Raw genomic sequence first — 537,688 nt, forward strand, 5'->3', positions numbered from 1 at the left:
CGGTGAATCAGGCCAGTGAAACCCAGAATAGAAACTGTCAGGCTGGAAAGTAGGACAGGGACGAGGGGATTACCGAAAGAAAGGCAAGAATCAGGGAGTCTGAAGGCACGTCTTCCTATCTTTTGTCTCCAGCCCCCAGGATGGCACCTTCGCCAAGCAAGGAAAGTCTCCCTGCAGATGACATCTCCCCTCCAGGAGGGATCCCACCATATGTTACTGTCAGACCCATGGCCGCGCACGCCGTGTTATTTTAAGTGCACCCAAGGACGTCAGACAATTAGGGATTGTATGAAAAGACCATCGAAACAAAATATTAGAACATCTGTGAATATTTGTGTCCTCTGCGGAAAACTTAATCAGAGCCTAATTACATCCCTTTGGCATCGTGTTGACTAGGAAACAGCACTTTCGTAGACTGCTAAAATTTTTCAGCAGATATGGCAGTGCAAATGGGCATGGTACCAGGAAGGCGTTTGGTTTTAATGAACATGTTTGTAGATCAAATGACTGCAAGTCAGCAGTTTTCTTGCTAGTAACCATTTGCAAGAAATTCTGTATTAATTTAAATGACTGCTTATATCCAAGCAATAAAAAAAATGGCGTTATTATGCATGTCGGATAAAACTACCACTTTTTCTATGAGTGCAGAAGTTAAAGAGTACTAGTATACCGTGTTTCCAAAATTAGTTAGTCACAAGAAAGAAATGTGAAGCCAAGTTGTACAATAACCAAAGAAAATGCACATTGTAGCTATTAATAAAGTTATCTGGGGGAACAAGATTTTCTGTAGGTAAAGGGAATATCTAAATAAATTGTACAATGTGCCAAAGTATAGTTGTGAAAGAAGCTTCAGGCAGTCTTTCCTGCCCCAGCATGCTATACTCGAGTCCTAAATACAACTATTGATACAGGATGACAAACATTTAGCCTTGCTAATGCATGTCAGTGTTCCTAGCCCTGCTTCCTTGCAGTCGTGTCCAGGATACTTCTAAGCCCGGGTTTATGCCGCTGGTGTGTTTCAGGATACAGCAATGAGCTGGCGCCAACAGGAGCGAGGAAGCCCAAGGCTGATTTTATCTTCAGTTGTTGGCTAGAGAAAAACAACATGGTATGATGTTCTCTGATATAGTGCTTTATTCAGAAAACTAGAATAGTACTCCACAGAGACTAGGAGCTGGGGAGCTGAAGAATAAAGCGGTTTTAAACCCATTTTCAGTGTTTTCCAGACAAGGTCTGAATAGAATTTATGCTGGTAAGAAAGGGGAGGGGGTGGAAAACTGAAGCTGCTATGGGATTTGAAGCAATTAAGTCACATTAATGGAGCTTACTTCCTTCATCAGAAAATAAATGTAAGAAATTGGAAGACTGAAATGCTGTAGCAAAAATAATAATGAGTAGATGTCTGCGTGTTTAGCCCAGCAGAGCTCCAACAGTGGCTTTTCTTTGTCCGTCTCACAGTCCACTGGTCATCTGTCTTTCCTTCTCTTTCCATCACAAATCAAATACATTCTCAGAAATGTCAGCTCTTTGGCAACCATTTCACCCTTGCTTCCAGTTTGCTGGAGATGCTGCAGGACCGCCGACAGCTTCTGGCAGGACCCGACACCTGCATCCCTTGTTTCGCACTGGGGAAGTAACACTGTTCCAGTAGAAGTGGTGGAAACTTCCTCATGAACAGTTACAGTCGCTTGGCTACACTCTGCTACAAAAAGTGTCTTCTCTGCTTAGGATAGGCAACATTAGAACACTGAAAATATATTTTAAAGCATACAATACCGAGTATAACCTACCACTTCCCTTAGACAAAAGCTCCCCAAATATTTACAAGGCTTCCACACTGACTGACAAATGGCCCCTATGCCCTTGGTAGCAGCGTGGTGGGTCTGTCTTTTTACTGGTTCACTGGAACACAAATCACAAATGTACTTAAGAAATTAGAAAATCAGAGGCAGCGCAGCAAATAACAGATACAGGTGCGTGATTTCTGTAACTACAAATAGATCTCAGCTTAAAAATATAGACAAGCTCTTTAAAGTACAGATAATTGGGCAAAAGCATGAGAGTACATAGCATCGTAGCGGTAGCTAACTTAATGACTTCAAAGAGGTATTTCTCTTAGATTTTTACATTTGGGATCAAAAATTATGAGTATCTAGGAATATATTTAAGTATTCAAGACTACATATCTTTATACTTGTTACAGAAACTGCAATAAATGAAAGCCTGCCTTGCCAGCTCTTCTCTCCACCTCCACCTCCAGGGTTTGTTCTAAACATTACAAACTTTCAAGCAGCTTCAAAGCCAGTTTTATTAAATTGGAAATACTGCAAAAGCTGTATTTTCTGCTTCTCACAGTGCCAGAAGGCTTTTTCCACACACACACTCTTCAACAAACTGTACTTGACCGCTCAACTTGCACTATTCAAGCCATGAATGACAGCAGCTTTTTAGCACCTAAACACATTCCTTTAAAGTTTTGCAAGTCATATTTTGGGGTATGGAGAAAAGATACCCTTGGACATCTTAGAGGCTTCAGTGGTGCTCAGCTGTTTTGGTAACTGCAGTCACTGGCATTCGGGTTTAAAGAAAATGGTAAACTTCTCTAATTTCAAAAGTTTATTTAAAAACTACTTATTTTTACCAGAATGGCCTATGCTGTTCTGTTCAGCTCCCCCACACACAAGCATTTTACAGCTTGGAAATGGAGAGAAACAGGATGAGCGAGAAGTCAGACGTTCCGTGAGCTGTGAGCTCTCCTTCACCTGCCTTGGCATGTGTGGCCTAAGAAGTTTTAGAAGATAAACGTTCCATTGGAAGAATTAATTTCTTACCAAGAATAAAAAATAATAATAAAAAAGAATAAAAAATACCAATGCTGGCTAATTTCAGAATCTCAAAATCTTCGAGAAAAGGCAGTTCCAGGGAGCTGCCCCTGCAGCCACCACGCAAGGCCAGTGGTGTTCCCGTTGGGGCAAGGGGCACTCATAGCAAGCAGAGGAGATGCTGAACGTGGCTTTTCCTCTGCTACCAAGACCAGGCATATTTGGCCATGACGACTGCATAGAAAACACAGTTGTACTGTAAATATATTCTAGAGTAGCACAGGTTGTGCCTCACGATACCAGAACATACACCAGCTGGCTTACTCAGATGGTAGAACTGAGGGATGCTCTTGCAGCAGGCAATCATTTTAAAACAGGGGTTTGCTCATCGCGTTTGCGTTGATACCAGTGTGGTGGCACTGGCATCTTCTGCTTTTTTTCTTTTAGATGGAAACCAGCAGTCACTGTTCCTGCTGATGGGATGCTGCTCGGGAGAGGCTGGTGGCTGTCACTCCGATACCAACCAATACACTCCAGCCTCAGAGCTCAGAAATCAATAACTGTCTAGTGATGGAGTTCTCAGCTGAGAAGATTTAGTCATTTTCTGGGAAGAAATCCAAACAACACTTAAAACATGTTTGGTTTTTCTTTCAATAGTGCTGTAGGAAAGGTCAGAGCAAGAGAAGGATGAAAGCAGACAATGGAATAGTACAATTCCACCCCACAGCAGCACTGGGTATGGATACACAAAAATTGTTGTGATCACATTCCCTCTCAGTTTTCCAAAAAGTTCTTGCAATAATTTTGCCGTTCAGTTGAGCTTCAAATTTTTCATCTCCAGCTACAATGAAATTCATGATGCTTTATCTGATTTCCCCCACCCAATCCAAAAGGCATAAACAAATGCCTCTTTCTGTCACCTCTCAGAATGCTGGCTGCCAAGATACCAGAGGGGAAAAAAAAATCAATCCCATTCTTAGTATTCTACAGTACATTTATAATAATTTGTTTCAATTACATTTTATCCATCTTAGAAGAGGTCAAGGCAACACTGGTAATGTGTGGCCCGATCCTGCAATGCTATGCATAAGTCTGCCTTATCAACTCCATTTGGGATGAAGTGGAGCTCGAGGATCTTGATGCTGAGCTCCTATGCAATTAGCCATGAAAAATGGAAAATAAAAAATAAAAAGGTTGTGAAAGCCTTGTGTGAAATACAAGTGTGTACCACAAAGGCAGTGTCCAAGGGAAATCACAAATACCAGTGCAGCTGCCTGCCAACCACACTGCTAAATCACCTGGGCACCTGTCAGTTGTTTTTTAAATGAAAGATTTTAACTAAATATGGATTTTTTTAAAAAGACCAGTAGCTGTTACTAAACATTGCAGTGGCAGCAGAACAGAAGATAATTTGCAGTGGCTTCACCTTGAACTTTCCCAGTTGCTGCTGAGTGCAGTTGAGCACACATACCGGTGAGCCAGCTGGGAGCAAGCCCCCGGACCCTGCCTGCTGCAGCTGCGAGATGGCACCCCTTGGGCAAGGCATCCCTTGGGCAATGGCATCCCTTGGGTGATGGCAGCCCTTGGGCGAAGGCATCCCTTGGGCGAAGGCATCCCTTGGGCGAAGGCATCCCTTGGGCGATGGCAGCCCTTGGGCGATGGCAGCCCTTGGGCGAAGGCATCCCTTGGGCGAAGGCATCCCTTGGGCGAAGGCATCCCTTGGGCGATGGCATCCCTTGGGCAAAGGCAGCCCTTGGGCGATGGCAGCCCTTGGGCGAAGGCAGCCCTTGGGCGAAGGCATCCCTTGGGCGAAGGCATCCCTTGAGCGATGGCAGCCCTTGGGCGAAGGCATCCCTTGGGCAATGGCATCCCTTGGACGAAGGCAGCCCTTGGGCGAAGGCAGCCCTTGGGCGATGGCATCCCTTGGACGAAGGCATCCCTTGGGCAATGGCATCCCTTGGGCGAAGGCATCCCTTGGGCAATGGCACCCCTTGGACGAAGGCAGCCCTTGGGCGAAGGCATCCCTTGGGCAATGGCATCCCTTGGGCAATGGCATCCCTTGGACGAAGGCATCCCTTGGACGAAGGCATCCCTTGGGCAATGGCATCCCTTGGACGAAGGCAGCCCTTGGACGAAGGCATCCCTTGGGCGAAGGCATCCCTTGGGCGATGGCAGCCCTTGGGCGAAGGCATCCCTTGGGCGATGGCATCCCTTGGGCAATGGCACCCCTTGGGCGAAGGCATCCCTTGGGCGAAGGCATCCCTTGGGCGATGGCATCCCTTGGACGAAGGCAGCCCTTGGGCGAAGGCATCCCTTGGGCGATGGCAGCCCTTGGACGAAGGCATCCCTTGGGCAATGGCATCCCTTGGGCGAAGGCATCCCTTGGGCAATGGCATCCCTTGGGCGAAGGCATCCCTTTGGGCAATGGCATCCCTTGGGCAATGGCATCCCTTGGGCAATGGCATCCCTTGGACGAAGGCAGCCCTTGGGCGAAGGCATCCCTTGGGCGATGGCAGCCCTTGGACGAAGGCAGCCCTTGGGCAATGGCATCCCTTGGACGAAGGCAGCCCTTGGGCGATGGCATCCCTTGGACGAAGGCATCCCTTGGGCGAAGGCAGCCCTTGGGCGATGGCATCCCTTGGGCGAAGGCAGCCCTTGGGCGAAGGCAGCCCTTGGGTGAAGGCAGCCCTTGGGCAATGGCACTCCTTGGGCAATGGCACCCTTTGGGTGAAGGCATCCCTTTGGGCAATGGCACCCCTTGGGCAAAGGCAGCCCTTGGGCAAAGGCAGCCCTTGGGCAATGGCACCCCTTTGGGCAATGGCATCCCTTGGGCGAAGGCATCTGTCTGGAGCTGTGGACAAAGCAATAAACCCTATATGATCTTTTTTTTTTCCACATGAAAGAAAAATACATGTATATGAAATGTTTGCAATTAAAAGCTTTCATTTTATAATTTTACATATCTAACTACTTAAAGCAAACTAACTTGTACATCAACAGAAGAGAAATACTCACATAACTCGACCTTTAAAAATACATCGTGATACATAATTTTATGTAGCAAAAAATTCCAACTTGCTCTGCTGTCCATCTGATTCATAATGAATTACTCTGATTTTTCTGTTTGACTTGTGCAGGGCTGAGTCTATTAGCAGAACAGAGTCGGTAAGCTGCTGATGGGGAAATATTTTCTGAGTTGGAGGAAACCAATTTTTTGTTTGTTTTTTTTTTTTTCCTCTCAGGTGATGAGGTGTGTCATGCCAAACTACAGTTTTCATTACAAGTTATATCATGCTTTTTTAGGTAGCTGTAAGAAAAAAACACACAAGGAATTGTACCATCAGCAGAGAACAGAATAACTTCAAGGTGACAGGGAAGAAAACGGCAAATTACAATCTCATTTACAGGGCAATTCCCCTGGCCTCGAGAGAGTTTCAATGATTGCAGCCACAAAAATTTGAGCTGAGTCACTGAAAACGGTATATAATTGAATAAGATTGCTTAGAAAGGAACTACAGGCTATCTGCTGCAGCTCTGAGTCTCTGTTACTTGGCGTTTATAAAAGTGTGGGTCCTCAGTTCATTTAAATTTGGTTCTCTCAAGCCTACCAAAGGAGGACCACTTAGCAGCAGCTGAAAATTTATTCCATCGAAATTAATACCAAGACAAGTATCAAGTGTGAAATATATATATTTTTAAATGTATTTTGCAGGGTACACGTGGCACAGCTGACAGCACAGGGCTGATGACAGGCAGATTTTTACCAAAGTTTATTAAAAAATATCCTTGGGCTGTAAATACTTGGACTATGTTCTTTCTGTGCAACTAAATGGGGAATAGAACTGCTGGATTAATAAACCTGTAGAGCTGGATCAGTCTAATAAAGCTTACCCGTATTGCTGTGGTTAAAATGTAACTGGAGTACTGGACAGAAAATGAGTGGCAGGTCTCTTGTTTCTTACTTCTTTAAAAGAGCTGAAGCACCTTTGCTCTTCAGTGCTTCAATCGTATACTGACTGATTTCCACTATGTTACTTATGTTAATTACATGTATGAAGCACATAAATTCTTTATGAATAAAATGTATAAATTCTTAAAAGCAATGACTTCAAAAGTATCATTAAAGTCCCATATAATTAAAAAATAATAATACAAGACCACATTGCATAAAAGACTGGAAATAAAATACATTGATTTCAAATGTGATTGTTGCTTTAAAGTGTTGATTCAAGAAATCATAACACTGGAAGAATCACAGTATAATAACACTGCATTACAGAACAGGTGTTTTCTCCTCCCAAGTAATTCTTTGTCATTTCAAATTCATAAGACTAATCTCTCAATGTCTTTACAGTACAAACCAGCCAAGCTTTAAGAAGCCGGCAACAGGTTTATTTAGCAGCACTGTTAAAGCAGGCTGCTTTCTCAATGTTAATAAAAAAACCGCTGGATGACCCAGAAGCATAGGTTCAGTGTAACATGGAATAATGACGTTATAATTAACAGAAATAAAAGCAAATAGAATCAATGTTACTTTATCCTGACAATAGATTATTAATTTACATCTTAGATTTCACACAAACAAAATGGGGACCCTGCTGCCTAGTTTACCTCAAATTCTAAAAATTTGGCTTCAATGTGATTACTAAACAATGTATGTTGTGTTTGATATCATGTTGTAACTGGGTTTTGTCTTTGTTTAGGTCAATCTGGGCAGAAAAAAATAATATATTCTCTTGCTTTATAGTCCAGAACAGATTTTCTTCAGTATTGCTCCCTTTACATACCCACTACTTCCTTGAAACAAATTTCTATTCAAGGTATTTGTTTCCTCATTTTCTAAAAAAAAAGGTCAGAAAAAGGGAAGGCGTTATTGTGTGATGATATGTGAAGTCTCATTAAGAATTATGGCTCTTCCTTAGAAAATAATCTATTGACAGCAGATAGAACCTCCTTACCACCACCTCCCACAAGCCAAGACCAACCCAGCGTTTTCACAAAGAGCGTGAAGAATTCAGAAGAGGTCACAAAAGAGATGGTTGGGTAGCTGTTGAGCAAGCTGGGAATTTGAACAGAGAAGGAGCATTTCATTATTCTTTACACATCAGATATAGATGAGAGAGATTCCAGCCTGGTTATCAGCCTTTTGAGAAGAAAAGGCAAGAACAGGCCAGAAAATTTTGTCAGGGAGTAAAAAAATCTCCCAGAGAGCCATAAGGCGAGCTGGCAACCTGTGTCTAGATGTCTCCAGAGCTGTGAAGAGCTATGGCCTGGCAAGGCAATCGTAAATCATCTGCTGACGGTCCCTACCAGCCTGTGCCAGGCTAGTTTGGTTGTAACTGTGGCAATACCTTTTCACCAGACCAAAGTTCAGTTGTTTTACATTTTTATTACCACTGCTGTTTACCAGGGTGACCTGCTAGCACAGGGAGCAGATTCCACGTAGCGAGGAGGAGGAAACAACCTCATGCAAAGCTGGACTAAAGAGAAAATACCCTGAAACTGTGGAAAGTCTCTGTCTGACAAAATGCCATCCAGAAGAAAAACAGCCACATTTACATCCGCTTTTTTTACCTGCCTTTGCTCTTTTGTGATGATTTGTGTTGTGCTGGCAACCCAGCACTGGATGAGTAGCGAGATTCGCTTTTCTGGCACAAACTCCAGCGTGACCATAAGCCTCACCTATGGACTTTTTAGTGGTACCTGCGAACAGTTCGTTGATGTGGGACTCCAGATTTCAGAAAAGACTTTCCAAGGTGAGTCGTATTATGCCTGGAAATGGATGGAGTCTTCTTGCTCATGTAGGTGATGGAAGTAGGAACCACGGCTCATTCTTCTGTCCATCCCTGACTGTAATACTTATAGAGGGAACAGGAATAACTATAAACTAGTCTGGGGATTTAAGTGGTATAAAATAAAACCCCCAGAAAGCACAGAAATGCTGCAGCATTCTTGCCAACAGCAACTTCTAATTACCAGTGATCTCAGCCTACGCCTTGGAACGAGGGGAAAATACACAATAAGAACTTTATGTAAAATTGATTTTAATTTTCAGGAGGTTTCAATGAGGGACAGAAAAGGAATGCTCACCATTTTATTAAAGGAGTAAAAAGCTTAGTCACCTTCTAGGATATTTTTTTTTTAACTTCATCATTTGATTTAAAGTTATTTGACTTAAAACATTTTGCCACCCACTATCAAACTAGCATCATTTTTGTAGAAGGCTTTATGAGGCTGCTGAAGGGAAAAGAACAAAACACGTAAAACAATAATTTAGATAGATACGGTGCTTATATGTGTGCTGGACCTACGCATTATTCCTTTTATTTCTTCCTCTGAAAGCACCTCATTCCAGCTTGAAGTATTATATTATCAAACTTAACCATTTGATTAGTATTTGCAAAACTTATGCTTGCTCATGTCTTTTTTCCTTATGCTAGACTGTGAAGTATGGATTTACAGTGTAGCTTGTTGTCTTTTTATAAGGACTTTATTCCTCCACCTAACATACAGTTTTCAGGTGACTCCTTATCATCACAACTTTTCAAAAATACCCTGGGATGAGATTTGGAAACAAGATTATTAGAATAACATTTCAGCAACCATCCAGTAGATTACAACTAAACTGTCTCTTAGGTGGATTTGCAACAGATCTTACTTTTTGTGCATCTTCAATTCTTGCTATTTACCCTCAATCGTAGAATTACGACAGAAGAAAAAGAATAAAAATTGTTAAATAATTAAGGACAGAAAAATGGAGAGATAAGGGAGGAGAGATGCTACACGGGAAAAATACAAACTTAAAAAACAAGGAAAAAAGCAGAAGGGGTTTTACGGAGAGCAACCTTGGAGAAAGTTAAGCATGACAAATCCTACTATGGGAAGCAAAACAGAAACAGAAATCATGCGTACTGAGTACAAACCACAGACTCGATACCAGTTTCACACAGTTCAGCAAAAGATTTACTTCACTCTGTGCCCAAGTAGCTCTACCAATGTGAAGAAAAGCATTTACAAAGCCCGAAGGTAGATAAGCCTGAAAGCTGTGGCAAGGATCAAGGATTTGCCCTCATTTTATGTATCTTGCTGTCTCACCAAGTTCAAAGCAATAATGCTGATATACAAGTGAAAGTGAAAAAAGCCAGTCAAGAGAAAAGTAATGAAAATTTGGAAGAGTAGGTGAAAACATTTTGAAACATGAAATGTACTTTTTTTTTCCATAGGCTGTTGTAAGATGTCCCATCACGCAGAAGCTATCAGGGTAGAGCACGGCAAACCTAAGGCTGCACATAGCTCCCATCTCCTAGCTCTTTCCCAGCTTAATTTAATACAGAAATTCTATCTGTGCAAACAGGCACCCAAATTCCCAGGGTGGCTAAGCTCTATCACGCAAACCAGTTAAAATATCCACACCGTAATGAAAAACCTGAAGACAGCAGCTTTCCCAGCAAAACGTATCGCATATATTGAGATCATTGCATAACAAATGCAAAATCACAAGTCATTCAAGCCAATTTATTGACAGTCCTATCAGAATAACCAAAGTAATTTTCAGAAGAGTAAGTATGCATTTATAGAAGGAGTTGATATATGGTTCTATCTCTCCATGCCAGTTGGCTCAAGCCCCAAACCTTGCGCCACATGGGCAGACTTTTGCTGATTTGTGAGAAACCAGAAGTCCACCCACGGGGCGCTGATTGCAGGGTAAGGAGGCAGTCTGGCAGGAATTTGGGGCATGTGCCTTGCCTTTGTCTGCACAGCAGCTGACACAACCCAGTCCCAGGGCCTGGGCGCTACCATCAGATAGATCTTAATTAGAATTAATGACAAGTGTTCCCAAAACTCTTGCTTCAGTAAAGGATTTCAGTCCTTTGCGTGATCTACATGTATTTCGGTGGCAGTAGAGGGAGTGGTTTACCCCCACCTGATTTAGGTTTTTGTCCTTACCATTTACACTATCTTATCTCAATTCTCACGTACCAGCCATCCAGGGATGAACAAGGGAGCTCCAGGAGTTGTTAGTTACTTTCAACAGCTGCTAAAAATTGTGCTTTATGAATAGTCTGACTATGGGTTTGCCCACATCCCTCACTAGTTCAGTGGGGCATATATCCAGGGTGAAGTGAACTGATTTTAAATTAAATCTTAAGCTCTATAGTAAGCATGATTGTCACATTTTATATGAAGTATGATTCCGTACATGCTTGAAATAGGAAAAATACTTCATCAGAATTTCATGCATACTAGTTTTAAATTCAAATAGTCAGGTCTTTCTAAGATAGTAGATGTCTTTCCTTCGATGATATCCTTAAGTAAATGGATCGCTTGTGCTATGGAGAAATGAAGTTCTGTGCCTTCCTCCACTCCAATATTTCAGACACCAGTAAGAAGAGTTATAAGCATCCTTTTAAATCACTGCCGTTGAGCAAGTGTGCCCTGGCTGGGGATCTCTGCTGCACACCCTGAGTGTGTTTCTCAAATGGTATCATTATATTTGGGTGTGAGAAAAGGCGAATGAAAATAATGAAAGAGTAAATCAAAGATGATCTAAATTACTTGTCAGCAATAGCCCAGGTTGGCTTGTATTAATGGCCATACAAAAGCAGATTATCAAAAGCCTTTACAAACCTCGTAACTTACTCTTTTGGAAACCCCAACATTAAAAGAAATTTCTGAGTTTAAAGATGAGAGACAAACAAAGAAATATGGTTACTGCAAGTTTACAGTGTGTGAACTGCCTAGTCAGGGCAACCTGAATAGAGCAATAAATCAACACAGATACTTGGGAAGCTCTGGGGATGAGCCGTATGACCTGGTAGAATGTAAAAGTTACTAAATAACTTAAGTTCTTAGAGTCTTCACTAGCTGTTTTAATGATTTGTCTTCGAAGGGAACCACCTATGAACATAATAGTTTGTAAAAGAGCTTTGTTTTTTTTTAAAAAAAAAAAAAAAGTTTATTTACAGGTTTGCTTGTTTCCAAGTCAAACACGTAAAAGATTATGAGCAAGGTGCAGGAAGAGGCATGCCCAGAGTCCCGTAACGTCAGGGTTCACCGAGCTGCTGGCAGCCAGCACGGGCAGCGGCACGCAAGGAAGTCTTTGAAATTTGCTATAGCAGAGAGGAATCCATTAACGTTCTAACTTTTAAAATACATGACAAATGCTTGAAAATTGCCGGAACTCCTTGATCATCAGTTTCCAGATGTGTTATGGGATCTTCTGAAAAGTAGAAAGCTAAGTTGAACTCTATTGTAGTTTTTTCATTTGGCTGGATTTTGTAATGAATAATTCAGCATGTGTTGTAAGTAATCGTAGACCTTGTAAAAGTGCTTGAGTGCCAGCTCAGCGCTGCTTAGGGAAGACCTCCAGGCTGGCAGCTGGATGTCATTCATGTGCAGGTCAGTAAAAGTCTGAGAAATTCTATCCAACCATACAAGAGCTAAAGATGAAAAAAAAAAGATACAGGAAATTAAGGAGAGACCTGGCAAAGACAAAAACATCTGCTTTCATTCTGGAATTAGGTTATTTTACACTGATGCACAGGTTATCCAGCTGTGGATTACTATCGATCCCATTCAAGTAGATCAGCTACTATAGATTCCTTCAGTTGCAGGCTGCTTTATTGAGAAAAAAATAATACTGCCAGGAAAGCAGCATTTGATTTAAAACCTTTAGTCTTGTGCTGTTGCAGGCATGCTTACAACAGGTAGAGTCTTACAAAATTACATCCCCTAAACTGTGGATCACTGTCAGAGATAAGCAAGATCAATTGGAGGGTGCAATAGGTGTAGCCAGTCAATTATGGAGATGTTTCAAGGGATAAAATTAGGTGAGGCTGCCAGAGGGAAATTACACAAACCTGTCTGATTCAGCTGCAGACTTATTTCTTAAAATAAGAAATGCCCCAGCAGCCAGGCTGCTTCAGCACAAGTGCACAGTACAACGGCAGCGCGCTCACTTCCACTTAACGGAGTGATGGCTCCAGAATGCCTGTCTTTCCTATTCTTCCAGGAGATTTACTTAAGAATTTACAACTGATTTCTATAACACATCCTTACCTGCCATTTCCTCAAACAGAAATTAAGTTCTACCAGGAATCTTATATAAAATGCGAGAGAAGCTCTCCTTTTCATTTATTTCCAATAGCTGTTTTTATTACATTTATTTTCTTTTTATGAGTTTTTTTACTATTTTTTCTGCTATGGTTTCTCCAATTTATGCACTAACTGAATACTTTGCAGTAATGGCTCTGTATTAAAAGCAGCACAGAAAGGAAGTTTTCCTACAGATGGCTGTCTATCACAACACTCATTTCAACAGAGCTTGAAAACATTTTTGTTGTATTTGTTATAGGGTAAGGCACCCACAGGCACATTATAGCTGCCTTTTCAATCTTTAAATTGAAAGGAGGAAAATATTGTATTTCAACACAGCTATACTGCAATTACACTTGGAGTATATTGCATTCAAATTTTTGTCTTTTATTATAAACAAGATATCAAATAACTAGAAGGATTTAGGCAAAAACAATAAAATTTACAACAGTCCTGAAGGGGTTGAGTATACGTGCCATGCCTACATAGCCAGCCGCACACATAGCTGCAGAAAGCACAGCAAACAACAATCTGGGCACCAACCGTAGTAAGCTGGAGCAAAAAGGAGAGGTGCCAGGATGCTCAGCAACTTGTCACACGGCCTTAGGAGTGGAGACCTGGGGAGCAGAGCCCGAGAGCCGAGCCGGCAGCTCGGGAGCCCGTGTTCGTCCCCTCCCCGAGCCCAGGGCCAGCAGCGCGGAGCACGAAGCGCAGCTCCTCGGGAGTCACAGCACCCCAGGCACCCTGTCCTCCCGGTGAAAACAAAGCAGGAGTTGCTCCTTTCTTTTAAAAGAAGGGAGCAAGTACTGCCTCCGCCATAATTTTTTTTTTTTTTTCTGCGGGATGTGGAGATAGGTCTAGTCAGGATATGAAGACCAGCACAACCATGCCTTGGCCGTGCGTGAGTGCCTCTGCTCAGCTACGGCAGTCCTACCTGCACCTGCCCCTGCCAGGCTAATGGCTTTGCTGGACTTTTGGAAGCTGTTCCCTCTGTGGAATTTATTCCAGATGAGGGGTTGCTGCTATATTAAGAGGAACTCATCTACAATGGGAGCCAAGTTTTAAATAGGCACCTGTGGAAGTTACCAGACATCTCAGAAACAATGGGCAGAGGAACGCCTCGTTTTCTGATCTGATTTAGGCATAAAATTTCTGCCTGCCCATGTTGAGAGGAAATATTTACAGAATTATTAAGGAAGAGAAGTTTACTTCCCAACCCGATGCCTGGGAAAGTTTGTGTGCCTGCAGGATTAGCAGACATGCACTTATTTCAGCCTAATGTACTGTCACCGCATTTTGGATTTGGGTTCGTGTGCTGTGTCGAAACCTACTGTACCTTCTACATCCTGATCTCTACAGATCAGCCAAATCTCTGGTTATTAGCTCTTAATTACAGCCATGTCAGTAAGTCATGAGGCGGTCCGAGGCCACCAGACTGAGGTGGGAAGGTTGATTATTGATGCTGAGCCGCTGTATTTCAGTTGCAGATAACCTGAGCAACACCAAGGCAAAAAGCATGATCACTGCGATTATTGTGATTCTGGTTCTCGGTTTACTGAGTTCCCTTCTGAGTTCTGGATTTACCTGCACTAATGCTGTCAGTAATCCCTACCAGACGTTTTTGGGAGCCACTGGAATCTACACTTGGAATTCCTTGTGCGGTGAGTAATGTGTCGCATGCTGACCAGCATACAGAAGAATACTATGTATTCTCATTAATTCCAAGATTAAGGAATGTATAAGTGTAAAAGGAAACACTTGGAAAAACATTCTGTGCAGTTGGTTTTGGTTTTTAACTGCTGGGATACCTGAAAACTATCTTTTAAGTACCAGTAAAATAATATTATTTACTTGAAGCAATACCATCAATTAGTGGGAGTCTGGATTCACTGGTGCAAAAATGGAAATGAAAAAGCCCCCAAAGGTGTAGCATCATTTTATGCGTGATGCATATTGAGAAGCAGGGGGTAAGCTGACAAATACAGAATGAAACCGTAACAGATAAGTATGCACTGGGTATGACTCAGTGCCATTTGTAAACTCTTTAAGACCTTACGTTACTATTTTATGGTATTTGTAGCATATTTGTTGCTAGGTTACCTACTTACCAAATTAGGCCTCTAAGGTCTAATCTATAGGATAGACTCTAGTTCATCTCCAAAAAATGTGTTGAATCAAATACATGCACAGCAGCATGAGCATGGGGAGGCAGCAGTTAGGAGGACTGAGTCACAGCAAAATTTATTTCCTCCTCAAAGAAAAACCCTTTCACAGATCAAAATATATTTTAACATTCCCTAAGCAGAAAAAAAAAAAAAATCATGGTAGAGAGGCTGAGTCGTTAGAGACCTGAACTGTGTCCAGCAGCTCCCTGGAGGTGTAACCCCTGGTTCACCTGGCAGGCTTGAGCTGTGCACTCCCAGCGCACCGTCCTACCCTCCTCGTCCTGCTCCGGTAAGGACTGCAGCTCTCACACTCTGTCTGTCTTAAGGGGATTATGCACGCCTCTAATAATAGGTTTGTACTTGGAAATTTTTCTTTAAAGACATCTGATTACAGAGTACTTCAGCATGGACATTTTGTCCTTCAAAAGGTTTTCAGATCTCCCCCGGCAGCTTGCTCTCCCTTCAGCCGTGTCCCCAGCAGCATCCTGCTTTCCTGGGGACACACACTGCAAGCTTTGCCAAAATCGGACCTTGGTGGAAAGGGCATCCTGTAGATGAATGTAGTCTTAATCACAGCGAGAACAGGTGTGGGGGGGTGAACCCATCCCCTTTTTCTCCAGCCGTAGCTAAGATCCCCCCACAAAGACAGATGCCAGAACAGCTGCGGATGCCCTGAAACATGGTAACAAAAGTGAGCAAAAGCCTAGGTTAGACAATTATTCAGCTTCGGAGACAAGGAGATCGTTGTCTCATCACATGACAAAGTTGTTCATTTCCTGAGCCCAGCACCCACTGAATCTGCAAGCTTTGACCTGAAATGAAAGGACCACGGGCTTGCCAAGATAAATACTAGTGAGAAAGTCAACCCTCATGTTGACTGATGATCGCGGTTACTTTTTACAGCCCTGTAAGTGCTATGACCTGGAAGTCTAGTTTGCCATGGGCATGTTTTTAAGAAAAATCATGCATGATTTGATGTTTGAGTCTATCTTGAGGGTTCCTAATTCTCCTACCAGTGTCCTGAAAAGAAAAACCTGAACCTGTTTCAGCGTGGACCTGTGTAGGATGGTGTACCTAGAGGGAAGGAATAGAAATACTTTCACTGGTGTTTAGAGGTTATACCTCCATTAGCACTGTGAAAGAAGAGATGTAAAAGCATTAATAGCTAAATGTCAAAGTAACCAGACTCCACTTCCATTCAGGCTATAGGAAACAGATACAAATCTAATAGGACATCTCATTTTGGCTCATCACAGGGTCATTGAATAATTTGTGCTGGAAAGAACACAAGGTTTCTAAGTCTAAGCTCTTGAAGAAAGTTGGCTAGCCCTGAATGCAGACCATGTTGCTGAGGTTTTTATCCAGTTGTGATACTGCACACCCCAGGAATTTGGGCTCATATCAAATAAGCATTCTGCAAATGAACCAATGGGCAAATATATTATACTCATCAGCATTAAATTCAGGGAGAAAAATTATATTAAATGGCCTGCTCTAAGAACACACAGTCAGAATCCATTAATTTTAGCAGAAGATAAAGCTGCCAATGTCAAAACACCTGGCAGATACTATTGGACGGGACAAAAGCTCTTTAAATGCCCTCGCATTTTGCTAATGGAAAATATTAGATTAATCCTTGTCTTAGTCCAGGTATTCTAAACAATTTGACTATTTACAAGTAGCTACATAACCAGTACTACACTTTAACCTCTAACATTTGTATTTATGTTTTCTAGGAATCTTCATTCTTACAGTCATGATACTTTTTCCCGTGAGCATAGAGGAAAACGGCCTGTCTGTAGAACTGGCCAATGGATGTTTTTCTTTTCTGCAGACACATACCAAATCTGTACACACTTATGGATATTCATATTGGATCATGCTGCTCATCATTTTTCTGAACATTGCTTCTATCATCATCATATATTTCTATGACCACGCAAGATATTCTAAGAAAAAAGAACAGGAAAGACCCATTGAAAATGCACCAAAAGACGTCATTCTGTTCTAAGGATGCCACTGAAAAAAGGATGTAAAGGAAAATGACTATTTAATGTGGCCAATTCTGGCTGATCATTTCCATTGAAGTTGACTTGTGTATATAGTTCAATTAACAAAATCATCTATCGTGTCTTCATTTTATCTTTATGCTGGGTATTAGTATAACACTTATAAGCTTCCATAAACATACTGCCTAAGCACCTCTGGGTAGGTATGGCCCAAAGTGCATGATATCCTAGGGCCGTCCCATAGGAATGAACCTCATGCACCTTGCGGCTCCGTAATTCCCAGAGGAATCGCTATGAAAACATGCTCCTAGGAGGGTTCCTGCTGTCTGTACCACCTCTGCCTGCCTTTCCAAGAGGATTGTCACCCTCTTGCCCATGCAGCATGGAGAGGTTGGTTTGCATCTCTGCTTTCTGGTTATTTCTGGACCACAGGACAGACCCATGGTGGCTGCCTCAGCTCTCTGCAGGGGTGCACCAACATTGGCATGGCATGAATGCACTTCTGCTTCACCTTCTGGGTCCGAATGGGAAGACTGGAGACACTGTTTTGGTTGCGTATGTCATTTGTGATCTTAAGGGCAGAAATAGTGCAAACACCAGGAACGGTGGGGATGGTGAGAAATGGTCATGAAGGTATCGATGCTTTGGTTTGTCCTGCCATTCCTACTACAGTTCTTTCCCTGTTTAGGGGTTTTCTCCCCCAGGTCCCTGCGGCACTGCCCTGGTGACTGTGGGCAGGCTCGCAGGCTCCTGTTCATGGGCAGGAAAGTGAGCACTTGGGCAAAATTGCTTTTGGTCAGTCACCTTCACATCAAACCTCCCAACAGCACTCTGCCCCTGCTTCCATCCATGGCTGGGGTGCCAGACAGGGCAGCAGGAGCAAGAGGAAGGGCCATGGGCAGCAGAAGACAGCATAGGAGCCCAGTATCTGCAAGATTTTAATTTGTATAAACATTAGCAAAATTCTAGTTCAGGCTGTTTATAGACCTTTGATTACTCTTGACAGCAAACGGCAAAGCTGCACCTGGAGCAGGTGTGGCCACCCACCCGCTACTCCAGACCATCATTGCGCCCCCCACAAAAGCCAGAGAGCGGGCTGTATTAGCGATGATTTATGGCCAGTACCCTCCCTATGCCTGGTTTAATTAGTATTTAATATGCAGACAAAGACACACAACTGCAGAACTGCACAGAAGTGGGAAGCTCCCTTCCTGCCCCCCCAAGGGAAAGCAAGCAGATGAAGGTGACCTTGGGACAGATGCCATTGTGTGAAGTCACGCTTACCGCACGTGCCGCAGGAGAAGGGCACCATGCAAAAGGGTGGTCAGAACCTTCTGCTCCTTTGCTCCTCATCTTTGCAGCTAGGAGAGAATTTTTTTTTATCACATCATTTTCCTTTACAATATGTTTTTCAGTCATGCTTGATAGCTGTCCTGTGATGCAAGTGAATGTTTGTGGAGAAAAAAAAGCATTTCTGAAGAGGTGATGAGAAGATACAAGAGGTGACTTCTCACTATTTATGTGCAAAAATAAAGTTTTGGGATTAAAGTGCCCAATACTTTATACAGCTGTGCTCTTTCAAAGGGATCAAAGCAGAGGGCTTTTCCATCCTGCTTAAGCATTTGACTAAAAGTATGACAAGGGCAGAGTGGGGAAAAATAAAAATAAAAGAGGGTTTCTAAGACTTGAGGGGCAACACAGGTCAACAAAATAAGAGATGCTTTCTGCTCCGCACTGCTGACAAGAACCATGCCTAGAACTGCTTTTCAGTGCTGTAAACATTGCAGTTAAATCGTCAGATACCGTGCACCCGCGAGCTAAGCTGGAGGAAAGCCAAACATTTGCCAGTTTTGCTTTGGCTGCAAAAATTTTCACACAGTTTCAGCATGCATCTGTCACTGTTGTACTCAGCCAGCATCCATCACACAATACAATTACACTTATATTGGGCACTTGCTTGCAGAGAAGTAAAGTTGTTTTAATAGAAGAATACCAGAGGAGCAAGAGTTCCTGCTTTGAAAAGCAGTGGCTTAGCATTGCTTGGGCATTTCTGCTGCTCTGAAGTACTAATTGCCATACAAGAGCTGGAAAGAAAAAAACATTCCCACTTTTGTGTGCCTGTTTGAACCACGTGGCTGTGTTAAAAGTCGGTTCGGAAGCCTGAAGAGAGCTTACGCTCGCCTGCTGACACGTACGGCTGTGAGGTGGCCAAGACACGTGTCACCAGAAAGTCATTAGGTAGTGAGAGCTCACCTGCTTTGATGTGAACTACAGATTGAAATCATTACAAGACTAAAAAAAAGTCAAATTTTAATAGTAAAGTCGTAGGTGGCTAATGAGGCTATCTTGATAACCTTAGTCTGTATGTTTTATTTCAAATTAAAGGCAGGACTTTCCTTCTCAAGCTCAAAATGATGGTCTCTGTCCTATGTTACATACTTTCTGCTTAATGCAATGGTGTCAGCTTGGCACACGTTGCTGATGGAGAATTATCAGGCTACGCTGGGGCCAAGGAAGGTGGCAGCTTCCCATGGCACCGAGCCCCCGGTGCCCCAAGGAGTGGCCGTGCATCCCTGCCCAGATGAAGTCCTGCAGCCTCGGCCAAGCTGCGGTGGATGCACAGTGAGAACAACTGTGAGAGGCAGGCAGGGCATTGCAAGGAGGGGAAGCAAAGGCAGAAAACTGTCACAAACTTTTCTCCCTATCTTTCCCTCAAAATGCCACAACAGCCTTGTAAAGTGGTAGTAAAGCACTGGCTGCCATGGGGATTGTTATATTTTCTAGAGAGCCACCAAAAGGTCTGCAATCAGGTACCTTGCCTGATTTAGAAGCACCTCCTCCAAGTTAAATTACAAAATATGAGAACTCTGGAATCACCTATCTCCCAAGAAGAGAGCAGACGGCGTAGCAGCCTTCCAGGACAGGGCTGGCCCTGGCAGACAAATACATGGGATGAACAAACAAGAAGCCAAACTGTTCAGGTATGCGTTTGCTGATTCAAAAGCTCAGTAAGAAGGGATTGTGCATCTGGGTTACAGTCACTTCTATCAGAGGAAGAAAAGAAAAAAAGAGGGGGGGAGAAAAAAAAAAAAAGAGAGGGGGGAAAAAAAAAAGGTGCAACATAATCCAACCTTGCATTTAAGTTTTAGGATATCAAAAAGGAATTGGTCTGGCTCTTGCCAACCAGGCAGCCTTTGAAATGAATGGAGCTGTGTTCAGTACACTTATCCTCTTAATGAGGACAAATTCTGGCAGTTTACCCTTAGGTAAAAAGGCAAAAAGCTTGCACTGTCAGCTTGATGCACTCTTGAAAGAAAAATCAAGCTCCCGTCTTATCTAAACCTGGGGTAATTTTACACATTCATCACTTGCCAGCAGTTGAAGTGCATTGCTTTTCACCAGGAGCCGTGTCTGCTCAGGTCAAGGGAAGGATACAGGCTGAAACCAGCTGAAAAATGAATCCTCACCCCAGCATCCAAGGTCCCAGCTCTGAGCTCCCCAGGGATGTGTGCGATGTGCTCCTTTGCCTTGCACCTCAGATCCGAAGGTGGCTAGGAAATGCTAAAAACTGAGCTCAAGTCCTGTATCTCCATGGACAGCTTCTGCTGCCTGCCTGGCTCGCTGTTAATAACCTCAGCAGGACTTGTGGTGGGAAAACATGAGGTCTGGTCCAAACAGGGCCAGGAGTGATTTTGGCTCCTGCTGGTGGAGCCAGCACCAAGGGCAAGCAAGCAGGATGGTCAGTGTCCGTGGTGTTCACGTGTGACTTTGGGCAGCAGCACCTGCCATGCAGTGTGGTGAAAGGCTGAGCCCTCCGGCCAAGTGTTTCCAGCACCCCTGGCACTGCACACACAGAGCTGAGCGGGACAAATCCTGCATGCTCCACACGCTCCATATGCAACATGCTTGGGAAACCATGACTCACTACAGCTACTGCGAAATGCTGCCAGGAGTTTGACAGCTGGAGAAGAATGAGAGGAGGATTATCCAGCAAGGCAGCCAGCAGCTCCCCTCTGCTCCCCACTCTGATGGGACTAAACCATCTCTTTTCCTTCTTTTTCTCCCTTTGGAGAAATCCAAGGCAGCCCCTCACTCTTAATCCAAGCTGACCTATTTATAACAGTTGCTCCAACTAAGTAGGTGACTTATTTCACTCTTGCTAAGTCACTTAGATGTTTCTAATAAAGTGATCATGATTGAACTAATGGATTTTTAAATAATCATAGAGCATTAATCAATACATTCCCACCTCAGAAATTCTGCACCTCTGAAGTTCTGCTTCCTATTTATGCAAGTTCTATTTTATATTTATGGTTCACTCAAAAAGTTTTACACTGGATAAAAGTTACACCTAATCAACAGCTGTAGAAACGCTGAATAGAGGCAGCTTTTTCTTTGAAAACACAGAAGATCCTTAATACCCGGTAAATTATCAGTTACCTTAATGTTTAGCAGCAGCTGAAAGCATTTAATAAGACACATTGCAAACCTCACAGCAGGCAAATGCAATAATTCTTGATGTAGGCATATCTACTTGACAGCACGGCAGAAGCTAGTTAACTTCACAATTATAGAAAAAAGAGCCAGTGCAGCTTTGCTGTTACCCACAGGCAAAGAGACTCAGTCAATAAAACCAATCCCTGTCCCCCAGGAGCTATTCTGCTAAAGAGTCATCCAGCTCCTGCTATTTAAAAATCTCTGCTGGTAGGAGAACTGCCAGAATTAACAATCGATGTTCTAAATCAAGCGCAGTATCGCCGACACAGTAATGATTACTATAGAAGTATCAGAGAATTAAAAATAAATATTACTCTTGCAGCCCTGTAGCAGGTTCAGACAGTGGATGGAAGGGAGGAGAGCAGGAAACCAGCAGTGGGACAACGCAGCAGTGGGGGACACTGTCACCGTCCCTGACAACTGATGTTGTCACATTGACCCTGCAGAAAGCATGACTGCAGCTTTTCCTCCGAGTCCCTTCTCTAAGTGAAGCCTCTGGGACGGCTACTCAAACATACGGCAGCTCAAGGAATGGTGGCATGAAAACGTACCGGGGAAGTTTAGACTGGCTACACGTGAGCATTTTATTCTCATAACACGTTGTACCGGGTTTTCAATATTCATTGACTTAGCAGCTCTATTTTTCTACTCAAGTACCTTCCCTGCACAAGCCTGCCTAACGCTCCTGCCTGCGTAGAAGCTACATTGCCCAGGGGGCCGAGAAGGCCAGCAGCACCCTGGCTGGTAGCCGAAGCAGCGTGGCCAGCAGGGCCAGGGCAGCGCCCGTCCCCCTGCGCTGGGCACTGGCCAGGCCGCCCCTCGAAGCCGGGCTCAGCTCTGGGCCCCTCACTCCCAGACAGACCCTGGGGGGCCGCAGCGTGTCCAGAGCCGGGCAGGGGGCTGGGCAGGGGGCTGGGGCACAGGGCTGGTGGGCAGCGGCTGGGGGAGCTGGGGGGGCTCAGCCTGCAGAAAAGGGGGCTCGGGGGGCCCTGATGGCTCTCAGCTCCCTGGCAGGGGCTGTGGGCAGGGGGGGTCGGTCTCTGCTCCCAGGGAACCAGCCACAGGACAAGAGGGAACGGCCTCGAGTTGCGCCAGGGGAGGGTTAGGTTGGGTGGCAGGGAAAGTTCTTCTTCACCAAAAGGGTGGGCAAGCCCTGGCACAGGCTGCCCAGGGAGCTGGTGGGGTCACCAGCCCTGGAGATGTTCAACAAACACACAGATGGGGCTCTCAGTGACACGGGTCAGCGGTGGGCTCAGCAGTCCTGGGTTAACAGTTGGACTTTATGATCTTAAAGGTCTTTTCAAACCTAAATGATTCTACGATTGCATGAAATGGCGTTACCTGTTTTGTCACACAGTAGGAAAGATGCAGCGCTGCGATGGAAGCTGGGAAAGCACACACGCTGCCAGCACCTTTGAAATGAGCCCATCAGCAGCTCCTCCCTCCCCTTCCACCTCTCACCCGTTCAGACCTTTGCTTTAAAGCTGTGACTTAGTTTTCAAAAGTTTTAAAGGAGGCAGCTCGGCGTGCCTGCCACAGCGGTGCAGGCTGCAGCCATGCCCCCCACCGCTGCGGCTGCGTTCCTGCCGCTGCATTTGTTCACCTGAGCTAAAATGTGGGGTTCTTAGGTAAAGTATTTCAACAATTTTAGCACAGCTGGTGAAGCCCACATTAATGCTGCTCCAGTATGAGTAACAGCCCCCAGCAGTCAAATCTCCGATGAGTTTCCCACTTCTCAGACAGTGGCAAGTCCCACGTGGAGCTCAGGTCAACCCCATGCACGAGGAGCTCTTAAAACCCGCTCCCAATGTTGTCCTGAACGCTTGTGATTTTGTGAGGCTTTACCACAGGCATCTTCTGTCCCACACTTGGAACGGAGTTTCATCAGGTTGTTTTGCTGGCAGCATTTCCACCAGATAAGGACTTCCTACCTCCCCCTGAGGAGCACACAGGGCATGGCACGGGGTGCACGCTGGGCTTCATGCAGTGCCTCGGGGGTGTGAAGTTAGCCTGGAAGGGAGCGCTGGTGCTTAACCATCCCAAAGGAATCCCCACTTGGAAAAAATTATTGCAAGGACAGAAACAAAGCTTTTCTCCTCAGTTTACATGTCCCTCCTTTTTGGGATAATTTTTGTCAGCACTGCTCCTAGGTGAGCTTCTCGTTCAGTCCTCTGAAGATGGCACATTTCAGGGATCATCTCATCTCTCTCCTGTCTACTCATCTACCTTTTCAAACTAATCTAGACAAGAATTGCAACAAAGTTCAATGAGGATCTCTTCAAAGGCATCTTTTGGAGAGGGTGTTGCAGTACCTCCTGGTGTTATCGCTGCAAAGCAGTACTGGGGAAGGGGGGAGCACCTTCCCAGAGGAGGGCCAGAAGGAAGGATCAGGTATGTGCACATTGCCTTAGCTGGGTAATAGGGACAGAGGCCTTTTCAAAAGGAGAACAGATCACTGTCAAAACTTAATTCAAAGAAAAGAAGTCTGCTTATAAAAGAGTCCAAAGAGGCAGTGAGAGAGACCTTCCTGCTCTCTGCAGCGTTCCCCCCTAGAGGCGCAGCTCCAACCAGAGCCCAGTGATTGAAAACACCTACAGCTCTTCTCCCCACACATTTTGCTAAGGCTAAAGCTTTACCCCATCCCGCCGAAGGGCAGAGAAGCTCTGGCTGTGGGCACAGAGTGGCAGGAGCTTCAACACTGCCAGGCAAACTGCTTACCGCCAAGGGCAATGGCTCTGCTCAGATGTGCAGGGTTGCACATGCATCTAGGCTCTTTGACAGATCACAGCCTGGTTGTCTTTTAGTTTAGTTTAGTGTGGGTTTTTTTTTAATAAAGCAGCAGCAAATGCTTGAACATTGAAGAGATGACTTTAAACTCATCTTTGTAGGCAACAGGATATAGGTGGTGCTGACAGGTATTTCTATAAGCAATCCCAATGCACCCAGTTATCTCAGGGCAATGAACTCCAGGAATTAAAGGGCTTCTGCTGCTGGAGCAGCAGTTACCTGCGGTCGTCAAGCCTCTTAGAAGAAAAGGAACTGGAAAAAAAAAAAAAAAAAAAAGGAAATCAAATCCCACAAAACAGAATCCTCTGCAATAATTCAGGACATTCAGAGTTACCCTTTCCTGCTCAGCCTATTCAGACAGCTGGGTTCTGCTCCTGTGCCTTGCAAAAGAATTTTGCTTAGAAAACAAGGGGGACGCTCAGCCGCTGTTAGCCACTTTGCTGCTGCCTGTTTGCCCGGGGAGCCATGAGAGGGCAGCAGCCGCCTTCCCAGGCTGCACCTAGGAAGGAAAAAACAATGGGTTTTCCTTTTCGGTTTTCCTTTGAAGGGGAGAGTGAAAAACAGAGGGAGAGAGAGAATTGTCTTCACTCTACATGCAAAGACAATACTATATTTCACCTCCTCCGAGGCACAAAACAAGCAAACAACCAAACAAAAACCTCCAAGAAAAAGCATTGCCCAAATGGCACGTTAATTTTAGGTGCTCTGATGGACACCCGAACTCTGTGGGCATCCTGGAAACCAGCACAAGTGGTACAGCACAGAGTGGTGGGTTGCTAATACAGACATTGGAAAAGGTTTCTTGGCTAGTTCCCAATATTAGAAGAGGTAAATTGCCAAAGCAACCACAAGAAGCCCCCCAAAAAACAGAAGCTTGCAAGGCTACAGGATGTTCAAAGCACTTAATCAGAACAGCCGGTGTGAATGCTAAAAACCTACCAAATCTATTGAGATTGATAATGGTTAGAAATACAGATTCAAAGAGAAAAGGGGATTTTCATACAGTCCTAGTCTTCAGGTTAAGGGTAGAAATACTGTGTTTTGCATAGGTTACCAAGACAACGTTCACTTATATTTGTTGATCAATAAAGTATGAACAAAAACATCATCCCAAATAAGAATAAAACAGTATAGTTCAAAATTATTTTGCAAACATGGTTAATTATCTCCTGGATATAGGAAAGAGAGAATACATCTGTGACCGTGGGAAAGGCAGCTTTTCTCCCATTCCTCACCCAAAACTTTAAAGAAAAGGATGCTCCCTCAGAAGCCAAATCCAGACAAGTCCTCCTTCCATGTCAAAGGCTGGTATGTTTAACCTGATCACCAACTCCATATGCAAGGAAAGCAGGTTTTTCAGCTTCAGATAGGCTTTGACAGAAACCTGTATTTTATAGAGGGTAAATAAATACTCCAGAATGAACACCAATATTTTCAGACTCCATATTTTTGTATGATGAAAGAAATAGATTAAGAATAAATCCTAGGAAAATACAGGGTGATTGTGGAGATTAATGGCCCTCTTTAAGAAGTATTTTTCATCTAGTTCTACATACTAAAGCCTCAGAATAAGCATAGACATTTTACAATGAATATTAGTACTTTCAGATTTAAGCTTCTAGGAAAAAGAGGATTCTTAAAGTCAGCAGTGCAGAAGAAAGCTGTACATAATTAAAAGTGAACTTAATTCAACAACGTCAGTATAGGAAGATATAGATGTATAGTGGAGTTGTATTACTCTGCCATTGGTATGCACCTTCCAGTGCTAAAGCAATCTTTTCCAATGAAGAAATGACTGCTTTTCTTAGAAAGAGATTAGGAAAAAAAAATAATCAAAAGACGTTTAATTTCCAACATTATCTAAAACTACCCCAAACCAAGAGATTATTAGTTGGAAACATCACCACCCCTTGTCCCCGTTCTTTGTTTTGGTTTTGCATGTGGTCAAAAAGTTAAAAAAAAAAAAAAAAAGGACAATTTTCCATGTTTCCAAAGTTTCTGCCCAGCTCTATGATTGTCTGATAGATTTTCCTTATGATTATCCATGCTGTATATATAGACTTCTGACATCATACATTATGTCTTGAATAATATATTGAAAGGAACAATTTACCCTAGACCACATTATTTACTGGAGGAATATTTTCAGGACTGTTTTGCTATTTTTAAAGGAGGTGGTTTAAGCTCTCTTACATTTAATTTTTCAATATTTAATTAAACAAACAAACAAACCAAACAAACAAACAAAAAAAAACCCAAACAACCCAATACCTGGGAAGCCCTGAAGAGAAAATAATATTAAAAAAAAAAAAAAAAAAATCTTTCTGGGAAGCCTGCAGTTCCCCAGGTGCTCTCTGAGGATTAGAGTGTTCTCTACAGACCATTGCTCCTGCAGCAAAGCACCCTGTGCTGTGACAGCTTCTCCTGAGGGACCTTCACTGTGCTGGACATCCTGCAGTGGTGACCCAGTTACCTCTGGGTTATTTAGACTGCTTGTTTTCACGTATGTTTTTACACATTAAGGATCAGATTCATCCCCCATTGCTCCCATCTGCTAAATGGGACTATTTGAGAAGACACAGACTTTTGCAGAATAGGGCACCAGATGAACACACTGGTGCTTGGCCTCAAGGAAGCTGTCAATGCTAATAAAGCCACCGAAAGATGGATAATATCCTGATTATAAGAAAATCACTAATTATAATAAAACTAGTTTACTTTCCTAAGGACTTTGGCATTCAGCCTAGACATTGTCTTCATCTGCCTGTGCTCTAAGTGTGTATGGTATTTCTGGTGTCTTTACTGAATCTGAGGATTTCATATAAGAGATCTAATGGCAAGGAGAAGGAAAAAAAAAAATAAAGGCATTTCATGTAAAGGGCCAAGATATTGTGGGTTCATATCCAGTCACACAAAGAAAATTAGCCAATCTAGTGAATTCCTTCACTGCACCATTGCCAAACGCTTCAACAGAAACTGTTTTAACAGTGGCTTTTGGCAGCAATTCCCCAGGTAGAATACACTGTTGCCGGGAAAAGTCCAACTTCAACGAGAAGAGGCAACAGGACAGTAGCATCACATGGCAGACGCAGAATTATGTGATTTACACTACAAAAGTGTTTCCTAAGATGGTACCTAGCTATCCATGAGTTTACATTTAGCCACTGCCTGCAGAGCCAGGACTTCTGTTAGCCGAAGGTTTCGCTGCACCGCACCACGAACCACACTGTGAGATGAAGCGGTGTCACAGGGCCGGCCCTAGAGTTTGGGAGAGGTCTGGAGCCGTCACGTGAGACAATCTGTGGAAGACATTTGACCATGCACACTAAATCTCTGTGACATATACACGCATGACAGACAATGCACACCATCTGCAGCGCAGCAGGGTAAGCCTCAAAGCTCGTTACATCTGCATTCAGACTAACAAAGATCAGGCTGTCCAGGTCACGCAGTCTTCTTGGATTTCCAAGGAGCTTTTTACAAAGTCCACCAGCTACGGCTTTTGAGGCAGCCACATAGCTGTGGCATAAGGGAGGGCCTGGCACTGGTAACGTATATGGGCACTGATAACACATATGAGGCAGGAACCTATGGTAGGAGTCAGTGGCTGGATCTTGCAGAGGATGGAGGTCATTGTTCCCGTTCCGTGGAGGTGTGCGTGGTTCAGTATGGTCACATACTGAAACAAGAAGTGATGCATACTGAAAAAATGACCCCGTTTCACATCTGAAATTATGTACACGGAGCTGACGCAGGCTGAGGCTTCAGGGTTTTCAGCTCAGTGCTCAACAGCTGTCAGAAAAGCTAACTAAATGTTGGGCAAATAAAAAATAATAATGGAAAAGAACAGAGATGACAGAATGTAATCCTGTGACATATAAATCCATGGCTTGCCTGTACAGGTTAGATATGCTCCATCTCAAAAAAAGAAAAAGGACATAGTACTGGAAAAGGTCCAGAGAAAGGCAACAAAGATGAACAGGAGTAGGAAAGAGCTCTGGCATGACCAGTAACTAACAGAGCAGGCAAGCAACTGGGCTGGCCAGACCTCCAATGCAACCCAACGCAGCTTATACCAGTGTAGGTGAACAAGCTGAGAACTGGGACTGGAAACAGACATCCACACCCACATTGAGACCCTACCTTTGTAAGCCTGTGGCACAGTGAAGGAAAGGATGTAAAATATAGGGCCAAATATTGAGAACCAGCGTACAATCCAGGACCAGAGTATTCAGGAGTTGTTGGGAAGACAGCTGATTGCACTGGGAAGCTTGTTGAATCCAGCAGAGCAGGAGGTTGAAGAAAGGCACATTAGAAATAAGTTATCCCCATAGAGTCGGTGTTGTCTTACAGGACTCATAAAACTCTAAAGAATAATGTTCCATCACATACATATCTCTAATTAGCATCCATGCAGACAATAGTGTGGATATTTTTATTCTTCTTTTTGAATAAATAAATAATAATTCCTATTCAAGATAAATGCAAGTGGGTAATATACGCAAACTCTATCAGTCTCTGCACACCATTATCCTGTGCTAAAGACTTCAATCACCTGTGCTGGAGCAAATCAAGAAGAAAATTCCTTTTTACTGTCAACACATACATTAAATGTAATAAAAAGACAATTTAAACTTGGTTACTAAGGCAATACATGAACTTTTCAAAGATTCCATAATCCCACCTCTCAAAAAAAGAGAAAAGCTACTCTAGGAACTGAACAAATAGCAGAGCTAGCAAAGCACATGGAAGACACAGGGGATACACACGGAGTAGGTGCACATCTCTAAAGGTACGTGTCCCAGTGGGAACCTCCTACCATCACAGCAGTGAATCACTTGCCAGCATTTTAAACTGCCTTTTTAAGCCTCTTCCCAAACCTTAATATGACTTTTTATTCTTTCTGACAGAAGCACGTTACAGCAGTGACCAAAATCTTCCTTTCCTGGTGGGTGAGCTGCTGTGTCTTTCTGTGTTGGGAAAAGCTGCTCTGACGCCCTCACGCAAAGGAATTGGAAATAGGAAAGAACAGGAATGTTCATTGAGGTGAGTGGGCTTTGGATCGAGTTGTGAACAAATCAGCATGACAATAATGGGGATCTTTTCATGTTTAACCTGTAAGGGGAAACAGATGGGGATCAAAATATCCTCACTAATCTCAGCTTGCTTTCCCCATATTCATTTAAAGATAAGTTAACACAGATTGGATAGCACCAAGAGCAATTTTTGCTTCAAGCGTCAAGTTCTCCAGACACTTTTGCATCTTCTGGTGGAAGCAAACAAAATCAAAACCAACCCAAGAATACCTACATTGAACTAATGTAACCATACCGAGAATCAGGCACCTTTGCATACACGTCACACCGGGCTGTTACTGCAGTACTGAATAAAAAACTGCAAGTGCTTAAGGACAGCAATTATAGTCAGTTAAAATATATATATAGTGCCATCCTCAGAAAACCTGTAAGCCAAATTATAAACATTGCAAATTAACCACAGTCAAGATCTTCACTAATACTTTATATATATATATAACATTATTATCAGAGCTAGATCGCTGTTGAATTATAAGTGCATATTGGGACTACCCACAAAGACCTATTTCTTTAGAAGATCACAGCATAACCATGCTTGACAGAGTTGATATGTGTGAAGTTCGGATGTAGTCATCAGGCTCTCATAGAAAATTCTGTCTCTGCTCAGGAATATCTGGGCAGGAGACATCTGCAGGCACTATTACTGGGTAGTCATCCCTATCAGTTTCCCTCTGCTCAGGAAAAACAGAAACAATAAATGCCCTCTGCTCCCCCATTTCCCAACATGCTCATTTGTCCACAGCTCAATCACATTAATGCATCCAACGCAGGATGATGAAACTAATACATAAACAACATTTATCAGCCATTTTTTCTCTCTCTCTTGTAGAGGGTACGCTGTGGGTTTTTTTGACAGGACTGAAACACAAGCAATGCCACGGCCTTCATCACGTGACTGTAACAGAAATAAAAAAAAAAAAAAAAAAAGACAACGTGTTGCCACAAACTATCAAATTATTGTAAGATGACCCATTATGGTTGTCATTCAGTGTGGAATGAGAAAGATTGAAACCTGCCTATCTTCTTCTAAGCACAGACAAGATGAGTCACAATTTAAAGAAATGTCCACTTCCTGGTAGGTGGCTAAATCGAGCCTCACAAATGCCCCTGAACTGGAGAAATTAAGACAAGGGCTTTAGTTTTCTTCCAATTTTGCACGTGTGTGATTTCGACCCTTTGGGATGCAATAGAGATGTCTCTACTTTTATGTTTAAATCAGCAACAAAGAGCTCGTGGTTCAGGCTGTGGCCAAGGCCTGGGGGACTCAAGAACCGCAGACGTGATCGCTGTTCTGCACGTGGCGCAAGCCTGCCAGGCCTCGGACTGCTTGAGACCACGGGCCCCAGTTTAACCACGTTACAGCCACAGGAATTCATCTGGATTTCCAAGCGAGCTGTTCAGGTGCTTGGTTTACAGGCCACAGTTTCTCTGGAGAACTGGAAGAGTTCTGCCAGTAGAACTTTGAACTCTGGAAAGCTGTAGGTCCTGTTCTCACCCATCCCTCATCATGTTGCACCCAGCTACCTTCCAGTATAGGTTAGACAACGCTTTAGGGTTTACAGTGTGAAATAGAAGACAGTGATATTTCTGTCATTCAGACACTGCTGCTCCCGTCCCCTGCGCAGGCAGGAGCAGAGACGCACAAGGGATGTGACGCTTGCCAGGGCCAGCTGGGCTGCAGCCTTCACACCAGTATTTCAAGGGGATCTTTTATCAGCAAGCTGGGAGTAAAAAACGAGCTTTTAAGAACAAACCTATGTATTTATCAGATTTAATGGTCTGTCTGCAGGGAGGAAACAGCAGCAAGAGAGGCTAAATGAAAGCGGTCATTCTATATACCATAGGTTACACGTTGCCTTTGATGCTACTGTCAAATCCGCAACCAGCAAAGGGAAAAAAAACCCCGAAACCACACTGAAGCATCCACAAGAATAAACCTGCTGCTGGTTATGGATGCCTGTAAAGTTAGAGCAGCTGGGCAACATGCACCTCTCAAGTAGCTGTTTCTAATGTATAAAGAAGGTTTCTCAGCCCATAAATCGCTATTTTCCAGGCATGGCATGTTACCTGCAGTATAGTTATAGAGCCTGACAAGAACTGACAAACCCATATTCATCGATCTTCATTTGTCTTTTGTGAATATGAAAGATAAGTAGGGCCCTCATTTCACAGAGCTGGCCTTTTCTCACTGATACCATCTTGGTAGTTACTTATCACCATCTCTCCCTTCACCCTGCTTCGCTCAGCCCTGGCCTTGTAAGCTGAGACATGCTCAAGTGACCACAGTTCCTACATTTTGAAATAAGGTTGGTTTATTTTTCCAACAGTTCACTGGAAATGAAACTTTGCACGGGAGAGAACACAATACAAAGGTATATCATTCAAAATAATATTTAAATGGACACATTAGTTTGGTTTTAAATAGTACTTGCAGTCACTTTGGTTACAAATATCACCATGTTCCCTGCAGATCAAACCTGTTGCACAGTATATTGGATTTTAATAGCACCTCTAGGTTTAATATGAGATAATGAATGAAATACGCCGACAGATGTCAAAGTATCCTACAAGCAAGTGTGCATTCAAATTATTTTGCTGCAGCCAGAGGGTGACTATTTCTAATCTAGAAATAATTTCCATTATTGAAACCAAAGAAAAAGAAGCTTGCTGAAAAGGATCTGTAGCTTCTGGTTAGTTCTGGGGTGACTTCAGACATATTTTTTTTACAAAACTCTATTTGAAAACACTTTTATACAGCTTATTGCTAAGCAGCACACCTAACAGTTAAGGCTGATAGGAAACTACAGGATGTAAGAGAGTATGAAAGTCCTTTAATCAGGGGTACAGCAGGTAAATGAAGTCAGGTATAAGAAAAGAGTTGGACAAGGCAGCATCTCCTGTTCTTCTTCAACATGTTTTTCAAAGGAGAGTCAGGGAACAGGGCGTTGATCTCTTCTGTGGATAATGCTCTTCATCCCTCTTTAGAGAAAAGAAGATGTCATCACTTATTCCAATAAATGTTCCCTGGCACGGACTTGCAAGAATAAACCCCAGAGTTTTATTTCATCATTTATATTGATTTATTACATGTGTCCAAAATAATTTAAAGAGCAAATTTTTCTCTAGAAAGCTAGCAAGTGCCATCCATGCACTTGCAAGGATGCAGAAACCCTCTTCTTTCACATATACGCTATTACCTGCTAATTCTGAAAAGCAAAGCCATCTTGTGTATAGACAATCTTACTTTGTGTATGAGGACTGTTGTCCATGATGAACTTCAAGACTAAATATGTTCAGCTGAAAGTCACAAAGCATCTTGAAGGATTTAGTCTGCGATATTTTCCTCTCCTATAAAGCCCTACAGCTACAAAAAGCTGTAGCTACTTGTTAGCATTCATTAAGACCAAGAGCACTCTTGTTCTCATCCGTGGAACAGCTTAAAGCCAGAGGATGGTTTTACCTCCCCAGGTTGAAAACAAAGAAGATCCATCTGATCAGATAGTATCGTGGAACTGATTTAATTATGGCTGAACACCCCCCATTTTCAACATGTTAGTTTTCATAGCACACCAAACTAAGACATGCATAAATAAATGTAGGACGTATCAACAAACGTACTTAAACATGCTTAGGTGGTGCAGTAAGGGCTGATTCTGTCCAGGGGCAGCGTGGCTGGGTCTCCTCCTCCCCCAGTGGCAGGTGCTTTGCTGATCAACAAAGGGGAATTTGCCTGCAGGGGTACTGCTTCCTCCAAATCCTTTTTAGAGGAAGATATTGAAGCCAGTACATTCCTTCATAGAAATGGCAGGGAAGTCTTATGTTGAAAGTCTAACAAATAAAAGGACTCAATTTGTCAGTGTCAGGATGGGGCAGTGATCTTTTTTCCTTCAAGCAGTAAAAACCTCCCAGTATCTAATAGTGCCTAGCACTTGATGGAAAGAGTTTCTCAATCAATTAAAAACAGATCTGCTTTAAAAAGGGGAAGAAAGTGGGTTTAGGTTGAGATATGGCAAATATATAATGAATAAAGTTATAGGCAGTATTAAATACTTCCAACAGACTTATGAACTACTAAGTGATGTACAACAAAATAGCATGCAACTCCAACAAAAATATTTGGGTTTAATTCTGGTTTTCCCACAATCCCAAGCTTAAGGCTTGTAAGCCTTACAAAATATTTATTCTGCCTAACACAATGTTTTCCATTTGATTTCCCACATATCTACCTCCTCTGCATATCTAAACACCTGGACTTCTATTCTGAAATTCTTAATTCTGACACCGTTCTTAGAAAAGCTGGAGGAGAGCATTAACCATAGCAAGCTAAGGGGATGATCAAGTGTCTAAAGGCTTTTCCTTCCCCAGTACAGCCGCGGTAATGCCGAGTGCTGATGTTCACCCATTGGCAGTTCTGAAGATTCCCCAGAAACCTCGCTTGTCTTCATGAGATCCAGCCCCGTCCTCCATCTGAAGGAAATTCGGTTTAGCATCCCTTCTCCCTCACAGCTTTGTGCCCTGCCTTTCTCTAAGGAGGCTGGTGCACTCCCAGGAAGAACATGTGGAGGATTTCCCAGCCAGAAGCGGAGATGACACGGAGGTCCCTTTGCCACATGCCAGCCATGTGCCCCCGTGGCGCTCCCAGGCTTGGTGCTGCTGCGGTGGCTTTCCATTGCAGGCAAGCAGCGAGCGCGTCAATCCCTTCAGCCAGCAGCACAATTGAACCCAGCACAGGTCTGCCCCTTCGCAGCAAAGAGGCCAGCTTCTTGCCTCCGGAGAAGGGTGAGCTGATCCCTGCTGGTTTGGCCTCATTTCAAGCAGGGTGCAGAAGCGTCGCCAGGCTTCGATCCCACCTCCAGCTGGGAGCTCAACACGCCCGCCGGCACCATCCCTAGTTGCGTGCGATGCTCACCCCTGTCCTCAGGGCTTCGCTGCTGGGTTGTTTCAGAGCCCACCCCGAGCCCGCTCGGTGCGGGGGGAAGCCAGTGCTCGGCAGGGGTGTCCGTGCTCCCCTGGAGGTGGTCGTGCTTGGAGCCCTGCATGCCTCGAGGTCGGGCTGTATTTGATCAGATTGCAAGCCAGGTCTGCACAACCTGACTTTTATTTTACATTCCAGTGAACTGAAGAGCACTCTGGTTTCTCTTGTGAATCACAGAAACTGAACAGTTGGCTTTTACAAGCCCGTTGTTGCATTTTACACCACTTTTATGGTCTTCTGTATAGGCATGGAGAAATAAGGAGAACTCCAGCTGACTTTCCCATCCTGGGTGTCTTGTTAAGAGATCAAATCTACTTCAGCTTTATTATAAAATTGAGTGCATGGGTAAATGGTACAAATGTTTCGAACAAAAACCACATGCAATTTATGAGCTAAGGTATCAGCTGAAATGAAGAGCAAAACCCAAATGGTTCATATCAAACAACAGAATATTAAGAGGCGCTCAGAAGGACACCGGTACCCTTCGAAAAACCTCACTAAGTATCCAAGGCACCTTGGCCATAACCCACAGAGGAACCAAATGCCTCTAAAAACCACCCACATACTTTTAAGGGGATAAACGGGCTCTTGCATTGACCCAAAAGCCACAGTCTGCTTCAGAGCAGCTTCTCAGAGAGCAGGCTCATTTTAGGGCAGCATAATGAAGCAGTGTCACCTGGGTCAGTGTCCTCGTATGTTGAAAACTTCAGAATAGCTGTGACTCAATTTTCTAAAGACAGTCTCCGGTGTGTTGAAAATTATATAATAAAGAATTTACCAATGGGCATGTGATCCAGGTAAAAGCACTCTGAAACAAGAGGGCTCTTCCCCCGTGCCTACGGGAACCTCCGATGAACACAATAGTGTGAAACTAAGAATAAAGAAATAGCAAAGGTCACTGAGGTCTAGGGAAGGGGTGAAAGAGCACAGGAAATTATGAAAGGGAGGAGAAGCAAGGAGGAATGCCATAAGGTCAAGACTCGAGGATCACTGCAGCGAGCACTGCCCAGCAGAGCATCGCTTGCAAACCCGGATTAACTATTTTAACTATGCACTGCCAGAGGCTGTCACAAGGATTTGAAGTTTCATTAACCCACAGGCTGTATTTTCCTTTAGAAGTCTTTCTTGCTACACTACCCAAAACTCTCCAGTTGGCCTTAACTCAAAACAAAGAAGCCTACAACGAAGTCAAGTCTGATGGGAAACAAAAGCTTCTCTGCAAGTAACACAAAGTTGTATTTTGTCCAGGCAGCTGCAAGCTCTGGTTAAGGGGAGCCTGCACGCTGCACACACCTCAGCCCAGGGACTGCACCTGACATCTGCTGTCCATGTCTGCTAGTTGCAAAGGCCAGCACAGTGCTTACATGCGAAAAAAACCCCTTGCTTTTTCCACCATCGCAGGATACAGCCTCCGTTTGCATAACGCTCCAACTTGCCTCAAGTTGTTTTACATCAGAATGAGAAAAAAACCCATAAAAATATGAAATAAATCAAAGAATGTTATTGAAGATTTTGTCTCTCCCTAGGACCTTCTCATTCAAGGGATGCAATAACTGCTTGCTCTCGGAGAGCACTCCTGCCTTGCAAAGGGGTGTTCTTTGAGCCGCAGTTCTCCAGCCAACTGCATTATTCAAGTTCTTTCTGAAAATATTCAGGCTTTACAGTTTTGATTGGGCTGTGGCCTTTCTTTAATTTCTCCGCTGTAAATAATTAAAGTGCACACCGTTTCAATGTCCTACCACAAGCTCTTGAATTGTCACTGGTAGAAACAGGCAAACCGAACTTCAAGCCCTGATCCAAAACCATGTTAGAAAACCAACCCAGAAGTCCAGGCTGCAGAGCTCCGCCCTGCTAATGGCTTCTTTTTAGAGGTCAAAAATCCTCTCAAGCTACAAACAGGTAGAAATATCACGACCTGGACATGCACATGTATATTTACTACTAAGCACGTTGTTTGTTTGAATTATCTATTATTGAGCCTCAGGCTTAGCCCTTTGTTTTGTTTATGCAGTTAACACACTGATTTGATTTTCTATACTTAGTACCCTTGCTTAGAGTTGGAGCCAAATGTCCGCAAGCATTAATGAAATGGTTTGAAACCCCCTACATATTGCTAAAGAGACCTGCTGAGTTCAGAAGCACTTCCCCCGACAAGCAGATTCAAATGACTTAATCCAGTACGTGAATGGCTCATTTCAAATCCAGAGATTTACACTGCATGTAAACCATGCATGGTGCCTGTCGTCCATAAATAAAGCTCAATGCAGAAAGTTTATGTCCTTATTTTGCTGTTTTCTCCAGGCAGGAGAGGAACTTGAGTCAAGACTTACTTTTTGTTAACCCCCAGGAGGGGTCTGCATGTTGATGCATTTAATTCCTACAAGAAAAGGGTGGTAGGGATACAGAGGGCTGTACAGAAGTCACTGGCAGATCTCTGCCGATTTTGTTCCCTACAGCAGGCAGGGATTTTGCTCGGTACTTGGAGGAGAAGTGCACGCTGATGTGCACTTGCAGTGTGGGGTAGCATCCATAGGCAGGCAGCTCCATAGGCTGCGGCTGCACCATAATTATTTGAAGCGATTTTGTATTTTACATTGTTCTGTCTTCATTTGGGCACATACAGTATGGCCTTTATCGGTGCTTCTGTCTTGACTGTTAGGTATCCAGCACTGCCAATTAAAATTTGCCATTTGTTCAATTAAAAGAGAATGGAAAACTTCCAAAAGCTGTTACTGAATGTCAGTCATTTGGAGTTTAGCATCAGAGTCATTGTAACTAGGATGCTTCTAGATGTTTTTTTAATGGAAAGAAATAGTCCCACTGAAAACCCTTTGCAAAGCACTCAAATGATAGCCCTGTATGCTAAGTCTCTCCAGCTGCATTGATTTGAGGTACAACGACAAATAGTTGGTAGTTAGCAGAAGTAACAACAGTAAGTGCATATTGTATACAAAATGGGTGTGGGTCTGTTTTTTTGTTTTACCAAACCAATGCTGAAGCTCTTGAGTATTTATTTCAAGGACTCAGAGTAATGCAGTACTTGCTGTGGAAGTTACCACAGCAAAAACCTGCTGAGGTTATGCACGAGTGATTAAGAGTGAAGAACAACCTGGCCACACACTCATCTGGCACTCGGGATCACAAGCCAAGCAAGAGGCAGGGCAGGTTGGAACTGTTTGGAAACTGAAAATGATGAAACATCTCATTTCTCCATAAAAAGTGATGTTCGAACAGGACTCACTAGCATTTGGTTAATAGCATCTCAATGAAAAGAAAGACTGAGCACATTAGGAGAGGGTGAGCTTCTTATCATCAGTTCAACAAGACCAAATAAGTCACAGCAATTTCAGGGAAAATTAATATATTCCATTCTATTATTCCAGCATTGCTGTTAATATTAGAAAACGGGAGCAAATAAAAAACAGTTGTGAAAAAGCAACACATGAAGAGAGCATGCAAGCTCAGCTGCATAAGGAATAGTGTTAAAAACAGTAGATTTCTAAAGAGATAAGGTAGTTCCTCTGACCTCTAGTGACCCTGGCGAGGTACTAATTACTGGGCTGCTAATACCCTTAAACCAAAAAAAGTGTTAATTCAGCCTGGCAAAGGATTATATAGTCAGGAAAAGGACTGGAAGTGCGGGGAGGAGGAGGAATAGGCCACTAGCCTTCCATTTACAATATTGATTCATTCGCAAACCAACTTGCTAATATTAAAGTTATAAAAACAGGTGTCAAGCAACTTTTCTTCGTGAGATTCACAACTTAAACCACAGCCCAGAACTAAGCCACCCCAGCTACTGAGTTACTGCACTGGTAGCAGACGGGGCTGCAAAGTCTATTTGTTCCCAGCCTCTAACGTGAAGCTTCCTCTCATACGTTGTACTGTCCTTCCAGGTAAGAACTTCCCAGCGCAACTGCAGGCCAAAACAAATGCTTTTTCATTAGCTACAAGACAGCAAGTCAATACATTTGTGCCACAAAAATGAAAAGATCATAAAAGACTTTACAGAGCAACAAACCAGCAGGTAGCTTCTAACTTGCACGTGCTGTAGGCCAGAGAGGAGCAGGTCTTAGACCCTCCTGCTGTTGACAGCATTAATTCCTCCCCTGGTAAGCAATCCGCTGAAATGCTTTGCAAGAGAACCATAGATCTGCAGAAACTGGAATTAAAGAGATGCAATTCTTTAGGCCACTATGACGAAAAAGACAATTTTCAGTTTTCTGGTCCAGCATGGAGGATGCTGCTTACCCAAGGCTGGAGATGGCTGGTTCTGGGTCAGAATCTGACCAGGAGGAGCAAAGCCCAACGGAGACGTGCCGAGGTGCCCGTACTGGCCCTAGAGAGAGGCACAGCTATTGCCACGGTGGGGGGAACTAGCAAAGTCTTTGATTTTGCCCAGTGACCCCAGCCTGCAAATGGGGAAGGAAGAGCTAGGGAAGAGGTGGTGAAGCTCCAGTGCAGCCAGTGTAAGATGAGCGTGCCATAAACCAAGCCAGGCAGCTCCTACTGCTGCTCTGATGGCCTGTTTGCACCCAGAAAGACAAGAGCATATCAAAGTATGACATTTCAAGAGCTAGGAATAATTATCTTTGGAAGTTTGGAGTGTAGATGTTCAAGTTGGGTGGGAAAATTGAGTCCTCCTTCTGTGAAGCAGGAAATAGGTCAGGCCCACAATAAAAAATTCAAGTGAAGGGCTACCACAGCTCATGGCATTAGAAATTATCAGGCAAAGATATTCTTCCAGTTATTACTCCACCAATACAACCTCTAGATACTGAACTGCAAGGACAGGGAGGATTTCAGGTCCTCAGCATGAGGGAGGGGACAGCAGCAAAGATAGATTTTGCTTAAAGAGAAAACAATTTATCCATAGCACCATCTTAGACTTATTCTCTTTGACTTTGTGGATGGGGGTTGTGCCTCTCCTCCGATGATCTCCACGTGACAGAAAAAAATAGAAATAAAAATGAGTTTCATTGGTTTCACTGTAGTAGAAGTTTGGCTGATAACCTGTTCTCTATGTTTCCGAGATTGGCACGTCCGTTTTGATGTTACCATAGCAAGAAAGAAATAACACTGCAAGCTGGAATAGCTACAATGGCACTTCAAAAAAGCCAAGGTAAAGAGGAAAACAAGTAAGTAAAGGTTCTTAAAATAGTGCTTACTGAAGCATGATGTCAGAAAACTTTCTAAGCTAAGTCACCAAGATTTATAGAGCCCCTGACTCCAAGGTTAGCTTCCCTCCTCCTGCCCATTCCTGAGATATGTTTTACCCTCTGGTGCCAGGTATGAAATTATACCATCTGTGGAGAAACTAGTATTTCAGCCCATGTGGGAAACATTTGGACAAGTGTACTTTCTGAAAGCAAAGAAAACATTTTAAGACCCACAAGTATTTTGCCTCGGGAAATTTCCTCTTAATCTTCACGCTGACACCTCTCTCAGACACTTCTCAGCACTTCAAACCATACAGGAGGCCAGCAGCAACTATTCCCAAGGTATTTAGTTTCTCCCCACAGATTTTTGCAACGATTATGTGACTTCAGATCTGAAAGGCTGCTCTTCTCCTGGAATGACAGGTAATTGAATGGCTGTGCAGTAAGGGGCTGAACAAAGATGTTCCTTCCAAACCAGCTACTTTCCCCCCTCCCCACCAAAGACAAGAAGTGCTTCTTATGTGAAAATGGGGTACAATTCACAGCTTATCTTTTTAAAATCTTAAAAGAATACATTTCATAACGAAGTATAATGGCAGATTTGGATTAGATGCAATTAAGAAATACAGCAAAGATCACCTTGGGTATCTCGTGACAAAGCGTGTTAACAAAACGGAGCAATGCTGGGAGGAAAAGTGGCTTTGGGGATGACACCAGCCACAGCCCCTGGCACGGGGTTATACCCAGAGGCAAGGGGGCATCTCTGCAGGAACATGGGTGGGGGGGTGGCATCTCTGCGGGAACACACATCTGCTGTTGCTGTTCAGCCCCTTCCCACCAGATAAACACTTTCAGGTGTTGCAGATGCTACATCTGCATGTTCCCCGAGACAAACTCCATTCTCTTCATATTGGCATCCAAAAGAAATGTCTACTTATGCACACAGAAGAAAGCAGAGTCCCTCAAAAACCTTTTAGTTAAGTAAATGACAAAGTCCCCAAACTTCTTTACCAAAATGTTACTATCTGCACTGTAGCATGAAATCAGTGCTGGGAGCAAGGAGCCAGGCCAGGGGGGTTACCCCACTCTCCAGCATCCCTGCCCTTCGTGCCCAGCCAGGCCCGGGTTTGGTTTGTCTGGTCCTCCCTCCTTGCAGGCGGGCGCTCCATTGCTGGAGCCAGTTCCAGATGTTGTGCCCCGCATGGGGAGGCAGCTCGGTGTGTCGGCAATCATTTCAGGACCATTACAGCAGCCTGCCAGAGGTGTGCAGGCTGCAGTTATGCAGGTGTACAGCTGTGCCAACAGCGTGGCATGTGCATTGCTCCAGCAGGGCTCTGGCCATCTTCTCCAGGCAGGCAGGGCTCACACACCCTGGAAATGCTTTGGCGCAAGGCAGTAACTTTATTTAGTGTGCTAAAACATCACTTGTATTGTTCCTGGCCCTTATTTCAGCTGTACTTTAAGTGTGCAATGTTTGTGTTTTCTCACATCTCTCTTTTGTGCACGTTCGGGTCTTGGGAAGGGAAGGTGGGATTTAGCATCCCAAGGCTGTGAAGTCCCTGCCGGGCTGCCTGCGTTTCTGGATGGGTAGTAGAGAGTACTGGAGCTGGAAACACTGGCCCAGAACCATGCCTGATTAGCACTGGGCTTTTTATGAAGAACATTATTATAGCTGACAGCACAAGACAAATCACAGCACTTCTAAGAAATCAGCATATAAATTCATTGCAGTTATATAAGGTGGCAGATCTCTCATAACAGAATGGGAATGTATTGTGAATTTCAATTAATTTGTTTGAAACTCTGAGCCATTTAAACCCCTTTTCAAATTTTCATTCACCCTGGCTTTAACTAATTCCATGCAGCATTTTATGTCAAGATTAGCTACTTCCATGCTCCTCTCAGGTGGGGCATGGGAAGGACACTGCTGTCACAGCCCACAGACATCTGCAGACTGCTACTTGCTCTCAGCTTTCTACCTGTGAAATAAAACAAATTCTGGGGTCATGACAAATCTGGATTCACTTATAAGAGAATTACCCAGGAGTGGAAGCTTTATTGAAGTAACCATAAAAATATTTCCAAAATGGAAATTAAAAAGAAAAAAGAAAAAAACAATCTCATTTAAATCACTATCTGTAAGTGGGAATTGTTTCAAACAGGACTTTCCAGCCCTCTAAAACAGATTTAATTTCTAGATTGGTAAAGAATCATCTCCATCTATTCTGAAACTCACTTTAGCAGCTGAATTAAAAGATCAAACAAATTATTTTGGAGCATTGTAGTATTTTTTGATAGAATGAAGTAAGGTCCTGAACTCAGTATCAATGCATTACTTTCAGTAGGCAGACAATCAGAGAAATCTGTTATTTTTTTTTTTCTCATCAGTACCAAAATTCCTAATTTCTAAGGAAACTGGAAAACCAGAAGGTAGAGTAAGTCTCTGGGTAGAGGTAAATAAATGACAGTTGTTTATGACCACTTTCCAGCTCTTTCACCTTGGCTCTACCCATGTTATCAATAGTTTTAAGCATCAAGTGACTCCTGTCTCAGAAAAGAAATAAGGTAAGGAGCTGCAACAAGTGATCACATGCTAGTGCACATGTAGGAGCAAGAGAAGGCAGGGGCAGCTGCCTGCTTGCCGAGCTGGGCTGAGGTTGGTACCCACGTGTCAGGGTCAGCACCGAAGTCCTTGTGGCTGTACAGCCGGTTTGGCTTCTGAAAACAGCAAGTGTAAACCTGGACATGGGATAAGAAAACACTCAGAACACCTGCTATCAAAGAAACGGTGTAGCATGGAGATGGGGCTGTGAGCGAGGAGTGAAACCCACACACACGGTACACTTGCTCAGTAGTCGTCAGATCTCCAATTATTTTCCAGATCTCCCCTCACTTTCCTTCTTCAGTGCCTCATTAGAGGCACTTCAGAGGCTTTTCAGGCCATTCTGCTGTTCCATCTCATAACAGCATCTTAGTCACAGGCAGTGAAGGACAATGGGTTGACCTCAGTCCAGGAGAACCACAACTGATATACTGAAGCGTTGCTGGAGCTACTCAAGGGTTTCAATCCATTGCTGCTATTTCCATGCCCCACAAGTTACAAGGTATAGAGGAGTTATGTTTTGCTTGAACAGAGGTGGTTTTCCATTGCACTGGGAATGGGTGTGAGAGTTCAGAAAAGGATTTAGGAGAAGGCTTTCCTCCATCTCCTGCTGAGCTCCATGCCCAGCTGCATGGAATGGCCTCCGGGGCAGTCAGTACCCGGACCATCTCTCCCCACTCGTTGTCTCTGGGAGCAGCAGTTGGTGGGCACGCCGCTCCTTTCTTCTACAAAGGACCCCACGGACAGGCAAGACCTGCCCAGCGCTGGGTGGCAACTGAGACAGACCTCTGGCTCTCAGCAGAATCCTCCTGCCCCCCTATCATCTCATACCTCCCTCAGGATCCGAGCCATCCCAGTCCTTTTCATGGTTACACAAAAATGTCTGGGGACTTCAGCGCTCACAGAGCTAACCCACCAACCTCTTTCCCAGATTTTTTTGTCTTGGCAGCAACTGCAACAATTCGTGCCGCAACAGGTAAGCCGAAGAGGTTCAGCAGCTTCAAATCCAAATCAGCGCTCGGCACTGTGGAAAAGCAGGTTTTCATTTTAGGACTGTGCTACCTGTTGAAGCTTCGTTAAGGTCAGTTCTGTTGACCAAATGTAGCTGTCTGATGCCATCTGATTTACTCTGGGTATCGGGCATCCACCCGGGGATAGCAGACGTGATGTAGGATGTAAAGGAAACCCACGGGTCCGGACCACGCTGGAGGTCACCACGGTGAAATGCTGCTGGGCATCCATGCTCAGCTGGGCGAGCTGAGCCCTGGGAGCCCACACACACATTGACAGCCCACCTGGGCTGAAGAAAAACAAACCAAATTCTCCCTCTCAGGTGCTGAGCCTCAGCCAGTGATCTCTTTTCCATGGAAAATCAGGACCCCAGAAGCAGAAAAAGGAAAGTAACATTTTGGTGGTGTGCACAGCACTGTGAACTCCCCTGCAGTTTGTGATGTTTCTACATTTTGATGCCTGGGCCATAGGTGAAATGGCAGCACCACACTGTTACTCTGGATGGATTCTATTGACAGCAAAGAGTCAGAAGCTGTTTCAGTTGTTACCTAGGGAGGGAACACAGGTGTCTGGATGGCTTTTACAGCTGTGGAAAATACCCGAACAAGAATTTTATGTCTCCATGTTTACAGCAAGTGATGCCTTTAGAGCATATGGAATGCTAGAACCCGTTCTTGCTTGGGGCTGGCAGGAGCACCTCAGAGACAGCAGTTGTGGTTCCTCCCACCAGCTTCCTGCTATGACCAGCCAGTCACAATAGAGGGTACAGGGCAAAACTTGTCAAGCTTAGAACTGATTTACAGAGTCCAGAAGTTAAAGCATGCGAGATACAACTCAATGCAAGCAGTGGTGGCACGAGAGAGAAGGCACGAGCAGATGCCAAAGCTGCACCGTGCCACTTGGCCACGGACATGCCGTGTGGACATGGCAGCTGGGCTGCACTCGAGCACAGTGAAACAAAAACAATCACAGAACCTTTTAGGTTGGAAGAGACCTTTAAGACCATAAAGTCCGACTGTTAAAATTTAAATATGGTGCTAAAATAATATATCTTATGCCTAATTTGCTTTTTGAGGATCTTTCAGAAAGGATACGTGTTACCTGAAGGGCCCTTTTATTAGCCTTTTTTGTTTATTAGGCTTTTTTTTGTCTTAAGCTATAAGAAATCAGTGTCAGTATTTCATTACCTTGGCGCAAGTACATTTAAATGCAGCATCTTATTTTGACAAGGAGGAAAAAAAAACCCAAACAACCGTTTACATCGCACTATCAATAAGGAAATAGTGCCACAGGACATTTTTAATCAAATACCAGTATACATCAGGCAAGACAGACTTCAAGCTTTAGATCATTCCAGAGAACCATGCAGTAAGACAAGATGACATGATTTTGCCAAAAAAAAATTCAGCTATGATATTTTTAGGGGAACCTGGACCTCACTAGAGGCTCTGCAATGGGCGGCACACAGTCTCTTAATAGGGCTTTCTTTTATTCCGCACAATCTGTGATAACGTATACCTTGACACATTGTTTTCATGGTGACAGTAAGTTGGCATTTGTTCAGTTGACAGTTTAAACGACTGAGGCGCAGATGCAGTCTAAGGTGACTCACAAATACCTTCTTTTAAAATCTGAAATATGAGGTGCTATTGACTGTCTCACTGAACAATTTTTAAAAGCTTGCTCAAGTTTAAAGAGAAATCCAAGAATGAGATGAACCAGTGGGAAAGCAAAGTGGTGGGTGGTGTTTGGGTTTTTTTGTTGGGTTTGGTTTTCGGTTGTTTGTTGTTTTTTTTCTTTGGGGGTGTGTGTGTGTGTTTGTTTTTTTGTTGGGATTTTAGTTGTTTTTTTTATTTTTTGTAATTAACCTTCTCCCTACAGACAACTGGAGCAGGATCACTACAACTGAAGGCAAGCTGGAGTTTTTTGGAATGCAATTAAAGGAGCATCCTTTCCATGCAGGGAGGGAAGAGCAACAGCTTCTGCTCTGGTCCTCCTAAAAAGGCTCCTGTCCCCAGTAAAAGCACAGAAATAATACCAGTCCGTCATGTTGTTTGGGCAAAAGGTAGTATTGCCCGGTCATGACTGACCAATGGCAAGAAGTTTGGTGAAAACCACTTACAAAATCTTGAATTAGAAGATGTTTAGCTCGTTGCAAAAGCAGCTCTTAGCACTGCCTTGCAAAGCAGAGAGCAATCTCTTCACATCCCTTCACCCCCACAAGCTGTTAAGTGATAGATGGGCTTCCCTGGCAGCCAGTGGAAATTAGAGTTCAACATTTTATAGCTAGTCCCTGACAGCCAGCAGGTCCTATTTTATATGTTATTTGACTATTCCGTACACACAATGCTCAGGTCTTTCCTCCCAGAAGTACTTTTTCAGAGAAAGACCACGATCCTGATTTATTCCTAGGGCAGTGGCAAACCACCCAGCAGAATTACTCACAGGGTAAGTTGCAGTATTATTAGGATTCATTAAAAGCCCAGCAAACAAATTTGGCTGCCCCTACAGAGCGGGGCAAACTCAGAGCCTGAATCAGGTCGCAGGCAGACGGGCAGGCAGCTGCCTGCAGTGTACCATCACAGTTCTCCAGCTGTGAGCTCCTGAGCTAACCAGTGGAAAAGAATATATTTCAACATCCTTCTGGAGACGGTATTATAAAGGTTTTATGATAAATAAAACATAGTAAATTAATTTTTTATGGCCCTGAGCCTCCGTAGCATTCTAGGCATTTCATAAGCAACATTAGAACCATAACACATACAGCAAAAAGCACAGGGAAACAGAGGAACACTAAATATTTAACATTTTATCTCTGGGTCTTGCCAAAAACATGTTCAAGTCTTATCAAGATGTCTTTGCACTTGGTTTTAGGCCAATTTATTACCTTGCAAGAGAAGACCAGGTATGCAAGGTGGAGAGGCTGCACCACACACGTACGTGCTCTTTCTTCAGACAAAACCTACACCCCAGAGAGGATGAGGATGCTCAGGAGGAAACCGGGGTGAAGGCATAACCCTCTGTGATCTTTATGTCTTACACACAAACATCACCTGTTATATGCAGAGAGCTATTCAGTTCCCCTCCAGCTCCCCATAAGAAATAAGCTTTTGTGAGTGGCCCACAAAACCTCACTTCGGGCTCTGGGTTACAGCTAAAACCTGTCAGTAAATATCAGGTTGGCAGAAGCTCAGGAAGGCAGAAGGCAACGTGCCCTGGTGGCACGCACAGTGAGGAACACGTGGGGGGCCCACGTGCTGGTGGCTGTTGAGAGCCCAGGAGCCCTGGACCCTTCCCCCAGGGGCAGGGGAAACTGCACAGGGCTGTGGGCACATCGGGGACCTTCTGGCTTTAGCAGAGCTTGGATCCAGATCCAGAGTGCATGTCTTTAAACCTTTTGTGAAGCAGAAACCAGGTTCAAATTGCCATTCTCCAGAACATCCCTTCCAGCTATTGAAGCAAGGCCAACAGAAATGCAGGAGTAATTACCCACATAAAACCCCAACAATGCATGTAATTTCATTAAGATTTTGGGAAGATTCAAGCACTGCACGAGAAGAGCATTTTCAAGTTGATAATACTTCCTACTCCTGCTTTCAAATTATTTACGAAATAAAGCTGGACAATCCTACAATTGCTGTTAAAACAACAAACATCTTTTAAAGCCTTTTGAAATATTCATAGCAAGTGAAATTCTTATGCTTGGAAGAATAATTTAAGTTAAGCCTTCATAAAAAGGGCTGGGCACTGCAGCAGCCAAGCAGCCTTGGTGGGTTTTCACCTCAGGAGTACAGGTCAAGAGAACACCAGATGGAAAAGCAGAAGGAGAAGGGGCAGTCAGAGGAATACATTTCTAAACCAGCCTCTACAGGGTTTCTAATCCAAAAGGCTTCACGAATTACAAGATTAGTTTATAGACAGTGGAAGGTTTTAATGAGAACTTCATAGCACTTTCCTTTTACTTATTCCTCATAGCAGCTTTCACTGACAACCCAAACATTTCCATAATATAAAAATGACTTGGAGAGACACAATCACATGACGCCCAAAGTCAAGGTTTAACGGAAATAAATAATTCACAATAAAATAGTGCGCTAGCAAGCCTACCTCTGATGCCACTATTTTAGATTCTTGGTCCTGGTTGGAAGGTTGAAATAAACATAACTCCCTGCTTATTCTGTGCCGAGAATTGTACATTGAATATTCAGAAAAGTGCATTGACTCACTTAACTGTTGTTTTGCTCATCACTCACTAATGAAAAGCTTTCCAAACAGGGAAAGAAAGACAATTTAAATACAATATGCATATACTTATCTTCCCTTTTCCAGCTCTGACTCCTGCAGCGAGGCTCTGCACTCTAAAATAAGCTGGTTTCTTTGCAAGACTGTTCCACCAGGACTGTAGGAGCAGAAAACCAGCCACGTGCCACAGCTGCCATTGCTCCGAGTGAGGAGCTGAGGGAGAAGCAGGAGGCACCATCTGACTATTTAGCAGCTCTTATTGCTTGATTGACAAAGTCAGATCTGGGAGGGGGGGAATGGCAATTAGAGCTGGTGTCCCAGCAGGTGGTGACAGGCTCAGGTAACTGTTGGTTAGACCAGGGCAAAGGACACCAAAACAGAATGAATCACAGCTGGCCCTGTGGCTAGGGCATACCCTTGTGCATAATTAGGTGAATCCTGTGGGCTCTACCAGCTAATAAATAAAAATAAATAAATAAAAATAAAATAATAAAAAAAAATCAAACCCAAGCCACTGTTGTTCTTGCCAAAAAAAGAAACATGAAGCACAAACTTCATGCCCCACCACCGGTGGGTGGGCGGATTCACAGCCGGCAGATTTTTGAGAGGACTTTCTCAGCTGAAGTTTGACCTCAGACACCCTCTTTTTAGGACTTTTTCATTTTGAACATTTACTCCAGAATTCTGATAGTGCTGGAAACCTAAAAAATAAAAGAAATGTGTCAGAAAGACAAGTGAGATGTACTAGACCAGATCTGAGGAGATTTTAACCTTTACCTGTAACGGGACTGGTGACCTGGTCAGTCCTCTTTAAACTCGCGGCATGCTGTGTACATGTCGAAGAGGTGTGGATGTAGTTACACATATGTAACGCTGGAGTTCAGTTGATTTAAGGATAAATCTTTGGCTGGGTGGTTGTTGCAAAACAATTTGTGCAGGCCCCTGCTCTAAAAGGATCAGGAATGGCTTTTGTTTCTATAAATACTTTGTACCACTCCACTTGAATTTGCTCAGAATCTGGCTTCTTGCTGATGCCTGCCAATTCCCACTTACTTTTAATTTTGAATTTGCTTGCTTCCCCCCCCTCCCCGCCTTTTTTTTTTTTTTTTTTTCCTAACCAGTTGCTCTTATTACCTTCTGGTTATACAGTTTTGGAAGCAGCTTGGTGGATGGGGTTGGCTTTGCTGGACATAGCAAAGCGTTTACTGCCAAGAAAACTTCCAGCCGTCAGGAAGGCAAAGCTGAGAACAACCGGTGTCTGTCCCTGCTCACAGGTGCTGCTGGAGGGGACCGAGGTGTGATGGAGAGCAGCTGGAGCACAGTGACACGGGGCCCCGTCTCATTGTTTGGAAGGTTACAACCACAGGGTCTAGGGGCAAGATTTTATTAAGAGCATGAAGTTATTAAAAAGAAAAAAAAAAGTTTTACTAGTTAAGTGCTTTGGCATGTTTAAGGGTAGAGGACAAGGCATTTACTGAGCAAGGAAGAAGTAATGAGGTGTGATGTATGATATTTGTAATAAAAATTCCTACTTCAAAGTATACATTTTTCACTTGTGATCTGTAAAGTCCACTTCCTCCTATTTTACTTCTTTATTTTACACTCATTGCAAGCCCAAATTGTTCATCCCACAGATTCTTTGCAGGGAAATGGATACAACTTACCCCTTGGCTGTGACTCTGCTGTCTTTACACAAGGGATGACAGGCACTTCTTCACCCTCTCCCCCACCTGAATCCCCCTACACGTTCTTGCCATGAGATGATCTCTGGCGGAGGGAGCTGGGGGTCAGCAGTGCCCAGCTGCACAATGTGCCCGGGCTGCTGGCACGGGGCTTGATCCTCCTTCCTCCGCTGCTCTTCTGCACTGTAGTGTGCCAAGTCCAACCCAAAATTGTCAAAACGGGCTCCCTGAAGAGACCTCCCCTCCTGGAGCCTAAATAAAGGCAAGCAGACTGGGTCGTTGGGGTGGAAGACCCCTGAGATACCTTCAAGAGCGTAAAACATTGCACAGGCAGCTATATGTGCTGAGCCTGGAGAAATAAATATGCCCTGGTGCATAACGTTCTGTGAGAAGCAGTGAACTTGTGCAGGGGATGCCTGCTTTCCAAAACCTAGGCACAGTGAGCTGTGCTGAGCTCTGATTTATGCAATATTCCAGCGTTCACTTAAGGTGAGTGCAACTTCAGATCTCTCCCAGCACAAGTAAACACAAACTAGATTGTGTCGCTATACCCAGAGTATGAAAATCCAACCTGAGGAGCCAGGCAGTAATTTATCCTTTGCGGACAGCATAGGCTATTAGAGAAAGCAGCGTATGTGGAAGGGTGGTGTTGGGTTTAATTAACGGTGCAAAGGCAAGAAGCTAATTTTACTCCCAAGTATGGTCATTAGAAGTCTTTGATGTATGTAATTTATCCACAGCAATTGCTGACGTGCTTATGGAGATAACTCAATGAAGCATCATTTTATCAGTGCCAATGGGATGCTTTCAAGGACAATATTTGTTTTAAAATGAGAAGCTGCTGCCTTGATGGAAAATAATGATTCTGAAAGGCAAAAGCCAGCAAGCGATCTCCGAAAATAAGGTAAAAGCATGGTTGTCCTCCAGAAGGCCACAAGAAATTTTCCTTTAGCAGTCTGTCATCCTCAGCCAGACACCAGGAAAGTCTGAGATTTCAGCCTCTCTGACACTGCCCATCATGAAGATATATTAAACTGCAGGAACAAGACGCTTAGAGGGCAGAGGTAATCCCAAGCATCTCGTCTCAACCTCAACAACGAGCATAATTCTGCTGTTGAGATGAACCCTATTCAAAACACGGGCAGAGCAGGACTGTTTCTTAAAAATCCATGTCAAATACGTCATTTAAATACTTAAAAATATTTCCAACACAAAAGGAAATGTGAAACTGTGAATCCCTGTAACCACAAAGGCTCAGCCTTGAACACTCTTCTCACAAAGTTGTATTCCCAAAAGTTTGTTCCCCAAACAAGACTTTAGCATCAGTTAAAAACAAATTCAAAGTATTATAGCTGAGGAAAAGAAAAAGATAACATTAAGATGAACACAAGTCTTTTGCGTCACTAGACTTCTGTTCTGAATCACTGCATAATGCACAAGCTCCTTTGGCAGACACATCCCACCCCTGTGTTTGCACCAAGCAGAGTACAGCAGCATCGTGCATGGTACGAAACACTTACAAAATAATTATTTACTCCACATTAAAACAATTCCTAAAGGCACAGTAATTTTATATATATGTACTGCAAGGCATGCAGTTAAAAAAACAAAACAAAACAAAACAAACAAAAAAACCCCCTCAAAACCAACAACAGGTAAAGTTAATAACTTTATTTCTATTGCCAGAAATTCCCCGACAACCTACTTGTGCTGACATTACTGGAGACAAATCCTGGGTCTCACCCTCACCTCAGCTTTCCCACATGTGAAATCTTAACTCAGGAAAGAGAATTAAACCCAATTTTCTAGCTAGGTCTAAAAACAACCGGACGCTAACATCCTCTGGGGAAAGGGAAAGTTAATTGACAGTGTATTACCTTGAGAGTGTCTTTCCGAAGCCCTGGAGGTGCCAGCCAAAGCCACTAGTGCCTCATTTACACAGACAGTCCTCTCGACTCTGCTGTCCCCTGCCTTCATCTCCAGGGCAGGAGTCAGCTCCTCATTATATATTTGTATTTTTTCAGAGCTTTTTCATTCTGTTGCTTTCCAATCCCTTTCATTAAGAGTACTTAATGAAATACTTATTGCATTAAGAATTCCATCCTTGCTGCTGGATAATTTTTCTTCCACAAAAATACATCAAGATCAAAATGATGTTACACCCCTAATGGGACCACCCTTGTACCACAGCTACTAATCAGCCTTTGGCTGACTTTATATTTTTTAACAGCCAGATGAATTATTTTCAGTGCCTCCTCTCTACTCCCAGTGCTCTATTTTCCTTCTTTTTTCCTTTCTTTTTTTCTCTGCCCGCACCCCCACCCACCCCCTGCCTCCAAGTTTGAAGAAACCCATGTAACTCTCTGCTTCTAGGTTCCTGAATTTTGAGTTCACTGATACCTACCAGAAATTTCTTCTGGGCAAGACATAGTCATTCACGTCTCTCGAAAGAAGGGCTTTGCCTTAAGAGACGTGACACAGAAGACCTAAATCTCAGTGGCAGTGGCTTGGCACTGCTGTGGGCACAGCAGCGAGGGACAGTCATCTGAGCAACTTGAGTCAGTGAAATATAAATGCAATGAAACGTATCTAGGATTTCAAGAGGCATTCCAGTCTCCTACATCACATCATCTAGCTGATCAGAAGGCAGAAGGAGCGAATATAATTTTTACCTGTATTTCTTTATGAGGTGAATTAACGAGTTTCTGGTGTCATTTGCAGTGAGAAATATGGAGAGTGCGTATTATTTTCAGGATCTCAAGAGTGTGAGAAAATTTCAGAAGCATGAAATATCTCACCCCTTTAGCAAACCCTTTTGTTCGGTTATTTTATAGGCAGCAAGAGAAAACTGTTGGAACTTACTCTGAAAATTGATGACTACTGGTAAAAGATATCGTAATGATTTGGGTCACTTTGAATTTATAAAAGTCCTCATTGTACTCTTGGCTATTAACTGTTTCCAGAATACAGCATTATAAGTGTCAAACCTGAATGATGTGTGATGCATTTAGCTAACCTCTGACTCAAAAAGTATCCGTCTGTAAGGTTACACGCCGGTGAGAAGTGCAGGTACCTGGTGGGGTGTCCTGGGCAGGAGGAGAGGCAGCGTTGCTGCTCCTGGCACCCCAGCATGGGGCCGAGGTTAAGGCTCTGCAGCCTTCCCCAGCACTTTGGATATTTGAAAATACAAAATCATTTTCAACTTTCCAAGACATAGGTGGGAAACTCTGGAGAAACACATGATTTTTCCTACGCTTGGAAAAAAGGAAACCACGAATTACAGGGTCTGGGTCAAACTTCAATATGGAGTGAAAAATCTCATACTGATGGAAAGTCTCTCCCCTGCTCGGAGGAGCCCTCCAGCCTCCCGAGAGGCACCACCAGGGCTCCGAGGGCACCGCGTGGCTGATACTTGGTAGATTCCCAGCATGGAAATCAACTTTCCAGTCCGGACCAACTTGAAATGCCTGCTGTCTAGGGTCTGAAGACTGTTTGGCCCCTCTCAGGTGGACCACCACAAAACCCTCAAGAAGTCCTTAGTTCACGGCCCCTTTCAAGCTCCAGTCTGTGATTACAACCTGCACTTCCTCAGTGATGGTGTTGCTACTAAGCCCTTACACCACACCACCCCCAGCTCTGTGTGTTTTTCTGGAGTTACACACACTTCTGTCTCAGTCAGCAGTTTAATCTGAAATACTTCTGAGATGACTGCCCCACTCAGGGATCGCTGATGATAGGCAGGAGCTGCACCACCACCACCTATCCACCCCTCTCTGCTCTCCCAGCAGCCAGAAGTCCACCCTGGCTGGCAGGGGAATCCATGCAGGTCAGCGCCGAGCATCCCAAATCTGTTTCTCCTTTGTCGCCGAGATGACATGTTGATGATGAGGACAAAAGTGCTTTTAACACTAATTACAGTGGGTACAGTTTACTCTTTCCAGCACAAGAGATTCTACCATCTCTAGAGAAGCACCCAGTTTGAAACGGAGCGATGTTAGAAATGATCTAATGCCTCATGAACTCAGCTGCTCGCAGCTTTTGGCACTTGGGCTACAACACCAATTAGTTTCATCACGATGAGCCCAAATTGTTAGCTGCACATAGAATACAACCCAGGTAAGCCATTGGCAGCCGTGTCTGGGTTCCATCCTGCCAGCTGGGAGGGCCCTGTGCAGTGCCTCTGCACCAGGGACTGCTCTGCCAAAGCACCAGTATAGACCAGTACCCTTCCCGTGTCTCTGGCTGTGCTCTGGCACTACTTAACTTTATAGACGTAGTCAATATGTGCTCCATGTTTTATCTGCTTTCATTTCCTCCATTATCTGGACTGTGCAAGTATTATTTTAAAGGCAAAAGAGTTATTACATGGAAGATGGTGAGTCGGAAGGGCAATGTGGATGAGAATATAACCAGTGCTCCAGTAAATATGCAAGGATAAATGGAAACTGGGATATAATACTAGATCAATTTATCTATCTTTGTTAAGGTAACTTGTTTCCTTCTCGAAAAATACAATAGATCTATCTATGCTTCATCACTCCGTTGTAACATGAAAAATGAATTGAGAAAATGGGAAATGAGTACAAGAATTAGAAAATATTTCAAGATGTTTCAGGCTGAAAGGGACGCAAAGCGCACATCACGCTGGAGGGGAGGGGGAGGCACCCCAGGACCCCCCCAGCATGGCACTGCGTAGGGGCCAGCTATTGACATTTGCTGTTCCCATGTTATCTAGAAGGAGAAGGGCCAAACACCAAGCACAAAAATGGCGAAATGTAACTTTACAAAGCCAGTGTTTTCATATTCAGCACAGCGCAATTATTTTGGTAACCAAACCTGAAGGGAGGGGGGTATCAACTTGTACAGAAAATGCCAACTGCAGCACCTAGGAGAACAGCAAGCTTGTTTTAGGGGAAAAGACTTCCATTCTGATGAAAGCCAAAATACCGGAGGGGGAGAACTATCTAACCGAAGGAAAATTTTGTCCTAGCAGAAGAAAGAAATGTTCCAATATAGTTATAACTGAATTTACATCAGAAAATGGAGGAATGTTTATAACGATCAGAAGGACTGAAATAATGAAACTGGGTGTGAGAAAGGAAGGAACCAGTTTTAAGGTGGATGTTAGTGAGCTGGTGACCAGGAGTAGCTGTCTGCACGTCCCTGGGCAAGAGGTGCCGTGCCAGAAGAACACTACAACTCTGAACCAAAAGGGTTTAAATGATTTAAATTTCTTGCAGTGCTTCACAGGGAAGAGTGAAGAAGGGATGAAGTGGATGTGATCTGGCCATCTAACTGGATTCATCAGAGTATTTTGTTTCATCTTCTATCTGTAACGCAGTCAGATTATACTTAATTAAAAATTCATCCATGGGAAGAGCAGCTGAGACTTAATCTCACCACTTGAAGGACCAGCTCCAGCTTTTATATTTTTCCTCACCTCAATTAAACTTTGCTTACTCATTATTTTTTAGAAAGCGCCCTCTCACTCCCAATTACATATCAGCTTAACGATTTCTGTGTCTTCCTGGCAAGATCTGACTAAACCCCAAAAGCACTGCCTCTCCTACAAAACAAACACATTCTGCCTCCGTAATTGGGGAAATAGGACCTTTCAAACACAAAGCCTGGGCTGCCAAGCGTTTTTGGAGGAAATCCTACAGGCAAACGCCGGGATGAAGCTTCTTCTCCTTGTCCGTGCACGGCTGGAGTGAGCTGAGAGGCTCCTGCTCCTGGCCGCATCCTGGCTTTGTTGTGTCCTAAGTGGCTTTGGACCTCTTCCTTCATCAAACGCATCAGTGGAATATAACTTTATTGTGACTTCATGTAGGACAGGCATAATAAGCCTAAACATCTTTGCAGGACTGGGCAAAGCAGGATGTGGCAGGAATCGAGATGCGAGGCAGGAATTATCCCCAGAGAACAGAAAATCTGCTGAGTTGCATCTCAAACGAGTACTGAAATTCAAGCATCATGGAAAAAAGCAGGGAAAAGTTCAGTTGAAAATGCATGTAGAGTGACTTGGCCAGTCTGGCCCAAGGTGTCCGGGTCTGCAGCTCCTCCACTGCCCCCCAGAAAATGACTGCTATTGCCTCCAAGGCTGGCAGCACTGTCCTCTGCTGCCACGCCGCCCCCCAGAGCCACAGCCTCCTGCGGCAGGGCTGGGGCAGTGCCAGGGATGCTGGTTAGGGTTGCAGAGAGCCATCGGGCGCAGCGGCCGGGCGATGCATGTCACCGGCTCTTAGCGGGGCGAGGACCGGCTTTTCCTCCCTGCAGCGAGGCTTTGCCCTCGTGCCCAGCACACTGCCAGGGACCGTGCAAACAACAAGGGGCTCTCCCAGAGCCCGCTCAGCCTTTGCTTTCCTCCTCGAGGCTCCCAGACAAATTTTAAGTAACAGGTGTCTAAAAAAATCCTCCCGATTAACAAGCTAAGGGTCGTTTCTCTGTAGACCCCTCTCAAGGACTAAGCGGCAATGACAAAAGTCTTTTTTCAGCTCTATGCTTGTTGTCACAGGCTCGTGGCTGGGAGATGGGAGGAAGAAGGAATTTACTACGCGGGAAGCTAATTGTAGTAATTAGTTGTTGAAAAAGGGAATATTGCATTAAAGTATCAAAATTTGTGACTAATGTATCGTTATCAAACAAAGCTTTATACCGTACAAGCAGAAACTTGACTCGCAGTGTTAATGAGCCATACCTTAGCGCTACAGAAAAAAAGTCGCTTTTTTCTGTATCCTTAATACGGCTTTTTCTGAGAGCTAAAAAGAAATGTTAGCATCAGTCAGCCACTTATACCTTTCCATTTAAATTTAGATGGATAAAACCCACAACTGACGTAGTTTTTCAAGACGTGTAATTATTAAAAGTTACATACCTTATGAAAAGAGATTTGTGTGTTTAAAGCAAAGATTAAGGTTGCATCCGATTGTTTAAAATATCCTATTATTTGGAATAATTGCACTTTCTGTCCCGGCAATCTGACCACTTTTCCTCTGTACTCATGGCTTGGGCTCGACGTCTCGAAGAAACCCTTTGCACAGCTAAAGACAAAGCAGTACTTTAATGTATTACGTGCAGTCCCCACGAGGTGACATTAGTGCCGGGATATAGAAAAGTTAAGCGTGTGCTTGCCCTGTGCTCAGGGACAGGGGCTGCAGTCTGCTGACATGGCAGGACTAGAATTAGCGCTCCACCGCGCCGTCATAAACTGGGAGCAAGCTGCACGGTGTGGGAAGCTGTCCTGTTTCAGACGCTAGCCTGGTGCAGTACTGGTGCTGTAAGGTACCAGGGTAAATTCTTCATTTTCCACTTGCTGCTGGGTAATTCTGCCATTTTAGAACTTGAAAACTCAGTATTGCCTCCTCACTCGAGCAACGGCTCCTGTGCTGAAGGGGAGGGATGCACCATGTCACCAAAGAAAAGAACCCAGTGGCAAGAAATGGTGTCAAATGGGCAAGTGGGCACTCGGACAGTTTGGGGTGATACTGGCGCGTTCCCAGGGTGGCTTAGCAGGGCAGGGCAGGGCAGCACAGCACTCAGTTCCCACGGCAAATACACATTAACACCGCTTCAGGCTGGGTCTAGGGCACAACCTTGTCAGTACCTTCGTTAACGACCTTGTCTCGCAAAGTGGAAGCACACTGCCTGACCGGTGTGCGGGGAGGTGCAGGGCAGCAGGGAGGCAGGAGGGAGCCCTCCTCTCCGAGGAAAGGGGCACACGGCGAGTTCCTTGACGGGATGTGGAGGATGTTGATGTGTGAGAGAGACCTGAGGTCCAGGGTCAACTGGATGGTGCCTGTGGACCAGGAGGAAAGGAAATCTCCAAACCTGTTTGCAAGGCCAATGGACATAGTAGTATTGACACCAGCCCTCACCTGGGATGTCCTTCATGGTGCAGGTATGGAGAGCTTTGGCCGGACCATGAGCAAAGGCACAGCTGTGGGTGAACAGATGAGTTTAGGTTATTAAGAGTTTAATAACCTAAAATCAGAAGAGTTTAGGCTATTAACCTTCATGGCAAAGAGTTTCTGCTGCCTTGCATGTGCCTTTCTATTAATGAATTTTGACAAATGAAGGGCAAGTTTTCTTTATCGTGATATAATTTAAGGAGACCTGGGCAAGCAGTTTGCTGGAGCCCACAGTCATACTGGCCTTTTACTGTCAGCAGACTTTACTTCTGCCTGTATAGATTTTTCTTTAGAAGGGGAGATATGTCTTCTCCTTTACTGCGGTCTTGCCAATGGCTAGTACTTGAGAGCTGAAGAAAAAAGGAAGCATTAATTGAGTAACAGCCACTACCCACAAGGAAAGCGCTGAGCGCTCTAGCAAGCCAGCAGAAATGGAGGTGACGCTGCTTGGGTCATGCCTTGTTAACCTGCTTGCATTGAAGGGGGGTTGAAGCTTTCTTCTGTGAGTTTTTGTCATGGGTTCCAGTTTTTGTGATGAGTCCAATGCACCCACTCACAATATAAGCTCAGTCAGGGAAACACTTAAAGCAACTCCTTGACTTTAAATAATGAAATCTAACTGCTTCAGTGGGAATTAAATTAAGCGCATGCTATTCTTAATACATGTGATTTTCTGAACAATTTTTTCCTCTAAAAAATGGATCAAACCTCTCCTGTAAGGTTGTATGTAGCAGGTAGTAAGAAACTGTGATTACCTGGCTTCCCATCGTAAATCAACAGCTTTAAAATCCTTTTTTTCATGTATTGTATCTTAACAAACCATGAGGTGCTTAATTATAGAAACCAAAGTGGGAAAAAGAAATGTAAGGGAATGCCATCAGCCCCAGCAAGTTTACAAGGGGAACCTGGAGGGCCAGGCTATGTAATTAAAAAAAAAAAAAGAAAAAAAGAAAAAAAAAGCAAGCCTGTAGTTTAAAATTGCTCATATGAATCTGAAACCTTCCATTAAAGTATTAAAACTCTTCCTTCTTAAGGCTGTTTCCCTCTTCATTGCAAGCCCAACCGATGTGCCCCAAGGCTTATCAGGGCAAAAGGGTTCCCAGCCAGCAGCCCGGGGTAATTCCCGGCGGCCGGAGCGGCTCTGGGGCAGGTGTGCAGTTAATGGGTGCCTTGGGCAGCCCCGGCCACTTGAGCAGAGAGCAGGCAGAAGTCAAACATGACATGATAAATGGCTTTGTCCAAAAACTGAGTGCAAGCCAAAACCTACAGGGTCTAAGAAAAAAGCAAACACAGGCTGAACTGAGGAATCAATTTATCGAGAATTCTCCCTGAAAGTAAGCCTCCTCCTCGGTAATAGTCTGTGAATCTCAGCACGGATACATACATTTTTGTCCAAACACAGCTATTACAGTGCCAGAAAAGACACTTACAGGAAGGATATTTTTGCCCCAAACAGCTTTCCTGAGTATATTTTTGTTTGCTTTTTGGATGGTGCTTTTCTTTCAGAAACTATGAAGGAAAAAGTGAGTGAAGCTGAGCTGTCCATTATTCTTGCTCTTATTTTACATGTTACAAGATAGCAACTGAGCAAATCCCTTTGCAGAATGCTCGCCTACACACTTGGGCACCGTAAAGAACTTTAAATAGATATTAATTACATTCAGTCCTTAGAAAATGGTCTTAATGTAAATGAGAAGCTCCAGGGTAGAGTTTTAAGACAATTTATAAAATTCCTGATCAGTTAAAAGTTACTGATCAGTTAAAAGTTACACAAAACATTTTAAGGAAAAAGAAAAACCAAACCAACCAGCATCTAGACATGAACAGCAAACAACTAACTTTATTTTACAAAGTCATGACTAACACAGCATAGAGTCTATGCTGATCATCTGTGGTGAAGTGATCGGATAGCCATGGTAGTGACCAACTGTCCAGCAGCTGAAATGGTTTTGTGCATTGGCTTTTCTTAGTCTGAAGAAAAATTAATGAGTTCATCTTAACAAAATGATAGAAAACTCATAAGCCTAAAATGTCTTTGGACTCAGCATGAGCAGCGACACCTTGCAAGCTGAGCTCATAATGAAAATAAAATAAATCGTATCAGTTCTATCAAACCCTGATAGTCATAAATGAACTAAGCTGTTAACAAAGAAAATAGTATGAAATCTTACAGCAAACTCAGCAGTAATTACCCTAACACAAAACAATTAAAAAAAAATAATTCTTCTGCCTGGTTATACAGGTAATAAAGAAGCATTTTCCTTAAAAAAAAAATATTAAAAAATCATAGCTAAGTTGTCAGTTTGAAAGAAAAAAAGTCAGTTTGATCTTGTGAAAAGAACAGATTAATCCTTTTCAGTAGGTATGAGTAGGGCACTGTAAATGCTGCTGCTGCAGGCAGGATGAGTCTGTAGCCCCTATTACAGCCATACGATCTTAAAGCCAATACCAGTCAGCGCTCTTATTATAATTCAGTTTTTCCACTACTTCATTACAGCATTTCCCCTCTGCCACCCCCACTTTTGCAACACCTAATGCAGCACTTACTGGAACTGGTGCCCTCCAAAACTTGTGTCTCTCTTTTTGAGTCAGCACATGGTATTATTCAGAGCAACTCAGCATCTCCAGTATCCCCTGCCTAACGGTGGGACAGACAGCTGGCCTTGGCAAATTTGGGTGCCCACACGAAATCCCATCCCTGAGTGTCCAGAGCAGGGACAAGCACCCCGCGCTCACACAGGGGGTTGTTCCCTTGCACTGTTTAAGAGGCATTTCTTGCTGTCCCTGCAGAGCGTTACTCCCCCTGCAAAAGCGGTACAATCCAGGCTCATCATCGGGGAGATGCTCGGGGCTGGGATGCAGTTGCTGCACTGGATGTCTCCTGGGAGCGCAGGGAGAGGGGCTGGTGGTGTGCAAATCTGTACGTGCAGAAGCAGAAGCAGCGTCTGGTCCCTGGGTCCTCCCAGGACACGGAGTCAGCATGAGCCCGGGGAAGCAGAGTCAGTGGACAGAGATGAATTGCTACAGGTTACAAGATGATGTTCACATCTAACCTGCTTTCACTATATATTTGCCCACGTAATTTTTCTCTGGTGCTACCAGAAGTAGAAGCACCATCTCCTGCAGTGTGAATTTCTATACCACCAGCTGAAAAGGATGAGTCTCCTGTTATTTTTACATAATGAGTACACAAGCCTTGCTTTCCCTTCAGCCCTTGCCTTATTGACTCCAAGGCAGTGACTAGAATGTGGAAACTTGGCTTACGTATTGATTTTACCCATACAGTATAGCTATATAAAATTTGATAATCCCTGCTCTATACTGCCAATAAAACCCCTGGGAAGCAACGCTGTAATAGAGTAAAGCAGGGGGAAATCATAATGCTTAGCAAGGATGAACTGCACGCAAGTATCAGAGCTGATGGAAAATTGAATAAAAAATAGAAAGAAGTTTGATTTATCACATCCTGTTTGCATTTATTATGGACTCCTCCAATGTAATAATCACTCTAAAAATCGATAATTATTGCTTTTGCAATTAGATTAAAATATCACTAGGACTAAAACATACGGAATTGAACCTAGTAAAATAATTCACAGACTAATTTCTTAAGAAATGAAAACTCCATCTCTCCTTTCCAGCTACTGTCTGTCTTCCCCTGCTTAGCCAGCGAGACTCGCAGGGACAGACGGCATGTGTTTTTGGGAACTCGCCATCAGACCTTTCCATTCCTCCAAGTTAATTCAGCAGACACCCCACAGGCACTGTTTGCACGCAACTAAAATCCCCTGCACCCTTATGAGCCAGAGGTCATTATGCACTCCACAAGCTTTGTCCAACCCTTTTCGTGAGGAAAAACTGCCAGGGATGATAAGCAAGCGATGCATGGTTGTTCTTTGTGAAGCCAACTATTGTCTGCTAAGAGTAGAGGCGAGCCCTCCAAACTCGCTTGGCTTCAGACCTGAAGCTGAGCTCAAACCGCAGTCCAACAATTAAATATTCAGCACATTAACTGCTAACCCACCAGCCATGGCGTAACCTTGCAAGCAGTACATCACTGCCTGGACCCAAAAAAATGATTTACGATTATATGACAGTCCCTTCTCTTTCTTATATGGACCAACACATTGCTCTAGGGTGAAGGAATCACGGCTTTTTTTATCTTTTTGAACTCTCAGTGGATAAAGAAACAGTCTATTTCCTTAATTCCATAGGTTTATCCTTGAATAATGAACCAAGGCTGTTGTTATTTGTTGCCAGTGCTACAACAGCCCGTGTAAAAAGCACAGTGTAGAAAGTGGAGGTACCATATTTCCCAAACTCTTCCATAATGTATTACCCTAAGTCCAATTCTCCAGTGTGTCCTGGCTGAAATGAACCATGAACACAATTTCTTGCTCTGTCTGGGTACTCCCTCAACTAGTGAAACCTTTTCCATCCTACCTCCAGTTTGTTGTGGGGAAAATGGAGAAAAGATGCTGTTGCCTTGATGTGACACCTATCCCTGAAGAATTAACACTGCAGTGGGCACCAAGTTGCTCTAAACTTCAGCAAGGGGTAGATTTCTAACATTCCCAAGATCAGGAGATATCAGAAATTGCATCTAACTGCAAGAGCATCCTGTATGCTTACTCATGTTAGACTTCTCACCACTAATGCACAAACTTTATGCCATTCCACACTTCGACCACCCTCACCACGTAGCTGAGGCTATCGGCTAAGGTGCACCTTGAGCTTTTTTGTCTGCAGAGATGGGTCACTGGGCATGCATTGGCCTCTATTTGCATTTAGCAGTCCCTTGCTCTCATTTCACCATTTCCTGGGCTGGCATTCCTCCTTCCGCACTGAAGCAGGCTCCCACCACCAGGTCCAGACCCACTGTGCCCACATTTGCGCTTATTTTCTTTCCCAGACCCAGAGGAACTCCTGTGGTGGGTTTGGTTTTTTTTTCAGACCAAGTCTGGTCATTTGGCTATTGCATAGGATCACTTGGATTATACAATGAGTTTGAGAAGATGGGGAGAATAAGAAAACGGTGTCAGAAGCTTTAGCTCACACAAACGTGTGGTAGGAAGTCATCCAGCCTGTGTGTCACGGCAGGGAGTGTGTCAGGCTGCTGTGGCACCACACACCTCGGGACACTCCAGCTGTGTTAACTTTCCAAGTGAAAAAGCTCAGCTCCTCAGCCCTTCTGCATTGCCAACGTGGACAGGTTCCTTAGGAGCCTCGTCCAAGTTCCTGAGTCGGCTCCTTGCCCGCGGGCCCCCAGAGAAGAGCCCACCTTACCTCACAGCTTAGGGCAGGAGCTTGGGGAAACTGCTCTCAGCTTACATGCAAACACTTGAAGTATCTTCTGCCACACTCAGATCTGCTGCAGTCACAACGCGGCTGCAAGGAGAAATAACTCGGGGAGATGCACGCAGAGGTGACCTGCCATATTCAGCAGCGGGGCCTGGGAAAGGCAGCTGTGGGGCCACCAGTCTCCATCAGTTCAGTTTATAGAAAGCCAGTGAAACCCGAGGAGCCCTGGGATCCCCTTCAGGATGCCCTGCAGCCAGTCCCTCCTGGCAGCAGTAAGGACAGGGCGTGACTGGAAAGCAGCAGCCAGGTCATTTGCTCAGTGGTCTCTGATTCCCTACGTCGTGACTCACCCCAAACCCCCAGGAACAACCCGTCTCACCTTCCCGCAGCCATGCCCAGCGGGGACGAGCGTGGAGCTTGGGGGGCAGCGCAACAGCAAGGCTGCAGCCCGGCGTGTCCCCACACTGCTCAGGGCTGAGGCTGGCATGGCTCAGCAAGGCAGCCACGGGTTGCCAGTCTCCAGAGTTTGCGCTCTGAGGACTAGACGAGACCGTTTCTGGGCTTCCATTGGAGTCTGGCCCAAGCAAGGCTGGACCACATCCCATCCCAGCATCCCACCCCCCTTTTTCACTGAAGTCTGCAGCTGCCCAGTTAGCCCAAAGACTTGTTACCTGATGCAGTTCTTCCATCAAGGGCGTTTTTGCTTAGAGGGATTGCAACTTCTCTGCTCCAATTAGACCAATTTATTTTAAAAAATGCTCCTTTCCGATACACAAAAATAGAATTACAACAGAAGCACAAGGAAATACAAATCATGTCCTCCAAGTACACATTGAATCACCACCTGAAATGGTCCCTGAAGAAAAGTACTGGCAATGCAGTGTGGTCCTTTCGCTGAGCTATCCATGGCCTTCCCCAATTCAGGACCCAGCTGAGCTGCTAAGACCATGCTGGGAAAGCCTGAAGCACCTGCAGCCATGGGTAGTTTCTCCTTTTTGTATTTTCAGGGTCCTACAATGGCATACTGCCCCAGGGCAAACAGTCTCAAGGTGAAAATACAGAGCGCAGCCCATATGGTTGGATCCAGAACTTTGTATCCTGAAGCAAAAGAAAATGTGGGTTGAGTGAAATAATTTCTTTCCCAGCCCTGAGGTCAAGGTCTTCACCGTGTCTTGGGAAGTGTCCTCCAGATCCACCAGGGCGAGTTTCTCCATCCTTCCTATTTAAGAGTGTGTGCCCAGTCCTGGGCAAATGAATTTAACAGTCCAAAGGCAGCTTTTAAAAATTTGAATGCCAACTGAAACATGCGGTTATTTTCACCAAGAAATTAATCAACAAGCCCCCTTTTTTTTTGCTAACGATACAAGGCTATCTGCCCTCTTCACTCTCTACGTGCCCTGCTCACCCCAACCTTCAGCCACCTGGAAAAAAAGCAGCTTAAAACACAACTCATTGCAAAAGTAACTTCCCCTGCACCCTTTAATGTTGTAGCTAACAGTTGCCCTGCTGAAACAAGAGCTTGAAACCTTGAACAGGTTTCTATGCACTTTAAGAAGGAAACCGGTTGCAATTTAAAAGTCTTCTTGCTCGATAGCCCTGGAAAATAACAATACAAAGAGATTCTGTCTGAAATATTTTTAAAAGCCACTTCAGAACAGTGATTTTTCTCGTATAAAAAATGATTTTTTCTTGTATGAAGCTTTTTCTGAAACAGGAGATTAATAAAAAAAAGACATTTGTCTAAATAAACCTACACAGGTTATTGGCTGACAAGTTCACTTGGCTTTTTCCTTCACTCCAGGTCTACTGAAATGGGATATTTGTAGAACAGATACTTTATAATACTATTTATTACATTTTGGGCAAGGAAAACTTTGCTTGTGCAGCTGATTCTTCCCCTCCATCGGGGACTTGCACCTCTGACACATTTTACATTCTTAATTTGTTTTATGTGGGTTTTTTTTCAACCTTGCTTTATAGTTCCATTATAATGCACAAAACTCTGTTCGGAGTTGTTTTCTTGTAAACACCACTTTCAGGTTTTTATTTAAGAAAGCTGTATTTTTGTCATAAGTGAGGAAGAGCTGGCTGGAGACAGCCCAAAAGGAGAGGCAACAGATTATATAGTTCACAATTCCATTTTCTTCAAACTCACGGACCTTCAGAAAACGACTGGAAAGCAAAAAGCAGGGAATGGGCACCAGGCATTACTAAGCAAGCAGGGGTGGCCCAAACCCCTCTCATTTAAAAAAATTAATAAAATGCCCGAACATATCTGCCATGGCTGCAGCCCACTGGTGCCACGCTGCGCTTTTCCAAAGCTTCACAAAACAGGTAGAACCCACACACGTGTGCGGCTGCCGTGGTTCAGCCGTCAAAGTTCTTACCAAGGGAGAAGCAGCAGGTGCCCCGGGAAGCCGGCAGGTGCCTGGATGGAGCACCCCGGGCTGCAGCGGGACACCCGCTCCACGGGCCACCCGCTCCCCACCGGCGATCGCCAAGGCGGTGAGCAATTAAAGAGCTCCTCAGCGGGGATCCGGCTTAATTTTGGACGCTCGATTAAATCTGAAATTCTTCGTACAAATTATCATCAGCTTTGCAGGCTGACACAAAGATGATCTTGTGTGTTTGGACAAAATGAAGGGGGTTTATTTAGAGACGCTGCAGAGGATGGCGGGGCTGGGTGCCCCGCATGCCAGCGCGGTACCCCCTGGGAGCGGGTCCTGGGGGGTGAGGGGACATCCCTCTGTCCCTCCCTGCATCCCGGGCTCCTGGCACCTCTGGGGGGTGCGGGCTTTGGACCCGGCCCCCGCCAGCCCCGACCCAGCCGGCAGGGCCGCGGGGGGCAGGAGCCCCGCACCCGGCCCGGGCCCGCTGGGTGCTGCGGGGCGCTCTGCCGGGCCGTCGCGGGGCGGGGGACCAGGCCGCCCACCGGCCCGGCTGGCGGTGAGGGCCTTTCCGAGGTTTCGGTGGGAAGCGGCGGCGGAGGGGGGAGGGAGTGCAGCACCCGCGGGCGGCCCCGACGGCCTCGCCCGGCCCCCCGCGCCCCCCCCTCGGTCCCGCCAGGCGCTGTACCAGCACGTACACGTCGGCGCTGCGAAGGGGCTCCACTCCGGTGAGGCCGGTGCAGCGCGGCGGGGCCGGGGCCGCGCTCACGCCTGGGCCCCGGCGCGACCGTAGAGGGGGGCGGCAGCGGCGGGGCAGGGCGGCCGCGGGCCCCCGCCGCTCCCCCCGGCGCCCTCGGCCGCGCCGGCCTCGGCCCGTCGCTTCCTCCGCCGCCTGAAGTTGCCGTTATCGAACATCTTCTCGCAGTTGGGGTCCAGCGTCCAGTAGCTGCCTTTGCCTGCGGAGACAGCGACCGCCCGCGCGTTGGCCTCCGCGCCCCGCGGGACCTCCGCGACCCCCCCCCCCCCCAGCCCCTTACCCGGGTCGTCCTCGCCCCGCGGGACCTTCTTGAAGCAGTCGTTGAGGGAGAGGTTGTGGCGGATGGAGTTCTGCCAGCCCGCCTTGCTGCGCCTGTAGAAGGGGAAGTTCTCGGCCACGTACTGGTAGATCTGGCTGAGCGTGCGGCGCCGGCCCGGCGCGCTGTGGATGGCCATGGCGATCAGCGCCGAGTACGAGTAGGGCGGCCGGGCCGGGCGCGGGCACTCCTGCGGCGGGGGCAGCGCCGGCCAGCGCCGCTCCGCGCCCGCGGAGCCCGGCGGGCAGGGGGCTGCGGGCAGGCAGGGCGCGGCGGGGCCGCCGAGCCACAGGTAGGGGTTGGCGGCGGGCGGCGGCCGGGGCCGGCCCGGCGGGTAGATGCCGGGGCACGCCGCCGCGTCCAGCAGCTCCCGGGCGTGGGCCGGCGGCTGGGCGGGCGGCCCGAAGGCGTGCATGCTCCGGCGGCCAGCCCCGGCGGCAGCGCGCCGCTACGCGCCCGCCCGCTTAAATAGCGCCCGCGGCCCCGCGGCCCCGCGCCCGCCGCCGGCGGAGGAGCGGGGCGGGACCCCCCGGCCGGCCGGGCCGCCCCCGCCCCACGCGTGTTCGCGCCCCGCCGCGGGCAGCGCCCCCCGGAGCCAGCCCGCCCCGAGCCCCGCGGGGGGCACGGCCGCGCCCCCGCCTTCCCACCCAGCCCCCCCCCCCCCCCCCGCCCCGGAAAAGTCTCCGGGACAAACCGTGAGAATTCGGGAACGGCGGGGCGGCGAGAGGCACCGGCGGTACCTCCTGCTCCGGCCCCCAGCCCGAGCGCGGGATCCCAGCGGCCGCGGGAGCCGTGTCCTGGCGCAGGGAACCCACCCGCTGGTCGGGAAAAGTGGAAAAAGGTGCCGGAATCCTCCCTCCAGCCCCTGGGGGCTGGGGCAAAGAGGGCGTTTCCAGCTGTGCCCAGATGTTGTTGCGTGTGCGCAGGCTAAGGGTGCCCTGATCCCAGTGCCAGGGAGATGCCAGAGCTTCAGCGGTAAAGCTGGAACTCCCGGGTTGGTACCTCACCGAACAATTTCTGAGCGTTGATGGACACGAGCGATCCTTGCCCTGACGCGGGGCCCTGCTCAGGATGCATAGTGCTGTGGTAAGGCAGCCCAGCAGGCCCCACTGTCCCTTCCTTCAGCAAGCTTTGATTTCCAGCAGTTAAATGCCTGGACAGTGCATCATTGATACGCTCTCCCACATTTCCCTTAACTACAAAAAAAAAATAATTAAAAAATTATCATTTGGAAATAAGAATATATTTTATAAATAACTCCTAAAGGCACGTGTCATCCTACATGCACGTATAAACCCCTAATACTGAACTCCTGAACTCGAACCACACGCTCCCAGCACTTACAGAAAGCCGTGGTGCTACCCCGTGCCCTGCCGGTGCTCAGCGCCTTGCTGCCCCCATGCCACACGGAATAAAGCAGCGAGGGAGCTGGGCTTTCCTCAGCCCCCTGCCCACACGCTGGGCTGCAAGGGAAGGAAAGGATTTGCTGCTTCTGCTACTGCTGACACTGACTTTAAACTAAAATTCGCACTCTGCTTTGGTCCATGGCAAACCATGCACCTACACAGCTTTGGTGGAATATTGCAGCTGCAAAAAAAAAAAAAAAAAAAAAAACCCAAACCAAAAAAAACCCAACCCATGGGCATGACTTGATTTTCACTTTTTTGACCTAAGTGTGACGTCCTATAAAATCTTCTGCATTTCTTACTCTCCTGTAAAATCAGAGTCTTGGGTTATGTTTTCTTCCATTGGCATTAAAATAGAAGAAAACAATCTAAAATTTTTCACTTTTCAGAGAAGACACCTCATGATTTGATGGAGAATTGATCTTAAATTGATTTTCTGTATATTCTTGTACTACAGACTATGCCTGTCCTTTGGAAATTTCAGACCATTCCTCAGAAATACAGATAAAAGACATGGCTTCATGAGTAGCTATAGCTATATATAGGCAAATATCAATGGGACACTGGTCTGTGGTGGAGAACGAAAATGCTTCAGGTGGCATCTCACACAAACAAAACAATCTCCAATTCTTGATCTGTATTTTGGGTCTGTGACTGCAGGGGTGAAAGTACATCTGTATCACCAGGCCTTTGCCTTTCCAATACCATTCTTACGGCCCAACCATTTCTTTCTAAACTGTGTTATTTGTGGGTTGGCATCAGCATTCCCATGGCAGGTCTGATGCAGTATGCTGGGAGAGGCTCGGAGCAGATGCTGCAGAGATGTGAGAAGCACTGAGGAGGCTGGGTTTGTGCCTAGTGGAAGGCAGGCAGTGGGATAGCTTCTGCCCTGGACCATCAACGTTATGACCCATTTTGCACACACACACACACACACATATATATATGTATATATGTATATAAATACATATGTATACACAAGCATAGAGGCTTATGCTAAGGATTTGTCTTTAGCCACCATCTCGGGGCCGCCCCAGAAGCTGCTCCCGGGCTGTACCCAGCAGCAGGGCAGCGCGGCGGCAGCACGGCTTTGCCAGCAGCCCCTGCCCTGGCCCTTCACCGTGCCACGATACCATGCTAGAGAAGGTTTAGTAACCCGCTGAACTTCAGGCCGTGCAGCGAGGTGCACTTGTTTGCCCGAGCTTTTGGAAAATGCTCAAGAAAAGCAAACCAGTCGCCAGGAATCACAGGCATTTGCATCTTCACTGTGTGGGAAAAAAAGGAATTGAAAAGCATTGTCTTACTTATGTCACATGTGCAGTGAGTGTTCCTATATGCACATTGCAAAATTAGAAATAGCTGATTCATACCACTGACAGGGTATTAATCTGAATACCAGTTACTTTAGGCATGTTTTTAGCAGATCTGTCTTCAAATTTCAGAAGCGTGAGTGACGATATTCTTTCCATTTCAATGAAATGAGTGCAGGAAACAACCCCAAACATTAAACTGACAAGTTATTTCTTTGCACTTGTTAATTACCCAGAGACATCCAGCAGCAAACCGACCTCCAGGTATCACCGGCGGGGCTGCCCGTGGAGGCTGCTGTTCCTCAGGAAGGCTGGTTTGTTTTCCGTGGCACTGCTCGTCTGCTCACTGCCTGCCTGTGTGCCAGCTACAGCTGCAACCCCAGGGAAAGGCGGAACGTGTGTTTGCATCCATCAGGCTGAAGCAGACCTGCAGAGTGATGGTGTTTGTACTAGCCTAGTGCCTTGTGGCAAACTTCAGTGTGGGCTGGCTAAGTTTTCCTGTAAGTTTTAGACATCTACCACGTAAACAAGAGAATTTATTTCATGTATTTTCTAAATGTACAAATTTACAAGTCTACAGAGAGCTCATTAAATTCTCCCCTTCTCAGCTGAGCTGACGCCCGAGAACATGAAATTAAGCATAATATATTTGTAATGCCGACTTCTTTTTGCTTCTCAGAAGCCCTTTTACTAGGAAGCCCCAATCCCTGGTAAACACCCAAACCTAACAACTCCTTTATGACATCCTAACCCGCAGGAAAAATACTTCTTGTTAGAGAGCGGAGCTTTTTACAACTTTCTATTCCACCTGAACTCACACGTGAGGAACGTGTTGCGATGGCATGACCAAGGGGCAGCCATGCAGCGTTGTTGGGTCCCAGATAGATGTTTAAAACGCTGCGGTCCTTGCCAGGACCCGTGCCAGCCTCTTTTCTTACCATCGTGCGCTCCATCGCCCACCGCCCATCACCCGGGCATCACCGAGTGGTTCATCACCCAACGCCGTGTTCCCGGGGGATGACAAACAGGGCGAGTTATCCGCCAAAAACGGGTTTCGGCTCAAAGCGGCAGCCGCGCAGCCCCGGCTAACTGCGGGGCGGCAGCGCCACCTAGCGGCACCCGCCCGCGCTGCTGCCTGCCCTGCCCGCACCGCGCTGCGGCTGGAGGCTGCCCACATCCCCCCGGCCGCTGCCGCTCTGACCCCTCAGCTACGTGCCTTACAGCCCAGAAACGAGCTGCCCTGGCAGGCGAGCACCAAAGACAGAAGTGTTTCTTCCTGTCATTGCTCTCTGCCGCTTCCCGAGGAGGGGACGCGGGAAGGGAGATGCTGAGCTCTTCTCCCTGGGATCCAGGGACAGGATGTGTGGGAATGGTTCAAAGTTGTGCCAGGAGAGGTTCAGACTGGACATTAAGAAGCATTGCTTTACCGAGAGGGTGGTCAAACACTGGAAAAGGCCTCCTGGAAAGGTGGCTGGTGCCCCAAGTCTGCCAATGTTTAAGAAGCATTTGGAAAATGCCCTTAATAACATGCGTTAGCTTGGTCAACCATGAAGTGGTCAGGCAGTTGGACTAGATGACCACTGTAGATCCCTTCCAAATGAAACGTTCTATTGTGCTGTATTCTATTCTGTTCTATTCTAGTGTATGCTATGCTATTGTCAGTGATGTTTGCAAGTTGGATAGTGAATTCCCACCAAATTACAGCGTTTAATCAGCTACTAAAGGCAATGCACACAGCAGCATACGCATTGCCAGGCCTGGCCTGCTCCTAGGTGTCAGTGTACACGATGGTGGGGTGGGTAAAAAACTGTTCAAGTCCAGTCTGCTCATCCTCGCCCTTATAACTGCATTGAACCACTGCTTCAATTTCTCTTCCAAGACGATATCACTTGGGCCTGGCTTCCTTTCCCATTTCTTGCTATGTGTGGTTTGCTGTATCTTCCTGAAGTGGTTCGTGCAAAGTGTTTTTCAACTATCATGTTTTATTTATTTTAAAAATGCAGTGGCGTGCCTGTATGTCTATGTGGCAATACATGGGAACTGATCTGGGAGAAGTCTAAGCAGAAACCTATGCTTGGTCATCGTTAGGATACTGCCTAAAGGTGTACCGACTGTCCCTTGGTATCATTTGGTTCACTGGTTTTTGCATTTAAATTGTAGGCAGTAGGCTGTGGATGTCTTCTAGCTGCAGTGGGTATGATGCCTGTTTAACATTGCATATGATTGGCATTTTGGTGCCTTGTTCCATGCACAAGGTGAAATAAAAGGTCACAGTAGGCGCAACCGTGCAAAGGCAGAGCCAGAAATCGACATCTCAAGACCAGCAGGTTACAGCAACCATTTCAAACAAAGAGGGTAGAAAGCAGAAGAGGAACAGCACTCTTTCTGAAATCAGGATCAATGAAAAACAAACTGCTTGAGAACTCAGGACAGACTGTGCCAGTGCCAGGACTTTTCCAAGTTTATTGGAAAATTAGTATCTTGAAATTAGTATCTTGAAACCCACTTAAAATTAGTATCTTGAAAACCACTCCACGCTCTAAAACAACAGCGGAAGAGAAGGCAACTCCCAAAATACATTAGGTCCTAGATTATATTTTACTACCAGGCAATGCTGAGCCCTTACATTTTCTGAAACTGTGACTGTGAAGACCCCCCAGTTTCCAGCGGTAGAGCTTGCCGCTGACAACCTGGATGTCAGGAATTTGGGGCAGCGCGATTCCTCCTTGTAGCACCAGCTGTTATCCCATGGCTTTTGGTGATGGCAATGGGAATCACTTCTCTGCATCAAGTGGGAATAAAGTCCCTGTTTATTGTCTACTCAGAATAGTTAAAGTAAGCCTGAAGGTTGGGAGCTTAAACACAGTAATTCACTCCAACAAAGGATTCGATACTTTTCTGGCAAAGCTGATTGACATGTGGGTTGTTTGCACCAAAAACATCAGTCTGTGATTCCTCCTAAAACACCAGATGTTAGAATAAACTCCCCTCATTTAAAATAAATAAATAAAAAATCAAGTGGTAGAAAGTGAAATCTAAACACATGGTGAGAAATTACAAACAGCAAGTGACCTAAGAAGTATCCAGAGTTCAGCAAAACAAAGGAATCCAGCAAATATCACGAATAGTAATCCAAATATTATTTTGAATTCAACACACCTACGCTCATTTGGCATGACAGTTATTACCTAGCAAATGGACATTTTTCAGGTCAATCAAACTTGAAGCAATTAGTCTGTGGCAATTAACTAAATTAACTCTAAAATTAGAATTCAAATAATCACAGCAATTACGGTTTAATCCTGAAAAAAGTCTCCTCAAAAGCAGCCAATAAGACAGACAAAACCACTGGAGTTTGCCATATTTAAATTACACACTATATTCTAATTTATTTTAATATCTAACTTCTGACATATCAGCCAATCCTTTTGCATGACCATGTGTGTAAGAATGACTTCACACAAGAAATGTCACATGCATTCTTCTCTCTTTTGTGTCTCAAAATAACAGAATTTGCATACACCAAAGGTTCTGGCATCAAATCCAGCTCCTTAGGTGTCATATCCTGATTACTTGAAATTACACACATTACCTGGCTAAATCATTTCATTTATATGCACTTCTGATTGTTCATGAAAATTTATTGGTTGGATTTCATCCATTATTTTTTCTACCTTTATCAGAGTTTGCCTTTCAATATTTAATACAATCAGTTGCTTTTCTGCCTGCCCACCTATCAACAAAAATTGTAAGAACAATTCTTATCTCATGACAAGGTTTTTAAGTCCAGAATGTTCTTTTAGAAACTTCTGCAGTTTAAAAAAAAATAAATGAAGACTAAGATTTTCTCTTTCATTTAAAAAAAAAAACAAACCTCCAAGTGATTTGAAATTCATATGCACCTGCATACCCCAGATGGAGAAGAGACACTACGGTGTGCAAAGTGAGGTCTCTGCTGTGGAAAGAGGCTCAGCATCTCCAGACCACTTCAGACACTGGTGTAATGACATGCAGGTGTGTAGTTATATTTGTATTTAACTATTCATACTTTATGAAAATGGGACTACAATTTGCTGAACCCACTGGCAAAGAGCTGATGGGAGGATGTGGGATGTCAGCTGAGGGTGTATGAGCAGATCCTGCAAGGGGCCATGAGGATGATGGTACCACAGAATGGTTTATGTTGGAAGGGACCTCAAAGCCCACCCAGTCCCACCCCGTGCCCCGGGCAGGGCCCCCTCCCCCCAGCCCAGGCTGCTCCCAGCCCCATCCAGCCTGGCCTTGAGCACTGCCAGGGATGGGGCACCCACAGCTGCTCTGGGCAGCCTGGGCCAGCGCCTCGCCGCCCTCACGGGGAACAATTTCTGCCTCACAGCTCATCTGCATCTCCCCTCTCCCAGCTTAAGGCCATTCCCCCTTCTCCTATCACTACAGGCTCTTGTTAAAAGCCCCTCTCCAGCTTTCTTGTTGGCCCCTTCAGCTGCTGGGAGCTGCTATAATACTTCCCAATAAGAGGGTAGGTTTGTAGCACTGCTCCACGCTCTGCAATTAACTTGAAGTCAAGGTGAGCCAGGTGATGAGCCTCTCCCCTGGCCTCTCACAGCCTTTCTCCCCCAAGGCTTCTCAAATACAGAAGGTTTTGGCATCAGCAGCTGCAAATGGTAGAGCCCAGCAAAGTAGCTTAGTTATTTAACACGTATGAATGACTGAAGTTCCTGCCTGAAGCAATCGTCATAAGCAGATCATCTGGCCCACTGCCAGGCTTCTCCAGTGCCGGGGGTCCTACTACCCCAGCGCTGAGCAGCAAACAGCACTGGCTTCCTTGGGCAGCTGCTCAGCACCGCCGGCCATGCGAGACCCCACGGGCAAGGGGACACAAGCTCTGGGGCAGAGCGGTTGCGAGTGCTCTGCATGGTTCAGACACAGACCTGTTCTGCGATGCTGGTACCTCCTGGCAGGGCACAGATTTCTGTCACCTTCTGGGCTACCAGGCACTTCTTTTCTGCTGCTCCTGGATGGAGATGCAAAATCCAGAGGCGGTGTGAAGCCCCCAAAGTGGGATGGACGTATAACTTTCCCAGCAAGTCAACCCACTGCTCACGACCTGTCTGCAGGGCATTTCTCACATTTAAGCTCATATTTAATACCTATAAAACTCTTCAAAGATTTATCTTAAACTAGCAGAAGTGAAATTAATTTTGAAAACAAAGCGGTAGCTGCAACTACAGAAAACTGTGGGCATGTGGGGGGTGCTGTAGGGAAAAGACATGGCCTGTAGCAACAAACACCGCACATAACATGCTCACATCTGTCTTCGCCAGTGTTTTTAAATTCCTCAGTAGGCAGCTCCTTCTTTTCTAAGCTGAGAAAGGATTAATCTTTCCTTTTTAAGGAAAAAAGAAAGAAAGAGGCACGAGTAATATTTTGGTTTAGCATTTCTGGAGTTTACCAAAGGCATATAGAAACTATCCCTTATAAATTTATGTATTGCATATATAAATTTTTGCTTTTATATATAAAAGAGTGCAGTTTTTCTCCTTTCTGAGTAAAAGATTCTAGCCTGACAAGCTTAAGCCCAAAGTAGTACTGATATCCTCGCAGCATGGTAAAGATGGTACATTTCTTCATTAAGTTTTCCTTCTGCATCACTACTCAGACTTCGGTAATTTTTTTAAAAAAAATTCCCCGCTCCCATTAAAATGGCCTGCAATCAAGACCTGAAATTCAGAAGAGAGTGTAGTGAAAAACAAATTCCCTGCAGCATCATTAAGGAGCAAACATAACCAAAAGCACTCACCAGCGGTTTGAACACGAGAAAGGCTCCAGGAGGCAGCTCTCCGTACGCTCCAGCCTTCCCCTGTGACTGGTGTATGAACTGCCTGCCAGACAAACCTGTCTAAGAAAAAGAAGTGGAAAATATGTTAAATTATTTGTCTTCTTTTGCCTGTTAAATACTTTTTCTTCCATCCTAGATAGCTGGGGTTTTTATTAAAATGTGTTGTGGTTAGGTATTCTTTCTGTGCAGTATGTTTTTCAGACCACCCATTCTAGACTGCTTTGACATGTTACTGGTACTATGTTCTACCTATTTCCACCTATAACTCCAGCCAGCATAAATACTATGACCTAAAAAAAAAAATGAAATTTATGCCTTTCAGAAATATCTAAAGTGACCTAAAATAACTTTTTCAGACACAACAGGATGTTATTTTTCAACTCTCATATTTCCTCACCTGCCAGACTTAGAAAACATGTGGTGTAAAAAGGAAAGGTTATATAAAAAAAGACATACGAATATTTTAAAGTTCTGAATATTGTATTTCTATTTCCTATTTTACTGCAGCTCATCAAGGCTCTGGTATGAGAGGCCCTTCCGATTTGCTGGTGTTCTTGCCTGTTGATATTAACTGGTTTTGGTTTGTTGAATTCTGGCAGCGTAACCTCTGCTTTTTACTGAGGAAAAAATGTAGAGAAATAACATTTTAAGAATTTCATGGGAATAAATTCATTAATTATACGTAAAGAAACTGCTTGTTTATGAATATGTGGCCCAAATAACAGCACAAATCTTTCACACATTAGCATCTAAATGCAAAACTGATTTCAGCGGTAGGTTTTGTGGGGCTGCAGCAACAGGACGCTTGATGTGTTTGTGAGTGCAAGAACAGAGAAGCTGAAGGGTTTCTTTTCCACATTTAGTAAACACCACCCCACCCCACCCCCCATTTTTCACAAAACGTCCAACCCTGTCTTCTGGTGTCACTGTGCCCATCTCTTGGTGGCTTTGCCCAAAGGAAAATACTGCACACCACGCAGAACAGTGAGCATCATGCTTGTGATGCTTATAGAAGGGTACGCTCATATATATATATGATATATAGCTACATATCTATATATACACTTCTATAAAACCTTGTTTGAACACTGTAAAGCGAAATGGTTACGGGTATTTTTTCAGGAAGTGGTCTACACAGATTACCAAGTGAATTACTCCCTTTCCCGAGGAGCATCTCCTTTCGCACTGCTCACCTGGACTGCACGGAGCGGCACCAAACACTGGGTGGCTGCAGCGGTGTCAGGGGGGCAGTGCTGGTGGAGCATCATGTGACGCTGCAACAGAACACAAGGGAACCTACTATCGATCATTGAGGGCTGTTTTTTTCCATTCCTTATTAAGTAGGCTATTCATTACTGCGAAATGCACATTTAATGGAAAGACATTGCAGAGAGTGTCTCCTTGAAAACTTGCTTTGCTTTTCAAAGTCTTTATGAGTGTTTGCATCATGCTCTGTGCTTTATTTTCAGATTGGCTGAGCTTGCTATGCTGGACGAAGGAGAAAACCCATTTGTTTCCCTGGCCAAGAAGCCCATCTATCAAAGAGTAGAAGAAGGAGGCGGGTTGCTAGCTGGGAGCTGGGCAATGCCGAGAGCTGGACGTCTGCTCAGCCAGGGATGCCAGCTTGTCCGCCTTTCTGATTTCTACCCAAATATCAGCAAAATAAAAGAAAAATTCTTTCTGGTGATTTTATATATACAATACCAATCTCCTTCCTGCAGCTGGTGCTCAGGGAGTATGTGGAGGAAAAGGTTATGGTTACCCTTGTCTACCCCACTAGACAAGCCTTGAGCATCCTTGGTGCTCCATCTTTTCCTGCTGATCCCTTCACCATCTAGGGGCAGGATCTGCCCAGAAGTGTGCGTGATCTGCTGAAGGACAATATGGAGAAACTCAGAGCAGAGCTGTCTTTACCGCCACTCCTTGGGCTGTTACCTGTCCTTTGGGAACACTTCTCGGGTCTCTTGGAGGAAAAGGTGTTAACAGCTGAGCGTTGGCTTCCTTCTTGGGCAGCTTGAGCTATAAGACAGGAGAGACAGTTTCATTTTCTACTGATTATTTATGGTTCTTTGAAGTCCACTTTCATTAGTATCATGAATTGCATTTGAATTTACTACCTCTGGCAGTTGTTTCAAGCCCAGACTAACCTGTTTTGCCCAGACTGGGTCAAATTTCATAAGGATTTTGCTGGTCACCTGAGATCTTACAAAAAAACAGCTATAAAGTGTTTGTACTTTCAACTACTCACCTTTAACCCTTCATTTTTCAACTGCTATAAAAACAAATCAACAGCTGAAAGAAGATCCAACCTCATTTCATTGATAGAGTATTGTTAATATTGATGCTCATGACCTTCCTCCTAGTGGCTGCTTTGTATTTGATACAGTGTAAGTGGGATTCATTTTCCTGCAAAACTGGCTTTGCTACTCTGCAAAGGTGTTTGATGCTGAACCAAGCCTAAATGAAAGGAGAATTTTGGCATAATACGTTGCACTTGTTTTACACACTGTAAACAGCTATAACCGCCTAAGGAATGCACAGGGTAAAAATCCAAAAGTAGAAAAATTATAACAAGCAACTGATACAACTGACAGTCTAGAAGCACTTACAGGACGTGTCACAGCGCTCTCCAAACTATCAAGCTGCAACAAGGCCTTTTACCATCTCATACCACCACACTCTTCATACAGTCCCTCTGCTGCCTTCTCCTTGTCTCACCTCATCCAGGCCGTGTGTTCTCCCTTCTCTTGCTTCTTCCTCGGCTGCTCCCCCTTCACTGGCTCCCAACCACTTAACTTAACCAGCCACACCGGCACCTCATCTACATCAGCCAACCCACCGCCCCTGAAGCCACCCCACAGCTGTATATCATCAATGCTAATTAGCCCAGCTTCATTCCTCTACAAGTACAGAGATGTATCATACTCACAGAAAATTGGTCTAGAAAAGAGAAGCCTTGCAGCCAACATTAGTTTCCTGTGCTGTCGGTGTGTTCCTCGTATACTGGCATTATAAAGCATGCTCTAGGTTCAGCACCTTAACCACAACGACCAAACCGACAGTCTTTGTACTGTTCGTTACAGTATATCCTAACTCTGAATTTGCTAATAATGCCAAAACCCCCAGTCTTTTCTCTCTCCAGCCTTTTTTTTCTAGACACCTTATTATACACTGCAGTGCAAAACCACAAATAAAAATAATAAAGACCAATCCAGAGGGAAGAGCATGTTGATTTGATGCATATTGTAATTACCGCAATTCCTGCAAAGAATCCAGTGGGAAAAAGTCAACTTGAAATCATATTCATGGCTCAACAAGTCTGTGATTTCCCTTTGAAAAGGAAGAGTGTATCTGTGCTTTATGGCATATCAGATTTATTTATTTTAGATCATGTTTTGCTCTATACAGTATAACTGGTAGGAAACTGCAAGATGAATTGTTCACCAAAGCATTTTTCACAGAAAAGGAGTCAAGGACATTACCTCTGAGAAAAATGTTTGTGCATCAGGTGCAATATGTTCCTGATGTTACACAAAGCTCAAGTTCTCACTCCCAAGCTCCCCAAAGGCTATTTTTTTCCTTCAGAACACCACCTGCCCTTCCCCACAGTGACAAATCTACACTCTTCCCATCTTTGTACGAGCGATTTGTTGTGCTGCGCCAGAGCCCAACAGAAAGGTGGGCTGGGGGAAGGGCTGGGCACTTCAGAGAGGGGCATCGCAGGGCGGTGGGCTGGGGACCTGCCTTCTGCTGGCCACCTTTTGCTCCGTGATCTTGCACGAGTCACTGAAACCCAACTCAAAGTCACAGATCCCACGTCCCATTTCCTTTAAGGGGTTTGCATCAGCCAATTAGGCCCTTTTTCCTTTGGATCTCATCTGTGTAAAGGATGGCACTAACACTTAGAACCTCAGCAGATTAATTGCCTGTAAAGTCACTTTGAGACCTTGACTAGAAGCACTAGTGGTATTATTTATTGTTATAGACGCTATAATGTTAAACACACGTTCATACATTTATTTGGAAAAAACTTTAAGAATCAAAAGAACAAACCCACCCCCAGGCTTTTTAAGTATGTTGTTGCCCTTCAACAGAGAAGTGATGCCCCAGCTCTATTTTTCTCCTCACACTGCTGTATGTGAACCCCTATAAGCCCATGTCTGTGTCAGAAATGTGGTTCACTGACTCACAGAAGTCAGAGATAAAAAGAAGCATTGTTCACTTGATAATTTCTATTTCTAAATTTTCTACAACCTATATTTTTTCTTTATTTGAATGCTTTAATTTTGTTCTCAGGAGTTACGGTTAATTTGCGGCTATAAAACGTCAAGACGAGTAAAGATTCAGAAAGTTGGGATTTACCAGGGCAAACTGTACAAGTATAGTGCTCGTTATAAATATGAAATATATGGCAAGAAGTTTTCTTCCCATCATGAGAAGACTTCTAACCAATGAAAAATGCAGAGAACAAAATTACTCTCTGCCCCTATTTACTGACTCGAATGACATTGCGCCAGGAGGGTACCAAAGTGCCACCAACCAGCACGAAAGCAGAACAAATGAAGGTTGTTTCTGAGGATGGGTTACAGGTAATATTCACCATCGTTGTAATGTAAATTAGAAAACTGAGGAACTACATGTAGAAAATAGCAGAAATAGGACCACAGCCCTAAAAAGGAATTGCTCTGAGGTACTAATGACTGTCCCCACAGGAACTGATAGCTGGATTTTTCTACCAACTGACCAGGATGAATTAAAAACTGGCCACGAGGGCTAAGGAAGAGTGAACATTTACTGCTAGGCTAAAAGAAACCCTATTTCAGTCCTGGCATGTCCAACCCAAGCTAGGGAAACAGCTCCCATCACGCGCTGGGTACATTGGCCGACTTTCTTGCCAGTAAAAGTCAGCCAGAAGCCTGTAATTATACTGAATATCTTCCTGGAACCTTGCTTCCATAAATGGTGCCATCTTTTGAGTAATATATCATTGGTCTGCCTTGCTCAGATTATTACACTAATACATCATTAGAGCAACAGCTTGCTTTGGTGATGGATTGGTGTAATGCAGTGTGAGAGCTACAGCTCACTCGGGTAATGTATGATGCTCTTGGGCTGATGTATGGGGTGGTGTATCACAGAGAGGAGCCTCTCGGGTGATGCGTTCCCCCTGAGACAGTGCAGGCCTACGATGAACAATCCTGAGATGATGTTTATTTGCTCTGAAAGCTTATGGGCTGCTTTACACTCCCGATGAGGGAGGCGTGCGGGGTCCTTGGCCAGCCCCCAGCGCCTCTGAGCTTTGGCTGGTGCAGCATCCCCAGATCTACCAGGTCTACCAGGGAGGGGAGACGTGGCTGGTGCTGCGTGCCTGCAGAAAATGAAGTCAAGGGGAAAAAACTTCCTGTCTTTGGTTACCTTCATCATCATGCTATCATGCCATTTTAAAGCACCAAGATACTCAGAGACAATCTGCTATGCACACATACAACCTATGCAAATACATACAATCACTACCCATAGCCAAAAAAAACACCAACAACCCCCCCTCTCATTTTATGGGAGTTACGGAACTAAAGCAAAACCTTCAAATACTTATTTTACAGTCTCTCACTGTGCATATTCTGGACATTCAAACCATGGTGCAAACCCACTCACTCCAAGGATTAGTCAAATGTGTTATTGAATATTACCAACATCAAACTTTTATATTAGTAACCATTAACTAGTTTACATTTTTTGTTAAAAGGTCCATGGTGGTATTCCCTATTCTTTGGTTTTCCTAGTTGTGTCAGAATACATCAGGGTGAGAAATTTGACAGCTACCTCTTGAACTGGGAAAAGTACATCTTTAGATCTAAAAACCTAAAAATGCCTTAATTGATTTCTTCCCCAAACTTTGCAAAACAAAAAACAACTCCTAAAACACCAAAAAGAACCAAACGCAGCCCATCCTGGATTCTCTTATGCTTTCTTTCTCACACACACAAAACCAAACCATCACCACCATAACAAAAACATACAAACTAGATTTCTGGCAGAGCCCAAACTCAGCCTAGCTCAAGCCCCAAAAGGAAAATATTTGTACGATATGACTCAGTGCAAATGATTTACCTGCAGTTCTTTTCTCAGTTTTAATTACTCTGCTTATCACCAATTAAACATTGAAATCGGCAAGGACACACAGGGGTTATGGCTGTCTTCTATCATGACACCTGCTCTGTCACTCCAAAAATGTGAAAAGATGCGAAATCGTCAACAATCACTTCAAAAGTTACTCCTTCTACAAACAAGATGATAAAACCTGTAATAAAGCAATCAGTGTTCTCTGTAATTTGTTTTGTTTTTCAGACATTCACCTGACCTCTACCTGGTCTTTCTGCTAGCCTCCAGCATGATGAGGCTGTATTCCAGTCATTATACGCACGGAAATTAAATTAAGTAGTGGGTGGAAAAGTGAATTAGATTTAGTAAGTTAAACAATGCATGGAAATTGAACTATACGTATTATGCATAACCTTTCCTGTGCTGATCTCTTCAGCTGCTACTAAATGCATTTCAGGGCAGCAGCATGAAGTGACATGACTAGCGTCTACCACGTACTTTTCTTTCCATAAACTGAATAATATGATTGTTTTGTAATCTTTGCTGACCCTCCTTAGTTATCCTTAAATCCAGGCTGATTTGTCAGCCAGCACAAAGCAGCCAGAGCCTTCATTACCCAGTACCAAAGGCTACGGAGCGTTACCCCTGCGCACACAACCCCCAGCCTTTGCTAACAAGGGAATGATTTTTCCTGCCGAGGCTTTGCACAGTTACCAGAAAATCCTGTTGTTTCTCCCTCCCTCTGCCCCTGGTGAAGGTGCCCACCGGCTTTGGCCCCCCGCCCGGCGGTTCCAGCTCTGCCTCCCTGCGCAGCCCAGTTGGCACTGCCGCTGCTGCCTGCCCTCTGGGGTTTGGGCTCCTCTGCCACGTCCTTCTCCTGCTCCAGCCCTGCAGCCTGGGCCAGGCTTGCTGCGGCACATGCCTGCTGCCTGCCTACAGCACCGCTCGCCTCCCCTTCCCCTGGGCTGCCAGGGAGCCAACACCAACCTCACGGCGGCAGGTGGTGAGCAGATTGCTGCAGCCCTGAGGCTGGCTGCTGCTTAACCCCTTACCCTGCACTGCCTGGGAGAGAAGGAGCTGTGCCTGGGGCAGAAAGAGCCCCAGACTCATAGGGCTGTGAGGGGAAAGAGGGACAGACCTGCTGCCCTTGGTGGCCAGGCAGCAGACCCATTCCCGCTGCGGCTCCCTGCCTCCCTGCCCTAACCCCCCAGCGCAGCTCCTGCAGCAGCGATGCTGGGGAGGGGGTGGCTGGTGCATCCAGCACCTGAGCTACAGCTTGAGGGAGAGGAGGAAGGATGTGAAGAAATGTATAGGCTGTATAAAAGGAGAGAAAACTGCCAGATATCCCTAGATTAACTAATAACTTAAGCCACTGTACCTTAAGGCAATAATCAGGAGTTAATAAGCTGTGTGAAGCGTAAAGGAACAAAAAGAGCAGTTCGGTAACATATAACCTGGCTCTCCAGCTTTTGACTGCCTGCCCAGGGTTTTCGGTCTATTTAACGGTGCAGTTCCCACACGCTTCCTACCATACGTGCTGGAAATGCACGGACAGGTAAAGGTCGATCAGTGCCTGTGGGCGATGCGTTCCAAAGCACCTACAGAATTTACAGCGGCCCAAATGGAATTACGTACGTGGTTGTTGTGGGTGTCTATGTGTTGCAGTTTGGCATATTTTCCTAAATTGTCCCACTTTACACACCCCCCCCCCCCCATCTAACATATGGAACAGGAGTTCTCTAGGACAGTTATTATTGGCAGTAGCAGTGTTTGTCTTGCAGCTGGCTGAAGGGCTCTAACCACACACACAAGTGACTTCTAACCCCCTCAAAATACATAACCTAAGAACAGCAGAAGAGAAAACAGAGGTACCAAGGAAAGAATGCAATTATATTGGTCAGCATGGAAAAGCAGGAATTATTTGTTGGCATCCCAGAAGATAAAAAGAAGGGGAGAGAGAGGACACAGCAAGGTGACTTTGCAGCAGAGAACAAAGCTTGTTTAGGTATATTAAGCTTCAGCAGCCACTATCAGCACCACTCACTGGATGAGTGCCAGTGCTATGGCTCTGCATTGTGGAAGAGACGATAGGTAGATGGATGGATTAGGCTAGAAATGCCTTAAAATGAATATATATCATCCAAGTTTGCTATGTATACAAGAGGAAAAGAGTTAACATATTCAGAGTGGTGAGATATAGGCTATCCAGCAAAATAAGAAGAGGGCAGTAGCAGCTTAAATGGTTGAAATTAAGACTAGATTGGAGTGGAACAGCCAAGGACAACATGCAAAAATCTCCCTGACGTGTTAGCATCCCATTACTTCTGTAACGTTAGCTCTGAAAAGAAGCACACTGACATTTTCTAGATGAAGGTGCTAAGACGAGCTGAGTTAAGAGACTTAAGGTGCAGGAGTGAGGAGAAACAGTAGAATTGTAAGTGGCTCACTGCTTAAGCAAATAATGTGATACTATTTGTTAATTAAATGTTATAATGCTAAGAGTTCACACCAGTTAAGAATTGCAAAAACAGTCAGCAGCACCACCAGGTTACAGATATTTGAAACAGCTGGGAAGGGTGAAAATATGAAGTTGCAGAATGTCCTACAGAATGGCTGGTTTATGATTGTGGATATAATCTGCCTCCACAAAACAGCATCCAAGTGTATCAAATCAGCTGAAACGTGACCCAGAATCTTTGGGTCATGTTAGTCCAGCTGACTGGGGGTACAAAGACGACTGTTGGATACTTACCCCAAGAAAGCTATCCACATGATTTGGCTGGGAGTGCAAAAGCTGCCTGTTTACGTTTTATTTTGTTGCAGTTTTTTGTTTCATTCACCTGGAGACAGAAAAGGAGAGCCTCAGACGAGCTGAAAATCTGGCTTCATAAAATAAAGAGGATTGACTGAAAGCATTCACCTGAGAGAGGGAGTAACTCTGGAGGGAAAGTTTTATAGAGTTTAACAGGAGTTACAGCTGTAATTAGTTCCATGTAATTATCCTAGAAATCCCAGTAAGGTAATGAAGTCCTACCTATGTTGGGATTCTCTAAGTCGTCCTGTGGAAGCGTATAGTAAAGGTTTAGTTTTCTCTGAAATTCCGTGAGTACTTAAATCATGCTCTGAATTTATAGGCAGAGCTGGGAATATTACACAAAGTCTTCCGAGTCCCATTTAGTGTATTTAGGAACTGTGCTGTAGCTCTTTTTTTTTTTTTTTTTTTTTTCCTCCAAAATCCTTCTGGGCTTTCAAAACAAATTTGTGGTTAATACAATTTGCAGAGGATAACATCTGAACTTTGGTACTTAAAGCCTTCCATCCCTTCAACATCTGTTCCAAGGCAGAGTGGCCTCTACTTGAGAACAATATCTATGACACTGGAAACCTGAAGGTGAAAACACACTGTCTCAAGGTTGTAGTTTGTCTGAATTTGTCCCTTTTAGTCACTCATAAAAATTTCCCTCGAAGTTATTAGGTGTTTGCTTATGCAGGGTAATTATGTTGCAGAAAGCATCTTCCTATTATGTAGCTAATAAAAACAACGGCAATGTATATCTTGGCCCAAAGAGGTTGGGAGTATATTAAAGTTGTAAATTATGGATTCTGCTAATGCAGGGTAATAAGATCAAGCAGCACAGTATGAGCAGTGATCATTCTCCTATTTTTGTCTAATATTGTGTAGTTATTAGACATTTTGTCTCTTATTAATCTTCTTTGACCTTCTTCCACACATTCTCCTTCCTATAAAAATTAATAACTGCTGAGAATCGTAATGTGCCCACCAATGCCCATAAGGATAATAGGGCCCAGCGTGTTACAAATGCAACAAAAATGCCCTGGTGAGACTACACTGACCCCCTCTGCTCCTCTGACCTGGGACGTGACCTGTTGGGCTCACAGCTAAGGAGGTGGGCTGATGTAGACATTTAAAATTTACTTCAGCAGAATATCTAGATGTAATTTCTTAATGTCAAGTAAGAGGTTTGAATAGCAACGATTTGAGTAACGACTTACTGTTTTCTGAGCATCATGGGAGAAGAACAGAGAAGAACCCTTCGGTGCAAGGGGCAACCCAGGTGGGACATGACAAACCAAATGCAAAAATTTCTTTCCAAAGTTTTGTTTGTAAAATCAGCGCAAAACCTCCCACACTGGAAGACAGCCGGTGTGTTTCCGCAGCATTCCCTTCTGTGTCCTGGAAGGCTGAAGGGCCAGAAGTAGGGCCACCCACAGCACAGAGGTGACATGGAGGAGTGCTCAGCACTTTGCTCGCTTCTTGTCGGTACAAACTACAGTCCCAGACCCTGTTTCACTGGGAATCCATACCGTAGCAGCATGCAGTAATTTAACGAAATCATTCCCTTTGCTTACGACTGTGTCATTAAAAAAAAAAAGTGAATATTTATACTTAAATTTTATAACTTTATACCTGATTTGCGTCAATCACAACATTGCAATTAGAGTGAGACAGGTATGAAGTCTCTTCCAAGAAGCTATTTGCCCCAAAAACTTTAATACTTGTCTCTTGATTGGTTCTTTTTCCCATTATGTATGGGATAACAAAAAGGAAAACCCAAGTTGGGAGTTGATCATTCTAGTCTGCTTCTCTGAACAAACATTAAATAAAATCTTACAAGCCACAGACAGAGTTTTAAATAAAGTGCATAGGGCATTTGAACAAATAAATAGCTAAGATATTACAATTTTAAAATCAGCAGCTCTTCATACAAAGCAAATTTGTTTCAAAATGCATTTGCTTGCTCAGTCCTCCCTCTGTGAAGCCTGCGACAATAAGCCAGCGCTGACGTGCTGCAGCAGAGACCATCGTACTTACAGCCCCCCAGGAAAGGTCGGGCTCTGTGCCACCCGGGGCACCAGGATCTTCGTGAGCTCAGAGCGGATTAAACCCAGCCCACTCCATTAAATTTTTACATACATAAATAAATACATTAAAGCCCACTCCAAAACCTTCTGTTATGGCTGAATTTCCTAAGGGCTTACAGTGGCACCTCCTGCCAGGTGCCAGAGCTGCTCTGTGCCCGGGGCTGTCCCACCCGCCAACCTCAGGGCTCACAGCCTGTGGGAGCCCAGCAGCTTCCAGCTGCAAGGAGGGACACGGGTGCCCGAGGGCAGGTACCCACGGAGGGTCAGCAGGAGGATGAACGCAGTGCTCCAGCTGCACAGCCCAAACCCACCAAGCAGCGAGGGTTGCTGCTCTTAAAGAAAATGTTGTCTTTGAAACATGCTTTTTACAGCAGGTGGCTAAAGAGTGTTTTCCCAGCATGGGGAATAACAGCTTTTAAAGACTATTACGGTTATTTTATGTGTAAGCAAAAAGAAAATGAACCCCAAACCACCAAAATCCTAAATCCACCATTTTCCTTTAATGGGCACTGTGTGAATGCTGAACAGGAGGAAGTCACGGAAAGAAAAGCGTATGAAACGGAGGCACTTCAAGCAGCAGCGAACCGTTCTCCCTCCGTGGTGTATGCAGCGGCTCAGTGGGCAGCACGTGGACTATCGCAGCCCAGAAGTGAGGGATTTTTTGCAGCCTGCGAGTTTTCCTATTCCATATTTAGTGCAGGTGTCTCTGTACATCTCAGGGGGTCGCAGGGGGCTGGAAGCCTCAGGCGTGTGTCCACCTACGGCGACTTGAAACATCACTGCTCATGCTGCTAGGCTGCAGTACAGAGCAGGAGCTTCCCCGCTTCGTGCTCGGCTAAAAGGCTCGTATCTCACATGTTTGGTTTTAATTTAACACCCTCTGTGAGGTTTTATTTAGTTTGGATGTGCCCTGCGAAGCTTCTGCATTTCTATTTGGTGCATGTTAAAAACTGCTGGAAGAAACCTGTTTTGTGCGTGACGAGGTGACAGGAGGCCACGAAGGCAAGTGGCAACGAAGGTGACCCCACCACTGAACACACCCCGCACCGCTTGTAGCTTCACTTCTGGCTGCTATTCCCTGTCATTCGCTTCTTGTTTGCTCATTTGGGGCCTATTTGCCTTTCCCTCGCTTTCAATGTAATGTATTTTATGCCACCAAACCAAAAGTCCCTCTCATGAGTTGGGGGTTATTTAGGAAGCCCAACCAAGGCCATTCCCCTGGCTCTGAAACCGCCGTCTGGCCTCAGCTACACTGGAGGGGTCTGGCAAGAGCAGGGTGCCCATGGGTGCACAGGTGACACCACCACCACCATCACGGCGTGCCGGTGCACAGGTTGGCCTGGGGATCTCCTCGCCATCTCAGGGGGAACAGCTCTGTTAAACAACTCCGCTCAGGAGAGAAGGGCTGGCTTTTCTCGTGAGTGAACAGGAGCATGCCAGTGTTGCAGAAGTTGTTCTTAATTAATTAGAGAGATGGAAATATCTCAAAAATTGGGTTTGGCACTTGGGATCTGATAGAGGCAGCTTGGCACCGCCAGAAAAAGAGAAACAGCGAGGTGGCTGATGTAAGGATGGAGCTGCCTTGGCTGCTGCTGTGGGCTGGATCTGGCTGTGCTGCTCCTCGGGTGACCCTGCGGGGGGGTGGAGGGGCACAAGCCACCGCCAGCGTGGGACGCGGTGCCCCTTGCTCAGGTGGGGTATGGTGCAATGCAGAGTTAGAGGTCAGAGCTGCTGAAACAAGTGATAAACAGTTTATACACATTTTTAATACACTGGAAAAGGTGTACTGCCCTGCTCTGTTGTCTTAACCCACATTAAGGACACAGCCTCCTCCTGTCCCACCAGTACATCTCTTCACTAAAACGGGGAGGTTCATGGCCAAGAAGTGAACGCTCAGGACAACCGGCACCGGGTTTTCACCAGTTTGTTTTATGTGCCTCTGACAGACAGCAAAACCGAGAGGGACATTAGCCTCTGTCCCCTGCCCTGTGCCCTCACGACATCTGGGGGAAGCTGAGCAGGCGCTGCAGCCAGCACACAGGAGGAACCGAAGAGCAGTGGCTGAAGGAGCCACGTCCGTCTGTATGGCATGGTCTGCACAAGGGCTGGCATTGAGGGTGGGGATGCGTGAGAGCCCCAAGGACATGGTGGCTTGAATCAAGAGCTACGTTTAGACCCAGTATAAGCCAGCTCTCTCCTGTTTCCCTCTTGCATACCAAAATGCACACAGAAACTATTTAAAAATTTGTCTCGGATTATCCTGTAAAGCTTGTTTACTCCTATCTAGTCAAATACTTATTTACTTTACTTATTAGCAGTGTTTACTCATCAGCTTTACTTTCTGAGCAACCTCAGGATTTTTCTGTCTTTACAGAAGCAACATCTGTCACAAGCTGCTTCCTCGCTCTGCCCTTTTTATACTCCTCAGCTGGCATTTTCCACCATGCAAAGTCGTTTTTACTCATACAAAAGCAGAGTCAAATGAGCTTTCCTTTTCCTGTTAGTGTGAAACTCCCCCCACCCACCCCCAGCTGGCCAAAGCGTGACCAAAACAGAAAATATCTATTGGGAAAAAACCCCACCACCCAGACACAGGCTTCACTCCAAGGGTACCCCGGGGTGAACTGAAATGCTAATGTCTGTGCAACCAAATGAAAATGAACCTTAGCATCTTCAACCACAACACGAGGCCTCTGCGGCTGCTTTTAAAGAGGTCCCAGTGGTTGGTTGTAGAGACAGGATACGGTCCAGTAAGCCAACCTGTCCGTCTCCAAAGTGCTGCTTTGGCCAACGTCAGTGAATCTGAAATAAAATTAAAAAGAAATCTATAGTTTTGTGGGGTTTTTTTCAATAATATTGCTGATGTCTCTGTGACCTTCCACCCCAACTACTGCAAAGTGTTTGGTAAGTGTAGAAAGTGCAGAGGAGCAGTCTGCTGCTGCGACACGCTGCTGCTTGATGCACATCGTTAAGTGCTTGAAATTCCCAGGTTCTGCTCAGCAGCGCTGGTCGGGTTCAGACAGGGATGTAGTCTGTTCAAACACCCCTTCTGCTGGGAAAGCGAGAGGTTGAAGTATGTCATTTTCCAAAAAAATCCTTTCATCCCTGCTATTCAATTCCTCTGCTTTATCTATAAGGACCAAGTCAAAATGCAAATTAAGTGCTTCGAAGTATGAAGAACATTAATTTCTATACATCTGCAATTATTCCATAGGAGAATACCTACGAATGACAGCTATGAATGCTAACATAAAGATTTTCTCTTAATGCAGGACTAACTTATTAAAAACTTTCAATTAATACAAACTAATTAGAAATAAGCAAGTTTCCTTTAAGCTGGTATATAACGCATGAAGTTTCTCATGGGCTTCAATGACGTTTTCTACAGGACAACAGTATACTCATAATCATATCTAATTAAAAGGCTTTAAAGGCATTCTTATCATAATTTTCCATATGTTGCATATGATTGCTATTGAGTATTGTTTTCACAGTGACAATGCCCCAGTCCAGAGCAGGTCTCACCATGCTGGATGCTGTCCAAATACATATCCCTGCTCTAAAGAGTTTATGATAATCTCAGGCCAGCGAAGCCTGTAACAAAAAAGGGAGCAAGACAATAATGATGGAGGGATAAGCAGTTTATGTTCATGAATGATGTTCAGAAAACATAACTCATGCTATGAAATTAATGAGATAAACATATGCAATGAATTTGCAGCACATCTTTGTCTATAGAATACATTTCAGTCCATTTACATAATTGTAAAAGCTTGTCAGTTTGTTAACAACCAGCACAAACAACTTTTTGGTGTTCACCTTTCCCAGCCTGACTTGTAAGTTTTATGCAGGCCAAGACCCACAGATGTTAGCAGGCTTCTTGATGGGCACGGTGCTGTCCTGCGTGCCGCCATCAAATCCAAGCTAGCAGGGCAATGCGCTATCATTTTTGCAGTGCTGTGTTGTCCAGGTTTCAGATGTCCGAGTTCAGCTGCACAAACAAGGAAAAAGGACAGGAAAAGGTTTATCTTTGTCCTGGAGTCATTCAACAGGCAAGGGTGGTGCCAATAAAAATTGGTTATCCTGATCCGCTCTGGACAAGGCACGACACGAACGATCCTCTGGGCTGGCTTGGCCCTGTCCTGTGGCATACACAGACATCGACACACACAACATGCATCCCTTTGTTTAAGGCCAACCTTTCTAAATGGATGTTATTCACAGTACCATATATACAGTCGTGTCTTTTCATCTTCAGCTTGCCTATTTTATAGTCCTTTCTTCTGTCGTTAGTACTTGCTATAGATTTTAGACACTCAATGCAAAATTTAAGCTGTTTTTCGTTTTAAACCCTCCAGAAAAAGAAAAAAAAAAAAAAAAAAAAAAGGACAGAGAAAAATCCTCTTCCCATCCCTCCCTAAATATTTTTCTAATCAATTCCCAGTTTATCACCAAAGTCACCTGGCAGATTTTGGATTGCAGAGGGTAAGCTCAGCTTTCAGCCTGTTTATGAAAAGCAACTCCTAGTGAACACCAGCTTTTCAATGGTATTTATGTTACAGCAAGGCTCCCTTGTTCAAAATCAACAGAAAATGAAGAGCATTTTTTGGTAAGATCAAGCATAGAAAGATTCAAGACTGAAGAAGATTGTTCTGGGAAGTTATTTGAGTTTATTAGAGTAATTCTGTGACTTGAATTACACTGCTCATTACCAATTGCGACAATAAGTAGATACACATTTTGGATAGGAACTCAGGATAGAAATTGATGCAAGGATTTGTTAAAATGTCAGTGCATTTCAGTTTTATCTCTTTTCAGTTTTCAGGTTTGTTGGTTGACTTTTTAAAATTTATTTCTCTTCTATTTTTACATATTACTCAGATGGTAAATGGAAGTGCATGTGCAGAGTTACCAGCAGCAAACACACTAGCCAAAAAGTCTTTAAGCAAAGGTTCTTTATTTGAGTTTCAATAGGCTGATGTGACTTTATTGAAAAAGAAGATTGAAAACTTTGTGATGTGAGACACTATTAAATGGAAATATGTTAAATTATTTACTGTGGTAAAATAAGTATTTAATGGAGAAGCATTTAAAATTTAATTGACTGCTGAGATTATCGGTTGAGTTATGCGAGGCACCCGTGTGATGTACAGGTTTGTCTTGTAATTGAAAACACTAAGAAAAACATTTTTATAAATCCATTTTGATTCAAAAAAGATAATGAAAGATTTGTTGTAAGATGTACTACCACGTTATTACTTCAGCCACTGGAGAAAACTAAAACTGCATAATCTTGGGGGGAAGAGTAGAGCAGCGCTTATTAGAGGACTATGACTGAACGTTCTGTCTAGAATTTTAGATGGATAATTAAATAATTTAACAAAGTTACTTAATCTGGTATATAATCCAAGTTTAACTGCCTGACTTAATACTTTCACTGAAACTATAGTCGCTCTTTTGATATTGTACTGTCTTTTCCCACCCGATGTTGCCTACCATGGCGTTTTTGAACAATAAAACGGATTCAAGAGACCGCTGACCCACCACGGAGAGGTCCTGCTGGTGCACACCACACTCCCTGGAGCGACTGGGCCTTTGTGGAGCCCTGAGACATGAGGTCAGAGAAGGAACTCAGCTCCTGTCCCACCAGTTCCGGGCTGCCCTGTGTCTCCATGTACATTACTCAGCCACACTCTATGCAGATCCGCTTTTACTTTGTGCTCTCTTCTTCACATGAGCATGTGAAGGTGATGATGGGAAGATTTTGACAAACGCAGGATGCATAGTCAAGAGTTGTCACAGCACAAGCAAAGCTATCAAGCTACAACAAGGCTTTTACTGCCCCATAGCAGCCCTCTCATGCCTCAGCACCACCATCAGTCTCACACAAGGTTTCAAAGGTTCATCCACTGTCCGTGCTGTTTCTTCACCCTCTTCAGGCCAGACCACATTGCTTCTTGCACCTGCTGCATCCAGAGTCTTCCTTCTCCTGGCTCCTCTTCCAGCCAGCCTTCTCCTCCTCTTCTGCACCCAGTGCTCCCTTCTCCTCTCTGCTTCCTTCACCCCTTCCACGTCTCTCTCTCTCATACCCCTTAGGGCTATTTAATTACTTAGCAGAACCAGCCACAGCTGCACATTATCCCCGTCAGCCAACCCACTGCCCCTGAAGCCAGCCCACAGCTGTATATTATCAGTGTTAATTAACCCAGCTTCATTCCTCTACAATCCCTCTCAGAGAGTAAGTTCAGTGGCCGGGTCTGAAGGACATGCCCAAGTCCTACAGCCAGGCAAAGTGAACCAAGGGCACCAGGTCTCCTGCCCCATGGACCCCCCTCCCACCCAGGCCCATACCCTGCGGTGCTGCACGTCTGCAACCCTGGGGATGGGCCGCTCCTCAGCTGTGTAACTGACTGTGCATTACCCTTTTATAACCGCTGTCTCTAATGGGAGGCGTTGTTGACTCAGAGCATTCCCTGCACATCTGGATTTTCCTTTGGCTGAGATCAACAATGATGTTGTTGATCGTTCTTATGTGAAATGACTCCCACGGGGCCAACATCACAGTGCTTTAAAAGTGGAAGCCCTCCACTTTTCAAGGATTAAGTCCTTCACAAAATCATAAGGAGTTACAGCAAGTTGTTTTAAAAACGACTATGTAGTCATGTCCCAGTGAAAAATTTTCTGGGAAGCACCAGTTGAGTCAGCCATTAAACAATCCCTCCAGACAATTTCTAGATTATTTCTAACACTTGACAAAATATTACTAATATTAGACATTGCCAAACAATGTGTCAAATTGCAACTCTAATTACTCCACCAGCAACACACATCCTTTTGCAGCCGATCACATTTGGATATGTTTATAAAAACCCAATAACTTCTTTGTGTTATTTTTAAATTGTTGTAATTTTATTTTAGATTTGCTGCCAGCTGTAGAACTAGCAGAGGGCAATAACCATTCTTTTCATCGCAGCACACATTTAACTGACATTTCCATCTCTCTAGGGACTTTTCAAAATCGTTTTTCTTAAACCAGACTGCTTAATACATTCATATTTTTTAAAAAAAGTAATTTTGGCTCACAGTTTAACTTGTGATCTGTGCTTAGGATGCACAGCATGAAAACAATACTTTATTCTAGAAATTTCCTTTTCTTTCTTTTACACCTTTGTGGGAGACAGCAAAAGTAAACCTCATTCTGAGCAATTAAAGGCTTTAATATTTTTAAATTGCTATCACTGTGCATAACCCAGCAACACGTACCACAAACAAAATAATTTCTAAGGACCCAGAGAAGCGTTGTGCTGTTACCCTCAAAGCAACAAAATTGTAACGAGTATGTATCGGAGCCATTTGCCAGCTTTGGTGGAAACTTAAGAGTTGTAGTAAGTTATTGATTCTCGCTGCACAACACGGCGCATCAGGCAGACGAGAAAGGCACTGTTTGAACTAACTCCTGCGCTACAGCAGCTGCTGGCGGTTCTGCACCACCTCCGTCAGACACCAAGGCTCACTTTCCGGTTGGAATATCCGATGGTGATTCGTATGCCCACCTGAGGGCAGCTGACTTTGGGCGAGAACAGAGGGCTGTCCCTGCCCACCCTTCCCCCCAGCCTCTCGGGGACCTCCAGGGTCCCTGGTCTTTATCAGCGAGAAAACCCTGGAGCAGTTTGTCATAAACCAAACCCCATTGCACCCCTCTCTTGAGCCGCGCCTGCCTACACTCAGCCATATTCACCGATCTAGGCTGCTCTCCGCACCTCAGGCTTTACAAGTCTTCCCCTCTATGCAAAAAGAAAAGGTATTGGAAAACGTTACCTCCCTTAATGTTAAAACCTCCACACTCCAGCTGTATAACCCATCCACACTGATCTTTTCTTTTAAATTTAGTAATTAAGTTTAGTCTCAGCTGAGAATCAGTATGCCAGATTTCAGCCTGGAGTGAAAATAAATGGTTGAATTATAAAACCCTAAAAATAGAAATTCAGAATGCAATCACTGACACAACCTTCATTCAGGCCCCTGTAGTATTATAAAAGACATTTAGTAAACAACAAGGTAGCTAATGATGCAGTAAGCATTTTCATACAGCACTTAGAGACAACTCACTACACATAATTAGAGCATTACTAGAGTCATCAGCTGTCTAGTACATCTGATAAAGAAATGTCACCTGCCTCAAAATATGGTAGTGATTCCAGTTGCTTTATGTGCAAAGCTTTAAAAATCAGAGGGAGGATGACAACAACAAAGCTAATGACATAGTTCACGTCTTGTTGTTTTGAAGCAGCACAGAAATTGGGAAGTGAATTTTTTTTTTTTTTTTTTATTCTGTGTCATTTGCTGAACTTTGTAATAAGTTCTTGCTGGGGTTAATAAACAAACCAAACAAAAATGTTGTGTCCAGCCATAAGCAAATGTGCTGGATTATTTAATGTCCAGGCTAAAAGCCTGTCTTGCAAGGGCTGCATGGGATTGAAGAGTAAGAGATGACACTTGGGTTCATCTCGCCCCGGGGCTGACTATCCACATGCTTTTCTTAGATAGTATGTTGATAGATGTGACTCAGGAGGATGATTCATCCTCTTGAGGTGTTGACTCAGATGGGGTTGAACTGCCTTTGGGCACGTCAGTCTAGAGAGGGAACGAGATTATTTGTTTAATCAGACATCCAGGTCTTAAATGACTGGAGTTAAACGAGATGGATTCCACCCTGATTTCACAGTTCCTACAGGTGATCTGTCTCATCCTTTTCCTAATGGAGTGTCAGAGCAATTCAAGTGATTTCTACCTTCGTAAACGCTACTTGTGCATGAGTCGGGAAGCCTGGAGCTTCTACCACCGATCAGTTATAATACAGCTGAAAAATTCTGTGTTAGCCTCTTGTCCTGGGCTGCACTCACCTGCTAACTGGAGTGTGGCATTTATGGAGCTCTTTACAAAGACAGATGTGTCCGAGTGCTGAGATCAGCACAGCACTGCTTCCACGTATTTTCAAACATTCATGAAGGCAACAGGAACTGGGCAAGTGGATTAGCGTCGGTGATGTGGAACTAGAACGTACACATAAATAACACACTGAGTGAATAGCGTATAACTCCAGCTCTACAGGATCTTTGGCAGTAAAGGCAGGATTTCAACTATTTGGATGGTTGTAAAAAACCAGCACTTTCTACCCTCAGAAAGTAACTCATCAATTGCTTTTAAACTTGGGGATAATTCAATGTGCATCCACAGAAATATCTTCTTGGGCTAATTCTACTCATCATTTTCATTTATTACTTGGATACAGCAACAGAGAGTAGTCTGTATAAATTAAAATGCCACAAAATAGAAAAGAACCAAACAACCAGGACTCAAGATTCCTGTAGTAAAGTGAGGAAATGGTACACATTCAGAAAGATGAAATTCAGGTGGGGAGTAGCTTTCCATGCAGCCATACTTCAACACGTACTGGGAGCCGGAGGGTGATACATCGAATATGAGCTGGTATTGTGACAGCTGCAAGAGATGACATGATTTAAGAAAGGTAGGAGATGAACTGCAGAGGCTGAGGGACAGCAGGGAGACTTAACAGGCTTTCAAAAAAACATGACTTTCCTGAAAAAAGCTGAAAGGTCTGATTTTGTTTATTATAAGAAAGAGAAGACGAAGGGAGGCTGTTTCAGGGGGGAAAGCCAGCAGCCAGTTGTTCTTGTCCACTGAAAATGAGGTAAATTTAGACCAGCTCGATGGTAATGAGACGTTTTAAGAATTCCTAACCAATGTTCCAGGAGCAGTCTAGACAGACAAGACTTCCTCATTTTCAGTGGCTCGAGTGTTGCTTTTTACTGTTGTTACAGCAGGACAGTTGCCTAACTTGGTATTTAGAAGAATGGGGGTTTGCTTGGAGGCAACACAAGATCTGGGGCTGAACCATCTCTCGAGTCTCTTTCAGCTTTTCTTTTGTCAGGGTTTTATTCTTTGGACTCATAACATCAACCCTCCCATATCTGTTCATTTCATACTGTTGCATGTTGGGCAAGAGTCACTCCTGGGAGAAGAAGAAACCTTTTCTTAAGCACAACGTCGATGGTGACATGGAAGACTGCAGCCCTCCCCTTGCCAGCAGTGGCCTGGATTAGAAAGAAATAATGAAAATACACACTCTCTGTTTAGTCATTGTGAAACAAGTGGGTTCATAAGCCTGTATTTTCCATTCTTCTTGTTATGTTCGCTCCTCGGGGTAGTTCTTTCCCTCTTTTCTAAAGGCTCATGTTACCATGGGAAACATGACAGAAACCAGCAGGCGTTGTTAGCCTGGGAGATCTTGAATAATTTCTTATGTGAAAACATTTTCATTCCTAAAGTATAATTTTAAGGTGCTGATCCAAAGCCCATTGTAGGCTATGAAAGGCTTTTCATCAGAGTTAAATGCGTAAGAGTTAACTGATTACTCCTGTCTTAACAATTTCCTGCAATGAGAACACAAAGTATACACTGAAGAAGACAGAAATAGCTCTTTTGAAGACTGAAAAAGCTGAGTTTATTAACGACATAGAAAACCTTTGACTGAGTCAACACAAAGCGTTTTTTAAAGTGTTTGGCTCACACAATTCAGAAGTTGATTCACTGTCAGAATATTTGTTCTGGACTTGTCAGGAAGCAGAAGTAACAGCTGTGTTCGCAGAAGCCTTTGCTAAACACTTCCACTGCTTCTACTGCCTGATCAGATGTGCTTCTAGCCCATCATTTTTTTCTAAACGTGGAGATATTCTCTTGTTCCACTTTTAAAATCGACCAGGCGTCCATAAGGAGGGCTTGGGAAAATCTCAGTTTAACAGCCCAATCTTAGCTGTGGTAATCTGCTAAAATACAACACTAAACTTTGGTGAACATTACTTTTGTTTTCCAACGAGTAGCCTTCAGAAGGCTTCAGAACTGTATAATGCATGCAAACATTTTTAAGAGGGACTGTTCCATCTTTTATTCTATTAATTCCTTTATCAAGGGGAATAGGAGACTATGGGTTTATTTACATCTTATCAGCAAGCAAAACACTGCAATCTAAAATAATCCCAAGCAAAAATCTGCCAAGAACATTGGGAAAACAGCTTTTCTTGCAGGTGTTAATGTGCTGAATCAGAAGTCAAGCCTCAGGAACAGAGGGAAAAATAAAGATATTTGTAATGCCTGACACACTACAATTTTCATTTTTCCAAGATGAGCTTTCTAAATCTTACCCTAAAGTATCTGTTTGAATTTGACTGAAGGTCAACATATTCTATTTGTAAAATGAAAAATATCCAATTACTCTGTACGTCGAGGAGCTAATGTCAGGACAGTTAATGAGTTCTGTACAGAAACATGAATAATAAACAGCTAATATTGCATAACTCACGTTGCTGTCCCAGGGTCCCATCCGCAGCCCGCTGGGACCGACCGAAGGATGAGCTCGCTTGGTTCAGCCCTGTCCATGCGTGTGCTTCCTAGGCAGGCCCGTGGTTCACGCGGGGGGTTGCAGATGGCTGCACCAGCCCTGAGCACCAGTCCTGAGCACCAGTCCCACCCAGGTGAGCCTGCTCCAGCCACCATGTCCTCCTGGGACACACCAACTTTGCTGTAACACCAAAGCTGGCTCTCGTCACCAGTTACCTGTGCTTGCTGAACTGCAACCCATCCCTCAAACACTCGGTTTCTTCTGTCTGACTTTACGATAATGTTAAGCGCAATTACTATTACTGTGTGGCTCATAATAAACTATGTTATAACAGAGTTCTCCAATGTGCCGGGCAACCTGTAGTTTACAAGATATAGATACCCAGAATGTCAGAGACACGCACAAGCATGCATTTAAAAGCGCAATTACCCTGAGACACTACACAAGCTACCAGGTAACTCAGACCAGCCCGGCCACCAGTGTCCAGCAAAACACAGCACTCCCAGTAGCAACATCCACATACCTGCTCCAAAATAAAGCTGGTTACGCACATGCACGGTTTCAGTTTAGATGTGGCCATTTCCTAGCCTGAGTTGGACTTCTCCTGATTAACTGACTTCAAATATACAATTACCTTTCGTTGATAAGAAACCCTTTAAATGAGTACTAACATCAGAACCCAGAATGACCTCTCTGGATATTGGGAAGAGACAGGTGTCTAAGCATCTCCCTGGAATGAGCTTTGCAGTACAAATACTTTTTGTTTGTTTGTTTGTTTAATTATGGAATAACTTTTCATTTCGGAATCAGGTCTGGATCTGGACGCTTATTTCCTGCAGGCAGTATATATCCACTTAGGAAACAGACCTCAACAAGAGAACGCGTGAATGACATTTTAGAGTAAAACAGGCAAAATCTTTCTGTTTTGGTTTTCAGTAAAACCACCATTCCTCCTCACCCATGCCCCTTCACAGGTTACTGTATTTGCACCTGCAGCTCTACTAAATCTCTGTGTGAAGTCTGTCGTTTGGGAATAGAGTGACCTTGGTTCACTGTAGCTTAATCCTCCTCTAATCCTCCTCTCCCAGGTAGGATTACAGTACAGTGAACTAAGGAATTTCTCCTCCTGGATGAGAGCTTCCATACGTGAGTTTAACAGGTTTCAGCTCTCTCGCACTCATCCTGCACCGTGCAGCCCAGCTGCCCACCCTGGCAAGGCGTGGGGCTGCCTCGTCTCTTCTCCCCATGGGCGCTACCTTATTTTTCAAGAAGCCTATTGAAATTAATGGGACTACTGGGAGGACATGTCATAATCTGGATCAATGCTGTGAAATGTCGTACGTCTTGAATTTCATCCCAGAAGAAAATTTTTGCAGCCAACTATACCAATGGACTTGAATGTGTTTGTTTTGCCGTTATTGATGAACAGCAATATTCCACTGAGGCATTTTAATAGATACGAAGTATAGTGCACGCTTAGCGCGTGGGAAGTGCACAGACAAAATAGTTCCAGTTTTCTAGTGTTTCATGATACTATGCCTGCTGTCAGCTCACGACAAACCAGGTGCCAAGGAGGTCCTCCCTGGGCAAACCACTCTTTACCGAAACCAGTTATTTTAGTGTTGTTCAATGAGATATTGGATCATTAGAGAAATGTTAGCTTCCAAGGAACAACAGGAGCAATTAATTTGGTCTTGCATGATGGAAGGTTGCAGCACACGCTTGTTTGGGGAGAATAATATATCACAAAGAGCCCCAAGCAGTTCTTGAAGGCTGCTGGTTTGAAACTGTAATGCTTGTAGAAGAATTGGAGTCATTTAAAATTTGATCACTACCTCTTGTTAAAACCAATGATGTGAATTATTTTAGGTCTTGGTAGTATTAAGGTAGGAGGAAAAACTTGGCAGAAACTTGTAGTCTATGAAAAAAAATGCAGTATGTTGATTTCCCCGCAGTAATGGCTCATGTATCTAATTAATTTTAAAAGTTTTGAGTTTTAAATTGGTTTATTGTCTTGGTTCTTACCTTTACTAATGGCAGATTTTACCTAAAATAATAAAATACATAAAAGTAGAACATAAAGATCCCAGTCTATGAGTACTAGCAGTAAATATTTTTAATGCAAAGTTGGAGTCACTTTTAAGTTAAGGAGATAGCTGCAACCTATATAAATCTGATATAAAGTTGATATAAATCTGGTATAACTTTAGTGAAGGTACTTACATGCTGTGAAGACCTGAGCCAGTCCTTAGCTAATTCAGATTTCTGCTGACTACAAGTGGTATTAGATTACAGCTAATGAGCTCTCAAGACAATCATGCACATCTCCTATGTTAAGAACAAACCCAAACTCCGCTATAAACCAACATGTTTATCGCCAGCTTGTTTTTAGACATCACAGTCAGAGATCTGCTCCTCATTAAGGCTACCCTTGTGGGGTAACAATTAACCACATTGTAATGACTGATAAATGGACTCTGGGAGATTTTAAGATGTTATCTTAAAGGAGTGTAGCAATGCCTGAACCCTGGGTGTTCTGGATGTTTGGCTTTTTGCTTCAAATGTTAGGACAGAGCTCACTTCCAGGTGAGCTTTCATCCACGGATGGCAAGTTTAATTTACATACAGGAGGATCTGCAGATTTGGATCACCTTTCTGTGTTGAGTACAAACTTCTGAAAGTTTTATTTCAGAATAGGAGGTTTGAGGTTTTATTTTAAATTTTTCTACGCTTGCACGCATGTTAAGGAAATAAGTGAGTTGTTTCTAGTGCACTGTTTCTACTGTTATATTGACATTCAGAAGAAATCAATGAAAGACTCTTCCACTGTTGGCTGAACAAAAGAAAGGGATGCTGCTACTTCCAGTAATTGAATTTTTGTTTCATTTGTGAAGGTGACACAGCAGCTTAAAGAGCATCCCCCCAGCGCACAACGTACATGCTACCCCTTTGGTCTGCTGATCTGTAAGGGAAAGGGGAGTCCACCAAGCACAAAGGACCATCGCCATGGCTGGGCATCCCGCAGCAATCCTCTGTGGATGTGCCGGCACCCTACACGGGGGTGGAGGAGAGCGTGCCCACCCCATGCACCAAGCCCCAGACAAGACTACGCTGAGGAAAGTACTAAACGCTTATTTGAAGATTTACAAAGAAAAATCAGCTGTCCTTTAAATATTCCCTGTGCTAAAGCTGGAAGTGGAATCCACTGTTGAAACGTGAGATGCGGGGACTTCAGGCTGGCTTTGGTGGGCATATTAATTCAGCCTTATTTATGGATAAGGTTATGCAGTGTGACAGCGCTGCAACACATAGGAGGAAATTAAAGGGTTAACTGAATTTAAGCTGGGAAATTAACCTAAAGAAACTGTTCCATGCTATGAAAAATATCAGCTTTTACATAGGAGTGATGCAAGCACTTGCCTGTCGGTGGGTCTGTAGCAGTTTTCCCCACTATATTTTGGAAAGCCAAGAAAGCAGTGGGGGAAACTGTTGCATCGGAGGGCCGCGTGCGGCGCAGGAGGCTGTGCCGGCTGTGGTCCCCGATTCTCCACTCAAGCACCAGGGAGGAGGAGGATTGGACAGCAGTAATATTTTGTGACCTGCAGAACCCATGGAACCCATACAGCTTTCCGTGGCGTGTCTATTGCAAATCAGAGAGGCTTACATGGATATATTTATAGCTCAGTTAATGCTCTGGCATATAAAAAGTGTCATTTTTCTTCTTAATTTTGAAGTAAAAAATTGATACTTCCTATTACAAATTAAAAGTCATTGTGATTTAGTGCTAATTAAGTAAAAAATGCTTGAAATGTAACAAAACTGACTGGATGCAGCTAGCCAATTTGGAGGTCTGGGGAAGGGACAAGCCATGCAGGTGCAGGAGATGGGGTGGCTGCCGCTGTTACTCTTGCGGAAGGGCTCATACATTGCACAGCGGATGGCAGAAAATCCCTTGCAGCTTTAAGCTCTTCAGCTGCAGGCGATGGTGACATTCACATCACCTGCATGTTAGCCCTCCTTTGAGGTTTAGATTTGCCCTGGACTAAGTATTGTGGCAAAAGCCCAGGAGCATCCTTTGCTCATGGTGCAGAAGAGAAGCTGCACATAACCATAACACAGATGCAAGTTTTGGGGGTATCAAACATTCTGTTTGGGTCAAAGCCTGGTGGAGGGCTGGGGGCCCTGAAATTCCTCATGGCTTCAACTTGCTGAAAGAGCTTAAAAACCCCCACAAAACGCCACCACCACCTGCTGCCAAAGTCACTGCCTGGGTCTGGGGCCAAAGGAGGAGGTTGGTTGTAGGGGAAATGGGGTACTGCGATACGAAACAGATCTGCTGTTGGACTGGTGCCTTCTGAGCCGGCAACATATCCACCTTCTCTCAGACACAAGATCAGTTGTGAATCCCTCCTAAGCACAGAATTATGCCTCAGAGCCTCAACCTCCATTTACAAGATTTCTTTTCCCTGTGATTGTTTATGGCAACTTTAAAAAGCTGAACTGCATTTTTCTTAGGTCTGCAGAAAACCCCAAACGATCATTTCAAACACCTGAATTGTCCCAAGCGCAGGAGTAAAAGCCAACATGGCAATTGAAATGTCAACACTGCCGGAGTGTCTTAGCCACTCCTGATGCTTTAGCAAAATCACGAGTAAAGACCTGATGATGTTTCTGGCACCACCCCAAAGTCTCAGCACCAAGACCCATAACTGTGCTGTGTGCAGCTGCCGTCACACTGCAGCCCAGCCCCTATCAGCAGTGACTTGACAAAATGCTGCACATCAATAAAAGACCCGCAAATTTGAAAAGACAAATTAATTTCCATATATTTCAAATGCCTTGACTCAAATAATTTTACTGTTGATTTAAAAACAATCAGTTACAAAACCTGGAGTTGCCTGAACCGCGGTGGAGCCTGTGATGGTCACACCAGCTCATGAAGGTGGAAGATGGTCAAAGTACCTCGTGTTGTGGCCACCTCCCTCTGGTGGGCTCTGTCCTGAAGGTTTGCTTAACAACATGTTTAAAGTAAAAAGAATTAATTGCCTTATCATCATGTAGGTATATCTGAAAAAGTAATGGAGGGTACAGATAATCAGCGCGCTCTGTTCTGAAAATATACTGACCTACAAAATCATGTCCAGATTAGCTGTGGGTTTAAAAAAAAATCCCTGTAATTCTCTCTGTGGAACACCCCAGTCAGAACCATTCATTAACCAGCTGGTGGCAGTGTTTTCATTAGGAAAAGATAAAAGGTATCACTCTCATTTTCCATAAAATTCACTCTTCCAGCTATTAAAGTGAAAGAATCTTACTTGTTACTTGGTTTCCCCCATTAAAACTCTAAGAAAATCCATACAGGAATAAACTCCCTCAGTCACTGCTGCAGAATACTCTTCATTTAACGGGTTATATTGTGTCAGGAGAGCACAGATATGTTTTTATTTCCTTTTTGAGCTTAGCTGTTGTTTATGCTGCCAGAATGCTTCTTTGTTAGAGGGATCTGTGCTTTTCTGTGCAAGTTAGTTTAGATTTTGAACAGAGATGTTAAGAATGAAATAAAAACATGACAGATTTAATATTGGTTTCTACCCACTACTGGGCATTGTGTTTTGAAAGAGAGCGTTAGAAATTGTTTCTGGAAAGCAGAAAGCACTGCAATATTTCCTCGCTCTCCCCACACATTCAGCAACAGCATGTTCCCATCACTCTCCTGAATCTTAATTTAAACCAGACCATAGCTGTGTGTGGAGGAGAGCTTCATCTCTCCTTATGGTATTTATTAAAAAAAAAATAACAAATAGTCAGCATTTATCAGAAATAACTCGCAGAATACAGGCTGCCTTATCTGGAAATACCTCTCACATGCCCGCCCCTCCCAAGCTTCCAGCAATGAGCCTTGACATGTGATATTTACAGATATTTCTGTCCTGAAATAACAGGTACCAAGAATACTAAGTGCTAAGTGTAAGCTATTCTGACCTCTCTGATTGAGAATAACATCGCACTCCTACTCCGAGGAATCAAACACTCCTCCCCATATGTGATAGCCATGCCATCTGCACTACCTCCATCTGCTAACAGGCATCTTAAGCCTACACATATGTACCCAGAACTGATGCCAATACGTGTCGGAACACCTCCTTTATGTCTGGGAATCACAGCATGCTATAGCTAAGATGTAAAAAAAAGAAATGCTTATTATAATGCATAAACACCTCCAGCAGCTTGGGTGCAGAGCTAGCAGGGCCATTAACCACGGATCCCAACCGTTGTACCCCACGCTCATGCTCTCCCTCTACACCCTCCCATTGCACCTAAATTACTGCAGGTGCAGTAGCTGCAGGGCTAATGCCTCCATGTAGGATGTAATGAGGTTTAGGAAAGACTCACAACCCACCCAAAATACCTACACTGCAGTTTGAGTATGGCCAATTTAGCTGGCCACTCTCCAAGGCTGGGCACTCCTCTCTCTTTTTAGCACTGTGAGTGCTCAGCATGCTTTGGGTTATCTGAGAATGGTTGAAAAACAAAGAATAAACACTTACTAACTTCAATAAATGTGCTAATCTCTTAAGAGGCAGACACTTACGTGCTTTGCTAGACTGGGAGATCTTTTCTATAGGTTGGCATTAGCTTTCAGCTCCGGTTTGGTTCTCCCTTCTTGTACAGTAGCCCAGAAGCTCCAGTGCAAGGAACCCTGAGATTAAAAAAATACCTTACTAAATGGGAAAAACCAAACGCACATGTGCATACGTCACTTCAAAAGAGGAAATCTGTCATTCAGTTTAACAGAATGGTCAAAGTGACACTTGACTTCTGTAGGTCTGAAGCTCCTCACCGCTTCCAGGGCTTGGAAGGACGCGGGACACCAGCAGCAGCAGGTGCCTGGCCGCCTGTCCAGGTGCTCAGGTGGGCGAGCATCATCAGTCTGACACCCGGAGGAGAGTGGGCTGGGGGGCCTGGCAGGCAAGCTGGCAGGAAATCTTCCTCGCTGCGACTTTGTCAGGATTGATTGATTTTCACAGATCGCTTCATTTTTTATGATCTGGCATTTTCCAATGGAAAACTGTTTGGAGGAGATTTCTGGCCAGCCTAATTTCAGTCCCTTTGGGGTTTTGTTTCATTCCTGGCCTTTTTCAGTACTTGACGAGTGAAAAATTTCTGTGTAGATTGCAACTGTTTGGAATAAAATTTGCCCATAAAAGCCCCTAGGATGCACGTTTCATTATTCCTTTCTCAAGTTAGAAAATATTGTAAATAATTCTCAGTGAGTGATTGATGTTTCAATCAAGTCTAAATTTGCATCCACCTTGGTGTTCTTTCCCTGTGCATACTCCTATGAGCTGGCTGAATGATCATAAAATTGAGCATTACAGCCAGGAGTGTCTGTGGAAGCGCATTTCACGTTTATTCCCCAAATAGTTCTCTGTGGTTAAGTAGCCATGATCCCAGGGTGAGAGAGATGCCAGCGTGTGAACTGGGAGTCACACCATAAACGACCCAGCATGAAATCCACAGAAATCTGCTGTCAGTCAACGATGGAAAACAAACTCCAGAAATACGGTGGCGTACAAATCTCAGCAAGGCAGAAAAGATGGGGGGTGTGTGTGTGTCAACAGAGTGGGAGCTCACACTGGGACTCATGCCTTGCATTCATTAATCTTTGTTATTAATTCTCTAGCATATATCAATGCAAATTCATTTTTTTCTTCTTTTTTGGGGGGGTATCTTCAATATTTTTACAGTACACTTGTTGCAATAGGAAGCTGTAACAGATGCAATACCTGTTTAATTTGTACTTGATCTGTGTGTTTTGACAATTGGCATCATAATATAAAATATTTTATATTTAGAGTCTACCTTTTCATGGTGAACAGCTTTTCAGACAACCACAATTAGCACTTTGGTTTTTTTCTTGTTGCTAGTAGTACTGCTTTGTTTTCATCTCCCAAAGTATCTTGTGTAAGAACAGAATTAGCTAGAGGAGCTGAGAGCAATGGGATGGTGTAACTTCACACACCTGTTGTAAATATCTGCTGTAAATATCAGAAACCTTCTGTAAAGTCCTTGCTGGACCCTGGTTAGTCTGAGTGATGATTCTCTCCTGTAAATGTGAGGCTATGATGTCGCTGAGATAACTGTACTCTCATGTTCCTCAAGGACCTGCATCAATCTCATAGGTTTCCTCCTGTGTTCAACACCAGAAAACCTTGGGACCTCTCATATAAACTATTCACAACAGTGATGATGATACAGAGCAGTTCAGCTGTTGCTCCATGCCATTCAATGCCAGTTGACTTTTGCTGCTAAAACAAACCTGCAGACCCACTTGCCCGCAAGCCCTCCCCTTGCTCAGACTCGATCCCTACTACGTATGCGTACCGCCAAAAGACAGGGAGAGAATGGCTGAATCCTTATCTGGGGGAGGATTTTCAAAACCAATAGAATCTGAGGCTCAGATTCGGCTTTTACTGGGTCCTGGCATCTCAACTCCATTTGATGCTTTTGAAATCCCCAAATTTTCAAATATTCCTCTGTCTCCTTTTCTACTCAAAATGCTGTTCATCCAGAGAAGTTATGGGCAACCCTTACTCGCCCCCCACAGCCTTTCGCTGCCTTTTCAGTCCCCTTTGGTTGGCTTTGTTGACATTAGAGGGCAGTCTTCCATTTTGCTGCCTTTTTTTTTTTTCCCCAAACATTTTTTAAATAGCGCTTATTGCAATGTGCAGAACTGCCAGCGCTTTGGCAGGCTAGGGGTGAGGGGAGAAACACGTTCAAAACAAAATGATGCTATTTTCATTTTAAAAACTACTACAATTCTGCCAATATATTCTCTCAAATATCACATTTGCATGATCTTTGTATAGCTAGGAGGGTGTACAATTTAGAAAATGTAACAGACATTAACTGTTTCACATTGCAACAGCTATCTATGAAGGCTCGGTGATTTCCCAGCAGGGATTGGAGTGAATTAATGCGATGCAGCCGTTCCTTGACATTGCGGGGTATTAAACTAGAGGTGGCTAAAGGTGACTACTCTGCATCTAAGTTTTGTGATGAATATCGGTAAAATCCTATGATCTCTTAAATTCACTTCAAGAAGCATTTATAAATCAAAGATGAGCCCCCCCCCAAAAAAAAAAAAAAAAAAAATCAGACCAAAAAGTTGCTTTAAAATGTGTTGGAAATGTATTTCTGAATCAGACTTGAAGAAATGTCTCATAGTCATAAAACCATAAACCATCTATAATGCCATTCCAGCATTCAAAGTGGTAATATTCATATATCAAAGCTGAAGTGCTGTTAGCTTCCAACTTTTTTAGGATGGCATTCATCTTTATGACAAAAATAATTACGGAATGCTAACCTGCAGAGACTTCAGGTTTGTTGAGAAAAAAAAGTACCACGTCTCCCATCTCCAGCCCCATCAAATTTGAAAAGCTAAGCTTGTGATCATGAAAATGAAGAAAGAACAAAATATTTACATGTCATAGGCTTTTATCTCTCTGGGAACTTTTTTCTTGTGCAAGTACACATGACAAAAAAAACCCCAAAAACAAACAAAAAACAAAACACCAAAACACAACAAACCACCCACCCAAATACAGAAATTGCTCAGAGATCCAGCTTTAGCCTGCCCTTTCTCCTCTGCAAATCTTCTCCTTCATGCCACCACATGCTGGTTATCCATCATTCCCACAATCAGTTATGGTTTGCACCACAGCAGTGCTGACATGCCACATTAATTTGCACCGGCTAGACACCGCGCCATCCCAACTAGTGAGCGCGTACCAGACTCAGCAGCAGAAAATCACATCGATGTAGCAGAGGAAGGAAAAAAGGACAAGTTTGTATTTGTTGGATGTAAGACTCAAGTGCAGAGATAGTAACTAACCTGCCCATGGTGACATAAGTAGTGCAGGGAAGCTTCCTATAGGGACAGGAGAAATGGACATTTTTTGTTTTTTTAATTTTTTGCAGGGCTCCGTACCAGTCAGGCGTACTGCATCCCTACCTGGACTTGACCATCCTGGGTTTGTGCCTCTGTAACTCCACAGCATAAAAATATTGACAGAACCAGAAGACTCTCTTCACTCTCCCTCGCTGGCATGTGAAAGCCATTGTTTGGTTATGGTAAAATCGAACCATTTCTTGAAGGTCAAGAATTTTAAAAGTAACTCTCGGAAATAAGAGTTTTCATACATTCCAAGACAGGATTCCCCAGGAGAGCGTTTGCATTTGCTTTTACTTCCCAGTTTTGTTCAGTTAGTCATGAACAAGTACTTACCTCGCTGCTGTTACTGACCATTGCTGTATTTAACAAGGCACTGAGAGAAACACACCACTGTATTAGGGGTCACTAAAAAAATATAGATATCTACTGAAACCTCATTTGTTATGACCATCGGTTACCATTTTAATGGTAACCATTGTCTTATGGAGATCTAACGAGGAAGACTAATTTTTTTCCATGATTTGCTCAAAGTAAAATTGCTGCATTTGTTGGAAATGCATTAAAAAAAATAATAATACTGCCATCAAGTAGAAAGCTACTGGCATCAGCTGAAAAGGCAGCTGCTGATACTGTCACAGACATATCAGCATCAAGCTGGGTCGGATGGGAAAGGACACGCGGCTGTGAAGTCAAACTGAGAGCGCAGTTGCGCCCGCAGCAGCGGAGGAGCCAGGACCATCCCTGCCCTATTTTCTACACCGCAGGGGGGGAAGCTGTCCTGAACTCATGCAAGGGGGGGCGGCGGGAGGATGGTGATGAATGACTGTGTCGTATTCCCCCACTAACTCTGCAAGCACTGAAACAAACCCTTGGCAATCGATGGGTCAAACTATCCTCAGCCATGAGACCCTAAAAAACACTGGGGTTCAGTGCGGTATGACTGCAGCCATCTAAACTACAAGGTGTTTTACGTAAGTAAAAAGTGAAATAATTGAATGTGGCTTAGCAAAAGATCCACATCAGGCCAGTGACCAGAACACCTGGTTTTCATTGTAAGGCTGTGATGTCCATGGTATCGTTAATCAAGTGGTGTGACAGGCAGGCAGCACGGGCAGCCAGAGCTCGCACTGTGCCAAAGGACCTGCCTTCATCCCCAGAACGTAGCGAAGAGAAATGCAACTCCTTTTCTTAACGCAAGCACGTAAATGACACCTTATTTGTTGATCATAAGGAGTAATTTGCAAAGTTCAAGTACCCAAATATGCAAACTGACACGATGGTTTACATGCAAAAAGAGCAAACTATCTGAACTAACTGCCACAGAGCAGACCTGCACCTGCTGTACACCCTTTTCCTACACTGGAAAAATGCACTGTGCAAAGACAACAGTGCATCACAAAGCACTTGGGCATCAAAACCTATAGTTTAGTTGCAGAAATTAAAAAAAAAAAAAAGCCAGCTTGATACAAAGAGAGAGAAGAAACTGGCTGGGCTTTCTGAAGTGCTTTAGTGGCCTGGTGCTTGAGTTGCATCAATTTGCAATGGAGATTGTGCTCTGACACAGCGGCTTGCCCAGCTGCTGGCAGTTAGAAGCATCCATGAGGAAACCAGTTACACTATTGTACATATTTGCAGATAGGCAAAGAAAATATTAAATAATAAGCCATGTTTGCAAGTGGGAAAAGAGCAACTGAACAATTTTTTTTTTTTAGTTTTTTGTTGTTGTTGTTTATAAGTATCTTTTCATAGACCAATTACATCAGTTCCACCCACATGGGTCGTTTGTCTTCTTTCATTTAAGCGTGTTTAAAGTTATCAACAGGATGTCCATGCATCAGTTAGCATACTTCATTATTTTCAGCAGTCAGGATTTGGCCTTAAATCGCTCTGTAAGCTCCTCCAGTCAATTTTCCTACGTTGCCTCAAGTGACCGTAAGGAACCTCATTAACAAACAGACATTATTAGATCACATAACCAAAAGTTACCAAAGATAAGAGAGAATATAAATAGTGTATTAAGCAAAGTTTGCTTTCTTCCAATTGTGCTATTTTATTAAAAGATGTAGAAACACAGCACTTGCAATTCTCCTGCACATCTAGGAGGCAGACAACAGGACAGCAGCCAGAGTCCAGCCCTCCGGGCTCGCCCACACTGGGCGCAACTTCTGGAGCTAAACTGTGAACCTGAGTCAATAATGAGCAGCTGAATACTTTGTCCCTCTGACTTACACATTGCTCCTTCACATTATGGTGCACTCCAGCCAGCACCAATTGCTGTCCAATTAAGTGAATGAACTTAGCATCCTTCCTGACGTGCCACGGTGTCTTGCGCAACAATGATTTTGGCATATTTTGAATGTGGAAAATGACTTTAAAACTGAGAAACATGAAATGATGTGGCATTTCACAGGATGCGCTTTGCCAGGCATCGCTGAGCAGCAGAAAATATGCTCGTGACTGTGATGCTCCCGTCATCCAGGAAGCTAACAAGATACACATTGCCAGCAGGAAGGAATAATTTGCAAACCTGGCTAAAACTAAAAAGCAAAAAGACCAGCAGAGTCAAACACATCCCTTATCACAACATGGGGAAACCAAAAGGCATGTCTGTCCAAGAAGCCATGGTCTTTTATTCGAAATATGTAGCAGCATAGCAAAAGCCCTTACAACTTCAAACTGAGAACATGAGAGCAGATGTTTTAGTAAGGCCTGTAATGATAGGACAAGGGGGAATGGTTTTAAAGTAAAAGAGGGGAGTTGTAGATGAGCTGTGAGGCAGAAATTGTTCCCCGTGAGGGCGGCGAGGCGCTGGCCCAGGCTGCCCAGAGCAGCTGTGGGTGCCCCATCCCTGGCAGTGCTCAAGGCCAGGCTGGATGGGGCTGGGAGCAGCCTGGGCTGGGGGGAGGGGGCCCTGCCCGGGGCACGGGGTGGGACTGGGTGGGCTTTAAGGTCCCTTCTAACCCAAACCATTCTGTGATGCTATGATCTCCCTGATACATTTCCAGATAGTGGGGAAGTTTACTATAACTGCCATTTAGTGGCTTCAAGAAAATACTTACAGAAAGAGTGGGACCCGCTTCCAAACTAAGACAGCTAAATTTATGGCCTGAAAGGAGATGTCTGTATGCAAATTGTATGTCTAACCTCCCCCGGCAGTCACCTGAGCCCCCTCTGGTATGCCTGATGTATCAGCAGGTTTGCCAAACCCGGGCAGAGATGCACCGCACAGGGTGACCCTGTGGCTCTCCATGGCAGACCCTGCTGAGAAACACCCATGGAACAGCACAGGCGTGCGAGAGCATGTAGACCCCGGCTTGGAAAAGGAGCTCTGTCAAGCAGGCTCCTACCAAAATATATCATGACTCCAGGCCTTTGTTTACTGTAAAAATATTCTAAAACAGCATTGTAGAGGATTATCAATGAAATAGTGAAGAAGAGCAAATACCACTAAATGGCAAGGATCCCCCCTCCACTCCCCAATGGCCATTTTTACTTGTAAATATTCTCCCTTTCCCCCTGGGTTTTGAATCAAGTTGAGATCCATTTGTTCTTTTCATTTACATTATGATTTTTACTTAAAAACAAAGTAAAAATCGGCAACATCTATAGACATCATCTACTTGCTAGTGTAATTTTCATTAGAAAAAAATTAAAAATAAAAGTGTGGGGGGGACTGAAAATACTCTAGATTAATGCTTACTCCTGCATTTACATCTGTGTTTAACAATCAGTTTACACACACATCCTTGTAGACCTTTTGTTCACCCAAGTGTCATGCTACTAATTAGAACGCAGTGGCTGCTAATGAAGACACAGCGCCAACTGCAGGGGCTGGGCACCTCGTGGAGCTCCCAGCTCCAGCATTTGGCTGTGGTTTTGAAATGCCAACGATGCCCTGATCCCCAGATTAAGATACAGTGGGCTAAAGAGGCAGTAGGCACAAACCACAAAAAACAATGGGGATGCTTTCTGGGAAGAAAAATCTATTAGTGCACATAGCTGCTGTGAGGTGCTCAAGGGTTGCCATAGAGATTCCCTGGATTCATTCGACCGACGGTAAGAAGCGAACACAAAATACTCTTACCGTTAATACGCTGAACGTCTGATCCAAAGCCCATTGAAGACGCTCAGTAGCTTTCTGTTGACTTCAATGAGTTGTGGATGATGTTTCAGGAGCAGCACTTGATAGTCATTTCTTATCGCATTGAGCCCTTTTATGTCCTCTGAAAGGTTCATACCGAAGACTTTGAGAAGATAGGTCTCAGTTGATCAAGCTTTTAAGATATGCTTAATTTTAAGCATAATCAACCCAATGACTTCAAATCCAGTAGGGTATTAGAAGAAAAAATCTTTCTATCACTGCAAAGGCAGAAAAATTCCCCCTGGCTGTAAAACCAAATAGCGAAGTGAGGCCTGATGTGCAGCTGTATCATTTTTTCAGTCAACAAGCTACATTCTCGCTTTGGTTATGCTCACTAACCATCGCATGTTAGAGTAGGACAATGAGCTCAGCTTGTTTCCTTAAAAAAATGGAATGCCAAACTGTTTCACTACTAAAAATAAATTTAAATATAATGAAACATTCTTTCAGACTAATAAAAAGCATATCTTTGACATTTTTTTATCTTTTTCCAAACTCTTGAACCGTTTAAGCAGACAGCTCATCAATGACATATTGCATAAATGCTTCACCGTTAGAAGTAATTTTTCATGATGAATCTTTAAAGTGCCAGAATATCTGATAAGTTAAATTTTGATTTTCTTTATATGACAAATGCTTAATGGTTGTCTTAGAGTCTTTCTGCACTATGATTTTTATCTGTATTTTATTACGGTAATAATAACATCTAATATACTCTCTCATATCTGTCTCGTTCTTTCTTAAGGTCAAAATTCTATCCAGAGCTAAAACCAGCAAGAGACTTCTTCCTTTCTTCCTCTCAGTATTTTAAGGTAATAAATTACCATTTACAGGCAAATAATGGCAAATTAGGAAATCTAAACATGATGTATATATAGTTTAATATACGCTTGGTAATCAGAAAACCAAGTATTGGTGTTTCATTACAACAACTAATTTTCAGTCTTGCAAGCAAATTAGATGCTATTACATCAGGCTATTTAATTGCCTTTCTTGCCAATAATCTGTGAAGAAGAAAAAAAATGTTATTTCCTCCTTCAGGCAGATTTCACTCGTTCGTATTTTATTGGATTTGTTCTTTTCATTTTCACCTAGTGGTAACCTTAGCTGCCTTCTTCAAAGGCACAGATCATTTTTAAGGAGCAGAAGGAGTGATAACGGGAGCAGCCCTTTGCCAAGGGCCCTTCCAGGGGTGGGGATGGGGATGCAACACCAGCTTCTGTAGCTGCAAGGCAGCCCAACTCCGGGGCTCAGGACAGGCTGGCTGCTAAAAATAGTGACTGCTATGCTTGGAGAAGGCTCTCACACCCCAAAGACGGGGGCTTATTAATGGAAACATGCCCAGAGCCTTCAAAGGTAGATACAAGTTAGAGCAAAGTAGGGTGAAAAAAAATATTGCTATAGATTCAGAGACTCTGCATGTCCTTTAAATGCATTTTAATGTGCTTTACCAAAGGATATATGATCAAAAAAGAAGAAAATACATAGTATTACTAGCTCAAGACAGAATGAACAAGAGCAGTTGCACTTTGAAAGTGCTGGTTATAGAGGATGCCTCTCAGTCAGCCTTGCTGGGGACTGAGCGTCTCACCCATGTGTTTGGCTGGAGTGATGGACAATGCAGCTGAAAGAAGCTTGTAGACCTGGGAATTGGCTTGGCTATGCAATCCACAGGGCTCCCTGCAGGGTAGAAAACAAGCACGGGCCTTAGGATGCTTGGTCCCATGCTGAAGGTGACACGGGAGGTCACACTAACCAGGCAGCAGAGCTCACGCCTTTCTCCCAGCCCTGGGATGCTGCATTGGCCGCAGAGACCTCCCTTCTGTGCCCCAGCACCTCCAAAACACTTCCCATATCCATCAGTCATGACACTGCTTATGCGAGACAGCTTGATGAAGATAGCTTCTTATTTTTCAGATGGAGAACTGGGTATATCTAAGGTCACAGACTGAATTACTACCAAAGGCCAAGACTGGTCAAGGCATTCCCAGCTTCCAAACTCACTCCTCAATCTCTAGACAAAGCATCACTCTTCCCACTGTCTAAACTTGTTTATGCTTTCTCTTTCTCTGAGCTTAACCAAGAAAAATAGTAAAGTCAACAAAACATCTTTTCACAGACTAATGAATCCCTGGTCTCCAGAAAGGAATATAATTCATTGCAGCGCATTAATTATACTCTAGGCTAGCAGTCATTCCTATTGTCCTCTTTGCACTGAAAAAAGACATCTTATGTCATGTTGGCAGTTTCTTTCAGCATAAACATTAACGTGCTCAGCCATGGCACCCTTAGATCCTTATTTTCTGACAGAGATCACTAAGGTTACTCTCTGTTCTTTCCAAAATAAATCTACCTTTAAAGTTCAGAAAAGAGTTTAGCATTTCATGTCAAAGGCAGCATAAGTGCTGTGAGTGCTGCCAGTGGTAGGACCACTTCTGTAAGTCAGCTGGGTAATCTACATTTTCCAGGCTGGCTTGCTGTGATTTAGGTGAGTGCGAGACTTACAGCTCTTGGTGGCCTCCTCGTACCATCTTTTTTGTATATGCAGATCCCTCAAGGTGAAGTGGCTTGTTAGAGAATGACTGGATCATAAATAAAGTGTTTTTTTTACTGTAGCCAAGAAGGTATTTTTCTTGCAGGCCATACTAAAAAAACCAACAACAAAAAAACGGATGAAGGTCTGCATGAGCAGGGTATGGGCTCTCAATTCCTCCTGGACATACCCTGCTCCAAAAGACTAAAAAAGTTAGTCATACACCTGCACAATAAATGAAAAGAAAGAGGCTAATTTTCAAAGCTATACTCACAGCTCTGTTGGCTTACAGACAACCTTGTTTATCATAGGTTACCAAGGCAGAAATGTTTTTGATTACGTAGAAAAAAAGTAAACTGAAATGGATGTGAAAACCCCAGACAAAGATAAATCTGGACCTGTTCTGGTTTTTTCCTTTCCTGAAAAATAAGTTGGGTGGTGAGATGAGCTGCAAGGAGTGGGACAGTGCCACTCCAGATAGCTGCACTGCGACAAACACCTCCACCTCACAGAGTACGGACATGCACAGATGCAGAATACACATATTCTGCCTGCACAAGGGCATGATTAAATCCATGGAGCTTTTCTCCCCTTACATACTACAAAGGAAAGCCCACTGCTGTTGGGACACTGCACTCGGGAGCTGCGTCAGGGCTTGGCGCCTCCTGGGCACACTCACCCGCCAGCTCAGCAGGCCCAGGCCAGGAGCCAATCCTAGCCCTTCAGCTTTGCGTGGCCAAAGGCACTAAACCACCACTTTCGGGGCAGCTCTGGACAGAGCTGGAGAGTGTTTGAGTTGGAAATTTGCATTTGCAGGACATCTGCCATGGCTGAAATCACAGCAGCCCAGAAGGAAACAGGGCGAAGGCTGTGCTGTGGCGAGACCACGCATGCCACCACACTGCTGCCAGGGCTTCCTCCCACCCAGCCTTCACACAAGACAGCATGCAGGGGAATAATAATTATCTTACATTTTCCTTATACATTTTTAAAGGTCTCAGGGTGCCAGCTGACTATGAGCTGCAAGAGCTAAGCAACCTAGACACCAACAGTACCCAAATGTCACAGCATAAACTATCAAGCTGCAACAAGGCCTTTTACCATCTCATACCACCACACTCTTCATACAGTCCCTCTGCTGCCTTCTCCTTGTCTCACCTCATCCAGGCCGTGTGTTCTCCCTTCTCTTGCTTCTTCCTCGGCTGCTCCCCCTTCACTGGCTCCCAACCACTTCACTTAACCAGCCACACCGGCACCTCATCTACACCAGCCAACCCACCGCCCCTGAAGCCACCCCACAGCTGTATATTGTCAATGCTAATTAGCCCAGCTTCATTCCTCTAACACCCAAAAGGAGTCTTAAGTGTTTAAGCAGCTTTAAAAACATGATTCTGTAAACATATCAGTGTGGACAAAGGCAGATAGAAGTGGACATCATGGGGGTGATGATGCCAGTCAACCTTATTCTAGGTTTAGTAATGATCTCCTGGGTTATGATATTTATCAGGAAAATATTAGAAAGCATCCATATATTGGTTTATTATTATCTCGGCTTTGAATTCAAGATGCATTGCATGAACACTTCGCAACATTTTCAAGCTAATGTCACAGCTTGTTACACTGCGCTTGGAGAAAACAGCCACAAGGTAAAATTCACACGTGTAACTCAGCAGACGACCTTTCCTACACACCCCATTTACATATTTTCAGACCAAATGAGGGTTTTTTTGTTTGTTTGTTTTTTGTTTTGTTTTTTTTCAATAAATTAAAAAAAGAAACACCCTGTTGTTAATTACTGCACCACAACTGTAGCAGATGAGCAGAAACCACATTTGGTACATTTCATTAGATGTGTGTTGCCTATGTGAGTCAATTAATTGAGGCAGAGGGAGCTGCACTGATACCCTGCCTTAGAGTGATTTCCCAGGACTCTTCTGGAAATGAGATGACACATCTCCAGAGATTATTTCCTGCTAAAGTCATCTTAAATAACTGTATCAAAAAGAAACTAGAAGTTACAAGCAGGGCCCGATTCTGTCTTTCAGCAGTGGCCCTTCGTATCTTTGCAAATCTGAAAGGAAATGTGCTTTTAAATCTGTATGAAGATTGCCAGAGCAGTTGTCTTCAAGTAAAGGTGGTTTGGGCCAGGGCAGCGCAGGCATGCCTCGCCTCGCTGCTGGGTCTGCCTGTACGGCAGAGAGGAGGGATGCCAGGAATAACACTGACAGCCTGCATGCACACATCTAGTCAAAGCACAGGATTATTTTGGTATTAATCAAAAGCAAGCTGATTAAATCTGTAGCTTGACAAAGAAGGGGAATTAACCAAATGAAAACATTCATTTCAATACAAAACTTTATGATACTGTAACTTTGGAAACAAAGCCCTTTCTGAGAAATCCCATCTGCTCCACTTGGCTTGTGCTCTTTGAAATAAACATCTGTTTACATGCTGAAGACATGGGTACATTTGTCTCTGTTGGTTCTACCATAGAAATGCATTAAAATGATTTTAAGCACAAAGTTAAACATCAGATGCTAAAATCGGGACTGTGGTTTTGGACATTTGTTTATGACTTTGCTCTTCGAAAGGAAGTTTTTTTAATTCCTGATCCAACACCATTGCGAAAGGACCGTTTATTGAAAGGCATCTCCAGGTAAGGCTTTAAAAAAGCCAGTTCTTCATTCCTGCCCACCTTGGCTAAGCAGTTATTCAGCAGGACGAGGCAGTAATCAGATTTTCCATACAGCTGGCAATTCAAATAAAAAGGATTGCTGCTCTGAAGATAAAAAAAAAAAAAAAAAGAAAAAAGAAAAAAAAAAGAAAAAAGAGAGAGATAAGAAAAGGTAAAATTATGGATTCCTGTATTTGCCAGGACTTGTTCAGTATAAAAAGCAAACTAGAAACACAAAACCAATCTAGGCTGAGAATGACAAGGATGAATTGTTATTTTCTAAGGACTCGTCATATTCAAAATCAGATTTTTTTCGTAGTTATCTAGAAAGCTTAACTGTGGTATTTCCAGGATAAAATACTGATACTGTTACAATAATGTGTATGGTATGAAATGAATTGTTTTCCGTGATGCTGACCAGTTGTGACATGTAACACAGTTTCCCTAGAGTAGCATGCATGTTTATTGCTGTAAAATGAGGGTTTTTTCCAGTTAACAATAAAACAGTATCATGTTATCACTTGTGTCAAGTCATGTAGTTTAAATGATAGATAAAAGAAAATGAAAATACCTGTAAAACAGAAATTTGGGAGAAGCTTTCTAGTAGTTATGGCTAGTTATGGTAATAGTTATGACTAAGTTTAATAATGACAAAATAGTAACGGGAATTTTAAAAAGTCTTGATTAAAATCCATGTAGGCTTATGTATGCTTTCCTTTTACTTGCACCTTACAGTATAAAAATGTAAACTACATCAAAACTTTTACAAATTTAAATTGCATTTAAATAAGCATTGAATTTAAAACAGAACATTTCCTGGCATGTCTACAGTTACTATGTGCATCTTTCATGATTTGATTTACCAGGTTGTGGATTATCTATCGAAAATAAATACTCTGCCATCATTTCTAAAGCTGCCTGTATTGCATTCTTGCTTAGGGAATGGATGCATGCAAAACCTTGGGGTCACCACCTGCCTTCACTGGCACTGATGGTAAAACTGCAATTAGCTTCACTAAGATTAGTTTTAATTCAATATGCTGTTACTGTTATTAATGCTGTTTAGGACCTAACACTTTCCCTGTTCTGTGGGTATAAAAGGTAGATTAATGATGCTTTTTGCAACCAAGAGCGTGCGCCCAGCCTGGGGCAGCTGGGCAGGCGTGGCTCACTGACCACCCATGCAGCCACCTTTTCCCACTGACTGGGGACTTCTTCCCCAGCCTGAAGTTTCTCCCTAACAAGAAGAAATACTTTCTGCAAGAAACACAGACACAGAGAAATGCCCCTTGAATTTTTAGCTGCTAGCTCACACCCTACACAGGGACTTACACGACTGAGTAAATGACTGTTATTTTAACGTGCCAGATACTCACTGAAAGAAACTCATTTTACCGATTATATCATTGTCATAAAGAGATCCATTAAGAAACGTGGCTGCTTAGATCAAGCTGTGTCTAAACTATCCGTGAACAGCAATGGAAGATGATTCAGCAGTTACAGAAGTAAAACATACAGAGGAACCGTGCGATGGATAGATTAAGGCTAACAGGAACTTCACATCAATAAAATAAACAGCTGCACAAGTAGCCACCATTTCTGCTAGCAACAGATCACCTTAATGAAAAGATAATGATGCAAACACATCACAGGAGAAAAAGAAATCTGAACTGTGGCTCCTAGAGCTGATTTTACAGCAATAAAGAAACAGGGAGTCTAAAGAAGACTTTGTCCGAAGCAGGGAAATTGGACGTCATTAGAAATAAAATATCTCACTCCACAATGGCAAAGTCTTAAATGTTGTACGCATACTTTGACCACCAATCCATCATGGTAACCTGGTCGAGACCAGCAACTGAAAAGATATTAGCGTTATTCAAGTAACCCGTCTACTTCAGTTTTATAGGCTGTTCTGCTTGCTTTCACAGTTCAATCAGATTTGTATTACTGATCCTATGCAATGATTTTCCTTAATACATACATAATTCCCTTATACAAGAATTTCTCCTTTACCTACACACTAACAGTGACAAATAAATTTATTGGTTTATAAACTAGCTAGCAATAAGTGAAATTAATACATATATTTTATTGTACCTATTTGATTTAGACAAGGAATTTAGATGAAAGGGAGGGGAGACTGATGTTTTTGTCTTTCCATACAATATTTCAGCTCCCCACACTCTACATTAAATATGTGATAGGTTTCTCACATGATTATTTTAGAGGCTTGCATATTTTATTAGTAACTAAGGCAGAAACTGAGCTATACACCAGGAAAATTAGGTAATAATATTTAACCAATAGCTTTAAAACAAGAAGCTTCTTCCATTTTATAAAAAACAACAGAAAGAAACAAGCAAACAGAAAAAGAATTCATTATTTAAATTAAATGAAGCATCTAATCTTCTGGTAAGTGGGGAGCATGACTTACCGTGGAAGGGACAACTGGGTAACTCGAGCACAAGAGTATCATTGAGATCCAAAGAATGAAAACAAAGTTTAACCTGCATAGACTTCAAAGAAAAACTGAGATCAGTTAAAATGGAAAACAAAATCAAGCCAAAATACATGCATACACATAAACATAAACAGACAAACAGTGTATTTTCTCCACATACAAAGTAATCGGCAGGGTTTTTACCTGATCATTTCTTACTCAGGAGTGTGTATGTGTGTACATGCAGTTATACTACCAAATTCCTCACATATCCTTTCAGTTCTTTCTTAGATGACCATTTTATACCAGAGTTCAGGAGTGAAAATGTCACCAAAGCTGATTTTATTATGACTAATTGGTACTTGTTTGGCCTTTTCTTCTTGTTAAATGGGAAAATGGCAAGAACGCACACTCAGCTGCCATTATGAAACTACCAACTGATTTCATTCAAAGTGGTCTGTTCAAATGTCTCTCAGGTGTGTTTACCATTAAGTCTGTATCATTATAGCGAGTATGGGCAGAGGTCTAAAGACTTCAGAAATACATTTCAAGAATTTTTTACCACTTCTAAGACCTTGTAAAGCCTGGCTGCAAAGGAAAAACAGTAACAGTGCACTTTAAATAGAAAGTTCCTCAAACTCAGAGCTGCCACAATACATAGAACAATATGCAACTACATAGAGCTTTTTCTTTTTCTCCCCCCCCCCCCTTTTTTTAAAAATGTTTACTTTTTAACGCACCCCATTTTTAAGTGTTTTTCCTAGAACTTAAGTTCTTTGGACATTAATTTCTTCTCTTGCATGCAGACATTAAGTTTACTCAATCAAATCTTTTGTAGGATTAATAAATTCCATTAATCTCCATCAATATAGCAAATGTTTAATGTCTAAGAGCATCATTTGTTACTGCAACACATTTAATTATGCAACATTTTAGGGGAATCTGTGGTTTATTTATACAAAGTACTGTAAAAGCAGTAAGGGTCCCACAAAGATGTCAATGTTAGACTGTGCAGGCAAGGTAATGCTGAAAAACATTAAATTCAATTTTTTTCCTTAGGATGAAAACGTTAGGGATCTTTTTTTGACAGTCACAATGTTAGACATTCTCGCCAGTGATTCAGCAGCCTCAAACACTGCAATGCCTTCGGTGTTGACTCTGAAAAACTCAACATATAAGGGCTCCAAAAGGGAATCTGAGTGAGTCTTTGCGGAGACCTGAACTGTTATAAATTATGGCAACTTTAACCGGAATGCTCAGGCTTCTGATGTAGATGCATTTAATTCCAGGAGGTAGAAACCAGTAAGGCCTTCAGGTAAGGCTGGAAGAAATACAGTGGCACGTAAGAGCCTTTAATGCTTTTTATAGAAAAAAAATCGTAATTTCATTTCAGATTGTGGTGGAATATTTTTTTATCATCACTGTATACGGTGGTGTTGATCATGTCAGTGGTCGATATAATCCAATGGCTCTTAAATGACTTTTAGAAAGTACATGTTTGTAGTCGCTGGTAAAGTACTTCAGGATTCTTCAGGACCAACAGGACTATGGAAACATAAGATGAAATTAGCCTCATTTAAACACTGCAGTAAGCAATCCATTTATAAAAGCTGTCAAGAGAACATTTGACTATTTGCATATTCAGAATGTGTCCTCTTATTCAGAGAGAAAATCCTTTCGTTTGGAATTGAACATCCCGTTCCGACTCGTACAGGACCTCCAACTCCAGCCGATAAGCGGATTAGCCCGTTTCTGCTGCAATGAAAAGCACTTCGGTTTGGATTCTGCTGGAGCATCATTTAGCATCAGCTTTCACTGTATCCACATTTAGTTTAACTCCATTTTAATACAAAATTAACCTTCACACAATATTATTTGTGGAAGAGAGGGACAAGACTACGCTTGTGATTCCAGTTCAGGATTTCTAGGTTCAGTGTTGGAGCCTTAGACTCGGGTAATTTGGTGCATTAGTGAGTACTCAGGTTTTTTAAATTATGAGTTGTTTGAGTCCCTGGTGACCTCCCATTGTGCCCGGTCCGTACCTCCTATGCTTACCTTTATCACATCCCTCTAAAAGGGTGGATTTGGCCACACTTTTCGCTCACAGGTTTTGCACGAGAGGTGCCCAGAGAGGCATCTTCATCACGAGCAGGTGGTGAAAGGACAACCCAAGCGAGGACAATGGAAATCCCCAAGGAGCAAACCCAGGCAGGATGAAGCTTTGTGGAGCCTGGAGCAAAGCAGCAGGTTACAGGGAGTTCGAACAACATGGGGAACACAGCTCTTATGTGACTTTCTAAGGAAGGGCAAAAAGGTGATCAAATGCCCCCATTAAGGATGTTTCACGCAGCAGGTGGGAGAAGGAGAGAGACTCATATGGGCAACAAATCTCCCAAGCACTTTGCAAAACCAATTGTGTCTGGTCTGCACGCTAGGAAGGAAAGAAAGGTTAACCTGAGGTTTGGCATGTATTTCATTCATGCTCGTATTATAAATGCTCATGGTAAGTTCTTTCTCAGCAAAATTCTTCAGTCTGGTTTCTGTTTCCAATTCTAAAAGCCACCTATGACAGACTGCGGTCCTTAGGACCTGACTCTAAGAGGAGACAGCCAAGTAATGTTTGGGTTTTTCCCCCACAAAATCCACGAGCAGATTCCACCTTTCTAGAGGCTTTAGCCAGCTGGGCCACCGCAAACGGCTTTCACACGGGGCAGACGCAGATGGCAGTTAGGTGAGTATGAGTTACTGAGATATCACCAACCCAGAACGGGGCTCAAGGGCTTTGCCCACCTCTGAGACAAACAGACGTGGTATTACCTGAACGGAGTGAAGATTCAAGCTCTCACATTTGCCTCTCACTTCTTTGAGTTTATTTTTTCTAGCTATTCAGGATGCAATTTAACACACCACAACTGTGATTTGCATGCGTAAAGTGTATATGGAGATTTAGATACATTCAAGATATTCCCACTTCAGGTTTGGATGAATCAGGTTTAACAGAACAAGTGGCAATTGACATTTCTGCCTTCTACTCTGTCTGCAGAGCACCCAGTCTGAAGCTTTGCTCCCAGGTAAGGTTCAGTGGCAGGTATCATAGGTCATATGAATCATTAAGAACCATAATAAAAATTCCCAGCATCCATAAAATTTGCATTTTATGAGAATAAATTAGCAGCAATAGCTTCCACTTCCCTGCAAAGCCAACCACCACTTCTTCCCTCCTGCTTGCATTGTTAAAGGAACAGGGTATTGCACCTCGCTGCTGCTCTCATTTGGTTTCCCCATGACGAACATAGCCAACACATCACAAACCTTGCTGATAAGCCTATCGAGCCTTGCAGCTTAATAAGGCTAGTAGGCTATAAGCTTTAGAACATGGTACTTCCCTCCCCCATCACAGTAGTAAACGTAAAGTGTTTACACGGGCATTGTGTACCTTTGCTAAGGGATCAAAACAATAAAAATGAAAGGATACACCAAAACTTGTCTGCACGGTCCACTGGCGTAATCCCAAAACATAGTAAACCCACAGCAGGTTAGTGGTCTGGATAAAGGCAAGGTGTTAAACCTTCTTCCCTCCTAGGATGCTCACAGTGAAACCTCAGCATGGATTTCTGGGAGAAAACCGCCTGGATATTTTCCTCCTAGCTCAATTTTTTTCTTGCTTTCACGAACATCAAGAAACCACAGAGCCAGGATGACTTGCTTTGAGATCGTAGCAAGGTGCAAAATGGAAATTAATTGTATTCACAGCCTATATATCTGTTTCTAGCCTCAGTGATAATGGGAAATCCCAGCGAGATGCAAAGACAGCAGAAAAACAGAAGTCAGAAAGCAGGTTTGTTCCCTCGGTCATTATAGCTGGGTTCTCACTACCAGCAAGGGGACACAACCAAACCCTGTGCTTGCACCACTGAGATCTCATCTACAACGGCACAAAGGAGCCAAAAATTTGCTGTCGGTGCACACTTTATTTCTGGGATTTTCCCTGCCATGATTGGTTTTAATCCCCTTAAACTTGGTTATGATCCAGAAAGAGCATGTCCCTGGCCCACGGGGTAAGGGGTTGTAAGGCCAAATGGTGCAGCTCTTGCCTTCCTCCTGCCCTTGGATGTTTGACCGGGCAGCGGCTGACCGACTCCGAGCGCTCCACGAACACATGGCACTCGTGCCTGTGGGCTGCAGCCTGTCCTCTGTGTTATTTACTTCGCTCCTCTGCCGCCCAGGTGTTGGCACAGAAGTGCTCTCTGTGGAGGATGCGATAGTCTCATCAAAGGTCAGGTGCATATTTTCGCAGTCCATCGAGGCCCGCCTTGGCTGCTGTGGATAAACAGCTCTGCGCTCCTGTTACAACTCCAGAACTTCTCCAGAAGGAGACACACATTCATTGGATTTCATTTTGCTTGCTAATGCTGTCACCCACCAAGTCCTGCGGGTGATACACTGCTCAAGCTACCTGCAGACAGGGAAGGCTCCTACGCTGAGCGGTAGCGTGGCAGCCCTCGCTTAAAAGACACACGGCTCCTTTTTAAAACCTAATTTTCAATGCGATTCCACTCAGGCATTGCTCCCCTCTAAGTCTGCGTTAGCAATGGTTATGGCTTCAGCAACACACCGTCTGACACACAGGTTTGATCTATGAGGAGAAAAAGAAAATCAAAAAGGCATTAAAGCAAGAAGCAGCACTGCCACTCCTGCCTCCCACTCCATAATGGCATTTTGGTCAGCTTGCTTTGCCTGGAGAGATGGTCAGCAGCTAGGAGGTATGCAGCAAACAAGCAGTGTTCCAGTACGTAAAGGAACAGGGCGCAAGGCTTGTGGACATACAGATAATGTGAACCTTGGGGCCTGAGTTGCCACCCGATTTCAAAGCACTTCTGCATCGTTGGAGCTATGCCCATCACCGTCACAACAAAGGGGATGAAGCTGCATCCTGAGCCTCCCAGGCCAGAAGCAGAAATTAACTTTAAAGTCACGTTTTTGATCCTACCTCAGACAGGAATTGTCAGCTGTGTCATAGCATCCTCAGGATTTTAAAGTCTAAATCATCATGTATAATTATATATATTCTTTTTCCTGGTTACTGTCAACATACACAGAGATGATGTGGGCAGAGACAGCATGAGTTTCCTTACCCCACGCCCTAGCATGAGGCAGAGCTGCTGACTGCGTCGAATTCTGCAGTGACGTAAAACCTGAGCCTGCAAAGCCAAACGTCATCGTCGCCTACGGACCACAGTGTGTGGCAGCTTGCCGGCCCTCTGCCGAGTGCACAAATGTCCATGCAACTTATGCTGACGCTTCCGTGTTCATGTTATATCCTTTGTGAAATGACAAGAATAATGCTTTTGGCAAAAGGACATGGCAGAAGATATTTCCAATCTATAGATGCTCTTGCATTTTTGTTAGATTTGATTCAGAAAAACAATCTGCATGAAGTGCAAGAACATGAAAAACAAGCTCTCATTATTCTCTATGCACCACGACCAAATGTTAAAGTCATTTGATAATTTATCTGGAGGAAAAAAAAAATAAAAAAGCAGAGCAGACAAAACTTGCTCAACCCATTAAGGGTAGACTCAGCAACTGAAAAGTGGCAGTAATTAACATTTTTGCTATGCTTATTTGTGCATGCCAGCATAATTTATGCTTTCAGAAATTTCTCAAATAGATCCTACAGGAAGTTGCTGCCTAAGAAAAGATGTCAGTGCTGAGCTAAAAAGACACCTGTCAAAGCTGAAACCCAATTTTTGTTCGGATGCAACAAAGATCTCGATGATCTGAGAAAGTCTGAATAGTTGTTGAAGCAGAAGCAAGAAAGAGAAAAGAGCCTAGATAGACAAGAAAAGGCAAAGTTTTTTTGAGGAGGAGGAGAAAAGGATGTAGGAAAGTCTGATGTGACTTAAGAAGGAGAGATCAAACTTTAAAAGAGTCAAGGAAAGCTAACATAAATAGTATAAATAGCAGGGAATAGGGAGAAAGAGTTGGGTGGCTTTGAAGGGCATGATTTGTTATATATGTTATTGCGTTGTATCTCAGGGTTCTCCCTGGATAAGGCTACGAAAGACAAGGAAACAACATCCAACATTTTTTATTATGCTAAGATGCCAACAGAATATTCTGGGTCAAGCAGTTTTGCACATTTTCATTTACAGAATCTCAGTACAAAACCATTTTTTTTTTCCTGCTCTCTGAGTCCTTGAGATGTTATACCAACAAGCACTGTGTCATTTGGGAATGGAAAAAAGGGAGTGACAAGTTAGTCCCGGTAGCACAGCTAACCCAATGAAACACTTCAGGGGAGGAGGCAAAACATGGGACACGCACCTGCCGACCTATAGGAACTGCAAGGTCAGTGAAGGACACAGAGGATGTCAAATGCTCATCAGGACACTCACCATCACAGACTGGACGGAGAGGGGTGAATTGCTCACACCTGAGCAGGTTTTTATGCAATTTGGAGTGACCTTCAGGAAGGAAAACAGGTCAGCTGAAAGCAAAACATCTGTCACCGGTCTCATTTCCTCTTCAAACAGTCCTGGTCTGATCAGCTGGGAGAGAAGCAAAGTTACCCCTCGTCTGGCACAGAATTATGAGAAAATATCCAAATTGCAACTCAGGGGTGGCTCATTTCCTTCTGAACAGGCAACATTTGTGAGAGAGAAATCTCAGCTGTTCCACAGATCAGCTCTTGGCATTTCTGGAGAAGGGTAAGATGCCAGTTTGAATTTGTGACACGAGACCTAAAGTACCTTGAGGAAATAAGTGGCTACATCTGCAACAGCACTCATCATTTGTAGGAGGTGAGAGGACACACCTTTTTTCTCCACAATGCAAAGCATTTTCCATCTGTTCTTCCTGCTCTTTTAACTCACTGCTATTTTCTTTCTACTTGTCTGTGCCACTTAAAATAAGCAAGAATATTGCAGCCTCTTTAAAGGAGCCATCCTCTTTCACAAAAGCCTTTTGATGGAAGGGTCTTCTCCAAAATGACCTACCAAACAGAAAACAAAAACCCCAGAGCAAGCCTCACATTGTGAATATGCTTGTGCTTTTAAATTTTCTGGTAGGAATATAAAATCAGACTGCAAATCTGCCGTGTTCTACAGGCAGTCGAGACACAGACGTGGTACCCAGGCACCGGGAATGCTCCGTGCCTTTGGTCTTCCACGACTGACGGCAGGGAGCTTCACTACCTTGCAAAATGCCAGCCCTGGATCATTACTTGGCAACTATCCCTGCTTATAAAGTTCCTCAGGTAGGAGAGAGGTAATGTTGCTGTCATACAATTCGGTGCCCAAGCTGACATGCCTTTTGTCTGAACATAAGCTACCGAGAGGCCCGATTTCCCCTCTTACAAAAGGCTTCATACCAAAATACCACATGCCAAAATGCAAGCATTTCTTCATACCCGATTATGTTTTAGCACGTGATATAACTCCTCAAGAAGTTATATCTGCCTCCCTTACTCTTCTATTACACGCATCAATACCTAACCTGCAAACCTCATCTCTCTCCCTGTCTCCACCTTCTGAATTCCCCTTTTAGCAGCAGGGTCTTCGGGGCTTTTTCTGATCTGTACCCCTCCCCACAGCTGCTAACTTTGGAGGTAATCAACTGCTACTTCTTAATCAAGAGTACAGATCAGCATGAATAAACACAAAATCCAATATTAGAAGAGCTGATATAACCGCACTCTTGGGGGAAGAGGAAAGGACACAGATGCTGAGGATCAGGATTGTTCTCCACGGACAGGACACTAGATATTCTCTAGCGACTTACTACAAAGTTTCATTGCTCCAGTCTCACAGGAAAAGTGTTGAAGGCACAGTACATGAAAAAGACCAGCTCTCCATTCAGCTTGACACTATACTGACTGCCAGAAGCAAACATGTAGTCCACAAAAAACGCTGTGACTCTTTTTTCCTTCCAAAGAGCCTGCCTGCTGACAGCTAGTTCTTTCATTTGAGCAGTAAAGGTTCACGCTTTTAAACCCAATTCCCATCACACAACTACACTGAAAAAATTACATGATGGACTTCAATATTGCAATTTTCAATAAAGACTGAGTGAACCCCAGCTGTGAGGAGTGAAGGCAGACAGGGTATAACTTTCAAAGGGGCTGACGGCCTGTTTTTAAAAGCAAGAAGCACTGGGAGCTGAAGGACTTGACTGTGCAGCAGCAAGGAGCACACCTGAATTAACACTCGTGGAAGCACCACACGCACCACTCCCCTGGTCCTCAATGCCGAATAACCATGCAAGTGTGGTGGGACCCAAGCCATCCCAGCGGGGTGTATGGGCGTAGGGACTGTGCCCTGGAGACAAGGTGATGCTTCTCCTGGCGCTGCGCTGAGCACCATCTCCACTAGCTCAGGGATCTCTGCGCAGGTCTCCAGTGCCTGGCACGGGTCTGCCCTTCGCCATTTCTTCAAGAGATCTGAGATGCTCCAGACTAGTACAAAAAATTATGAACGATCAGCTAAGAAAGCGAGGCTCACACAGTTCCTAGCCTCTGCCACAGCAGGAATAACAGGACCACGTTACGTATAGGAAATCCCTTGAAACTCAGATAACCTTACAGTTCTCTGCCTTGCCAAATTTCATAATATCAGCACCATCTAAGCCAAGAGGACAAGAGCTAAAAATACCCTGATTCAACTCATTGCAGGCTTCTAATATGATGGCAGAGTCTCCTAACATGTGCTCTTTTCAAGTGTTGAAGCTTGTGGCCTTAGGGCATGTCTATACCACGGGCACATCAAGCTAGCTTGGATACCAATAACTGCACACCAAAGACGTGACCAAGAGGCGCAACCCAAAGATTTCCCAGTTCCCTGGAATGATTCACAGTTCAGCTCTGCTGTGGTTTCTTGATGTGCATCTCAGAGTCAACGTGTGAGTTTTCAGCGCCAAATTATGCACTATGTTCTTAAGTCACATCCAATTCTTTTACAATCCCTGTAGTTCACAGGCTGTAAACCGGCTATTTCCGTTCCAGATGTCAGAGATGGGAAAGACAGAGCCTGATGATGTCGAATTTCCCAGGGCTGTTTTCTAACCTACAACCTTTCCCAAGGCCCGCTGACACATTTGGGGTGGCACAGCATGAAGAGGGGCTGGGGCTGGGTTTTGAAGAAGAGCAGATTGTGTCCATGCAGACTCTGTGTTCTCTGCTAGGCTTCTGAGGCCAGTCCCATGTTCTGCTAGAATGACTGCGGTACAAAACTAAAATGCATTGACCACGGGTTTCCCCCCCTGTATTAAGTGATCTTTTGATTCCTCCCTTCCTATTTTTAGCCATGTGGGGGTTTTGTCTCTGGTATGGCTAATATTCCTCCTGGTTCACCCGCCCACCGCTGGACCCTGAGCAGCATGTCTCCCACGTTCACAGAAGCTATCACCCACTCAGTCCTGGCTGGCCGGCTGTGGCCGGGCTACATGTCTTTCCAACCTGAGCCATCAAATACTCTTTATTCTGGACAATACCAGACCCATGAAGGACCTTAACTTCAAGAGGAAATGTCCAAAACTCATCCAAATCATATTTGCTTTTCTAACCTCTGGAGAGGATGGCGAGGCATGTTTGCTGACTGCAAGCTCTGTAGCATGAAGAGAAGCTGGCCAGGCAAACCCTGCACCCTGCTGTGGATGAAGATGTTACAGTTGCCTGGGAAACTGCTCCATGGGATCACTAAAATGTATTCTATATGTTTGCCTTCAAATACAAGATTATCACCTTGTCTACGAGCAGTGTCAGAAGAAAATCCTGACACAAAATAAACTCAGACTGTAACCTGCAGAAATCAATTAACTCTTTTACGGCATTAGCTGAAATTTAACGGAGCTAAAGCCAATATAAAATGCCTCGTTGTCCAACATCACCAAATCTCCCCTGAAAGAGTAAAGGTGGGTTACAGTTACAGCATCTCATTCCTCAGCAAAGGACACAAGGTTTAAATCCGCTGGTATATTATTAGCAGGTGAAAGAACTGGCTGGGGAGAGACAAAGGTTCTATAATCAAAGGAAATGGCATTATTCAAGGACTGAGATTATTTATTTAGATTCAATATTTACAAATTTGATTATGTTTTTTTTCCTATTTTATGAAAGAATACATTCAATACTTACAGAAAGAGCACCTGTAGCCCTCAAACCCAGCCACAGATGGGTGGGGGGGTACATCCTCTGCTTCCTCATCGCAATGAGCAGTGCGGGACTCATGCTTAGCCAAGAGGTTAGAGCTCTGCCACATTCCTCTCCCAAGGTTTTCTCTGGTACTGCACTCATGATTATGCTCACAAACCCCCACAGACTTCATGGTGAAGAAATTCCAGTAAGAGCTGGCAAATGCTGATTTGGGGGAAAACAGGTTTAATAGCGAGCAGGAAGGAGTAAGGAATTAAGGTTAGATGACATTTTATTACGAGATAACAAACCAACAAGCCAAAACAGGATCGTGCTGTGTCTGAATATGGTGGGGGGATGACACTGGTTTTAGAGGAGAAAGAGCAAGAAAGAGTAACAGAATATTGCTCAAAATGTTCTATTTCCACAGCACTTTAAACAAAGAACCCAGCATCATTTCACTGCTTGCTTACCTTAAATCAAAAAACAACACTGTGCTTTAATTTCTCCTGTGGGTGTAGTCAGCTCTTAAGTTAAAATCCAGGCTTAATATCTTCTACTCATAATTTAGGTCACGGGCTGGGAAGCAATATAGGAAATAAGAGAGAAATTTCAAGCTTTGCAAGAGATGCTAAAACTCCATCCTCTGCTTGCGGTTCCCAGGGCATCAACTGCATAGACTCCTCTGCTCTGAACGAGCCAAGTCTTGCAGCCAAAAATGAGAGGCTGAAATTCCTTCAGGATTTAAAACCCAAGTTACCAGGCCTTTGTCAGGGTCTGTCTTCCATCTCTGGCTGCTCAGCTGGCTAAGGTCAGCAAAGAATTTGTTCTGCTCTTAACTCTGAATGTCTTGTACCCCGTGGGCAGCTCAAAAAGCTGCAGAATAAAGTGAGGTGCGGGGCTCGGAGCTGTGTGGCAGCATTGGGAGCGCTCCGCTCACAGCTTCGCTCTTCTGCAAGGGTCAAAGAGAAGCGAATAGGGATTGTCAAGGAATCGTTGGGATCATGCAGTGCACATGCATGGAAAAATGGAAGAAAAAAATGTGTTTAAATAGCAGATTGCAATAGTTCCGGTCTGGGAGCATTTTGGGGGATTATTTTTTTTCCATTCTTTGGGTAGTGTTCCAGTCCTTCACTTAAAAAATACCCATAAAACAAAACACCCTTCCACTCTTGTCTCTGTTACACAATTTGTGGCATTATTTTCAGTATTTCAGCTGTGGTACTGTATATCATTAGAATTACATACTCTGTTATCAGTCATTGCTGTGTGACTTGCTACCGTTTATTATGCTCATACTCATATAAACATAATTACATTGCACAAGGCTATAAACTCCACATACTGGAGCATGTAAATATCTTTCTTGTATTTATTAAATTGTGTTTATATGCATTCTTACTAATTTGTATTGTTTCTTTCTTGTTAAATATAACAACAAAATATAATTGAGTCTTCCATTCCTAACGGGAGTGGGGTATTTATTGCTAAAATATATGTGCATAGATTTTTGTACATCAGAAAATCATCTGGAGTCTTAGACAAATGCAGCAGTCTGGTAAGGAAGACCTGTGATTTTTGCTAGTTCATCATCAGGCCTGTGCAGATTGTTTTGTCCAGCTAGAAGAACATGCTGCTAAAAACACAGTCAGGTCCTTCAAAACTGCACAAACAAAATTAAACCTCCAGGAAATTGTATGCAGTTGGTTCCTAACATATATTTTAAGTGTAACTGCTTCTACTTTCTTTTTTTAGTATTTCAGCTCTGGCTTGATTTGACTAAGCGATGTTTCAGGAGAAAATGTTAGAAATAATTAATCACATCAGAGGTAAAGATGCCATACTATTTTAGTGTACATCCGATGATACTGCAGAGAACACAGAATTTTATGTGACCCATTACCAGCCTGCCTCTCTGTATGGTAAAAAAAAAAAAAAAAAAAAAATATAGAAAATTATATTTTGCATATTTTCCTCTTGTTTTAGCATTAATTTTAAGTAAGTTTAGTAAGCATAGCACCAGTCTGACAGACCAGTCAGCCGAGGCTGGACCTTGCTGCCAGTGTGCTCAACAGTGAACCGAAGGGATGACTTCCAGCGGCTGGGATGGCAATTCCAGCATCCATGCTCTGATAATTCCTTGGCCTCGCAGCAAGGGCTGCCAATAAGGCTGTCAAATTAGCACTTGGGGAGATGGCGTCCTGGGACGTGGACTTCTTCCCTGTGGGTGAAAAAACCTGTTTCAGGCTGGGCCTCAAAGAGCCCACTATCAACAAGGGCTGGAGAGCTGTATTAGCCCCCTGGACGGGGGGAATCAATATCTGGCAACTGTTCCCAGAGATATCCAACCTGCTCTAAAGGCTCATTTTAAAAACAAATACAGCTTCAAGATATTATCGTGATGCAGGAATGCCAGCGATGCCTAGCCTAGCCAACTCTCATATCCTGTGGTTATTTTTTCTTCATTTGTTTAGGCACTCCAAACAAACCACCTAGCACCACTGGCCACTGCCAAAGCACCTGCAAGGGGGACGTGCACCACCTCTGGTCATACTGCAAAACTCATCCCATCAGGGATACAGTCATAGCTGGGCCCAGCAATCCACTCTTACCTTCTGTTCTCCTGAAGGCAAGAGCTGAAAGCCCCTGCCAGAGCTCCATGCCACCAGCACACAAGATCTCACCAGAAAGCTCCGTGAGAACAGTTTTCCAATGCAGAGGAGAAAAATGACTGTTTCCCCAGGAATACCAGATCCCATGTCAAAAAGTAAAAATAAATAAATAAATATATAAACAGATAAATAAATCCATTAAGTGGGTCAGAAATCCCTAAGTTTCTATGAAATATTTTGTGACAAAGCTAAGCAAGTACATGAACAGAATGTCAAGTAACCAGATAAAAAAGATTTTCACATGCTGTTGGACAAGCCATAGATTGTTTGTATTTTTTTTTTTTTTTTAATAACTATGTTTTCTTCTCAGCCTTTCTGCAAATAAACTTTGCTATACATTTGTTAGGGAGAGCGATGCAGCAAAACATCAAGCAATAAAGAAGAAGCAATCTGTGCCGATTTCCAGGTGGCTGGTCAAAGACATTAGAAGTTTCTGGAGAGAATTCTGGATGCTGATTAAAACCCCACAACAGTCACAGGTTTCCTTTACATCATACCAGCCGCTCTTCTCTCCTGTGTTACTACACGTAGAGGAGAAAAATGCCTGGGCTGAAATGTCCTTGGGGGAAAAAAATGGTGATGCTACAGTCCTGGGGGATGCCGATGGAAAAGTCCATGTGTTCCAGTGTGTGCCTTTGCCCATGGAAAAATCCACGAGCATTTAAGACATTAGAACTTTATGCAATTATTTTATTCTGTGTTAAGTGGAAAATAGGAATCGATATTTATTGTGCACTTCACAGTCCTGTGTTTAGCTCCAAAAAGGCTTTACGTTTGATAGCCAGAGAGACTATATGTCGACAAACATATGGACTGTGCATGTTACAGACACATTATGAAGCAGATTATTTTGTGAAATAGCTGAGAGCTTCAGGAATTTTTTCGAAATGCCTAACACCACTATGCAATTGTAAATTAAGTGACTAAATTATTTGAGATTATAATTTCAAACAGGGTTTCTATATTAGAAAGTCTTTTGTACTTGCTTCTAAGAGTGTGTGATTTATATTGCAATCTATAATTTATTTTGCAATAGTACATATCTCTATTGATTTTCATAATTAGTATTATTGCAATGTTTTGATTTTGTTTGTAACATTTGCATATGTTTACTTGAAATTTCTTTGAGCCAGTACAGCCACATGTTATACAGCCCTGTCCTGCAGTGGCAGAGAACTGGAAAAACACTCTTGCAAAGACTTCAGCTCAGCAATTTTTATAGTAAGATGTCCTCAGGGTACTGATTTAAACTTATTCCCAGAACAGGTCCCGTGAAGGACTATACTTGTCTGCAGCAAGCAGGTACAGACCATTCCTATCCATCTCTAATGCATTGCCTCTGCACACAGAAATGGGGATTGACATGCTTTTTGCCTCAGATTTTAGCTAGAAAAGTATGTATTGATGTGATTACCTTGGAAAGCACAGTTTTTCAGTCCTCCTCCCCTTTTCTTCTGCACTGAAGAGCAGCCAGCTTCTGGGAGAGTACGGCTGGGAGCTCATGACTTTTGAAGCGCCGTTCAGTCGGCTGCAGGCTCAGTGATGATGGAAAATTCTAAGATTTCAGTAGTGGTAGCGTTAATCTGGACTTTCATTGCTTAGCAAATAATTTAAGAGAAATCATTACAATGAGAAAGTAAATTAGAAAAAGCACTGACATAGAAAAACGTCAGATGAGATGTAAAGGATGCTTTGTCCCAAACTCAGGTAAAGCATGTGGTAGTGACATGCTTTTTAAATATTTGCATTGCCTTGGTTTACATTTCTTTGTGCAGCTTACCATTATCAATAGCCTGAGCTTGAGACTGTGCTGAATACACTAATTCCAACAAAAAAGAATTCACAATAATAATAATAATAATAATAAAAGGTGCAAAAGAATGTCCACAAAGATCGATTTGAAAGTATAGTGGTAATAATGATCTCAATTATTGTAGGAAGCCGTGAAAAATGAAGGCATTTCACACAGTAACTGAATGAAGTGGGCAGACAGCAGAACACACTACCTGGCACGGCAGTCATAAAGTGTTCACGACTTTTAATTACATTGCTGAATGTCTGCTTTCACAACAAGTTTGTGACAGAGTCGGCCATACAAAAACCTGCGGGTACACAAAAGTCTGTGGCCGTTCGCAGACATGAAAATGAGACTTCCAGACAGCCGTCCATGAGCTGAGAGCTACTGCCAGCTCTTTGCTGTAGTAACAGGAATATGTCTAGAAATGTCGAAAGGTCTTTATTGCCGTCTGTAGCATCTCCCAAGTCAATTCGCACAGCAGATGAGGAAGACGTGGAGAAACAAGGCCGAGACTGCAGCGCAGTATCTCACCCCTTCCAGTATTACATTCTGAGATGCTGAGAACAACGAGGATAGAAACGATGGGTAAAATAAGTGGGTTTAGGAAAAGCTCCTATCTGCTTTCTGCGGCAGTTAACGATCAAGAGATTATTCGCACGTGAGAGTGAGTTAAGGCGCAAATGTCCTAAACCAGCTTTGGATGGAAGTGCTGTCGTGGCGTGACGATGCCAGCGGTGCCAGGGCTGGAGCCTGCAGCTACTGAGGCCACATGGGGGACGCTGCAAAGGGCAGCACCCTGAGAGCCAGGAGGGACGGGGTTTCACTGCCAGCTGATGAAATCTTGTCCTAGTACTGCTGTTACTTGTTATCTCACTGCAGTGTGCCCAGGAAACCCAACCAGGCGTGAGAACCAGGCTGCACTTTGCCTTATAAGAAATAAGAAAAACTGTCCCTAGCTGTGCCTGATTTTTTTTTCTTTTTTTTTTCTTTTTTTTTCTTTTTTTTTTTTTCAGGATATCTCTTAAGCCATTCCTGTCAGCACACTCTCCTGAGAAAGGACCTGTCAAAAAACAGGTGTCCCCAGAAACGAAGCACTGCATGAACATTGATCATAATAGTAATTATTTTGCAGTTTGAAGAGGAATGTTTTCAGCGTCAGACAACTGTGGATAATGGTCCTTTTCCTGCCAGCTTTCACCAAAGGTCACAACAAACCCTGCGTAGCTCATGTCTGCATGACAGGATCTCCCTTCCTGGGAGATATTTCTCAGTACCAATGAGTGAAATGCCATGGGATATCGCGAATGAAGACAGAAAAGGAACTTAATCTCACTGAAGAGATAAATCTCCCTCATCCAGATGTCACACAACAAGGAAGAAGCCTGGTCAGTCAAAACTGTGTGGTTGTTTTTATAAATGGCTTTCTGCACCCAGCAAAGCTTCCTCTCCTGACACTTGCGTGATGGACTCACAACCTCTCCTTCCCTCTCGGAATGCTAGCAGCCCTCCTCCAGGACAGCTCACCTTTTTGCGCGGAAGGGTCTGTGCTTTGCAACCGTTCAGTAATTTTTTGCCTGGCTGGGAAATGCTTTCCCATAGCTCCCTATTTTTACTAGGGTAGCATGCAGGTGCAAAACCACTAGAAATGGGTATGGAGTGGAAAACTCCAATTCCTTCTTTATTTTTCATACTCCTGCTTTCCCTCTGCAATCTGTTGCTCTGCCTGAGCCATTACCCGCCTTTGTACAGCTGCTCTTGAAATGTCACAGATCTGTTGCTCTGGAGCAGACACCAGTGTTCTTCATGGATTATTGGAGGGACAGATGGCCTCGGAGTGAGCTCTGCTCAGTCCCACCAGTGCTGGTGAGGGTTTTCCCCAGGAGTGCAGATCCAGACAGTGCTTGCTAAATGTGCGGAGACCGAGTAAACCACGTGCCTCCTGCCATGGACCATCCTGCTCCCCCTCGGCCCATGCCTACATCTCCTTGCACCCGGGTGGTGCTGGCGTGCTCAGACCCTGGGCACTCTGGGACCACCGAAGCTGCTTTAATATGTACCATCAGTTTCAAGCTGATGGAAAAGAGGAAGGATTAGGTGACATCATTGACGGTTATGGAGTGTAACGGTTAAAGGCCCTTTCCCTGCCTCTACCAGAGCCTTTACAGCCACTGTTTTTTTCAGACATAACATGCAAAGTGGTATTTTCACAGTGCTGGGGCAGGCGGCTCTGAGCTGGGCACGAGCAGTTCATGCATTGGTGTATGTCTGTGCAAGAGCACCCTGAGCCAGGAATTTCTCTCACTGAGGTTAATGTGAAAACCTCTTCTGATTTCGGTCATGTAGAGTTAAAACACGTAGGCGGTATTTATCCAGTTTGTAATGAGTGATCGCACAGGTGTGTCTTCTGACTGCATTCAAAACTGGGTGGCAAACGATGTCAGGAGCATCAGCTTGCAGGGCTGCGATGTTAACAACAATACCAAGGATACCAAAAGCAAAGTGGAAATAATTCACATGCACTAACTGCCTGGGACAGCAAAAATGGCAAGAAAAACATCAAATTTCTAGAGGTTTAAAACGCTGGTGGCAACAATGCATATATAACCATTTGGTCTGATTCCCAGAAAGACACACTTGTTCCTCCTGACTGGGTGTTGAGTAAGAAACACACTTTGGGGATGCAGCCTGAAACATGACAATTGGTCAGAGCTGCTTCATTGCTTTAAACAGACAATATTTGTTTATATAAAGGTCTAAGTAAAATGTTGTCTCTGCAAGCTGAGTCAAGTGCTACTCAACAGGTTCCGAATCTCTTGAGCAAGTGGAGACGCAGTCCATGTGACACAGACAAATGTGAAGTGCAGTGCAGACAGAGTATAAAACTGATCAAATGGGGTGCAAAATGAAGAAAACAGAACTAAAATAAATCTTAAGGCTACTATCTGGGCAAAATGTCTCTAAAGGGGAAAGCTTCAAAAATGATGGGATGCAGTCCATACCTCAGGATGGGACTATTTAGGATATGGTAACTGCCTGGTGTTGCCATTAATATCAAAGCATGCACATGCAATAGCAGCATGTAGGCACAGGTATAAATATTTCTTGGGGAAATATTTTAAAATTTTGCTATACAGGATGAAGGTTTCTAAAACATTGATCCAGCTAAGCTGGCATGGTCTCATTTTCAGCACCGACTATTTACATATGATAAATAACTCATTCCTCTGAATCCTTCCTAATAAATAAATAAGTACTCTTGAAAAAAGGATTATTTTCATGTAGCTAGAGAAAGGTGTTTTGATTGCTTATGGATTTTTTGAAGTGCTTTAGATCTTCCTTTAAATTTGCTCCTTATGTTCCAGGAACAAAGATGATTGTCAGGTTTGATGCCCAGCCTTGCAGCAGAAGGCCATAGAGAAGCATATTCCGGTTTTGGTGTGCAATTTAAGAGCCAACTTGAAGATTCAAAACTACCTTAAGACTCTTAACTAATCAAGGCATAATATATGTAGGTTAAAACTGAAATAGATCTACACTTTCTTGAAAGCATGTATCGGTGCATACCCTAAAAAGAAAATACCAAAAAGAAAAAGCAGAAAGGAAATAATATGAAAAATAACTGCTACACCCCCTCTCCCATGACTTGAAAGTCAGAAATTCAGATCAGTTATGAGCAACCTAATAGCTATGAGGCAATCCATTAAAACCACGGACAGGAAACAACAGATAATAATGAAGTAGAAGAGGTTGAGATGATCAACAGTCTCCTCCTCCCATCTCTTGATATTAATTACTTTTCTGGTTGTACAACAGGAAGCCTACTTTTTTTATATGACCTGTTTCAGCATATGAGGCTCACCAACATTCACCTGTGGCAAAGGGGCTTCCAGAGGGGTTGCAGCAGCTCTGCCTGCATTGGTGATGCTTCCCAAATTGGAGTTCTGGTAAATGAAAACAAAAATGTCATTTTTATTTTAAAAAAAAAATAATCTATTGATGCAAATACAACATTTCATGACTTATCTTCTGCTTATTAATTTAAGGATAATTTTTCTTCCCAAAACCTTACTGCAAGTCACTGACAGGTTTTGGGTTTTTTTTTAAATTTTAATTAATTTAATCTGAGCATCAAGAAAAGATGAGAAAATGCTATGCTGGTCATGGGCATGTGAAGGTCCCATTTCATTCAAGGCAACAGAAAATAGAAATGTTGAGACATAAAAGCCTCCCTTCGATGACAGACTTTGGAAGCATGCGGTAATAGCCAGGTGAAACGATTCAGGGCACACAGCTCATTTATAACCTCTGTCCAAGGCTGTCACGGCGCGGAAAGCTTGGGGCACTGTGGAGACACACACCAGTATATTGGCAAATGTCGAATCTATCATCCAGAAAAAGAGAGGAGGAAGAGTCAGAGAGGCTCTGTGGAGGTCTGGCTGGGACAAGGAGAAAAAGGTCTTCCCGGGACATTATCTTACTGTGTCGCTTCGTACCATCCATGTTTCTGAGAGGTGTCAGAAACGATCTCAGCAGCGAATGCAGTGGGGCTCTCCGTTTCCTCTGGAATGGTGTTCCTAATTGTCAGCAAAGTCTGTTTCACTCTTCATCAGCTCCGCGCACAGCAGCGAGGGTTTAGAGAAACTCCACTGCGGTCAAAGTTTCACCGAAATCAAGGTGAAAGGCAATCTGATTTCAGAGGAAGCGAGCACAGAAAGTGCTGCTGGAAGATCCAAGTGCGGTTCTCAGGGAGAGAAGAGTCAAAGTAAGAACATCACCTATTTACTCAGGAACAGAGTGATTTTACTAAGCTGTTCAATACAATCCAAAAATGTGCCACTGAAAGCACCTTTCAGGTTAAAGACTACCTTTTTGGTTGTTTGCCCTTCAGGGACCGCTGACCGAAACGCTGGTTTTCAGACCTCGCACGTACAACTTCAATGGCAAACCAGAGCAACAGCCATTGATTTTATTTGCCCACACATTTAAATAGGAATATGTAGATACAGTCTGTACCTACATATAGATTTGTAGATATATCTACACTGTCAGCCCTCATCAGTCCGATACTGCAGCATGCAAAATCTCCATGCAGGACCTGATTTAATGCCAGGAAGATCCTGCAGCCCCTCATACCTCTTCCAGTGCCACCAGTAAATTTTGCAAATGATGACCTTGTGGCTCAGATATTCAGAAGTTTTCTTGGTGAATATTACAACAGAGTAAGCTATGGTGATGCTATCCAGGGCTAATGCTTATGAAAGGCAGAAAACCAGTATCGACAATAAAGAATTTTGGTGGCGAGGGGTGGAAAGACTGTTAATATTCAAAGCATATGTACATTGAAAATTAAAATAAATGCAATTCTTGCCATTATACACTTTGAGACTTTTCTTTTTTTTTCTCCCTTGCAGCTGAAGAATTAAAAAGTGCTCTTACATGCAGTAGGGATAAAAACACATTTAGTACAGATGTTAAAAGAAAGCGTATCAGTGAACTGCGAAGTGATTATGTTGTACCCCTGGGCAATAAAGCTGTCATAAAATTTCAAAACAAGATATGAGAATCTAGGACAGTTCTGTTGTTGGGTCACAATGTTTGCTTTGCAGTCACATCCTCCATTTTCTAGTTATAAATTAAATTGCGACATTTCTAGTATCAATTCCTCCACTGTCACCAAAAATATGCACAAAATCCTGTATAGATTTAAGAAGCAGAGGGGAGATTGTAACAGCAGAACATGGATGTAGGTCAAAACTAGTCATGGAATAAGTAAAATGGGGGAACATGAGACCTTTGGGCTTTTGCTCAAACCCAGACGTCTTCAACTAATTTACTTGTTATAAACAAAATCTGAAGTTTCGTTTCTGTTATCCACCTAGACACCCACAGAAGTGTAGGGGTATTGATTAATAAAGCCATTTTAGGCACAGGAGATGCACTAGAGAGAGGTTCCTCCAGAAGGCAATTTTAAACATCTAATGCTGAACCATCCCCTGGAGAAGCCCATTCTGCTCCTCTCCGGGAGGAAGGAGGGGGGGGGAGGGGGAAGGGGGGGGAAAAAAAAAAAGAAAAAAAAAAGGGAAAAAAACCAGAAGCAGCGCAAAGCCAAACAACAAATGAACCAAACCAAACAAAAATACTTGCAAGGCTCTTGGTCACATTCCAACGGGGAAGAGAAAATTGTGAAAGTCATCTCTGCAACTGGAAAGTGTTTTTTTTCCTACAGTTATACAGCAGTGACAGTCTTTGGGATTGATTCAATTTCTCCATGTTTAATAGAGTAAGTGCAGCATCAAAACACCATATTTACAAGCTGGACACACCGCAAGAGGAGTGAAATAGCACCAGCAAACCCCCACAATCAGGTTTTATTAATAACTAGAATGGGGTCAAGGAGGACTAAGACAGAGTTGCCACCAAGTGCCCCAGCCATCACCAAGGCAGCCAGTCAAGCACAGTGAAATGGCTATAGGGAGCACTTGAAGGCATCACACCCCCACCCCCCACCCCACACCTCCAAAATATCTATGATACACAATGAACTTGCAAAGTCAGCAGAAATAGAGCTAATCCTGTAGCGGAGAGGGTAATTTCAAAAGGTAATTGATGTCTTTTTAACCTAGAACTGTCAAACTGTATTGAGAATAATAGAGCCTGACAAGTCTAAAGTTAAAAGAGAAACTGTAAGATTGATGTGCTTCAGGTCCTGAATTTTAACGCTAAGTTGGCATTGGACTTTTATCAGGCTGGTTATCAGACAAATATTTCCCAGTAAATAAAAAAAACAAAGGAAAAACGGTCTAATGCTTAGAGCAAACCCTAAAATACTCAAAATCCAGCGTCTTCCCTTTACATTTGTCAGAATGGTTGAATCCCATTTCTCTTAACAGGTACAATGGGCTTGATAAGAGCAGCGTGTTGGGAAGTGGAGGTCATCTAGAATGATAAAATCAAATCTGTTCAAGTGAAAACGCTTTTAAATTTACCTTATACTTATGTTACTGCATTGCCAGCTTCTCTGTGCTGCAGAGAGGCAGAAGCAGAGCTCCACGTTGAGAATTTAAGGGCTAAAAGCCTTGATTCAGTGGAAAAGAGACAGGAAAACTCACAGAAAGCCATAGAAACTGGAGACCATAACAAAAGCAAGGAGTGGGATGTGAAGCTACAGAGAATGGAAGTGTCACCTTTGCTTACATCCCTGCTAATTCAGCTCCTCAGGTCGGGCGTATGTTCTCCCTCCCTGTGTGTTCACCTTCAGAAGGAAAAAAAGGGAGTGATGACCAATCCTGGGAAGTTTTGGGGGTGCATGGGATGAACTAGGGAAAGGATCTGATTTTCAAAGGGCTGAACGTCCTACAGCCCTACGCATCCCAGCGTTCAGACTGCAAAATGCACAGACTTCTCTTTCTCTAAATCCTTCTCATTTATGAAATGGTCACTAAAGGTTTTAAAAAAAACCTTACAGGCATTAAATAAAAAAAAACAAACAACAAACCAACCAAATCTAGGCTAAAATAGAGCTTTAGGAATAACAAAGTAATGAAAAACTCCATCAACTTCAGGAGGCCAAGATCTTAACATGCACATCACCCACACAGTACTTTGCTGCATCCACCTCATTTTAGTGAGGTCTGAGGACCAAAGTTGTGTAAGAGAATGGCATGATGGAAGATGTAGAAAGTTTAAGCAGCAAGATAGCTAAAGTGTTCCTCAGAGAACTGAAATGGCACTAGTTAAATCCACAGCTTTTATTTGCAATATAGAAGATACGCATACCTATGTCATCAAAATCTAAATACCACAGTTGGAGGTTTTTGTTTCAATGGGCTAACTTAGAGAAAGTGAAAAAAACCCACCCAAACCCACAGCTAGCTGTAATCCTGTGTATCAATTCACAGGCAAATAACGCAAGACTCAGTTGCCAATACCAATTTCACAATAACTTTAAAAGTTTAGCTCCCATTTACCCAAGCACCTGTTAGGTTTGAAACTGAGCAGAAAGAAGAAATAAAACCACTAGTTTTTTGGGGGGAATATTATCTAGAACACTCAGGTGGTAGTTTCTATAATACAAGTAAAAACCAGACCTCCTTAGTGGTGTTTCCTAATGAAAATGTCCATAATCCTTGACCCTCCCCCTGCATTTAGTTGTAATACTTGATATTCAAAACACAATTACCTATCTCGGAGCTGTAATTTCAGTATTTCTAATGCTAAGTAAAAAGAAACACCTTGTTAGCACATTCCTACCACAGCCCTTATTTTAAGTATTGCGATTTTAAACACCGACCACCCTATGATGGTGGGAACTTCAGGCAGGCGATCCCATGAAGCCTGCACCAACTGACTGGCAATGAGCTGACCTGTTCCTTTTCAAAAGAGGCGCTTCAAAGGAGACAATTTTTCTCTCTGAAACAAATTCAGGGGAAAATAGCTGGATACCAATTTCTAGGGAGGAACAAAAGGCAATGAACACTGTTTTCTCTAAGAATGTGCCTCATACCAGTTACGGTTTGTTCAGCTTCTCTGTGTGCAAGAAGATTCTGCAAGCAGCTCACAATTTAAATGATAGAGTGATTTATTGGCTGACACGCAGGGAATACAGCTCGCATTTGAAAAGCCCCTTAGCTAAGCAATGGTATGGCCATTATCCCCGATAGAGCAACCAGATCCTCGATGCTGCTGAGTAGCCCTCACTCCTCAGCACCAACACCTGGGTGGCATCAGTGTCCTGAGCGACTGACGCGCCAACCAATGCCCCACTGAAGCTCAATTCCCTTCCCTGTTCTTTCTTTTTATTATTATTGGTTTTTTTTTTCCTTTAGGGTTTTATACTTTTCCATGCAAACCTTTTTTCTTCTTGAATGCTGTCCCGTCTCAGAAACCCTGCCCCAGAGCCTGGCTCCCCAGGCGACCAGCAGCTGAGCCCAAGGAGGGACAGGAGGCTGCGGCAGGGGTAGAGACACAGGATTACCCAGCAGAAGAGAAAGGGGGCAAAAATGTACAGAATGTATTTGAAATACTTAATAGCACATATAGTCCACTGAATTGCCCAAACTCCTCTTTATGTGCAGCAGATGATACATTAATTATTTTATAGATAATTTCTGACCCATCATCATGATACAGCCAAATGCTTGAAAGATCATGATGATTAAAGGCTTTGGATGGTGCACTCACACCTTTTCCAGCTCATTATAAATGAGAGGAACAGCACTCTGGCAGAAATCCTGCAAAACAAATGAAATTTTAACTTAAAGCACCTTACAGTTTCAACTTCCCCATCTGAAAAGTATATCCAGAGGTTAGGAAACAGACATACGTTTGCCAGCTACTTTTTGCTACCCACTCTTAATTAACAGCCTTTCCTTCCCAGTCCCCCTTTGCCCATCCTTCCCAACTGCCCTACGCAATGCACGGGTACCACAGCACCGCGTGGGGAGCTGCCAAATGCTCACATCATTTCTCAGCAAATGCAACAGGAGCACGTGCTCTACTTTTTCCCCTAGCTCTGCTCTTGCCTGAAGGTGCCTTCCTCTGCTCCATCATTTTGTTTTAAGAGAGAAGAGAAATGCAAATGACATACATTTTATAGCTTGACTACAGGTAAATTATCTGGCAAAATAGGTAAGTGCTTGGCTTTCTTCCCTTTCATTTTTCTTATCATGAAAATAAAATGCAACAGGCATCCTGATTTATTATTATCAGCACAGTGTAATGCAAGTATCATTTGATAACGTATATGCTTGCATAAAACCTTGCCTGAATAACAAAACCCCCTTTCATCCCGTTTGAGGTTCCTCCTGAACCTCTTCCCCGCCAACTATGGCAGGTCTTTGCCAGGAAAAAATTTCCTACAGACCCACATCTTCACTGGGAGAGTCCCCACGGCTTCTGGGCCATGCCCAAGCTGGGAGGTACCATTCCCAAATCTGATGAAGGCTCCAGCATGGGGCTGTGCTGTGAACTCAGCCCTTCCTTTGGGGCAAGAGGGGCTCGTGGGGATGATGTATGGCACGGCACGGCAGCCAGCAAAAGCAGAGCCAGGCACAGACAGCTCACCCCGTGGAAACCCAAACATCCCCATGCTCTTGCCCATAGGATAACAGGGGTGGGTGAAACCGCACCAAAAGTGCGCATCCTCATTTTTATGAAACACACTTTTCAGTTGTACCCTTTTAAATTCTTCCGCTCGTTAAATAACAGAAATCAAGGAGGGAAAGGATGGAGAAGGAGAAGAGAAAAAAGAGCATCTTAAATGCGAACATCAGTATTTAAAAAAAAAAAAGTAAGCCAGGCTCTTGCTCCCACACGGGGCTTTGCGGTCATTGGTCACTTCCAATTAGCTCGTACCACCGGCTGATGCTTGCTGTCAGCCAGAAACAAGGAGCGCTGGAGAAAAATAACTTCCATGCAGAGACTTCAGGGGGGTTTTATTGGTACTACAATGACCTGCAGGGAAGGAAAGCATCCCTGCTGAACTTGGGTAACTCTGCATTAGATAATGCTGCCAGAGCTTGGCACAGCTCTGGGTGCAGCAGAAAGCAGCCCGCTCCTGCCAGGGTGAGGTCCCCGCCTTGGGATCATCTTCTCCCCACTAACACTGAGTCCTTGTTACTTGTCCTGCTGCTACACTGGAAGAGCCTCGTAGGCACCCAGCAGACAGGAGGGAAGAATCACGGGTGGAACACAGCAGAAGTGTTGCGGGGATGGGGATGGGTGTGGAAGTCAGCCCTGCTCTTGTGCACAAAGTGCCAAGAGAAACCCATCCCAGCCTGAACTGGAATCCAGGGGCAAACAACTCAGGAGGTGAAGAAACAAGGAAGAGAATCAAACCACTGAGGATTATAATGAAATGGTAATGTCTAATGAGGTGCATCGTGAGACACATCTGCTGAAAGCGCGGTGGTGGCCATGGGTGGCTTCTGCCCAGCCACGGTCTGTTCCACGGACCTCAGCCTCCACACTGCAACATACAGTTCTTTCAGAGGACTTCCAGTTTTTCCTTACCGTCTGGCAGGCATATCGATTCTATTCCATTTGCTTTCCCTGTTTGGGCTGCAAACCCGGAGGGAAGACGTGTGTTTGCCTGAACCCACGGGCACGTCCCCCCTGGCAGGAGCGGGCACTCAGGACGGGGGGAGAGGGCAGGCGCATCCTGCACCTCTGCTTCCCCAGGGCCGGGGCTGCCCCGTAGCGCTTGGCACGGCTGCAGCTCAGCCTGACGCAGTCACTCGAAGCTCTCCTGCAGCTGCTGAGAAAAAGGATGACGTTTCTTGCTGCCTTATCCAGGATTTAAATGCATTCCCCAAGAAAAAGGACAGACACACGACGTGCTGCCAGCTGCCTGCAGAGCACCAGCATTTCCTCCCTGAACGACCTCCGTGCCCGCAGCAGCCCCCACGGGCACCCCGCATGCTGTGCAGGGTGTAAACACCCCCCTTCAGAATCGCGGTGCTCGTCCCTCCCGTGCCCCGCCAGCTCCTCGCTTCCACACCCAGCGTGGGGGCACGCGCGCTGCTCACCCCCAGCCCAGCGAGGGCCAAAGCACCTAGCAGGATGCTTTTGTTGCAAATTCCATTAACTCATCAGTTTGGTTTACTGAATCAAACAAGACTGAAAACTCTATCAGCTGCCACTTTATTTTGGCAAGCTTTCTCCTTCCCCAAGGCCGGGGGGGGTTCAGCTCCCCAGTGCTCGGGGCAGTCCAGCTCTTCCACACACAATCATCGTTTAGCTTCCAATTACCTCAATGTGTCTGCAGCCAAGGCAAAAGCAGCCTGGTTCTCCAGTATGCCCAAATTATTATTTTTTTTTGTTTTCAACGAAAACACTTTCTAATGTAAAATGGTTCTCAATAAAGCCAATCTGCAGTTAAACCAGAGCTTCATCAACCACGGGGTACAAAGCATCAAGAATTGAGACAGATCTTCATCTAGAACTGACTTACCTTCACTCAAAACTGACTTTTAAAACTATACCAAACTTTATGATTGTTTACACTCGCAATTTGGGCAAGAAATGTTAATTTCTTGCGTAAAAGTCCTTTATTTTAACTAAAATAAAAAAAAAACAGTTCACTTTGTATACCCGACTGATACCAACAGTAATTTTGTCTGAATAACTCTTGAATGAAAAGTAGTTATCAAGGCAAGACCGATATGTGCTTAACAATGATTTATTTTAAAAAATAAGTTTATAATACTATAGTCTTAATAGTGTACAGCAGGAAGAAACTAAGCTTTTATGGCAAGACTCCTCCTTAATTCTACCAACACATTAGAAAAGCAATCTCACTCCCTTCAGCAGAAGTATTACCAAGAAAAATAATAATGCAATACAGGAATGATGCATGCAAGTGCTATGGGCATAAACTCAGTACTGGCCTGGCAGTTCTGTTACCCTGAGGATGCTCAATGCATAGCTTTATGTAGATTAAGCATTAGGAAAAGGATGCTAGTTTTTGCCTGCAGTGATACTGGCGAAGGGATGACTTCAGGGGTGATGTGGCAGAGCCGAGCTGTAACTTGGGATTTAGCCCCTGGTGTCTCCTTTCTGCTTTTGAAGAATAGAGGCGCAAACACTGTGAGAGCAATACTCCACTTGCTGTCAAACAGAACTTCACCTTTTCCAGGTCTTTTAGGAGGCCTGGCCTACCTTAAGACAAGATTTCTACTATTGACACTACACAAACACCACGTCCCCAGAAAACCTCACGCCGGAGAAAAGAAATTAATTTTCCCAAAGCCACTTTTCTATCACCGTGCCAGGAGCCCCACAGAGCAGCTGCAACAGGAACAAACACCGATTTCTCTCCTGATGCTTCTGATGCGAGTTTCAGAAGTGCTCTGCCTCTTCCCAAGGGTTATTGTGTTCGTACTCGTAGTCGTGTCCCCGAGTGCCTGTTCAGACATGGCACGTGATGCAGAAGGGTGGTTCAGCACAAAAGGATGCTGTCACCTTCCACAGACCTCCGTTCACCTCCACAGGGACCATGGGGTCAGTAATTAAAGACAGAACCTACCTCTCTTAAACAAAATATAACTTCTCGTTCCAGTTCCTTGCTATTGTTTCCTTCTGAGGAACAAGTTCACAATAACATGCTGCACAGAAGACCAATGACAACAAATATATTTGCCAACTGCACACAGTAATAAAATCATGGAAGGAATTTTATAACCAGTAGACTGAGATATTACTGACAGCCAGATCCCAACGTGATTTAAAACTATCTCAGGACAGGCCTCCCATAACACTATTAAGAAGTAGATAACTATCTCATCTTTTGAAAGAATTTTAATTTCGAAATTTTTAAAACTATGGTTGATTTATTTAGATCTTTTCTCTGAGAGGTTTCGGGTACATGTGATCAAAATGCAGGAAAACACATGTAATTTTCAGAGAAACAATCATTTTGGCTCAGAGCGAACTTCCTGCACTTGGTGATGACTTCTTTTGCTACAACACGCTTCCCAAACCAACATTCATAATGTTAAACTAAACGTTAAGAAGTGTTTTAAATGGCATAATTCATACTAATCTGAAGCATTTTGCCTAGACCAAAGCTGGTGGGGTTGTTTTACCTCTCAAACTGTTACACTTCTACATTGGTTGCTTGCAATTCAACACAGGACACATGTCAAACTGCTTTAAAATGGTGCCCAGTTTAAAAAAAAACTATTTGCTTCCACAGGCTGCTTAATATTCTGCCAAGATTTTTTTTTCCAGTCGAGATGTTTTTTGTAGTTCATTTTCTTGGTTCTCCACTGTCAGTGCAGTGGTCGGTCATTGTTCATAGGAATGATGGAGAAAGGAAACTCAATTTAAATTGTGATTATGGTGCTGAGGAAATGTAAGCACAGCCACAGGAAAATAAGGTTGGAGAATAAATATAAAACTTGGAAGAAGCCAACAACAGAAGCACACACAACAAATGCTTTATCTAGAGGAAAACAGTGTAATGTTGAGTTTTATCTACACTTTCTCTTTATGAAGGACTCCCTCACATGTTGATGGCACCATATATTCCCCTCTGATGCAAACCGGCAGCAGGCCACAGCTGCCAGCAACAGCAGAACCAGCATCTTTTCAAGCATCTGTTAAGCAGCTAGATCTCCTGGTCTGGAAATGTGTGACAGACAGACAGTGCTTATTCTTGGTTATAATGAGGACAATCAGAGGCTCCAAGGTTTTTCATACAATCACCCAAAAGAACACGGGGGCAGGCAACCAGGCATTGGTCATAGTGAGGACACTTCTGTCGCAACAGACAAAGTGCAAGGCAGCGCGCACCAAGCAGACACTGCCCAAAAGCCTTTTAAGAGGTGTGTATTAGGAATCGTTTGACAAACAAGAAGATTCAAACCATTTGGATTTCTGGCGTTGTAAGGGAGAAAAAAACAGCTGAAAAATGGAAATGGGAGCGTCTACCAAGGAGGCTAAATTCCAGGAGAACTTGTTGATATGGGCATCCTTAGGGAAATCTCCCTTGGGCTCCAACTCAGAGAAAGATTCATAATAATAATTTGCAAATGTCTGTAAATAAAGCAAATTAAACATAAGCTGTGAAGGATGTAAATTTTCATCCCTGAATCTGTAGCATTAATATGCTATGGCCAACGTCCCTCTGTTTAGTTCCCCAGCTCTGCAAGGGTTTGGGCTGCAAAACACAGAAGTTCAACAGCATCAGAGCCAAAGTGTGGAACGAAAAGCTGAGTAAATGGCCAAACCAGTATGGATTCAACCTAAAATAGCAACACTTCACCGCTCATAAAATCTCTGCAAGTTTGGGACGGCAGACAGGGAGTCTGGGTAGCAATGAATCTGAGATAGTCGACTTGGATTTTGAAAACCCTACATCAAGGTACAGCTGTAACAAGATGGTGTTAAGGAATGGAAACCACTGGGCTAAACACAGCATGAGATTGAATGCAGTCACCATCCCAACTTGGTCTCATAAGGGGGTCAGTACATGTCCTCAATACATTGGTCCAGAGCCAGCTTGGTTAGATGTGAAATGAGTTATTTAATTCGGCAACTTTGCATTAAAGTGTTAGAATACAATACCGCACACACTGGAAATGGAAAAAAAAAAAAAAAAAAAAAAGTCTGTCATTTGATAGAGAAACCTAATTTACAGTAATTATTCATGTCTGCAGAATACATATGACAAAACTGAAGGAAATTTAAAATCCTATAAATAGCCTCACTGGAGAGCAGCTGGTTAGATCCCATACAATAACCAAGTATTTATACCAATCCACACGTTTCTGCATCACCAAGAAGGAGGCAATTGCAAGCCTGAAATTCAGTTTAGATCCATGAAAAGTACAAAAGGAGAGTGAAAGGAAATTGAAATGTCAGAGCAGCTGGACCTCACGTTTCCCATTACTGCGTTAACACTGAAAGCTGAGGATAAAGGAAAACCCCAAATTTCAGTGTTCACCATCACTCAAGTGCTTGGTCTTTTTTTCACAGGCCTGTTCCACACGTGCTACAATTTATGGCTTCGTCACAAGGTAAGGTGGAGATGCAAACTGAAAAACCCCTTACTCAGTTTGTGCAGAGGGATGCAGGCAGCTGCAGCCTGGCCCCCTGCCCTGTGGTAGCATGAAACCTGGACACCTTCACCACCCATCCTCCCCGGAGACCTGCTCCAACTCAGGCTGTCCCCAAGCTCTAGTCTACGCGTGCACCCTGAGCATCTAGCATTAGATTTAAATACATTGAGCAAAGCGCTGGCAATTTATCAGTGTGGCATCTCGAAGGATGCAGTAACAGGAAGCAAACAACCAGAAAGGCATGCTGCATTTACTTTAATAAAAAAAAAAAGAAAGAGAAAAAAAAAGAAAATAAAAGAAACATTTTTCTTGCAAGAGAACACAAAGGACTTAAGAGACTCATGATGGGGCAACAGGAAGAAGCTGGACAAGGCATCGTACATGCTTCCACTAATGGCTGCAAGGCAGTGGAAACGGAAAGTGCAGCCTGCTCCCCAGCAGCGTGTGCTTCTGACAGTTACAAACGGTGACAGCAGCGTCTCTGTGAAACACAGCAAATGCCCACGTAACCTAACAGGCCCTGGAAAAAGTTTCTGCCTTACCTTCCTCTACCTTCAGCTTGGGGATAAAATACTTTCGTTATAGAATCATAATCATTTAGGTTGGAAAAGACCTTTAAGATCAAGTCCAACCATTAACCAAACACTGCCAAGCCCACTGCTAGCCCGTGTCCCCAAGCACCGCATCTACACGTCTTGTAAACACCTCCAGGGGTGGTGACCCCACCACCTCCCTGGGCAGCCCGTGCCAGGGCTCGCCGTTTTGTTCCAAACGGGTTACAATGCTATTCCAAAGCCCAATGCAGGACGGTAATTGCCAGATCAGAAAACGACAACTCCTGTTACACCATCCACTGTCAAAGTCTGCTTTACATGTATTTAAACGTCAAACTAGCTGTAGCCCTTGTAATTTTTCTGCTTACTTCACCTGATTGTGCCAAATATGTACACAAGAAATTACTAGTTTATCCAAAGAACCTTTACTAAAAATAGGTAATTGTGAACATCCACCACAGGACAACAGACATTAACAACATTACGTCGAACTTCTGCCATAGAATGGTCCCCCAAAAGACCCTAAGAATCAACAAGGAAGATGTCTAATGTGAAGGAAGATGGTGAATATCTCAACTAGTTAATGAAGTGAGATTTTTTTTTCAATAAAAAATGTGTTTAAATGTGTGTGCATGTATACACGTGTGTACACTCACATAAATCTCTTATAAATTAAACATATATATGTGCAGTGCAAACTTTTTCACAATTTTTTCTGCAAAGTCACATATCACAGACATCTATGGTAAAGAAATATACCTATCTTAAGACAAAACAATTTAAAAACATTTTTATACTCAGATTTTGTGATATCATCAGAGACATTTCAGTAATCGTAAATGTCAATTATGGAAACAAGCTTAAGAACTGACCTTTGCATTGAGCTTCCCACTGAAAATAAATTTGATTAAAAAACCAAAAAAACAGTGCCCAAAAAATCTTTTGTGGTTTTGCATGGGACTGATGGGAATTGACGTGTGCACCTGCAAAAACTACCCTCTTGCTCCCAAGCTAAGACTCAGACAAATGGCATTAAGGGCTTCTCCTTTTTATACTGGCACTGTTAGTTAACTTTCACTAATAAACTCAAGCTAACTTTCAAGAAGCAAAAATTACTGGCCATTGAAAATCTGTTTTCTCATACTATCCACAAACTTGAAACCTCTGAATTTCTTCTTTCAGGAAAATTTGTGTTGCAAAGCCTTGTGGTGTTGCTCTCACATCGGAGTGAAGGGATGGCACTGAAGGGAGGTTGATCTCTGAACAGTAGCACTTGTCTTAAATGGTGGAAACCTGGCCCCTGTGGATCCTGCTAATGCCCTGGCCAAGGTCTACTATGGAAGACATGGAGCAGTCACCTGTCCTAGAAGCTTTCTTTCAGCATCCTCCTGTAGCAGAAATATTGATTTGAATGAAGTCTTGGTGTGGAGGCACCAGGAGTGCTGGCAGGAGGATAAAGCAGTGGCAACTGGACAGGTCATCCCAGTCCCACCATATCCACAGGCAGCTACACAAACAATTGAGTTGCAAAAAGAAAAAGGCTCATTGAGGCCATTGAGGGATGACGGTGGGAAGATGAAGAGCAGAACTGGAACTGTACAGCATCCTCACCAGGCAGAGAGACAACAGACATCAAATACATCCGAGTGCTGCCTAACGAATTCCCATAGGAACAGGACAGACTGAAGAAACACCAGGTCATAGCCACCACCAACTCCCAAAGGGAACCAAGGCATATCCAACACGAAGCATGTGTTCACCAACCTCAGAACAGCACAGAGCCAGGATGCAGACTTCACAGCAGGCACCTCTTGTCTTCTACAGGACCGCAAGCAACCCCGGACCCATTACTTGGACACATGTGCCTCGATTCTGGCGAAGATGTCAAAATGATAGCGTAAGTGTAAGTGATACCACTTTGGTTACAGTCAAATAAACTTATTTTCCTGTATCGTCTTGTACTGAGCTCTTCTGCATTAGCTCAACTTTGCTGCAAACAATGTCACAAGAAATTCACACCGCATTGGGACGCTCTGATAGAACAGCACTGGAGTACAAAGGGAGCGAGAATACCACAGGAAAAATAACAGCCTGTGCAGGATTGTTCACTGTTTAGAGACTGTAACTGAATCAGTTTCTGGATTTGCTGAAGTGTGTTTTTACACTTTGAGGAGGGTAATGATTCGTTCTGGCTGGGTTTTAGACAAGTTACAGCCTAGAAGCTGTTAGATTGTAAAAATGGTGACAGTTTGGGTTTGAAAGAAAATCTGACAGTCTGATTTTTCAATTCTCAGTCTCAGCTTGCATATTTGCAAAACATAGAGATGAGATTTAGAGTTTGTACTGCAAGACCAATTTGAAAGTGCAGCTCTTGTTTGAGGATCCTTGCAAGGCTAAATTATAACACCGGCATGAGCACAGGAATTCGACAAGGATGTGTGAAAACAAAAACATTATCAGAAATACAATTTACAATCATCCAGTTAAAGGCCCATGTGAAAGCTTCTTCCTATCCTTCTATCCTTTAGAAAGTAAATGGAAGAGAAAAGAGTAAAACTCACCAGCATCCCAGTGTAATCTCCCGTGCAGTAACAAGAGCAGTCTCTACAGCAATTTTCAATTAAATGAAAGACTTACAGAATTAAAGTTGTAATAACATTATTGATTGTCTATGGAGAGAATATCTGATCGAGTGTAGCTAAAAATCCTTCCCAGCTTGTTTCTCTTGAACAGAGATTATACGAATAACAAAACAAATAGGGAATTGTAGGACAATAGCCAACAGTAAATTCTGAGACACTCTAGTAGCTGATGTTACCTCACATTGCAAGAAAAAGTGTGTTTGTTTGATCCAAAGTGATACAATGCTTTAAGGCAAAACTATGAGAATATATAATTGACCACTTGAGCCACTTTTTATGAGAATGGTCACCTTTCTGCCTTTGTAACAACATTATTGTTTTACTGCTGGGTAAGTCATGCTTCTCCCTGCTGCTTGCATCATGTAGTAGCTACTTGAGGTAGAAAATATTACTCAAAACTCATCTGTTTTCTGAAGTGTTAAGCAACAGATAACTTAAAGATAAGTAAGCTATCATTGTGAATATTGGCAGCATACAAAGCTGGATGTTCCTAATGCTGACTTGTGTTTTATCTCAGTACTACACATACATGAGGAGCAAGCTTACCAGTATGATGAAAGACTTCAGCCTTACCATGGGGTCCCTCAAAATTGTTCAGGAAGAGGAAAAAAAAAAAAAAAAAAAAAAGTAACCCTCTATAGAGTGCTACAGTTCACGAATTTCTGCAGTAAGAATCAAAAATACCAAGGAAATGTATTCATTTTATTAGACAAGTTTTTTAAATAATGTTTTATTTTTTGAGTCAGTGGTATATTTCAGAACAATCTACCTTTAGAGTAAAAAGATTGTAGATAGTAAAAAACAAGTGTGATGACAATAAGAAACAGTAAAGTATAAAGTTAGTTTCCTTCCTCCCTCCCGACACCCCGTCCCATCATTGTCCAATATTTCTCAGAGCCTAATATCTGGAAAACAAATTGCTTTTTTTTTTTACACTTTCAGCAATTAGGAAATTAAAAATACCTAAGGCATTCTTTGCAGGTACATTAATTCATTATTACATAAAAAGCAGGCACCATAAAAATTAAAACATTCTAAAAACCATCATATATACAAACGCTGTACAGAATGATGGCACAAGGAAAAAGTGACTCCATTCAGTTCATCCTAATCCACATGAAATATTACACATTAAAAAAGAAAAGAAAAAGCTCTTCCCACTCCTGTACTCAACTGCTGGGTTCAGAACGACCAGGAGTCTCCTATCTGCCTACTCCGTTTCTTTTCCTATATGCTCGTGCCCGTCAGCAGCTAAAAGGCTTCCTTGCTTCACCCATTGATCAACACCCAGAAGAATGGCCAACTGAATGAAAATGGAAATGACTGATCACCAACAACTAATTTTACAAAGCCCATTAGCAATCAGTTTATTTGTAATACAGAACAATTAAAGAGAAGGCACATCTCACAAATAAGCTGCGCCTGATGTTTAGCCCTGGGCAGAACTGTTATTTGGGGAAATCCTACAGCAGCTTCTCCTTACTGTGAAGCCTACTGCAACGTGCACAGAATTCAATGTGAATATCATCATTGATTCCTATATACACTGAGATTAGGTACAAAATACTCAGCTCATTTTAAACTCCATAGCTATCTAAATGCTTTAGGTACAAAATATTCAACTCTCAATTTAATCTCCACAGCTACCTATGTGCCTGAAGTTATTCAGAAGAAGCAGGGAGAAGGTTTAGGAAGAGGGCAGTGTCAGTTGATGAACGCCTCCCAGTCGCAGGTAGAAATCCAGATTTCTTTCACGTTATAGGAGGGAATAACCCCAGAGAGAGGTGTGATGTAGTGTTGTTTCCGACACACGGCTAGAAATGGATTTCTTACGGAGTTAGAGTCATTGCACTAAATGTTAGATACGCACGCCTGAATGAGGTAAACTTTATATGCCATAAAATACTTAGGGAAATGAATTGTTACAGCTTTATCTTTGGAAAAAATGCTTCCTTCTTCACTGAACAATCCCAGAGTCAACAGATGTTTGCTTCCGAGTTGTCTTTGGAGGCGGAGGTGGGGGAGTCTTGCTGGGGAGCGGGGGCGGCAGGTGCTGAAAGAAACCAATTTTGATAGACTATGTTAGCAATGAATGGATTTTTGAAATATTTGCTGTTTCATATGTAACTCTGACTCGTAAAAGCTTTTCCATAGAATGTGCTACCATGAATACTGAATGCCTTTGGCCATTAGCTTATAATATAACTTTTACTTTTGACAATGAAAAAGTCTCTTAAGGGTTCATGATTAATTAGCTCAGTATTTCAGGAAAAATCTTTTGAAAGCACTGGAGAAGTTTATAATTCCCCACTTTATATCATGATAGGATATTGATTTCTGGGTCTGTATCGATTGCCCTCAGCTTCTATGCACTACAGAGCTTAAAAGCCAAGTTGAAGCAACATCTTCATTGCTTTTCCATTATTTTTGTAGTCTGCACATTTAGAACACAAATAATTAAAAAAAAAAAAAAGGAAACCATTTAAAGAGGTAAGTAACTTGCAATCTACTATTACACATTCAATTATAACTAAAATATTCAAAACAGAAATCCAGACTGTTCAAATATACATATTTTAAATCACTTCATATATCATACAACAGAACAAGAGTACCCTTGGCTAGATTCACCGTCTAATTGGAGAAATTAAAAAAGTCATTATGGAAATTAAGACTTTTTTCATAATGTTCAATCATATATATGATAAAATCTGTTCCAGAAAGAGCTTGAGAACAGTGCAGTTTGCTGGGACACTTTGCAGTCATGGTTTCTGCAGCATTTTGGCCACGCAGACATTACAGTTTCCCTGTCAGTGCACTGAGGCTGTACTCTGTGTCTCAGCTCATAAATGCTGCTTTGGTTTTGTTTTTTTCTTACATTCTTCCCCTGCTCACCCAGCCACTGCCTTTTGTTTTCCTCCAAGCATATTGATGCTTTTTCTTTTTCACTTCTCTGCATCTCAGCCTACCTGTCCTGCCTTACCCACCCCATACTAAACCGCTGGCTCCACGCGCTGACACTTAAAACCTGTCAACACGCACCGACTCTGCCAGACTCCCTTGATCGCCCCTACAAGAACAGCTCAAACATCTGAAATGCCCCGGTGTTACATTGCACGTACTGCTTGGACAAAATAACTGATCTCTCAATCACCATAAGAAAACGGTATAGGAGGTATACAATATATATGATAAACCACGTGAAAGTGCCTAAGAAACATGACAGTTCCTTTTAAAAGATGTCCAAAGCTGCTGTTCAAAAAGAAGAGGAGTTCAGGGTGATGCGGGGACATTTCAGTCTTTCCTCTGCTGTGAGGCAGAAGAAGTCCGGAGAGTCTCCTAACGCTCCTGCAATCTAGTGACTGGGAGTTTTCAGAGATGTGTAATAGAAGGAGAAAACTATCTTCAAGGTACTGAACGCCATCTTCAAAGCAGGTTTTAAGACAGCATGAAGTTATAACCCCAGATACCAGATAGTTTTACTAACGACAGACTAAACAGAAAGGTAAGACTGCACAGTGGCACAGCCAAGAAGGCTGGATTTTTGCTGGAACATCCTTACTGGAAAGCAATCCTTTCCAGTCTGTTTTACTACTTTCCTCGTTCCTCCTGGCTCTCCCCCATGGCAAACAAACAGGGATCACAAACCATCGCCAGGTAAGCCCTGCCCTAAGCTTGTCTCTCCGTTTGCCATGGCGAAGACTGTGCACTCTCCATTCCCCCAGCCCCTCCAGCAGCACCACCAAAGCAGGGACATGCGCACTCTCACCTGCCTCCTCGGACACCAAACACTTTCTGAGTTAGCAACTCAGAAATCAATTGGTTTTAATTTGCTACTGAATGAGAAACTCTGGACCAAGGCAAGGCACGGCAGCGTGGGAGTGCCCTGCCTGGGAAGCTGCATTCCCCTTTCTGCCAGGGGAAGCCTCCTGCTCACCGACGAGCATATTTGAACATATTTGGAACATACCTGGCAATGAAGACTTCCGTGGTCAAATTCTGGTTAAAGCTTATCCTAGCTCTTTTGAAGAAACAACCAGGTTATGAAAAGGTTTGAGTCTCAAAAGAGCGCTGCTGCTTGAAATGTGTGCTTCAAGAAAACCCTGCTGAGTAAGCAGCATTCATTTTCCAGAGCAGGCTCTAACCCATGCACTATTCATTCCTGACTTACAATGGACCACAATGATCTCCAAGTCAGAAAACCAAGTCAATGTACTAATAGGAAAAGCAGATAAGAATTTTATTTTACTATATGCAAAACTCAAGGGGTTTATTGTTTTTGTGGTTTGATTTGTTTTGTTTTTGTTTTTTATATTAAAATGTCATTGCTGATCTGTCTAAGCATTGCTGTAAGAACCATTAAACATTTCCTCTACCTGACCAAATACTTTTCTTAACTTGGCATGTTAAGTTAGCTTCTTGAATCTTGACTATGGCACCTGATTAAAAGCTGGACTGTCAAGGTTATTTAGCTTCACACATTCAGTTGTGAACTGCAGATTTCGAAATCTTTGAGAAACTGTTTAGTTACAATCCTGGATCCAGGCAAGGGCTCTGGGCAAACTTTGGGAAATTCTGGTGGTCTGAAGAATATCAATGTACAACATGCAAGAACTCCCCAAGGAGAACACATAAAATTCATAAGTAAATAAACCAGGTGCCCCTTTAAAATACATTACAAAACATAAAAATTTCCTCAGTGCTTTGCTCTCAGATGATATCTTTAACTTTGTATTTATTACAAGAAAAAACTAACTCTGCCGATAGCATCATTTGTGAAAATCCACTTTGAATTTAAATAACAGTATATTGACAATAATTCTCAATTCAATTAGATCAAAGGAATTTCTCAAACAAATGAGCCCTTCATATTGATCAGAGAACAATCAAATTATCCCTGAAAACCTGCTTCTGAAAAACAGATACAATGCAAATACAATGAGAATAAGCTAAATATATATGCTATAAATAACAAGCACAAAACCTATCAGAGCTTACATTCTGCAAGCAAATTAGGCAGAAAGAAATAACAGAGATAGGTAGATAATTATTATAATTGAATTTACAATTTCCATTAGAAAGTCAGATAAATTTAGTACATGCTCATTTATATAATAAGCTACCAACGAATATATTAAGTAGGACATCAGGGCAATGTTACTGAGAAATTAGCATGGCAAAACGTGCCAATACGGAACTGGTGCAACTCCAAATCTAGCCATCGCTCCCAGGGCCAACACTCACTCCCTTTTATTCCAGCACAGGAAGAAACGCGAGCACGCTTCCTCTCTCCCTTTAATACCATACTCAGAAAATCATTAGTAGGCTTATGAAGTTAGCCTACACTTCCCCTCGGAAACTTTGAAATACAAAACAGAGTTTCGCTTGATTTTACATTTAATTAAGAACTGCTTTGCAAAGTTCATGTTTATATTTCAGTGGTTAATTGTGAACCCACCGAATCTTGAAGCATGTTTTTACCTTCTGACAAAATGATAGAGACTGCTGGTTCACATTCAAACCTATTTTGGGCAGAATCCTTGACTCACGGGTACCTCAGGGGAAGCAGAAACCTTATGTAAAAGGCACATCTGCAACACAGAAGCAATCTGTTCCTTCTGCTTCAGACATGAAATTGCTCCCATTTGTTTGTTTTTTCCTGATACAGAGAAGAGTCAGGTTTAAAAACATTTGCTTCCATTCTCTTACAGATATAAACTACACTACACTATACATGTTCAGGATTTAGTAAAAATCAATTAAAGAAGATGCAAAAATGCATTTTTTCTACTCTGTGAAGAAGCAAAACAAGATACAAGAATGTTTATTTTTTCCAACAGAAAATACTATTTAAAAAAGCACACACAAAAAATCAAACAAAATTCGATTCCCAAAAATGGTCCTTGTGACACTGTCCAAGATATCTTCCTGTGCAACTACTTTTCTTTGAATTTAGATGGTATCAGTATCACAATCTATGGACATCCAAGCAAAAGCACTTTGAAGGATTAACAGATCAAATTAGGTCAGAAGCAGTAGAAAAGAGATGTAAACAGGCTATCAGCTACATGGGCCTGTGTAAATGCTTCCAGATACTGAGCTCTGAATTGCTCCTTCGCGCTTACATCGTGGGTTTTAACATGAAGCCAAGAACCCTGACAAGCAGCAACTTGCTTATTTAATAACTGCAACGAAAAATAACACATAATGTGAGGTCCTGGCAGAATAACACTACCGTTCTGAAAGTGATGATGTGCCAGCAGAGAGAATCAACCCAATTCCACTAATCTGAACCAAATTATAGACAGTTTAAACTAATTGGCTGTTCGACCCAGGGAGCAAAGTTATGTGAAAATACCGCAGGTAACCAATGTAAAATGACTGTTTAAACTCTGCTGTCATACTTCATCTGTTAAGAGTTTCATTTGACTGTGTGTTACAGCCATTAGCTGCCCTTGCTGGAGTGTACTTTTATAGGAGAAAGTAATTCAAGAGTCCTTCTGGAGAGGTGTACTTTGCGTGCTCCCACCTGTCGCGTGCTAAGCATCCCCTCCTTGGGCAATATGAAAGATCCCTCAAAATGGGTAATGATGAATTGGTTCAAATCAGTATTTCAGACTTTCCCCGTGGTGTTTTTTGGAAGGACCCTGGCTGCGGGAGCGGTGAGGCATTCCCGCAGGGATGCCCTTGCTGGGGTGATGGCAGCGGACAAAGGGCAAGCTGGACCTAGCAGAGGTCTGCACCCCTGATGTGAAGAGGACTTTGCTTATGGTGCATGCCAGCTGCGTTAAAGCACAGCTAACAAGATTTTCCTTCTGTTGAACCACAATTCTGCACGTGGAGGCTTCTAGTATTTCAGACTGCACTGGCTAACTCGATTTTCAAAAGCACTGCTTTTCTGCTCTGGTCCATATATAAACTGATCTCAAGAGTTATGAGCAATACCCTTAGAATTAGGTTTAGACTCCAGACTGAAACTGTATTTCTTACTGAAGGCCCAGGCCTGCGAGAGCAATAAACAAATGCATTACCAACTGGCCAGAGTAAACCCCACAGCCCGATCCCGTGTCACGCTGAGGGCAGCAACATGACCCATTCCAAAACAAAATCAAGGGTGCTGCTCAGGGACACATCTCAGGCTCTATGTCTCCGGGCAGACAGCAGAACAACACATTTTTCACTCAAAATCCTGTAATAAGCAGTGGCAGTCCATTGATTTTAAGACTTATTAAAACGTGACTGAGCTTTTTAGAAACTCTGCTCAGCAAGAGCTTAACCCACCAAACCCCAGCCCAGCCGAGGCAGGAGGTGGTGGAGACCTTGCACTGGAGGAAGGGGCTTGCAACGCTCCCCCTCTCCAGCAGGCAAAAATAATAACCAGATGGTAAATAAAAACTGCATTTTGATGTTTTCTTTTTTTTTTTTTCTTTTGGGCACATTATACACACCTATGCATCATGGAAAGCCTTTGGTCAGAGAACTTGTTTTGTGAAAATCTGAGTATCAGACAGAAAAGGGGACATTTATTTCCATTTGTGTGCAAATGCAGCCCACAGAGTCAACTGTCTAATTTAATGTAATGGGTTAATAATGTACTTTTTCCAATTTCACTTTTTCCACCATCTCCACGGGATAACTTTCCTAACAACTGCCCTCCTGCTGCTGTGGTAAGCAAGCCCGTAGCAAGCCTTGGGCCAGCAAACCAGCGGTGGGGTCACAGCACCACGATGCTCAGAAGCTTCCCCACCAGCCCCTGCTCTAGGGGCATGGAGCCGGGGGGCTGCGTGAGGTACTTTAGGAACAATGGGATTTCTCCTGAGAAATAACTCAGGAGAAGGAACAATTGCAAACCCTGAAGTAGTGCTCCCTAATTACCCACTGCTTCTGCAGTTTCAGCTGGGTTTCTAGCCTCTATCTTCTTCTCTGCCCACATGAGGACAATATATTTGCTGAAGCCTTTAGTCACTTTTGCTTGCTGCAGCTGATGTAAGAGATAAAGATCAGCACTGCAGTATATGCATTGCAACACATGAAAAATCCCCCTGGATTTTTCCTTCAGAGTAAACACTTCCATTACATCCAGATTACCACTTTGAATGCTCCTCGTCCACAGAGTCAAAATAAGCGCCGTCGCCTTCAGCCACGTGAGACCATTCCGGTCCTCGCATTATGCACTGCTTCAGCCTTCGCCGTCCTTCCTTGCCAAGTTCTCTGTCTATGGTGGACTGATCGAGATGTTCTCATCCAAACCATTATTTGATGCTTAGTAAGTCTTATAGCCGATATTATAAATGTAAGTGCTCCTTTGTCTATTTTCTTTGAGTTTAGCTTCTTGCTGTGAATACTAAGCAGGCAGTTGATTTGTATGCAAGGGTATGGATGAACCCATAAAGAATGAGAAGTGCTTAAAGGAACTCCTTGATGTAATAATAATCCTTGCAGGAGTCGTAGACTCCTTTTTTTATGTTCCCATATATTATTAAGAACATTTTTAGCAGAACAAATCATACAGTGCAAGAAAATATATATAAGGGTCTCACAGTTAACAATGAGTAAGAGGACAATCAGAAAATTATAATTAGATGATCACTTGGATAAAAGACTTAAGGTAGACCAAGTTAACAGTGGACTTCAAATAATCTAAGATCACTGTCTCAGACACTAAATGACATTATTGCCTGCCATTTGAAGTATTTGATGCATTTACCACTGCATGCTTTTCAGTTCACTACAGCACTTTTTTTGCTTTTCATAACTGACTGCAAGACAGACAGAGTGAACAACGTAATAATTTATCATACAAGGAGATATTTCCAGTTTAAAAGCTAAGACAATCTTATCTATAATATTTTTTACTGATTTTTCTTCACTGATACAGAGCCTGTGTAATTAAAAGATGATCAGTTTACTAGGCAGAGAATTATAAAGTTATGAAGTATGTAGCTATTTGACCCATGAAACACAAGGCATTAAAAACTGTGGAGTGGGATTTAATCACAGCAGTAATAAGAATTTACCCATCTGATCTTTCATGCCCAGCACTACTCATTTTCTTGATGTTCTTTAACAGCTTCCTTCCTATAAGCCTGATGAAATGCGCAGTGATTGTTACAAGAATAGAAGCCTTTCCTAAAATTAATTCTAAGGCTAATACATGTGGCTTTGTGACAAATTTGCTTTATATCCTTTTTCCAGACTTTGAAACTACATTCCCTCATCTCGGAAAGTTTATAAAAATAGAGATGCTGAAGAAAATTTTGGACAGTTAGCTAAGGAGATATAGCCTATATTTGATTGCATCTCTAAGGTATGCTTATATCCTGAGGCCCTTCAACACTGAATGTTAAACAATGGGGTCCATTTCTACAATTACAAAATACATTAGAAATAAAGGAGTCTGAGCAGTGAAGACTGTAAAGAGAAAAAATACTAAGACCTCAATAAAACTTTGAAAAGGCCAAGAGAGCACATTGCTACTATTTTTATGAACTTCCATTTAATGATGCTTCATGACAGGTACAGGAGCTGCAGAAGGTCACATCTTCAGCAGCAACGTAGACTGAGGCTCAAATCTGAGTCGTCTGCAGGTCTGGTCTCCAACTGTCACAGCATGATGGCATTTGCAAGTAGTACAGTAAATATCTAGCATTTGTCCACTGAGTGGAAACCCCTTCAAACAGCTTCACAAGGAAGGGAAGGGAAACCCGGCCATCAGGATGTTATTTCTCACCATGTGTTCTATCATCCCGTTGTTTCACACTTTATAGCTAAAAACTGAACCCACGTTAGCAATCCTGAGCTACTACCATGACCTAAAACTTACAGTATATCATACAGAATGAATTTACCACTCAGGAGCTCATACAGGAAGGAATTAAAGAAATCTGAAACCTCATTTGAATTTCTCAGGTTTCTTCATGGCTTCTTAAAGACAAAACTCCCAGCAGCTCTCCTGTACAGTCTGTAATTTTCCACTTAGAGGTCGGTAGGCAGGTCAGGCCAGAGCTGGCCCCTGAGAGAAGGCAGGGAAATGGGTAAGAGCTTAGTACACTTTGATGGAAATGAGAGGAAAAGTGTTTGCAACAAAATTTACTGAAAATATTTCCTAAAACCAGCCAGCCAGAGGGAAGAACTATGGAAAAGAGTGTGTGAATAGAGAAGCATTCCATATATGCATATAATGAGTACAACGTGGTGTTTTGAACAATGCTACTCACATTCCTGAAGTTACTTCTGTATCTGTTTCCTTTTCCCCCATTTAGCCTGACAATGCTAAATTCCTGCCACAACACAGTTACAAATTCCACCATGGAAGGAGCCAGACTTTGCACCATGGTAGTCTGTCTTAAAAAAAACTATTCCCAGAGTCAAAACTAAATTCCTGACTGACATTTCCTCATCTGAGGTTAGAAATGCTTTCTTTAACCATGAAACTTACTAAAAAGCAAATTACTCAACAGAATTTGCTCTCAGTGATGAACGTCAGAGAAATCCTGGAAGACACCTGTGCAAACAAGAAAGAACCATTACCGCTGAGAGTTTTTCCAGAGAGTAACATCTTGGCCAATGTTATACATATCAAAGATAAAAAGTCTTGTAGTGGGTCTGAATGGCCAGGGTCTGGCAGGAGGGGCCGCGGTGCCGGTCGGGGCCGCGGGGGCTGCGGGCGCTTCCCCCCGGCCCCAGCAGCCCCGGCAGCCGCTCCCAGCCGGGCCCGCCGCTGGCCACGGCCCAGCCCAGCGGCCGCGGGGGCAGCGCCGCGGGGGGCGCGTTTCACGGGGGGGCACAACCCGCCCGGGGACCCCGGCGGTGGGGAGCGGGCGGGAGCGGGGCAGGGACGGGGCCGCGGGCACCCGGGGCCGGGCCGGGCCGGGCCGGGGGGGCTCCCCCCACCCGCGGGGCAGGGCAGCCCCCGGCCGGGCAGGCGGCGCCCCTCGGCCCACGGAGCCCGCGGGGGAGCGGCTCCCCCCCGGGGCAGGGGGTGCCGGCGGGGGCCGTGCCCCGCGGGCAGCCCGCGCCGGAGCGGCTCCCGGCAGGGCCTGTGGCGCCGCGGGGAGCGGAGCCCGGGCCGGGCCGGGCCCGAGTGTGAGGAGCCGCCCGGAGGGGCCGGCGCGGCAGCGGCAGCGGCGCCGAGCGGAGCGCGGCCCCTGCCCGCCCGGGGGGAGCCCGGGGGGGAGGCCGGGCCGGGCCGGGCCGGCGGGCGGGGCGGGGGGAGGCGCGGGCCGGGCCGGGTTCTCTCTCCCGGCCCCGCCGGGCTGTGAGCGGCACCGGCCGGAGCCCGTTTCCCCGGCGGAGCCGGCGCTGCCCGTGCCCCCGGCCCCTGCGAGCGCTGCCCCCGGCCCCGGAGCCTCCCGCCGTGTCCCCGCTGCCCGGCCCACCACACCTCTTTAAACATTTTTTTTTTTCTTCAACAGAAAATAGATGGCCCTTCTCAAAGGTACTGCTTTAAAGAAAAGTACCAAATCATTTTTAAAAGCTTCGAGGACACCGGAACCAAAGTTGAAAGAGTGTATTTTCTTCAGAAAGCTGAAAACCCTGTTGATGATGAAGAGTGTTTCTGAGCTCCTTCCCTCAAAGGGGCACATGTGTTTGCCTCTAGGAAACAAATGGCAATTGAATGTCGACAGAACAGAGCTCCAGAAAGGAAAGATGTCAGGTTTGTGTTTTATTTCCTTTCCTGAGACAGGACTGAAAGGCTATTAAGTCTAATTTGCTGCTGAGACTATATCCTGTTGGTTAAAGCTCCATTACCAACACAGCTAACAACATTTTGCTTAGTCTTCTCTGCCAGACTGAATCCAGCCTCCCTTCAGGTGGGTCCCCGTGAGCTTTTCCCTCACACTCCAGCCACTTGTTTGCAGCTGCAGAAATCTCTGGATCTGCCGACATGCCCACAAGCAGGATTACATCTCGCTGTGGATTGTTCAAAGTACAAAAGCAAAGCAAACTGCTGAAAGTGGGACTCACCCTTTGATGGGCAGGCGGGGAAGTCCTCGGGCTGATCAAGTCTTGACTTTCCATGAGGTTCCCATAATCAGCCATGCTTCCTTTGAGAGGCAGAGGAGGAGGAATGTCAGGGATGTTGGAGCTGGACATACCATTCAGCTCCAGATCTGTAAAACCAACACTGAGTTAACTCTTTCAAGAACTGAATCAAATCCAAAGATCTAGATCACGCTGACTCTTAGAGCATTGATACTGCGATAATGCTGCACATGAGATATCTTTGTCTGCTCTTCACTGCCTCTATAATTATCTGCATCTCATCTAATGAGGGATTTTAAAGGGAAGTGGAACAAATGAACCAACTCCTGCATCAACAGGATATGCATTGTGGCTGTCGTATTGGGCTAATTTTTTTGGATACGCTCAAAATATTTGAATGATCCCCTCTTTTTAATAGAAAATAAGTTTTACTTCAGATTTAATGCCAAGATATTCTTCGCTTAGCAAATATAATCTTCTCAGCTCTGCATTTTCCCCTAGTACATTAATATACAATAGAAGTTTTGGTAAGAGCACTAAGAAAATATAATCAAGCTAAGCTTTATTTACTTTCCTCCAGTAAAATAAAAGCTTCTTTTTAGTAAAATACACAAATGAAAGCCTATAATTACATCTCTCTCAAAAACTTTCAAACTCCAGGTAACTATAATAAATGAGCAGTCAGTTGTTGAGTAAATAAAATCACGGAAGAGAAAGTACAAAACATTTATTATTACTCTTTGCTGGGCAGAAAGTTCCTTTTTCTTAGCAGATAAATCCTAGCTGGTACGTGTTGTAAAGGCAAAGAGCCTGAAGGACAATAAAGTTTATTGAGGCCTGGGTGATACCTAGGTTTTTGTGTGGAAATACACCCATGATGTATTTCAAGGTAATTCAGTCAGTTTAACACAGGCAAAAACCACTGTAATCTCTACGAGAAAATAAACTTGGTTTTGATAAATTAGGAAAGTAGTTTCATTTAGGAAATTAAAAAGGTTATTTCTATTTTACTGGGGTGAATTGTGAAACAAGTGGAGGACTTGTTTATGCAGATATTTTTACTGCAAGGTTCCTATCAATGTCTTACAAAAAGTCCTTTTATTGTTCTCTAAAATGGCCTCTCACTAACACAATTTAACTGTAAGGTGGCTGTATTGATTTGTCACTGAAACCTGTAATTTCACTCTTCATCCTTTCACTTGAACTTTCAACTATGCCAGGAAGAAGAATATTTTCCATCCTGGGACCTCAAACTTTCAGTGGCTTTTTCTACATCAGACTGAAAAGCGTTGTTTGTCCTCCAGGACCTGAATTTGTCATCACTTTTTCCATTGCTCCTGTTTTTCATCCTTTCTTTTCTACACATATAGGATTCCTCCGTTCCCCAAACATGCGTAATAATTTTCTTTAAATATCTCCATCACAATCTACTCTTGCTAAGCTCATGTCATTAAACATGTAACTGGAAAACAATGCTACGCATTTCTAACTAAATATTGATTCTGCAAATGAGCTTCCCTGTTCATTCTGTATGAATTTCCCAGCCATACTGAACATCTAAAGATCATAGGCATTTGAGACTGTAAACCTCACAAAAACAGCTCCTTGAGACACATCCTGCACATTTCATTCACAACTACATATATCTATATATAATTTTTTTTTCCTATGCAGTTAAGGATAATACTAGCAGATGTTTGAAAAATGGCATTTTCTTTAGAGTTGCAGCTTTAGCTAGAACTTAAGTAGAACCCAGAATCCTGCTTCAGAAAGGGAAACCTTTCAGTATTTACTGTAAACAAGCCATGTTTTTAGGTCTCACTATATACGTTCCTTCTGAGTAAGGAAACTGAAAATGAGTATAATAACATACTACTACCCAAAGAGAAAGCAAATCTAGCTACCCTGAACACTTCATCTTTGTATCTCACATGATATTACAGTATCTACTAACTTCATCTAAGCCATTGCACATAGACTACCAAGTGCAACCAAGAAGATGGTAAGAAAAATTTTGAAATTTTGTTAGGATTTACACAAACCCTTTGTTTCTTTAAGGTTGACATTTCAAAGATCCATGGAAAGGCAGGTGAGCAATTTTTTCACTAGAGGTGCAGAGGAAGCAAGGTGTGGAATCAACTCTAATATCTGCAACACTCTGAACAACCTGGATGGTCACCAACTGCCCATGCATCCTGCTCTGCTTCTGTCCCTTTCCCTACATTCCCCAGCTCTTGTTACAGCTTGCTTTTTCTGCAGCCCCTATTGTATTCCTACAGCCTGTACGCTGCACCTTCACAACCTCATCCTTTTGCAAGACAGCAATAAAACCCTGTAAATGTGGACAGAGTATTTCCATTCACATGAATAGCTCATAATATACAGTAACAACCTATCTGCATTCAGTTTGGCAAACTAGTAGAACGACAATATTCTATAATGAAAAAAAAATTTGCCCTGACTAACTAATATCTCTCGCAGTTTAATGAAATCCTGGAGTCACCTACCCTACTGCAGAAACAGGTATCAAACACAAGCTTCAGTAATTTTCAGTCTTATTTCAAGAAGATCTACTTGCTACAGATCTATTCCTTTTCTCCTGCTCAATTCAGCGGAACTATATAATCCAGTAACTCAGTCACTATACAAATAATTACTCAACATTTCTGGTTTGCTATCATTTTTCAAGGTGTTTCACCAGACTAGTATGCTCTGAACATTTATTCCTTACTGGACATGGGCCACTGAGAATATCTTCGAGCTGGGAAGGATCAGTTAGATGACTTTTTTTCATCTTAACCTAATGATCAAATTTTACACTCCATTCTCCTAAACTGCCAGCTAACAAGCAAGCAATATTGCTTAGCAACCCATTAACTGCTTTTAGCCAGTCTGTGCACTGAAGTAACTTCTTTATCATTGGAATTCCTAAAAAAAGTTTATCACTACAATTCCTCAAATGGTTGTGGAAGAGTCCCATGGATGTTGCAATAAGCTGAACCTATTTTACTTAACACCTATAAATCTCCAGCACACAGACATAAATATTCTCAGAAATGCATGACAGCTTCAGATACTTTTTTAAAAAAGAGATCACATTAGTTTTAAGAAAATGTACACAGGAGGAAATAATCCAATTCAAAGAGTATCTTTTGCAGGAATATATATACTTCTCTGTATTTCCAGTTTTGAGCACACTGGCAGTTTTTGGCTATCAAAACTGTAAAGAGAGAGACTTCACTGTTACCGAAATACTCGTTTTGGGTGTCTGACTACACAAAGGAAACACTGCATTGACTTGCACTTGCTTCCACGTGTTTGCAACCAACAATTTCAAATCAATAAAACAAAGGCACACCTCTTTTAGATGACAATTCTGTTGCTATTGATTTGTAGAACAAACACATTCATGGCAACAAGAACTTTCCAAAACACTCACTATTTAAGGGAGTAGGCTTTAATGAACAAAAAAAAGTAAATAAAACAGTGACCTTGATCAAAAAAAGGTTTTTTTCTTAAAACTGACGATCTCTTCTTCTCTTTACTAACATTGAACTCTTGAGTATTGTAACTAGCATTTGGGTACATGTACCAAAAAGATCTTTTTTATTTTTTTGTTACATGCTAGCAACTGAAAATTCTGAATAACAGTTTTTAACAGCACTGAAAAAGAAGTAGGTGTTGTATTACACCCAGTTTTGCAACAGGCTTTCCTGAACACTGAAGCAAACAGACAGCATTTTACAGGAAAACAGAGAGATGTCAACGTCAAACAAAAAATACATCAAAAAGACTGACTTCTTTTTTCCCTTCTGGCTTATACTCACTACATAGCAAATAAAATCTCTTTTCAGGTACAATTGCATTAAAAGATTATTTTTTCAGCCTTTATGCTCCAAAATACCCTAAATCCAATATAGAATCAAGCACAACACTAATTTTTGACAGTTAGTCTATACCGAAGTAATTGCTAATGATTACTTGAAAAGGAAAAGAAGCTTTTTCAATGCAACAATTTTGTTTGCTTCTGTAAAATGTTGAAACGATTTTTGCTGGCAAGTACAAGGATCATGACGTTAAGAGGTAGGTTCTTGTTCCTGCAAGCAATCCCATGGTGACGGCAAAAAGATTTAACTCAAAGAACTCAAATCAAGGTGTAATACACCTTGAACTCAGGAAACACATCTCCCCACTAGAAGTTACTTTGTATTACATTTGCTAGGAAAAAAAATATTAGTTAAAATTAAAGACTTACTGGACTGTATGCCAAAAGAAAGTTTTGTCCGTGGAGTTACTGGTGGTGGCGTCACTTGGGAGCTGGGAGGTGATGGAGAAACGGAGAAACGTCTTTCACTTGAAATGACATTTATGACTTGGCTTTTTGGTCTCTGTGGTCTTAGCGGGCTGATCTGCACAGGGAAAAAAACAGTGAGATGGCAGAGGAATACACGCTGCTGCTGAGCAGCAGACCTTGCGATTGCTACATCTTCCCCGCTACCTCCTAAACAGTAATAGGGCAATGATAACATAGAATATTTCTGATTTAATGAAGTATTTCACAGCTCCAAATGTTTTTCCCTTCACCCCAGGAATCACACTGAGACTTAACGCACACACCTTCCCATAGCCTGGCATATTTTTCTGAAGCAATGAGCCAATTCCCCAAACACTTGTTTAATAACAGCTAAGGAAGTCTATATCCTTACACAGGATTATACAGCATTCAGAATCTTTTCTTTCTTCTCACATGGCTCTACTTCCCTGTTAACATTTATCTCTTTGTTTGCATGGTGAAACTCTTCTGAGGAAGACATCATCTGCCCAAAAACACTTTATTGACGGTGCCTGTTTGTGCTTACATTTAATTCACTGACTTATCCATATTGTTTTGCTCTGGTTGCATCGTAGGCCATTTAAATTCTCCATCAGAAACAGTGAACTGGTACTTGTAATCTGATGGGCAATTAATGTTTTTGTTAAGGTGATTCCTTCTACTGAGTGCAATTCTGAGCTCTGCTGTTTGTTATCGATCCACCAGCCCCCATATCTCCATTGATGGCAGTGAAGAATTTTTTATTTCCAAGAGATCACAGAAAATGAAGCAGCAGCCTGAAGTTAGGGGAATTACATCCAAGGTGCTGCATTAGGACAAAACAGAAAATGCCAGCAGCAATTCATGCTTTTCCAAAGAATTATGTCATTTCACATTGTTTTTTTTAGAAGTATGTTGTGAAGGAGAAACCTAAAATGAAGTGAGTGCTTCCTTTTATTTTCAGAATAGATACTCTAAAAGGGTTTGCATAAAAGGCTGCATCTTTGAGACCCTTCTATGAGAAATGAATGATGATGATGTATGTAACTTTTTTTTGAAAGTTCATCAAGACCTCAGGGCAACCTTTCAGACATTTGCCTGATACTAAAATTCAGGTCCTGAAGACTCCAAAGGTTTCTTCTTTCATGATCTTTTAAAGCATATTTTTAGTAAGATGGATAAGCAAAATAATCACTTTCTCAGAGGAATGTAACTATAAAAAAGCAACTAAGGAAAACATACTAATTGATTAGGAAAGCTGCAACACCAGAATCAAAAACCCAACAGCTAGAATCAAGTTCCCAAGTTACCCTGGTCTGTAGCTATTTATCTCAAATAAATTTTAGCATTGTTTGTGATTGACAAGCTTGGTCCTCTTCTTAAATCATGGTTCTGCTATGGAATAAGAACTCTTTGGAGGCCACTGATCCATAATGAAACCAGTGCTAATTTTTTTTGGTCTTAAGGAAGCGAGATCAATAGTGAATGATGTCAGATGCCACTAAATCAAGAAAATGTACAGCCCGTTATTCTGATTTCTAACACAAGCTTTCGAGTGGTCTGTTAGCTACCTGGCTTCAGTGTTATGTTTGTTACCAGCTCATGGAATCAAAGAACTAACAGTAAAAATTTTTGTTAAAGAAGTTTATGTGACACTTAAAAGAAGATACGAATCTCTAGAAAACTATGAAGACATTACTGATCATCCTCACACACCGAAGTGCTTAATTTATCTTCTGATAAGATCACAGTTACAAGATTTCTGTAATTAGGGCTTTGGTTTCGATCAGTCAATAAATTCATTATGAGTACAGTTATAACTGGAGAAAAGTATTTAAGCCATACAACTAGACAAAACGGCCTCTGAATGCTCCTTTTTAAAGAAAATATAAAAATTCCATGAAGTAATTTTGCAGTTTATAATCCTCACACGTTCTTCAGGATGTTTCATTCGATTGGAAAAAAAGACATTCCTGTGTCAGGAGGTCCACTGCAGTGATGGAAGCACTCATTTCATTAGACAACATCGTCTTTGGAAAGAGTAGCCGAAGCTCTGCAGAGATGGGAATGACCAATGTCTGACATGCCTGCTGTGCCTCTCACTTGATAATTCTCTGTAAATTTGGTATCATGCTTGCAATTATGCTGCACAAACCAATTAGTAGTGCATAACACAGGATCCAGAACAGATTCATATAGAAGGTTATTGATGCATCATTTCCTGCTGAAAGCAAACCACTGATAACTACCTATTTGTGGTGGGCGAGGAATAATTTAGAACGCGAGTGTTGTCAGGCAACAGACAACTGTGTGTGAGCATGTGGGTGTGGGGTGAATATCTGAACCTGGACTTTTGAGCCATCAAGCAGAAGCTGCTATCTGCCAGCTATGACTGGCACGGTGGGCTGGTTGTAAACTGGGATGACAACCGAGTGAAACAGAAGTGACACACACCGAACTCTCCTGTTAATAAACAGACGTGAGCCCGAGCCCACGATTAAGAGGCTGACCACGCACAGTGCTTCTGCACAGACATTATTTTGACATATCTCACTATCCGCATCCATCACAGGCTCTCATTTACTCCGTCTCACCTGTGACAATTTTGAGCACAGTTTTTCCAGGCTGCTGTGTATCCTTCAGCATCACCTCAGACCAGACTTCATTGCCCAGTCTTGCCCACGAGAACATCGTGTGAGATGTGCCAAAAGCCATACTGATGCCAGCACCGCGGGGGTCTGCCACATCCTTCCCCCTGCCAGAGCCTCCTCCTCTACCACGGGAAGAAGAAAGAAGGGCTTGACTGCTCTGCTGTTGACAAATCCATGCTGGCTTTTATTCTCTCATCTGTTTACTTGAAGTCACTTACAAATTGTCGTCTACTAAAGAAAAGCATGCCTTCTGCTGTAAAACTCCAAAGTATCTTAGAAGTCAGAACTAAGAATCCATTAGAAAATTCCCCAAATAGTTGAAATCTTGTAAATGAATTAGCAATGGTACGAGTGAATTCTAAAATTCTCAACAGAATGAATCCAGTAACTATAATAACGCATCTAGTAACTAGTAGTTCATTGCTAAAATCTCACTTTAGAAGCTCTTTAAATATTTATTTTTATTTCCATTTCTAGTAAAAGCTGGATTCCAACTCTTTGGAGGAAAAAAAAAATCCTTAATTTTTCACCCCTTCATTTCATCACTAACCTTTTTTAAGCTAGTGAACTTTCTGCTTCCAAGCTCCTAATGCAAGATAAATCAAAATGCTTTATTCTCCATAAACCACAGCAGTAACAGTACTTTGCGAGTAATTTCAACCTAAAAGGGGAACTTGAACACAGTGCAGCCCACAAAAGTAGCACAACGGCAAAGCTGAATTCTCACCCACAAAAGTTAACAATTTCCCTTTTATATCATTAACAGGGGACATGCCTCCAGAGTGCAAAAATTTTAAGACACATTTTATCTTTAAACTGCTTGACATTATCTGTACAAAATTCCTGAAGGCAGCAGCAGGAATCATGCAACCACTCTTGTAAACTATCTCAAAAGAGTGTTTCCACTATTTCACCTACAAGAGAAAATGAACCAGGCTACCACCAAGCGTTAAAAATTCATTTGGTCATTTTGGAGCTCAAGTAGCTTGCAGGTACTGGAAAGGGAGAGGTTTTCTCTCACCAGCAAAGTCCTTCTCATATCATTGATCTGTGGGTTTCAAGAAGCTCAAAGTAACTGTAAGTAACTGATTCTGACTTTTAATTTCCCTCCCTCTCTATAACCAGGGGAATATTAGTCATACCAGTCATGCACTGAAAGCTCTTGACTGGGAAGAGTGGAAAACTTGAGTCAAAGCATGTTGGGCTTTGCTCATTTTTGTTCCTCAGATGACAAATGACAATATGCCTTGAAGGGTTATCATGTCCTCCTTTCCAGCCAGAATTTGCATTTTTCCAGTCATAAGCAATCTTCTCCAATGTCCAGGACCTCTCAGGGATGACAGTGACCTTGCAGTGACACCAACCAACTCTCCAACATCCTAGGACACCTCCCATCTGGTCTTATGGATGTGTGCAAGTTCAACTTGCCTGAGCTGCCTCAAAATACAATTTACTTCTTCTGTGGCTAAATGCTCCTCTCCCACAAACTCTGCTGGTCCCTTTGAGGACCTGGGAGATGTGAGTGCCATTGCAATGTTCAGGCTTAGTCAAAACACAACCGCTCCAATGTGCAAAGTTGAATGCATTGAATCAAAAAGATGAGACATATGGCAGTCTATGCAGAATGTATTTTGTTTTAAAACACATGATGCTCACCTGGCTGGCTTTGGCAGGAGGAACCTCCATTTAAAGAACACAGGTCTGATCCAGAATTTACTCGTGTCAGTGGAAAAAATCCCTGGCTTCAAGGGAGTTTGGATGAAAAGCCTGAGATGCACAAAAGGGATTTTATCTGAATTTTTGCTGTGCTAATGCTGGGCCTATGGCCACATCAGGCAAAAGAACTCTGATCTTTCAAGACGTCAGAAGACACATCTGAGAGATTAGCTCATCTCTGGATGGAAAAGGAGGAGCAAATCCAGAAAACAGAGGAACTATGGCTGAATATCTAAGTAATATTCTGCTGTGAATACCAAAGAGCAAGATTTAAAGGATGTAGTTATCACAGGTCAGAGAGAAATTGTTTCAAAAGTCCAATGTAAATGACACAGCTACCAATGAGAGACTGATGAGTTAAAGGCTGGCTCTATAAGTGCTTGTGCAAATCTTTAAAAGGACACTACATTTATTTCTGGAGAGCAAGTTTTAAACTATTGGCCTCAAAACAGGTGTCCAGGCAGATATTTGGAGGTTACAGTTAGTTCACACGCTCCCTGCTCCAGCTTAAAATGGCCTTGCTTTCAATTTCAGAGCTAAAACTGCTCAAGTTACCTAAGCCTTTAGGACAGTTTCAGTGAATTAAATATATGCCAAGAAGAGAGGGCTTAAGAGAGATATGCTCTGTAGTTAATATTCTTACACATAGCCACCAGTGGAACTGCTTACAATTTTCTGCTCAAAATAGCCTTTCAAGAATACGTAATTGCCATGCACAAAATGACCTTGTAACATTTCCACCAAAAAGTGTCTTGCAGTAGTCAGCTGAAATATGAGAAAACCCATCACGATCTATTGGAAACCATAAATTCAAAAGGCTGCTACAACGGTGGCATTTATTTTACTTAGGATATGCCATCTGTTCCTTCTATCAAATAGTCATATATAGCTTTTGGTTAAGATTTTCATATAAGATACCATGATTTTTTTACACTGCAAATAAAAGCTGTGGTTTTGATTCATTATCACATATATTAACATTGCAGCATATTCCTTTAGAGTTATTTTTGGTCTAAAAAGAAACCAAATCGTAAAAATCAACATTTTTATTTTAAAAGAGAAAGAACACTGCTCAGAGTTAGATAAAGCATTACTTGCTAATAAAGTTACCGTTTCTGAAAGGATCACTGCTTCAGACTGCTGCAGAGAAATATCAGTAGATTTAAATTCTTTATCAAATATCTCTTGATGCTTGCTGTTTCTTTTCTCCTTCTTCTTTTCTTTCTTATCTTTATCTAGGTCATCCTTGTCCAATTTATCTTGAGACCTAGAATGCATCTTTTTTGGCAGAAGAGGCTCCAGCACAAACCTAAGGAAATGTTTTGTTGCCTAGTCAATAAAATAGGATTTTCAAAACACCTGATTTTCATTTACATATTTCCCAAATTCTCACTCGAGTTAACAATGCTTTGCTAATCCAGAAAAACTCATTCAAGAGAAAAGGAGGGGGCAAAACGATCATAATTGTCTTACAATAAAATTTACTGCAGAACTGCTGAAGAACCAGTACTGCATATTTCCCTGCCTTGTAGTAAATTTACTGGTTTACAGCTACACAAACTCCTGAGTTTCACTGCACGTGGTTTACATAAAAATGAGCTTGCCATTCAGCACTCCCACTGTAGATGCCGTGGCACTGTGGCAGGCAGGTGTGCCAGCAGACCCCTGGAAACTCCGGGGGAAATCAGCACTATACAGGTACAGGGAATTCTAACACGCATTAAAGAAATGTCACCCCTGCTTCCCCTGCCCCTTGGAGGCAGGCATCCCATATGTCTACCAACGGTTTTAAGGATTTCTGTAACAAATAGCCAAATCCCCAAATTCCTCCTAGACTTTTTTTTTTTTTTTTTTTTTTTTTGGTGGGGAAAAATGCAGTATTTATTCCCTAGAGAAGAAGTAACAGCTAAGAAATTGTTTTGCAGAGGTGTAGTGATATTCTGTTGGACATGCACAACATAAACCGCTTTCCAATCCTTGTAACCCATCACAGTTACAGCACCTTTTAACGGAAAACCAAACAATATCGCCCTTAATACAAAGGAAACACCTATACGTTGCCCAGAAGCATGAGGGTACAGAGGTGTAACCACAGCCACAAGCACCATTCCTGTCTGTAATAACAGCCTCTCTGTGTATGTCTGGTTTTGCATGCGCGCTTGAGGAGATATATTCACGAGCGTGCACGTGTGTACTCACAGATCCACACCTCTGCTCACCTACAGCAAGCCCTGGTGAGGGGCAGCCAGGGGCGCTGAGCTTAGTTGTTCTGATATTACAGATAAACCAAGGAAAGAAAAATCGGTCAGATGATAACAAAGGGCAAGGTTAGTTTCCAAAAAGCAGATGTATTTTCCCACTTGGAACGCTTCAAGTGTGTGAATATAGGCAAGGCTGACATGCTACTGCCATCAGCCCTGCAACTTTTCCAGTCCATGACTATTTGTTTTCTGGCTACAAAGGAAAAAACTTTAGCGGTTAAATGGACTTTTAAAGGAAAACTTCAGGTTTTTAAAGTTTTTCTTTTGTAGGGACAGCACTATTCTAAGCAATACCAGAATTCTTTTCAGCTAATTTTCACTAATTTCACAGTAATTTAAAGGAACCTCTCATCTCACCTTCTTTTAATGCCTAGTTTTAATAAAAGGTAAAGAGATATTTTGCTCTTAAGGAGCTAAAATATTCATAGCAAGACAAAGTATTTTATACTTTGTTTTAAATTAGAAACTAAACAAACTACTAAAAGCACACCCTAGTCAAAATTACACTGACAGATTTTAAGAAAATTTCTCAAATCATCATACTACAAAACCAAAATGAAACCAAAAATTCCCAAACAACACCAGCTTACTTTTTAACACTGGGAAAGTATTTACTGTGCCATGGGGATGCATGCACGTCCAGGCCACAATCTTTGCTGTGAAATACTGGGGGATTCATATTTCAGACAATTTGCACTGAAATTATCTTAATTATGTCCACTAGCAGCAATATCCAGCAGCAATACCCAATATTATTATTTTTGTTGTTGTTTGAAGCACTAAAGGCCCTTCAGTTTTCAGCCTAAGTGAGCTCATTTGATGGAAAGATGCTGAAACCAGTATCTGCGGCAGCGGCTCCCCAGCCACTATCCCCATAACCACAGCCAAAATCACAGGGGCTGGGGGACAAAACGACAAGCTTTTTTCATCCCATTTTGCAGATAGCAACAAGGGAGGGTGACGACTTGCGGAGGGCCACAAAGCGCATCAGTGACAAAGCCCAGAGCAGAAGACAGCTCTCCCGACACCGTGTGTTTTAGCCACCTCACAGGCTGATTGCAAGTTTACAAGAGGAACTGCCATTCTTCAGACAATGATTAATTGCTTCCCTTCCAGGCATTACTATTATTAGTACTATTAATTATTTGTACGCAGTGTATCGGGGATACAATGGGCTAGCATGCCATGCTGCTACTAGAAGTACATTAGGACTTTCAACAGATGGCAAATCACACGGGCACACTGGGACTTACCCACATCCAACCGCCACTTGTAAATGCTCGGATTTGTACTTCTAAGTCCCATTTTAAGCAGTGAATAAACCCATGGTCCTTTTTTAAAGTCAGAGTTTTATTTATACATAGAGTTGGGAGTTGTAAACCACATACTATGTCAACATCTGCTTTGAGTTTTTACTGCTTAAAAGCTCCAAAGCAGGAGAAGCTGGAGATGGCATAAAATGTAAGTTGGATTATCTGGGCAAGACTGTCTGTCAGCTCCATTTTTAGTTGTTTTTCTTAGCTTCACCTCTCATCTCAAAATTAACGTATGAAGAGGGGGGAAATGGAAAGCAGGAGAGGACAACTGACCATAAACCAAATCAACTATAGTAGGTACATGGGTGAACTTCTTCCAATTTAGCAGTGACAAACCACCTGCATGATTTTTACAGTCACTTGGATTTTTGAGGTCTTTTATTATGTTATTTATATCTGATGATTTTTCTTCTCCTGCTCTGCTATTCAAACAAATGAGAATTTTTTTCAGGTCTTCCCAGTGATGACAGTTGTTCGTTGTATTTTCCTTACAGGTGTACCAGCTGTATTGCCTTGGGCTCGGAACACCAGCTGAGCTGCACCGTGATCTTTGTGAGTTTGTTCTTTTTTTTTTTTTTTTTTTTAATATACAGAGTAGACTCATGAGATCCTCCAAAACTGCTAAGTGACACGTACTATAACAAAGCTGGGGTGGAGAGGTGAAATTTAAGAAAATAGCATCCAATGAAAAAGAAAAAGACATAGGAAAAAGAGAAAGAGGTAGAGGCAGGCAGGAAAAAAATAATTTTCTTCTAATATCAAATAAAGCTGCACACTAACATGGGATAGTAGTTATCCTCAGGTTCCAGCAAGACAACATTTGTGGATGAATCAGTCAAAACACATTATTGTCTCTGCTGGCCTGCATTTATATCAGCATGACTCATTGTGTATACGTTATAGAGGGTAACGTAATGAGAGCTGAATTGCGCTGTTTGCAGTTCTTCCCAATGGGTAAATAAACTGTTTGTAATTAAGGTAAGCATCACGTTGGTCTTTAGGTGCTGTCTTTAATTTTACTTGATGCTTTTACTCTCCAGTCAGGTAGTAACTCCCTGTGAAGTAAGAGCACAGGGAACACGAACATTTCTAACACATCTCTGGAAGTTAGCAACCCTTCAGGAGGCTTTAAAAAACTGCCGCCTTGGTCAAATATTGAGTTTCTGGATTATGGGAATGCCTGAGGGGAGGAAGAGGGAGAAGGGACTTCTGAGGCTGCATAGAAGCCCCAGAAAGAAAACAGATTATTTTGTTCTTTTGAGGGATGCAACTGTGAGACAGGGCTTATCAACAGAATTCCCAGTTCTCATGTGAAATATCTTGATAAGTCTTGAAGTACAATCTTGCCATAAGCAGCTTTTCCTCTGGCAGCAAAAGCGAGAAGAAATGATTGAGCAGTTAGCTAATCCCTTCCTTCTCCCAACTTCCACCTGTGTACGGCGACAGGGCTGGCTGAACACACGTCTCATCATCGACTTTGCAAAAGATCACTTCTGAACTGTTACACTTGCAATACTTTAAAAGGACATACTTTGTCTCCTGTTTGTTCGGGGTTTTTCGTTTGAAGGCTTAGTGGGTTTTGTTTAACTTTGTTTTAAAGAGGACTAAGAAGAGCATTATATTTATCTTGGTTAAAAAATAAAAGGACAATGAATATACCTTGAGATTAACGTCTATACAGGTTGGGGCTTTTAGCCAGTATTAGGTTGTCTCTTACAAGCGCTATCCCCACCCCACATAGTTACTCACACGGTTGCATCACATTAATGTTTGTGGGGTATTATGATGAATCAAATCTGGAATAAAAGACACTGGGAAAAGACCCAAGCAAAAAAGCCCACGGTTCCTTATGAGATCAAACAGACATCGTGCTGCCGCACAGGAGGAGTCAGTAGGATCGGAAGGAGTAACACCCTGACAGCACCGAGATCTGGAGCAGGGTGGTGACCATCCTCAAAGCCTATAGATGCGCACACCAGATCAGGCTTTACAGAGATAAGCCCCGAATGACTATTTTTACACACCCATCTGAGCCAGGTCGAGAAGGAGTGCTGTCGGAGGAGATGGAAGACACCGATGCAACGGAGAGGGGTCTTGAAGATGACGGCATCGTGAAGGATCTCACCATAGACCGTGGCCGACTGCCTCGTCTATCATCCAGACTCGAAAGCTGCAATAAAGAAATATAATATAATAATACAATATAATCACAAAATAGCTGACATCTGTTTACCAAAAGTAACGGGGAAAGGTTCAATTTTTCTTCCATGTAGAGTTTTATATTACTTAATTATACATTGTGTGTAACAACAAAGAAACAAATTCTAAAGAAAATCCATTTAACGGACAAGGAAGAAATATTTAGGCCCTTATAGGTAAATATATAATTTTAAACATGTTCCAGTAATTCATTTGTTTCAATGGTATTTACATGGTTTTTTTACACCTGGGCTTTAAAAAAGGAGCTTTCTACAAATCCTTTTTTTTTTTTAATCCACCTCTGCAACTGAAGTGACTGTCCTGTCAGTATATTTAAATGAAATGGAGTTAAAAAGAAAACAAGCAAAAATGAAACAAACCAAGAAAAAACTCAGTAAAAGGAACTTTATGTCAAGAGAGCCAATTTAAAGAGTGGCATCTAGGTTAAGAAGAAAACATATGAAAGCTATTTTTTTTTTTGGTTTCAGACAATTTCAGGGTTCTGAATATTTATACAAGCTTTGTTAGTCATTAATAACTGATATATGCATAAAATAATTGAATTCTTTCAGTCAACAAATAAGAACTTCATGCTGTTTAATTACAGGTATATTTTCCACCCTGACAACTACTAGCAAATTGGCCTTGTACAAGGAAGACGAAAGTGATAAAACTCCCTGAATCCTGACAATTCTTGCTGGTGGGTAGAGTGAAATTAGAAAGATAACACCACCTGCGTATGACTTTCTAGTCATTCTCCCTGATGATGTAAATGTACATTACTGAAGTGACTGACATGCAAGTATCATTAATGTCAATTATTCCTGTTCTCCTTGGGAATAAATTACTATTTGAACTTTTCTCTTCCTAAATATGTTAGCCAGAATGGATTTGAAGGACTACAAACGGAACATCACTTAGAAGGAAACCCTAAAGGCTGGCGTGCTCCCCAGAAGATCTCAGTGGTCCCATTTGAAAAAAAAAAAAAAAAAAGTAAAAAAAAAAGTCATTGCTATAGAAAAAAGTGAAAATTAACCTCTGAAGGAAAGCCTGTCAAAAGTACAACACAATGCTTCACTGGCACGTACTATTCCACCACGATTTTGGTCGCTTAGAGAAAAACATTGCTTGGCACTTTTTTGCTGCCCTGCCTGCTGCAGCATCTTTCTTGCTGCCTCCTTAATACAGGATGCTCTGCATCCCACTGAGCAGAACGCTGAAGCTCTCTTCCTCACCATATCCTGCATCACCCACTCTTCAGAATAAATCTCTGTGGGATTTTCCAGAGATAATATGGAACCAAATTCACACCCTGTTTCTATTGATGTGATTGGCATAACGTCCATAAACTCAGTGGCATGCACCCATTAGTGACCACAAGCAGAAAAGGGTGCTGTTTTAGGGCTGTTCAGGTGGATCTCGGTTGCTTCACTGTTTTGAGAATCAGTTTAGTGACTGCTGCTTATTTAGAGGCAGAGGTAAAACTGAAGAACCTGTAAATGTTAACAATTGCTTTTTTTTCTATTTCTCATTCTTTTCTTTCTGAATTTATTAAGGACTAGATTGTGATGGAGCTCCCACTCTTGCCTTGGAGGGTTTAAAGATGGGAAGGCAGGAAGGGCACGAAGATGGCATAATTTTCTCTGTGATCTCCTCTCCGTGCAATTGTGCTTTAGACACTTAAGTTTTCAGGTACACGGCGAAAACCACAAATACAGATGTTTTTAGCCTTGTGGCAGAGATCACCTTCAAAATCTGAGCCCATGAAGTTATATCTGCCTCAGCACACATGTGAATTGATGCAGCACCTCCAAAAATGATGACTCAACCCCAACTAGGGCAACCAAGCAATTTAGCGTTTTCATAAGGAAGCCAAACTCACTTGCAGAGAAGCACCTACCATTTGATACCACGTCCTTCACCTGCTGGGACCTGCTAACTGGCTTTCTAAGCAGTTCATGGGATTACAGTGCAAGCTCCTTATCTGCTTCCAGGGTGCCAGGGAGAGCCAGGGGTGGAGACGAGATGGCAAAATGCAGGCTGGCAAGCTGGGTTTCCTGAGCCATGGCCCAGTAATTAATGTTCTGCTGGTGAGTTCCCTCACTTTTAGACGGCTTTTGCTGACAGAAGGTGGAACTGTGCAATCTTAATAATAACTCACTGCTTTTCCAGATCATTCGGTTTAAATACCAGTCCTTTTTGTGAGAAATAGTTTCTTGTATAGGATATTCTTGAGACCAATTTGGGGAAAATGCATATGGTCCTAAATAATACCACACTATTTGCTCTTTGGAAGGTAAGATTTTCTCTAAAAAGCGGGTAAGTGCTATAGCTTGAAGCCCACTTACATATCCTGAACCAAAATGAACAAAGCGACTCAACAGTGAGTAGATCCGACGATTCCAAGTTCAGCTAGAAGCCTTTGCAGCAAAAACGGGGAACCCCAGAATTTCCTGGCACTTCCAAGATGCCAAGGACAGGCTACTGGCACCCTGGGATGCCATCCTCCTCCTCCCAGGAGTGGGGTGCATGGGGTGCCGGTGGGAGGGAGCTGACAGCATGCCAGGTCATCTTGGTAGCTCATGCACGATAACACTGGCTACCTCCGTGTTAGAGGACAAATGGGTCTTTTCTGGTAAATAGATGTGCTTTATTTTCTGGAGCAGTGAGAAGATATGTACTGCATATCCAAGTCTCACGTACTGCTGTCATTTCACAAATAAACCTAAAAATTACAGCGCGTTTACAACACTGCTGTCAGGACTACCAGCAGGCAAAGACAAAGCTCACCCCGGCAGCCTTCAACGTGTTATTAGGACATCAGCTCTGCATAGTCAGTCCTAGAGTAATTCTAACCACTTGCATCCTGTTTTTTTTAAATAATTTTAAAACCTGATCATAGAATAGCACCCAATCCTTGTGGCTTTTGACTTTCCTCTCCAAGAGGTGACACTCAAATTAAAAGCAGAACAAAAGCCCAGTGGAAACGCCACCAAATTCTTGGCTGTATGTTAAACATGAAGCAGCAACTGAAAATAGCTTGTTGGAATGAGAAAAGCATAAACTCCAGCACTACTAAATCTCATTAAGTAGCAACTACCTTTTTATTGCCTGCCTACATTTAGGGTGATGCTACAGCACGTAAGACTGCACACTACTGTAGAGCAGCACAGCTCTCACATCTCAAAAGTAATTACATCTGCGGAAAGGTGACATTCAGCTCTAGAAGAATCACGCTATAGTGGCAATTTTATTTTAAATTTTAAACCAATTCCTTAAAAATGGAATACTGGAGAATGACACTGACTTTCAAGGAACAGATTCAGGAAATTTAGAAACTTTTCCCATACTAGAGAACGACAGTACCATCTGAACACGTCTTATAGCATCTGCTTAGTATTTAATAATTAGATGACCACTGAGAACAACCAGGCAATGCTGCATCAACATTGCTTTTTTAATCAGTGGGAGTTATAACACAGAATTACACAGTTGCCCATAATTTAAAGAAATTCCACATATTTAGGAAACATAAAGTTAGCAGGTAACTTACAACAGCGCGGACCCCGTACTGTTTTTCCACTTTGTCTTTCAGCTGCCTGAAGCAAGCCTCCATCCGCTCGTGGAATGGCCGCAGTGCCTCCGTCACCTTCTCCCCGTGAATCCGGATGCCTTCCGCCAGGAATGGGATCTGGAAAGCAGAGTTACGTTGCTTCAGTCTGCCCAGTCTTTCCTAAGTGAAAACTTATGGCAAGACTCCCACAGATGTTGCAAGAGGAGTGAAAGACCTCATGGAATAGTAGTAGTAGCAGTAGCAGCAGTAATAACAATAAAATTGATAACAACAACAACAACAACCATGACCACCACCATAATAAACCCCACAATAATAATAGCAATAATAATAACAATAATTCTCATCATCATAATCATAATTTATTGTATATGAAGCACAACAGAGTAAAAAAGGACCTAAAAATCTGTTATACGTTATTTCCTTTCTTCTCTGTTAACCAAAGTCCTTTAAAATTAATACAGCCCTAGTTCTGCCCAGTAACCACATACTGGAGGCACAGCTGAATTTATCAGATAGCACAAATATTCCTTTGATGTTATATTCTCAGGCCCCCATACACGCTGTACTTTAAAATGGCAAACTGATGAAGGATGACTCTCACGCCAAGTTATTAATATCAGTCCTTTGCTAATTTCATGAAAACAAAACCTTGAAGGAGAAAATACTTGTATGCTTTCTTTAATAAATGCTATTTCTAAAACTGTAAATGAGCTACATCCTTGGACATGTATCTATTGCAGAGCAATATTTATTAATAAAACATACAGCTTTATATACCATACATTTCTCCCTCGAAAAATTTTATTTTCTTTGTAAACAGAACAGAAGAGAAAAAAAAATCAAATTAATTCTCTTTTGTAACTGAAAATAATAATTTATCTTCAGGGCTTCTGTCACAAAATACCCATGCCAACACAGGATTATATAATTACTTCATAGTGTGGAGGTGTAGCTGACCTTTTAAAATGTTTTAAGGGAGACGTTTTCATTCCCACAGCTATCCAGACATACCATTAGAGTTTTCTACCTCCAGCTTAGGAAAAATATTTCCTCTTTCAGGTCCATTTCAGCCCACACAGTGCTCTGATTCTAAACTAGATATTCTCTGCAGCAATCAAGCTAAGAGGCTTCTGCTTAATAATTCATAATTAAATCATAATACTGATTAAAAACAGATTTTTCTAATAAGACTGAACAGCAATCAGAAGGAGTAGCTTTATTAGTAAGGAGAAGAATAAATACACAGATGAATTACAGATGAAATAACTTGAGAAATCTTATCCAGATGATTCTCTGTGATTTGGCACTATTGAAATGGACACAGTTTCTCCTCCTGAAAGACTGCAAAAGAAGCAAGAATAATGAAAAAAAAAAATTATTGTAGTCACTTCTATTTACAGCCATATGGATTTGTACTCTCCAAAAATTAAACATCAAAAGCAGAAAACTTCCCTGCTTGGAATAAGTAAAATAATTTCCAAATTGTTATAATTATCAGGCCACACTGTGACCCTCCTATTTTGCAGGTGTCAGTGGTCACTTGGCTCATTTATTTAAAAGAACCTGCTGACATTTTAAATGGATTCTTTAAAAAAGTATCAAATTACCAAGATGAAGTGCATGTGGGGTCCGAAGCTTCAGCTCTGAGATAATTTTTACAAGCAGAAAATGCACTAATGAGCCTGTCCTAGGGATCAGCCATCTGCAATTTAGAAAATCAAACAATGTGAAGTAAATGACATTTTTTTTGTAGGAAAATGTCCCAGTCAGGAAAAAAAAAAAAAGAAAGAAAAAGAAAAAGTAGGTGCTTCCTTCTGTGCCCCAAATTGAAGGTGCTAAGGAGCATTTCAACTGTTGGCATGCACCAGGCGTACACCACCAGCCCTGGAGAACTTCTGGAACTTGGAGAAATAAAATAACGGGAGGGCTGATGGGCAGGGCTGCTGGGAGCGGGCTGGGCTGGGAGAACGTGAGCACCTAAAGGCTGGTGGCCTCCTTGTATGGGAACTGCTGGGAGACCAAGGAACTGGCAAGAGGAGGCACCAACTATAAGGGAATGAAAGAAGACCAGAAACCACAGAAGAAGAAGAAAATCCTTGCTATTCCTTTAAAGAAGCTGAATTTAATAAACTTCCCGTGGCTTTGCTATAGAACTTCTGTGAGATTTCTGAGTCACGGTATTTGGTCTCCCTGTCCAAGACCACTTAATCCTTTAAATATTTATTAAGTACGGAGAGAAAATACCTTCATACTGTTATACCATTTCTGCTTCACCGTCCTCTACTAAATTCCAAACTCTTCTGACACCTCTTTTCCAGACATCCACACAGGGAAATCTGGTGACGAGCGACACTGAATTTTAAACCGGTAGGAATCTTTGTCGGATGTGGAGACAGAGGCAGAATTTTGCCACGTTCACTATATTGCCAGTTCGTTTGGCTTTGAAGCAATGGGGGGGTTTGCTTAGGGCTCTATTTCAAAAAACCCTACAGGGCGTCCTCAACTTTGGAGAGATGAACAAAACAGTAAAGGTAACGTAAGTAGCTGAGCTAGAAATGAATGAGCTGAATGAGAAAGGAAACCAGCTCCACATAACACTATTTTGTAACTCTAATCTTTGTCGATACTAAAATTTTATATACTTTCACTGCAACTTAAAATTATTCCCTGATTTTCTTTTTTTTCTTTTTTTTTTTTTTTTAAGATCTTGATACGCTTGGCTGAAAAGAACCAAAAAGCTACATAGATTTGAATTATTAATCTTAAATCTTAAAAAGAAAATCTTTCATAATAATGGTATCATAAAATATGATTGTAAAATCTATGCTAAAATTCTTTCAGCTATATAGAAGCAGCACAAGATTTTTATGTGACATACTAGTTTTGGCATGCTGTAAATATATTAGCTAAATACAGACCAATTAACTTCATTGATTATTCATGTCATTACCATAATTTCAATCAATCATTTCATTATCTTCATGTTAAAATGAAAGATCCGTTTGAAATGATGTAGTTGCATGGAAGCATTTTTTTCTAAGTTGGAAAAGCACTAAGATGGACAAAAATGGACATTGCTCTACTCATTATATTTATCTGAAAAAATAATAGAAAGAAACTTATACATAAAGTTCACAGGAATTATAAAAGGACAATATCCTGAAAAGCATGAATTCCACAGCACAATGGAGGAAAAGATAAGGAGATAGAACCCCCCCTAAATTTAATGAGTCAGGTGATAATACGATTGTCAGGCTACTCTTTCATATATCCAGATTGATTTATACAGCATAAAGAAAATCTCTGTGTGATTGCAAAACTCCAAGCCCCACATTATTGAAAAATGAAAACTCATTTTCGCTTTCAATCACTGTCAAGCCCATGATGAATTCAGACCACTGCCTCACTTTGGGAAGTTTCCATAACAACTCCCTCCCCTGACACCAGCGGATGCTGGCAGCCAGCTCCCCATCCTGCTCCCGTCTCCTCAGCTACCTCTGCTCTGACAACTGAAAACAATTTGAGGCGAGGTTTAAGTCTTAGGATAGACTAAATGTATATGAAACAGCTAAGGTAATTTAAAAGCACCGATTTCCACAGTGAAAGGGTTAGACCTTTTAGTAAAAAGATTTTTCAGATATAAAAATAGTTTTTCTATCTTTTCCTACCTTTTCTTTCTCTTTTTTTTATTTTTTTTTTCTGGTTGCTATCAATACTGATGGGAAATTATGTATTTAAAACCACTGAATAATTAAAATACAGTGTGATTAGCTCTCATACATATTTTCAAATAGTAATATTATTCTAATACACGAATGTCACCAAAGTGAATCTTGGCTGAGGAAAAGTGTGTTTGTAATTCATTTGAAGTATCGCTATCAGAGGCAAAGACGAAGAGCTGACGTGAAGTTAAGTCTTCTGGGATAAAATTATCTTCCTCTATAAAACTTAAAGCTCCTAAAATCTAATCTTCTGTAACAGCTCACAAGAAAATAAATAAATAAATAACCAAACCACCAAATAAATAAATAAATACTTTTTTTTTCCCAGACCAAAAGAGTGATAGTTTTAGGGTCTTCAGTGGTTTGGTGGTGGTGTGGTGGTTTGGTTTTTGGTTTGGTGTTTTTTGTTTGGTTTTTTTTTTGGATTCTGCATCTTTGGTTCTACTACCTCTAAGATTGAAACCAATAGAAATGTAAATGACTCCCTTTATTATAAAGAGAGAGCTGAATATAAAAAGACAATTATGCACTTTCTTCTTCTGTGGGAAAAACATTTCCAGTCGTTGGTATTTTTTTTAGTTACCATGAAATTATCCTGAGACCACTGGAAAAGGCCTGGTCAACAACTATGGAACAAAACTGGAATTGTTTCTTGTTTGTCCTGAAAAATACTCTTTGGTACCTGTAAATGCAGCTCTTCACGCAGGAGGGCTCCTGCTTTGTGTCGAGCACAGGGCTGGAAACCTGCCTTCCAGTCCCAGTTTAGCAATTACTACCTATGTGACCCCGCATTTAAATGGTTTCTACGCTAACATGTCATAAAAATACCAGGGAATTCACATGCGTTGTGCATCACTGATGCTTTCGTACCATGTTAAATTACACAGCAAATGAACTATGTGAGCATCTAGATGAATTTTGCATGCAAATTAATTTTTGCAACTCTCACATGTAGTATTCTGTGCTAAAAGGAACTGTAAGTGTACTTCGAAAGTACTTAATAAATGGAAAATATGTTGGTTGGAGAAAGAAGTGAATAGGTAACTAAAACCCATCCCAGTGCCTGCAAGTGGGAGGAGGCACTCAGGGCTGGGCATTTCAGCTTACTGTCCGAGAAGAATTTCTGACATCAGCCTCATAAAATGAAAATGCAAAACTAAACGGCCAGTAATACCAACGAACATTATTACAGAATATTTTCAAATTTGATATAGATGGGACATTTTCACGGTATTAGGGTTATAAATTAAAAAAGGAAAAGAAAAACCCAAGTTGATCATGTTTGTTCCTTGTGGGTTTATCAAATGACAAATTATGTCGCATTTGAAAAGATGAACTTTAGTTCCAGTTCCAGGGCAGTTTTAAATGGCAAAGAATGTTCTCAAAAGTGACATGAAACTGCCTTTGTACAGCAGTTGGCCCAGACCAATCTGACTTAAGGTTTCTTTACCTGCCAAGCGATCAGGTCCTTCAGTTTTTCAATCTTGTCATGATCTTCTGGATGCTCATGAATATATTTTTCAGTGAAGAAGGCCTAGTGAAGAGAGAGAAATGAGCAGTTACTGCAGAAAATGAATCAACCTGTACTACCATAGAAGAATTACCTACAGCAAAGATAAATGAATCAAACAAAAAGTTTTGCAAAATAGCAGCAACAGCTCCAAATACAAAATGAAAATCTGGGAAAGAGACATAGAATGTAACAAGGTTTTGAGATTAAGACATTAATCTCTTGCAACCAGTAAAGTAGGCAGATGAGCGCATGGTGATTGAGACCAAATCTCAAGGGTCACCCTACAGAGGACTTGGCCCAGGCTCTGTGCTCTCTGAGATGTCCTCCTAGCAGTTCCCAGGGTGTAAGAACTTTTAGTAGATGAAATGGCTGAGAGAAGGACATAAAGGGTCCTTCAGGGATAAACATGTCCATCAGCATGTAACTTCTCTGATTATGTTACAACACACATGTTGTTTGTGCATGATTAATTAAAATTATAAAATAATTTTAAATTATAAAATAAAAAAATATAAAAATATTATTAATGTTCACAACATAAATAACAGATACAGCGTTTATGGTTTCCCAATGTTAGTATCTTATCCCACATAACTTTAAAAGCTAATGTTGTAAACATGCCGCTAAGATTATGTAGACATATTTGCAAGTGACTGGTATCTCATAAGTCTCTACCATTTGATTCATCCTTTAAAAACTCCTGCACTGGAAAGCAAGGGAGAGAATTGCAGTCGGTTACTTTGGGCACTGAAGTTCACCCAGAAATTCCTGCTTCAGCTCCAATGCCCAAGCACATCAGAGCACACATGGAGAATGTCATCAGTCTTGGTCTCTAGTAATTGTCCACCACATCCCTACATAATTACTCTTGCTGATAAACATATCAACCAACTGAGCCAGGCTGGATGGGGCTGGGAGCAGCCTGGGCTGCTGGGAGGGGTCCCTGCCCATGGGGGGTGCGTGTGGTGGAACGAGATGGTCTTCAAGGTCCCTTCCAACCCAAACAGTTCTGTGATTCTACGATGCGATGAACTCTTACTTCAAATGTAGAAAGACACAAACGTATCCATAAATATCAGAAAGACATTACAAATCTGAAGTTTTAAGCATCACCCTACAAAGCCCAGAGGAGGGGAAACACATGTGCTATTTCTATACGAACAGCCGCCCGCCCCGCAGCACGCCAGGGCAGTGCAGGCTCCAAGAGGTGAAACATTGCAGGAGAGAGAATTTTGACGCTACCTTCTCATAGTTTGTGAACCCTCCCATGACTGCAGGATCCACAATGCCATTCAGGAGCATCGAGAGGGGGTTGATGGGTAGATTTGGATCATTTAAATGCTGTTGAACCATATTATTGATCTTATCATTTGTCAGCTGCATGGTTTCTATTGCATTTTCCAGTGGACTAATTTCAACCTAAAATAAAAACAAAAGGAAGTTTTAATCAAGGAGGAGAGTTTTTAACCTGACGCAGAACTGGCTGTCCACCAAACCACCACTATTAGAAACATTCCAGGAATTTCAGAACAAAAGATATTTTAACCAATCATTAACAGAAAGGGTGGTTTCAGGCGTTTAGATTTTGGGTATCTGTACACCACAGGAACTGATACAATAATCAATATCAGCGGAGAAAGTCAAATGCATTTTGCTGCTGTAGGACAGACTACATCTCAGCACAACAGCAAAACATTTAGAAAGGCTCTGACAGGAATCACGTGAGGTTTTTGGAGGATTATGGAGAACATGAGAGATTACGAGTCAGTGAGTTTTAGCAGTACAAAGAAGATCCAGCTTAATGTAACAGCAAGAAAGAAATGATAACTTAATGTGGATTTTCTGATGGAAAATGTAATCCTAAGGAGCTCAAAAATCAAGAAGATGTTTTTGCAGTGATTATTTTAGCATATTTCCAAGGAAATCATGTTTAATATGTTGAAGAGATGACTTTTAAGCTATCTGCTGTGCTTTTTCCCACAAGGTTGCATTTTCTTCATCTGAAAGTTGATAACCTGAAGTAAGAAATTTTCTTCCTCACATAGCCTGGACTTCAATGAGGGGAGCTCCTCAGATGTCCTCATGGGGTGGATTAGCTCTTATACTGTGTAGAACTTGCTTTATTTTAATTGACTAATCTCCAACTACTATTTATGATCAGATACTGTTTTTCTGCATGTCAGCTGCTCATGTTGTAAACGCAGTATTACAATACTTAAAATATTGCTAAAATACGTACATTGAGTGAATAGGCTAAAAACTGCTAACTTGCAGTGATCCAGAGTGTAGACAGTCTTCAGCGGAAGACATAACCTACTTACATTAAAAAAATGATGTGGTAGGATCAGAAAAGGAAGGTTAATCGAGGCCTGCGAGGAAAACGCAAGTGTATATTTGATTACACCCTAATTTACATAAATGCTACATAAACAAAGAAGCACTTCTACCTGGCTATCAGTTGCTTACCATGTTTCTGAGAAGCACTTATAATCAAATCTCTGTAGTTGCTACTCTTACACCTGCCATCTGATTACATCTAGGATGTTTTAATTAGCATGTTTAAATGTCTGCCCGGTGAATTGTTCTGGAAGGAAGCAGCCGGCCGCGGTGCTGCGGTGGCTGCGGGGCAGCCCAGGCTCCCTCGGCCAGAGGACGGCGGCAGGTCAGAGCCGAACGCGCTACCCACCAAATCTGGACCGGGAAAGTGAGACCGTATTCAACCGCTGATCCGGCAAGAACTGTCACGAACACTGTAAGCTAAATTTAGGATTCTGTCATTTGTATTAATGGCCTTATCACTACGCAATAACTTGTTGATGAACCATTGCTTTTAATGCTCTTGAATATCTACAGAAATCAGCACTCGTTGAGCTGACAGACATCTTTTTTGACTTTTGTGTATCGGCAATCATGGCTTTCTTTCTCATTCTCCTTTCTTTTACTACTCTTACAATCCCCCCTCTAATTTTTTAAAAGCAGATGGAGAATTGCAGTTCCCATCCTAATACTGTATACTGTGCTTTGGAACTTACTGAAAGCTATTTATTAAAAATACCTATACTTGTAAATCATGAGCCTTGTTCCAAGTACCTTGCTAACTCCGGACACTACGCCACCTATTCAGAGCAAACAGAAATGCTATACATTTGCAACACTAGAAAATGAAACATTAAAACAGAAGGAAGATTAGCATTTGTCCTTTTTAAACTAAGTGCAATTCAAAAATCCAGTTTCTAAGTCACTGGCTGGCCTCAGCAAATTTTTCCCCTGAAACCACTTGTGTCCGGCTAAAACAAATCAGGTACAGAATAATGAATGTGTACAACAGATTCCTTGCAGATAATGAACCGATTGAAAAAGGCTTAGGTAAAAGTACTCAGAAAGAATTCTAAAAGCAATCAGATTTAGGGAAATTATGCATGTTCCTATGGGTTATGTAACATAATACACTGCATTTATTAAATTACTCGGTTCTCTCTCAGCACTGATTTGATATGATCTCACCTCTTCCTTTAAAGATATTCCAGGTCCATCAATAAAATATGAAATGTGCAAAGCTACTTTAATTCATCCTGTTTAGTAAAACATCAATATCTGTATCTATAATCAAAATTTAGCATTACAGGGATGTAAACCTTGTGATCGTGCTTCCAGCATTTTAGCTGGCAGGAATCTTGAAGAAAGTCAATACCAATTTTGCGGTAACTGTGCTAGAGCTAGGTCAAAAGGTATTCGTTGCCATCTTCCCACATATTATTAAGTTCTATTCTGGTATAATTTTTCAACTATGCGCCCAATATAAGCCTTACTTACAAAAAGCTTATAGAAAGCACTCTGCCAGGATTTATGCACATTTCGATGACAAGCATAGCGTTAAAGGTGCGTGTATACAAATTGCCTGCATAAAGCAGCCTGTCAGGCTGTGCTCTTAACTCATAAGGAAAAGAGACTTTCATCAGATTTTCCAGCCTTTACAAACAACACTTTTTTGCAATCATGAAGATAAATACAATCTTCTCTATCAGGATTATATTGAAAACACAAAATTCATTAAAAATTCAATGCGTTTTATTCAGCTGCCTGTTACTGTCAAACATCACATTCATATTCTGTTACTATAGATACCATAGTAATTTTCTGCATTACTTCTGTTCATCTAAATACAACTGTCCAACATAACCTCAATGGAGCAATGAAAAAGGTTTTAATTAATCATATGCAAATTGTTCTTTTCCTTTAAAAATAAGCCTCACGAGAGATTTATAAACTGCAGTAACAATGTTTTTATTGCTACTTAAAAATTACAGCTGCGCTAAGAATAATTTAATCTTAAAGGCATTTAATGGGTATGTCTTATCTAAACACTCTAAATGGTAGAACAGAGAAGGGCGTACTTCAGAGTTACTCTGCGAGGTTGCTAGGGGTATATTTTAGCTAACTCTGGAAAAGAAACAAAACCGACCTTCAGTCACAAAGGATAAGCATAGAAAAAATGCAAACACATACAACGCATCTGATTGATGGTATATTTTCAATAAACTACCATCAAACCACCCAAATCCCTCTTTTCCAAAATTCAGACTAGTTTTATTTTGATGTGGCAGGGTTCCCCTGAAACACCTCGGGTCTCTTTTGATTTCGGGCACAAGGCTCACACCACAGGCTGCAATGGTCACCTGCTGAAAGCCAGGAACGCTTCCCAGCAGCACTTCAAGCATCCGATGGGCCCTTGCCCGAAAGGCCAGGAAAAGTCAGCCCACATTTCCTTCTCAGGAGTGGGAAAGCGTTACTTGAGTCACCCTCCATCAATAACCAGCATCCTCAGCAAGCAATTTCCCCTTGCCTTAGCATGCCAGATACAGTCCCATCGATTGCTTGTTCACAGACCTGAAGCGCAGTCACACAGAAATCCAAACGCTCCCTGGCTGTTTAAGAGCCCCATTCTTTTATGCGATCTCAATAAAGCCAAATTGATCTTACCATGAAAACTGATTTGACTTCAAACCACCTCAGAATCCCTGGTAATTTATACGCTGTCACATAGATGGTTCTCTCAATCCACATATTCTGCAAACATCACATAAACAGCGCATTATCAGATGGATAGCTTTTATCTTAAGCGAAGCCTTAGAACATTATCACCAGGAAAAGGAACCACAGTACGACAGACATTATGAAGCCGGGGGGAACTTCAGGGGGTATCTGCTTGGGGAGGGGATGGGGTGGCACTGGTTCAAATTTGATACATCATTTAGTAGAGGACAACTGCTCTCTTACCAAAGGAGAACGCTATGTGAAAAATCCACCGGTTTTACCAGACTGCCATTTTTCCCACAAGGGCTTTTAAGTACCATCCTCTGCAAAACCACATCATCTTGATATGGGGAAAGCTTCTGCCCCAGGAGGGCAGGGGAGCTGGGTTCCCCGGAGAGGTGGTGCTGTCTCCATCCTCAGAGGTTTCAAGACCCGCTGGGGTAAAGCCCTGAGCAGCCAGGTCTGACCCAGAGCTGGCCCTGCCTGGGGCCGGGGTTGGACCCAAGGTCCCATCCTGACCTGAATCTGTGATTCTGTGATTTCACCTGAGCTGTAACCTGCAATGGCTTCGTTGTAACGTCTCACTGGATTGAATGGAAGGATGCGTGAATTAACATCTCTTCCTCCACATGTGTGTATTTGGTTCATAACCAATGTCAAAGGCATTTCCTGATCCGATTTGGTTACAACTGGCATACGTTGGTGGTTCCTCTTATTTATTATGAGTTTTTTTAAAAACGGAATTGTTTATTCCATCCTCCATTAACAGAAGAAGTAATTTCAACGTGATTTAGATACACCTAAATTTTTTTTATCTATACTCAAAAGGTATCGTGAACTGTAGTGCTCCAGTCTAGCATTATGCTTTTAGAAAAATAGGATCTCCTACCACCTCAGCTAAACCCACATAGATTAGTAAATTATAAATTTTTGATATAACAGCCATCAAGGGAAGTCACATACACTAAAAGGAGTCTCTGAATGAATACCCAGTCTTAGCTGTAGGAAACCAAGTACTCAGCATTTATTGGCACGTTTAGTAGATTAGAACCTGCTACTACACAGAAAACCGAGTTCTTTGCTCAAGAAATGATGCATTAATTTATTACTTTAATTACTACTACTACTTTACTACTAACTGCGCCCACTAGAACCCCTGTGAATAAAATGGTGGCTATAAAAAAAAGGCAATCAACTTGATGTAACCTGTTGTAAACGTTTTGATGAATACAAGCTGTGCTCAAAGGGAATTTTATTGACCATTAGATGAAACATATGGTTTAGTAAAAAAAAAATGGTATTACTGCAAAAAGATTTTTAGATGCCTGACTAGAATCTTCATGGAAAGACAAGATTTCACAAGAGACATCTATCTTTTCAGGTATAGCCATTTTAAAATTTCTCAAAACAGCTGGTTTTTAACAAAGCAAAAACAGCTTTGTCCATTTTTTCTAGTGGTATAAACCAGAAAACGATAAATTGGTTTAACTGAATTTCTATGAAAAATAATCACATTTAAACCTAGCATTTATTTTTCAACAACCAAAGCATAATGAATGTTTCAGATTCTCAAAATAGAGGGGAATAAACAAGCAAACTCCAAAAGTATTCTATTTTCTTTTTCTTTCTTTCTTTCTTTCTTTCTTTCTTTCTTTCTTTCTTTCTTTCTTTTTTTTTACCGCAAACTCGTTGTCTGGGTTTTTCTCTCCTTTCCGAACAGGGCGTGAATACTCAAACCGTTGGACTTCATTCACCCTATAGAAACTGAAAAAAGGGAAAAGGACAATCAATACCAAATGCCATCTGTTTAGGAATTGCTGCTAAACTCTAGTACTAGAAAAAAACCCAAACACTTATGCATAAATATAACATGTTTATGGGATCATGGTTTTCCAGGGGGTTCGACGGAATCTCTGCTAATATTAAGAATACCTATGAAATGTCATCACAATTACTGCCGTCCTTGACCGTGTACAGATTTGTTATACAACAACAGGAACCAGTTTAAATAATTATTATAAAGGAGACGGACTGAAATTTCAAAACCAACCCAAACTCACCTCACGATCTGTTCTGACACCGGCCTGTGAAATTTAGACGGTAAATCCAGTTTTGGCTTTACAGTAAAGCACTGAATATCTGAACACAGGGGTTAAGAACCGAACAGCGAATCTCCGTCACACAGGGGCAGCTCAGGGGCACACAAAAAAAGGGACAAAAAAAAGGGCACACAAAAAAAAGACACAGAACAACCAAATGAACGCGTTACACCCACAAAGGCAGAAGTGCAACAGTCTCCTGCTCGCGTTGGCTGTAAATACTCAACGCGTGCGGCTGCAGGAGCCACGTACAACCCAAGGATACACTGGCCGGAGGAGCCTTTGATGTCATCACCCGGTGCAGACGTCGTCTTCATTTTTTCGGCGTTTGGAAACTGAGTCAATAACCTTGCTTCAAAGTCTTCGCGGCGTTCATACTCCTTTCCTCGGTAAATGAAGACTTTGTTCTGGAAACAAATTGAGAGATGAAATCCTAAGACCAGTGTCCACAGTAATGAACTGGGATCTCAGAAGCATTGACTCCAATGCTGTTAAGTGAGAAATTTTACATTCCTCACGTTACAATATAATCGATAGTTTACAAATCTTTTATGCCACTTCAATAAAGCACAAGTGGATTTCCTTGCCTCCAATTCAGCAATGAGACCATACAGCACACACCTTTAGGCGTAAGTACAAACCACGTTCAATTCGACAGGATCCAAATACATTATTTCCAAGATCTATAAAATAGGTGCCCATTGAAAACATATTAAGAGAAATTACGTCCTCTACCAAATTCAAGATCTCCCTCCGTAATTCCTCTCATCCACCGTCCTCAGCTAATGTTAGAATTGGTTTAAATAAAAAGAGGTAGGCTTTTGATGCACAAACATTTATAAAAAGCACTGAGGTGAGCAAGCAAGAGTAGCAGGGAACAGCATAAACAGAAAACAATGCTGATTTTAGGAGGAAAGTCCAAAGATCCTGACTCTTTCAGAAATATTGATACACCCTGGCCTCCATATTAGTTGATTAGATTTCTGCCATTGTACAGTTGTCTGCACACAGCATAACTTTCAAATTCAGTATATTGTATTTCTAAGTATTGGTTTCTTCTTCTAACCATAATGAAAATTAAGATATATTTTATACAGTCCATTTATATACTGAACAAGCACATTAAATTCTAAAGAAAAATGTAAAAGGCTACTTGCATTTTTTAACTGGTCAAACATATGAAAGTTTTGATATCATCTCATCTCAAACTGAACATTTGGTGAAAAAATTATACAGCACTTATTAGAAAAAGGGAGTTATGGCTGGGGTAGAAAACTGGAACAGTTTATGTTTGCCCAGTTGGGCTTAGTACTGCAGTGGTGCCTTTTGAAATGCACAGTAGAGGCATGAATACTCTCTGTTTAGGGAAAGAAAAAAAAAAAAAAGAAGAAAGAGCAGACACCTAAGAAGTGTACATATACCTGTAATTAATGTGTATATAATTCAAAGGGAACAGTGCAGTAGAAGAAGTTTGTGTTGAGGATTTTCTCAATCAGCAAGGCATTTATAGCCTATTTTTCAGAGTTTTTATTGTTCATTTATTGCAAACTGACCAATCCACACAGCTTTTGTAAAGCATGGTGTTTCCCCACACTTAAAAACCCCCAGTCCTTCACACTTGTGAAGAGAAAAAGCAGTTCAATATTAATATATCAGATTAACACTACTCTGCCTTGCATCCCTTTGACTAATTGGTTTATCCTCCCCCTCTGCTCTGCCCTGGTGAGGCCACATCTGGGGTGCTGGGTCCAGTGCTGGGCTCCCCAGTTCGAGAGACAGGGAGCTACTGGAGAGGGGCTAGTGGAGGGTACCAAGGTGATGAGGGGACCGGAGCATCTGCCTTATGGGGAAAGGCTGAGAGAGCTGGGCATGTTCAGCCTGGAGAAGAGAAGAGGGAGAGGGCATCTCACCAGTGCCTACAAAGATCTTAAGGGCGAGTGCCAGGAGGATGGGTCCAGGCTCTTCTCAGCGGTGCCCAGCGACAGGACAAGGGGCATCGGGCACAGGCTGCAGCACAGGGGCTTCCATCTGAGCGTGGGGCAGAACTTGTGCGCTGTGAGGGTGAGCACGGGCACAGCTGCCCGGAGAGGCTGTGGCGTTCTCCTGCTCTGCAGACACCCCAACCCGCCTGGACGCGGCTCTGTGCAGCCTGCTCTGGGGGACCCTGCTCTAGCAGGGGGTGGGACGGGGTGGGCTCCAGAGGGCCCCTCCAGCCCCCACCATGCTGCGATTAACACAGCACTTAACGGGAAGGCTGTGTTGTGCTCTCTGCATTCTGGCCTGTATGCCCAGGGTTGGGTCCGAGGCTGGGTCAGCCTGGCCCATGGCCCCCCGCTCACTCGGCCAGAAGGGTCCGCTCTGCCTGCTGCCGTTCCAGGGCAACCCCTCGCTGCTGAGCAGCTCCTGCTTGCGGGATGTTCCTGGTCTTTCTAGGGGGTAACGTGCTCTCTGTTGAGAGTGACGGTACATGTGACAAAATTCCAGCTCGTCCCTTTGAAAAGTTATCAGTGACTTTATTGTACATTCATCATTTTGAAGATTCCTGAAAATGCAAGTCTTCCTTCACTACAATATCATACTAATTAAATAATTTTCTAGAGGAAAGGATTAGCCAATCTTAACAGTGACTCCTCATTGGATATTAAATGTTTTTTTTTTCCTGGTGAAGCTTAAGAAACTGTTAGTAAACCTTTTACAGAAATCTTATTAAAGTTTTTTTACTTAACGTGCCACAGACAGGTTTTGCTGTTTGATGCTTGAGAAAAGCTATTGCATGTAAATTACTTTACACGTATTTCAAACAGCAAAACCAATTCTTAGGTTTTCTGCATTGAATCTCTCTCGACTCGGTCTTTTGCTCCACACAGCAGCTTGCACGTTATCGTGGTTTTACATCTGTTACTACCACACGGCTTTGCCAGGTTGCAGAATTGCATTTCACTCACGTTGGGTGGCTCTGGGCACCAGTGACCCTGCCACCTTCCAGCAGGCTCAGGGTCCCTTTGGCATGAATTGCCCAGCCCCAATCTGGAGACCGAGCAGCGGGCTAACACACGAGAGCTCATCTCCCAGTTTTTGCTTGAAGGGCTGCATGCAATGGGTGCTGCAAAACACACTCTTACCCTGGGGCCAGCTTTATTCCTGACTGCCACAAAGAACTGATAATTTGTTGCACTTCCCAGGGGGCACAAATGGTACGAGTACACCTGTAGTACAGCATCCCAGGGTGTAGGGAAAGCCATATGTATTTGCTGCTTTTGGGGATGATTCAAGAATTTCAGCTTCTTCACAAGGGCTTTAGTTCGTTGGTTGCAATGGAGGCTTTTTCCAAATGAACGTACACACGTTTTATTCCTTGGGATTTTTTAAAGCCTTTCCCTACTTCATTTTAATACACAATGAAAGACCAGCCGACCACAAGTAACCTGACGAAGCCAGCTGTATCAGCTCTCCCTGGATTTATCCAGTGAGCTGGACTTGAGCGTAAGCTTGGGTTTGTGCCTGGTGTTTATTATGGCTTAACCTGAGAGAGTTAATATGGAATCACTCAGTTATAAACAGGAACACATCTCCTAACTGAGTATTTCTAGGAGGAAACCCACCACCAGCCCCTGGCCTGAGACTAAATCTCTCTGAGTCTCCTGGACTGAGAGAATAATCTGAAAATAATAGTAATAACGTTAGCCTTCTGTCTCTTGACCTGCCTTAATTGACTGTAACTCTTCCACAGGGAGACAGTCTCCTTCCAAACTGAAAATCCTCAGCTCTGAAGGCAGACACGAGCAGCACAGCAGCTAAATAAATAAATAGCTAACGTGTTATTTCCATGTCACTGACTGCCCAGTGCCCCAGTCCAAAGAATCACGACACAGATGCAACTCAGACTTGTTACCCACCCCCCCGCCCTTCTTTAGCCACTGATTCAACTCCATAACAATCCTGTAACCAGTGGAAAAACTCTAAAATGCTGCCAGACTTACATTACTGGCACCAACTAAGTGACACATGCTGTAAATTGACAGATGACTCGGGAAAATCAATGCAAAAGATTGCTTTTTAAAGGTATCACACAGATCTCTGATATTCAGCTTCAGCTTAGTGATTATGCTGGAAAGGACACTCACATGAAAACATGCTCACATACAAAAAAGGCTTCTCTACCATACCCATACACACACACACAGACATATATATATATATATGCACCTGTCAGACAAAAAAGTCACTGTTTCAGACGGCGCTGGTTATTACCCTGATTTATGGATTGGGTGGTATATCCATACCCTGAAGAAGTATAAAGTATTGGATATGTATGAAGAAAAAGAATCTCTACTAAAATTCAACTATTCCATATTAGAAACTGGAAAGGAAAAAACAATGTTTGTTTTATACACCTAAGAAACAACCATAAATGTTAGCTAGACTGTAAATAACACACTGACACACAATAATGGACTTTCTCCACAACTGAGGGATATTTCCCAAGCAAGAAGCTTTGCTATCATCTGTGGAAAAAGGTGGATGCTTACCCTTATGAATGTCGGAAATCCCTGGCCGTAGTATCCAACAGCAAAATAGTCTGGTTTTGGTCTTATCACTTTCACAATGTTTTCATAGAACTGGGCTTGCTTTCTCTGCAAAATAAATAGGAGGAATTTTAAAGACCTAAACTTTAAGGAGATTCCTTATACTTAAGATCTAGATCTCTTTTATGTGTATCGCTAACGTAAAGATGTCCATGTTTCATCTGCCCCTTTGCTTCCCCTTTTGATCAGATACATGCTAATATTTTGAAATACTAGACTCTGTAGCCATTGTTTTTATCCTTATCTCGGTGAACCTCACTTTTCCCGATCCAATATCTCCATTTTGATGAAGGTCAAGCATTTGCAAGGCAGCCTGAACTCCTGGTCGGGGCACTGCCGGTGCTGAAGCACTGGAACGATGAAGCACATACCACCGGAGCCAGCTCATCTCGATGGTGCTGACTTCTCAGTTTCCAGCTGTTACATTTCATTACATTTTTTCTGCTACTTTTTTCCCCCATATTTACAACTATTTATTTGCGTACGGAAAGCACACAGTTGAGAATTGCAGAAAAATGTAACTTTTGGAATAAATACGCGCATGTCAGATGCCGTCTGTTTTCGAAGAGGAATCCTTCTTTTTCTCAAATGATGAAATAATAACAAATGTGCAGCTTCAGACGAGCTGTTCATTAACTTATTTTTAGTCCTTTCTGTGAGAGAATGAATTCTGATTTGGGAGGAAGTTTATTACTGCTCCCACACGACAGATAACAGTAAATGGCAAGAAGACTAGAAAGACCCAGATCTGTCGTATATTTCTCAGTTCACCTGTAGCAAAACTATTTTGTCATTTGTGAATTGTCTTAGAGTCTAATATTTAATATTACTTGAATAAAAGAGACAATAGGGAGAACAGAAAGAAACAAAAAACTTTTAAATTCTATTACGGGGGAAAGAAATAAGAGCTAGGATGCTAATGCTACTCAGCAGCAGCAATAAGGAATTCTGGTGGGGTAGGCAAGACCTGACTCATACGGGAGTGTGAATTTTGCTCTCTGCCTTATTAGGGATAAATGCCCAATGCATGCTGGCACTAATTGCTGTGACATCTCCCTCAGTTTCCCCTGTCTGATAAATAAAGAACTGATAAACTCAGTTGTCTGATGCGAGAATTGGAAGCTCTGGGTCTCCCCTGTTAGAAGAGGGAGGAAATTTATTTCCATACGCAGATGACCTCTGCCTGGTTTATCCCACTGCCTGGAATCGTGTCACCCAACGTAAACAATGGCGTATTTACTGTGCAAAAGAAATGGTGGAAAACACATGACTCGGGATTATTGGCCATCAGCTACAATGGGTGAAGTGCAAATCCAGACTTATTTCCTAAAAATGGATACAGGATGGTAAGTAAAGGGTGCTTGCTCTGCGACAGAGTTGTTCATGTGCCCATGTGCCAGCATAAAGGAGATGGAAAATTACAAATGAGGGACTCTGAGAGTAGCAACCCTCTGGTGAATAATCATATCTGACACATGAGCATCATTTCTAGCTGAGGAACAATCTCTACCAGATTCTTTTTATATTGAAATGAAGAATTCTCTCTGCTAAACTCCTTGACAGCGGTGTGGGCAGCAGGCCCAGGAGGACACTTTGGGCATACCTTAGCAGCGGAGGAATGTTCTAGGTATACATCCCTTACCTCCTGCAGTAAAAACCAACGTGAAACCAGGCTCCAGATTTGTTAGGCAAATCCAAAACCCAGTTCAAATGCCACAAATAGAGGACCATCAGAAAGGGATATAAATTTTGCACTGGAGAACTGGTGGACCGAACCACGGACCAATGAAGAGCATGTAAAGGAGTGAAGAAACCATAAAACTGCGAGGAGTGGTATTTACCTTTATGCTTTCCTCCCCAAGAAAGGAGATTCTGGGGTGATGGGGATGGAGATGCTTCTGGGGAGATGGCTCCTAGCCACCCTCAAACTGAGCATCAGTGTCAGTGGAGAAAATGGGCACAATGACACCGTATTAACACCCAGCTCAGACAGACTGGGATAAAGCAGATAAACAATTCAAAGAAATTAAGGATGATGTACTCTGGTAAGTGAAAAGGTAAAATGTATCAAAACCCTGAAAGTCCAGAATTTTCAGAACCAAACTGGAATCACGTCCCCACTCCTGTGAAAACGGTTGAGAAGCTTGGAGGGACAGTGACAGCTGCCATTTATCTCTTTGGAAAAGAGGAGGAGAAAAAAAATGGTGCAGGCATAATGAATGGGTAACGTCAGGGCAAAAATAACCGACTCTAGACATGAATGCTTGGGGATTATTCATACCTAAAAAAAGAAATGTGAATATGGAAAGACACTTGAGAGAGAATGGGGATTTTTTTCATGTTCCCATTTATATTTAAATCCCAAATTTCCTTTTATACCCCAAATAAGTCAGCTTAACATTACTGAAATATTTTTCTTTCAGCTAAAAAAAAAAAATAATAAAATTCAGCCTTTTTCAGGCACTCCAGTCGTAGCCAGTTAATCAACATTTGTCCAACAAAGCCAAAGCAGGCATCTACTTCTGCATTTTACTCTCAAAAGAAAGATTTTCAATATAATTTTAAAAGCTTAGAAATTAAACTCTGAAAAAATCGTTGCAGTGTCTGTGTCATTAAAAAACCTACCAGCAGTTCACTGAGTTGTTCATAATCAAACATTTCATTTTCATACTGTTCTGCAAGTTCTTTACCCAAGGCAATGGCCTCTTCCCACATCTGTTGAAAAAAAAAATAATCACAAAACAACAACAAAACCCCTGAATTACATACCTTGGTTAAACAACAATATCGGAATAAAATACAACTGAATCAAACACAACAAAATGCATTGTGTCACATGCCTGAAAACACTGTGCATCTGACGCGCCAAAGAGCCGTGGCAGCATTACACACGTGTCTCTATTTGATGCAAATCAAGGAAAATGATCAAATTGCTTCAGAAATAAAATGATTCCTGCTAGCTCAGCTAGATAGCCAATAATCTCTGTAGGCCTGCCTACAAAGAAACCCAGAGCCTGGGACTCTGGATAAATGCTGTTGATTGACTATAGTTTATAATCACCTCCCTCTCCCTCTAATTCCTATATTCTATATTAGACAGGACAAGCAATTCTCAGATATTGCTTTGAACAAATATTCATTATATTTCCATTGGGTTTTTTCCTCTCTTGTTTTTCAACCATGAAGTTCAGCAGCCGTCTCAACTGACCCAAAGAAATTTAACAATATCCTTCAGCTCTTCAGAAGCCAACAATCTTAATGAGGAGCAGTAAGAATGTTTTTAAATGTGTATTTTTCATTTTCTTCTACTCTAAATATAAAGAACCACTCAAACCCAAAAAGATGCTTAAATTAGCACACCAGGCTATCTAAGAACAAACTTGATGATCTGCCCCTGCTGCAAGGTTTGACTGGCACTGCTGACCTCACTTTATTAAACAAATGAGATTTGGAATGAATTATAAATCCATTCGGTTTGTATTACCCTTCATCTGAAGCTTAAACTCCCTGTCCACACCACCTAATTCTCCTCTCAGCATCAGGCCACATGTTCCTCGCCCTGCTGAGATGGCTGCAGCTGCAAAGAGCTGTCGGATAAAAGAAGGCTGAGTGAGGAACAGGGCTGAACACACGTTTCCCCATCGCTCCCTGAAGACACCCCCTCTTGGGAACAAAGAGTTTGAGATGAAGCATCACAACTTCCAGCGATGGTGGGAGCTGGAGGCTGGGAAGAGAGAAGGGGAATGGCGCTCCTGGGGAAACCCTCACGTGCACAGCTGATTCCTGCATCCATCCTGTACAGACCCCCCAGTCCCAATTGCTTTAAAGCACCACGTGAACAAGAAATATTTTACCTGCCCAGACCCCCTAAAAACCAAAAGTCCTCCAAGACACACAAATGAAATCCCACCACTCAAAGCTCAAAATCAATGTTGCTTGAATTTTGTTTGTCTTTTGATCTGCAAGTTAAAATCACATTTCTTAGTATATCAGGAAAATTTGGAGAAAAAAAATAAGACTTTTAGGAAAATTCTGAATTCTAGATGCTGATTTGAGAACAAGAGTAAAACATGAAGAGTTCATATGACTGTCAGGATGACTGGGACTGCTGCCAGCACTGGCTGCGGAGTCAGGCTGGGAACAGCTACCTGTGGTTTAGTGGCACAAACGCCAGACCGGGACCTAGAATATCTTTTTTCCCCCCCTAGAAACTGTCAATTTGGAGCTTAGCCAGGCTCAATCCTCAGCTAGTCTTCCCCCCACGTGTAACGTGCCAATGCCACAGAAGCAAGACATGGCTCAGGTCCCACCGCTTTGCTCTCTGTCCCTGCTCCTCCCTGGAAACGAGGAGCTAATTTTCAAGTGGAAGGCACCCGTCCTGCAAACCAAAGGAGGGACTGAAAAACTGTGCTGGCGTACTGAGAGGAAAGGGATGGAAAGCAGCAGCCTGAACGCGTGGGGATCTGCTGGTGGCAGAGGAGATGAGGGGCTGCACAAGAAAAAATAGTTACAAGAGGTTGCAGGGAGGCAGGCCAGAGGTTTCTGCTCTTGAAGTAAGGGAGCAAAGTAAAGAGAAAATATGTGCCAGGAACTAAACAGGGATGGCTGAGCGAGGGAAAAGGAGCTTTTGAGTCTTAAAGAAAACAAATGGGCAGATGCTGGGGCAAAGAGAGGCTGAGCAGTGACCTAATTTAAGGCTGAAAGGTGACGGATCCTCACAGCGGGTAGAGCCTGGTAGCTCCATTGACCTTTCCTTATGGCTCCACGTGAGGTTTGACCCCTTTCTCTTTTTTTTTTTCTCCTTTCTACAACAGTGTTCATGATATTGTTTATCTAGGGAAGAAGACTGGAATGAGCACAAGTTACCTTATGTTTGTAAAGTGCCTTGAAGATGAAAAACACATCAGAATGACTAATTACAATCACTGTAATGAGGGATCATGTCTGCAGGAAATCACAAGGCAGACTACGCTCTGCAACACAATTTTTGCAGGTGGAAGAATCTGAATGTTTTTATCCCTATCTAGATAAACCATTTTTACTTAAACCAGAATGATGATACAGAGCATATTTTTATTTCTAAACAAAAATTAACTTGAGTTTAATAGTTAAGGCACACGATTAAAATGGAGTACAACTTCATGTACTGGGCTGAGTTAATTTTGACTCAGAAGAGCAAGGTACTAGCAATTTGTAGAAACTAAACTAACATTCAGTTGTTTGGTAAGTCAGCAAGCAAAACATTTCTAAATCTCTTAAACTTTCTTCATTTTGACTGTCATTTTCTTTTTAACCTCTTCTGCACATTTTCATGTCAAAGAAACTGGTGTTACCGTAATTTTTCTTGTCCCAGTTCTCTGTTTGTGCATTCCAGAGGTAACTAGTCCCTCTCCAACATCCAAGTACTTCTACTCTGTTTTCCATTGTGAAAACATTTATAGATGATCTCAGGCAAACAGCTTTGGAGCTGAATGAGATTGAAAATAAATGGAAGTTGAAGTAATTTTAGATTTGCATTGACACTATAAACAAACTCTTTCAGTTCTTGCACTGAATTCCAGATAAGCACAGACATCGTGACACATTTCCAAAGCACGTCTGGCGACTCAAAGCACCAGCTCGGTGCTAAGGCTGTATGCCATTTAACGCTAGCTAATTGCACCTGATCATCAAGAGGCAAGGGATTCTGTATTAGCAGTGGGAGAGAGGAGGGGAGGAGAGGAGCTGAGGGGGCTGAAATGCCGTGTTGGTACTGCTCCGCGTGAGTGCCATCAGGCCACCGCGGCTTTGCAGCTCAAGGGTCACACGACAGCGAGCCCATCCTGGACTGTCATCTACACTGCTGTGATGTCCTGGAGCCCATCATAACCTCAGGACAGACATGGACCTGTTGGAACAGGTCCAGAGGAGGCCACGGAGATGGTCAGGGGGCTGGAGCTCCTCTCCTATGGAAACCAGGAGAGCTGGGGCTGCTCAGCCTGGGGAGGAGAAGGCTCCGGGGAGACCTTAGAGCAGCTCCCAGCACCTACAGGGGCCGGCAAGAAGCTGGAGAGGGGCTTTGTACGTGGGCACGTGGTGACAGGCCAAGGGGGAATGGCCTTAAGCTGGGAGAGGGGAGATGCAGATGAGCTGTGAGGCAGAAATTGTTCCCCGTGAGGGCGGCGAGGCGCTGGCCCAGGCTGCCCAGAGCAGCTGTGGGTGCCCCATCCCTGGCAGTGCTCAAGGCCAGGCTGGATGGGGCTGGGAGCAGCCTGGGCTGGGGGGAGGGGGCCCTGCCCGGGGCACGGGGTGGGACTGGGTGGGCTTTGAGGTCCCTTCCAACCCAAACCACTCTGTGATTCTAAAACCAGACCAGTGCCGTCAAAGGTACTGTGTACACATCAAGCCCCATAGGTAGCACAGCACTGCTACTGATTAAATGACGACTTCAGCAAAACTAAATCCTGATATATTTTTTCCCCCCTTCCAACCCTGTCAGTCGAGACTGTAAACACACCGCCGCAGAGGCTGCGTTTGTGTTGTGCTTCCCCCAGTGTGAACAAACTCTTTAGATGTTACTGAATATTAATAATGAATTTTATAAATGTTTCAAAACCTAAAAAAATAAATCCTCGAATTAAATATGATACAGATTTAGTTAATCTACAATACACACACAGTAATCACACAATCCTAGCATTCCTAGTACCCATTCCCCTACCTGTAAGTGGAGATGAACAGGAAAAAAACAAATAGTATGAACATTTCTGGTTTAAATTACTGGAATTACTCTAAAAATTCTTTACGAGTTAGCTTAGAAGTTATGCTGCTCATATTCGGTCACATTATTTTTAATGGAACAGTTTCAGGTATAGCTATGAGATGAAACTACTCTTTTTCTGTCATATTGCAAATAGATGATGAAAAAGCCCCACTATGGGAAAAAGATTCTGACAATTTTCGCCAGTCTCTAACCTCGCCCCTCTCCAGCCACAGGATCTGTCTTAGAGAAAACCACCTACTTTTTGTTGCTACTACCTCTTAAAAGCCCCACTCTGCTCCAACATCTCTATTTGGAGATCCAATGGTCTGGTTCCGTCCTCCGGAGGAACAATGCCAAGCTGCAATTGTAAAACGTCAAGTGCCCTGAACTCCAGAGGTCCACAGGTCCCTTCCCTACCCGGCTTGTCACCTCACCCTTTGTTCAGCTGGACCACACCACCTGCAACATCACCCAACAGTAAACCAAAGGCAGTTATTTTTCCAACATCATAACAGAAGCAGGAACCATGTGTTTAAAATCCCCACTGAAAAACCCTCTGGAAATTTTCTCTGTTTACTACAGAGCAAATTTATTCAGGTGAGGACAGCACGGCTGTAGCAAAGTATCCTGATAAATGAAATCTATATTCTTGAAGATCAATAACTCCCAATCTGCTGCTTCGCAGATTTCCTGCCTTGGAAGGTTGCCCAGGTTTGCCCAGGACATGGCAGGTCTTCTGGAGGAATGAGCTGTACGGGGAGCTACTACACAGGATTTGTACGGTGTACAACTCATTAATGTGAGAAACGATTTATCTGGAGAGTGTACCAGGGAGAGAGGCTGGTGACAGCGGCAGGAAAATGCTTCTTTTATACTGAAGGCGTAAGAAAAATGTGTATAGACTAAATTTAGTTGTGTAGACACGAGCTGCAAATTGTTATGGAAAGACATTGAGGATGTAGAAGGAGATCTTTTCAGGGAAACCCTAGCAATTTAATTTATTTTTGAAGCTGGATTGCTTGCTGTCCAGAAAGAACCGCAGCATCCAATTCAGTATTTCAGGTTCTTTAATAGCAGCAAAGAAGGATCTTTGGAAATTTCTTAGCTCCTGCTGAGCTAACAGTCAGTAAAAATGAAATAGTCCAGGGTAAGAATATTATCATGTAATATTCTGATGTATGAGGGACGTTCCAAGCTGTTTAAATTTCAGATAATTGTTAATTAACCACCATGTAAGCTTAATACTTCACATAAAATGTTAAACCACAGTGTATCTGTATCGCTAGTATTGCGTTCAAGATGTGTAAGATACAGCCATGGTCGGAACCCTTCAAACCAACTTGCTATATTCATTTGGAACATGCTCAAACACCGTATCTTTCCTCTCTGAAGACTGCCTCTGTCCTTCACAGCTCTCAGGACGGGCTTACGATCTGACATGGGATCCGAGCTGGATCCGAGCCTCGCACGGATTTTTGGCAGACAGGTGAATTTCACCACTATCTTGCTAGATGAAAGAAAAAGCCATTTGATGCTATCCCATGAGCCGGAAAAAAAGACATTTTAAGCCAAAGCATGGCATTTACCGTGTACTTTCGAATATTTTTCTTTTTTCTTTTTTTTTCTTTTTTTTTGGGGGGGGGGGAGGGGCAGGGGAGGGAGGAGGAAGGAGAAGCAGAAATAAATAAGCAGTGTGCATTTGTTTATTTATTTTTTTTTTTTCTGCTAGACCAACACTTTCAATTTATGAAGGAGCAGTGGAAAACATGTACTGATTTATAGACTGCGGCATCCACTGGCGAACTTGAAACACATTGCTGTTTGTACGTTTTACCGTGCAGGAGTTAGAATGCTGCCGTTTTCTTTACAGCTCCAGAGACAACACAAGCCTGTTTAAAAATAATATCTTATCGGTGTCAATGACACCCAGTATTTCTTGGCTTCAGTAGTTCGTTAGCGTTGACTAACACCAACTGCTCCACACAGGCAAAATTTCACCCTCTTCCCTCGCTGCTTTATTTACACCACTATTTTTCCTTCTCGTCCTGAGATACTCTAACCCACCAATTTTGAGTAAAGTCCCTGGATTAAGGGCTTTGTTGAAAATTACAAAGCTTCAGCAAAACAGAGAAAGAGCGAACACTTCAGAGCAGTTCAAAGGATAGGTCAGGCTGCCGTGCTAAGCGTGAGGATAAAGCTTTTAAGGGCAAAAGCCAAGAGAGATGGAGATGAGGCTGGAAAGCGCAACGCAGTGAAGAATAATGATCCAGGAGAGAAAACTATACCTATACAAGGGAAACTTGGAAGTAACAACATGTACTTTTGGAAACAAAGAGCTTAGAAGAGTAATGGGAAGTATTACTAACAAGGAGTCAAATCCATAAAGTAGAAGTGCAGCAAAATGCAGAAGTTTCATCTGAAAATGCTGATTTACTAAAGGTGAAAGGTGAACTTCAGCTTTACAGAAGACTGGTTTAAGGACCAAAAGTCAAACATAAGTGGAAAGGAGAGTTTCCTAAGAATACTATATCAAAAAATAGAAAGCAAAATGAAGAATTTTGAATGGATCTCAGACTATAAATAACAGGGATATTCACGGTGAAGGGTAGCAGTCTGTTCTCAGGCAAAACGAGATGCCCACACTCCTGCTTTCAGTGCAAGCCCACACTCTGTACTATTAAATTACAAATTTCTCAGGCACTTCTGGTCTAGAAGTGAGAGGTCCATTCCATTCCAGTTTGTGTATGGAGGATTATACCATCCTCTAAATTCATCTCACCATGAATGCTAATATTTAGGGTATAAGCCTCATGGTTGATCTTCCCTTGAGAAGTGCACCATGCGTTTTCCCCTGGGAAATTACTCTGCTAAGAGAAAGGGATCGTGATTTTTGAGAGGCTGAGCGACACAATCCTTCAAGAGCACAAAAAAAAAAAAAAAAAAAAAAAAAGCCAATGTTTTAAAACTAAGTGTCCTCTTCTCAAGTCCACAGCTGCCCATCAGGCAGGCTGGAGTGGAGGAGGCACAGCCTCACAGCAACTTCAGAACCAAACTCCTGAGTTTCTCTAAAAGCCTGGACGTAGCCCTGCAGATGTCCAGGGTAAAGTGACCTTCTTTTGACATCTCTTGTTAACTTTATGGGAACAGAAAGCAAAGTAGTGCCATTAACCCAAAGTGAATTGCCAGGCAGAGACACAGCTGGGTGATTATGGTACAGAAAAAGATTAACTGCTTTAGTGTACCAGACTGTATCAGTAGAGTCTTCTAAATATGTGTTACTGATGTGTTGCAGATCATGGAACAGCATAGCCAAAGTAGCTGCTGGACTACATTTGCAAACTGCATACGTAAATGTAAGAAGTTGATTTAAACTAATGTCAGAACATCCCAAATGAGAGGATTACCTTAATTCTACAGTGAAACCCTCAACTTCGAGCTTCCTGACATTTGAAAATTCATGTAAGACGGTCATATTCTCAGTGTCTATTGATTTTCTTTTTTCCCTTTCATTGAACAATACGAAAAGTTGTTTTTCTATCTATTCTTGATCTACTATCACCAACTTGAGTGACCAGAAAATATCTGTAACTAGGGAAGAGTTCTTTGAAAATGAATCATCTCCTCACACGCACACAAAATAATCACAGAGCAGTCCCGGGGACCTGAGCTGTGCAGAGGAATAGGAATACAGAATCACAGCGGTCCCTTCGATATCATTGCTCACTGAAAATTTTTGGAATAATGAAGATTCAGTTGTTTAATCTAACTATGAGGGAAAAGGAAAACACAGCATTTCCACTGCTATTTCTTTCGCAAGCAGGCAGAGCCTTCTCTCCTTTCTAGTTGTAAAATCTGAAAAAATTAAGACTGGTTATTCAGTCTAACAACGGTCTCTCAAGCGTGGATGCCGTGCTGTGTAATGTGGTGCAGGCTGAAAAGTGAGCAGCAGGTATTTTGCCTGCTGTTTATATAAACAGCTCATTAGCGCTATCAGCAGAAATGGGTGGGTGCAACTTTAAGACAGGCTGTTTTCAATATAGATGTCAAGGACGCTGCAGCTTTTAATTTACAGCTAAAATGCACTGGCCTGGTGCTCAGAAGAACAATTCCCACCGCCTGTATGCTAGCACCATAAAAAACTAACCGTGAAGCCATAAAGATGTAAACCAACAAAATAAAAACATGCGACTCCTGGCTTTTCCTTTCCAGAGAGGAACGTAATATTAAAATATCCTTTTAAATCAGCTACGACCCTAATCCTAGCGAGGTTCTCCTTACCCACTGTTAAAGGGTTAGTAAAAGCTTTGTGGGCAGCAGCCACGTGCTGTGGGAACCAACACTACCCCCGGCACAGGCACCGCGGCACCCACACGGTCCCAGCCCCACGCGGGCTGTACACTCACAGAAGTACTATTAAATCATTAAATCTGTCACAGCCTGGAATGACAGTATTTTTAGCATCATTTATTAACAACTTCTAAAATGCTGCATTAAGATAAGGGATAAAATTTGACCTTTTAAGCAAAGTTTCTATCAACATACTCATCTGATTCTGCTAAAAACTTGACTGGAAAACAGGAGCTGGTTGGATAATACTCTAGTTCTACCAGAAAATGACATTTATGTTTGCATTACATTTATGCAACAAAGACCGCTTTTCAGAACTCAAGCTTAAGGTTCTGAAATATTCTGACAAAGGCATTTCTACTTCTATATTTAAACATTTCGTGCCTGAAATATCCAAACACTGACACATGCCTACAACCCCCTGTCTACCAAGTCAAGCCCCCTCATCTCTGTGGACAGGTAACACCAGGACTCTCACCTTCCCACTGTGCAATGCTGAATGTAAATCCACCTTGCAATAAAAGATGCAAGTGCAATGAAATATTCTCATTTGAGAATACTTCCGCCTTCTTACGATGCGAACCACAGACAACCATTCTCTGATGAATTATTTTGCATACACGAGAAAAAAACACAAGGGTAGCTGAAGGATTGCATTACCTATTGTAACTGCCAGAAAAAGTCAGTCCCCCAAACTTCATGCATCTCTTTTTTATTTTCTCTGTGGCCATCAGACGCACATATATTCACCCTTAACACAGCAGTTAGAAATGTACCATTGATTTCTTTTTACTTTTTGTTTAGTACATTATCTTTAAGTGCTAGCTGGTGTACCGTTTACATAAAGCACTCCAAATAACTTACAGCAAGTTTAAAGCTCCCTGAAGGTCACTGGATGTAAACTGTTTACTATTCAACGTATAAGTTAGAGAGAAAAGACATGAAACATATTTGGACTTTTCTCTTCCCTTTTTACCTTGCCCTTGTCAAAGTAATGGATAATTTCTTGATATAGTTGGTCTTTCAACTGTCCTTGAGTCGCAGCCTGGTATCCATCCCGCTGGGTAAGGTGTGCTGCACATGCTTCTTCTGACCACTAAAGCATACAAGAAAGAGGGGAAAAGTGAAAGCGAATAAAAAGTTACAAAATACGTCAGTAAAATGAGCCTAAATAAAATACACATTTTTAATGTAAAGAAGTGGTACCACAGCTAATGCACCCACAACGGTGTTTTGTTTTGTTTTGTTTTTTTCTGCAGTTGTGTGCTTTGATTCCTTGGGCGCAAGGACCGTTTATTTGAATGCTGTAATTGGAGGCTAATTACAGCTATCAGCTGGAAGGAAGCTTCTTAAGGTGGCTTCCTCTCCTGGGTGAGTTTGATGAGACTGACCTTGGCCTGCTGATGGGTACAACCTGCTGCAGGCATAGTGAACACTTGCAGGTTTGTGTTGAGAGAAGCCTCAAAGCTAAGACATGTCAATACGAACGGAAAGGACTGCAGGCACAGAAATTAAATGGCTGAAATTCCTAGAGAAAGTTTGGAGTATGGAAAAAGCACAACTAACTTTACACAGCCTGTCTGTAATCAGTAGCTCTGGCTCTTCCAGCAAATGCCTAATGGATGAGGAGCAAGGCACAGATATTAAATTAATTTCCTCCTAGACCCGAGAGGACCAAGCAGTTCCCTACGTCCTTCTCCCAATTCCCTACATCCTTCTCCCATGCACCTGCATATTCTGGTGTCCACTAAGGGAGAAATGCTCTTCTTCCCCTCCCTCCTCTCCTCCCACTAGCATTCCTGATGACCTTCCTGGGGATGAGACCATACTGGAGCCTTTTCCCTAGACAGGATACTAACACTCTCGCCTACCCTTCCACCGCTGTCTATTTCCATGAGGCTAGCAGGAAAATAATACCTCAGAGACTCACAAACCTCTATCAAATCAAATCATAAACTTCCATTAAATCAAATGAAACTGCTCATAAACAGAAAAAGAGACAGACACAGGTGCTCCAATAGGACTTGCTGCCTTAAGAAACCAAGTTCAAAAAAATCAATTCATTAAAGAATTCACTTTCTCCTCTGGAAAACCAAAGCTACTAAAGGAGGAGGACTGCCCACTGAAATGAAATGGTGTAACTTTAGGAAAAGGAAAAAGAAGAGCGTGAAGCGGTCAGCAGCTCACAGATTTATTCACAGAACTACTATTAAATCATCCAGTCTTAACTCCTATATCTTAAGAAATTTCACATAATTACTTCTGAATCTGGCCAAAACATTTGTGTTTGGCTAAAGCAGACAACTTTGAAGACGGAGCCACACAAACTTCACAGACTCCACAGTGCAATGGCATTTTTTTCAGCATGCTAAGAGCCACTATCTTCTGATAGTTTTGAACTTCTTAATTCTGACTGCATGGGTTAAAAATACAACCAGAGCCTCTTTTCTCAAGTCCTCTTCATCAGCTTGCAGCAATCTGGAGAAAACGATGGTGGCTCTCTCTCCACAGAGATGGCCTTCTTGCAAATTTAAAGGTGAAATCCTCGAAAGCTCTCAGTCTTGACCTAAATGTGATCCCATTAAAATCAGCGCAATGAAATATATGTCAAGGATGAGTGTTGGTGAAAATCCTGTCCTCAAGGTCTGACCGAAAAACTCAATTGCTTGAAGTTACACACCCCAACATCACTGCTTCTCAAGCAATACTGAACTCCATACACTACTAACTACTGGTAGTAACAGGACACCTAGATCTATACATTTTCATGATAAAAAAAAATCAAAGTATAATGTAATTATATTTAGAAACAAACATCCACTTAGTGATGAAAACCTTAGTGATGATAAATACTACCCTTACATTTGCCCTCTTCTATGGATTTGCATTATAAGAAAAGAAAGCCGGCTATTTCTTTCCAGTAAATTAGAGGAGTATATTAAGATACTCATCTGGTCTCTGAAGATGTTCTGTAAGAAAACCCCAAATTGGCTAAACTCTATTTTAAAGTCACAAAAAGCACATTGACTAACAACTTCAAGCTATAACAGGTAAAAGTTTGAATGATATTTTACGGCGTGGTTCATTCCATCATTTTTCCAGGAAACGCTGCACCTGTGGAAGGGAATGAATGCTTTATCTTGTCTAAAAGGTTCATTCACGTCAAGTGTGATGAGCAAGAATTACAGAATTCCCTCGTGGGAAGAAGAGAGACCTCTATAGCCACCGAGCCACTCCAACTTCTACCCACAACTGACGGCACCAGCCTGTGTGATGGAAGGTGTCAGAGCGTCACGTCTTCACCTCCCTGGTACACATCTCAACACATAAAATTTCATTCCCAAATAAATGACTGTACTCTTCCCCGTGAGGGCGGCGAGGCGCTGGCCCAGGCTGCCCAGAGCAGCTGTGGGTGCCCCATCCCTGGCAGTGCTCAAGGCCAGGCTGGATGGGGCTGGGAGCAGCCTGGGCTGGGGGGAGGGGGCCCTGCCCGGGGCACGGGGTGGGACTGGGTGGGCTTTGAGGTCCCTTCCAACCCAAACCACTCTGTGATCCTATGATTATATGATCCAGCATGCCGTGTGCAACAATCGCCCGTGCTTTCAGTAATGAATAAAGCTATTGCTACAGTGCTTTTGCATTCTAGATAAATCTTACTGATGTTTTCTTACGTAATAACCCTCTATTTGTTTTAAAACACAGTAAATACATCTCTAAGTGTCTTAATTTAAATTGCACATCTACGCTTTGCATCATATTTAGTCTTATTATAGCTTGGATAGAGTTTACTCGATTTTGAGGTACGAAGAATTGCCAGTGCAACCGTCAGAAGTATTTAACACCTTCCACTTTTCAGCTTTTCAAAATAGATATTTTACACTCACATTTTTCTTGGGATTGCTTAGATCAAATCAAAGATTGCTAAGAGCAATTTGCTGCTTAGAATGAGATAAATTTCCTTTATGAAGTCGGGTACAATTAGCATAGCTTCTGTAGCAATACCGACGGCTTGCAATAATACAGAAGGTTGCAATGTGCTCACCATTGGCATGAGAAGTAGATCAAGGGGGAAATGGAGTTCTCAGTTATTCTGTCCCTGACACTCTGCTCCACACGACTGCGAGCACTACCATCCTTGAAGGAAGCAGAAAGAGATCCAGGTCTCCCTGCATCTCTTTCTGCTTGTGCTGAGATGCAAGGAAGAGAATGGGACTAAAGCAAATGCTTCAGAAGACGCTAATTCTTATAAAATGTAGATGTTTACTTTTTATATTGGCTGCTTTTTAAAATTAGAACATCAAATTCCCTGCTAATAACTCGGTGATGACGAGGCTATATTAAACGTAATTTCATGGCCCAAGTGTCCGCTGTTCAGTGCGGCATCCTTCTGTATGATAATGTCAGGAACATGGTTGGTACATGTGCTGTGACATTTGTGACAAAATGTTAACAAGCTGCTTGTTAGGGACACCACCATCTATCCAGAAAGTTCTCAGTGAGATTACTGATTATAAATCAGGGCTTCATTACATTTCTGACTGACCCTATATAGTGATAAAAATTTAAATGCTTTACTTACATGCACTTTGTATAGATGGCATGTTATTAATATATATTTCAGGTTACACCAATACATTCCTTGAAGAACAGCAGTATTGTTATGTCTCTTTAAATGTGCTATGAACCGTGTAACATTCTGTTAAAATTATATGTACCTTTTAAAGACATGAACTTGGAAAGAAGACCATTTGAATCTCCCTTTAATTTCTCAAAATCAAACCTGAATTTATAGATACCCAAGAGTACTCCACAAGTCTGTAGTACTTCCTTGTATTGCCTTTGCAGAAAAAAAAATATTCTGCAGAGAGCTGATTTACAAAAATGCGTTTAGGTGCTTCCAAACATTACATAATTTTGATACTTAAGAGCAATTTAAATTACAGCTTTGCAGTCTATAACTTGCAGTCTTGATCATGCTTCCATCCCTTTCAGATCAAGACGAGTAAAGCGCGCTCTGACATACACTAACGCCTGAGGGGTGCCTTCCTGGGTGTATTAAATACATGTGCAAAAGATAAAACTGACATAAGAAGCAGCACACAGTTGTTAATTAGATGAAAATGCAGATCTAAGAGTGACAAACAGGACTACTATTGGTTACTGCAAACAGGATTTTCAGAATTTGCAAGGGATGTTGGTGTTTACCTTGAGAAGCTTTGCATGCAGAAGTAACGTGTAGGCAGCTTCTGTATAGTTATCACATTCTTTGTGCAAGTCACACAGCTTGTACAGATACCTGCAAGGAATAGAACCAATGGTTTTTACAATGGATTGGCTCTTAAATGTTACAAAATAATTTATTTCGAGATGGGTCAACTGTATCTTCGGTCAACTAAATATATGTGGGATTATTTAACGCTGATATTTCTATGTGCAGACAACCTTTAGGACCATTTGCATTTCTGTTGTGTTCTTTTTCCAATGCATATAAACGATTTGTGATGAGTAATGAATCCAATACAGATTTTGTGCAAGGGTATCGCTCTAATTGTTCGGCTATGGAGACAGACATGCCTTCTTCCTTAACTTCAATAGCATCACGTCTCTGGGAAGGGGGCTCTCTTCATTTGCTTGTTGGGATTTTTTAGTGACAATTTAAACAAACAAACAAACAAACCAACCAACCCAACACAAAACTATTCACACTGTTTTTTGAAAAAGCCAGTGAAAATACAGAACTTTGACATTCATCATGACACATTATAAGTTTGTTAACAGAAATAGGAGAGAATTTGGGTGGGGTTTGACAGTGAGAAACAAAATGTCTTTATACAGATGCTGAACAGGGCAGCCCTATGACTCACAACCTTACCTGTTTGTCCCCAGCTACCAATCCTGCCTTTTGTTAGATTTCCTTTTCTTTTTGCAAACTAAATAAAGCACTGATTAAACCCATTTAAACAACAGGAAGCGAGTTCACAAGCGAAAATTCTTCCATAAAGGTAACAAGCATCTGAGAATGAATTCATTAATAATATTTAGATACCTAAAATAGCATTAAAAACAAAAGCTTCATCATTTTAGCACAATGGTCTAGCCAATTTTAAGCTGAAGTACAAATAGAGGACTAGGAACCCTGAGGTTTACAAAACCCACGACAGCATATTACCATTTTTACTTTGTGTGAAAATAGATTTTGAAAGGTTCCTAAAAGCTTTAAATTTAAAATTGGTATCAGTCATGATACTATTTAATAGTCCTTTTTACCGCAAGTCACATATTTTGTACCGTGCCAGGAGGCAAAATTATTTCATTACTCAGCTTTCTTTTGACTTATTTATTTTCTTCGTGTGACAACACTCCTGAGTATTTCAGTGTTCACCATAATATAACTGAAGGAGCTGGGGAAGGGGGACAAAAAAAAAAATCTCATGACTAATTCTGATGGACACTGTTCTCCGTGAAGATAAGCTTTTGAATGTACTTAAGGTTCAGTCAAGGTATGTTTTTTCATTACTTCTTTCCCTCCAGCCCCCAAGTGACTTCTTAATATGAAATTAATTTTCTCCAATTACACTACAGTAAGTCAAGCAGAGTTTGTCACTGGTCATGTTTACAAACCTTATGTACATTTCTTCTCTCTCAATCTCCTTGTAGAAATTCTGAAAAACAACATAATTTTGTTACAAAGTATTTGATTTCACAGTCTGGAATGTATACAGATCATGCTCTAAATGAAAAATTCATAATTGCATAACATCAACCTGAAAACTGCAAAATGAAATTTGCCTCTAGTGATAGAACACAGGTTATTTAACTTATGAAGTCTAATGCTGTGCTGTTTCCTGATGTACTGTATAAGGGCTTATGTCTCATTGCAAAGGTTAAGAATTTGCAAGAATAGTAATGCTGGAAATTTGCTTCAGGCATTTGCAAGTCACACATCATTAACCATTTTCAGTTGAAATTTTGTACTATACAAAACCATAATTTTTAAGCAACAGTTGTTCTACGGATTTAAAACTCCAAACCTTAGTTGAGCAATATATCATCTGCTCTTGAATTCTAATGGTTTCTTTGGAAATAAAAAAGTTAGATTAGTGTTATTTATCTGGTTTGATATTCCACACATTATCATCACTCTCTTCAGAAATGTCTGAATGCCTCCGGTCTTGAGATAAACTAGTTAACACTACAAATACTGTAAATGCAATATATGATAAATTGGGTGAGATATTGAAGGCATTTCTGCATCTAATTTAAAGTTTGTCTTCAAAAGTTAAAATGCATCTAAGCAAACAAGATACAAAGAAATTTCTCCTTCTCATGAATTAAAGCATATTTCAATGCTAAATCAAACCAGTCTGAGTAGCCACTAACAGGTGCACAAGCCCAGTACTAGCAGATGCACAAGCCTGATACAAAACTGTTCCCTTCAAAGAGAACCAAAATACAAGACAGAATCTACGTACCACAGCTGGAAACGATGGATCATTCAGTGGATATCTGACATAACTGCTCGCTGGTTTTGAGTTCAACTCAAAAGACAAACCGAACCACGTACTGCTGTTTTTTCTTACTTGTGTTTTGTTTGCTTTTGTAAAGCAGCAGAGACTTCTGAGTCAGGTGGATCAATAATGTAAAGCCATTTTCTCCTAATATTGCTCCCAGCTATTCTGCCCTCCCGATGCAGCTCAAGAAGCGACACCAAATCAACCAGGCTGGGAAGAGGCTTGGGCAGTGCGTTGACACCATCGCATGTTGCATTTGCTACAATTCCCTCTCCTCCAAGGAGCGGCTGCTGGTCCTGCCCCATCCCTGGGGCAGGTTCCCACATCCCCTCATGCTGTGCAGGCCAACACGTGGCTCTGCAGCAAACGGGCCAAGGAACTGGTGGGGATGGAAAATAACCGGATTGGGAGAGCGTGAGCTTTCAGCAAAATCCCTCCTTGGATCTGCTCTGCTACCTGGGCAGCACGCTGGCTTTTGCCAGGATCATCAGGGGTGAGAACAAGCAGATGAGGCAACAAATAGGGCTTTCCCCCTGCCCCCCCCCCCCCCCCTTTTTTTTTTTAACATCAGCACTGGCTTAAATGCATATCAAAACCTGAGTTAAACTACAGTCAATACAGGCAAACTTAATCCTATGAAAGCCTCTGCATCGTTAAAGCCCCAATTAAGAACTCTTTTGAGAACTCAGGTGGGAATTGTGCTGAATATCAGCCCTGGGTTGGATTTTCACAAAGGCATAAATTTCACTTCAGGTGCCTGGAGAATGATGAAAAGACTGAGCTGGCCCTGGGAGGGCAAATGGCACTTTAAAATCAAGCAGAAGTTTTAAATCACGCCTACAGAAACCAAAGGCAGGTTCTGCCCCACCATGCTTTCCTTGCAGGCTCCAGCAGCAGGGTCGTGTGTGGATCTCTCACCGTGATTTAACTTGACAGCAGTAAATCACCCACAAAATTTATCATCTGCAAATACTTGAAAAATTCAAATGACAAAAGCCAGCATCATGAGATGCTGTTAGACACACTTAGAGAGAACAAAACCCACCCCCAAGTGTGCCATCAGTTCCCCCCGCAGTTGGTATGGCGAGAATTACTAGGGGGAGACTCAGAGTATGATGATAAAGGAAAGGAGAAATAAATTCACCTTCCTAAGGCAATTGTCCCAGTTTTATAAATTGTTGTCATGTTTCAGAGTGTACGGTGTATGTGATTTTTTAATTTCCTATTTGCTTGGTGTGAACTAGCCGGCTTTTCTAATGCAAATTCTGCTCCGGAGGATGCGATGACTTTTCAGCAGGCAACCTAACGGCACTTGCTAGATCAACAGCCGATGACAACTCTCCAAGCCCCTCCTCTTTTCCCATGTCCTCAACATTCTGATGCGTTTTGATGTGCACAGAGAGGAAAAAAAACCCCAACCCTAAAAATAAAATCCCAATATCTGATTTTGATGCCTCTGTCCTCTCTCCCATTCTAATGGGCACTGCTTCACTTCTTAACGCGACAGTGCAGCACAGGAGCATACACACAGGCTGAGGACATTTGCATTACTTGCAGGTGCTGAAGCTACAAACTACTCAGATCTTTCCAAACCAGCCTGAATGAAATCTATCAGCCATATCATATAACAGTAAATGCTGTCTGTGCCCCATGTACTTCAACAAAATAAAAGCTTTAATAAAGATATAGGGATGAAAGCTCTGAATCCTTAGTGGCTAACGGTTTGGGATTGACTCCTATTGGAAAAATCAAATCTAGCTAGTACGGTGTTTGGGGGTCCCTAAAATTTAATTTGACATTTTTACATATGTGCTGATTTTGTGCTAGTAAAATCTCATACTCTAATGCTTCCACCAAAAAGCTTGATGTGCGTGCTACGGGGACAACTTCTACTGCTTCAAGCTCTAGCCTAAACAGACAAAGATTTGTATTGTAGTATAGATACTGCAGAATTTCTGGAACTAAGAGTAGGGAATTTCACATCAGTGAAAAAAACCCGAGCTTTTTCTACTGTGAATGAAATAGTAACACTCAAATTTCTTCAAAAATTGTGAATATGAGAGGTGAATAATACGCAGAACACAAATGGGATTGCAAATGCATGAAAACGTCAGTAGCAAACTGCCTGTAACTCCAACATTCTGTATGTCAGTGTCTGTCTGCATACAGTCATTCATACATCATTTGTAAGTCAATGAACAGCCCTCAAAGATCAGGCCCTGAAACATGTTTTCTTAAATCTTTCCTTAGAATCAATTAGAGAAATAATAACCCATTTTTTCATAGATTGACCTTCACTGAAAAACAGAAAAAATCCTAAAAGCATTTCAAACTTTCATGAGAATCCCAAGAGGTACGCTGTTTTACACAAATCTTTTGTTAAAGATGTAAAAAGAAGAACGCAGTAGACATTTCAGGGTGGTGACTTCTCTTGGCTTACCAGCACGTTGACGGTGCAGCTCATGCGGTTCTCCTTGTTCTCGTCATGCATTATGGTCCTGTAGTCCAACAACCTCTCCATTAAGCGGACAACAAGTTTCACGAAATTTTCTCCACTCTTAGCAAGGTATTTGTGTTTTCTGCAGTGCTCCAAGAGACTGAAAACCCAATTACATTTGCCTTGTTAATCACATGCAGAAAAACCCCTCGACTCAGGTGTGCAATTTTAAATATTGTGCATCATTAACAGATTTTAATTATTTCTGGGCTACAAAGTTCTTTGTAGCCTAATTGCTCTCTCTCCTGACTTTACTGTGACATAAATCTTGCTGCTGATCAACACTTACATTTTGTCAAATAACACTTTGTACTGTTCATCTCCTCTGCCTCCTTCCACTTCATGATCCAGTTTCGTGATGATCTCATTTTCAAACTATAATTAAACAAAGCAAGCGTAAATAATCAGATGGCAAATATTTCACTTTATTGCTGTAGCCTCAATGGTTCACAGATTGGTTGGGTACCTTGGTGAGGTGCTTAGCCACTATTTTAAAGCTTGGTTGACTTTAAGAGTTTGCATTCTCTGACATCAGACTATTCACAATGATCTCCTGCCCTACAAGGACTTTTTGGTTGAGGAAATCATTGGTCATGTTGTTAAATGAAGTGTAAATATTTGCATTATGGAAAACCAAGTAAGGAGATTAATGACGAGAATGAGGGCAGGGAAAAAGACAACACAAAGCCAGGCACAGAATGCCCCCTGCAATAACACAAAGCCAGGCACAGAATGCCCCGTGCAATAATGGTAATAGCAACAAAAGTAAAATACAAACCTGTTGAAAGCTCTAAGAGTGAGGATATATAACAACTAAGGCTGGGCAACTCAGGCAGATGCACACCCCAGCATCACCGACATCCCTTTTTAGCCTACAGATACTGATCACAGTGGGGCAAGACTTGATAAACCCGTTAAAGTCACTGCAGACGGGAAAAAAGCTGTCTCAAACAAGGGTAATACTTCGATTTGGGCAACAATAAGAGAATGTAAACTTAGGTGGGCATTAGATCATATTTTAAATGTAAACTGGGTAATTCACTGGCTTTTTAACGATTACAGAGGGCTGTACCTTTTGCTGCTATGTTCCCTAGGGCCCAGGTTAGGAAAGAATGCGAACTGGTAGTGGAGGAAGGCTTGCTCCAGAGCCTGCTGCTATGCAACAAACTGGTTTAGACATCTAATTCCTAACTCTTTGTTAAATATGCACAGGCATCTGCACCATCAGTGACACGACCTGCTGTAGAGACCTTAGGTGCAGAGCCCGGGTGCGCAGGGAGCCTGTGGCAGGGGAACGGGAGCCCGTTAGACTGCAGTTTATTGACAGAAGAGTTGTCTTCACGTTTTTTCCCTGCGACTTCCTTAAGCCACCCCTAACTATTCCAATGAGAAGCAAAGGGCCACCTGCACAAGAACAGAGCGTACTAACATTTTGTAAATGTCAAGAGATGTACTTTGCCTCTGCAGTTAATATTAACGGCGAATAATGTACAAATGAAAAAAGAATGGACTGTCTGCGGCTTGATATACTTGCAGACCGAGGACACACTTCCACGACCACAGCAGCAGCCTGTGGACTCCATCTCGAAGCTCTGTTCAAGCCACGAGCCTTCCTTCCCCTTCCCCACCTTTAAGCTGTACCAGTCACATAATGGCATTTCTTACTTTTTTATAAATTATTTTCATTGGTGGAAGTTACCGATGTCACTACATTAGTGACAACGGCATTAGCTCCTCTGTTACAGCCGCCAGGCAGTGCCCGATCGGCAGAGGGGCTTCTGTACCTGGGGAAGGCAGGCTTTTGCAGAAAGCCTGGAAGCAAAATTACTTTGCTTTCACCGCGGACAACTGCAGGGAGGCAACAAGGACAACCTCAAAGAGCGCTGCAGTACAGGTCACGTGCTAAAGATGTAGCTGATATCTCTGCTGAAAGGCAAAAATCAAAATCTATGTACCAAGAAAAAAACCAAACCAAACATCCCCGCACAGAGCCCTGCCAGCCCAGCAGCCGAGGGCTGATAGCGCGCGTGGGGGCAATGGGACCACCATCCCAGAGCACCCAGAGGCCAGGGCTGGGTGGCTGAGCTCGGCTGCGGTGCCACCCACGGCAGGCTGAACCACAAGCACGTGCCACACGTGGCCACCCCACTCGTGCTGCTGCCCTGGCCACAGCACCACTGCTCAGCACAGCGGCCAAGGGGCAGGGGGGACGGTGGGGGACAGGGATTTTCTACACGGGCAGCCCCATGGGGGAGCTGGGGATGACAAGTGGTTATCTCCAGCCAGCAGCGAGGCTCAGAGTAGTTTAGCTAGGAAGAGAAACTGGGTTTCTTTAGTCCACACAGTGAAATTCTGCTGGCATATTAATTTCAGTGAGGAGTACGAGATCACCTTTGCCAGCAGACTCACGTCATGATGAAACTCTAAGACGGTGCTTTTCACCACCTTAATTTACATCACCTTGAGGAGGCACAGTAGCTACGTCCATCACCAACCTCCTTCTGCCAAGGTACGTTGCATTTTAAGCTCTGCCCACAGAGTCCCACCTCAGCCAACAGTGTTTATCATAACGCCTCTACCAAGCCCAAACAGACATGCCCTTAGTTGTGCCACAGTCCTTTTCTCCTGAAATAGCTGCTGCGTGCGTGGGGCAAGGTAAACCTGGGCAGAACAAGAGAAAAGCCTGCAGCAAGTGAGGGTGAGGAGAAGCATTTCGGCTACCCCTACAGCTGGAGGCACCTGCCTGCTCTCCTGGAAGGACCTCTTCTGCTGAAGCCCACCACAGCTGTGAACAAACACACGCCGGCCAAGTTGAACCTGCGTACAAAATGTGGCCGTGGGTTGCAGAGAAATTCCTGCTTTGCTAAGAAAAATCCTTTTGAGGGAGAAATACACACTGGTATGAAGGATTTGCTTGATAAACTGTGCCAATGCCAAAATACTCCTCTTTGTTAGGACAACTCAATCTCTGAGCATCTGAACAGGCTCAACAGCAGTAATGCAAAAATCCACAGTCAGATCCAGGACACTGCTTTGTCTCCCTTCCAAATCTCCATCTTCTTGTCAGCACCAACTGCAGTAACGTTCGCGTAATTTCCTACCTTCACGTGCAAGTCCAGACACTTTTTCCTCTGCATTTGAGTTGGGAAATTTATTTTTACACACCTGGCAGCCTAGAAGAACTGTGTTACAAAGAGAAAAAAAGAAGTATCTGTGCTCTGAGCTCAGTGACTACAAGCTATCGTGATAGTAACAGCAGAAAACTGATAATAACTGCTCACCTGCTGCTCAGAGCAAATTCAGGCTGTTGTCTAACAACATGCACAAGTCAATCGACCTGCGAGCTGTCAGGAAAGCCGAGCTACAGGCTGTATCGTGCACATAGCGATAAAATCAGCCAAGAGATATTCCATCTCAGAACAATTTCTATTATTATCTGTGACTGTTTTAAAGATGAAACCCCCAAACTCTGATTAAAAAATTGAAAAGGTGCTCTTCTCTTCCCCAAATGATCCCCAGAATCACAGGAACACTGACTGGAAGAGACCTCAAAAGTAATTTTGTCCAGCCTCCCCAGTGATGCAGGATTACTGCCGACACTAGATCTGGCCATCCATGACTTGCTTAGCCAAGTACTGAACATCTCCATGGCTGGGTGAGTCCACAGCCTCTCTGTTCCACTCACTACTTTCCTTGTGAAGAACTGAATGGAAAGCGAAGGGAAATAAAGTTTTTAGTACAATGAATCCCTTATCCAAAAATGACAGGAAAATGACAAAAGGAAGAATAATGCAATCCACCCCCTCTAGGAAGCGCAAACAAGCTGAAACACGTTCCCATAGTACAAGGACATGTCAAGTAAAACACTGAAGCAACACAATGATGAAACAGAGAAGTTCACAAAATTCATGCTCTCTAATGGGAACAGAAAGAAATTGACTTTCTATACCAATGTGAAAAATGACACTTGCTGTCAGTGTGAGCCCTTTAGGTGGTGTGTTTTTTAGCAAGAGATTACTGAGACAAAGAAGAGCAATTACATTTGTCATACAGGATCTTAAGTATCTTCCTGACACCGATTTTACTTAAATTTCTGTAAATCTAGGCTTTGTTGGGCCATCTCCCTAACGGCCCTCTTGGGCTGAACAGAACTAGACTTGTGGCATTTCTGGGGTTTTAAGGAGTATTAACAATATCTTTGGTCTTCAATCATTCTTGATACTTCTCAAGGAATCGATATGGTGCTGTCAACGCAAGCTAGATGACTAAACGTTATTTAACATAGTTAAAGTTCCTTCTGCAGTCTTTCCACAGAAGAACGTTTCATCAACACAAGCTGAGGTTTATGGAGCTGTTGTCTTCGAACATGGCCCTGGAGTTGCACAAGCTCAATGCTCCACGATAGTTCCCCTGGCATCTGATGATAAAGTCTCGATTTTCCCTTTTCCCCTTTTCTTCTTTTATTTTTCTTCTTCTTTTTTTTTTTTTTTAAATGCATAGAATAGCACAAAGTAGGCCTGCAACTATTGTGATGGAATTTACTTCCAAATGAAGTAGCGCCCAATTGTCAATGTTTACATTACAGCCAACGACGTTTGCCGAGGCTCTTTCTGGAGGCTTAGGGGTATATATGGCACAACCAGTGAGTCGGAGTCATATCCTTCTGCTGACAGTGAAAGCTCGAGGGGTAATGGTAGGAAGATTACAGGAAATTATTATCAACGTTTCCTTGCAGTTGATCAAGATCTAAGCTTGTCTTTAGAATGTGTGTTTGAACTAGAGCAAAGAGTATATTCACTACTTCACCTGTCTGTTACAAACTCCCATCTGGAGAACATAAATCAATGTAAGCTATCCAGCGTCTTCAAGTGTCAGCTCAACTAATCGCTTTTGGTTTTAGGTTTACCTAAAGTGTGGTCAGGCTGTATTTGTAGCACTGACCGACAATTTAATCTAGCTGTAGATGAAGACAACTTTCAATTCCCCAAGCTGCTATAAATTTGTTTTGATATGGGATAATAAAGAATTTGCCATATAAAATTTAAATGATGGACAACACCACTAGAAATTAGTCCTAATGCAGAAATGGTACACAGGTGCTATAAAACTTTGTTTAAAGGCTGCTATGAAAGTTGATGGTAATTCCCAACAGTTTCATCTCATCCCTTTCCTATTTTCCCACAGCATTCTAGTTGGCAAACAGATCTGGTGGCCATGTAATATTGGGTGATGTTGGAGGTCTCTAGTCTTAGAGCATTACCCTTCTCCCTTGCTCTTCAGATGGGAAGAGGGAGGAACACAGATATTCTCCAAAAGGCCAGAAAACAAGAAAAATTTACACATGTACAAATTTCAACCACAGATAATTAAGAATGTTACTTATTAAAATTAATCCTTTTTTGGGGGCTGATTTATTTGAATTTGCACATTCAGTGGGATTACAGAGGAGAATTTGCAGCATCACAGAAACTTGGGCAAGTCAGTAACTTACGTACTGCCTGCAAACCTACAGCACGGGGAACAGGAGGTGAACATCAGCCTCAGAAGTGGCAAAAAGACTTAATAAGGATTTATAGGTTCTAAAAGTCAAGATTCAGATAAACTTGGTACTTCTTGTTAAGGAGAATTATATCACTTTGAAATTCATTACTAACCAACATGAAATTACACTGCAAATAAAAAAGCCAGTATGACCAGCTTGATGATATTGAGATTTATTGTTAATTGTTAGAAATTAATTAAAAGGGTTTCCTCTTTATCTCTTCTGGTCTTTACTCATTTAATTCTCTTCACAACAGAATTCTGGCTAGAGGAACTTTAGCTGCAGCCATGGTTTTATTTTAGTAATCATAAACATTATGCATTCATTTATTATGCATTTCTATATGATTTTGCACTATGCATTCATTTATTATGCATTTCCATATGATTCTGTATTATACATTCATTGCTTATGCATGTCTATATCTTTTCGGCTATGGTTCCATTATGCCAAGTGTCAGTCCAATTTGCAGAAAATAGGACAGATGTGTTGTTGCATTTTTGGGGCTTTTTCATCAGATTATTACTTCTACACAACTCCTTACTCTGCCAGGGTAAGAACACATGCTGGAGCTTGTGTGCTTATATTGCTGATGCTAACACCACCAGACACTGATGATTCTCCTTAGTAATGCAGTTCAGTCTGAAAACTATAGACATATGGCACTTCTAACGTCTTCTTGCTCATACTGCAGAGTAGGGGGCACACCTCCCAGATTTTGCTTTGAAGGATAAGCATCCTTCCTGCCTTCCTACTTGACCAGGTATGTAATTATGTTGGGGAAGACAGGCTGGGGCAGTGTTTATAACTGAATCCCTTACCTTAGTTCGTTAATAGGGTTTTTTGGCTCCTGGAGTAAGCTACTCCTACTAATTAATTTGTACCAGATCTGTTAAAATAAATTGTGTTATGATGCGGTGCCTTAAGCTAGAGAGAACCTACCCAACACCTAACCCTGCCTCCTCCTGCCTCCCGCGCACTGTGCTGTACCAGTTCCTGCACTGGTACCTCTCTACGAATGGGTTCAACTCAAAACAAGCAAAACTTTACATCAGAATGACACGGGGCCAGGACAGGTAAGTTAAAAGCTTTGGGTAGGCAAACAGACAGGAGCGGTCATAGGAAACGGAGCCAGAGCAAGTGCTAGCTGGGAGGAACAGGCAGCAAAACGAGGAGGTCAGGGCTTTTTATGCTCCAAATTCCACATTTCATCTGACTGATTGTTTCATGATGAACCTTCTCTCCTGCTGTCACCGTGGGATCCATCACATTCACCTGACCAGGCCTTGAACAATCAAACCAATTCTCTTTCATCGCTCCTGCGGCTCTGACATATTCCCTTTGATCTGGAGGGTTTGCTAGTAAAACAGGCAAAGGGAAAAAAAGCAGAGCGGAGAAGGAGGCATCTTCTTCTACAGGGAAGCTTCAGTCCCTCCCTGACCTCAGTATCAGATTCATGCTTTGAGGTACAGGCTACTTTGAAGCCTTATATAGGCTTCAAAGCACTTTAAGAGGGAGAGGACAAAAATGGGCAACACCAGCTTTTAATTCAATTGACCTTTAATTTAGTTCGGTAAAAATGAGAGGAATTTATCTTTTGGGTTTTCTCAAGGCTATATACACTGGGAAAATAAATAAAAAAAACCAAACCAAAACAAGCCATTCTGTCTGTTACTGGTTTTACCAGGCAAACCAATTCATACTGAAATTAAGACCACCACGGGGAAAGCTTCTGTTTATAACACAAGCCATCACAGCATTGGTATTCTGCTAAAAATTTAAATTCCTCCCCCACACATCATGAGGTTTATACATCTGCTGGAGAAGTGGAGCCAATCTAAACCCTTGTTGATGTGACTAATAAGGTTAGATAATTGGATTTCTGGCAGATTAGTTTAACAGCAGCCAACCATTCAATTTTGAAGCTCTCCGGGAAAGCAATGCTGGACAATGATAACTGGTAGTGGCATATAGATGACATAACGCAGTACATCACACCAACACATGAAGTAAGAAAGCTTGCCCAGGCACTGGTAATACTTAAATTATTTTCTATCTATTTCTACCACTTAAACACAAAAGGGACAAAAAAGACGAGCCGGGAAGCTACAGGCCAGGCAGGCCAACTTCAGTTCCTGAGGAAACCACGGAGCAAGCCCTCATGGAAGCTATTCCCAGGTAGACAAAGGGCGAGGAGGTGACTGGGAAAAGCCAGGGTAAATCACAGCTGACCAACCTGGCTGCCTTCTATGATGATGAATCTATCTGAACAGTGGATGAAGAGCTGTGGTTTTCTCGATCTCAGCAATGTGTTTGGTACAGTCTCCCAGAGCATACTTGTTGACAAGTTGGTAAGATACAGACTGGATAGACAGACTATGAGATTGGTGGAAAATCAGGCTAAATTCCTGATCTCAAGGGATGGTGGTTTAATGACTCTGACAGTCTGAAAGTCACCCAAGAAGAAATTGCATAATATTTAAGGAAAAGGAACTTAAAAGTCCTGAGTCTGGGATGGCATAGTTGCAAGTAGCAGTTCAAGATGCTCTGCTGTAAAGGAGCTGGTGCACAGCAAGCTGAACATGAAGCAGCAGCATGTCCCTTCAATGGAGGCAAAATGTGTCCTTGACCAGCAAGAGTACAGCTAGAGGGTCAACAGGATTATTCCACTTGTTGGGCCATGGCTGGAATACTGTGTCCAGCTTTGGCTCCCCCAGCTCAAGAGCACCATTGACAAATCAGAGATGGTCTAATGGAGGGCCACCAAGATGAGCAGAGTATTGGAGAACCTGGCCCGAAGAATGGTGGAAGGAATTGTGTTTGTTCAGCCTAGAGAAAAGCAGACTCAAGCCTTCCAATAGCTAAAAGATGGTTATAGAGGAGATGGAGTGACTCAACTTACAAGGGTACACAGTGACAACACAAGCAGCAACAGGGACAAGTTGATTCAGGGAAATTCTGCCTTGATGTAAGAAGAGAAGTCTTAAACACTGGAATAGGTCACTCACAGAAGTGCTGAAACCTCCCTCACTGGAAATAATAAATACTGAGCTTCAGATGGCCCCAGATAACCCAATCTAAGGCCCAGTTTGGACCCAATTACTTCCATAGGTCACATCCAACCTAGACTCGCTCTATAATTCTCTGCTTTTTACAAGCTGTGATCTTCATTCCCCAAAGACCAATCTGAGATACTCAGCAAAGTCTATAACTACATTATCTGCAACACTGTAAATGGACAGATTGATTATACCCCGATAGACACAACTGTGCACTCCAAATGCACTGAGAAAAGGTTTACTGCCTCTATATCTGTCATATCAATGCTATGTCCATAAAGAAAGAAGCTATACTGACATAAGAAATATATGTCGAGTACCTACAATCCAAGACACCTCTGACTTAAGCATGAGGCATTTTTCTTCTCAAAAGGCAAAAAGAATTTGTGTGAAATATTTAAGCCATTCGTTCATTAAAATCACCCAGCTCTTCTACACAAAGCTGGTTTCCTTCTGTCAAGAAAATATAGGGCCGTAAATTTAGCTATAAAGTTACCCTCAAATTTTTCATGATCCATATAATTGTACAAATAAAAAATGACAAGCAACAAAAGACAGCATCTGACAGGAAACTGTTTAAATGGCATCCCTGTGAGCATTTCAATCTTTACAGTATCACTGGAGTCAAACATAAGACTGATTATGCAGTAATTGGATGGATCCAAAATACAGTTCACAACCTCTCCACACACCATCCAGCACAAAACAAATCAAAGTAATAAAGCTGATGTCATTTCCCTTGCTTAAGTCTCTCCACGCAGATATTCATTTACTCTGGATAAAAATTTATAAAGAGCTGGTTATAACAGTTCACAAAGAGGTATGGAAAAAGGTGAGACTTCTCATCCCGGCAAGAAAACTGACAATATAATGGGGGGGGAAAGTAAACGACATGTGTCAAACTTTATGGCAAAATTCACATGGTTATATCCTGAACCGACAGAAATTTCATGGAGTAAAGGAGCTATATTGGCTTACACCGTAATGCTACCTGGGCTAACTAGTCTCATGCTCAATCCATAAGGCAAAGTTTCCAGGGAAAGAAGGTCAAATAAATGACATCAGGAAACTTCCTTTCACTCCACTTGTCTCTCAATAGTCAATGCTATCAGCATAAGATCATATGTGCTTATTCAATGACTTTCCTCAGCACGTTAAAATAAAATAGAATAGAAATGCTACGTCAGTATTTTAGATTTTGCAGTGCTGGTACAGCATGAAGAAACACTGACACTGACTGGATAGCTTTTTTTCCTCTTCATAAAAAGGTAAAGAGTATCAAAATTGGAAGACACTAGAGATGATAAATTCTTATAGGTTATAGTTTCTTTTGCCAGATTGTCAGGCTTTATGTCCAATTTAACTCAGAAGCAGAATCCTTTTCTGAGTCACAGCGAAAACTGAAGACATCTGTCTTTGCTCTCCTTTCATCTCATAACGAAAGGTTTCATTTGCTTCATGCAAATTCTTCCTTCAGTAAGAATTTAAAACTGACCAATGAAAGCTCTACAGCCATCAGGAGTCACAGAAAATAAACACATCCATAATTGTATTATTCCTTAGAAAAATAAGAAACAACACGAATTCTTATGTTTTATCAATTAAATCTTTCTTACAAACTTTAAACATCTGCAGCTTACTGCTTACCATCTGGAAGCTCCTAGTAGAATGAAATTCACACTGCATCATATCAAAGAAGATTGGGATAGTGGCTTTCCGAAGTTCAGTTTCAGGGATAAGCGTCATTTCTAAGATAGGTCCCACCATTTCTGGGATGAACTTGATTTTATGCTGACCTTTAAGAGAAAAGATGCATTTCAGAGTTAAACAACAGCAACTGACTTTGGTAGAAGATAATTGTTATAAAAACTGTATAAAAAACCCCTCATATTGCATAAGTAAGTAATTTTCAAGATGTGACTCTACTGAATCACATTACTCATGCCACAAAAGGCGAAGTATGTGGTATATATAAACACAAATTGACAAGAGTTGTTGAATCGGCAGTCAAACTGGAACTTGCCACATTATCCACGAAGAACCCATATTTACACGCTCATATTAAGTTTCAAGGGTTTTTGTTAACTACAACTTACAGCTGGCAGGGAAGGAGGCTAAAAGGTGCATCACTTGTGTTAACTTATTTAGACTTCTGTATCTTCTGCAGCATGCAAAATGTTCCCTGCATCAGTCTGTCAAAGCGTCACCACGAGTGCATACCTACACAGCCTCCAGCCATCATCCCGAGCTGACGCTACGGCTTCTTTCTTCGAGAGCTCATCTGACTGGCAAACTGTATTTCACATTCATCTTCCCGAGAGAACACTGCACCTCTGCCAACCCTCCCTGCTGTGCTCTCCGCAGGTGGAAGAGGAGTTAAACCTTAACACCAACATGGCACCTAATAAATATTGGACTAGTTAAAAAAGTCTAGGTCCTGTTCAATGTGATTAGCTGAAGTGCAGAAAATGTTCTGCAAACGGTCTGTTGAACAGCTCCATGGAAAGATGCTGGTGTAGCACTGCACCAGGGCGCTCTGGGCAGAGGACTCAATAGCAGAAATGTAGAAAATGCAAATAAATCCCCCTCTCAGCAGCAGGCTGAGATTCATTCGAACCTCGCTACACAGCTGGTGATGTTTCTCACAAAGACAGAGTTGAAGGATGGATACAATCAGGCTCCTACACTGCTTATGCATCTGCTGCTGTGGTTTGGACCAGGCTTCTTCAGAGCCGAGTTAATTTAAGGAGCCCTCAGTTTCCTCCATTTTAAGACTTATGTCCCATTGAAGCTGACAGCGGTACAGGACAGAAACAGAATTTAACTCATTTATATTCCACTGCACTACACCAATATGGCAGTAACAGTGCAAGTCTTTAATTAGTAGTTTTACTTTTGACCAGAACTAACATAAATTTCAACAAACATAATCAAGAAGAAATCCTTTACTAACAAAACACGCTACATTTTTAGCAGATATAATTTAAGTTACTTGATTTGGCAAACTTCAGAATCCTATTAGCATTAGCAATCCTATTAAGGCAAATTAATACTAAAGTAAAACTGCTGCTTTGTATGATGCTGCAGCACTGGTTGTTGGGGAGGAATATCAAGTGAGAGGCGTAAAGCTTGCCTCTGTCTTTCTTGCAAGTATTATTACATTCGGCCTCTCAGGTGACAGTTTTCTTGTATTATGCCTGAAAAGTGTCAGTGTTGATATTTCAGAAAACAAATAATAGTGACAAAAGTTATTCGTCAAGCATAAATTCAATGTCATTAAGTTCTCCGTGTGCCATGGTGGGTTCTTCCATTGCTTCAAGCACAGGGATGCTTTCGGAAAAGTAACTATCATCTTTTGGACTTTGGACATGCAAACCGGCATATTCACAAAAGGCTTTTTCAAAAAAGTTTTGCTCCCCTTTCCTGTTCTCCGGGGGCATAGAAACTTCTTGCTCAAAAAGGGAGTCACTGACCAGCTGATCCAAGGACAAAGGCATGGAGAGCCACAGACCTCACCTCCCAGGGCTCCCACCAGCACCCCCACCGAGGGGAACGGGAGCCCACGGCGGGGGCAGGACTTGCCCCCAACCCTGCAGCACCCAGCCCCGCCGCCCACGAAGCTGTGCCCAGGCCCTCCACCTCCTGCCCTTCACGGGCTGGTGGCATTTACTAGTGGTGCTCCACAGAATTTTTAAATCAAAGAGCAGAGAGAGATTTGTTGAGTATGGAATTTAGAAGGACTTGGGGTGGGTGTGTGAATAGGAACGTGAGTTATTAGCAGAAAGTATGAAAATAAGTTATATATTGTACTGTGAAAAAATCTCCCATCTGCTGTTTGAAACCCACCCAGCTCTTCCCACCGCCTGGAGTGTCTGTGGGTGGCTCCCACCAGTTTACACACCTCGGCTGCGGAGAAGGACAAGGGGAAGGAGGTGCTGGGATGGCACAGCGGGCGCTGCCGGCTCGGGATGCAAAGCACTGGCCCCGCAGCACAGCTGGTCGCCCAGTGCCATCCCCGCACCGGGCAGGCAGGAGCAGGGGCCGGCAGCGAGCAGGGGAAGGCAGGGCAGCACAGATTAAAACATGAGGCCCCCTTGGCTGGTTTTCTTCATCAAGCAGGTGTGAGGAGTAACACGGACAAAGGATTGGTCCCCCAGCTGGGTGATACAGGAGAGGGCTGAGGGCCCGGCGTGACCCTTCTGATGCTTCAACACACATCGGTGACGTGATCATGACGCACGTGTTTGCTATAATGATGGCATCCAGGGCGATGTCATGTCGTGCCACAAAAGAAAGTGTGAGAGTGAAACATGAAAGGACACGCTCTCCCCCTGGCATGCCAGAGCATCCCTCCCAGCTGCCTGCCACAGGCAGCACTTTCTGATCAACAACCCAACAATGAATTTGCCTTTTTTTTCTTTTGTCTTCCCCGGGAGTGTAGGAACTCCTACACAGAGACTTCAAACGTGACAAGTCTGGAAGAAAATTGAGGATTCTTTCCCGAAAACCAAATTGTGCAGCTGCTTTAAGAACTGAATGGAAAAAAAAAAGTCCCCTTTTGGAACATGCAAAACCTTCCCCTTACAGTGGCGTCTGCCTTGTGTGAGATGTGCCCCTATGGATTGCTCACGCACCAGGAACAGACCTCATTACACAAACCAAACCCAAGGTGCTCTCTTTATTGGATAACATGTGATCTTCATTTCCCACGTTCTTCTAATTTAAATCTGGGTCACAAAACACCTTGAATATTTTGCCAGCAGTCTCACCTCTCACTTGGTCAGCTCTGAACATGCATGACTAATTCAGAAAGCATTGTCTGTAATGACTTCTATTTATATATAATTCTATTTATATAATGCTCAAAGTTCAAGCCTATTTTTAACCCTGGCTTTCCCTCCAATGGCATTAACATCTCTGTCAAGACACCTTTTTCTGATGTCAAGCACTTGGAGGGAAGGTGGGCAGCTCGCTGCAGGACAGCAGCAGCAACCATTTCCCTTCAGCTTCAGGAATTTGACTTTTCCATCTCCCTCTAGCTGGTTCAGATGCCAACATCAAAAGCAATGTTTTCTGAGCTGGCTTTCCTTGACCAACTTTACCACAATTATTATTTTAAATATCATTACAGTTTCTTTAATGTGACCTACTGTCAAACTGTGTTTTGTATATGATAAATTGCATCACATAACGCTTTTAAGCACATGGTTTTTGAGCTCCTACATTTTCAAGACAGGCCACGGCTCGTCTTATGCTTCTTTGGTACTTGCTGTCTCACCAAGGTCTAAGGAGTCCCGGTTCCAACCACACAGTGACTCAAAGTAATAGGTTATTTTAAAGTTCAGGTTGTGATATGGAAGGAGAAAAGCCTGTAAAGACTAATACACACTGGTTTTGGAGCAGGTAAGAAAATAACAGCCTGATGATGCTTTTGGAAAGGCAACACAGCGGGGGCTCTGCACGCTGGGACTGGGCTCCTCGGAGTCACCCTCGTTGCTGCTGCATCGCAGCACTCACATCTAAAGCCTTCATGATCAAATCTAGCAGGGTATCAAACAGGACAGCTACAAATAGGATTTCAACAGAAAATCTGACAAGCTGGATCTCTTGTACATGGTTTGCTGTTTAAACCAAAAATCTTATTCCTAAATTACACGTATTTAAAGTGTGTGCACACAGTTAGCCAGTGCTTTCTACTATGCATGCCCCATTGCCTGCCCCCCCCCCAAAGGTAGGAAGACATGAACATTGCAGCCACTACTGCAGCAGAAACACATAGGCAAGAAAAAGAACTTTGAGAATTTGTATTTTACTATTTGATTTCAGAAAATAAATTACACTCTTAAATGTGCATTCCAGCTAGAGGACTGTCTTGCTCCCGACTGGGGAGTTTTAACTCGGCAGGCATTATATGTTAATCACGGTTATGAAGAAAAACTGATGAGACAAAGTATTAATTTTTGAGGCTTATCCATACCCTTTAATACATAAATCAAAAGTCAGGGTTGTTTGGTTCCATCATATCTTAGGCACAGTGGCATAGTCATAAAAGTTATACGCTCAAGCATATTCAAGAGTTATAGCTTTTCACTTCTGATTTTGTTTCTGAACATATACATTAATAATTTGACTGATGTAGTGCAACTTCTAAGATAAAAGTGCCAAGTACCCCCTATCAATTCCCCTGCAGTAGTAAGTCAGAATTCTTTCTTAATTGATGCTGCGACATACAAGAGATTGGTGAAGAGCCAGAAGCTGAACATGATCAGCATGGACTATCTGTATTACAAAGAAGATGAGAAAAAGCAAGCTGCTCATTAGGAGCAGTACAAAGGCCCCCTTGGATTGGGGTCCTGCCTCCGATTTACCTTTCTCTTGCAGCTTTTGTTGGGAAGAGCAGCAATTTACTGACTCACTCAAAATGTAAGATTTTGACATTCACGATCCCAGCCTCTTACAGAATCACAGGCATTAGAGCTAGAGGAGGTCACGGAGTCACCTACCTGGATAATCTTGGTGTATAAAAACTCCATTAAAATAAAAGGCTTTCATGGCAGCAGAGAAAGAAATATTGAAGAAAACACCACCCCTCACGCCGATCGATTCACAAAACTCCAGGGGAAATTATTATCATCTCCCTGTTAATGGTGAAAAACGGAGCCCTACAGCAACTAAATAAGTTGTCCAAGAGCAGCCAGTGTCAGCAGCCATAGTTAAAAGCACAATACATGCCACAGTCCTCAGCCAGAATAAAATAACCTGACGTACAAACAGCCACATGCAGAAATATGTATGCAAACTTTTCTACTTCTAGTCCAGTAAATTCTGGGAAAAGTTTAAGAATGTAAAGATGCTGGAGAAATTAGTAACGGTAACAGATGAACACAGGGCTGCAAGCCTGGAACAGGGTAGGATTTGGCAAATTACTACAAATAGGCAGCCAGTGTGCTGAGCTGGATGACCCAGCATCAGGCACGATACTGATTTTATTATCTGTCTATCAAGGCACATATCAGGTGTGTACTGTGCTTTAATCTCTTCTCCAGACACATAATTCATGAAAGATGCTTCTAATAAAAACTGAACTCGGCTGCTCTCAGAGGCCTTTTCTCATCATTCCAGCTGAGCGGATGCAAACTCAAACACTTATGAGCCCCTGCATTCCCTTTTCTTACACATGCGGATTTTTTTTCCCAAGTTTCAGCAGCAACAGTTCAGCTAGAGATATAAGTGGCAAACACATTTATTTCCGATAATTTAAGGAACTTTTGATAAAACTCAGAAAAGCTAAAGTGTCTCGCTGTTAAGCCCAGGAAAATTAAATCTGGCAGATGAGTACACTCCGGTCACAGTAAATACTCAGTTTCTCATGAAATTCAATCCCCATGTAGCTAAGTTACATGCAGAGAATGGCACAGGCTCGAGCTAGTCAGATATACCTAATGTACCTCTGAACTCCAGGGACGCCCAAGTTCCCGTTCTTTACTGATCTTCCTGAGTCACTCTGATGCAGCCAAACCAGACTGAAATTCAGATTTAAAGCAGAATTTCCAGGCTAAGCTACTGATAACCAACCCGTGGATGCGTTCATTTTGCCACAGTCCCAGTTAGGGTACCCACGTATATGTGTGTGTTTATATGTATATTTTAAGGTGAAAACCACCATTCAACAGGTATCACCAGAACTGTTTCCTTTTATGCATCATGATGTTGAAATACCACGGAAAACCAGAAGACATATAAACGTTAACTACAGTTATGTGTCTTCTCAGACAGCAAAATATATGCAGAGGCAGCTTTATTTCTTAAATCACCTGCTTTTTACATGCCTTCTGGAAGCCAACCATGATTTCCAGAGAAAGTGAGTTCATTTCATCTCTGTTTATACAAACACCGAGTGAAAGCGTTAAGCACTGGGTGCTCAGCCTACTTACCCAGATTATACCACATGTCCCTGATTTCAAATCCAATCTGCCTTCTCATATCGCCGTACCTTAAAAAGGAAAACAAAACCAGCATTAAAAAAAATATATAAAAAAATTACAAAATCTAATACCAATAAGCTGAAACATCTAATTTCAATATCTGATCAGCATTCAGAAATATTCAGAATTATGGAACAGGTTCCCCAAATTTAGCCCACAGTCACAAGATCACCCAGCCTCCCTCGGCAGCTCAGCAGTGCCCATGGAGACACGGAACTTTGCAGAATGTTCTGTTCACAAAGGAGTGAGATAGGCTGAGCGCCTCAGCCACACAGCCAGCACCTCCTCTTCCTCACCTGGTGGTACTTGCTCTCCCTCAAAAGACCCCAAATTCCAATTTCTGCAGCCATATTCACCAAAGGGAGAGCACACACAAAACACTCCCCTGTGCAAAACCGATGCCACATTTTCAGATTACCTAACCACCCTCTGGGTGGCTACAGACATCTCTTGTGACACCTTCTGTTTTTCAGATGGTAATGGCCAGAGGAAGGGTAACAGAGAGCTTCACTGCTTAAGGCTGTATTTTATTTTTATCCACCCTCTGAGCAATAGCACCGTCCCATAAAATCCAGCGAGGAACATCTTGTGACATCTTGCGCCTTCACACGCTGTGGCGTACGAGGCATGGACTTTGCAAGGATGGTGAAGCAAAGACCTTTATTGTTGGTCAGTTACAGCTTTTATAAGTTTATACTCTGTACACGCGCTGCTAAAAGCTTTATTATTGGTCAAACTGCTGTCCACGCACCCAGCCGCTGTTCACACTGCCTCCTTCTCTTCCAGAGGTGAGACCACATGCCTCCTTTGCTTCTGTCTCATCCGCGTTTCTTCTCATGCTCCCTCAAATTATTTACCTCTTTGCTGCAGGATCTCAGCTGCACATTATCAATGTCAAACAACACACTGTCTCTGTTCCCTACAACGCGCAGCGTCGGGAAGAGAAGGTTTCTATGTGCCGATGGGATTTTGTGCCCTGCCCGGGCCAGGCCAAGAGCAGCGGTCCCAGGCAGCGAAGGAGGCAGGAGCCCACCCTGCAGCCCACCTGCTGCCCCTGCCCTGCTGCCCAGCCAGGGCCACCAGCACCTCGCATCTCCTGGCCAAGGGTGATACTGATATTCCACACCTTCTCCACGCTAATGCCAGGAAAGCTTAATGAATGGAAAACATCCCGTTGCCTTCATTAATGATGGGATCAGAACCATAATGAGCTCCAAGAATGTATTTGCTACACAGAATATTTGTCTGTTAAAGATCATTACTTAAATAACAAGATGAGCAAAATGGTAACATCTGGCAACTTGTGGGATTTCTGTGGGATAATAGGGAGATACCCTGCCATTAATACGGATTAAAGAGATTCTTCTGCATCATTAAGAATCTGTTATTATCTAATGCTTAAATGCAATGTTTAGCAAAAACTACAAATTACAATAATTAAATTTTAATTATTAAATATTTGACATATTAATTGAAATACATCCTTTAAAAGATGGGTGAGTGTGATACTGAATTAACTGATTAATTACATCCCTTTGGCACAGAAGTGGTAGTGGTTTCACATAGCAATAAAAGTTAGTGCTTCCTGACTATGCATTTATTGCATCTTGAAGAATTTATGGTCTTGCTTTTCATCTCCAAAACGTGATTAAACTGAAAATAACAACTTGTAAAATCATTATAAACAGAGATTTACAATTTAGCAAACATCATTAAGTAACCACGCAAAATTACTTAATCTATTTACTTGTATCAGCAGTGAGAAATGTCTGTTGATTTTGTCAATTTCTTCAGCAAGATACAACGCGCAGTTTGATACAAAAATCACTTGAAGGAAATTGCCGTTTAAGGCTCCCATCCTTACAGAGAGGGAATATCAGTCCAGAAATGTCTTGTACAAGAATTTCCAGTCCAGTTCTAGCTCAGCTGCTGGATTTTTGTTCGGGTCAGGAGTCTGATCTGAACTAGGAGGCTCAGGTAGCTGCACACCCACGTCGGACAGAGCGAGAAAGGGAGTTGGCCAGCGGCCTCGGCTCCCATCCCTCTGCTTGCTGAGTGATGGCAGCGCTTTGCCTTTTGCAAATATCCTTTACACTCTTAATTACAAAAGAGAATTTCCATCATTGGTCCCATCTTGTACAAAACCACTTTGTTCTACAAATTCTGAATCTAATGGAATGAAATTTACCTGGCTCTACCAAACCATCTTGCTTTCCTTTTACAAATTGTAACTATAAAATGTTATTTATAGTATTTACCATACAAGTGCAAAAAGCTGGGGTCTGCTCGACAACGTTTTTCTACTGAACTTGTAAATATTCCTGTTTCATCAAGGAAGCTCCACGAGTTATGGGTAGGTCTACTAGATCACACAGTGCTCAAAAATTCTGTTTCAAGGCTCAGGTAAAGTGCAGCTTCCAAAGGCTGCACCTCAAAACTCAGGACGGAGTGGTTGAGTTTGAAGGGCAAAACTTAGCTGCCAAAAAAAGAAGAAAAAAATAAAAAGATGGCATGCAGCAGCCTGTCTGTTCTGGTCAAAGCCTGCAGCCCATGCAGTTACAGCAAAAAAGCCTTTAAAATCCCATGTCACTGCAGCAGCAATAAACTCTTCCCATCTCTCTCATCATAATAATATTCAAAAAGGCCTACATTTGGAAGCCAAAGTGATACAAAAATGCATCTTCTTTCTGCATATAGATAACGCCACATTGCACACTCGAGGAGTCTGAGCTGTACCCGTTCAAGGAATCGCAGCTTTGGAACGCGCCCGTTCTGTGCATTACCTGCAATAACCCGACTGACGGTGGCAGCAAGCTGCTCTTGCAGGTGCTCTTCACAAATGTTATGCCAAAGAAAGAGAATCCACGCACCGTGTTTGAAAACATGTAACTGGCTTTTTTCAGTCCTCAGCGTTTAGTTAATGAATGATAAAGTCCACTGCATTGGGACACCAGTGAAATTTAAGAGAAATACATACATTAAACAAACTATTCAGGCTCCAGTCTTATTTCCAGCCTTTCTTTTTTTTTTTTTTTTTTTTTTTTTTGACAGCTTTCGTTTGCTGTGGGATTCGGAACGGCAATCGGGTCGTTCAAGCTCCCTGTTCAGAGGTAGGCAATGTAATCCCTTTTAACCAGGCAAGCGTACAAGGCTGCAGTTATACAAACCCATTCTTCAGGGATATCGCGGTGAAAATGGCTGTAGTTACAAAAATTCAGTCTAAAAGGCCGTAAGGGATTAAGCAATAAAGAGTGCACGTAAAATGAGATTAGAATAAGCACAAAGCTAAAGTGATTTAAAAATTCAGCTTTATAATATGTTAATACTTCTGAAAAGTCTTGACTTTATGAACATCCTGCAGTATAAAATACTGTCTTCATCAGTAATGAATCCTGTAATTTAGATCTTGATTCAAGGGTAGAAACACATGCAATACTTGATTCATGTTTTTAAAACCAACCTTTCATTATACCATGATTGCATCTCAATTTGAATGGATTTAGCTAAGAAATTAAACTAAAATTATGTTAATAGACCTTGAGTTCTTGTCCATGATTTAGATGATGAATAGGACTTACTTGTTAAGTATTTTTGCTCTTTTAGCACTTGAAAAATTCTCCAGTTGTAAAGACTCTTGGGTGAGAAAAGCAACAGCCAGGTGGAAGTAGTTGTTCCAAAGCTGAAAGCCCCCAAAATGACAAGAATAGATACCATTAATTCTCTGAAATGTTTTTCTGCACATCTACAAAACAACTTAGATGTATCTAAATTATGCACGTAAATATTTAAAGGAGAAAAATAACAGACACCACAGAGACGGTGTTTCTTGATATATTCTTAGTACATCTCCTCGTTGTGTTTATGTTTCCATGAAACTTTTCCCATCTACAAATCCTAATCAATTGTGTTTTGACGATCCAAGCAAAATTAAATGTGAAGACATAAATATGAGGGGAAAAAAAACCCCCAAATTCTGAACAAGCGACCTAAGCCGGCGTGCTTCCCACAGCAGGGCACTCAGACGCCGCGTCTCAGGCGCTGCATTTCAGGCAATAATTCTGCTAAAGCATCTGCTGCTTTAAGGACACCTTTTTTTGCTGTTCCTGAACTAAAGCAGGAGTTTTCTAAGATGCTCTGAGCAAGACTCAGTGCTCTTCTAAAACAAGACCCACAAGACATGAACGGGTTGTACATATCTGCTGAGCCTGCCATTATTTAACTGGGTGAACTGGTTACCTGGGGTTCATGACGACATGTACATAACTCCAAAATTACACGCTTACTTAGGGCAGAAATTCATTATAACATTAACATTAGTCCCCAAAACACTGATGTTTTTTTCTTACCTGTAACTCAAAGTTGGCTTGATCAAGAAATTTTTTGTTTAGCATATCTGCATACTGATTAATTGCTCGCAGGAAGACTCTGAAAGATCAGGAGAAAATTACATAATTACACACTCTTCTGTGGTACCTTTGTACATTTGGCTTCCCAATTAGACAAAAATCTGAGTCTGTCTGGAAAGTGAAATTTGTAGCTGTTACTTGAAAAGAAGTGTGATCTCACCACTGTTAAGTATACAGAATTATATGCAGATGTTCTCAAAATTAATCAAGTAAATTAGCATATGCAGCAACACAAGGAATGCTTCGGATAAAATCACTTGTCTTTAAAATATCTCATGATAATCAAGAGATCATTAAAAATTCAGTTTAGTAGAAAAAAACTTAGATGTACTTTTAAAGTTACAGCATCGTAGTGTTGAATCTAACCTAGACCTGCAACTGGCTGCAGTTTAAAACATGTTTTTAAACACACGAGGCAAGCGCTTTTCTACTTCTGGCACACTAGCACATCAAAATGCTGTTGAAGGACAATCTTCAAAACACTGTTCACTGTTCTACTTCTAAAATGCTGATTTAGTACACAGTGTAGTTTGTTGCCTTCCAAAAGAGAATGCTTTTTTAAATTGCAATAGGAGTTGTCTTGACAAGCTTTAAAAATAAAACCAAATGGTATACTATAAGTAGGTCACTACATATTCATGCTGCTGAAAAGTAAACATATTATTCTTTGGTACCCTAATCTCCATTTTCAAAATAAACATTAGATTCCTCTTGAAAACTTTAAATTTCTGCTATGAAACTGCCAGCTAATGCCCAGACAAATGAGCTTGTCTTTCGAGCAGACTGTGGTAGAGATTTAAGTCTCCTGAAAGTACCTGCAAGGATAAAGATCACTCATGACACGTACTGCTCCCCCCCCGCCCCCGACACCAATCTTTAAAAAGAGAGTTCACTATCGAATGCAAATAACAAAGTTAATCTTTCTGCAGGCCGGCAAACACATACCAGAATTATTGAAAACAAACCAGAAGAGGCAGTTAGAAAGGTCTTTTACTGAATTTAAGACACTAGTGATCTCTCCTGAAAAAAAATCAGTACTTAGCTAAATGTTTGGTAACACAAGAGAAACGAAGCCTCCAGATAATATACTGGCATCAGGATGCTGAGGCAGATTATTTAGGTACACTAAATTAATCAAGTAAGGCAAAAATTTCGATGTCACTGGGATTTATCTGTTCTATAAAGCCAGATCGCCCCCACAGTAGTGTGTAACGGAGAAGAAGGAATATTATCCAAAATGCGAAAACAAAAAATAGATTTATAAAAAAAAAAAGTGAAAATTTTAAAGACAAAAAAATATATCAAATATAAATGAGTATGTACAAAAATTAAAATACCTATATGTAGGGATACACACAGTCATACATTTTACAATATTTCTCTATATAGCCAAGATGTAATAGGCATCTTTCCACTTGCATCCAGCCTACGCAGAGGTGCACTTCAGGAGCACCACTTCTGTGCATCATTCACCAGGATCCCTGTCAGTGTATGTATTTGGAAAGAACTTCATTAAGAGATATTATAAATGAGATTAATTCAGCATACACAATAATACACTGCATATATATGTATTTTAAATCTATGACTCAATTACTGAGCTGCAGCATATACTAAGATTGAAACTGAAGTTATCCCTATAATCAGGCTATCAACAGTTTGATATGTAGACTTATACCCTGTTTTGTTTTGTGGTTTTAAAGTCTGATAATACTATGAGATTCATAAGTCTTCCTAGAAGAATGAGTAATTTAACATAGTAGGAAGGGCCATCTAATGCGCCTTGCTTTACGAAGATAAAATCAGTTCCAATACAGGGAGGATTATGCCTACAATTTAATTATGTTGCCTCAAGACATCACTGTAATGTATTCAATCTACTCCATCTAATTAAGCTTTGGAACAATCTCATTACTTTATATACCATTATTTTTCTTTAAATTGTAGCTCGCAATTTTTTTCCCCTATATTAATTCTAGTGAATACCAATAACGAACAAATAATGCGGAATCTACAGTAGATTGCAACTGCAAAAGGACCACAGCACAACACATCTGTTAAACTGCAGTTGTAATTAAACACCACCATCCTCTCACAGACCATGTGCTACCCCTGCAATCAGGCTGCGCTGGCAAGGTAGGGATTGCTCCCAACTTTCTACAGAAGAACATCAAAAGCAGAGATGCAGAGATTTAAGTATTGATTTTTTAATTATTCAAACCCTGTTTTAATTTTGATTGAATCTGATGATACACTCAAACCTTCTGTTACTGGATAAAACACTTCCTAACGTATGTCAGTGAAGAAAGCCTGTTCTTTCCCAGTGGAAGTCAACAGAACAACGATATTATTATAACAGTATATCTTCAGTTGCAAATCAAATGTAAACCAATGAGGATTTTGTGCCTGTTTCGACCAGTACTGGAAGGATTGCTGGAAATATTGACAGCCCCTTTACTACAACATGGGGGACAGTCAGAATATGACTTTGTGATCACGGTACTGCAAAGCCAAATGTGGCTGGCACAGTGCAGTAAGAATAACATCCATCCTGAAAAATCCAGATTTAACCGAGGAAAAAGGAAGTTATGAAGTGGATTAATCAGCAAGCAATGTAAACTGCTACAGCCTCCCAGCACAACCGAAGTCACTACAACGACCCTGTGATGGCTAAGCTCACAGCACTTTCTAGCATTGTCTAGTACCTCCAGTGCCAAGAGAAAACAGCAAAACTATGATGACTTTTATCTGATTAAGTCAGTTTTAAAGAATATATATTAAAATATTGGCAGTAAGAAGTAGCAAGTTGTATAGCATACTGGGACAGCAAGAGTAGAGGGATTCATCACACTACTACTTCTTCACCTTGGTGTAAAACTTTATTTTTACGGGGCCCAGCAAGGAAAGGCTGGATTTAGATAAATGTAGTTTTCTATCAGGCTGAGATTACTGACTTCCACTCCATGTACTCCTGACCGCCTTGTAATCGCTTACATACCCACGCAAGAGTGAGAAGAGGTGTCAGCTGAGAAGAAAGGTGTTTCTGCCTAGAGTGTTCAAACCCCATCCTGGGAACGAGCTGCCGTTTGGAGAAAAAGAATCAGAAGAAACAACGACACGGGGCTACAGCGCAGAAGTAAGATGGTTAGGCTGGCATCGCTTCACCACTTCGGTATTACAGTCGTATGGTTAATCAGCCAGAAAGATTACTACCCTGAGGAGATCCTTTGGATAGAAAAAAAAAAATGTGCTTGAATTCTTGGCTATGATCTACGAAATGGTATGTTTTCACCTGTGAAGTCTGCTGCAGCTCATGAACACAAAAACAGCTCAGGTTTATGCTCAAATAACGTTCAGAAAAGGAAGCAGAAAAAATTTATGATTTACTCCAGGTGTTAGTTTGATCCTCTCCCTCCTCCAAAGCAGGTTCTGACGAAACTGCAGGAACTTCGCTGTCAAAGTTAAGGGAAATTGAAAAAATAGAGGGAAACGTGGCTCTTCAGAACAGGCAGAATTAAACCAAATGCATCAGTCTGTAGCGAAGAATGCGCTGGCTGCTGCCAACACACGTAAGGAGGAAGGTGTACTTGGGCATCACTGGGCCAACAGGCAAGTAATCAAAACTATCTCCTGTGCTCAGATGGAGAACATCAATCCGCAGTGGCATAACTTATCTTGCTGTAATTAATAATGAAGATTAGCTTCCAGTTGCATGTGCATAAAAAGAAGCGCTTGTCTTGAAGTTCAGTTTCAATTAACAAAAGAATACATTATCTGTGTCAGGAAGAGCCACAAAAGTTAAACCTTGAAAAAGAGAGAACTTCAGAGACTGGAACCGATCACGATGTACTGAGCTGCAATACTGAGAATGTCACACACAGCAACAAAATCTAACGCTAACATATTGGGAAGATTTGTTAGACAAAAGACTTTATCAACCCAATTAAAAGAAGGAAATTAACATTTCCTATGATGTGATTGGAATAAAAAGAATATGATTACAGAAGGAAGTTACTTCAGGATACGTGGAAGGAAGAACGACTGTTGCTAAAGGGCATAAGCATCTTCCAAACCACAAAATTAACACCCTGGACAGATGAGGTTTATGTGTGCTGAGCAGCTGGGAATGAGTGGTGCTGGGGACGGCTCGGCTCGCCATCAGCACCACTTTCACACATCAGCATATCACATATCACATATCAGCAGCTTTCTGTTGTAGTTAGGTTCTTTGGAGTAGGGACTGTCCTCTTATTGTTTCTTTAGATAACTTCTATGGCAGCGAGGTCTTACACCAACATCAGGATTTCTTGGCATTTTATCCCTGTTTATGTATTACCTGATAAGACACCTTTATCAGTCCATCAGAAGCCTGAAGGAGTAACAAATTGCATGAACACAGTGCAAGGCTGCAAAAGTGTGTTAGCCAGAGGGTGGGCAGTAAAACAGTCGAGCATCAAAGTGCCTCCATGATGCACAATGCTCCGTCAGAGCTGCATTAGGATAACGGTCCACTGTGGGACATGGATTCTTTCTTCTCATCTACTTGGCCCTGGCAAGGCTTCAGCTGGAATACTGTTCATTTGAAGTCACCATGCCTCAAGAGTGACACAAAAATATGGCAGAGAGAAGCAAGAGGACAGGACATGCAAAAAACCATGGCACAGGTTAGACATGAAGAAAGAAATACTTTGCAATGCTCTCCAGCCATTCAAAGCAGAGATTTTAAAAAAAAAAAAAAAAAAGCTGAAAAAAAACAGGTTAAGCAAGTATCTCTAAACAAGTAGTGATCTGGACCATTCACCTTATCCTGCCTTAGGTCAAGGGGCAGATTAGTACTGATTTCTTCAGTAATTTCCCTCCATTTACAGCTCTCAATCCAGAGTAAATGCATCAATTAATATGCTGCTGATTGAAGCCACAGAATCATAGGATGGTTTGGGTTGGAAGGGACCTCAAAGCCCACCCAGTCCCACCCCGTGCCCTGGCAGGGCCCCCTCCCCCCAGCCCAGGCTGCTCCCAGCCCCATCCAGCCTGGCCTTGAGCACTGCCAGGGATGGGGCACCCACAGCTGCTCTGGGCAGCCTGGGCCAGCGCCTCGCCGCCCTCACGGGGAACAATTTCTGCCTCACAGCTCATCTGCATCTCCCCTCTCTCAGCTTAAGGCCATTCCCCCTTGGCCTGTCACCACGTGCCCACGTGCAAAGCCCCTCTCCAGCTTCTTGCCGGCCCCTGTAGGTGCTGGGAGCTGCTCTAAGGTCTCCCCGGAGCCTTCTCCTCCCCAGGCTGAGCAGCCCCAGCTCTCCCAGCCCGGCTCCATGGCAGAGGGGCTCCAGCCCCCTGACCACCTCCGTGGCCTCCTCTGGGCTCGCTCCAACAGGTCCGTGTCCTTCTCATGCTGGGGGCCCCAGAGCTGGTCGCAGCGCTGCAGGGGGGTCTCACGGGAGCGGAGCAGAGGGGCAGAATCCCCTCCCCCGCCCTGCTGGCCACGCTGCTGGGGATGCAGCCCAGGGCACGGGGGGCTCTCTGGGCTGTGAGCGCTAATTTCATTTGCATTCCATGAACTAACTTCCATTGCAAATACCCAGTTCTGGCTATTTTTTACCGTTATTGATGATTAATCACTTCCACTAGGCCCACAGGGGTTAAGGGGTTTGCGGGTGCATGCTTAGCGATTGCTCCACCAAACAGCACCAATATTAATGGTTCCATTCTGTAGTGTTCCCTCTGCAGAGGCCCTTTGTTCCTACAAACACACCACTGAAACCAGGAGACTGTGAACACATATCAACATACAGGCAACAGTAAATGAAGAAGGGGCAAAGGGATCCAACATACAACAACAGTACCCACTGCACCAAACAACTTTTTTTTTTTTTTTTCCCCCTTATTCTCAGGTACAGTCATTTCTTCTTCCTCCGTTTTCTCTTGTGATTAGTCAAATGCCCCGATTTGCTTGTTCACTCATGTTTAAAAATATTCTGTGTCCCATTTTCTTCCAGTCAGCTTCTCACACTGTTGGAAAGTACTTGCGAAAGCTAAAGGAGGAAAGCTGGAAGCCACATGATGCTGCAACACACCTCCCTCACTGGTTAATGCACACACACAAATCAAACTGCCTCTGCAAAAAGATTTTTCTGGAGAAATAATCTAGAGAGAAAATTCCAACACTAGAAACATTCTTACAGCATATTCCATGTTGTATATTATTTAGTTAGCTCAAGTACCTAGGGATTCAGATTTACACTGTAAGCACTTATGTAAAATACTTATGACAGGAAAATATGAAACAATACAAGCTAAAAATGTACTCCCCAGTATTTTTCTTTAAGAGCACTTCAAAATAGAAGAATGAAAGAACGAACGAATTACTTTCTTAATGATAGAATAATTATCTAAACAAGAATATACAGATACAACTTAAAATAATTCAGGTTTAGCTGATAATTCAATTAAAAAAGGGGAATTTGGAGTGAGGTTGTAAAAGGCACTATTATGATGTCATTACAGTTAATTTAGATGGAAGGATAATGAATGCTTTACTACAGCTGATCAGCCTTCCTGCACATCATCATGCTTTCCATGTTTGAGCTTTTGCTTCTCTGGGAGACAAATTTACTGGGCATATATGAGACAGACGACTCTTATCTTGTCAGACTGTGTATGAAACAACAGACCTAGACCTTGAAATCCCAACGCAAAACCCAAACCTGAACAAATGCTCACTAAAGCATGAACAGCAAAGCTTTCTTTTAAACAGCAATCACTTCAAATACCTTCAAATTCTTTCTCAGCGTCTCAGTGTTGCAAAGTACAGTGAAGTTTTAAACAACTTTTCAGTTAAAAACGAAATAAACCTGGTATTCTAATATGCTTCTATAACCAGTCCCCTATTGGCATTGCATGCAGTCTGGTGATTGTCCAATATCCTTGGAACACAGAGAATATGTAGTAATTTCATCCATGTATATTGTACAAGTCAAATGAAAGTCAAAATCATAAAAATGAGTGCACATGAAGGTATCGGCCCTCTTTGCATCTCCCCCTGAATTTTCTCCCTTCCCCAGTTCTCTCTCTCTGTTCTTTTCTGGTGATGTTATCACTGTTCAACCATCTTCACACCTCCAGACCTGACAACTGCCCAGCCCAAACAAAGGTTTCCAAACTCTTTTCATTTTACACTTCTGTATATGTTACTTCTCTGCCCAAGTCTACGCTCCCTCCCTTTTTTTCCCTTCCAAATGTTTAAAAGATTCCTTGTAATATTCTTTAATTCATCAGTCTAAAGAGCAGTCAAAACTTAAGAAAAAGAAACAAAAACCTTGATCATTTGCTTTCTTTTGAATTACAATTCCTGGGCTGACCATGATAATAGCACAGAGTAATCCCAAAGAAGACCTGCTACTAAATACTTACATTAGCATAATCTTCTAATGATGTCTACTCCACACCAGCACAGGTGCACCATGTCACTTTACTAACCTATTTTGTAATAAATATTTCAGAAATGGTTTTAGCATATTATCTATAATCACTGACACCTCTTTCCTAATTTATATTCTGTGCTGTGTGTCCTCTAAAACAATGGGGACAGATGAATGAAAAATAACGGCAGGTTACAAAATTCTGAAGGACAAACTTGTGGTCTGACTACCAATAGTAGGTACCACATAGCAGGCACAATGCATTGCTTTTCAAAATCACCTTTGTAGTACAGCTATCTCACACCTTGAAAGCAAATTGACAAAACAACCCTGTTGGAATAAGCAGGCAAGAGTGCTGCGCTACTAGACATGTTAGACAGAAATCAACAGAATAAAAAAGATTTGGATTTATATTCCCTTCAAATGTCCTTACAGATGTACTGTGCCTACCCAGCCGCTGGATGGATCCACGCTGACACACAGCCTCCTCAGGCTCCTGTGGAAACCCATGCGACACCCCGGCAAGAGGGGCATCCTTAGTGTGAGGACAGCACCAATGTAATGCTCAACCTGACGCGTAGTCACTGTTTGATGGACTTGGCGTAGTCAGAGGAACACAGAGATACTGAGGCTGGAAGGTGCCTCTGGAAGTCTCCGGTCAAACTGGAGCAGGTTGCTCAGGGCTGCGTCCAGTTGGGTTTTGAGTATCTCCAAGGATAGAGACTCCCTTGGGCAGCCCCCTTGGACAACCTGTGGCAGGGTCTGACTACCCTCGCTCTCCTCTTTTCTCAACTACTTGTCTGAAGTCCAGGCTTTGGTTTCTTGATGACTTCCAGAGTGCAGGAAAGCAGCAGCTGCAGACTTCTAATAGCCTTTTTCAAAAGCACCAGTAAACTTTGTCCTCTGAAATTTCATCTAAGATGTACCTTTTGCCACGGATATATAACCTTATGTACTAAATTTCACTACCTAGAGAATTTTATGGCAGAGTCATAAAAGCTTGGGAAGAGTGTTTTCTAATGGAAATGCTAGAAGACAATTTAATTTAGGGGGGTTTAGCTAAAGCTACAATGCTGGGGAAGTAGCATCTATTGCAAGGGGACAGCATTATTGTTCCTCTAACCCAAAAGTTAATATTCGAAGGGAAGAAGACTTACTGAATTCAAAGAGACCGTTTCTATTACGGTAGCTGGCAAAAACTTGCAATAGATCTTGTAATTTAAAACAAATGTAATTTGTTGTAGTGCTGCTGGAAGAAATCTCTGCGATGAGGTTAGCTATTAAACAACCAGTTTTCATTATAATGCGCTGCTCAATAAAATGCAAAAAGTCTTTGCTACGGTACAGATATCATCACCTGATCCTTGGTGAGTTTATTGGATAAAAAATATCCCTTCTAAGCAAATGTGCAACCACAGAGGACAGCTTCGTGGGCTCTCAAACATCAGCATGTGCTGGCCAGGGCTGGTGGATCTCTCCCCAGCCTGCTGCTTTCACGGGCCAACAGCTACTGTGGGTGCAAAGAGGTGCTGAACCGAGCTCTGCCTTTCCAAACCGAGAAGAAACATGGTTTTCCTCATACCCCTCTCCCACACAAGATGCCTGCAGGCCATTAACAACACAAGAGGGGTTTGGTGGTTTTTTTTGGGTTTTTTTTTTTTTTGTTTACTTGATCTTACACAGGAATTCAGCTAGTTTTTGCACTGGTAAAAATCAATAAAGCAGAAGATGTTTCTTCCTATCACATTGCTTTTTAAAGAAGCATTCCATCTGGAAAGAGAAATAATTAAAAAACCAGAAGTAACGCATGGGAAACATGGGAAAGGATGTTACAAAAAATTTCTTGCAAAGCACAAATGGTCAGACTGAATTTGGCAGGAAGTTTTCAAATACTTGACAATGTCATAGCTCACAGCATGGGAACCTCCCTTATTTTCTGCTGACAGCACTGTCCTCTGTAGCTTACCTGTTCCCACCGACATCTAGATGTGAATCCACATTAAGAATACTTTAGGTAATTATGGGCAAATCAATAGAATAGATTCCTTAACTTCCAAATTCTTCAGCATTTTCATCCATCTTGCAATCAACTGTTAAGACCATTTCAGCTGGCTAAATAAATGCCATAACGTTGCTTGAAAAATAATCTCAATTTTTCCTGTGGGTATTTCACTATCGAAGTCCACCACAGAATACTAATGAGGCAAAAGGAAGCAATCTGCTGCTGAAGGTGGTGTCCAAAGGTTCCTTTAACACCTCTTCCGTGCTGCTGGAGTCCCAGCGGGTGTGCCTAGCGACCCAGCCTGCTGGAGAGGTCTCCTCTCGGTGTCCATCACCCAAACCGCAACGTTCACTGTGACGCCTGATGGCAGAAAGCTGCCATGGGAGCTGACAAGCACTTGGCTTTTAGTCTTATGACTTACTATTACTTTTACTAACTACCAAGAACCACAAGTACAGAGACACTATCCAGAAAAGCTGAACTTTCCCAAAATTGGGATTTACCTCCCCAAGAAACACACACAAGTGACTCCCTGGGAAGAGGTTAAAATACAATTTCTTGTAATAGATGAGAACGATAAGCCACAGCAGCTGCTCTGCTTTGCTGTTCCATGGATGCTTATGTGGCTGACAGCTTTGTGAAGGGATCACTAATGCTGGTAAAGTAAAAAAAGAAAAAAAAAAAAAGCAAAACACCTTACCAGAGCTTTAGGTAAGCCTGCATTTGATCCAAAGTGTGGCTCTCAGATATTGAAGTGACATAAAATGTTTTAAGAAAGCAGTGGGGTATGTGAGGCAGAGAGCAAAGCGAGATGAGAATGGCAGTCGCCTCCTGTACAGGCTATTGCTCGCCCAACACAGCTATTAACCTTTGGAAGAGATGAGTGGTTTGCTATTATTTTAATTTCTCTTTCAGGCTCCGGTCCGATCCTGTTTGTAGCAATGAGACAGGAGTAGAATAAATGCTTCAACATGATGCTTCAATACCTGTGAGTGACAGAAGCCCTCCCAGCACAGTGCCCACCCCGAGCCCGTCCCCTCTGCGGCTCTCAGTGGTGTTTGGGGCTCCCGTGGAAGGAGTGGCAGCATCCTGCATCCAAGGGGTCGCATTTGGCACCCTGGGTTCCGCCGGGACAGGGTTAATTGTGCTCCCAGCAGCTGGTGTCGTGCTGTGTTTTGGATGTGGCGTGAGAGCAACGTGACCGCACACGGATGGTTTGGTTGTAGCTGGGTAACGTTTACGCTGAGCCAAGAACTTTTCAGTTTCTCAGCCCCTGCCAGTGCAAGGGCTGGAGGGGCACCAGAAACTGGGAGGAGGCACAGCCAGGGCAGCTGGCCCCAACTGGCCAAAGGGACATTCCATACCATACAATGTCATGTTGAGTATATAAGCTGGGGGAAGAAGAAGGCTGGGGGGATGACAACATTCAGCATTATGGTGTTTGCCTTCCCCAGTCCCCGCTGGGCGTGCTGGAGCCCTGCTCCCCTGGGATGGTTGAGCACCTGCCGGCCACGGGCAGCAGGGAATGAATACCAGGTTTTGCTTTGCCTGCGTGCACAGCTTTTGCTGTACCTATCAAACTGTCTTTGCCTCAGCCCATGAGTTTTCTCACTTTCACTCTTCTGATCCTCTCCCCCATCCCACTGTGGGGGGAATGAGCGCGTGGCTGCATGGGGCTTGGGCACTGGCTGGGGTTAAACCACGACACATGGGAACAGTCACAGATGATGGAGCACAAAAATCAGGTTTGCATGGCAGGTAACAGTATAACATTTGCAATAGCTTTGTTGTTTGGGTTTTGGGGTTTGTTTTTGTTTGGTTTTTTTTTCCTGTTCTAGTACATCCCTTATTTTGGGGAAGCCCATAAACACTGATCACCTCCAACTCCCTTCAGCATTCATTTCGTGCTTACTAGGCACATCTTTCCTCCAGTTTAGAAGGACTAAATAATGCCGCAGATAAAAACAAACTGTCTCATAAGAAACTGCAATGGAACTGAACAATCAAACCCATTTTTGTTCACTCTTTTAACAAGCCTAGCACACGCCAGCAGAACCGCAGGGCAGCAGAGGGACATTTCCAAGACACAATCAGATCAATTTGCTGCCTTTGAGCAGGTATCTCCTGCATCAAACCAACGTGCTCTCGTGCAAGGCGGCTGCAGCGTGCAGCCTTCGGATGCGTTCAAGGCTCGGGAGGACCCAGCGCTTCCTCTGACATGCCAATCCTCCCTGGGATTTTACAGCTGGTAATTAGTTTCTGCTTAGAAAAGTCAAAGCCTCAGAGGCAAACACAATCAGGGTTGTAAAAAAAATATGGCCAAGTGTGTCAATGGGACAAAGTTTTTTGCTAAAAATTTTTTTTGGAGTAAGTTAGTTGTGAAATAGAATTGTGGATATATGTATGCCACTGATACGAACACATCATTGTTTATGAGCGCAGCCAAATGCATCTCATTTTGTTAAAAAGCTTAACCATTTTTCCAGATATTTAGACCAAAATATGTTAAGCTGCCTTCCCTGACTGTCGAACATGGGTAACATGCAGAAAGCAGGATCTGCTCCACCTCCAGAAGATGTGGGCATGCAGCTGATACAATCCATGCCCTGCCCCAGCCTCCTCATGGATGAATAAGATTGAAGCATCACTAAAGCACACCCGTTCTCCAGGGAAGGATAAGCATCTCTGTACAGTTATATGACAAATACTGGCTTCAGAAGCTTTGCAGCTGGATCCTCCAGAATGAAATGTGGTTGTCTGCAATTTCTTTTATGCTATACTTCAATTTCACTCTCTCTGTTAATCCTGAGGAAGCTCTGTAAACCACTAGAATATGCTACGCAGATAAGGTAATTTTAAAACTACAGGAAATCCAAATAGCAGCTCAGAAACCCTTTTCTTGGTGCACCATAAGACTAAAACTTTGTTTCTGACAGCTGAGTTTGTAAGACAGTGCAATAACCTAAAGGTATGGCTGCCATACCTTGAATCCTCACCTTTGCTAAGGCAGAGCCATGTAAGTTTGCTTCAACGTGGACAAAGCAGTGAATGCATTCCCAATACTAAGGCAGGTCTGCTTACCTTGTCCAAAAAGCAGCACTGTGAATTTGGAAGTTACCCTAATTTGGAAAGTTCCTGACTCCAGCAGCATTGCTGGACAGATTGGAGCATCAAAAAGACCCCCGGCGCAGCCCCCGGTGGTGCCAGCCCAAGCAACCCAGACCCAGGGCTGCGCTGCGAGCGTACTTCTGAGCCTTGCAAGGACAAGCCAGCCAGTCACTTTGCAAAAATCAATGCCACTGGACCGATTTTCCTGGACTGGGTCAAAGTATAAATGGGCAAAAGGCCTGCATAACATTTATGCACCATTTATGCTCCTTTTATGTTCTCCTCTGGCCTGAATTACACATTTTGGCTATCTAGACAGATAATTTATAATGCCAACGGCACTGAAAGCCAGCAGCTTCTCTCCCAGTAGACTGTAATTATTTTATGCGCTTATATGGGCAACAGAAACCAAGCAGGGAAAAATCCAGACTAGCCCAAAGGCTAGGAGGTTTACCCACCAGAAATATATATGTGTACTATGTATATATGTAGGCTACATATATACTGATCCATAATACTATGTATGAACGTATATATTACTTTGCCACTGAAATGGTAGCAGGCTGGGAAGAGCTGACCTTCCCGCTGGGCTTGCCAGGGTGATAACCTGCAGCCGCAATCCAGGTGGGGAGGTCAGGAGCTCCGCGCCTGCCCTGCAGCTCCTCCAAGGGCACGTGTGCTGATGCACCAGTGTCTTTTTTGTGTGCTCATGCACCAGTGTCTTTTTTATTCACGGTAAACCATAAACACCTTCGAGGAAGGACTTTACTGCTTTTAAGTTTACTTGTTCCTGTAGGAATACAAGTTTCAAATTCAGAAAGTTTTCAACTACTCAGAGCTTCAGGGTTTTTTTCTTTTTTTTTCCCATTCTGTTTTTTTAATCTTATTTTCTAAAATTTTCACAGAAAATTCTGTTTTTAATAAAACAATGAATTTGGAAGTTTTAAGGGAAGTTTAAATGATAATGGAAGTTTTAAGGGAAGCCATTAATGCAGTTACTGGAAGGAAAAAGTTGAGCAGAAGCTGAACATAGTTGGAATGTATGGAGAGAGCATATCCAAGTCTTAATGTATATGAACGAGTAGTTTGTTTGCCAGGATGTAAAGGCTCAAATACAAAGAGGCAAAATGACTTTATGTGTAGTACTGAAAAATGCAAACTTGAGTAACATCTCTCTTCAGCGACCCGCCATCTAAAAAATTTCTAGAGGAACACAAGCCTTTTAAGCATCATCATGCCAGGACATCCACATTACCGATTCAGATTAAACCAATACACAGATTGCTTATTCCTTTGGTTGACTGAGGTTCAAGCAATAACGTACGTGCGAGGTTGTACAGCACTGCCTTGAGGCCCATGATGCGGTCACTGAACATCCCAAGACTTGCAGCAATTACAGCTACCGAGTGTAGGATGGGTCGAGACTATCAAGACACAGACAGATCCTCCGAGGATGAAGGCATGTTTGGAAACAGCTGGATTTTCCTGACTCCCGGTAAAGCTACTGCTACATCATCACGTAAGCACCAGCGCCAATAAACTAGAAGTGATCCAAGTGGGATGCAAGGACTAACAACAGGTGCTTTTTGATGGAGAGAGGGATGCTGGCATCGCAGTGATTCACGAAGGGCAGGGAAAATGCTGCTTTTAGAATGGATATTGATGCTCGCACAGATAAGACCTGCCAGCATTTTCAAGTCCATCTGCAGCTGACATTATGGAAAGTCTGGCAACAGCGAGAAGCTATATAGGCCAACAGTGAACAACCAAAGGATCAGTCAAAGGTTTATATAAGATAAAAAGGATGGTTTTCTGGATTATTTCCATATACTAGCAGACAAATTGAAGAGCCTTGGAGAGAAGGACTTGGGGGTGTTGGTGGATGAGAAGCCCAGCACGACCCGGCAATGTGCGCTCGCAGCCCAGAGAGCCCCCCGTGCCCTGGGCTGCATCCCCAGCAGCGTGGCCAGCAGGGCGGGGGAGGGGATTCTGCCCCTCTGCTCCGCTCCCGTGAGACCCCCCTGCAGCGCTGCGACCAGCTCTGGGGCCCCCAGCATGAGAAGGACACGGACCTGTTGGAGCGAGCCCAGAGGAGGCCACGGAGGTGGTCAGGGGGCTGGAGCCCCTCTGCCATGGAGCCGGGCTGGGAGAGCTGGGGCTGCTCAGCCTGGGGAGGAGAAGGCTCCGGGGAGACCTTAGAGCAGCTCCCAGCACCTACAGGGGCCGGCAAGAAGCTGGAGAGGGGCTTTGTACGTGGGCACGTGGTGACAGGCCAAGGGGGAATGGCCTTAAGCTGGGAGAGGGGAGATGCAGATGAGCTGTGAGGCAGAAATTGTTCCCCGTGAGGGCGGCGAGGCGCTGGCCCAGGCTGCCCAGAGCAGCTGTGGGTGCCCCATCCCTGGCAGTGCTCAAGGCCAGGCTGGATGGGGCTGGGAGCAGCCGGGGCTGGGGGGAGGGGGCCCTGCACACGGCAGCGGGGTGGGACTAGCCGATTTTTAAGGTCCCTTCCAACCCAAACCATTCCAGGATTCTATGCTTCTATGAAATTAAAAGCAGAATGCCATGCACAGGTTTTTCAGATTTCAGCTTTAACGTCAGCAATACCCACACCATGACTGCTGAGAACATAGCCAAAACATACTAAAAGTGGCTGCAAGTGACATAGAAAACCAGGATATAATTCATAGTAGTTTCAGCCAAAAGTTTTAGCATTACAGCATCAAGACAAAAGCCTGCAAGAAAGGGTTTGGTTTTGACCACAGCAACAGACCAAAGAGGTTTGTGAATCCCTGCTGAAGTAACAGGGGATGTTAAAACCAAACGTGCGTGCTCCTGTAGCTTTCCTCAGTTCTTCCTGGTTCTCAGGAGAAAACAATATTTAAAAAAGAAAATATGTAACAAGTGTTTTAAATTATAGCAAAAATAAAGTCAATGTTTCTTCTTTAAAAATGCCAACTGAGATAAAGATTTCTTTTTCATATTTTAAAAGTCTTTTCTTTTTTCTCTGCCTTTATTTGGAAAGAATAGCCTCCCCTCCTTGGTAATTAGGTTGGGTAATTTAAATTTTTCTGGGGGAAACAGTGAAAGGGGTTTTAGTATGTTTTCTTCGGTTGTACCTATTGTGACTATTTAACCTGTTAGACTGCAATTGCAAAATTCTCACTTTGTGTGTACTTAAAAGTCAGACACTTCCTATACACCCCATCCATAGCATGTAAAGGTGCAACTAAGCCTCGCAGACTATGATGTAGTTCAATACATGAGAGCATTAGATGATGATATCACCCAAATGCTGTTCCTATAATGGTGAATATATTAGTTTATGTTACATTCACTCAAATTTGTAATTCATGACAGAATTGTAATATTTTCGTTCCCAAGGCATCATTAAATATGTAAGAGCCAAATGCCACTAAAAAGAGAGAAATACAGACTTCTGCAGGGACCTGCTGTGATTCTGTCCCTTCAGGTGTTGACATTTTAATCAGAAATTATCAAAGCTGCTATAGTAAAGTTGTTTGGTCACAACTGGGGCCCCAAAATGCTGGTTAGAGCCTCTCACCTCTCACGGAATGAGGAAACGTAACTAAACTGCTGTAGTCAATGAGCTGCGCTACAAGTCCTTGTTACACAGTCTCATTAAATATACTTCCACTAAGAATAACTACAAATAAGTGTTATTTTCTCTGTGCCACAGTAGGATGTTAGTTGTACAGAAACACAAAGACAGAAGAAAAACCAGCTCGTGGTCCAAATTAACCCTATACATAGTATTTCTGCAAGAGACTATCTTAATTGCAATTATGCATTCAAAGCCCAACACAACACTTTGTTCTTAATTTGTATGTAGTATAATGGGTTTTAAATTAGTCAAAAAAGTAAATATTAGTATGTGACAAACCATAATTACTGGCTGATCATAGCTGTATAAATTCAATTCTGCTAATTTTGCAGTTAAGGTAAACACAGAGGTTTGGGGTTTTTTTAAGTTGCTCTTTACAGCACCGTAAGTTGGGATGTCTGTTTCTTTCAAAATGACTTAAAAACATATTTATTCTAGGGACAAGTCCAGACAAAACCAGCTCTGGAAATCATAAGAACGTTTTAGCACGTCGGTTTGCTTAAATTAACGTGAACTGTAACGGGAGCAGCAGTGGGCTGACTATACCTAATTTCTGACTTACTACACTTGCCCACGCTGCTGTATTTGGTGTGGTAAGGATGGGGGGCACTGCAAATCAATGGCCATGGGTGACTCCAGAAGAGGGAATAAAATGCCATTGGTAATTTCACTGGACATCCTGCCCTGAAGATGCAGGGAAGGGTAACTCATCTCACAAGGGCAGATGGATGCGCATAGACTGACAATAAATAAAGATGTTGAGCAAAATCAGAAAAAAGTTCATACGTGAAGAAATAATGGTTATTTGGAGAAAACACACCTCTTTTTTTATATGAATTAGCAAAGACTGAAAAGAATGGAGACCTTTGCTTTGCAAGACAGCTGTATAAGCCAACAATCCCCATGATAAGAAGACACTGCAAGCCCCAAAGCATGTGCTCCAACACGGCTTCAGCACTGCGTAGAGCAAGGGAAATGCACAGCAAAGATCAATATCGGGGGAGGTCCCAGCAAGCAAGGGAAGATGAGGGGCTGGTTTGGAGCTGAGTGTTGAATTTCTTTGAAATATTAAACCTTTTGTGCCGATTCTGTTTTGTACATCAGAAGATGCTACCGAGAAGCAAATGACTTTCCATCTTAAAAGACCTGCCCTTTATGCTGTGCAAGTCCAATTTTTGACTTTCCTACTCAATAAAGGCAATCTGCTCTCAGGTGAAGCCTGCAAATCACAAACCCAAGTACAATCGCTGTTAATCTTGGAATAGGAAAATGCTGGTATAACGATGTACAAATGAAAGACAAGGTATTAGTATTTTACCTTTTGTTTGGTGTTAGAGAGCAAACAAAATTCCGTTCATTCATTAGGAACTGTAAAGGTAATCTTTGCTGCTGGCTCTGACAATATCAGAAACCTCACTTTCTCATTCTTTAAGAAGTCTCAGCACCCTGAAGAGTATGACTGATCGGGGTGAGACGCAGACCCGTGCTTCCCGACCTCCTCGCCCACTGAAATCAATGTTTTCTCCCGTTATCTAAAGAGCCGTCAGTAGGCACACCATGCCCATGTACTGAGATATGATTACTTGACTCAGCACGTAGGAGGGAAGGGACCTACACGCATGAAAGACCTCACTGAAAGGGAATACAGTAAAAAACCTGGTGGACCTCCTGGGCTGAGCAGTTTGTGGGTGCTGGCAGGCCAGTGCAAGGTCTGATGGCCCCTGATTTTCTGTGGGACTCCCAGGGAAGGTCCGACAGCCCGTTTGAAATCTGCCAAACCAAAGCCGGGCAACTATTCATCAGTCTATACCTGGCTCCTCAGGTGGGACAACAAAGAGTAACACCTTCCCAACAGCATTTGAAAGCCCTGCACACCACTGGTGGCTGGCAATTACAATGTTTGACTTGAAGGACAGCTCTTGCATTGCATTTGAAGGGATATTTATCTAAACCAAAAAACAACGGCAATAAAAGGCAAAGCTGAAAGAAAAGTGGGGTGAGAAGAAGAAAAGATCATCTCTCCCCCGCGTTCCTTCCCCCAGCCTCTGCAGCTAAAGCTGCTCGCTCCAGACAATCTGCTCTGCTGCTACTAAAGCATGTTGTTATCAACCCGTGTTTCTAAGCAGTTTTAAAAACAGTACAGAAACAGAGAACAAGACCACTGCTCTTAACAGCTGAAGCGAACTCAGCAGGATATCATTTGTAAAAACTATGGAGTGCCCTGTCTGGTTTTGTTCCACACGTTTCACTAGCGTGTAGCGGGCAACCATCCGTACAGGCAACTCAAGGTTTAAACAACAGAATTAAAGTCATAAAAATCTGAAACTGTGAGAAAATGCCTGCACTGGCTCCCCACAATTTCTCCTAGGGAAGAAGTGCTAACAGAAGAAATAAACCCCTACGCTCAAGACCCCTCCCCAGACGATGTGATACCCTGAACAAAGCAGCAGCTTGAGAGCTGCCCTTCTGCTGCCAGCTCCTCCCCTGTACCACTGCATGCACCAAAGGTGACGTGTGAGGAGGGCATGTTATGGCACAGTAATAATAAATAAAATAAAATCTAGATTATAAATGTGTAAAGTAATCACATCATGGCTCCACCGGTCTAGAATAGGTGGGTTTACATCATCCTTGTATTCCTGCATGCATGCACGGTACGCCTTTCTGCAAGAAGCCGTATCAAACTTGGAAAAACCACCTCTCTATCCACAGAGATTGACTTGGATAAAAGAACTGAAGAAGTCCGACTATGTAACATTTATTTCAAATTAATTTTCTGCCATCCACCTACAGCAGTTCATTTTTCCCTCTGAATGGGATCTAATAAGACCTAATAGGTGATAAATCAGTTTCCTGGTTTAGGGCATTAAGAAACTGCAGTGATATGTTCTGCTAGACCAGTAAGGTCTACAGCACTCTGTTCCACAACAAGCGGGGCATTAAATAGCCTTAAATCATCAGGCTGTCCCTTTCTCAGCTATATGACCACTCCTGCGGCTTTGAAATTTTGGAATGAGAAATCATTCTTTATAGCAAACTCTGTAGCTGCAAGCAAAGCAATTTAAAAAACACTTTAGGAGAGCAGTTCCTGCATACTGCTTCTGTTACAAATTACTTTGCTTCAGCATTTACAAAATATGCAGTTTAAATAATACAAATGGGTTATCAAATTATCATGATATAAACAGATAGAAAAGTTGTTTCTCATCAACAAATCCATTACAAACTAACAACAAAACAAGATTATTTACGCAGCATCTATTCATTTCTGCTAATTTGGCACAGTGTTATTAGAACTGAAGCTTTACACGCAGCACACTCCAATTCTCGGGATAATTCAATAATGCAATATGTGTTGCCTGATCCATCTTTTTATATGAGAAAGATGAAAAAAAAGTACGTGCTAACATCACAATCATGATTCAGCTCTCATATGTCAATGCATACCTATGTCAATTATGAATAATAACAGTTTTACGGAAAGTTTCGGTGCTGCTGCCGTTTATTATCCTTGGGTCTATAACCCATACTCCAAAGGCTTTATGTTCCAAATTTAAAGCTGAACAAGGCTGTAGAGAAGGTGTCGTCTTAAAAGATTCACCTACAGGAACAGAAGAGGCTCCCATCCTTCACCTTCTCACCACCCCAGCTGCCGGAGCTCGCTGCCCTCGCAGCTTGCACAGCAAAGCGCATCACAAGAGCACTCCCTCATCCACGTCAGTCAAAAGCAACCTGGTTAACTCAGTTTATTTAAGCTATACAAACCCACCCTGAGCTATTTTTTTGCCTGAATCCAGTGGGTGGAATGGTTACACAAGGTGTTACTTCGCAGCAATATTCTGGAAGGGCTAGCCTCCAGCAGAAAGATGGCAACCTGGAAGGCCCATGTAGGTTAAACTTCACAAAAGTACAGACCTCTACGGGTTGTTCAGGGTAAATATTTGTCTATAGCTATGTTGACCTTAAAAATTAAATACTATGCCGGTCTTCCTTATTTTTGTATAAAATTTTGAATAATTTCTCTACTGAGGCAACCAAGATGTGAACCGTGCTATCTCAGCTAGATTTATGGGTTAATACTCATATGCAAAATATATTAGTTGTTGAAATGGAGCAGAACATTTCATACAAAAATAATATACGACTTGAGTTCTATTCTTCACTGCTGGTTGTTCACTGCATGGGCACAGGCAAATTACTTAATTCCTCTATGAATCAACTTGAACATCTGTAAGGTCAACATAACACAGATGATCTTCCCCAGATGCTCTGAGAGTCTTATAAAAATATTTCAAATTAATATTATTGTTGCTGTATAAAATCGTCAGCATAAATCTTACTTCACGGCAAAAAAAGCATCTCTGACAATCGCACTCCTTTAGCTAAGAGGAGCTGAACAAGTTCATAAACTTCAATTTATGCATAATGCCCAACTGAGTAACAAATCCAAAATATTTCTCAGATTACAACATAAGCACAAAAATATATGGATATACTTGTACATAAGATTAAATTAAAACACAAATATCATTGGCAAAGGGGCCCGATTATCTCAAAAAATATTTTAAGTTAATTGCATGCAAGCCAAAAGTACCTTTAAATCAAATACTCCGTTAAGTGGATTGTGAATGGAAGATCAAAAGTGTATGTAACTTCTAACATCACATTAAAAAGTAATAAATGTTTTAAAAAATAATAAATGCTTTACTATGACAGACTAGGTACCATAAGATACTATTGAAAAAAGTTCATTAGGATATTTTCAGACTAGCAATTATAGAAAGTGGAAAACATACTGTATTCCCAACACACAGATCATTCATTTTCTTGAACCTTAGACTGGCACAAGATTTAGACAAATACCGGGTTTGATTTTACACCATAGGTGACACAGCACTCTGCCGTGGCTGGGGAATCAGTTCAAAGCCTAGAGGAAAGTCAAATTTTAAGGTAATTTAAAATAATCAAAATTGCACGCTTACTAATATTGGGTAATATTGTACTGGTGTTTACTTCCACACCACTCGCTAAGACTACACAACACAGCAGTACCCAATGTGATGATATAATACCTTGAAAGATGCTTTCATACGTTACCACATTCCCCGCTGCTCTCCTGCCTGCTCAAGGATGGGAAGTGATTATGAACCTGTTAAGAAAACACCTATAACTCTCCTGGGTGAGCCCTCAGAGCAGGCTATAAACCAGCACCCCTTCTCCAAGGCCTACCATGGCGCATCCCCTTGCAACAGCACCTGGGCCTAAAGGCCATCGCCTGCCCATACCATTTACGCATGTTATTCTGCAGCTTGTGGCTATCGGAGCCTTCAGCACGTGCAGAAATGAGCTGCATTGTGTTTAAAATGGAAGCTGCTTTCTTAAAGAAGCCGTGACTTCACTGCTGGCATCCCCCCTGACACCTGGGTTATAAATTCTCTATGTCGGTGTCTTGAAATACCCGAATCTTGATATTAAAGCTGTCATTTTCTTGTATTTGCTATAATTCAGGCTCCAAAATGGACCGAGGGACTCCAAAATACGGGTTAAAATTCAAAACTTTCACAAATCTCACGTCCTTCTTAACTCATTGAATTTGCATGGCAGAATATACTTCCTTTAGCAATTTTCCTGCATCCCTATTGCCTTCCTTATCCATTCTCAAGCAAGCCCCCCTGAAACGGGCTCAGTTACATGCACACATAAATCTTTGCAGAGCTGAGCAGGTTTTGCTCATTGGCTGCTTTTTTATTTATTTATTTATATTTTTTAAAAAAAGTTTTTCACTGGCGCTTAGTGCTACTTTTTAAACCTCTTACTTTCACATCAATGTAACCCACCGAAACATAGTTACAAAAAAAGAAAAGGATTTACACGCAGTTACTGACACGAGAGAAAAAAATAGCTGAAAACGGAAATGACTCAATCACGCCATCTTAATTATATATTTGCTAAATTAGTTTTAAATAAGACAAACATTTAGCACATGTATATTACCAACTTCCAAAAAATGAAGCTAGAATTAATATACGCCAGCCAATTTGACTGGGCACAGTATTTTTCTGCCACAGCACTGGGCAGAGATTTGCTTTCTGATCAGTCGCGTTCAGGGACACGCTAGGGTCAGCGCTAAAGAACCAGCAATCCAGAAGTCCTGCAGCAGTCCACCAGCAAAGTTATCCCACCCCTTTGGTTGGGATTTGCTGCGATGTCTAACAGAGAGCAAGGAAAAAAAACAACATTTTTTTTCTCCTCCAACAATACCTGGAGTCATGCATTGCGTACAAATTGCCTGTGCTCTTTTCAAAACCTGGGCTTTAATTTCCTCTTCCTTTTTAATATATGAACTGTCTTGAAGAAGATATAAATAACCAAAATACACATGCCAGGTACTTCTCCCTTGGATCGATGGGAATGAGTTGCACTTTTTGTGACTCCCCATACAGTTTAGCCATGCTCTGCTTGGAGGCAGATCAGCAGCCTCTGCATTTCCCCCTACCAGACAGCACTCCTGGAGCCAGGCAATTTATGATTCAAGGAAAGAAATGTTTAAGGGAACTATTTTGTAAGTTGACAATGGTCAAAGTAATTGCTTACTGCAGTCAAGGAGAGCTGAAGGATACTACAGTACATCTGGAACCCAAGACCCACTTCTGTTAATTGAATTGGAAAATATAATAGCAAAAAAAAAAAAAAAAAGTTATTTTCATAAATATGCATTTATAATTATCCCGTTATTTGTAGATCAGGAAACTTAAATGGTGGGATAAGAGTACCTTATAAATCTTTTTTTGTTTGAATTTTAAGTATATGTAACCATTAAGAAATGCAGACTAATCTAACAAAAGTTTAGCCTGAAGGGGAAATAAAGGCTGACAAAGTTTTAACTCTTGATATTTATTTTTCCTTTGTATTTTCTAAGAAAAAAAAAAAGGGAAAAGGAGAGTGTATTATAAAAAAGAGATGAGAAAAGTCTAGGATCACTGTATCATGAGCAGCTTCCTCATGCAGTCAACAGCCAAAGTGTAGGGCTCTAAGAGTCAACAACTAAATAAAGAAAAAAATATTGTGGTTGGATTTATAACAAGGAAGTACTATGAAACCCAAACAGTACTCTGCTCAGATTAGTTATTCCTTTTCAGGTTCAGCTAGACATGGGGCTAGAGCTGCTTGCTGCATCTGCGGCTGGCACGCTGAGCGTATGGTGGAGAGAACGTGTCCCGCGAGCCCAGTGGATCCTGGTGTGACGTGTTCCACGCCACAAAGACGGCCTCAGCAAACGTATAGCCAGTGCCCGGAATGCACGGCACTTCTGCACTGGGCTCCTGGAACCGATGTGCACATGTGCTGCCGGCACGGCCAGGACTTCAGGCAGCTGAGCTGCTGCTCTGGGAGGCTGGTGGGGAACGGGAACTATCAGGAGGGGGGAAAAAAAAATAACCACAAAAAACCCAACAAAAAAAAAAATGAAGAATCTGTGTCAGGAAATTTAGATCTATATAAGAACCAATTCAATAATACATTTAAACAGATATTACAGTGTTCCAATGGAAAAACTTCTAGGAAAAAAAAGTTTGCAAAGGAAAGATTAAATCCTTGCGCTTAGCTCTCACAAGACCAACATGATGATGTCCAGCACCAGAAACCCCCTTCTGCTCTTCGTGCATCTTCAGCCCAAAGATCTTTCACACCAAACTTTCTAATTAATATATCAAACTTAGTGATAGAATGCTAGAGAGTTCCACAAAAGAAAACCGTTATGTGGTGATTTTTCTCTCTAAGCATAAGAAAACCAAAACATGTAAATCTCCCTTATTTATTTTAGAAAAGGCTTTTCGGGATTGCTCCTTTTCAGCCTAAAGCTCCTCGTAGATTCTGCAGCATTCCCAAATCCAGCTCTAGCTCTGTAAGGTGTCTTACTGTACTTACCATCCCAAACAGGGTTACTCACTGCACGGAGAGAACTGAATTATTAATAAATAGCACTAGGGAGCAGGTGAAAAAACCTCTAAACCAAGCTGGTGCAATATCACTGCAATTCCATTTAATAACACAGCTGGAAACGATTTGGTGGTAACACTTTTTGGTGGTACTTCATCCTTTCTGACCGTGCCATTTGATGAACGACTGCCATCTCCTCAGCCACACGGACCTCTCCCATGGGTGAGATGGAGAGAGAAGGACATTTAGCTCTCCCTTGACCCAGTGAATCATTCCTACTGCACAAGAACCTGCCGTTGGCACCCGCTGAGGTTTAACAGGAGTCATTTGCTGTCTGACATATCTATCCACGAAACACAATTCAGCCCTTCCAGATTTTCCATTGAATTAACTGAAAAACTTGGGAAAGCAAGAGTGTGTGCCAGTAAATCCTGTCTCACAACAAGCTGCCCACCTCAGGTTAATTGTGGTACGTAGCCATGATACGCCACCTGCTTTCCAAGACAGCTCTCACCAGTCCGTCTGACAGACTGGAAAGAGAATTTTTATATATCTACAGATCAATACTCATGATCGCCCCGTCTTGCAGCCGTACTGCTCGCCCCACATCAACGTCTCTGCCCAAAACCCACTTCAGTGTGGCTTAATACAAAACCTTTCTACCAAACCTACCTACAAAACTCTCACAGTCCTCACGTTAAATCAAGGCGACTGCTGTATTCCATCTACCACGCTTGTATAGGTAGGATTTCCATGTCAGAACAAGAGAACAACTTGAGCAGAAACATGTAAGTAAAAGGAATTAGATATTTTACAGGAGAGAGAACAGCGTGCTCTGATACACAACTCCTCGTACAGCACAGGGAAATTTTGCAAATTTAAATCAAATCCAGGTCAAGCACAAAATGGAGGAGTTGCTGCTGTCAGGGGAACCATGGGAAAAATGCTGAATCCAGCAGTGGGGTAGTTCCTCCCCCCCCCAAACTCTCAGAACAAACAAATCAGCAATTCAGACTACAGATATCACAAGTTCTAAAGGAAATTAATGCAACAGTTAAACTGAAACAAGGCTGAGTGAAATGCTGTTATTTTCCCTGTGGATGCATATCAGTCCACACACTGATTCCGCTTTGTGAAGGTAATATCCAGAAACTGCTCAGCAAAGCTTAAAAAAAAAAAAATCTAAAACAATTCAGGTTTTTTTTTCAGGGATGCACTTGCAGTGTTGCGTTGGGGGTTTTTTGGTTTTGGCAGTGTTTTGGTTTTTTTTTTTAAGATGTAACTTGGAAGGATTTGGTGTAAGTTTGTCATTGGCAATATTCTAGTTTTCTCGTAAGGGCTTTTACTCCATGTGGTTTTTTTCTAACACAAATTATTAATCTGAAATCCTGACTAACAATGAAACAAACTCTTTTAAGTTAGAAGTGCTGAATGTCTAAATCTTACACCGACTTAATTAAGTGAAATATGAAGCACAGCAAAGGACAAAAATCTAGTGTGCAGTCTGCATATTCACACAAAACTATCAACAGTTTTAGTCTATTTTCACATTTCTTATTAGCAGATCTGATGCTGGAATTTAAGATATATTTGATATGCTGGATGAATAAATCCCATATGTCAGCATAAAGTTGTCATGATTTCTTCATAAATTCCTCATTTCTTGTTGTCAGTTGTCTTGGCAGAAACTAAAATATACGAAGCTGTAAAAACGTCAGTCTAATTTTATTAAAGACAACTGTCTATTTTCAGTGGCATCTGACAAGCACTGAGTGATGCCACGTATCACCCGGTATGCATGTCAAAGAGTGCAATGACCTTTTAGAAATACAGAGAACTAAAAAAAACCCCTACATTATCCTTGACTAGTTGGTGACCGTCTCACAAGTCCCTCGGGTTTTAGATTTAACACTTGTTTGTAGATTTACCTGCATTAGAAACTGTTTTCTTTCACTTGAGCACCAAATGGGAGAGCGGGAGTCTCACCTTCTTCAGTCAAGAAACAAGAATTGACTATAGTGGTGGATTTATTTCTTTTGGGCACCATTAGACTAGACCAGAAAAGAGTCAAGACAGGAAGAATGACGAAATGGACACAGAAAGAGAACCCTAAGCCTTCAAGAGCAATTATAGCAGTGGTGAGCACGTGCTCTTCCAGGAGAGCCAAGCCCCTGCTCCCTTCCTTAGCATCTGCTGCATCAAACACAGTGAGGGTGAAAAATGAGCTTTGAAGGTCTGGTCTGCATATGTAGAAGTTCATTTGAAGGAAAGCCAAACTCAGCATACATTTGTATAATTTCATTGCTACACCAAGGTACTCCAGCAATGAATTTGGCAAGAAGAAAAAATGCCATGATCCCTCTCTAAACCTCTTGATCAGTATTCACCTGAAAAAGTACATTCACTTCTTGGCACTGCAGCAGGAGAAACATTTGGACAACTGGAAAAGATGAGGAATAATTCTTAAAAAATAATAATAAAAAATCCTTAGATGTTGTCAAAAGCACTGATAATTACAGGTTTATGTAGACCAGGAAAACTCTATGGCTAAGCAGCAGTATCTTCTGGGATACGGTACAGTGGCAAGTGCTGAATGTGTGTGTGTAAGCCTAAAAAGTGCTTGATGCTGAACCAAAACAGGAAGGTACATGAAATATAAATATATTAGGTAATAACTATGAGACGTATCTCAAAGAGGGCAGTATCTTCCTTAAGAAAACATGACTGAAGTAGTTGTGCAAGAAGCACGTTGTAATGAATAGTCTGGCAGATGAAAAAGTATTCCTTGTTCAAGAAGAACTTACAGAAAACACGTCTGGTCTCAACAGCTAGCAATTTTACTTAGATTTTTTAAAAATTAAACATGGTTTCTGTCTGAAAAAATGCTAAACAGTCCACCAAGAAGAACATGAGACAACAATGTGGGAGGGAGAGTGAACACTCACAAATACATTGTAGTATTGCACCTCTGTTTAACACCTCAGTGACAAAAACTTGTAACATGAAATTCATTCCAGAAACATTTCTGTTTGGATATCTGTACAAGTGAACTGTCAGCAAACCATCAACAGTCTTCTACATCTTACTCAGTTTTCCAACTTTATGAGCGCTTTTGCTACATCTTTGTGTACCACAGACACGACTGGGCCAGCAGAAGGCAAACCACGGATGGCAATACCTTCCATCAGAGCCAGCCACGGGGGGCACGGAACCAGCGGCTACCGAATATCCCAATTCTCAGAAGGCAAACTTCACCATGAAGAAATAAATCATGTCATAAAGGTTATTTTTTTTAAGTTTTCTGTTAAGAGAGGATCATCTGTTACTCCTGCAAAGCTACTACAGTTCAGCTGCAACAGGAACCAAAAGTTATTTTCACACGTAACAGGAGAAAACCAGAAAAAGTGAAATAAAAACCCCAGAGGGTGGATACAACCATGACAGCCTTCCCCATCTCATGGCCTGTGCACTTCATCCACCCCACCCACCTGCAGCACACCCTTGCGAAGGAGGAGTCTGATGGGCACTCTTCGCCATGCAGAAGGCCATCGGATGGACCAAATTCCCCATGGTTTTGAGGGTAAGTCGACTCACCACATGCTGCAGCGCATCACAGTGTGCTGGTATTAGAAGATGACTTTTCCGTGCCCCATGCATTCCCACCTAACTGCTGATGCAACTTGATCCCAAATTTCCTACCAGAGGACAGAGCAGCTGCCTGTCAAAAATGTACTTTGCTACATCAACATGGATCTCAGAAGAGCCCAGGAAAACCAGCAGTGGCCATGGGCAAGCATCAGGGCTGATGCTCAAATGGCACAAGGGAACTCCATGGTAGCGCCCTGTTGTAGCACAAACAAACTGGCAAACCGCAAAAAGCTTTACCATTGGTCAAACTCTACTGTCCGAGCTGGTTCTCCATCCTCCAGGGGCCTGACCACACTGCTCCTTTGCTTCATCCAGGTTACTCCTCCTCTCCCACACTCCTCAGAGCTATTTAACCACTTTGTGGGACAAGCTACAGCTGCATATGATCAATGTCAATCAACCCCCTGTCTTCATTCCCCTACAGCACCCCACGGCTGACACCAGTGTGTAACCTGCACATACTGCAGTAACTCCAAAGTGACAGTTTATATTCTATTCTGCCTCTTCCTAGTAACACTCACGTTTCTTACACTGCCTAACCACAGCACTCATGAGCACCCAGGCTGCAGTGTAACTACTCTCAACGGTTTTAATAACCTGCCAGATGGAGCTCTTTAAAGCAATACTGATCATGCCCTCCACCTAGAAGGCCACATAAGTGCTATTAACAGGGTAGAGCTGGTACCACAGCCCCCCACCCCTCCATGACCAACAGCATACATGCATACGTATGCCCGTGTAACAGCCAAAAGCCTGCCCCATGGACATCAGCCAGTGGGAGATGAATCACCTTTGCAAATTGCCCGCTACCCAGAAGTTACTCATGGTTTACAGATACGAGATCAAGGCTCTCTCCCTGTCAGCATCCTACCCAAGGCCACACCGTCCATCAGCTGCGCATCACAACCCATCGGTACCCACTCGGTCTGGATCAGGGGAGCGATCCCCATGCTGGGAATTGGCCACAGCCCATGCGATACAGGCCACGCGATACAGGCCACGAGATAGATACAGGCCATGCGATACAGGCCACGAGATAGATGCGATACAGGCCATGCGATACAGGCCCTGCTCCAGCCCTGCGCTTTAACACTGGCCCCACGCCAATGCAGAAAGACAGATGACACCTGAGCCAGCATAAAGTATGCCCAAACAAATTAGGCTGTCAAAAAAATTAACAAATTTAATCAGGGGGATGATACTGTACCAAATGAGTGCTTTGTGCTAGAGAGACGTGGTGTTTTTCACCCGGCAGCGGTAGCTCTAAAACGAACTGGAGCAAGTTGTCACAACGCTGCCGGCGCCAGCGGGTTCAGGGGTCAGGTGCTGCAGCTTCAGCTGCCTCTCTGAAGCTGCTCGCAGGTATCCCTTTTCATTTTACTGATGATCACGCTGACCTTCACACCTTCAAAAGCAACCGTAGATTTATTTAAAGGTTTGTGTTTTACTTAAGTTGCTGGCCATCAACAAACAATTCCCACAAAGGCAAAGCTGCAACGCTCTTCCCAAGTCTGAAGGCGAGGGCTTAGGTGAGCTAAACAGTCGTGGGGGGGTGGGGAAGGTCAGGGGAGGAACAGCAAAGGCATTTCCAGAGCTCAGCCCTTCCAGCAGGCAGCGGGCTCCGGCCGCAGGCTGCGAGCACAGGCAGGCTTTGGAGGGACACGGGGAGGTGTCAGGTGCGGGCTCTCAACAGGCACAGGGGGAAGTTTCTGCCATACGTGGCAAGACAAAAACCTGAAAATCTGGGAGATCAAAGCTACTGTCACTGGCAGAGCAAACGCAAGCACGTCCTTGAATGCACCGAACAGTAAACACCCTTAGCAGCTCAACAGGCATTTGACGACTGTATATGTACAATGAATTTAAAGGAGGAAAACACTGGCTTTTGATACCTTTCATATTATTATTTTTAAAGGTCACAAATGAAAAACATCTTGGAAGTTTAAAGTTCGCCCATTCAAAGAATAGGAGTTGTACAGAAGTATTTGATGGTATGTGGCCCAGTATGAATATATTCTAACACAAATTATTATATGTATTCATTACCTGTATATTAAGGATGCTCTCATTTTGGTAAGTGATAAAAAATAATTAATTTACCTTATTATTTCAATCTGTCCATCCCAAGATCTGTCAATAAGTCTGTTTTACTAGCGGCAACAGTGCCTACTTAACTGTAACACAAATCCTCACGATGAAAAGAAAAAAACCATCTGTGAAGGATGGCTTAGCTACATCCATGCCTGCTATGCCAGTAAGACAGAGAAGACGACTTTTCAGTCCTCATATTCAGTGATATAAACCTTCATACTGATGATAGCAAATGACCTGGTACCTCTTTTCTCTCTAAATATATTTCAAACTTATTGTCCTCGAATCACACATGATCATAAAGTATGTTATGGCAGAGCATGAATAATTTTCTTCTATTTTTTTTAATACTCTAGTTATTATTACACTAGCTGTGCTTTCTCATACTTGAACTGTAAAAGCTTGTTTTCTAGTATCTGTTCATGAAATACTTCTGATCCTAAAATTAAATAACCCCAGAAAAGGCCTCACTGGATTTTTGCTCATCAAGGCTACTGCTCTCAGAAGCTAAAGTGCTACATAATTGTCAGTCATTTAAAAAGATGAAAACTCATAAAAGGAATGTGTTGGCATGTAAAAAGCAAAGAGAGCTTTAGGCCTGTTTTACCACAATTATATTCTATGATTCTCTGAACTGTGCTGGTCACTATTATGAATTGTTAAAAAAATAATAATAATAAAAATCATAGAATGGTTCAGGTTGGAAGGGACCTTAAAGATGATCTTGTTCTAACTCTGCTGCAATGGGCAGGCACACCTTCCACTAGACCAGGTTGCTCCAAATCATACAAAAATCATAACTAAATAAAAAATCATACATAATCAGCAATGTACTATTTTATAATACATACAATTCCTCTGTTTAATCAAGCTGCTACTCCTACCACGTTCATTTAATATACCAACAATGCATGGCAGACAAATCTTGCAGAAGATTTGAAATGATGCAGTAAAATTATCACCAGTATTCTGATATTATTTTTGTTCTTGTACAACTCCATACTCCTTAAAATGGGCTAATACTGGCAAGAAAAGGAAATACAATCGAAATGGTGTAAAATGTTGGAGGCTGGAGCTCTCCCAGTGCCAGCATCAGCACAGCGTGGACGCAGGCTGGATACCAACAGGCACTTCTGGACACCTTTCACCTGCAAAGCAACTCTTTTGGCTCTACAAGACAAGAAAATGGGAAATTAAGGTTTTGGCACAAGACTTGGAGTCCCAAGGGCTGGTCCATTCTGATAAACTGTCTTCTGAAACATGACAGCCTGCAAACAGTAAGAGACACAGTACAGTCTGGCCAAACACAAGGAAAGACTTTCTCAATGCACAGCAATCCGAGAAGCTTCCCAACGTCACAGTTTTGCCCTTCCTCACCCATGGGCTTGTCTGGGCCAAAAATGGTTCAAAACATTATTCCTCCCACTTCAGGAGAAGCTTTTTCCTGAAGTGCCTCACTTACACAGGAACCCATATTTCTAAAAGTAAAAACACGTCAGCCCAGGCGGCTGTAGAAGATTTCTTTACATGTTACCCTGTTGTCATTTTTCACCAAATCCTGGCAAAATACACCAGATGAGATTTTTGAAAGAACAGAGAGTTAAAGGATACAGCTCTGCACATTGCATCAGTCCTAAAAGTCATATCCCATGGGAGAAAATTAAAAAAAAAAAAAAAAAAGGGTTGCCATGAACAATCTTTACTAATTCTTGAAGTCTGATAACCTGATGTGTTCGTTAGGCCTGGATCTACACAGCCAGCTTCACTGGCTCAGTACGTGAAGGAGAAACCTCTCCAAAAGCCTCCTGAATTTTTGTGTCTCTTGTCCCTCAGTTTTAAAGCCTCCTGAATTCTTGTACCGCCCTCTAGAAAACCTTTTCTTGCATTTCTTGGGTGATAGCTGTTGAGATTGGTAACGCAGAAGGGACAACACTTGAGCTTTTACTGTTTCCCAGTATTTTTCATTGCTGAATCATAAAGAGGCGGTTGATGGAAGGCAGTCAGAAGGAATAACCTAGGCATGTTACAGATACTGATTTGACTACGGAAAGCAGACCAACAGGAATCGGCACGCTACAGTATTTCCCGTGATGTCAGTTGATATGTAAGGAGAGGAACACGCACCCAACTATTTTCCTTTGCAATATTATAACCTTCCCCCAGGAGAAATCCCTATCGCAGCAGGGAGATAGGGCAAAAGGGTTTCCCCGATATTGCTGCTGGCAGCTGTGCTCCGTGCACCCCACCTCCGCTCCGGCATCCGCGCACCCTGCGCATGATGGGTCAGCTTCTCCCGCTTCCCACGGGAATCCCGTGGGAGAGCAAAACCTCCCACTTACTTGAAAATCAACAGGCTTGGGTTTTTCCTTGTTTGTTTAGCAAGAATTTCTGTGGTTCTAATGCTTTTCATAGTATTATTTAAAGAATATAGGGGAATTACAGTGCAGAGGAATTGATTTTACCAGAAAAATAAATAAAACACTTTCTAAAATACGACTGATCAGCCAAAAGGCCATTTTCTTTCCTGCCTCAAAGTGCTGAAAGTAACGAAGTCACTAATTGATGGTCAAAGGCATAGAATTTACAATCTGGTTTCAAAGCTAACTGCAGAAATCTTCATTACAGAGTAACAGCCAAGAGAAGCATTTAATGCTGAACTTCCATTTATAATATATAAATAAGCATTTTTTTCTTAATTCTAAAGATGAAATACTGGGTTTTTTAAAAAAGATTAATAAAACTCAAGTGGGAAAAAGCAGCACATACTTCACTCGCTAGATATTTTTAGATGTGAAATGGTATTAAACGAAGCTGACATGGAAAAATAATGATTGTAAGTGAAGATTGCTACACCTTCTGTATTAAAAATAGACATCACGTGACATTAGCTTTTACTGTTGGTAAAAATGGAGTCCTGCTAACATGTTTTTTGATTTAACACCTTCAGCTTCATTTAATTACCTACTTCATGATGCTGCTTTTATAAGAAACAAGTATTCACACGTTCCTGTTCATGCCATACATTTTTTGCCAAAACCAGTGAAAAAAGGCACAGTTTCATATTTGGGTATGAGATGGAGACAGCACTTCATGCCATTGCTTAAATACGCAGAACGGATTGATCCGGGCAGCTGCCCCAGAGCACAGGCTGCCTGTCAGGGCACCAGAATTTCAATTACCAACCAGGAGAGCAAATTCAGGTGGGTTTCAGTGTCCTTGCACATATGCTGCGCACATCACGAGGCCCTCTGCCATGTGACAAGGTTGTCCCCTTTTCCCCAACTACCAACAAGTACGATGATTTAAAGCTGTATTTAAAGAGGGGACCACGAGCTGTCTCACGCCACGGCACAGCGCAGGGAGGTCTCGGGGGGGGACTGCAGCAGGGTATGTGGTCCTCCTGCCCCAAAGGAGTGCAAGGACGGCACGTGCAGGGAAGGGCTCCACTCTTTCTGGCTGACAGCCAGCATAATGACTTGGGAGGAGAGGACTCGACACCATCTAGCTTGAACCCTGCTCCCATCAGAGCAGCATGCTCCTGCAGAAGCGATCCTCTGCCAGCCCTGGCCCACCCTGCCTCAGCCCCACGGGAACTGGGATGCTCTGAAATGGTTTTTGGACTCCCACCACCAAAGGACACCACCACCATTTTCTCAGTATTGGTTTTTGTCACATTAACGACTAATATTAATTTTTTTCCTGTGGGAACCTAGAGAGCAATCACTCCTCCAGGCAGTCCCACAAAATTTGGTGCTGTAGGGGGAGAGACTGATCTGGCACCAAAACTGAATGTGAAGAGCCAGGCAAAGCAGAATAAAGCTGTAAGGCATGTGGTCCCAAAGGCTTCATGAAATGAGAAAGCAAATATTCGTATACAGCTTCATCCCAAACACCCACACTGGTACAATAATGTGAACTCAAATGTTTGTGAACTGACCTCCCTCAACCTCATATACAGCTAAACTTTTAATATCTACACACGAGGGTCTTTTGAGTGAATTCAGACAGCAAAGGAGAAAAGGAACATTTGAATTATAAGATACAATTGAAAATTTGAAATTACAGTTAGGGCTTTTTCCATTATAATTAGAAAATTTAGAATCAGAAAGTTTTAAATTAAAGAAACTTCCACAGGACCTACCTGAATAAATGTAATCTGCTAAGGGTTTCTGCTACCTCTGAAAGAATTAAAGGAGCCACCAGACAAATAAAGATATGTAACAACATAGTACTATCCACTGTTCAGTGCAGAATACATTGAATTATGCTTGAACTGCACTATTTGATCACCAAAAAAAACCCCCAAAAAACAAACATAAATATATTCACAGAAACATAACCAACTCCCCTGCCGTGTGCAGGGCCCCCTCCCCCCAGCCCAGGCTGCTCCCAGCCCCATCCAGCCTGGCCTTGAGCACTGCCAGGGATGGGGCACCCACAGCTGCTCTGGGCAGCCTGGGCCAGCGCCTCGCCGCCCTCACGGGGAACAATTTCTGCCTCACAGCTCATCTGCATCTCCCCTCTCCCAGCTTAAGGCCATTCCCCCTTGCCCTGTCACTGCAGGCCCTTGTAAAAAAAATATTGGTATAAAATGCTCATGAGTACAAACATCACGAAGTATTTTAATGTCAACCCAGGTTTAGGTTCTAGGAGGGAAAATAATATCTGAATCATTCTTTTCCATCTGAAATTCATTTGGCAATGCATCTTCAGATCTCAATTAGACTCTTAGCAGAGAATTATCATGACACATTGCCTAATGATCTCTTGTAGCTTTCTTTCAAAACAATATATTAAACCCAGGAGTTCTTAACACTGTGCATATGCAAGCTGGGGGGGGTGGGGTGGGGGTGGGGGGGAAGAAAGTGCAAGTATCCAAAATAGTGAGTTGGCTTTATTAGTATCTTGTTAAAAACAAAAGAAACCAGACAGCCATAGCATACTGTGGGTGATGATTCCAGAAACCGAGGGAGACAAAGCTATTTGCAATGTTATCTTGCTTTTGCTTATTGCCACCATTGAGCCAAGCTGCCACCTTTGCTGGGCTGCACAGAGCTCGTATGCCCTATTATTTTTTTTTTTAAAGTATCACATTACTGAGCCATTTCTGAAAACGACAGACTGCGAGATGCCTCTAAATTGCTCATTACCTGTTTGTTGAGCACATATTTAAGAGTTGGTAAAATGTATCAAGAAAGATGACCAGCAGGACAAGCTCTCGGTTTACAAGCTACCCCTACTAGTGAAGCCCCAGGAAATACCCTGTACACAAAACCCACAGCAGTACCGTGGGAAGTCTGTTGGACGAAGTATTATTCTAAATTCACACATTTCTTCACAGTTCTCAAGCTTTGTAAGATACACGTAGCATTCAAAATGTCTTGAAGGGATTAAATCTGCCACCACTCAGAGGACAACAAGTTAATGAACAGGAATATCGCCAAGTCTAAACCTTAGGGCTGCCTTGCTACTTAAAACTTTGCAAGGAGCCAAAATTAGCAAGGCATTGTAATAGAAGGGGAAAAAAAAACCAACCACCAAACCTCTAAAAAACCTTAGTTCATTTGTTTTCAGCTTCGTATATAAAACTTGAACTCGAGAACACCAGCAGTTGGGATCATTTTATCCCTATGTGTTTCTAGTTCAGGAAAAGATGTTCCCTAACACACAATTCTTTTCTTTAAAGTCACTGTAATTGTCTTGCGGCAAATAAAAGGTTGAAGTGTCTCAGAATACATCAGAAATATTTTGAGAAGACATTAACTACTACTGAGCAATGAACATGTGCTTATTAGTCTAATGCTCCGTGGTGGCATTTTTGAAGCGAGTACTGAATAAGGATCATTCCTTCCCCAGCAGATTTAAACGCACCATCTCCCCCGTGCTTTAGGATGAAATACAGCTGCAACAGCCTTCACCTGATTTTATACAGATGGCATGGTACAGAAAGCTGCATTCCCAGGAGGAGAGCGAATCCCATCCCTGCTTTAGGGACAGAAAAATAGGTTTGTCAAGGGAAGCATAACAATAAAAGACAGAACAAGCAGAGTCACAGCGGATGTTTGACACAGTCACCCAGCCCAAGGCCACCTTCCTCGCTGCAGGACATCCATTCAAAAACCAAACACGCCTCCAAACACGTGAAACCCATAATTTAGACTCTAATGATCAAAATGGTAACTATGTTAATGCTGGAAATCATTATTCCACATCTAGACCCCAGAAGAGATTCACCATGATATAAACAGACCGAGGGAGTATGCCGATCAGCAGGTATTTTTGGGGGGCTGCGGCACCTCACCCATACATCCCCAGCATCGGCACCTCCACCAGCGCAAAGGCTGCGACTCAGCTTCCTTAGCACAAGTGATCACAGGTGTCAGAAAGAAAGAGGAAAACCAGATTGTTAACTCAAGGGGACTGCCAAAACCCCAACTGTTCATCACTTCTCACGCCAGTACCGTTATCAATATACCACCTATACCTGGCACAACACTTCCAGCTCCTAAAGGCTGGGCTAAAATAACCTGCTATGGGGGATGTTTCCTTTCCTCCCGCTACGGAAACATCAAGGGAAAAGAGCATCCGCTGAAGCGTATTCCTTCAGGGAATCTTTTGAGTAATAACACCCCCCACCCCCCCCCCACCCCCCGTGTTATTTTAAGCATAGTCAAGTACATTCATTTTACTCCCAGGTCCAGTTAGTTTGACAGGTACAATACTAAACCAAGAATCCTGCAAGGTCTTTACTGAAAAGGTCAGGACATTATGCAAAAAAAAAATCCCTCCACGTACAGAAGTTGTATCATGTAATTTATCAACAAGCATTCACCAATCTTTACAGATGAAGACCAAACTGCTGGGCACATGAGTTAATTTTGAAAACCGGTTGCTAAGAAAGTTACATGCTTTAAAAAAAAATATCCTCTATTTATACACAGTAAATAATGGGAGGTTCATCTATACAGAGAAATATTTGGCACTAAAGAAGAACAAAGTTGCTCCCATTTGAAGTTTTTCTTTCCAGCCTGAATGAAATTATTTTGTTGAATGTGCAAGTTGCATGACTGCACCCTTAAACTTTTTAAATAAGTAAGGTATTAATAGGCAGGAAATACGGCACCGATTCCTTCTAATCAAAGCTTTTCCTACTGTTCAGACTCTTCTTGAAACAACATATCCCCTCTCCTCCTAAAGTATAATCGCATTTCAAACACTTTTGTCATCACAATATCCTATTCGGAAATGTAAAACAGTTACCATATTCCATAACAACACACATTGAGTAAATATTTTAATGATCAGTGCCCCAGTTATAAGTGCAAGCTTTCAAGTCCCATCTACTAATCATCTCTTTGAACATGGCATTAATGCAGGCTCGAAGACAGTACCGATGCAGGGGTGTGGGAAAACGAAGCAACGATTTCAAAGTTTTTTGTGCTTCCTCCCCTGACCCCACATGCCTGGTTTTACTTGATAGTCTGTAAAACCATGTTGTGTCCCTGCATTTTCTGTGGTTTTCTATCCCAAATCTTTGTCATCCTTCCAGGCAATATTCCCCTGTTTTGAAAACCACGTGTCTATCCATCAGTAGCTTGGGATGGATTTTAAATAAAAGCTTTTGCACTTGCACCTAATTTGACAGATGCAACTTGACTGGTCAATTATGTAAGTGCAAAGAGTCTATTTTCATACATTTATTAAAAACATCAGAGGGTGGTGGTTTTTTTTTTTCTATATGCCTGTATAAAGCATAGCAGAATATTGCAATTAAGCATAACTTCAATAATCTAAAAGCCAATTTTATTTTGGCTTTGGGTTACTTGTCAGTAAGAATAACTCTCAGGCAACTGAAGCCTGTACTACATTTTAAGGTTCACAGTTACGCAAAACTTGCTTCAGTTCATAACCGCTCCAGTGTTTGCAGACTATTGATGGATAGTCACATACATAGCTGAAGTTAATTCTGAAAGCACAGTATAGATCTGACAGGTACTGCTATGACAACCATGGTGCAGAACAGCCTACATTTCCCTGGAAGCTCCAAAAATAAACACTCCAGCAACAGTGAAAGGGTACATGTTTACCAGATGTATCTCACTGATTCTTTTTCCTCCTCTTTGCAAGATTTTTTTTTGCTGTTTGTGTTTCACAGAGCAAATTCATTAAGATTCTGGACTGGTGTGCTGGCTTTGGCTGGGGCATAGTTAATTTTCTTCATAGCCACTAGTACGGGCTATATTTTGGATTTGTGCTGGAAATGTTGATAACACAGGGATGTCTGAGCGGTGTCTACACGGAGTCGAGGCCGTTCCTGCTCCTCCCCCACCCACAGGCAGCAGGCTGGGGGGCACGGGGAGCTGGGGGGGCACAGCCGGGGGAGCTGACCCCGACTGACCCCAGGGATGTTCCAGACCATACGGCATCATGCTGAGCAATAACAGCAGGGGGGAGCTGGCGGCTGCTCGGGGACTGGGTGGGCATCAGTCAGGTTGTGGTGAGCATTTGCTTCCATTTGCATCGCTTGTCTGTCTTGGATTTTATTTCTTGCTCTTTGTTAACAATTTTCCTTGTCACTACAATTTATTATTATTATTACTATCATCGTCATATTGTATTTCAATTATTGAACTGTTCTTACCTCAGCCCATGAGTTTTCTCACTTTTCCCCCTTCCAGTTCTCTTCCCCCACCCTGCTGGGGGCAGTGGGTGAGCAGCTGCGTGCTGCCTAGTTGCCAGCCAGGGTTAAACCAGGATGACTGGGTTTTCAGGAGGAAACACACCTCCACCCACCTGCACAGCCAATGCACCACTAGTGGGGAGCAGGTAACACCTACCAGATTCCCTTTGCAATGCAAGATATATTTCCTCTGGAAAAAACTACGTAGGCACAAGAAAACCCATTCTTCACTGAGAAGAATCTCATCCCTTTTTCTCTGACTTCAAAAGGCAAAATAACCAGGTATTTTATGTAAATATGGACATTAGACACACATAAATAGAACAGAAAACATCAAATTCATTTTTCATAGGCAACTCAGCTTCCATTAGAACAGCTGCAGATGAAAGTGGTAGCTACAAATTAATATATCATAAGGTCTACCAACAGAACTGATTGTCTCAAATGCCAAAAATAAGACCAAAGACTAAATTATTTTCATTTGCAAAAATGTAGAGGAACTGTTTTCATGTTCTGAGCTAATGTGTTTAAGAGGAACCTAAGTTTAGCTTGTCAGCTTATGACAAAAGTTCAAAACAACTTCTAAAACATTTCTGAATCATTTCTAAACATGATTTAGAAGGCAAAAATGTAAACAATGCAAAATCCATGCCTTTTTTAAAGAAAACTTTTTTTTTTAAAAAAAATACTTTTACAGTTAACACCTTGAGTGTGTTTTCCCGCAGGAGATGTCTAGAATAACAAATCTGCCTGCAAAGCGCTCCCCATCCCTATCCTGAAACACAGCGAAACCTCCTGACTTCTTGCAACTATTAAATACAGCTATCGGAGTTTATCACAGAGACCTGCGTGACAGAAATACCACGGTGGCTGAAGATCAGGCCTAAATTTCGTTATCAAGCATCTGGCAGATTGCTACAAAGTGGCTGTTGCAGTAGCTGCCAACTCAGCTGATAAAACCACTTCCTTTTAATCCAGTGATATTATGCCTTTACCTTCACAGGAATAACTCTTCCTGAAAACATGAACACATATAAGCCCTACAACAGATGTACTTTAAAGGTGTCCAAGTATCTTAAACAGAATTATTAGCAGTTTCCAACAGCAATGTTTAAAATTCCAAGTAGCATTTTCTTTTGAAGTTCTAATAGCTCACCCCCATTTCTAGGCACCGTGACAATGAATACACGTAGTAACCCCTTGGCTGGAGTTTACTGGGTTAAAAAATTCCCATTGAAAAACAAAACTGAACTGACGACAAACTACCTAAATTTAAACGAGACATAATTCTGATGTAGTCCAACATGGAGCAAACAGCACTGGGTGAGCGATCCCCACCGAAGCACCGCGCAGGCAGGGGGTGAAGCAGCAAAAGGCAGCGGAGCGCCTCCAGGGACCCCGGGGTGGCCGGGCACACAGCACGGCTCTGGCAAAGCACAGCACCAGCCTTCGCCAACCTGATCCTGCAGAGCCTACACACATGCTGCCACCAGCCGTCACGAAGGTCACCTCCAAGTCCCAGCCCAGCACCCACCATCAGGCACAGCCTCAAGTCTCTGAGCCCAACAGCGGGCTCAAGACCACTCACTAAAGACCATTTAGTCTCTTTCCCTTTTCCCTAAATTAGAACTGGCATCTTAACGGATGTTCATCAAACTGCTTTTAAATACCTCTGCTGCAGGAGCCTCCACAAGGAGCCAGCAACCCACCGTGGTGCTCGCTGCCAGAGGATTTCCCCCCGCCGCGGACCCGAACGCATCCCGCTACCGTTTGTGACCAACACGTCTCATGCGATTCCACGCGGCCATGCAAAGGCTATTCCCATCAGCTCTGCTGGAAATTCGATGCATCCAAAGAGGATTTCTGCCCTTCTGTCTTCTCTCTTCTTTAGATTTACCCCAAAGCAATGGCCATTTTGAGATTATGTATGGATAAAGACTTAAATATTAAATACTATTTGGATATTCTTTTCAATCAACCACCCTTAAAAGTACTGTGCTGGCACGTACTGGCCTTCTAGGCATCATGCTTTTTGGTTTCAGCACAGCCTCTTGCTCTTCTAGAAGCAGCTGTTTCAAACGTACGCACTACGGTCTATTATTCATCTCTCTTACTCCGTCATCAATGATTTTTTCCATCTCTGTTGCTTGGATATTGTTGTTTACTGTAAAACAGCAGCTGATTTGGACCAAATGTTGACAGTGAAGGGAAAAGCCATAGCATCAGTTTGAATATTCTTTTCTTTTACTCCCTCTGACAACGTACGTTGCACGGCACCTGACGAACCTACGCTGTGACTACCCACGTCTGATCAGCAACCAGCAAACCAACGCGCCTGGAACATACTGGTGACAAACCAAGGGATTCCAAAAAATCGCTGACATTCACAACCTCGGACTCTTAATTAACAAACTGCTTTGCCAAAACAACAGACCCTGTTTTTAATTAAATTAGACAAGTCAGTAAACAGAGTATTAAGTGGCACATCTAAGAAAAAAAAAGTAACAATTATATCATTAGATATGAAGATTTTTGTGTTCATTTCTGCACAAGAGGTGGTAACATAGTGTGACTATCTGTGCTACTGAAACAAAGGCATGCTGAGCATGGAAGTAATCCCGAGTATGGCACAGTATACTGCGGAGATAGAAAAAAGATAGTACCCTGACATTTTGCTGCACTGTACCAAAAACGAGCATGCAGAGTACACAGAATGACAGCAACTTCCGTGACCGTTAATGAGAGTGTAGATATTTATGTATGTAGGAATTGGACTAGTAAAGCTCAAAGAACTGTAGAATGGTTTGGGCTGGAAGGGACCTCGAAGCCCACCCAGTCCCACCCCGTGCCCCGGGCAGGGCCCCCTCCCCCCAGCCCAGGCTGCTCCCAGCCCCATCCAGCCTGGCCTTGAGCACTGCCAGGGATGGGGCACCCACAGCTGCTCTGGGCAGCCTGGGCCAGCGCCTCGCCGCCCTCACGGGGAACAATTTCTGCCTCACAGCTCATCTGCATCTCCCCTCTCTCAGCTTAAGGCCATTGCCCCTTGGCCTGTTGCCACAGGAAGTGTAGTACTAAACGTTAACACATATTTGCAAATATTCCCCTGTAATACAGTCGTTCACACATGTTTCTCCATTTCCCCTTTTCCCCTGTAGCTTTGACTATCTCAATCTGAATATTTTAATCCACTGTTAACGACACAGAAGCAAAGCACTGCATGGAGAGGAGCTGCCTGAGCTGTCTCTGCCATCAAGGTGAAAATATTTCTCCTGAGGGACTGGTCTTGCCGCCATGCATCAAAGGGGTTTAGAGGTCTAACTTCCAGCTAGTTGGTTTTTTGCGTTTTGTTGTGGGTTGGGTTTTTTTGTTTGTTTGGTTGGTTGGTTGTTTTTTTTTGTTTTTGCTTGTTTTTCTTGTTTCTCTTTGTTTCACACTACCAGTTATATTTCAGGCAGGGAAACAAATGAACTCACAAAATTCTGGATATAGTCAAAAATTAGCTCACTTAATTTGGCTCATGCACAGAAATACTCGATCTGCAGAAAGAAGTGCTTTCAAGAGTGACACAAAATGGCATCCTCAGAGTTACTTCTACTGCGAGGATGTGGTAGCTTTAAAAGACATAATTTGTTCTTATATTTTTCCTAGTTTTCTTCAATAAAACTTTATAGGAGTGAAAATAAATGGACCAGATGGACAAAAAGGTATTTTACAATGCAGCTTTCTGTTTTTGGAAACCACATTAACTTCAGCAGGAAAAATGAAAGCAGTCAAATCAATTCAGCAGCATTTACAAACGAGCTGGTGTAATGAAAATAAACTTGTAAATTAGAGATGAACAACCCCCTTTAGCACTTCTGTGGATATTCATCAACACCAGAAAGACCTGAAAACCATTTTTGTTTTTAACTTTAAATACTACTCAGATATTCTGTGGGTTCTGAGGTTATTCAGTAAGAATCAAAGATCTTAACAACACATCGCGTTTCTGCTTCTTCAGGACTTAATGTTCAGCATGTGAAAAAGGACTAAAAAAGAAAAAAAAGACTATTTTTAAAGGAACAGAAAATCAAAGCCCCTACCCTAACTGCGGACCTCTGCGTCACGCTTTGTATTGCTCCAAATTTTCAGTGTGAGGAACTGCCTGGTAAGGATCCCTTTGTGCTTTGAAGCAAGATCGGTGGGGAGGAAAAGGCTTTTTCTATATTTTCGCTCCTTCATTTCTGTGACCATAATTCCACAGCTTAGAAAAGAGCATTGAGGTCAAATCCCCCCTCAAATGAACACTGAGAGGTCATTTGGCAAGAAGGTGAAGATAACGCGAGGAATACTCGTCTTCTTTACATCTGGGGCAAGAGTCACCACAACATTGTTCACACCACTCTACCTGCCGTCAGTTAACTGGCATTCATCACGTCCAAACACAGACCTTCCCAATCATATTTCAATCCCTTAAAAAATTCAGCAAGCCAGAGAGGTGTTCTGCTGTTCAAAAGGATGCCAGGTAACTTACGCTGTGAGGGTTTCCAAAGCACCTGCAACACGACTCTGGAGACAGTTGGGAGTTCTTGAAGCAAAACCACTTTAAAATTAAAAAAAAAAAAAAAAAAAAAAAAAAAAAGAAGAAGAAGAAGAAAAAAATAGAAACCCAAGGGGCTTTAGATCTTCCTCATCAGCTAATCTCAAAGGGCTCTTCATCTACAACAGCAGGTGCTTTGCAAGCTGCAGCCGTGCAGAAGCGTGCATCCATACCCAATGGGTATAACTCAAAAGATGGCTGGACCTCCTAACTCCTATTTATTAAGAATGGATTTTATTAGGCGGTTAAGGAGACTTCAGAAGCCAAGATTAAAGTTATGGTACAGTTTTATAATGAGAGTAGGAACTGTGTTTCAGGATTTTATGTAAGTAAACACTGACAACTTTATAGCCACGGTAGCTACCAGTAAGCACAGAAGAGATTTCTCCAGGCAACTAGTAAATATAATGGTTTTTCCTTATACTTTCATCACAGTACACATAAAAGCATCTGACATACCTAATAAATGTCACAAACATAAAATATTCCACAAAGGAATGCTAAATAATGACAAAGCTGCAATTATTGAGCAAAATAAAAAAAGTGGATTAGAAACATTTGCAGCCTGTCTCTTCATTATCAGGCTGATGGAACCTGGGTTTAAAATGCCTTTTCAATTCTTTCCTGTTAGTACCACTGAAAATATTGCAGCACATACAATTCCACATCAGCATACGATAACCGCTGGTTTTGAGGTCATATGCAAAACATATCATTCATGCCCAAAGGAATAAATTTAATTATTACAAGATATGTAAAGATTCCTACTGCAACTGCAGTTTGTTCCACATTTTTAGTTGTCAGAATGGTGCCACCCTTAAATTGTGGTGGACTCCAAGAGCCCCAAAACAGGCCACTAAAACACTGCCCTGCAATCTCCAACACCGATTTTTAAATAATTATTTGCATTACAGAAAGAAAGAAAAAAACCCAACAAAAAGCACTCCCCACTCTAGCTGCCGCATTGTGTTTTACTGTTTCCAAGCAACACTGTTGTTTCAGATCAAACATGAAACAGCCATCTCAGAAAGCTACGGTGCTTTTTGCTCTAGACTTACTTATTCTGCATCATGTTCATTATAACCCAGTCAAAGGGATAGACGTTCTTCCCAATGAGATTCTTGAACATGATGAATGTTTCCATCAGAAAATCCTAAAAGAAGAGAACATAATTTAGAAAAGACCACTCTTCTAGATCAAAAAAATTACAAATGATAGTGTCGGTTATTAATGACAAGATTAAAAATGCGACATACTGTTCTGCTTCATAAAAAAGCCATTATTCATACACAACATACACAAATTCTACTAAGGCACAGTTATATACAATGTACGCAAATCCTACAATAATCCTATTTAAACTTTTCAGAAATGATAACAATAGTAATCCTACATTGTAAACAGCCTGTGGTATCACTTGGGAACAACCACCCATTTGCCAGTTATCCAAGGGCAGTTTCTGCTGAAAAAAAAGTAGGTTCTTCTTTACACCACAGACAAAGTCTCACAGCCCTGTGCAGTGTGCATTGCAGCATACACGTCATGACACATGCCTGGCATACGTTGGAAAGTTCTTAGAAGCATAATGGCACATGGAAAAAGAAAAAGACCTAAAATACTAATCTTAAACTTCTGATTACACTAAAAATACTCCCTGGAGTCAGTTGCTGAGTTTCCCCTCCCCATGTAAATACCTCCTGAAATTTTCTCTTGCCTGAAATCAAGATTATCTATTTATTAAAAAAAATAATACATGCTCCAGCTCAAAACTGGACTCAGGTAAGCGGAGTGGTGCACGTTATCCCCAGCCAGGGGTAGATGACAGCAATGGTTTGGCCAGCTGAAACTAGGAGAGACTCTCCCCCCAAAGGGAGTAGCAGTAATTGCTTCTGCAAGTGAAAACCTGACCCAGAACAAAGTTAATTTAGTAGCATAAACCAATTTACTTCTACACAGATATAAACAAACATCTCTTTGGAACAGAAATCTCATGTACTTTACGATGTAAAACATCTTCTACAATTTGGGAATCTATAATTGCTATCTAACAATTTGAGTAATATCAAATGCTTTTAGAAAGATAAAGAGGGAAAAAAGAACTTAATGCAAACAGTCCTTGATCCACTTCACACGGAGATAAAAATGAACTTTTATTCCAAGGTTAGAATATTTTTCCTTTGCTACAGCTTCTCAGTAATGGTATTTATCTCCTCTATCTTTAAAATGTCAAATGCCTACAAAAAAACCTCCAATGTGTTACATTCACTGGACTTTTAACTAAGGTGGGTTTTATGTAACCTTTTCAGCGAGAAGCAAATAGGAAGTTACTGCTCTCATAAGTATTTCTTCATGTGTGAGAGCCAGCCTCTTGATTGCATTTTATCTTTTGATTCGTTGCTCTGTTAAGATGTTTTTCCTGGTGCAGAAATTCAGTCAGTGGGATGCAGGGAGCTGCAGAGATGCTGAGGAGACAACACTGAGATCACAAAGCACAGTGAATTTCCAGGCTGCCCAGCTCTGCCATGTGCACGGCACAAGGGTTGCTTTGGGATGCTTTACATCCCAGCTTCTGGTACCCAAGGAGACACCCAGGACAAAAAGGGCCAAGAAAGCATCAGCAGCCTGAAAGACACATTTTCAGCAAAGAATATATAATACTAGTAAAATAAATTCTCTGTTGTTTTACCAAAGTCACTTCCAACAAGACAACCCCCGTCAAGAAGTTGTGATGTTAACAGGATTGAGATAAAATTTGGAGCTGCTCGTGGTTAAAGAGATGTTACTATTGCATAAGTCAAAATTCATCCCAGACACACAAGCCACTAGCTCCGTAAAACGTGTCTGCATTTAACAGATCAAGCTGCATACTTTACTGCTCATTTTTCATGTATTAGGTGAAAGAGTTACATAATTACTAATAACCACGTTGCATATTTTGCTGCCCAAGCATTGCAGAGAGCTTCATTTGAGCGCATGGTTTTTTACAGCTGCAGGTATCGGGTGATTTTCTTACTGATGCTGCTTCACAGCCCAATAATTGACAGGTGACTGGAAGCAGCACCGTGGGAAGGGCAATGGCACATTTGAGCTCACTGTGGGTTTTTTTCCCCTTAATATTTTATGAATACAGATGCATCCTTTCCTGATTTCTTGTAGCAAACTCTACCTTACAGCTGCTGAGCTTCTGCACACTTTGCTGATCAAGGTCCACGTGTGTGATGGTGGATGAATCTTCATATGCTTTGTTGACGATTCATGTTCGTTACTGACCCCGGAGGCTGTGCCACGTCTGATCTGACCTACTTTGCCAATTCAGCTCTACGTTTTAATCTACTGATATTTACATTTTAATAATCCTACTTTCACACAGGTACTTTAAATAATGCTCTATAAAAACTAAGCTCATTATTGATCAAATAAAAAGCTTCTGATGCTTATCTGTATTCTATGTATTCGTAACACTGCTCTTTTCTGTTTTATCTTTCTTATGGAAAAGCAAATGGTTTACATGAATTAACCTCATATTATGAGCAAAGTCTAGTTGTTTTTTTTTGGGGGGTGTTGGGGTGGGGAGTGGAGAAGGAAGGTATCAGTTCATGCTGTGTTGCTGTAGAGTCTGTTATTTTCAGTATACCTAGAAGCAGAACAAATTGTTCTGAACATGAAAAAATGATAAAAACCTGTACTAAAAGGAGCAAAGGCTGCAACTCCTGGTTTCTCTCCAACTAAAAATACGAATCCTATTTAATATCCCAAGGAAGCAAAGTTCACAATAGACAGGACCCCTTCATAATTCCCATCCAATTAACAGAAAGAAAAGAGAGTAAGCTCATGGACCGCTGAGCATCACACCCCGATACACCTGTATCACTGTATTTTTCACAACCTGGATTCCAAAAAGGTTCTTCAATAAATGCTCAAACCTAATAAAAATAGCTAGCTAAAACATATAGGAGCTCGATATAAAAATAAAATGTAGGCTAAGTCAATGAAAATTTTGGCTTTGCAGAGCCCTGAGGTATAGCAGCCAGAAGTCAAATAGGCTCAGCTACAGCTTGTCAGGACACCACCTGAACCTCTGCTGGGCTGCTGTACGAGGCTGACTCTGGGAAGTCCACTCTCCATCCTCAGGGATGGCTCTGGCTGGGCTGCCTCTGCGGGATCCCACCACCATGGGGGCATCCCCTGCGACTCTCAACATCACATCCTGCAAAGAAGGGTCATGTCATGTCATGTTCATCCTTCTTGTCATGGAAGGATGAACAATAATACACCGATGTACACACATTAAACCCCAAAGCCTAGGAAGGCAAAATATTAAAGGGGGAGAAGAAAATGAAGGTGCAGAGAATTTTAATTTAAAATACCTCATGGAATTTGTCTTTCTAATTACTTTACTCACTCCAGGATGTTGTCTTGAAAGCCTTTAGGGAGGAATACGGCTGAGATACTCCACGTGGGAAAACATTAACATATATTTTTTTGTTACCTGCTGCCACATATGTCTCAACTGAATATAAATTCTACCAAGTAAAAAGAGGAGTAAGATCAGTTAGTCCCAGAAATAACCTCACTGATCTCAGATGGTGTTTAATCTCAGGACGATAGTAGGCTTGACAGTAAGAAAATCCTCTTTGAATAGAAATACCTTAATAAGCCTAAACAATATATTCTGCAGAGAGATATAAGACTGGTTTTATTGCATTCCACCTCATCTTTTCTAAGATTTTTGAGGCCAAATAAGACCATTATAACAATCTAAACCTGACGCCTACATAACACAGGCCATAAAGTTTCCTCTAGCGGTTCCAACACTGGGCTTATAACTTCTGGTTGAGCAAGAACACATGCTGAAGAAAGATTTAAGGGTCTCCAATGGTGAAGAAGCAACCACTGCTTCACTTAAGTTCTCCCTCTCTCTTGTAACTTTTTTCCAAGAAAAAAATATTCATTTCTGTTTGAAATAATCTAGTTTCAGTTCTACATTGCTGCTTCTTTATGCCTTTGCGATTAAACTGAAAACCCTGTAATAGGAGATGCAGTTATCGCCTCCGTATGTAGGCAAATTTGGTTTAAATGAAAACACTTCTGGATCTAAGCTCTAAAATGGGCAAATCAAACAGCACTGGCCCAAAAAATTGTCAGTCTAAAAAGAAATGGAAAAAGCATGAAAAGTTAAACAAGGAAGTAGGGAAAGGTTTTGGGTTTTTTCCCATCAAGCCCTACAGTACCAAGGATGATACGTGTAGAGCACAGTTTAGCAGTATCCCACCACTGAAGACAGAAGAAAACAAAAGCTCTAAGAGAGGACATGGGCAAACTTGAACCACAGCATCAATACCAGTAAGGGAGGCAACGCTCCTGGGAGAACTTCACGGGGCATCCGCTTAGATGGTGAAACATAAAATAGTGAACAAGATGTGGGTTTCACATTAACAATGAAGTCTCATCTATGAAGAAATTCTTAGAACAGTAACTCCTCACTTTGGTTCTCACTGAAAAAGGTTATGTAAGCTTTTCTCTTAAACATAGAAACTGGGTTGTATCTTCATCCTTTTGTCTAAAATGATGATTCAGTCGGTTTTGTTTGTGGTTTAAAAAAAAAAAAAAAAAGAAAAAACAGTTTACTTACTGTAGTTTCCTTTTATCACAGGATTAACAATACTCTGACATTACACCTCCACACATTTATTTATATGATTTATACTTCAAAGTCAGTTTAACGCAGCGTTTTCTACCATCAAAATATTACCCATTATAAAGTTTTACCAGTTTGCTATGTATTTAGTTGCAACTAACATACATTATCCTATAATCAACAACAATGTTAAAACATTTACAAGGTACATTTTAATTAAAGATATTAAAAATCTTACAGCAAATGACCAAGTTTGGATTAGTGTATCTGCTAATACAGATGAGAGTCAAGTGGCGTAACAGTGCAAAACAAGTAGTCAAGTAGTACACGTGCTGATAAAAAATAGGATTTTAACTATCCAGAGCAATTCCAGCTATACAACCCAAGAACATGCAGAAAGGGACAAATATACAGAGTCAAAACAGAAGAAAGAAGTGATTCTTCATGTATCCCCAAGCACTGTGTGCACATAAATCAAACTCTTAAAACAAGCAATTATAAATAGACCGTTTGCCAAATTCCAAATACATAATTACTCCCTTGTTTTCACCAAGAAAGATCTGACCTACAGAATGACCTTTAAGACAATTTAGACTAAAAAAGCGAGACTTTAAAATAAACTTTTCTTGCCATTAGAACAATCAGAGATTTCTCCTTAACCAGAATTTCTCTCTGCATGTTTTCAGTACACGTCTTAAGAGCAAACTGCTTTTACGTTTTTCCACGTAAGACCCTGTAATGTTTGCCCTGTCCAGAGCCAAATGGCTTGAACCACTTTAGAAGAACAGAAGTATTTGGCTTGATTAAACTTAACAGTCATGTGTTTTCTGTATGCTAAAACCATTATTTTCACTCTACTAGCAGCATTTAGCTTGGGAATGTTTCGTCCTTAGGGGCAAACCAAGTGACTATCCATGTAAGCACTCCGAGATCCCAAAGCAGACTAACTGGGAAGCAACCCCTCCAGCACAGTGATGCCCAGCTACCGGTTTTTGCACCTAGACTTTGTCTGCACTCTCTTGAGTCATCAGCTTTGGACTTTAGGAATGCCAGATCAGGTACAAATAGACCGAGCTCAATTATAAACACAAATACAAATAGACTGAGCTCTAAACAGACAGAGGCTCTAGCACCTTATATGAAAACTGGCACGGGGCAAAGAGCTCAAATCTTGCAGAATATAAGGAAAAATAAGAAGAACAAAGATTAAAGACATAAAGGCAAACTGGAAAGCCCGAACATTGAAAAATAACACAAAAGGAACAACCCTGGCTTTTGTTCCACTGGGCTTGGAAGGAAGGAGGGAACCTAAATAAATAAAGGCCACTCTTGATTAAGATACAGGTGAAAGCTCCCTAAAGCACCTAACAGAAGCCCCAGCACCAGAGTGGGTAATGTCATACAGCTGATCAGGCTTCAGGTCATCTGCTAATTGATGGATCTCAGCCAACAAGTTTGGTCGCTACTTTGCAGCATGCACTTGCCATATGGCAATGATAGTTTCAGGTCATTAAGAGTTATCTCCTTAGCTATAAACTCCTTTCTATAACGCTCTAATTAAGTTGTGTTGTTGGCTTAGTTAGGCTACCGAACAACCCTGAGAAGACAGATTTCAATTATTATCGCTTATTTAACAACTAAGGGCATCTTTAAGGTTAAAATGTTTTGTATAAAATTTAAAGTGAGCAGATCTGTAAGTAAAAGTTATTTAAACAAATGAAATCAGGACATCTGGAAGATTTAACACTGAAAATTCCTTTCTTCAAGACAGCTTTTTTTCCCTTCCCCCCTTCTCTCCTTAAACAAAACAGATTTTTAGTAATGGCTCAGCAGTGTTTTCTAATGCTTTCTTTTAATTGCTTTAAATCCACTGTTTCAGTGCTTGCTTTTAAAAGTATTGAACAGCTCCAGAGATGAGCTCTATTCTTGTGTGGCAGGAAGGTTAATTTTGTCCTCTGCAAATTCAGAAAATGTGCAGGTCATAGTGCTTTATTAATTATTTTTATATTAAATCTGTAACGTCAAACACATTTTGTACTTTTCACAAGTGTATTTAACAAACAGGAACAGACAAAAAACAAACACAAGTTAAACTGTCTTATAAAAAGATAAAACGTGTTAAACTTACCACAACATCTGACCTCATCTTTCCGAAGGTCTTGATTAAATGAGCATAGTGATAGTCTTCCATTTGCCTTAAAATGGCAGTCATGCATGCAACAAAACTCCCCTATAAAAAAAGGTACAAACAAACAAATTAATTAAGACAGGGCAACATAATACCTGTTATCAAAACACGATATCGCTAGAGAGCACCACGTAACACAGTGGATATGATTCAATCACATAAGTTCATTAATGGATATGCAAATTCTGTCAAGAAAACAAAAAAAAAATCTTGAAAAGTTTCTATTTCCAATTTCACAGCTTTGTCATCATCTTCACTGAAGATTTTGCAACATATTCTCCGTATAAAAGTTGCTCAGGCATTAAAGGCTTTGGAAGGTAATAAGCACCGCTCCTAAAAATATCACACAGCATCAGGATTTGCATTTGGGAAGCAGATACTCTGCTCAAGGAAGAAATCTCTTAAAAATCGTTGTATTGAGCATCGCAGTTAAACCCCAAATTTTAGTTTCATTGAGTGGTATTGTCAGATACTGTGATGCTTATAAAAAACCAAAACAAAACCCAGTAACTTCCATAAAAACAGAACAGTAGTACCAAAGATCTCTCAAACCATGGAAAAAAGTATAAAGTGCCCAAAAAAACCTTTAACCTTTTCTTCTGGCACCTGAAAGTATCGTAGTAACAACTCAAACCCACACCTATGGCTACTAGAATCCCATAAATGACTCCTCTGACTGTCCACCCTCCTCCTCTGACTACCCACTAAGAACCTCTTGACTCATCACAGTAATAGTGTCCACACCTTTTCTGGTCCTTAATGAAGGAAAAATATGTTGCAAAAAACCAGCAGAATTACTCAGAAAATAAATGATTCTATATATGGTTCGATAAAATTGCAAATGCCCCTTGCTGTGCCATTTTCAAGGTCATTCTCTGCCATGCCCAGTCTGACAGAACGCTCAGGAATTTTCTCTTCTTTCCAAGCACAGCACAGCCTTCATCATTACCTTTAAGATCTGCGTTATTTTCAAATCTAAGTATTTATTTCTACATCAGTCCAAGTAACTGAGACCTAATGCGAAATGACACTGGGTTATTGGTGTGTGTAACGAGCCCCCGTCTTTAGAGTCTAATCCCCCCAGCTCCACCAGACAAGCACTCCTTGAATTTGCTTTTCTCCTATGGAATGGAGTTTGGATCTAAACTCCTACATAACTGATCTCGTCCATGCGAGAGCATTATTTTTTCTGCACCACACAAAGGTACCTGACGAGAGTTCTTAGGCATATGCATTATGAATATGAAAGGAAAAGGCCACCTGAGCTGCTGTTCAGTGACATCAAAAGAACTTTGTAACGAACTCTGACAAGAATAGAATTTGTGGCTGTACAAAGATAACATTTATTACTATGAAATGTAAATAAGACAGGATCATCTCAAAAATCTCAAAACATTAATTGTCAAAACACCGCCTAACAAGCACTCTACATAACAGACACTATAAATGGGCTCATGCCTGCAAGAAAATATTCAATAGCCCATATTCAGTCCTATTTCCCCTCATGATGTCATCAATCAAAGTGATGCCTCATTGCTATTCAGAATTATAAATTTTTTAAATTGGCTGCTTAAGACTAGGCTGCAGATGTGATTCAGTCCATCACTTCACGTAAGGGTCTGAAGATGGTTCATAAATGCTCAGGAGAGCTGAAAATGAACTGTGTTTTGCTCTTGGTATCTGTTTATATATGTTCACTCACTTAAATAGTCTGTGAAGGCCACTGCTTTGCCAACACATAGATGTAGCTTCACCTTCCTCGACATAAACACACCAACCCCACGTCTGCAAATCCAGCCCTTTCCAGGTAATCCAGCCGCCAACACAGAGCCTCTGCTTCCTTCTAACGAAGTCGCCTGTAACTGGCTAATAGCTTTGCTCGTATTTCTGTGTTTATCTGTTTGGTAGAGCAATTTCAGTTAATAGACACGGCTGTAACAGTCAAAAGATGAATTTCGTACCTGAGGAAATCATCACAGCAGCCTTGCATGTGAACAAAATGAATGCGGAGCAACTGTTAAACTTTCAAGTGCACTTGAATATTCATTATTAGATATAGGAGCGGCTGGAGATGCGGATGAATTTGATTGCCATCTCCTCTGCATCTACTTTTGACCCCTCTCCCCTCCTCTGGCTGCTCGCCGGGATGGCTGCTTGTACACGAGCCCTCTCTTCCCCCTCCAACATCCCCGGCTCCTGCCAAGGCAGCCCAACCTTCCCCTTGGAGCAGCACACTAATTCAGGGGGGAGCTGCTACCACTGTCCCCATAAGCCAGGGAAAATAATGAGTCACTGAAGAGGGAGATAATTACAGAAGAATATCTTCTTAATTAGCATGGTGAGACTCGGAAAGGAAACATGAAAGTTTAATGTCTGGTGGTTAAACACTCTGCTTCCACGTGAAAGTGTGAAATGAAAATATAAAGGCTTGCTATAAACCTGGAATGGTTGCTGGAGAAAAAAAAAAATACATACAGAAAAATAAACAAGCTTAGCAAATACAAGTGGAAAATGAACATGAGGATATTCTGTAGCACCTTTCAGGTTTAGTTAAATAAAATGACAGAAACTTGCTAAATGTCATGTCGGTTTATGCTGAGCCCAAAAGTGGTGAAAGTGGTGCCCAGCAGAATGGATCAGGGTCCTTGACCAGTTAATCAATTTTTTTTCCTGTTTTCCTGCATAAAACAATGATTCCCGTTCATCTTAATATTAACTTGTAACCAAAACCCTTTCTTCCTTTGATCAAATATTGTTCCTTTAAGCCTCCGTTGCATTACACACACAGACATCCCTTCTGCAACATTTATCTTCAAGTCCCCACCTGCTAAATAGCATTTAAGCCCCTGCTGCTTAGGAAAATCTATTTAATATTAGAAAAAGTACACTATCAGTCATCTGCTTACTTTTCATAATTTTCTTTGCACATGGTGAGGTATCATTTGCAGCCAGCATGCTCTTAATTACAATGCTAGTAACAATTTCTAATTATTTATAGGCAATATTTGTAGTCTAGGTGTTTTTAATATGGTCTATTAACTATTTAGCAATAGCTAAAAACATTATTAAATTTTAATCTTAAGGTGATTTTTAATCTTTTGTTGGATTCAGAGACCATTGTCATCTTCTCCAGCACATGACTCCAAGCAGCACGCAAGACCAAAAGTATCTGATTCTCTAAAAAAATCAATTCCAACTGTAGGAGTAATTGCAAACCTACATTTATACAACAAGTACAAGCACAACATCGGGGGCTTGCCATCGCCCTGGGCAAACTGTTTGCTATTTATTCACTGAAAAAGCGTCAAGGTCTATACTTGAAAGCCTTTCCCATCCTTCCTTACTCGCAAAGCTCAGGAACGAAGCCGTCACACGGTGACTAAGGTAACCACTGCACGTCGCACCAGAGAAGGGCATTTAATGCACTTTGTAAGCAGTTTAATACAATTAATCTCTCTCCTGCCCAAAAGCAGAGGCGCTGGCTTCATTCCTTCTTTTCAAACCAGGTACACTGAGGCATGTGGGAATGTAGTATTCCTGAAGCAAAATCATGGGATCCAGGACATCTGAAAGCCTGTCGTAAGGGAAGCTAAATCCAGCTCCCATGCTGGAGAGCTGGTAATTCAGCTACATGGAAAGAAAAAAACAAAAAAAACCCCCCACCAACAAGCAGCTGATTTTTCCTTGGAGACAATGCATTAGTACTCAGAAATACATTTATTTATTTATTTATTTTAAAGACAATGCAATTCCACACTGTAAACCTACTTCTAATTCCTGTAAAATACAGTTCTGAAGGAAAAGTTGAAGAGGCACATGAATGCTTCAGACAGTACTTGTTTTCTTAAATTAACTTTTCAATAAAATAAAAATGATCAAATGGTCCTTTAACAGATACAGGTAGGGAAATTTTAATATCACATAATCCCTGTAAGTAATACTGACACTAAAAAATTTCAGAATGAGAATTCACTGCAGGAGAGACAACACATGCCAATACTTTTCTCCCTCAGGGGTAAACCATCCTATTTTAAAAAGTCTTGTCCATTTTCTTCCAGGGAAATCTCTATAGCTGGAAATATTAAGCTCTTTATGTATAGTGGGAAAAATTAAGAGAAATCAAACCTACCTAAATTAACGTATGCTTCATTATAATGTTCCTATTACCATGATCAGGAACAGATGAAAAGCACAAGTTGCATTTATTCTTCAATAAAATTTTCCTTACATGGCCTTAAAAGACTACACAACTAAATGAATGGATAAATAATTTTTAAAACCCACAAACAAGCACTCAAAAACATTAGCATGAATTTCTCACTATGTTTTGGCTTTCAGAACATTTCACAGAATTTACTTTGTTGAAAAGGGTTTAAAGTCCCTCGCAGTTACCAGACCGTTTGCAAGGATATAAAAATGAAGTAAATCTTCTCTTTGCTTACAACATGTACTCCATATATATTAGGAACCAATAAAGAAATAAAAAGCAGTTGTTATATCTAGACGCCATGAATGAAATTGTCACCACTTATGGACTTGGAAGGTAAAAATCCATCTTTAACATGCCCCAATTTGCAACTTTCTGTTAAGGGCTGCTGAGAGGGCTGGTTGCCACGTGAGCTTGCCCTGCAAGATGCGTTACCTCACTACTCAGCGTAAAATCCACTGTGTCTGCAAACGCGTTTGCTCACGTAAGCAAAACACGATGAAATGCATGACAACCCAACATGGGTAAGGTAGAGGATCTCCCAGCATTTCTTGTTCTAAATAATACTTTATGTTGTAAAATATCTAATGACCCCGCAGCATGTGTGTGTATATAAATGTATATATAAAAATATAAAATATCTAATGACTCCCACCCACTGTGCGCTGCCCAGCGGAGGCTCCCAGTCATATCCCCAGCGAAAGCACACGATGGAGGTCAAGACCCAACAGCAACTACGCCAAACCTGGCAACAGGGATCGATCTGTACGAAGGTAATTGGGGTCCCCAGGAGCACAACGCCTTGTTTCTGCTGATGGGCTTGTGTGGGCACTGGAGGGAGCGCTGTACCGGAGTCACCGCTGCATCCCAGCATCCCTCCAGCACTTACAGCCAGGCTGACACAGACCCCTCCAGCTTCTACCAGCAGCACCTACCCGTGCCTTCATGAGCAAGGACAGGAAGAAGAAGCAAACCACCCCTAAAAATACACACACACATATATATATGTATCTAAATCTATATATTTCTCATCGAATTAAAAGAAACATTTCTTTTTCTGTAATAGAAAATCTGACAGTAAATTCAGCAGCACCTTTAGAGAGAAAGTTATTTCACAGATACAGTAGCAGAAGGAGACAAGTGCAAAACGGTAAGGTTTATCACTTTTTTTTGTTACAGAATATATGCTACTTTTGATCTCCTTAGGCCAAATCCTACCTCCTTAAACACAAGTAAATGAAAGGAATAAAAAATGCGAGTTTTTTCCTTTGAGAAACAGAAATTAACATTTGCAGTAATGTGAGTGATAAATGTTTGGTGTATTTTCCTGCTGCCACAAACATTATTACAAAGGCATCTTTTCGCAAATCAAGATCCACTAAGGTATTTCCAGCCAACAGACGTTGCTCTCAGAGCTCCTGGACAAGACGTGTCCCCTCCTTTACCCAACCCGACTTAAGCAGCCCAGGCAGCAAAAACCTCACTTAGGTCAACTCCGCTCAGTGTAGGTCCACTCACAATGCAGAAGGCCGACACAGAAGTTTATAGGTGAATATTAGCTTACTTAGTCTTGCATACCTTGTTTGACCTCAAAACATATTTTACAGATCCAGTTCTGATCTCTGACAGTTCAACCTCTGTCAATCAACAGAAAACTTGTTTTAAAAGGAAATTCTGTACAGGACTTCAATGCTGATTACTACACTCTGTCCAGCTGAGCACACTGGTTCCAAAGTAGAAAATAATGTAAACCGAGCTGTTTTTCCAGAAAAGAGCACAAGGTGTGAGGAAATTCTCCATTTTCATAGGTGGGACATGGAAGGATAGCATTTAGGTGTGCTGAGCAAGTCACTGGGGTAGTGATGTAGGCTATCTGAGGAACCTCAGGAAGCTTCTCCTCCAGCCTGGTGAAAACGGGACTGCTCCAGGGATGGACCAGACTGCTCAGGGCTTTACCCCGTTGGGTCTTGAAATCTCCAAGGACAGAGGTCAACTGCAACGAAGAACCTGGCTCTGGCATATCAACAGCCTGGGGGGCTGCTGTCAGGTGTCCCCCCCCGAGCCTCCCTGAAGACAGAGCAGAACCATCCTTCTGCTGCCACAAGTCACAAGCTCCCAACCTTCTGGGTCTTGGGGAGCTCTCTTGTACCACCAGAGGACCAAGACTCGCCAAGCCCTCTGTGGCTGCGCTGTGTGCTCACCCTTCCCACGGCAGAGCCGCCCCACACCTGCAGTTTCCAACCCCTTCGGTGCAAACTGCTGCAGCCATAAGCTCTTACAAGCAACACCAATGAGGCATTTTACCTAAGAGACCATTTGAGGGAGGTCAGTTCCATGCCAAGCTCCTGCAGAAGCTGCTTAGCATGGCTCCTGGTATTTGCCACCAGTAAGTTAGGATTGCCTGAGATACAATTTAAGTCGACAAAAGCTCTTGCCATTAACAAAATAGCTTTGTGGTTGCAAAATAAATGCAACAAAGGTACGTTTTTCAGTTTCCTGACTCATGTATTACTGAAAAGACTAGTTTGAGGATTACAGAGAAAAAAAAGCCATACTGAAGTACCCTAATTATACCTTTGTTTGGGAAGGTATTTTATTTGGAAAGGCTAAGAACCAGCAAGAAGCCTTTGTCCAAAGGTTTCCAAACCTGTTTCAACTATCAACTGCCCAAAGACCAAGCCTCCAGCCGCCTTCTCCCGTTTCGAAGGCAGCTCCGTGGCTCTGTCCAGATGGACCTGCAGGCTCCCACTCCCCAATCTCAGCGAGCCCCAGCAAAGGAAAAATACCCAACCAGCTCCCCCTTGACACCCTTCCGTGCTGTAACACTGCTACAGGCTCTGATCTACTGCCTCAGAATGAACTCTGAATAAGCGAAATCCTGATTATTGTTTCATTTGAAGGAAGATCCTATAATCCCAAAGAGTAGGGTAAAAAGCCCCACATCTCTGAATCCAGGGAAACCTCTCTAGCAAGAAGAGCAAAAAGCATCTTCACACAGATCAAAACCAGAACCCAAGATCACTTTGTCAAAGGCTTATTTATTAGAAACTTGATGATACGCACAATGAGAATATATATAAAGCGTTCCCTAGTTTGCAAGTACTTTGCACTAACTTTCATAAAAGGCAAGCAAAAAATTAATGAGACATTTTAACAGCACCATTTATCATTTTTCTAAGGCTCTTTTTCAAAGAAGTCCATTTGAACCAAAAACGCTTCACTTTAAAAAGTTCTATACATTGTCAGTATTAAACAGTACGCCCTTCAATTGAAATCACAGCTTAAGATTTCTGAAGGTCAGACCGTTTATTTTTGGTTTTCTAAATGCAATTGCCTTCCCCCACCTTTCTTCTTCTCTTGCTATACTAAAAATTATTTCACTGAAAATCTAGAGAACTGCCCTCAATAAATCTGTTTCAGGTATCTTGGTTTACACATCTGTTAATGCTAATAATAAAATTATAAACATAAGTAATAAAATACAGAAAACAACAGTATTTATGCATATGGCCAGTATTCTTCCAGGAAAAAATAATAAGAGAAAGCCATACAAAATATGTTTATAGAATTTTGCACATATGCAGCACTGAATATGGGAACAGAACCATTCTGTCATTTAGAATGATTGGCTTTTGTTGTAATTATCACTGGTTGGCACTCAAAGCCTTTCCTACCACTCGTGTGATATCAGGACATATCAGGAAGGACAAGGAAGGAGATGCAGAACAGACAGGAGCCAGCGTGCCCCTGCATCAGTCCTTACTTGAGGAACGGTTTCCACAGAGCCTCACACCGTGGAGCAACCTTTGAGTAAGGCTTCAAAGACGCAAACTTCACAGCAGAGCAGAGAGACGTGCACTGACATTTTTACATCATGTAAAAAGATACAGCAATCTGGAGTGGTATTTGTTGGTTTCAGGTTTACCTACTCTCCCCAAATGCATTTAATGATGTTTTGTCAGCTTTGCTGTTACAGCTCCAGCAGCTTACATGGGTTGTTTAAGTGGCAATGCAGCTGACATTCCCATCAACAGTGACAGGCCAAGGGGGAATGGCCTTAAGCTGAGAGAGGGGAGATGCAGATGAGCTGTGAGGCAGAAATTGTTCCCCGTGAGGGCGGCGAGGCGCTGGCCCAGGCTGCCCAGAGCAGCTGTGGGTGCCCCATCCCTGGCAGTGCTCAAGGCCAGGCTGGATGGGGCTGGGAGCAGCCTGGGCTGGGGGGAGGGGGCCCTGCCCGGGGCACGGGGTGGGACTGGGTGGGCTTTGAGGTCCCTTCCAGCCCAAACCAGTCTGTGATTCTGTGAGTCCTCCTCAGTGCGCAGCCACAGAGTTTTTAATCCCCCTACAGCACGCACTGCTCTGCCTCCTCACTGCACGCTCCAGCACTTTTGGGGGGCTACAGAGAGAAGCGATGAGCACCTCTGGGTGCCCTTTCCCAAAGGAGTTTCTGAGCCCTCTCCTTCCCATGGGTTCCTCTGAGCTTCACACTCTGTTCTTCCTCTGTTCTGGTGAAAAAAACTCTTCTCACCCTCTTCCTGGACAAGCCAACCCATCCTGTCATTTCAAGCCCTCTCTCCGCAAAAGATCTTGTTTGCCCCTTACAACCTCTCTTGCAAACCAGATTCTTCTTCCGTGTAATGCAACCTGACTGGAGCCAGCCTGTCTCCAAAGTTCACGTGCACACTGGAAATCTCTGCTGTCAAGTGAAGTACCAATTCCATTATCTCCTACTTACTTGGGGCTTGGAGTGAAGCTAAGTGAACAGATGTATTCATAAACACGCACGTTCATTTGGTCTGCACTTCTCCAAAATCCTCAGCAGGTGTTTGGGGAATTACTTGTACAAAAGCACTTCACTAAGGCTTCCACCCCACCCTGTCCCCAGCACAGCGGACCGGCAGCCCACGAGCTGAGCGCACACTCACACACACGTGAACGGCAGTGCAATCACCCTGCCACAGCCTTCACGGGGGAATAACAAACTTCCTGACACCCATAAGATCATCAAACTAACTGCCTTCCTTGACCCAGGGAAAGCCTTTCATCTTGTTTATTTCAGATTTCCCAACACAAAGTTATGTCTTACTTTCTTCACATTATTGTTAGGAAGCTAATTTACCTGTAATTATTATCAGTCTCTGAAGCACTCTCAAAATGAAAGGCGTATCTGTTCTAGCACTCAATGTTACATAAATGGCAAGGAAAAAAACCTGAACTTTCTCTGGAGCAAACAGAAGCCACCAAAGAGCTAAAATAAAAATTAAGCCAGAGGATAATACGGCGGAGACACAGACATATGCAAAACCAGCGCAGGAGTGCGTCTCCTTGCAGCATCCCCCCCAGCCAGCAGACCAGAGGCTCTTGCCCACGCTGCTGCATCAGCACCAGCTACAGAAGCAACACAAGGGGCTCAGCGCTGACCCCCAGCAAGACTTACAGCATCACCGCGGGAAAGGAGGCGCTCGCAAAAGCTAGGCGGCCGGCCTCTCCAGCACAGCAGGCTGCAGCCTTTGCAAGGATACTGTAAGGAGGCACAAGCGAAAAATAGTTTACAGATCCTACTGAACACCTCTGTAAACCACAATGTTGGCTAACGCAATCAGAAAGACCAATTTACTTATCAAGCACGATCAATGTTGCAAGCCATGTAAATAAACTGTTATCACGTTGATGCAGACCAGCTAGAGAATTTAAGTTTTGCAGATAGAAGGACAAGATAATTTAAGGCGACTGGCATCCTATGTAAAGAATGACTGCACTGAAGTAATTTCGGTAATTGTGATAGCCTACAGGTATTATGGATATTGTCTCTGCAGCAGAGAAATCATGCTGCAGTGAGACATCACTATGACAAATCATGGAAATACTAAGGGAAGATATATTATCTTTTAAATTAACCTGCTCTTCATACAAGACAGGTGACCCTGCCAGATGAACGCACTTCTAAAAGCAACAGCCATTTATAAGACAAATCATTTTACTTTTGGTGCTTCTCATTTGACTGTTGTGACATAAAAGATTTAGCAACTGGTTTACTGAGAGGCTCAGAAAGCTCGAAAGATCAGAAATATGTGCAATCAAAATTTAATTCATAGAAACACCCAATTTAGATATCCTTGGATTAAAAAGCATCTTGCAAGAAGAGGTCTCTTTGGGGAAGCTTTTGCATTTGACTGATTTCTACCTTTAGTTCATCGGCCCCAAAACGACCACACCATACCAGCAGGGCTGTTCTGCTACGGAGTTTTCAGGACAGAACAGACTGCGGATAGGGGAAGGCGGTTCACGGGGAAGGCGGTTCACGGGGAAGGCAGTCTCTGGTGCTGTGCTGTGCTCTCAGCTTGCAGTGCTGTAGAAGGTTACACAGTCCTTGCAAGCAGGAATTACTGCAAGGCCCTCATCAGTGTTAAAAATAAAAGACAGGGCTCTTTTCACATTTGCATGTTATCAAAATGAAAACCCCACGATAGGCAATGTTTTCATCCCCTCCTCCCAAAGAGCAGGAAAAGGATCAAATAGATAGCACTGCTGATAACAGCCTGGTCCTTTATTTTCTGTTATATTTCACCGTATAGTAGTAAAAGTAATAGTATGTATACAAATCCGCACACTAAAATGGTAAATAAGAGAGATACCATGTCCAAACAGGTTACATTTTAAGTTAGACTTTCTGTACCAATATTCACAGATAAGAGGAGCTCAAAAGATTAGTATCTCCTACTAGCAAAGAGGATGTCACAGAAGTGAAATTGCTCTTCCCTGCCTACAGGTATATCCTCACCTTACCTGCCTCCTCACCTGGGATTTGGCTCCCAAATCACAGCCACATTCCTCCGGGACAGATGCAAGGCTGGGGTCTGAAGGAGCACACAGCTCCTGCTCAGGCACATGTTGCAGCTCCCATTCGACAGTTACAACACAATTCACCAGAGGAATGAGAACACCCCCTATTGCCGTTGCAGAGCCGCCCAAGCAGAAGCACAGGGAGCAGATGCAATTTGCAGGGGGTCTCACCTGAGGCCACCGCAGAGCTCTGCCACCTGCCAAGGGACAACCATCGCAGCGCCCAGGCCTCCTGCCTCCACCTCTCAGACGGGAACATCACCGCCATAATCCTACAGGAATTGTCCACCGGAAAGTTTTTTCTTTGACTTATGGGTATGTTTAGGTTGCCGCTTGCACAGGCAATCTTACTTTGTCTGCCACTTTTTCAGGTTGTTAGATTTTGTAAAAAGTGTGCAAGGTTTCCCAGGAGCAGAGGAAAAACTCAGTAGTGTTTCCCTTAGACAACAAAAAGCAAGAGGTTCTGATTTAAATATTTTCTGACAGGCAGCATGGGAGGCTATCTACAGATATTTTGAGAAACAGCTGCATCTATATTTCATAAGGATACACTATCAAGGAACACAGACCTATTTAGCGCTTTGCATTTAATTAAAGGCAACAGGGAAAGAGTCCTCTGCAGAACCTGAAAACGATAATATGTGGGTTGCACCTCCAAGAACGACACAATTCTTCCCCGTAACATTATTAAATTTGAATTTTATTTCTTATTAAACTCACAGTAACTCAGAGTACTTTGGGGGATTCTTTCCGACAACCTATTTCCAAACAATGTACAGTCTCAAGAAGAGCTTCAAAGCTCAAAGAGACTTCATGAAAAGAATATGAAATCCATCTATATTACGCAAGCTAAGCAAAAAAGAGCTGAGCATTTCTATTGTGGAAAAACTACATTAATTAAGACTCTTTTATTACTCTTTGAAACAATTATCAAAAAGTTCAACATCATATGCTCCAACAGGTCGCAACTGACAAATGGCTCTTTATCCTTTCCCTACTGCAGAAACCAGCACACCTAAACTGCTGCAGAAAACCAACCCCATCCGTACCACAGCAGACTATCAGCTAGGTTAAGAACAAATTCAGCTGCTGTTTTGCTGGTTCAGGACCAATCCCAACATTCAGCAGCACAAAAGGAAACATGAATGTCCTGGTAGGAGACGACCGGAGGCGGTGCGGGACTGCAGAAGGGCAGCGAGCTCACACACTGCCTTGCAGGAGCAGGAGGCAGCACGGAAAACTGAGGCAGCAGGTGTCTTGGAGACACCCCCCCACACACACACACTACCCCAGTGCCGGGCACCGGGGGCAATGGGAGGCACCTTCTGCTTTCAGCCCCTCCTGGAAGTTCTTAGGGTAAGAATCAACAGCAAATGGAAGCAGCGGTAACTCGTGTGAATAAAAGGGATGAATTAAAAAAGCATTAAACTGAAATACCTTTCTTTAAAAAAGTATCTAGAATACATGAAAAGCATGATGACATAAAGAACTAATTGTCTGGAATAATTAAAATTTGCAAAGCCTACTTTAAGAAAGCCAAACCACGGAACAGAAGCAAGCAACTGTCCAGCACCTGTGTCTACTGGAGTACTGAAACAGGTTGTGAACCCAGGAGTTTCTTCTGCACTCAGACAGATTTTAATTTTTATTTTTAAATTCAGTTTATTCTATTTATTTCAGATCGAGAACATATACTATGTTAATAATACATGAATAACATATACTATATTAACGTATAATGAAGTTAAGAAACAAACGAAACATTTTAAACCCATTACATCTCATTTCCCTTTTCCCTTCCATGGAAAAGCCAAGCTGTGGGACTCAGTTTCCCCACTCGTGAAGGACAGAGCTCACCTGCACCCAGGGACTGCCTGGTGACAGCCAGGGGTGCCTGCATGGTGCTCGCCCCCTGCCAGGCAGCCTGGCACGGCAGTAATAAGGGCCAAGAGGGAATATTTACTCATCCAGCTCTCCGGGTTCCAAATGAAGGTGATTCAGGTTTCTCTGTGCTTGCATGCCTCCCAAAAACCACCTCAAGCTTTGCAGGGGAATACCTTCCGTATTGAATAACCCACTACGACTAAAGTACAAACCACGTTTTGGTACTTTTCCTTATGATATCCAACATACTCAACAGATTCAAGTAATAACAAAGCATTTTTAAGTCCTTTAAGTGTGGTTTTCCACCACAGAAATAAATTTTTATTTATAATTGAATTTCATTTTCCTTCCAACTTCGTCTTGGCAGATATCATACGGGAAAAAAAGTAAATCCCTTCACAAATAGGAAGTCGTTTATCATTTTCTAACACAATAACACTTAAACATTAAGAACAGGATTAGATGTATATTCAGCTATGTAATTGCTTTCACAGACATACAGCCTGTGAGTGTGGTTAACAAAAGCAACTTAAGTCGAGAGATCTTTTTTAATTACATATCCACACCTAAACGAGAATTAATCTCTTTGAAAAAGCAATTAAAATTAAATCCAAAACGAGATTAAAATCAGTGACTTAAAACGTTCCAAAGTAAAAATCAACTGCTCCAGCTGCAGCGGCAGCAGCGGAGCAGGCAAGGGGCTGCCAGCCCGGGAAGGGAGGCTGCGCTGGCGGGCGGAGGGGAAGGGGCTGCTCTGCCCCACGGAGCTCAGCTCGTACCGGCTGCCCCCTCCCAAGCCCCTCTGGGCCAGCGGGCACAGGTAGCCCCTGTTGCACACTCCTTTCACCTTTTTTCTGCTCTGCACTGATGGGACTGAGCAGAAATGATTTTATATTTTCCGACATTCAGCTCCTCCCCCAGACTCACCCAGGATGTCCCACCCCGGTCCTGGAGGCCTAGGACTTCTCTGCCAAGGTGAGCTACGTTCATACCAACACAACAGGCAAAGCAGCAGCTCGGATAGATGTTTAAAATATATAAGGAATATTAAGAAAGAATAAGTAAAACTAAAAGCAGGGCACAGTCTACAGCAAAAGCTATATGGAATGACTTCAATTTAGCAATACTGACTCCTCTGCCATCTTTAGTTATTATTCAGTCATTTAATTAAATTTTTCATTATAATCCACATATTTATGCACGTAACACTTCTTCATACGGCTATAGTGCGGCAACAAAGCTGAGGGCATAAAAAAATGTGCAGATTTGTACGTGGCGGGCAGTAAGTTGTCACGGCTCAAGAAAGCCACCAGTGACCTGCCCCACCTGAGCACCCCGCTCACCTCTGCTCGGGGCAAACGGGGGGGCAACTAGACTGAAGATGGGCTGCAGCCCGCTGCTTTTAGACTTGTGTTTGAGTTCGGTTCCATTTTCCTTCTCAAATATACTTATGAGACATTACTGGAAACTGTGGGTCAGCTTGTCTTCCCTTCTTTGCTGCTTTGCAGACTCCCTGCTCCCAGTGGATCCAGCTCCGGATGAACAGCTCTGTGCTCCTCCTAAAAATACTGCCGGTATTTTTGCCATTCAGCTTGCGAAAGAAAATCTGGAAGTCAAAACTGATGCACTTGGGCCAAGGCTAAGACAGCTCAGACGTTCAAACAGTGGGGAAACCCAACAAAACGCCACCAGCTGTGGATAAAAGCACAGAGCTTGTAGATGTTGAAGAGGGAAGCTTTTCCTTAGGAAAGCTAGCAAAATAGGGACCAGGGAAAGCCCCACTGGAAGGAAAGGTTAAAAGGCTCTCGACGGAAGAGTTTCACTACCAAGATGGAAAGCATATTAAAAATCTGAAGATGAATTCAGCTCATGCACATGTACACAGCTGTCCGGTCCCCAAGTCCACTCAAAGACAAAGATTAGCTTTCATTTGGAACATTTTTCTCTACACTGAATGCTAAAAAGTCATTACATATAGTCACAGAAATCTCAAGGGATGCAGAGAAAGACTTAGGCACAAATCGTGCTTCTGCCTTTGCATGCTCACATCTGTGTAAAACATTGCATGGGCTTCACTAGTTCAAACGAGTGCAAGCTTATTTTTTCTTCAGATCATTTTAAGATAATTCTCAACAATTAAATTGCAAACAGGATCAGCAAAATGTGGGATACCACTCACGTGTGTACACGTAAAAAAGGCTGATCTGTTGAACACCCTCCATCCTCAAATCACAAACACAATTGCTTCAGTCCTACTAAACCCTGGATTATTTTGGAAAGTTTGAACCATGCCAGTGTTTGGATATCAATGACATTTTTGAAGCACATTGATTTATTTATTTGCAAGGATCAATCCTGAAAACACAGATGGACACTAAAGCTGTGGCAGTGGGAGGCCGGCTGCACGGGGCAGCACTGTGATGATCCCATGGTTTATCCAAATTAACAATGAATCGTTATAGGAAGCTAGGGTAAGTTTGTTATTTTCCTGAGAAAAGTTATTGGGCTTTACGTTCCACTAAAAAAACCTACCTGATTTGTTATATCAACATAACCAATTTCTTCATGATACAGACACGAACATGTTTGCCACCCAGTGTGTTTTCCAGTATTTAAAAATAATAGAACCACCGTATCATAAAATATCACAGAATACAGATATGGCACTATATTTCTATATGAAAAAATACTACTCAGATATACCAAAAATATGAAAAATACCTGAGAGAGCCAAACAATCCCAGTTAATCCCAGAGCCTGTCTTTAGCTCTCAAAACACGAGTGCAATGTTTTATTCCTACTTGCATGCAGTACTATCATTACTCTGAAGGCATTTTTCCTGACATAATGTCCATGCATTTAATAACATCAAAACTACCTCCTTTTAGTGCATAACATTTCAAACCTCAGCAGAAATATAAACCAATCGTGAGTTATGGGCAGAGCCTACAACACTCAACACACTCTTGACATTTGGCAAAAACAAGTCTTGAAAATGGTAAGCACCTTCTATTGGTATGGATGAAAAATACTCATTAGCTGTTGAAGAGGTAAATTTACGGATTTAAAAAAAAAATAGTAATAAATGAGTGCTTTAAGAATACCTTAGAAAAACTACTTGGAGTTAGACAAAATGCCTTTCAGGGCTAAGGAAGCAGACCTGATTAAGTCCATTCCTACAAGTAACTGTGAGGCACATAGACGATTTCTGCATAAAGAGAGTACAAACATTACCCAAAGTCATTAACTGGTAGGCAGGAATTAATATGTTTACAATTCAAGCCAAGTGATAAATATGCATAAATAAAAGGAAAATACTCATGGCATCCCTGTGAATTATTACAACTTTTTTTTTTTTTCTTGTTCCTTATTAAATAGAAAAATTAACATGTACAAGTATTCTGCTTTTGCTAGTTACTGGTGTTTTTCTAGCTAGGAATCCTCACCTTGTAATTTTTCCTAGCAACACCTGAAAATAAAAAGTTTGCATTAAAAAAACCCAACAATGACGGCAACAACAACCTCAAACCCCAAAACAAACAAACAAAGAGAGACTGTCAAGTTCAACTCTAAGTAAAATATTATGAAAAGCATCCCATCATAAATTCTCTATTAAATGAGCTCGTATGGAATACAGTGACAAGAGCAAGGGACACGATCCTTCACTAAGTGTTTTGTTAGAGGAAAAGACAGAAGCACCTGCAAAAAACAGAGAGATCTGTGCAAATACAAAAGACGCCCCAAGAGTAAGGCTAGCCCTCCATGGGACGGGGGATGCTGCAGCTCTCGCACGAAGGCTCCGCAGCCCGCACACCCCGTCAAGGCAAGGCAAATCCCCACTTGTTCCATGAAACTCCCAAGCACGTGGGACTGACTTGTCCTTTTTTCCCTTTTGCTTAAGAACCAGCATCCCTTGTGTCGGCCAACAAAAATGTCTGTGACATGGTGTGTCAGCTTCCAGGAGGCCATGATCTGTCTGTTTAGCATCACCCTCAGGCCCCAGGAGCTTATCGTGCTCCTTATTTAGATAATCAATTGCTGCAGAGCTTATCTGTCATCTGGTAATTGATGTGAAATAACAAAATTATACATCAAAACAAACCTCATTAGCTCATCATCCCAGCTCATCACCAGAAATAAAATCTTAGCTCACAAATAAAAGTTCCAGTGATGTTTACTGCTATCCTTCAATGAAAGATTTGATTTATATCATCTCACAGAGAAGTAAAACTGAGTTCAATAAATAAATACAGCTTCCATAGCTGGAGTGGGACATAATAGATTGCAGAAGGTACAGAGACAGGCAACCAGAGCAGCAGCCTGGAGAAGAGAAGGCTCCGGGGAGAACTTCCAGCAGCCTTCCAATATTTAAAGGGGGCTTATAAAAAAAACAGAGGAGACTTTACCAGGGCCCGTAGCAACAGGACGAGGGGGAATGGCCTTAAGCTGAGAGAGGGGAGATGCAGATGAGCTGTGAGGCAGAAATTGTTCCCCGTGAGGGCGGCGAGGCGCTGGCCCAGGCTGCCCAGAGCAGCTGTGGGTGCCCCATCCCTGGCAGTGCTCAAGGCCAGGCTGGATGGGGCTGGGAGCAGCCTGGGCTGGGGGGAGGGGGCCCTGCCAGGGCACGGGGTGGGACTAGCCGATCCTTAAGGTCCCTTCCAGCTCGAACCAGTCTGTGACGCTATGACAAGGGGATGGAGAAGCCGCCTCCTGAGTAGGGGCCATGATGTCCCAGAGTCTTCCAGGGAGGCAGAGGAGGGATTTATGCGACTGAGGTTTACAAATTCACAGAGGTGGTGGATGAAATGAGTGCACAGCTGTTATCCACAAATTTCGCAGTATTAGAACCAGGAGGCAGCTGCTGAAGCTAATGGGAGATGAATTTCAAGCAAATACGAGATGGTACTTTTAATTTAGGCATTTATTTCTTTAAACACCGTGAGCGATGGAAGTTGTGAATAAGGACGTCCCATGAATTAGTAACATTTAGAGACAAGAAGCGATCATTTCAGCTCCCCGTCCAGCAAAGTTCCCCACCAAGGCTTCGGCAGAAGGGGAGGTGGAGGCACAGAGAGGGGGAGGATGTGGAGACACTCAAGTATCAGGGTGCTACTTTGAATTCCTAGAAGGGAATTGAAGCACCACAGCGCTGTAAGAAAGATAAATTTATTTCTGGGTTTTCAGAGATTTCAAAGTGATAAGCACCTGGGACTTCCAGCAAATCTTACTGACTTGCACCACCACCTCTTCCTGAAGCCCACCTCCTGTGACCACCAAACCTGCTCCCTTGCTGCCAGCCCCCGTCGCAGCCCCCCCAAAGCAGGCAAAGGTACCAATTGCCACGCAAAAGTCCCGTTAGCCACTGCCACCTACAAACCTGCCCGGCCGCCAGGGCTGCACCCAGCGCCCACCCAGCGCCCTGCAGGGCGGCTCCTGCCCTCACCCCCCAGCCCCCCTCGACCACCCCCAGCCCCCCCAGCCCACCCCCTGCCCCAGCAGCAACCTTAGTTACTGGGCTGTAGCGCAATATTGACAGGGACCCCGCTGATTTAAAGCGTGTGCTAATTATGCTCCTCAGCTGCTGCTAAATATTAGTATTTAAAGTACTGAACTTACTCAAAAATTGAAGAAAATTAAAATGCAGTGCTACTTTTAATGGTTTTCAATGTAGTATGCCAGAAGTCATGTTTTATGAAGGACAGACCATTTTTATTGTACTGTATTTTGAAGAGCTGCAGACAGCGGATTAAGAAGGACTCAGCCTCTACTGCCTACTGTACACTCGTTTAACGTCACTATCAGGCTTCCCACGTTTATCATCAGACTGCTCCTAACACAACTTATTTAAATACTTAGTGCTTTTAGGATTTTCAGACTTTAAAAAAAGAACTTCTTATATCCCTTTCTTAAGGTAAAACTTTGTCACATACATTTTAATACACACAAGAATCAAGACTTTGCATAGTCAATCATCAATTTAGCATCCCCTTATTCGCAAATGCTGAAGCTGCTAGGTTATCTTATTAAATAAATAAATAAAAATAAGCTGTAGCACTGGCACTACTCAAAGCTTAACATATTTTTCTATACAAATACTTGACACTAGTACTAGCAACAATGTAGATATGAATATTTTGCTCAGCCTAAGTTCTTTCAAGTCTTCTAATGTGATGTGCCTCTATAACGTAATGTATTAACAAAATAAAGCTTCCAACAGTTTCCAACTTGTTCTGGATTTAAAAAAAAAAAAAAAAAAAAGTTACTGTTTTGGTTTGATTTTTAAGAGATGTTGGCCTATGGAAGTTTGTTACTATGCTGGCTTGCTGGCTACTTTATGACATGAACATTTATACTACTGTGTTTAAGAAATACACGGTGGATTCAAAAATATGCTTAAATAAATCCCAGATAAGACTCTGCTGTTTAATTACTCATTCTGCAGGAAGAAATTGTGTGAAAAAGGCCATACTGACCAAGAACATACAGAATTTTTTCTTCCCAGAGCATCAAACAGACTGAAACTCTTTTTTAGATTTGTACAACGGTTTTTAAAATTTGTGGGGGCCATCACATTCATACCTTTACAACATGTCCCTCATTAAACAAAGGAGTAGAAGCTCTTAACTGCGAGCATACGGCTAAAGCTTTGGTGTGCCCATGATGTTGCAACCTGCCTCCTTACATCTGTTTTCATTCACTACCATCGTTGCTCTGCCATGTATCAAAATTATTGAGGGCAATTTTATTTTGGTGCCTGCATATGGATTTTGGAAACTACACTGTCAGTTCATTTCTGAAAATTATGGCCAAAATACCTAATTCTGGTTTAGACTCAGAGCATTCAATTTACTTCTGACTGTTTGCACTGTTCAATTTTCTCTCTTACATAATTTTCCATGATTTCAATTTTCACTCGTTTCATATATTTTACCTTAGCTTGTTTGTTGGGGTTTTTTTAAAGTATTATGCATTAGCACCACACTGCTGTCTGGGCTTCTAATGTTAAGGCAACATGTAAAAGCACATAAAAGCCTGTATTTTTATGCTATATTTGAATTTTAAATAGTTCAATATTTCAAGCGAGAAGACCTTACCGAGGGTTTGGGAGTCTACATTACCTTATAACATTTAACGGCTCTCCAGTTTGACGGAAAAGTTGCACTAAATCCTCCTTTTAATAAAATCAATGTTGTATAAATAATATATTATTCCATCAAAGAGCAAATATGCAACAGATGAAACTATGCCCATTATTTGTTACATTTGCCTTTCCTTTGTCTGTAACTTGAATTCTAAGATGGAATTCATGCTCATTCCAGATTTCATTAGGTGCTTAAATCTGAAAACGTTCGTTTGAAGGCAATCAAAAGTATGATCAGATTTTTTATTTTGTATTTTTAAATGGGGCAGTATTTCTCCCTTTGCCATAAAGCAGTTGGAGACATATCCCTAAAATCTGATGAGGTAATAAAATAAACAAGACAAAACGAACTATTAACAAAGTTGGCATAATATTCCTTTTAAAAATTTCACCTACACTTACAGTTTCTCAAGATATCTTAATAAGAATGTAATTTCACATTTGCTCTTACTGAACAAATCCAACATGTTGATTTATTATTCAGATGGGCACAAAGGATTTCTGAAATGCAAAAAGAAGGGCTATAAAAGCACAAATCATCAGTAATGACGACAAGCTAAACTGCCTTTCAAATATGAACAAAATGCAGCCATTTAGGGTATCATACATCATGGTCTCCCAGACCCTCATTTATTTCCTAACTGTACAGGCTGCATGATAATTTAACCAGTGCAGAATTCTGCATCTGTTGAGAACATCTTTATCAGGCAAGTGATTCCACAGCCCGTACACACCACAAGAGACTAGTTCATAAACCTCATCCCTAGAAGAACAAACAAGCACTTCCAATCATCACTCTAGTTCCCCTCCCAAAAACATTTGTGTACTGAAAATGGACTTTTCCAAACTATACGCACAGTGAAAATAAGAAGGAAAAAAGGAGGAAAAACAAAAACAAAAACCAGACCACAACCAAAAAACCACCTCCTATCCCAATAAAACGAAGACTTCTTTCTTTGTATGAATGACAAACTAGTATCTACAGAAATTTGGAGTCCTAATGAGACTGCATTCAACTGGAACTCAAAATCTCAGCTTTAGTTGGTAAGACCTGCGGTTGTATTTTTCGTCCAATGATCTGTAGAAGGGAAATTAAGAGAGAGGTCTAAATCCTGCTCATACTTATACCAACAAAGTACAGAAATAACTACCATAGTAATAAGGTTACTCAGCATTTTCCTTCTTAGAGGAGAAACCCCATAAATAGCAGTTCACTTAATCAGCTATTTAATATTGTAGCTGCACGCAGGTATTATGGGTATTATACACATAATCTTAAATCCACTTTATCTTCAAAATGTTCCTCCAAGTTAACAGATGTGCAATTACTCGCACTTTACAGATAAAGAACAGACATAAGCATAGTCTCAAATGAATTGTCCAAGCTCATGGAAAAAACTCATCGTGGAGCAAGACACTAAATTAAATCTCTCAAATTTCTGCCGAACATGACTCCGAGAGACCTTATTTCTTTGTCATCACAGCCAAGCAGATTATATCCTTCCTCAAAGCAAGGATATAAGGATACAAGGATTTGATTACGTGAGGATCCGTTTGAAATTCAAGCCGAGTTTGCATTCACCTCAGCTGGAGGAGAGGAGCATATTTAACATTCCTCCATTTTTCTTCCAATGGCAGGTTCAAGTAAGTAAATAAATAACAAAATTAGCACAGAAAGCCAGGCAGCTATCATATAAAGGCACAAAAATAATGACCTAATTAATGTGAACGAAGATTCAGCAATGCAAAAATATTTGCTTTTAACAAAGATATAACAACAGCATTGGTCCCAAAAGCCTACAGAGGGAAAAGGCCCAGCACTGCCCATGGCTCCGTGCTTCAAACCAAGCACACTTCACCCTTCTTTCCGCTAAAAAGGAGGTGGTAAGGCTCTGCAACAAACCAGGCTAGTCCTAAACAATTACGTATACCCCGAGTAACCTAGCTCATATGTTTAGTGTCAGCACTTTAATTACTCCTCCTAATAGAAGTTACTTAACCCATCCCCAGCTGCAGCCCCTGCAGGACAGGCACCAGGTGGGAACACCCTCCCGATCCTGATCCCAGGCCAGCGGCTCGGGCGCGGACCCCAACCCTTCAGCTGGGGCTGCTGGAGGCCGGCGGCATCGCCCGCCCGTCGCTCAACCCAAGCACGTGGCACCAGCGCTTTCCTTGGCTTCTCCTGCCGACAGGCCCTGCGCCCAAGCGTACAGTCCACGTTTGAAACTAACATAGTTTAAATAGCAGCTTTCATGCTGATTGTGAAAATGACTTTGATGTTGGTTATCATCTTTTCCACGCTGGTGTCAGCTGAACCACCTGGCAGGTAACTCAGGCTCTGGCTGCCACATGCTTTTCCCTGAGCTGGATTTGAGCTTGTTTTCTCAAAGACTGACAAGAACTTCATAGACTGTTCCAGAAAATTACATTTCAGTGATATATTGTAGGACCTGCACGTTCTAGCGGAGTGTGATGACAGAAAACACCTGCTCGACACACACATCTCCCCCAGCACAGTGTTCACCGCGAGCAGTGCTCTAGCCAAAACCCCTGCAGCTGTAAGGAGCACAAGGAGGACATGCCCCGGTGCTGCCAGCCAGGAGGGCACAGGGTGACATTCCCACACCAGCACAGGACCAGCACCTCAGTAATTCAGATATGCCCTGTCTCCCTCATGCTCCCCTCAAAGCTGAATATAAGGAGAAAAGACAGAGAAGAAAAGAAAAAAAAAGAGCAAAACCTGAAGTCTGTAATACCAGGCTGTGCAAGAAGATTAACATTTATAAATACGCATAGATGCTCTCCACAAATTTCTTATAAAATTAGCAGTGTGGAAGGAGGACCCCTATACTGTACTTCTCCACAGAGAATACCACGAGAAAATCTGTCTCACCGCTCTCAGATACAACCTGATGATTTTATCACTCACTCCAGAAGTCCAAGGCAGGACTTCCATCTGCACACCTGCACCTGCTATGGGAGTGAGCCACCGCAGCCCTGAGCAGGGCTCGCTCCTCCTTGACAAACAAAAAAAGGCAATCTGGGAAGGTAGGACACTCCATTAGAGAGCTATAACTTTGTTGTCTAAAAAAAAAAAATAAAATAGTAATGAAGTGCTACTTTTCTCTTTGCATCATTCCAGGTCGAAGTCAGGCCTCTCTCCCCTTTCTCAAGTGTTTTTTTTGCACTACATTTCATTATGCAACAGTTGCGCTCAGCATTTTTTAAAGGCTGAAAAATAAGCAAATGGGATGATGAAGCATTTCCATTTTCCCAGTGTATTTACTTCTATACGCTTTTACAGTAACATGAAGCGTGATAATTAGGAAACACATCATTTTTCACAAACCATGATTTAAAATATCGCATTGTACACCAACAGTATCAGCAGTTACACGTGTGGGATAAGCAGGAAGCTGGTCCACAACTGCTAAGTCCTTTCTAATTCTCTAAAAACCCTACAGAAAAATGCTGTGTCTTGCCTCGCTTTATAAATGGGGCATATGCATAATGCTGCGCAACAATAATCAGCCCTGGGACAACAACTTCTAAATATAATTATGGAGAAGACAAGAATGCTGTTTAACTGCTGCTGTTGGAAGGCTTTTCCTTTCCAGTCACTAAGGTTATCAAACAATAGTATTTTCTTCGAACAATCATGCCCTGCACGTCCTGGGATGCAGTCTGCACAGCACACATCTCCAGCTTGTGAAAAAGTAACAGCATCTACTACCACTGCTCTGTTTGCTGACGCTGAAGTAGCATACTTATTTAAAACATGGTCACCACACCACATAATTTACCCATATCTGTATACAGGCTGCAGACAAAAATAAATTTAGTTTGATATAGAGAAAACCACAGAGGCCCTGGAATACAGCAAGTCAGTGCTGCTGAAAAGAAAAGACAGAAAAACAACAAAACCATGGAATGCGTTTTTGTATCAACGAGCAAGTTGGTATTTTTCTTTCCACCTGTGTCTTTGGGAAAAAAAAAAATCTCTGGTAAGAAACCCAGAAAGATAATAAACTGCAATGGAGACCGTGCCACCAGCTCACTTGTGGTCCAGCTGCGGGAAGCGCACAGCACCTGCTGCCCAGGGCAGAGCAGCAGGCGATGCGGTGAGCATGGCTCTGGGCACCCTCCTTCAGGGATGAGCAGCACCCTTGCAGAGATAAGGCTGGGCGGGAGGAGAGCAGAGTACCTGGGCAGGTAGCAGGCAGGGAGAGCAACTTAGCTGCCCTCTGCTGACTGTCTGGTTTGTGGAACACTCCTCCGATCCAGTCCTGCACAGCTAAACTGCAGTTAAACAGGCGAGGATTTCTGTGTACTCATCTCCACACTCCCACGCTGCTGTTTATGTGGCAGACGGGTCTGTAAGGATTTCTTTACCTGCTGTCGGGCTCTATCAGCTGAGCCCGCTGCAAACATTGCAGAGCTGGCACAAACAAGGTGCTCCAGCCGCTGCGGCAGCAGCAGGCATCCATTGGTGCAGCGGTCTGCTCCAGCTAATTAACTCTAAAAAGACACCCAGGACTTGAGCCAGTATTTCTGCTGCATCGTGCTACGTCGATGTACGAACTTGTTCAGCGCTTGGCTTGGGCGTCCCTCCCCGCTGCGGTGTGGCACGGGGCGCGTCCAGCCAGGCAGCAGCGGGGCATCGCATCCCAGGGCTCGCCCAGCCAGGCTGAGCCGCCACCTGCAATCAGGGGCCCCTTCGGTAACTCCGGAGATCAACAATCCTTGGTGATGCTACCGATGGCGGAGGTAGTGTCGCTACAACCTACGTGCTGTGTGCCTGGTGGTAACGGGGCTAAGGGAGTTTCATGCTGGGGTGGAAAACATTTATTACGTGGCAACACCACGGAAACCCTCCATCGGCGGCGCGGGGGGTGGACCACGCAGCTCCCGCTGATTCCCATGCCTCACACGACACCCTCTGCCAGCCTGTCAGATGGGGCCCGTTACATACACCTGACCCATTTAATTTCCAACTTTATGCAAAACACCTCTGCAACGTCCTCTGAAAAACGGCAAAGTGATTTGCGAGCAAAGGAGGCAAGACGGGATTTAAGTTTTAGGAAGGTTACCGCGTCCGTCAGCCCCTGCTGCCTGTCAAGCCTTTGCTTCGCTGGGAACTTGCGTCCATTTTACTCGAGATTTAAAAGCAACGGGCGCAGCTACTCGCTCGGTACCTTGAAATACTTTCCCTCCACGCCAGACGCCGCTGCCCAGGAGCAGCGGGGGAGACCCGCGGCGTGCCGGCCTCGGCCCCGGCCCCGCGCCGGGAGCAGGGGGCGCCGGTCAGCGCTGGGCACCGCTCCCGCCGGGCCCGGCGCTGCGGGACGCGCCCGCAGGGCCCAGCGCGGCCGCGCGGCGGGACGGCCCCCCGCCCCCTCGCCCGCCCCCCGCCGCGCCCCGCCCCTCGCCGCCGCCGGGCCGCCCCCGGCCCCGCCCCCCGCCCCCCGCCCCAGCCCGCTCCCGCCCGGCTGGGGGACGCCGCCGGTCCCGCTCAACAAGTTCCCCCCGAGCCGCCCGCCCCGCGGCGCGGCCCCGGCCGAGGAGCGACCCCCCCCGCCCCCTCCCCGCCGCGGCGCCCCCTCCCGCCCCCCGCGCCGGGCGCCGCAGCCGATGAGGGCAGCGGGGGAGCGCGCGGCGGCGGCTGCCTCTAGCGAGCGCTCGGGCGGCCGCAGCTGAGCCCCGGCCGCGGGCGCCGGCGGGCGGCAGATGCGCGGCCGGCGCGGGGCTCCCGACGGCCACTCGCCCGGCGGAGGGAGGGAGATGCAGCGCCCGGGCAGCGCGCAGACCGCCACTTCTGCCTGAGGGAGTGCAAGGTAAGCTGGCCGCTGCCCCGGGCCCGCCGCGCCGAGGGCTGCCCGCCGCCGCCGGCAGGGAGACCCCCGCCAGCCCCGCGTCCCCGGGTTTTCCCGAGGAAAACTTGCAGGGAGGAGGAGAACGCCTCAGCTGCGCGCCCGCGGGAGCGTTATGCAATGGTCGGTGCCCGCCTGGAACGGCGATCGCGGTCGGTAACTTTCACGGCAGAGCGGGAGAATATCGCTGCACGCGCCCGAAGCCCTACTTTCTTCTAGAAAAATACCAGCCTTTGCCCTAAAGCTGCCGTCCTGGTGCCGCCGGGCAGGGGAGGTTGTGTAGCAGGGGGATCGAGGGGAGATGCACAGAGTGCTTTTAGGCTTTTGCAGGATTGATGGCAAGCAACTACCGCTGCTTATTAACTTTAGCGCTGGCAGCCCGAACGCAGCCCGAACGAAGTGGCGCTACACCATGGCAATGGAAGAGCAGCGGTTGTGTCCATCCACCAACTTGCGCTATCACACTTCATTAAAACCCAAACAAACCCACAAACCCTGCTGCTGCTGTTCTGTAGCTGCCGTTCCTGAGAAGCAGCGCTTCTCCCAATTTAATACACCACTCCGCCCCCGCGAGTTCCCCATCACCATCATCCAACACCTTTAAACCAGAGATGCCGTGAAAATGCAGTAGGCAAATGGGACAAAAGGAAGCACGGATCCAGCACCACAGTCACGGTCCTGGACCTTGCACCTTGCAAGGACTCCAAAGCTTCGCGTTTCCATCTTGCCTTCCTATTGCTAGTAAAAATCCTCTCCGGTGACCTCAGCGTCTCTACTTTAATGCCATGTTTACATGGAGTTACGGCAGCGAGGGGGATGCAGGACTGCAGTTAGCTCGGGTCTGTTTGGGGGAGGCGGGGGGCAGCAAGCCCTGGCACAACAGGGACATCTGGCAACGGTGAAAGCAGAGAGAATATGTTCTCTGCTTATGTCACCATCTCCCGAGGGGTCTGTCCCAAAGGAACCGTGCCCCCCTCTCTGCTACAAGTCAGAATAGGTAATGGAGTGGTTTCGTTTGACCTTGTATGTGTAAGCAGCTAAAATCCCGCATGCACATCACTGAGGAAAATTTAACTCATTAGGCTCTATGATCAGGAAGTTTGGAAAGACCTGTTTTTCTAACCTCTGAGAATGATTTTATTTTTAGATTTTTTTTTTCTTTCTGCTGAATGCTGGAAAGCGATAACAGAAAGAACAGTAACAGGTCATACCTAATATAAACTGGGCATTTATTCCCTCTGCTTATGTGTTTCATCATGCTTACCGTTTGTATTTACAGTGCTGTCAGGAATGCTGCATGTATCAAGGTTAAAATCTCGCTGCTAGATGGAAAAACTACTAGCAAAATAATAAATTAAAAAAAAACCAGTAATAATCACATGACATGGAACTGTCCTAGCCACGTACTCAGAATAATTTAGTGTGAAATTTCAAGCAAATGTATCTATAGTAAAAATATGACAAGCATGGAGAGTTGCATATTCCCTTACTTCTGGTGTGAAGCCTATTGGCGTGTTACCAGCCTGCTCATCCCTGCTTTTCTTAGCTACAGTAATACTGTTCTCTTCAAGTACAAATAACAGTTCTGAGTTAAAAGCTGGATTTTTTTTCTAGCCTTATAAATGCATAGAACAGCTCAGATGAAAATATCTCAGTGCTCAGCTATTACTAATTTATCATCTGGAGGTTTATATTCTTCTATACAGTGATGGCACACATTCGCTGATTTCAATAGAAATGCATAATGTATATTGCTAATCCAAATACTTACACTGAACAGTTGTAAAATATGGTTTTTTTGTCCCGGAGTTTAGGTGCTGTTGCATTTAAAGCATACCGCCTTCCTAGAGTAAGCTCACTGGGGAAGGCTGATACCAAAATAAGCTTTAATTTATTTTTTTGGTAAGGATGTCACGGTGCCCTTGATGAAAAATATGTATTCTTTAGGACTCCATAGTTATTAACGATGTGTGTTTTTAACAAGACATTCAAAGTAATTCTAATCTTGAGTGAAATCAGTGCCTTTCCCCCAGATTGACACATAGAAAAAACAGCTGGGCAACAGCACCACAAAAGGAAGTATTAGTTACTTATCAAGAGGGACAGCACTTAACATTCAATGCACCCTTCTACTAATTAAGCTCACAAACAAGTAGCTCCTAAGAGCATCTCTGCATTTCCCGCCCCCCCCCCCCCCCCCGTTAACTGTTTCACTGACAGAAGCATTTTTGCTTGAGAGATACACAACATATGTAATTAATTCAGAGGAAAGAAAGAAGAAGAAGAAAAAAAGAGTAGCTAAGTTCAATAGAGATTAACATTTAGAAGGAAAATATGACTAAGAAGCCCAGGAGCTTGCCCAAGTGCCGAATCTCAGGGTGTGCATCGTCTTCCTGACATGCACTACCGGGGACTGAACACTACTGGTCACCACAACACACTGTTCCCTCACTTGGAAATCCAAACTCAACGACAGACTGTACAAATGACAGGGAAATATTGACGCTAATGCTCTGTTTATCCTGTTCTGGAGAATAGGAAAGCAAACCTAGCCATACTGGTCCTTTGCAGGGACTGACGTGGTGGTAGTGAAAGCCAGGGGAAACCTATCAGCTTGCCAAAAATCCATGCTCAAATGTAAGGATACCTCCACAACGCTAGTGAGCTGCGATGTCTCAAGGCAGTTCCGTATCTGACCATAGTCATGCTGGACAGGGCGAACTGAGGATGTGCAGTCATGTAATTCATGCATACTTGAGGAAATTACAGTAAATCTAGAATATTTGAGAACATAAAAAACTCACATAATTGTTTAAACTAGCTATTAAAAAGGTCTTATTATGCTTTATGACAGCCACTGTTTAAAGAACTGCTGATAATTTGTGCCAGATACTAAAAAACATGTAAGCAACAAATCTATTTTGTAGCCCAATACTCTCTTATATTTTTACTAATCAGTTTGCAAATTAAATAGGCTTTAAGGAAATGAGATCACGAGCATATTTTAAGGAAGAAAAAAATATCTCAGAGTGGTAAATTCAGTGGGAGTTCCATATTTAGCCATCTGAAAATTGGTGCTTGTGTTTATTCTGCTTAGAATATACTGTATAACCCATGAACAGACACCGGTACGACTCATTAGTTATTGACATTCAAATTTAAATTGTTATTGACCACACAGAATGTGATCAGAGCATTCTCTTATTTTAGTAGCACATCCTCACTTCAAAGTCTTATTTACTACAATTTTACTACATTTAGGCAGTAAACAGCCTCTCTGCTGATCCCTTAATACTCTCAAAAATAGTTCAGCTTGTTCGTACATTTGCACAGCCCAGCGTTGTGGTGCTCAGTGCCTGAAAACTCGCCTGCTTTCCAGTTATACATACAAGCGCAAGCCTCACAGGCAAAGATAATTGGTTGTAAAACTAACAATTCAGTGCTCAAACAGCAACTCCTGGTGTCCTTTCCCTTTGCCTGTTTTTTCCCCCTTCGGTGGCAGAAGGACACCAGGCCCGATTTTACTCCAGCGATAGTTTTTCCAGCCAATTTCACTGATTTCAGTACAGAGTGTAGAAGAATAAGGGCCATTTTCACAGTCTGAATTAAAGAGATGGATTTAAAAGCCCCGAGTCTGAAGGCCTCCAAGTCCTATGGCATTTGGCTGCAGATCTGAACTTCTTAGTCCATCCTTACAAGAGGAGGATTTTTGTCCTTGCAGGGAAGTGCCAGAGCTTTACCAAACATCGGGTTCCCCAGTCTCTGCGCATCGCTGATCACTTGGCCTCCGACTCAGCCTGTATCAAAAAAGTGTGTTAAACATCCCGCAAAAGCCACAGAGTTATGGCCCAATAGATCTAAGGCTGCAGCAACTAAGAGAGACAGACTGGAGCAGTCATTTGTAACCAGCAAAACGCTCGCCCACTGTGTGCTGCTCTCCGTGTTACAAATCCAACTGCATGGCTAAGTGCAGCCAAACCGCATGGAAATTTCTAATACTGGAAGTGAGACCTTAGTATTAATTTTCAGTGCAAGTAAAATAATAATATTCAGATACTGAGAAGCAAACCAAACCAAAGTGTTCACCCATAGTCCAGCAGTTAATGTTCAGGAGAGCTGAAGGAAGTGGTTGGCCAGCGATCCCACAAAAAGGAACATTTCACTAAACGACTACAACAGTCTGAGATGAACTGGTCACGGCACTGGCTTTTTGCTGCAGGAAGGTTACCAGTTTGGTTTCTAAAACCTTCATCTGACACCAGAGTTTCATTAACCAGGCTAGCAGTGCGGGTGGGCCAGAGAACATGGAAGCACCTGGCTTTTGCACCTGATTTAACAAGAGCTGCAGCAACAGCACATGGGCTGGCACGCTGCCTTCTGAACAGCACCCCAGCGCTGTGGAAGCCCCCCGCAAACTCTTTCTGCAGGCGCTGGCTGCCGCAGCTGTGTGCTCCTTTTCAGGTTTGTGTGCTGAAGAATGCTTTCTTCCCATATTGAAGTTCTACATGGACATCCGCTCCTTTGGATGCAAAGCTGAAGGCTTCTGCCCATCTCCAGCGAGACAAATAACTTTTTTCTTTTTTTTTTTTTTTAGCATCCAAAGACTTTGTCCTCTATCTGTATTTACTTTTACTTCCATTTTACCTGGTACAGGAATTCCTTATTATTTGTACTGAAATAATACTGGCAAAATCCCAACCTTAACTCATGTTTATGGCATCCGTGGGAAAGAAAAGCAAGTGGTTTGTGTTATTTTTGCTTGTCCGTGATTGCTATAGCATGCTTGTAAATAAAGCCCACATAGGTATAAAATTAAACCCTTTTAAAAACAAAAGCAAAGGAAGATCATTCCATATGCTCTAAGTGAGGAGGAAGTGTCAAAACCTAACGAAGAAGGATGTACTTGTGTGCTCTTCCCCACCTTCCCCACTTGTTTTATCCTTCCTCAGATCTTCAGTTTTCTTTTAACCTCCAGGAAAAATGCAGACACCTGGTCAGTAATTCAGTCACACAAGAAACAGTCCTATGAAAGAAGTCATAGCCATAACACTTAAAGCTGTGAACCCTTTGCTGTACCGCTAAAAGTGTCCAGCAAAATCTGCAGGTCAAAATTGTCATTTTGTATTTAGACCCCCACTTTGCCCATAATTACGAGACCAATACAACTTAAATCATCTCACTTCCCCACAGTGACCTCAGCCACAGGACTAAGAAGTCTTGTTCAATTTCAGTGAGACACAAAGCAAAACACAGGTATGACAGCCCACCACTGTGACCACAGCACGAGTGGATATATCCAAAACTATTTTCAAATCGGTTAGTTTGGGTATTGATAATACCCCAGCTTAACCACAGCAAGACTGCTTTGTGCTTCCTGGAAAATCACAGCAGTCGTCACTCATGCCAGAGTTGCGATGCTGTTGCTTGCAACAAGTTGGTGAAGTCAAAGCTGGTGCAGGTTACACAGCCCAAGCACAGTATAAATTACTTTTTCAAAACTGAAGCAGAGCCTCTGTGATGCTCAATACAAAACCCCCTAAGCAGTTGTGTAAATTTGGGACTGTATTTTAAAGTTAGTAACATGAAAAGTAGTTTTGGCCTGGTTAGTTACTTCCTGCTCTCCTTGGAAGAAGGAGGAAGAATAGACAATTTAGTGAAATCAGTAATGTTTGCATATTTATGTATGAGTAAGAAAAAAAATCTAAAGCAAGCTACATCTTTCTTTCAAATCATTAGTAACTGGTTGTTCATGCCCATTTTGTTACTATATCCATTATTCTCTTCTGTAAATACAATCAGAAATTAACTGAAAGCAGCCCTGCAGAGAAGGACTTGGGGGTACTAGTGGATGAAAACCTGGACACGACCCGGCAATGTGCGCTCGCAGCCCAGAGAGCCCCCGTGCCCTGGGCTGCATCCCCAGCAGCGTGGCCAGCAGGGCGGGGGAGGGGATTCTGCCCCTCTGCTCCGCTCCCGTGAGACCCCCCTGCAGCGCTGCGACCAGCTCTGGGGCCCCCAGCATGAGAAGGACACGGACCTGTTGGAGCGAGCCCAGAGGAGGCCACGGAGGTGGTCAGGGGGCTGGAGCCCCTCTGCCATGGAGCCGGGCTGGGAGAGCTGGGGCTGCTCAGCCTGGGGAGGAGAAGGCTCCGGGGAGACCTTAGAGCAGCTCCCAGCACCTACAGGGGCCGGCAAGAAGCTGGAGAGGGGCTTTGTACGTGGGCACGTGGTGACAGGCCAAGGGGGAATGGCCTTAAGCTGAGAGAGGGGAGATGCAGATGAGCTGTGAGGCAGAAATTGTTCCCCGTGAGGGCGGCGAGGCGCTGGCCCAGGCTGCCCAGAGCAGCTGTGGGTGCCCCATCCCTGGCAGTGCTCAAGGCCAGGCTGGATGGGGCTGGGAGCAGCCGGGGCTGGGGGGGAGGGGGCCCTGCACATGGCAGCGGGGTGGGACGGGGTGGGCTTCAAGGTCCCTCCCAACCCAAACCACTCTGTGATTCTGTATCCACAAGTAAAGAAATTTAACTTGTGGATCAGTTTGTGTATCAAGGCCATCAGCAAATAAAACACAACAATATCTCTGAGGAGTTGACAAAGAGACAGATAAAATATCCCAGTGCTGAAGAGAGTAATTCAGCAGAAATGATGCTTGAACTGCCTGGTAACACCGATAACACTGATCCATTCTGCAGACTGAGCCCAAGTTGCTGAATTCAAGTTGTATCTGTATTTTAGGTAGTCCTAGCTTCACAAGTTGGTGAGAATAATGTGTTATATTCTTGCATTCACACTTTGTTATAGTATAAAAACACACAAGGCCAAAATAAACGTGACACAAATTATCTGTCTAGTAGACAGTTCTGGTGCCTAGAGTGTTATCAGGCAAACCTGATTAACAACGGGGGAGTTCTCGGCCCCAGTCCTGCAGCTTCAGACAAGCAGAGGATATAACTGAAATGGACAAAAGGGGCGTATCAATATTCTTAAGAGGATCTCCAATTATTGCTGTAATACAGTCCCTAATCGCCCACATCACAAATAACCCATCCTAAACAGCCATCACCAGAATGTTTATTTTGAGATCTTACTCCACATTGTCCCAGGTCCACAAGACCCTGGAAGCAACTTATTCACCATCTCCAAACCATCCTTGCACACTCTCATTGCTTCCCGCTTCGTTCTCCACACAGTTCTTCCCACACTGAACCAAAAATGTTTTCTCTGGTGACCTGGAAGGAGCTGTTTGTGCCAGTGCTATCCATCAACTCTGACCCTTCTCCCACAGTCCTCATGTTTAATGAGAACTTGAGACTTCGGGAGTTGGGGTTTGGAGCATTTGCCCCGATGTTCAGATTCAAGACTGCTTCCTCTCACATCAGAGTTTGGCTCTTCCTTCATGTTACTTACTTCAGAAGGATCTTAGAACCAGCTGTTATGAAATAAGTTTTGCTACATTAGGGACTATTGCTCACATGCAGTACACCAATTAAAGCACAGCTTTTTTGCTCTTCTAATAACACCCTTTTTGGGTAACTAATGCTCATTTTTGTATGAGCCTTTGCTGTAGCAGAAAGCAAACCGAGCTGTGCACTCCTCTTGTCTTTCACCAACATCAGCACGCTCAGGTCTAACTGTACATCGATAATTTACAATTACAGCAGAGCCAGAACCAGAACCTGCTTGAAACCAGAAGCTTCACAAAAGTGCTCCTCAGGAAGGTGAAAATTACACAGCCTTTATTTCCTGGTGACTGCTGACAGCACTGGAGTGCAAATACGAATCTCCTAGACTGGTATTATTCACCCAATTAATATCCTGCTAACGATGTCAGGTTTAGACCTAAATTAGCCAGCCACATTGTTTATCGCCACTTTACACCCTCCCAAGGCTTGTCTGCATGTAACCCTAATCCAAGTAGAAAGAGCTGACAATGTTGGGATGCCTTACAACCACTGACCTCAGGAAAGTCATTCATGTCTGTCATCTCCCATTTGTAGTAAGCACTAGCACAGACTACAAAACACATTTTCCATACAATGAGATTATCTGCATTCCCAGGGGAACGGACCGATCTGCATACATTGCACTGCACGCAAGCACACTGCGGTGCCCTTCCGATACCTGCACAGCAAAACTGAAGATGCGAGACTAAAGCATGGCGTTGGAACCCGCTTATCTCATTTCTCCTCTTTACCCTACCCAACAATTGAGAAGCTACGATGAAAAAGAAAATACACTGCAGCTGATGGAGGTGCTCACAGTCTGGACTTGTTCTCGGTCCCTCGCACCCAGACCCCTCTCTGGAGGTCTGACAGTTTGGCAAACCTGTTGGCCAAAGCTAAAGAACAGAACTGCTTTTTGGCGGTGGGTTTTGGTTTTTTTTCTTAAACACCCACAAAAACTATTGATGTTTACTAAGAACAAATAGAAGTTAGTGTGCGACAATAATGCCGATAAGGAACTGTCTTTAAGCTCTTGTTTTTAACAGCTTGCTATTTAAATTATTTAACAGAAAGTCCCATAATAATGAAAAAGCCTTCCAGTGAAAGTATGCTGGCTTTTGGACTCCTGGAAGACAGTACAGTATAAGCAGAACTATTTGTGATTCTCCTAGCAACACATCCTGAGCAGCATCCTTATGCCGCGAGTACCAGCTGTAACACTGACAAAGAGTTGCACAGATTTACATGGCAAAATAATGCCCATAAACCTTTCCTCATATTTTTCATAGTAGCAATAGCTGCATAGCACAGTAAGAAAAATAAGCATAATTCTTTTAACAGTAACGTGGTGGGGTTTTTTTCCAGTACACTAAATTCTAGCAAATGGTTGACATTACGACAACACTATGAATTGACAGGGAGTATCTTTTGACATTGGATTTGTTCCGATACGAAGTTAGCAGTTACTAACTCAGAGCACAAGGGTCTGTATTGTTTATAGTGCAAGTGCAAACCTTCCGTTGGTGTTATGATCAGTTGCACAAACATATTATGGGCAAAGTAACCCTTATTGTACAGAATTTTATCACGTTGAATGGATTCCTTTTGATTTTATGCATGTAACAATATAAAAGCAACAAAACCCAAGTACTATTAAAACTTGTGTTAAGAACATGTAGTAGACATGTCAAAATTATAGAAACTAGCATATACTGGCTTGTGCATTCAGGGAAGTTGTTTTCTAAGGAAAATTTTAGTTTATCCTACAATAGATCCCTGTTTTATCTAAAATTCTACAGGCCTATGAAATCATACATTCTATTTGTTGCCACTTAGTTCAAAAGCTAATGCTCACAAGAGCATTTAAAGGCATTTATTGTCCATCTCAGCCATTAGCTAGGGTATGATTTTTATACAACATTCTTACAGAACCTACCAGTGGATGGAAGGGGGAAAAAAGGCAAATCAAATGCTGTATGATCATGTTTATGCCAAAGGAAGACTTTCAAGGCAATTACAAGTCTATCATATGTCATCGCTGGATCTAGATGATTGATAGATCCAATTTTTTTAAACTGTACTAAGAACCATCACAACTCTACCAAATGTTTGTACTTTGCAGTGCAATGCTTTATTCCAAATAATGCATCCCAAAGCCAGTTTTTGCAGGAGAATATAGCCAAAACCTAAAGAATTAGTCTAAGTTAGTAGATTTCGTTTCAGTCTTTTGGAACCTCTTAATTTTTTTCAGTAAAAATATAACATCCATGCCCCTCCCTTTAGGGAGCTCACAGGAGCTTTCTTTTCAGGTCTGCATGGCAATAACATAGGTGAGAAATCTCCAAGTGTCTCCAGACCACAGGCTGAAAAGCACCAATTTAGGCAATGGTAGTGATGTTCCGTAATTCATTGCAGTGGTGCAAACTTCTCAAAACCGGAAGACTGTAAGGCTAGGGCAGTTCACCCTCTGCTTCATAAAATACAGAATACGTAAACGCAGCAGTAAGAACAAATTCAGTATCGAGCAATAAATAAGGAAGTTTGGGAAAGAGAAAAAGCAAGTTCAATGCCTAGGGGTTTCAAAACAGATGTAAAAAGAAGAAAAATACTAGTTTGACATTTACCAGCACTGCTAACTCTATTATTCTACATGAATAATTCTGATAAAAGGAAGACAGACTGATCTCCTCCCATCAGTTTGTATGTCGATAGATACATTGGAGAGGCATTCCTAATAATAGTCATCAGTACTTTTTACACCACAAAAATTGGGCATACCCACACCCTTGAGTTTACCCAGAAGTCGTATTTTATCCTCTTACTTCTCCATTAAAACTCCGTAAAAAATAGACAGAATTTCTGCAAGGAACTAATAATTAATAACTGGCTAAGATAATTCATCTTTTCCAACATGCTTATCAGTACAATTTTGTTCACTGGACATTGCTTACTAATACTTAGGATACTGCTATATAATTTTAAAATTTGTATTGTAACAACACGGTCAGTTAACCTAACAATTGGATTCCTTTTAAAAGGCTGAAAATATGCAGTTAATGAAGTCAAAAGGTCTGAAAGTCAAAGAAATAACATGATATTATAAGCAGTCTAACTCAAAATTCAGGAAAACATTTAGATTACCTGTAAAATATCTATCCTTAGGTTGCTACTACTGGTTTACACAATGGTATATTTAGAATTAACATAGAATAGGCTTCCATATTGTCTTTGTATATATGATATCAATCCAAGTTTCTTTAAAATGTCTATTTTTAACGATAGAGGTGTACTATATTCTATGTATACACTTACAAAATCAAATAGGTTTTGAAAGACATACACATTATTAAATCTTATGATAGCGTTTAGACATAGAAAAATATCATATGAGGCAGCAGGGATTTCTGATGAGAAAATACAGCCCCAATATATTCTATATTCAGAAGCTTAAAGATGTTGCAGATCACTGTCGAGCCTTCCTTTACATGGTAAAGCCCAATTACTTGCAATCCCTTACATTATTTTTCCTTTAAGCTATTACATATGCGCACAAAAGCCATGTGTACTCTTAATAGTGCACAGAAGTTTACAGCTGCATCTCTAGAGCCTTCATTTGGTCTGAAAATACAGAGACTGAAATCTATGCCTTTCATCTGCATTTGGAACTTGGAAAGTTTAACTCCTCTGCTTATTAACACCTTTAGCCTTTGAATATACTTCTGTCTCATAAAACTGACAGAAATGAAATGTAAATTATAAGGTAAGGTACAAATCTCCTTTTCCTTCCTTAACAAATGAGTCTGGAAATTCAACGCTATAATTCACCTTGTAGTGCAGTGACTTTGCAGAGTTTTGGATTAAGAGTGGAGGTCCTGCAAAGATTTACTTACGCACCTAAGCTTTACCTGCTGGCACAGACTTGAACAGGACTGTTGGGAACGCACTGCTCCTCATAATTGAGGCGTGAATCACATAAAATAGGTCTCCTTCCTTGGAATGCCCATTACATTGCTGAACTGAGGGGGAAAAAAAACCCCTGTACTGCATCAATAAATGGACAACTAAAAGGGAAGGATTTATTTAATTGAATAAAACTATGGAGAACCTGAAATAATAAAGGTGGTGGTTTCCATAACTTACGCTGATGATTTTATACTAACTTAAGGCTTCTCTGTGCATCACTTTTTTTTTATTCTTCTTTAATAGTTTATTTCCATATTCAAACATAATGGAACGCTATTTAAGGGCAATCAGCCAGAAGTTTATAAACAAATCAAGGCTAAAAACTGAAGAAAAAAAAAAGCTCTGTGATTACTTAAAGATTTAGCTTAGCAAATCATCTCATGCAATCAGGGTTTGTTTGGAGTAACTGCAGACAAAAAGTTTAAATTTATTAGCTGTATTTAATTGGCATCAGCAACTAAAATTCAAATTCAAAGTCTTTATTAGCCCCCTGACAGTGTAAGCCATAAAGTCTGCAGTACTCATGCAAACTGAGAAACTCTGTCTCAGTAGTTTCCTGAAGTATCCAGCAATCCTGCAGCTTCTGTCGTATTTCACTGCTGCACATTTCATGTGTGACAGCCTTGCCTTGTCATCCAGAAAACACTGCTGAGCCGAGTAGTGGTCAGTGGAATTACCGGCGAGGAGTGCCGGAAAGGAAAGGAAAGGAAACACATTACGATGAGATTTCCTTTTCCAGCCGGGGGTCTGGGTGCAGGCGGTGCCCATGGCACGCTCCCGTCTCCCAGGACATCGGTACGGACGCTGGCACTAACTTCAGTGGAAAGAGGGCAGACCTGCAGCACTGTCTGAGCTCAAGTACAGGTTGAACGATTAAGCAGGGTCTCCCAGGAGACACTGCCACAAACGCTAGCGCCTGAGCAAACCAAAGCTTGAGTCAACATCCTTGTCCAAAACAAAAATGAAACGAACCAAAAATTATTATATAAACTCTTCCATGTTAAACATTTAACTCAGTCAACTGTTTGCTCAACCGTTCTTTTATCAAATGTGCACGTATAGTTCTCCTTGGAGACACTGAGATCCAAGTGAGGCTTAAAAAAACCTGGTTCTTTTGGTTGTTGTCATTCTTAATCACAGATATCTATAAAATTATTAGTCCAAGTTACTAGTGGGAATAGAAGACTCTAGATTAGCTAAATCAATCAGGCCTGCGCAACTGGGAAAGGGAGAGAAGCAATTTTTGAAGAATCAATTTATTGGCTATTAAAGACATGTTTAAAATTAACTGCATCACAGAATACAGTACCGCATTTATCTATTTCTATTCTGTAGAATATTGCCAGACTCCTGGCTTCATCTGAGTTATGGACTCCATTAATTCCATCTGTTAGGTTGTTCCAAACACACCCAGAGATCCTGCAGTCCTAAAGATTATGGGATTCAAACAGTACCTGAAATAATCTGAAAATTGGGACAGGTTAGAGGTACACTAATGAAATATCAAGCCAATACTTTAAAATAAATTGAATGTTAGGGGATCCTACTGTTAAAAAACCCAAGTGCCAGAAAACTGACTTTGACAAGTCTGAGATACCCTGGGAGAGGTTCGTAATAAGTGACTTTTCAGATCTAACTACTGATTTTTGTAAGCCTCTTTTATGGGTAAAAACGTGTGCTCTCTTTTCAGACATAATTATTGACTATCTCACGTCTTTGTACATGCAACATTTTATATTTGCTACAATTTCTTTACTAGTGCATGAACTCACATTAGCAGATTTGAAAACTAATGGATATAATGACCCTTGTGGTACTGCATTTAGGTTTTTGCTAAACTCATTAATTTACCAGACCATTATGGAAGATTTGCTTCCAGTCGTTCTACATTAATGAAAGTGCGGAGTTTTTAGTTTTGACAGTAGTTTTTACAACACATTTTAGCTGTGTCTAAAGCTGATACCTGTCCAGTTGCAGGCTAATGGATCAGGTTTGTATTTTACACAGCAACTCATTAATCACTAAAACATTCCAAGATTCCTCCCCTAGATAGACAGACAGACAGACGGATGGATGGATGTCTGCATTTCCTACCACTACCAGCTTTGGAAGCTGTGGAATACAAAAATCCTGACATTCATATGTAGTTACTTTATTCCCCCCTCAAGAAAACAAACAAACAAACAAACAAAAACCCCCCAAACAAACAAACAAAAAAGAAACAAAAAATCCCCAACAAACCAGTTTTCTATATTGGCACATCACGTATTAAGAGGCACAGGGATAACTGATCTTACCCCCCATCCCTAGCAGGGCACAAAGTACAAGAGAGCACTCCACCACCTCAATTTTATCTTCAGGCTTCACTCTAGCATTTCTATTTTATAATCCTTTTTCCACAAAAAGAGGGGCTTGGTCACCCTGGTATCAGATACTAGTCCGGTATATACATATCTAGTTTGAAAACTAGTATCTTGCAGTCTCAGATTCCATTACTTGAATGGTTTTCTCCTGAATCTTCCCTCTTTTTGCTGTCTTCTGCGGACTTTCTGCTACATCAGACAGATTCAGATAGAAACTTCCCCTTCTAAAATGATTGCTGCTCATGCGTTGCTACCTGAACCTGGCAAGTTTAGATAGAAAAAGGCAAACTAGATGGATTCTAAAATCCTTCAGTTATTCGTTTGCAAATTACTGGGAACAGGGATGTAAAACATGAAAGGAAAAAAAAAAAAATAGTGACACATTTGCATGCAGTTTTTTTGAAAGCAATTTGATAACCCAGAAGACCAACCTTGCAGTATACAATTGCTTGCCATGCACATTTGTGTGTCTTAACAACTTTTGGGAAATGTTAGTATTACTTTTAAAGACTCATAAACTTTCAATTTTCCATCAAAAATTAATTTCTCCATTATGGCTTTTTAATTTAAAACTCAGTGCACACTAGTCATAAGGATTCACTCATGCCACCGAGTTGACTTTGTAAAACATACGCTATTGTGGTACTTTACTCTTCAAGAGTTTCACATTTTTTATTCAGTAGACAAAAGAATTCTGATTAGAAATGTATTTCAAATACCTTACCTGAAAGTCCCTTTACTCATTTTACATTGTACTCTGAGACTCTCTGAGGGTACATCAGTGTTTAAATAGGAGATAACACACAGAATATTTGGATTAAGTGGGAATTTGGCAATTCAGTAAATCTCAGCATCAGGGAGAAATTTGTGCAATAGGAGAGTAAAAACCGACAACTTCAAATGAGGTGTAAAAATTAGGTCTTTACTATCCAGTTACTGCAGGTCCCATATGATCTGTACAGAATAGAGCTGTTGGGTCTTTCTGCTGTGTGCTAAGCAGTTGGCATCTTTTCATCCTTCAGGAGGTGCTTATATCTCAATAGCAAATTAAGTAATTTCTGTGAATCATCACAGGTTTTTTGTCCGTTTGGTGTTTGGGGGTGGGGGGTGGGGTTTCAGCACTTCAGGATCCTTAGGGATAAGAAGCTCTATTATAAAGGCATATTACTGCTGTTAGTAAAGGATGGGTTGGTTTGCATTTGAAGCAAAACCTTAATTGATACACTGCTTGCTTATTTCACAGACTTCAACGATTCTTAATTTTTATGCGTACAGCAGCACCAACCAGTTGCTGATAATAATTAATCTATGTCCAGGTTCTAGGTTTAGCTATGAGGTAATTTTTTTACAAAAACCCAAATAACGACACCTCTAATGACCAAGTAATTTCTTGCAAAGATACAGAGTACATTACACAGCAGAAACGTGTTTCACAAGCAAGCGTACTGTAAAAGATAACGCCAGTTTGCCACTTCTTGCTAGCAAAATTCTGAATTAAAGAAGCACTGAGGGTAGTCAGTGCTCTAGACTTTTATTTGTACAAAGAGACTTCCCCCACATTTTCCCTGTACTTGTTATTCACTATCAAGCAAATTCAGATGCCTTGTTTCCCAAGAGCCCACAATTGCCTCGCGGTGAGGTCCGAGCGCTGAGCTCGCACCCCCGGGGGTGACAGCCATCGTGTCCATCTGGGACAGCCGCCGGTGCCACGCAAACCGGGTTGAGCCCCACTCCTCTCTGAGGAGCTGAGCCCCACTCCTCTTTGAGGAGCAGGCAATAACCTATCGACATGAAAAAAGCTTGATTTTCCAGCAAAAAACATACCATAGTCCAATACGAAGGACTGTGACTTGGGAGAATCGAGCAAAAAGGTTGTGAGCAGCATCATCTCAGTAAACACAGAGGAAATTAACTCAAATATTGCAAACCTTGGGGGGAGGCGGGGTGGGGGGGGAAGTAGCATTTCTGTTGTAACATGAGGCTTTTTGACCTGTTTTTGAATGCAGGCATCATGGTGAGTAAAGAGCCCAGCAAATGCTTACTCACCGCCTCAGAAAGTGAAGTTGAGCCAGCAGCTTCACTGGCGCTGGAGATGAAATACGCCCTGGATCCCAACCGGCAGATTAAGAAACGGAACAAAGCTCTCCAGGTGAGATTTAAAGATATCTGTGAGGCCCAGAACGAGCAGAGGGACAAACAGCTGTCCACCGCGCAGGATCCTGACAAGAGGGAAGCCAAGCCCGTTTCCTACAAAACAGCTTATCGCAAGTACATGACAGTGCCTGCCCGGAGGTCGATACCCAACGTCACCAAGAGCACAGGAGTTCAGACTTCACCCGATCTCAAAAAGTGTTACCAGACCTTTCCTCTGGACCGGAAAAAGGGGAATATTCTTAAAAGCACCTCGACCGTGGACACCTTTAAGGGTCAAAACAACGGGTTTCTGATAGACGTTAAGGACAAGGAGGGCAGCAGCTCAGGGGAGGCCGTTCAGTGGAGCAGGAAGGCCGGCAGCCTGCAGACGGCAGAGTTCATTTCCCACATCAACGAGCGCGCCTACGGGGGCTCTCGCGACGACGGGGCCGAGGCCTGGCCAAGCGGCGATTTGCACAGCTCTCCCCAAGAGCCGCCGCCTCTCCCAAACTCGGCCGACGCCGCTTCGGAGGAGCCCACCGTGGTCCAGCCCGGCCGAGGGAGGCCGGTGGCTGGGCGGCCGGGGAGCGAGGAGGCCGCCCAGCCCCTCCACGGGAGGGTCTTCAAGACTGAAGTGGCCACCGTTTATCTACCGGCGGCCGGTTCAAACGCCTCGCAGCACGACCTGCCAAACCTCGCGGCCGAGACCGACTGGTCACCGTGCCCGGCAGCCGAGGAGGACAGAAAGCAGACCGCGCACCTCAACGGGGTTCAGCCCCAGGCGGGAGATGCTCGAGCCTGCTCGTCGCGGGCGCAGTGCCAAGCCACCGAATGTAATGAACAGACCCTTCAGATAAACGTTTCGCCTATGGAGGAGACCCAGCCTTGCCAGACGGCCGTCGCGGTGAGCGAGGAATGCCAACAAATCGTGCCTCACACAGAAGTTGTGGACTTGAAAGCGCAGCTTCAGATGATGGAAAATTTGATCAGCTCCAGTCAGGAAACCATAAAAGTGTTGTTGGGTGTTATACAGGAGCTAGAGAAAGGAGAAGCTCACAGAGAAGGGTGAGTAGAAGCTCTTTAAATGAGTGTAAGCTCTTTTAAATGCCTTTTCTAACAAGTGCCTGCCCTTGAACCTGCTAATGTATGTTTGCACCCGCTGCCGCTTCTCCCGCAGCGCACCAAGATGTTTCACGTGGTGCTTCTCACACCGGCTAAGTTTTGCTGCTTTAGAGGCAAGTCCTAGGGAAACCTGCCAGCAGTATTTGGTATTTGGTTGTCCTAGGACGTAATTAAGTAGTTACTTAACGAAGAACCTATAAATCTCTTCTCGTACCTTTTCTAATGAGCACAGAACAAGCCGCTCTCCAAACGGGATTAGTGAGGATGCTTTCAAATCAGCAACTTGTATTAGCTGTAATACCTCACACAGCATGAAAAGCAGCAGAAAAACCTTAATTCTGTAAGAGACTTACCTTTTTAAGATTAAGGGATATTATTACAACTCTTAATATAATTCCTTTAATGGCGTATGAATCTTGTCTGTTTTACTTTCACCTCCTGAATTTTTAATGATATTTCTTTCAGAAGGAAATTAAATGAAAACTTTGAATATCAAAGTCTTCTTTAGAGCATTCACACTACTCTGCATACAACATACAAGCATAAAGAAAGAAAGTTTTCTTTATCCCCAACTTAGGTTACTTAAATCAGCCTATAAAGCATTACAAATAATAGTGACTGTAACACCGTACAACCTTTAGTTTTGACCTAGGCAGTTCAGCCTGCCTCTTACATTACCTTAACAAGCATTTTGCAGACTTACTCGCCTGAGTTCACTGAGCTTTATTTCATGAATGCACCTCCAAATGCATGTGCGCTGTTTGTGTGGGTTTTAAATACTTCTGTAATTAAATCATAATTTCTCAGAAGAAATCTGTATTCTGAAATCAGAAACCAGTAGCTCGTGCTACTTGAAGCAGCGTGTTTTCATTTGAGTCAAAAAGGTACATCTTAAGATTGTAACTCAACTCTTTCTCTAGGAATGCAGAAATCATTTTGTAATCCTAAAATTTCAAAATGTTTTTCATTTAAAAAAAAATCTTAGCCGTTGGACAATGCTGTCAACACAGCCTTAGCTTATTTTACATCTGATTATAATATTATTAGAATACATTGTCAAAGGCTAGATCTTCAGACTAGGAAGCTTCTTGATCTAGCTGAAAGCAGCACAAGCTTACTGATTATTTTTTACTTATTATTCAGAAAAAGTATTCCTCTGACTTTCTTAACTTACAGAAACTGCAAGACAATTGGAAAGAAGTGACATGCTGCTTTTCAAATCACAAAATAGAGAAAAATATTTCTTTATCATAACTCATCATCTGATCATTGAGAACCTGATGTGTACGAACACACACATCTACCCACAATCATCTGCTATAAATACCAGTGCTTCCTCCATACACTTATGTATCAATATTTTTTTTTTCTTTTCCCAAAGACAGTAGAACAACAGGTCAGCAAACACTTTTTTTTTTTAATTGCCCTCACATATGCAGACCCATTTAATGTGGCCAACATTAGGAACGTATCCCTGCCCTCAGCACAAAAGAAGTCTTGCTCAAGTATCGATGGACTGCTCAAACCTTCAAATAATCCTTCTGCAGCTGTGAACCTGACAAAGCTGTAGCCTATATTAGCCCTAAAACAGCGGAACTATCCATGAAACCCAGTTCTTCAAAATGTCTCTCCTGCCTCTTGCGCACACAAACTTGTGTATTACGGTCTGCAAGATTACATTGTATTTGACCAAAAAGCGCCTATTTATTAGCCCTTCTTTACCTTCCCTGCAATGGCTCCCCAGCAATGGCTGGGGAACCTAAAGACACATCACATATTTTGAAATCTTTTCAAACACATTGTGGTGTGTGGAAAAGACAAGTAAAATGTTTTAATGATTCTCTGATGCTAACTGTAACATTGCACCAGTGGACGAGGTTAATTATAAAAACTGGAAGCAAAGCACCTACAAATCAAAGTGACATTTCAGATAGAGGGGTTGTTTAAACACGATGACATGCAAAGATGCTGCCTTAAAACTTACCAAGAGCAGAAAAGGGTTTCTGCTTGGAGCCGCTTCCAGCTGGTCTCCCATGTGCGCTAGGCATGTCCCAAACATGGCCCCTCCAAGCTAGATATGGAGGATGTAGAGGTGGGGAAGGAGGAGAGAAGGGAGATGCATACTTGCCTATTTTCTCCTGTTTTAGGAATTCTTGTATTCCAGATCCCTCTAATTTTCTAGCACCTGTCTGATTTTTAAGGAGATTCCACAAAGGAGTGCAGCATTATGCTTGGGACATTTCTGTTCTCCACTGATCACACTCCAGAGCTGAAAGAACACTCTGTTCTCGTGCAAAGCACCAACGCATTATTAACACGAAGCCTGTCTTTATCCCTATTTCTCTCAAATTAGACAACTATTTCAATAATAGGTTGCCCCATCCTTTTATTAGAATAATTCTTCTCAATTATTGCATTCATTTCTAGAACATTATTGCCAGAGACCCACCACTGTCTACACCAACTATTACGTATCTTCCCAATTTTAGCATGTTGATCTTTTTTCCTTTTATAGCCAGGTGTTAGGTCAGTTTATATAACAAGAGATTTAAAGCAGTACTAGTGCTACGTCTCTGCTTTCTGTAGCATATACAAGTCTTCCATCTGCCAAAACAGAAAACAATGTTCTGTGTTTATGGCACTCTCCTGGTTTCCTTATGTATATTAAATTCCTTATGTATATTAAATATTTCCTTATGTATATTAAATTCCTTACAGTAACATACATCAAGAAACAAATACAAATAACACACTGCTGGTAAAAATAAAAAAAAAAAAAACAAAAACCCCCAAACAAACAAAAGAAAGGAAACCCCACCAACCAAAACCCCAAATCCACAGGTAAATTTCTTAATCTGATTTTCCTCCCTTCAGGAAAATCAGTGTTCTTTAAGTGCTGTTGTAGTGCCATGGGACTAGTGCTCAGTGGATTCATTTTCACTAATATGCTGTAGGTCTTGAACTGCTATTACTGCAATTCATCACTAAATGAGCCTATGCCAGCAAAATTGTATCAGCATCTCTGAAGATGGTAGTGTCATCCTTTGGGTGAATATCATCTATGTATACTTTCCAAAATGTCAGTACCACATTACCTGCAATTAGCAACAACATACAGCACTCAGCTCTGCTGAAAAGTGAAAAACCACTGGAGAAGGAGGAGAAACACAGAGCAGCTCTAACATCTGATGGAGCCGAGGGCTCAGATCACCCTGCCAAACCCGAGTCTTTGAGGGTGCAGTGTGACCTCCCTCCTCCTCTGACCTGGGATCAGGCCCCATTTATCAGTCACAATGCAAAAATTCAGGCCATCAGGAAACACAGCTCTTATCATCAGGCACTGCATAGATTTAATGTGTTAAAATTATCTAAATAACACATAGCAAATTTGGGGATGGGGATAGAAATCATTATCGCTAGCCTGTGACCCCCCACTACCAAAGGAAATTAAACCTGCGTATTTCTTACATGCACCATTATATCCTAAATGTTTGGCAAAATGCTAGTTATACTTCAATATGTGAAAGCTTCTATGCAAAAAAAATTACATCACAGCAAAATGCATTCGACAGCCTTTGTGTTAAGTCATGCATGGTTAAAAGTAGCAGACCTACAGCTTCCATTAAGACTCCCAGCTCAAAGATGAAAACACGTTGAATGATGCAAGGTGCAGCTTAACAACAGAAAACTAGTTTTCTGTTCTGAATGGTTTGCTTTGTCTTCTAGTAAACTATTAGCAATCTGTATCAACTACAGACATATTTGTCTGGTTCAGATACAGTGCATCCAATTAAGCAAGCCAAATTGTCTTTGTATGGAGCCTCACTAAGGCTGACAGAATCGAAAGCAAAATGCAAGTCACTAATTCCAAAACCTGGCTAACAAATGCCCACGAAATATATAACAGAAGGTGAACTGATAAACAAAAATACTTTGCTGCTTGAGAGCAACCTATCCTTTAAATCCTTATTGTGAAAAGTAACAGTAATCTAGGCCTTCTCATTATACAACAAATCAGCAATTTTAATAAACTAAGTACTCAATTTGCCATACAAAAATAAGCCACAGTATTTTGACTCTGACAGGCCAAATGCTACACATTAGATAAGAGTTAAATGAACCTGTTTCAGAGATAATTTATATTAATTTATTAGTTGACAGTGGTTCAAGATTTTAAAGAGCTCTCAACAAACATTCTCATGGAACAAGCAGTCCCAGGCACCTTTGAAGAGGCTTTGAAAGAACATGTTCTCATGGACAGAATTTAAATATAATTTCACATTTTCCAATTAATAAGGGATATCTGTGCCTCTTACTATCGTTTCTAAGCAGAACACCCACCCCCCACCCCCGATACTGTGTGTCTGGATGTATGTTTGTACCAAAGAGGAGAGCTTCAGCTGGTGCAGAGGCAGCATCCTCACCCAAGTACTTCTGTCTTAAAAATATTGCAAGCAGCCGTCCTCAAGGTCACAAGAACTGAGCATAAACTTATCATCCTGGCTCAAGAATGATGGCAAACGAAAGTCAGATAGCCAAAGCAATTATTTCCCAGATTGTTTGCTTTGCTTCCTTTTAGAAGCTACTTCAAGCCCAGTTCAGCTATTCAGCTCAAATGAAGGAGACAAGAGCAAATAACAACCTCTGCTGTCTAACTCAATCCATCTACACACACGAGCCAAGCCAATATTCTTAAAAAAAACGGGGAGTTCCTTAGTTCACGTAAGAAGAAAGCTTAAAGAGTTTACAAGAATACAGCTTCTGAAAGCACAGCCTTCAGAAGTAATGTGCTAGCTGCATAAATAATGACATGATTTCATTTGGGATTTCCCCTCCTTTTTGGTTTTGTTTTGTTTTTTTAATTACAGATGTGGCAAAGGAAAAGTTTAAGAAAATAGTTTCTGAGAGAAAACCTAGAAATGGATGGAACCAATAAATAGTAACCTTAACAATAAAAGGCAGCTGCACTACAAATAAATATATGAAAACCAGAAAGAATACAACAAATTCCATCTGTGATGCACAAACTGTATCATATACTGAGTGCCACCAGGTTTTAAGAGACTGTAACAGCAGTTTTTTGGAACAGGACTACAATGAGTACCTTTATTTTCAACTCTGTCATCTTTGCATACATCCATCTTGCCTGGCCTTTGGAATGGTCACGACCTCCTAAATTCTGATCTCTTGACCCTCACTACAGCTGTTGTATTTCAGAGTACACATCAATTACAGATCAGTCCTGAACACAGATGTACCGAACCACCTTGGAGATTGTAACAATTCACCTTTCTAAGGTAAAGACAAGAAATCTCCTTGGATGCATCTTCCTTAGACAAGGAAAAGAAGTAACTTTTACAGAAATCAGTGCTTTATGGATCTTGCAGTTCTTGGGCCCGTGGATGGTTGTGTGGTTTGTATTTCAAATCATAATCCATGCATGCCATTTTCTCTGCTGTTTCCACAAAGATCAGTCTTAGGAGTGAAGCATTGGACTACTGTAGTGGCAGGTTTTATTTTCTAGTTCCAACAGCAACAAAACACCCTTCTCTTCCTGCAGCCATTTGTATAATTACTCCCTCTCTGTTTATAAGTACACAGTTAATTCTAATTACTAATAGATAAACTGTCAGGCTTCATCATTGCCCAAAAGATCTGTGTCACACTAAACAAGCATTCCATGATCATTTATGCTTTTCTGTGAAATCACTAAAGCAGTTTTAAGACAAACTCTTTGCACGCAGACCCCTGATAGATCCTATCCTCTCGCCCTCTGCTCATTTCCCAGTTACAGGTCATCCCTCAGCCATCACTCAGATGCTCACTTACCCTTCCCTGAAAGCAGGATAAGTATTAAGGTGCCATAAAAGTCCATTTACCTGCCCTCACAATAAGTAATCTGGGTTTCCAAGCTGTAAAACAGTAGTCCAGCCTTCGCCCTTCTGCATTGCCTCCATGCACAAATCAAGCTGTGGCAGAGCAGCACGCTACACATTGATGCCTCTCACAGCTCGACATACCCCGTCCCTGGAACAGTTTCATTTTATGCCAAAATTACGTGTTTCATAATGGAGACACTATTTCAATACCTGCTATCAGTCCACATGACCACACTTGAGCCCTCTTATTTAAAAATCTCAGTAACTCCAAACGAAAGCTGATTATATGAGATTGATCATTCAAGGACCCATTGTCATTCAAGGTAAAAGATGCAGCATCACCCAAGGTTTAACCTCATATTACACTTTTTCTGAATTAGATCACTAAAGAACAATCTGAAGTTAGTTCTTCAAGGGCAGGTAATGTACCTAATACCATGGTATTTTACAGACCTTCGAAAGTTCACGAGATCTATATTTTGGATAGGCTTTTTCATTAGAGTTGGACAAATCTACTCTGTTGCTTATAATCAAAGCTTCAGATCAAATTGTCAGAGTGGATAAAAAAGAAAAACTTTCAGAGTTCACAGACATTCCTGGAATATGTGTAACAGGTGTTCAGAGTACCCAGATACTATAACATTTAAGATAAAGAGCACGGTGCTAAATAACCCTACTGCCATCGATGGCTTACAGCTATTAAATGTTCTCTGTTAGGAATATAGCGATAAGAGGTTTTCAGCAGCAAATGATGATGAATGAAAAGGGAAAGTGAGCTGTTAGCAACAACAAGTATGTGGAATAAACAGAAAACAGAGACACAATCTTTTTAGCAAAATTACTTGATCTTAATGCTTACTCTGTTTTCTCAAAAATAAAAATGACACTACGAACATTCTAAGTCTCAGAAAATTTTGCTAATATGTTATGGCAGTTTATCTGCATATACTATATGGGCACAATTCAAATTAAAAGAATATTTTAAGTACTCAAAAATAATTTGATTTATATCCAGTTGCTATTGAATAGACTTTAAAACCAAGGTGAAATACCATTCACCGCCACACCTCCCCATTTCAGCTGGGTTCAGCAGCACTTCAGGCTTTGAAGTGAAATTAAGGTTCAAGACTTTTCCATCAGACTGGATACAGTGACACAGAGGCCAATAAAAACAAATTTGCACAATTCAAATCTGGAAACACAGGTGAAGTCTCATAACGATCAATTTTTTTACAAAAGAAAGCATAAGGAGACTACATTCTTGATAAATATAGCTGTATGAATTACCGCAGATCATAAGGGAAGCTTTTCCAACTGTCACCAAGCTGTCCAAATTACATACCTGCGAGGAGAGTTTTTCTGCTAAATCAGTCTTTTAAAGGGGATGTTATTTAGGTACTGAATTACCAGTTTTCACTTTACACAATTAGAATAATCCTTTAATAACTGCATTTTGATTGTCGGTAGTATTAGAACCCAAAGAGACAGAGCCAGGTACCTATCCAGTCATGTAAAAATGAGACAGGATGGGCTGTATAGTGCTCTATTGCACACTGCTGTCATCCACCTAGAGATTGATCCCCAGATATCTAATTGACACCCGCTTCTGAGCCCCTGTGCTTACACAAAGATACTGACCTCTTCTCCTGACTAGGGAAAAATTGATTTTGACTGGACAGTTTTAGTCAAAAGACTTGTCTGAAGACAGGCATTTTGTTTTTAAACTGTGGAGCCTCCTAACTACCCCCAGGGTTCCAGAATCAAGACGTAAACATGCAGTTCAGTCTTAAGAAAGCTCCTGTGAAACTCATTCAGGGAACTGAAGGTAAGCAAACGCTGGAGATGATGAGGAATTGAGCTGGATTCAAATATCTGTGGACTGTTTCAGTAACTGGAAGAAAACATCTTTTAAGCAAGGAGCTCCCAGGCACGTGCCTGATCATCCTCCTCTGTATCAGTGCTGGCTGCTTTAATTACAGATCCAGGAACTGTTCTCAGCTCAGACCTTGAAAAACCTAAAGTGGTCCGTATTGTTTCTTAGCTCTCAATGGCTTCCTTTTGAACTTTGCAAATACAGAGGAATTTTGTAGATAGATGAGCAAATAGATAACCCCAAGTTTAGATACGCCCAGCAGTCCAGCACAGGCATGGGCGTGCGTTCACCGTCTGCAGTCAGCGCTAGCTTACTCTTCCCTGTCATGGAACCTTTTTTCACCATGTTATAAACAAACACTTAGAAGAGCAGCAGTTTAATAAAATACTTCAGTGAAACCGGGATAATTCTGAGCTTTTTGCAACAGTTTGTTGTGGTGATTTGTTTTTGCATCTCATGGAGCAGCAGTGTGGGGATCAGCTGTGTTACAGGTCAGCCAAGAAGGAAAAGTGCCATTCAGAGGGAGGCTGGAAATCTCTCCAAACATGCCCAGCTGTGCTTAGCGCTCTTTTACTAATAAGATGATGATGGAGGACATTTTTCACTATGTTAACTTGCTGCATGAGCAAACCATAAGAGGACAGACAGCACTGTATTGGCTCTACTACAGTTTTTTTCTGTTTGTTCCAATATCCTGAGAAGACGTGCTAGAAGCTGAGTGTGGTCTAGTAACTCGTCTGCACGAGCGACTGAATTGTAGAGATGAGCAGAGGTATTTTGACATTAACAAGGCAATTTACACTCTGGAACAGTTCAGCCTGGCGTGACTTAGATAATTTCTTGGGTAAATGCAAGGAAATTTGTCTATTTGTTTGTCATCCGTACAAGCTCAGAAAAAATTCCCAGGGGTGGGACCTTTCTGAGCATCTGTGTGCAAAGCTCAAGCCAATGCCGAACTGCTGCTCTACAGAATCTGCTGTACTGCAGTAAGATCCCAAGCTACCATTATTTAAGGAAATGAGAAAATGGAAAGTACCGAGACTTGCAAAGGGTTATTCAAGCTACAACAGAAAAAGAGTTCAGCGCTTCCAGAGTTCCTCCTACTCTTTTTTTTTTTTTTTCTTCATACGGTTCCCCATCGTTCTTGCAAGTACCACACAATCACAAAATCAGTGACCAGCAATCCATATTATTAATATTATGCTACTGTGTAATATTTGGAATTCTAAATGAGCTCTTTGGTTTGCATATAGTATGGCTGGTCTAGTTATTATTGGAAGCTGATAAGGGCTTCTATATGTAACGCTCACTGAGTATTTGAGCTTGCAGTGAAATCTCAATCACTTTGAAATTAGGAAAAAATACCGCAGACTTCTTTTTTCTCCTATCTTCCCTCCTGTACAGAAACATGGCCTGTGAGCAGCCTTCTTAATTTAAAAGTTCAAGTCCAGCAAAATCCAAGGTGTTGTGTTTTAATACAGGTATTCATCTGTAAACGCACTATTAGTTCAGACCTATGAAATACCCTTTGGTCTGATCTGTTGAGAGTATTTCATTTGCATTAAAATTGTGCAGTTATGAGTCTCTGTGCTGTGGCTGACGAAGGGCTATTAGCCACAGTGCAGGGAGTTGAATGATCACTGTGTAGCTGAGAAACTGTTCAGCTCAGGGAAGGCGCTACAGGGAGGTGTGAGGGCACAAGCTGCAGGCAGGGATTGTTGCCTGATGACTACACCACTGAACACATCGCCCCAGCTAGTCCCAAAAAATATATGCAGAAGAAATTAATTTTAAAATTAGGTGGATTTGGGGGTAGAAGAGCAATGGGAACTCAGAAGGCGAATGTTTAACGTGCTGTGCAGCTGCAGCAAAAGGATGGGTGCAGCCGACCTGATGATGAGCGGCAGATTCAGAAGTCTCAGGGCATCTGAGTAGTGATGCCCTGAGGTCAGGAGCAAATCACAGTTGAGAGATGTAGAATGCAAGGGATAGAGAGACAGACTTCATCTCAGCATAACTATTGGAGTGTGCTCCCCAATAACCCACTGGAAGTGTTTGGCCTAAGAACTATATGCCAGCAATACAGTTGCTTCTGAGCTAGAACAAACAAATTCCATGAATTATTATGAATACGAAGAGTTGACATTTTAATTACCCTCCTGATTTTTCTGATGAGACAACAGAGGCACAAATATTCAAGAGAGATGCTAGACCTTGTACGCACCTAATTCCTATAAGATTTTGTGATTTCACTTGAAATACTTTTAATTCTCTCCATTCTCACTGTTTTTTTTTAAATCACTAGACAACCCTACTGAAATATGGTTTGGGGTTTTTTTCAAACACTTCATTCCCTGACTAACCTGAGTATAATATAAAATGTATTTACGGGGTGAAAGCACTTGAATTGCTGTCTTGGGAGTCATGCCATACGCCCACAGTGCAAATACCTCAAAAAGAAAATTAGTCATCTGCTTCCAACTGTCAGGATTCAGTTAAAGACAACAAACTACTGTCTTGGAAACAGTCTGAAAAATCTCACCATTGAGCTGTACATTTCAAAGTATTTCAGAAACCAAATGAATATCATCAGCCCTGTAATAATAGGACAGGGGGAAAAAAGTGGAAGTAAGATTGTGGTATTATTTTAGAGCATCAGAGGATTTCTACTTTTGTCCTTTGCCGTCAGTTAAAAAAAAAAAGTCAAAAATAAGTTTGTGCATTTCTGCAGTGTTTCTTTTGGGGTTTTTTGTGTGTGTTTTTTTGGTTTTGTTTTCATCCCCACACACACGTGTTAAAACATACTTGCACCCAACATGACAACTAGGGTCCTTCCCACTATTTTGATGGCCATAATGACTGATCAGTACTGAGTGACCTGTGGTCTTTCCGACCGTGCCACTGCGCATCTCCCCAGGCTGCGGGCTGCCTCGCGTGCTCCCTGCCACTCACGGGCTGTTGTTTTCCTCAGAGAGAGGAAAACTGTAGTCATTAAGGTTTAGTTAATCCTCACGTTGTAACTACTTAAAAGCACCCCACTGATGCTGACTGTCGGGGATCTATGCTAAGAAAGAAAGGGTAACATTGCCTCCAGGTAACCAGGTACCTCTGGCATTGTGACATTCAGATCAGGGGCACACAGCTGGTATCGCTCAGACCTGTGTGGCTCTCAGTAAGTCCTCCCCAGCTCCCAACACACTCCAGAAGCAAACTGGCTTGTGCTTGAGCTCTGTACCGTAGGATTTCTGCAGGCATGCTCTGGTGCACAGGCACTGAGCTTTGCTGCAGCTGCTGAATATGTTAATGGTTCCCAAAAAACCTGGCTGATAAATTCAGACCAGCATGGGAAAGAACCACTATGATGGCAGATCCTGGCTACAAGTCCATGTGACTTCGCTGAGAAAGTCAGACAACAGCTTCCAGCCAGGTGGAGGTGTCAGTGCTGGAGGTACGAGACAGCGTGACAGCTCTGCAGCCCTTCTTGGGTCTCTCTAAAGAGCTACAGAGCAGTAACGAAGAGCCGGCTTGTACTTGTAACTGTAGCAGAACCCATCTAATGCAAATATAATTAAGCTTAACACAAGACAACCTAATCTGATGCAGGTCACGCTGAAGCACCTCTTTCTGTAGCTGCTCTGAGTAGTCTGAGGAGATCCGTGCTGGTGGAGCTAGCCCCTACTTCTGGCACGTAGAAGGGAACAGATCCTCTCAAACACAACTAAGGCCCCATGTTTACTGACAGCAAGGATGCTCCCAGGTTTTGTACTGGGGGAACCAAATAAGCAATGCCAACAGTGGGGAAAAAAAGAAAAATCTTTAAATGAAAGCCAAAGAGAAGAAAAAAAAAAAACCAAACCCAAAACCATTAAAATCCCAACGTACCTCTGAAAAGCATCAAACAATTCAATGTTTGCATTCAGCTGTCGACATCAAATAAAGAAGCCTGAAGATAACTGCTCAAAGCACAACACTATTCTTGATTTTTATCAGGCTGTACCACTATCATCTATAAATGAAAATGCTAATTGGTAATTATGAATGTAATGAAAACACAGCAGCGGTAAGGCTAAAACAATTTTTCTACTGCTCTACTGGGCAAGTGATTTTTCAGAACACCTGTATGTGAACCAAAGGCTGACCTGAGACGTTTTATACCTGTACAAACCTGCTGGTTTGATGGCAGAATATTCTTAGTTCTTAAAGGAACTAGAGGCAGATATTCATCCAACAGAAGCATGATTTTGCTGATACAGATAGGTTTATACAAGGCTTTCCATGGGCTAGAATGGCAATCCTTCCTAGGTTAGACTAAGCCTATATGGCTAAGCAGGACTCATCGTAACCTGCAAAACATATATGAGTGATTTTCCTGCAGTGTACGTAGCTAAAACATGACTTATTCATGTCATAAGGACAACTAAAACATGTGACAATGAAGTCATATTATTCTGCCAAAACGCAAATTACATTAATAGTAAGTATGGGTAGCTATGCTATAAATAGTCCCAGCAGGACTAGACCAGGCATGGAAATATAATACCCATTATACAAAGACTTGAGAACCATGGTCTACACTTCCTCAGCTATTCAGCACAGCCAGAACTGCCACTTCAAAACTGTTTCAAAGGCCTGCTGCCACCTTAAAAGTGGCAAATTTGTTTCACTATATTTTTAATAAAAACATCAACAGAAAAAAAATTCTTAGTCTGTTTATCTTCCTTGTTGGTGGCAATACATCAAAAGTGTGACGAACATCAATATCATCTAAAGAACATAACCATCAGAGCATAAACACATTCCGAAGCACAGCCACTCCTGTAAAATCATGCCATTAAGTAACTCACTTAATATGAAGTCTTCCCTACATCCCAGCAGGTAAGGGAAGACATCCAGGTGTAACAGATCTATCCTTCCAAATGGCTTTGTAAGATTTTTTTGCTTAGTTTGTTTTTAATAGATGTCCAAGATACTTGAATTAGTGCCTCTTCATTACCTACCTACTGAACAATAGAAAAATAAAATAATCTAAGCTTCCCTCCCTCAGCTCAATGGGGTCTCTAATTTATACAAGCAAAAAACTACTCAAATGCAAAGATTTTGATGTTACAGTTGGTATTTTCAAAATAAGCCTCAAGCAGGTGCACAAATTCTGCATTTCACAGGGATTTAGAGGGTGTAATTCCCTTAGGCTGCTCTGAAAATTGCAGCCTATTATTAGTTACTGCCAGTCCATGTCAGCAAAATGGTTCCTCTTCATTATAATATTTTAATACTTGGAAGTGTTAATTGAGGTTAAGCTCAGGTTGTGCCAAGAACGCCTACAGAAATGCAATAAAATTAAAGCCTCCTGAAAATAATATGCAATGTAGATAGCAAGCATACGTGAAAAACTGAGTATGGAGATAAGATATCCTGCCCAACGTGACACTGGCAATTAGATGCAGATACAGCAACACAACTAACCTAGATCCATCCTCTCCCCAGAACCTGACCATGCAGCAGCCCCACATAATACACGAGACTAACCATGCCCATCTGTGTACGTCCAGACAGAAACAGAACGTGCAAGATGTAAGGTACCAAAGAATGAAGCTATTGGAGAAATGACTTCTTGTTAGTCTGTATCAAAACACATTCGATGCTAAAAGGGTATGAAGCATAGTAATAATATATGTAAAATAATAATAATAAAGAATTTAATACCAAGGGAGCTAATTAAACATTCCAGTACATGCATGCAGTTCTCTTCTTGCATATCAGCATGGCAACCAGGAGCGAACAGTACCACGTTTACTTTCCTACGTTAATAGGACTTTTAAAATAAACAAATAATAATAATAATAATACTTTAAAAATCATACTTAAGTCTGTTTTTGGGGAAAAAAAATCGTAACATAGTGCAGGTTCTAGCCAATCCTCCAGAAAGCAACGTAATAAACCAAATGATTTCCTTCAGCATCCACATGATAAATATTTTTCCAACTCTAAACTAGAATATTTTTCTTACTATGGTCACTGAGGTAAAAATGGGGAGTTGCTGATTGCCCCCGGGGAAGGGGCTAGATTTGGTGGGGTCTTGTTCATGGAAGTCAGAAGTTGATGTCAAGAACGATCTTGTTGAAGGCAGCAATGCTAGGTGCAGTCCTCCAGCTGCATCTCACCCAGCTGGATGCCAGCAGATCTGTCCTGGAAGATACAGGCAGTTACTCTCCCCTTTCACAGTCCATACACCTTTCCTGGCCATGGTGCACAACTGCTTGCCTGCCATTTCCACAGACAGAATGGCAAAAGAGACTTTTTTGCAAATTTTCTAAGTTTCAGGAGACCTGAAGCCAGAACACTGCGCACTGCAGCACGGACATGCCAAACTGCGTCCAGAAGCCCACGGGCACACCCAAGGGACCACATCGCGCAAGGAGAACGGGGCCAGAAGACAGAGACAGCGACCAGGAGGGCAGCATCAACCCCCTCTTGTTCAACAACCACAGCTGTTGGTCACACCTCGGTACCAAACAGGACAAGGTCTCCATTGCACTTTAAGGCTGATGGATTTTCTTCTTCCCAAGAGCGATGAGGGATGATGGGCACATCCCCACGAGCAGAGGTGCCCCAGCATACACACAGACGGGCCAGCACAACCGTGCCATGACACAGCCTGGCCTTCTGAGGAATGGGTGAAAAAAGGGAAACAGAAGCAAGTTATATAAATGTAACACTTCTTACACTTCAACTGACGAGGCATTACCAAAATCAAGATGTTAGGATTGGTAAAATGAGCGACAAGGCTTAATGCTGAGATTATTTTTGTGAGGTATGTTGCCCGCGGGAGCTGCAGCTTGTGGGGAGCTGCTGGCTCCCAGGCATCTCACTCAGTACAAAGCGTAACACTCCACTTCGGATCTAAAACAGAGCAAAGCCAACTTTCATTTCTTTAAAAATAAAATAAAATCTCTGTAGCAATATTTGTTTTGTGAAAAACTTTGTATTTTACAGGTTTTATTCTTATCAAAAATATTAACTGGTTTACCAATGAAGGAAAACATTAGTGGTCTCTAGCCTGACCTCTTCTACACTGCAACACCCTTACATTTATTTATTTTTTTTTAAGGGGAAGGGAAAAAATAGCTTATTCAAAATACTCCATCTCACCCAGAACTCTGTTCTCCTGAGCCTGGTATCCAGACTGAGCTCACAAGCTGTTTCTAGCAGTTGACACTGAGAGGAAACTATTTTTCTGGAAGTCTGCATTGCAAATCAACCTCGTTGCCTAAGATTTACACGGAAATGCTACGCCAAGAGTCAAATCTTTGCTGGAATGAAGTAAAGGAATTCCATACAAGTGTTTCTGCAGATAATTATGTGAAAACCAGAAAGTGAAAGTCCAAAGCCCTGGGGTATCAACAACAGAATCCTTTCATGAAGAGTTTAATTTATGTAGAAGTAATGGAATTTATACTGTACTAACACTCATATAACACAGTCCTGGCTAAAGAGCTATCGAACTGCCTTATGGAAACCAAATGCTGTGATACCACGTGGTGTTCTTGGGCTTCCAAGAAGCCCGATTAGAGTGGTTCTGAGAAGACAACATTACTAAATCTGTGGTTTTAAAAGAAAATAGCCTCTGAAAAGCTAAAAACATTCAAAAAGGAAAACGATGCTTTAAGAGAAGTTCATCAAAAATTATGTCTGACTGGGGGGGGAGGGAAATCTATTGCTGTAAACAGTAGAGCTTGTGAATGACAATGAAGCTAAAACCAAGCAGTGCTGAATGTGTCAGCTGACGAATCAGGATTTCAAACTGATCATCCAAAAATCATGTAATTTTTAAATACTTACATCAAAGGCCCATTTTCATCAGCTTAATGAGTCTGCCTTACACCATCAACAAGGAAATACTTGGTTTTATGTTTGAAAGTCTGGAATTATTGTGCCTTTAAACATCATCATATGTTTTGGAAACAGATTTAAATAAAATACTGAAAACTCAATTTTTAGGAAGACAGTTTATTAATCTAAATTTATTTGATACCTTATTTTTAATGTGCTGTCAAAAACGTAGCAAATTATGGAAGCAGGACTACAGCTCATGACCAAACTGGTACACATCCACATTAAGACCAAACAGAGTATGGCTTTTGCTAATTCACCAACCAGGTGACCAGCATTCGGTGAGTTTATCACAACTAAAATATTATTTTGTTAAGATGTGAACGGTGCTGGTGGAAACTGGTTGGTAACCCATCATAGTAACTAAAATAGCGACCATATACATGCTTGCCTTTTACGGGTGTGAGCATACAGGCATACAGGGAAGGTAAGGCTTCAGAGGCATACCTGTATGGTTTTTTTTAATACGGCAGTGTATTTATTGGAGCGTTTAATCCCCTATGAGTTCTTGCTGCAGTGCTTCTAAGTTCTGTGCCAGATTGAGTGGGCTCTGACTGGGATACACCACCACTGCAGATTTGTCTGGGGGGCTCTGATTTATCCCTCCTCTCCCCCACTCAGTTTTCAGCACACACAGGAATACACCTCATCTTCCCTTTTTCTTTCAAACAAAAAAATTCTCACCTCTTCCCAGTCCCACAGTGAAAACCATGGTTGGTTCTCAAACACCCTGACTGGGGGGCGCGGGGAATAAGGATTTGTCAAGATTCACTGTGAATAGATGACCTGGCCACCTTGCTCTTACAACCAGCACCAGAAGCCTCTCTCGTTTACAGCAAATCCTTCAGAGCACGAGGCACGTCCCTAAAATACAACCAAGTGTTTTTCTAAGGAACTCTACAAAGAAGACGTCACTGTCACTCTTCATCACAGAGCTCATCTTACAAGAATCCAGGATAAGAGGGGACAGGTATTAGCAGGATGAGTTACCTGTATGCTACGATACACTTTTTGTAAACACTGGACTTTGAAAAACTTATTAAAAAAACCTTATATTATTTATTAAACAGCAGAGCAGAGAGGCAGGCCAAACGTGAACAGCATAAACCCTGCAGCACTGTGCAGAAACAGGAGGGACTGGCAGAGAGGAGGAGGTTGTTAATCTATGAGCCAGATAATTAACTAATTTGAATGGTAATTTGCAGGCATACAAAGATGAATGAAAATGTCCCAACTGGAAAATAATAATAATTAAAAAAACAAACAAAACAAAACAAAACAAACAGCAACTTGGCACCCAACACAGTGTTTCTACCTTTACCTGTACAGGGGCGCCAGACAATTGTGCTGTGCTCCGAAGGCCATCATTAACTAGCTTTTATGTCCTCGGTAAATAAAGGCCTTCAGCAAGCGATCTGTAAACTTTAAATGTTGCGTCTTCAGAAAGAGTTTTTAGTATTTGATCAATAGCTTGGAAAAAACCACTTTACAAGACCAGGTTTAATAGTGTGTTGACAATTTGAATGTCAACTTCTGGAAGATTTTAAAAGGCAAAATGAAAACCAGGTACTACTTCATCCTTCTTAGAGCACATAAGCAAGTGTAATCAAATATAAGCCAGTACTGGTTTCCCGCCCCACACCCCCCCCCTACATAATATAGAAGCTTTGCTTTGTAGAAGTTTTTGCACATCTGGCTTTGTCACTTTGTTAACATTTCACAATCTAGGTAATTTGAGTGTCTTCCTCTGAATAAAAGGTATTTTTGAGGCCACTGACTTACTATTTGATACCACGTTGCAGATCCATAGTGTCTCAAGCTCTGTTCAAATAACAAACACTTGGAACAGCAGGAACTCTACCTTGCATTTTGCTTTCAGAAGGGAAAAAAGTCTTTTTATTATAAAGAAGTAGATTCCCCCTATTCTGAACTCCTGTCTGAGCTACTGCTGTGCCAAGGAGCTGTATTCACAGGCCTGGAGCACTCTGCCATCACACTGCCCTGAACGATTGATAAGCAAAGTAATCAGAGTGGAAGCAGAAATGTCACCTGTGAAGACAAGCTTGGTCCGACAGACTTCAGATTCACTCTCTGCCTTCAAGTTCGCACCAGTAAATTTCTTTCTCAAAGCTATAAGTTTACGTAAAATAGGTATTTTTAAGTGTTGTAACAAACTTCTAAGCCAGTATTCAAACCTTTAAAATAGTAAAGTGACACAGGACCAGATGATCCTTCTCTTTATTTATCTTATAAATAGCCTGCAGCATTGAAGAAATGCTGATAATCCACCTTAGGGACAGCCATATTAAATGTTGTGTATAATTTCCCAGTAATACTTCATGTTACGTAGGTTTGATATTTTGTCACATAAAAATTAAGTCAACTTCCTTGAAATTTTGGATTTTTCATTTTTGTTACGTTGTCAGGGAAGCAGAGAAGATGCTCTGTCCCTGCAGCGAGGGCAGGGAAGGTACGGAGGTGCCCTTGTTAAGCAGAGCCAACACAATTATTTGAGGTCAGTTGGTTGATCTGTTTGGGTAAGGAAGGTCCCAGGCTGCGGGGATCTGACTGAAGAAGATCCCCCAAAGTAATCCTGGCCCCATCTGTTTTCTGCATCTTCCAAGTCCCACAGATGAGGTATTTCCCCATTTCTTTTAAAAACAGGTAAGGAGAAACTTTGCAGATACTAGCCTGTGTTTAGCACAAACTGAAAATGGCTTTACAAGATTCTAAGTTTGTGATTTTACAAAGAAAAGTAACTACTAATTTATAAATACTGACCTAGGAATTTTCGTTTTAAACTCATTTGCATGCAAAAACATCCATATTGATAGGTAGGCAATTGTGTCCTTTAATTTAATGTATGCATGTTAATGAAATTTCTATGTACAAAAAAGTACTAGCACACCTGAAAAAAAAACCAACTTTTTAATTCAAATTGACCGGAGACAATTGTCAAATTGTCAGATACAATATATAAGTATATTAAGAGACACTGGTGTTACAGACTTCAAACAAAAATGTGATGAAGAATAGCTGTAGGCTAGGTGAGTACAGGCAATGTTATTTAAATGGCATTTTCTTCCTTTTAAGACATAAATATCCCTACAACAGGTCCTCATCCCTCATCACCGAGGCACAAGCTTTCTAAATAGATGCTGCTTTTCAGTATTATGTTCTATACGTCTACTGAAAACTAGGAAAAGCCTCACGTATTTGAGAAAGCATGAAAAAAACAAACCAAAAAGCACACCAGCACTGTCACCTCCGCGGAAGCTGTAAACGTGTCTGTTCAGTGACGGTTCACCACTTCGGTACACAGCAGCTTTATGCAAAAAGAGGTTCACATAACTTGGTTTCCTTGTTGTTTTCCCTTTCAATTTACAAAAGTATAATGGAATAATGTTTTTGTTTTCTCCTTGAAGTCATTAAAGACTCATTTGCTAAAAGAACTTCATCTTCCCATTGTTCAGTGAAGCTGAATGTGCTATTTTTGATCCTGTTTTCCTAGTGGCTAGATTTTTGTATTCAATATGAAAGTTAAAAAAAAAAATCCTTACATTCCAATTTCTATGAAAAGACTCATAGAAGGCAAAAACATGTTAAAACAAATTGCTTTTTAATGACCTTGTGTTCTTGTCTTTGTAGGCTTTCATATCGGACTGGTCAAGACACGGCTAATTGCGACACATGCAGGAACAGTGCATGTATTATCTATAGGTAGGTTAAAAATACTAATATTGCCACTTTTTCTGGAGTGAAAGTAATGATTTATTCGTTAATGCAGGATCAACTGTTAGCCTTGATTTTCAGTTTAAAAAACAGAACATAAATTTAACTTCACTGAATTAATAAAATTCAACAGGCACCTGTTTGAGACAAGGAAATGATAGTGGTCAACGCTACTGCTGTAGCTCTGGCATGTGAAGTGTTACAAGGCTTGAGCCTCGTTTTCACACTGCTAGAGATATATATGTAGCATTTTCTGTCCAACAAGTCAACATACTTCAAATTTACTTTCATAGAAGTAACAAATGGACTTGGGAAGTAATTCTGAGAGAGACTGTATAGCAAAGAGAACCAGATACAGATTTGATCTAGACAGTTTTATCAGTAAAATGACATTGCCACCCAGGGTTTTATGTGGGTTTTTTTTACATTAGTGAAGAAGTTTTAAGACATGCATGGCAAATCTGTCCTGCCCCACATGAACAGCACCACTGACTTCTTTAAATCAGACATTTGCAGTCTTCATGCGACACACAAGTGAAGACTTGCCGCGCATGCAGAGGTCCATTAGCAGATGTGCTGTGGTGTACAGTTCTGTAAGGTGAATACAGGTTTGCTCACTACTGTCAAACAGATTACAAAAATAATCACAAACAGCTTAAAGGTTCTGTTAAAGATTGTACTGGCTATAATCTCTTCTCCAGAAGGAAGTACCTGCAGTTTTCTCTCTAGAAACAGATCAGGTGCAAAAGGTGAAGGAATGCTGCTGCTTTTTCCTATGAAGCAGAGTTTCCCCTTCCTCTATTTTTTTTTAATTAGAAATATTTATTATATATATATTATATATAAAAATAATACAGAGAAAAAAATCCTCTAAAATTTTATCAGCCAAGAGACCCATTTTGGCATGTACAATATTACAGTGAAGGAATAACAGATAGGCAGCGGGCATGACACAAAGCCATCATGAATCTGATGATGTGTTTCTTACTGACAAGTTAATTGTCCTCCTCCATTAGAGTCTTAAACAAACAACTGAGTATTTTCATGCGTTGTAGGTAAAGATGAAAACAAATGCATCTCAGTATAAAGGATTTCAGAAAACCAGGCAGATATAGTACAGACGAATATGTATAAAGCTGGCTATTAATCACAGAGAGGTACAAAGTAAAATGAAGGTACAAATGTTGGCTAGGGCTGAAAAGCATAGGATTTCCCCCTTCACCCCGTAATTCTCTACTCAGGCTCTGATTCAGGCAGAAGTCCTGGAGCTATTTATACACTGTCTCCTAGCTGCCTAGAAGCAAAGGAAAAAAGGATGGAAAACTTCAACTCCCATCTTTTCTGTTTTCCAGCTAACTAGAAGAGGGAACGATGCTGTTCTGTGCAGGGGAAGGAACCAATTAATTTATTCATTCGTCCAATATTTAGAAGCCTATAAATAACTAACGCTTACCGGGTCTCCCTTTTTCTGAGCTCACCCCCGTGCAACTGCTTGCTCAGGGCAGCCTGGGAAGGTACAACAGAGCTCATTTCTATCAGAGAAACTGGGTTTGTTTCATTAGCTCAAAAAATCCATTTGGAAATTTCGAAGATCTTGATTTCTAGTCAACAGATTTAAAGTTCAGGAACTTTCCAATTTTTACCTCTTACACTCACTGCAAATGGAATGACTCCAGAAACACATATTTCAAGCGTTTGTCCCCCAACAGCAGAGCAGGCAGGTCCCCCCAGAACAGATGGCTGTTCGGACAGAAGCTGTCGATGCCGGGCATTCGCCTCAAGCAATGTTTCCAGGGGAAGTTTCAGCAAAACTCAGCTCAACATTTTGACAGATTAGGAGAATATATGCTGCAGGCAAGAAGTCTAAAACCAGAAGATGGTGGCAAAACAGCAGAACTATGAGAAGACTGAATTCCTAAGACGAGATAAGTAGCCAGAAGGGGTAAAAGAGGAATTCACTGATAAACTACCACTGAGACAGACTGCCTTGTAGGAGCTTCTGCTCCTCCACAAGCCAAACACTATGGTATTGAAGCCTCTGAAAGAAGTGCAGCATTTCATTAGTAAGGATGCTAAAACTAGTGTTAAATCAACATGCAATGATACACACCGCATTCTTGCAAAGGGTTTGCATGGCAATGCCACATAGGGTTACATGATTTTTCTTGAGGATATAACACTTTTAAGGAATGGAAATTGACACTCAGGTTAAACCATCCAGGATGCTCTGAACACTCAACCTTGCAAGCTGTCATTAAATGTCAGTGTCAGACCAGGAATCATCCTCTCTGACCTACTACATGTTCCACTGGCTGCTGTTTTGGAACCTCCTCAGTCTTGAGCTCTTTCACCCAAGTAGTAAATAGGGGAGATTCAAGAAAAATAATAAGCAATGCACTTACAGGACAGATCAATAATTGAAAGAGAAAACCTTAAATTTTCCATATTTTTTAAAAAATACAATTCAATCTTGAACACAGTAACAATATACAGAGTTGTTTCAAACCTTTAAACTGCAGTAAAGCAGCATCTTAGAGGAATGATGAAGTTGCCCTGTTGACTACCCAACTGCATCCTGTAATGTCAAGTATAGCACAGATGAGAAGCCAGAATGCAGAAACAATGTAATTAAATTCTTCCCCCTCAAGATAACTTTTTAGAGTGTTAATACACTGTAGCACAACAGCTACCATGTACAAGGTGACAAAAACAAAGCCCACAGAATACTGTTGTACTTTGAAGGGGTTTAGCTGCCATTTAGTATCAAAAATGTGGATGCTGTCAGTAAAGATTCTAGGAATAGGTTTTGAGAATAATTATTTTGCATATGAAATCTACATTTTTGCTAAGATTCCAAGTATACTTTTATATTATTTTGGCTTTATATTGAAAATACTACATACTACTTAGTATTAAAAGAAAAAGGAAAACTAGGTTACTTTTTTTTAATATCTAGAAAACTGAACGAACATTAAACACTATTATAAAGATAAGGTACCAAAAACTTACACTGCTTTAGAAATCAATAGGAAAAACATACCAAAATTTGATTCCTCATTTCCCTCAAAATTCTAATTATTTCTGTGATGAGAAATATGTTCAAGAATTTGTCACAAACTCCAGACACAGGAGTCACTGACTCCTCCTTCCACTGCAGGAGAGGAACCGCGTTAGTGGCATCCCACATCGATTCACTGCTTCCACTCCAAAGTAAATTCCCATTTAGCCACCACCTTTAGAGGGGGAAAGTCTTGAGTCATTGCCCTGAAGGCTTCCCCAGCCTGCGGTCACTAGGATCCCAATAAGGCCAGGATCGGTGGTGCTGCGTCTGACGGAGCTCTAGGCTCAAACACAGCAGAAAAAAATATTGGGCAGCACTTCACTATAGGTTTTAAAGCCCAAGTAGAAAGTCCCAACTACATAGCAACAGCAAAAACAGTCAGGAAGCATTCAGCATTGTGTCTTTGTAGTAATTTCTAGACAGTATTTAAAATAGTAGTCAAAAAACGTGAAGTAGTAGTAAACAACAATTTTATGAAATGTTAATCTGTGTCAAATGTTCATCTGTTCCACTGAACATCCAAGGTCACAAAACAGTTTCAAAATAGTCTTCTACAAACTGAAAGACCAATTTGCAAAGAAAAGACAAGCAAACAAACATTTACATCCATCTTTTGCAGCCTAACATAGATGCACCATTGAAGTCTTTCAAAGTAGAAAGTAAGTTTTATTAGGGTATATTGTCAGGACATAGTCAACTTAAATACTGAGGTCTAGCAAAGTCTTGCTATTAAGAAGAAATTGCATTGATATGCAGAAACTGTACCAATTCTAAAACACCCCAAACCCACGTGGACTAAAATCTTCACAGCCTGTTTTATTCTGTAATTATCTTTTAGTGGCACTGCCCTTTCCACTCCTGTTTAAATTACCATCCCATGTGACTTTTAATCCTTGAACAGGAATCTATATGAGAAGATGAGTCTTCTGTTTAGTATTTTGTGCATTGTTCTTAGGCCTTTATCGTGAATTATTTCTGTGAAGGAGCATCTTGAAGAATTCATGCTAGACCTACCTTTAGTCAAAAAGGTCAGAAATATTCAATAGCTTTCTATAAGCCTACTTTAGCTTCTGGAAATAGTTTTTTTACTAGATCAAATCAGTAGCCAATTTCTGCACAGGGAGAACAAACAAATCGACACTACGCTACTGTAATTCTTTGGAGGGGGAAATTACTGAAAGCTGTATCAACCGTTAATTTGGCTACTTTTTACTCCTTTGAAATTTTGAATTATGCTGGCTTCCAGTATTCAATTTCATCTTTGATATTCAAGTTATTCTACAGTGTACTCCAGCGATTCAACAGAAAATATATTATTAGAATCTGCAATGTAACTCTCAATACAACAGTGGCAAAACAAACAGGTTTAAATCACGGTGGCACAAGCTAACCAGGTAGAACAGAGCCCACATGGAAGTAGTTCACTTGTAGAGGTCAGATATGGTGATAATTATTAAAATTAATAAGTACAGCAATACAAAGTGAAAATAAGACAAGTAGACATCAATCCCTACGATAGCATCAGTATATCAGGTAACAAAATGATGAGGACAATTTTCATGTTTTGATTTGCTACCCACATTAATTAATTTACATTCTTTCTCATGTTATCTCTAGACTGTAAGATGCTCAGTAGTAAAAATGGATCTTTATGCCTTGCTAACACTGACAATGCTTTGGATTCTAGGCATTTGTGATTTTCAGGTTGAAATAGGAATTTTAACAGATTGCTTAAAAGTGTATTAAACTAATTTTCAAGTCATTAGTGCTTATCTGGATCCTGTTCTTCCATGACATGACATGCACTAATGCCATGTCATCCAATTAACATGACCCAGAAGGAGACGCTATGATACCCTGTAATTCCTGCTTCACTTAGCCTACTTAAATGCAAAAAGTTAAGCTACTCTACAGCTGCTTGCAGGATTTGGGCCTTAACATTACAAACTAGGTAATAAAAAGGTAAACAGAAGGGGTGTTGACTGAAATGAGAAAGACTCAGGTTTAGTAGAAGGAGGAAGGCTTTCCTTGAGGCAGAGAGCAGAGGGACGGGCTCCCCAGAGCCTGTGCAGGCTCCATCCTTGGAGGTTTCAAGAGACAACTAGATAAAGCCCTCAGCAACGTGGTCCTGAACCTGAATTATTCTGATTCAGCGATCTTACAAGTAACCAACATATCCAGTCATTAGCATCTAACATTCTTAAAATTATTCATGTTAATAACATGTGACTGTGTTAGAAAAGAAGAAAACCCATCCATATTTCTAAGCTTGCTGCTAGATACCCTCCCACAGTACATATGCTTAAAACCAAATGGTTATGACTCCTCAAACTGTTTTCAATTCCTTATACAGCAACAAAATCAGATAAAGTTCACTCTACTGCCAGCATGCAAAAAATAAACTCATTAACATGTATTCTGAAAATCATTAAAAAAACCCATGAAGCCCAAACCAGAAGATCTACCACGCCAATCCCTAATCCACAGCACCAGGATTTAAGAAGACGGGATTAGCCAGAAAGCAGCAGCCCGAGCAAGTGGGCTACCTTCTGTGCATGCCTTCAGCGAGGTGTCCGAGTTGTCCACCTCGGCTCTACACCACTCCTCTGATCGTACAGGAGGCCCTGCACACACAGTTGTAACCCCTCCTGAGAGCATGCATGCACACACAGGTGCAGCGTGCCAACCCCAGAGCACCTCTGAGGTGTCCTCAGAGCCTCCGAGAATGGCTGGAGGCTCGGTGAACCCCGTGCTGATCAGTGCTACCGCACCATGGGTGCTCCGCTGGGAAGTCGGGCAGGTCTTCCCTCCTCTCCCATAGGGCTTCAGGCACCAAGCGCACAGCCCTTCACTGACGAGCAGCCAGTCCGTGTATTTTCTCTTTCTTTCCTGAATACAATTCAAATTCTGTATAGAAAATGGTTTTGTTCCAGGTTTGTCCTGGGGTACTTATTATTCCAGTATCCGAGTCTTCATTGTTTTCCAAACACAATGACTCCATTTCACAAACACAAAAAGCCAAGCGACACCAAGCCCAAAGTGAAACAGAGGAACCCCGAGAGGCTCCCGCTGGCTTCGATTCCAAAATTAACAGACGTGCATAAAAATAGTTTTCAAGTACTGTTACTCTCTACCTTTTTGAAACACTTTGCCTCATTTGCTATAAACCCAACTTCCGTAGCAAGTCAATGGTACTTCCTAGGGACAAAATTAGATCATGATTCACATTTTAGCTAAGTTCCTCAGTCAGTTTAGTGCACATCCATGCTGTGCAACGAACACCACCAGGATCTGGGAAGTGGGAAAGGAAGGAAGAAAAAAAAAATTGAAAAAAAAAAAAAAATCATCTCATTTTGGGTTCCTTTTGCACCGGTATCAGTCCCTAGCAGAAAATAAGATGGCAGAAAAAGCAGGCTCCGGGTGCTCTGCTCTGAGGCTTAGTCAAGCACCGATTAATTCAACTTAGAACTGCAATTACAAAGACATTTTTGATCAGACCTGGACTATACCCGTCCCACTGTGAAGGAATTTCAGAGATGTTAATTACAAAGTTGTCGCCTGTGTTTAATGTGCATATCAAAATAGGATTCTCAAAGGTCTCTTCTTTGATTTTATTTGGCGAAATTTTCATGGGAACGACATCTATGCAAACACTGATACACAGACAGCTGCCCTAAAACATAAAGCTTCTGTCGTAAACCTTGCAAGTATACGGCCGTTTTGGGGAGAAAACACAGAAAACCAGCATATTTATCACAGACAAAATTTTCCTGCTTATAGTTGTTCACAAAACCAGCCTGCCTGCCTATCTGCACTGGAGTTTCATGCATAGTAATACATTTGTGATAGGGACTCAACATGGAGAAACTCCAGCCCAACGTTCCAAACATGGCAGCATCGTCGGTAAGTGAACCTTTAATACGTCCTAATCGGATCTGTCAGGCAACTGATTGTGATCCTAGCATTATACAGCATTTAGATTTGTCTCTTGTTTTGTAGGCCTTATTCACAATTGTCAAGTCTGTTGAAAAATATTATTTCATCTAAGGAAAAATGTTTCTGAAGCCAATAATTATATTCTCCGTCATGGGTAATGCTAGAAGAACATATCACCCTCATTAATTAAGCTTATAGAGTTGTCACAGGGAGGCTTAAAGAAGAGACAGAAACAGATGAAGTTTGAAAGTAGAGAGCGCCACATGGCAGAGAATATTTCAAGAAAAGGTCATTTTGAGAGGAAACCTATAGATGCTTCGGATACAAAAATAGCACTAAGCAAAACAAAATTGTCAGAGCTGTGACAGGTGACAGAATCAAGTTCACGAATGCAAAAAACGAAAAGATCTGCAGCTCTAGAACAAAAATATAAAGAAGTCATATAAATATGGAACACTTGCTGGATTTAATATTATTTCACGTTTGATGTAACAATAAAACCAAAAAATAATGTCAGCTACAGTTAATTTAGAAAGATGTGAAAAATTGCAGAATAAGAAGGCTTTTGTCTTTATACGCTAAAACCTAAGTTTTCAAGAAAAATGAATCATTTGCCGAAAGGAGTGGTGATATTAAACAAAACCTACAAAGCTAAATTGATCTAGATAGACAACAATCAATTATTCTGCAAAATTTAGTTATAAATGATGAAGTAACATGAATGTTTTCATTCATCCTCTCTACTCTTCAGAAGTAAAGTATTTCATTTTGATATAAATAGCTAAAAGACAGTCTGAACTGTGCTGCAAATGGTTTTATGCAGTAGAAAATGATCACAACGTGGGTTTTGTCATAGGGACTAAGATGTTTCTTCTCTTGAGGTCTACCTTTAATAGAAATTGATTATGAAAAAAGTCACCTCTGTTCAGCAGGGGGGTTTAAAACAATTTATCTTTTGCATCAGTTTCAAGTAGCTCTTACGAGAGCTCCCCTGCAAGAATAACATTTTGAAAGAAGGAAAAATGAACTCTGCCAATGCCAGAGCTGAAGCGCCTTTTTTTTTTTTTTATACTCCCAAAATTTATACTGAGAAACAAACCAACTGTAACATATGCCCAATTCTGCACAGATTTGCATGCCACTGTAAATGAGATTTAGAGAGCTCTTGGAAAAGAATCTACTTGATGCTGAGACTCTCTCACTGTATTACTGAAAGCATTTATGTGGTGGGGCATTGACAATCAACTGATATCCCGATCTTGCCACAAAATTACTGCCGCACTCATCTAAGCAACTGCTTTTTGCTAGCTAAACTGCAAACAGGAGTGTGTTATCAAGTTGAAGACAGCATTGTTCTTTCATTAACAAGGATGGATATTAAACAGTAGGCTTGTAGTGAGCTTCTGCAGGAAAAAGATACCCAACACAGCCATCTCCTGCAAATTCAACATTCGCAGGTATAGTTCTAGCATATACCTGAAACTTTAAAAATTAATCTTCTTCAATTTTGGATGTCTTTTTACTGCTCGTCAACTTGGAGATGGGGAAAATACTCTGTATACCTGAAGTCTTACCTACTGTTATTTCTCTCCTCCGCTATAAAAAAGTTTATCACTGGAATGCTGACACTTTTGCTCAGAATGTATTTAATGGTTAAACTAGCACCAACCTAGACACAGCCAAATGCAGAAAGTAACTGAACCCCAAAGCAGGCACAGCCAGGTGCCAGACCAGCCCTTCCACCTTTCCAGCCCCCTTTCCAGGCCGTGCCTGGAAGGCCCTGTGGGCAGACCAGCTCTTCACAAATCCAAAGCACAAAAATATCCCAAACTTCCCTTAGCCTCTTTGATCCCTTCTCCTCCACCCTAAGAGGAAAATAAAACCTCAGAGCCCTTTGAAAGAGTATTTTCTCCACAGAGATGAGGGAAAAAGTAGTATTTCTACTTTTCAGTCACTTCACAGCACTACCACAACCCCCAAGGCCCTCCTAAACAGCAGGCAGAAGTTTGCACGATCGCATTCCTATTTTTCTTTTGCAATGTCCTTTTTTTTTTGACCACCTTCCCTGCCCCTGCCCTCCCTCCCCACCCCTTCAGTTTTGGTGCAAGAAATGTTGGAGATCTGATTTAAACATTTATTTTCTTTTTGTATTTCATAAATTAAGGATTTGTATATTGGTATCAGATATTGGCTTAATTGAAATCTTTCTATCGTTGTAATTAGTAACTAATTGCTTTTTTCTTCCCATTTTTAGTGTGGAATTGGATTTTAAACAGCAAGAAGATAAACTACAGCCAGTTTTGAGAAAACTTCATCCTATTGAGGAAACTCAGGTTGCACCTTTGCCTTATTCTCAGGAGAGCTACTCCTCCACTCCCAAGCAAAAATCCAAAACTGAATCAAAAAAGCATGGAAGATGGAAACTCTGGTTCCTTTAACCCAAGCCCATGACATGTGGAGTTCAAGGCCTTCTTTGAAAAATATTTGGAGTTCTATTGATCATCTATAATGGGATCTTGGTAGACTGATCAGTGTTACCGGCCAATGTAGTTCTGACCGTTCCGGCAGCATTCAGTTCTCACCGTATGTACCAAAAAGGCCTTTGTACCGATAAACTAATGTCCTGAAGCAAGGTGTTGGATAATACCTTGCCAACTTTTATTTGCAGTTCACCAATGTGGGATGTAAAACCTGAATTGAAAAATTTGTACAAAGATGGCAAGTAAAACTATTCCCTACCCCCTCCTTTAGATCTGAAAGCGTCACATTCTAACCTATTAAATTGTAGGCTGTCATCCTGTACACAGCTAAATATCACTATTGTTTTAAAGCCTTTTGGGGGTTTGGTTTATTGTCTTTAAACAACAACGAGGGGAGGAAAAAAGAAACAAACAAGCAAGCCTTATGTTTGCAATGGTCTTCAGTTTTACAAATCCATGTTGATCGGGGAGTGCAGTTTTCAGCACATATATCCTGGACAAAGCACAATTTTTCATGTGGTCCAAGACCATGAATAATCTCTAAGATGTGACTATGTGTATATTTGCCTTCATGTGATGTAGACTTCAACCAAGCTATCACATTTCAACAGCGCACCATCATTTCTAATTTAGAATTTAGCTATGTCCTCATCACCAGACGAACAAGTTTGCTGCTCATCTTCAACTGGTGAGCAGCTAGAAACCTCCCAAAGTCAGGACAAGCCTTTGAACACATCACACTGACAGGGTCAAGGCTACAGGACAATCATCTGTCCTGGATCTCACTTTTAGTCTTTTGGTACCCAAAAGATCTAAATGGCATAATCTGGCACAGAAAAAACAAAACAAAACAAACCACCCTACAAACAGAATAATCAAAAGCTTGGCGGATTGTTAGCATTTGCCATAATTTAGTATTTTTTTGTAACACAGTCTTTGGAAAACCTCTACACTATTGCAGAAGGCACCAGAAAATTTATAGTTTGAGCCACGCTTTGAAACCTGTTTGGAAGGAGCATTAATTTTATATGCTATTTATTTACTAAGCTTCTCAGATGGGTTTCCCAGCTTACTATAATTTTTACCTAAACCTATTAATTGTACTTGCTAACCAACACACTTAGAGATGGGAATCAATTTTTTCCCAGTTTTTTTTTTAATGACACTTAAAATTTTGCTGTGAATTATAAACTGCAATTTTTTCTTTAAGTATTTGTTGCTGTCAGTAAACTTGCATCTAGAATGACTGTGGAAAAAAAATTCATGCTAGAAGTGCCCAGGGAGTGAGAATGTTCGGTTTTTTTGTTGGGTTTTTGTTTTTTTTTTTTTCTTAAAGGTTTAAGTTAATTTAGATAATTTGAGTCATATAGTGTCCTGTGACTGATTTACTAAGAATTGTTTTTGAAATTGCATACCCTGCAGCATCCATAAAGATACAAATTCTTTATGGAATTTGTGGAAAATGTGGAAGAAATGTAATCATTAGCAGAACAGTTTGCACATACTAAAAAATTTGGAGTGTTTTCATTTACACTGTTTTTCCTCTGAACTCGGCATCAAATCCATTTCTCTAAGAAAACTTGCGGAAAGTAAGTTATTTTCTTTCCCCAAAGCAAAGAGCAAGAAAAGGAAGTTAAAATGGGAACAAGAAGCGCAGAAGATGTCTATACCCAGCTCAAAATTAATCTCAGCATGCTTAAGTGGAAAAAAGTCACCTTTGCAGTAAACCTTCAAGAGGGCTACGAGTTCTTGTACACAAGCAAACAATATCCTGAAATACTTTTGTGAAAGCTGAAGGATTAGAAGGGTGATCCTGTGTACCAGGAAGGAAGTGTGATTTCTTCGTGTGGAAAAAAAATGTGTTTCGTATATTTTATATTGTTTTTAATTGAGAACAGAAAACTGTTTGCAAGGCAGCCCACCCAACATGTTCTAGAAATCCAAATATTTCCAAACAAATATTTTTTTCTGAACAGAAATATCAAATACAGACATAAGAAAAATACAACAGTATTCAGTATTATTTTAAAGTAGTGTTAATAATTAATGAATTCATCCATGCTAACATGCTTAAGTGTTTGGGATTGTTTTTTAAAGAAATTAAATCAAGTATCTCTCAATGGTAATCAATTACGAATCATTAGTGTCACCGAATCAGTAGCTTTTCCCATAAAACTACTCTAAAAGTTCTTGTGCGCAGGGACTCTGACACAAAATTGAACTGTTTTTACGTGCAGTGACTGACTCATAAAGAGACCAGTATTCTGTAACCATTTAAAATGATAGAGGAAAATTCACTGGTGAAACATATAAGAGCTAAAAGTGAAAGTTCTCATGGCGTGTTCTATACATGTCCAAGCTATTTTCTTAAGAAGTTGCAAATTTTTAATTTTTTACATTTTTTTAAAACTGGAAAAGCTAACATACATATAGTCTTGCTTAAAATTACATATCGTGTTATATCGTACCATAAAATGTAATTTGTAATAAAATGTTTTTGCAAGTGTGTAAAATGTATCATATTGTATTACATTTAGAATCACTCAGGCTCAGGTTAGATAGACACTGAGAGAAAGAAAAAATCTAATTCTTTAGAGCTTTTAGTTAAATGTGACTGACAAAGCTTTCTTCACCCTAACGTAGATGATCTTATAAAATGCAGGTATGAGGTTATAACAAAGAAAATGCAACTTTATTTTCAGTGTGGCACATAACGTAGCTTTGCTGAATTCACTGATGATACCATGCACTTTCATACACTAATTTGCTATATGCACTTCTCCCATATCATGCTTAAAAATACTTTCTAGTCAATAAATACTGCAGTGATTTTATATTACTTGCTATTTTCTGAGTCCATATAATTTTCGTTAAGCAACAGTTACATTCTTTGTTTTAGAACTATTAGGAAACACTATTCATGTGAGTATCACTTGTTTTCTTAAAGAAAAAAGTCACTGTAAAAATAGTTTAAAAATCAGGATAAGCTGAAAAAAAATCATAATTAAAACTCAAAAATCCTACCATCAGTACAAAGTGTTTGCTTTTTCTTGCTTAAGGTGCAAAAGCACCGTCTATGCCTTTGATTTCACTCTGTGTTTTAAAGGTTAATCACTTTTTCAAAATCAAGTACGTTCATTTCTCATCAAGACGTTCAAATCAAGTACGCCATTCGATGATACCATTTCTTTAGCATCTGTATAACAGCACCCATTATATATTACTACTGGGGTTTGTTGACTGATTGCCACTAAAGATATAATGGATATACCAACACAGTTCTGGTCTAACAGAATGAAACTGACTGCATGAAACAATTTTAAGTATTATTTCAGCATCTATAAAATGCAACTGTGGCTTATTAAAATAACTGGAGTGCTATAAATTTGCTGTCAGTTTGTTCAGGTGAATGCAGCTTGTTCCGATAAACGTTGGTAGGGCGTACTCCATACCATTCTCTGCACCAGTGATAGTACATTTCACAACGTAAAAGCAGCTCAGTATTAGTGATGGAACAAAAGCATTACCATCATTCAAACAGCGCTTCAGTTTTTGTGAAATTAGTTGGCAATACTGAATTTCAAATGTTTTTGAAAGATAAGAAAACATGCAATTCAATAAAACAAAGTATAGTTTTTTCCATCGTAGAAGGCCAGTGAAGAATATGAGGCTTTCTGCCAAATGTTTTGGAACCCATTTACCCTAAACTTGACACATTTTGAGGCACAGAAACACAACCTACATCTAGTTTCAACTCCTAAATAACTTTAGCCCCACACTCTCTCCCATGACCCTCAATACCTTGTATTTTACTTAGACTTAGGCTTGCATTTTACTGCCGTCCAGAAGGGCATCCTGCTGGAAGATGCCAAGAGATGGAGAATCCACCACTGTCTTTCCTTGACCAGTTATTCCAGTGTTCACTTCCCACATCAGTGCCATATTCTGTGCTCCACTTCACACTTCTCACTCTCCAGTGCTGTCACCAGCTCCTCCTTTTCCCTTTGACAGGTGTCATCTTCACTCTACAGGACTCTCCTGCACTGTCACCCAGGGGCACCTCTAAATCTCCTTCTGATTAACCCCAAAGGGCTTTCACATCTCGAACCAGCGATCACTTTCTCTACTTTCTGATAGACTTCTGCCGCATTTCCGTTTCGGTTTCACTACATCCTCATTTTAAAGTGTAGAGGGGGGGAAAAAAACCAGACATGGGAAACACTCCACTCATCAGTGAAGTCATCATGTCCTCTCCTGTCCACTGCTTCCTAGGCACACATCCCAAGAGTATCTATAATCCTGTTTTCTTCCCTGATCACAGCAGGTGTTCACACTGACTTTGTTCACTTAGATCACTCTGTCTTCTTCTGAGCTACCGTTTGTAAGAAGAGAGGCTGTTGGGAGGCAAGCCACTTTCTACATTCTTTGCTCTTATATCTACAAGCTAGAGGATTTTTCTGTATCAAAATGGAATTTGATTTGTTCTACCATATAAAGGAACCAAGATTATCTGTTTAATAGACAATGATCATACAGTTGCACAGATCTGCCAGCTGAAGTATCTTCCAAAAATTGTACACATAGGGATCCAAAAACCCCATCTGGATGCCCTTTCTGAAATTAAAGAGTTCAGCAACTAGCTTGTTTTTCTTGGCTTTGTAAATGAAAAACATCCAAGCTGCTGACCGCAAGGAAGTAGGGAGTAGTCATGATTCATTTTGGACCTACCATCGTGTCCAGTCAATTCTGATTTACCAAAGGAGGCCAATATGCTGACTCGCGTGGAATGCAACATCCTTCAAAAGTTACTAGGTGAGGCAAGAGATGGTTTAAAATTATCCTTCAAAAAAGACTCAAGGAAGTATGCTCCATTGACTGGGGTTTTTTTCAGGCAACACATTCTCCAGTAGGAAAGATTTTTGTGATCTTGTTACAGGTGACTTCTTACAGCACCGTAAGCAGGACTAGCTCTAGGTACCTGCAAAAGCAACGCAAACCAGCCAATTTCTGTGAGCAGCAACAAACCGTGACCTTGCATCAGACAACTCAGCGACCACAGGCTGCACATAGTTCTTACCTTCGCTACAGTAACACACGCAGAACCTTCATTCAATCAGCAAATGGATCAAGTAAAAATCACCAGTGAGACTGCCAGAGCAAAATGTAGCCAAAAATAACGAGTATTAAAGTGGCAACAAGACTTTATTTTTTCCTGCATGTTAAAAACTTATTTAATAATGCAGGCTGGAAACACATGCTAATTTCCAAGTATATAAATCCACTGCTTTCACTGAAACTACCTGTATACCCGTCCAGACTGTGCTTAATCTTAGTTAATACAGACACTGATGAAACTGAGGGTCTGGGGGGTTTTTTAACAAGTTCTGAAGACTTGAAAAAGTGTTGTGTGCACAAGCTGTGTGCAGTATCACAGATGTTAACTTAGATTATTCTTGCTGCCAACTTCTACCAAAATTATGGTCACATCAGATTTTAATTGATCACTTACAGTCTGTTTTATTTATTTATTGTCTACCTTTCCTTTTTACAACTGTTCTATCTTATTTCAAGATAATTCTCTTTTGAAGGTATCTGATAAAAATAGCTTATAATTTTTATCTAGAAACACACATTTAAGGAAGCAAAAATTGAAAAAACAGATGTGAAAAGTCAAAAGAGACTATTGGAGAATCTTTCCAATCTGTTCAAAATGCAGAAGAAAGAGGCAGCTCCTGTAATTAAGCATGGTTAACTGGCAATTTAAGGTTTAGTAGACAGAAACTTTGGTACAGATGAAAAATACAGCTTTGAAGAATACTGCAGACCAAAAATTTGTAAAAGGTTATACCCAGTACCCTCCCATATTCAGATTAAGATACGGTAGGCATCAGGTAAGAGTTACCAAAATCCTTTCTTATTTCCTGGATTAAGGTGGAACATTTGTAACACAGTGAAGCAAATACATTTAAACAGGTTACTGTGCTGGTACTGCCATCACTGTGGGGTGGTCATGGCATCACAGAACGGTTTGGGTTGGAAGGGACCTCAAAGCCCACCCAGTCCCACCCCGTGCCCCGGGCAGGGCCCCCTCCCCCCAGCCCAGGCTGCTCCCAGCCCCATCCAGCCTGGCCTTGAGCACTGCCAGGGATGGGGCACCCACAGCTGCTCTGGGCAGCCTGGGCCAGCGCCTCGCCGCCCTCACGGGGAGCAATTTCTGCCTCACAGCTCATCTACATCTCCCCTCTCTCAACTTAAAACCATGGTCACTTGCCTTACACTGAAGGTCAGGGTTTTGGTCAGATAGGTACTCCAACTCATCTATTTTTCATCATTTCTTTTTTTTCCAAAGGAAACTGACCCGGTAACAGTCATTTAGTACCAAACATATGGAACCCTATCCATAAGTTACAACACAAAGGAAGTCATTTGAATTATTTACAATATCTTTAACAGCCTCTAACTGCATATCATCCTGAAAACATCAATTCAGTGTCTTATGTTCCCATTACATTAGCATATCTAGCAACCTCATCTATTGAATGCTTTGTTCACTAACGTTAAATTGCATTATATTTAAGCGTTCCACCACCTCTGTTCCAAGATAACTACACTGTCACTTGAGCATTTAAATTCTTTACAACCCTTTACTGATCACAAAATTCTGGCCTCTCAAATCCACCATCTCTCACTGACATCACACAGTCAAAACCAATATGACTGGAAGTCACACAAGCCTCAAACTCAGAAAGGTATACAAAGAATATTATCAAAATAGAAATGGAAACAATTTCTACAAACAACTGTCTGGGATCTATAGGGGTAAAACATCAGAGTTCATGCATCCCAAATGCCACAGTAGCTCCACAGTGGTTAGAACAGAGGTTTATAAAGAATGTGAAATGAAACAAGGTCGATTGCCACCATAAGGGGATTCTGAATCTGTTCCTGTATTGCTCGCAAACAGAAAAGAAGTCTTGTTTCGGATGAGAAGAACCACGTCTTCCAGTCGTTTGAGCTATTCAAAGCAGGATCCTCAGAGGAATGCTTCCAGAATAAAGCTAACAGCTGATGAATCTTAATGTATATATATAGTTCACATCTACAGGAGTAAATGCCAATTTCTTAGTGTTTTTGATCCAAAGTAGGTTTTTATATTTAAAGTGTATTACGCAACATTAGTTTTTGGATGAAGATGACCTAGCTAAGTATTTATTCAAGGTGAAACACACGCCAGCTTTAGTAGTCTAATATGGCTGCCTTTATATAGGAAACAAACTGGTATGTCCTTTTAAAAAAGTTACCATTACCTGAAATATGCCTCTGTAAGATCCTTTATTTTTACAATTCCTTCCTTCTACTCATCCGATATGGTTAATTCTTTACTATAAGTTCCAGGTAAAACTATACGAGCATTGACAAAAGAAAAGTCAATGCATAATTTCAACCTGATTGTGATCCAAGAGGGGTCAGGTTAAGTCTGCTAATTATCGCTTGCATTTTACTCCTCCTACTTTGCTGACACCACAAAAATGAATTGTTACTGGTTGATCACAGGCGCATCCTTTCAGCAACAGACTGAACTTTAAGATAGGAGTAAGTACTCATTGAAAATACCTGGTGCTATTAATACTCATTACATAATTATAGTGTGCGCAGATCGAGTGATTTCAAGCTCCATTCATGATCACTATGGATATTTTTAATGCAACTGTACTTAGTTAAAACATATACAGAAGTTTTCAAATATAATTTGATAAATGCAAAAGGAATAATTAACATTTCAAAATATCATCTAAATCATGTTCATCAAAACAGTAATTAATTCACATTCAAACTGTAACTGAAGAAGTTTCCTGTATGTCTTACAAGACCACACCTCCTGCTCAACTGAGCGAAGTCGTGAAGTTTTGTACCCTTGTACAGAAAGCTATTAAGGTACCTATGCCACAGATTATTAGTCATTTCGGTGATAATGCACAAAGTAACAACAACATAAACCTTTTGACTTCCTTTCACTGTTCCTGCATCCCAGCACTAGAATATTCTGTAAGATCGATCTCTACTTAAAACTACTCCTTGATCCAGCAATGGATGTGGTGATCCACTACCACTCACAACAAAAACTACTGTTGCACATCAAAGTGATAAAAGTGGAAGACAAAAGCAAAAAAACGATTAGAGAATGATGGACTAAAGACAAAATTAAAATTATAGCGTGTTTGTTGACACAAGGACCACCATACACCAAGTAAACAGGACAGCAGTAGATAAGTCATATGTGCTGAGGACAAGTGTCACTGTGTGCAATTACAGAGAAATAAAATTGGAAAAGAAAGGGAGATCAAAAAAAGAAAGTACTTATGGACTCAAATACATCTGAATAACAAGTAAAACCTTTTTAAAGAAAGAAATCAGTATATCAAACGAAACTGAATCAAATGAATATAGAACAGAAAGACAGCTACTCAGCCAGATGAGAAATCTCGTCCACTTTGCATCTGGCAACTGATACATAGGAAACTAGTCAGACACTTAAGGAAGAATATAACGTAAAGACAAACACCCAGAAAGACTCCCAAAAACATACTAAGATCTGTCCCCATTTTAGCTATCAATAGGCCTCACTATTTTGTTCATTATTTAGACCAATATTAACGTTACAGTTGAAAAATTAAAATGTCAGGCTTTAAAAATCACAGTGCTACACCACTGATGTGGAACAGGGTAACCCACAGCTACTGCACCAGCTCTAGGCTTTCAAAACATGGGCCTCTATACTTCAAACATCCAAATGCTTTGTTATCTTGGTTATCTCAGTTGTAGTCAAAAAAGACATGCAAATGCTTGTAGAGTCAAAAGATTGCTAATGTAGTAACAAACATGCAAGTCTGTCATTTCCACACTTTTCAGCTGGCTCATTACAAACAATACATCATTTTGTTAAACACAGATATGTAAAACCTGGCTCATCACCTGGCCACCAATATTTTATAAGTATTTTTTCTCCCCCTGTGTAAACCATGGAAAAATTACAAGCCAATGTTTTACAGCTTACTGAACACAAAGACAGTTACTGAAGGTTTTGATTGCTTTGGGTCACCTGGGATTTAAATCCTATTACAGTCAGGTTCAAAAAGATGTGGCAGAGGTATTTAAGTTTACATCAAGAGACACTTACAATGAGCTCCGAATCACGTCCCATGGAAATGACTGTTCTGTTTACTGTCCTCAATAGCTTCTCCATGATTATCTGGACATGCCGTTGTGTTGGCCCCTAAGGAGAAAGAATAAATTAGTGGTAACTAGATACAACAGACACCAATACTATTGAACTATTTATATTTGCCCTTAAATCCACCTGTCTTGTGAAAGTTAAATAAAACATCATTCACCGCTGTTGATCAAAAGCAGAAAATTAATCTCCCAGTTCAACAAACACCATGCAAAATCTATTTTATTAATACATGTTACTGATAAATTAACATGTACTGTTATAATAATTTAAATGAAAATTAAGTCCCTGGAAATATAGCAAAGCCTATGACATTTAGTTACCCAATAATTTTATTTTCCCTAGTCATTTATCCAACATCAAAAGCCCACAGGCATTACCAAATTGTGGGGAGCCCTATTCTGCAACAGCTCAATTAAATGGAACAGAAAACCGAAGAAAAACTCTGGTTAAGGAACTGCAATTTCAGTCAATTGTTTCAAAGCAGTATTTCTGCATTAGAAGTAATCTGCTTCTGTTTTTGAAAGAGTTGAAAATGAAATATTTAGTGCAACCAGCTCTTCAGAACAAGTTCAAAAACCTCATGCAGAATGATGCCTACAGGAATTGAAGGCAAAAACACATGACAAGGAGAAAGAAACAGATGAGCTTTGCTCCCGTCTTTTACTTTATAAAAAGGTTTCTACAGAGCTTTCATTAGTCTGAAGGAGAAGACTTAAAAAGGTTTCTGTGAGATGGAAAGGGGAAACAATTTGATAGCCAACATTTGTGAGTGTTTTCCCAGTTAATTATCTAAATAGAGCAGCACCTTTGTGTTGCTTCTTGACCAAACACAGTCCAATGAACCATCTTCGTTCTTATGCCTGGATCTGTGTAACAACCCACATCATATCACTGGATTACGCCTCATTATCAAGGGTAGATTTGTATATATACGAAAAATACATTTGTGTTTTTGAAGAATGATCCACCATCAGTACAAATATACACAGCTACCGTTCCAATACGGACTTTTCTTCCTGCTGCTGACAGACCTGTCTTTGGGATAAAGCTTACACATTCAGGGAGGAACGCACCTATCTCGGTACCCTGCTCCTCCCCACGCTTTCTGTCCTGTGAGGTTCTTCTAAGCCTTTCCTCCTCTCTGCATCCCCAGCGCTTGTGGTGCTCCTGCCCATTTTCAATTTTATTTTACCTCCCTCCTCACTTGCCATGCTTCCTTCCTCTCCCTGTCCCCTTCTCCACTGGCAAATGGCAACCTATTTTCTGTAGCCCCCTTGCAGCTGGCTACTAGCAAGCAGTGGCGCAGGGCACCTCCGGGCTCTGCTCCTGCAGCCCCGCTGCAGCTGGGCTCAGCCTGGGAGATGGAGGAGCTGCAAGTGAGTCGCTACCACAGAGAGAAATGGAGCCAACAAAGAGTGACAGGAAGCAGCCAAGCTGTCAGAAACAAATTCCTTTTAAAATAACCCACTCTCCGAAGCAGTCACACAAAACTACTTTCAAAAAAAAAAGAAACCAAATTGGAATGCCACCAAAAACCATACTCAAATTATATGGTAGAGACAATGCGAGTAGCTGACCCCAGAGTCCTTTCCAAGTAAATTAGTGTACAATTCCACACAGGACTTAAGGTTCAGGCAGCAGCCTCATCAGCCCAAACTTCTATAAGAGAACATCAAATCACCGCAGCTCACCAGCAAAGCACTAATATTTGCATATTTATGTGAAGTCAAGAGAGACAAAAAAGGGACTGTTACGCAAGCTACACACCTGCATACAAGCCCAGGCCACTGCACAGGTTCTCATGCGCAACCATCTCATACGTTTACGTTCGGAATGGATAAGACAACTACACTAGTTACAATATTCATGCAGAAGCCACCACTTTCCAATTCAGGTTGCTTTTTACTGAGGTGGAAGGGTTTACTAGCTAACTTTAAATGGCACTTCAAAAAGCTAAACAAGTTTGTCGTGTTGACAAAAGTGTGTGTGCAGGTATATGTATATGTATGTATGTATGTATGTATATACACTCCCACCCCTTCAGGCTGGCCTAGCAGGCCAGTAACAATACAACTCAAAAGTGCATGTCCCAAAATGCTCATGGAAGAAAAACCAAACCAAACCAAACACCTTCTACCTAGCAGAGGCTACACACCATGTGAGAGAAAAGTTGAACTCCTCAGTATTTATGTTTACTCACTATCTAACCAAGGTCTGGAAAAGTGTTATTGGATAACAGTGCTGTACTGGATGTGCCTCAAAAACAGTAAGAAACATCCTGAGATGTCACACAACACGTCCTCATCACTGGATACCTAAAAAGATGACCTAAAAGAGACTATTTGGGGCAGGGGGGCACAGAGAAGAAAAAAAAAAAATCAAGCCATCAGGAGTTACCTGCTCAGTTCAATCTAGTAAGATCCATTTTTTTAAAGTGCTAATCGTCACAGAACCATACGATACTAACCACATCTTTCTTGTAAAGCACTTCCAGGATGTTACTCAGCAACTGGCAACAAGCCTCCAAATCTTCTTGTCTTTCCAAGTGATACTTCAGCTGATCTGTCATTGTTGGCAGCAAGATTTCCCTGCAGTCTGCACACAAAACATAAGGTTACATACACAGCTTTAAATAACTTCATAGCACTGCCTAAATAGCCAAGCTGCCTCAGTGCTTACATAAGAGTTAAAAAACTAGGAAAAACAAGGTAACTTCCAGATTTCCAGTCACCTGCTTTTCAACCAAACCCATAGAAACCTGAAAAAGTTATGAGCAAGTGAAATTAAAGTCATTAGGTTAAGAATGCTTGGACAAGCGCTACCCTCCCAACCACACCACCAGCAGCCCCAGTTCAGCAAACTACTCGCGTGGCCTCACCGATATTAACTGCCTCTGCTTAAAAGCACTGGTTAACTGGATCTGCCCAGCACCACCAGCGTTACACGAAACATTACGTACAAGCTTAGCTTCACGCTTGCTAACTGGTTGAGTGTTGGCAAGGTGTATTAAACTTCCTTTACCTTACCCATACTGGTTACCAATACAGCATAGGCTAACCGTACAAACACAGTTCACAGAGATGTATGATGCTATTCAGATTAACGTTCAGCAGTGTGATGTGGTCTTTTACAGCTATAAAAATGCTGCTGAAGTACTTTATTCTGGCATACAGATGTAGTTGCTTGTACCAGGTACGGGACTTGCAAAGAGAGACAGGGAAGATGAGGAAAACTGACACAGAGCTAAATAATGGAGCTCAGTGTCTTTGCTCAAGTCAAGAACGTAAAGGAAATAAGGTGAAGATCAATCCTCCTAAACCTACCAGCAGGTAACACTGGGGCACGTATCTAATTAACCTCATTAGTATATAACCTGCAAATTGTCTGGCAGAGAGGGACTCCAGGGACCTAGGGCTCATTCCTAACCCTGGACCACATTTTTTTTTCCTTTAGGTAAGATGGCACAGCCAGAGATCCCAGCCTTGGGTGTGGTGGCATTAGCTGCAACCAACCCCAGCATGACACTAGAAGCATGCACACTTTATCCACAAAATAAAGAAAGAGTGAAGTTAAAACCATTTAGCCTCCCCCACTCCCAGCCCCCAAATAAATCCATGCCTAAAGGAGGGGAACTGGTTATCCTTGTTCATCAGAGCCTCAAGAAGGAATGCTGATTAAATTATACAGCATGCATACCATCAGCATAGTAGCGAAACATATTTGGGGGTGAGGGAAAGGAAAGCGGGAAGGGAAAAGGAGGAATTAAGAGCATTTTGGTATTTTTCCACCACCGCTAAACAATACTGTAGAACAGGAACCAAAGAAAACCATGAGACCTTTCCAGCTGTTTTACTCTTCTGAAGACCAGTTCCCAAGTCCCTTTCCCTCCCAGTCTGCCCAACTGTCTCACATACATACAGAAGAAGGTGTGAGCTCTGCTTTGCCCAAAGGAAGGAGTACTATGTCTCTATACTAAAAGGGCTGGACTACTATGCGGCCAGACAGCTTCTTCTGAGATGTCACATGCCTAAGACAGATCGAGAGCAGCACAGGTATTTGCACATGAAACAAGTATATTGAAAAACAATAGTCACCATTAAGAAATTCTTTTTCTCCTGACACGTGGACATATACTATCACAGCATGGGTCACTCCAAACAGTTGGTTTTGTACTATAAAGTCCACCTGGCCAAGAATCTCTGAAAACACGACTGAAGAATTGACTTTCTCAACTGCTACACTAGCTGTTGGCCCGTGAGATCTCTAATTATACAATATCTGGGAAAAGATGGATGAAGCTCTTGACAGCTACACATATAACACACTGACTTTTTTTTAGTGATATTACCCAAATTGCTTTGACTTGATGGCATACGGATGACTCACAAGAGGCGGCTTCATGGCAGTCTTTAATGACTGTATCATTGCTTAGAGATAATTTTCACACAAAAGCTGAAGTCCCTGGAACATTCAGAAGTGCTCATGAGCACTCAAATCATAGTCTTTTTACATAGTACTGGACCAGTAAGCATCACCATCCCAACATCAAGAAGCATGAGTAACAGATCACAGCAGGAAGCACGAGACTAGAAAAATGAAAACTGGAGATTTATCTCATTTAAGAGGGGATGGGCTCTTATTGCAATGTGAAAGCACTTATTTAGGGTTCTACGTAAAACTTTCCTGGCAAGCCAAGAAATCAACAGCTCAAAGTAACACTTTCAACAGTAGGAAACCTCCTCCTGGTAGCAGCAGAGGGCTACTCAACCACAGAAGCTCCTTCTACAACTAAATAATTCCTTTATTGATACACATTTGGTCTCTGTCCTTTTGTAGTGGACATAACTGGCATCCAGAAGCAGTCAGGATAGCCAGGAGTTACAGAACGAGCAAATTGGTGCTGAGAAGCTACAGCAAACACCAGTAGCTCAAAGAATGATGAAGATCTGCATCACCAAAAGAAGGTGACCCTGGCTTCAATTCACCAGAATTAAGTACCTTTGCTAGCTTCATCTTCTGCTGAAGAGACATCCAGAGACAGAATGTGCATGTCTACCCTTGACCATTCCTGATGATTCCCGTTGGTATTTATGAGGTGCTGCACCCCAGGCACCAAGATGTCAGTGTTGTAGAAGGTACTATTATAACAGAGTACCCAATTGCATCGCATGGGCCCCACACAGGTGCCAACTTCAAAATCCAAATTCCATAGTGAAAACTGAGGCTCAGCAGATGGCCTGCTGGTTACAAGCACAGGATGGACAAGGCAGTATCGCCAGGGCTAAAATACGCACTGCAGATACCAGAAAAAACTGACAGCTAGGATGCAGAGATGTGCCAAGGATGAAGAATTCCACTACATGCTTAAGGTGTTATGTTTTGGCTTGCGGTGGAAAAATTGACACAGGTGTTAAAAACTCAGTGTCAAGGTGAAGATTACTCTCACTTGATGGTCTAAGTGATAAGGTATGGGCTCAAGAGGGCTTGCATCTGCTGCTAAAAGAGAGAAGGCAACAGGATTGATGAGACAAAGGTGGACTTCATAGGGAAACGGTCTGTCCAAAGTCTGCCAGAAGCCTTCAGCCAGTGCTGTATGGTCCAACTGTAATGACTTCAACTATCCTCTGTGCCTGCTTCAAGACTCCCATGTCATCACTGACCACAGCCTCCAGTCCCCTACGGAGCCAAAGAGTTACAGGAGCACCTCCACACACTCATCCCTTCAGCGAGATACACAGCATGAAGGCTGGAATCCTGCTCTCCCAAACTGCACAACAGGGAAAAATAAAAGTCACCACAAAAACCCAACCAACCAACCAACCAAAAACAACGCAACAAACAAATAAAAAAAACCCACACCACCCACAAGAAAAAACGTGCTATAATGCAGAATAGAGAATACTCCATCTCAACAAGACGCTAGAGGAACTGAAACAGCAGCATCCTAATTCTGCCTTGTGAGCTCACACATGGAGGATGAGAAATAACACTGTATAAACATACCCAGCTTCTAGTAGTTAAAAGAAATATTCTTCAGTCTCAAGTGACTCATGGAAGAACATGTTCACTAGGAATGCACAAGTGGGCTTTCATTCAAAGAAAGTACTTTGAAGAGTTACTTTCTTCAGTGCAGAGCTTTTCTATTTAATTGCTTCTTGGCCATTCAACCTCCAGCTTTGTAGCTCAAAAAAGAAAAATCATGGTCCATTTGTTGAAATTTTTGCCTCCATAAACAGACATTAGACCCTGCAATGTATACACATGGGGAAATACACCTAGCATTGACTTCATCACATCCCCTCATATTCATTTCCATTAAGAAGCAGAGAAATGGGTTTACAAAAGATCCAGAAACATCTTAATCGTAACTTCCCATTATTTGTTTGCAACAATAATATCCTAATTCTATACAGATATTAAGTGAAAGGAGGTGGTGATCCCTGGAAAAAAAAAAAAAAAAAAAAAAAGCCAAAACAGAAGTGACCTCACTGAAAGAGCCAGGTTGCTCATTACATGATCTAAAGCCCCTGATATAAAAATGAAGCCTCCAAACTGCCCTAATACAGTAAACAATAATACATGTGCATTTAAAGCAATAGTTTGCTTTCACATATTTCAAATGCGTAACCTTAGGTAAAAAAAATAAAAAACCCACACCAAAAAACACCCCCCAAAAAACCCTAACCCAAACCATAAAACCACAGCCCACAGCAACCCCTGAATAGAAAAAAGAAATTGTGAGTGAAGATGCAGCCATTACATACAGAAGGTTTGCCTGGTACTGACCTGCCATGTATTTCATGTAATCATCATTTTACATTTGCTTTAAACTTCTGCCTCTGAACTGCTCCAGCCCCTGGCCATGCAACTTCTGTCCCAAAAAACATTCCCTTCCTTGCTCAAGTACTCAAGACTATTCTGACACGACAGAATTACAGGACTCACCGGATAGATGCAGGTCAGAATTAACTACAAATTTTCCACATAAATTTCAACCCAGCTCAGTATGTTTGACCCAAAGATGCTTTGTGATTGCAGCATTTGTGCCTCTGCACTTGTGAAACCTCAGTACATATCGTTACCTTAGGTTTTAACGTGGAAAGAAACGAGTAGATTCAGAATAAACCCACAGAACAGTGGTGCCACACACTGCTTTCACCAAATGCAGGGGAGAGAAAAAACCCTGATACCCAGTTGCTAAGCACTCCAGCAAAGACATACAAACGTGCCTTTGTAAAGCCTGCAAGGTGAATCAATCTTTAATAACTTACAAAGGCTCCTAATTAGAGGTTTGAAAATGTTTCACGTCCCCGTTAAACCCCACTAGTGGAGAACGGTCAAAGCTCAATTTAATATCTGCAAGCGTGCAGAAGGCGAAAATTGCAGCTATGTCATCTTTGAGTTAGATTGTCTAGAGTACACTCTAATCAATAGGGAAGGTATTCAAGTTGGATTTCTGAGAAAGGAAAAAGTAATTGATTTGTCATACTACTTCATTCGGAATCACACAACCTATACAAAAGACTAAGTTCCCTCGGGTAGACTTGACAACGCTCCTCAGTAACTACCTTACAGGCTCCCTGCCTTCCCCAACATCCACTTGTAAGCATCTGCCGTTTGGTTTGTAGCTGTTGCAGGTTATAAACAGGAGAGGATAAAGTGTCAAGGTGTGCTGGGTACTCGATAAAAAGATCCAAATACTTCCCAGGTTTTTAAAAACAAACAAGTCCATAAACCACTACCTCCACCACACACACCAAAAAAAAAAAACCAACCCCAAACACCCCCACCCCAGAGAACCACACAAGCATCAACACGGTGAAATTTTTCTAAAGATTACTTGGCCTTTCAAATTATCAATGGAACTTTTACATTTAGGAAGACATACTGATATATAGCTTAATGTGAAGTAGGCAAAAAGAAATAAATATTGCCAATGGGAAAGACGAAAGTACTCAAAAGTGTACTTCATGATACTCAGCATCTGGCAGGCAATAAAATTATATTAACATACTGGATGATTTTTACAGACTTTTCCCTGCTCTTGCAGCTTCTAAAGGCCTGCTTGCAGGGTACCAGTAGACCTCCCCAGCCCTGCTGCCCGGGCTCTCGGGAGGATGCAGCACACAGCTGACCTTGCTGATGCAAGGGTGCGTGGTGCTGCTGGGGCGGGCTTGGGTGCTGCTCTGGAGCAAAGTTGCTGACAGCAGGCACCATCCTGTAGATCCGTGTCTTTGTCCCATGGGTTTCCCATCACAGAACAGATCCCAGCTTCACTTTGAGGTGAAGCAGCAACAGCTGTTGAACCAATTCCATCGTTGTAAGGTTTTCTAGATACATCCATTAAAATACAAGAGCTAGAAGACGACAAATTCCAAAGATGGAACCCACCAATGCACACACAAAAACACACATACATATATATATATATTTATATTTAAGCAAATCCAGTACTATGGTAACATGCTTTACAAGTAGGTAAGATTTTAAGTACATCCTTTGCTACACAGTATTTTGAAAAACACTGCGTTGATCAACTATACCTTGATTCCTTAGGAGCATTGGAGAGGAAAGGTTAACCTTCTTCAGCCTGCCTGTCACAAACACCTCCCAGCCCTGATTAATAGGCAACCTTGATAAATCTATAGTCTATAACATTAGTCTTCTGTTGAAAAGCCAGCTCTGAAGATAGCTCATGAGTGTGATGCACAATGATTACAGAAAACAATAATTTGACATCTGTTCTCTTCTGCACAAGTCCAGCCCACAATGATTAATGTCACAGGAATGTGCAGTGAGAATAAAATATTAATCTCTATAAAAGGATGCTCAGGAGGCATTATCAACTTATAAGCATCCAAGCAAAGACTTTGGATGAAACACTGACACAGGAACTATGCTGAAGCTAAATACATGAAATAATTTTTTGTCAGTTTAAAAACATTTCCTTTGGAGTGACACTGACAAATGCATTTCTTTATTTTACGGTTCACCTAGTTAATGTGGCCTATAAAATAAAACAAAACTTATGCTTAGTAACCTCACTTCTACTACACAGCATGGAGACAAAAATCGTAATTTAAGCCATGTTAAACAATAAGGACTCTTATAAATGCTATATGCTACTGATATTTAACAGACTAACAATTTCCTAAAGGAGAAATCACTAGATTTCCTAACTGTTTAAGAATACTGCAGCTACACAGCTCACTTGCTAATTAGCTGGAAGTCATTTGTAAAACAAAGCAACAGCGAATACAAACAACTCTATGGGACAAAACAAATCAGATAAATCATTATTTGCATAAAACCAAAATTGTGATGTTTGCAAGGATAAGACACTTTACCAACTGTAAGTACTTCCACATGTAGAACTGAAAACATACATTAGGTTATTATAAAACTGTTCCACACTAATTTATAAACTCATACTTCTATGCGGACATACTCTTGCAGAAAACTTTTACAACCTAGAATCAATTCAGGTGCTAATCTAAAGGAAGGCTTCCATTGTTTTGGGGTCTGAGGTGGGGGGGTTTGGAGGGGAGAGGGACGTGAAAGGAGGAAGAGATACAGGGTTGGGCTCCATCAAACGTTTGCTGCTTTACACAGACAAAAAAAGGATATGGTGTGCACTGTCATGGATCTGCATAAATTACTGTGATTATAAATGTTACATATTTATATATACATTTACTTCTATATGGTCATATGCAGTTATTTTTATATAATTATTATATATTCCTATTTATCTTATTTTTATAAGGATATCTACTGACATACTTATGTCCTCACTGAGCAAGATGTGCACGTATTTGTCTAAACTAGTACCATTTAAGGCCCTATTCAAGTCTCAAAATCCAATAACTTGCTGAATCAGGATGTTAATCACTGACAATTTAAAATGCTTTGCTGCATGCAAAAAGCTGCATCCCAGTTAGCCCAGATGAACACTGGGGTGTTCAAACACCCTACAGATGCACCCAGCCCAGTAATTTCTTCTCTGCAAAAATCAGGGAGCAGGGCAGAGTCAAGTGAACTCGTCCAAAGCACAGACTGTAAACCTCTGCGTTCACAACTACCCCTTATCCCGCTGATAGCACTACCTGAACAATTTCTACACACAAAAAATGAGAGAAAATATCCATTAAAAAGTATGGGAAAACACAGCAGTTTAACCCTTGAAAGAACTCCTAAAGGGCACACTCTGAGATCACGGCCGTGATTTAGCCCTTGGAAAGGGCTCATGGTGCAGGACTTCTGCAGCAGCCACGACCAGATGACCTTTTTAATGACATTCCAGGAAGCGTTTCCTCACATAAGAAATGGAACAAAATCTAAACCAACATGTAACACAGATCTACTGCACAAACAGAAGAAGAGAAATTGAGCATCACCACGTTAGGGATTATTTTCCATGCTTCAGAAAAACAAGATGCAACTTAACTGCTTTTCCAGAAGAAAACTCACATTTGTTTTGCCAAAGCCACTGTAGATTATTGAATCAAACGTGGAAAGGATAAAAGAGAACTAAGGTATGCAAAAGAGGCCTTGAACTTGATGAATATAACCCCTGAAAATGGGCAGAAACAGCCGTCTTTATGTTAGTGGGGAATCAACAGGAAAATCTTTCCTCCTTGGTGGTATTTTAATGTATGTTGTTTCAAGGACATAAACTAGAAGCATGAAGATCTGATATAGATTTAGTCTAAATAGAGAGATGATTTCTACTTGTTGGCCTGTGTAAATAACCACAAGCTTGGAAAAATATGCTTCTTGAAGTCACCTAGCTATTATTCTCTTATCAAATACATAATATACAGACACATGCACAGACACACACTCTGCTTAACACTGCTTTGACTGACTCACTACATACCAATTTTTCTTTCTCCCTTCGGTACTAGGGCTCAGATACGAGCCACTGTTAGGATAAAAGCACCAAAACCTAAGGAATGTACAGTGTGTTCCTGCCAGGGCTGAAGAAACCTTACTAAAAATAAGCTTAAGTTGAACAATTACCGTGAATTTCAGAAGGAAACATGTAAATGACACATGACATAACTAGAAAAGTAGTAAAATATGGAACTATATTTTACATTCTTTTTTAAAGACCTAAAACCCACAACACCCTAGTACAGTCTCATCCAAGGTCCCAAACTCTTCAGATTTCATGAAGACCACTGAACCATCCATCACTCCACATCATTCTTCAAGCACAACGCATTACCCAAACTTTCACATACCCACCCCTCTCACCCCAAAATCCTTCAAGCTTCACAGATTCATGTATTTTGAATTTTCATGCCTCTGGAGACGCAAATAAATCTTCCTTGACCCCTCAAAGCACAGAATTAGAGCATTTCTCTCCAACAACAATACACTGATGAAATGCTGTTTGATATTCTGTACGTTTTACAGCTTTCCATCAATTCCACAATCCTATACTGCATACTGCCTTTAGAAGAGAAAAATCTCATTTCTGCAATATGATACAGGATTAGTTGGATACTTATATGAAAGTATTGCCTATCAGTTAAAAATTATTTAATCAATGAGGAGGAGGAGGGGCAGTCGAACTACGTTTTAATAATAAGAACTCAAACACACAGAGCAAGGGGGGAAATCCAAAAATCTAAATTTAACAAAGGCTGTGGCTAGGTGTTTATTTTCAAGTGAAATGTAGTATTTCTGAAAGTTTCCCAGCACAACTGACTCTCCAGTCACAAATTTTACAGACAATTACCAGTGGCAAGAGAAGCTTTTAAGATAACGCTTTGTTTATCAACACATACATACGTCTATAAGGTCACACAGAAGCATACAGAAGGGAGGGCAAGGCAGAGGTGTGCACGCTGATACAGTCCACGGGAAACGGCACCACCACATCACAGCTGCGGCGAACCCCGCCAGCCCTCCTCAGCGTCAGGCTCCATCCCCTGGGCACCGCACAGCCCCAGAGCTGCAGCCGCCTGAAATCCTTGTCCCACCACTTGGACTGTGCCCCACACGCCCAGCTGGGCAGCACCAGCCACGTACGTGCCTCGAATCTCCTCTGCAACTCAACCGAAGCACATGAGATTTAAGACATTCTTAACAGCCAGTGACATGAACCCCCTGGTTAGGAGCCTCCTGATAAGATCCAAAAGCCATTAAGTAGCACCGTTCTGTCAACAACACTGGACTGAATTCAGATTAATGACCCTGCTATTAAAACAGACTCATTTGAATTTCTCAGGAGCATAATGATATTGGACTGTACCATTTGCTGCAACCCAAAAACCCGAAGTTTGAGAATTAGATTTAAAATACAAACCATCCATGCACAAATGGTTGAATAAGGGAAGACAATGACTAATATAGCAAACAGACAATGTGTCCCTATAGCCTTCCTTAGGAGTGCTTCTTATAGTCATAATTTTTTGTTTGATCTGAGTTATCTCAATTTCCTCCTATCCAAGACAGTCAAGTATTATACCTTACATTACTGACTTCTGCCCCAAAGACCTTGCAACCTAAAAGCAGCCAGGAGAAGGAAAAATTACTACACAGAACACGAGCAAGAGTGAACGAAGGAAAAGAATAGCATTGATGTACATGTCTGAAAGAGCAAACATTAAAATGGTCTCACAGAGACTACTACCATTTTACCCAAGCCTCAACATCTGCATTCTTCCTTTTTATTTTTGCAAACCCTGAAATTCAGAGTAAAATCATTTGCTGTGGCTCATAAGGGCTGAATAATTTCAAAAGAAGGCCTCAAAAGCTAAAACCATGCTGAACCGTATTTGGACTTGCTAGTGCAGTATGCTGTGGTGGTATGGCTGGTAGACTGTTTCTCACTTCATCGCCATTCATAACTGCAGGTAGTAAATTTACAACCTGCGTTACACCGTGTTGATCAAGCGGGACTGTACTGAAGGCTTCCTTATGGAAAAGCTCTGTCTCTTTCTTGGAAGGTTCAGAGCCTCCAGGATCCCTATCTTCTAATTTTAATTCTCATCAGACTTTTTTTTTTTTTCCTTTTACCCAGAGCTTAAGGCTTAAACTTGCATGTAACATGCAGACCCAATAATTTTACAAATACTTGTAAGTCTTAGAGAATAACTTTCCTGCAAATTCAGTCTAAATAAAAAGCACCATCAAAATTTAAAGCTCATTCTTTGAACATCATTCTTCATCGCTACTGATGCAAAATCAGAAAGAAAACTTCAAGTGGGAAGAAGTGGAAAGAGCAAGAGTATAAATCCCACAGTTGTCAGTACCAGATCCACGCGGCACCCCACCTTCTAGCAGTGCCACTGAACTGCAGCAGGTGCAAACACACAGTTTTGTGAAACTACGGGAGCATAATAAATTGCAGCATCGATTGTGTTTGCTTTATACTTTTTTGTTAACTGGAAGAAAATAGAAGTTACTAGATCCAGCAAAAGTTACATAGCTGTGGTTAGACATTACCTGATCTGGTATAAAGCGCGCCAGTACAAAGCCAACCCACCAAGAGTACGTTTTAAATTGGAACCAGAAAAGTTTGCTTTATCAGCACTTTGCATCACATGGTGCCAACATTTTTGATCTGACAGAAGAATCCTTTCAAATTTCCTTTATCGTTGAACCATTGCCTATTTGCTCCCTCATTAATTTCTGACAGCACAAACACTTAGTTTAGGTTAGTTTAACCTGCAGTCAGCTAGAAAAAGAATAAAATATTTCAACTTGAAGAAATCTGTAAGATAGATGCTGGAACTTATCTTTGACTGGCCCACTAAGGCAGAAGGAGAAAATAAGAAAGCATGGATGAATGGCACACTCTAAAAGGTTTGTGTGTTGTTTTATTTCAGCCAGGGGACAGCTTTAAAGGGAGAGAACGATGCTTCGGAAAGAAAGGACATAAAAAACTTCCATTTTCTCCACAGAACTTCACTGAGTAGAAAGGCTGAATTAATCCATTTACAATAAAACGTATTACAGTTAAAGTTATGACACGTGGCAATAACACTGGAAGCTTAGTGCCCTTTTAAATTAAAAATTGCAAGTTTTTGCTTTCTCTTCTTTATGATCTATAACCTGCAATAAGTGTCAATTAGCATTTCCTCACTTATTTTAAATCTTCTTGTCCTTCCAATAGAACAACCTTAATTGGTTACAACCTCCACTGCATTTGGCAGCAAGGACAAACCTGGCACTAGCAGAGGTCTGGAGACAATGAATAATGCGACAATTTAATGGTTGCAAAGGTCCTGCTTACCGTGCTGTGTGAAAAGGTCGCTGTGAACTATTTCTATCAAGCAGTACAGCTTCTGGATTGTGAGCCGGCTCACAGGAACATTTAGGATGAATTCAGTAAACAGTTTGCTACATACAAAGGGACAAGTAAAAATATATTAAACTCTCTCCAAAATACATAAGAAACACTGAATAAGCACAGAAAAGATAAACAACCGCTTACCCTTGGGACAAGCAAACTATTTTTTTTCCAGACATAAACCAGTTGAGACAGGCATTTCAGAGAAATGTGAATTGTCTTTCTTACGCCTGTTCAGTTTTTTGTGTCTTTTCGTCTGCCCTCTCCCTTTTCTTCTTAGTTTTACACTCTTCTCCCATGATTCATTTAAGGTCTTAGATTTTGAATTTCAGTTGTCTGTGCGATTGCCTACTTCAATCGTCACATACCATTAATGGAATAATACATGACCGTATAAGCCAAGAATTAAAAAAAGGTGATAATTCATGTCACAAGCTTTCACCACCAAAACAACCCCAAAATCAAAACCAGAAACACACAGATTTTATAACGGTAAGGTACCACCACAATCATCAGCTGAGCTCCCACATAACACATTTTTAAAAGACTTTTCAATAATTTTGCAACACTTCCTATATTCTTGGAGGGTGGGGGGTGTGTATTTTTCCTATTAAGCCTTAACTTTTAAGTGCTACTCAATCTCAATTAAGTACTCTAAAGTGACAGAAAAACTGTAGTGTTCGGGGTAAAACAGGCTAAGTCCTGGTATTTTTCAATTGATCTATTTTCCCAGAACTTTTGCTATCACATATCAAAATTACTATTTATTCCAGACACTCTATGAGGATGTACTCCCAAGGCCACTGGAAGCATAAGTAAAAAAAAGTTTACAGTACAGGCAAGCAGAAGCTAAATGCCACGTTCTTCAGGCCACTGGAATGTTAGACTGAGATGACACTTACCTATTTCATTTCTACTTTATCTTTTTTTCCCTCATTTTGACACACCAGAACAAAGAAATGAAAACAGAGAATACAGAAAAGGATCTGTGCAATCAAATTAGATAAAAAGGGTGTTTTCTTTCAACTTGAAATGCCTTGCAATAGCACTGTGAAAGAGAAACTTTTTTTCTTCTCTTTAAAAGTTCTCCTAAAATACTAGTTTAGATTTGGTTTCTCTATTTTTTTGTTCTAAAACATCTTCCTATTATTACTCTTTCTATTTACTATCAACGTTCCTGTGTTTATGAGGTACTGAAATGTCGAGCCAGCAATAAATATGGCTCACTGAACAAAAATGTAATTATTTACATTAAATTTATACTTGAACTCGTGAAGCATCAAGTATACAGCTTAAGAATTTTGATGTCAGTTCCCCGATTGATAACTCTTGCTATCTCATTACCTGACTGTACTCAACAAGACTGCAAAGTTTGTCAAGACATTTGTCAAACCTTGACACCTTACGTGTTACCTTAAAAACAAGTTGTTAGTGGGCCCCTGAAAATATTTGCAAGGGGGGTAAAAAGGTAATAAAACCAGGGTGATAAAACACCTCAGGAAATCACAGTTCATTGCCTCTGTAGATATTTGTGTGTGTAGAGATAGATAAATATCTATATATGTAAAAGAAAGATCTAGATTAAGTTCACACTACACATTTCATTAACTCTACTCACCTAAGTTCTTTTGGATCAAATACTAATTTCACATCATTGACAATAGCTGGCAAGTATTTAAGTGCTGCCCCCTAGAAAAATAAAAACAACAAATAAACAAGACTGAAATTCATATGCCTTTAGAGGTGATGCAAAGACTGCAAGAAGATAATCACACAAGAGTAGGTTGCTTTGGCTTAACTATTCTATGGCTTCAGCTAAAAGAAGCTTAAAAGAAGAAAGAGGCATGAAAGATTAGTAAACTGAGAAAAATAGCAATTTACATGAAAATTAGAGATTTATAAGCTCCTTCCAACATGTTACAGAAACTTATTGGTGTATCAGTACATAATGCATAACTAAGTTATGTTCCTGTAATCACTTCCCCCCCCCCATCATCTGCAGAGATGGAGAAGCATCTTCTCATCAGCCATGCTGTATTTGTTTGGGTTTAATTTTCCCTCCTCTGCTTCAAAGTGAAACAAAAAAATGCACGACTGTAATCTTTCCTTCAGCAAATTCTGGGTAGCCACTAACAGAACTGCAGTTCTTTGTAATTCCCCGTGAACCTGCAGTTGTCACTCCATTTCATAGTACATAATGAAAGGATTCAGAAGATGATAGAATCACAGAATGGTTGGAAGGGACCTTTAGAGATTATCTAGTTCCAAGCCCCTGCCCTGGGCAGGGACACCTTCCAGGAGACCAGGTTGCTCCAAGCCCCATCCCACCTGGCCGATCCAAACAGATGTTTCGTATTTTCACTATTTGTAGTCATTTCAACTAATTTTGTCTTTCCATTTCTTAGTAACAGTTAGTAGTTATCTATTTATTTCTAGAGCAAACATTCTTTTACAGGCATCAAGAGCAAAAATCCAGCAATTAAAAATTACTGCCCTGCAATTTAATGCCATCATTCCAAAGTACACATTGGGTTGGACAATAGAAAACGGACCTCTGGTAACACCACAGATAAGAATCACTCAGACTATAGAACCAGTAATTTCAATCAGATGAAGCTGGAGGGTTTTTTCTTCATTTGCAAATGAATTTAAATGTCGTTTTTCAAATAATAGATGAGAAAACATTCTACCTAAGAAACCCTAAGGCAAAAGTCTTTGGCTTTAAATCTTAATCTTGTTAGTTCATACACATGCACTATTTTACTGAGGTTCCTCAAGTTCCTGTGTCCACTGAGCACCAGACCAGAAAAGAAAAACCACAGTAATTCAAATATAAACCACAACAGTTGGATTTATTTTGCTTACTTTCACATTGTATTGATAATAACAGTTTGATTACAGATATATTTTTGAATGATTCATTCCCCATTTCTGTTTGTGGGTTTATCGCTTAGTATTTGCAATTTCCATCAATGACAGCACCCTGTGCTGCCCTTCCTTTTGAATTAGAAGGGAGATGAGCCCTTATACTTTTACTTTTTAATCAATTCTTTTCTAGTCTGAAGTCTGTGACCTGACAAGTGATTATACTATACAACTCCATGGTCAGGGGAATTCAAGAGACAGAAAAATTCTATTTAGCAGTAGTTGTTAATAGTAGGAAGAGCCATGGGGAAACAGGCTCAAGCAGTACTGCCCCGCAGGTATATACAAAACCACTTCTCTATTTTCAAACCACACTTTTCTGCCACAACCCTAGTAATTTTAAATCAAATTCCACCATTCTTGAATGCAAGAGGTCAATTGTTTGATTACAGTCACAAGCACAACTTCAAGTAGCCAGTGTGGGAAGTTTGCCAGTGCTTGCTGGCCACTTTTAAAAGAGCAAAAAACTTGTCAATAGGTTAGGTGCAAATTTCAGGGTGTTCCAGTTTTTATTCATAGTCCATTTAAGCTGTCAAGCTTGATCGTCAAACATTTCCACATATGCTTAAAGGACTACTTACATGCTCAGAAACCAAGCTCATAACTGTAATTATGCAAATAGTCCCATTATGTACACGCTTATGTGTTTTGATGGATGAGAACTCTAATGACCAGTTATAAACCGCAGCCATCACTGTGGTTTTTTATTTGCTTATCATTCAAATGCATGTAGCAATAAATGTTTAGTAACACATACTAAAAAAAGAGCTTGCATTTTATATCTTGAATTAGAATTTCAGACTGTGCTGGTACAATGATTAAGATTAACACTTTAATAGCTTAAATGAAGTACTATCAGGTAAAAATATTTACAATATCAATTAAGCCCGTAGTTACAAAAATTATCAGCAACTCTAGGTTCTGATTTTGGACAAATCAATTAAAGTTTAATATCTTAAAATTTAAAGAAAATTTTAGAAGTGTATTTCCCAATTCCCAATCTCAACTAGACTCAATTACATCACAGACAGCACGGTCAGACAAGTAGGCTCTGCAGCCCCATGATTAAATCTGTATCTGTGTAATCCAATGGTCTACTAAAATTACAAGAATTAATATCAACAAAAAGTTAAAGAGCAGCTCTCACTTTAGATTTTACTCTGTTAGAAGCTGTAGCTGAAAGCAGATCTTTTGTTAGCAGCAGCACAATTGCAATGCTGGTTATTCCCAGGATACTGGAATACGTAAGTATGGAATATTAAATTCAGCAGATAAACTCCCCCTTGTTTTCGCCTTTTCACATAACAGCAGGAAAAAACAAATAAGCAATCTGTTTTGGAGGTTTTTTTCCATTGAAAGAAGTTAGATTACATTTCACTCTTGATCAGCACTGGACAAAGGTTCAAATTCCTTATTTCTGCAAGAAGTACACAGCAAACTAAATCAAAATCTTAATTTCATAGTTACATGGTGATGCCTAAAAGACTTGAAACTTCAAAACAGCATTAGAGAAAACACAATAAAGAAGAAACTTAATTATTTGATTTTTAATCAAACAGGTTTTTGCAATAACTGCCATGTGATCACATTAGATACACATACAAACCTGGAAATATCAGGCTCACATACTTAGTCAATAATTCTACATAGTTTCAAGCTGGGCTGCAATAAAAATTTTACTGCCCAAGAGGGCTTCCATCTTTATGGAAAACGAGTGAGAAATTATACTACCCTTATCAAGTTACAAAATCATTCATTTTAAGTACTACAAAGCACTAAAATAAACCAGCAAAGGTGAAGAATAAAGGAGAGAGAAAGTGGAAACAAGCCAGTGCATCATGTGAATAATGGATATACACTCCCTGTTACCGAGTTAAGCTTCCTTGTACACTCACTGTTACATTGACCATCTGGGTATTATTGGAAGTTGGGGGTTTCCCTAGGATGTTATTCACATGTGAGTCAAGGATCGGCATGACACCAACACTGCATGTTAGCCCGCGAACTAACCCAAAGTGCTTTCCAACCTCATGTCTCATCCCTCACTTCCCCCTCTCCCCACTACATGCAACCATACACACAGCTGTGCACTTAACATAAATATGGTATTCATAAAGGGGAAATGAACACATATCTATGTATAAAAGGTAATACAGCACAGCCAAAGTACATACATATGAAAAGAACCATTAACTGACACTTATTACATGAACCAGCTGCCAATACAACCTATTGAACTGCTAAGTCGATGAGTATAGCGCTTCAAGGATACACTTTAAACTATTAAAAAGGCAATTAAGTATGCCAAGAAATAAGACTCACTAAGTGAAAATAATAAGGTCCAGAAAAGCCAAAGCTTTGCCTTAAATAGAATAAATTAAGCAATAATTGATGGTCACAGTTCTCTGCACAGCCAATACAGAGGAAGAAATTCCTAGTTTTTATTGTTCCGCAGAACAATTGCAACTTACTCCTTCAAACATCACAACCATCTCTCTATCTAGAGCAGTCACCCTTTGCAACCTTTAAGACAAATTAATTGATGTGCTTATGACGACTTAACAGCTAACTGCATTTTCCTTAACTTCTTCAGAGCTAGCAGCTAAATAACGCAGGGTTTCTTTTCATGCTGAAGAAACTAATTCAGTGATGGCCTGTATCAAAAGATTAGCTGGGGGAAAAAAACCTTCAGACATGCTAAGGCAGCCAAAATAAATAAGACTAAGTGTAACAGAGACGTTCTTTCTAACGGTGGTCCCTCTGATCATCAGTGAAGGGTCCACTGCGGTGCCCATGCTACCACAGCTCTTTTTTGTCCAATGACCCACTTCCAGACAGGTTTAATGAGACAAGAATAGGTAAGAAATGGGATCTACCAAGAGAAAAACTGGCACATTCCTCAGATCTAAAGGTTCAAGGAGTTTGTATGACTAAAATTTATCCTAAGCCAGCAATTTAGAAAACACTGTCAGCAAAACAGTCATTTTACCCTGAAAGGAACTTTTGCTGCCATTTTTGCAGGAACAAAAAGAACCTCAAACCCCCCAAAACCTGTTAGAGCACCTCGACCCTTGCATATGTAAGCTGCATGAAATAAGATTAAGCTTCATTTATCTTCCAGAACATCAAAAATAATCCCCAAAACGCCAACTGCTAATGTTACCTGGAGGAGCTGTCTTACAGAAAAGTTTTTTTTATTTCTTCTTGAAAATAGGCATATATCAACAGTCCTCCCAGAAAGAGATGGGAGGACAGATACATGCCTTTTCTTCATGTCGTTAGGCAAGTGTAAGCCCCTCAGCTTAAAAGTTTTGGGACTTCCACCAGGGCCCAGGAAATCTGGATCCCTCCTCACTCCTTACACTTCCCTCTAGGACCACATGTAAGCCTGTCCTCCGACCCCAGCTCCCTTCAAGCCCTCCCTAGTTTTAAGTTGGGCAAAGACAAGAGTCATACTAGTACTTCACCATGGAGTCTGCTTCTGCAAACCTTTGAGTTTTCTGGACAGGGCTTCCTTCGCTGGTGAAAAGCAGCATTACCTTAAGCATTCAGTCACCAGTGCCCAAAGTCACCTAGTCCACCTCCTCAAAAGTCACATAGATCACAGTTTCAAACACTGACAACCCAACATAACAAGCCACAAAGAACTTATCTACACAGAAGTGCATGTGCTCAGAAACATGGTTAAGAAGCATCACAAGATTAGTACAATTACAGCATGTTTCATCTGCCATTTGGAGATCTATCTTAAATATGTTCTGTCACCAAGCCAGAAAGTCATGCTGCAATCTGTGCGTTCAGCAAGCACTGTTTGTAAGCATCTCCATCACTTTGTCACATCTGGTAATCATTAGCACATTTGAAGGCTTGTGGAATAAGAAAAATTATTCTCTTCAGCCAAAAATTTTATTTTACCACACTTGAGATAACACCCTGAGGTACTAACACAAAGCTACACTAAAAGGGTACCAAAAATATGGCATTATATTTCACCGTAGCATCCTTCTACCACAAACACTTCTTTGTCATATGAACGCTCACTAAAATAAGATAGAGTAGTCTTGCTAAGTAGCTTAAAGTCACTTTGATATAATTTTGGATATCACATATAAACAAAAGGAGTTTTACTAATATACTTTTGTTTATTACACAGTTGAGAATATTGAGCAATCTCTTCATTAATACAAACCAGAAATTACTAGTGTGATAATAACAATGCTCATTGGTAAACAAAAACAAAGCAGTACAAAGTAAAGCAAAAACAGTTTTTGCAACAACTAAAAATTTTTGTATTCCATTCTTGGGTTTATACTGACAAGAAATGTCAAAAAACAGTAACAAAAGCTTCTTCTTTACAGGAGCGATTTAAGAAAACTGCAATACTAACTTAAGGTTGTGTTAGACTCAAAAAATTACACTTGCAGAGTGTTAAACAAAATGTACTCTGAATAGTAAACTACAGCTTTTGTCTAGGTTTTAAGTTCATCTCTTTCTACTATATGAAAGCAAAAATACTTAGTTTTAGAATGTCATTTTCTAAAGTCATTCATTTCAAACAAAACGCCTAGTCTCAAAATTAAGCATAAAACCTCTTTGCCAAACATCGTATGTTCTTACTCTTTTGTTTGATGAAGCAATACATTTGTTGTACCTGACTCGATTTGTACATTTTAATGTTTATTTTCATCTTTTGTGTCATTCAACACAAAGCACCTACCTTCTATACAAGCATTATCCTGGATGCCATTCTATTAAACTCATCAACCCAGCCAAATTAAGCCCAGTCAGCAGCTGGATGAAACAATTTCCAGGAACGCCTAAACACTGTTTTTGAATTGTCCCAGTCTACCGCAGTCATTTGTTCCAAATCACAACTGAACCAGCGCCTCTGGCACAAAATTTGATGTAAAACAGCACAAAGCATGATCACAAGTGAAGTGGCATTGCGCTCTTAGAGAGATTATTGTATTTGTTGCCAGTGCAACAACAGACTTTCCTGTACTTCTGAGACACACAGAAACCTCAGTTCACGGTTGCATTTTGTTACTCAACTAGTTTTAAACAATGGTTATGAAGCATTCAATTTGTTGGAAAAGCCCTTCAGACTAATGCAGCCTCTTGTTTTCTTCCTAGGCACCTCAGCAGCTTGCAATGTATTTCCCTGTCTTCATTTAAATACTTTTCTGTGGCTTTAGCAATAGAAGCTTAATATTAGAGTAGGAAAGTATGGTATGGATACTGAGAAACATGCATCATGTGTTAAAAGTGACAAGCATTATTAAAAACACACACACACACACACGAGAATTTGCATTAGTGAAATGTTATCGTCTTCCACCCTGGCTCTCTGTGGTCACATTACAGCAAAATTTTATATACACACCTACTTTATCAAGATCATTTAAAGCACAGAGAACTAAGTCGGCTACAAGCCTATCTTTTTTTCAGTCATCCTGAACAGCAGTACAAAGCCACACATAACAGCAAACATTAGAGCAAACTGCAAGAACCCTGCTGCGCATAGTTCGGCTCACTCATACAAACACAGCCGAAACCAGACAGTCCTCATAAATTCGATGCAGCTGGCTCATCTGCCCTTGTTTCAAAGAGATGCAAGAATAAATTACTAGGAAACATTTGCATTTTTATCTGAACTTGAAACATCACGCTAGGCTTCAGCTGAGCTCATACTTAAACAGTAAAAGGTTAAGGAAATAATTATCATGCACCAATTAGCAGAAAATAGGAATAAACCCAAGAAAGCTCACTACACTTCTAACCATTAAAAATACGTGCACGTACCAAATACTGCACACCTTATTTAATCAAGTAATTCTTAAAATCAAACTGATACTTGACAAATAAAGTTTAATCTCTCTTCTTCTCAAACCATTACTGCAGCCCACTACCATTCATCTTGCAAGAAAAATTTTTGGTAGTAAGAGGATGACGAAAACATCTGTCAGCTCAAATCACTGAATTTCATTCTCCAGTTTGGACAATGGCACACTTAAACAAAAACAAAACAACAACAACTCAAGTGTCAAAGGCAGCCTCTGGATGCCTGCCTCCGCTGCAGTCAACACACAAAAAACCCCAACCCTTGACAACTGTATTTAGTTAACTAACTATAAAAAACAAGATCTGCATTGTTTTGAACACTGTAATTTATCCCGTACCAGCTTCTCAAATTCCAACTTATAGGATTGACTACTGCCACCTTTACAGCCTACAGGATGAAAGTGAGGTTTATTCGTTCTTACACCTTAATATTTTGATTGCAAAACATCTGAATCCACTAAGAAGCATATGCTAATAAAGCTCTGCTCCAATCATGCTCCCAGAATATATGGATTTTTACCTATTTCTTGTACAAATACATAGCTGAAGCACTGCAGTTCAAATTTTAAATATCCTTTTAATAATGTTTCTAAACTGCTATTATTTTGCAATACCAAAAGCTCACAAAAGCACAGACATTTACACTCAGAAAAATACTGTTTTTTCCACGCATACACTAAGCCAGCCACTACAAATACCCACCCAAAGGACTAGGTGACCAGTTCTTCAGCCGCAAAGGGACCATTGAGCGCAGCAACAGAGCTGGCAGCGGAGCGGAGCCAGTGCTGGGGTTACCTTCGGAGCCCCCTCCGCTGACCAACCGCACATCGGAAGCGGTGAAGGACAGACGTGCCTTTCCCTACCTCCAGGCTCACACCAGACTTCTTGGAGGACCCTCTGCAAAAGGTTGTGCCCTTCCCAGCCACAAGACTGGGAGTCAAAGCATCCTCAAGCAATGCAAAGCATAATTTTAGAGCAGAAGAGGACTTTGCATATAGACAGGGGGTTTGGTTTTCTCGCTTGTTAGGGTTTTGTTTCCTTTTAAGTCTTGAGAAATAATTAATCAATGCAGCGTACAGTTATACCTACTTGCAGCCAGCAAATCTGCCAAGTACCACAGTTCACATGCCCTCCACAGAAAATATTCTTGATTTTCTTCCCTTAAAGGCAGAAGCTGAAGTTAAATTTGCAAAGCAGCCATACACGCAAATTCTCCCCTACCCTAAGAAATTTAGAATAGACATAATCTTAAAAGAGGTACAAATTCAGAGTCTCTTTTTTTGCTCTACAACCTTAAATCCTTGTACAATTCAGACAGTTTTCTTTTGAGGAAACTTTTTTTAATGTACCCAAAGCCTCGAAAAAATCAAATTAAAAAAAAAAGGGGGCAATTTAAATGCAAAACATTAAGTAACTGAAGACCTGAGCTACAGTCAGAAATAGCTCATCAGCTTCCACAAGGACATAAATATTTGAATAGATAAAGAGTAATTCTTGCAAAGAATATAAGACCGCAGTCATTCATTCTCCTCTGCACAGTGTCAGCTTGAAGGCTACTCTCTTAACAGATAGGCTGGGGGAAATAAAATTAAAAAAAAAAAAAAAAAAAACCAAACACAAAACCAACCAGTATAACCAGCCCAAAAAGAAAAGTTGAGGCCATTCCAGAAACACTTTGCATTTGCAATTCTGTTTCACATTGATAAACTATCAAGACAGATTACAATTTTTGCAAGGAGAAATAGAAATATTCAAATGTGTGAATTAAGCATCTGCCTCTTTTAATGTGAAGCACCTCAATTTTCTACGTAGGTCTTTTCAACTTCTTATCTCTCCAAACAGACTTATTTCGTATACACTTATTTAGCTTCCCCAATATATACTAAAACCAGGACAAAAAGCGCCTGAAACCGCTACAGCTAGATCTGCTGATCTTAACTGTGCAACACAGGGATCTAGCAACTTATCTGCTTATCTTCATGAGTTGTCTACAAAACTTCAACGAAGTCTCCAATGGCAAAAGAAACACTCACTGTGTCACCCTAATGGTTTGTATAGCCCAGCACTCGCTCTCCAATAGTGGCCACAGAATGTAATTTAAATAGTAAATCAATGTCATTTACAGTTTCTGTGGTCCATTCCCCTTCCTGGCCTCCCCAGCATCCTTCAGAGGCTGCACATCCACCCATCCTTTCAGAACACCTATGGACCTGTGCCCTGTGAGTCTGCCTAACCTCTTTCTGGATCTGCTGACACTGCCTCCATAACCTCCTGTGACAGCAAGCTTCAGAAATGAAAGATTTTTCCTTTAATTATTTTAAACTGACCTCCTACTTATGTCAGTGAGCGCACCCTATATTATGGGATTTGGTGCAGATGACTTTCACAGACCGCTCACCTGCCAGGAAGTTGAACCATCCCCAGTTCTGGTCTTCCGTATCCCTTTAACTATTCCCTGAGGTATGGAGACGAGAACAGCAGCCAGCATGCAAGATGAGGCTGCACCAAGGCTATCTAAAAACAAATGACGGGCCCACCACCTTCTCATTATCTCTCTGGCTGACACCCAATGCCCTGTTGCTTCTTCCAGACCTAAAGGGGCTGAAAAGAAAGCCAGAGAGGGGCTTTGTACGTGGGCACGTGGTGACAGGCCAAGGGGCAATGGCCTTAAGCTGAGAGAGGGGAGATGCAGATGAGCTGTGAGGCAGAAATTGTTCCCCGTGAGGGCGGCGAGGCGCTGGCCCAGGCTGCCCAGAGCAGCTGTGGGTGCCCCATCCCTGGCAGTGCTCAAGGCCAGGCTGGATGGGGCTGGGAGCAGCCTGGGCTGGGGGGAGGGGGCCCTGCCAGGGCACGGGGTGGGACTGGGTGGGCTTCAAGGTCCCTTCCAACCCAAACCACTCTGTGATTCTTCACCTGCCACTGCACATGGAACCGACGACCCCAGAGTGGTCAGCTATGACCGCAAGGTGTCTTTGCTAAACTGCAACTGCCAGCTTCAAGTAGAAATCACACAGATCCTTCTGATGTTCCTCACCACAAGCGTGGTACTTAGCTACCAACTCCAGATCACTGATGAAGATGCTGAATGAAGCTGTAATGTCATGTCCACTTTACATGGTTACTGACACCCTCCCAGGACTCCAACAGCTTTGTCAGGCAAGATTCCCAGAAGCCAGACTCACTCACTCTCAAAAAAACCCCACATTTTTCCACCTATTCAATAATTTTATTCTTTGTAATAGAATCACACGTTTCTAGTTACTGAAAAAACTGTAGTGCTTCAGTGGCTATTTGAACATAATAAAAGCAATTTCACAAGCTGCAAAAAGCCAATACTAACAATTATGTGTTCTAAGAGCTAAGTAATTAGAGTCCAAAGGAGATGAAAGCAATGAATAATGAATGAAAGGTTGTCAAGGCTTCTGAAAAGCATCCACAAGCACACTTCTTGGACAACCCCACACTGGCTCATCTGTCAATGCTTCACCCAGCAGTGTACTTCATGTAGTCAAATGCAGACAGAAGATGTGCTTTATCCAAGTTTGCAGAGATCTGAATGTGAAATGATAAACAGGCTAAGACAGACACTGCTGTTGTCTGATCTCTCTGGGCTTTGCTAGGAAGTTAGTCTTCCTGCCTCTCAGGTGAAGACAAGCAATTTTTTTTTTTTTTTTTTTTTTTGGGGGGGGGGGGTGTTGTGGTTTTTTGTTGTTGTTGTGGTGGGTTTTTTTTTTCCTAGGCATAATATGTTGAAAAAGAAAAAAAGCTCACATTCATCTGCCTTGCTGAAGCAGAATTCACAAACACATCTCGGGAAAATAGATCTTACATTCAATCCTCATTATCCGAGGACATCCTATTTGTAAGACAGCAGATAGCACACACTGAGTCCCTGACTCAAACTTCCCAATTCCCATTCAGGATAGATGCTTTGTTAGTGGAAAGAAAATACAGCTTTTCTGAAATATGTAATATCCCCATTTTGTTATCAGATGATACATTCTCAGTCTCTCTGCCTAAAATACTCAAACTTCAGCAGCTTTATCCCCACTATCTATTTTTGCTGCGTGCTCAGCATGGTATTACTAGCCTATGACCTGTGTGCACTCGGCCACAAAGGACTGGTGTCTTCAGGTGTTTTCCCACTCTTCTCTTCCCAGCTCCCTTCAAGAGAAACCTCTTGCACTGGCACAGCACTTTGCCACCATCTGTCTTTGCCTTACAGCTGCTATAAAAAAAATTCTTCTAATGTAAAACCACTGCACACCTGAGGAGGAGGAGTCATACTGTCAAACTGTCCCAAAATCTAACCCCAGTTCTGAGACCCTTTCTGATCATCGTCTTTCAATTGAGTCAGCATGGCTAGGGCAAGAGTTACATCCTTTTACAAATTCTGTTTGGAATCACAAGGAGAACTTCAAGCTGCAGCTTATCAAATGCAGGTTTGTGACAGTGTCTGTACTTTTCCGTAGTAAAAGAGATTCACTAACAGAACGTGAGACCAGCATTGGCACGATGACCTCAGGGTCCTCTGCATACAAGAATCGACTAGTCCTATAATCAACGCTTCTGCCCAGCGATACCAATACCCACGTTCATTTGAGGTTAGAGCCCACATTCCCAATTCCATGAGCCAGCCAGTGCTACCAAAAGTAGACACTGTTTTTAAGGGACAAAAGGAGAGGGCTGGGAGGTGAAGTTTGCAATCTGACTCACTACTGATTTTCCATTAAAAATATATGCTAGGGCTTAAGATACTATAACGAAGTTTCTGAACAGCCTAGAATATAAACCACAGCATAAGAATACAAGGATGTACGTTGTCATCTTACAGACAATGCCTTAAAAATACCTTAATGTTAAGGTTATAAAAGTTAAAAGCTAAATGTCATTTAACTCCTAACTAATCTCTCTTTTAAAAGTGAGGTATTTGCAGCAATTTAAGTAAACTTCACTTATTTGAAGCACATTCTTTATATAGTCACAAACCCTTCGCTAGAAACACTAAGTACTAACCACGTTTGAGGTAAAGCATGCTTTTGCCACAAACACAAGCATATACTTCACTGACCGCCTAAATGTGGTGTAGGATGCAAAGTAAAGCCAAGATTGAGATCTGTAAAGTACATACCTTCACTATGACAGTTTGATCAGAGATGCTGCTCATCATCTCATTAATGGACTTAAAGAGCTGCAGCAGAGACTCCCTGAAGTCTGCTTCTCCTTTGTTCTCATAAAGTCTGAAAAATAATTGGGTTTCATAAGCACGATCCAACTAAAATGGAAGTACATTTTAAAAAACTCTGCTCAAATGACAGATGATAATTTGTTGCATTACATTTTTCGAAGTTCAAGAATTTCTACAAGTTTCTTCACTGAACCAAGAGTTTTCTTTCACAAAAAAAACTGAAGACAAGACAGTGACTGGGCTGGGCCAGCAGGAACAACAGATTTTTATTTTAAAGCTTCCTACGTAAAATGCCACATCCAGTATTGTTGTTTATGCCTTCAAGTCACAGTGAATCCCTCAGCAGTGACCCAATTCCACATGCCCACGCAGCAGTGGGATAGTCTCTCTCCACCCTGCACAAGAGCTAGCAGATGTCTGGGAGGACCAGTGCCAAGCAGCTCTGATGAGGAAGCCAAAAAGCATCCAGACAACTTGCCAGCAATCATTAAAATCTACCAGTGGCCTAAGGTGAGTGACCTTAAACCCTGTGAAATAAAGAGAAAGCCTATCAACCCAGTATCGGGGGTAGGGGGTGGAGAAAAAAGACCAACCACACACAACACACCACTTTTTTTCCATGGGAAGGGAAAGCTAAAGTTAAAAAGCATTTCACCACTAATTTCTGGCTCGCTGAACTAGTTAAGGCTCAGTTAGTTTCCCATACAGTCTGTACAGCTGCTGCGGAAGAGTGACTAATCCGCAGCTAAAGTTCCCAAGGCAGGTCCCTGTGCCTTCAGGCAGGATTTTTCAGAGCTGATCTGCCCACAGGGACCTCCCTCTCTCTCTCTTTCTCTCTCTGCCAGATGCTTTCAGGGGGATTAAAACTGCCCTGAGATGCCTGAGCAACACCAAAGGCAAAAAATATACAGCCAAGCTGAACAACTTGGTCCACTGGTTCAACAGAGCACAGGAATGAATGTTCCTGAAACTCTCTTGAGTATTTTAAGTGCAGAATGATCCCTGCTTCAGGTGTAGGATGAGATAATTCTCACTACAAAATGGAAAGGGAGGGGGAGAACACCATAGGTCCACATATCCTTTCAATTTTTTGCCCCCTTTTAGCAACATGTACGGCTCACCTACATAAGGGCTGTTGCAAACACACTTCTTGAACCTCAGCTATACAGGTTACCAGTTATACAGACCTAACAGGACCCTCACCCCTCCCAAAACAAAAAGGATCAGTGCTTAAAAGCAGCCTAGGAAAATCTGGCATCCAGGTCAAATTGAAACAGGGGTGTTTATAAACATCAGACGGGGCCTTTTCCCCAGCTAAAGCCCAATGCTTACCCAGTCAGCTTCGATTGCCTCCAAGAGCCTGATCCAACAGCAACTGGCCTTCCAAAGCCCCCCTTGGTCCCACTAGCTCTGTCCCTGAGCTCACCTAAACATTTTGCACCAAGGCCCATTAGAGCAGCTCCCCGCGAGGGTTCAATTCCCCTCTATTTTCCTCCATTTTCTTCTGGAGCTCAACCCAGTAAGGTGATCTTGAATGGGGTAATTAGCTCAGAAAGAGCACCACACCCGGGAACGTTGTACGTGCAGCCACAGTACCATTTCTTCATGTTTGAAGATATGATGGACCACCTATTACAGAAGGAAGGGAGCTTATCTTAAGGTAATCATGCTGTCTGGAATGTTCTTGCTGCTTTACACTTAAACTAATGTGTCTAATTTTTAATGCTGTGTTCATAAACTTTTGGGAGCCACAGAAGTTTAAAAAAAACTATTTAAACCAGTACACGGGGGAAATGAGTGCTACAGAAAAAATATTAAATTGTGTTATTTTGCTGTGCAAACTTCTATTCCCCTTTTAGGCTAAAACAAGGGGTTAGGCAGGACGAATTACTAGTTAAATCCCAATTTCAATAACGGATTTCAGCATCCCTCTGAACAGATTAGAGGTGTGGAACTAATACCAATATAAATAGTAACTAAACTTGGCAGTCCAATAAATCAAACTGCTTCAGACAAAAAGCTTTGCATTTCAAAAAGGAAATTGTAATAAAAATAACAAGTCACAAATGTGTTTCTACAGTCAGTTTTTAACATACTTTTATTTAATACACCTGATAATGCACAAATACACTGCAGCTATGAGAAAACCAGGATTACACCAAGTTGACCTTTCTATCACTGCCTTCAGAGTGTTAAGTCTGTTGTAAATGCAATATAACCACTGTGATCATTACTCAGTAAACCAAATAAAGATATTTCTAAAGTTCACTTACAATACTTTGCCTTTATAAACCTTGATATACTGAACAAACAGATTTGCCACCAGGCTTTAACTACAAGAACCAGGCTTCTACATATTTCTCCAGAACTGAAGCTTGCCTGCAATCACATTACTAAAATTCTCTATATATTCTGTACACTACTAACATTGCTGAAGTTAAAAAATATGTAACATTTTTTAATAAAAGATTCTGCTTGCTCGTTGTGATTTCTCAGTAAAACACTAACGAAATTTCAGAACACTGCTACACTTCTGCATTATAATCACTTCAAATCACACACCTCAGGCAGGATTTAAGTCTTACAGCAGAACAAATCATGGTGTCATTCAGCATTCAGTAGCTTTGCTGATTAATCCCTTGTCATTGAGAGCTGTGTCTACCCAATGTTAAAGAACTGTGAATTAGTGCTTAGCACGAGGAAATCCAATGGCCAATACTGGAGGGTCATATTGTCTGTAAATCTAATCTGCAGCAAGAGATAATTATTTTTTTCTCTTTTAAAGTGATTTGTAGGACCTGCATCAGTATAAGTGACATTCAGCATTTCATGAGTCTCACAGCAAGACTCCTACAGAAATAAATTATAATCTCTAAATTAAAGAAAGGTTGGTGGTGGAGTCGGTTACTTCAGAGGTCTACATAAATCCCTTGTAATAAGGTTGTTACCATTGCTAACGAGTAGTAAAAGGATTGAATTTAAGTGAAGTTGAATACATCAACAACTCATTTCATAACTTGTTTAATATTTTGTGTATAAAACACAGTACTTCCCAATTAACTTAGAATAATTATTTCTGCTTGACTTTATGGATGGACGGCCACTGCAGACAGCACCAGTGGGTCTCTGTGCAGTTCCCCACAAAGGAGGTTGAGTGGGGGAGCAGAAAAAGAGGCCCCCAGCAGGCTTCTGCCACACCAGCAGGCATAGAAAGAGCTTTCATAGAAACTCAAATGATTCTCCTATTAAAAATGCTATCGCTCTCCAGGAGAAGATTTCTGCAGCTCTTTTTTCTTTCCACTTTTCCATTTCACTGAACCTTATGGGGGCCCCCAAACTGTACCCGACCACCAATGGTTTCTTTCTGCTCTGACAGGTGGGGCCCTGGGCAGCCCCAAGCTGTTGGGGGTCAAACCCCAACAACACTTGTCATTGTCTGTTATGAGGCAGTGTGTCAAAAAAGCGCACCTCATACTCCTTTTCGCCCTCATTGTCCCTCTATTCTGACCCTCTTCCCTTGCCATGTCTGACCTACAAAGAACGCCCCCTGCTTCTCCCTCAGCATTATCCCTGAGCCCTGCAAGCACCATGCCAGGACAAACATCGCATCCCCCATCCAGAAAACCTCTCCCTTCACTTTGCTGCAAAATTTTCAATACTTTAGTCTTCCCAGACTTTTGCAGCCATTCAAAGAAAGCCACTAGCAAAGCCCAGGCCTGGATGAGGGACAGGGCAGCATGGCTACTCAGTACCTTCAACATTTCAGTCACAGTACCAGGCAGTTTTTCAGAAAAGTTTCCAAAATAGTGGCAAGCTTTATTTGTTCAGAGATGTAAATTATAGAGAGCTGAAAAACATCATGATTTTAGCAGTGCACTGCTACTTACAATATATATCTGTTAAGGAAATCTGGCATGCTTCTAGGAAACAGCTGTCTCCTGAAATGAGTTCTAACAACTTAAGATGTTTCTAAAACAGTGTAATATTGAGCAACTTTAACTTGTGGCATTGCAAAATTTTGACACTTTTTGAACAATATTGGCAATGGGACTAAATGGTTTCAGCATTCACCATACTTACTGATTGAACAATATCCTGGACCGCACTATGAACTTGAAGATGTACTCCAAAGCTTTCATAGCTTTAAAGAGTTGATCAGTGATACCACACTTCTCAGCATTATCCACGTATGTTTTCAAAACTTTAGTCAGTTTTCTGTTTAAATACAAAACCACATACAAGTTACAAGTATGCTCACAGAGAAGAATGTCAGTTGTGAAAGGTTTAAAGAAAAATTATGTGCCTAAGTAGTGCCTACCAAATGACAAAATTAATTATGCAACTAATAAACTCATTATGCTTTTGGTTTTGCTAGTAAATAGCTGTAACTTATTCTTGAAAATAAAAAAAACCAACCCAAGAAAAACCCACACAGACCATAATACCATTCAACATACAAGAAATAGAGCAAATCTTGGTAAGACTCATTTTCTGCTGGATATTAGGGATATTCAGACTTAGGCTCTCTTAAAGTTGCAATTATTAATAATAAATAATAAAAATAATTAAATTTAATACAAACACATTCTTAGAATTAACACACACAAAACAGGAGCTTCTTCATTAAACAAGGCTTCCCCTTTCATAGCTTTCCCATGGATTCTGAGCTAGAATTTGTGAAATTTATTTCTCAAAAACATATGTAACAGCAGTTGGAAATTCTCTTATTCCTCATTTTGAAGTCTATCAAACTGGAAAGTGAAACAATTTTAAAAGTAATACCATTTCAACTACCTCCCAATGAATATAAATCACAATTTTAATGCAACTACAAGCAATTCCATTTTAAAATCATCCTAGCTACACTGTACGTTTCAACATCCACACTAAAAGTAAAAAGGTACAACATTATATACCACTAACAGAAAACAACATTATGTAGACAGGCATCTTGATATATGGGTATATATTTGAATAGGAGTAAACTGCCTAAGAATTTCAACCTCTCTACTTAAACTCGTGCAACAAAAGGTGGGGAGAAGGCAGGGATCTGCCATGCCCACAGGTGCAAGTCAAGCCAGAATTCAGCTCTTTCAGTATCTCAAGCTTAAACATGCTTCTGCCTCCCCGCATCTACAGACCAGAAGCTCTGCATGCCTACAAGTGAAAGGGCCACCTTCAGATCTTGCTAATAAAACCAGACACTGGAGGATGCTTCATCTTTTACCCACTTCGCCTGAAGTCTGCAACAGTGGCTACAACTCAGCAGAGTGACGGTAGTATCAAAGTTGGGACTAAAGGCCTAATTCTTCTTCACTATTTTGAATCAACAGTTTTCAAACGTTTTCTGGTCACATAATAAAGACTGCATAACAGCAAAGTGCACACCAGGTTGCCCAGAGTGGGTTTGTTTTCCTCCCAACACTGCAGAGATACCCATTATGTATTTTTCCTCTAACACTAGCAGTCTGAAGCAGCAGCAGCAAAGATCCTAACTGTCAAGAATTACTGAAGATAGCAAAAATAATGGACCTTCTGGTTTTTATTCTTCACCGTTTCCTCCCCAAAGTGACAGTAATGCAGATAATACAGGGCAGAACATCAATTTAATGCACCAAACAACATGTATTTGAAGCATTTTAAATGACATTATTTCCTTCTCAAGTATGACTGAGAATTGTTTATGAATATTTTCCTTACAAAACAATTCTTGAAATCATCAAACATCCCCTCCTTCAATACAACAAAATCAAGACTTCCTCCTTGAAAATGACCTAATTTTTACTACTATTATTTCAAGAGAGAAAGGCATACTATCTCCAGTCTTCTTCAAGAACCTCCCATCCTCCCAAGCTCTATGAGTAAATTCCTAATTAACCTCCATAAACAAGTATCTGAATAACATTATCTGGAAAAATTAGACAAGCCACATTAGAAAAAGTAAATTTTAAAATTTACGTGTAGGCTAGCGTTGCACTGAAATGCTTCTTAATGTAGGTTTCCAAGACAGGATTAAAATGTTGAAATTTTCTGTCAGCAATCAATCCAATGATAAATACCTGCAAAAAACCAGCATAATTAATGCATTATCCTCAAAATTTTCTTTTTTATTTTGTATATTCACCCACATTTATTTTCAGAGAAGACACACTAATAACACTAAAAACACAGAGACTCTGGCTTTTTGTTATCCTCCCAAGATATTAATATTCTCCATTCCTGTGAAAACTTCCTGTTCATAACAAAGTTCTCTGTTCTAAGCAGAAACTTTCTGTTTCTGTCCTAAATTCTGCTGTTAATCCACTAAAATGACTGGACTGAATTGCTTCCAGCTTTTCTGGGAGGATGACATGATGCAACCCAACCCCCTTTTGATCGAGGCCAACTGAAACTTCAAATATGATTTTTTAATTAATAGCTAACTTACAGCTAAGAACTTTTTTCATTAGTAAACTTCATTCTATCATTTACACCATGTTTGTTTAATTTATTAATTGTTACAGTATCTGTATTTTAGTCCATCCACAGTGCAAACTTACCAAAGCATCAAACACTAATGTGTCAAATGTTTCACTCTCTGAGTTCTCCATCATTATGTTAAAAAGTGCATCCAATGTGTCTTGAAGAAACTACAAATAAATGCACAAGTCATCACATTTTACAGGAGAAATGAAATTCAGATTTCATACAGGTTTCTACAGACATATTTTTCATTCATTCATTTTAAAATAAGTAAATACATTTTAAAAGTTAGCCAAAAAAAAGGGAAATCTAACATTTTTGTTTTCAGCAATTTTTCAGCAAAATATTTTTAGTTAAGTTGATTATCTATATCTCCATATCACTCAAAAAATAGAAAAAAGTCAGGAATCACACTTGGTACACCTGAACAAAGAGTTTAATCTATTACAGTGAACGAACAAAAACGTATTTCAAAACTCAGTTTCAACATACAGTCAACAGGATCATGCAGTTTCTGAAAACTGATGTTTCAGAGCACAAACCAGACAAGCAACTGAGTCTCATGCCAAATAATTCAAGTCATCCTCAGTAATTTTGAGCTGAGCAATGAAAAGTGCACAGCATATTGCTTTTCATGACTGCATAAACTCAGATCCACAATTTCAAGCGACAGCACACATGCAGGCATGGAAAACAGAGCACACAACCTTCTGCCCCAGCCCAAAACCTACACGCCTCTATCACTGTAACAGAGGAAGAGTCTTCACTAGCCAGTTGGCTGGACACCCTGATCTGTGCAACACGAAAGTAAAAGCAGATTAGTGTCAGGAAATTCAAGTTCAGCAGAGGGACAAAAGCTCTTTTACACATGTATAATTACAGTATTTCTTCCCAGTGACAGCAAGTAATCCATGCCTGGCCCAGAAATACTCATCAACACAGTTTTTATCAGCATGGGATTCTGTGTCTGAGCAGTTTCTTCCACCAGATTACAAAAAACCAACATGGGCTTCTCCAAGGCACAATAAGGATGGATCGTGGCCTCAGTTTGTATTTGCTTTTGTTGAGAAAGATGGGGTTCAACATTGATTGTTCCAGCATGTCTGTCTCAAATGAAGTAAAAATGTTTTTTGTCTTGTAGACAAGGTTTAATCAGGGAAGAATGTCTGAACAAGCAGAAGGCAACTGATTCCTGAGGTTGCAACTACAAAGAGATTACCCTATAGGCTGTGGGAGCAATGGAAAGACAGCCTGACTCCCACCTTCCTGCCTTAAAAATTGTTATCTATGCAACGAGTCTCCCAGATCGAACATGATTCACCTGGACCATCAACTAAATCTGGAGTTAAATCTCAGGAATTAGCCTCCACTTAGCAGCTCACGAAACACTACTGAATGCCAAACCTTCTCAAACCAAGTGAACATGGAGCCACAGTTTGAGGTGCTAATATCTGCAGATGAAAAAACAGAAAAGCCAAAATGCTTGCAGCTGATTTTAGACTTAGTTCTGGGGGAGATCCAGCTCATAATCTCAGCAAAGGATCTGGGGGGGGGAGGGGGCGGGGATCAGGAATTACAGCCTTCTCATCACAGCTCCGTTCGTTCAATTAAAGAACACATGCAAATAAAGTACATATAACCAGCAGCTGGCAGGAAGGAAAGAGTAAAGTGCAAGTCTGAGCTTTGACAGGAGAAGCTTCTGTCTTGGTTTGAAGAGCAGTAGTACTCCCAGACCCCAAACACTGCCTGGCCAAGTCCCTTTAAAAACGACGAGTGATTAGAATGCCACGTCATGACCGATCAAGCCTTCATTTCACATTTAGGGATCATATATTCACTTTCATTAGGACAGTTCAAGTTTTGAACCTGTTCACAAGGAAGTAACAGCAGGAAGAACAGCGGATAGATGCTTTTGTTGTATAAAGCCGCAGGAAAACACTTCTCAGATAGGGAGCCAGTATGAATAATTTCTAAACTATTAGTTTACATTCTCATACCCTATAGATTCTGGGCACAAATTGAGTCAGAGCCTCTCTTAAAGGGGGATAACCACTGACAGTTTCCATACACTATTGAAACAGTCAATCCCAGAATGGGTATCTTGCCTGATCTCTGCTTAAGTGATAAATGAGCACTGGTAGGCAGAGACATTTCACTGGACTTCTGAAAAAACAGGAAGAGTTTAACAGAAAATTTGAGTAAGTTTTATCATGTGTATTTTTTTAATATACATAGACTGTACTATGTATCATTTAAAAGCATCAACGACAAAAAAAAAAAAAGCTGAAATAACAGAAAGGGACAGTTACAAACTAGATATTACAAACGTGCAACAGAGCAGTCTACACAAAGATTTTCCGAACACTGTTGTAACAGATGGATAACATAAACAGTGGTCTTCTATAAAAAGAATAAAAACGGTGGAGAAAGCAATATTAAAAATTCCCTCTTCTATCCTATGCATAAATCAAGTTCTGCTCAAGCCCTATAAAATAGGGAGAAGAGAGTATGATTTCATACGAGTCCTGGAACAGCGCAGGGAGCAGTGAGCATGTGCCAGCTGGAGAACTGGCTCCAATATGTTTTTTACTTAAACCTCATTTGTGCTGCATTCTGATGCTTCTAAAATCATCTATATCTATCAAGCAGTAATCTGCTGTACACACTCTGATGTCATTTGGAGAAGAAGGAAGATTACAAATGACAGAACTATGACAATGCTTGGCAGAAGCAAGTATCGGTGTCAAGTTTTTAGCTATCAAATGATTCACAACAAAACAGAGCAGCTAGAACCTTCCTGAAAAACAAACCATGTGGGATACTATTTTTAACGCACTCAAAAAAGGATAATATCAGCATTCTCAGATGTCATAAGTTACTTCAAGATGAGGCATTCATTATGCCTCTATTAAACTAATTAAAATCCAGTGAGGTAAAGAAACAACGCAACAGGCCCGTAAGGGTCATCTGTCCTCAATACATTACCTCTTCTGACACTTTTAGATTTGATTTATTACAACACATTCAATAAAGTCCCAGCCCACTCCATTCAACAGCTAAATCTGTCTTTATGTAGGTCTCTACAATCACTCAGTGGCCTTGGCAAATGTAAATAACTTGGCTCAGCTAAATAATAAATACAAATAAAAAAAAAATAGCAGCACACAGTAGGGTTGCATTCCACATCCATTTTATATCAGCATGTGAGAATTCCAAGATGTTCTAATCTTGCAAAGAAAAACACCTTTTGCCTTCATGTTTCTGTATATATATATATAAAAAAACCTTACATTTTCAGAAACTTGCATTTTACATGTGTTCTACCAGTAATTAACATCTGAAGTATTCTTTGAGGGAAGGAAGAAGGGGATTAGCATCCTGAAGGCCGAGAGATACCTGGTTACAATTTAATGTGCAAGCATGCATGGCGGTGGGGGGGGCACGTGTGGTGTGTGTGCGTGAAACAAAACAAAATATATGAATACCTCAAGATATGGGATTCATCAAAATTATGATACCAAATTTATTTTTAAAGAAATTAACTTTTTACCTTAACCACTTCACCACCATCAACCTTCATCAGCTGCTTCAAATTCTGCTGCAACAGGTTGGTGTTAGATCGCCATTTCAGAAGCCCCAAGAGATCAACTGGGAATAAGAAAAACAATTATATCATGCAGGATATTTACTTTCACTGACACTCCATGACTACATTCAGGACAAACAGGTTTAGTTCCTTAGGTCAGCCATTTTCACTGGACAACAACGTATTTCTAGTATGCCTCTGACACTGCAGAAACCTAGTACAATAGTTCTATCATGAAAGAACTCTGAAAAGCTTTCAAAAAAGCAGCCTGCTCTTCAAATGTCAGCATTAAAATCTAGGCCAAGAAAGTCTGATCCTTCAGTTTTAATTTGTTGTACACAACAGTTGTGTGTTTAGAAAAAGATGCCAAAATGAAATTAGTCAGCCACCAACACAGTCATATCTACAGGACCGTGACTCTTCCAGCATTAATGTTTCTAGCTTCTTTGCTCTCACTGAATAAACTGAAAAGAAAATACAGCACAATGCAAGGCAAACAGTTGCAAACTAAGCTAATTCAGTGGAAAGCTGTCTGCTTAATAACTCATAATGCCCAAATTGTTTCCTTGCTTTCAAGTGATGGAGAGCTAGGGTACAGATCAGATCTCGGAACAAATCAACTGCAAATGGTCTTGTCCCCAGATTCTACATCCCACTATTAAGATCATGTCACTTCAGCATTCACTGATAAATAAGGGAATACAGAAGGCAAGTTCTCTCTCTGTTATTAGTCATAGAGAGCCACCACACCATTTTTCAGTTTCCTTTACAGAAAACTTCTCACAAGGAACTCACAGTTGAGGTTCCCCTGCAAACGACCATGCTAGTAAACAGTAACAGCCACACTGGAGCACCAGTGAGTTAAACCCACCCCAGCATTTGTTGAAATGCGACCTGAATTGCCCACAGCCCAAAAACCCCAAGCTCATCCCACCTTAGCCAAACCAGCATCAGGGAAAAATTCCTCCCTGCCCCATTGAAAGTCAGTTTTCAGCACAAAACAAACTATTTGTCAGTCATGCTCGGTAGAAGCCCCCAAAAAGATACAAACAGAAGATTTCACAGAATGTCTACCTTCAATTCAGCCACTGGATATCTACTGCACATTACCCACACCCCAATATTCGGTGAATTCTGCCCAATATAACTCTCCAAGGACAGGCAGCTTCTTGCAGCCGATACCCCCTCACTTCTTTTATTCAAACTTTCAAAGCAATCAACAACACTTTTGCCAAGGCATGCATCTGCAGAGTATATTCTTGAAATTATATGCAGAGACCCAGAGCAGCTGCTATATTTTCCCCAAAACCTTTCATTCTAAGCAATAAATAAAATTCTTTCCAGTGGAATGAACTGCAGTTCTCCTTGGGATAAGATTCCCCTTTGAGCAGCACTCAAACCAAGCCCTCTTACCATCTCTTTGGGAGCAGAAATAAAGAGCATTTTACTACATGAAAGCTTTGAACAATCCAAGCCCTTTTCTTTTCTTTTTTCTTTTTTGTAGTATAGCCTACAAGAAGTCTACAGGCTGAAAGCAAAGTCTTAAAAACTGAACAGTAACAGAGAAACTACTTCTGGAAGAAAAGGAAAGATGCCTCCGTAAGTTATCCAAAGTGTTTCATGAATATGTTTATATCAGATTTCCACCACTGAATTTGGTTGCAGCCTGATTTCTAAAAAGGCGTCAGCTTGACAAAAGAAATCATCTGAACAAAAGCCAGCCCACAGACCATCTCTGAAATGCATCGTGTATTGCCCCAAGAAAACAAACCCACATGTACTTTCAGCGTGATGACACAGCAAATGCTAAATGAATATACACATGAACAGAAAATGTCAATGCAGTCCAACTACCAGAAAGAGAAAATCAAATTACAGTGTACACTAAAAATGTGCATTCACTCTGTTACTGTAAGCATTAACCCCAGTAAAGTACCAGTTGATCAGTTAATCCTACTCATTTAATAAATATGTTACTCTATACCTAGACCAAGTAGAACAGGATAAGAATGTAAAACTGTATTTTAGCCTATAGTAAATAGTAATACTGTAGTCAGACTAGGTCAAGTGACGTTTATGTGATCAGAAAATATCGGAGGGAGAAGACAGAACGAGGATTTCCAATTGCAAAGGGTTAGAACGAATGTCTAGCCTGCCAAGTAGCCAATAGCAACTTTACTTTATTTGTGTTAATGTAATATGTGATTATACTGCCTACATATAAAGATTTTCTTTCACATTGTATTTAGCAATTGGAAGCAAGTGGTCCAGCTTCCTGGTTATACACTTCCCTTGATTTGTATCTCTGCAAAGGTTTCCCTATAGAGATACCAAAACTCTTCTGAAAGCCAGTCACTGAATTGAAGTTAGATAATATTTCCTTTCTAATTAAATTGTGTTCTTCGAAATAATCTTCCCTCTTGACTTAAAGAATGGAAAATGAAATGCTTAATGACGTGTTTTATTTTAATTCCATATTTATATCTTCATTTTTATGCCACTATAGTACCTGAACTTGTCATATCATGTATATCACTTTTTTTTAAATCAGTTGTGCTTATGAATAACTAAGTAAAATTCCTCTTGACTATTTTCTGAAAGCCTAGTCTCCTTGGTTCCTCAGAGTCCTGACTCCACTATTGTCTAGAGGTTTGCATTCCTCAGGCAGAAAAGAAAACTTAGAAATACTTTGAATAAGCCTTACAGATAGCTCAGGTGCTTCACAACAGCAAAGACACAGGTAGAACGCCACATGGCTCTCTGGTTGCTCATAACCAGAAAAAATTTTCAGCAAGGCCATTAATGCAATCTCAGTTCTATTCCCATCACCCTGATGATGAAGGGACATCCATCTGGATAGTCCTACAAGAGGCACTGCTAAGATTTACTATCCACAGGCAGTATTCACATAGAGGGAGATGTCACTTTTGATGCCATTTCAATGCCCCTCCTTCTGTGTTTCTTGGTATCTCCAGCTTCTAGCTGACAGAAAAAGAAGATTGTAATACCAAAACTACCTTGCCTGCACAGGAGAACAACTCATTTTGCCATAGATCAACAGGCTACTCTGAAAAAGGAAAATAAAACCAACGCACAACTCTGACTTGAACACAACATCAGTAACAGATTCAGAACAGACCCAGCTACCCATTTACCCTAAGAAAAGAAGGCACAATGTTTGCCACACCAGAGATCCACCAAGATGCTGTCAACTGCAAGCAGACACCCCACAACATATGGGTTCAAATGTCTCACATCTGAGTTTAGAAAAAAAAAAAAAAAAGAAAACCAATATAAAAACATCAAACAACAAAAAATGCCCCACAAACTTGGTGTGTCGTCTGCTGCATTCAGTGCTCCACAAGACGGAAACAGTAGCAAAGCTAGTGTGAGGTATCGGTCAACCACCGCCTAGAGAAGGTGGGGATCCAGTGCCACATTCTCTGTTGGTACATCAAATGACAGCAGCACCATCAGTCACGACTTCAACACATACATCTCTAGAGTTTCATAAAGCTTCGTATTAATTCTTAAAGTCCAGAATTGTAATATAGAAGCTCTACTTCATCACACAAAAATGCACTTAATGTTTCTGTGAAAGTGTTCCTTTGGCCCATAAAAAAAAATAAATTTGTTACAGACAGTCTTGAGAGTACAATAAAAACATGCACTGCCATAGACCTGTGGATATGGGGGGAAGAACGTTCCTTTCTGCCTCAGACAGCAAAGGAGGAGAATCTGGCCACTAGGCAAAGTGATGATGGACAGCAACTTCTGATGCCTCCAAGCGCTGATGATCTCACAGATTCCTGAGGAGGCTGGGGGATTTTGCTTGTTTTCAGACAGTCCTTGTCTTTGGCTTACATTGCTACTCTTCCTCAAAATTAAATGCAAAATCTAAGAAGAAAATGCCAGGAAACATGTTGCTATAATATATTCTGCCACAAATCACAACTGCTCAAATGTTAATTAAGTAGATACTTCATACTATCACTTTCTCAGAGAAAATAGCTGAAGTCTTACAAGTGGCCAAGTCTGCTATTTTGGAGACTTCTCAGATGCCAAGGACATCAATTATTAACAGAAAAGCAACATTAATAACTCACAGTTCATAAAGAACTAAAGTCAAGTAAGTGTTCAAAGAGCTTATATCCAAAAAAGAGTCTGCAACTTCAAATACAATGCAGAAGGAGCCATATGAGTTATTAGCATACTTTCAGAATTATTACTAAAAGTAAGTCTTAAAGGCAATTCTAAGATACTTAAAAGAGGGTGAAGAAAGAACTATTATAGGTAACTAAATGGAGGAAATTATGTTTTGGCTCACCATTTTGGTAAATGAGGATAGTCAAGGATTTTTACTTACTTATTTTTAAGAAAGTTAGAAGAAGAATATTAACCAACAATTTCACAGAAGTTAAAATCAGCTTCAGAAACTATTCTCTGAACAGCACTGCTAATTTCTAGACAAAAAAAAATGATACTTGATGGAGGATTTTAATGATGAAAATTTTTGGGTTTTTTCTAAATTGCATAAGGATACATGGTGATCTTTTTTATAATATCAAAATACTTTGAAGAAAAAGAAAAGGCTTTGATAGCTAAGGAAAAGTTTCACAGACAACATAATTAACAGTAACAATAAAGATCAAGAGTTCAGAGGAAATTATATGCAAATGAAGCATGAAGCAATGCTCAGTCTTAATTTTAATAATAGTTCTGCAAAAGCAATGTCAATATATTGATCACTAGGAAATACTCTAACTACTAACAAGCACTAAGAAAGACTGACAGAAAAAAAACAAAACCACCCTAATCATATCACAAACAAAAAGCAGCTCAATTCCACACGCTGTTTTCTGCCTTCTACAAAACCCCAAAACCACCGTGTTACTCTTGAGCTGTAATCCCATCTTTGCTATGAAATTCCAAAATAATTTCTGATTTTTTTGCTTAACACCCTCTTAGGCTATAAGACTGCCAGACTGCAGTGAGCCTGATGTGCTCTGAATATGAAACACACCTAGGATGTGCTGTTACAGATGCCACTAAAAAACACTGCAATAAAAGTATGAGTTGACTACGAAGTTGTACCAGAGTGGTAACTTTCCCCCTTGGACAGAGAACCCATTAACGTGACAATCCAATCATTATTCCCACCCACCCCCCATGCCAAGCTCTCCTCAACCACAACCTCGACTCCCGACAGATCTATCCGGACTGAGATCTCCCTTCTCCTGAGTCACGAAGGAATGATTCCTTTCCCTGGCATGACTCACTCACATCTCAATGACCCACCCACACTCCCAAGTCTGCTTCTGGTGCAGCAAAGAGAACAAGGGACCGCTCCATGGCAACGAAGCACAAAAATCAAAGAGAGGGCACAGTCTGGAAATGTGAAATATTTGCTTTGGTGGCTGCCATCAGCTCTACTTTCCACAGCCTCTGGATGCAGTCAGCCAGCTGACAAATGCACATGAAAAATGTATAGAAGGCAAGTTTCAAAAGGAACAAAACACATCAACTCCACTCCTGGTAGTCTGTGTTCATGTGACGATGTGTGAAAATGAAAGTGACCTCCATGCAACACATTCGCATGCTCACATCCCTTCTGCCCAACACAAGAAAACATCAGAGCTTTCTTCAGGCATAAGATACGGATATTGCACCTTGGAAATAACACAAAACAGCTTATTTGGGAGTACAGCCATGGTTTTACTCTTGAAAGCAAACTCATCCTCTTCCTTAGTGCTATTATTCATACTCACAAAGTAGTAAAATGCCATGGAGCCTGTTTTCAGTACCATTCAGTATGAAAGCCTCAAGTATACAGCAAACAATATTCCTGTTTCCCTTTAACTTGGGATTCTTCTGTTTTCTTAGAGACGTGTCCTGCTCTAAAGCAAAACAAAGCCCAGGGGCAGAGAAAAAGGTACACAAACCCAGTAGATGCTTTTGCTGCATCCAGACAATTTAATCTGAGACTGCTAGGCAAACAACCCACAATTTATTTATGGAGAAAGGGGGATGGAGAAGGCAGGAAAGTCAGTACATAGAAACCCACTCTAACTGTGAGGAGCAGAAGCTCCAGTAGTCCTATGAACTTACCGTTCTGGGTAAGTTTGGTTGAACAAACTAGAGTTGAGATCTGGAAAGAGTCTTTGCTGATGGTGCAGCTGCCAAGGTTCTGCATGCTTTTCCCTGTTGCAGAGTGTCCTTTTTCCTCCAATTCTATTTTAGTAGATGGAAGACTTAAATATGTTGAGGCATCTTCCAGCTTCTTTGCTTCTGCCTACAGTGGTATTTTAAATACAACATGAAACAGTCTGAAAGTATCTAGTGAAAAACCTTGGTAATAATAAAATTTTATTATTTACACTGGATTTTCTTAGGTTTTCTTCTGAATTGGAGCTACCCAATGGGTCTAAATTACTTTTGTAATTTAGAACTAACCTGTCTACAGATTGAAGCCAAGATGTGATGAAGAGCTACAGAAGTAACTTTTCCCAGCCATGAATACCCACAGAAAACTCAGTAACAAGTGCCTTTAAAACTAAAACATTCATAGCAGAATATATTTAAGGTTTAACAATCAATCTGCCAAATATGCAGACTGCACAGTACTTGCTATTTAGTTGCTTTATCTAACAGAATAGTCTATAACACATTTTTCTATGCAATTCTGTAACAGCAATTCATTAAAAGTCAGTCAGCTGAGTGAGCTGCTATGGAAAGACTATAGTATTTCAAAATTCTACCTTGTAAACTATAAGGTCATGTTCTCCGTCTCTTAGAGTTGTTCCATCATATCTCATGAGTTTCACAAATGCTAGGGCAAATATTTTCTCAGATTTATCTTTGGCTGTTAAAAAAAAAAAAAAAAAAAAAATCACACCACATAAATCACGTAAGTATTTTATTCTTATACAGACAGTCCACCTAGATTTCAGAAACATAAATAACCTGTAAATGAATGACCACAGTAAAGATTCTCAGATGAGGAAAGTGTACAAGAAGTTAGGAGAGTCTTTCAAATGCAAGACAGAACCAAATAACCACAAAAATAAATGTATAAGGATCTGACCACACCAACAGCAACTAGAGGCTTAATATTTCTATATTCTGTCTGTTCTTTTAGAAAGCTGGACTAAAGCAACTTTTTAAAAACAAAATAGAAATTTGATGCTTTTATCATGTTCAGGTTTTTAGGAGTTAGAAGAATGGCAGCACTCGGTACCTAGAATAATGATTGAAAGACCAGCACTGAGGATCTCATCAGAGCTCTGTCATTTGAAGGGGGAACATTTGAACCAAAACAGAAACTGGATCTGTAACTACAGATGAAGTGCCTAAATGTCTGAAAGCTGACCCACTCTACAACCACCATGAACAAAAAAATGCATTCAGTTTGCTCTCATTGTTCAAAATCTATTATCAAAGGTTAAGTAAAAACAAAGCAACAGGGCAAGCAGAAATCAGAAATTGTCAAGAAGTAAAACCAGAAGGAAAGTGCAATAAACTTGAGACAACCCAAGAACCCAGTGAGAAAGCCGTGCTGCCCTAAGGCACAACTTCTATTCAATAATTAAACTATGGCCAACCTAAATTTTTGAGTCATGTCAAAAATATTTCTGACTCTAGTCATCTGTAGCACACAATCATAATTTTGACACTAATGACACTTATTTTCAGCACATTGTCTTCATTGACAAGTATCACTCTCTAAACTAAGGAAATCTTTTATTAATGATCAATTTGCAAAATACACAGCTTCAATAACTGCTATGGGGTAACATACTACATAATACACAGGCATTAAGAGTATTACATGTCTTATAATGCATCCAGTAGACACTGATTAGTGCTTTTGTCTACACATTTATTCTACTGCAGAAAATTTTGTTGCAGATTTAGAAAGGCTTTCCTACCAAGAGAGCCAGCCCCTGCAATCACTATATGGAACGAACATTATTGCAGCCAAGGGAAATCCCCAAACTTTACTACAAAGCAACTGTTGACAAATGGAAGACAACTAGCTGTCTTGATCTGATCCTCAACAGCTCAAAGCATCTCAGCTGCCAGCAACATTACAGGAAAACAGAGGAACACCCCAAGTTCTCAAATACCTTTCAGACCAAAAATACTTAAAACAAAAAACAACCCCCAAAACCCACAAAGTCAATCTGACAACCAGAAACCAAGTTTCCTAATAGCAAAGTCTTCAATTACAGATGCTATGACTACTGTAAACTCTTTCACATTCCCTTTTCATATAATATTTTTACTACTCCCTACCCACCTACCTCTAAGATATACAATACCACAAACCCTTCAGTTAACTGAAAGCTTTATTCACTAGCCCTTTTATTTGACTTGAAGAAATGACTGGAAAGGAAAAACTTGATGTTGACAGGTAAGAGTGAGAAAGATGTAAAGGGAAAAAGAAGGTGAGATACTAACATAAAACAGGCAGACAAAAAACTTATCCCCACACTAAAAGCAATTACAACAATCAATTACAGATTAGGAATTATCCCTGTTTCAGCAGATTTGGGCACCAGACACTGACAAGAACCGTAATGAAAAGGCTGAATTACTCACAGTCCTGTGATGATCTATGACGGAACGTGAACCTTAAATGACTGCGGTTCACATCTTCAATGGGGATTGCAACCTTCACATGTTGGGAAAGAGAATGGAGAAAGAAAACAGTCAGTACGGTATCTTCAGACATCATAGGCCACTACCAAATCCCACCTAGACATCTTTCAACAACATGCTTGGCACTTTCAAAAAGGTTAATTGCCAGCTTCATTTTGCCATAGAAAACCTTGCAAGGTCACATATTTCCCAGGAAAATTACCAATTCTTGCACCAAGAAAGAAAGAAGAAACAAAGCAAGCCTGTTAAGTTACCCAACAAAACCTGTAACTTCAGATTGTTCACTCCCCTACCACTCCCCCCAGCTCAGGAATGAGCTCCTCTTGTGTTTCATCATCAAGTTTACCTCTACCAGTCAACAGCAGAACAGTGACAATTCTTAACATATCCGTTACCTATGCAACACTTGTAGGCATACACTATTAGTGTATATCTGATCTGTGTGTTGCCGATGTGGAGATGTAACCAATACTCGTCTTCCCCAGTATTTTTGCTAGTCGTCGTATTTTCTTAATCACATCCACAGTCAGGCCCTGTGCCGTACACTGCCCCCTGACACACCGGCTAGGTTTCTGTCATTCCCTAGCAGCCGCTTTCTGTCTATAGCTGCAACAAGAGCACCTTTAGACTTCAAACAGCGGCGTGGGGAGTACCCGCAAGTCCTTTCTCAGGACACACTTACTGCTTCCACTGACTACAGCTAGACAGAATATATTTTCTAAGGCTAACATCAGCCTCCTCTGTAATATTAAAACCTGGCATTTAAGCAAAAATGTTATTACCCAAGCAAATTCAGCAAGTTTAAAGCCCATCAGCTAGATCCCAAAACACTGATGAGTTCAACACTATGGCAATTATATTTTAACCTTAATAGCCTGTTTCTCTAGGTCAGCTTCAAGGAAATAGAGTAAAGCATTCCTACAGAGATGTTGTAGTGCCTCTGTAACAATCCTTTTCACCAAAAGAAATAAAATTCATTATGCAATATGTTGTGGTCAAATCTATTCTCCAGCAGTCTCTGAAAGCCTTCCTTAGTGGAGCCATTCCTTTTGTCCTGCTAAACACACTCACAAGCACTGAATTTCCCTAGTTCTGTTTCTCATGGCTTTCCACTAAAACTCATGTTAATTGCATGTTAACCCCCACAGAGGAAGTTACTGTAACAGTTTATATACCTTTACAGTCTCAAACCAGCGGGGCTGCTTTACTTGATAATATATTACTGACTTGTACTCTGAGATGGCTTCGTCACCAGCACCAGGAAAAATAACGCTCTTGAAAACACAAACAAAAGAGAAAATGTTTATGTCTGTCTTTAACTCTACTTCTTTATTAAAACAAAAAATAAATAAATCAGTGAAGTAGGTCAAAATAAGACAGAATGGCTCATGCCCAGAGCTCCTCATGAAATTAGTATCAAAGTGTATGCACTGATATGACAAGACGTATTTAGTTATGACAAAGGAGAAACTTTTGTTGTAAATAAAAATAGGGGCTTAAGTTGACAAACAAAGATGTTGAAAAGGCTTAAACAGATAAGTATCAAAATAAAAAAAAATCCAGACATTAAATATTTTAGTACCTCTAATCTTTTGCCATCTTCATCATAAACAGACACTGTAACTTCTACATTCTTTGCTGTTGTTTTACTGCCTTTGTCAAAATCTCCCTGAACCAACGTTACATAGATGTCATTACGAACATCACCTACAAGAAAAAGCAAAGCACAAGGTTCTTAGCAATTTTCCCAGTGTACCTACTGGTTTGTGAAACCAATGATACACAGAAACAATGACCAACACATTTTAGCAACAGCAGTCGTACATATGCTATATGCTGTAGCTTTTAAATGTTTTGCCACGTATCTTGAACACTCAAAACTAGTAGTACTGAAAACAGCTGCTTAGCTAAAATTATGCTAAGACTTCTAAAGTCTGAACTATTAACTCATAATGCAGCAAGCTGAATCAAAAAAATCACACCATTTCTGGACTGAAAGAATATCACATCATCATTAAGAGTATAAAAAAAACATAGCATAAAAAACACCTCTGTTCTACTTTTTTATTTTATACGCAATTTCTTTCATTATTAATTTCAAAGGATGAGTTTCACCACAGTCATTCCTTTATCCCATACATAGATCTTTTGCAATTTAAAAATACTTAACAGCCCAGAGAGGTCTCTTTAACTTGTTACATCGGGAAGTGGTTTGATGTTTTTGCTGGCTTGGGGGGTTGAAGGGGAGGGCTTTATTTAGCTTTATGTCTTAAAATGCTTTTCAAATATATCCCAATTTAACTGAAATTTTAAAAACTAATTGGGGAAACAGGGGATTTCCAATAATTTCATGAAGCAGGTGTTTTACGTGCCAACACAGGACTGTAACAAGCAGAGGCACTGAGGCACTTAAACCATATGGGATATATATAGGAAAACATCTGACAAACGCACACTCAGCAACCACAGGGAGAGCCGGAACTGGGACAGGTTTTGAAAATATCTAATGGATACTCCAGAGCTCATCAAGCTGGAAAGGACAGCATGGAGGTCTAGTCTGTTTCTTATAGCAGTTTTTTGAGAAGTACCATGGTTTGGGGTTTTTTTTGTCAACACCAGAATTGAACATCCATAGAATATATGTATTAAAAAAGCAATAAGGCTTTCTTGCAAATACATTATCCAAATTGAGTACAAACCCCAAAAGACTTGCACATCTCTAAACCAAGCCTGTTCCTCTGAAAAGATCTTTCTGGTTTTGATTCATCACAGAAGATATAGGTCATACATATGCTCTTGCTAGGGAGATAATATGAAGCGTACACTTCATATACATTTTTCTTTACTGGAAAAAGAGGAAAATTTCCACTGTCACTGCGACACCATGTTTGGGGGGGGGGGGGGGGTGGGTCGGGGATGTAGTTTTATTTATTGATGCCACACATGGGAGGTATTAGCGAAGTATTTTATGTTTATTTTAAATGAGACAAAATCCTTTGACGATCCATTATTTCTGATGTAAACCATACCTCAAATTCATCTCCCCTCCCCCCCGCAAAGCCTCCATACATAGAGATATTTAAAGAAGGCTAAAATGTAACAAAGCAGCATTAATTCACGCAATGACTTACCAGGCATAATAATCTCAGGAAACCCCATTTTCCGAGCCACGGCTGTTGACCTATCAACTAAGTGTGGAAACTCTTTCCTAATCTGATGAATATCTCCTGGAAGAAGTTTCAAAGTCACCCACAAACCTGTTGTGTAAAAACCACAATTATTAAACTGGTGGGATTTTTTCCTAGTTACAAAAGAATTATTTTTACGCATTCTAAAATGTAAGAACATACATGAAGGTAACCGCTCTTCATTTACAAAAACTGAGGCTTTGGAAATTATTTTAAAACAATCAGAAAAACCCCACCACTTCAAGCAGAAGCATCAGTACAACACATGTATGCCTGATTATATCAGACCTCATGAAAAACTGTATAAAAGCTTCACCTGGAAGCTTACTGGCTAATAAAGAACCTGGGAAACTGGAAATCTGTGAAAAATAACTATTCAGGCCTTTGTATTGTGCACTTTGCAGCAATACCATCTAGAAGGCCTCTTGCTAGGGAGGAGTTAGGCATATGTTTAACACCAGAGGCATGTAGCTTCCCTTACACAGGCTTACTAAAGCCAAAAATCTTATTCACAGCCTAAACATTTCAATACAACAGGTCTCCCTTCAGAAGAAAAACAGGTTAGCAAAAGCATACAACAGACAGGAAGAAAGAAATGCTCGGCTATCAGCTGGACCTACCGAAGTCTGGACTGTGGAAACGCAAGCAAGCCTACTGTGCCCTTGGCACGGAGCCAGAGCAACCCTAGAAGAATCCCTCCTGCTCGCAGAACCAGACTTCTCTTACCACTGAAGTCTTCCACAAAGGCTCTCGTGGAAATACAGTTATTAAGCCATTAGCAGAACTGCCACAAGCTTGTATCTATCCTTTGAACTCCCACAAGTTCCTTCTAATGAAACGTTTATCTTCCACAGGAAGAAAGAGAAGTGGCAACATGGATTTGAATGGAAGAACTTAAGTATTACAACCAACCAATATCAAGATGCCAACAAAGGCAGCACCAACAGCAGATACATACCCTGAATTGATTCATCACCACCACCCCCATATGTTGTTTCTGCTGCACTGAGCACAAAGGAATCTACAGCATCAGCTTTACATAGTTGACATTTTTCTCTTCAGTAGCACAAGAAACCACTAAAATGCCTCTGCTTGCCAACTAACATCAGGCACACTTGTTACAGGAAAAAGAAAGATACCAAAGTGGGAAAAAAAAACCAACAAAAAACAACAAAATAACCCAACCAAAGTAGTCCTACGCTTGGTAAAGTGAGTGGCAATCAAGTTTAAGCACAAAATAATTACAGCAGCAATCTGTAGAAGAAAATCCTAAAATTAAAATCTATGAAAAAGAAACCCAAAAATATTCATTTATAAAACAAATTGTGGGTTATCTTGTTACATACACAATTAACTATACATTCATTTTGTATGTATTCGGCAGACAGTTTCTTTTTTATTAAAATCTCTTATAAAAGGCTATAAGCTGACTTGTTGCCAGAGATGGTTCTAACAGCTGCTATTTCATTAAGCAGTAACTGTACCTACACTGACTGGCTGAGCAACAACTCTTAATCCTTTTCTGTTTGTTTGGGGCCTTTCTTAGGGAAAGAATCTGAAATGAATCAAAGAAGCTGAAATGTTTCCTCCTTTCCAATACACGTTGGCCCCGGGGGGAAAGCAGATCTAAGTTCTCCTCTTTAGCTAATGGGTCATTTAAAAAAAAAGTTTTTATTTAGATTTTTATTTTCTATTAATCAGTAAAAAACACCAAAAAAAGTACGTAATATTCCTTGGCTCTACTGTTCAGATAGACACCCCTACACGTGATACAGATATCACCTACAAGGCGTTTGGCGGAAACTCCACACTGGCCTGCGTAAGACTCCCAAGAAAATATTGAAGCCAGTACCACAACAACTGAGCCATCACACAATTCACTTTTTAACTGGCTGACATATTGTGATCACATTGTGTTTTATATAAACACAAACCAAAGAAACCCAAACAAACAAACAAACAAACAAACCCCAACAACCCAGACTTCAGGAGGTAACTCAGCCTGACATCAGCAGCGTACACTGAACGATGAGCAGTGCCACAAGCAGCCCATAGGACAAGGTGCCAGCGGCGCTGCCTTGCTGGGGCCTCGCTCTTACCACCTCCAAGCTCAGGCGGGCGCAGTGCTGGTGGGCGCAACGCCCTGGTCTTCTGGAGATGGAACCAAATGCTGCGAGTGCAGCTGCAAAGCAGGAAAATAAGGCAAAGGAAGGGAAGGAAGAGAATATTCCTTTCTTCAACTTTAGGAGGCCAAAGTCCACAGCTCAAGGGCACAAGAGCTGGATCCCTAAGTCATTTCCCATACAGAAATATAAAGATGTCCAAGTGATGGACAATGCAGGGAAATGACAGACAACCCGTAGAGTTAACGTGGGGCAGGGGGGGAAGGTGCGGGGCACAGCAGGGTAGCAGAATGAGCCCTGCAGGGTGGGGAAGAAGGGAAACCAACAGTGCAAACACGTTGTCTGTTATCAAACGGCAGCTAACAAATGAAGGTAATGTTATGCGCCCTTGAATCCAAAATTAAAGTCATCACGTGTTGCAAATCAAGCAATAAGCAGTTTTAGGTACACCGGTGTATATAAAGAACAGTACGTACCCTGACCCTTGTGGTTAACTTCTTTAGCAGCAATCACTTTGTTTATAACAGTCTGAAGGAAATCATTCTCCCCTGCCACCCTGGGTGAAAAACGGGATGATATGTTCAGCTGCTTGTGTCGAATGGCGTCATCCAACGCTAGCCTGGAGGATGCACATGACGACCAACACCAGGAAACAAAGGGTCACAGAAAACCAGAAGTCACAGTAACAAGGGAACACAAAAGATCATATCATAGTTGTGACAAAGAGTATTAGTCAACGCAAGACAAAGGACAGAAAAGGTAACAAGAAAGACAGAGGAAGATCATTAATCAGAAGAATGCTGATCTACCAGAGAGAAGTACAGCACACCTGCATTGTTACTTCTCCTTTCAGGGACATGCATGCACAGGCCCCAGGAACGCTCTGTGAGGATAGGAAGGATGGGATGTCTCCCTCTGAGAATCCCGTTAAGCAGTGAAAACCTATACAGGCAGTCTTCTCTTTAATATATATAGCAGACTGGCCCTGCAACACCTCCAGGGTCACTTCTGTCATTCTATAGGTTAAGCAGCAGTGCATACCGTCCAAAGGAAAAGCTACCATAAATCTCACAGAAATGGCATAGGAGAAGAACAGCAGATAATCCAAACGTTCTGTTAAACTTGATGAATAAATGAAAAGATGGAAACTATAAATAAACAGCAGCATTAAGTGTCATTTAAGTAATCTTGCCAAGGGCTTTTGACAACCATTGTGTTGGTGGCTATTGAATGAATACAAACAAACAAAGATATGAAAACAGAATTGCATGTGGTACAACAGAAGTGAAGCATGGAATGAGAAGACGACTGTGGCTCATATATACAGCCTAAGTCTATGCTGGAAACAATGACACCAGTATTCATCGCATGTTTTCACATTAAAACATTCTTCTGAAAAAGTATATTCAAAAGAATATGAATAATTTAGTACGGGGCGGGGATGGGGGGGAAACACATCGTACATCTTTTCAAAAAGCTAATTTAGATATATAGAAAAAAAAAATTGGTGTTAATGGAGCAGAAAACTAGATGTTCCATTAGCATTCACTTTGATATACAAAGATTCATTTTCATTGCATACTTCCACACTCACTAAAAAATAAGCTTGCTATTGTTTACCACACAATAAACATATTGTGAACGCACTCTTCCCTAAAAACCCGTTTTCCTTGAAAAATGGAACTGTACTTCTGGTTTTTACCTTAACACCCTCTACACCACTCCAGTGACACCGCTGCACACAAACAAAACAATTACAGACCTGAGGCATATACCTGCTTGGCTCCTATAGCACCTAGAATTTGCAATCCTCTCAACAACCCTACATCTTCAAACCACAAGGGCTTCCTGAACTAAGCTTATTTTACAAAATAAAGTTAACTTGAGATATCTGAGTATCTATTAGTATATTAATCAAGGAATTTAGCTAACATAACTATGCTTTGCCTTTTTGAGCAGACAGCAGTCTAACATTTCACACAATGGAAGAACTAAGCATTCATATATTATGCACATTCATTTGACTTATCCCCACTACATTTCCCTATTTCATGGAATAATAAAAAAAACAAAATAAAAAAATTATGAACTATGGATGGAACAGAGTATTTGCTACACATTCTCTTTTGTTAATAACATTTTACTTCTAAAAGGGTTTTTTCCTACACTTTCTATATATTCACAAAAATTCAGACTATTAAACCCATATTCCTCAATATGATTTTGTGGCTGGAAGTCAAAACTGATCTTTGATGTTATGTTAAATTCATACATGTCCCTACTTTAAAAGGGCAACAAATCTGTATTTGCTATTAGCTATTATTTTAATTTCATTATTCAATAAAATAATAATAATAATAATGCTGTTTGCTATTATCATAAAATAGTGTCTGTCAAACTCCATGGCAGCAACCTTAGAGTCACTGTGGAAGGGTTTGCATTTTTAGATGACTACTAGAAGCAAGACCAGATCCGCACAGCAAACCGATCTGCTTGATTCTGTGAACCAACTACAACAGGTGTGTGAGCAGACACATCCCCTCCCTTACCACCCAACCAAACTCCCCAAGGTTTCTGCTATATGTCTTGCATGATAATGTTGAATACTAAGGAGATATTGCAGGAGGTATATCAAGCCATCCTTCAAATTCTCAACTTTTGTTTTTATTCCAATTAATGTGGCCCCTACTATGAAATTATATCTGCTACAAAGGAAAAGATAAATGTTATTGTTGCCTAATTTCACAGAAGTCCCCTTCAGTGGATTTTGGTAATGCTGCTGGTCTTTGTCAACCTCAGGCAGAGCTAAGCCAGTAATGTACTTATTCTAAGCATTTCACCTCTTAACACATTTTCACCCTGACATCTTAAAAAAAAAAAAAAAAAAAAAAACAAACCAAGACTGCAAAACTGGGAATGCATGCTTTAAACTCAAGACTTAACAAGCAGAAAAATTTCTGGGGCTACCACTATTATAACTAATGGGAAAGTATCAAGAAGAAATATTAGTAAGTACAACTTAAAATAAAAAATAAATAATGAAATAAATTAATTTCAGAATATCTACAGAACACTTCTTCCAATCTAAAGTTTTAAATGTTGTTTGGTGTTCTTTTTAAATGAAAGTTAAAATCTTAATTCTTTCACTTCTGCTTATTCTTTAAACTATTCCCTACTTACGGTTGAAATGGTATGAAGTGCTGTTTGTCCTCATCGTCAACTTTTCCATTAATTATGTCAGTAACATCCATTACTGAAAACAAAAACAAAGTGTACTGAATTAAGTGATCAACATGGGAAGATGGCTGCTGAGGGAATACCCTAGGGGATTGGAAGCAATGGTGACTCAGAAGAGGGATGGAGTTAACTGCATAATTTCAGAATTTTCCTATAAAATAATACCATGTTGCAAATAACCTTTGGCATCTCTAGCTAACACAAGTCCTGGAAGATACAGTAAATTCTAAAATTCAGCAATCAGTCTGATTAAATTTAGAACAATTTTGAGTTTATACAATCCCACAGGAGTTTCACACATCCAAGCTTCTACACAAGAATATAATGTGATATAGGCAGATACGGCACACAGACTTACCTGCTACTCCAAAAGGTCGCCGCAGCCCAGAAGTTAGTTTTCTCGTGTTGTTGTCCCTCAGCTCCATTCTGCCCACTCGCACAATCTGACAGACAAAACTGATCTTCTCCCTTTTCAGGTCTTTGCTTCCCAGGTCCTAGAAATAAAAATTTCTTCAGATTACTTTATAATAATTGAATTTCAAGTCCCATTTTAGTAGGCAGAAGGCTTGCTGCTCAGAATTTGCCTTTGCCACGTTAGTCTCTTGCACCGGGGCAAACTGTTCTCTGAGAAAGGGAGTTTTTGTAACAGTACTTAAGCGTCTCAACTTCTGTGTAAATTAATTGCTTAGGCGGCAAAATCATTTCTAGGAAGTTAAAATTTCAAAGAGCAACTTTGATTTTAGCCAGGTGTCGAGAATACTCAGTAGTACTTATGAGAAATGTCTCATGTAAGCCTCCCCCAGGATCCCCACCCGCAGAGGTAACCCCACGCTGTTTACATACAGACCATTACACTCCTCAGTTATTCAGAAGCTACGAAACAAGTGCTTTAAAGTCTGCCAGCTGAACCGTGCGCACACTTACGGTGAATACTGCGCGAAGGTTATGCAACCTGTCTATATCTTTAGGGAGTCCACAGCTTGACCACCGCACCAAGTAGTTTTCACTGAAAGAACAACATTTTGAAGACTTTCTGTTGAAATGGCTTCCTTTAACATAAGCAGACAAAATCAGCTTCAGAATTTACAGAAGACTATATTAAACCTGATCTACTTACCCTAAAAAAATGAATATTTACTTAGTGGATAGCTGGCATTTATTTCCCTTTGGGTATATCATTTATAAAAAGAAAGCAACTCCTCAGCAATGAAGTGTAAGAATTTCTTTAAAGTGGCAGGGTATTTTAGAAATCAGTATCTCAGATTCGTGCTGCTAAGTGAGGGCACACAGCCTTGCAGATGTGTTCACATCTCATGTAAGCTCGGCGCTGAGAGAAACTATGGGCACAGCGCAACCCGGACACGTACCCAAGGGGAAGGGACTTGCCTGATGCTGTGCTGAACATGACGATGAAGTGCTGCTGCACTGCTGCTTCCCAGGTGACCCTGTCCTGCACCTTTCACAGAAATTTGACTTTCATCCTGCAAAACTACCGCACTACTATAACTGAATAAGCACAGATTAGGGAGTGCACTCAGGAGAGCACTTACCTGATAAATTTTGATTCCAGTGGATCATACAGAGACATCAGGACTTCAGCATCTTCTCCTATTTTACAGACTACATTTTTTAAATTTACAAATAAAGCAAATGAAGGAGTGGCAGCAAACTTGGCTTGTCTGTTGATATCTATATTCTGTTTCTGAGACTGTAATTCAAAAACAGAAGAAACTCAAGTTTAACTTAGCCTAGCAAACATCCAACTGCTACAAAACTTTCCTAAAACCTTTCAGACTGAAGTTTTTTCATTGAATGTCTACTCCTGTGCTCTTTGTTTATATTAGGATTTGAAATAGACTGCATTTTCTGGATCTGTCTTGAAGTACCACATACAAGGATAAAGAAAACAAACAAACAAACAGGGGGGTGTCTTTACTCTGCTAATGAAAGCTGAACAAATAGAGAGAAAAAAGCAAAGCCTCAAATATACCTAAAAAAAAAAAAAAAAAAAAAAGGAAGTTGCTTTTTCTGATGTTTTTAGGACAGGTACAGAGTGCCAAGAAAGACAGGAAAGAAAACAGTGCCATTTCTACAGGTTACCCACCCCTTGGAATTTAGCTCCCATAAACTTTTCACACACTACTTTATCTAGGCAGAAGGGAGGAATGCACATCAGAAAAAAAAAGGAAACTGGCTGAGGCAGGGACAAAGAAACAACTTTGAATGCAAAAATGTAATAGTTTCAAGCTCATTTAAACTGGTGTATTTTTACACCAACTTTGGCAAGGGCTGCAAGCATGTGCATGGCCCATTAAAACTCAACAGGACGCAGTAACTCATTAAGTTGCACTAACGCACTCATGAGCGACTCCTCAGGAATACCATGCTCCACTAACTGCTGCTGACATGGGCAGGACTCCTTACAACATAAATGTTCTTCCTTTTAAAAATAATAATTTTAATTGCAAAGAAGCTGACTATTCAAGTCTGAGAATGTCTTTAAATTTGCCCCTTCTATTTCAGCAAACAAATTTTCAGTATTGGCATGCAGAAATACAAACATAATTGAGGACATTCTACTTAATTCTCAAAAATTCTCTCATGACAACTTAACATACAAACCTGCTAGATAAGTGTCTCTGATATTAACCTACAAATGTAGCCAACTTATTGATAAAGGTCCTAACCAGAAATTTTACTAAGCCCTTTAAATGATGAAAAAGACAATTAAGCAGCGTATAGACAACCAAGTCCTTACAAAATGTTTAAGTCTGATAATAACTCATAAACGTATCAAACACTTCATTACAATGCTAAAAATAACAGTGACCTAGTTAGTTTATAGTTTTATGTTTCAAAGGGAAATGCTACAGTGCATAGTATATCTTACTTTCTCCTCCTGTAGCCTCTCTTCAACTTGCTTGGAAGCTATTTCATGTGCTCTGAAAAGGCTAATCGTGCTGGTCTGCTCTGGGTCCAAAATATTGCCATCTTCATCTCTAACGACCAGATCTAAATCAAGAATTCTAAACAAACAAACAAAATACGCTGTGAATTAACAGTGCTCAAATCAATGCTTAAAAAAACACCTGCCAAGTATTCAACATCAACATCATACACACCTGGCATATGGTAGAAAAAAAAAAATATTTGACACATCATACAACAATTTAACATGTCAACAACCCCGGAGATAACCATCCCTGGCTGGAAGTCACTTTTTCCCACAGCACAGGAAGAACCAATGTAAATGCAATAGCAGAACGGCTGGGGAGGTAATTTCTTAAACAACTAAATTTGCAAGAAACTTTTTGTCTCCTCCTCTGATTCACCTGACAGAATGAACAGCCAACCACACAGCCACAGCACACACAAATTGGTCAGTTCATCGTGTCCCACTCCACATTCTCCTACAAAGCAGGCATATTCACGTTTTAGCAAAAACCTATGAGATACAAGAAGGCAGAAGTTGCTTCTCCTTATTTAAAGCAGAAGCCAGATTTCTGTCAGCAGGGTGTTAACGTCCACCGTTACCTTCTGCAGCGAGGAAGGTTTATTATGCCATAATCAAATCCAGTCTTAAGAAAGACCTTTCACATTTTTCCGTGTTAGTACAGTGCTGGCAGCAGAACGAAGGATAAAAATAACCAGGTCTAGGTTGATCCACATTTGTCTACCTATCTTCCATAAGACCTCCTCACCTCTGTTCCAATTCATATGGTCCCCGTTTTCTTCTTCTAAATCTGTAGACACATCTCACGATGGAGCTGCTGTAACTTTGGTTTTGAAATATGTTTGATCAATGAGCTTAAACCAAACTTGGAGTGTCTGATAAGCCACAGTGAGATTCGTGGTTTATCTGAGAGTAAGTCCCCTTTGGACAAAGGCCTCAATCACTTGGAAAGAAAATGGGATCTGTGGCAGATGAAGACATGTTTTGTGTACTTAGAGGATAACTCCTCATCCCTCTGTAACAAGAGGGAAGCCTGGAGTTGTTACACAAAGCCTTGGGCAGGGTCAATGCACAAACCCCTCCAATTAATTGCACTGCATTAATTCAAAGATGGATGATCATCACTCAAACAGGCTGCAGAGCGCAGGGAGCAGCTTATTAAGAAACACCTCCTAAGCTCAGCTCCATCAGTGGACCCAGTCATCACAAAACTCTGTTAAGTACCTCTGGAACACCAAACTCCCACATGAATTTTCTAGTGAGAAAAAGGTTTCATCATTGAAACCAAACAGAAAAGCAGCCAAAACTGTCTTGCTTCTCCCTACTACCGTTCCTGGACGGCAGCCACAGCAGGAGATACACCCACTGACCGCCTGTATCGTAACTGTCAGTCTGCAATGGACAAAAGCGGAGTCCTTCCACAGGAGACAGCCGCCTGGACCAGAGGAAAAGGTATCCCAGAAATTCAGAGAAAGACTAATCACCCAGCCTACTACACATCAACAGGACAAGAATGGGTGCAGACTGTCAAATAAATAGAAGCAAACACTCCTTTGATTTAATTTCTTTGTTTTATCCTTTACCTTGAAAATGATGCTTGGAACAAATTTGAGATTTTTTCTTAAGTGTCCCAGTTACAGATTTTTGCAACTGAACAAAAAAATGTGTTTTCACAACAAAACTACCTGACCCAATTTCAAAAAATACATTAAAAATACAAATTCATAAGACCATTTTCACTTCCTCAGCTATTTTGACAACATGCAGTGAAACTGTTCTCTTTATTTATAGAAAAAAAATCTTATTTGCAAATCAGTATTTCACAAAACAGGAGCAGTTACGATATGATTAGATCAGAAAACATTTATAAAACGAATAATGAATTCATTCTGTCTGGGTATTGAAATCATCATTCATGCTTATTTTAGACAAAACTGAATGTATGACTACATCAGAAACATATGGTATCTTTCAGTTATGAGTTTTTACTCAGAAGTTCAAATTCACTTCCCTCCTGTACTCCACAGAGAATGTTCTGATCACTTAATTAGTCCATCAGAACATTATGAATATAAAGCACAGCACAAGATGTTCCATTGTATTTGAACACTGAGCATCTGGAGGTTATTCAGAGTAACTTTAACCAACTCCTTAGACAGATGGTAAAATACAGTAGCCAAACAAATAATATCAACAACATCTGGTTAATTGTCTATTGAGGTACAACAGTCCATATCTTGGATTATAAACGATAATTACTGACTGAATGCAGTGACTGATGATTTTTTATTATTTTTTTTTTAAATCACAGCTTTTTCTGGTAAAGTGCATGAACAAAAATACTGCAAATCTGGCAGTTCTTAAAGAATAAAAACAAATAGCTGAAATTCAATGAGTTATTTACATCACAAGGCATTTAAAGACTGGTTTGCTGAAAACTTTTTCAGCCCCCAGGTGCACAGTACTACACCGCTGCCTCTCAGTATTCAAAACACTGCTTCAAATAATTTTCTGATTTACGAATAAGATATGATTTCTCATTTTCAATCAAAATGGGAAGTCATAACTGTATAGACAACTTGTAACCTAAATCTTGTATTTAAAAAAAAATTACCTTAAACGCAGACCACTGTTTGGAGAGTTCATACATCTGAATTACTAACATATCTAATGTATGCAACCTATACTGCTGTCTTTTGAGGTGGGGGTAAGTAAATGTTTCCTTCACAATTTCCATTCTCTTCTGTTAAGTAGATACTTTCTTTTATTAAATCTCTCTGTTAATCTTCTGGTACAAGCTGGATACTATATAAAGTAGAGGAACAATGAGCTAACGATGTTTTGGAGCCAAATACTTCAACATCACATTACAGATAAGTGGCTCCAGGGCAAACGCAGCTGGTGGCGTTGAGAAGGCAAGAACTGTTTATGCTGGAAAAGCAAGTAGAGTTTAAATTGTATTTTGAATGGAGACAATACCTGCACTTTCCTATTGACCTTAAAAATTACAACTTCATACTAGTATCAAATTGATAATATCATGTGAGAGAGTTATCTATTTATTCCACTTCATATATTATAATTTATACTACACTTTAAAGATGCTGTATCAACTTCATTCTTTATCTTGCTATAACAGGACTGTTAATATGCTACTATCACATCTCCATAAATACAGGAACAAAAGAATCCTGCAAGAAGTTGTTGACAGCTGCTGTGTATTATACAAGCTGATTTGGTTTTAAGCATGAAGACTGGGAAAACATTGTTCACAAACCTGTTGCCATAATCAATTTTGGCAGTCACCTTCTTTTTCAGTTCTTTGAGCTCATCTTGGGGTAGGGTCCCAGACAGTATTTGAGATCTCCACTCAATAAGATCATATATCATGTGCCGTACACTGCGAAACATTTCTCTGTTATCTTGCTGTTTGGAGGAAAACGACGGGTAGAAGTTAGTTTTGAAGTCTACTGAGCATCTTTTAAATAAAATGCAATTATAAAATACAAATTCAAAAAAGTAACTGTCTACAAACAACTCTAAATTAGGAGCCTAACTTTCTATGGCACAGAACACTGAAGACAGTCTTACAAATGTAAATGCCTGTGTTTATGTTAACTTAAAACCTGGATCATACTGTATTCAGAACAGGCATTCAAAGGAAAGAGATCCTTTGATGGGTTTACAGAGTAACTTTATTCAATGACCCTCTATACTGAGTAGAACAGGACTAAAAATGGTGGATTTTAACACCAAGAGGCTCAAGCGCTGCAACACTCCATCTGCAACATATTACAGAATCCGCCCCCCCAGTTAAACCTTCAGAGTAACACTTAAAAATTCCTTAGCGTGCAAAGCCAAGTGCATCAGTGTCTTATGAGTCCACAGGTAACATCTGAAGGAAAGTGAACAAACAGAAAAGCACTAAACCTTATACGAAGTTAAATAGCTTAATTGTTTATAAAGGCTGGAACTATGGATATTAAACAGTGCCAGCAGCATACACAAACTTTCCTTGGCAACATTCAGCTAAGCTAGGAAACGGGAAGATGAAGTTCCAGGCTTTCAATAGAAGAAACCTCTTTTGCAGAGGGTTTTCTATATGCATGCCCATACACCCATGCATTCAGAGACAAAAGATCAAATCTTTAACCACAAAACAGAATCTGACATGTTGATTTAAACTGTGGACAGTGCATACAGACAACAATTTTAGCACAAACAATGCTATGCAAAACTGAAGCTGCAGAACAACGGCCTTTCTATTTTTATTGTGAAAGATAACGTCAAGACAAAGACAACACAGAGGCCCTGAATGCTTTGATGTTACCCAGAAGCAGTCTCTCCTACTGTCTTCATAACCCTTAAAATCTAAGCCATGAGTTTAATACACTCTTAAAAAGAATACATCTTTCTAAACACCCTACATCAATGAATTATTCGGGCTACATGTAGCTACCTTTCATGCAGACTACACCTAGGCCTTATTTGACTGAGAACAACCGGAATAATTAGATAATTAAAATAAAATTCTGCGCTATATATAAAAGACAACAAAAAAACTGCAGAAGGTGCAGGAAAAGAATATAATGACTCAAAGACTCAGGGGGAAAAAGTATCTAACTGTGAAACTTAAAGACTTCAGTCTGTTCAGATTATCAAAAACTGACTTGATTATAGTGTGAAAACCTTCACAGAGAGAAAATACCCATTATTAAAAGCTTTTTAATGTAGCAGAGAAAGGCACAACAGGCACATGTAGCCGGTAGCAAAATACAGACAAATCCAAATGGGAAAGAGGTTCATGATTTTCGATGCTGCAGGCAATCAAACTGGTGAGATGAAGAATATGCCACATTCTCTGCTACCTGCAAAACTGAATACCTATTCAATATTCAAACACGAATTACAATCTGAATAAAGGCATAAATGTGGCCATTTAATGACTTCTGATATGCAAGATGTGAACAACATGGAAAACCTCTCTAGTCTGCAGACTGACCAGTTTGAAACTGGCTGCCTCCATTAAACCAAATTTCCCTTGAAAAGGCGATCCCAGTGCACCAACGCTCTTTTTGGCAGTGGACTACATAGAATTAATCTAACAAATATCCTTGAGATACAAAACAAGTTCATTAAGTAATCTACCTGCTCAAAGTAAAGCTGTAACAGGGACTGAAACATTTTCTGCTACCAACTAAGGCCACTACTGCCATCACACTTCGCCTGCTCTCGAATTCAAAGTTACTAGCAAAGCACTGCAGTATTCTTTAGCTGTTTGTATGTCTTTGTGGAAGTAAATGCATGGCAAATGAGATGTTAAACATTAACTGTTTCATCAACTGATCCCCACACCAAAAGAATTCTATAACTTCCTAAAAATTACCGCTACAAAAAGCACACACAGGTATTGGTAAGAAAACTTTTTAAAATGTCTCTCTGCTATTCTTCCTTTCTTATTTCATGTGCACCACAACCAAGTCTTGTGCGATTCTTCAAGTGGTATTTCTCTGACATTAAGAAATATCAGGTTTCATACTCGGGATAATCCCCCAAAAAAGACATCAGGGTCAAAATGTAATCCTCACTGTCCTCAGCAGCACACAGCAGTGGAACCATGGGCAAAGCTGTTCTCAGTACCCTCAATAGATTCTGCTTCTCCTAGTTTGCTTCTGCCTGCCTATTTCCTTGCTCCTCAACACGTGACCTCTCTAGTATCACATCACATTAAAGCTCTCTCTTTAATATATAATCTGTTTCTCTTCATATATCCTTCACCTCATCTATTGCAACATTACATCACTTCCAGCATACTATATTTTTAATCTTTGTTTTCATGGGTGCAATTAAAACCACGTTAGTCAACACAAACATCTTCAGAACCAGTTAGTATCTTCATTATGCAGCTTGTACTTTTGTGATAGAAGATTTCAAATATATTTATAAGAAGCAGAGAGTCTTCATTAAACCCTACTTACATTTATGTAAGATTTTCATGTTCCCCCCTTATCTTGTTACGGTGACCTTACACAACGAGAGCATAAAAAGTCTGAGCTAGGTGCCTTACGCCCTATGGCATGCTGTCGCTTTACATCTGACCTGCACATTTAAGTGTGAATTTGAACTCTACTTAGACTTTACTTATGAGCACTTTCATCTGTGTAGCTTCATGGCTACTGTATCTTTCTGTTATCCCATCTGAGAGACTATAAATGCAAATGCTTATTACTATAAATTTCTAAGAATATATTCTTATGTGCTTGGAGCTTAAGCATATGAAAATAACCATGCATATAAAAGGTCAAGATAAATTGGGACCAGTCAACTTCAAGTGCAAGAATAATGAGAGGTAAAAGGCTTACACTGATGATTTTTCAAAAGTTTAAGTTTATGTCCACAAATTCGACATCAAATACGCAGTTTTTCCATAACATAGACCAACAGCCTTAAGAACCGCCCTGAAAACCATTTTCTTCATTTCATTAACACAACTGTGTATTAGATTTTTCCAAATCTGTATACATCTTAAATACCCGATGTATTCTGTATAATAGCACCCCATGAAAAATGGGTTGTAATTGCTCAAGATTATTGCTAGATCAAGGTAACGCTAAAAAAACTGATTATGCACAAGAAATATACACTGAGAAAACACTCAAAAGAAACATTACTGAGATTTAGGCCTTAACATAGAAGATGCTAAACAGCTTTTCAGCACTAGAAGTAGCCTTTAAAAACAACAGCAGAAGTGGAATTTCATCAATAGTTCCTTTATACTTCTCACTGTACCTTTCACAGCAGCAATATTTTCATAATCTATACTATTGTAAATGTTTTCTGAAGTTGATACTTACAACATATAGCTGCCGCCATATTATGGACCACTCCCGCAGCGTTGTGGTAACCTCCTGAATCAAAGGGAGCTCGTTGGGTATAACTGTTTCATGTTGTCTTAAAAGGCAGAGAAAAAAATAAAAGCTTGAATTAAGCAGTAGTTTTGGGAAGGTTTGTAGAATCATTCCTAAGAAAGAACTGCTCATTTCCAAAGACAGTTCAATAATGACAGGGTTTACAGTAACATCACTTACGATAAATTTATAAGTTTAAAAAGAATGTATTATCAGGTACAGGAGAAGCAGTGTGCACCAGCAGAGGGTACTCAGGGTGGGCTGAGACTATACTACTGAACTCACACTCCCTCTTCCCCCCCCCTCCCCTTACTTCTATATTCAGAAGCTAAGGATATTGATACATGCCTCACCATACCATTTGTTATTGAGACACTGATTTTACAAGAGGCAACCAAGATGAAAGCCAGATATGCACAACCTACAATGCCATGACACTAATGCATAATTGTTTTCCAAACTATTGGTCTTCCAAAGAAATATCAAGCATGCAAGTCATGAAATTTCTGTATGACTTGTTTTAAAATTACGTGTTGTGAAAGTAAGAAAAGGCTAGATCTTTTAATATTTCAGAAGCAGGGTACTTAAAGGCAGTTTTGTAATCAGCAAGAAAGATGACATTATGCAGCAATCTCATGATTAGTAGTTTTATCATTTACATATTTAACAGTGTATAAAAATAAATCAGGCACAAAGGAATAAAATATTATAATCCTGTTTCACTCCATTTCATACCTCGCTAATTATTTATTAACTTCACTCCACCTTTTTTTCCCTGGGATTTGGTTGGGGTTTTTCTTGTTTTTAAACTAAAATTTTGTATCAATATAAGAAACTTTTACATGCATGTCCAGCAAAGCTGATTTGATATATAAAGATCTGAACTTTAACAACTGTTAAATAACAAAACCCAGCCCAAACTATTTGGTGTCACACACATCAGGGAAGGGAGCAGGAGAATCACAAAATGAACAGTTCTACAAAACTTCTCCGTAAGGCAGAAATTGATGCCTGGATAATGGCTTTCAGTGAGAAGTCCAGTCTACGAGATTTACCGAAGAAGGAATTAAGAAATTACTTAAATTTCATCTGCATAAAAAAAAGGTATCTCATATCAAAGACCTCTTTTAATATATCAGGCAGAAAGCATAAGACTCCAGGGCTGGAAGGTAAAAGAAGTTGGGAAAACTGAAAAGAGAATTAAAGCAGGGGGCAAGGAGTAGAGGAAGTTAATCTAGGTAATTATTAGTCGAGAGAGTAATAAAAGTTACAGAACAAAAACGTTAAGTTATTAATTCTTCTGAAATATTTACACTAATACAAAGAAGGTTATGTTTTTGCTCATCTATATGACAACGCAGCTAAGGACAGTAATAGCCAGAAGCACTGCTGATGTCAGTTGAACTTCAGGTGAGTTACCAATTTATTTTCAAAAATAAACACAAACATTCTGGTCATCAGCTCCTTAACTAACTGGAAACAAGTGTAAAGTTAGCTGATAATACACCAAAATTAGATCGGTACAAATAGGAAAATGAATTTTCATTATTTTCAAGTCAGAACTTACCCTTTGCCTTCAACTATTGCTTCCTTAAGATGTATATAGGAGGCAGGAAATATGCCCTTTGGGAGGGAAGGAGAGGAAAAAAAAGTTTTAAAAAAACAGTTGCATATAACATACTGTATCTATTATGTAAAAGTATGCCAAGACACATTGCCGGCTCTGCACAGCCATTCACATACTCTGAAGCACCAGAATAGCTATGCTATGGTGTTTTGGATTTTTTTTAATGTACACTTAAATTTTGTATTGCATGTCCTTTCAAGAAGGTGTTGTAACCTTCGCAAATACAGAATCAGTGTTCTTAAACCTATCTTCACAATTTGAAGGGAACAGCAGAGACACCCTGTCACAAGTGACCCTGCAAAGGGGTGCTTCCTTCCCCAGTTCAAGGCACAGTTTGACGTGAATTCTTCAGGTCCCTGGATGATTATCTGCGAATGCCGATTAAGACAGATGTCCTTTTGAAAGTGTGAAAGACAGATGATTTTACGTAGATCTGCTCCTCTACTACATTTTGCCTGTAACCCAGCCCTGCTGCTTGCTTTACCTCACATCTAACCAAGCTTCCCTCACCCTGCTAGAAGATGTTGCTTCTGTTCCCAAAGTTTTCTATACTGTTTCCAGTCGTCGTCTTATTCTTAAAATAAACCTGCATGAAAATGGGCAGTATACTGGGCTGCCTTGCTCTGAAATTAACAGGCACACACACACACAGAACTCGGGCATCCTGCATTGCAACCCATAGTACACAAATTATCTATAACGTAGTGTCTTCTACAGCCAACCTACTGTTAGTGCTAAAAGCCAAAAACCCCTTCAACAGGCAGTACTGCAAAAGACCAGTACTGTTTTTTCTGAAAAAACGTTCTAAATTAATCGAGAGTACAGAAATACAATAATATGTCCAAAATTGTGTAAGCTCATATTAAAAAATAATTCAAGTCAAGCTGAGACAGTAAGTTCTTCCACCTCACCCTCTGAGGTAGCAGTTCAGTTTTCTTATCATCTGGGAATGCAAAAAAAAAAAAAAAAAAAGAAATTCTTAGAAAGCTACACAAACTGGGGGGTATGGGGTGGGGAGGTGTCTTTTTGTCCCAGTAAAGAAAAAAAATCACTACATTTAGTAGCAGACAAATGCAGCCACACATGGAATTAATTTAAGACAAAAAGAATGCGTAACTGCTTCTTAGACTGTACAAGGCACGCTCATGAAACACAGTTCATAAGAAATTTAGTGTATTTCCAAAAAAAGAAAATATCAAAATAGAATAGAAAAAACATAGAACAGGCCAGGCTAGGAAATGTGTGGGATGAACCACACAGCTCCACTCTGTACTTTTAGACATGCAGACGCAACTCAAAATGCACCTCTGTAAGCAAAACACTACATTTGAAGTGTTTTACTGTAAGTGAAAAAAGAAGCAAACCCAGAAGTCATTTAATTCTAGTTAATTACTACTATAAAGTAAAATGCTCAAAAAATAAAACACAACGTTACAACCAGTATTTGTGCCGTTTCCTTTCTTTTTATTTCAGAAAGGCTGCTATAAACAGCAGCCCTTTATGCACACTGAAAGCCTAGCAGCTAGGCAAAACGACAGTGCACAAGATTACTCCCACCCTCACAGAGAACAACTGAAAATCACAATGTAGATCTCTGTATCACTTTTGAAGATGCAATTGCATTTTACGAGTAATACGTTATTTAACAGACAGTGAAGCAAAGTCTCAGCCTCTAAAACACATCAAGTAGAACATAACGTTCTGAACCTTTTACTGAGGCAAAGGCTGTGGTACACCAGTTACTGCAGAAAACAAGCTGATGTGCACAAAGCCATCTATACTGACCGTACATACACGTATACCCTTAAATTGCAAAAAAAAAAAAAAAGATATGCAACTCAGCTTTTAGGCCTTGCTAAGATAAGTTTCAGTTAACCTGAAGAATTCACATTTACCAGGGGCTGAGACTGCGCAGCAGCAGTTATCAGAGATCAGTGGACACATGGTGGATTGCTCCCATGCAGCACCGTCATACATGCCCGAGATCTCCGTTGTAACAACACACCCAATGCCATACTATATTATCTCTGTCCAAAAGAAAAATGAGCACTCTGCTCTGGCAACACTTACCTTCTTGGATTTCTTTCGTAGTGTATAACCCCTGTACCAACCTAAGGAAAAAGAGGAAAAAGCATTAAGTCGTCCATTAATGTCACCTACCAGCTCTTCCCTCTCAGTTCAACAGCACCTTAACATGGTTTCTGATCATGCTTCGCCCCCGCCAACACGCATGCCTCACCTGAATTTAAATTCTTCACAGGATTAATATCCTGGCTAAAACTAGTCTTCTTGGAAGCTATAAAAGTCAGAGTGATGATAATCAAACTGATGGAGAAGTCTACATGACAGAGATGGCATTTTACATGATGTCTTTAATTGTCATTCATTTAATTTTAACTACTAATCTACCAACATAAACAAAACCAACTTAAGAGCATTAACTTTACAAAAATGTACTGTTCGACTGGTTTGATTTTAAAACCTAAGTAAGTTCCACAAACGCAAGTTTCCAAATGTAGATCAGTCATTTGCCATCTCAGCAGAAAACAAGAACACTTTGGGATTTATGATTCACACATCAAAATAGAAAAGCAAGGAGCCCCACAGCCCTAATTCAGCACAAGGCAGCAAACACCCACCCCACAGCAGCCCCAGTGCCAGATGATTATTCAGCCTGTGCCGTGCTCCTAGGCAGGTGCTCCTGCCTGGAAAACTGTATAATTTATTGTGCCCCCAGTTTATGACACATCTGTAAGCAATCACCTTTACAGCTCTTAGTGTTTCCCCAGCCATCCTGCTTCAGTGTAACCAGATAAGCAAAGCAAAAACAAAACCCTACAAACTATAGTCGTTTTGCCTTATGGAAGATGCTGTGCAAGAGAAAGCAGATGAGATCTTCTGTACATACTGCCTGCATTTCTGTGCTAGCTTGCTTGTATGCTTGCACTGGGGCTATTTTGTATTTCAGTTTGTCTGTGCTACGGCTCACTTGCTCCTTCCTGCTCAGCATGCCAGGGAGCAACCCTGGTGACCAGAGCTGCCCCTGCAGCTTTCGGAAGACAGTCTGGGTGCAATACCACCCTGCCAAGCCCTGAAAACCAGGGGTTTTACACAGCAAAGCATCCCTCTCCAGAGATCAGTGTCAGTGAGGATGGGAGGATCAGAAAATAGGGGGGGGGGGGGGGGCGGGGGGCGGAACACCACACCCAAAAACCCCAAAACCTACGGTCCCACTCCTGATAACAGCTAGGGCAGGAAGAAAGTTCACAGAAGACAACACATGACAATAAATTCATCATCTACACTTTGGGACTAAAAATACAAATTAAAGTCTCAAGCACAGAGGATTTTTCTACCTGCTCTTGAGTAGTAAAAGGTAAAATGATTCATCATCTTCATATTGCATCAGAAGCCGATCCTCTGTGATCACCTGGGGATAGTTAGTACTATCCTCTTTAATCTGGTGTCTATAACCGTCACAGTTCACTTCCCTACAGATGCTGCAGCAGCCTCAGGTCTGACATTTCCGTTGCTTTCAGAGGAATATCAACAAAAACTGTTGATGAAACACCCATGCACAGTGTCTAGCTCGGGTGCAAAGGCGGCAAAGCATTTCTGCTTGCACTTACTCCACTGGCTGAAATCTGTGCACAGACATGTACATATTCAAGTTCTAAATTCCGTCACTTCCATATGAATAAACCAACATATTGAAGTTCTGGAGTCTAAACTGATGAACACCACAACACTGATCAAATACACTGTACAAACTGAAGAACATACAGTCGTATTATCTCTGCCATTTACTTCTCCCATCCCATCTTCTGTGCTGGCTCCTCACCACTGAATCTCTGCTTTCTGAAGCTCTGCAACAAGCAGGAAGATCTTCAAGAGACAGCAGGTAAGAAAGGAGCCAAAGTCTGCCTTGGAGAACTGGTTGCACTCTTGCTCACTACAGAGGTCCTTAATGCAGCCAGGCAAGTCCAACCAGGCTCTTCACCAGCAGCCACCACCTAAATGAAGTTGTTGCTGGTTATTTAGCCCATGGGGAGCCCAATTTTCAAAGTGAGCTACCTCTCACTGGTTGAACCGGAGGCACTGAGTCTTGCCACGAACACACACGTATAAAGGCAACATCATTGAAATACATGAAGTAATCGCTAACTAGCTAACCCAAACCATAAGGACTCTTCAGTTTCTTAGTTCCCCGTCTGTAAGATGAGGGCTGCTCTCCTCCACATACAGACAGGCACTGCAAAAAAAACAACTCCCTCACAAACATGAATTAAAGAAATTAAGGTCACAAAACTATGATTTTTCTTCAATGCACAAATAAATATTTTGTTGTCAGACACTGGCCAAGGGAAAAAACAATATAGCCGCTGCTTTAGGTGAGTGGTATTTAGTCCTCTGCACTAAAAAAAAGCAAGAGGTAGAGGGATCTATGAGCATGAGTGACTGTTAATGACATTAAGAAGGTATCCTGACACACCTAACCCACCTATGCTGTGGCCCTGCCTAATTGTAGTTCTTGATTTTGTAACCTCAGCAGTTTTGGAGATCATGCGGGGAAAGAAAAAAAAAAAAAAAGGTTCAAAGCCTGAGGGCAGAGAATGCAACTACCTGATGCCAGACACTTCCCTGGAGCACACAGCACAGAGCTCCAGATCCTCCTCACTCTATTCATGGCCAATTTGGTTTCAGACAAAACGCCAGTGAAAGGAAACAGGCTGAAGGCGGAAATATTTTCCTAAAGTGGCCAGGGCTTTTAAGTGGTTTATTGATGTTTTACAGGTTTCCAGCCTCACCCTTAACAATTATGGGATACAACGGTTGGAAATAGGCATCCACATAAATGCCCAACTAAGAAAAGGGACCAATGAGATACTTGTGTCTCTATGAAAACTGCAAAAGATACTAAAAAATTTGCATTTGTTTGTCTAGAATGATGCATTATTTACTACACAGTTACCCAGATAAGGTATTTGTTGCATTTAATTAGAAAAAAAAAAATCCCCAAAAATACCTGCAACCAACAAATAAATGTTCCCACAGCATCAAGAATAACTTATTCGAAAATAATTAATTGGGAACTCAAAATGCCTTCCCACAGCAGCACCGAAATTAACTGCTGTTCAAACACACAAGCCTGGTTTTGAGACTTATTTACTGTTATATTTAACAGCTATTCACCTTAATTAGCCACAGTTATTGATCATATGTTCTGTTCGCCCATTCCACCAAACAACATAAAGAAACAGAATTAAGACAATAAAAATCTGGAAAGTACTAATTTAAAATGTGGCAAATACTTGTTTTGGGGTATCTGCTATGAAGTGCATCCCTTCTCTCCTGCAAGATGAGGGATATTTATGAAGTCATATAGCTTTGCTGTTTGGCTTTTCCTGTAAAGGCTCACATTAAAAGAAGCGAGAGGAAGTTTCCTAAATGAAAAATAAAATTGTCTGCAATTCTACCCAAAAGAAAAAAATTAATTTGACTTTCTACATCAATTACTCTAGAAAGTAGCTTCACCTTTGCTTTGGTACCTGGAAGAACAGAAACTTTAAGATTTAACAGTAAAATGCGCACATTCATTTCCAATCTCTTAACTCCTATAAAAAAATATAGGCTGTTTACAGCAAGCCTGCAACTTTACAGGATCTGCATATTGCATTATTTGGACTAACTTTTTCCTGTGTTCCAGAGTGGGGTGGGGGGAAGAGTTTTCTGCAATGAAATTTTAAAAGACTATAATGTTTTAGTAATAAAAACGAATTCCAGAATAGGTTCTACATACAGGTAAAAAAAAAAAAATAATCTTTTAAACACATAAGCAAAGTCCATCTTAGCAATGTATTCCAGTACATGATAGCAACATGATAACCTACAGACACCTGTCAGTCCTTAAAAAAGGTCTTCTAGACTACACATACAAGACCAAGCCACCCCAGCTTCTCAGCTTCTTTCATCTGCAGAGAGAAGAGTCTTTCAACTGAGCAAGGATTTGCCATAAGCTTTTATAGACAAAGACTACTCAGGGGGTGGGGACAAACCGAAAAAAACAACTACAATCTACCACTTCAAAGCCCACGGACATATATAAGTCTTTAAAAGTACCCCTCACTTTATAATTACTGCAGAAAATTATTGCAGAATAGTAACAATTCTGGAGTAGGAAGTGAAGAGCAGAATGCATAATACAGCAGATATCAATGGAAGACGACTACTTTTTTCCCTGCAATCTTAAATACAGGGAAAAGGGTAGACCTTTGAGAAGCAGAATCGCAGATCCTTAGCAAAAAGGCATGACTGACTCTTCAAATGACTTTTCTGTCCCATTCTCCTATTATTAGGGGACTTTTCTTCAGACTGACCCATCCCACTGCAGCCTAACGCAACCCTGACATGGACAGGACCGATGGCAGGGAAGCTCCCACGTGTACACCTGGGTGTTTGTGCATACAGTACGAAACCTCCTGGGACACAGTCTACAGAAATTTTGCATAGAGGAACTTTGAGATCAAAAAGGTCAAATAATTACCTAATACTGGCAGCTCTGTGAACAAGAGAGAAGAATTATGGCATCTGACTTCCCATCACAGCAGGTACATAACGAGCAATCATTGCATAAAATGTTTGGAAGAACACTAACTTATTTGCATTTATTTTAAAATGAACTCATCCCATGTGCTTGAAGCCTAACAAACATGCAAGTGTGAAGGTCTTTCTTGAAGTACAGGGGAAAAGTGCGTCATTCCATTACCCCACTTAGTTGGCAGCAGTCATCATTCGATGTGGTTTCACATACCCTATTCAGGATTCAGTTTCTCCCACATGCATTAAATAGAACTATTTTTATAAAAGTACAAAGCTGCACAATATTTAAACCATTCAATTTGCATTTAAAATGTTTGCATTATTAGATTTTTATTAAAGCACATAATGTCAAATAACAGAAAGATTACTTTGGTTCAAGTCAAACTTAGCATTGCAGCAGCAAGCTGAACTCTAAGAAAATGCTAGCCCAGGAACAGAAAGAAAAATAATTTGCACAGTGATGAGTAGAGCTTGTTACTTTTGTTGAAACAGCATTATTTGTTTCAGTAAATATAACAATAAAAAAATCCTATTAAGTCAGTTTCTAAAACAAATTTATCACACAGATGTATCAAAAGATCAATGTCTAGAGGAACAAATTAAATCAATATATTTAAGTAAATCACACTTTCCCAGGACAAAAAGTATTACAATATTTTAAACAAAGACAGTTTAGTTATATACCTTTCCAAACAGCAGCATGCCATAAAATTTCAAGTCAAGGACGTAACAAAAGAGCTGTATTTTGCTTGGCTCAGTACTGGATTAAGCAAGACCCAAAAAGCATTATGACAGTTTTCACATTCTGCTGATTATCAAATGCAACATGCAAATTCCCTTTTACATGGATCAAGGAGGAAAGATTTTGGTACACATAATGTTTCTATACGTTCATATCAAAACAAGCAAAGCATCTCAAAAGCCTAAAAGCAGTCCACAGCACTGTAACACATGTACCCATCTTATGGGAGAAATATAAATAATTTAGGACCCAGGTGACTTTCAAATTCAGATTAAACTTCTTTTAGCCGCAGGCTCTTTTGTATTACCCAAGAGTATCCAAAGAGCATCTATCATTTCTGTAACATAGGGTAATTGCTACAATAGTTCCATAAAAATAAAGCTGTGCAAAACATCCATCTTCCATAGAAAAGGAATTGGTTATTCACCATTATCGACCACACGTGTCTTCATTCACACATAGCATTGGTTAATTCTGTGTTCATTAGAAATAAGGCATTTGGTCCTTTGGCAAGAAAGTAATTAATCACCTGATAACACGAGAAGGTCACAAACAAAAAAGAAATGCAATTGCAAAACCAATGTTTTTAAATGTAACTTTTGCCAGCTTACCTTCATATGTTTCTAGTATGTGCACAGTGTCACCTATTTGTAAAGAAAGTTCATCTGGTCCCCTCGCATCATAGTTGTAGAGAGCTAGAGAAAGGAAACACTGCTATTAGCACATGCAAAAAAACATAACTTCCAGGATTTTAGTTTCTCCACATAATTGGTTTTATTACTCACTTGCCGTTTTCAACCTTTTCGTAAAGGATTTCATAAAAAAAAAAAAAAAATTGTAAAAATTTGGGCAAGTCCTTTAATCCATTAACATTCCCCTTGTAACAAATCTCAAAAAGCAACAAGTATACTTTCTGAACATAGTCCCTCACTCTGTTTATAATGCTTTCCTTCTTCATAACACCACATTCAAATAATCTTTTGTTGTATTTGCCTGTCTTCCAGCACTTTGTGTCAATTTTATGCAGTTCCGTAATGAACTGCATTGTCTGTTACTGTCAGCTCAACATACAGAAAGCCTACAAAGTGTCTTCAGAAAACTCAAATTACCACCACTAATATTAAAGAATGATTTCTCGGTCACTTCATTAATCTACTGCAAACACACTATATTTAGAAACAACAGGATTTCAGAATTCCTGAGTGCCAGAGGTAATGGTATCAACCCACCTGTGTTCATGGGAAAGATTAGTCCTATCCCCCATTCTATAGTATTATAGTCAAGTTATCATACTTTACTCATTAGCAAGCCCTGACAGCATCCACAGCCTGCACCACCACAACCTGAAAATTCACCAAATGTATCGGTTTTCACAAATATTTCTGAGTGGCTCCAGACACAAGCAGGGTGAGGAGTGACAATATAGTGAAAACCATTTCCCTTTCCAGTGCCGAATTCAGAAAAAGCCTGGAGTTCTACCATCCAGTATAAGTAGCAGGAGGTGCAACATACAAGAGATCTGATGGACCCTCGCATCAGACACAGCTGGTGTCAATACTGGAGACCTAAAACAGGGAAGAAAGGATTCTGGACCAAGAGAAAATTTTCAGATTTGTTTAGATGCACCTAAATAGCAAACCTCACAGCTGTGTATATTCCAAAAGTGACTTCATTGTAGGTCATGAGTTCCAGCTCAACCCTTGAAGAGTCTGCTTGTCATTGTCCCCCAGACCAGTGGTCAGCTTCCACCCACATTCACCTTCCTTGAGGGAGCACTGAACGAACACCTTCAGCTGGCAATGAAGTCAACTGCAAAACAAAGAGTGCTGAAAGCAGCTCCTGCCTCATGGCCATGAATGCCCAGACTTCACTCCTGGCCAAGGAGTAACTTCGGAGAGAACAAAAATCTGTTTGCTTTGAAAAAAACAGTAGCCAGGTATGTACTACCAGAGATAATTCAAATGGAAAAGATGTGTTACCCCACTCACCGATGAAGTTACATCATCACCAACAAATAGAAATCATGGGGGGGTGGGGGTGGGGTGAGTTGTTTTTTAAATGATTGGCTGACAAGAAAGCAGAACTTTTGAGAACTGCCATCTTCAGAAGACAAACTACAACCAAAAAAAAAAAAAAAACCAAAAAAACCCAAAAACCCAGTCATTTAAAGATCTCCCTACCCTTCCCAAAAGGAAATCTGGAAGCTCTGAGCACTGAGATTAGCAATGTCCAGAAATTTATCTGACAAATTACACTGCAAACTATGTTTTGTTGGAAAAATATATTAATAAACTGAAAACCAAAAGTGTTACGACTCCTAAACTTCATTTTTATATTTCATATGGAGCAAACTGTAAGAAACAAAATCTTCCAAGACGAAGTAGCATCCTCATGATCAAAGACAGTAACTCGAGTACTTCACAAGACTGACGTTAATGAACTATAGTCAAGGTGGACCCATAAAGGTTTCTGCACCTGTAGTTACTCCCTCCAGTGAGGTTACCAAGTTCAAAGGCATTTTATATACTATTCTTAACTAATGAAATGGCAAAAGTAGTCTTCCTCCTCCACCATGAGGAGCTAGGCTTCTCATCTTTACATTTTGAATACATAAAGGGCTGTGCTTCTTTGAGTATAGAATGCAGTGTCAAAGGATAGCTTTTTAAAAACATCAGAGACTCAACATTTCTTATTATTTGTCATAACTCTTCGGGGAGTGGAAGTATTTCTAGAATATGATTGTTACCTCAAAACTTTCTACCACCCCTCAGATATCCACTTGCTTTCCCTTCTATATTAGCTCCATGGCCAGGGCTGGTGTGCAGCACTGGTCACAAGCACTCCAGTGGGACACTCTGAAGAGGAAGACCTGGGTAAGTTACAGGAAACCTTCACTGTTCAGACCAAAAGAGTTCACAGGACATTAACACCACATGCCACACTCATTACAGGTCACAAAGCACTTCCAAAAACCCTCAAACTGACCCAGCAAAAGGCCAAAAGCCACAGTTTAAAGGCAATGAGACATCCGACCCAGAAAGCACCCTCACTTATCAACCCAGTTTTCTCCTGTTCCAGAGGAGTCCTAAGCAGCAAGCTAGAGCCTGTATTACACACAAGATCAACAATATAAATTCCATTGATAAGAACTGGTAACTGGAGAAAAATACTTTCCTCAAATCTGATAATCTGTTTAGCCCCAAGTAGAGATGCAAGCAACACGTAAGTGGGCAAGTGAGGAGGTCTAATCCCACCACAAGGACTGGGCACAGTGCCTGGCGCTGCCTCCAACCATGGTCATCACCTCATTTTCAACCCCCAGGACTTACTATTTATTCTCACCAGAATTCATCGAATTCCAGCTTACAACTCTAAGAACAACGAATACATGACGGGTTGCCTTGTTCCTTTTCTCTGTGCTACTCCTCTTGCTTGACAGACTACAGAAGTAAATAAATATATCTGAGTGCAAAAATGAAAAAAATAAAGAAAAAGCAATTTGGAAGAGAAAACGGTATACAGTGTAAGATTATAAGCAGAGGAAAGGACATTTCAGAGTAAAAAGAATAAAGGTCAAGTGCATTGCAGAGACTAATATCAACAGTATTTAAATTAAGGCTTTAGAAAGTAATATGGTTTTCTTGACATCAAAACAAGCCAAACTAGCTATTCCTGTTTTAATGTTTTTGTTAACTTTTTCATTATTAAAGAGATAAACCCTCCCTCCTTGGTATCTGGCACAGAATATTTTAAAACCATAATTGCTATTCTGCAGGAGAAGAGGGTTCTGTGAAAAACACGTTAACAAATATCAACATTTTAGACTGCTCTGAGCAGAGGGATGTTAACAATGGTGAATACATGGCATGCAGGACAGTCTGCTCGATAACACTCATTAGAAATGTTTTCAGTTCAGTTTTAGCACATACCAGGGAAGACAAAGTTACACAGTCAATACTAACTCCTCCAAACCTTGGGTGGCTGGAGTTCAACACCTAACTGCATCCTTCGGGTATTTACTTAGATCCCTTTGATGCTCACACCTGTCACTAGAGCCAAGAGGACCCGTATGTGCTCAACACATCTGAAAATGAATCCAACTCAAGTCTCCCAGCTTTGGGACCCGGATGAGCAATCTCGCTGCCTCGTACCAGACATCCCAAGGAGGAAAAATTCACATTACGACAGATTAGAAACAGTCCTGTACTCAATTCACACTTCAGCTTAGCTTAGCGTTTCTCAAACATTTAAATGGAATAACACTAAGAATCAAAGGCAGCTATTAATAAAAGACATTAAAATTTACATCCAAGGGTGTTAACTGGTGTCTGTGATAACAAGGAGAGTCACATAACAGGAGCTTCACTCTAATGACCAATTCTTTCAACAGAAGACGACAAACAGCCATCAAGTGGTAATCACTGCCCACAACAGCTCCCACTGACATGAACTGAGTGAGGAGCAATGGCCATGGAGGGAAGACTCACCTTTAAAAATACACATGTGTGAAAAATATATCTACAAAACAAAACAAAGAAAAAAGCCATTTAAAAAAAAAAAAAAAAAAGAGAGAGAAAGAGAAATCACGTTTTTGGCTTGCAGCAGCGTTGACAGATGAAGCAAACAACCAAAATAACTATAAAGTGCATTCCACCTCTATGATTACAAAACAAGGCTCGAACTACACTGCATACTCCTGTGTAAGCTAGCAGGTAACTCCCTCTAAGGGTACTTTTTATGTAGAGTGACATCAAAAGATGTTATGACAGATAAAATGTTTGACTGGAGCAAACAAGGCTTTAATTAAAGGGAAAGACAAAATTCAGAGGAATAAAGCATGAAACGGGCATGCTTATATTTTGTCTGATCAACTGTATTCTGAGTCACCACTTTAAATATTTAAAAGCCTGAAGTAAAAAAAAATAAAATATGAAGTTATAACTGAAGTAACTGAAGCTTAATTTGGAAAATCCAGTTCTCAGTATGACAGATTCTCAGCTTGGAGACCTCTAAGCTGAACGAAGCATTAGGAATATTTACACTAGTTAATGTCAGGCCTCCACATCATACTTGAACTGACAATCAAAGCTCACTGTTTTGGCAAAGAAGTTATGCAGCCCAGTAAGTTAGAAAAACCTTTGCTACAATGTACAAGCAGGATAAAAAGCACAGTTCCTCAAGCATCAAAACGTTTATGACTACGACCTAGCCAGTGCAAGTTAACCTCATGGTTAACACTAATACAGCATCCTGGTGCTCTTCATCCATGCACAGATACTACTTTTTATCCTCTCTAATAAACTTCAACTGCAGAGGCACAGCTAAGCTTCTCTATTGCAACCAAATACTTTCATCCCTTACCATTTAGAAGAGTGCTATTTACAACGCATTTTCTCCTTATGGGATACATCTGTGATAGAGGTAACTTAACGAGACCATGCAGACGAGATACCAGTCACTGGAGCTCAGGAAAGATGCTGCTTTCTGAGCTGCAAACACGCTGCCTTTTCACAGAAGGTATACAGGAGTGAGCTCAGGCTCCTGCAACCCACCGCTGCTTCCTTCAGCCTGCTCTACAGCCTGCACTACAGAGGAACTACCAGGTTCCTCCAGGCCAGTATACAGCCGTCAGCTTTAAATGAGCAAGGAAGTCACCTGTAAAGGTGACCTCCTTCCAGAAGAGGACTGCCCTCCCTGCAGAAGACCCTTGTGAAGATAAAGGAGGCAGTTGCTCTCTGATGTCTCTGGCATGAGCTACATATCTCCCAGACACCTGCATCTGACATTTTCAACTTATAAGGTTAGCCTGCAGAGAAGAAGGACCACAACATTTCCTCAGAGTTGTGGACAAAGAAATAAAGAGCTTTATTTTCCAGTTCTAAGCATTGTTAACTATGGCTCATTTAATCTAGAGCTGTGGGGGACCATTACATTTGCAACATCACACCTATAGACTATATTTCCTTGACAACCACGTTATCGGTACACTTGCAGCAGCTTCCAAACACACCATTTCAGGTGCAGTCTTTATATTTAACCTGCTTATAAAAACAGACATAAACCAAAACTCTTCATGACAGGGAAAGCCCCTAATAATTTTAGGGGACTTGCTGCCAACGCATAGAGTAGTTGTGGCTCTTGAGATATGCACTGAACAAAACCAGCAGCATATGGATTTAGCACATCTGTTAGTTAGTCGAGGCAGAGTGAGCTGACATGAAGGCTAAAGAGCATCCAGCAAACATATCGGTGAACTTTGGGTTTCAGTCCTGAGACATAACAAGCAGAACGAGGATGGCAAGAGAGAAAACACAAAGAAAAACATCACAGTGACAAAAACACCCTGAAGCCACTTCTCAACCCCACACCACAGGACAGAAGGTTTCAGCACCACCAAAGATATTTTTCCTCATCAGCTGTGCTTTCAGCAGAGTGACTCTCTGGGTAAAGGCGCTCGGTGCTCTCTTCCTCCTCCCACTGCAACCACACAGCACATCTACGCAGAAGTACCGAAGTGCCAGAAGCAAAGGATTAGTGTGGGCATAGAGCAATTTTTTCAACTCTAAGAGCTGATAAAGGAAGGAAGAATGAATAGGACATTACAGTAATTGCACTAAAAAGCCATTTACTGTTAAAGAATACAAAACAAACACCTCTACTGAACTGCACTCATTAATCTGCATGCATTTGAAAAATGAGGAGTGTAACACTAGAAGAATTAGAGAGGGGTGACAGACAGGGTGGGGAGGAGGAGGAAAAGGCAAACAAAGGTAACATCAGTATCTACTGAAGAAGCTTTTCTCTGACTGTATGAAAGCTGAGATATCTTAAGATACCACAAAAATATTACAAGTAACATTCCATGGAATAACTTCACATAAAAGGCTGTATTAACTGTTCCACACTCCTAAAAGAAAGCAAACTACATTTAACACATTATCAGCTTTATTTCACACTGTCTTTTAAAAAAAAAAACAAACCAACAATCGTAATTGTGCTTTTTCCATAAAAGTACACTGAAATCACAGGGGTGAAAGCAAAGTCTCCTGCAAATTCTCTAGTATTACAAATAAAAGAAACCTGAAGGATTTCCTCTTCTCTAAAACTAAAGTGGTTGTTGCTTTCAGTATTAGAGAGACTCCTTATTCCTCTGTTACTTACCCAGACAAGTTTCTAGTTTTTACAGCTGAGGCTAACGGAGAAGGAAGAAGAAAAAAGAAGCATGAGTCAGGTGTTGCACATAAGATTTGTTTGAGGATGATTTCATGTGTGTTAACTGACAGTAGGTCTTCCAGCCTTACTGAAGACACTTTGTGTTTTGTTATTCCTGGTCTCACCAAGCTTTGTTCACTAGTTCTTTCTCAATATTCTAGTTATTCTGTCATACAAACAATTTCCTAAAGAAACTCTTAAACTAGAACAGTTACTACCAAACTAACGAAGAAGTGGTGGAACCAAGCTCGTGGTTCCTCCTCCCCAGTCACACACTAGATCTTACTGATTACATCCATGAATGAGACTTTTATCACAGGTATCACTCCAGCAGGACCAGTCTAAAGCCAGCAAGGTTAAGTAGAGGGTAAAGACTTACTCTCATTTTCCCTTACAACATGGAGACCCTTCCTTCCTCCCATCTTCCACCTGAGCAGCAAATTCCTGAAACACACCTTGGTTCATCTGAAACTGTATTTCCATGTGAACGCAGGAACACTCCTCCTCCATGAGCAACATTTGTTGAGGGCGAATGAATCCTGAACCTGGACTCTGGCACCTCTCAAACTGAAATCCCTGCAATGACAGCCTGCCCTCCCTCTTCCAAAATGAGGGCACAAAACACTCAAAAGGAAACCAGTCAACATACACAGGGATAAATTCTGCATTTAGAGAACCTAAGCACAGGTGCAGCATTGACTGCTGGCTGAGCACAGCTTAGAGAGTGAAGGACCACCCAAGCCTCTATAAACATAACTAGACATGTCAGGTTTTATAACAGATGGCAACACAGGGGAGCAATATGTTTTGCAACGCATCTGGTGTCTTACCACTACCCAACAAGAATTAATAAACTGAGGAAAATTCATAAATCCAGACCAATACCCAAACTTCAGTCACGTTGCCTTCCAGGAGCGTAACCACCCTGTTGCTGAATCCTGCAGGGAGAGCTCAAGTAGGACAGAACAACATGCACACTTGTCCTTTCTGCATTAATTAATGAATAAATAAATAAATGAAGAGTTCTGGACCTATCCAAGATTTTCAAGAAGCAGTTTAAGGTTCTCGCTTTTCCTCCTCCCCTCTTTTAAGCCAAATACTTTATTTTTAGGGAGCTAATGAAGTAAGATGCCAATTCACTCTTTTACACAGCTATCTCCCTCCTTCTTGCTGCTTAATCTGTATTCAGAGTACTTCACCACTAAGTACTGAGGGTATTAAGCTGAAAGTAGTGTAAAAAAAAAAAAAAGATATCATTATTGACTGTAACAGCATTAATAATGTGCCATAATGCATAGCTAACAAGAAGCACAATCAAGAACATTCAAATCGATTTTTAATATTAAAAAGTCCATTAACTGAAACACATTGCATGCTAGAAGTAATCACACCACCCCGGAGCTCTTAACACTGGCTTTTGTAGGAAAAGCAAGATGCTGAGTTAGACAAACAGAAAACATTATCCAGAGGCAGATGTCTTGGCATCTGTCTTCGGGTAATGCAGAATCACAAAGTGAGTGAGGTTTGATGTTCCCTTGAATTTCCTGCATTTCACTGGGGGACACTAAGAAGTGATAAGTCGGCTCTTGCTATGGTGGGCCTACAGGCAACACCCCCAAAGGCAGCAAAGACCATGCTGGAGCATGCACTATGCTTATCTGAAGAAAGGACTTCTGTGTTTTTAGTTAACTGACATTCAAAACAACCTCTACCTGAAGTCTTCGCAAAATTTGCAAGACCTTCAATATTGCTATGCATAAAGTAAAGTACAGGATCTCCTGGGCGCAAGAAGGAAGGAAGGGAAAAAGAGTTAAACAGTGAAGTGGAAGAGGAACTAGTTCAGCTTGCGGTCAATGCTGGCAGAGTATTAAATGTGTACGAACTGGTCATGAGTCACCGTCAGGCTGTATTGTTAGACGGGTTCCCCAAGAGACAGTAAGGGACTGAAGCTGACAGCGCTGCAGCTCCACACCCGTTCCTGGCTCATGTGCCTCCAGCTGCACGTCCCTGCCTCTTCCCTTGGACCAGCGCTGCCGCCCACCTCAGCCCTCAGCCAACAGTTGCAAGGAGTTCAGCTTGCTCAAAACCTCAGCGCTTTTCCTGCAATTGCTCAGAGCTATTTACAGAGCTATCAGGGAAACCCAGGAATGGCAGGGCAGTGAAGGCAGCAGCATATGGCCAACACGGGAGGGCAACAGCATCAACTTCAACTACAGCCTTAGGAAAAGGTCCCAGACAGAGCAGTGCAATTCAAAACCACCCTGCCAAACACAGAAGCAGGTGCAGACATCCCCAAATGCAACAAGCTCAATCTTTAAACAAACCTATGAAAGGCACTATATTAATGCCACATGTACATTGCAGGGAAACACCTAAGTCCTTCCCAATACAGTGCTCCAGGCTAAACCAGCACAGATTATGGTCAAAGTGTGCACAGTCACCAATGCTCAATCACAAGTTGCCAATCTGGTGATCAAATAGGGCGTAGAGCTTCCCAAGGGGTTGGGAGCAGCACCTCTTACATAGGTTGAGCAGAAGACTGGGCATGGATGATGGACACAGCCAGTTCCTCAGGACCTTCATCCTTTACAGGATGAAGAGCACCTTTATCAAAATACCTTTTTCAGCTTTCAGCTGCTGCTATGCAAAAGCCAGCAAGAGTGAAGGCCAGTTATACCTGCATGAGGATTTTAACAGAAACAATCCATACTGCACACAGATGCATCTGAAGATGCCTGACACATCAGTCACCTGCTTCTTCAAGCTTTTCCCTTGCCATTGCAGAAGGTCTCTATTGCACCGAACATAATTTTGCTAAGAGGGTGTCTTTTATGAAGCATTTCTATAGCAGTGAGCTTAATGTCACAGCTGTATTTTAATAGTCATTTCAATGACTATAAAAATCAAGTTCAACACAATAAAACTGCTATCACACTACTGCGGAAACAGCAAAAAAACGGCCCTTGCAAGACGCTATTCACTGCAATATAGAGCTGATAATGCAGAGCAAAAAGCCTAAAGCAAGGGGAACATGGGGTGATGGGAAGAAGTTTTCATTTCCTACTGTTCTTCCTCCTCAGCATTTCTACAAAGGAAAACAAAATCAAAACTCCTCCATTGCTTTCTCAGGAAATCTTATGGATTGAAGACAGAAAGAGTTTTAGGCTTTTTATATATCAACCCTTACTCAATTTATTTTTACTTGTCATCACCTTATTTGTGTCTCAGTCCTTCAAGCTGTCTCCAACAGCAAGAGCTACAGATTCAGACTCAAATAATCCCTGAGGAACTTGTTCTGCTTTCTTAGAAATAACAGTCAGAGAAAAGAATTACCTGTTAAGAGCCGCAGTTTGATCCACCAACACTTTCTCTTTTCCACAACAGCTAGGCTATTGCAGAAATTGGAAATATGTGATTTTTTTCCTGAAATTGTATCTTATACCGGAATTAATGGAAAGATGTAACCATGGAAGCAAGTCAAACAGCTCTGAATGCATGAAAAGATAAGAGCGGCATTTTGCAAAAACAGGGAAAAATTGTTTTCCTCCCAACCAGTAAGAAATCACATGCCTCGTGCTGCTTTCAGAAGAGCGACAGAGTTGGCTCAGCAGCTAGCCTTAACAAAGAGTCACTGTCTGCCTGGCTCCAGGCTGCAGAGAGCCAGTCTGTCATCAGCAGCCCCCTCCACTAGCAATGGGGTTTCCTTACAGCGCTGTCAGAGGGAGCTTGCATCCGCAGAAATTCCATGTTTCCCACCTAAGGGGAATCCTTTGAACCCGTACTAATTTTTATGTTCATTCTGAAAGAAATAAGGAGATGGAAATGCAACTGATGTGGTATTACTAGCCTTTAAAGACACAGCATCACATTTTACTCTCTCCGTAAATCAAACACATAAATTTCGGGGAAGTGGGGAAAACCAGAGCAGAGGAAAACCCAAAAGCTCTGCTTACAGATGTTGAATTCCACACCTTTTTGTGCAATAGGGACCTAAATTTATAGTCACCACACTTTATCATGACTTAATTTGATCATTCTAAAGCCTTTTCTAGCCTAATTAATGTTGATCAAGCCAAATAATCTATTACAAAAAATGTGGGAAATTCCCAGATGAGGACCTTCTGCCAGCAGGTGTTGAGTCCTGTCCTACTGACCAATTTCATCCCCCATTGCTAGGGCACCCCTCAGCCAACTGAAATGCATCAAAAGTTACCGTTGTAAATCCCACTTACCCCCCCAACCCTCAAAGTCACCCTTGTTAATTCAGAATGGCTCAAGGCTGTAACACCTTACTTCCTAAGCATAACCACCTGAAGAGACTGAATTTTAAAAATGCCAATGGCAGTCATGCATATTGATGCTAGTAGGGTGTTTAAGGTGCCACTAACCCAGCAGTAACTTGCTAACGTGTTGCTATAAGAACAAAATATTTTAACTATTCTTTCTTTTTCTCAGCATCATTCCAACTATTCACTGACAAGAGGTGAAGCATTAACACACACAGAGCACATGTACGCTGGTAGCTGAGGCCAGAGCCAGCTCCTGGCTAGAGGAGCAGATCAACACTGTTTCTAGCACTACCCCATTGCAAAAAATGGCTTAAGGAGAACCATTTCCCTGAAATGATCTCCAAAGCAACACAGGAGATACTAAATCTGCTCAAATGTTTGTATTTGGCGAGCTCCAAGTGGTAGCACAAGTTTGCAGTAAACTGGACAGCATATCTGTCCTCCACAAACTCTTTCACCTTAAAACATTTGTTTTCCCCACTATAAAAATACTACATTAGTCTAATAACCAGTGGTTACTTCTCAACTGTTCAACACATTCACCAATTTCAGAACCTCCACCTCAAAACAAAACTATTAAAAAAAAAACTAATGATAGCTAGCACATTGTACACTCAAGTCCCCATGTCCAGTGACACAGCTAATGTTTAATATAGAAATCAACACTCATTTGCTCTGGTTAAGTTTGCTGAAGACACGCGGACCATTCTGCAGCAGGACTTGTGTCCATAGCCTGCATGCTGAGGACAGAGGAGTGTTGAAAGGGTGGGGAGGCGGGGTAGTATTTGTGCCATTTTCCCATAGGTATCTAACTTACTCCTCTCGATAAGGAGCCTTCAGCGTTCTGGAGAAAAACAGTTTAAACTTTAAAAATGCTTCTTGGTCCATTAGTGTCCCAAGAGCAAGACTGTGTTGCTGCATGCAAAGGTCACAACAGAAACGCCTGCGATACGGAGATGCGTAAGAAGGGAAACACAATGGTAGAGCCCAAGGCTTCACTAATGTTCACCAATACTTTACTTTTTACTAAGCTTACTCAATCACTTCTCAATGCCATCACTACACTACCCATCTTATCAACACTTGAGCTGGTATGCAATTATTCTATTTCCCCTCCACTAAACTATTTTTTGATTTCCACACTCCTTATATAAATGTAATGGAAGCATCACGGCACTATTACACAAACATAATACATGAACTCCTAATCTCATGATGTAAGAACAGCTCGCAGATCAGCACACTGCGTTATAAATGGTATTGTGCCTGGACTGTAAAAGCTTACAGTTATCCCAATATTTTAAATAATCAAGCCCAAAGAGTATTAAAACTTCTTGCAGTGTTCAGCCAGGAACACATTCACCTCTGTGCACTCCAACCACAGAAACCAGCAACTGTTGCATTAAGCCCAAACTGTACTTTCAGTATTTAAGGCACAAATCTGAACCAATTATATCACAGTTCAGTAAATAAACAGAGGTCGCTTTTGCAGCAAAAATTATTGATAAAATTTTGTTAATAAGTCATTTCAATAACACATTAAACTAGAAAAATCAAACACAAGCTGAACCCACACAAAACTTCTAAAAATTTAAACAGTACCATACCTAAGTAATCCTCTCAAGTCTTTATTCAAATGTGCTCATCTGGCTATATCCAGTTCACTGCTTTAGTTTTTAGGAATAAGAATTCCCACTCCACAGATCTCAAAGGGAGCTGTTTTAGGCACTCCTTGAGGATTCAATTGCTTCTCAAAGATGGTGGGTTTTTTCCCAAATGAAATCTTGCTAATGGTGCACTCTTCCCATCACGTGGGCAACGTACACCAACTAGCGACTCACTCCCCATCAATGCTGCAGGCACGATTACAAGGCAACACCGGTTTAACAAGGCTTTGTTATATTCATATTAAGACTTGCATGTGCGCTACCTGTACTGACATCCCAGTAGCATGACTCAGCAGGAGAGAGACCAGATGGGACTAAACAGAGTTCAAAGTCTAATTCCCATAATCAGCATTTCAGACACACACAGAGACCTTACAGCAGGCAATTCTGTATTAGCCAGCACTAAAAAAATTCCCTCGTCCATCAGCACCTTATCAGTCCTACAGCTTTTTAGGACAGTAATGCTTAGCAGTAAAACAATCCCATCTAATGTAACTGCAGTTGTCCCCATTATCCAGATAAACTCTAATGTGCTTTTTTAATCCTTTTAGTTACAGTGAAACACTCAAGAACAAAACCAACAAATAAAAAAAGTGTAATATAATAATACCAAAAGAATATCTGGCTCTACATCAAAAAGTTTGGGGTTGCTTTTTTGTCCCGTTTGACTCACACACTATGGAAACTACTGTCCAAGAAATACCTCTGTGTCACAAAAATATTTGTTCTTATCTCCAGCCACTTCACACACTGTTCAGTAAGAAGAACTGTTCTCTCATCAGAAGAGCTCAATAATTGACAACTCTGGGAAAAGGATCTTTATCCACTGCTTCAATCCCTTCCCAGTGCTTTGTCATATGTCACTAAATTAATTTTAAAAAGTAGTCAATACCAGCTGTTGTGTTTGTGGGCAAGTCCCAGTCTTACAGAAATTCTGAGTTGCTTTTCTGCATACTGTTGCCCATGACCTGGGAAGTCCATGAGAAAAAGGGTGTCTTCTTTATGCCCAACCATTAGTAAGAAGCATCAGAAAAGACACAAAACAATGGCAGAACAGATTTCATCAAGGTCATATGGAGGTGGAAAACAGATTGTCAACACCTATAGAGGTTTTGCTGACAAGCTGTTGAGGAAGGAAGCAGAGTTAGATACTGCCATACCAAAGACATACCTTCTACAGGGTAAGTCTGGTTTGAAATCGAAGCCCAAATACCTCCAAAACTAAACTCAAAGAAACAAAAAGACACAAACCACCTTTTTTTTTTTAAAAAAAAAAAAAAAAAAACAACCTTATTAATACCACTATTTTGCTTACATCACTTACCCTTTACATGGGAAACTTCAGAGATCAGTCCACAGAAGGGGGGAGGGTGGGGGTAAAAAAAATCCCACAACAATACAGCACAGAATAGAACAGCCCCAAATGAGAGGAAAACCAAAAATGTGTCTCAGGTCTACTCCACCTAAGATTCTTGGTCAAAGAAGCATCCGGAAGGCTATAAATTGATGGAGACACAACCAACACCTACTAGTCATAAGAAAAAATAACAGACAAGAGTCAGACAGCACAACAGCAGCAAGTGATGAGGGTCCATATCTACTGCACACGTCCTCTGCCAGTGAAATGATTCAGCCTCCAAGTACCACAAATGAGTTTACAGTTCTTTACTGGAGGAAGAAAGGACAGTAGTGGTCATATATTTTCCATTTGCCTCAGATATAGGTCTCCAAAGATAAACATTATTTCCCATCAATGTGAAGGGTGAAACAGGGGTAGCTAGGTGAGCAGGAAGGAAGGAATTCCAGCAGGGACAACAAGACAACGGGCAATGCCTGCAGAAAACTGGTGTGCATTTGTCTATAAGGGCAAAATATGAGAAAAAAAGAAAAAAGCTTAGAGACCATTAAAAATTAAGCAGCATATGACAGACTAAAAAACATGAAGGAAAATAACCAGGGAGCGAGAAAGCTTTCATGTGTAATTGTAGACAGTTTTGTACCATAATCACATTTTGCTCAAAAGATACAAAGCAATACACATTGCTATACATAGCACCCAAAGCCATCAGGCCATCCAGCAGCCAAGCCTAGAGGCCAGACACCAGGAAACATCACCATTGCCTCGCTTTAGACACAACATACTATAGGCCTGAGCATAAGAATTATTTTCCATATATTTGAGCTATGAAAGAGCCACAGAATGTCTGATGGAAAACAGCAGAAATGTTAACATGCAACCCCAAAGCAGCAGAAAAAAACTAAAGAAACCAAGAGGCCAAGCTTTTCAAACCCAGGCTGTATGGCAAGGCAGAAGCAAGGATGGAGAGACTTAGTAAGTAAGTAAGGACTGTAAGTAAGACAGTCTCCATAGCAGTTAAGAAAGGAATAAATACAAGCTTGGTCACACCTGCAGCTGGTCCCTTTTTCAGATTCACTGACCAGCAGGAGATCTATGCAAGTCAAACGAGCTAATGAACACAACCTCTTTTAGTCTTTCCATTACTTAAAAAACAATAATAATTAAAGCAAAAACTCTACCTAGTGCCACCTTGATGTTTTTATTTATATGCTCATATTTTGGGAGAATAGCCTTATATTTAGTCAAGAGAAAGTTTAAAGGTTCCCACACACCCTTATCTTTAACTTTCCCGACCCAAGCGACACGCTTAACCATATCTCTATTTAGTCATTTAAATGGCAGGGCAACCCTCCTTTAGAGGACAGTATTTATAGGACATTCCAAGCCACTGCCTTGATAATCTGCAGCCACTTCAGGGTCATTTGTTCACTGAAGTCATACGCACAGCAGATATTTTGAAAGCGAGCGTCCTTTTACATTGTTCACCATCTGTGTCTCTTGACTCTTGGAAACTCAAATTATCATCAGCTGCTTCCATCTGGCTCACCATTGAAAGATTTCCTGTTTCAGGGTCCACTACAGGAATATTTTTTACATTACCAGTTGCTTTCATTTCTCTTCATTTCTGATATGCAGCCTTTGCTGCAGATAATACTATACACACACGATGCTGAGGCAGAAACAACTCAATAAAAGAACTCAACTACATTCACTGAACCACTCCTTCCTGCCACCACTTTTTCCTGCAGACCAGCTGGCACAATTAGGAGGATGTTAAAGGCTGAAGCGTCAGCTGGGAGGCAGGCATGCCGCTGGAGACACACATAACAGCAGAGCTTTCCGTGATCCTGTATACCTGCTCCCTTCCAATGACTCCCTTTAGGGAGGGACCACAGGCCCCACCAGCTCCAGAGTTTGCCATCTTATTTCTTCCGGATTATTATTTTATTATTATTATTATTCCATGTACAGGAATTAGGAAAGCCCTCCTCTACTAATACAGCACAGCTGAAGGTCCTTGAGCATTAGTTTGGGTACAGTCCAGCATCATCAACTCCTTGTTTGGCATTGGTTACCTCCTCCTGGGACCCACAGGCTACTCAGCTACATTCCCTAAACATATGTTATTTTATTACATTCAACTTCAGACTAAGTGATGTCAGTACTTCCGTGCTTTGTTCAGAGAAGGAGAAGGCAGGCAGACAAACACAAACACCTAAGGCATGACTTCCAAAAGGTATTTAGATGGTTGAAGAGGCTCTTGGGCACTTCATGGTTCATGCACTCTCACAAATCCCAATTGCCCACCTGTACTGTCAGATCTACGTTTTCAAAGCTGCTCAGAAGCTGTGCCTCCAGGAAGCTTTACCAGCAATCAGTGAAGATTCACTATGTCAAGCTGCAAGGTTCCTTAACAAGGAAGATCACTCTCCATGATGCCACCAACAATGCCCTCCAAACGTGGGACTCCTGCTTCACTGCAGTACGCTGTACTGTACCCCTGCACCTAGCTCAACTTCAGAGCTGCTCGAGCAGGTTTTCAAGCTCAACATTGATTAACTTGTGCCATAGAAACATTAAAGTGACACAGCTGCTACAACAGCAGAGATGTACAGAACAGAGTGCCTTAAGAAACCAAGTGCCTACAAGAATATATACTGATTACGTACACTTTCACTTCCATTCGTGTTCATAAATTACACAGCAAATCCTGTATCACTTACTTGCTGGCATTTTCTCCCAGGTAACAGAAAGACATTTTGCTACTCCAACACCTTTTGGTAAAATCAACCACCACAAACCTCTGAAAACACGTTATAAAAAGGTTTGAGTTAAAATAATATAAACAGCACTCTATATAAAGCAGCAGTGCTAAGAAATATATTTTAAAAAAATATCAAATTCAAGTATCATGGCCAATAGTTACTTCAGTTATTCATCCATCTGTTTGTTTTGTTACATATATGGATACATGATTACACATAATAGTTCTCAACGTAATTATTTCAGTTTAGTTACAAAGCTATAAGGAGCGGAAAAATATTTCCAGAGATATTTCACATTTTGCTGATGAAACTGAAATTTAGCAACTGCTGCTTCTTGTGTTACAAGTCTTCATATCAGAAAACAGATTTAATGCACAAATTACATAAACATGGGTAGATAAATACATAAATATTTTCACAACTAAAGCCTGAAAACTTAGATAAAGTTTCAGAATTACAAGAATTATCTCTTTTTGAACATTCTTTTGGTTTAGATAGGGCAATTTTTTCAATTCTTCACCACTCATCCCCACCTCCCCCAAGCTAAAGGAAGAAAGTATTCCAATAACTCATTAAAGAGTTCATTAAAGCATTATTCAGAAAGTTACTGTTGTCAGAATAGCCTTGAGACCTACCACAGGCCAGAAAACAGAATTAAAAATGCTTAAGTTTACAAAAAAGAAAAAAAAAAAAAGCTACCTTGCCAGTGGTCCATCTCCCTGTCAAAGACAACCTATAAAGAGCAGCCCGTGTGTTTCACAGAGATGGTGATTAGCCACCACTGAATGTTCTGTGAAAGTTTCAGCCTTGCAGCAAGTAGGAGAGGTGAGGCAAGACTGACATCTTTAATAAAGCAAATACTTTAAAACTGGATTAGCACTAGTTCCTCATTTGAGCTTCAATTCATTAATATGAGTCAGCTTTCAGACATTTATCTAAAGTTGGACACATCTACAGGTATTTAACAAGATGTATTGGATTTCAGTCCTGAAGGACTACTAAAGGATTAGACAAAGCGTATCCTGCATGTGCTCTACAGCCAACAGTGGACAAACTCCAAAAACACAAATATTTCAAAGAAAAATTGTTGCAACACTGATGCCTGTAGTTGCAAGCTGACAGAAAGGCTTCCTGGAGATGTTGTTTTGACTTTAAGTCACATCCAGTTTACTTTCCCCTTCCCTGAAAGTTTTGCCTATGCAGAAAGGAAAATGCATTTATAATAGAAAGAAAGCTGTGCCAGTTATGGCAAACAGTTTAAAATTATCAGTGCACCTAAATCAGGCATTTATGGCAATGAGAGACAAAACCTATAAAACCCACCAAGGTACTACTTGAAATTCAGAAATAGTTTTCCCCCTGAATTAATACCAAACCAAAAAAATCTTAAGTTGGGACGTTGTCCTACTGTCAGTTCCATACTTGTATATTATGTAAAGCGTAAATCCTCATCTTGTGAAAATTCCTCCTCCCCTTTTATTTTCTATTTTCTAGGAACAAGACTGTTAATTAATTAGCTATTGAAAAAAATGTCTAAGCTGACAGGGAACTTACTCTGCAGGGTTAAATAAGTGTTCTATATTACACCCATAGGTAGCCAACTGCCTATGGCGAGTCAGTATGTGCCCTATAAGAAAACAAACAACAACAAAAAAAAATCTAAAAAAAAGTTTTTCTGGTAAATCCCTATAGGAATCATTTCTCAGACCAATCCTGGTTTATAATGTTGTCACTGACCTGGATGAAAACAAACAGGGGTGCCAGCTTATTTCCACCTCCCTGCTATCTTTATCCCTCTCCAATCTGTTGCTGGCAAGAAGTGGTTATTGACAAAGAGCAACAGTGGCTGCTGAGTAAACTGACTAATCAAGCACATGCCTACAGTCAAATTAAAGTCACTCACTCAGGAAGAAGCTTCAGCTGCCAGTCCCTTACCTCTGCTTTATGTAACACCAGGGACAAGGAAGCACAGAATGCATCCCCTCAGCAAGCAGGGAATTAAAAGGTATTGTAAAGTATCACAAAATAAAACTCCAATCTGAGTGTACGATAAGGTATTCTGTCCCTAGAAGACTGAATCTGCATATGCTTTCTCAAAATGGTAATGCACTGATTAATACATCAGCAGATATCGCATGGGTGTTCGTAGTCCCTCGATTTGGGATGTGTCAGAGCACAGTCCTGCCGACAGTAACAGCCCAAAGGTAACTGTCCTGGCAGAGAGCTCCAAACCTCACTCACAACATAGCATCACTAAAATTACTAAGATGCACTCCTAAGACACATCGCTAAATTGCACCTTTTTCCATTTCCTAAAAACATTTTCTTCCCTACTTTAAGGCACGAATATGCAAGCACAAGATCACCAGCTCTCTTAGTAAAGAAGTCTCCACATGCCACCACCACTCACCACAGCTGTGGACTGTAAATCCAGAATTCCACAAAAGCCTTAAATCTGTCCCAAACCACCACAGTCCTTCCTTAAGCAGCAGAAGGAAAGCAGCAGTGCTTGGCCATAGGAGTTCCCATGCTTCCAACAGCACTGCTTTCATCCCCCTGTTCACAGAGCTTTGTCTCCTTTGTATCACCACTTAGTCCACCAACTCGTTACAGCCCTCCCCTAGTAATATTTTTTTTTCCTGCATACCTGGTTTGAAGATACTTCTATATACACCTTCCAAAAAGCTATCCCAATCTCAGAAAGGCACTAAAATACCCTAACCTTGAAGTGTGCCCAAAGTCCACTGGGTTTCAAAGCATCTAAAATCAGGCTAGTTATAATTTGCCCTGTCATGACATGCAACAAAAACTCACCAGTAACACACAAAAATACAGGACTCCCAACTGGTGTGGCCCAGAGTAAAAATTGGTCTAGTCTGTGGGTTGGGTATTTTGTTTGCTTGTTGTTTTGTTAAATTAACGCACACGTAAATACACACCTTCCACAGCATGGAGTATGTCCGAGCAGCTTGCATGGTACTGACTAAAGACTGTGAAACACAGATTCCATCTCAAGTACTTGCAGCACCATCTACTTAGGAGAAAGCTTGAGCACACCTAGATATACCAATTGTACATATACAGTCATAGAAGTACAGACTATTTTTAAAATGCTAGTGTCCTTGACATTGATGTTATCTTTGACCTAAAACATGTCACTAGGAAGCACCTACCCAGGCATCGCATGCTGTCTTGGAGTAGTAACACTCCATGCAGCTCCCCGTAAAGATGTCCAGCCCTTTCTTCATCAAGGCTTTGAATTTATGAAGCTGTCCAAAGCCAGGAGCACCTTGCCTGCAAGGCAGAGCCCACACCAGCTTACTGATTACAATAAGGGCACGACTATTTTCCAGTAACTCATTAGGAGTAGCAGAGAAAAGTAGAGTCAGCATCCAGAAAATTAACAGGATTTCACAGACGGCATAAGCCCTGTAGCTAGGAAGTTCTCCTTCTACATGTGACCGTGTGCAGACACATGTGGCATTATTATTCTGTTTCACTGTTTATTTTTAAAAAATAATTAAACTATCACAGTAGTGGTGTCATTACTCCATATCTGCACATACTTTTGAACACAAAGGAATGTTTAAAATGGTATTTGTAGTAACCATAGTAGCATCAGTTCTACGTCTTAGTGCAGTTTTGAGCCCAACGGAAAGGGTCAAATAATAGTAGAAGTCAAGATGATCTGGAAGCTACAAGAGCCACTTTGTGCTATCTCAGAAGCACTATTCAGGCTCACAGACTTCATAAAGCATGTTGTTACATCTCCTCTCCACTGGCATAAGGAAGAACACCAAAATTACAATTCTCACATCGCACTAAAAACAAGAAATATGAGAGTGAGCAGCCACTTGCAACACCATGGGTACGCAGCAGACATAAGCAGCTTCTGGGGTTTGCTGAAAGCCTCTGATGACCCAAATGAGGAAGCCATACACCCATATGGCCATCTCAACATGACCACATGGCTCCCCAACAGCTTGGGGCAAGAGATGAAATACAGAGCTAGGTGCTGAGAGGAAGGAGAAAGATACACAGCATCAGGAGTGGAGAAAAGCTACTTCAATTAAGCTGATCATTTTACTGTTTCAGATGGTTCCCCGTATGCTAATCTAATAACTGTATTATCCCATTATATCCACACCCATTCTTCATCCAGCCTCCCCGCACGCCAAGCCCCGAATTCTCTCAGGAAGCGGAGCTGAGTCACACTCCCAACTGCCTGCTGAGATAATGCCTAGGCGCTATGCAGCAGCCCTCCTCATTTTAAGGCAGTGAGTTTAGTTTACATGAATGCTGGACATCCAGCACCATCTGCAAACCCGGTGGGTTTTGCAAAGTGGAGATGGCTGAGCAGAAGTGTTTCTTAACACATCTGTATCTCTACCACACTTTCAGTATAGGTATGTTGCAATAACTTAGTCCAACTGCATCACGGCCAGCAAATCTTTGGGACTTGAGACATTAAAGCTTAGCTGTGCACAGGAACATACTAGTCAAGAGGAAGAAAACCAGTGTATACATATGTATTACATATACACACGCATGTGTTGTATATACACGCATGTGTATACATACACACATTTCTTGAGCTCCCACTACAGTGACATAAATAACGTAACCCAACCCATAGCAATAGATACCTTCCTGTTATTTTTGCTTTAGTGAAACCTACAAACCAAGTATATTACATGTATGTTTCACCAAAATAGCAGTACAACAATTCTATTTGGGAGCAGGCAGATGTTTCTGTTTCACTGTCAGACAATACTGATCCAATGACAGTCTCCAGGACTGGTCATGACAAATAGTTAGGAAGAAAACTATTCCTATGTTAGCATGCTCAGATTAACAGGGCCTTCTCCATTTTTGTTTGGAACTGTGTAACTGCTGCATCAATTCTCCACAACCTGAAAGTTTCACAAGCAGTAAAAAATAAAACATCACTAGACTCACAGTGTACAGAAGCGCCTTTTTTAACAACACAAAGATGCATAAAACACATGTAATCAAACTGAATATTCATATTCACCTTCCTCAGGACACCAAAAAGTAGCTATCCTTCCCAAAACCACATCTAACAGTGTAGCAGGGGCCAGCAAACTGCAATGTTCAATTAGCTCTAAATCAGATTTTATCTCCTTGCACCATTATGCCTACTTTCAACTCTCACACACCTGCAGTTCAGCAGAGAAATACCCTAATTTTGTTGAGGATCTTCCCTCTCAGCCAACTTGCAGGAAAAAGAAAATAAACTATTGTAGAAAACCAAACTTATTACAAAACCATAACAAACCTCCCGAGCTGTGGACACAAAGTATCAATTCACCACCAGTTGAGCACATAATATTGTGCTTTTTGAAACAATGAAACCAGTTTTGTTTTTTAATTACATTTCAGTCACATTTTTTTACCACACAGACAATTTCCCACACTGGACACCCAAACATACTTCAAGTATATTTGGATAATGCTCAGTTTGTTCCAGGTGTCTTATTCTCTCACCCTTTCAAAATCACTCTCAAGACATCGATTCCTGGAAAGCTGGGTCCAGGCAACCGCTTTTGCCACAGCAGCAGATGAAAGTTCCTGCAAAAGAGGAACTTGCTTTCGAGTGTTACTGGTTTGTAACACTAGCGCACATTATGTGACAATGTAGCCATTCCAGTCTTTCCCAAACACCTTACCTACCCCACACAAAAAAAAAAGAAAGAAAAAAACAACACAAAAAAAAAACCCCAAACCAAACCAAAAAATAAAAAAAACCTCACAACTCACCACACAGGTATTTGGAAAACTTAGCAAGCAACTGCCCTCTGTAGCGCTTCTGTATATCTGTCCTGCATCCTCAGCACTGAAATTACTCACAGGTCTCACACAGTGTAACTGGACTTTGTAATTTGAAAGTCATGCTCTCGTCTTCTAGGGATGTACACACAGAACTTAATTCCTAAAATTCACTTGGGCTCTTACTTAAGACCCAGAAACTCTCTTCTTGCTGCTCATGTTGTTTACACAAGGCTTAGCTGCGGGTATATATGAAAAGTAAGTTGCTCTTTGCAATCAGTACGGTCCGGGAAGTGTGGTGGACATTGAATTCCGTATTTCCAAATTGAATAGTCAGATTTATTACTTCCTTCCCCATGACAAACGCTTTCACTCACGCCAATAAACTTTTCTACTCCGTAACCCCTAAAAGAAAGCCTGTGAGCAAAATGAGCCAACTTCAAAGTCAAGATGGGCGCTCTTGGCACACCAGTGCCCAAACCCACCAGGGATGGGTCCCGTTTAACTACGGCGGAGACGCTGTAACCACCGGCAAGAGCACAAACCCCCTCTGTGCGAGCGGGGCGGGAAAAGCAGAGTACGAAATGGATCCCTGGGCAGCAGCGGCAAGGGGGAACCCCTCATCTGTATGAAAGTCACACTCCCTGCGAAACGCAGAGCCTTCTCCCTTGGTGGCCTCCTAAGGAAGGCCAGGAGATGCGGGAGCACCGGGCATCACCATGGCGGAGGGCAGAGCTTCTTCCCACCAGGGAGCCAGCGCTGGAAGCGTATCCTGTTTAGCTGCCACCGGGGAGGGGAAAACCAGAAACCGATGTAAAAATAACTCCCAGCCCTCTTCTACATAGACAAAGCAGTATTCGGGAAGGGAAAACAGAGAGAGAGAGAGGAGAAAAAGGCAACTTTTTCAGCAAGGGTGACTCCGGCACGGGTCGCCCAGCGTTTCCAGACAACTTCCGAACTTCCCCACAGCAAAGCCCCGCAGGGAGCGGAGCGGGGCCAGCCCGGCCGGCCCGGGGCACCGGCGGCCCCGCGGGCGGCCCGGGAGCTCTCCTCAGGCGGCGCGGGAGCGGCGGGCACCGCTGCCCGGGGGAGCGCGGCCACGGCCCGCCTCAGCCAGCGGCCGCGACGAGCGGGGCGCGGGGAGCCGGGGAGGGGGCGAGGCCCGCGGCTGGGGGTTCCCCGCGGGCGGCGCGGGCACCCGCAACGCAACAGGCGGGAGCGGGGCCGGGAGGGACCTCACCTACGCCGTATTTTTCCTCCCTTTTGGTGGGAACCCAGCGGGTCATGGTGCTGGGGGCCGCGGGGGGCGGCCGGACCGGGCGGGGATGCGGAGCCCCGCTCCTACGCCGCCATTTTCCAACCGCGGGACGGGAAAAGTTTCTACCGACGGCGGAGTCATGTGGTGCGGGCGGAGCCAGCGGCCTGGCGCCCCGGCCGGCCGGCCCGCCGCGGGGGAGGCGGGGGAGCGCGGGCGGGCAGCCCCGCTGGGCGGCGGGGGGCCGGCGGCGGGAACTAGGGCAGCCCCCCGGCCCCGGGGCGCTGAGGGAACGAAGGGGTGCCGGGGGAGCGCGGGCGGCCCCCCGGCCCCGGGGCGCTGAGGGGGCGCGGGCGGCGGGCGCCCCGCGCGGGAGAAGCCGCAGCTCCAGCCGCCCCCCCGGCCCTGCTGCTCCTGAGGGGAAAACCCGGCCGGACTCCGCACAAAGGAGAGCAGGGTGGGTGGTGCCTGGCTGGCGGCCTCCCTAATTGTGCCATGTTATTCCAGGTACACCTGGCCTCGGTTTGCCGAAAAGTTCCCTTCCCTTGGCAAAACCGGCCCTGTGGAACCGGCGTGACTCTCCCCCAGCGCCACACCACCGGGCACCGCCGGCAGGAGGGTCCCGGTGCCCTCAGGACACTGGCTCCTGAGAAACCACCCGATTCTTGGTGGGTTTTTAGCTCCTGCCCTGACCCCTTCGGCCACCTGCCCCTGAGGGTTCCTGGCTGCTCCCATCCCACAGAAACGGGCTAAAACAAGGTTTCTGCCAACCTTTAAAAGTAGCAGGGTCTCTGCGTTTGGGTATCGCCACATTGCTGAGTGCGCCGTTCAAATAAATCCTTGGCCATAAACATTAGAAACCACCTAATTTCTAAACCTAAATCAAAAATCTAGGCGAAGCTTAACACCTTCGGGCTAATTAGAGTGTGGCATACGTGATTACAGAAGAATTTCAAGGGAAATGAGCTTCTTGGTCCAGACCCCTGTATGCTTGGAGAGACTCAGGGCCATGATGTAAAAAATAATTTAAAAATTGGTCTTTAGCAAAAAGAAAGTAAACCGTATAAAAGCCAGCAGAAAGAAAGATAAGTCTTAAAGAGACATAAAGAGCGGTGAAATGTCAGACTGGCTGTTTGTTAGGATTAGTCCTCCCCAAAATGAGAAGCCCCGTACTGCAAAGATAAGCATGAAAACAGGTCCTCTTTCAAGATCAGGGTTGAATCTCTCTTCTCTCCTCATATTTTGTTGTATCATTAGGAACGCAAGGGGCCACTTTCTGCAACAGCATTCGTGATTGTCAGGTTTTTGAGATCAAGTACTCATCTCAGACACCTGAAGGAGTCTTACTTCTCTGTTCGTATACCTTTCCTTTTCCCATCCTTGGGATTTGTTGCCCAGGTCACCAGTTACACATTTAAGCCAATCTAAAATTTCATTGCTCCCCTCCGGCAGAATTCAATCGCCATTGTGATAGAGCAAACTACTGCACCTTTATGCATTATGCCCGGGAGTGAGAAGATCAAAAGGTTTTCAAAGTCAGTTTCATGGCTCATCATCTTTATCCTGCATTAATGGGTAAATGATTAGAGTTCTTACCAAAGACAAGTTACAAGTGAGTTCTTTGATTTAACAGGTTTATTTTTATAAGATAAATCAAAGTGAATTAACTGAAATAATAGACGTACTTGCCCTGTTCCTATAGTCATCTTTGGTTTTCCGCAAAAGGGAAAGAAGTAAGAGGGAAAAGCAGTGAAGCGGTAGTATCTATTTCTAACTATGAGTATTTTGCAGTTTTACACAACTGATGTTGCGATTTTTGTGGTACCACTAATTATGTGCAGCAAAACTGCTGAAGCTGCTCGGGCATTAGAGGGTTTTGAGATTTTTAAGACTATTACTGTAATAATCTGTAGGTCAGGGAACTGGATTGACTTTTCATTTAGATTACTGACAACCAGGAATCACTTCCATGAACTCCGTGGCAGCTTTGCAGATCCGGGGTACGAACAAGGGATACAAAACAGCACTCTGATGTTAATGTAAACCTGCAGGTAGCTGTAGTTAGATAACAAAGTGAGCTATTCCTATATTCTATCCTTTCTGGGCCTCGAGGTTCAAATCTGAAACTCAGACTGTGGTATTTGTTTCTGTTTTGAAGGAGGCTAAAGGAGCATGTTTCCTTTCATGAGAAAAGTACTGCTGACAACCTTGCTTCAGGTGTTAACTTAAGGTTTAAATTAAATTCCTATACAGATTGGCACTCCTTAGGCTCAGTTTACATGTATATCTGCACTAAATGGAAATTACATATACCTAGGATTAAGTACACTCCTAAGGCAGGAAGTACCGGAGTCAATAAAATGAAAGTTGAAAAATTACTTACAGCTTCTACATATTAAATCTGTGATTCTGTATTACAATAGCAAAATTCATTTTGACGTCAGTGGAAAAAGAGGTTTGTGCTGTTGTCTGATCATGATCTGTAACAGAAACAACACGAGTAATCCCATGACCAACATAAAGCCTCACTGATACCTTCAAGGGTCTATATTAAGTTTATTACTTTCCACATTTTCATTTTAATGAAAACATGTTATAAGTAGAGCTAATGCCATTAAAATTTTGATAGCCAGTAAAAAATACTCCTCCTAATTCACAATGCGTAAATATCCCAATGCTGGTGTTTTACAGCTAGGAAAAAAAAGTGGTAATGGGATACAACTGTAAGATGGAGAAAATAAAAGATTTTTATTTCTCTCCAGCACACATCCTGAAAAATATTTTTCATTACATTGTAAAATGTTCAAGCCGACATATTTTACATACTTAGGCATAATATGTTTCTTCACACTGTGCATATATGTTTTTCGTTTATGAAGAGGAAACTGAAAAATCCTTCTTTCCATAAAATCTGAAAGTTTTATCACATCATTATGTCAACTCTTTGGATTCTCACCTTATTTTTTTGATGCATCATATTGAATTGGAGGCACTTCTCTTGGAGCAAAGAAACATTCCTTTTCATAACATTAACTCCAAGAAATTCAAATGCAGTATTTGGCCATGAATGATATTTGAAATTCTTGTCACAGAGATTAGGAGTATCTTTTGAAAAGGATGAATGGAAACAGAACTGTTACCCTGCACGAAATATATTTGCAATAAATAAGAGATACTCTGTACATGTACTGATTCAATCAAGTTGTATTTCATACTTATTGCATATGACTACACGAGAGGAATGTTTGTTCCGTCTCAGTAAAGTATCACAGTTTTTGTAATAATTTTTTTTTCATTGACTTTCATTACATTTTCAATTTCATTGAATTTACCTTGTAAGTAAATTCAACATTTTGACTCAAAGCATGTAAGTAATTATTCTACACTCACAATGCTAATTCCTCTTGGAGGTAGTGTGGAGGACTTACAAAATCATTTAATAAGTAAATTTTTTTCTTTCCTATTTCTATTAAGGGTATTCTTTGGAAGTGGTATTGCTTCCATTCCAGATACCCATCGTCCGGTTTTGCTGTACAATTTTCATTTGGGGTGAATGACCTCTATGCTCTAGATCGTTTCTATGATGAATGGCTACCTATGTTACGTGTTTGGGAATACACAAAGTAAGAGATTTTTATACCTGATGGAAAGAGACATTTTTAAAATACCTTTTTTTTAATTATGTATTACTCTTATTCCATGTGGAAATAAAATTAAGTTTACGAGTTTGCCTTACAAAAATTATTTCAGCCTTGGTCTTACATATACCTGATACATGTATAATTATCTTAGGGATCTCTTGTAGATGAATATGGACTTTTTTCAGGGAGAATTAAGAAGCCAAAACTGAATTTCCTTGGACATTCCTATCGTTTTCAGTCAGACAAGGTGTGGCATTTATAAACCTGGACTGAAATTTGGCAATCAATAGAGGGAAGTTTTGAGCCCCTTCAGGTTTTGTCCATGTGTTTTTGAAGTATACTCACTAATCTTTAATCTTCCCTTTTACAGAATCATTTCGATTATATATGGGTGTGTCTTAAGCTTTTCTTCTAGTGGGATAAGGTTTGTGATGACCAGCATGCTGGCTGCAGGACCTCAGTTGCCGGCAGAAGTATTCAAAAGCAACATTTTATTTCATGTAGCTCCGGCAACATATATTGCATTCATTGCACTGGTTTAGTATCTTTCAGATGGGTTAAAGAAAGCACCTCTCCTTCCATTCTGCTGACTCTTAATCAGCATTTACTTCCTTCTTGCATTTGAATTTGTATATTTTAAAATTGTGGGACTATTAGGAATATAAAGCAAATTAATTATTTTTAAGTTTGGAAAGAAAGATATTTAGTTCAGAAAGGAGATGAAGATTTATTGAGTAATATTTTTCTATTAAACTGTTTATGTTTTAGCCTAAAAAAATGGGGCTTGGTTGTATTGTAATGGAAGTGATTGTTTCATAGGTTATTTTCCTTCAGAAATACTTCATGCTGTTCTTACTGTGTTGCACTGAAAGTGATGTTTAAATGCAAATGTGTGAACATCTCCTAGTTACTCTTTATACATAAGGGTTTCCAGAGTGATGTGCTTTAGGAAAGATATGATTATCATTGATAAAGCTGAGTTTGTACCCTGGTATTTCATCTAGTACGCTAGAATAAAATACTTTACATTTTACAGTGCTATGATAAATGTAAGTGGCTTCATTTCAACAAAAGGGGAAAATCTGTTTTCTGGTCACGCCAGCGTGTAAGATTTTACATTCTTCAGCAAAAAAAGTGCAATGAGATTTTACGGGGGGTCAGTCTCTGTTCCTGTGTGCTTTGCACAAATACAATCTACATGAATAGTACATCTTGTTCTGTCAGAAGCATTGTAGGCATCGCCTTAAGTAATGTGTTTATTTGATTGACAGTGGCTATCTTGGACATTGGCAGATAACTAGTTAACTTTGGACAGAAAGGCTGCCTCACTAATGGGAACTTTCTCTGCAGGATCAGGAGCAGCAGGGAGCAGCTAAGCAGTGTATTTGCCCTACTGTCACCCTTCTCAGGGAGGGTGTTTATTCCTGCAGGACTGAGACAGCTGAAGTACTTAGGAAACAATGTTAGCAATTTCAGCTTTTGCCCAACTGCACCACAGCCCAAAATTTCACCCAATCTAGGCATACTGTTTGTTTCCAACTGAAACACTCAGCAACCTGAGCAAGATAGTCTCACTCACATTGAGTGTTGTGCTGTAAACTCCAAAGCACACAAAAATTAAGATTTTTCATCAGTTCCTTACACAAGCTGGACTTTAACCCTTCATAGCAACACACTCATACCCTGTGCAAGTGCTCAGGAGCTTCGTTACAAATTTTACAGTCAAGCCCCAAGCAGTTAAGGGAAAGGCTAGTACAAATGACTCCAAAATACAAGCTAGCGTATAGTTTACTTTTGGTTAGTGGCAACCTGTTCCTCTTTGCAATAGCTTTGAATAACGAACAGTATAAAGTTTTATGGGGGGGGGGGTGGGGGGGTGTAGTCTGTTTAGTATTTGCTGGTATGTTTCTCATATATTTGATATTTTTCCTCAAAATGAGATTATGAACTCAGTGTATATACTCTTTGGCAAAATCAAAGATAAGTGGCAAAACAAATGCTGTATGTAACAAGTTAAGGAAGAATCATTCCCAGAGGCCTGTTAGTTTAACTTTATAAACTCCCACAGATCTATGAGTTTAAATCCGACACATTATGTTCAAGCTTTGTAACAAAAATCAAGAACATTTTCCAAGAAGAGTGAGAAAGATTTTATCTGGGACTATATTCTGGTAAAGTTGTTATTAGAAGCTGGATAATGATCAGATACAAGGGTACAAGCTTGAGATGAAAACATACATTATTCCTGTTAATAACATTTAGCATTTTTGTAGCACTTAACACTTGGAAAGCACTGAGCAAATATTAACTCTCTTTTGTGAGACAGAAAGCTGTCCTTACCTCCATTGACAAGTGAGAGGCAGCTGAGCTAAGGACAGGTTTTTAAAATGTGACAAGCATTCAACATCTGAGAAACTCAGAATATCAGACCACTACAATCACTTCTTGATTATGTGATTTTCCTAAGGCCAAAAGTGACACATTAGCCATGGCAGGGTTTTATTTTATGATTTCCTTGGTCTGCAGACAATGTTCCCTCTCATCTTTTGATGAATGATATAAGATGACAATGAGAAATGACAATGAAAGAACATGATGTACTAGCACCTGTTATAAGGTTTGAGAAACTAGTTACCGAAATGTGAAGTATTTGAAGCAATGATGAAAATTATACTGCAGGAAGAAAGAACTGGGCAGTATTCACAGAAATGGCCTGCACGTATAAAAAAAAAGACCGTTAATTTTTAAAGAAAAAATAAAAACATCCTATCATTTTTTTAATCTAAATTGTATAGCCCTTACAAGAACAAGTTAGAAAGGCATGGGAGGATGCTCCGGAGACTGCATGTACTGTAAGAAGCTGACATTGCTTTTGACAACGGCTTGATCTAAAGCAGTCAGCAAACCCTGCAACAGCAGCTACTGCCAAGCACGCAGGGAATTGTGCAGCACTGATAGTCATGGTCCAGGGGCAAATGGTACCCATTATCTCTCTCTCTGCCTATCTGCCGGCATGCCTCCAAAATCAGGTTTCTAAATGTATTTCTCCCCAAACAGACTGGCAGGCTTTCCTACCATACTGTAAAAGTGGCAGGACTGGTTTAAAAGGCAGAGCCTTTTAAAAAGTCTCTCTCAGATGCACCACAGAATAATAACAGCTTTTGCTGCTTCCCCTGGCTTTGGATAGAGTCTGCAGTTCAGCCACTCAGAGGAGGTGATGGGGTGGTAACTCCGCACTTCCCAGCCGTGTTGGCATGACAGGTCCCATTCCATTTGGAAAAAAATAAATGTTTCCATTCAACCTTGTACCTCACAATTGATTAAAGGAGCTCAAAACCTCTTTTCCAGAATTAGGTATTGTTTATCCACCTGGGAACATACAGCAAGCCAAGGACTCAGCCACTTGGCTTTGATCTTCTATAAACACTAGCCTTTCTTTCCAAGTTCTTGTTGTGTTGGTTTTTTTTCTATTTTGACATAGTCAGAAAGTCTGAAAATGAAGCTTTTTTTAAGCTCCTCTATCCAAATAAACCCTGCACAGTTACTAGCTCACAGTATTTTAACTTTGTTTTTTTCTTGTCTATATTGGCACAGACATTTTTAGTAGAATTAACAGTAAGTGTTAGCTGATAAATGTGAAATAGTTTGCAACCAGGTTGACCAGGAAAATTTTGAAATTTACTTAAGCATAAATATTCCATTCTGAAACTAGCTGCATTTTTCTCCCAATCATGTAAGATCCAGAATCCTGAAAAAGTGAATAGAGATACTGCCTTCAGGTTTCATTTTCCACATTGAGCATGGAGCTATTGCAATTGTGCTGCAGCTGGCTACCAAACATTAAACGGTGCATTGCTACAACCTAAAAGTAAAAGGAAGAGCTGATCTAATTCTCAGTACCTTCCTTTTGTCTGACTTGGAAAAACATCTCAAAATTCTCTCCTGTCATGCTGGAAAAATGTCACTTTTTTTTGTTTGTTTTCGTGAGGATACTGCACTGAGATGAGTCAAATACAATAAAGCTGGTTTCTGTATTCCTGAGCTTGCTCTGGCTATGCTGAAACTTCAACTTGCAAACTATTTATGTGGGGTTGTTTGGAAATGGAAAGTTGTGAGTTCTCTTCCTTACTCTGTAATCATAAGTTGTTTGTGTCACTCCTAGGAACTACTCAGAAAAGTGCATTGGCAGTGGGTGAAATGGAAATACAGAAGTCCTTGTTTGAAATTGAGGAAACCTTTCTCTTCATCAGAAGCCTCCACCTGAAAAATGATGATATGCTTATTTGATAGAGAAAGAAATACTGAGGAAACAAACCATTTTCCAGGTCATTTTGAATGTTTGTCATCTATCTGTACATGACTATGTACAGTTATCTATAAAATACATAAATTTCTGTAAACTGCAATGAAAGTATTAATATTCTGGACAGGAATCCAATTTTATCTTTAAGCAGCATTTGCAGAGGATTGTTAAATCATATAATGGAAGCTTTGTCTAGACAGTTTTCTCGCTGGCCAACTTAATTTTTTTACTTCGATTGTTTTTAATGTATTTCCTGGAACAGTAAGTCCCAATAATTTGTTTACAACCTTTTCTGGAAACTATGTCAGTTTTATAATATTCTGAACTGATAATAATTTTTCTAAACCAGGCCATACATATTCCTGGAGTCTGAATGTTCTCGGAGAGAACTGTTAGCTGTAAGTTCTCTCGGATTGTTATAAAAAAAGTTATTAGTTTTTTTCTTTTCAAGTGAAACTTTATCAAGTGTATTACTTGGAAAGGAGCAAAGCTTTCTTTCAATGACTCTGAGATGTTTCCATTTGATGATTTTTATGATGAGTTACTACACATAAAATGACACAGTGTATTTCACGGTGGAAAATCCAAATTCTGACCATTATCAAATCCAGCACTGCTGTGACAGTCTCAGCATCCAGGCAGAGACCATCACATGGCTTAAAGTCTCAGCAGCGGTCATCGGAAGAATGGGGAAGAAATTTCTGTGCAGCATTTTTAAAGCTGCTGCCTTTGTAATGTTGACCCTGGCCTTAGTCCAAGCTCTCTAAAATCAATGGAAAGACTCGCATTGATTTTGGTGGGCTTTAACTCTAGACAGGCTTTTGAGTGAACAGGTTTCAGACTTTAGGTCTCTCAATCACAAGCATTAAACCAAGCCTGACTAAATGTTACTGGATTGCACAAGGCTGCAGGTGCTCTTCCTAAGGCCTATGATGTTATATTTTCATATATTTCTGAATGCACTTTAATAATGAAGTATTATTTTCCTCCACTTTCAGGGTGTGATCCTCTGAATCACCTCAAAGGCACAGAAATAACGTTAAGACACTGTTAAAAAGCTGAAATAGATGTATGAAGCAGAATTATCACCAAAGGCCATGGGTTCATTTGCGACACCTTTTATTTGGTTTGTGTTGTTGGGTTTTGTAAGAGAATTTTCCTTACTTTCTTCCCACCACCATTATTTTGTTTTAAATTTGGTTCTCTTTAACTTCAGTCCGCCTGCTCTCTAAGAACCTCTGCCTCAGTCAGAAAGGAGGAAGTGAAACTTGTTAATTAGATGAATAAAGCAGAATTAGCCCTTCCAGGAAATTGAGCTTCCCTCTTCCGTAGAAGCGCCTGTGGTTGGGATTCGGTCCCTCCAAGCGGCGTGGAGCACCTGCCCCGCCTGCTGCAAAGGCTACAGGCGTGTGTTGGTGCTGGGGGGGTCTGCGTGAGTCTGCGGGGGTCAGCTGGGACACGAGGTGCTTGTTGCAGGTTGCCAGCCTAGTACAGCCTTTGGACAGAAAATGTTTTGCAAAACTCTAGTTAAGCACCTGCTGGTGATTCCACCTGGAAAGCAGCAGCCTGCTCTGGAAGGCTTCTTGGATTGCATTCATACACCGGGTACATCTGCCGTTACGTTTTCAAGGACATACCACAGATTACATCACCAGACACCTCTGCTTACATAAGGGAGCATGGTTTCCATAGCCACGTTGCCATCCCCTTCATCCCACTGCCGGCGAATACCACCGCTACCTTAAAATGCAAAGGATTAACTTTCCAATTTAGAGAGGCCTGTGCTTCCACGGGTATCAAAATTGTCACATTTTGATTGTTCTTTTAATGCTTTCAAAGCTGAACTTTTAATTCAACTTTAGAGTAAGAAATACTTTTTCTTGAACTCTTTGTATTTATATAGCTAGCTGTCTTTAGATTCGACAAGCAGATAGAGGAATTGTCTTGTAAAGTTGTAGTTCCCCTTTAATAAGCCACTCTGACAGGCAATTATTCATGCAGTCTGCTCTGTGCTAAATGTTTTTTCATGCTGTGCATCCCTGTCTCTTGATTGCAGGAGTGTGCTCCTGTGAATTATAAGTAAATATGAACTGGTAAGTATGAAATGATTTACTAGACCTTCCGTTGCTACATGATATTGATTCTGTTGTTGTGCATTATAAAGATGCAGGAGTTCTAATGAATAACATGGGGCTTTTCTTCATTCTTCAGATTTTTAAGGTTGTTCTACTTACTGTAACTTATTTTGACAGACGTTGGAAATACTATGCATAAAGAATTTCTTCAGTGGCAAATTGAAATCGGTTGTTGTTTAAATTTCAGGACAAAAATAATAAAAAAAATGTGCTAAAGTTTGGCCCTGGAAAAATGAATATGACATAAAGATGTAACAAGGGGAGCCCAATTCACCTTTATAATTATTCCATTTTCAGCAGATGCTTTCAGACAAGCAAAAGGCACCAGTAGTACTGAATGTTGTCTTCAGGTTTGGCAGCTTTCAAAGAGCAATTTAGATTACTGCTATCATCATTTTTATTTTTGTTAGAAAAGAATTTTGTATAGAGCTTCTCTACTTGTAACGAGTTGGGACCTGGTTGAAGCTAGTCATCTAGGATTCCTTGTGGCCAGTGGATAAAGAAGATAGCTGAAGAAAGCACTCATCCCATTTATCTCAGGTGTATCAGGAAGGGATAAATCGTCTCCTAATGGTGCTCATCCTTCTCCTTAACTAGACAGCCTATATAGACTATACAGTCTGTAGACCAGACAACTCTTGAGGTATGAACACTTAAACTATACTTACCAGTAATTTAAAATTCTATGGGATGAATGTATATATATAAAGATAAAAGATTTTCTGCTGGGGAGAGATTTGTGCAACCATCATGTCATATTTAACTTAATAAACCAGAAATTCACTCATGATATAAAAAAAATTCTGATCTCACTCCATACAGATCTGTATAGGCCGTACCAAATAAAAATCTAAAACTATATAAAAGCTGTGTAATAATGATGTGCCATTTTGCTCTTTGGCTTCACAAATGTGCTGTGTGATAGAAAGTATTTTTACTCTCGGGACAAACACTGTTGACCAGAATGTCGTGCTTCCTCAGAGAATACATTTGAAGTTAGGTAAGGTTCACGGTTGTATTTAACTTTAAAAATAGTATCGCTTACATGGGTATGTGAAGAACAAATTCTGCCAAGCAAAACCAACTACTTTTTAAATTAAATTCGTAATTAGTGGAAGAAGGAAAGAAAGTACATTAAAGCATCTAGAATTTGCTAAAGCGTTTGACGTGGCATGTCTCAAAATTGTGTTTGACAAATGAATCAAAATGGATTATGTAGAAATGCAATTATGAGTACAAGTAATTGGCTGAAGAATGTACTAAGGAGTAATAATAAACATGAGGGAAATCCTGGTCCCACACAGGACTTTATTAGGGTTTCACAACAGCCTGCAGAAGGAGGCTTCTGGTGCTATGTTGCAGAAACAGTTTTACTCACTGAGTTGTGTACCTGGCAGAAATGAGGACTGAAAAATTTACACAAATATTTTTTCCTTAATTCCTGCAATCATTGCTACCTTCTCTAGCTGAAGGTGTTGGTGGGAAGAAGAGATCTAGAATTTGGCTCTGATCACAGATCTACCTGTTTTGCACCCATTTAGCCTTACCAATTCAGCAGAATTATTTCTCTGATTTACAGTGATGCAGACAGTCTTCAATGCCCAGCGTCACCTCATGTGAGCTGTTCACCTGAGAAAATTTCACCTGAGAAAATGTTCACGAAGAAAATTTCCTTGCTATAAGAGCTGTAAGTCTAGACAAGGAATAAATGTAAGTCACCATATGTCAGCTTCGTAAAGAGCACACTTGAGTAAAATATGAGCTTGGATTACATATCACGGAAGCAACAGGCTGGGATGAAAATAATAATTGGCCTATTTCACCTTCTGTGTTTAGTTACAGCCCTGCAAAGAGAGTGCAAAGTATTGCAAGTTGGGGTTGTGGTTCCAGTTTTCCCTTTGTACTGTTTTGCTCTAGTGTAAATGATTATGCAGGTGCAGAGGTGGTGAATTCGGCTCTGCAAATACAGTACAGGTTTGATGAGTAAGACAGGATATTAAAAAAAAAAAAAAAAAAAAAAAAAAGACCTCAGGTCAGCTGTCTGGAATATATAAATAGATGAAAATGAAGCAATAGTTATATCTTATTGCTCAGACCACAGCATCACAGTCATCTATAGAGCAGTACGGAAAGCTGTGAATATTTATCTAAGCGCTCCATCATTTGTAATGGATTTTAAAGTACTGCCTCCGATATGGGATGGAGTGTGGATGGTAGACCCTATATCCTGCTACAAGGGCTAAATGTGCCTCTGAAGGGGAATTTACTGGCATTTATGGCAGCAACTCTGATTTGAGAGGAAGGGCTAGGACTTTTCTCACTATTTCTGTCAGAACAGTTTGGCTAGGATATATCTACCTAAAATAATTCAAATGGTAAATATTTAGTCTACGTTTTCATCCAGTCTCTCTCAGCAATCAGTGAAGGAAGGATAATTCATATAATTGTAAAATATGTGCAAAATAGTTCACCTAGGTCTTACTACCCATCCTTTTCTGTTGCACAAGGTTATCCTAAACAACTGCACCCAACAGGGAGCCACTCTACCAGGTGATGGAGGTGCATGTGATTCTTAAAATTTGGCAGTTTTGTTACCCACCTCAGCTCTAGTTTACTTGCTGATAAGGTTAAAGACAGTGATACATGCTATTTTGGTTTTTTTGCCTACATTTTTTGTCCTACCTGCAAACTCCAGTTCTGTCATTCACCCCTTCTGTAGTGCAGGGACCTACATTAGACTTGATTCCACCTCTACTGTGGAAATTACATTCATCAACACATATGATCAAACTGGTCAAACTTTAGAAACCAGTGGCAACTTTTTCATGAAATAAAAAATATTTTTCTCCTGTAGGAAAATCTTTCCCCTGCTTTTGCCAGGAAAGGTTGGACCAGCTGACCCTGGAGGTCCCTTCCAACCTGGGATTCTATGAGTCTTTCCACCAGCATTAAACTGCTAGAAAGAAGCCTTTCAGATGAGAATGTTTAATATCTAAAAGGAGAGCATTTGGCCAGAATATTTCGGTCAATTCAATTAATATATTTCACTTTAGTAATCACAGATTGATGGAAAAGGATTAGGTTTGAGGAGCTGCTTAAAGATTTTTTGGCTTCACATGAGTGTAAACCAGCTCTGCCTGTTCACAGCTGCTGCCGCATGGGCTGGTAAACTGCAGATGAGGCCAGAGCTGACTAACATAGGTGAATATTGCCGTTCATATTACTTTTAAAAAAATTAACTGCCTCAGTACTCAATAATCAAATAGCCTAAAGACCTCTAATGACCTAGTATTCTTCATTTTTATTTCTAGATCAAGTAGGCACCAGCGCTAAGCAATGTATTGTTACAGTTGCAAGTAATGACCCTGAAAAGTGGACACTTTCCTAATTTGCTAAAAATAAGATTTTACATCTTTATGAAAGCAGTATCTTTTTCCTTTGGATGATCAAATGCCGTGCTGAAATGTTATGTTACATTAAAGCACAGACTGGAGAAGTCTCTATTTAAACAGAGCAGACAGACTTCCTAAAGTTCAGTCTTTAATCCTTTCTCATGTAGGGTGGTCTCATAGGGAGAATATAAAAAGCGCATAGTACAGTCATAGTCATAAAATAAAGTAAAAGAGCTTAACATTGGGACTATGAAAGCAGTTTTCAAGCAGTTCTTATTGAAATCAGTTTTTATATCTGGTAAAAATAGAACATACATTTACAAGTTTCTATTTAAATGGGCTGAAAATACTGTGAAATAAAAAGCTCCATAGTTTATGCAGGGTGTTACTGTTTGCTTTTGTGAGAATTTTGTCATTGACAGAGATAATACGGTAAGCATTTTGTGATTTTTTTCCTCCTACTTGGGAAAATAACAAAATAAAGAAATAATTCTTTATTATTCCTCTGCCTGTTCTTTCTGATATCTCTCTTCCAGTTATTTCTCTTCAGTCTTGGTGATAAACAGACTTTGCAGGGAGCAGCCATAAAGCTCTCATGGTTGGTTTGTTGCACAATTCAACATTTTATCGTAATAAACATTCATGAGAAATTATATATACCAATCAGTTTTACTAACAAGTATTGGTAAAATAAATCTTAAAATTCATATACATTTAGTACTTTCAGTGGATTCTGGATTTCAGAAGTGTAATGTTTGCCAGACTATAGTGCAGTTTTATCTCACTTTTCTTTAGCTTTTTTTTTTATATATATAATTCAGCTTTGGTAATTTTTAGACTTACTTTCCCATACAATATAAAAGCATATCATCCGTCTGTCTGTCCATCCACCCATCCCTCCCTTCCTCCCTGCTTCCAATGGCACTAAAAATGGGATTTCTCTCTGTGTGCTGAATTCCAGGGGGTTTCTTTCCATGTACCCTGCTGTAAGCTCTGTGGGTGTTTCTCAGCAGTGCAACGTGGATGCAGGCTCAGATCCTCACCTGGGAAGAGCACATTCATTCCAGACAACTTGGCTGTAAGGTCTAGTTATTCAGAGAATTCAAACAAGACATGTTATATCGTTACGTTCTCTCTAATGAAGTTAATCTCCATTTTCCAATTAGGCTTTTCTTTTTTATCAGTTCACACACTTAATAATATCTACAATTACTAATATAAATTTTAGTTAATAGTGTCTATTAACAACAGACTTTATAAGAATTTATCTCACATTTAAATATCTGTGGTCATAATAACTGAAATAATTTAGGACTAAATGATTTTTCAGCCCTGAGCATTTGATAGATGGCCTTATTTCCTTCTTCTTATTTATACAGCATCGTAACTATGGATGGCACTTTATCAGGAGCTCACAGTTAAAATTACACCTAACACAAGTGTTTTATGAGGATCATAAACAACATATAAGAGAGTGCTGGAGTTTTTCATTCTTGTGCAGTATTCTTGACAACTCCTTTTTAATTTAATTAGCAAAGATGACCTCTGAAATGATATCCAGGAAGAAAGATCAATGATGGAATGCTGACCAAAAGCTATTTGGACAGAATTTGTGTACACCAATGTAAGCAATGAAAAGGTTTGCTATTGTGTGCCTGAATCATGTTTTTTCTGTTCTGAATATAGGTCCAAAAATAATTTTTCTTCTTACACTTTTGTTCAATCCTTTTTTTTTTTCCCCAATTTCAAGGGTATTTTCACATGTAAGTTTTAATAAAGCAAAAGGAAGATCTCTAATTTGACCCATAAACCAGCCTATAGCTCGTTAAAAGTATGGAGAACTTACGAAGTATATACCTAATGAGAAATAGCAATTAATAGGCATGCAAATGCCTTTTTCAGGTGTAATTTACCTGAATGTTTAATGGCTCTAAAGAGGCTAGAAGAGGTGAACATGTATGCTTGGGCTCCATGACACCAATGGAGCAGAGTTCTGTGTAATCCAGTGCAACAGAGACGTTAATCGATCAAGAGTACCATGAATGGTGGAGTGGGCTTTCTTGGAAAGAAATTAGTAAAACTAATCAAGAATAAACTGACCTATTTTTGCTAGGGTAACAGAAGTGGGAAAGAGTCTCTATCTGCTTATTAAAAGGCACAGAATAACAGAACTTTTGCTATAAATCACACTCTTTTAAGACCGAGCAGGTAGCAATGTTGGTCCTTCCATTACATAGGACCAATATTCTATGTTGGATCCTATTTCAAACGTATATAATAATCATAGAATCACAGACTGGTTTGGGCTGGAAGGGACCTTGAAGCCCACCCAGTCCCACCCCATGCCCTGGCAGGGCCCCCTCCCCCCAGCCCAGGCTGCTCCCAGCCCCATCCAGCCTGGCCTTGAGCACTGCCAGGGATGGGGCACCCACAGCTGCTCTGGGCAGCCTGGGCCAGCGCCTCGCCGCCCTCACGGGGAACAATTTCTGCCTCACAGCTCATCTGCATCTCCCCTCTCCCAGCTTAAGGCCATTCCCCCTTGGCCCATCACTACAGGCTCTTGTAGAAAGCCCCTCTCCAGCTTCCCTGTCAGCCCCTTTGGGTGCTGGGAGCTGCTCACTGGGTGTTGCTGTGTTGATTACCCAGGGACATGTCTGACAGCAGCACTGGTGTGGCACCAAGCGGATGGCCTGCACTGCTTCAGCCACAGAAGAGGTGATTCAGCAGCCCAGTGCTCCACTTGGCCACACATATTGCTGCTTGCTGATCAGTGGGCAAAAGGGTGGGATCAATCCATCCATCCAGTTGTCTGAAACAGTTACTACACTATATGCCCTTCCTGAAGGGCTCACGCTGAGTTTGGTTTCTTTAGTTTCGCCTGCGAGCAGAGCTTGCTCCACCACACCACCCTGGCTGCATGCTGCTCACTGATGAGGTTCTCTGAGCAGGCACTTAGGATGCTAACAGCAGTATCAGAAGATTAATGTTCCTTTTCTTAATCTTAATGTTATCCTTTTCTCCTACCAAGTGACCTCAAGACAGAACCAGACATTACATGGTGAAGAGGCTTCGGTGCAGGTTGGGTATCTCTCATAAGTCCCTTTCCCGTTAGTGTATTTCTGTACCATCATATTTCCAGTCAATTTTTGGAAAAGCTACTTTCCTAATGAAAGCCTATCCAGTTGCCACCCATTTTACCCACTGAATGTGTCTGGAAATGAAGTACAAAAATGGCACCACATAGAACAACCTCCTGAACAGAAGGCAATTCTCTTTAGTCCCAGCTGATACTGGCTGGATGCTTCCACTACTGCCATGCCCATAACCATCGTTTTAATCCACAAAATGAAACATACAGCACAGTCATATGGATGCAAAGCTCTTACTTTGCTCTTACAAGTGCTGAGTACTTGCTGAATGCTCTGGGTTTTTTTCCTCCCCATTTCCTCTTTTCTTTATCTCTGCATTCTGTTTGCTTTTTTCCTCTATTTGTTATATTTCTTTTCTTCATATATAGGTTAATGTACCTATATTCTTTTACATTTTCCAGAGGCATTCTTTACTTCTCTATTTTTTGCTGTTTATTTTTTCCCTTTACTTTTCTTGTAAGTTCCATTTTTTACTCTTTCTATGAAGATTATATTAAGTGGCAAGAATAATGTCAAATAAATGAGATTATATTTAATGAACAGATCTTGTCTCATTTCCATGATTCACAGGAAAAAATATTCACACTGGTTGATTTTTCAATTAAATCATTTACTGTGTTATCTGTTCAGCATATCTTTGTGAATATGCATAACTAGAATGCATTAAAACTTTTCAGGGTCTTTGTTAACCTCAAAAAGCCACAAGATGCCTACTAGCAAAATATGGGGATTTTTTGCTTTTTCTGTGTAAAAATCAGAATACTTTGTTTTAGCCTTGATATCTTTTTCAAGGAAGTACAGGGGATTAGATGTTTGAGAAAGTATCTTGATTCTTTCCAAAGACAACAGACTTACTCTTTTGTTGTTTGACTTAGTTAATCTTAAAAGTACTATGCTTTTTGTTTTGGTTTTGTTTTAATATTTCTTATAATGTCTCTTTATCCCAGGAGGACTCTCACCACTCGCAAGTACATCCAAAAATGCCTAGAAAATTAGCTGTAACTTCAAAGATATCAGAAATACTAATTCTGAAGTGAAAGATTGCTGGTACCCACACACAAAGGGAACCTTTTGGGAATGAAAGTTGAGTTTCTTGAACAATTCTTTCCTATGGCTGTGAAAGAATTACAAGGTCTGGCACATGGTTACTGGCAAGCGCCAGCATCTCTTATTTCAAAGCCTGTAACAAAATGTTGTATAGCTGTTGCGGTTTTAAAATTAAAAACTTTTATCATCAGCTGAAAAACTGTGTGCTGTCATGGGCACATTCCCAGAGGTTTTCTTTACTGAAATTACTTAAATTGGTTCTCCGGTGAGATTTCACTGAAAATAAGATAGCAACCTCTTCTGCCACATGTGCCACGCAGGAGCGAGGAGGATCTCTTTCCCCTCGAGGCTCTAAATGCAGGACAATCTGGAGGAATTGCAAGGATAAAAATTACGTGAGCTGCTAGTGGTTTACTGAAGCAAATCACAAAATATAAACATACCTCCTCTCCAGGATCACCACTACCTTTCACTCTTCAAGGGCTTTCCCATTTGAAAGCTTATCTGTATCTCAATTACTTTACCAAGGACCACATCTAAATTAAAAAATAAACAGAGGATTAAAATCTTGCATCAGTACATGTTTAATTCAGCATGTAATTTTATTGCAGTCACATGCAGTGTATGCTTCTACTTTATATGGCACAGAGTACTGTAATAAAAATGTTTTTTCTTTAATGGAAGGTTAACATCCTTTCAAACTTACAGACTATGTCTTTATGTAAAATAAGACCATTTATTAATATGGAAAATATTTTTTCATTATAAAACATGGTATTTTACATGTTAGATAAGTATAATTAGAACAGCAACAATACTGACCAGCAATCTCCAGAATATTTTATTTCAGATTTTAATGGAATTCATCAGAAACATTTGGACTATATCTAAATAAACAAGAAAACCACCCTTGTCATATATCCTCTGTATTGCTCCTCAAGTACATCAGTGAGGAGGATATTGGAAAACACTGGCTTCATATGTTATAGAAAAATGCAGAATTAAAAATATTATGTGCAACCGGTATTATCTGGTCAGTGACAGGGCTGATAAATACTGGTTTTGTCCCTGCAGTGGGAGAGCAGCAACCGCCACGGTGGCCTGCAGAATGAGGCATTGCAGTGTGGTAGGGAAAACTTATGGTTTTAAAGACAGTAACAGGAAACACTGCAAGGAATATTCTGTCCTATATTCAGGAATATTAGATTTTAAGGTTAAAACTAAGGTGGTTGAATATAATACTGGTGAAAGGATAAAGCTCAAGAGCAGACAAGGCTCACGGGAAGCACAACCACGGCGTTCTTCCTTCTTTTGCCTTTCATCCTGGTTGAAACTCCCTTCTTTCCTCAGCAGACATGGTAGGTCGGATTACCCTGGCCTCAGACTCCCTCTGATTAGGATCAGAAGTTTCCGCTACCATCAGTCAGTCTTCTCCTACTCTTCTGTCCCCTCCAGGGGAGAAGGGTCTCCAATTTCAGTGACCTCTTTAACTCTCTTGGCTACGGGTCATTCTCCCAAACTCTTGGAAGCAAAACTGCTCTGCAGATTCCAGGCTTAATTTGTAGGCTGTTTTTTTAAAGCAAGTGCTAAAGGACAGGAAGCCCACTGCACACCCCCTTCGTGTGGAATAGAGCATTTAGCAAGATCAGGAATGACCACAAATGGGAAGAAGGGCAGGACACAAAGAGTCTCTGTGAGCCTGAGCTGGCCACCTTTGCTATGACAAAACTCGAGCTTAGGTTAAACAGAGTTTTCCTCTCTCCTGGAGTTCTGCTGGGTGTCCATGGGTGGCTGTGGGTATTGCTACTCCTCTTCGTCCCGGGCTCGCTCAGTTCAGATGACTGCTTTGACTTTGTTTCAGTGGATCGCTCAGGCTATAATTAGTTTCAACATCTCTGCCTTTTGCTGACTCTTCTCTTTTTATCAGAAATAAATGTCACTAATCAATATCCAATATTCTGTTAAATTCATTATTTCTTAATTGCTGACAGGGTGCTTGCCCTGCACAGTGCTTGCCGTGGAGCTGGAATCCCAGTAATGCTCCTGTGTCACTGCCAGAGGTGAAGATTTTTACCGCTACTCTATTAACCCTCGGGATCCGTGTTTTAGTGGGAAGCGTAACACAATAACTATAGTTTTGAAAATCGCATCACTGTATATTAAAAATACAAGTAGAATTGACTTTCTGCCAGAACTTTTTGATTTTCTAGGAGCGTACTTCCCTGAAATATGCTTGAATTAACACCCTCCAGGGTTTAAACAAAGAAGAAAATTAAACATATCCTTCAAAGCGGAGACCTACTGGTGTGATGGAAAATGGTGGTTAAGCACATTCTTTTATATGAAGACTGTAACTTTACACATAGCTCTTTTATCTTTCCTCACCCATCTTTCATGCTTATGAAATTATTGTATGCTAATAACAGCTAATTCAATTTTGAACTCAAAACAAGAAATGCGTTCTTTGGACTCAGATTATGAACTATGCTAGCACAGTCCAAAATTTTCTTCCGATCCTCAAAAAAATTCCTATGACGAGTCTGAAACGAGAGCGTCACAGCTCATTAAAACTCTGGCTGTTTCGATGCCATCAGGCGTGTGGGCCACGGGGACTGTTGGCTGTCCATAGAGGTCACCAGTGATGCATGTACACACTACACATCCCCCTCTTGCACCCCTTCCTTGGGTTTTAAAAATTGCATCAGTTCTTCTGCAAGACTCTCTTAGGATCCCAATACATTCACTGGTTTCTAGTAGGCAGGGGAGAAAGAGAAAATGGGTGGGCGGTGGAGGGTGGGGGCGAAGCATGATCCTGTGCAGACTAATGTGAAAATTAAGTCAATGTTAGTAATCAGCTGTAGAAAATTAAGTCTCTCAAGCCTTGACTGCCTTCTTTCAAGGTATAATTATTTATATTTTGGAATAATATCTTTAAATTACTTGTAAATATTTATTGAGAATAACTGCCTAGTATGATAACGATCTTTTGTGACATTCTGAGTTATGGGAAAAATAAATCCATTCATTATTGGGGAATTAGTGGGCTCTGCACCCTCAAAGCAGCAAATATTCCTTGTTTGCCTCCTAGGCACTACAGGTATGACACAGAATGACATCATACTTTTCTGTCTTTGTTACTGTTTAGTCAGAATATTGTACAAGCAAAGCCAGATAAAATTACAGAGATATTTGTAACTCTCAGTATTTGAGCACTGTTGTTAACAGATGGGCAAATAAATAAGGATTTAAAAGTCTTTGATAGTTAATCCTCTAATTATGTAATTAACTTCAAGCCTGATCTCATAGTTTCTTTTAGAGGGTAGCAGGGTATATGCACCTATTGAGTCGGTTTAAGTAGACTTTGGTATTGCTGAGAAATGAAAGTGAAATCTTGGTTTTGCTGGTGTCAGAGGGAATCTGCCCCGGTGAGCCAAAGCTCCAGCACATGGTTCAACAGGCCTGTGAGAAATGCACCCCTCTGATTACAGAGCCTTTGAAAAAGTTATTGGTATGGTTGCAACCATAACTTCACGTGGATTCAGTGAGATTCTTCCTAATGACCTCATTGGCAACAAATTGTAGCCACTCAGCAACAGAAACCAGTGCCATAAAATATCATTCCTCACCTTTTGTCAGCCTCTGTGTGTAGAGGACTGGGCTGGGAAACAAAGGCACAAATAAAAGCTGCAGGAACCTGAGCTGGTTGAGTTCCATCACACCCACCCGTGTGATCTCCATAGTGCTGGGACTGTGGGTTAAGGAAACACATGATACTGGGAGCGGTGCCTACCTGTAGCTGACATGCAGCATAGGTTTCTGTGTGTGATATATTAGTTTTGTACCTATTTTTTGCTTAGCTTTTGCCCACGTGAGCTGTGGGAGAACCTAATATAGGGCCAGGAAACTGCTCTTGGATGCCAAGTTTCCACTACATGTGGGGAAAAAAGAACTGAACTGGAAATTAAAACATTAACAAAGTCATACAGAAGGAGTGAGAGAAAACAGGCAAGAAAATGATGCAAGTTTGCTATAGTTTAAAGTAGCTGTCTTTGAAGATTTCTGCGTTCCCTCGTCTTTCCTAGTGCAGCCCGTTGGGAATCTGTGCATGATAGTTGAGAGCTCCATCTTCACAAAAGATGAAAGGCAAAGCCATTCAGTGGTGAGAGCTAGTTTCTAAGAACTGCATCCAACCCTACATAACTGCAATTAAATTATAGTACATAATGTTACTAATTACAGGGCAACGCAGTCCTCAGTGCTTTACAAGGTAGGATGAATAATAAATTCTGAAAATAGCCATAGATCACATAAATTTGCAACATTGGTGGTGTTAGCTGAAAAATGAGTTACTGGGGATTAATTGGGAGAGTATCCAGTTATAAATTAAAGAGACACATGCTAAAGATCATCAATAAAGTTTATTAAAAAGGTTCTTTAATTTAGCTTTCTAATTGATCAGGAAAAGTTCTGAGGAAAGATATGAAAGCATTTGAGCAGCTGAAGTCTGTAAGCACATTCTGGACCCTGAAAAGTCTTAGCCTTCTTCATAAATAAAGAGGTACGCAAAATATCGCTCAAAAACTGACTCACCTTGCTGTAGTTCAGCTTACGAAGAAGAAGAAGTCAGTGACTCAGGAAAAGGAAAAGTTAACTCATTCAACGGGTACTGAGGATTAAGATGTTTTCCTTTCTTGTAAATATTATGAAATACAAATAATGCAAAGTTTTAGTGTTGCTTTTGCTTGCTGGCATACCCATATACTTAGAGGAAGGAACAAAGACTAATGGGTATTTATTATGCAGAAACAGCTATGTGAGTGTTTCAGACCTGGAAATATTTTCCCTATTTTTATCCAAGCTTCTACCAGTACTGTAGAACACAAAATCAATGAGGGTTTTTTTTCTATTCGTTTTTGAGTTTTTCTTCTTTCTTATTTGGTTGCAACTTCATTCCAAAATACGGGCAATTTTCCTTTACTTTCAGCAGCGCAAGGCATTGCGGTTTAACTCTGGAAATGTCCTGGTCTGCTGCGTGCTGTGGGGTGTGCAGGCAGTGACACCGTGCCGATCGTGCCCAAGAGTGCTGATGATTCATGGAGTGGGCATCACCCATCTGGTGCCTGGGACTGGCTCGGAAGCCAGCTGATACCCTGCTGGCAACAAGGACTGGATGAACTCCCCCCTCCCCCCCTCAAAGGCACGTGCAATTTCTGCTGAGGCTGGTTGCGTGCAATGTGAAAGCTGGAAAGGCTAAAATCAAACTCATCAGCTGTTAAACGTAAACAGATGAAGATAAATAGAAGTAGCACGCATCAGTGACCATGAGTTATTTTTGCTGTCTTCCGAGATCCTGCCATTGCATTGAAGTTTTAAGGCAATTATAAAGAGAATCGTACCTAGGATTTATACGAATAAGGCTGTGAAGGTTCACACTTCTTGACCAGCTTTGAGGTGGCATTACAAAATGTAATAAGCAGGATATGCCTTCTTCATTCCCTCGTTCAGATTTCCTCACCTTTTCTGCCACTCACAGTACTTTCAAACATCATTAATCATGTCATGACAAAGGTTCACTCTGCATATGTCTTATTATGCTCACAGTTGCTTCTGTTAGCTTGTTACGGTTAGCTTCTCATAGGTCAAATGATAAAAGCAGATGAAAGAGCAGGTAATAAGGATGCCTCTTCTAAAAGGGTTCTCATATCTCCTCTTGTCCTTCTATCACACATTTCTGCCTGGGAGAACAGGAGATAATTATAGTCCCAGAATGGGAAAACAACTGTCTACCTCCTAACTGCCACCCTGGGGAGCATTTAAGCACTACTTAACCACAGGTTAAGCGTTGCTGGCTTTACAGTAAAGTTGAAGTACAACTTGCTTTGCATAAGTACAGGGTCTGTTTTCGTGGAAGTGCTTTGAGGGCAATCGTCTCTTCAGAGACATCACTTGGTTAAGATTGGCTGCCACCTGAACTGCCTACAAAATCTTGTTCAGCAGCTGAGTTGCTGAAGAGTTCAATAATTTAAAAATGGAAAAGATGTACCAAATTATCTAGGTAATTTCCTGAATATGGGTTTAACTTAATTTTCTATGTCTAAAGCAAAGCGGTGCCCAACATATCCCTTGGGACCCATCCTAATGAATCTCATTGCCAGAGAATTTTCCCTTATATTCAACCTAATTTTTCCCTGTCTTAATTTAATCCCATTACTTCTGCTTATGCTCCCTCTTGCTAGACTAAATAATTCAGTGTCAGTAATTAGGTACAATTACAGATGCATCAATTAACATTCATCGCAGTGACTACAATGCTATGGGCAGGTCCATAAGACCTGGCTGAATTTGTGGAGTTCCAGGAACTGATGAACACGGATGAGGAAATTCACTCGTCTGGTCCCTTCCAGACTTTCATCCTGTTCCCACTGCTGCTCTATATATAGCTGAAGTTTCTGGGCAGAATGGCAGAGATATTATCAGCTCTTCATTATTCTGATGACATTGAACTCTGCCATGCCACCCCCCAACCCAGTAAGTCCTGTTTAGGCTAATAATTAGCGAGATGTATCACCAAAGTGTGCATGGATATAAAAACATAGACATATGAAATGATCACTAGTTGTAAAAAATACCTGAATTTCTATTAACCCATTTTAACGTGTTGAAAGAAAGCGGTAAGGCAAGTTCAGCGAATGTCGTTATATCACATAGTGTTTTGGTGAATTTTTACGATCTTGAGATTGAACAGCATGCGATACTGTTTTTTCTGTTTTAAGGCTTGATGATTCCTTTCATTAGAGTACACAGTGTTTCTCTTCTTTCCTCTAACAGTTATTGTAATATGATATATGTTTTAACTGCTGAACACTCAACTGGAAAAGATTGACTGTAGCAGTTTTTTATAAATATATTTGATGCACAGATGTTCTAAGAACCTATTTTGCATGCTTGCCTGACTTGGTTTCCTTTCACATTTTTAAGGGGGATTCCACCTATTATATCCATTTACAACTTTTCTACTTACTTGCCCATATGGGAAACCACAAAAAATCTTGACCTGTGGTTTCCTACACTTTGTTTTAATGGATCCCACGGCAAGCTCAGTGGATGGGAAGTGTGCAGCTGATGGAGTCAGAGAGAATTCATCCATGTCATCAGTCAGCAATCCAAGAACCCTTTCAGATAGGAAGTTTCCTGTCCAATATGACAGTAGATCTGAGAGAAGCGGCAGTACCTGGCCAGCCAAACGCCAGCACTCGTTGAGTTCTTCCCTGGGTCCGTAGCACCAAACCCACCCCCCTCGTCTCCCCGCAGCGAGGAGGCACTGCCCTTACCTTGGGCAGCCCTTGGGACTGTCCATCGCTAATGAAGTTATCAGATTCCTACAAGTTTCTGACAGCATGAGATCACTTGCTGAAACTTTCTGCAGCAGGCAACTTCATTGCGGTGGGAGCCAGAGAGCAGCATCGAACAGGATTGTCCTCAAAACTGCAAACCCAGCGGCTGTTTGCTAACGTTGTCCCCGTGTTACAGGGTTTAAGGGTACCAGACACAGATGTTAAAGCCTAGCCTTATTCCAGCTGATGATCCCGGATCTTTCCAGAGAATTAGAGAGCAGTTTTATCTGTTCCCTTGAACTATATTATGCTTCCAGTTCAGTAACATAACTAGTTCTGTAATACTATTATTCCATAATAAACGGGCTTATTATCCTTCTGAAAAGCCTAAAGATCTGTGTTTGCTCTTGTTGATATTTCAGAAGAGATCCACATGAACTTGCTTCAATACATTTTAAATCTTAAAAAAAAAAAAAAAACCCAAACAAAAAACAAACTAAAATCCCAAAATAGCACAAGTGAGTGAATGGGAAATGACTGTTAATTTATTTTTTTTTTTTAAGAAAAGAAAGCTACTCCAGCTGGAAAGAAAGGAACCTCAGGGCGATTTTGCCAGAGAGGTTCTTAGGTATCTTGTTCTGTATACTATCACCAACATAACAGACAGCCTTCCTGACCTCAGAGGAGAAATGAAAAGATGCTTAAACGTAATACATTTTAAAATAATTAATCATCTATTATATAATAGATATATATATGCCTAAGTTCAAAAAACAGTAAATTGCTTTTTATCTTTTATCAGTGAGAGCCTAATTTCAGTTTGGAGAACACATAAATCTAGGTCAATGGATAGATTTTCTGTGGTTTCTCTAACATTTGAATAAATTAAAAATATGTTTTGAACACTGAACAAATCAATCATAAAGTATCCAAAAATGAATATGCCCAGAAAAGAAATTTTGGGATCAGTCCTTCAGTAGTTTGCTTCTCAAAGCAGGACTTCAGTCGCAATTACATAGTAAACTTTTTAGTTGTGTTATGCTCTCTGGCATGGCCAAGCTACTATTTTAATTATGACTTTTGGGCATGAAAGAAGAGCACTTCTCTGGTATTACTTTTTTGGGGTTTTCCTTTCTTAAAGTCAAACTCCAACGGTTGGTTGTACTTTTTCTGTATTGTGGCACTGCCTCACTTTGACCTTTGATATGAGCATCTGTGTTCTTGTCAGTTGTAATTAACTCATAAATCCATCAATTTTCATCAAGGTTACATGGTGATATTTCCTGAAAGTTCTCTTCCCTACACCAGGCACTTGTAATTCCCTATCTTTTCTTCCTCCCATTTCCCACCAAGCACCTCGGTGCCTTTTTACAAATGGTGCTATCTCAGGCTATATGCAGCACCATAATTGGTCCTTTGTCATCTTTAAGTATTTTATGACAGTATTCGGCACATGTCTGTCAGGTGAAAGGATGCCTGCTGACTAGGACACATCACTGCAGCCTTCATTCCCAGGACTGGATTCACTGGAACATGGGAATTGGTAGAAACTCAATCAGACTGGATTGGGGAAGGCAGGAGGAACTGCCCCGTGGGACCAGACAAGGGGCAGAAATTGGTAGAAGAAGAGCCTCCAAGCTAGTTTACCTTTCTAGGATCATAATGATCTCCAAGGCTGTTCCACCTCATGCTGAGCAGAGCACAGAAATCCCACATTGCGTATTTTTGGCAACACTGGTACAGCTTCTACTTAAAGGGTTCTGTGTAATATCTTCATTACTCCTGTATCTTCCTATAGGCATAATTTTTTATTAGTGGTGCAAATAAAAGATTGATTGGAAAGCAGACAAATTTTAGGACTTTTCCCCCTTTTTTTTTCTTTTTGATCAGCACTTTTAGAAAATGTTCTTATCCATTCTAAGTATATCAGATTATACCGTTTGCTCCCATGCAAATTGTTAGAACTATATTCAGTAGTCATTTACCACAGACAGAAATGCAAGGTAGGTAGAGATCATTTCTTCTGTGAAACGTGCATGAGTACTTACCCAAAACAAAAATTGGGAAGTGAGCCTGGAAGAAGCCCTTCCACAGTCAAGATCAGATGATGCTGCCATCACACCCACAGATCTGCATGCTCATCCCAGGACATACACACTGGGGCTTATAAGCAGTCAAAACGAGCATAAAAATGAAAATCTGTGATCACACGGTCTAATCCTCTGCATTCTTTACTTGAATCAGAAAATAAAATTTACCTGGTGCTTTATTCATCCTCCATTTAAGGAAAGCAGGAAAGATAACTGCAAACTGTGAAGGAACAGGATAAGAGTGCTTCAGAGGATGTACTTAGTTCTGTCGTGGCTGGACCCACCAGAGGTAGAGTGATGCACGGTTATTTTTCTGATAAATAACTAACGTTTTTGTCATCACTTGACAGCAGGTTCTCTTCAGGCACCCATTGTATCTTCAAAGAATACATTAGTTGAACATCTTGTTTCAATTATTTTGGAGGCTGTGGAGAGAGCTATTCTAAACCATGGCAAATACACCTCTTCCCCAGTTCGCTGGCTATCTGAACCAAGCAAAAAGACCTCAGACAGCATTTCTCCAATTTTATTATGACTTTTTCCTTGGACAGTACAGCCCCATTTTCCCCTGACACCACATCCAACCCACCCCCACCCCCCCTCAAAATCTGGACTTCCCACTTACAGGATTACACCTTAAAGAGGCTGGAGGGTTTCGTTCTTCTCCCATTTAAAGCCTATCAGAGCTTTTGGCAACTATTGATGAGGTGTGGAAGATAAGTTTTTTTTTAATTTCTTGGTTACCAGGATGTAGTAATTATATTCTGCTTTTCCCATGGGATGAGGTTCTTCTTTGGTGTACATGTCCTACGCTGTAGAGGAATGAAGGCAGTGAGGTGATCAGCATTGATAACATGAGCTGTAGCCTTGCCTCAGAGGCAGTGGGTTGATTGACATGGATGATGTGCAGGTGTAGCTCATTCCTGCTAAGTGGTCAAATAGCCCTGAGGATGGTCGAGAGGGGGTTGGATGGAGGAGGAGCAGTGTGGTCTGACCTCTGGAGGAAGGAGATACAGCCCTGGCAGTAGAATCTGACTAATAGTAAAGCCTTGTTACAGTCTATTAGTTTGATTGTGCTGCAGCAATTGGTGCCCTGTGTGAGGCTGACTGAGTTGGACTCTGATGACAACAACTGGTGCCCAATGTAGCTGAGACAAGCAGGAGAACGTGCACCCCATAACAGACATGGTGAGAGGTGAGCTGTTGCAACTAATTGATATGAGTATACTGCAATATTTGTTGTCCATCTTGACTCAAATTGCAACTCTTGGTACTTGGTGTAGATGGGGACTAATTGATATGGGTACAGAAGAAGAAAATTCCACTTTAACAATGCTTATAGATATATTTGTAAGAAGAAGTGTAAAGTATAACAAGAATGCAGTAAGAACTTTGCTAGGATGGTGCAAAGTAAATGATGTGCCAGTTACGCTGAAAAATGTCTCCAGTGTTCAGACATGGCAAAATGCTGAAAACTTTCTTTTTGAGGCTGCCTCGAGGGGCAATAAAATTGCAACAACATTGCTAATCAACCCACGGCCTTCATTCCTCTACACTATGCAAGGGTGCAGTTTTCACTTGGAGATGCAGAGGTTTGGTTGATGTGAAAGTGAGTCTGAGCAGTCCTGTATGTAACATGAGAGAGCGCTGGGGGATCTAGATCCATGTACACCGGCATGGAAAGATACTGCTGCTCCTGCCTGGGCATCCCATGAGTGGAAACGGATTTGTCCCAAATGTTAAACAGCAGAGCTTCAATGGAGTTTTATAATTAATCTGAATACTTTCAAAGGACCTTTCTTACCCTTAGCTAAACTGGAGCAAAACAAGAAGGAAGCTGAAGTTTCATGCTGATTTGAAACTCACAAACTACATAATTTCAGATGACGGTAGGTTTGGTAATTTTAAGACAGATTTCCTGGGAGTCCCTAAGGGCAAACTTTATCCAAGCAAAAGCAGAATGATGGATGTGCTATCTAGGCCACACAGCTCCACATCTGTGGATGTTTTAGTAAAAAAAGATTAAATGAGGAGAAACTATATTCTTTTTAATTTCCCTTGGGTTTGGTTAAACCTCCAGAGACAAAAAGCTTCCCTAGAGGTGCCAGACAATTGGAAGAAATAATCAGCCTCCCAACTGGGAAGTGAGGCAGCACATCCAAGTCTAAAACTTCCATTGTGGGAAACTGGAAGTTGCTGAGGGATGAATGTGACACAAGAATCCAAACCGAAAAAGGACGTCTTGGTCCCCTTGCAGGAAGGTCTCCATCGTATTGCTGCGGAGCAGCAATCACCCCAAGCACCACCCTGCAATATGTCCTCGCCTGCCAGAGCAGACCCCTGCGATTTCTCCAGACATACCCTGGCTGCTGATTTACTCTTGCAAAGGAGAGAGAACTGCACTGCCATGGGGCTTCTAACAACCGCTTTGCCATCTCTCAGTGCCGGGGTGCCTGAGAAGCACCACGAAGCACAGGGTGAAAAGTACAGTGGAGCCCACTGGAAAAAAAGCTGTAGTCATTAATATGGATTCCAGGGTAATTTTATATTTCAGGAGCTTATTTTCTCTTTCTCCTCAAGCCCCCAGGAGATGGCAGATGTTTTTGGGTATCACGTGGAGAGTAATGTGTCTTTTTTTTTTTGTGAAGATTGCTCCTCATTTGAAAGGATTAAGAGAGGAAAAAAAATTCAAATACTTAACTCAGATCTTCTTCACCAAATGCAATCAGCATTTCTGAAAAGTTTACAGTCATACTGCCTTGTACAGCATTTGCCCTTTCAAAGGTGTGAATTTGTTCATTAAAACTGTGTACCCAGAAAGCTTGGACCCCTTATCTCCTTCAGGGGTACAGCTGATATGCAATGAAATACCAGGATCAGTGAAACTGCAAAATGTTTGTGCTTCTCTGCAATTGTACATTTATTCCATATACATTGTCTCCTTCTAAACCCAAACTTGGAGCAAAACAACCTGTTAAATCAAATCTATATATAGTATTTGAAAAATTAGGTCTAATCTTTCAGTCTGTAACTAAAAGGTATTACAAGTAAAACCATTGCAAATGCTGCATTGAATTTCTTCTGGCGAGATCTAACATTAGCAATAAACCACTGTAACAATGAGCAAGAGCTTAGAAGAAAAGTGAGGGGACATAAAATCTGTTTTCCCCTGCTATCGCATTATTCCATGTTGGTATTGCTTATGCATCTATTGAACTTATCTATAATTATCCCTTCAAATCCTGTTGGTTTCTTGCTTTCATTGAATAATAAAATTTTTTTTTAACAAGTACATTCCTTTTCTGAAATACACTAAAAATTACAGTGTATTAATTCATTGTACCCAGTACTTGCTTAGGTACAGAAATATCTACTGTGAGGACCCACACTAGCGGCTGTGATGGTGTAATGCCAACAGCTGACGAGCTCTTGGCACAAAGGTCTTTGCACCATGGATTTCTGCCTAACTCCTTCCTTCTGCACCTGGACCATGGCTTCGGCCAGAAGATACTGCACCCTTCCAGGTGAAGGCAAGGCCTCTACACAGTAACTTTCACCTGCTGGATGTATTCAACAAAAAAAAAAGTTCAAAAGACTGGTCATGCATCCCTGATGCACAAGCAAGCTGGAAATTGCACCTTTTATCCTGTCTACTCCAGGAGTGTTTTGGGAATGCTCCATGAAAGGAGGATGGGGAGTAATATTGCAGCTCGTGGCTGGGTGGGTGATATGAGTGCTCAGTCACTGTGTTGCTGCCAGTGGGCAAGATGGGAAACACCTGTGAATTCTCTTACAGCATGGGCATGCAGTGAGGGTGTCAGCGCTTGAAGGCGCTAGATGTAAATACAGAAAAGGAGCACTAGAAGAAATGTCAAAGTCTGAGTAACTCTACTCCCTCAACCAACTTTTATTTTAGCTTAAAATGTAAGAAATAATCTACTACTTAGCAAGTATGAAGGCAAATTCATAAAACATATATTTCCATCTACCTTGGTGTTTCAGGTGGCTCTCTTTTATTATATTTTTTACCCTATTTCCAGGGAGGGGAGCAGACAGCTAACACTCTACGGAATGAAAGATATATTCTCTGGCAATTTTATGGTTCAAATCTAATGTACATGTTTAAGTCATCAGGCTTCAGTTCTTTTCAAGTGTGAGTAAGGACTCTGAGTATTCTTGTGTTTAGCTGACATTATAGGGTTTAAAAAATTATTTTAAAGAACAAAAGCTAAAATTTGTATAATTTCATTCAAAGTAACCAGAAATATTTTGCAAAGTAATGATGATTGTATTTCCTAAACCTAATGGGAAGGATCCCCCAAACCAGACCTCATAATATTGGCTGCAACAGAGGAAGAAAATATTAATTTTAATGTTCCTTCCTGATTTCACTTTGCCTTATCACCTTCACTTGATTCTCAGAAAAATAAAATTATTATGGATGTAGCAAAAAAATCCTTTTAGTATTTCTCATAAAATGAGATGCATTAGGATCTATCAGAGTCCTCTAATGGTTATAATAGAGAGAGGCAGCCTGAAGCCCTAGACTAATTTTGCTGTAGGTATGTTATACAATAAGAACATGAAACAAAGAACTGGAAGGGGGATAAGATGATGATGGAGTCCTTCCTTGGTATGTGATGCTCCTTTGTCCATTCCCAAGGAACAAAGAAGAAAAGTCTTGTAAAAATTGTAGCAATATGAAAGTACATTATCTGGGACACTAAAGAAAAATACCGTAACTTTTGCTCTGTATCCTGTCTATTCCCCTGGTGTCAAATGATATAACCTTAAAATTCTCTTCATGTTTTATTATTAGGAAAAGTGGAACAAAGTTACAAATCTGAAGTTTTAGATACCTGTATTTTAAAAGAAACTTATTCTAACGATATTTTTGCTTATAAGTGACCTGATGTGCAATGCTGTGTTCCCATTCTGGATGCATGGGGTAAAGGTTTGCTCCTGGGCTGCTCTAGGAAGCACCTGGCTTGTAGCAAGCAGAAAGGTGGGCTTGCTGCTGTGGGCTTGGCCAGAGGGGAAGGGATGGAGTTGGGGGTCCCTTCTGCTTTGACCCCTGGCACGGGGTCTTTACACCTTGGTGTATCAGAGTGGGGCATAAACAGGTGCGGGGAGATCATTTAGGCAAACGGTACCTGAAAAGTATATATACTACAGACCTGAAAATATCTCAGTGCAAATAATATTTGCAGAACTGTGAGGTGGGTGCTGGAAGTGGAGGAGTACTAGGGAAGGCCAGCAAAAGACAGCTTTAGGGTGAGGCATGAACACATGCATGAGTTTGCAAATATGCGACTGTCTGCAAGATCCAGCTAAAACAACAGACCTGAATGTTCTTCATGTTCCAAAGAATTAATTTAAATCTTTTCACTTTTTAACTTTATTTTTCCCCAAGAGGTGGATGTTCCAGAGCTTCCAAAACCCACTACATGGAAGAAACCCCCAAACCCATTAAATCAGTTGCCATTGTCCAGGCAACAGTTTTGACTCATGCTGTAGATATTAGGAATATCTGAAAATAAGACACTCCGTGCTGTAGCACAAAGCCTGATTGGGGCATCTGGGATGGGTTTCGCAGCCGGTGTGACAATCGGGCACAGCACTCCAGAGGAAAGGTGGGGAACCAGAGCAAGGCAACGGATCATCTGGCAAAGCTTTTATCTGCCGCTTTGCAGAGGCTTTTCAGTCGGTGCATTGTGAGTGTGCATGGCCGCTGTGGAGCTCCCACGCGAGGCTCAGAGGCTGAACTCTTTTGCAGACTCATGGCAGCAGCACATGAGCCTGAGGTTCAGTGAGCATGCAATTATGTGTGAGATTCAATTAAGGGCTTTTGAAGGCATTCCTTCTTCATTTTGACCTGTATTTATATAACTTCTGCATGATATATATAGTTCTTCCTGCTTACTGTACTAGAAGAAAAATCCCCATCAGAATAAAAACTTCCACTGGAATTTGATTCCTGATGTATTTTTCTTACGTAAACAGCTTCTGGGAACAGAATACTTTCTGGAAGGGGGTTACTTTTCTTTCCACATTGATTTAAAAGATGGGGAAGAGAATTCTTCAAAATACAGTTCATCATTTCCTTAACCATGGCTGTGACAGTCTCCTGAGAAAACACACACTCATTCTATCATTTCATATCAAGCCTGACACTTTCTAATCACATTTCACTGTCATGCATTTTGCCCTAGCGTACACTCCACAATTTACTTTGACAGAAATATATTTCCGACCCCTTTTCATGAGGCAGTCATTCTCAACGGGTGCAGTCCATAGGTGGCACAGGTCATGGTCACCTACTGGTGCTGGGACTGTCACGCTGAGGAGCAGAGGAATGGCACAGGGTCCCACTGTGTTCTGGCTGGGAGCCACCCTCAAATGGGAATTTATAGAATATATGCAAAAAATAAAATTTAAACCATTAAGTTTTTAGATAATATAGATCATTGTACTTCTTGCATGTGTTAGCATTGTAAATTTTGTCCCCTTTTGCAAAATCACAAGAGCATGCTTAAAATTGTAAATTATTTGACCTACAAAGCTTACCATCATGTATATATACAGATAGACAAGCAGAGAGGGGCAGAGAGAGTCCGTTGATGACAGAAGCTGAGATAAGGACCTGAGCTGATATGACAGAAATAATTTAAATGTGCCTCTTTGTTCTATATCACTATATTTGAAATGGGGAGGTATTTCCAGGATCAGCAGATGGATTGCTGAAGTGATCATGGTAACAACATTTTGGGTATTCCTGTCTACTGCCATGCACTTAAAGGAATTAAATACTTCTACAAATCAGGAAGTGGGAAAATGAGAAGTGCTGTCATTCCTTCGAGACGGAGGGCATTTGATCAGGAAACGGTGACTTGGGGCCAGGAATAGAGATTTCATTTTTGGACTCAGCCCTGTGCCCAGCCGTGGCACGGTGCTTTTTTCTGCCCCCACTGAGTGCTGCATGCCAAGCCATGAGGGAGAGGAGGAGCCTTTCTCGTTGCGGAGGACAGGCTTTTAACGTCTCACTTAAATGTGCTTTTATAATAGAAAAGCTTTTCCTCAGCTATCTCTTATTAGCACTTTTTGTCTTCAGCAGTAGAGCTAATTGCAGCGAATGGAAACCTGTCTTCAAGGGATATATATGTGGACCACAGATTAGGCGCACACTGATTATAAACATGCTTTACGATCTAAAGTAAGTTGGTTAAATGTAATTTTTCAGTTAGCATAACTTATTGTCTGAGTTCTTTTTCCTTGAAGGTATTTAATATTTTGGGTTTTTATTTAATAGGAACATTGATATTTAAGAATAAAGTGAAATAATCTGCTTGTGTTTCAAATATCTTTCTACTCTAGTTACTAATTTTTGTACAAATACTTCTAGAAATCTATAAATTATATAAATCTCCTTAAGTAAGGGACTAATAGTGGTTGTCTTGAGAGGAGAAAACTCGGGAGAAATGATAATAAAAAAGGAGGGATGATCAGACACTGAGCCACAGCCACGGTCAGGAGGAGATGTGCCACCAGAGAACTTCAGATAATGTCCACGTGCAGCAGAGGAAGAAGCCACTTCAAGGACACAGGGAAAACAGGAATGGAGACAAAGTATTAAGTGCTCCTCGTGCTTAAGTTCTCTCCAGTACTCATTTGTTATAATTTTCCTGATTGTGCCTTTTTTTTTTTCTTTTGAACTGAAAAACTGGAAAATGTTCTTTTCCTAAAATCCTGTTATTCAAATGTGTGAAGAGTGAAGAAAGATTAATGGCGAAAGCCATTGGGACAGATATTTCGAGAGAAATTAGGTTTCTAAGACCAGGCCTCTGAGGTTAAAATTTATCCATTCTAGGGGGCCAGTGGCAGGAAAGTGCTACCTGAAGAAAATGAAGCTTTGGGGGAAAACCGGCTGCAGCGGGGTGACTTTCAGATGGTGGCAGTGTGAAGTGAGGGGGTCACGGCGGGGCTTTTTCCTTCCCCAGGTCCGCACAGACGCCAGCTGTGGCCGCCCCGCGTGCAGGCCCACCTGCGCCCAGGGGCCCTGGCGTGGGTTGATTTCTCAGGTGTGGTTGTGGTGATGTTCCACGCTGGTGGAAGACATCACCCCAAGAAATACTGCCTGTTCCACTCCAAGTATAGCATAACTGTCTAGGCAGCCTTTGTTCTTCATCTACACCAGCTCCCCTGAGTTACAGTAACTAACTGCATGCTCTCATTTTCGTCAAGTGATGGATGGGATTAAAGCGTGATCACACTTTCTTAACTAGTAAGTACTATGGAGTATTTACAAGCTTAGCTTATTCTTTATTATTCTTCATTATATTCCCTTTCTTCTGTTACTCCTATCAGTGCAGCATGAGCTTGTGATGCATCCCAACCGAAGTTTTTATACTCACGCTGTCATTCCGCACAGACAGAAATTGCCCTACACAGTGCGCAGCGATGTAGAACCAGGCGTTTGAGCTTTAATTCTGCCTTTGAAACAGTTTCATCGTGAAGGGTTTCATGTGCGTGAACATTTTTCTTTACACAGGAAAGAATAAAAAATACAGTTTCTGTTCTAGTATTACACTTCTCTGCTGAAACACTGCTAAACACACACCCTAAACCACACACACTAAACTGTGCCTATAATAAGCACAAGCTCTTGATCTAAAAAATGTCAACCAGCTTTTCAGAATCCAGTTAATTATTAAACGACCCATGAAGATTTTGAATGCATGACTGGCTTTTATGAGCTTATCTGATAGACTGAACTTCTCTGTTCAGTTTATACAGATAACTTCAATTTCTTCTCTTTTCATGAAAATACACCTTTATAGATAGCTGAGAATACGTGTTCATTTTGAGTAAGGTATACTTTATTTATATATATATATATTTAAGTAAGGTATACATAGAGGCATGACACAGAAATGACAGCTCCAGAGGTGTTAAAAGTAAAATAAGAGAATTGCAGATAAGTCCATTTGGATTGCAGATAAGTCCATTCTTGGCACTAAATAAAGGTCATATTCAATTATTATTAGAGGCTATTAAGAAAATGCTGCAGGCAAAGTAAACACCTTGGCTGACGTAGTAAGGAAAACCAGGTGTATAATCAGATGGTCCTTACAACCCAGCCACATTTTCACTAACAGGTTTAAAAAAACCCACATTGCACTTGTGTGTAGGCATTTTCCAACTTTCCAAGCCCAGTTTCAAGAAATCCGCACAGGTCTGTTGTTTCTGCCTTGTACCTCTGGGCGCTTCTCATCTTTTTTCATTGCACTTACAGAGAAGTGACGACACAGATCAGATATCACACAGCTCTGATTGCCATTTCTGTCCAAGGGTACCAAAAAGCTGCGGATGCTACGGTGTGCATTGTGCACTGTCCCCAATGGTGTATAGCTTAATTTGAAAAAGCGTGTAATTAAGTGTGTGTTAATTTTTCATTTCCATAACGAGCTTTTATAATTCTGTACAGAGCATGAAAAAACATTTCCAAAATAGAAGTGATTTACATCGCAGGCCTTCCTGTGGAATGATTGCCGCTCTCACCGAGCTGCTGGCAAATGATCAGCATTCCTTCACCGCAGAATTACTTAGTGCTGCTGTCACAGACCTTGGTCCTGCTCTGTTGCAGGAGCTCCGGCCGAGGGACCCCCTTATCTACTGCTGCTGGGTGATGGGCATGGCTGAGAAATGAAATCTCTAACGATAGAAGAAATGGAGTAACTGGATTGTAAATAAATCCATTTCAGACACTTAAGAAAGGGTAAACTCTGTGATTATTTCTCCAGAAAAGGAATTGTTATTTCTTTAGTAACTGGAGCCTGTAAAGTGGGTAATAAAGTGAACCCAAGTCCTAGGTGACACGACAGCTGGCATATAGTCAGAGTTACAGGCTATAATGATTAGCACATAATTACTATTCCTATTATTTTTGGGGGGTTCACAATCAAATACCACTCCTGCCCGCACACACCCCTGTTGAAATCAGTGAAGTATGTTGCCAATAAAAAATGAGTGTACTCCAAAGTCACTACTGGGAGCCTTACTGTTATTTGTTTCAAGTACTTATTTTGATACAAGGAGTATTTTCAAATGAAGTTATGGGAATAGAATATGTTTGTAGAGAAATATGGGTTATGTATTACCATAGCTACTTCAAAAAATCATTTTCTTAGGAAGTACATTATGCTTAAAGAAAATGGTACAAGATAGGATAGAGATGTATATGCTTGCTTCCCTCTTTTTGGTGCAACGCTCTTTGTTCATCTCCAGCAGATCGACAGGCAAGCGTAATCCTCTGGCTCAGGTCTTAAAGACTGAGTAGATTCGAATCGTGTTCAAGTTCCAAGGTGACAGAGATGTGTGAGGAAGTGTTTGAGTCAATTACAGGGATTCTTAATAGGAAAAAAAAATATGGAAGTTTTGTGTGATTTACTGAACAGTAAGTTGCACATATTAAATGGCCTTGGAGTGAGGGAGAGCAAGACCTGCTACTCCACCGGCTTAAATCAACTCAGCCACAGCAGGCACTGCCGAGTACATACATGAAAAATGTGTAGGCAGCGTGTCAGTAAGGACCTAAAGTGCTTCTGAACGCCTGAACATGAATCTGTAGAAATCAGGCATGGCCATATCAAGGCTGCACGATTACTCCCATTGCAGTATGTCACCTTGTTGTTTGCTGGGTGAGGGTGAGCACGTAGTTAATTACCATAAGGCTGCTCTCTTGGCCCTGTGCTATGCTGGCTGTAAACTGCTCCCAAAGCAATGTAAAAGTTCTCCTTTGGACAACATCTTAGAATAGAACTACTAGTTTGTTACAGATGAAAAAGAACTAGTCTTTAATCATACAGTCCGCCAGTCCAAATAAGTGATTTTCTGTTCATGCTTCAGTGTATCCTCGTTCTCTTCAAGCAAGTGTTGAAGCTGCAGTTATAACAGGAACAAAGCTTCCCTAGATTCCTGAGCCTTTATCTGCTTTCCCCCCACCCCCCACTGTTAATATAACACAGACATTTTAATGCTCTTTAAACACTGATCTCCCTTTTGATTGCCCATTGATCCTAATGTCTAAATCCATACCTGCTTCAGTGAGGTATATCTTACTATATATGGATAAATCTGTATTTTTATGACACGTTATCCAAAAGAAAACTAAGTTTAATGTGATGCATAGGTTTATGCTACAGTTTTATTTCTGCATAAATAACAATGCAGCTCAGGACAATCTGCTTAACCTGCCCGTATGCTATCATTTCATAACTATGTTCACTCACTGTTCTTAGGTTTTGCCTGCTTCATGAATAATGAAGAAAAGTAAGCCAGACGTGGATCCTTTGTATATATTAAAATGTAGGATTTTCATTGCTTTATTTTCAGTTGTAGAATGTGGTAAGTTTTCAGCATGTAAATATTCTTCATTGGTTTGTTTGGTGCTTAAATATCTTCTGACATGAGATCTTAACATGTAGGGAGACAAGTCTTTTATTCTTAATAGCATTGATGTCAACTGCTAGTTTATTTTTCTTTAGAATGAGATTTTTCTCAACAAAGGGAAAGACCAAAGAGGTCCCATTTCAAGTGACACTGAGAATACATGGCCATGGCTACGACGGGCCACGGCACCACTGATGCTGCACATGGTGGGAGTGGAAGCAGACCAAGCATCGGAGTGGCCCAAAGAAGGATACTGCCCATGGTTTTCTTGCTATCACAGCTATTTTAACATAGGATAAAATTTTGTTTAAGGCTAACATATTTCCAAATGTTCTTTCCATCTCTGAAAGTGTCTTTGTTAAATCTTATGAAACTCAGCCTTAACAGCACCTTATGGCAAAGAGACATAAATTCCAGTTATGCATGAGATGAAAAATTATTTCTATTTAATTTATAATTTCAATGAGTTTTCCTCAATTAGGACTTTAGGCAAAGCACAAAAGGAGACTGGATAAAAACCAGAAGTACATATTAACTTGGTGGGGCTGAAACTAACTCACAAACTACTTTATCTGTTTCTCTGAGTTGCAAACATTGGTTAGAGTTTAGAGAACAGAAAAAGAAGCCTATCCTGTTCTGAATTCTGGTAAATGGGCTAATCTCCCAAAACATGATACACAACATGTTTCTAAGAAACAGCTTAAATCAAAAGAGAGCAAGAGTTTGGTACAGAGCAAATTAAAGGCAAGAAACAGATAGGCTTGAAGGGGAGGGGTGGTTTCAGACTAACCATCTTCTTCCCTCCAGTGCTTCAGGACCCAAGGAGCCGTGACCTGGATCAACACAAACTTTCAACCCTTCCCATGGAGAAATCCCTCCACTGATGAGCTACAGCTATTCTAGCTGATAAACATGCAAATTGCAGAGTGGGTGGCTTATAGGGAAAGGTGCTGCTGGTGCAATGCTTGTTATACATATGAACCTATACATATGCAACCTATGGTTTCAAAGCCATATTAAAAATATTTTTGCAACACAGACCTTGTAGACAAAGAAGTCCTACTATTGTCATTACGCAGATTAAGATCACTGACAGGAAACTCCATGACTTCATGCTTGTGGCAACCAGGGTCCTGTTGTGATGCTCCACAGCCTCTCTGCTCACACCCCTTTAACTCCCAGATGCAGTCCATGCACGTATTGATCCTGTATGTGACCAGGTGGAGGCGTTTGGGCCAAGCCTGGATTCTCTAAGTGGGCAAAACTCTATGCATAACAGCTTCCTCATTTTTCCATCTCTCAGAAGGGGAAATTTGGCCAAGTAATGGACAGAAGCCTCCAGGTAGGACAGTTAAGGTCCTGTGGCTTGCCACAGCTGGATGTACTGGCTTCAAAATGCAATGTGATGCTCCAGGGTAATTGTAACCCTGAGAGATACTATTTCAGGGTAAAACTTGGTAAAACAGCACAAGCTGAAGCCCTGATTCATGTATTATGCATGGGGAAAATAAGTTATTCACCCCAAGGGCCAGCACTTTCCCTGACTGCGAAGGTATGTACCAGTCAAGTCCCTAGCACTGCCGTTACAACAGCCTTATATGATCAGCATCGATCCACTGCTATATGTTCTTCAATAATTCAGTCTTAAGTAACTGCCCATTATTATTGTTCAATTTCCTGCTAGGATGACCAACTATAGATGCATTTTATATCTTTTTCTTTCAGTCTATGAATCTGTGCTGCTTTTCATATTGTTTTTTTAATCTGATTAATAGGTTTAAGCTCTACGTTTATATTATCTTGTCTAACACTTGCTTTTCTCAAATCAATCAAGTCACTCAAGGTAGTCCAGCACAGAGGAGCTTATTCTTCTCAGCATTATTTACCTCTAGCATTTTTAATCCTTGCTGCTCTTTACAGCTTATTTTGCTTTAAAGGTTAAATGGCTAGCCTGTTTTAAGAAGTAGTGTTTTAAGAACTACTTAAACACAATGCCAGCTGTGTAACATTTAATCTAGACTTTACCAGGAGAAAGCTGTTTCTCCCTGCTCCGATGTCAGGAACACCCCTGTGTCAGTTCAGTTCTGCTGTAACCCACGGACAGGACCGTTGCATACCCAAACGTGGAGGTAGGACAGGCAATGTATATATTGCCAATGAAAACAGAAAGGGTTTTTTGGAAGTGCTTGTGTCATCTTTCCCTGGAAATGGAACATAGAAAGGAATAAGTTTCTGTGAGGACAGTGACTAAAACATACCCTAAATGGGTGGTTTGGGCTGGAAGGGACCTTGAAGCCCACCCAGTCCCACCCCGTGCCCCGGGCAGGGCCCCCTCCCCCCAGCCCAGGCTGCTCCCAGCCCCATCCAGCCTGGCCTTGAGCACTGCCAGGGATGGGGCACCCACAGCTGCTCTGGGCAGCCTGGGCCAGCGCCTCGCCGCCCTCACGGGGAACAATTTCTGCCTCACAGCTCATCTGCATCTCCCCTCTCCCAGCTTAAGGCCATTCCCCCTTGGCCTGTCACCACGTGCCCACGTGCAAAGCCCCTCTCCAGCTTCTTGCCGGCCCCTGTAGGTGCTGGGAGCTGCTCTAAGGTCTCCCCGGAGCCTTCTCCTCCCCAGGCTGAGCAGCCCCAGCTCTCCCAGCCCGGCTCCATCGCAGAGGGGCTCCAGCCCCCTGACCATATTCATGTCCTTTTCTGGAACTACGCCAATAGGTCCATGCCCTTATGTTGGGGTCTCTGGAGCTGAACGCATTGCTGCAGGTGGGGTCATAACTTTACAACATAGTACAACATCCAAACCCATAAATAAAAACAACTTTGAATGTCGGCGCTTCATTTAATTTTTAAATTACTATGAAATGAAAGTGAGTTTAATCACCCTATCCTGTTTTATAACAAATAAAGTCATTGTGATTAATGCTACTACACACAATACCAAATTAATTTTCAATTAAATCACTCTTGCAGTAAGTTAAGTGTCTATAACCAAAGACAGCAGCCCTTTTATAAATGACATGCCAACTAAAAGGTCACTAAAGTCCTGATACAGGACAAGGTGCCATGCAAGGGGAGGGGGCAGAGCCTGGACAGAAAGTTCAGGTGAACTCAGGAGCGATTCTGTTCATAGGCAATGGAAATTTTCAAATGGATATAGATGTGTATTTTTTAATGAGATGAAATGCATTCAAAGTACATGCAGTTCTAATTTGATTAACGGATCACAGCTGCAATTCTTACTTTACCTCTTTGGCCTCATTCTCCTTGTGGCTTCTGCACTCTCAGGCCCATCAGTTTTCTACATTTAATTGTAAAATTGCAATTTTTAGCAACGAATCCTTCCATTTGAGGTGGAATATGGGAAGACCTGGGGGTGGCAGGATTCTGCCTCCTGCCTTTGCTCGCTGTAACGCAGTGTCTCACCTGCTGTCGCGCAGCTCGCTGTGCCAAGTCTTATTCCTGGTCAGGAAGACTTTGCAAACCCGCAGCTGCCTGACGTTTTCGGTATGCCTGCACACGTTGTAAATACACTCAGACCAGCAGTGGTTAAAGCAGTTTACCAAATTGAATCTATGAGTGGTAATAAGGAGCCCCTCCCCCTTTTGGAACAAAAAAGTTTGATTAAAACCACAGAAAATGGGGCCTTGTGGAGTATTTTGTAATTCATTAACAACAGCTCAATAATTCTGATGACAAATTTAGAACCAATTTTGGTTTGAAAGCAACTTCATTGCTTTCAGTCTGGGATTCAATGGGGCACTTTGATGGGACAACTCAGAGTTAAACGAGGTTGTTTTGAGAAGGGGTGACTCCAACGCCTAACTGTGCCCCTCCCACTGCATTTTGCTACCCCTCAAATCCAGACCTAAAACCACTGCAACATAATATTCGTTCAGAGCAAACAAAAGCATGAGAGCAGCTGTATCTGAATCTCTGCAGCCGTTGTTTTCCCAGGGACCAGCAGCAGGGCAGCATGAACTATGGCCCCAACCCTACCTTCTGTGAAGGGACAGTAGTCCTCTGCCACCCCATCTGCACAGCTCGCTTTCCCCTGCAACAGAGCTGCCTTTGTTCACCAAGGGAAAACACACGCTCGTTTTTTTTCATACTGGGACTCGTAACATGCTGTAAATGGTTTGAGAAAGAGCAAACTTTTTGGGAGCCTCTAAACAGGAAAATTTTTTGGGGTTTTTTTTGGTTTTTTGAGAGATTCTAAGTGTTTTGCAGAGTCTTTCAAGGAAAATGCTTGTCAGAGATACAAAAGGAAAGCATTTTCAGGTAAAAAGGTTGGACAGAAAAATTCCTGAATACAATAATGATTGTTGCTGAATTCACTTGAAGCTTAATGTGAGAGCAGCAAGAGTGAAGCTCTTCTTATCTCTCTGTTTTAGAGTGCTTGGTAGTTTTATAGTTCACAGCTGATCCTCTCCAGGGGATAAAACCTCCACATTTTCTATTCAAAACGTTAAAAGCTTTAGAAGTTTTAAAAGACTTCTGTTCTTTAAAAGGCAAACACAAGCAGGAAAACACGGAAGTGACTCTCATTTTATCATAGTCATATACACTGAGATTATTCACAATTTATTTGTCTGAAAAGAAACCATTACTTTTCCTTAGCGGATGCATCAGGATTTCAATCATGAACAGAATTCAACAAGCCGAGAGGAGTTAGCTGATGCCCTTTCACAGAAAATTACCATCTATCCCTTCTCTTTGTCTCTGGGTTTTGGTAACAGTGCCCGCCTTGAGCACCACGGTGTCGGGAGGTGCCGATTCACGCGCTGATTCCTGCAAAAAACAAGAAACCAGTGTTTCCTGGTGGGTTTGGGGAGGCTTGAAGAGACTTTAGGCTGATGTAGTAATTAAATAACTACAGCTGAAGGAGAACTTGGCATGATAAAAAGCACTCATTGCTCGTTGTGTTTGCTGCCTCAGGGACTTTGTTTCAGAGAAGGTGACAAACTATATGAAGCCACATACCTGGTTATAGCCATGAAGTACCTAGAAGTAAAAAACTGCATGTCATCAGCATTTTAAAAGAAACCAAGTTATCACTTCATGAATTCGGAGTAATCTATTTTCCTGCTGCTTAATGCTTTATTGGATCCGCACAGCCCCCTGCAGATAACCACAGAAATGCTGCATAACCTGCAGTGGAAGATCTCTAACAGCAGTGAATCTTAATCTCATTATAAAATAGATTAAGAATTCAGAGGCATAAATATCTGACATCGAGCACCTGTAGTTATTTTGCATTCTTACAATAATTCATTATCGAATTACTTAAATGCATACTAAATATTGTAAGTTCTATTGCACTGCAAGAGAAAAAGACTGGATTAATCCCCGGCCACTGGAGCTTATATACGTTGATTATAATACACTGAAAGATAAATTTGTGAATATGTTCTTTTGTGGGGCAAATTAGGGAACGGTTTGGAAGACCACATGGGAGTGCAAGTGTAGGAGGACTAGAAAATAAAGCGGTGGCCCTCAGCCATCCCTGGCCACCCACCCAATGGACACGCTGTACGTGACGGAGCGGCACCAGGCTGCTGATGCAGTCAGACAATAGTTTTCCCCAGGGAGAAATGCAGAGGAAAAAGTGATCCTGTCCCTCTCTGTACCCTACCCAGAGCTTATTTAACTCGGTGAGAAATACATGATGATTGCTAGGAACAAAACGTCTCTTTTCCCCTGAAGCTGCTGTTGCAATGTCATTGCCCCTCGCACATGGCTGTGCTTTAACAGAGCAATATGTCTTTTCATTTAAGCAGCAAAACAAATCATAGATTTGATGTCTTTTCCCTGCTCTTTGTCCAACATTAGCACTTGGCTGGTTTCCTCAGACAGTAGGAACATAAGGACATAGCCCGGAAACACCACCCAAGATCCAGGACATAATTAGAGCAGAACAAAATGCTGCATTTCACAGCTTGCAGGGAAAGCCTTTCCGTCAGTGTGGAGGGGAAAGTTCTGCACGTAGTAGCCAGCCCTGGTAATTTAGCGTGTAAAAAGCAGAGAGGTAAGAGTATGACTAGCTCTTAAGGGGCAGAAAAACTCTTTCCTTTCCCTGAACACCCTTTTGGAATAAATCAGTACGCCAACTTCACTCCAAGGGCAGCTCAGGAACAGGCTATATCATTCCTAAGAGACACAAGTACAATGCCATTGCAAAAAATTACATTTATAAATTAAATTTTTTGACAGAAAGACGACATTTCCTCATATATACAAAAGCTACAATCCGAAAACTGGCTGCACACTAGATGATCCTCTCTCCTCCACTGTGCCCTGGGCAGCCCTCTCTGTCCCTGTGAGTGGTTCTGACTCAGAAATCTTGGGGTTTTGACACCATCGACTTAATCATTTTATTGAACAGTATTAGTGTATTTCTCCATTTATGTGACTCGTTGCTGTCAAGTTGTATTTTTCATCTGTTTGGTTTTCCTAGGCCATTTTCCATTTTACCATGGTAAACAGTCTGAAATAGCCCTACATCTGTCTCGAAGCAAGACATACACCTGCATCACGTCCTGCAGCATACTCTGAGTATAGCCAGAGTGTACTGTGTGTTTAAGTTTACAGGCTTTTTTTGAATAAGTTCATTGTGGAAAAACTCGTTCTGCTGCTTCATTGTATTATCACAAATGTTTTCACTGACTTCAGCTCTTCTGATGACTCACACAGAGGCAATTGGCCTCCCAGAATAAAACTCTTTTGTGGCAGTTTTTTTCACACAAAAGGCAAGTGTTTCAGAGACCCTGCTTCAATGGGATTTTATTTTTTAATATCTATAATACATGTTCAGTGTAATCTCACATGTGTTATCTGGAAGCTCCAAGTTTGTGTATAAACTAGCAAGGATGATCTCCCACTGAAGGAGTCTGGAGGAGGAAGCCACAGACCTTAATAGGCCATCTAAATTTTGATGAGAAATAAATTTGTCTCCTGAGACAGCATTATTTCTGTCTGGTTTCTATGGCTGCTAGTTAGGGTCATTCTACTCCTTATGAAGTCTCCCCCTCTGGAAAAAAAATACAAGTTTTTTAAAAAATGAAATATTACTGACATATTCATATTGCAGCATAGAAGTATTTTGGCATGAGTGATTGACATTTTTCAAGCTGTGTGACTATATTAGCTGGACACATCTGAATTGTGAGCATCTGTGAACTGATGAAGAAATGCTCTTTGTACCCTAATGCCCATGTCTCCTGAAAAAAATGGTGTAAGGAGAATGAGATGAGCAATAGAAACAAGGTGGTGGCTGTCTTTGAAGAAAGCCAGTTCACCTAATGAAGGCAGCCATAGGGTTCCACCTAATGAAGGCAGTGGGACTGAACTAGATGACCTTTAATGTTCCTTCCAATCCAAACCATTCTATGATAGGCAAACACTGACTTTCACTCGAGTTCCTGCAATTAAAAGACTGGGGTTTTATTTGGCTTTTTAAGGTTGTGGGTTTTTTTTGCCAGGCACTTTAAATGATGTCTGTTTATTTTTATTTTGCCTGCTTAAGCGAATCTGCTTGGATTTGGCACTGAATTCTCCTCTGTAGACCCAATGGCTGCAAGCTTTGGACCATCCTCCCTGGAATTCAGCCACAGCAGCACTTTTGCGTGGTAGGGGAGTGTTTATGTCCTATAGCAGGCAGCAAAATCCTGGCTCTCTAAATTAACAAGTTTCACTAACCAGCTTTGTCAACACACATTATTAACCAAGGTTTAGTTTGTCTTTTCTTTGCTGTGACCCTGCTTTGCCTATGCAATCTGTTCGGGCTTGTTGCTGTAGACCCGTTGGAACTGTAAGTGTTTGCTTTGGTCCAATGCTAGCATAAAGACATGACCTCTTGAAGATGATGAAGTATGTGATAATGTAAATTAAGAAAAGAGGTTTTGTTGTTGTAAAACAGAATACTTTAGGAGAAATACCTACTAATACAGTTCTGTGGATTTGTAAGAATTTAGCTGGCCTGAAAGCATACAAGCGTATACAGAATTTGTTATTGCAATGTTGTTACACATTAGGGTCTTTTATTAAAGAATAATGTTACAAAATATACTCTCTGTGGGAAGTTATTTCTTACTCCACTGTGTATCTTATCTTTTCTTACTGTAAGGGCAAGGGCCTTACGTCTGTTATATGCACACTCACTTATCGGCCATGTTAAAGAAAAAACCTTTTGCAGAGTTCTGCAAAAATCCGGTGATTTGTAGGCTCTCTAAAAGATACGTAAGAATTACGTAAAACCAGAGTTTCGAGGCTGAAAAACAGAGCTACTTGCTTTGCAATTACATACTTCATTTCAGAGTATCTTACTTAGTGTGAAATAAGGCCACTCCTTTGAAACGGGAGCGGTGGGAGATACCTGATAACCATGGGACGATGGAGCAGCACCACAAACAAGGGGTGAAACATGGGCTGACCGATGCTCTCAAGGACTTGGTAGGGCAGTGTAATGTCAGGGGTGGGGGTTTTACATGCCAAAATATCTTTCTGAAGCTGTAGATACAACAGGCTTGAAAAGGCTTGAAAGTAATTGGGCAGGGTGGTTACACGAGTGGGTTTCCCAGCTTTAACAGTGAGCGAGTTTAACTTACTGACAGTGCTAAAAAGCTTTCAGCACCTGAACCGAAAACAAAGAGTGGTCTGTTCCTCCGCTGGGCTTCCTGACAGCAACAGGATTCCCTCTAGCATGAAGGACTCGGGAAACTCTGCTGCATCTGCGGCAGGATAGTCTTCAAGCGATGCTGAATGCGTGCTCAGGAAACACTGCAAGGATGATGCTCCTGTGCTGAGCCTGAAGATGCTTGTATGGTGAGAACTGGTTTTGTGGAAAGTGACTGAAAAAGGAAAACTAAAAACCCCAAAGATTTTATCTGCACCTGCTAGACACTGGAGAACAAAGGCATAACAACCAGCAACTAGAAGGTAAAGATACAGGTAAATTCATAACTGTGGGGGAAATGTCTGTCTGTTGAAATTGGAAATGTTTAGGTACTGCTAGAAGCTTCAGGCACTAACTGATGCCTCAGCAATGTGACATCCTGAATTATAAAAAGTTTAAATTACATTTTTCTATTAGATAATACTTAGGCTAAGATGATGAACATGAGATAGTTTGCATTAGTAGCTCTTTGCCACCCTGGAGAAGGAAATGGAGGTACAAGGGCCCAACTTTACAGCCTTGTCAAGGACCTTGCTCCAAGAGCAAGAGATTGCAGCATGACATGCTGCACATTGCCACTTTATAATGAAACAAGAAAATCTCTATTTCTAAAACTTCAGCAGGTTGCTTCAGATTTAATTAATCTGATAATAACTATCCTTTAAAGTTCTAGAAAAAAAATAAACAATATCAGAAATATAGATGCTTTTACTATGAGTCTTTTGTTTCACTTCTGCATATCTAACAAACGTTCAGGTATATTGTACGTCTCAAACAACGTGAGTCCTCTCATGTTTGGGAGAGATTATTCTCACAAAAGAGAATTGCTTTGTCAAAACAATAAGAAAGTTTTCAAGATTAAAATGTCAGGGAGATAAACACATTACTTTGAACCGTATTTGCATTCCATAGCTAGTTCAAACACTCAGGCAGTTATCTCTCAAAAAGTAAACATGCATGAAATCTGATCAGCTTTTTATTGTACATGGAATAAATTATGCAAAGCATTGTAGTAGACTCCTATATGGCTCATTTACACATCTTTTGATAAATGTAATATGCAGATTCCTAGTCCTTTGTGAGACATTAACCTTCGTGCATATTGATGCTGTTTTTCTGAAGGATGACAGGCATTCAAAGACCTTTCTGTGTCTCTTTGAAAGCAAGGAAGCCCCCTTATTGGGGAGGGACTTGCTCAGTTATGTACAAATGAAATGTCTTTAGACTTCGGTCTTGTCATAAATTTTCTTCTCAATATCAAAGAATTAAAGGTTTCAAGCAATTTTAATAATGGTATAAAATGGTCAGGATAGAAGACCTGTGGTTAGTGCACTACCCGGAGGGAATTCTGTCCTAATTCACCAGTCACAGGGATTACTAGGAGGTTATTTGACTTGTGTGGCTGATAGAAATACATGTCGAATGGCTAAACTCTTTGAACATAAATGATTTGGGATACCTATAGCGGTTTCAGACACCCTGCAAGGCTATTTTTCAGGAAGGGAAGAACTCCTCAAGTATCTCAATCTGGCACTGCATACGTGAACTGACAGTCCCTGCTTGTGGAACGCTGACAGAGGGCTGCTGGAAGCTTTTCATAAGTACCTGTGTAACAGCAGGCTTTGCTAATACCTTGTCTGCTAGGGCTACAAAGTACGATAGACATGTCTTGCTATAGAACATGTGCTGATAAATGGGATTGAAATTACAGGTATGTGCGTTTTGTGCAAAAATATTCCTTATATAACAGAAAAAAAAAAAAAAAGATATTGCACTGTAAGGTGAGGATTTTTAGATATTTTTTTTACTTTGAAAGAAGCAAATCCAAAGGAAATCTGAAGGCTTGCATTTGTATTCTTATTTAAAGTCAAGGCTAGAAAGAGATCTTTTAGTGAAGGGAAAAAAAAAAGCAAAAAAAAAAAGCAGCATTTTGTGACATGTACTGCTCCTTGCTTGGGTTAATTATTGGGTCAGAAAGCTTTTCCAACATCAGCCCACCTGCTGTCCTGAAGGGCAGTGCAGCACACTGCAGTCAATACCGCGCTCACGCTGACAGGGCCATTTGTCTGTGCCTCTGACCGCAGGTTTCCATAGCCCTGGTGGCCGAGCTGCCCGCAGAGGTGCTGCTGGGGGGGCTGTGGCACCACCTGCCCATGGGCTCCTTGGCCTGGGGGCTGGGTGCATGTCTCGCCTGGTTTCTGCTGGGCTCGAGTTAATTCTCTTCTCAGCAGCTGGTACAGTGTCATGGGTTTAGATTTAGCAGGAGAATAACGTAGGTAATACTGATGTTTTAGCGTTGCTGAGTAGTGCTTACTCTAAATCAAGGGCTTTTTGGTTTCCCATGCTCTGCCAGTGAGGAGGGGCACAAGAAGCTGGGAGGGAGCAGAGCCAGGACAGCTGACGTGCCCTAACCAAAGGGTTATCCCATACTGTTTGATGTCATGCCCAGTATATAAACTGGGGGGAGCCGGCTGGGGGCCACCGGTCACTGCTCAGGGACTGGCTGGGCATCGGTCCGCAGGGGGTGAGCAACTGTATTGTGCACCACTTGTCTTTCTCGGGTTTTATTTCTCTCTCTCTTTTTGTTGTCTCCCTTTTCATTATTATTATTTATTATGCCAATCATTAAACTGCTCATTTCTCCACCTATGGTGTTCACCTTTTTCCTGGTTCTGCCCTCCATCCCACCAGGGTGGAGGGATGAGCGAGCGGCTGCTTGGTACTTAGTTGCCAGCGGGGGTTAAACCACCACAATGTCTTCACCTGCAACTGGGATCATTGCTCTGCTTAACTGCTCAGTTACTGTTGAATAGCAGAAGAAGTGCTCCTGTGATAAGATCAGCAGTAAAAGATAATAGCATTGGTATCACTGACCTCTCGGAGAATTTTCCTCTTGGTTTAGCCTATACTGTGGGATAAGCCTAGTATATGTGGGCTGGTGGATGCAGGGAGAGTGGGAGTTCACTGAATTACACGTCTCCTGCTAAACAAAACAGCTGGAGGACTGAAACAGAAGATGTAATTTTCTTGACAATGCATGGTTATTTCACTTGACAAGGTAGGGGCGGGCTTTGCCCATCCCCAAGCCTAGATCTCTTCTCTTGATTGCTGATTTTCTTCTGGCCAGGAGGAATTGGATAGGAATTGAAGAGCTGGGGAGGGAGCAAAAGAGTAAATGGCTTTTTCTACAAGTCTTTAGAGTATTGAAAAGTCAAACTATTACTGATACCTTAACAGAAATGTTCAAAATAATCTGGAACTTGGTGAAACCACCAAACAAGTAAGGTAGCACTGCATTACAGTAAAAGAGCCTCTTAAAAGCCGCAATACCGTCAGGATATCATTGGCTCAGTCCTCATGCAGACACAATAAGAGGAACTCTACCAAAGAGCTTTTCAGCCTAATTAAGTCTCAGGCTTCCATGACCCTGAAGCCCTTTGCATTGCTCTAACACTAAAAAACTTCTAGCACACCCCCCAAAAAACCTCTATAAATTGTTAGCCATGCCAAATTCTCATTTTAAGTTTGCAGAAATATAGATAGAGAAATCTGATACATTTGCTCTGCAGCACCATTTTATAGATGAGAGTAAGTTCCTCTTCTTTCCTCCATTGCAGTAAAGCTGTAACCAATATGCAGAGTGAGAGCAGCATTTCCATTGAAACCATGACCAGGGCAATAAAAAAAGTTATTGCCTCAAAAATAATGGGATTAAGATAATTATATGTATACAGATGTATAATAAATGAAACGGTATTAATTATTTTCTGGGTTTGAGTGTAGGATGCATTTACTCAAAAAACCTGGAAGCGCACGCATGACTGTCGAGGCTTGGAACAGACTTTTGTTGTAAAACAAAAAAAGGAAAAAACAAGAACAGGAAAGCAAAGGACAGAGCGTAGTCACTCGCCTTTCAGAGCGTGGTCACATCTGCAATGGTGAGACTTGGCAACACCGCAACAGTGCCAGAAAACTGCATCATCGGGGGGATTAATTGCCAGTGTCTTCCTGGCTAGAAATGCTTTAAAGACTGTTGTTGATGGGGAAAAACTGGACTTGAAAGGAATCAGAGTAAAAAACAATTAAACCAACACGCTATTTTCTGATCCCTTTTATGCCAAATTCTGAATTAACAAGCAAGATCAGCCTACGGGCCCCCTGACTGGGTAGAACATTTGATAACTACACATTTTCAGTTAAATCAACAGCTCAGTGGATGTGTTTGGTGCCTGTCTCTGAAGGGAAGAATTACTCACTCTCAAAATTACTTGCTGGCTGCAAGCATGGAAAAATGTTCTTTGTATTTCTCTGCCCTGGACAGGAAGGCATTCAGATTTTTATTTTAGGTACCAATATTTCCCTGTTAAATGATATATGAACACCTGACAATCTTTTTATGTCTGCGTTTTCACAATGCTCCTGTGAGATGAGTAAATGTGATTAATCTGTTTTACAAGCAGGGAACTGAAGCAGAGAGAAAGCAGGGTTCAGATCTGTGGAGATCTTAAAATGCCCAATGACACTCCAAAGTTTAAAAGAAAAAATATCAATCCCCCAAAACCCAACCTCATTCAATTTCTCATTAAAATCTTCCAGCATCTCCCTTGGTAGCTTCATCAACAGACTGTCCTGGACAAGGAAAGAGACGAATCTCCTCAAAAAGTCAAACTTGACACATCTGCTAGGGTATCTAAACAGGCAATTCAGAACAACTCCGAAAGAGGCAAATCAAAAACAGAGAACAAAATGGTCTAAACTTTGTCACCTTCACCATCACCACTGCTGACATACCACTGCCCATCTGTCAGGGCCCTGCTGTCAGCAGCACCTACAGCTCCAGAGGAGGCAGCTGGAGGTAATTAGTTTTATTCTCCTAATTAACAGTCCTCTAAATGTAGAAGTATAGCCAATGAGGTCTTTGGAAACCCAGAACCTCCCTCAAATCAGGGTATATCACTTATTTTTGGAAAGGTACTCACAGACTGCTTGCTTATATTGTTCTGTCCTGACCTACTTTGAAAGATGTTTCCAAAATGGTTTATTTTGGATGACAATAATTGAGTAGGCAGACAAAAAAATAGTGCTGTGGTGCCCATATTCTACAGTTGTGCAAGCACTGTAAAAGTGTGCCTATTAATAGCAAAAAATATATTAATCCTTTGTTCCAGAGGGATAAAACTGTCAATAAAGGTTAAAGCATAGAACATTTTATAGTCTTCCATGCAAAAAGCTCCCCAGAATATTTTGTATTATAAAATAAGTGGGGAAAGCATAATATAGGAGGAGGAAAGGACAAGGATTGTCTCTGCTAATTCTTTTGGTATAACACATCTTTTTGTGCCAAACTTGCTCAAAAGAGACTAGCTTGGGCTCTTCCTTCCCTCTGCCCCACAGTTTGGGAGTAGCTGAGGAGCAGCAGGGATTGCATGGTCTCCCTCGGCACACGGTGCCTTTCACGCTGTGCTGAAATGCTTTCTTCCTTCAAAAGAGGGTCCTCTGCCTTAGATATTATAGCCAGAGGAAGCTGTAGTGATTTTTTTTTTTCTTCCTTTTAGCTTATTCCTGATTTTAAAACCGCATACTAAAAAAAACCCTTCAAACATAGAAATGGGAATCCATACTATCACTATGGCTAAGCTAATTTAGGGAAAAAAATATCCAACCCAGATTCCAGACAGGATATAAAAATTGCAGTTTGACTCATGAAGATTAAACCAAGTGCTGGATAACGTACCTAATTTCTCACCCACTCCACAAGCTGAATGAAAAAACAGGACTCATTAATTGGGGCAGTTCACAGGCAGTAGTGCATTCTTGAATGAAGACCTCCTGTTGCTAAATGATCTGCATAGATAAGCAGAGGGTAGAAGTGAGGAAGTGCGCTTAAGATACACACCTGATAACCAGACTAAAATTATCACAAGGGGTAGGGAAAAAAAATAAAAATCGATGACCACAACCTGAATCTGCTGTCTTGCCAGTCTTTCTGTAGAACTGTGGAGCTGTTTGAACAGCAGCTCAGGATGTATATCACAATTTGAAAATTATTCTCTAGTTCCCAAGCAACCACTCATTTGGAGGGTGGGGTATGGCATTTTCCTCTGACCTTCATGGAGCGATGGAAGCTGTAAAAAGCTAAGAGGAGTAGGATTTTATTCTATTTCTTCAGTCAGCGTTTTCTACAAAGAACAAAATCAATACAGAGCAGAATCTGCATGAGGTTTTGGATGAGTGTGCTGTTAAAAAAACCCATGGAAATGTTCAGAACCCACTGAAACGTTCAGAAAAGTCAAGTAAAAAATAAAATGGTAAGACCCACAGGACAAAGTCTCACCAATTTCTTCAGAAAGCATCCTTTAACTCTTTGCACTGCTTCCATGACTGCAGTACCGGCTATGGCTGCACTTTCACAGCAAATGCTTGGCAGAGGCATATCACATTATGCAAACTCCCAAATCTAATACTTCGGGAAATTTTTTACAGCCATTTACTTGGCTCCTGACAAAGGTGGATCTACTGGCTTGTATCTCATCTGGTTAATTAGTAGGATCCTGCCCCATTAACTGTGTGACAAATCATACTTCATTGGCATAACACAATGAACATAAAAATCTCTAATGAAAAATAAAGACAGCTCATGTTTGTTAAACTGATTTTTTTTCTCCCTTGTATAGTGCTAGATGTCAAAATATAACAGATAGAGGGTGAGGAAGATCTAAGTCGCCTACAGCAAAAATTTTGAGATGGGCCAATGTTTTCTTCCCAATACCCAATCTGTTATTATAGAAATATTGCAAAGAATTTAAATGAGTGCTTGTGAAATGTGCAACGTTAGGTAAAAATGGGGGTTGCAGAGCAAAGAGTTGGATCCGAGTTTTTGCACACTATGCTGGAAGGTCGTGACCAGCTTAGGTTTAGACACGTTGAAAAACTCTGAAACAAAACTGGAAAAACAGTGACTCTGCAGAGGAGGTTGTGGGAAAATGAAAGGGCATTTTGTAGTTATGATTCTTCAGCACCATAAAATACTTTGCAGGGAAAGAAGCACCACGTTAGGCACCACGTGACGGCAGCTCGTGCCACGAGTGCAGCCGTCGTGTACGCACCTCCGGAGCCACCACGGGAGCTCTTTGCAAAGCGCAGCTGGAGCTGGAGGCACTTACCTCCGGACCCGGGCACGGCTTAAAGCCAATGGAACCTGTCTTTAAATTAAAAAATATAAAAAAAGCCCTCTGTAAGGCAGGGACCCATGTGCAGGAACGCCTGCCACCTGAGAGCAGCTGGTTTTTTGCATTTGAAGAAAAGATTATAAACCTGGTGCAGCTGTAACTGATTTATTTGACCCAAGGTGGGTTTTCTCCATCCACACCTGAGGGGCTGTGCAGGAGCGAAGTCAGGTCCTGACGGTGAAAGAGCTCTTCACATCAACTTTTAAATGCCTTTGAAGTCAATGCTGTTAGAGCAAAGAAATTAATCATGGCTTTAGCCAGACTGGCTGCAACGCGCCAGGACGGAGTTTTTGCGGAAAGCTCTGTGCTGTTCGAACCCACCCGCGTCGCTCAGGACACACTGTTTACAGGAGAGGGAGTTTTGCCCATAAGACATGTCAGGCAGCTGTCAGTTTGTTGCTGTAAAGGCTCTTACTCATGTGAAATGAGTATGCCGTGTCAATTTGAGGTAACAGGCATGGTCTGGGTACAGCCGGTGGAAAAGCCAGCGTGTGTCAAGCAATCCGTCTCCGCACAGCAGCAACAGCATCTTTCTAAAGACTGATTTTCAGTCGTGAACTCATAGGTTAAAATAAATATATAAAATAAAGACCATCTAAATATTACAGTTGTAAGTGTATTTAATAATATTACATTATCTTGTCCATAGAAAAGAACACACATTTGCATTTACTTTCTTCAAACACAAATAAAATGTAGGTTAGTTGCAAAAACTATAGAGTGACAACATTTTTATTCACTATTTTTGACCTAAAAATTCTACCATTTAAAATCAAACAATGGATATTATCTTTGTAATACAGGGCAATTGAGAATCTAAATGAGAAATCAAATGTTTTTTCATGCTTATTTATTTTAGATTAGAAAAACTTAAACCAGATATAAACATGAATTGCTGAAGCATGAAAAGTGAATCAGAGTAGAGTGATAAATATCTGAGTCGTGTTGTTATAGGTGCAGACTTGCATTAACTAAAATAAATTGATCTGGAAGCTTTTCTAAAACTTAATTAATGCTGCAGAACAAAGCTGGAGATCAATTATCAGCTTGGTATTTTGGCACAGATAAATTTGAACTCAATAAGCTATCCAAAAATGTATGTTACCAATATCATATTGAAATGATCACTGTGATAGGATAGAAATGATCCCAGTGCAGCCTGAACACAGAGTCCTCCATCACACCCAGGCATTGGAAATGCAGGAAGTATGCCTGTAAGCTCTAATTTTCCCTTTGCAAAATGTGCACCTTCTAATGAAATAAATGAGAAGCGAGAGACTAGTGATGTGCTATGTATTTTTCTAAGCTTACTTGGGAGCAGGCATGACTAACTGTTCTCCAGAATAAGAAAATTTACTAGTGAGTTGATGGACAGCTCTTACAAAATTGTTAGTTACTGACCTGAATTTGATGGTAGTGTTGGATTAGTGAGACAAAGATGTAATTTCCTTGTGTCTGGTAACTCTTCAGGTACTTTGCTACATTTTTCTGCTCCTTCTTTAGGCTAACTTTATCTGCTTATAGGTCAGCAGTGTGATTAGTTATTAGAAGTTTCTACAGTGCAATTTTGTCTGCATCATGAAGTGAACATAAGAGATGTATGTAGAAATGCAGATTGCCTGGTTAGGAAGTTCACTCATACGGATAAAATGTTCAGGCATACTCCACAGTGAAAGGTTGTCCTGGAGGACATATTTAAAATTTCTCTAAATGCATTAATTTACTGCACTCTCAATGTTATTTGTAATGAGGGCAAGCCTGAAAAGTCCTGTTTCAAAGCACTCCAACTGAGAGTCATAGCTCCAAGACTGCATTCTATATAAGAAATAAATTAATAGTGCACCTAATCCATTGCACCTGAATCTACATAGATCTTCACGTGTTAATATGCTCAGTCTGAATTTCCTGTTGTCTTTACAAGACAGACAGATGAAAGCTCTTTTTAGTCCAGTCAGTGCACAACTTGTTATTCAGGTAGGGGATGGATGGATGGATGGATGGATAGTTGGATGGGGGAGTGGATGGCTGGGTGAATGGGGAGATGGATGAGTGGGCGGATGGATGGGAGAGCGGATGGATGGATGGGTGAGTGAGTGAATAGGTAGGTGGATGAAGGGTTCTATGTTTTCCTTCTTTTATCTGCCAAATGGCATCTTGCGGAAGATAAAAGTACATGAGCAAGTGTCTAGTCAACGGCATCATCATCTCCGTGATCCCTAATCTTTCTAAAAGCATGAGAGGTTCACCACCTCCCTTGCACACAGTTTTATTTAAAGTCAATGGCACCATTTGAAGGGTTTTTCAGTGCTATTTACCTCCATTCTAAAAGTGGCCAGCTAACGGTGTAGGAGGCTGTCATGCACTTCAACCTCTGCTTAAGCAAGGCGTTCAAAATCTCCAAGGCAAAAATAAAGTATCCCAGAAGATGGGTTTAGATCTCTTCAGTCAATTGTATTGATCAGACAGTACTCCACTTTAAATTCTGAGTCAGATAACCCTAATTTGTTTGTAAAAGGGTCTCTTTGAAGATAGTCTTAATTAAGTAGAAGAAAAGTAGCATGTCATTAATGAGAAGAGAGCAATATAGACAGCTAAATAAATATCCCATCACCGAAGACACATGCTGGTGTTAAACCTTTTCAAGAGAATGATTAAGGAATCACTGAATATAAAGGTATTTGTCCTTTGATCAAGGACTTCTGCTGAGTCCCAAGCAGATAACAGACGGCTTCCTCATTTACTGTATTCACTGAATAGCAATGAGCGCAGGCATGCAGCGCACTGGAAAATTCAGCCTCAGAAATGTAATTTATGCCAGTGTTTGCATACTGCCCAGCACCGGGGGACCTGCTCCCAGCAGGGCCTCAAGGAGCTGCCGTAATTTGGGGAAACCACAGAAGTCCTGTGACTCGTGGGGGATTGCTTGAGTCAAAAGTTCACTCTGACCATTTGCCCGTAGCCACCACCCACAGTGAGCCAGATTATAAATTAAACACAGCACCTCCTGCTGAGCTAATAACTGTGTTAACAAAAACATAAATAAAGAGTATTTCATCTCTCCCAGGCTGCATGGTGCATACACCACCCTGCTAGCTTCATTACACCTTGCAGAAAAATGCTACAGACTCAAACTCATCCTTCCCCCCTCAAAGAGTTTTTCTTTGTCGTATTTAAGGATGTTGGTTGATCATGGCTTGTTACTTAGTTTTTGCAGTTCCTTTGAAGTCATCAATACCCCAGCTTCATTTTGTGGCAAAGTTAGCTCAGGGGAGAAGAGAAGGAACTTATCATGCATTCAGTTCCGCAGCTAACTGCTTATTGGGAGTCTGATCCTCTAACCCTTCATCAAGTAAAAACTGCTGGCCTCAGTGAGAGAGGGTGAAAATGCTCCAGGATACTACTTTGACTTGTTTTCATCCTGGTACTCATTATTTGAAGATTACATATCCAGTAAGTGCAAAAATAAGGGGTTGGTTTTATGTCCTGCGAGAGAGTCATCTCATCTCGGAAAGACAGCTAAGAGAAAGGAAACGCTTTCCCATAAAGTGCGCTGAATTGCTTCCTAGCTACAAGACCAGCTTGTGGAGCTTTTATTTCCATTTCTCTTATTAACTATTAATAATGATACATGCTCTTTGAAGTACACTCTGTTTACATAGAAAGAGCATAATGTAACAGCAATGACAAGGCGTAAGGTAAATCTGGATTTCTAAAGAAAACATTTTTAAATGATAAAGCAATTATAAGCGAGACAACGCAAGAAAAATGTCAGCCACCCAGGGTACTGTTGCTGGCTTTTGGGACTATTGGCAGATCGCTGACTAGATTAGATTAAAATCACCATAGCACACAATTAAATTTTCATGAAAAAATGAATTTTAAATATTGATGACAATCTTTTCCTACAAACCACTTAGAAAAATAACTGCAGCAGCACACCAGCTTATCTGAAACACGGTGACACAAGTGAGAGTTGCACGACTGGTAACAGCTCTCCACCATGTCAGTGTAAATCGTTTGCAAATCCTTCTCCATTCCTTGAATGAGACCAGTGTCATCTGTGTGTCGGCCAAAGTCTCCAACACCGAGTCACGCTTTGCTGTGAGGTTAAAGGAAAATTTCGGTTCAGAGGCAGATGCTGTATAATAAGGGATGCAGCCAGGACTCCTTTCCACTGAGCTAGTCACCTCAGACTGCGGAAGGTTTGAGAACTTTTCAACAGGTCCAAATGACAGACAGTGACTTCCCTGATGGGGCAGAAAGGTTGTTGCAGGCAATCCTTGTTATCCACTGAAAATAATCTGTCCCGCTCTCTGCCTGACATCTCCCTCACCATGCCCTAAGCCTCCAAGGAACAAGGAAAAATACACCCAACAGAAGAGATCTCTACCCTGCTGCTGGCTGGGGAGTTCGTGCAGTTGCAGGGTCTGTGCTCCCACGCCCTCGGTCCGTTTGGCCTTGTTTTGCCAAGTTGTGACTCAATCTGTACACGAGTGAGCAGATCAGGGGCAGAGAGGTTACACGCAGGGAAGGAACGGCAGGTAGCAACAGCTATTCTGTCTGGGTTTTCTGTTTTAAGAGTCTCAGGAGCTGTGAATGCCTCAAACAGCGGAATTATTTAAGTCCCACCAGAAGGCAAGGAAAGGAACGTTATGTTAGCTAGAAGGTAAAATGTGCCCCCCAAAAAGCATTTCTAGGCTTTTCATATACAATTATTTAACATATAATTTAAAATGTAAACAAGAAACAAAGAGGGAGGGAATACTAGAGTGAAGGAAGAAGGGGAAAACCCAGCTATGGAGACAGTCCTCTACGTGGCTACAAAATGATTTCATTGAAGCTAACGCTACCCCACCTTCTTCATCTCATATTTCTCAAAGAAATCCACAGGAATGAGCTCCACAAAAGTCACCAGAACAGGTAAATCTAAATCCTGTGGGCAAAAGTACAGGTGGTGGGGATCTGCCAGCTCCCTCAGACAGCACTTGCATTGACGGTCTAGTGACCACCTAACATCGGTGATGCTTGAGTGAAATTTCTAACGCTGAAACCTCTGGGCATCTTCCCTTTAATAAAACTCAAGGGTGACTCTGTGCCAATGCATTTAGGAAGGTACAAGCAGGAGAAGACTCATCCTTTTAGTGTTACCTTGCTGTCTACAGTCATCCACAGTTCATGTCAATAAAAAGCATGAAAAAGCATCTGCATGATTCATCCAACGGCTACTTCGACAGTATTTGTTTTGTAACTCGGAAGGCAGTGAAGGAAAAAAACCCAACATCCAACCCCTGAAATGAAAGTGATGTGCATATCTCCAGCAGAAAGTGATGGCTTGTTTCTAAGCGTAGCATTTGAACATGAACAGGTGAGGGGCTGAAACAGTCCAGGCAGACTTCTTCCTCCCATTCCCACAGAAATTTGAAGACTCCCCAAGTCATTTAACCTGAAACTACACAAACAGAAATTGTCAGTGAGAAATGGGGGCAATACCAACACAGCAAAAAGACCACCGAAAACTTTCATTCGATGATTTTAATTCTTGGGACTGCTTTACTCTTGTCCAAAAGTCACTGTCAAAGGCAACAGGCGTCACCAGGCTGCCTGACACAGGAACCAAACGAATCTCACCAGCCTGATAAGAACTTACTGCCACGACTGCATCTGCTGCTGCTCCTCCAGAAAAGTTTTCAGATCAGAGAAAATCCTGCTGGGAAAAACAGCACCAGCCTGGGTGGCCTTGGTGGCTCCTGGTTGCAGCAGCACAGACACGTGCTGGACCGGGACAGCAGCCTGGGACGCGGGTGTGGAGGAGCTGAGCTATCTCGGCAGCCAGGTGGATGACAGAAGCGATAAACATGTCAGCCTTCCCGAGCTCTGCTCATCGGTCAGAGCTCTCCCTCTGCCTCGGCTGGGTGTAGCTGTTCGAAGATGGCATTGCCGGACTGCAGAGGGCTCTGGCTCTGCCCATAAGTTTTCTTTGTGGGTCACTGCAGTCCTTTATGCTATTGGTGCCAAGCAAAGAATTGCTCTTAATGCATTAAGGATGAAATCCGGTGAAGTGATGCTGCTTTCTGGATGGATTCCTGGGCACTCACCTGGTTCTCTGGGTAATCAGAGCACAGAAACAAAGGTGATGAAACAAAAGCATCTTCGAGGTCAAAGTTAATGGCAGAAAGCTCTTTGACTTTCCTTTTGCTGTTTCAGTGGGGTCAGGATTTAACCAGGAGGAAACTGAACTTTGTATCTCAGGTTTAAAATTAAAAAAACCCAAACCAACAGGAATTGTTCTCTGCCATTGTGCTCCACTAAAAGCAGAATACTTTGAACAGAGCAATTAGCAGAATATGTTGTTTAGGTTTTGATTGATGGCTGGGTTGAAGAAATACACTGTATTTTTTTAAATGAAGTTAACTGTGCCTCCTTCAAATAACTTAAAAATAAATAATCTACCACTGTTCTTTTCTTATTACAATTTTGTTAGCATTTATTGCAATGTAGAGCTGGTTCTTGCTTCTGTTGCTATGGAAGCCTTGTCTTTAGGCTTAGCAGAGAAAATAGTTTAGAGAATGTAAAGGGGAGATAGATTCAAAGACATGGATTGTTTCTACAAAGTGCATTATAATGTTGTTCTCTTCTTGCTATACACCTTTTCTCATGTCAGAATAGAAATTTAACTGAAGTTTCATTTATAAAAGAATTGTTACATGAGAATATTCTCCCAGTAATTACAAGAGGTTTTTTTTTAAAAAAAAATATTGTAGGGAATAGAGACCTTGAAAATCATAAAAAGAATTGTGAATGATGAAAGGATGGTGCACAACTCACTGGCTTCATCAATCCAGGGAGTAAAAATATCCATAGATTTTGAAAGTCTTTTTTTTTATTTATGTCCTTTAAAGAGAAAAAAAGCTGATTTCAAATGATGCAAAGAGCTCAGAATTTCTCTGTTAAGAATGATACTCTGAAAAACTAGACTTAAAGCTAAGCCCTTCTTGACTTATACATTCTGTGTTGTTGAGAAATTAGTATTATTTCCTTTTTGTAGACTTAAATCTGAAGCTTTGGAGCGAGTATTCTAGAAACCTCATTCTTTACATAGTGCATATATGGCTTCCTTTTGCTGGGTTTTTGTTTTGGGGTTTTTTTTGCAAGCAGTAAATATCTTCATTCCATGAGGAAAAAATGCAGCACTGAAACTGGCTGTGAATTTGTATTGTAAGAATCTCTGGGACAATTTAGTTATAAATTCTTTCATGCGGTACAATGGCCACTTGATAGGTAAACAGAGAGACAGACAGACAGATGGATTGATATATAGACCTACAGATCTATTCAGGGATTGGGAACCCATTTGGAATATTGTCCTGAGCTGCCCTGGAATCACAGCAAAACTGTTCAGCCAGAAATGTACGAAAGGACTAAAACTAGATTTTATAGCATTTGAGTGGGGAATCGAAAGATTTTTAGCTCCTGCAATATATAGACCATCTGTAGCAATTAAATTGCTGCATTATTCTTGATTACATCAGAAAGCTGGGCCAAACGTTTAGAAAAATGCAATATTGGAGTCCCTCTGATAATTAGATTCATGTTCTTCAGCTCCTCAGCAACTTTTGAAAATGGATTACAAGCAACTTGGTCACTTAGGTAACGTAGTAATTTCTTAGGAAAATACCCTGAAACCCTCAATAACCCAGTAATAACATTAGCCATTACTGAAAAATGTGAGAAAGAGCAAGAAAACCCCATCGAGCAGTGCATTCACAGCAACACATTCACTGTCTGCTATAGCAACATGTCCCTGTTGTCCTGGGTGCCTCACAGCCAAGCAGAGTGGAGTCAGTAATGCAGTAGGACATCGGGGGGTGGGGGGGGGGGGGTGGGTGTTGGGTTTTTTTTGTTGTTTGTTTGTGGTTTTTTTTCACCTATGTTGCTTGATAAAACTATGATTCATGATCTACTGGTACTTCCTTCACTTGCACAGTTTAATAATCTCAAGTCTTCCGCACTTCATGGCACACAGGGATCCTCTGGTACCTCCTGCTTCCTTGCTCTGCTCTCATCTCCATCCTTCACCTGGCTACTTTTTCCTTGCCCATCTTTGCTTCAGCTCCCAGCTTGGTGGGTGGAACTGGTGGTTGCTCTCCTAGGGCCATTCCAGGGAGGCAAATCTGTTAAAATACTCTAAAACATTCTCTGGCTTTAACACAGCTTTTGAAGCTACCTAAATTACAGCTTGCTGATTGGTGCTACTCTCAGAATGTCTTTGGTTTCTCTTGCTTATTTGGACACGACATCATGCCTGCAACCTTATTTTATTCAATCATCAACATAACAAACAAGTTTTTATGCATGATTTGCTCATTAGTAGCTGCTTCAAACATCCCATCTCCTGGTACATAATCCAATTTTAAAAATAATTGGGAAAATGATGTAGTGTAATTAGCATTCAGAAATCTGTTTTAATCCATATGGCTCTAGGTCAGCTCAGGAGAAGTAATTTCAATTAGTCATTAATTGTTTAGGTTGTGGGGAACAGGGGGAGTTTGCGTGTTACACAATCCTGCGGTATCACCTCCTGCTGCGGCCGACTTGGCCAAGCGGCTCCATGCGGCAGGGAATAAGATCTTCCAGAAAATACAGATTTGCCAACGATTCACTTGGCAGAGCTTTTCGCTTTGATTTATTTCAGATGTACGGATCTGATCTTGCACCTTTTAAAGTTGGAGCAAGTTTAGCAATTTACTTCAATGGAGGCAAGACTGGAACTTAAATCCTGGGTTAATGCAGACTGACACAGTCCCTGGAACTGGGCTCATTAGAGTTTCTGGGGTTCTTCCATGTGTGTACGTGTGCATGCATGTGTGAAAGTGGAGTGCCAATGTTAATACCTTGGCCACGTACCAATTTCAGTAATGCCACATGAGTAAAATTCAGCCTGAAGCCTCAGCTGGAAGGGCTCTTCACAGCCAGGCTTGTAATGCCGTTGAAAAGTGACTCATTTGTGGCATTGCAGAAGTGGATACTTTGCTGTGAGATCTCCTATTCAGTTTATCAGGATAAGCACCTGGCAAAAAGTAGTCATCAAAGAAATTTCCAGGCAAACAAATCAGAGAAGCTATTACTAAGACTGGAAATATCTTATAAAACTGTCCTATGCAGATAGACAGAGATTTTTATTGCTGTGCAATGATTCAATGTACAAACCTAACAGGCTGCAGTGGAGATGAATCATTTAAATTAACTTAAACACTACATATTCTGTTAAGGGATTATCTGTGAACTTCATGAAGTATCACTGCTAATGGCTGACATGTTTAGGACATTGTTTTGAAACTCAAAAGTCACAAAGTTTGCATGTGACGGAGAAGTAAAATCCTTCTAGAAGTACAACAGCCTGATTTTTCATTTTGGATGCTTCATTTAATAACTCCTTAGAGAAACAGAATGACAGCATTGGAATTTACACTCTCAGTTCAAGGTATTCTACAACTCATCTTTTGGAAGTTTGAGCATTTTCTTAAGCAACTTAAAATAGAATCATTTAGGGTTTGTAAGTACTTCTGTTTCTAACTTGTTGCTCGTGCACTTCTCAGTGAAGTACGCGAGGATGCTGCAGTTACCCCACTGCTGCATTCACCAGCACGGCACCACACCTTTCTCGTTCACCTCATTTAACAACGTTGGACAAAACCATTATTGATGCAGAGGTGTGCTCTAGAGCTGTATTGCATGCATTTCTAAGATACCTCATGCAGCAAATGTCACAGTCCATGACCCTGGGAAGGTAACTGGTCTGTATACGTCGCCTTACGGCCGCTCAGCTCCCAAGCTAGAATCACACCACAGACAAGTCCCACTATTTTCCATTTTTTCCTTCGTATTAGATTTAATTGTACTGGCTAATACAAGGATTTAGTGGATCAGCTTGGGCAATATTTCTTAATGATATACAGAGCATAGGAGGACACAGCTTGAAGCAGAGGGTTGAATTCCCAGGCTTAATGAGACACTGAGCTTCAGCTTATCTATTCAAGCAGGGATTTTTATTGACAGAAGGCATGTGAATGCAAGGTTTGGAAATCAAGCAAATACAGCAGCTACCCAGAAGATCACCTTGACTGCAGCTCCTGTGGTCAGATGTCCACTCTGGCCTCGGGCAACCGGGGGCTGCCAGGAAGCTTCTGCGTTATCCCCTTCCTCAGTCTGATTCTAAAATGCGAAGATTTGAACTCATCCTTCTTATTTACTCCCTCTGCAGACCAGCTGGCACGCAGGTCTGCCTCTGCCCTCTCATTCTTCTTTTTCCTCCCTCAGTAATTTTCCACTTAGCACCTAACTTGTTCAATTCATATTGGTTTTATGCAAAACTTAATCTTCCCAGAGCCGCATCACTATGCCAGTGCATGCAATGAAGGAGTGCACATATACGTTCATGAAATTCTTAGCTACTGTAGATGATATGCACAGGAGTGTATTTTGCAAACTCATAGTTGAATAGAGTCTCTCTACCCACATAATTTTATTGGTGTTGTTCTGGTGAGGCTGGTTCAGGCTTAGCATGCCTCGAGGGGGAGGAAGAGGAGAGCCCAAGTGCAGGGGAATGCAAGGGGCAGGTGTACACAGCGGCTGCCTCACCCGCCACCGCCGCTGCACCCCTCTCTGGGCACGGGTGTCAACAGGTCTGCAGATGGACATGGCACCTGGCTTTAACAACAGGACACTGAAATAATGTTAAACAGTATTCAGATGAAGATGGTAGGAGCAAGGTTTTACAGCTCAGGCTGTTGCAGCGAGGGTGCTGGGGGACGCTGAGCATCTGCCAGCGAGCTCCGAGGGTTCAAGGCACGGCCCCAAACTCAGCACGGAAGGCAATAAAGCTGGTCACATTCAGGTTTTTATTTCTGGTGATCACACAGCATGCTTTTAAACCTATCAAGGAATATTCAAGTACTACCGCTGCACTTCTTTATGGCTTTAAAACTGATGTAAATTTGCATGCAAATTAGGTGCAGCCCTCGAGCTCTTGGCAATTTGCCACTGCAGCCTTTGAGATTGCCCCTGAGTAGATCATCTTTCATGAGAAAGCCATCAGTCATTCCACAATACTGGAGGAGGATAATTTCCCTGCATGAGTTGCATAAAGATGGCACTGCATATCGCTGTGCGCCTGAAAGGAGAGAGAGGAAACTATTCCGCTTGCAGGGTTTGGTTGGCTGGTTGGTTCCTTTTCTAGGCTACTGAGCAACCACAGAAATTGGATTTAAGGATTAAAACAATAGTTTTTTAGAACTGAAATTCAGCATTCTCATGTATGTTCAATTGATCCTGGGATAAAAAGAACAATTTAACTGTCTTGTGTACATTCCCTGATACAGCTTTTTGCAAATATTGTATTTCTTTCCATTTCACTGGCTTACTGGTTAAATTTACTTGTCTGTAAAGTCACAGAAAAAAAAAAAAAAAATTCCAGGGCGCAAAACCTCAGGTCTGGTCATCCTTAACAAATAACTGGTCATCCCGACAGAAATATTTGGGGGTGCAATTACTGTATAAGACTCACTACAATTGCTTGTCACTATAAATTCCTACTGTTTGCTGCTTGATTGTTTGTTTTAGTGAAATGTTAATAATGCAAGCAGTGGATGGCAAGAGTCGATAATGAGGTAAT

At 41.6% G+C, this 537,688-nt stretch overlaps 5 protein-coding genes across 7 annotated transcripts; 2 read left to right on the forward strand and 3 right to left on the reverse strand.

Moving 5' to 3' along the window:
* Positions 1-8,270: 8,270 nt before the first annotated feature.
* On the forward strand, positions 8,271-19,336 carry CLRN3 (clarin 3). The gene is made up of 3 exons (XM_037400170.1): positions 8,271-8,578; positions 14,399-14,578; positions 16,819-19,336. The coding sequence occupies exons 1-3, from the start codon at positions 8,350-8,352 to the stop codon at positions 17,091-17,093; spliced, it is 684 nt and encodes a 227-aa protein (XP_037256067.1). The 5' UTR covers positions 8,271-8,349; the 3' UTR covers positions 17,094-19,336.
* Positions 19,337-63,078: 43,742 nt separating this feature from the next.
* FOXI2 (forkhead box I2) lies at positions 63,079-66,308 on the reverse strand. The gene is made up of 2 exons (XM_037401346.1): positions 65,775-66,308; positions 63,079-65,693 (listed from the first exon to the last, which is right to left on the reverse strand). The coding sequence occupies exons 1-2, from the start codon at positions 66,223-66,225 to the stop codon at positions 65,503-65,505; spliced, it is 642 nt and encodes a 213-aa protein (XP_037257243.1). The 5' UTR covers positions 66,226-66,308; the 3' UTR covers positions 63,079-65,502.
* A 49,411-nt stretch (positions 66,309-115,719) lies between these two features.
* NPS (neuropeptide S) lies at positions 115,720-122,815 on the reverse strand. The gene is made up of 3 exons (XM_037400046.1): positions 122,649-122,815; positions 118,508-118,589; positions 115,720-116,178 (listed from the first exon to the last, which is right to left on the reverse strand). Exons 1-3 carry the CDS (start codon positions 122,813-122,815, stop codon positions 115,969-115,971), a joined length of 459 nt encoding a protein of 152 aa, XP_037255943.1. The 3' UTR covers positions 115,720-115,968.
* A 29,767-nt stretch (positions 122,816-152,582) lies between these two features.
* DOCK1 (dedicator of cytokinesis 1) lies at positions 152,583-471,711 on the reverse strand. Of its 2 annotated transcripts, none has more exons than XM_037399460.1 (52): positions 471,564-471,711; positions 447,852-447,935; positions 441,969-442,009; positions 439,839-439,894; positions 438,218-438,314; positions 434,641-434,789; positions 431,301-431,436; positions 429,961-430,118; positions 429,335-429,416; positions 428,769-428,904; positions 428,354-428,426; positions 425,650-425,729; positions 422,994-423,119; positions 421,445-421,569; positions 421,038-421,136; positions 419,803-419,875; positions 417,960-418,063; positions 417,310-417,493; positions 411,166-411,263; positions 407,693-407,782; positions 407,112-407,212; positions 405,234-405,368; positions 401,097-401,205; positions 388,818-388,888; positions 387,143-387,249; positions 375,362-375,489; positions 372,838-372,933; positions 291,784-291,885; positions 285,076-285,170; positions 240,869-240,947; positions 240,101-240,201; positions 236,472-236,530; positions 230,185-230,333; positions 220,226-220,311; positions 219,880-220,036; positions 216,550-216,590; positions 215,134-215,224; positions 210,905-211,024; positions 201,465-201,554; positions 198,783-198,887; positions 194,519-194,660; positions 194,215-194,293; positions 193,834-193,918; positions 192,101-192,187; positions 188,363-188,539; positions 187,058-187,141; positions 181,862-181,999; positions 178,134-178,279; positions 173,643-173,841; positions 168,109-168,262; positions 163,836-163,981; positions 152,583-153,921 (listed from the first exon to the last, which is right to left on the reverse strand). In XM_037399460.1, the coding sequence occupies exons 1-52, from the start codon at positions 471,607-471,609 to the stop codon at positions 153,826-153,828; spliced, it is 5,592 nt and encodes a 1,863-aa protein (XP_037255357.1). In that variant the 5' UTR covers positions 471,610-471,711; the 3' UTR covers positions 152,583-153,825. The 2 variants fall into 2 exon arrangements, with proteins under 2 accessions (XP_037255357.1, XP_037255356.1); XM_037399459.1 differs by having other exon boundaries at positions 425,650-425,792.
* Positions 317,454-364,528, forward strand: INSYN2A (inhibitory synaptic factor 2A). Of its 2 annotated transcripts, XM_037399462.1 has the most exons (4): positions 317,454-317,752; positions 333,560-334,751; positions 354,099-354,170; positions 363,434-364,528. In XM_037399462.1, the coding sequence occupies exons 2-4, from the start codon at positions 333,565-333,567 to the stop codon at positions 363,615-363,617; spliced, it is 1,443 nt and encodes a 480-aa protein (XP_037255359.1). In that variant the 5' UTR covers positions 317,454-317,752; positions 333,560-333,564; the 3' UTR covers positions 363,618-364,528. The 2 variants fall into 2 exon arrangements, with proteins under 2 accessions (XP_037255359.1, XP_037255358.1); XM_037399461.1 differs by lacking the exon at positions 317,454-317,752 and having other exon boundaries at positions 325,407-334,751.
* Positions 471,712-537,688: the final 65,977 nt, after the last annotated feature.

This window comes from Falco rusticolus, chromosome 9 (assembly GCF_015220075.1).
Source record: "Falco rusticolus isolate bFalRus1 chromosome 9, bFalRus1.pri, whole genome shotgun sequence".
Classification (NCBI taxonomy): Eukaryota; Metazoa; Chordata; class Aves; order Falconiformes; family Falconidae; genus Falco; species Falco rusticolus.

Coding starts and splice junctions, on each gene's coding strand:
- CLRN3 (XM_037400170.1), top strand. CDS start 8,350: ATGCCATCCAGAAGAAAAACAGCCACATTTACATCCGCTTTTTTTACC. Junction 8,579..14,398: donor TTCAGAAAAGACTTTCCAAG/GTGAGTCGTATT, acceptor GCTGTATTTCAG/TTGCAGATAACCTGAGCAAC. Junction 14,579..16,818: donor CACTTGGAATTCCTTGTGCG/GTGAGTAATGTG, acceptor TATGTTTTCTAG/GAATCTTCATTCTTACAGTC.
- FOXI2 (XM_037401346.1), bottom strand. CDS start 66,225: ATGCACGCCTTCGGGCCGCCCGCCCAGCCGCCGGCCCACGCCCGGGAG. Junction 65,694..65,774: donor GCGGGGCGAGGACGACCCGG/GTAAGGGGCTGG, acceptor CTGTCTCCGCAG/GCAAAGGCAGCTACTGGACG.
- NPS (XM_037400046.1), bottom strand. CDS start 122,815: ATGGACTGCGAAAATATGCACCTGACCTTTGATGAGACTATCGCATCC. Junction 118,590..122,648: donor TCGTGGAGCGCTCGGAGTCG/GTCAGCCGCTGC, acceptor TTTTCTTTGAAG/TCTATGCAGGTTAAACTTTG. Junction 116,179..118,507: donor ACCCAGTTGTCCCTTCCACG/GTAAGTCATGCT, acceptor TTTTATCTTCAG/AGCAGCAATCCTTTTTATTT.
- INSYN2A (XM_037399461.1), top strand. CDS start 333,529: ATGAGGCTTTTTGACCTGTTTTTGAATGCAGGCATCATGGTGAGTAAA. Junction 334,752..354,098: donor GGAGAAGCTCACAGAGAAGG/GTGAGTAGAAGC, acceptor TTGTCTTTGTAG/GCTTTCATATCGGACTGGTC. Junction 354,171..363,433: donor AGTGCATGTATTATCTATAG/GTAGGTTAAAAA, acceptor TCCCATTTTTAG/TGTGGAATTGGATTTTAAAC.
- DOCK1 (XM_037399459.1), bottom strand. CDS start 471,609: ATGACCCGCTGGGTTCCCACCAAAAGGGAGGAAAAATACGGCGTAG. Junction 428,427..428,768: donor GCGACCTTTTGGAGTAGCAG/GTAAGTCTGTGT, acceptor TTTTGTTTTCAG/TAATGGATGTTACTGACATA. Junction 194,294..194,518: donor CAAAGGCTCCTCCGGCCAGT/GTATCCTTGGGT, acceptor CCCTGTGTTCAG/ATATTCAGTGCTTTACTGTA.